The 500854-nt window shown below is 39.9% G+C and overlaps 1 protein-coding gene, 1 long non-coding RNA gene and 1 other non-coding gene across 3 annotated transcripts; all 3 read left to right on the top strand.

Annotated features, from left to right (window-relative positions):
• The first annotated feature begins 59060 nt into the window (after positions 1-59060).
• On the top strand, positions 59061-363238 carry EXT1 (exostosin glycosyltransferase 1). The gene is made up of 11 exons (XM_026703588.2): positions 59061-61614; positions 305782-305875; positions 310408-310515; positions 325386-325505; positions 333910-334042; positions 335980-336098; positions 338728-338823; positions 344348-344437; positions 350655-350815; positions 354409-354580; positions 362701-363238. The coding sequence occupies exons 1-11, from the start codon at positions 60635-60637 to the stop codon at positions 362884-362886; spliced, it is 2259 nt and encodes a 752-aa protein (XP_026559373.1). The 5' UTR covers positions 59061-60634; the 3' UTR covers positions 362887-363238.
• LOC148126449 (uncharacterized) lies at positions 129232-135684 on the top strand. Its single transcript, XR_015743288.1, has 3 exons — positions 129232-129322; positions 132612-132779; positions 135421-135684. It is a non-coding gene; the product is annotated as an uncharacterized LOC148126449 (long non-coding RNA).
• Positions 302980-303086, top strand: LOC113438372 (U6 spliceosomal RNA). Its single transcript, XR_003374401.1, has one exon. It is a non-coding gene; the product is annotated as a U6 spliceosomal RNA (small nuclear RNA).
• Positions 363239-500854: the final 137616 nt, after the last annotated feature.

The raw sequence follows: 500854 nt of genomic DNA, 5'->3' as shown, positions 1-500854 counted from the left end.
TTTTCATCAGTACCCTAAAGCCTCTTTTGGAGGCCAAAAACAGAAAAGACTGGGTCTTATTTTTGAGGAAACATAGTAGTCAAGCTAACTGTTGGGTATTATTAGCCACCAAATTAAACAACTGGACTGATTAATTGGTTTATATTTAGGAAAGAAAAGAGACTGGTGGTGTTTCAAAACTAGGAGGTAAGCAATAAAAAGCAGACTGTTGTGCAGGAAACGGTATCAATCTACCCAACTGAATGCTGAATAGGGTTCATATGCCCTGATCAGATTGGCTGATAAAGATAATTTTGTTCTCCTTCGCTAGAACTTTGATTACAAAGTATGTACTGTATTCTGTGTTTAAGAAAAATAAATACATACCCACAATCTTTGCACTATACATCTCCAGGCTGTCCATATGCTAAAAATAATCATTTCCAGTTGCTTTTTTTAAAGCTAGGATGACTCAGAGTTGTGAGTAGATGTTGCTATAATTAACACTACTCCATAAGTAAATGGTCTTCCAGCCAATATTAAGTATTAAAGGAAACATTGATCACATGTTTTTCAACTTGTCCAGAAAGGTTTTAAACTCCACTGGCCTAGATTAAGAGAGTACTGTGAAGTCCGCAAGTATCTCACACTATACAAGAGCTTTCAAGATAAGTCCCTTCAGACTCTGTTAATGTGTAAATCTACAGCAGGTGTCCTCAACCCCCCAGACAATGAATTGGCACCAGTCTGCCACAGGCCAGAAACTGGACCGTACAGACAAGCGAAGCCCCATTTGCGGGATTTGGATAGCACATGAAACCATGTCCCCTCTGGTCCATTGAAAAACTGTCTCCACAGAACTGGTCCCTGGTGCCCAAACGGTTGGGGACCACTGATCTACAGCATGGGAAGGAAACCTGGAATGGGTTATGTGTTGCTGACTTGTAGCTCTCAGCATCCTTAGGAAGCATGGTCCAAAATACAGGATAAAAAGAGTTGGGATTCAGCAAACCTATAGCAGCATGAGCTGTTAATTTATTCTTTATGTGAACATACACTATCATGCAATATGGAGGTAAACCAGGGGTGGGATTCTATCAGTTCACACCTATTCGCTAGAACCAGTTGTTAACATTCTAAGCAGTCCAGAAAACCAGTTGTTAGAAGAAATTACTGGCCTAATCCTGTAAGGAAGGCAGGAAGGAAACATTCTGGTATTGCTTATAGAAACTGCCTCTCCGTTAACCCTTATTACATTCTCGGCAGGACTAGACTTCCTGTCTCAGGAACTTCTCTGGAGGTTTTTTTCCCCTCCTTTGCTGGTACTTTGCTTGTGTGGAGTGACCATTGAAAAAAAGTGACTTATGACTGTTTTTCACACTTACAACTGTTGTAGCATCCCCACAGTCATGAGAGGCCAGGTGAGGAGATGCATGCCTCGATGTGAGTGATATTGAGTTGGCCACACCCAGCCAATAACATGACCACCAAGACATGCCCACCAACTAAGCCATGCCCACAGAACTGGTTGTTAAAAACTGTGAATCCCACCCCTGAGGTAAACAGAACATGATTTACTACAAGGAGGGCAAAGGTCTATTTAAGATGTAATATTAGAACTTTATTCACAGCTCAGATCGGTCTTGAAATATTTGTTGTGCGCTTAACATACTTGCAAGAATTATAAATAACCATTTTTATATAGATAGATGAACGTTCTAACAACTGCTCAAGCTAGTTAGCAAATCCTTGAAACCAAACCCAGATTTTTAAAGTGCTTTCTGATTTTAGGAGATCTTTGTTGGCAGTCCAAGATGCTGGAAAGTAGGCAGGGGAGCTTTTTAAGAAGGCTAACAGCTATCATGGCTTTTCCCAAACAGTTGTAAGAACAATCACTTGCTGTACTGCTAACCATTTTATGTTTCAGAGCCCCGCAGTTCAGCCCTTTCCTTCTCAGAGGAAAGTGATTACACCCATTTAAGCTTCCTGACATTTTGAGTCACTGGATGAATGAAATGTTCAAAGCATCTAAAATAAGAGGTGGGATATCGCAAATGCAAAATCCAGAGAAAAGTAATGATTTTCTACTTGATGTCCCCAGGGTGGCTGCAAATATCTATTTCCAAAACCATTGCATTTTATGCTTTTTCACTTAAAAAGCCACAGCTGGAATGTTAATCTCTTTCCAGCAGCACCATTGAATCAGCTGATGAAAAACAGATATTTTTTCCCTCAGCATTCTTGGCTTCCAACCCGGACCAGTTGAAATATGTTCCTTAGGTCAGACCAAGGACTGTCTGTCATCTAAGCTTGCTAAAGGAAGAAAAGATATTCTAATATGGCTAAGCTTACAACGTACTTATTAATTCTGTGCTAAAGAATAGTTTTTCCTTCCGCAGAATGGTTTGTGATAGAGAACCTTGTTCGTTCCGTCACACCAACCCTCCCACTCAGTCAGGCAGGAAAGGTATAGAATAGAGTAGAATGGAATGGAATGGCATGGAATAGGATAGGATAGGATAGGATAGGATAGGATAGGATAGGATAGAATAGAATAGAATAGAATAGAATAGAATAGAATAGAATAGAATAGAACATAATTATTTATTGGTCAAGTGTGATTGGACACACAAGGAATTTGTCTTTGGTGCATATGGTCTCAGTGTACATAAGAAAAAATAAAATACATTCATCAAGAATCATAAGATACAACATTCAGTGATAGTCATAGGTTACTATAAGCAATCAATATAAGGTATGTTGTGGACCTGTCAGTTAAAGAATTCGTATTGGTGGGGCCCAGGAAGTGCCCTCTTCTTATCCATTGCCCCATGTTGTAGAACACTTTCCCTGCCAAAGATGAGGTGGGTGCCCACTCTCCTGGACTTCTGGACAAGTGTGAAAACAGCCCTGAATCCCTACAGGGGCTCACAGAGGGGCACCAGAGGTGATATTCAGCAGGTTCTGACCAGTTCTGAAGAACCGGTAGCGGAAATTTTGAGTAGTTGGAAGTACCGGCAAATCCTGCCTCTGACTGGCCTCACCCCCATCTATTCTCTGCCTCCCGAGTCCCAGCTGATCGGCTGGGTCTTCTTTGGTTGCCCTGCACAGGAGAACGGAGCTGGAAAGTAGGTTAGTGGAGTGGGGAGGAAATAGAGATTTTACAGTAACCATTCCCTGCCATGCCCACCAGGCCACGCCCTCCAAGCCACGCCCACCAAGCCATGCCCACAGAACTGGTAGTCAAAAAATTTGAATCCCACCACACAATCGTGGAGCTGTTTACCAACCTGAAATCCCACCCCTTGCCTTTTAATTAACTTTTAACATTGACTTTAGTTCATACTTTCCTTTTTAATATGAATGTTTATATTCTGTTTTTATCTTTTAATATTTTATTTGCACACCACCCAGGGAGAAAGAGTGTGGGGGAGGGGTTCTCAAGTTGAGGAATACATCAATAATAATAAAAACCAATGTCCATTAGCCAAGCCAATGCACCAACAGGCAGTGGCTGATCCCCAAATCCTTATGATCCTTGATGCCAGGGATTGGGCTCAGATCTTTCTTCCCCAGTTGGCTGTGCCAAGTGGGAAGTTGAAGGAATTGTGGCCATCCTGAAACTTGTGAACCACAAGTCCCAGTTGGCCTAGCTAGCCAGGCCAAAGCTGAGTTGTTCAATATGTAGAAGCAAACCATGGTTATCATGGGGTTCAGGTGAAAGACAAGTGATACAAATGAGTTAGCAGCAGCATGCATAACAACTTGACATTTTCATCGAAGTGGCAAATGCCATCATATCAACAACACAAGCTCCACCCCTTTGGGAAATGCAAACAATCTTGTGATATACATAGAAAAGAGGTGGAGCTTATCTTGCAGTAAAATGATGCTGTTGACATCATTCCACCCTTCTTGCTCCCTCTGCAGGCATTGGACATTACAAACCATGCGTTTAAATCCCAGGGTATAACACCATAATCCAGGTATGAAATACTGTATTATTACTCTCTGCAAGAACAGATTTGCCAGTGTGGTTTCTTATCTTGCACACGGCACAATTTATGCATTGCTTGATCCCATTTGTGCAGAGCTGTGAAATTCTTATTTTTTTAAAAAAAAAAGCCCACCATATTTATGAATAATTTTATTAAAAGGAAATGTTGCAAGGATTTTTTTAAAAACCCTACAGAAGAAGAAATAAAAAAAGAAAAAGATTGTTAAAAGGTGAAAGAAAAAGTAAGTACCAAAAATCAAGACAAAGAAAAATATATAAAGAAATGACTTTCAACCTCCTTTGCAGCAATTACAAACATAGCAATTACCATCTCCTGTACTGCATATCATAACTCTCTTTTCTCATAAACAAGCCTTTTTTAATCAATAAATCCTGAGATCAGGAGTTCATTTTTATCCATTTCCAGCAAGAAGGTCTATAAAGGGTTTCCAGTCGTTTATAAAAAGTAGTTAAAGTTCTTTTTTTAATCAAACAAATCAATTTAGCTTTTTCTGCAAACTCAGCCATCTTCACAATCCATTCCTCCATTATTGGTGTTTCTGTCACTTTCTATCTTTATAATTTCCCATTTTTAATAAACAAGGAAACTGAGACAGACTCACTGGCTATATAAGTGCATGCTCATAGGAGTATTATGAAGCAATAAAAAATATTCACACAATTCCATCTCCTCCAGTTCGATGGTCACTAGAAGGACTAATGTCCAGAGCACACCAAACTGACGAAGACTGAATACAGTTACAACATGAGTTTTCAAAACAAAGAAGCAAACAAAACAACCCGCCCACCCAGAGGTGGTATTCAGCAGGTTCTGACCAGTTCTGGAGAACCAGTAGCGGAAATTTTGAGTAGTTCGGAAAACCAGCAAATACCACTTCTGACTGAAGATTTTAAAGTATCCTTCCCTTGCCATGCCCATCAAGCCATGCCCACAGAACCAGTCATAAAAAAATTGAATCCCACCACCGCACCCAGCCATACTTCTCTATAGTTATTTGTTGTTTGCCTGACAGTTTTGCACGCTGGCAGCAATAGATTTATATACCACTGGCAGCACTTAGACTTATATACCACTTCACAGTGCTTTACAGCCCTCTCTAAGCAGTTTACAGAGTCAGGCTATTATCCCCAACAATCTGGGTCCTCATTTTACAGACCTTGGAAGGATGGAAGGCTGTGTCAACCTTGAGCCAGTGAGATTCAAACTACTAAACTGCAGGCAGCCGGCAGGCAGCAGAAGTAGCCTGCAGTACTGCATTCTAAGCACTGAGCCACCATGGTAAGTCAACAGGAAAAGAAATTATGATGCCTGTGAACTACATATACATTACAGTTAATCCTTGACTCACAACGATATCTGAGTCCAGAATTATTGTTCTACCTTGTCTTGGTTGTTAAGCTTGATCAACCCTATTTTACAACATTTTTGAGCAAATGTCCCAGTTGTTAAATCAAATGTCATTATAAGCAAATTGTTTGCAAGCATTTTTATTTTTGTTTTTGCTGGAAACTGGACATAAAATCTCAGATTCCAGCAAAAATGTTATCAATTGTAGTCATATGACCACAGGATGCTGCTAGTCATCCTATGTGTGAGTCAGTTGCCAAGGGTCCAAATGTGATCCTTGAACGTGATCGAATTATTATGGTTAAGACCGTGGTTAGGCTATCTCTTTCTATTATCTCTTTGGGTGAGTATTTTTTTTCTTTCCTTCTCTTTCAACACACATATAAGCAACCCTTCTAGTTTGTTTTCTAGTCTTCTGTATCCTCTTCTGGAAATGGATAGGTCATTTTTGCCAAAAAATAAATTGGTTTCTTATGAACTTCTTGTGAAATTAATTCAGGGGACCATGGACTGTCCTTTCTTTGCATTTATATAACTGTTACAGTTAAAAGAAGTCAGAAGAGGTTGAAGATGGCTAGGTTCACACTGTTCATAAGTACCGAACCACATTTTAGCCTCATGAATTATACAAAGCAAGCCCTTATGGTTAATTTATGGTTTGGTGTGTTGTGGCTGAGTAACGCATGGGAAAATAACCAGAGGAAAGCATGAGTGAAGACAGACAAGTCTTTATAAGTTTTCAACTATATCACTGTTTTGACAATGTCCAGATGTGTGAAATTCCAGTCCCAAAATTCTCAGCAGCAATCATGATAGCTAGGCAACTCTGGGAGTTGAAATCCATGCATCAGGGAATGACCAGAGTTGGACAGAAGCCAGCTTAGAGTAACCCAGGTGTTTATTTAGCTTTGAAGATAGCCCTGGTTCTTCCATTTTTAAGAGACCAATCATATTGGTCCAAGCGTTCTGCATGATGATGCTAAGATTACTTACGTAAAGCCACTCCACTTTCTTTTCCCTTTATTTAGGCTAAGGTGTAAAGCCTCACATGACAGGAGAGAACTCTTTCACACCCTGCCTTTCACGCTTTTCACAGTTGGTGAAAAAATAATATATCCACAGAGAACGTCTCCATGTGACCTGGAGCCTTGAACATATTAAACAATCAACCAGGAGTCTATAAAGCTAGGGCTTCTTCTGTACTTCTGTAGTCCAGAGCCTGCACAAATAAAATCCACAAAAATCTTGTTGTAACACACATTTGCATACAAACACAGACACAATTTTCTTTATTCTTAAGGATATTATTTCCTTTGTAGCTCTTAAACTACATTTTTGTACTTCTGTATACCTTAGAGATTTCTCCCAAGCTTGCTGATATTTATTCCTCTGATTTTTCATGAGGATAGTGTTATTTCCCTTGATATAGTTCTTAAAATATATATTTTGGGCTTCTGTAAACCTTGGGGATTTTCCCCACATTTGCCGATACCACTCTATTATGTGAGAAGGATAAGATGTAGCTTTGTAAAGTCCACCATTCAACCCTTAGAATTGCTATCAGAAGGTGTCAGCCTTTCTGAACATGGGAACCTACAGCTATAGAACATGTTAGCTAGGAATGGGGGACGTTGTGATATCAAAACAGCTTGCCAAATTATGATGCTGACTGGATATTCTAGCTGCTCTCTGTTTCCACCACATTTTCATAATAGCAATAGCACTTAGAATTATATGCCACTTCACAGTGCTGTACATCCCTCTTGATTTGCAAAGTCAGCATATTGCCCGCAACAATTTGGGTCCTTATTTTACTGACCTCAGAAGGATGGAAGCCTAAGTCAACCTTGAGGGGGTCAGGCTCAAACTCCTGGCAGTAAACTGAATTAGGCTACACTACTGCATTCTGACCAGTGCGCCATCACGGATCTTCTAATTTATTTAAAATTGTCAACCTTCCTGCAAAACTAAAGGTTATGATCTCCTTTAATGAAGAGCAATTCCTGATGACTTCATGGTTACATCCATTCACTTTTCTTGACAATGATATAGGATGGTTTGATGTTGCCCTCTAAGATTGTGAAATATTGTGGAATAGCTGGGAATGCAATGGAAGTGACAAGAGTTGAAAAATCCATTGACATCTTATCTCATAAATGCAACTAAGCTCAGGTGAGGAGCAATCTAGGAAGAAGCATTTCAAATTATTCAAAGAGACTCTACTTTAATTTACTTACCATAAATGAGGTTGGGGAATTCCTATTACAATTTCCAAGATTCTGTATTTACTGCATGAAATTTGTTAAAGAGATGTTACTGAAATATGCATAGTTCCTGTTCAGTTGTTTTTGTCCAACTGTATGGGGAACAGCAACAACAACAACAACAACAACAACAACAAAAACTGGCAAAACAGCAGAGAAAGAACTGGTGAAGATCACATAATACAAAGACCTGCAAACAGAAATTGAACAATTGTGGCAGAAGCAAGCAAAGGTAGTTCAATAGTAAGAGGTGCCTTGGGTGCAATCCCAAAACAGCTGGAACACCACTTGAACATAATCGACAATGACAAATTCACCATCAGTCAATTGCAAAAGGCAGCTTTACTTTATCCATCCTGTGATGGTATCTGTAATACTATCAGACATCCAGATCTGCCTATCCCAGGTCCTTGGAAAGGAATCGATAGATAGACAAAAATGCCAAATCCAGTCTGAACATCTGGTTGACTGTGTGATGAACCATCATCATCATCATAATTCTCCTCCTCATCTTCCTTCCTTCCCTCCTTCTCCTCGTCACCCTTCCTTCTTCCTTCTCATCTTCCTCCCTTCCTTCTCCTCCTCCTCCCCTTCTTTCCTTCCTTTCCTCCTTCCCTTCTTTCCTTCCTTCCTTTCCTCCTCCTTCTCACCTTCCTTCCTTTCCTTCTTCTCCTCCTCCCCTTCCTTCCTTCCTTTTCTTCTCCTCCTTCTCCTCCTCCCCTTCCTTCCTTCCTCCTCCTCCCCCTGTTCCTCTTGTACAGGCCAGCATGGAGAGTGGAGATTTCAGAAATAAAAATCCCTTTTCTGCCGATGCTCCAGCAAGTGCTGACAGGCCTGCATTCCAATGTTGTGAGGAGAACAAAGGGTTATTTCTGGCTTGCTTTGGGTGCTGCTCCCCAGTTGGGATTAGCTCTCTTCATGTAAAACGAGTCTTGTGTAGCTTGTCTATTTTCCAGCAATTCTGTGGCAACTTAAGCTTTGTCAAAAACTCACGCAATTGTGAAAGTTCTTGGACACCAAATTTATAATTCCACCTGGTGATAACAGCTGTTCATTTTTCTAAACTGCTTCACTGGAATGAATACATAGATTATGTTGTCAGCATTGGGAACAAGAGGTATGTTTTTATTCTCCCCCCAACCCCCAATTTTACAGACAGAAAACCCCAATTAAGCCATGTTGAACACTGGGATTCAGAGGGACTGCTTCTGTCCCCTCAGCTCGCAACGTTATGTTTCTGCTGCACCAAAAACAAACCAAGTCAGTGTGTGTGTGTAAAGATCATTCTTCCCATTTATTTCCAGCTGCTTTTCTATATAAACCATCTCTAAAGATTCCAGCTGACAACCCCAATCAGCGTCTTTATGTCACCCAGTTAAAATGCACTAGCACCAATTTATACATTGCTGGAATGCTTTAATAATTACGTTTCCAAGCCTGGGTTATTCTTTGACTATAGGTTGTTATGGTAAAAAAAAAAAAAACAACCCTCAAAAATGCATAATAAGTGAATATAATGAGAGCGTGATAAGAGCGGGAGAATGACCTGCTTAAAAAACAGGGAAGGGAAGGACTTAAATCATCAGGGAAAATCAGAATTAAAAACAATATAAGTTAACCGAAAGCCTTGATGAAATACCACATTTTTAATTACACAGAAATGCCTGTAATGTGGACTCTTTATGGAGGAAGGCCAAAAACTAAGTACAGATAGTCTTCGACCAGTTTTTTACTACCGGTTCTGTGGGTGTGGCTTGGTGGGAGTAGCAGGGGAAGGATACTATAAAATCTCCAGTCAGAAGTGGCATTTGCCGGTTCTCCGAACTACTCAGAATTTCCACTACCGGTTCTCCAGAACTGGTCAGAATCTGCTGAATACCACCTCTGTCTTCGTCGTACAACCTCAATTGAGCCCAAAATTTATGTTGCTAAGTGAGCAATTTTTTAGGTGAGCTTTGCCCCATTTTACGACTTTTCTTGTCACATTTGTTAAGTGAATCATGGCAGTTGTTAAATGAGTGAACCGGTTTTTAAGTGAATCTGATTTCCCCATTGATTTTGCTTGTCAAAATCAAAAGGGGATTATGGGACCCCAGGACACTGCAACCATCATAAATGTGAGTCAGTTGTCAAGCATCAGAATATAAATCACGTGCAATGGTCATAGGTGTGAAGAATGGTCATAAGTCACTTTTTTCAGGGCTGCTGTAACTGTTGTAGTTCACTGGCAGCCGGTGCAGCTGGCAGTGGAGTCGGACAATGAGGAAGAAGGGAGACCAGTCAGGGAATCTGGAGAGGACTTGCATGAGGGTCCTGCATTCAATGCAGGGATGGGGCCAGGACCATCTGGGATTGGGGTGCTGCCTTCGGAGCCTTTGGAGTCTGGCAGCAGCGAAGCAGAGGATCCAGGGGAGCCTGTTCCCAGTGCGCATGTGCACAGAGCTGCTGGAAAGTGAGAGCAGCTAAAGCAGAAGGGGTGACTCAGGAGTAAGGCTGGAAGGTGATTGCCCCTCCCATAAGGGATAAAAGTCAGACCTCAATGATGAAAGCTTTGCAGGAAGCAAAGTAGTTCAATAGATTCCGAGTCCTTCTTGAAGCTCTCTGAACTCTGGTTGGTTTTTTTCTGGTACTTCGGTTGCTTTCTGTTATAATTAATTGGATACTTCTGTTTTTGGCAGCATTCCACAGCACTGAAAAGCATGTGCGTATCTTGGGGAACTGTTTAAAATTAGTTCTGAGTGGGAATGAAAGTAATTCCCAGCGTTGCAATAAAATAGGTTTTGCTTTTAAAACAAGTTTGTGTTTAATTACCGTGTTTCTCCAACAATATGGCCTCCACCAATAGGAAGACCCAGCATGTTTTCTAGGCATAAAATCAAATTAAGCCCCTCCCCCCAAATTTAGGCCTAGTTTAAAACATGCAAAATGGGGGGAAGGGTGGGGGGACTTGCCATTAGGAGAGCCCCTCGGGCAGCAATTCCTCGCCACCAGCCGCTCCTAACGGGTGATCATGGCGAAGCTCAGAGAGCTCCCTACTCCCACCAAACACCTTTGCTGCAGACCCAAGACCTTTGGCACCTGCCACTGTTGCTTTCCCTTCTGCCCATTCCGCCGCCATGTTTGGAGCTGCCGGAGCACCACCGCCATTTGGAGCACCACCGCGACTCCAAACAGGGCAGCAGCTGCAAGCATGGAAGTGGCAGCTCCAAACATGGCGGCAGCACTCCAAATGGCGGCGGCAGCTCCAAACACGGAAAGTGGCAGCTCCAAATGTGCCGGTGGCACTCCAAATGGCGGCAGCAGCTCCAAATGGCAGCGGCAGCTCCAAACACAGAAGCAGCAGCTCCAAACGTGGCAGCGAAATGGGCAGAAGGGAAAGCAACAGTGGCGGGTGCCAAAGGTCTTGGGTCTGTAGCAAGGGGTGGGAGTAGGGAGTTCTCTGCGCTTTGCCATGATCACCCGTTAGGAGTGGCTGGTGGCGAGGCTGCCCATGGGGCGCTCTAGAAAGTGGGGGAATTAAGTCACCCCCAAAAAGACAGCCTAGCCGTTTTTTGGGGGCTCAAAAAAAAAATAAGGCCCGGCCTTATTTTATGAGAAACATGGTGTGTTTGATGAAACCTGGGTCAGAACAGTAACTTCAAACAGACTAACTAATTGAACAGTTTGTAAATCAAGGACTACCTGTACCACCAATCTGATTTCTATCATGTCAGTTTCATTGGTGAGGGAGGTAAAGCAGCAAGAACTTTCCTTATGGCCCCACTGCATGAAGATTAGAATCCTTCTCATATCTCCGTAACACTGTAGGACGTCACTGGCACCTCCCCATTGAATCAATCACTTTTTAATTCAACCATAAGACACATTTCAAAGGCAGGCTGGCAGCATTTTCTCTGGGTGGGCTGCCTTAACTTGTCTCTTTGCTTCTTGGAAGTCTCTCTTTCCTTCTCCATTTAGACAGGGTTCAGAAGAGGCTAAGAAAAACGGCCAAGAAACTTGTAGCCATTCGCTCACAGAATAAGATGAATGAGGCTGGAATTTTGAACGAGTCATGACAGTCATATTCTGATACGTGAAGGGAATCCACAGGGAAGAGAGTCAAATCTATTTTCTATGTGCACAGGAACTCATTCCACAAATAATGCAAAGAAAAATTTGCTGAAAATAAGATTTGTATAACAGTGGAGCAGTTGAACTACCAAGGATGCGGGCTCATCATTTCTGGCAGGATTTTAAGAACAGACTAGACCAGTGTTTGTTAACCTTGGCAACTTTAAGATGTGTGGACTTGAGCTCCCAGAATTCCCCAATCAATTATCAAAATAGAGAATACCTGGACTAGAAGTCAACGCTCATGAATACTTCAGTTAGTCTCCCTGTACATTGGAAAGGGGTAGGTTTTATTTATTTATATCCCATCTTTATTATTTTTAAAAAGAACTCAAAATGGCAAACATATCTAATACTTCCCTTTCATCCTGTAAGGTGATCGGGTGGAGAGATAGTGCCTGGAACAAGATCAACCCAGCCAGCTTTCATGTCTAAGGGGGACTAGAACTCACAGTCTCCTGGTAATTGGCCAAAGTCATCCAGCCAGCTTTCATGCCTAAGGCAGGACTAGGAATCACCATTTGCTAGTGATTAGCCTAAAATTATGCAGCTGGATTTCATGCCTACAACCAGTCTCCTGGTGATTGGCCAAAGTCATCCAGCCAACTTTCAAGCCTTAGGTGGGGCTCACAGTCCAAAGTGGAATTTGGCTGAAGAAAAGACCTTCAAATAAAAGAGAACACTTCAAATGGAAGAAGTCATCCTGCCTTTACTTCCAAGACCCTACTGCTCACCCTAAGCTGACTTCCTGCCTGCTTTCACAGACATGAGTGTCCTTTTTACTTATAGAAGCAGACAAGACAACAATGCAGCTGCTAAAGAGATATCATTTTGCTTCCTTGTTACCCAGTTTTGTAAAGGGAGAAAGATACAACACAGATGGAGAAAGGAAGCATCTGAATGTGTCAAGGAATATGAATATAAAAATATGACCTCACATGTATTGTGTGGTGAATGTTCTCCATTGACTATACCATCTCTTGCATGAAGTATGTGTGACTGTCTCTCTGTGTGTGTGTGTGTGTGTATGTGTGTGTGAATGCCGAAAAGTTGCTACAACTTTAAAAGCACAACTATAATGATGTGGGAAAATACCCGAGCAAAGCTGAATACCATACATGTAAGTACCTGCGAAAACTTCTTAAGAAAACATATACATGTATATGTATATGTGTGTATGTATGTATATATATATATATGTATATGTATATATGTATATATGTATATGTATATATTTGTTTTCTTAATATATATATATGGTATTCAGCTGAATACCATACATGTAAGTACCCGCAAAAACTTAAGAAAACATATGTATATGTGTATATATATATATGTATATGGATCTTTGGTTGTTCGGGTTTTCTCCCGCGTAAGATTCAAAGTATCTAGGCAACGTTTCGATGAAGTCTCATTCATCATCATCAGGCCTCTGTCTTTGGCTCTTGCTTTTCAGAGTGATGTGAGGTTGCAGCTGCTTTTTTTCTTTCTAACTGTCAGTGGGGTGGGACTTGAATGGGTGGGGGTGTCTTCTCATTGGTGGGGGCCTGGCTGTGTTTTGATTGGTTGGGGGTTGGCCGTGTTCTGATTGGCTGGATTTCCTGCTGCCCGGCTTCGAGTTCGAGGTCGCGCTGCATCTCCATAGTTGGTGTCGGCTTGCTTCATGTATGGCTCGGAGGGGTTTGGAGTGGGCAGTGATGAGGTTGCAGGTATTCGTCTGTTCATGAGGCGGGTTTCCAAATGGCTGGGAGGCGGGAGGTGTCATCTCGTTTGTTCATGCTGTGTGGGCGTTTTTCTATTTCTATGGCTTCTCTGATTATTCTGCTGTTAAAGTGTTCGGTTTTGGCAATAGTTCTGGTATTTTTAAAGTTAATTTTATGTCCTGTGGCTTTGAGGTGTTGGACCAGGGAAGAGGTCGTTTCTTCTTTTTGATTGAGTTTTTATGTTCTTCAATGCGTGCACTTATTCTTCTGTTAGTCTGTCCAATGTATGTGGCAGAGCAGTCAGTGCAGGGATTTGATACTCCTTGGTTTTCTAATTCGACTCTGTCTTTGGGGTTTCTTAGGATGGTAGATATTTTTCTGTTTGTGCAGAATGATGTTTTAATATTGTGTTTTTGGAGGATCTTGCTGATTCTGTCTGTAGTGCCTTTTATATATGGGAGGAGGGCTTTGCCGTTTTCTTGTTCTCTGTCTTGGATTTTGGTTGGGGTTTCTTTTTGGATTAGGTGGGTAATCTTGTGTCTTTGGAATCCATTGGCTGTAAGTACGTTGGTGAGGGTGTGTAGTTCAGCTTTTTGGTGTTGTTCATCGGCTAAGCATTTTGTTCTGGAGATGAGTGTTTTGGCTACGGAATTGATCTGTGCTGGATGGTGGTGTGAGAGTGCATGTAGATAGCGGTTTGTATGTGTTTTCTTTTGGTAGATGGTGTGTCCTAGGGAGCCATTGGATCTTTTGTATACCAAGACATCTAGGAAGGGAAGTTGATTGTTGGTTTCTGTTTCCATGGTGAATTGTATCTTGGGGTGTAGGCTGTTGAGGTGTGTGAGGAAGTTGTTCAGTTTTTCTTTCCCATGTGGCCAGATTATGAAGGTGTCATCTACGTATCTGAGCCAGAGTTTGGGTTTGTGGTCGTATTTTTCTAGAGCTTGTGTTTCAAAGTGTTCCATGTAGAGGTTTGCGATGACAGGTGAGAGGGTGATCCCATGGGTGCTCCTTCTATTTGTTTGTATTTTTGTCCATTGTAGGTGAAGTATGTATTGGATAGGCAGTGGTTGGTCAGATCTAGGATGTGCTTGGGGGTTGTATTTGTTTTGGATGGCTGTCAAGGCTTCTTTTATTGGTACTTGGGTGAAGAGGATATGACATCGAAGCTTACTAGTAGGTCGCTGGGTTGTAAGTTTTGTTTCTTTATGATTTCGATGAACTGGAATGAGTTTCTTACATGTGAGTTGATGGATTCTGCATAGGGTTGTAGTTGTTTGGCGAGGAATTTGGCCAGGTTTTGTAGAGGTGAGCCTATGGAGCTGACTATTGGTCTGAGTGGGGTTCCTTCTTTGTGTATCTTGGGAGACCATAAAGCTTAGGGCATCTGGATGATTTCTCTCTAGGTATGATTCTTTGCTGGATTTCTTCACTGATGGGGAGGTTTTTATTTTGGATTTGGTAGTTTTTTCTAGGTAGGTGGTGGGGTCTGTCTTTAGGGGTTTGTATGTGGGGTCTTGGAGTAGGTTGGTTAACTTGGTTTGGTAGTCAGATGTGTTCATAACCACTGTCGCGTTGCCTTTGTCTGCTGGTAGGATTATTATGCTGGTGTCTTCTTTCAGGTTAAGTAGTGCAGTTTGTTCTTCTTTGGATAAGTTGCTTTTGGGTGGTTTGCTAGTGCAGAGGATGTTGGTGATTTCGAGTCTGATTTTGTTAGCATCGTCAGGGTTGATTTTGGTCAGGCTGGTTTCAACTCCACATATGATGGTTTCTGTGGGGATGTGTTTGGGGGCGACAGCAAAGTTGAATCCTTTTGAAAGGACCTTGGTTTCAGCTTCAGTGAGGATCTTGTCTGAGATGTTGTGCACTGTTTGTTTCATGAGTGGCTGTGGGGGGGGGAAGAGTTGGTTTCTGGCGTTGTTGTAGTTTCCTGAGTTTGTTGGTGTGTGTTTCTGTCTTGAGGGAGGTCTGTGTTTCGGCTCTCCAGACAGCAAGTTGTTTGGATTTGTCCCAAAGTAGGGGGTGAATCTTGTTGCTGAGTTTCAGGTGGAGTGTGAGGAGATCTTTGTTGATTTGGTCTAGGAGAAACCTTTTTGTGTGAAGTTCATTTCTGATTAGGGCCAATTCTGTTCTTTTTAGGATGCGTTTGGTGGCTGCTGTGTTGGTGTGGAATTTCAGTTGGAAGCTTGTGGGAATTAAATTTTGATCTCGGCAGTTGCATAGGAATGCAAGGTCACATAAAATGGAAGCTCTTTGGACTTCAAGTTTTTCATAAGTCCTGATCAGATGGTGGGTTTCCTCCCCGTAGAGGTGCAAAATCCAGCCAATCAGAACACGGCCAACCCCCCAACCAATCAAAACACAGCCAGGCCCCCCACCAATGAGAAGACACCCCCACCCATTCAAGTCCCACCCCACTGACAGTTAGAAAGAAAAAGCAGCTGCAACCTCACATCACTCTGAAAAGCAAGAGCCAAAGACAGAGGCCTGATGATGATGAATGAGACTTCATCGAAACGCTGCCTAGATACTTTGATCTACGCGGGAGAAAACCCGAACAACCAAAGATCCACATACAAATACCCGCGAGAACCTCAGAAAACAAATATATGTATATGTATATATATATGTTTTCGCGAGTATTTGTATGTGGATCTTTGGTTATTTGGGTTTTCTCCCGCGTCCAATTGGAAGTATCTAGGCAACGTTTCAATGAAGTCTCATTCATCATCTTCAGGCTTGCGTCTTCAGCTTTGTGCTTCTCAGAGTAAAGTTACTCGAAGCCAGACTAAAACCCAGAATGCTACATCACAGCCACCCGCTCAGGATATCACATCAGAAAACTCAGGAAATTACACCACAAGAACTCAAGAAATTGCAACACAGCAAATGACTCAGGATATCACAGCACAAGACCAAGGATACCACAGCAATAAGTCTCACAAGGTCATCACACAACCCATTACCCAAGCCATTAAAACACGAGAGGCTAATGGAAAAACGATCACTACAAAACAAACGACCCAGGAGATTACAGCACAAGATCCCGGATATCTTCACAACAAAACTCACAAGGCCATCACACAGCCCATTATACCAACATCAACTCCATCAACCAATCAAGAGGCAGCAGCGCAGCCAACCAGCCCAGCACACCAGCCCCCACCACCAGTATTTATAGAGAGACGGCAGCTTCAATAACATACTGCTTGCACTGGCACAAAGCCGAAAGCACCAGCCTGAGGATGGCGAGTGGGACCTCGCTGAAACGTCACCAAGATACTCTTAATCTTACATGGGAAAAGACCCAAACACATCTAGACCTACATACCTGTATGCATGAAGTCTCATTCATCATCTTCAGGCTTCTGTCTTCGGCTCTGTGCTTCTCAGAGTGGTTATTAACTCTGAGAAGCACAGAGCCGAAGACAGAAGCCTGAAGATGATGAATGAGACTTCATCAAAACGTTGCCCAGATACTTCCAATCTTACGCGGGAGAAAACCCGAATAACCAAAGATCGATTGATCTATCTATCTATCTATCTATCTATCTATCTATCTATCTATCTATATTAGCATAATCCTTTTTTTAGAAGTATAGTATAATATATTCTTACACTGAACTATAACAAAATGATAACCTCCTTATTCCCTTTCCTTGTGTCCTTGGGATGACTCCATTTTGTGGAACAATCGCTGCTTTTAATGACAATCTGGAATTCCCAACTTCTCTCTACAATGAAAATCAAATAACTTTTTAAGGTTCAGGTTTCTGCTATGAATAGCTTCTTCCCTAATTCACTGGATATTTATTGCATAAAGTGATGGACTGAAATGCATTGCTTAGCAACTGGAATATTTTTTTCTTGTGGTCTAGTTACAGAGAATGAATATTGCTAATCTCTTTGGGATTGAAGAAAAGAGGAGAAGGGAAAAGAAACAGAGCTGGCTGCAGACTTACGGCTACAACTGAGGCTATAATTTTTGTTGTTAAGCAAGGCAGTTGTTAAGTGAGTCACACCCAATTTTACAATTGTTTTTTTTTTTTTGCCAGGGTTGCTAAGTGAAGCCCTTCAAGTTGTTAATAACCACAGTCGTTAAGCGAATCCAGTTTCCCCCTTGGACTTTGCTGGTTGGGGAGATTGCAAAAGGCGATAGCAATAGCAATAGTACTTAGACTTATATACCGCTTCACAGTGCTTTACAGCCCTCTCTAAGCAGTTTACAGAGTCAGCATCTTTCCCCCAACAATTTGAGTCCTCATTTTACCCACCTCAGAAGAATGGAAAGTGAGTCAACCTTGTGAGATTTGAATGGCCAAATTGCAATCAGCCGGCAAGAAGTAGCCTGCAGTACTGCACTCTAACCACTGTGCCACCATGGCTCATCAACCACTGATCATGTGATGCAACAATCATAAAGGCTCTGACAAGACACCCCCATTCAAATCATAAGTCTCTAGCCATGTCTCTCAGAGTAAAAAAAAATGATTTATTAGGAGTGACCATGTTGACATTACCTGGGTGCAGCCGACTCTAACATCATTCATTTCACCCTTGACCCTGGTCTTCCTCCGACCCCCTGGATGTATATTCTCTGATGGGACACATCCATAGCCAAGAGTCATTGATCATGCTCTCCATTAATTGTATTGCTTGCCAACAGCTTCGGCTGCCTAGAATAATCTAAAGCATTGAAAGAATAAACTACTTCCCCCCCTCCCTTTCTGCTGGCAACTAAAAGGACCCAAGAAGTATTTTTTAGTTGACATACATGTCATTCTGGGAGTTGAAGTCCACCAGGTTTAAAGATGCCAAGGTTGGAGACCCCTGCCCTACAGAACATATTACTCCAGTGACTGCACCACCTTGATGACCTATTGATAGTTTTCGTTTAGTATTCCAGGTTCACTAGATCCCAAAGCCCCCATTAAATGCAAGAGTTTGTGCTCGCAAAAGATGGAATTCACAAGGGTTGTCTATTTTTTATTTAGATGCATATGGTTGCTTTAGTATTCTACACATTTCATACTCTTCTGAGCTGTGCAAGGAACCTTTACACTGATGGATAGTTCAAATATGAAGGAATGTATGTGTGAATGCAGCAGAAATGTGGATATACAATGCTGAGCTATCTCTGGCTTTCAGGAGCACAACCTAGCATCTTTCTGTATGGCTCTCTTTTATTAGGCAGTAATAGCACCTGCTGGTAGCATTATTTATTTTTAAAGCAAAGAAAAATAAAATATACCTCCTTTCCTTGAGCTGATCCTCAAAAATGGCTTAATATGGATTATAACAATTTATTTATGCAGTTTCTTTCCCATCTTTTCACTCAGAAAATAAGACAAACTAGAACAGATTCTTCCCCTAATTAATCTCAGTACGGTAATTTCAGATAACATAGGTTGGTCTGAGAGAATTAATCGCACACATATACACAATTACACCCCCTCTCTTTCTCTCTTTCTTCTGTCATTATCTATATTTGTCGATTTGGCTGTCTGTCTGTCAATCAATCCATCCATCATCCCACTCCCCCAGATGTACTTTGCATCTAGGGTTAGAGAAAATAATTTGAAGTGAGCTTCTAGCACCACTCCTTTGGCTGGAACTAGACTGTTTTTGCCATGTTCTAACAATTGGAAGAAAAGGTATCTCCTGTCCAACTGCAGAGGGAAAAGCATGCTTCTGAGCTAATTCTTTGCAGAACAAGAGGAGTTTAGCTCAGCACCAAGACATTTTAAGGTTCAGTCATCCCCATTTATTCAAAATTTGTGAAGATCATTCATTCATTCATTCATTCATTCATTCATTCATTCATTCATTCATTTTATATGCTACCTATTTTGCCTGGAGTCAACTTACATTTTTGGCTTCACAATTTTCATGTAATTTTCCATACATTTTTAGAAAATATTTCCTATTCCATCTCTCTTTCCCTCTGTCTCCCACCCAGCCACCCCTCTCTCTTCTTCTATCTCCCTGTCTATCTATTGTTCTATCTATCGTCAGCTATCTATATCTATCTAACTATAAAATAGAATAGAATTATTTATTGGCCAAGTGTGATTGGACACACAAGGAATTTGACTTGGTTCAAATGCTCTCAGTATAATAAAAGAAAATATTTATTTATTTTATTTTTATGTATTTATTTTGTCAAGAGATTATAAGATAACAGGTATAAGTATAAACATAGTTATGAATACATGAAATGGATACATATAAGAAAAATAAAAAGAAACAATAGGACAGGGAAGGTAGGCACGTTGGTGCGCTTATGCACACCCCCTACAGACCTCTTAGGAAAGGGGTAAGGTCAATAGTAGACAGTCTAAGCTTATAGTTTTTGGGGTTTGAGGAAGAAACCACAGAGTCAGGTAGAGTATTCCAGACATTGACCACTCTGTTGCTGAAGTCATATTTCCTGCAATCAAGTTTGGTGCAGTTTACCTTGAGTTTGTATCTATTGTGTGCTCTTGTGTTGTTATGGTTGAAGCTGAAGTATTCATTGACAGGTAGGACATTGCAATGTATAATTTTATATACTACACTTAGATCGGACCGAAGGCAGCTTAGTTCTAGGTTGTCTAGGTCTAGAATTTCAAGTCTGGTGGCATAAGGTATTCTGCAACGAGTAGAGAAGTGGAGAACACTTCTTGTGAAATATTTCTGGACTTTCTCAACTGTATTAATATCAGATTCGTAATGCGGGTTCGAGACTGATGAGCTGTATTCAAGTATTGGTCTAGCAAATGTTTTGTATGCTCTTGTTAGTAGTGTGATATTACCAGAGAAAAAGCTATGTAGGATTAGGTTAACAACTCTTAATGCCTTTTTGGCTATGTAGTTACAATGGGCTCTAGCACTTAGATCATTAGAGATGAGTACTCTAAGGTCCTTGACAGAGTTTGGATCATCAACAAGGTCTTGACTATCCAGCTTGTATTTTATTTTCTGATTTTTTTGCCAATATGTAGGACAGAGCATTTATTCGTTGAGATTTGAAGTTGCCATTTGTTTGACCATTCTGACACATAGTCGAGGTCTTTTTGAAGGGCAGCAGTATTGTCGGTGCTGTTGAATAGCTTTACATCATCAGTGAAGAAAATGCAGTTGCTTTTAATATGATCACAGAGGTCATTTATGTAGAGTATGAAGAGAACACTGCCTTGGGGGACACCACTGTTGACAGGTACAAACTTTGATAGGACGCTCCCAATTTTGACCATTTGTTGTCTGTTTGACAGGAATGCTTCTATCCAGTTATGCATTCGTCAAGAGTCAAGAATCATGAGGTACAACACTTAACGATAGTCATGGGGTACAATAAGCAATCAAATCATACTAGGAAACACTCAATATAGATTGTAAGGATACAAGCGACAAAGTTACAGTCGTACAGTCACAAGTGGGAAGGGATGGGTGATAAGAAGTGATGAGAAGATTAACAGTAGTAGTAGTGCAAATAGTTTGTAAATAGTTTGTAAATAGTTGGACAGTGTTGAGGGAATTATTTGTTTAGCAGAGTGATGGCTTTCGGGGAAAAACTGTCCTTGTGTCTAGTTGTTCTGCTGTGCAGTGCTCTATAGCGTTGTTTTGAGGGAAGGAGTTGAAAGAGTTTATGTCTGGGATGTGAGGGGTATGTAAATATTTTCACAGCCCTCTTTTTGGCTCATGCAGTATACAGGTCCTTGATTGAAGGCAGGTTGATAGTAATTGTCATTCATCATCCTCCTCCTCATCATCATCATCTATATCTGTCTATCAGCATCTATCTCTATCTATTTATCTACCTATCATCTATATCATCTACCTATATAGTGTGGCATGCACATCTAAGTAAAGTCCTGTTTCAGGTGCAATAGTAATAACAATACATTATAGAAAAATAGGGGTTAATAGGGGCTTTTTTTACATGAGGTTAAGACTGCTGGGCTTGACAACTGGAAGACTGGCAGTATAAGACCTTAGTACAGCATGACAGGATGAGCTCCCATTCTTGTCCCAGCTCTTGCCAACCTAGAGTTCAAAAGCATGTAATTGTAAGTAGATAAATAAGTACCCCTTTGGTGGCAGGGAACAGTGTTCTGTGTGCCTTTGGCATATAGTCATGCCAGCCATATGACTGCAGAAGCGTCTTGGGACAATGCTCACTCTTCGGCTGTGAATCAGAGATGAGCACTGCCCTCTAGACTTGGACATGATTGGCAGGGGAAACCTTTACCTTTGGGGGATTGAAAGGGGATTAAAATTAATTTAATTACATTTCCTTCTGACTTTCTATGTGAGCCCTTAACAAAGCATGGCAATGAACGGCAGTCTTCCTTTGACTGATTTAATGTAAAGGAAGGCTTGATCGTTAATGACAGGGACCAAGACCAACTCCGTACATGTTTCAGAGAAGATTTTTATAGTCTGGTTAATGTGTCTGAAGTACATGGCTACAGAAATTGATGATGATTACACTCGTTAATTCAGTCCTGGGTGACAAGAATACCATATCTGCAAAGCCAAACAGCTTAAGTGTTTATTTTGTTGGATACGTAAAATGTTCTGCTGCTTGGGAAAGTCCCTGATCACAAGACTCAATTCCCCCAAAGTCAGAGGAAAAACAACTTGCTATCAGAGCTGTACGTTGCCAAAACAAGAGACAGATGGAAACAGAAGCTTCCCACCCAAAAGAGCCTGTTGCGTTGCTGGTGTGGGATGAAGACATGTGAACATGGATTTCTCCATAAATAACACTTGCATTTGAGACACAGCAAGGGTTGGAATTATAATGGCTTCTTAGGTTTTCTGCAATAAAATATACTTATTAGAGTTTTTTGGCGTGTCTAGTTTTTTGGTTTCAGTCTACCTTGCCAGGGAGAACTCTGATGTAAATATTCTAAAACCTTCAAGATGCCCGACTGCACATTCCGATATGCTGATGATTTCATCCTGACACTTTCAAGTCCAACGTTTCTGTTTGATCTGGGGTTGATATTACAGCAGAACTTTGATCCTGTTGGCCTGTGTGATTATTAACCCAAAGAGATGGAGGATGACGAAGCCAAAATCTCATGTTAAAACTGTCCTTTGGCCTCTAAGGCAGGACGAAGAGAGTAACCAGAGGGTTCATGTCTCTTATTAGCCATTTCTTTTGATTTCCCATCTACATCCCATATAGTCTCCTCCTCCTCCTCCTCTTCTTCTTCTCTCTTCTTCTCTCTCTCTCATTTCATGAGCAATTGGATTGCTCAGTCCTAGAGTTATATATTAATTACTAGTATAGTATTGCCTGCAGTATAGAAAACTGCAGTTTTGATATGCATGTAATCCAGGGATATTGTTATAGAATTGTATAATTGACACATCCCTTATTTTAGAGAGGATAATGCTTATGTGCATGGATCTTTAAGGACTAAGACCCCTCACCATCTGTATTTAAAGGACTGGATGTATGTCAACCTCTATGCCTTGGGGGGGGAAGTCCAGAAATGCTCAGAATATAATTGCACCTATGGCAACCATATGTTTGTCCTACATGATTTCAGCCCACTCCTTATCCATATGCGAACCTGTTAGGCCTAGTGTTCACTCTAGAGTCTAGAGCAAAATCTGTGTCATTAATTTTTGCCATGGTCAAGCTCCATATTCTTGGCATCCTGATTTCTTAGAGGACTAATTAGGATTATTTACTCCAAATGTTTAATACATTCAGCTGATTTTATGAGTGTTTAGGGACAGTCTACCATGTGCCCATTGTTTTATGGAATATAAAGATGGTGGAGAGTTAAATGAATTTGCTCTCTCTCTCTTTCTCTCTCTCTCCCTCTCCCTCCCTCCCCTCCCCCTCTCCCTCTCTCTTTCCCTCTTATCTCCCTCTCTTTCCCTCTCTCTCTGCCTCCCTCTCTCTCAGATCCTGAGAGTTTACTCCATGGTTTACTATGGAATAGCAGGACTGAAATAATTAAACAGATTCCTAGAGTGATGATGCTAAAAGTTAAAGTACAATTAATCACAGATACATGCCACAGATACATGCCTATTTCAGATATGTGACAACTTCCTTTTTATGACTGTCTAATCCCTTAATTCAGGGTAGAGTCAGGGCGACTGGATGGAGTTGAGAGTTTACTGCTGGAAGAGTAACAAAATGTGCTGCTCCCTTATACATATTATGTTTACAGATCCTTTTTAGAGATCCTATTCAGGATCCTGTTCACAAGTTCCTGGGGAGGAACAAATAGGACAAAACACATTTCCAAAATTTTGATGCAATCACACAGCTAGACACCATTTGCATGATGTCAGAGTTAACATATTGAGTTATCTGGAAGCAACAGAGTTTATGATTGTTCCATGTGGGATTCACAGGATTCAATTTTCTCCCCTTTGCTCCCCTCAACTTCTACATGAAACCATTAAGAGAAGTCAACCATTAACTTAGGGTGAAGTCTTACCAGTATGTGATAGCAACCCAAAACCCATGAAACTATGAAATCTTCCCCTGGTGTTGGGAGAGAAATTTCTTGTGTGTCCAATCACATTTGGCCAATAAAGAATTCTATTCTACTCTATTCCTATTCTATTCTCTACAAGACAGACTTCTCATCTTGGCATAGCGTCAGCTACAAAAAATAGTTCTAGATGGTTCTGCTTCTGGAGAAACAGGTTTGCAAGGTAAAAGTTGTGAGATGGGAATTTTTATTTAGTTTAATCAGCCCTTTGACATGCAGTCCCATTGCGATAGACTATGATAATCCACTCTGCATGGAATTGCCTTTGGAAGCAACTTGGAAATTACTGTGGTTTAAAATACCAAAGCTAAGAGGCTATTGTGGGGAGCCAGTATCACAGTGTAGGAAGAAAACCTTCTCTGCCACGCCCCAACATTATGGACCCTCCTTCCCCCAGAGATGAGGGGGCCCCCTCTCTCCTGGCTTTCCGTAAACGGTGGTCCAAGCCTGGCTCTGTGGCCTTGTATGAGGGGCACGAAGCTGGCCAGTACCAATGGAGTGCTTCTCTCCATTGTATCAACTAATATTAAATGACCATCTTGGAATTCTTATTTTTATCTCTTTGAAATTTTATGTTATCAATATAAATGAATCTTAATATTTTATCATTAGTTTTATACACTGTTTTATATGCCGATTATACTGTACACTGCCCAGAACTGCTCCTTGAGGGAGATAGGCATCTAGAAACATGAAATATGAATGAATGAATGAATGAATGAATCCCGATTTTGTAGCTGTTGTATCAATTATCAGCAGGTTTTCAAGTCCAGCTTGGATTAAGAAAAATGTTTCCTAGCATCAGTGATGAGATTCATTTTTTTTTTTTTTTTACTACTGGTTCTGTGGGCGTGGCTTGGTGGGTATGGCAGAGAAAGGATACTGTAAAATCTCCAGTCAGAGGTGGTATTGGCCAGTTCTCTGAACTACTCAAAATTTCTGCTACTGGTTCTCCAGAACTGGTCAGAGCCTGCTAAATGACACCTCTGCCTAGCAGGGTGTGGTGGTCTCTCATGAAAAGAAGACACTATGCAAAGTTGTCTTGGGATGAGAGCGCAGAGAGAACTCCAAAACCCTCTTTTATTAGAAGCAATCTTTGTTAACGTAGCAATTTTGTTAATGTCCTATCACAAACGCATTACATCACACAACATGCACTGATCATTCGCATAAAGCATACAAGGCTGCAGAGTTTAAGTTTGCTACAGTTCTGGTTAAGAAATGGCAACAATTTGTCCTTGCTCCTTGCTCCGTGTTCCAGCCAACTACCAGAAGGCTCCGTTGTCCTAGCACGTACACAAAGAACAAAGAATCATAGTTCCCACAGTAGGGAGCCTATTTATTTGAGGGAGCACCTATCTCTGCTTCTGCTCACCTGGTATGTTCAAAGAGAATCGGTGTGCTCCAGGTCCCTTCTGTTTAACGTCATCTTTTGGGATTGAGGAAGAGTACCTTCTCAGTTGCTGCTCCTACCCTCTAGGACCGCATCCTCCTGGAGATACTCTATATATGTTGACCCCTTTCCTTAAAACCAGAAGTGGGATTCACATGCTTGTTGATGTATTGCGAAGCCCTGTCATATTTGTATAGTCTTATTCAGGGCTGTTAAACTCAATTTCATTGAGGGCCGCATCAGGGTTGTGTTTGACCTCAGGGAGGGCACAGTAGGTGTGGCCAGGGTGTGTATGGCCGGCTCAATGTCACCGGTGGTGGCCCAAGTGCTCTGCCAGAGAAAACAGACTCCCGAGCTCCATTTTTGGCTGTGACGGCCTCCTGCAATTCTCTGCCAATGAAAACAGAGCTTGGGAGGGCCACATACAGTCCTCCCAAGCTCCATTTTCATTGGCACAGACAGACCAGTCCTTCACTGTTTCCAGGGCAGCCCTGTGGGCCAGATCAAAGCACCCCACAGGCCAGATCTGGGCCCCAGGCCTTGAGTTTGGCAGCCCTGGTCTTATTAGTGTTGTTAGTGTTGTTTTAAGCTGGGCTGCCCATTTATGTGTAGTTTTAATGTTTTTCTGGATTTTGTAAGACATACAGTCTAGTGGATTAGGCAGCTGTAATAAATTTAATAGCCCTAATTTCATATTATCCCATTATGTATGTTGTCAGTATGAGTGGTCTCAACAGTGGGTAGTTGCTGGGGTGTCTTTGCCTGGGGACAGAAGCTAGAGGTTGAAGATAGTTGGAGTTGGGATCTCCAGGAAATCTTAAGGGTATAATTTAAATAGGGGTTAAACCAGAGGTGGTATTAAGCAGGTTCTGACCAGTTCTGGAGAACCAGTAGTAGAAATTTTGAGTAGTTCAGAGAACCGGCAAATACCACCTCTGTCTGGAAATTTTACAATATCCTTCCCCTGCCATGCCCGCCAAGCCACGCCCACAGAACCGGTACTAAAAAAATTTGAATCCCACCACTGGGTTAAACAACAACCTACCCTGAAAAAAGGCAATGAAAAATCATTCATCACCATCAAGGAATTCCAATCACCTTGGAGGCTCTCATTATGAAATATAGATCTCACGTATACATTATTTAAAATATTTAATTTAATTGATTTATCTTAAGTAATAATGTGGGGGGAGGAATCAAATGAACAGAGAAATGCCCAAAAGAGCAGCTCTGAATACCTTCTGGAGGAAAGCCAGAACGAGAAATGGAATTGAGAGACATCCTTCTCTACTAACTCATTGCCAGGTAAAGAATTGACAGCATAGCTGTATAGACTCGGAGTCAGAATTGGGTGTTGGGATTCAAACAAATTTACTATCGGTTCTATGGGCGTGGCATGGCTTGGTGGTCCTGGCTTGGTGGATGTGGCAGTGGAAGGATACTGCAAAATCCCCATTCCCTCTCCACCCCACTAACCTGCTTTCCAGCTCCGTTCTCCTGTGCAGGGCAACAAAAGAAGGCCCAGACGATCAGCTGGGACTCGGGAGGCAGAGAATAGATGGGGGTGGGGCCAGTCAGAGGTGGTATTTGCCGGTTCTTCAAACTACTCAAAATTTCCACTACCGGTTTTGTGAACTACTCAAAATTTCTGCTACCGGTTCTCCAGAACTGGTCAGAACCTGTTGAATACTACCTCTGGTGGGGAGGGATTGTGGAAATCAGTCTTCCTCAATATTGGCAACTTTAAGGTGCGTGAACTTCAATCCCCATAATTCTTCAGCCAGTGTTCCTGGGTGGGGAATTCTGGGAGTTGAAGTTCATACGTCTTAAAATTGGCACGGTTGAGAAACATTGCTGTAGAGTATAGATCAACATAAGGGAACAGACATCAAAAATGGTGTGGTATACTACTGCTTAAAGTATTGAACTAGACTGATACAAGTCCACCCTGATCCATGAAAACATCACCATCATCAAATTTTTATTTGGTCACAGACCCAGCACAGATCCATGGAAACACAAGGGATTTGAAGCCAGTTATTCTCTCTTTCAATTTACCTTACAGGGGAATTTGTGGACATAAAGAAGGAAGGTTCCAGTGTAAGAATCCAGAATAGATTGGATATAAATCTAGCAAACTAATTAATAAATAAATCTAGATTTCTACACTGAGTTTATAAGAAGATAGCAAAGAAACACTGGCTCTGTGAACAAAGTTAAACAGAAAATTTAATACCTTATTCACACACACACACACACACACACAGAGAGAGAGAGAGAGGGGGGGGAGAGAGACAGAGAGAACTGTTTTCTTCTGGAAAAAGTTGATTATTTTGTCACACAACTATAATTTTTGTTTGCATCAGCAATCAGGAAAAACAGAAAGAGGATGTTAACGAATATTGTTGTAAGACACATGGAAGATTCATTGTTATAAATTTTTGTACTGCTGAATGATGGATATTTTTGTAAATAGTTTTGTAGTCTGAACAATAGATGAAATGATGTCAAAGATAACATCAGCTACATTACGTCAACATGACATATAGTCTGAGCAAACAGAGATGCATGAATCTACACATTCCAATTATTCGTTACTTAGACTTGTAGGTTGCTGCATTTCGAGTTGACTGTTACGTGGCTAACACTCCATATTTTCAAGACAGTTTAAAGCATTCTATATAATAGACAGACATACACACAAAGTACTAACTTTATGGTTGGGATCTAGAGACGTCCTTGTTTTTGACTCCCTCCAAAATTTGATTCAATGAAAATAATTAAACTGCAATGATTTCTGCCAGAGAATATCTGTAGTTAGCCTTTGGCACAAGCTCTTTGTTTCAAAGCATTTTTTGTTAGAAGCTCTTTTAAAATTTATTCCTTTTTTGTTTTTAAAATAATGGCAAAAAAAGGAAACAAACAAAACAAAAAAATTAAAAATGCACACATTGTCAAAGAAAAGGACACATGGAAATGTTTTTTTTTTTAAAGTAAAAAAGTACATAAAGGAAAAAAGGCATATCTTTTTAGCAGTAAATAGCTACAATTCTATATATAGTTGTTGAATACAATTATTATTCAGGTACATAATATTTCTAATACATTTATATAACTATGATATTTTTTAACCTATGAATCTCATTTTTCATTATATTTGTCCAGATAAAGCCTACATCTGTAAGCAATTTGCTCCTAGATATGTTTTGCCAAGTGTCAAAGTAATGATCAGGTACCTGGGCAATTGGTTCTTTTGAATCCAAATACAATAAGCAAATAAAAGGATTTTAAATTTTACATTAGCTCAAGCAAATAGAGTTAAAAGCATAGTATAAAAAAAACGTACATACTAAGCAAGATGATACTCAAATCTCTTACAAGGTGCCAGGAGTTCTTTAATAACAAAAATGTGTGGACATGTCTGTGGAGATTCTCAGTCATTCAGGTCATGGTTATCGCAAAAGTGCTTTTTCAAGAGGCAACTGAACTTTCTGGTTTTTCTTTGAAGACATTTCACTTCTCCCCCAAGAAACTAATATGGGGGAAACAAAACAACCACTTCATATGTCCATGACACATGGTAGGAGAACAAACACATCAGGACTAGATTCAGCAGTCCATCTGCATTTAAAAGACACAGGCCACTCTTTTGAAGACAGCAAAGTCCACATTTTGGACAGAGAGGGTTGTTGGTTTGAAAGAGGGATCAAAGAACCCATCTATAGTATGTCAAAACTGAGCGGCCTTCTCTTAACAGAGGGAGAGGGATATGACATCACCTATCTCCAATCTACAACACAATCCTTTCAATAGTTCCAAGAAGGCTCCACACCCATTTGCATGACTCAGGTGACCCTGATGAAGAGAAGAGAAGAGAAGAGAAGAGAAGAGAAGAGAAGAGAAGAGAAGAGAAGAGAAGAGAAGAGAAGAGAAGAGAATATTGGCCAAGTGTGATTGGACACACAAGGAACTTGTCTTGGTGCATATGCTCTCAGTGGACATAAAAGAAAAGATACATTTGTCAAGAGTCAGGAATCATCAGGTACCACACTTAATAATAGTCATAGGGTACAATAAGCAATCTAATCATACTAGGAAACAGTCGCTATAAATTATAAGGATAAAAGCAACAAAGTTACAGTCATACAGTCACAAGTGGGAGGGGATGGGCAATAAGGGGTGATGAGAAGATTAATAGTAATAGTAGTGCAGACTTTGTTGAGGGACAGTGTTGAGGGAATTATTTGTTTAGCAGAGTGATGACATTTGGGAAAAAAATTGTCCTTGTGTCTAGTTGATATAGACACAGATAAACCTTCAGGTGACCTTAACGACTCATTAAAAGGATGCAAATGACCAGCTTTCTGCAAGATGTATAAATCCTTCCATTTCCCACCATCCAGTCAGAGCTGAAGAAGCTTCTTGGATGAGAAGTGAAACGTTTTCAAAGAAAAATTAGAAAGTCCAGGTGCCTCTTGAAAAAGCACATTTGGGACAACCAAGGGTGGACAGTTTCCACAATACCCAATGCTAGTTCTGTGTAAGAACAACCCCAAGATTTTTAGCAAAACATGGCACCATGACTTTATGGCCCTCCTATAGTCAGGAGACTCCCAAGACCTGACCTTGACTGGATAGAACATATCTCTAGGATAGAAATCAAAAGTCTGAGACTTTCACACCTTTGGTGCTACCCGAAAATCCCCTCCCTTGCCTTTATACAAGTAAGCAGAGTCAAACACCCAAGCAAGGTAGTTCAGAATGCCTCAGAATAATATGATCATCTGCACTGCCATTACAGTGACGGATGCAATCTGATGCTCAGTCCATTGAGTGAAAGGGGGTGTCATGGTTCCAAAGCAAGCCAGCAAAAGAAGAGGCCACACTGTTGAGCAGAATGGATCTCTTTACTAGAGTCTCAGCTTGGCACATGGTGAACAACAAAGTAAAAGGGTTTCTAGTCAGCATTACTAGGTTCTGATAGCCAGCTGGCTATACAGACTCAGCACGCCCCGCCCTTCTATTCCTGGTTGCTCCCGGCTGGCTCCTGCAATTAGTCTTGCTCAGGAGTGCGATTCAATCAGGATAACAACTGGCTTGGTGAGCGTGTGCTTTGCACGCATGCACACCAAATGTACACGTGCCAAACATGTGCGCCGCGCTCCTGCTTTGCATTTGAAAAAGCTAATACTTACCTTCAACTGCAGCTGAAGAATCAGCTGTGCTCTAACAAAAAGACACAAAGCACAGGAAAAAGCAGGGGCAGTTTAAAGCCAGCTGATCTTCAGAACAAGGGGTTCACTCGAACCAGTCCAAACTGGGAGAATCCCACTCCTGCTCTTTCTGCAGCCCAGTTGCTCCCTGTCGGGCTCCAGCAAGGGTACAATGGACAGCTGAGAAGAACATATGATTTAAGGGCCCTGGGCCCCATGCTGGGGCAAATTCAGTCTTGGAAGGATAGTTTACAGTTGATTATTCTGCACGCTTTGCTTCTCCTTGAGAGTTGCCTGAAAATGTTCTGTTGTTTGAGAGGGGAGGAGATGATAGACCCCCCCTCCACTTTTTATGACCAAAAAATCATAACCACTTATTGCGTCTAATGTTATTCTAAGTGATAGATTCATGGCAGACCATGGATCTTCCCACAGAAGAGAACACCTGAAGCAATAGCACTTAGATTTATATATCACTTCACAGTGCTTTTACAACCCTCTCTAAGTGGTTTACAAAGTCAGCCTATTGCCCCCAACAATCTGGGTCCTCATTTTACTGACCCTGGAAGGATGGAAGGCTGAGCCAATCTTGAGTCTGGTGAGATTCAAACTGCCAAATTACAGTCAGCATTGAGTCAGCAGAAGTTGCCTGCAGTACTGCACTCTAACCACTGCACCACCGTGGCTCTTAGCAATCCTGCTGCCAACATCTTTAATAATACTAATACTAATGCCACTAACAAAGATCACACAGACTGACTGCAAGCAACGGCATGACAAAGTAGCAACAATGGTATATTGGAAGATCTGCAAGAAATATCATTTGCCTATAAGCAAGAACTAGTGGGACAAAAATAGATAAAATCATAGAAAATGAAGAAGCTAAATTACTCTGGGACTATAGGATTCAACAGACAGGCACTTGCCACATAACACCTCAAGATTTAGCAACTGTTGATAAGAAAGAAAAAGAAATCTGGATACTAGATGTGGCAATATGGAGACAGCAGACTAGAAGAGAAAGAACCGAAGAAGATAACAAAATACAAAGATCTACAAATAGAACAACTGCGGCAAAAGCAAGCAAAGGTAGTACCAATAGTGATAGGCTCCTTGGATGCAATCCCAAAACAACTGGAACACCACTTGAACACCATCGACAATGACAAATTCACCACCCGTCAATTGAAAAAGGCAACTTTACTCGGAACAGCTTACATCCTGCAATAATATCTGTAACACCATCAGGGTGTTAAAGGACTACTCAATAAATAGACAAAAATGCCAAATCTAGTCTGAACATCTGGCTGACTGTGTGACAAACCATCATCATCATCTTACTAGAAATAAATTATTCAGGAAAATAGAACTGTAAGAATGTATCAATGAAGATTGTCAGTCATCCAGATAGGCTTGTCTGGAAGTTGAGTCATGGCCACTGGACTTATCGTTGTTGCTGCTTATCCAAGCAGCTTCTTCAGACTGAGCAAGTTGGCTGGGGGGAATCTGAGTTAGGGTAACACTAGTGTAAACATGACACAAAAATGTGGTCCATTTGGATACAGAGGGAGGCTTTCAAGGTTGATATGGACGTCACTTGAACCCTTGCTTGCTTTTTATTGCCCTAGAAGAGGGAACACTGGCTCTAAGTTTGCGGGAAGCTGGGAAGACATTTTTGGTAATCCATATGGTAGGATATTTGTCAAAACTTGAATGCTGATAGCACTGCATATTAATATTGTCCTTTGCCATTGTGGCAGCTGCATCTTTGCTATTTACAAATGAACGAAGGTATACAAAAGATTAAAGAAGATGTAATAGCTGGGTATGAACATTGAAAAACCTACCACGTGCAACAGAGGATGGAAGTATTCTCTCTGAATCCTGACTACAACATGGATGATTGAGTTCATGTTAAAAGAAATGAAATTTAGGCTGAATGTAAGAGACATGCAGATGGTAACGCGTTTTGAAGCAACGAAAGAGTTTGCTGCAGTCAACAATGGAAGTTTCCTCCTTGTTGGAGGTTTTCCAATGGGGGAGGGGTGCAGGGCTTTACCTTTTGGGGATGTTTTAAGGATGATTTAATGCTGAGCAAAGGATTGACTAAAATTTCCCCCCAAGTCATATATTTTCAGATTCTATGTCAGGAGTGTCAAACTCAAGGCCTGCAAGCTGGATCCAGCCCCCCGGAGGAGGGGGGGTTAGATCTGGTGCACGGGACTGCCCTGGAAACAGTGAAGGCCTGCAGTATCTCTGCCAGCAAAAACAGAGCTCAGGAGTGCCACCCTCCTGAGCTCTGTTTTCACTGGCAGAGGGTTGCAGGAGGCCATTGCGGCAGGCCTCGGGAATCTGTTTTTACTGGTAGAATGCTTGGGCCATCAGAGACATCCCTGACATGAGTGCTGTTGAGCTGGCCATGCCCCCTAGCCATGCCCCCCCATTCCTCCCAAGGTCAAACACAACCCTGAAGTGGCCCTCAATGAACTAGAGTTTGATACCCTTGTTCTATGGGGACTATTTTTTTAGGTCCCTTCCTGAGTGGCAGTGCAGATGTGGCTGATAAGGATGGCAGGTGACAAGATGAGACACCATGAACCAGATAGATAACAAGGAGGAAATGGATACACATAGGGGTGGGATTCTACTGGTTCGGACCAGTTCAGGTGAACTGGATGTCAAATTTACATCTGGTTCACCAAACTGGCAGTTGAACCAATGGTCTGGCCTCTCCCCTCCCAAGAGTCTTCACATGGTCCATTTTGGATGCAGGTAAGTGCAGGGTCTGTGTGGAGGCTATGGGAAGGAGAAAAACAGGCTGAACTGGAAGTTCTAGAAGTCCAGAAATGGGCCTGTTCCCAGCTTCTGGAGGCCCTCTGGAGTGCAGGGGAGGCCATTTTTGCCCTCCCAGAGGCCCGAGGGAAGCCTCAGGACCCTGGGGAAGGTGAAAAATGGCCCTCCCAAAGTTCCGAAAGTCCAGAAACGGGCTTGCCTGGGGGAGGCCATTTTTGCCCTCCCAGAGGCCCAAGGAAAGCTTCTGGACCCTGGGGAAGGTGAAAAATGGTCCTCCCGGAAGTTCCAGAAGTCCACAAACAGGCCTGTTTCCAACTTCTGGAGGCCCTCCGGAGCCCAGGGGAGGCCATTTTCACTCCCCCAGAGGCCTGAGGGAAGCCTCTGGATCCTGGGGAAGTCGAAAAACAGGCCTCCCCCAGAAGTTCCGGTAGGCCAGCCACAACCATCCAGCAACCGGGCTGGAATTTTTTAATCCCACCCCTGGATAGACAGGTCTAATTGTTTGTCATGATTTTCCAGTATGCTGAGTATTCCAACCCCCCTTTTTCCTACTATGCCAGGTTGATTTGCAATTAGATGATAAGATAACCATGATGATGATGGTTATGATATTAAAACATGATATTAATTGCCAAGTCAAAAACACCACACATTTTGCCCTAATAGACTTCAGGCTATTACTGAGATAATCCTTGTTTGGGCCTAGAGAGGCAAGAAAATAGAAATATGGGACACCTCTTATTAAAATTTAAGATGATTTTAGAACGCAGCTCTCAAGGTATAATAAGTGGAGGAAAATAATTCTTTTAGAATGGTTTTATAGAAATGTTTGAAAAATAGGTTTAAAGAAAATTCTCATGCTGAAATACCTGTACTAATTTGCTTGCCAGTGTTATTTGCAATTGTGGAACAATGAAAGCTATGATTAATTATGTGAATGATACATTATGTTATTATTCTCCATATTTACACAGAGAAAGTGACTCATTTGGCAAATATACCAGGTAGAGATATGGCTATGAAAAATTTCTTTTCTCAATCGAAATGTCTCCTGTCACCAGTAATATCAGCAAGAGGTTAAACAAAGAGTACTGACCAACATGATAGATGTCACCAGTTCAATGCTGAAGACCTCAAACATCTTTAGAAAAAACATTTCAGTATCTTATATTTGGTGAAGAAAAGTAATATAGAAGAAATTCATCTGAACCATAATCTGTCCCAACCAATGAAGTATGAATCCAGTGTAACCTTCAAAACAATACCATCTTTGTTTGTACAGAATTCAAAAGCAGATATAAGGAAAGGACGGCATGCAAATAATGGATGGAAATAATGGAATAATGGATGGAAACTGAACAAAGAGAGATTCCACCTGGAAATAAAGAGAAACTTTCTGACAGTGAGAACAATCAACCAATGGAACAGAAGTTGCCTTCAGAAGTTCTGGGAGCTTCATCACTGGAAGCTTTCAAGAAGAGACTGGACTGCCATTTGTCAGATATGGTGCAGGGTCTCCCGCTTGGGCAGTGGGTTGGACTAGATGACCTACAAGATCCCTTCCAACTCTGATGATCTGTTATCTGAAATAAAAACAATAATCATCTAATACAGATAGTCCTTGACTTATAACAGTTCATTTAGTGACTGTTCAAAGTTACAATGGCATTGAAAAACAACGACTTACAACATTTTTCACATTTATGATCGTTGCAGCATCTTCCTGGTCACTGATCAAAATTCGGATGCTTGGCAACTGGTTCGCATTTATGACGATTGCAGTGCCCAGGGACATGGGATCATCTTTGCAACCTTCTGACAAGCGAAGTCAATGGGGAAGCCAGATTCACTTTACAACCGTGACTTAACAACTGCAATGACCTACTTAACAACTGTGTCAAGAAAGGTCATAAAATGGGGCAAAACTCAGTAAACAAATGTTTCACTTAGCAGTGTAAATTTTGGGCTCAATTGTGGTTGTAAATTTATTTTTTACTAGCTGTAGTAAAAAATTACATTCCCACAGAAGAGATAAACACAGAAGAGCTTAATAGCTTGATGTTGCCAGTTGCACAGAAAATACAAGCACTGTCTTTTGTATCTGAAAGTGACACTGCTACTCACCATAAATTAAGCTTTATTCAATTTCAATGTATTCATTTACAAATAAATTACTTACAAATTCATGCAACAATAAACTGAGACTCATGACAGAAAAAAAGAAACCAGGTCAGGTTCAAACCCAATGCTTCTTTCTGGTAATCTCAGCCGAACAGATTATAGCTAACTTCATGGAGGTATCAGTGAAGTGATATATAATAATAATAAAAAAACACTCCCAGCTCAAGGGGACAGTTGAGTTATTAGCTTAGAGTGCCAGCTAGCATAAAAATAATATGAGAAATATATGGTGGATGTTATGATAACTTCATTTGAACATGGACACAAAAGTTCCAAGGATAGGAGAATATTATAACCTTTCTTTAGCACCTTAGAAACTTAGAAAACTGATGGCAAAAAAAGATCTAGTGGTACATCGAGTCTGCCCTTTGAGTTTGTTTTTGTTTTCTTTTTAATTAATTTATTTTTAATTATTATAATATGTAATTATTAATTTTTTGTCTGATGAATCTTTACTGTTGTTAGTTGCAAAGTTGTGTCCAACCCATCATGACCACATGGACAACGTTCCTCCAGGCCTTCCTGTCCTCTACCATCTTCTGGAGTCCATTTAAGCATTCACGTCGAATGCTTCAATGACTCCATCCAGCCACTTCATTCTCTGTTGTCCTCTTCTTCTTTTGCCCTCAATCTTTCCCAGCATTAGGCTCTTCTCCAGTGAGTCTTTCCTTCTCATTAGGTGGCCAAAGTGTTTGAGTTTCATCTTCAGGATCTGGCCTTCTAAAGAGCAGTTAGGGTTGATCTCCTCTAGGACTGATCGGTTTGATTACCTTGTAGTCCAAGGGATCACAGGAGTCTTCTCCAGATGTGCTTATCCCAAACATGTTTAAACTCAGTTACTGATGACTGACCCACCACTTCCGCTGAAAGTTGGTTCTGAGGTTCCACTACTTTTTCTGTGAAGTAATACTTTCTAACATTATTTTTGAACTTCCCTCCTGTCAGTCTGAGGTTCTTGGTTTTTGCTTCATGTTGACAATACTACCGTCTAGAACCTTATTCACACCATTAAAATATTTAAAGGTTTCAATCGTGTCACCACTTTCCCTTCTGTCCTCCAAATTGTATATATTCAGTTCTGCCAATCTTACCTGATATGTTTTGTCCCTGAGACCTTACACCATTTTTGTTGCCCGTCCCTGGACTTGCTCCATCTTATCAATATCTTTTTTTAAGTGAGGTCTTCAGAACTGGACACAATATTCTTAGATAAGGTAAACATCTTAGAGCAGGGGTGTCAAACTCAAGGCCTGTCAGGTGAATCCAGGCTGTGGGATGCTTAGACTAAACATCAAAGGTCTGACATGCAGTGCCCCTGCCAGTGAAAATGGAACTGCCCCCCCCTCCATTTTCACTGGCAGAGGGTTGCAGGAGACCGTCCAGCCAAAAATGGAGCTCACAAGGGCCACATGTGCCCCCGTCAAGCTCCGTTTTTACTGGCAGAGGGCTGCAAGAGGCTGTCATGGCAGGAGGAGGGCGGAGCTGGCATCGCGATGATACGGCATGCGATCTTGGAGGTCTGAGATCGCTGCCAATATCTTTGCTCCTGGACGGTCCAAGTGGATTGAAACTGTCCCTAACAGACAGTTAATGTAAAGAGCGCATCCTGTCGATCTCAGGGATACCACAAAGTTCCTGGTAGATCCAGGAGAAGCTCTTTTTGCCAGCGGCAAAGAGGCAGCCATTAAAGCTGCTGAAGTTGGGACAGCTCCGAAACGAAAGAGAACGGAAAGCGAGAGTGTGCCGGTTTGGAGAGAACTTTTTCTTTATTTTAAGACTTGAAAGGATACCCTAAGGGAAAGAAAGAATTTGTAAAAGTTTTGACAGAAGTGATTAAGCAGCGATTTTAAACAGGAATGTCAAAGTAACTTTTTTTTTTCTCATTGCTAGATTTTCTACACATGATCTTATATTTTGAAACTGGACTGTTTTTTTTTCTTCTTTTTATATATTCTTCTCTCCTTTTTGATTTTATAATATTTTAAGCCAGAGACTCCCTTTTAGATATTTTTTAAATATCTTTTTCTTTTTTTAAAATTAAGTCTTATTATATTTTGCTTGGAAAAGGAGGGGGAAAGTGAAAGCTAAAGAAACTTTGTAACACTGCCAACTAGAGGCTTGGAAATATTCTATTTTTCTTTTGACCAGACAAAGCTGAGAAAGAACTGAGACTTTGTTTCAAGGACATTGCCTGTTTGATAAGATAGAGGGAAGAGCACGGGAGAGTATTATTACAGGTGCTCTTCTGGGTTTCTATCAACAGCTGGAATCTGGTGTTGAAGCTTGGGAAAAGAAAAGGCGATAAGTCTTTGGAGAAGAGAGTTATAACATAATCAAACAAAGTGCAGTGTGCTCTTTTTATTCTTTTAAGCTGTGCTACCCCTCCTCATCAGCTTACTTTTTTTTAAAAAAAAAAAGCTATTTGGATTTTTGGCTCTCTAGAACTTGTCTTTGTTTCTTATTTTTTCTTCTTGTCTTTGGAAGTTAAATTTCTATGTCTGCTTTTTATTTTAAAGGAAAAGCTTTAGTATTAATGCTTCCCTTCCTTTTCTTTTTAAGGGAGTAGCCTTTTTCTTCTCTATCCCTTCCTGGTATTTCCATCTACCTTCCATATTGTTTTTTTTCTTTTTCTTTTGGTTTATTTTTATGCACACTTTTATATTTGAGACCTCTTAATTGGATTAAGGTGTTGAAGAACCTGAAGAATTTTTCCTTTCTTTTTTAGCATTTTTCTTCACTTTTTTGCCTTTTTTAGGATTTTACAACTTTTTCTTTTGTGTGTGTGTTCATGGTGTGTTTATGGTCTTTTCCTTCATTTTTGAATTTTTACTGTCATCTAACCAACCGATTGGATTAAGGCATACAAGAACCTGAAGAAATTTTGTCTTCTTTTTCTATTATTATTACTATTTGTCTTCTCTTTTCTTACTATTCTCCTACTTTTTTCCTACTATTTTTATTTGGAACTGCAATTGGTTATTTTAGAACTGGATTAAGGTCTAGAAGAACCTGAAGATTTTGAACTCCTCAAAATGAGTAGGAGATTAACAGCTCCTGGTTCTTCCACTTCTTCCTCTCCACCATCTGGAGGACAACATTCAATACAGACAATATTAAGGCAAGAAAAAGAACAAGAAAAATGACCCTGCAGATGATTATGCAAGGAATTTAAAATATTCAAACAAGATCAGAGAATATTGAAAAGAGAATAGAGAACATTGAACAAAGAACAGAGAACACTGAACAAAGAACAGGGAAAACAGATGAAAAAGTGGAGAACATCCAACAAATGATGATGAAGTATGATGAGAGACTCCAAAAAATTGAAGAAGATAAAGAGACAGGAAGATTGGAGACATTGATAATAGATTAACTGTGGTTGAACAAGATAAAAGTGGTATGCTAAGATGGGAGATGGACAGATCAGAATTTTATCTTAGATTCCAAAACACAGAGGAAGAAAAAGGACAAAATCTAGCCGAGATAATGATAGAAATATTGGCTGAAACTTTGGAAATAACTGAAGAGAAGATGATGGATGGAATATATGAGGTTTATCGAGTCTTCACATGATATGCAATGAGAAATAGCTTACCAAGAGAAGTTCACATCAGATTTACAAAGAAAGCCATTAAAATGCAAATATTGCAAGTGACAAGAGAGAAAACATTGGAATACTAAGATAAGGAGATTGTGGTCTTGAAACAAGTACCCAGAAGAGTGAGAGTGATGAGAAGAAAATACCGATTCTTGACCAAATTGTTACTTAAAAAAGAGGTGAATTATAGATGGCTGATTCCAGAAGGTTTAATGTTTACATGGCAAGAACAGAGATACAGAATTGACTCAATTGAAAAAAGCGGAATCATTTTACACAGAATTTTTCAGAGGGGAGGAAGAGGCAGAAAAAGAAATTTCACTAATTGAATTCCAAGAGGATTCCCAAATGACGACTGAACAAGAAAAAGGTGCAGTAGGTGGAAAGGAGGAAGCCAAAGAACAATGTGAACCAAGATCCATGAGAGCTGTCAAACCTAATTATAAAATATAACCATGGAAGAGAAAAAATTGATTACAATTAATATAAATGGACTTAACTCAGCCGTTAAAAGAAGGAAAATCTTTCATAAATTAGAGAAATTAAAATTTGATATAATCTGCCTACAAGAAGTACATATTAAAAAACAATATGAACAATTGTTGATACAGCCAAAATTAGGGAAAATATTCACTTCCTTGACACAATGTAAGAAACGAGGAGTGGTTTTATATATTAAAGAGACCATCTCAGTGAAATTGATTTATACTGATGACAACGGAAAAATATTAATGGTGGAAATAATGGACAATAATACGAAAACACTCCTGATTGCAATTTATGCCCCGAATGACAATCAAGAAGAATTCTATAAAAAATTACATATGAAAATAGTTGAACTGGACTGTTAATATACTTATGATGGGATATTTTAATGGAATTGTAGACAATAAACTGGACTACATAGCACAGAAAATAATAAAGCAAAACAGAAAGACTCTCCCTAAATCCTTTTTTAATATGGTAGATGAAATAAACTTAAAAGATACATGGAGAGAAAGAAATGCTAAAACTAAACAATACACCTTCTACTCAAATAGACACTTATCATAGTCCAGAATAGATATGATATGGATGTCAACAGAATTGTTAACTAATATTCAAGAAATAAATATTGAAACAATTACTTGGGCAGATCACAATCCAATGACAATTAAAAGGAAAGGACAAAGAAGAAGATCTAGATGGATGTTAAATAATCCTATTTTAAAGGGAAAAGACTTTGCACAGTGGATGGAGAAAGAATTGGCCTTTTTCTTTGGAGAAAACAAAAAAGAAGATACATCAATCCAGAATGTATGGGATACAATGAAGGCATATGCCAGAGGCTTGATAATAGACTATACAAGGAAAAGAAATACCATGAAAAGATTAGCCTCTAAGGCATTAGAAGATGAGTATAAAGGACTCAAAAAAGAGCTACAGAAAATGCCACAGAGAAAGGACATTAAGTTAAAAATGGATATAACCAAACATAAAATGGGTCTAATAGAAAAAGAAGAATTAGCACAAAAAATTAGAGGTGCCAAACAGAACTATTTTGAAGATGCAAATAAACCAGGTAGATGGTTAGCATATAAATTGAGAAAGGAGAAAAATCAAGGAAAATATCGCAATTAATAGATGACCAAGGCCAAGTTTGCTATGGTAGTAAAGAGAAGAAGGAAATTATTCGAGAATATTATGGGAAACTATACACACAAGAGAATATTGATGAGGAAAGAGTTAAACAGTATTTACAGAATGCTAATTTACCCCAGATACCTAAAGAAATTGAAACAATGTTAGAAAGCAATATAACGAGGATGGAGTTAACTGAAGCACTTAAGAAACAAAATAATGGAAAGGCACCAGGCCCAGATGGACTTCCAGCAGAATTTTACAAAACATTACAAGAATCATTGAATTTTTCATTGCTAGAAGTTATGAATGAAGTTATGTTAAAGAAGAAGATACCTAAATCATGGTCAGAAGCTTATATCACAATTATTCCAAAAGAGGAAACCAATCCATTACAAATCAAGAACTACAGACCTATCTCCCTACTAAACACAGATTATAAAATCTTTTCTTCAATATTGGAGAAAGACTTAAAAAATATTTAAATAATTTTATCCATCCTGACCAAAATGGATTTCTGACAAAGAGACAAATCAAAGACAATATGAGAGTAATCTTGGACACTTTGGAATACTACGAGGCACATCTCGAAAAACAAATGGCTTTGATATTTCTAGATGCACAGAAGGCATTTGATAATGTGAATTGGCGATTCATGTTATTACTGCTGGAACAGATGGGCTTTGCTAGAAAATTTATTCAAGCAATAGAAGCTATATATCATAAGCAGACAGCAAAGGTAATGATAGAGGGAGAACTGACAGAATCTATAGATATAAGAAAAGGAGCAAGACAAGGGTGCCCACTATCACCTCTGTTATTTGTGTTAACTTTGGAAGTGCTAAATAGAAATATTAGAGATGAATATAAAAGGGATGAAAAGTAAAAAGGAAGAATTTAAGTTGCAAGCATTTGCAGATGATCTGGTTTTTATCTTAGAAGACCCACTAGAAACAGCATCAGAATTGATAGAAAAGATAGAGACATATGGAAAGGTGGCTGGTTTGAAAATAAATAAAGATAAGACAAAGATCTTGACAAAGAATATACTATCAAGATAAAAGGAAGAATTGGCAGACCTACTGAAAATTCAAGTCACGAATAAGATCAAGTACTTGGGGATATACTTGACAGCAAGATGCAGCACACTAAAAGAGATTAATTATATCAAACTTAAACAGCAGATAGCGCTAGATTTGGCAAAATGGGAAAATTTACAACTGTCATTAATAGGGAGAATATCAACAATCAAGATGAATATATTACCCAGAATTTTATATTTGTTTCAAACAATTCCAATTAGGCTTGGAAAAGACTACTTTGAAGATTTAAATAAAATAGTGTTGAAATATATATGGCAAGGTAAGAAAGCGAGAATAAAGTTAAAACTTTTGCAAGATGCTAGAATAAGAGGAGGATTTGGTTTGCCTAATTGGGAGTTGTATTACCAAGCTACAAATTTGATGTGGGTTAAGAAATGGGTAACATTAAGAAATACTAGATTGTTGACATTAGAAGGACATGACCTGTTGCTGGGGTGGCATGCTTTTTTATGGTATAAAGGAACTAAACCACAGGGGTACTTTAGAAGACATTATATACGGGAGCCTCTGTGGTTAAATTGGGAGAAGATTAAAAGACAATGTTATTTGAAAATTCCAGTCTGGCTATCGACTATTGAAGCATTTTCTTATCCTATAATATACAAAAAGGAACAAACAGATATGGTGAAATATTGAATGAAAAGGGCGAACTTAAATCTATACAAAAACTAGAGGAACAAGGTATAAAGATGAATTGGTTTTCATATGCGCAAATACATTCAAGGTATGATAAAGATTCTAAAACAGAAGGTTTTTATGATAAACTGACTGACTTAGATAAGATTTTGACAGGTACTGATGAAAAGGTGATTTAAAAATTGTACGGATATTTATTAGAAATTAAACTAGAAGAAGAACAAGTTAAAGAAACTATGATTGCTTGGGGGAAGAATTTTGGATATGGGATTGATCTTGAGAAATGGCCAAAATTGTGGTCTCAAAATTATAAAATGACAATGTCAACAGCATATAAAGAAAATTTGTATAAGATGTTTTACAGGTGGCACTTTCCCCCGACAAGAATAGCAAGAATGTTCAAGAATAAATCCAAAAAATGTTGGAAATGTCATCAGATACCTGGCTCATATTACCATATGGGGTGGACTTGTGCGGATGCTAAAAAATACTGGACTAAAATCCACACGTGGTTGGAAAAAATGACACAAAAGCATATAGATTTGAAACCAGAAATATTTTTATTGGGAATTTTACCTGAAATATATAGTAAAGACTTGATTGTAAATGTATTAACAGCGGCTAAGATTGTATTTGCTAAAAAATGGAAAAATGAGAAAATATCATCACAGGAGGAAATCATTAAGAAAATATTGGACTGTGCTGAAATGAGTCGACTGACATTTGAAATTAGAGAACAAGATGATAAACAATTTTATAAAATTTGGGGTCTATTCTATCAATGGTTAGACAATAAATATGAAATATGTAGACTTTTAGAAAATAATAAATATATAAAGATGAATTCTTTTCTAATTATATCTACAAAATGATTCTAGGGTAGATCTGGGATGATAATACAAATTGTCATAAAACAAACTAAGTAAAATATGATCATTTTGGAAAACATGAATGAATAAAAGTATAGTCAAATGATTGATTAATAATGATATTAATGTATTTAATATATTGATTGAAAATACGAGATTATATACAATGTAATTATAATTGAAGACTATGAAATGGAAGCACAAAACAATTTGTAAACCAACCGGCACACTGTATGTACATATATGGAAGATGATTTGGTGTTTTTATGTTTTGTTTGTTCATGTTTGTTTTAAAAACCAACAAAAATTTATATATATATATAAAAGGAAGCTGTCATGGCTGAAAACGTTGCTCAGGAGCTCATTTTCACTGGAAGAGCACTTCAGCCACAAACACCCCCAACGTGAGGGACTTCAAGCTGGCCACACCCACCCTGCCACACACCTCAGATCCTCTGAGGTCAAATACAACCCTGATGCGACCCTCAATGAAATCGAGTTTGACACCCTTGCCTTAGAGGATGTTAATCCTTTGTATGGTAAAGCTTTCCCGTGGGAACAGATAGGCCATTAAATAAATATTTTGGCATGGAAAATTGTAATATATACCTCTGTTGCAATGGTTCAAAGCCTTACATCTGTTTTTTCGTAAGGCCAAGCCAAGGACTCTTGGTTTGGCTTCTATGAAGTTTTGAGGCCAAGTACAACCAAAGATTGAGCGGGTTCAGAATAAATTAGATCCTTGGACCATATACAGAGGATTTTTGAAATCTTTATTTTGCAATTTGTAGATGTGTAAGAATTTCATCTGCTGTTTGCATGACAGCTTTCCAAATCGTGAAGACAGTGTCAATCACTATTAATGTAATACAGGCAGTCCTTGAGTTATGACCATAACTGAGCCTAAAATTTATGTTTGTTAAGTACGGGGGATGTTTGTTAAGTAAATTTGCCCCAATTTATGACTTTTCTTGCCACAGTTGTAGAGTGAGTCATTGCATTTGTTAAGTTAGTAACATGGTTGTTAAGTGAACCTGGCTTCCCCAAATTTACTTTGTTTATCAGAAGGTCACAAAAGGTGATCACAGGACACTGCAAACATCATAAATGTGAATCAGTTGCCAAGCGTCTGAATTTTGATCATACAACTATGGGGATGCTGATAGGGTGTGTCAAATTTTTCAACTTTCAATTTCCAAACATTAGGGGTGCTCAAAAGTTACAACATGCCTTGGGGATTGTAAATATGTTTTGATTACTTTAATATAATTTAGACATGCTTGATAAGTAACTATATCAATATCATAAGTTTCTATATTGATATATTGCTTTATGTTATGTTCATTATTGCTGCAATGTTCCTAAATGTGAAAAACAGTCATAAGTCCCTTTCTTCAGGACCATTGTAACTTTGAATGGTCACTAAATGAACTATTGTACATCAAGGACTACCTGTACAATATGGTATTGTTAATAAATATAGCACTAAAGCCATTGCTTCTTTCCTTTTCCTCTTCTTGTTAGGATTATCTTAGGACATAAATATGCATTGTCCTTACATGCAATATCATACTGGAAATTATTATATGCAATAAATTAATTCAAGTTCACATCTTATTTCAAGCCACCCCATATATAAATCTTTGTAAATTGAATTCTCCTCCAGCTCAAGGAAGTTGCTCAATTGGCATCAAACATGTGAATCACTATGCAACAACACAATGAGGAAGTAAAACTTACAAAGTATTAGCAATAACCAAATGTATCTGAGTCACATTTGATTTTAGCTCCACTGTGTCTGGCTACACATTTGGGTGAGCATGACTTGGTTTTGTAATATAACAAATGGATGGAAACAATGTGCAAGTTTGAGCAGCATCAACTGAAGAATGACAGTACAAAAGCTATTGTGTAGGGATTAAGTTGTTGGATTATGACCTGGGGGAAACCAGATTTAAGTGCGCAAAACTAGATTGTTACCCATTATTTGGGATTCACTGAGTATAGCTTTGCATTTAACTCTGAAATCCCTGCACTGAAGTAGGGTAGGGGGTAAAATAGGACATGGAGTCTAGAAATCCTTTGGGTTATTGTTTCCAAGGATATGTAATGCTGACTTATATAAGCAATCAATATTTTATATAACAGTTGGGTTATTTTTTTGGAGGATAAACACAGAAAACAGAGAACATTCCTTCTGCTGAATTTTATTGAAAAGACACAAACTGGACTAGGCACTAGGTACCATCTGTACATTTGATACAACTGAATGGATCGATGCCAGTTTTTCCCAACAGGGATCTTTCTTTTTGGTGTAGTTGCAAAGGTATCAGGCTAAAAACTAGGAGACCATGAATTTTAGTCCTATTGTCAGACCCTATGCAGGAACATGCACACATCACAGGTGAAGTAAAAAGCCTTTATTGACATTATAAGCCCAAGTTTGCATTCCCCAGCAGTTACTACAGCCTGCACCCCCCCACTGAGCCTGAAGTGGCCCCAGGGAGCTAACAGGAGTGAACCGTTCCCTGCTTTGCCAAGTCCACAAGTCTAAGGATAAAGCCACTCAACTAGGCAAGTCCAAGGGGAGGCCAAAAGAAGACCACCCAATGGGGTCAGACTAAAATCCATGAAGCTGGACCTCAGTTTAGAAGACAAGGCACGAAGTCAAGGCAAAGTCCAAGATCTGAGGTAGCAAAAAGATGTAAACAAGATGCAAAAAGAGTGCAGAGAAGAGCAACAAAGTTGATTAGGGGACTGGAGCCTAAAACATATAAAGAACGGTTGCTGGAAATGGGTATGTCTAGTTTAATGAAAAGAAGGATTAGGGGACATGACAGCAGTGTTCCAATATCTTAGGGGTTGCCACAAAGAAGAGAGAGTCAAGAATACTACAAAACACCTGAAGGCAGACAAGAACCAATGGATGGAAACTAATCAAGTAGAGAAACAACCTGGAATTAAGAAGAAATTTCCTGACAGTTAGAAGAATTAATCAGTGGAACAATTTGCCTCCAGAAGTTGTAATTGCTCCAGCACCAAAGTTTTTAAGAAGAGATTGGACAATCATTTGTCTAAAATGGTATAGGGTTAGGGTTAGGGAAAAAACAATTACTACCAACCTGCCTTCAATCGAGGACCTGTATACTGTCAAAAAGAGGGCTGTGAAAATATTTATAGACCCCTCACATCCTGGACATAAACGCTTTCAACTCCTTCCCTCAAAACGACAATACAGAGCACTGCACACCAGAACAACTAGACACAAGAACAGTTTTTCCCTGAAAGCCATCACTTTGCTAAACAAATAATTCCTTCAACACTGTCCAACTATTTACAAAGTCTGCACTATTATTACTATTAATCTTCTCATAACTCGTTATCACCCATCCCCTCCCACTTGTGACTGCATGACTGTAACCTTGTCGCTTGTATCCTTACAATTTATATTGACTGTTTCCTAGTATGATTTGATTCCTTATTGTCTCCTATGACTATCATTAAGTGTTGTATGTTATGATTCTTGATTCTTAATGAATGTATCTTTTCTTTTATGTATACTGAGAGCATATGCACCAAGACAAATTCCTTGTGTGTCCAATTACACTTGGCCAATAAAGAATTCTATTCTATTCTATTCTATTCTATTCTATTCTATTCTATTCTATTCTATTCTATTCTATTCTATTCTATTCTATTCTATTCTATTCTATTCTAAGCTAAGCTAAGCTAAGCTATCCTAAGCTATCCTAACCTATTCTATTCTTCTAGCACCGTTTTCCTTTGTGGGGGGGGCTGGTTTAAATAGCCAACGCTGGTGCAGCCCATCACAAGGAACAAGGCTACCACATTGCAAGTAGTCAGGCTGACCGGTGTTGCTCTTGTATTCTCTTGGCTCCGCGTGCTATAAAATCAGGAGGAGGGGGCAAGCTCTTTCTCCTCATCTGTGCTGGTCACTGACAGCTGTGCTCACTTCCTACCTGAACCCTCAAGGGCTAACCTATTGCGCCCATTGAAACTTGAATGAATGAATGACTGAATTTTAAACTTGAATGAGTTCTAAACTTGAATGAATTATCAGTTATGGCAGCATTTATACAAATGCTAGTTTTCTAGACAGCTGTCTACAGAGTAGAATGTTCTCTTGAGGAAACAAGAAGAAGTTGAGAGTCAGATTAATGATCATGATGAACCATGGCAATCTTTTATTTTAACACCTTGCAAAATAAGTGTTCCCTCCCCTCTTTTTCTTATTGAACTTTCTTGTAACCTACCAAAAACCCATTTGCGAGAAAATCCAGCTCTGGGTTTGCAGCTCTCACCAGCTTCTTTGGAAATACCTAATTCTGTCTCTCAGAAAGGTTGCACACTTCTTCCTTGGTTCTCTAGAAATTTGATGGACATCTTTGCTTCTGCTTCTCCCTATTAAGAGCACAGAAGAAGGGCTGTTAGTAGTCAAATTCACCCCACTTAAGCAAAGTTGCCAAAATACCCTTTGGTCATATTCCTGTCTCTGCCTGGAGTCCCTGGAAAACTCACTGGACTAATTAAGATCAATGCAGAAAATGCTGTTGAATGAATAAGCTCTGAAAATGTTTACACTGGGGCAGGAGGATTTTATCTCCGGATATAGATCTAGTTAGATTAACTTTCTGCCATAAGATTTTATTTACTTTTATAATTGTGCCTCTGGCAGCTTCCTTTCAGTAGTCTTGTGATCTGTTCTTCTGAAAGCCTTTATTTATAATTGGACTAGAGGGCTGGTATGGATTTCTTTGCACATTTAAAGGATTGTATCTTCCTACATGCCTAAACCACTTGGGAATATTTACTGGGCTTATCTAGCTTTGTCTGAGGGGACATGAAGGAAAATAAATTCACCATCAAACTGGAGCAAAGGATCGGTGGCTAGTTGGTTTGGATTTGGTGCTGGGTTCAGTAATTGTCACCATTTAAAATTATGGCAATATTTTTCTTAGGAGTTAAAGGCCATGCTCATGAGAGATAATATACACTGGGGTTGATAGCAAATATATCTGCACAGAATTTCAGACTGGATCCCCCAAGATTGCTGTTGAGTCTGCAACTCATTAAAGCAGCTATGTCTTTTCCCATGGTCATGTAGCTGCTTTCTACAAACACTTCACAGTCCTGGGAAAGTCCTGTTGCTTTTTAGGAACTGAATAGCTAATACCTTAGAAGGCCCCAACATTTGAAATTTTTTTTTTAAAGTAGATTAGAAGTAGGTTTCAGATAAAACCAATTAATGTCAGGATTCATCAACAAGGATTGCGAAGAACAATAATATCTTTTGTAGGTCACATATTACCTAGACTAGAATACTGTTCTGGACACCATGCTTTATGTTGTAGGAAGGCATCAGTTTAAACTGAAAAAAATTGTAAAGACTATCAAAGATGATCATGAGATTGCAAGGGAAGTTCTACAAGAAACAGTTGAATGACCTGGGTGTTGTTTAGCCTTGACAACAGAAGATTTGAGGAAGATATGATAGCACTTCAAGTATCTATGGAGCATCACACAGAAAGGCCATGAGCTAATTTCCGTTGTCCCAGAATGCAGACAGAGAATTATGCTCTTAAACCCACCAAGAAGATAAATTCTGTCTAAATGTTTGGGAAAACCCCACACAGCCCAGCAGTATAACAGTTTGACAGTGAAACCAATTACTGAGAGTAGTGATGGATGTGTGCATGCATCCCTTTAGAGTTCTAGCAAAAGCTAGATAGATGTTTTCCAGGCATGCTTTAATTGCTATTCCTATCCAGGAGGTTGGATTTGAGATGGTCCTAAATGGCCTTTCTAACTCAATGGTGGACCTCAAAGGCATCCAAATGTTGAAACATCTCTGTCTCAATTAAAAGAAAAGGAATGGAAGTGATCTATTTTACTTAAAATTCATCTCTTCATTCTAACTACAGTATAGATGACCACTGACCAGGACTACAATAAAAGCTTGATATATCCTTACTCTACTTGTAAGCTACTCAGAAGTCCCAATAGCATGTAAGAAATGTGCCTCGAATTGCAAGACAGAAATGTGATCCTTGATTAATTTTGAATCCTTCATAGGAAGAGAACCACTCTTATTTCTTGTCTTTCGTCCAAAATATAAATTTGGCTTCTACTTTTTTCTAATATCAACATCACTAGAAGGTTATTCTTTGTGAGCAAAAATTCTCAATCTGGTGATCTGCATATTTCCAGAGCATATGAAGTTTATCACATGGGGTGGAGAATGTTAGTCTATTTTTAATATATGAGACATCATTATGGCACTGAATTTAGATCCATTCAGATAGATACACACAAATATTTTTCACTGCAAGTCATAATAAAACCGTGAGAAACTAGGCTAATGTATGCATTATTACATATTATTTCATTAATATAAAAAAGAGAAGAGTCCCCCTCAGTATTTTCCAATCTATAGAATAATTAGCATTTCTTAATTCCTTAAAGTATGCTTTTTGTGGTTAAAAATACATGCTCAGAGAATAGGGTATTTTAAGGGACCGCAGAACTAAGCACTTGATAAATCTGTTTTAAAAGCTCTTCCTATAGCTTTGCCCTTTAAAAATATCTCAGAGAACTTAATCCTTAAGTGTTTCATTTTGCCATAGGACTGGCTGGTTCAAGGCAAATCTCAAATAAATTTAAAACTGTTGTAATGATTCTCTTCTCGGTTAAATTCTGTAGATAATCTTTGCAGCCCAAATCCCAAAACATGTTAAATTATTAAATACAGCTTAATAAATCTCAATATACCTACATTCTAGATATAAAACAAGCCATGTATTTTGGTTGCAAGACATTCATTTTTTAGTTTAACCATGGTTTATCAATCCAGGATTGATTCATAAATTAGGTGGGGGTCATAATATGTATTAGACAAATATATCATCTGATAGTTTGTGGGTCTGGTGATTTAAAAAAACCATAATATGGCATAGCTTGCTATGATGTTAAAACCATGGTTGGGTGTAGAGTGTTCATAACAACACTGGGATTGATAACACAAGTAGTATTTTGGCAAAAGCAGCCTTTAAAAAAGCAGAATTGAACATCATACAAAACTGGTTTCTAGTGATAATAATTGATGATAATTGATATTTCTGACAGCAACAGTCTGAACACAGTATATATGTATATGTATATATGTATGTGTAGCACACATACCTGAACAAAGCTGAATACCATACATGTAAGTACTCGCGAAAACTTAAGAAAACACACACACACACACACACACACACACACACACACACACATAGTATTCAGCTTTGTTCGGGTATTTTCCCACGTCATTATAGTTGTGCTTTTAAAGTTGTAGCAACGTTTTGGCAGAATCTCATCTGCCATCATCAGGCTTCTGTATAGACACACAGACATGTCATTATACAGAAGCCTGATGATGGCAGATGAGATTCTGCCAACGTTGCTGCATCTTTAAAAGTTAACAACTATATGACGTGGGAAAATACCCAAACAAAGCTGAATACCATACATGTAAGTACCCATGAAAACTTAAGAAAACACATGTATGTATGTATGTATGTATGTACGTATGGTATTCAGCTTTGTTCGGGTATTTTCCCATGTCATTATAGTTGTGCTTTTAAAGTTGTAACAACGTTTCGACAGAATCTCATCTGCCATCATCAGGCTTCTGTATTATGTTCGTCTGTGAGTGAGACTTTCACAGCCGTTTCAGTTTTAAATTTGGAACTAGCCTTCTGCTGTGCCAGAATGGTTTTATCTTCATCCTGATTGGTTGGGAGTTTTGGTCTGTGTTTATTGGTCTTGGAGTTTGCTGTGTTCTGCTTGATTGGTGTTTCTAATATCTTCTGTCTGTTTTGTGGCTTTTTTTGGTCTTGATTGGCTGGCAACATTGTGTTCCTGTATTGGAGGCTTTTAGTGCGGTTTGGCTCCAAGTAAATGGATGGCTATGAAAACCAAGGCATATATGAAGTCCCCTGTGCATCATGCCCTGACACATACATTGGACAGACCAATAGAAGAATAAGTACCCGCCTGGATGAACACAAAAATGCAGTCAAAAAGCTGGAACACACTTCCTCACTAGTCCAACACATGAAAGCCACAGGTCATAGCATCGACTTCAATGGCACCAAAACCCTAGCCGCTATAGAAAACCCCAGCTACAGAATTATCAGAGAAGCCATAGAGATTGAAAAAAGACCTGAAAGCATGAATAGAAAAGATGATTCCACCAGACTGTCAATTATTTGAAAGCCTGCACTCACAAACAAAAAAAATCTCCACACCATAAGCCAGCCAAACACCTGGGCACAAACAGACCCCCCCCCCGATACCTCCAGCTCAAACACACCCCAACCAGGCACCCAGATGAAACCTAGCTTCCTAATAAATGATAGCCATCCATTTACTCTGAGCCAAGCTGCACTAAAAGCCCCCAATACAGGAACACAATGTTGCCAGCCAATCAAGACAGAAGACATTAGAAACACCAATCAAGCAACTTTGGTCGCAACCTGATTTAGTCGTGACCCAAACCTAATTTTGGAAATAGAAATTCTCTTGCTGAACTGGGACAGTTCTAGTTTTAAATTTGGAAAATTTAAAATGAGCTCTTACCTTTTCTCATCCTTCCTTTGGTACCTTTTGTATAAGGTAGGTTTAACAACAAACTGGGCTGAAACATGTTTGTTAAATTTATAAGTTATAATTATGCCATCCATCTTGCTATCAAGCAACTCTAGGCAGCTTACATGACAAAAACAACGTTATGAAACATTAAAACAATAAATACCAACGTTAACATTAATAAAGATTGGTTGGCTTATTTGTGACTGGACGTGCTGTGCAAATGAAACCAGTGTTAGGACCCACTCGGTTATTATAAATGTAGCCAGTTGGGTTAATTTAATCTAGTCTGCTGACAGCAGTTCGATTCTCACCGCCCCAAGGTTGACTCAGCCTTCCATCCTTTGAGGTCAGTAAAATGAGGACCCAGATTGTTGGGGGGGCAATAGGCTGACTCTGTAAAACCACTTAAGAGAGGGATGTAAAGTACTGTAAAGCGGTATATAAGTCTAAGTGCTATTGTTAGTGCTATTAATTTTGTAAACCATCCTCCCCTGGGGTTGTGAACAGATACCCACATCTTCAGCAGTTAAAGGGTGTTCATAGAATATCCCATACCCGGCAAAAAACTAACTTCTGCTGCTCAAATTTTATTTCAAAGTATAATACAAAGGATAATTTGTGAGCCTCAGGAAGGCTGTTCTCATAATCTGTGCAAAAAGGGATTTGCTTTTTGCTTTCTTTCTGACTATAAAGTAGAGCCAGAAAGATATCAAAGTGTCTTTGATATCTAAAAGATATCAAAGTATTTTTATTTTTTGATTAGTTGATGTGACTACTTCTTTTTTGAAGGCCTGGACACTAGACAGAGACGTCTGGAATGTAGTTTGACATAACCATTGCTTCATCTGAATTCTGTAAGATATTGTACTAAGGAGACATCAGCCCTCCAGCATCAATATCTACGACCAATAGCCACCATTTCCTTTCCCTGCAGGTTCTGGTTTTTCTCACTTCTTATCAGCTCGGTTTGTTGGTCAAGCTAAAGCATTTTTACTATTTTCTCCTTATCACTTTATTGTATTTTATGACTCTGCAATTTACAGCATTGGATTTCAACATCAAAGAGCAGCTAATTAAAGCAATTCAAAGTTTGGTTTAAAAAAACCACACACCACACAACGGGAGAACAGAAAAGTGCTTAGGTTGGCAATTAAAAAACAAACAAACTAGAATCCAGTCAAGTCTTTTTGAAGGAAAAATGTCAAAAATTGGGCCCAATTTTTGTGGCTGCTATTTAAACGTAAAGGTTTCCCTATCAGTTTGACTTTAGGGCACGGTGCTCATCTCAGTTTCTTGGCTGTCTGAAGGTAGTCATGTGGCCAGCATGGCTATATGCCAAAGGTGCATGGAAAGCTGTTTGTCAGAAATGGTGTAGGGCAGTGATGGCTGACCTTTTCCGCACCAAGTGGCCGAAGTGCGAGGGTGCATGTGCGAATGCGTGTGTGCACATGCAAATCCCCAAATGCAATGCATGTGCATCCCTACCCATGTGCACAAGTCCCCTGTGAATGCATCCCACACATGCGCCCCTCCCCTGCCCATGAGCATGCACCCTGCTTGTGCGCACACATCCACTGCATATGCCCCACCCATACGCATGGATGGCAGAGACCTGAATGGGAGGTGCGTGTGCCTGTGCAGCGGAGCATTCCCGCAGAGAGGGCTCTGCATGTCACCTGTGGCATGCATAAGTTCGCCATGGATAGAGTCTGGGGTGTAAGGTCTCCTGTTTGGGTGGGGGGTTGCATTAGATGACTTACAAGGTCCCTTCCAACTCTGTATCGCTGTACCTTCCTATTGATCTACTCTCATTGGCATGCTTTCAAACTGCTAGGTGAACAGGAGCTGGAGCAAGGAGCTTACTCTGTTGTGCAGTGCTCGGGTCTCGAACTCAGACTTTCAGCTCTACAGCTGACAAGCTCGGTGTCTTAAACTGTTGACCCATCGCACCCCCAGCTATCTACCTCTCTTCAAATTAGAGGTAATCCTGGACTGGCAACTGTTGACTTATGACCCAGTTTTGAAGTTATAATGTTGGCATTCCCTGCGGTCATGTGGCCATATTTTTGGGTGCTTGGCAACTGGCCTAGAGATTTACAGCTGTTTGCAGTGCTCTGCGGTCATGTGACCACCACTGAAAATCTCTGTTTACTTCAGATTTCTGGCAAAAACCAACTCCTAGAAAATAATGGGAAAATTAGGAGTACTTTTGCTTCTTTTTCTCCAGTCTCCAAAAAGTGTGTGCTGAATCATTGCAAAAAAAGTTGTAAAGTTGTGTCTACTTGTATGGTGATCCATTTTACAACTATCATGACCTTAAGAATCGAGAATCATAACATACAACACTTAAAGATAGTCATAGGGTACAATCAACAATCAAATCATACTAGGAAACAGTCAAGTGGGAGGGATGGGTGATAAGGAGTGGTGAGAAGATTAACAGTAATAGTAGTGTACACTTTGTAAATAGTTGAACAGTGTTGAGGGAATTATTTGTTTAGCAGAGTGATGGCTTTCGGGGAAAAAACTGTTCTTGTGTCTAATTGTTCTGGTGTGCAAGTGCTCTATAGCATCGTTTTGAGGGAAGGAGTTGAAACAGTTTATGTCCGGGTTGTGAGGGGTCTGTAAATATTTTCACAGCCCTCTTTTTGACTCGTGCAGTATACAGGTCCTCAATTGAAGGCAGGTGGGTAGTAATTGTTTTTTTTTGCAGTCCTAATTATCCTTTGAAGTCTGTGTCTCTCCTGTTGGGTTGCAGAACCAAACTAGCCAGTTATAGAGGTGCAGATGACAGACTCAATAATTCCTCTGTAGAACTGTATTAGCAGCTCCTTGGGCAGTTTGAGCTTTGAGTTGGCACAGAAAGAACATTCTTTGTTGTGCTTTTTTGATGATGTTTTTGATGTTAGGTGTCCATTTTAGGTCATGTAATATAGTAGAACCTAGAAATTTGAAGGTCTCTACTGTTGATACTGCGTTGTCTAGTATTGTAAGAGATGGTAGTATAGGAGGGTTTCTTCTAAAGTCTACCACCATTTCTACGGCTTTGAGTGTGTTCAGTTCTAGATTGTTCCGTTTACACCATGAGGCAAGTTGTATAACCTCCTGTCTGTATGCAGATTTATCGTTGTCTCGAATGAGACCAATCACTGTTGTATCATCAGCAAACTTCAGTATTTTAACAGATGGATTGTTTGAGATGCAGTCATTGGTATATAGGCAGAAGAGAAGTGGAGATAGCACACAGCATTGGGGGGCCCGTGCTGATTGTACAGGTATCAGATGTGATTCCGCCTAGCTTCACCTGCTGCTTCCTGTCAGTTAGGAAGCTTATGATCCACTTACAAATGTGTTCAGGTACCGCTAGTTGGTTTAATTTACTGGAATGATGATATTGAATGCTGAACTGAAATCTACAAAGAGGACCCTTGCGTAGGTATTTGGAGATTCAAGGTGTTGTAGGATGTAATGCAGAGCCATGTTAACAGCATCATCTGTCGATCTATTTGCTCGGTATGCAAACTGCATAGGATCTAACAGTGGATCCGTGATGGTTTTCAGGAGGGACAGCACAAGCCTTTCAAAGATTTTCATAACTACAGATGTTAGAGCAACTGGTCTGTGTTCATTCAGTTCCTTGATGAAGGGCTTCTTTGGCACTGGGTACCTTGGAACCGGTACTGATCTGTGGCAAGCCAGAAACCAGGCCACGCAAACAAGCAAAACCCCATCTGAGGTATGCAGGTAGCACATGAAACCATACTCCCTTCGATCTGCGGAAAAATCTCTCTCCACGGAACCGGTCCCTGGTGTTCAAAAGGTTGGGGGCTACTGATATATAAGTGTTGTCTTCCAGGAAATTTGATCTGGATTGAAGGTTCAAAAATGGGCACGTGAAAACAAAGGATGCATGCATGAATACAAGATACACATGAGCACCCCTTGCCTGCTTTCAAAAAGTTTTATAAACTTTTTTTCCCTCTAGGATATTTTGGGCAAGTTGTGATGTGGAAATGTACTGTATATTGCTCCTTCAGATTGTTAATATTCTTATATGTTACTTAATTTTGAGAAACCACCCAGTAATTTTTGGAATTGGGGAACCTAGAAACTGCACACAAATAAGCAACTGCACTGCGCACCTATAGTTAACCAAATTGTGGTTTGTACAAGACAATCTTTTGGGTTTGCATGACTCACAGGTCCTTGAGCTGGCACATTAAATTTACCATTCTCTGTAGCCATTTTACACAACAGGAATTTTGAGAGGGGAGACAGTGTTGTATTCAGATATATTCCCGTAATATTTGGGCGTGAGTATCAATAATCATTGGCCTATTTTCTCTGCTGTGAATATATGCAGACCTCTCACATCCTGGACATAAACTGTTACAACTCCTACTTTCAAAATGACGGCATAGAGCACTGTACACTAGAGCAAGAAACTAGGACAGTTTTTCCCTGAACGCCATCACTCTGCTAAACAAAAAATTCCCTCAACACTGTCCAACTATTTACAAAATCTGCATTACTATTACTATCAATCTTCTTATCCTTCCTTTCACCCATCTCCTCCCACTTATGACTGTATGAATCTGACTTTGTTGCTTGTATCCTTACATTTTTTTATTATTTTATTGACTATTTACTAGTATGATTTGATAGGCCCTAGCTTATTAGTATGTTCCCTAGTATGATTTATAGTACCCTATGACTACTTCTAAGTGTTATACCTCTGATACGTGACATATGTATTTTGAGAGCATATACACCAAAACAAATTCCTTGTGTATCCAATCACACTTGGCCAATAAAGAATTCTATTCTATGTTTTATAGTTAAATTCATACTTTATCAAGAGAAGACAGAAATTAAGTTATCTGCATGGCTTGCAAACCTTCATTTTTTGTTGTCCAATTATTAAACCACAAAAGATTTCCACCTGTAAAGGAGAAATGCTTAAAGGGAAAAAAATAGAGTAGATTAAAATAATTGAGAAGGGGGCCTTTAAAGACATTTCAACCCAATCCTTTGCTTTGTTCAGGTATGCAAACTGAAGCATCCTCAAAATCTTTGCTTCAACCTATCCAGTGAAAAAGAAAATAGTACCTATTGGGTGAATTGGTTCCACTAACAAACATTTTAAAAGTTAAATCAGAATGTGCCTTAATATATGAGAGGAAAACATTCCAGTTAGAATACAGGTAGTCCCCGACTTACAGCAGCTTGTTTAGTGACCGTTCAAAGTTACGACACTTTAAAAAGGGACTTATGACTGTTGTAGCATCCCCATGGTCACGTGATTTATATTTGGATGCTTCACAACTGACTCACCTTTATAACGGTTGCCATGTCCTGGTCACGTGATTCCCTTTTGCGACCTTCTGACAAAGTCAATAGGGAACCAGATTCACCTCACAAATGTGGCACGAAAAGTTGTAAAACAGGGCAAAATTCAATTCACAGATTTCTCACTTCACAACCTAAATTTTGGGCTCAATTGTGTGGTTGTATTTTTTTTAAAAAAATTGTGTTTTGTCTTTGTTGCACTTTAACAGGCCTGTGTATTTTTTTTAAAGGGGAAGGACAATTGTCTTAGCCTGAAGTCTTCCCAACTTTGTGCGTCTAAAAAGTTATGATTCTAGATTTACCAGGCGGCAATGCCATCAGCCTGCTCTAGAGGGCATTGACACAAACCTGGCTCTCCAGAAAGCTAGGTAGAAGTACTTTCACTTCTCTTTCTCTTGTCTCCCAAAAGTTGAACAGGTTAGCACAGAGGTCTCCAAACTTGGCAACTTGTAAGACTTGGGGACTTCAACTCCTAGAATTCTCCAGCCAGCAGAGAGTCTTAAAGTTGCCAAGTTTGGGGACTCCTGGGTTAGCATCTCCCTGCTCTTCCATGATATGTCCTCCGACCCTAATGCTGGTCTTGCTTAAAATCGTGGTGCCTTCCTCAACGCTAACAACACAGTGCAAGAAAAAAGGAAGGTGAGGGAAGGTGAAAGTGGGGTTCCCAAAGTTGCTTAACTCCAGGAGCAGCAACCGGTGCTACTCTCCAGAGCAGCAAAAGTGATTGACAGGAGCCGGGTCTGCGTTTGCAAACCTGCTCTACTTCGAAGTAACTTGGTTGAGATGCTACTTCCTTTCCTTACTCCTCCTCCTTTCGGGGTGTTGGTAGATGCCGATCTGGGCCTTTCCCTCGCGGATTACAAAAGTGGCCAGGAGCTCACAGCTTCAAAATTTTGCGGGGTCTAGGGATCCCATTCCTTCATCGGACGGAGGGGAGAAAACTCCGCAGCTGGAGCCTCCTCCTCAAAAACCTAGAATCACTTTGATGGTGCCTTTGAATGTCCCAAAATCCAGTTGCCTCTTGAAAAAAGAACAAAAAAAGCACCTTTGGGACCACACCATGACCTGGATGTCCGAATATCTCCACAGACATTGGTTCCTTTGAACGGACACTAACCGGCATACATTCAAAACGACATTTCCCTTGCATTGCAAACGTGCCCGGAGCAGTGGAAGTTGTCTGCCTTCCAACCGGGCTTCCCCAAACATCGTTGGCGCCCGCATCTCCCCTGGCGTTTGCCCTTAAAAGCAAACCAGTGGAAGCCTTTCCCCACAGATCCTTCCACCGGCCACCGGATCCGGACCCGGCACCGACACGAAAACCCGGGAGTTCCTTTTGTTGGAAGGTGTGTGTATGGGGAAAGGGAGCTTTAAACTCTCGGGGTCCCTCGTTCAGACGTGCTGCTTAACTCGAACGACCCGCTCAGCGCCAGAAGGGGCGCGCGACTGGCTTTCCCACGGCGCGGGGGAGGCAGGGAGCCCCTCACTCCCACGCGACCTCCCCGATGGAGTCGGGGTTTCCCCCCTCCCTCTCTCAAAGGGATGCGCTCCCTCCGCTCGCTCAAGACACTGCAAAGCCATCTCTCTCTCTCTCTCTCTCTTCCATCCACCCCCCCCCGCCCCGCAAGGCCCGGCGGGTTATGAATGGGTGCAGCGGAAGCACCGCCCCCTCCGGACGTGACGCCCAGCCAATCGGCCGGCGGGCTGCGTGGATGGATGAGGTCAGCGCCGTGGTGTCGGGGAATGGAATGTTGGAAGTGTTAACATTCGGAACCGGGGCAACGTTCGGAGATCGAACGCCGCCGCCGCCATCGGGCAACGTCGCCAGCCAGGAGCGGGCGGCGTCCTCCTCCCTCCCTCCCTCCCTCCTTCCCCCCACCTCCTCCTGCTCCTCCTCCTCCTCTTCTTTCTGCCGTCCCTCCCCCCCCCCCAACCCGGGCTCGGCTGTGTTTCCCGGGCTTGCGTGGATCGCCGCCGCTCACTGAAATGAATGGCTGAGAGGGGCGGGGGCTAAAAGGAGGCGGTGGAAGTGGAGGAGGAGGAGGAGGCGGCGGCGGCGGCGGCAGGAGCGGCAGCCGCGGCGGCGAAGAAGGAAGGAAGGGAGGAGGAGGAGGAGGAGGATCTTTTCGTTCGCTTCCATCCCCGGGGGCCATAGAGGCAGCGCGAATCGCAGGAAAGCGTGCGGAAGCCCCGGCTCGTCATGCTTTGCAGCCGGTGCTGAACCGCACCGAAAGAAAGAAAGAAAAAAGAAAGAAAAGAGAGAGGAGGAGAAGAAGAAGAGCGAGAGACATGCAGGGATTCGTAAGGTTACGGTGCTGGGGCCGGAAGATGTAAATCCCGGCGGTTGCTCTGTCTCAGCGAGACCAGGCAAGCCCCCGCATCCACAGACTCTTCGCCTGCCGACTTCTTGGAAAAGCCGGGCGCCGGGCTTTAGAAGCGGACGGACCGGCTGGCTTGGCTTTCTTTGGCTCGGCTGGGCTGTCTCCTTCCTCCCTCTCTTCCCCCCCCCTCCGCCGGTTGGTGGTTGGTTGGTTTTGTGTTTTTGTGGATGTTTTGCCCGAGTTGAAGTTGCTGCTCGCTCTCTTAAACCACTCCGAGCCCACCCCCCCCGTCCCCTTGTGCGTGTGTTTGTGTGTGGGGTGTGTAACGCGTGTGCAGGCGAGAGAGAGAGAGAGAGAGGAGAGGGCGGGACGGATTTCTCGGTCTGGCAACCCGCAGATTGGACAGCCGGAGCCCGGGACTCGTCGGCTTCTCTTTCTCTCTCTCTCTTTCTTTTTAGGTTCAGAGCCGCCGCTGTCTTTGTCTTCTCTTCTTCCTCTTTGCCTTGCGAGCCAATTCCCAGCCTCTTTTTTTTTCTTTTTCTTTTTTCCTTTGGGGAAAGCCACGCTGGGCGGGCTTCGCTTCTTCTTCTTCTTTTTTTGCCCCGGTTTTCTGGCGCTTGCCTTCTTTCCTCTCCCTTCTTTTCCTTGCCTTTTTAGCCACCCCCCCCCGCATCCCCTCCGCTCCTTCCCCCAGTCCTTCTTTCGTCCCTCCTCTCCCCAACCATCACCACCACCACCCCTTCCTCCCCAGGGCTAGCCCGAAGATGAAAGACCCGAGGGGAGAAAGTTAACGAAATCGCCCACATGCGCTGCATCAGCCCGAGCCTTTGGGAAAGGAAATCCGAGAAGGTGGGAGAAGAGAGTTTAAAGTCTTGGCAGGCGGGAAAATGGCGGACTCAAGCTGAAAGTGTCACTTGGCAAAGTTGGGCGAGCTTTGTGTTCATCCTCGACGAGCCTCTTGACCCAGATAGGACACATGCAGGCCAAAAAACGCTACTTCACCCTCCTCTCGGCTGGCACTTTCGTCGTCCTTCTCTTCTACTTCGGCGGCTTGCAGTTCAGAGCATCCAGAAGCCAAAGCAGGCGAGAGGCGCGCAGTAGCAGCAGCAGCAGCAGCGGCGGCGGCAAGAATGGCTTGCAGCGCCCCGAACGCTACTGGCCCCGGTTCCCAGACGCCCTGCGCCCTTTCCTGCCTTGGGATCAGCTGGAGAGCGAGGATTACAACCGGCACGCTTCCCCTCGCCAGAAGCGCGACGCCAACGCCGGCGTCTACAAGGGCAAGAAGTGCCGCATGGAGTCCTGCTTCGACTTCGCCCTTTGCAAAAAAAACGGCTTCAAGGTCTACGTCTACCCGCAACAGAAAGGGGAGAAGATCGCCGAGAGTTACCAAAACATCCTGGCCGCCATCGAAGGCTCCCGCTTTTATACTTCGGACCCCAGCCAAGCTTGCCTCTTCGTCCTCGGCTTGGACACCTTAGACCGAGACCAGCTTTCCCCTCAGTACGTGCACAACCTGCGCTCCAAAGTGCAGAGCCTCCATTTGTGGAACAACGGGAGGAATCATTTAGTTTTTAACTTATATTCCGGCACCTGGCCTGACTACACCGAGGACGTGGGTTTCGACATTGGCCAGGCCATGTTGGCCAAAGCCAGCATCAGTACGGAAAACTTCCGGCCGAAGTTTGACGTCTCCATCCCTCTTTTTTCTAAGGATCACCCAAGGACAGGAGGAGAGAGAGGCTTCTTGAGGTTTAACACCATCCCCCCTCTGAGGAAATATATGTTGGTGTTCAAGGGGAAAAGGTACCTAACTGGGATAGGATCAGACACCAGGAATGCCTTATATCATGTCCATAATGGGGAAGATGTTGTCCTGTTGACTACCTGCAAGCATGGCAAAGATTGGCAGAAGCACAAGGATTCTCGGTGTGACAGGGACAACGCCGAGTATGAAAAGTAAGTCAAAGCACTTGGCCTCCTCTCTCTCATTGCTTGCCTTCTCATTTGCACACGTGGCTGGGGTAGCAGTGACTGATTAATGCCTTGCAAATGTTCCAGGCAGTTCTCCATCTCACTCCCTTCCTTGCTTCCGTTTTGTCTTCTTTTTTGAGAAAAACAAAAATGATCCAGCTAAATCCTTCATGGGCCTGTTAGAGATGCACTTATTTATTTATTTGACACCCCCCCCCTTTGGGTACAATTGTTCTATTGTGAGCTGGAAAAAAAAGCAGGTGCAACATTGCAAGTTTGTTGTTTGGGTGGTGGTGGTAGGTTGGTACGTGGACATACTATTTCAGTTTATTTGCTGCAGCACAGAACTAGGTGGCTTCCTGCCCATCTCCATCAATTGGGGATTTCACCTGTGATACCTGAGTTGTTATTTTTTATTTTAAAGAGGCAGCCAAGGACACAGAGTCACTGTTGAGCAAAAGGTGTGCAGGATTGCGCTGTGAATTTTCTTAAATGTTCAGGGATTCGTATTCATGCCTCAGACCAAGTGCACGCCCCATTAATTTCTTTTAAATAAAATGCCTCTGAATCACAGTCTAATCTCCTGTATCTTTCTTTGCTTTTAACTGGAGTTGCTCATTGGGGCTCGGTGTGTCTCACTGAGTATTTGGATTGGAAAGCCAAGGCTCCTTTATACTTCCTCGCTCCTGAAACTCTTCCCATCTATCTCAGAATTCAACGTTTTCCATTTTTACCCTGATTTGAGTATGGCCTGAAAGACAATTCTGGGTATCTGCTAAAATGGGCAGTCATGCGTTTTGCAGAGGCAGTTATCTTATCTCAGATGTTCAGCACCTTTGCGGAAGTGGATCTGTTGATCTATCCAAAAGATGACTGTCTTCACTGTCTCGTTTATTTTTCTTTCCTACAAAAGCTGTAACCTCAGTCAACATGAGGTGTGGAATTGCTCCAACCTCAAGCCCTTTACATATGTTTTTCCATGTTGACGGCTACTTCCAGTGATATAAACATTTCCTGTGGTTTTTCCATTCTGTGACTCTCTTATTTCTGTTTGAAATTAATTCGGCAGAGTTACTTTGGATAGCAGATAGATATTGCATATTATGTAGAGTGCTTTATTGCCAGACTATGTTAACCAGCTTTCTGACCTGCCCATTACTAGGCTGCACTGCAATTTAGAAACTAGCTAGGGTTACACCAGAGATGCTGCAAGAACATGTCCGTGTGAACTCTCTTGACATCCCAAATTTGATTTTCTTGGTGTGAACAGGATTGTGCACTTGTTTGCTATTCTCCTTTTTAAAAACAGCTCACAAATGAGTTTTTTTTAAAAAAAATCTGAAGCTGCTGACACAACAGATTTGTAAGGAAGGCCACAGAAGGATTTTAGTGATAATGAAACTGTTTGAAACTAATTAGTTAAGTTTAAATGCTGATCACAGCTGTGTTTTCAGAGTTAAGATGCCTGACTTAAAGAAACCTACTACACGCAATAAGGAAATAGGGAACTTCAGTTATATATGTACATATCATTCTAAAGCAGTATACATCAAGACTTGCTTAGAGGCTCACTAAATCAGAACTATATTTCATATCAGAATTATTGAAATGTCTAAAACTTAGATTGCGGTCCTTGCAATTGAGCTGTCACTTTAAAGTATTTCTTAATTTTTTCCCCAACTTTCCTCTGGGACTTCTGGGTAACGTATTGCTATCTTCTAGGTATAGGTAGGACCGAGAGACAATGACTTGGCAGGTTTTCCAAAATTTTGGGAGAATTTAAGCTTGAGTCTTCCTGTTTCTAGTCAAACAGTTTAGTCAGTATATCACAGTGGGAAGATGTTCCTGGTCAACTTTGCTTGCTGTGAAGAAAACACTAAGTGTGGTTAAATTTGGTTAATGCTTAGATGGGAAATCCATGTAGGTGGGGAATTTGACAAATCCTAAAAGAAGACAGTGGTAGACTATTTCTCTCTGTCCGTCTGTGCCTTCAGATCAGTCTTGACTTCTGGTGACTCTGCACAAGTCCACAATGTTTTTGTAAGAAAACATTGATGGATTCAGGAATTCACCAGCAGTTGGGCTTGATCTACCTTCTTTTCTTTACTAGAAATGCTTGACAAATGGATGATTAGCTTTCAGGATGGAAGATGCGTGCTTCCTTGAGCCTTCTCTTTTCATCCAAGGAAGGTATCGAAAATCTGAGCATCCGACGTGGCTGCCTTCACAAAATGGCTGCCTGCGAGGAGACCATCCACACACAAGGTGGTTCTAATAGGAGGTAAGGCTGTGTAGGGATACCTCTTCCCTAAGATGCCGATCATCAAATATATTTTTTAACTACCTGAGGTGGCCTATTTGTTTTTTTTATGAAAACATGTGGACACTCTTGTACAGACAGCTTTGTCATCCAGCAGTTTTCCATTGGGCTACGTGAAGCTAGTTGTCCTTTTTGCAAATGAAGGTTGTGAGAGGACCACTGCATTGCTGCACAGTAGACTACTTTTCTGTTTAACAGCCAACTAATAAAATAGCATCTTGCACAAAACCAGCTGCCACATCGCCATATGGTCATAGAATGGCCGACTTGATGGCATTGCATTGAATTGTGAGAAAAGTTTGGTTCACTTGCAGTAGTTCTAAGTTGTCCAGTCTTTATGTTCATTGCACTACATGCAAGTTTTTGTAAAGAAATTAGTTGATTCGGCTGTATTTTGGGGTGCAAGATGAGAGAAAAATACCTGCAGGAGCTTACATCCTTTTCTTTCTCTGCCTTTTTCCATCTTCTGTTGAAGCCTTTTCCAGCCTTGACTATTTATGAAATCTGATAATGTCTGGAAGCGTGACTTCCAGAATCCTTAGAAGCACATTATCTCTGATCTTATATACAAACGTGTTATTTATTAAGATTTTTAATGGGGTGAAAAGTAAAAGAACTTATTTTAGAGAATATTTCGGTATGAACCATCCCAGTTTTCATTGGATAGAAGTTTTACTGTTTCTTTTTAAAAATGGGCAGAATATGACTCAGTGCACTAAATTTCTCTTAATTGCTAATAGACACACCAGCAGTGGAGCCTCAATGGACAGGGGCAGTATATCTCTAATTACCTGAAGTGGAGGGTAAACATTGCTTTGTATTGCGATGCCAAAATAGCTGGTTACTTGTTTGGAGCATTCCAGCAAGACAGTTCTCATTTTTGGAATCAGCCCCAGCTCTGAAATGTCTTTTTTGTTGTTGTTGAGGTGCACATGAATAAATCAGGTACTTACTTGCCTCTCAGTTTCCTGTGATACTTGATCTTCACTTTCCTGAGTAATTAATCTTAGCTTGATCTCTGTGCAAGACAGGAGCTCAAATATTTAGCAAGTAGTCTTCTGGTCTGGCAGCCTGGCAAAATCAACCATTAATGGCTGTTCAGGTTAAAAAAAAAAGTAGATTCACTTTCTTGTTCTGTCTCTTTAAAAATCTGCCTCATGTTAGTCTGCAGCCTTATCTGTTCTTTTCTGAATTTAAATCTAAACAGATTTTAGAGGAAGCAGAATCTGTTTCTCAATAACCAGGATGGAGTCAGAATGTTTGAATTTTCTGTGAAATCTGTTTTTGCATATTCAATTGGCAAAAAGGGAGAAGAGGAACAACTGAGTTTAGCAAGTTAATTGCAATAAAATGTAGTCTAGAGAAAGTGCTGAGTGCCCCACTTTTTCCCCCCCTTCCATCTGTTCCCTCCTACCCTATCCCTTCCTCTAATAAGCCCACTACCTTTTTACAGTGTGTTCAAGAACATTTGACGTGCTTTAGCTTAATCTTTCCAAGTTCTATTAAAAAAACCCATCTGCAGGAGCAGACTAATTAATTTTCCTTGAAGTTATACATCTCAGCAGATAAAGCTGATGCTGGCTGAAATAAATTAAGTGACTCTGATTAGGATACTTTGATTAGGATGCTTTTAAATCCTTTGAAATTTGACTGGGTTTTACGTGAAATGTGACAGCATTATGAATGAGTTTAATGGCAACTGGTTTTATTAATGGTCAAGTTGAGCTCGTTTGCAATTTTCATAGCAACGGGATGAAAGCGATCTGCCATTGGCTTCCAATTTTTCCTTCCATTTTCCCACAGTCTGGAATTTTCTGCTGGTCTCTTTTTTACGAACTGGGCCTCTCCTGAATTAATTGAGAAGGTAAGACAGAGTTGGCCAGGTAATGTTGCTTGTTGAGAAAACTAAATCATGGGCTTTATAACTATGATTTACAGGCTGCAGCAGGCTGAGTTTGCCCAACATGCTAATCAATAAGATAGTCTTTATAAATCACAACTTTTACAGCAAGCTAAGCCAAAGCCCAGAAAAGCACTTTAGGCTTATGGAAAGCATGAGTCCAGCCACAAAATTCTGCCTAGTATTCAAACCCGGCTTTTTATCATCTTCCATCAAGATAAGAAAACTTTGGTTGAGCTTGTCAAGCAACAGCAAAAATAGATACATATTTTGATTTGAAAATTGCTAGGATGCCTTGCAAAACATTCCAGCTTAACTAAAGAAATGCATTAAGGGTCTTTCTCATTTGTGTGCTGTGGCCAGATAATTTTTTAAATAGTTGGCCCATCTAGTAGGTAGTGTTGCCACTCTGAATCTTGGTATTTTCTCTCCCTGGGATTGAACTAAGATAATAATTAAAAAGAAACCTGTGCAGGTGCTGATCATGAAGGCAGCTTGATTGGCTTATAGTTGTAACTTCAGAAAAATGCCAGGTTTAGAATGGACTGTTGACCCTTCCAAGAATAGAGTGAATATATACTCAGAAAGTTAATACTTTGACAGAAGTGTTCTGCAGTGAAAGTCAGTGAAATATCCCCTGTTTTTTTTCCCTCTTACCTGGAAGTAAGAAGTGGAAAGATCCAGAGTGAGAAGGTACTGACCCTTTCATGCAATTTTTCTAAATTCATTTCAGATCCAAGTGTCACGTAATGGGGTGAGCTCCCATTACTTGCTTCAGCTCCTAGCAGTTTGAAAGCATGCAAATGAGAGTAGACAAATAGGTACCACTTTGGAATGAAGGGAACATGACATGATAGCAGTGTTCCAATGTTTGAGGGGCTGCCACAAAGAAGAGAAGGTTAATCTATTTTCCGAAGCATCAGAAGACAAGACAAGAAACAGTGGATGAAAACTAGTTAAGATAAAAAAACATAGAATTAAGGAGAAATTTCCTGACAGAACAATTAATCAGTGGAACAATTTGCTTCCAGAAGTTGTGGGTGCTCCATGACTGGAGGCTTTTTAGAAGATACTTGGACAGCCACTTGTTTGCAGTGGTATAGGGTTTCCTGCTTGATTAGGGGATTGGATTAGAAGACTTTCAAGATCTTTTCCAACACTGTTTTTCTGTTATTTTGTAATAATGTTCCATGCACTTTGATGTATAATCATGGTGGTCACATGACCATGGAAATGTCTTCGAACATGCTAAGAAACGGAGATGAGTACTTCCCCCTAGAGTTGGAAATTATTGGACGGGGGAAACCTTTTACCTAAGAGGTGCTTCAAGGTGTAAGGTGAATTGACCAGCATTTAAAGAATTGAGTCCAGGTCAGATGTAACACTGGCCTTCTAATGTGGAATTTTTTTATTTTTATCTATTCATCAAATTTATATGACCACCTTACAAAAAAGTGACACCTTACAAAAAGTCAGGTACAAGACTATAAAACAGTTAAGACATCAAACTATTATATTTTTAAATTGCAGAGATTAAGAGAAGACAACAGATGTTAACAACAATGGACTCACTTCAATACGTTGCCTGTCCTGGTACTTATTATAAGCCATGGTTTGGTTTTGAGTGTGGTTGGGTGAGAAGACAACAGAGGTTGGTTATTGGGTAATGCTAAGCCAAACTACAACTATAGGACTTAGTATCAAAACAAATCACGTGGGTAATACAAAGTTACACAGTCTTTTTAGTTCTTTTTAGTTAACTATTCTAGGATTCAGTTGTATAAGTAAACTACCTCCAAGCTGAAATCTATAGATCTGGTCTTGGGGATTCCTTGAATTTTGTAATTTTGCCCTCTCAGGAATACTCTTGTGGGTTGTAGTGAGAAGACTGGCAAATACATTGTTTGAAACAGAAGCACTTGATGGTAAGCCTTTTTCCAGTGGGAAAATATTGAATAAAGAATATGAAGGAGTCAAGTTCTTAATTGCTAAATTATAAAACAATCAAGCTCTGTTCCTTCTGTAGAGGAGGCCTGAAATCAATAGTATAGATTTTTGTGATGAAGTTTGTAAGGAAATATCTACAGTAGCTTTCTTTATGGTGGTTGGGAAATATGCTGGTCACAACAGAGGTGATGGGGTTGAAGTCCAGCATATCTGGAATGACGTTGATAGTGGGGAAACTATGTAGGATAAACGGTGTGGATTAGCACAATGAAGGGAGATAGATGGCTTATTCAAATCTGATTTTCTGATTTTTTTTCTACACTCTTTGTCTCAGTTGTACTATGAATAGCCACGATGAATATGCTGTTAACATAAGAGGAGATAAACAGCTATCTATTTATGTATGTAGTTTGTTTATTGTTTATTCATGTCAGAAGCACCACAATTAGAATATGGCATACTATATAAGGGGTTCCCAGCCTCTGGGCCCCAGCCCACTATTGGGCCGTGGCCTGTTTGGAACTGGGCTGTGTGAGCACAAGTGGCAGGGCAGTTTCCCTTCTCTCCGCCCCTCCCGCCAGACTGGTTGGGGACCTCTACTATATAACATAAAATTTAAAATACAAAACACAAGATTCTGCTGAAACGTCGCTACAACTTTAAAAGCACAACTACTATGACGTGGGAAAATACCTGAACAAAGCCGAATACCATACATGTAAGTACCCGCGAAAACTTAAGAAAACAAAATTATATATATATATATATATATATATATATACACACACACACACACACACACACATACACACACAGAGCTTTGTTCAGCTTTCTGCTTTGTTCTGGTATTTTCCCACATCATAATAGTTGTGCTTTTAAAGTTGTAGCAACGTTTCGGCAGAATCTCATCTGCCATCATCAGGCTTCTGTATTGTGTTCGTCTGTGAGTTGGACTTTCACAGCAAAATGGCGCTCTCTCTCTCTCTTCTCTCTCTCCCCCCTCTCTCTCTCTCTCTATATATATATATTCATTCTAGACAATATAGTCTAGAAACTAGCAACATTAATTGCATTCTGTCATGCTGCCATGAAGTGCTCAAGTGCACACTGAACGGGACGCAAAGTTTGTTGTTGTTGGCGTGTCACCGCAATCACAAAACAGAAGCCACCAGACAGCCCCCATTTGTTCAGAGTGTTTCCTGATTTTGTACCTGTGTGCAGTCTATTCAATGATTTTCCTACTTCCCAGCTTCCGTCAGAGCCAGGTATCAGCTGGTTCCATCCAGTGTTGGTTCTTTATAGCTTTTCATAGATCTACTCTGCTTTCAAATACTTCAAAGTCTTCCATTGACCTAAGGAAGCTTTTCCTGGATTTTAGTCTCTGCTGAGTTGGTTGTAGGCCAGAGAGTGTGTGTTGTCTAGATATTGATGATTTGAGTCTCTCTGTATGCTGCTGCTTCTCTATGGACAGCAGGAAGGACAGTGCTAGCTAGGTGGTAGATTTTATGTAGAAAGGTCGGTTTAAGGCATCTGGTAATATTTCTTCTAGCTTCATTCAGTGTGTATAGTTAAATAGAGTCTTCTCTGTTGTAAATTAATCTACCAATGTGTAATATATTTTATCCAAAGACTGGCACTGTATTCAGAGGGTGTAATGGTAATAAGTAGCCACTGATCAACTGAAGGTCTCTAAACATTAAGAATTAACTTATTAAACATAGGTTTAAATTATGCTCTGTATGCCTGCATAATAAGTTGAGTGAAGAAAAAAGGACAGAAAGCATACTAGAAGCTAGGTGGTGGATCAGAATATTTTGCCTGCATGCAGATAATGGCTTAGAGGAAGAATGTATACTTTGTGATTGTCAAGTTTTGGATTCAGTGTTTGGGCATTTTCAGATACATTCCTTGATCAGTTTTCTAACTTCACTGCCACAAGCTTGAGTCAGGTAATAGATTTCATTGTACCTGTTTAGTTGTGTAATTCTCTGCTTTCTAAAGAGTTTTATAGATTATTGAAGAAAAGGCTGTTTTACCTCTTTATTTTCCTAGGATTTACTTTTTAAACTCTACGGCTTTGCATAATATCTAACAGGAGTTTTAGAATTCAAAATAGTGTTCCAGAAATCCACTGCTGTTCACAGAGGAATTTTAAGGAATAGGAGGCAGCAGGTCGAGCAAGAATAGACACGTTTAAAGCACAAAAGGGTAGGAAAATAAACGTGAAGAAATTGCAGGCTTGAAAAGAAGCCACGATCTTTCTTTTTTGAAGGACTAACAACAAACCTCAACCACTAAAAGGCTTTGAGTAACAACATAAATCAGAAATTAGATTCATATATGTAGCAAGTTGAATAAAGAGATGCACTTGCTTATCTTCTGTTTCCTGACTGACCTGGCATATTAAAATAAAGTGCTTCATTTTGTGAAATGGGCTGCTTCTGTATTTGTCATGTAATATCTGTCCCCTCAGGTGTGTTTGAATAATAGCAGAATAATTTTAAGACCAAACGTTCTTCTTTTGAATAAAATATAGTGTTAATTCTACTTTAATTTTTAAGACGTTTATTTTAAAGAGGGCCAATAATACAAAAGCTACTGTATGTATATGGTGAATGTGTGCTAGCTGTTATCCTCTTGACTGTGAAACCAAGAAGATTTAGGTCTTGATGAATGATCTTGCATAGAGATAGAAATAATTTTCAGATGTAAGAGTTACGTGCTTTTTCAAAAGGCAACTGGACTTTGTTTTTTTCTTAGGAGATGTTTCGCTTCTCATCCAAGAAGCTTCTTCAGTTCTGACTGAATGTTGGAGGACAGAAGGATTTGTATTACTTTCATCCTTCTATCTTCCACGTCTTCAAAGAAAAAACAAAGTCCAGATGCCTTTTGAAAAAGCATCCTTGGGACATCAATGACCTGGATGAGACTCTCCATAGACAAGTTATATGTAGGTTGAAAAAGGTTTTTATTTTACTATCGAGAATATGGTGAATCTTCAGATGATATTAATTCCCCCAAATCAGAGGTGGTATTCAGCAGGTTCTGACCAGTCCTGGAGAACCGGTAGTGGAAATTTTGAGTAGTTTGGAGAATTGGCAAATACCACCTCTGAGTGGAGATTTTACAGTATCCTTCCCCTGCCACGCCCACCAAGTCACACCCACAGAACCGGTAGTAAAATTTTTTGAATTCCAGCACTGCCCCAAACAGAAGTAACTCTATTCTTGTCAGCTGCAGAGAAAGATACATTTTCAGGTGAAAAATATTACACTACAGAGCTTATGTCTTTGTGTGCAAAAGAGAAGCGGGTTCCGTTTTCTTAATTTTCTCTTTTTAGAATGTTGCAGTGTTGAATGCCTTAAATTATCACTTAACGATGAAACAAATAACATTGCCAAACGTTTTATTTTACATGTTTATATAACAAACTTTATAGCCATGAAAATAAAAGCAGTTTAATGCATCCCTCCAAAGTGAAGCAAACATTGAAATACCCTCTAATATATTAAAAAAATCAAATACGCAGATGCTTGTCGCAGCAGTTAAAATCAACAAGGTAGTGCACTAAAATAAAAATCAGCCCTCCGCAATATTTTTCTTGCTTCCTGGGCAAATCACGTATTTACTACCAGTAACTTCAAATCTCTTCTTTAAGTGACCCCCCCCCCGCCTTGTTTACCTGTTTCGATGTCACATATTTTGTGTGCAGCTGAATGGAACAGAATCAGCCCTGATTTTGTTGATTAGCTGGCTGGGAGAACCAAGTTATTCAGGGTTTTTAAGAGTGCTAATTGAAAAGGTTTAAATATTACGTTGTCTCTTTTCCATTTCCTCTGTATGTTTATGGGCTATAATTGTATGCTTGGACTTGTGCATCTGACACCAAATTTGTTATGAATCACAATCATCTGCAAGTTCTCTTTGTTTGCCGCTATTCAATTAAAGTCCCTTTTGACTTCCTGGAATGTGTGTGTATATATATGTGTTGAGCTTTGATGTCTGTCTCTGATAAGCTTTCCCCTCCCACCTTCATGGCTGGGTGTTTTAGAATGAGCCTTCAGTTCCCCTCTGATTGTCTCCAGCTCATTTAATAATGGCCAATAAATTGGCCCTGGAATGTGAATAGAAATCAGTGATTGGATTTCTTTGTATAGGACAGTGGTGGCTAACCTTTTTGGGCTCCTGTGCTGATAATTGCGCATGCGCTTGCCTGCTCGTGCTCACGTGCCATCACCCAGAAGGCAATGCACGCGGTCCCCTATGCCTCCTGTGCATGTGTGTGCAATTCGCGTGACTTGTGCGGCCTGCGCTGTGCGCTTCTGTGCATACCCGTGCGCCATGTGCTTCTGCGTATGCGCAAATCTCTCCTGTGTGCCATCGTGCCCCTGCACATGTGTGCCAGATGCCCAACAATCAGCTGTTGGGCGGGTGGGGGGCGCACATACACAGTAGACCATTTTGGAGCAAGTGCTCGCATGCCAGCAGTAATTGCTCTGCGTGCCACTTCCGGCACACTTGCCATAGGTTCGCCACTGTGGGTATAGGAAATAGCGCATGGTTTGTAAATTAAAAAACTGGGTTATCTTTATCTCTACCTTGGAATGGTGTGTGGGATAGTATTGACTTAAGGAAATACGTGCTGCTTTCTAGTGTGCATTTTCTCACCAAGATATAGAAGGTTGCAACAGATTCTTTGGTTGAAGGTTTAAATGCATATTTACTTCATGCATTGACATGGTTCACATCAGCTTCTAAGTACAGGTATTTCTCAACTTGTAACAGTTTATTTGGGGACTGTTCAAAGTCACTTATAACCATTTTTCACACATACCATGGTGACTTGATCAGCATTTAGATGCTTGGGAATCGGTTCATATTTATGACGGTTGCAATGTCCTGGAGTCACATGATCATCAACGGGGAAGCCAGATTCCCTTAACAACTGGGTTACTACACAACTGCAATGATTCACAATTGTCACAAGAAAGGTCGTAACACAGGGCAAAACTCACTTAACAAATGTTTCACTGCACAACATAAATGTCGGGCTCAGTTTCGGTTGTAACTCGAGGATTCAAGTTACAACCTGTATTCTGTATCCAGAATGGACAGCTCAAATTTCCGGTCTACACAGGGACTGCAGGATTTCTACCTCCTGTGGTGGGAGACAGGTGAGATGAACATACAATAAGTGACTGGAGAAAAGGTATACATAAATGAAAGTGCTGCTGCGATTCTATCAGGTACAGGCAAATGATAAATGATGTGTGAATCTAAATTTTAATGTGTGGGCTTTTTAGACTTTCTTGATTCTTGATGATTCCTTGGATAGAGCCTTGCAGTTTTCTTAGCAACCTTTTCAGAAATGGTTCATTATTGTCTTCATCATAGGCCAAAGCCTCCCAGTTGGCTTTCTATATAAGACGGGGTAGAATTCATGGTTTCGAGTTCAAAGCCTTTAACCACTACAATCCCAATTTTGTGCTTTATGTGCAAGGGAGGAGTAGGAGAAGAAAAAACTATTGCATGCGGCTAATAGTTTCAGTTTTCCCCCTCACTGTTTATGGAATTCTGCGCGGTTTGGAGAGCCAGCAAATTGGACCACCGGCTGGCCCCACCCTGGCCTGTTTTTTTGGGCCATTGTTGGTTGTTTGGGGAGTGAAAAACAGCCTGAAAAAGGCCCCCCAAATGGCCTGAAATCAACCTAAAAACACCCCCCAAACAGGCTGTTTTTCGGGCTGTTTTCAGGCTGTTTTCCCGACCAAAATTGGCCTGAAAACGGCCCGAAAAACGGCCTGAAAATGCCCCCAAAACAGACCAAAAAATGGGCAAGAGCAGAGCCAGTCAATGATGGGATTAGCCCAACCAGCTGAATCCCACCTGTTCCTTTGAGGCGAGTGGCCTGGAGGTGGCGCTGGGTATGATGGGTCACATGACCAACTGGCCACGCCTACCCAGCCAGAGAACCGGTTGTTAAGAAATTTGCATCCCACCACTGGACATCTCCAGGGATTTTATAATGTTTTGATTTCTATTTTTTAAAAATCCCTCTTTGATTTGATATAGACTTTTATGCAGGACAATAATAGATACAGATATACAGTATATATCTACAGAGAGAAATCATTTATCTATTCTAAACAGGGATGTTTTATGATTGTGTAGCATCATTCTTTATTCCATTTTGCTTCATTTCTTTTGAAGATTGGCCTTGGATAGAAGTGAACATTGAAATTCTGTGTTCAGAAGAAAAATAAGCTGTCTGATAGCATCTGAGGTGGCAGTAAAACAAAATTAGTATGAGCACAATGAAGGATGCCAGGCTCGTTATGAATTTAAGTTATCCTGTTTGTAACATATTAATTGTCAATCTCTCTTATCCTCCATGCTAGGAAATTATGTAAAGCTCCTGGTGTACTTGTGTTATGAATACTAAAATAACAATTATAAAATGGAAGAATAGCGCTTTGGAAAAAAAGAGTGACAGAAAAGTGCTTTGAGTACTTTATTTAGTAAGAAACAATCAACAGTGGTTTTTTTTTATAACATTTAGTGGTGCTCTTGTAGTTATGTGGTGTACCTTCAATTCAGATGTTTTCTATGACTGAAATTATGGCTAGAGTAGACCAATACTACAGCACACATTTCCATTTTAGGTTACTTGGGCCTATTTGTACAGGTAGTCCTCAACTTACGACCACAATTGAGCCCTAACTTTATGTTGTTATGTGAGAAATTTGTTGAATGCATTTTGGCCCATTTTACGACTTTTATTGCCACATTTGTTTCATGAATAACTGCAGTTGTTAAATTAGGAACACGGTGCTTAAGTGGATCTGGTTTTGCCTTTGATTTTGCTTATCAGAAGGTCATGAGGTGATCACAAGACACCCGGACACTGCAACCATCATAAATGTAAGTCAGTTATCAAACATCCGAATGTAAATCACGTGACCATATGGGGTTGCTATTATGATCATAAGTGTGAAAAACACCTCCTGCAAGACTGCACGATCCCGGTCACTTCAGCAGCTGCCGCGCGGTACTATTCTGTGCCGCACAAAGCAGCTGCGCTTCAAATTCAGTGGATAAAGGTGAGTATGTGAGCCCGGGCAAGTGGGTGGGCCCAACAGCAGAGCAGTGGAGAGAACCGGTTAGGTCTCCGCTGTTCATTGCTGCTACCGGCTCAGCAGAACTGGGCCGAATTGGTAGAATACCACCACTGATGACCATGTTTTATCAAGGTTTTGCCAAAAAATTGACACTTCTGGTTTTCAGCAAAAGCACACCCTTAATGAGCCATTGGTTCACTCAATGACTGCAGTGTTAGCTTTAAGACTGCCACATTTGGTTAATGACCATGGGGATTCTCAATAATGCAGGTTATCATCCCAAAGGTGCTTTTTCAAGAGGCAACTGGACTTCCTGTTTTTTCTTTGAAGACATTTTGCTTCTCATCCAAGAAGAGCTGAAGAAGCTTCTTGGATGAGAAGCGAAACATCTTCGAAGAAAAACCAGAAAGTGCAGATGCCTCCTGAAAAAGCACCTTTGGGAGAATTCGATTAATGACTTCTGCAGAATTGGGTTGATTACATGACTGACCATTTTACAACCGTTAGGCGATATTGGGGGAGACTCCATTATGTTCGTATATCATTATGCCCTTGGTAGGTACAGATTTGCTGTTTTCTATTCTCCCATATCCTTATCACCATCCTCTCCTCCAAGGAGATTCCCACTAATAGTATTTTTTCCCGGCTCTGAGATTGAAAAACAGGAGATACAATGACAGGAATTGTGGAGGGTGGAGAAAAACCATCATGTCTGGTTGCACAAATCATCCTGCATTGTGTACAAGTTAATTACGTATTTATTCTCTGTGTTGGCTTTATTGATGTCCAGCTTTTTCCTTCCCCCACCCACACATTTATTCTGGGTTTTTTTCTCTTCCCCCCTGCTGTTGACATCCAGCTTAATCTGCTTCTTCACCCCTTCCCTTGAGGCAATATAGTTCTTCAGAAAATCTTCTTTACATAATATGTGGAAAGACTTGGGAGGGACAATGACTAATTCATTTTTCCTGCTGCCGACTTCCTGATCCATGTCTGGCAATCCACTTTATAACTTTTTTCTTTACATCAGATTTTAAATGCCTTCCTTGGCTTTTACATACCCTTTTCTCATAAATCCGTGACTTATGACAGTGGTTTCTTAGGCAAAACAAAGCATTCCCAAATGTCCATAAAATGAAAAACAAACCTTCGTTAACTATTATATTGGCTTGGTTCACACATTAGACCAAACCATAATGTGGCTTTTTCTTTTTCTTTTGAAGAGTTTGTGTGATGTTACCACTAACCTCTTGTCGCTTAACGTTATGTATACGCCAGACCTTTTTGACATGTTCGGTGGAAGAAGACTGAACCATTCCTAGCTTTTTCGCTTAGCCTTATCTATGAACGCAGCCATTGAACTGATCCATGCAGAAAACCTTTTAAAATAGCGCAGAAATCATTCCTTGATCTGCAGACAGAAAGGAAGTGATTCAGACCTTAGTCTTTGGTCTTTTTTCTTTTCTTTTTTTCTCTATTCACCATCTGGCCTTGTTTGATTGTTGATGGTATAAAGGTAGTCAAAATGTCTATATTTAAACTAAGGCTGTAGACAAACTTATTTATATGCCTTGGATTCAGCAGAGATTTGTCCCCACCCCCACCCCCCCCACCCCACCCCCAAAAAGAAATTATGCACAGGTTGGACTGCACTCCCATCTGTTTATTTGGAGAGGGTCTGAAAGATTCCGACCTTGTCAGCTGGAAAGCGGATAGCCTGGGTTTGAGACCCAAGCATCGCACAACTGGGTGAGCTCCTGTTGCTTGCTTTAGCTCCTGCCTACGTAGTAGTTCACAAGCATGCAAATGCGAGTAGATAACTAGGTACCACTTTGGTGGGGAGGTAACAGCTTTCTGTGTGTGCCCTGGCAATAGTCATGCTGGCCACATGACCACAGGAAGAGTCTTTGGACAACAATGGCTCCCTTGGCTAAGAAATGGGGATATCCCACTGTTGGAAACTATTGGACAGGGGAAACCTTTATTTTGATCTTTAGGTCTGAAACAATTGAGTGGGACAGTCTTCATGCTGTTGCTGGCAAACTTGCTATTTGTGAAGGCCTTCCAACTCATGTACAAGGGGCCCTTGATTTATGACCATTTATTTAACAACTGTTTGAAGCGACAACAGCGCTGAAAAAAGCGTCTTGTGATCATCCTCACACTTATGACCATTGCAGCATCCATACAGTCCCTTGTTTAAAATTCTGGTGCTTGGGGAACTGGCACGTATTTTTTTGATGGTTGCTAGTTGGAAACATCTCAAAGTCACATGATTGCCTTTCCAGTCGGCCTCCAACAAGCAAAATCAATGGGAGGAGTTGGAATCGCTTAACAACCACGTGATTCACTTAATGACTACAGTGATTTGCTTAACAGCTGCAGAGAAAAAAGGTTGTTAAAAACCAGGCACAACAACTTAGCCTCACTTAGCAACAGAAATTATGTTCCCAATTGCGGTCGTAAGTTGAGGACTACCTGTAGTGCATTCAGTCCAATGTGGATAGGGCATTTAAATGTCTCTCTTATTTTTGAGGGGGTGTCTTTTTTTTTGCACTAGTATTTCCAAGGATGGAGTTTTGAAAAACCTTGCTGAAATATTGTGCTACAAAAGATCGCGCTTTCTTTTCCATTCTTTAATTGGATGTCATTTACATTTTTCTTTCCTTCCCTTTGTACTTTGATCTGCTGCTATTAGAATTTCAGTCTTTTTAAAATCTTGTCAGCTTGATATTTTAGAACTTTGAGTTGCTTATTGTCCCCACCACTCTCCTCCTTTTTTTTTTAACACCTCAGTTTTCCAACATTAAAAGATTTGGCTGGGAGATGACACGAGAAGTGATGGAGCTTATGCCAAATTAAAACAGAGCAATACTTTAAAGTGGGTTTTTTTTTTCCCATGACTTTACCTGAGAGGCATAGATAGATGCGTTCCAACATATCCTATTTAATGTTCTGCAGAAATGTGAAAAAACCATGACATAGTTTGGTTGAGAAATAGAGGCTAAACAGATTCAGGGATATGGGAATTTGAACCTGGTTATTCCTCTGGAGAAATCAAGGGACTGGATCTGCCAGAAGACCTGCAAAAGTTCCAGAATTCAGTTTATTTAACATGAGCTAACAGTATCAACTAGCTTTTATCTGATCTCTCTCATGTCCCTGAGCATCAGAGGAAGTTTTGTGTTGAAAGACTGCTGACATAGCTTGTTGCAAAATAAATCCTCTGGCATGACTAAGATTTTGTGAATCATTTACCTCTTAGTCTTTGTGCCCCTTATCTGTAAACTGTGAGTGTTGCTGAATATAGGTAGCCCTCGACTTATGATCAGAATGGAGCCCAACATTTCTGTTGTTAAGTGAGACGATTGTTCCAGAGGTGGTATTCAGCAGGTTCTGACCAGTTCTGGAGAACCAGTAGCAGAAATTCTGAGTAGTTCGGAGAACTGGCAAATATCGCTTCTGACTCGCCCTGCCCTCAATCTATTCTCTGCCTCACGAGTCCCAGCTGTTCGGCTGGGTCTTCTTTTGTTGCCCTGTACAGGAGAATGGAGCTGGAAAGCAGGTTAGTGGGATGGGGAGGGAACGCAGATTTTACAGTATCCTTTCCCTGCCACGCCCACCAAGCCACACTTACAGATTTGTTAGTAAAAATTTTTGAATCCCACCACTGGTTAGTTCAGTGAGTTTTGCCCCATGTTATAACCAGTGGTGGGATTCAACCAGTGTAATAACCGGTTCACACGTTGCGCGCATGCATGCTGTGTTTGAAAACGGCTCTAAAACTTAACTTCTACTGCAGCCCCAGTGAGTAAAACAGCTGAGGCTGTGCCGCGCCTATCAGCCGGGCCTCAACAAAGGAAATATAGGACAATCTAGCGCAGGGGCAGCTGGGTGGGGCCCCCTCATTGCCGGAACTACCAGTTCGCCTGAACTGGTCCATACCGACTGAATCCCACCCCTGGTTATGACCCTTCTTGCCATAGTGGTTAAGTGAATTACCGTATTTGATAAGTTAGTAACGGCGGTTGTTAAGTGACTCTGGCTTCCCCGCTGATTTTGCTTGTCAGAAGATTCGCAGTTGTAGATCACATGATCTTGGGACACATCAACGGTCGTAAGTATGAACCAGTTGCCAAGCATCTGAATTTTGATCATGTGACCCTGGGAATGTTGCAAAGATCATAAGTGTGAAAAATTGTCATGAGTCACTTTGTTCAGTGCCGTTGTAACTTTGAACGGTCACTAAACGAAGTGCTGTAAGTCACAGACAACCTGTATGGCTATCGGATGCAAGCGGGGATTGAATTTGGCCCCCATCTTGTTTCTATTTCTTTTTTTCTTTTCCCTTATTTTGTGCTTGGCAATGGTTGGTGAGCTTCAGATTTTAATTAAAAAAACCCAAACTCTTAAAAAGTACACGTCTGGGAAAGAATGAATAATTACAAGTGGAGATCAAGAGCATTTTGACCATTGGTTTTGTATATTGGTTATGTATACTGTTTTGTTGCCGTTTGGAGGCCTTATGAACTATTTGAGGACTTCCAGATATTAAAAAAATATATTCTACACCCACTTCTTCAAGTGCTTTAAAGCTGTGATGTGCCAAGCTAAATGGAAGCAAAGGCAGTTTATTTAGTACTGAAATTTTGTCAGGTCTTCCTTTGTAAGATCATACTCAGAAGTATGAAGTAGAGATATGAAGCAATAACATCAGTTCTCCGAAGGCCCTGACAATTTTCTGAAGTCCAATGTAGCTGAGAAGGCTTGAAATGGATTTTCTTGGTAAAGATCAGAAACGGTAAAGTTTCTTACAGCTTGTTGAAGGTCTCCAAAGGTTAATATGCAAAGTTTTTGCATGTGAATGCAAAGTTTATTATTCTCTTCCCAACATGCAATGTTTTTTTTTTCTTTGTTAGGCTCTTTTTAATTTGGTATGTTGCCCAGAACTGCGATGGAGTTAGACAGCTTTATATATGTTTGATAAACAATGAAATAAATAGGTGTCTTAGGAGGAGGTAATTAGAAAAAAGAAATATTCCCATTCTGTTCTGCGTTAGAGCAGACCAGCTCAGAATGATTGCTTTTACTTGAAGTCTTTACAGTGTCAGCTGTAGATGGTGGATATTAAAAGAATCAGATGGAAAAAATTACATTGATAATTGAACAACCGATTAAAATAATAGTTTTAACTTATTTGTCCCCAACAAGCCTATATAATTGCCACACACATTTCAGTTTTGACTTTAAGCGTGTATGAAACAAATTTTCATTTTCCATTTGAAGAGAGAATTCTTGGGTATAATCAAAGAAAAAACAAACGGGAATAACCCAGTTTCTCAAGCATAGTTACTTGCACTTGGTTTTATTGATGCAATGGCACCCCCTCCCCCACAAAAACCCTGTTGTTTTTGGCAAATGGATTATGTATTAAGCCAGTATTTATATTTTTACTTGCATTGTTGAAGACAGTAGAACTTGGTTTTAAAGAAACATGCATAGGATAGGATTTGACTTAGAATTCTTTTAGAAATCTTTGGAATGAATATTTTATTTAAGGAAGTACTATTTATTTCACTTACTATCTTGCCTTTATTATTTCTACAAATAAGGTAGTGAATATATCCAATACACCTTTCTCCTTTAATTTTCCCCACAACAACAACATCAACAACAATAACAATAACAACAACAATAAACCTGTGAGGTGGCTTGGGCTGAGAGAGAACGATTGGCCCAACATCACCCAACTGGCTTTCATGGCTAAGGTGAAACTAGAACTCACATCCTGCCTGGTGCCTTAACTATTAGACCAAACTGACTTGTGGAAGACTTTATGTACAACAGGTATAAGATGCTGCTTAAATTAATTTATGATCTCCAGCTGAGAGTTCAGTTGAACTTTTCTGTATGCTAAATATACTGCATGTCATCCACCCATGGGGTAAGATGTCGTGGCAAAAATAAAAAAAAAACTTATACTCGGAGAGCTAGATACTCATAACTCCTCAAGAAATTAAATCTTTAGTTTAGGATAACTTTTGGGAAAAAAAAACATTGTTGAAGTGGTCGGAGATGGGACAATTATGTATTATGCTACCTGGAATTATGACCAACTGCTACTTCAGAAATTCATAGCAAACTGCTCAGATCAACAGATCTCTTTTGGTGTTCATGTAGTCCTTGAGGGATGACCATAGTTGAGTCCAAAATACCTGTTGTTAAGTGAGACATTTGGAGAGTTTTGCCCCATTTTACGACCTTCCTTGCCACAGTTGTTAAAGTGAATCACTGCAGTCATTAAGTTAGTAACATCGTTGTTAAGTGAATTGGGTTTCCTCATTGATTATGCTTGTCAGAAGGTTGCAAAATGTAATCACATGACCCTGGGACACTGTAAGCGACATAAATATGAATACAGGCAACCCTCCACTTATGACTGAACCCAAAATTTATGTTGTTAAATGAGAAATTTGCTAAGTGAGTTTTGCCCCCATTTTATGACTTTTTTTTTGCCACATTTATTAAGTGAGTCACTGCAGTTGTTAAATTAGTGATGTGGTTAATTCAATCTGGTTTTGTCATTGACTTTGCTTGTCAGAAGGTTGCAAAAGGGGATTCTGATGACCCGGGCCATAGCACAAAAGCAACAAAGTCACAAAAGTAGGTAAAATCCCTTTAATTTCTCCAACTTGGTCCCCGATGTCCAGTTATCATCGGCTGGAGAAAATAGTCTCCCAAGAACAGTGTTTAAAGGGAAGAAATTCAGTCCGAACCCAAAGTACATATAAATTAAAAATAAAAACCAACATAAACCACGCTGCAGCAATTAACGAGACAGGGCAGGATAAGGAATTGCAGATTTCAAAAAATAACAAAACACACACAGTTGGGAGGACGCCAGAGCCCAGATAAGACTTGACAAACAAAGATAATTCACGCTTTGCTTCCAGCAAGGTGCTGTGCCCAAACGCCCTTTTTAAATCCTGTTTTCCCAGCTGCAGCTAATGAAGGGAATCAGGGCCCTTTTCTCCCTCGTAACCCACTTAACTCACGTTGCTCCCTTCGCTGTTCCTCCCTGAGTGCCCTAGGATGAAAAGAGGGTGATTCTGGGTCTTCCTCTGAATGCTCAGCCAGACGGTGCCCTTCCCCAGTTTCTTCCACACTCCCACTCCCTGTCAGCTGCTCGACCTCCCCCTCGGAATCAGATTCTAACATGGGCATGACAGGGATCATGTGACTCAGGACACTGCAACTATTATAAATATGAGTCAGTTATCAAGTATCCAAATGTAAATCACGTGACCATGGGGATGCTACAATGGTCATAAATGTGAAAAATGGTCATTAGTCACATTTTGGCCTAGTGGTTAGAATGCAGTATTGCAGGCTAATTTAGTTCAATGCCGGGAGTTCAATCTTCACTGGCTCAAGGATGACTCAGCCTTCCATCCTTCCAAGGTCGGTAAAATGAGGACCCAGATTGTTGGGGGGTCATAGGCTGACTGTAAACCATGTAGAGAGGGTTGTAAAGCACTTTGAAGCGGTATATAAGTCTAAGTGCTATTGCTATTCGGTGCCATTGTAATTTCGGACAGTCACTAAACGAACTGTTGTATGTCAAGGACTGTCTTTAGTTGCTAAACATCTGAATTTTGTTTATGTGACCTTGGCAATGTTACAACGGGTTGCATGAAAAACGATGCTAAGTCACTCACATTTACTCCCCTCCCCCCATTTTTGTGTTGGGTCTGGAGTTCTCATTTGATCCTAACTTGAGACTTGAAGGGTTAACATATCATTATTCCGCTATGATTAAAAAAAAGAAAACTCTTCCCTTGCAAAAGGCAGTTCTTGAACTCTGGATGACTTAAACATTCTTAAAAATCTTGGCTAGTTAAGCTTTTGTTCATTCTAAGATTTTAAATACATAGCTCATGTTGGGAACATTTTCCCGTGGCATCATTATCCAAACCAATAACATATTTGAAAATTACAGGGTATAGATTAGGGCTTGTTATCTTGGTTTCATAATTTAGTTGGGGTCAAACTAGAAAGGAGAAAGCCTGGGAGTGGGAGATGAAGGCATTGTTTGTGCGTGCATGGGTTCCCACACTTGGGTGGAGTAGAGGACCATGCAAGCTAAGCACAGATGTTTGCAGGTTCTCCAGCTGTTCGGGTGTGACTTAATGGAACTGATGAACTACAGTTTGAGAAGCTGTTCCGAAGGCTGTGATTACCCCTTTAATCTTTATAACAGCTTCCAGGTTGGTCTTCCCTTCTGACGTGAGCAGCTGTGCAATGCTATTTCAGCGTTATTTACAATCAGACTGAGATTACACTGTCTTGCTCTCCTTACCCTAAACTGACATAATTCATGTTTTCCCTTACAAAATGACCAAAATAAATTTGGAAAATGACTGCCTTCAAAGGTATTGGTTTGGCATAACAATAATACATTTCCAGAATGCCCCCTTTGGGCAGGGCTGCAAAGCAGAGAGAACGTTCTGCAGTTACATCTGGGTACGTTGACTCCCTCCCTGCTGCTTATGAACAGTGCTCATTTTTATGCGCCCTTCGCACAGAGTGTTAATTAAAAGTAGAGCAACTTGTAACACAGAAGTGCACCTCTAGATTTCCACCCCCCTCCATTCCCTTTTCCTACAGAATTAAAAAGGAATAAGCATCTGATGTGTTATTTTAACATAAGCATATCATTTTTTTAAAAAAAAAAATCCATATTTTTCCATGTTATGTGTGGTTGCATAGTATAAAAAACATTTTTTTTCTTTTCAAGAAAAATCTCAGTCAAGGCAATATTTGGTACTTTAATATTTTGATATCTTGATGTGAGCAACGGAAACGATCAGAGGGTTCAAACATTTCCTTTATAAAGTACAACAAATGATTGGAGTATATTAGCTTATTGGCAATACGTGTTTGAACCTTGTACGTTGATACGGCCTATAGGCTAATCAATCAATAATAATAATAAGCTTGGGAAAAAGGGAGGTAGAAAAAGGAAATCGTTGAAGGTATAAAATCATGGAGAAAGTGGACAGGGAGAATCTTTCTCATTTATCCAAAAAATTAGAATAGATGATGATGATGATTTATTTAAATAATATAAAGTGTTGCCTCCCACAAAGTATGTGATTCTGGGACGTTTGCTGATATAAAAAAAAGAATAGCATAAAAATTAAATACAAGTAGATCAATATGAAAAACCATAATGAATTTAGGAGTCCTAGTGGTGGAGCGGTTACAGTGCCATAGTGCAGGCTAATTCTGCCCACAGCCAGGAGTTCAATCCTGACCAGCTCGAAGTTCAGTCAGCCTTCCATCCTTCTGATGTCGGTAAAATGAAGATCCAGATTGTCGGGGGGCAATATATGAACTTCGTAAACCACCCAGAGAGTGCTGTAAAGCACTATGGAGCAGTATATAAGTCAAAGTGCTATTACTATTGCTACAGGCACCATGAGTTTTGTATGACAACCATAACAGAATGGGCTTGTCTAACAATTTGGTCCATGGGAGAAAATCCATATATTCAAGGTTCTACGAAGGCCAATAAGATTGAGGCTATGTAAAAACCTTCAGGGAATAGAGGGGCGGGGAAGCTTGTTCCAAAGGATGGGGGAAGCGTAGAGAAAGCATATCTCCTAACTCCTTTAGGTACATTGCTTAAAAGAGAAATCTGGAACATGTTTACCTTCTATAAGAGCCATGGTGCACAGTGGTGAGAATGCAGTATTGCAGGCTACTTCTGCTGATTGCTGGCTGCCAGCAGTTTGGCAGTTTGAATCTTGCCAGGTTCAAGATTGACTCAGCCTTCCATCCTTCTGACATGGGTAAAATGAGGACCCATCTTGTTGGGAGCAATATAATAACTCTGTAAACTGCTTAGAGTGGCTGTAAAGCACTGTGAAGCGGTATATAAGTCTTAAGTGCTATAAGTCTATTGCTATAATCTAATTGGATGTGCAGTGGTAACTGGAAATATAGTAGGCAGTCCTGCAAGTAACCCAGCTTGGTGCCATGTAGGACTTTGTAAGTGATAACCAGCACCTAGAATTGCACCGAGAAGGCTAATGGGAGTCAATGCGCCTTGCAGAGTAGTGGTATTGCATTGGTCCACTACCTATACTCATTTGTACTACATCACTGTATTTTGTACTACTTGTAGTTTCTGGTTAGTTTTGAAGGGAAGCCCCATGTAGAATGCAGGAACCCAACCAGCAGGTGACTAGGGCATGATTGATCGTGAAGAGGGTCCTTTTTCTGACCCAGAAAGTTGTTTGAGGACACCCCTGGTTACATCTTTTTTCTGTTCTTCAGGTAGGAGCTGTAAGTCCAGGAAATTCTCCAGATTACACAAACAGCTCTGAGGATTTTTTTTTAAAACTATGTCAACTTTTATTATTAACAAGAACTGGAGGCTTAAAAACATTCCATTTGTCGAAATGCAATCTGGATACCTCTTTGAGGGACTGAAAACCATGCCCATATATTCATTTGGAGAGCTTCTTCTCTTTTTCCTTGGCTTGCTCTATTTTCTTTTCCTGACATCTGATCATGGTGGACATTGCTTGGTTTTTTTAACTGCATTGTTTCCACAAGGTTTTGTAGAGTCTCCATCTTTTTCTGTAATTTCCTGCAAGCATTTTCTCTGGATTCCCCCCCGTCTGAATCAAAGTAGTGGTGCTGAAAGAAACACGTCTACTGGTGGTCGTAGCTGTGGCTTCTGGGGGGCAGCAGTTCTTCTTTAGACTGGACCGTCGTTCCAAGAATGGTGCAGGAGCTGCCTTAAGGTCATTCAAAGGAGCAGTTAGCAAGGAGTGCACGGGAGACCTCTCTTTGTACCGGTCCTCAAAGGAGGGTGTCTTTGAAGAGGTATAGCGAGCGGAGAGTTGGGACACACTGAATGTAAAAGGGAAAGTCGATTCTTGGTTTTCGAGATCCCCAGTATGTCTAAGGAATTTTTAACTCCCTGCCAACAGGGAGGTTCTTACCTAGTATTCTCATTTTAGATATTAAATAAATTGATGAGAGGGTGATGCCTCCTGCTTTCCCATTGACTTTGCTTGTCAAAAGGTGAACACAAGACCCCAGACTTTACAACTGTCATAAATACATATGCCAGTTCCCAAGCACCCAAATTTTGATCACCTGACTGTGGGGATGGCACAACGGTCATAAGTGGGAAAAACTATCCTAAGCCACTTTTTACAGTGCCACTGTAACTTCCAGCAGTCACTAAAACAAACGATTGTAAGTCAAGAACTACATATATTTGATATTCCTTCTCAAAGAATATAACCTGGAAACAAGCACATTGTGAGAGTGAGAGAGATGAGAGAGAAGAGAGAGAGAGAGAGAAAGGAAAAGAGGAAGAGATTGACAGCTGAGAAGTGACAGCACATTCCATTCTTATCCCAAAATCTTGGAGAAAGTTTAGAATATTTTAAAAAATTAATGTGAATAGAAACACTCAGAATAAATTAGAATATACCAAATGCAGCTTTGGATTTTAATACCAGCCTGAACTTTGGACTATACAGCTAAATGGCCTTGAGCAAGTCTCCTTCCTTCACCCACAAGTTTTCGTATTGTGTGGATTTAATCAACACATCTCCTGTTTTCTCAGCCTCTGCATCCTTGTTCGCTGATTGTTGATATTCTCAAAAGGTGCATGGATTTAGCAGATGGAATCCCAGATGTATTTCTTCCTGGCTATTACAGTGTGTCAGAATGGATTGCGGAAATCTCCCTGCAAAACCTTAAAGTATATACTTGTTTTAAATTACAGCTGTGATTATTTGCAAGACTATTCACTAAAAATTTACTTGTTGCTAACTTTTCTTTATGATACTGTTTGCAGATGATAACACCCTCTGACTAAGGTATTTTTTTTTTCTTAACAGAAAAAAGTCAAGGGACTAGAGCTAAAACATGTTTCAAAGCATCCGATTTAATTTGGGGTGTGCAACATTACTAAAATTGTACTAAACTTTTTGCGTTTGCAGACAGGTAAGTTTGATCCTGCCAGGTTTCCTTCTGTGTGAATGTGTTGTATAGGTAGTCCTTGACTTACAACCACAACGGAGCCCAAAAGTTCTCTTGCTAAGTGAAAAATTTGTTAAGTGAATTTTGCCCCATTTTACAACCTTTCTTTCCACAGTTGTTCAGTGTGAATCACTGCAGATGTTAAGTTAATAACATGGTTTTAAGTGAATCTGGCTTCCCCATTTCCCATTTGCTTGCCACAAAAAGTGATCATGTGACCCCAGCAGTGGTGGTATTGGACTGGTTCCCCCCGCCACTCTGCTGTTGGGCTCCCATACTTACATCATCATCATTATTATTATTATTATTATTATTAATAATAAAATAAACTTTATTAAACATTAAAAAGTATTTACATATTACAAAACATTTAGTTAAAAACAAAACCAAGACAAAAGAACATATCCAATAAACATAAAACATGTACATATACATTTCTAATTGCTTAAACGGTGTATTTCTATCAGACTATTTTCTAATACTTATCTCCTCTATCTTAATAATACTCCTATTATAACCTCTGTGTATTTTCCCTTCCCTATCTATTCACTCACTGGTTTCTATCTTTTATCCAATTATACCAGTTTTCCCAAACTGTAAAATATTTTGAGTCTTCCTTTAGCTTTTGAGTGAGTTTATCCATTTCCGCGCAGTCGTAGATCTTCTGAATTATCAAAGTATCCGTTGGCGTTTGATCACCCTTCCAATATTGTGTTAAAGCTATCCTTGCTGCAATAATTATATGTAAAATTAAGTATTTTGTTTCTTTTGCGAATTCACCTACTCACTTTTATCTGCTGAATTTGAAGCACAGCTGCTTTGCGTGGCATGGAATAGTACCGCATGGCAGCTGCTGAAGCGACCAGGATCATGCAGGCGGTGAGTTAGAATGCCTCTGCACCTACATGCAAATGCCTCTACGCCTGCTCAAAGTGTGTGTTTGGTGTGCGCGTGCACACAAAGTATGTGCACGCGTGCAAAGTGGGCCCACCAAGCCACGCTCACCGAACCAATATTGGCAACAATATTTGAATCCCACCACTGGACCCCAGGGCACTACAACTGTCATAAATGTGAGCTAGTTCTTAAGTGTCTGAATTTTGATCATGTGACCATGGGGATGATGTGGTCATTTTTTTCAGTGCCGTTATAACTTTGAATGGTCACTAAATGAACAGTTGGAAGTTGAGGACTATTTGTGTTATGTTGTGCATAGATCCACAGGGTAATTTTGTTACAGTGAAAGGCAATTTTTGCTCTGCCTGCCTGAGGTGCCATGTTTTCAATAGAATAGAATAGAATAGAATAGAATAGAATAGAATAGAATAGAATAGAATAGAATAAATACTTTATTGGCCAAGTGTGATTGGACACACAAGGAATTTGTCTTGGTGTAAATATTCTCAGTATACATAAAGAAAAGGTACATTCATTAAGAATCAAGAATCATAACGTACTACACTTAATGATAGTCATAGGGTACAATCAACAATCAAACCATACTAGGGAACAGTCAAGTGGGAGGGGATGGGTGATAAGGAGTGATGAGATTAACAGTAATAGTAGTGTACACTTTGTAAATAGTTGAACAGGGTTGAGGGAATTATTTGTTTAGCAGAGTGATGGCTTTCGGGAAAAAACTGTCCTTGTGTCTAGTTGTTCTGGTGTGCAAGTGCTCTATAGCATCATTTTGAGGGAAGGAGTTGAAACAGTTTATGTCTGGGATATGAGGGGTCTGTAAATATTGTGCAGTATACTTGTGTATACTCGTGCAGTATACAGGTCCTCGATTGAAGGCAGGTGGGTAGTAATTGTTTTTTCTGTAGTCCGAATTATCCTCTGAAGTCTGTGTCTGTCCTGTTGGTCACCTGTTTCAACTTTAAGATGGGTGAACCTCAACTCCCAGAATTCCACAGCCAGCATAAGCTTGTTTCAATCTAAATTGAGACTATGAGTTGTAGTCCCCCGTCCCCCCCCACTTAGTCATGAAGCCAACTGGGTAACTTGGACCAGTCTCAATTTTAGGAAAGAGGCAGTAGCAAACCACTTCTGAAATCTTGCTCCCCCACAAAAATGCAGGTACTTGTCCAGGAGTCAGTGCTGGTTTGAAGATCCTCCTCCTCCCCAAAACAAGTTAGGTTTAGGAAAAATGTGTCCTCTTGACCTTCCTTGTTTCCTTCTTCACTTCTCACAATCCTTTACCAATAGCCACCAGGCTGGGAACTAAAAACTTTTTTTTTGAGGGTAGTGGTGGTTGGGGCTAAAAAATGCTTTTTGTTTGTCAGAACAAAAGCAGTCTGACTTGGGTGTGTAGTTTGCTTTAGTCGGCCTCTATATATTGCTTTTGTTCCTTGGACCCTAAAGATACCTATTTCCATGTCACGTTTGACAAGCCTTGATTATTAAATTGAACATTGCTCCAGCTCTATATACAGTTGGGAGCTTTTGGAACTGAAGTCCTGATAACATTGGAAGGCACCAAGCTGAGGCCTAGGATAGGACTAGAACTAGGTAATCGATGTGAAAGTTCTTTAAATACCTGAAAGAGCCATAGGCATGTGACATGGCTGGTTTTCTTGAAGCCAGGCTATCTATCCTTTGCTTTATGGTGTAGTAATAATTCCTCATGTGTCGTAAACCTTGCAAGACCAATAAATTTGTGCATGCATTTGTTTGGATGTTCTTTGGCAATGCCAGGTGTGTTTCTTATTTTTATGCTTGATCCCTTGCTAAAATGAACAATGCTTGCTTACCTGCCAGAAAGAGAGACGGTTAAAAGGAGCCAGTAAAGGGTTCCCCATCAGTGTATGATCAATTGCAGGTTTGCCTTGTAAGGAGAGCATTGTTAGTTAGCATCCTGGCACCACGTTATTTCTTCATTTGAACTCTAGTCTCTGATTGCGCAAAGAAGCCAGGATGGATATTGACTAAACTAATCTTGACTGTATGTTTAATCACAGCACAGAGCAAGGGAAGTGGATAATATTTCGGAGAGCAGCTACGGAGGGAATGGGGGTGGGAAGAACAACGCAACAAAAGTAAACTGAGCCTTGGCTATCCTTTGGGGACACTGTCACAGTTTGTTATTGCATTAAGGTAGGAGGAGCTGCCAAGGAAAAACTGCTGTACAATTAAATGGGGCTGTTAACAGCCCGGCTGAGTCAATTCATTAATGACAATGGATTATTCCTGCTCCTGCTATTCCCCCCCCTTCCCCCCCCCCAAGCTCTCCTGGATGATTTTGTCTTAAAAAGACAAAGGCAGATGGGAAGGGAGGGGTCAGCATTTTGGGAGAAATCCCAGATCGTTTTCTTATTAGTATTTAAAGCAGGATTTCTCCCATTTGGCAAGTTTAAGATGTATGGAGTTCAACTCCCAGAATTCCCCAGTCAGCATGGTTTTAGAATGTAGAATTCTAATTTAGAATTTGGAATATAGCAGAAGTATCTGCATTGCTACGTCCTCAATGGATCATATATTCTCCATGTGTTAATTAAATACCAGTACATAACGCTGAACATTCCTCTTCCAAATTCTGAATTGTTCAGTTGCTCAATGCAGGTTAATCCTTGACTTATGACCACAATTTGAGCCCAAAATTTCTGTTGCTAAGCAAGACAGTTGTTAAGTGAGGTTTGCTCCATTTTACAATAGCACTATAGCAATAGCACTTAGACTTATATACCCCTTCATGGTGCTTTACAGCCCTCTCTAAGCAGTTTACAGAGTCGGCATCTTACACCTAGCAGTCTGGGTCTTCATTTTACCCACCTCGGAAGGATGAAAGGCAGAGTCAGCCTTGAGCCAATGAGGATCGAACTCCTGGTGGTGTGCTGAATTAGCCTGCAATACCGCATTCTAACCACTGCGCCATCACAGCTCTTACAACCTTTCTTGCCACAGCTGTTACGTGGCAGTAGTAAAGAGTTAGTAACACAGTTGTTAAATGAAGCTGGCTACCCCATTTGACTTTGCTTACCAGGAGGTCACAAAAGATGATCACATGACCATGTGACATGGCAACAGTCAAATACATGCCAGTTGCAAAGCATTGAAATTTTGATCATGTGACTCTAGGGATGCTGCAATGGTCATAAGTGCAAAAAACATGAGTAAGTCTCTCTTTTCAGTGCCATTATAACTTTGGTCACTAAATAAATGGTTACAAAAAGAGGGCTACCTATATTCTGTTATGTTGCTTCCTGACAAACAGCTCTGGATCCTTTAAATTTTTATTAAAACTTTGATGAGGCAAAGGGTAGTTTATCAGCCTTCCATCCTTGCAAGGTGGGTAAAATGGGGACCTAGATTGTTAGGAGCAATATGCTGATTCTGTAAACCGCTTAGAGTGGACTGTAAAGTGACGTGAAGCGGTATATAAGTCTTAAGTGCTATTGCTATCAGAATGCCAATGCTCCAAAACCAAGTGGGTTTTCTAACATGCTAGAACAACCTTGGCAATTTCAAGTAGAATTCTATCAATTTAAGTCCACATGTCTTAAATTTGCCAAGGTTGAGAAACACTGAAATAGAGAACAGTGATGGTAGGGGGTATTGCTAATACCATATCTTTATTATTTATTATTTTTTAATTAAAATGCTTACATGCTGTACAGTCCCCTGGAATGCATGAGGGCTATGCCTCTTTTTAAGAGTTGGTGATTGTGCAAAACAAGCAGGAAGAAAGATACACTACGTTAAAACCTTAATGCAGGGATTCCCAACCCCTGGTCCTTGGTCCATAGCATGCAAGAACCCGAGCTGCTCAAACAAGTGGAGCCCCATCCGCAGGATGCAGGCAGCATGTGAAACTATGCCCTGTCTGGTCCGCCAAAAAAAGCTCTGTCCATGAAATCGGTCCCTGGTGCCCAAACAGTTGGGGACCACCGCCTTAATGGGTCAAATGATATGGCTAATGTTCTGATTTCTCTTGCTGGTTCATGCATAATTCTATGTATATGACTGAAAAAGGCCCCTATTCTTTATATATGTACCCTTTTCTTAGACTCTGTCCATACTATTGTCAGGGTTCCTGCGATTGCCTTAATTAAATCATGAGCCTCGAGCCAAACTTCAAAAGAATTCAAAAGATTTATTAGGAGCAACATGTCAGGCATTATCCCAGTTGAAGCCAACTCTGACACACATGATTTACAGTCACCTGTGACCCTATTTCCCCCCTTTCCCCCCCTCCGGTGTGTCATTAATCAGATTCTCCAACGATGTTCTGGGCAGAAGATCTGGTACCTAGCTACAATCTTTGTTAGATAAACGTGGAATATACTTTTGGTCCCCCCCCCTTTATGGCAACTCGAAAGCAGGCATAGAAATGCTTTACGAGTTGACAACTATATTGATTCCATATTTCTATTTTTGGACCAAAGATTCCTTACAGCTGGAACTGTTTCACTCCCCTCTCCGATAAATAATCTAACTAGTGTAAGCATCATAAAGGCATTATGATTACAGTTATGATTATTTTCTTAACTCTTAGGGGTGGTTTCTTTATTCTTCATGTGATAGAATATGTGTTGTGGCAATTGGAATTATAATTCCCAAGCATATTTTTAGTGTACAACTATTTAACTTCTAATTATTAGGATCAAATGTATACATGGAAGTATGCTCTACGAGTAATTTTATATTGAGTGGACAAGGCATAGATGGAAAGAAGCATTCAAAATCAGCCATGTGTGAAAGAGCTTGGCTGTGGAAATACTAGTAAAGTTCAGATATTTCAGAAAAACAAAATAAAAATAAAGTACAGCTGTTTTCCACAGATGTTGCAAATGGAAAATCAGTGGAAAAAAAGTGAATTTCCCAGAAGGGTGCTATTAATTCCTGATACATTTGAAATTACTTTGAAGGAGGTAGGAGAGACATTTTTTTTTTGCAAATCCTGTGTGTAAAATTGTTTCTGAACTGTAAGTTGTTAAGTTGGCTTGAGTAGTCCCAGAGCAAGATGAGCAGCAAATAAATTTAATTAATAAATAATTAACCGTATCCCACGTACAAAAGCCCTTAAATATATAATGTGACTTGTTTACATACTGCACTAAATTGAAATGCAAATGGGGTTGGTAAATAATCCATGGCTTCTACAGCAGTGGACTGCAGATAAATTGTTACTGATTTCTAATTGTGCCTGTGACTTAGCACGATGTGACAAATAGCATGATTTGTTTTTTCCTGAACGGTGAGCAGTGTTTTCCACTACTTTTTAGTGTTTTTGCCACTTAAGCTCCCAAACATTCCAAGAAGTGCCAGAAAAAGTCAGGAAAAAAAAATCAATAAATCAAGAATTGCTCAAGAACCAGTAAACAATCCATACTGGAAAGTCTATCTTTTGAGCTACTTCTGGTGGAGTCAATGAAATATGGGTAAAACAGAGCATGACAAAATTAGTATAGTTGCCCATAGTACATATTGGGATAGGTTTGCTAAATAGAAACATGATGCCTAACCTGACAAAGCTGTATGTGGCTTCCTGAATCGTATCAGAGGTGTGGATATATATTTCTAATTCACTCAGATTATTTTAACGAATCTGGAGGTTTGTTTGGAAGCTGCCTCAGTATTAAGTATCTGATGGAGTAGGTTGCTGAAAGTCACACATGCACAAAATCTCGGTGTCTTTTTTTTTTTTGGTAATTGCTTCTTGGTGCTCCAGGCTGCTTAATAGTAAGGGAGAATCGTAAACATAACATAAATAAGGCCAATTTTCGAACTGCAAAATTCCATTGCCAAGTAGTCCTTTAATTATCACTGCTAATAGCCACCATGAAAACAGTAGTAAATTGCACCAAAGGTTTACTGAAGGGATAAAAATGAATAAACAAAACAGCATGCCTTGGAGGCTTTTTTGCAAAGTTAAAAGCAGAAGCAGAGTTTGAACCTGATAAATAGGTATTAATTGTAAGGTTTCCTTGGAGGACAAATCTGTCTTGCAGACTCTTTTTGGATGGAGGTCGCGCTGCAGTGCTTGAAAGAAAACCGTCTAATTTTATTCAACAGTTACGCTTTCAAGCAAAATAACATTATGGATTAATTTATTATGTTCTTAAAAGAAGTGGCGTTCAATTCTCAGACTAGATCTCAATCTATAATACGTGAAAATTTAATACCCGCATTAGTTTTAAAAGATGTGGGCCATCCATCTCCTTTTAAAAGGGCAGGATGCAGGATTCATTTGTGTGTTTGTCCATTTGTATTACAATGATGCATGTGTCATGGCGACCGCGATCGGTTTTTGCTGTTTGACACGACTAAACATAGACTAAACATAGAACCAGTTCATTTGCCACTGTGTAATGTGATACTTCACAATTGTGTTTACTTTTTATAGTTCAAAGCATTTGGCATCCCTCATCATCTCAGTTAAAACTTCGTTAGAACTTAGCCTGTAGAATAGGTAGGCCAGGAATGTGTCCTGTATTTGCAGTGTTAACATTGTGACAGTGGTTTGAATTTTAAATATTCTTAATTTATGTTCATTTGAATATTGATTTGGAAATTTACAGCCTTTGAACTATGAAGTGGATTTGAGGCATCTAACAACTTTTATTAGCACAATTACTACGGGTACTTACAATTATAATTGGGACCAGAATTTTTCTTGCTAAGCAAGCTGGTTGTTGAGGCAATTGGACCTTTTGAACATTTTTGCCAGGGCTAAGACAATCCCTGCACTTGTTATAAGTGATTCCCATGGCTCTTAGTACATCTAGCTTTCCCCATTGACCGGGAAGGTCACAAATGGTGATCACATGACCTCAGGATGCTGCAACCTTCATAAATCCATTCTGGTTGACAAGCACCCAAACTTTAATGATATGACCATGAGGATGCTGGGATGGTCCTAAGTGCAAGAATTAGTTTCTAAGTCACTTTCCCCCCAGTGCCCTTGTAACTTTGAATGGCCACTAAATGAATGATTATTTAGTTGAGAACTTACTACTGTGTTTAATGTGGCTTGTTACAGCAAGGGTTTTTAGGGTTGTAGCAGCGTTTAATTATTTTCTTATAATGCGGTTCTTGGAATTTTGAATGACTGTTGACGCATTTGAAGCTTTTATTAGATTTTGGATACCCTTAAAAGAAAGTGTTGCAGCTGTTGGAAGCCCCCTAGCCTGATTTTGATTGATTCTCAAGGAACTATCCAGGATTAGACCTGTTTAGAAATTGAACGGGAAACACCTGGTGGTTTCAAGGCCATAGGCTAGACTGAGATGATCCAAACATTTCTAGGAAGACGGTAACGGCAAACTTCTTCCTGAGTGTTGCCAAGAAAAGAACCTGTGCAATCAACAGGAATTAGGCTACTAGTAGTACAGGTAGACCTCAACTTTCAACCATCCGTTTGGTGACTGTTCAAATTTACTATGGCACTAAAAAGTGACTTATGACCATTTTTACCCTTGCGGCATTGCAGCACCACATTTTGGTGTGGTCAAAATTTGTCAACTGTTCATATTTATGATGGTTCCAATGTCCCGTAACTTTTAACTATGAGCTGTGAGAATCTCCTTAATTTAAAATTTTATTGTAACCTCTCACATCCCTGTGTTAGGTTGGAGATTGATAGAGACGCCCACAGAAATTTATTAAGCCAGTCCCCAGATTAGATCCAAACAAAATTCAGGAGAGAAAACCGCTTTTGGACTTTATGCTTGAGGTAGAAAAAAAAAATGAAACTCTGATTTTGGATTTTGTTGATTAGATGGGTTTGTGGTTATAGCAATAGCAACATCACTTAGATTTATATACCACTTTACAGTGCTTTACAGCCCTCTCTAAGCGGTTTACAGAGAGTCAGCACATTGCTCTCAACAATCTGGCTCTTCATTTTACCTACCTGGGAAGGATGGAAGGCTGAGTCAGCCATGACCCTGGTGAGATTCGAACTGCTATATCGCAGGGAGCCCGCAGGCAGCAGAAGTAGCTTGCACTACTGCACTCTAACCACTGTGCCTCTGTGGCTCATAGAAATGGCTAGTATATACTATTACATAAAAGCAAAAAGTTGGGGTTTTATGCTATCATCGTATTCTATTGCACCAAAAGGAGTTGGAAGTCAATGCTTTTTCTTTCTTTCCTCCTCCCCTCTCGTCCTTCCCTTTTCTCCCTTCCCCTTTCCCTTGATTTCCTGTTATTTTCTTTTGTATTTTTTTGCGTTTTATACTATATTTGGATAAACTAATAAAAATTTTAAACTTGAATAGAGAGGGTTCTGTTTTTATAGCTAGTCTCTTTTAACTGGTGCATGTCAAATGTGATCTGGCTGCAAGACTAACCAGGCCATGAGCTCAGTATATTTTTATTCCCAATACACTGACTTGTTTAACTAAATGCTTTGTCTTGACTTATGCTTCTTTTATGAAGAGATGAGATTGTAACATAGCATATTACAGCTTGGCATCTTCTGGATGTATTGGGGTCAAACTGCGAGAAATCCGTCATATGTGCTGGGCTTTGCTTCCTCTGTAAGTTCCATAAACACCACTCTTGTATATCTAAGATTTGCTCTGTACCCGTGCTTCGCTACGAAACTATGTGATTGGGCTTAGTTTTCGGGGAAGAAAATAAGGGGAAAAAATTATGCCTCTGCCTACCAGCATCCATCAGTATTCATCTGGCTAGTTTCTCTCAGTTGAGGTCTGTTTGGAAACTGAAGCAGTATTTGCTGTGTGAGCAAGAAGGAGACAGCAAGGAGCCTGGGGGTGGCTTAGCTCAACTGTTCTGTACTAAAGCTGCTTGGTGCTCTGAAACTGAAACTCCTCTCCTCTGCTTGTGTTTTGCATTGGGAACAAATTTCTTTTCATGTGGGGAGGGAGAGTAGAACTCTTTAGCATCAGAACATATTAATAATAATATACAAAATACTAATGCTCTGATGGTCATTTCAAAAAATCCTTTCTTAGTGAGCACCTAGAAGCCAAGAGGAACATATGTGCCAAATTTCAAGTTTGTAGGTTTTACGGTTCTGGAGATTTTGTGATGATGCATAAGTGGTATTTCACTTTATATATACTGTATATATGCAGGTCTTGGTGTGTTGGGGTCTTTTCCTGTGTAAGATTGAGAGTATCTTGGCAACGTTTCGATGAGGTTCCACTCGCCATCTTCAGGCTGGTGCTTTCGGCTTCGTGCTTGTGCGAGCAAAGAGATATAAGAGGTTAACTTCCAGAACCAAGCTGATGAAGCTCAAACTGCAACTGTTTGGAATGTAGATGCAATTTCCAAGTTTCAGTTATCTCTTGTCAACAGTTGTTGATTCTTAGGAATTTAGATTACAACAGAGTGTAAGCACACACTCTTCCATCTACATTAAGGCCATCCCAACTCATTATACTTTTCAGGCATATGCTCCCCTGGTATTTGAGTTTTGTTTCCCCCCCCACCATAATATATACATCTCATATGGGAAATGTGAAGACAAAGAATGGTTCATGTGTTATACTAAGACGTAGTTTATAGTAGAAGGAAAGAGGAGAATGACAAGCAAGAAGGTGGATGGAGTCAGTTATAGTGGCAATGAGTGCATTGTTGGGAGACCTAAAAGAACAAGTTAGGGTTAGATCATCATAGAGAAGAGCTCTATCTAAGTGGTTGCTAGGAGTTGAAAAAGACATGATGGCACAGAATCAGTGGTTTATAGGCCATAGTGGTTGGATTCGTATATCGTTCCAAGCCCAAACCATACCTTTGGGGCAATATAGAAATGCTTGATTGGTGCTAGATAAGAATAATACTATTGAAATTAAGGGGATTGAGATACTCATGATTAACTTAACCCTTATTATATTCAGTAGGTTAACTAGAAGTCCACATTTGTCTCAAAAACATTGTTTTACATGCGGTTTATTTTTTCTTCTATTATCTGAGAGGGAAGATGTATTATACAGTGGTACCCCAGTACTCATTGTTAATTGGTTCCGGGAGGTATAATGAGTATCAAAAATGATAAGTAACAAACACATTTTCCCATAAGGAATAATGTAGTGACTCACAAGACACTGACAAGTTCTTGCTTGTGCATTGAGGACCAAACAAAGATTGAGACAAAATTTCCGCATCTAAATGCATTGAGTACCAAATTCGACGATTTTCAAAACAGTTGAGTCCCAAGATACCACTATACACAGCACTGTATAGACGTATTCGTGTTTTGAACAATCAAGTAATTTTACTTTCCCTGACTCTGACATGGACTGTTTTTTATAGACATCTTTGTTGTTAAGTTAAATTATTTTGCTGGAGAAAATCTCATGTAGTGCTTTCTTAGCTAATGTTAGGCAAATTTCTGTTATGTTATGTTCTATTATTTTTTTGGCTTATAAAAAGATATATGACAACCAGTCTTGGATAATAATAAAATGTTGATTGTGATTGTAGCTACTCTGGAAACAGATTTTGCAATGAGAGCTTTAGGGCTGCACACAATACAATTTCACAAAATGCTTTTGGAAGGAAGGTAAACCCATTTTCTATTTGCTGGAGGAAATTTTTGTTTTAAGTATTTTTTTTTTTAATGAGAGGACCTTAAAAATGGAAAGTTGTAAACCTTTCCTTGGAAAGAATTAATTTTTTTTTTGTATAAACAGCTTTGGAAACAATATTTTTTTTCTGGAGCATTTACATGCTTGAGCTCGTGAATGCTGATTTAATGTTGCAGGCTTTGTCTGCAAAGCTGTGTCTCTCACCCGCATACCCATCCATACATGCCATGTTTGGTTGCTGAGAGAGAAAAACAGAGCTACAAATATTTAATGCTGAACTTAATTTAGATGCAACCGTGGCCAGAATGGAAGTTTGTTGGCGGGAGGGAGAGGATCGCAAGGAAATGACTTAGCTAATAACTAATTCAAACTTGATACAACCCCCCACCCCCCAACACAGGAATAATTATGAATTAGGATTTTGGAGAAAAAGTAGGATAGCATGGAACTGGTTTGGAGTAAGTAGGTCAGGCAAGGCTCATAACTTTCAGATTTCTTGAGAAACAACTTTTGAGTAGTTCAGCATTTCTTTTATTTAATTTTGGCTATTAAGCTGTGGATTGACATCTGAAGGTAGTAAGAATTCTCAAATACCACTTCATTTACTGATACAAGATAGAGAACAGTTCTATGGTAAAATAATACATGAATAATTAAGATGGCTATCTGCCAACATATTTTGACCTGCCTCTCTTCATGTGTCTTCAAGTGGACTATTTCAGGCCTTCAGAAATACCAGTATTGGTGTCTAGTCTTGAAAAGGTTTTAGGCTGTCTTATAAATGCATTGCCTCTGAATGTAAAGAGTGTGAAAGGTTGAGAATTGAGAGGGGTATTAGTGCCCCAGATGAAAAACTATGTAAAATGAGGTCTAGGAAGACTATGCATGTCAACATAAAATGTCTTTTGTGACTCTCCAATTACACTTGGTAGCTTTTTCAGAAAACCTTTTTCAAAGAAAGGATTTTTTTGTTTGGCACTACTTGAATTTTGCTGCTGCATTTGACCTAAAATATTTTCTCCTGCCTTTTATTCATGCATTGAAGACTCCTAGCTTAGAGATAGCACATTTATCTTGCATGGAGCAAGATCCTAGTTCTGTATCTAGGGTCTCTAATGTAAAAAAAGTTGATACAAAATGAGAAGAGAACCTGAAGGCCAGATTCCATAGACAATTGGTAAGGGAGTTCTTATGCAACGTGGTTATATAAGATGTGCATGATTTGAGTGAATGCAGAAGTGATTGCTACCCAGTGGGAGATCTTGTGGTGTAATGTTTTTAAAATCTAAAATCTCAGTTATGGTAGCTGTCGCTAAGTTTAATTCAAAAGGTGGTCCTTATTCTTTAATTGGGACAGTTGTATCTGTGCCATGCCTGCCACTGGCTTTGCGGAGATCCTGGAGACCCTATCTCTGAGTTCTGTCTCTACATTTAGGTAATCAATGGCCCTTGGAGAATTGGTTCTCCAATTGTTGTGGATGCTTCTGTATTCCGCTGAAGGTTCCAATAGAAGAGAATATATAGGTAGCTTTGGGTTGAATTGTGAAGTCCTTGGTTTGGTAGTCTTTAAGCTTGGATATTTGTTTGCAGACATTTCATTACCCAATTAGGTACAACCATTGGTGCTAGTCAGTGTTAGCAGATGTTAGCACATGATGACTAGCAGGGTTAGCATTTGATGATGATGATTTTGGTCATGATGATCATCAGAGCTAGCATTAATGATGTTTCCTAGTCTGATAATGAAAATGTCTGTAAGCAAACAACCAAGCTCAGAGAACATCATGTACTCCAAAATATATCTTCTCTCTTCCAACAATCATGCATGTTTCAGGTCACTGGTATCCTGCTGCTAAGAAGAATTGAAATACCTCCTTCCCTCCCTTTTTTCTGAAATAAAGAAGTGTGGAAATGCACAATGAGATTGTGTGGGGTTGCATAGTAGGGCGTCCAACAACCCTGGCAATTGGGTTATTGTTAACCTAATGCAGTTGAGGGATGCGGTGACTCAGTGACTAAGATGCTGAGCTTGTCGATCAGAAAGGTTGGCAGGTTGGCGGTTTGAATCCCTAGTGCTGTGTAATGGAATGAGCTCCCATTACTTGTCCCAGCTTCTGCCAACCTAGCAGTTCGAAAGCATGTAAAAATGCAAGTAGAAAAATAGGGACCACTTTGGTAGGAAGGTAACAGTGTTCTGTGCACTTTCGCTGTTTAGTCATGCCAGCCATATGATCACAGAGACATCTTTGGACAGCGCTGGCTCTTCTTCGGTTTTGTAATGTAGGTGAGCACATCCCCCTAGAGCCCGAGACGACTAGCACATATGTGCAAGGGGACCTTTATTTTTAATACAGTTGAAGAGATCGTATTAAAAAAATAATGAATTGGTTTACATTGGGATTTTTTGCGGATGGGTGGGTGATATCCTTTGATTTCCCAGCCTAACCAACAGGACTAGAAGTCCCTGGAAGTGTTTCATCCAAGTATTAACCAGGTCTGATCCTGCTAAATTTCCAATCCCATACAAGGTCAATGACATGTTGCTGCTTGCTGGTTTTTAATATTGAAGTTTACAAAAACCTTGTCTAGAATGTTTATGAATATTTTGAATTAATGTAACTGGATGGAATGCTTCATTGTGCTTGTTGCTTGTGGCTATATGGCATATAATTTTAAAATATTTTTTCCATATTGCTTCTTAAAAGTGTGTTGTGTGTTTAATAGAAAAGGGGTGTTAAGAGGAATTGTAAACAATATATTGAGGGTTGACATGACTCCTTGCTTGGCCTCCGGCCTAAAAAACACTTGCTACCTTGCTAGATTCCGCAGGAAGAACTTTAGTCAGTAGAGTCAAATCTGGGTAGAATCCATGTTCAGATTTTTCTCAGCTTGTGATATTTACTTGGAGACACTTGACTGTGTATGTCATCCTGTGCTCTTTAGAGAAAGTGGGGATTAAAGCGTAATGAGGAACAGAAGGTATTGGGGAATCAAATTGGTTTCGCCTTCTGCTTCTTCTACATGAAAAGGAAAAGGTGGGTGGGAGAGTTGAGTAGACCTTCTGTGGAGGTTTCTTGATGTGAATCTCTATCTTGGTCTCCTCCTGCCCTGCAAATGAGTGTCATCATGCTGTCTGATCTTGAATTTCCAAAGTAAATTAATTAGCTTCCCCGCCTCGGCATTCACATTCAAACTTTCTGTCTGGAAAACATGATAGAAATTACACACTGATTTTATTTTATTTTTGTACCATCGGTGGCATAAGGGAGTGACAAGGAACCATAATGAAGAAGTTTCCCAACTCAAAAACTTGAGTTTATATGTCTTAAAAGAAGCAGGCAGATTATTGGTCTGATTTGGGAGACTGCACGTAGCGTTGAGTTACTGATCTGGTGCTTATCAATATCTACCTTGAAATTCCAGGCCAGCTATGCTGCACATAATTCAATAGATGCACGCTGGGTCTCTTAATTGCTTTTGACAGCTAGTGTTGTTGCTTCATCATAGGGATTATTATTTGTGTTTTATTTGGCAAACTGAATTCCTTCAAGTTAGAATTAAAACTTTTGGGTAGTTAGAATTTTTTAAAAAACCCTTTAATGTAGAAATACTGATTAGGAATGTGATCCCAATTGTCAAGTAATTTTGCAACCCTGCTGAAATGGAAAAGATAAAGGATACGTTCCCACTAAAAGAAAAAGTACAGGGAAAAAAAAGAAATAACATTTTAAAAATGGTCTAATTTTGTTCTAATTTATTTCAGTTCAGATTGACAAATATATTTGGAATTATAGTACTTTTTAAAAATCTGAATCTGGATTAATTTGTCACCCATTGAAGCTTGCAAACTTAAGTGTCTATTGTAGTTGTGAGCAAGATGGCTAATCCGTTCATCTGCTGGTGCTCAAACCTGCAGAAACCTGTGGTCTCCTTTCCAGAGAAGCCACCTATGGTCTACTCATTGATTCTTTGGTTTTCGTTGCGGTCATCTGCTCTACTTTCATGGTGACATCTTCAGTTTGCCATGCCTCCTTTGGAAGTTCAGTTCTATGCAGTCTCATTATTTTGGAACTGCTACTACATATGTACCTTCCTTTCCTCATGGGTAAAGTTCTTTCACAATGAGATCATGTTGAGCTTGGGGATATATTTTGAATACAAGAAGGCAAATTAAACTGACCAGTCCTTAAACCGACAAATTCAAGCATTCTTCATTTTAATAGAATAAATTAGGGGTATGTATTGACATACTGCTACTGTTAAATAACCGCCTTGAGTTGCCATGTGCGAATAGGTGGTGATGTAAATTGAATAAATAAATAAATAAATAGATGGACGTTGGAAATCTTAGTTGATCTTCTTCAAATCACCTCAAAGATCTTTTAGTTTTCCTCACAATATTTCTGCAGATCCCAGCCTATGCCTTGCCTCCTGCTGATGTCACTTAAATAATGTGATCCTCACTGCCAGGAATTTGATCCTTACTCGCTCAAGGTTGATCATTTTTCCGAGGTCAATAAAACGAGGACTCAGATTGTTGGGGCAATATGCTGACTCTGTAAACTGCTTAGAGACTCTGTGAAGCAGTATATAAGTCTAAGTGCTATTGCTATTGCTATTCATAGGATGTGTTTGTGCAATTGTAGATGCATTGGCTTTTATGACAATAGGAATTTTGTAGCATGTAAAGTTGTGGAGATGATTATTACTATTTGATGAATGTGTCATGCAATGGAATTAATAAGTACTTCTAGTTTCTGAATGCTTGAATAGGGCTAGAGCATATTTGGCAAGAACTTAGGTAGCCAAGATCCTTGCTGCCTGCTCCTACTTTCCTCCTCATTGGATGATACTTATGCAAGCTTACTTATACTCAAGCTCTCTGCATCTCATCAGATGTTAAATTTGGGAGGAGGCTTCAAAGTGAGTGGCTGGGATTTGACACCAGTCTGTGAAATTTTGATTGCTACGGTTACTTTATTCTGTTTGTTGCTGCCATTCAGCCATTTACTTAATCTGTCTTTGTATTCCCTTTAGTGGGCAAGCTTGGGATTTCATAAGAAAAGTCACGGTAGTGATTCATTTTGAAGACCGAGAGACATGAGGGTTGGAATGTGGTTACAACTATTGTGTTCTTACTGTTTTTACAAATATAAAATACTTATCTACACATATGTAGATTGGTTCTCATAGTTCAGTCTGTTCAAATAGATGAGCAGTTTCCTCCCCTTTTTTTTTTTTTTATAACAACATCCTAGCTCTTGTCCATCTGATCCAACATTAAAGAACTTCATGGTGTCGCTTGCAAATGGTAGCTGATACTCCTGCCTTGACTTGGACAATTCTGCCCAAAGGCTTAATGGTGGGAGAGAAAACTGGCATGTCAGCAGTAATTTTCAGCATTAACTTCGAATTTCCTGGCTTTTGTGTGTATCCAAGTCACAGTTGCCCCTTCCCCCAGGCCTCTCCAGTGTCTGATTCTCTCCAAAGGATGGGGGATTAACTCTTAGTAGCCCGTGACAGGAAGAAAGAGAACAACCTATTTCCTTCTTTGTTTTCGAGCATTTTAAAAAATAATTCAGGAGCTGCCCATATGACATGACCCATAGTTATAGAGTCATAAAATCTAAGAGTTTGGAAGGCGCTGGGGGGTTTATCTAGTTCATCTGAATAGTGAGGCCACACTTGGAATATAGTGTCCAGTTCTGGTCACCGTGGTACCAAAAGGACGTTGAGACTCTGGGAAGAGTGCAGAAAAGAGAAAGACGATGAGAGGTCTGGAGGCTAAACTGTATGATGAATGGTTAAGGGAACTAGGTATGTCTAGTCTAACGAAGAGAAAGATTAGGGGTGACAGGATAGCTGTCTACCAGTATTTGAGGGGCTGTCATGGATAAAAGGAGGGGGAATCAGCTTAGACTCCAAAGCACCTGAGGGCAGAACAAGAAACAATGGGCGAAATCTCAACAGAGGGAGATCCCAACATGGAACTAAGGAGGAATTTTCTTCCATTCATCAATGGAAAGCTTGCCTCCTGCTCTTTTGCAATGTGAATATAGTTGTAGAATTTTTAAAATACATTTTATACATTTTTGGTTTACCTTTACCCTGAGAAGGATGGAGGTATGTGGTTGAAGAACTCTGCTTTCAAGAGAGTGTTTCCATGATAATAAGGGTGACCCCTCTCTCGCAGAGAAGTGTGTTTGAGACAATGCATTCCTCACTTCCTTTCCTCTCCTCCCCCCCCCCCCATTGCTTTTACAAGAGGAACTTTTTGGCCTCTGTGTCCTGATTTGGGAAATTCACACCTTTCCCTATGTAATAAGACATCCAGATGTTGAAAGATCAAAGGAGTTGTTTTGACCCATAGAAGTGCAGCCCTCTTTTGTGTAACAAGGAGAACTTGTTAAAGATGACTTTTAAACTGTTAACACCTTAAACGTGAGGGATGGGGGAGATGAGAGGAAAGGAAATGGCTAAATGAATTTGCATTGCAGGGCATTGCTATAAACAAGTCTTTCCTTTTTTGTTGTTTTAAAAATGACATTGGAGGCCAGTTTCTCTTTCTGTGTTACCAAAGGAAATTATTCTTGAAAATATGAATCCTTTCTGTATAAGTTTATCGTAGACCTCCTTCCTTCCTTCCTTCCTTTTTGTATATATGAATTTTTCAAGAACATTTTGACTTAAACAGGTTTAATGGATTTTTTTCATTACCAGAAGAGAGCTGGTTCCAATATCCAGCCCCATTCACTTTGGTTTTGGTTAATAATCATATTTTGAGGAAAATCAGCATTTAAAAAAATACTGTATGGTGTTTAAGGTGTTGAGATAACTTCATAAGGGCTGTGGCTGAAATAAAATTTGTTCTGTTTCTACAATGCTGATTGCAGCTTAGTTACAATATTTTGTGCTTAAAGTTTCTTAGAATATTGCATCCAGTTTTGGTCACCATATTATAAAAAAGATGTTGAGACTCTGGAAAGAATCCAGAAAAGAACATTTGGGGTCTGGAGACTAAAACATGATTTGGGGTCTGGAGACTAAAACATATGAAGAACGGTTGCAGAAATTGGGTATGTCTAGTCTAGTGAAAAGAAGAACTAGGGTTAATATGATAGCAGTGTTGCAGTATTTGAGAGGCTTCCACAAAGAAGAAGGGGTCAACCTATTTTCCAAATCACCAAAGCATCCAGAAGCAATGGATGGAAACTATTCAAGGAGAGAAGCAACCTAGAACTTAGGGTAAGCTTCCTCCTGATAGTGAGAACAATAAACCCATGGAATGGCTTGCCTTCAGAAGTCGTGGGTGCTCCATCAATGGAGGCTTTTGAGAAGAGACTGGACAACTACTTGTCTGAATTGATATAGGGTCTCCTGCTTGTGGAGGGGGTTGGACTAGAAGACCTCCAAGGTCTCTTCCAACGCTGTTATTCTGATCCAACTACTAATGTTTAGTAGTTTAGTACCAGCCTCTCAAATGCACAAGTTATGGGTTGTAGCTATGCATCTTAACTAACGGAAAGCTTGATCTCCAGTTATATGGTGTGGCCTTGTGGTCTAAGCTTATCATGCAACATCATACCTCCATATATATGGAGTGGATAAAAAAGAGTATATGGATAAACCAGGCCCACCTCTGGTATAAAAACATAACAAAAGTTAAAAACAGATTGTTTGCCCTGCTGATTCTCAATCTTTCCTATGCTGATTATATTATATGGTACAAGAACTATAAATCACTGCTCTTAGGAACTATAGGTTTTACTTCCTTCTCATCTCTGGTTGTACAAAACAAGATTTTAGAATGAAAAATTCACCGTGCAAAGGCAGCTCCTGTAGAGAAAGGGTTTTTTTTTTTTTTGTAAAAAAAATAATCTCCTCTCCCGTTGCTTGCAAAGGCAGCTGAAATGATTACCACTTATTCTCTTTTCAAGCCAACTCTGCAAGGTGCCATCAGATTTCTAATTTTGTTGAAAAGACAGAATTTGGAGCCTTAGAATGCTTTTTTACTATAAAGCTATATAACTTGAAGATCTCCTTTCTGTTCCACTGCTGCCACACATGGAACAATCTTTTCTCTTTCTGCAATTTCTTGAAAAAAAAAATGCTACTGTTGATATTGTTAGCTTTTGAAAATAATGTAATAGTTTTAAGTGTTGTGGTATTAATACACCCAGTAAAAATTTCAAAACCTGGAAAAGCATAATTTTAGCTGCCCTAAAAGACTGTCTTCTCCATTCCTTTTCCAATCTCCTAGTAGTTGAATCGATAATCATATAATTATCCTATAGATCAGTGGTGGCTAACCTTTTGGGGGGGCTCCTGTGCCAATAATTGCATGGGCGCTTGTACGCTCACGTGCCATCACCCAGAAGGAAATGCATGCAGGGCTTCCATGCCCCGTGTGCATGCATGCGTGACCTGCGCTGCACGCTTCTGCACATGCATGCATGTATCCTGTGTACCAGTGTGCTACTGTACATGCGCAGCAGATACCCAACAATCAGCTGGCGGGTGGACTACACACACGCATGCACAGTAGGCATTTTCTGGGTGAGGGCTCACATGCCTGCAGTAATAGCTCTGTATGCCACTTCCGGCATGCGTACCATAGGTTCACCACCACGGCAATAGATGCTGCAGATGAATACAATTGTCCTTCAGCGCAGAATTTATAGGACGTCAACATTTGATGGTGACTATATTTTTTAATAACATGTTATTTATTTCATTTCTGTAGCTACCCATCTCAAGCCACTAACTCTGGATGGCGAACAATTCTGAAACATTTTAAAAAACTGTTTGTTTCTGCGTTGTTTAAAAAAAGACACTGGGTTTTAGACAGGTGGAGATGGAGATAAGTTGAAGATAAATGAAAGTTGAGTCCAGCCAATAGATCGAACCAGATCAGAAATGACTCATTTCCCCCTTCTTTTTAGGGTGAGGGAGGATTCAAAGATAATTCTATCATAGATTTTAGTAAGCATTTCTGTTTCATTCACAAGGATAATGTATTCAGGGGGCAGAGAATCACGGCTGATATTTGATCTAGGTAGAAACAAGATTATCACCACATTTAAAAGAATAGCTTTATTTTGGCATAGACTTTTGTGGATTCTTTCTAATGGAGGAGCAAAGATTTGATAAGTTTATAGAACATGAATGGAGAAAGGAAAGAGAGCAAAAAGTCACTTGTCCAAAAGTAATTGGAGATAATAATAGTATAATTTAGTACCATTAAGAACAATCACTTTGCCTACTTTGCATATGTTTAATTAAATATCTGAAACTGCCTTTTAAGATTCCGTTGGGCCACTGCTCACATTTTTTTCTCCATCTGTACCGATATCATAATTGCAGATCTTCTATTCTATATGTGTTTCTTGAAGAGCACTCTAATCTACCAAAGCTCTTTTAAGTCTCAACATCCTTTTGCTGCAATACACAGCTGTTCTTAACCTTTGGCTACATTGGGAATACAATGCCTCAAATTCCCACCTGATATGGCCAGAGGAGATTTTGGAACCACTAATTCCCAACACATCTGGAGCCTATCAGATTAGAGGAGACTGCACTATAGATTGTGTTAGAAACCAAGATTAGGCAACAAATCCTAGCCCATGTTTGAATTAGATATCAGAACACAAACTGTCTCTCCTCATTTTTTGTATCAGTAATCTATAGATCTCCCCTGTAGCCGTCTCCATATTATCTTTGAAGCAACCATGTTAGATTGCTTGAAACCGTATTGTGATTCCTCAAAGCCCTTTCCCGTCTGCTGATTATTAGCTGCAAATGTAGTCTGTATGAGAGCCAGTTTGTGGTTAAGACATCAGGCTGGAAACCAGGCGACCGTGAGTTCTAGTCCCGCCTTCCACACGAAGCCAGCTTGGGTGACTTTGAGCTGGTCACTTTATATTGGCCCTAGGAAAGAAGAAATGGCAAACTGCTTCTGAAAAATCTTGCCAAGAATACTGCAGGGACATTGCCAGTCACTGAGAATTAAATACAATTGAACGGAAGGGAAAAAAATAATCTGTGTAGGCCATTTTGTGACAGAGTAGAGATTGTGCTTATCTTTTCCATTCTGCTACATAAACCTTAAAAATATCCTGTTTTCTCAGAAAAAGTATTTCCCCAGTGCCAATATTTACACAAACCTATATGGCTTTTCTCGGTTTTACGGTAAGTCCTATTTCTTTCAGACATAATTTTGCCAAAGTTCCAGAGTCCAGCCTGCCATGGTTTTTGCAGAATCTGTTGCCATTTTGTATGTTAACTGGATATTTTGCTTCTCCTTATTAATAGCTTTTCAATCCTCACCTGGCATTCTGGGTTTGAGCAGACTGGGTGGGGGGTGGGGGGTGTTGATTTAGGGCAAAATCTAAATCCAGTTGCAGTAAATCACTCAGATATTGGATTATGTTTTTCACTGTTTGGTTTGCCCAGACTGTACAGTCCCTGCAACTGCTGTGTATAACAGCTTTTTCCAAGATGAGTTGTTCCATGTCTGAGGCCTACCTGAGAGTACCTAGCATGCTAACTTGGAGGAGTGTTTGTGTGCTTGAGGACACTTCCTTTAGTCTCTGTGAGGCTTCTTATTTGACTGATTTTACTAAAAAAAATATTACAAAATGTCCCCAAACCCACAACTTCTTGCTCTTTTTAAGTGTATGTATCCTGGCTGACAGGCCATATATTTTGTTTATCGTGGACATCATCCAACCAGACAGACAGTCTGTTTTTGGAAACTGCTTAAATCTTGTTTTTAACATTTGCTCTGCCATATAAAGAGAGAAGGTCATCACAACCATCGCTGTTATCGCTGTGGTCTTCACCTTCGTTAGCTTTGACCCACTATTCTCTGAAGTTCTGTGAGGGCAGCATAAAATGATTCCTTTTTCAGCCGTGTTTATGTCCATGTTGGCGTGGCTCTATGGAATCCCTATGCCAGAAATTCTGTCATGCCCTTGGTAGAGTCGGACTCTGAGAGAGAGGAGGAACAGCCGACAGGGAGTGGAGGTGTGGCTTTGGAGGTTGTGGAGGAGGCTGGGGAGGGGCAGAGGCAGGCTGGGCAGTCAGAGGAAGAACCAAGCCCATCCTCTCTTCATCCTAGGACACGCAGGGAGGAGCGGAGAAGGCAACAACTTGGCTTATGAGAGAGGAAGCGGTCATGATCCCCTTTATTGGTTGCAGCTGGGGAGAATAGTATATGAGAGAGACAGTTAAAACACAGCATTGCCAGAAGCAAAGCATTTGTTATCTTGGTTGGTGTCCTTCTAATAGACTGTGCCTTGTTATCTCCTTGAAGTTGGTAATTACTTATCCTGGTCTGTTGTGGAAATTCCTTCATTGTAGTTTGTTTTAGTTTTTTATTTCACCTCTATCTGCTCATTAAGTTCGGACTGCATTGCTTTCTTTTGAAGACTATTTTTGAATAAGTTTTATCTTCAGCTGAGAATTATTGAACGGTGGGGCCAAGTTGGTGGCATTAAAGTGCATTTATTTAGGTTTTGGATTTTGTTACGTTTGTGTTGCACTCTGGGTCATCACATATTCCTTTGATGCTCTATTCATATGGAATCTCAGAAGATCCTCGTCTTACAGCCATTTGTTTAGTGACGGTTCAAAATTACAATGGCCCTGAAAAAACTGGTCCTTGCACTTACAACCATTGTAGTAGCCTTATGATCACATGATCAAAATTTGGTAATCAGCATGTAGTTATGATGGTTGCAGCTTCCTGAGGTAAGGCGATTGCCATTTGTGACCTTCCTAGCTGGCTTCTGACAAGCGGAGTCAATGGGGAAAGATGCATTCAGTTAATGACCACATGATTCACTTAACGATGGCAATGATTGGCTTAATAACCATGCCCAAAAAGATCATACAGTTGGGCATGACTCATTTCACATAGCAACCTTGCTTAGCAATGGAAATGTGGGCCTCGATTGCGGTCATAAGTCTAGCACTACTAGTGCTACCATACTGACTGAGGAATTCTGGGATTTGGGGTCCTAGCATCTTCGATATTGCCGAGGTTGAGAAATATTACCTTAGAGTAAAGTCTTTCAGTAGAAAGTCCTTGTCTTGCTTTGTATCTAAGAGAGGCCTGTTGGATCCAGCACTACTTCTTGTCCTATCTTACAACTTTTGACAGTTAACATTAGGTACATGGAATTAAGCTATCACAGATAAATTGGCTGAGTTGAAACTAATTTAGGGGCCTTCCCACTTGTCTACTCATCATTGTCTCAGTTTTGACAAATGAGCTCCCAGTGAGAAGTCCACCGCTAGAAAAAAGACATTTCTGATTATATTGGGGGAGAAGAGGTTGAACGTACAGGGTCCCTTATCCCTGTTTTGTTCCCCACTCTGCCCTCTCTTTTAAGGGAGAGGAGATGTGCATGAGGGGCTAAAGTAGTGCCTTCCTTTGGGCACCTGTGTGGAATACTGGAAAATGTTTCCAGTTTAACAGCAAAAATAAAACAAAAGCTATTCAAAATTAAATTGAAAGCACTACCCTCCTGCAATCCATTCTGCAAGCTTAACCTTCCTCACCAAAAGTCAATTTGCACAAAAATGAATGGCCAAGAGACCAACCACACCTTTCTCCCTCCCTCCCTCCCTCCCTCTCTCTCTCTCTCTCTCTCTCTCTCTCTCTCTCTCTCTCTCTCTCTCTCTCTCTTTTCTTTCTTTTCTTTCTTTTCCCTCATTTCCTAAAGCATGGCCAGATTTCACTAGCACAACTGATATCAGTGAAGGGTGGAGGTATCAAAAGAAGGGACCGGACTGATTATCTCTCCCCCCCACCCCCATGAAGGCAGTGGGGAAGCCTCACAAAGCCATTCTTAAATTACTTTCTCTGAAATTAGCCCCAAATCGTGTAGCTGAAATTGACAGTAAAAATGGATGAATCTTAACCACGTGGAATTGAGTTTGGGGCAACATTGAGGTTGGGGGAGGGGAAGGGGATTCAATCGACTGAGGTTTTCTCACTACTGTTGACCTATTTATATTTTATAGAGGATAACTTTAAAAGTCACAATGTCGGAAACTGGCAGTATTAAAGTGTATTCAAGATGTATGGAAAGGTCAGATATGAGCTGCGGATTACCTGTCCCTCCCTAAAGTTTAAATATAAAGCCATCCAGAGTCGCCTTGTTGGGGAGGTAATCAACATATAAATTTAAAAATAGATAAATAACTAAATAAATCTTCAAATATTGCAGAAACTCATTTTTTTTCCAACAGCTCTTGCTACTATAATCAGCAGTCAGGATTGTGAGCACTTCAAGGCCCATTACATCCCTTAATAGCGATTCAAATGAATACAGGTTTTCCTCATTTACTGACAGTAATTGGGACCAGGAATCGGGTGGGATTCAAACATCCCAGCAACCGGTTCTCTGCCCTGTTGCTGGGTGGGCATGGCCTACCAGAACTTCCGGGAGGGCCATTTTTTGCCTTCCCCAGGGTCTGGAGGCTTCCCTCAGGCCTCTGGGAGGGCGAAAACAGCTTCCCTCGGGCTCCAAAGGGCCTCCAGAAGCCAGAAATAGGTCCGTTTCTGGACTTCCGCAACTTCCAGTTCGGCCCATTTTTTTACCCTTCCAGAGCCTTTGCATGGACCCTGCACTTACCTGCATCCAAAACGGGCCATGTGGAGACTCCCGGGGTGGGTGGGGCCAGCCAGTCGGTTCAACTACCAGTTCGGCGAACCAGATGTAAATTTAACATCCGGTTTGCCTGAACTGGTCCTAACCGGTAGAATCCCATCCCTGCCAGGAATTCCATCGCGTGGAATTCCATTCCATGATGTGATCATAAAACACAATGCCAGCTGATGTATGACAGTTGTTTTGGCAGTCCCAGTTGCTGTTGTTAGGTGTCTCCTTTGCTGTTGCAATGTCCCACAGTAATGTGATTGCCATTTTCAACTTCCTGCCAGCTTCCCCATTGACTTTGCTTGTCGGAGGCCAGAAGTGAAAATTGTAAACTGGCAATCAGGCAACCCTCTTATGTGATAATTGTGAGCTGGTTGTTGAATGTCCAAATCATGATCTCAGGATCAGGTTGTTGTTACAGCCACAACAACAAGGAATGGCTGTTAGCACTCTTTGTCCAGCGCTGTTCAGTTGCTGAACAAGTGGACATTAAATGAGGACCACGTGCACAACTGTTCCGTGGCTTTGTGATAAAGATGGTGGCGGTGGATCCTTATATCTTGCAATTGGCATTGATCCCCTATTCCTTTTTATTCAATTTTACTGAGTGGTAACTTTGATTTATTAACCTGGATTGCAGACTCTGTATAGCATTTGACTTTTAAAATCATAATGAGGGTTGGGATAGTACCTAAACTTTAAACTTCTAGATTAACCAATGAAAACTTTAATTGATGAATGGGAGAACGGGGTATTTTAATCAGCAAGGCTGGAAGTTAAAGTAACATACTTTTAGGGGTGCCTGTTGCAATTCTAATATTCTGCTCTGTAGGGAACGAACTATAATTAATGACATTTTCTTTTCCTAATGTGCTTTAAGCTATTTCACACTTCCTTCAATATCTCTAAAAAGTATCTCTCTTTGAATTTTGGAAATAAGGAAATGTAGTTCATGTAGTCAGTAAATCATCTGTAATTAAGAAATAAATAACAAATAATTTAATACCTTGGCAAGATAAAAAAGGTAATCTAGTTAGGCATCCTATAAGTTGTTTAACCTTTTCTGAACAAGGGGAAAAGTTTTTAAAACTTGGTGACTTGGAGATATGTGGACATCAACTCCCAGAATTGCCCATGCTGGCTGGGGAATTCTAGGAATTGAAATCTAACCATCTTCAAGTTGCCAAGTTTGAAAAACATTGTATTAGGAAATTATTCTAGCTCCCTTGCCACATTAAGAGTAATGCCACATTCTCAGCAAGAATTTCTGAGTTGTAAAGCAACTTGCCTTCAGAAGTTCCTGGCTTTTAAGTAATTTGAAAGGGAAACCAGGAAAGGAAACAGGACAGAAAGAGTTCTTGGAAACTTTCTGTAATTGTGTTAGACTTTTTATTTTTAAAAATCTTGTGAGCTGGTTGAAGGGAAAGAATCCTGCTCTGGTTTTCAATATATGCTGCTTCTGTTGAATGTAAAAAAATTGGAGTGTACTGTGCATGTTTGTGTATACACACGCACACACACACACAACATACATGCACAAATGGGTGTTGGGAGTCAAATATTTATTCCTCTCCCCTCTAATTTTTAAAATACTTCTCTGTCTTTATGTCTCTAAGTTAATACCTTTTTAATTGTCCTGTATAATTGCTTCTTATTTTGCCATATTTATTCTGTCCTGTTAGTGGTGCTAATGGAGGTCAAACCTTATATCCTAAAATAGAAGAATGGTTGGGGAATTTGTGATTTTAATTACAAGGAAACCTACAGGTTTGGCACCTGTTTTATGCTTTCTCTTCTCCTCTTCCCATACAAAGTATGTCATTGTCTGCTGTTCTCCACTGAGTGCTCTAAGCATCCAGAGAGTGGGAGATGCTTAGTCTCTCTGCTTGGATAGGCTGGGCTTAATTAATAGATGCTCCTACTCCTCCTCAGCTCCTCCCTAGCGTCTCCCAGTTTTAGCTCAGCCTTTGGTTCGATAGGCACCACTTTTCTTGGCCGGAGCAGAAACAACTTGAGATCAATAGCTTTCAATACACCGATGGGCTTTAAAAATATTTCTAAAGGTGTTTTCGACTACAACAAAGACTATCCCATGGTATTGACCATACCAGATGAATTAGAATTAGTAATTAAAATCCAAATTATTTGCAAGACATCCCGTTGTCTACAGATACCCATTACTCAATGACCACAATTGGGACCAGCAATGCTGTTGCTAAGTCACCCGTTATATAACTGTGATGGGCTTATGGCCTCACTTTTGCCATGATTGTTCAGCAAATCACCCACAGTTGTTAAGCAAGACATGTGATTGTGATTTGTGGTTTTACTGTTCGGTTCTCCATTGACTCTGCTTGCTGGCAGTCAGGTGTAGGGTAGGGGTGTCAAACTCAATTTCATTGAGGGTTGCATCAGCATTGTGGTTGCCCTCAAAGAACCAGCAGCTGGGTCACTGTGAGTGGGCGGGGATGAGTGGGCAGGACAGGCTCGATACTGCTCTCTGAGCACGACTGACTCGGGAGGGCTGGGTCGGGATGGAACAAGTTGCACCCGCTTCGGCGTAGGGGCAGTTTGGTGCCCCACAAGCTCCTCGACTCCCCAAATGCTGGCACACACACATCACATTCCAAGTTTGGGGACTTTTATCCACAGAGGAAGGAGAGGACCTTCTGCCCAAGCCCAGACATGGTTGTCTGCTTGGTGCCCCTTCCCAGGAAAGCAGGAGGCGGAGGACGACACTGCTGCTTGTGGAAGCGTGGAGGAGAAAGTTTATAGGCCTCTCTCTAAGCGGCTTACAGAGTCAGCACATCACCCCCAACAATCTGGGTCCTCATTTTACCGACCTTGGAAATATGGAAGGCTGACTCAACCTTGAGCCAGTGGGAATTGAATTACCAAACTGCTGTGTGCTATGTGCATGAAATTACTTTGCCCTAACATAAGCTATGGTTTCCCTGATGGCCACCATGGAGACTATTTGCATAGTATTGTTGCCCAATATGTAATGCTAAAGTGTTGCAGATTTCGTGGAAGTCTGTAGAGTTTCGCAGTCATCGAGGTCATGGTTGCCTCCAAGGTGCTTTTTCAGGTGGCAACTGGACTTTCTTATTTTTTATTTTTTTTTTGGCCTTTCAAGATGTTTTGCTTCTCATCCAAGAAGCTTCTTCAGCTCTGACAGGATAGTGGGAAATGGAAGGATTTATATTCCTTGCAAATGACCAGCTGTCTGAAAGGAATATATAAACCCTTTCATTTCCCACTATCCTGAAGAAGCTTCTTGGTTGAGAAGCAAAACGTTTCAAAGAAAAACAAACGAAGTCCAGTTGCCTCTGAAAAAGCACTTTTGGGACAGCTATCGTGGAAGGTTTGACGTTAATTTCCTCTCCTTCCAGGCTTTAGATGAACATCAGCCAGCTAATTGTCAAGCTCACATTCCTTTACCGCAGTTGCAGACAACGAAGCATTTTTGTTCTGTGTAGTTTCCATTGCTTTTCTCGCATCGGAAGCAGTCTTGTTCACATAAGGTATGCTTATCGTTCAACAATGATAGTGTAAGGAGGTAACTGGTGTGTTCGAGTGGCCCATTCATACGTGCCACTATTTCTGCCCCAAAGTGGTGCATTTTTTTAAAAAAAAGAGTGGGCTTGCATGCATGCTCAGTTTGTTCATGAGGGAGAAATGGGTTTATATATGACAAATGCCTAGAGCAAGATTGGGGGCTTTGTAACTTGAGTTGGAGTTTTGTTACATTGAATTTTGTCAATTTTTGAAAGCATTACCAGGGCAAAAAATACAACAAAATTAAAGTATCAGAATGATAAGGAATAAGAAACCAAAACATATTTAAAGTAGCATCAATATTGACTCAGTAGAGCAGTTCTCCAGCAGCTAAAACACCAGGTATAAGTTGAAATAAGGATCCACTGTATTTTTAACTGTTTTCTGTGGTAGACACATACAAGAGTTATCATTACTCCCATCTCGAAGAAGTCCCAAAGGTTCTTTTTCAAGAGGCAACTGGACTTTCTGTTTTTTTCTTTGAAGACGTTTTGCTTCTCATCCAAAAAGAACTGAAGAAGCTTCTTGAATGAGAAGCGAAACATCCTCAAAGGCAAAAAAACCGAAGAAAGTCCAGTTGTCTCCTGAAAAAGCACCTTTGGGACAACCATGACCTGGATGACTTAGAATCTCTACAGACTTCCACAAAACCTACAGCAATTCAGCATTACATATTGGGCAACAATACTATACAAACAGTCTCCATGGTGCCCGTCAGGAAAGCTGTAGCTTATTTTAAGGCAAACTAATTTTATGCACAACCAGGCTTTTCACTTAGGACTGTTGCAGGATTGAGGTGACTCTGTGGCTTACAATGTAATAACACACCCACACCCACAGACACACAGACACACACACACACACACACATATATGCGGTGGCTCAGTGGCTAAGTTGCTGAGCTTGTTGATCAGATCAGCAGTTGGAATACCTAGCGTCACGTAACGGAGTGAGCTCTTGTTACTTATCCCAGCGTCTACCAACCTAGCAGCTCAAAAGCATGTAAAATGCAAGTAGAAAAATAGGGAGCACTTTAGTGGGGAGGTAACAGTGTTTCGTGGGCCTTTGGCATTTAGTCATGCTGGCCACATGACCATGAAGCTCTTCGGCTTTGTAACGGAGATGAGCACCGCCCTCTAGAGCTGGGAACAGGAACCTTTACATATATATTTTATATATATATTAAATATAAATAACACACACACACACACACACACACACACAAACACATAAAGCATTTCTTGCATGGCAAGACTTTAGGAAGGGAGCTTTGGTGGAGATGCAGTGTTTTTGGCAATCCTTGATGCAGAGAGAGAGAGGGCAGTGCAAAACTCCTCGCAGTCCAACTTTGTTTTGCTTGGAAAATCATTCCGAGAAAATCTAACAAAGCATCCAAATACATATGCCTGTGGAAAAGAATATTGGTGTGTTAGGTGAGGGACATATACCAAATGTTGGAAAAAACCAAACCTTACAAAACTTCTCTGTGTGGTTGCTCCGCATAGTTCTAAACACATGCTTGTCTTTGATAATGAAGAGCAGACATTCAAGATGGTTTCCAAGAGAGACAACAAAAATCCTTTTTTTAAAAAAGGCAAAATGCTGCAGCCAAGTTGTTTTCTGAAACGGGGCTTGCATATCAATCTACAGTGTGTATTTATAATTATCCTGGTGTGTATCTGGCAGAAAGGAAAAGCTGAGTAGAAGGAGGAGGAAATTAAAAACCCACTTATAAGACCATAAGAGACCCTTGCTGGTTCAGATCAAGCATGCCTGATGTGATCATCTAAGCCAATCTTGGCAACTTTAAACTGAGTGGACTTCAACTCCCAGAATTCTCAATTCAGCAATGCTGACTGAGGAATCCTGGGAGCTAAAGTCCATCCAGCTTAAAGTCCACCCAGTGTTGAGAAACACTGATCTACCCATTTTGTAGTAGTTATAAAGCAAATTTCCCTTGAATTGAGATGACTTTTGATGATTTCACATCCATGTGGTTTTCTTGCAACAGTACACAAAGGTTGGGTGTTAATTTGTTTGGGAATTTTTTAAAGCTCCTGCCTAACCTTCTCTCATCCAGGAACCACCAGGTTCTACTCTAGTTAGCTACCAATCCCAGATAACTTCAGCTAGGTGTTGACCATCTAACAAACAAATATTAAATTGGACTTCCCAATGTGTTTTAACTGGCACCAATATTAAGGAGATTTCATTATTAATTTAAGAGACTTTAAATATACTGCCTCTTATTATGGAAGTTATTTTTCAACTTTGCTTAGCCTAGCATCATCCTAGTTTTTGGGACCATGTTTCCAAAATTTTCTAGCCAATATGTTTTAAAATAATGGGCTAATTTTGACAATGAGGCTGCCACCTAACTTCTTACAATGCAAATTCTTTTTAACTTGCAACTCTTTAGAGTTTGTTAGATTACTTCCCAATGCAGTATGGAGATGCTGACGATTGAACTTGAGATCTTCTATATGCAAAGCATATGATTTGCCACAGAAGTCTCACTGAAATGTTCTGGAAAACTTACATCACCATAACATTTCGAAGACTTATCACGGAAATCGGTCTTTTTAAATGCAGCATTCAGTCTGTGCTTTGTATTTTGAGCAATATTAGCTAATTTTGTAGTCAACTCTAGCCCTCATTTTTTCCACATTCTGAATTCAATTCTAGTCTGTAGCCAGAGGAGCAGCCCAGGGGTTATAGGAGTAGAAAACCTAAACATCTGGAGAACATTGTGTGGTGAAAGCTGTTGGAAAATGCATGCAGATGAATGCTTTTGATTTTTATTGCATGGCCATAGACAATTGTCTATTTTGTATGAATAATTCTCAGAAGCCAATGCTGATACGTACCTAGATTTCAAATTAATCACCAGTGCTCATTAAATATTTATCAGCGTAATCCTATCTATCTTATTTATACTTGAACCATTATGTTGCTTATTGCCAGTACAAATTGATAATGTAAAGCAGGGGTGTCAAACTGAAGGCCTGCGAGCTGGATCCAACTTGCGAGGTGCTTAGATCTGGCCTGCGGGGCCACCCTGGAAACAGCGAAAGACCGACCTGTGGTGCCTCTGCCAGCGAAAATGGAGCTCAGGAGCCCGGTTTCGCTGGCAGAGTGCTTGGGCCACCATAGGTGCCCCCGACATGAGTGATGTCAAGCTGGCCACACCCATCCTGGCCACTCCCCCTCCCCAGCACCCCTGAGGTCAAACATAACCCTGATGTAGCCCTCAATTAAATTGAGTTTGACATCTCTGATGTAAGGAGATTTTTAGTGAGAAATAGCCATCCATCCATGCAGCCAGTCACTTTAGCGTATTGGTTAAGGTGCCATGAATTTAGATACAAGCCAGCTCAGTGATTGTAAATCAGTCACTCTCTCTTAGCCTTAGGAGGAAGGCCTTTGGCAAAGCATTGTAGGACCTAGTTGTCATGCCCTTGTTTGGAGTCTGATTCTGAGGGAGAGATTGAGCAGCTGACAGGGAGTGGGAGTGTGGATCCGGTGGCTGTGGAAGAAATGGGAGCAGGGCACAGTCCAGCTGGGCATTCAGAGGAAGGCCCAGAGCCATCATGGAGCATGCAGGGAGGAACGGAAAAGGGAGCAACGTGGCTTACGGGAGAGGAAAGGGCCCTGATCCCCTTCATGGGCTCTAGCTGGGAAGATTGTTTAAAAGGGCAAACTGCATGGCAAAGTTGCTGGAAGCAAACCGTGCATTATCTTTGTTGAAGCTTATCTGGGTTTTGGCATCCTCCCAACTGTGGGTGCTGCATTATCTTTTGGAAGTCTGCAATTTATCATCCTGGCCTGTTGTGTTAATTACTTCAGAGTGGTTTGTGTTGGGTTTTTTTTTTATTTCTAATTATCTTTACTTTGGGTTCAGACTGCATTTCTTCCCTTCGTAGACTGGTTTTGGAAGAGTTTGATCTCCAGCCGAGGATAACTGGGCATTGGGGGTCAAATTGGAGGCATTAAAGGGAATTTATTTACTTTGCTGACTTTGTTATTTTTGTGCCACACCCCAGGTCATCACACCAGTCCATGTAGTTACCTGGAGTCCATACTGACTTGAAGGATGGATGACTCAAGGTCTGCACAGACATGCACAGACCCAACAGACACAGACACTAAATAGCTGTGCGAGTTAGCAGTTTGATATATGCATAATTTACAAGCCACTTTTGCAGCAGTCTGCAAAATTTAGATTGAAATGATATGCAAGAGTGATATGAATGGCTTGGAAATTAAACCTGTTGAGTTGTATTGCTTCCTTGTTATCCTAGCTGATAGGAAAATTTAGTGTCTTGTTTCAGATAAGCTTTTTCCTTTTTGTTTTCATTGTTGGCGTGTTTTCTTTTTTATATTTGGTACTGGCGTGTATTCAATTATACATCATCGTAAATGATTTAATTGTACTTTATCATAACAGCACCAGAAGTAAAAAGTCCCTTATCTCATTCTAGGGAGGCCAAAGTGATAATTCCAACACTGTATTTATTGCAGCTCTTCTTTTATGAAATGGTGCTTACATTTAATGGCTTCCATTTTGTGTTGGTTGGAAACATACAATTGTTTGGACCAACGTTGATTGTGCAAACATGTTGTAATCCACTATGTAATCCAGGCTTTCCCATATAAAATCTTACTTTAAGTAGTAATTCTTCAGCAGGATTTTCTTGCTCCATGTTCATCTCTAATAAGAAAAGAATTCTGATCGCAGAAAGACTCAAAAGGAAAGCCAAAGAAATGTCCTGTTAGGTTGGATTGCTCAATGATTAGGATCTCACTCATGATTTTTTCCCAGTCCTCTTCTTTTGATAGGATTATCCTCCTGGATTACTACTTTCCCACATCTTTAATGACTCAATATCATAAAAAGCTCAGAGGGAAGATACAGTTAAGACCTGGTAAAAGGGAAGGAAGAAAAATTTGCAGAATGGTGAAGAGAGGACCTCATTTGAAGTAGAACTGAGGCACAATCCAAAGATTATTCTAAATGTCCTTGAGATGGCTCCAAAAATGACTTCTCCAGATCATACCTATTATTCATTTTGGAGCTCTCCCAGAAGTTATTTTCTTGTTCTCGATGACCATTTTATTAAACAACTCCTCATGTTCCTGCAAGTGTCATGGAAGAATTAATTTACAGCCAGATTATTTTCCTGTATCAACCTAAGAAGTCACTGAAATATTTTCTGATGGAAATATTTTTCTTCTTTTGCTTTCATTTTACTTCTTTTCATTCTCATATTCTGTGCTCTCAGCTGATTATCTCATTTTTCATTTTTATCACTTTATAGCGTGTGCTTTCCTCTGTTTGTACCTTTTCTCTATTCATTTTTTATCATCTGTATTTTTTTTTCCAGATGTTCTAGTTTTCAGTACTTTCTTAACTGTTGCTGTTTCCTTTACAGTATGTCCCTTTGGTTTCATAGCTCCAATTTTATGCCTGGTAGAAAAGTAGGAATTTTGGATCAGCTATCGATAAAGGTTCATCTGTCTCATATGTTTATAACAGTTCAGAGTTCTAAAATGCTTGAGCACAATAGTGATTTTAAACAGAATTTTGACGTTCTGCCGGTACACAACCATTTTGTATCTCTGCATTAAATTAACATTCTTTTGAAATACCTTTTGTATCCAAATATGATGCCTGCTTCAGGGATTGCCAGTAACCTTTGAACCCCACCAAATTTTAGCAGGGAGACATTATTTTCTTGTCACATAAAACATCCAAGATAAATTTTCATGGACTTTTGGACATAGCTTGCTTTGACACTAACTTTTTCCATCTTTTATAAATGTATAATGTTAGTCTTAGTTCTTTCAGAGAGGAAAGCATTTCTGTGATTTTTACTTGGGTTATTTGAATCATGGTCTACACTAGATAGAATTTTCAGAGTTGAAAAAGCAAGCAGAAATATCTAACCTTGGTGCTCTCTGAATTTGGGTTTTTTTTTCCCTTGCAAGTGTTTCATTACCTAACCTAGGTAATTTTATTGGTGCCATGAGCTACAAATACCTTTATTGAGAAATACCTAAATTGTTAGATTATGGATTTTAAACTTGGGACACTCATATAAATAAAGCCCCAATCTAAGAAAGTTCTCATTCTAATAGTTCTTTGATGATGCCTTCACTTTGGTGATCACGTTTAGCATGATTCCTGGTGACTACATGGCCACTGACTGGTAACAATTCTGTACTGTTATATAGGTACGGTAGTCCTTGGCTTAATAACGCTTAGTGACTGTTCAAAGTTAAAATGGCACTGAAAAATGTGACTTATGACTGTTTTTTCAAAGTTATGACCTTTGTTGCATTCCCTCCCCCCCCTCTTTCTCTCATTTTCTAGTAGTTCAGCTAATACGCACGCCTGACCCTGCTTAGTTTCAGAGTTCAAACAAGAAAGAACAGGTGCTGTATCACTTGCTGAGACTCCATTTGGACTATCCTTCCTCAAAAAGACTGGACTGACAGCAAGATTAGAAGCCTTTTAGTGTCAGATTAAGAGATTACTATTTGCTTTGGCACTGTAAAGAGCTATGCTTCAATTGGTTTTTGATTTTTTTAAAATATTGCTGCTGTGTGCCAAGCTTTAATTGTTTTTCTTTGTGGTATTTGATCTAAATAATTTTATATCTGGTGCACTTTGGTCCTGGAGCCTATTCGATAAAGGAAGAATGAGGAATGCTTCATATACCACAATGAAAGAGTGATTGGTGAAGATGGAGGTTGCAGAAATAGCTAAATTAACTGCTTTGCAAAAGGAAAGAGTGAGGCTTTCTTGTTTAATAATAGAATAAGAGATAATTTTCTAACTGGGCTTGCATTTGCTGCAAAAGACATTGGAAGCTGCTCCTTTTTATATATAATTATATTTCTGTTATTTTCTATATCTTTCTATTTCTTCTCTTTACACTTTTGCCTTTTTACTTTTATGTTTTTTTGTAAAACTTTTACTATGAAATCCTTCCTAAAGAATATTTTTCACAATTAGTATATTCTTCCTGTTAGGAATCTGTCCACCAATTAGTTGTGTTGGCAATATATAAACCAACAATGTATGTTTGTAGCTTTAAGGCAAAATCACTGTGTTGATTTATACTATATTCCGATTGGTTGATTATAATGCAAATTACCATAAGAGGGAGCTAGAGATCATAGCTTGCTCTCTGTAACATTCTGTCTCTCTGACATTCTGTTGCTATCTAAGGTTCTCTGTTATATTTATGCTGTGCTTATACTTTGATATCTTTGTTTACTGTAAATGACAAAGGCAACCAGTAAGAAGACTTTGTAACTGAATATTCTTTGGACTGTTAAATGTATATGAACTGGACCATTTATTGGACTGTGCTATTTCTTAAAGTAAACTTTAACTCAATTTAGTGTATCTGTGTGTGGCTGAATAATTATTCTTAACTACTCTCATGAACGTTTCCATGTGCATATCCTTGTTACTCAAGGGTTATTCTGTACATACCATAGCACTTCCTGTGGATGCCAAAAATTATTTTCCTTATCCTGCAATTTAACCAGAAATATTATTGATTATTTTGGGTTGTAGAAATGGCTAGGCATTATATGTGGCTTTTAATATAAATTATACATCTATATATCCTTATCTATATATTTATATTATATTAATAGTATATTATAGTATATATTATAACTACATTATATATATCATGTGGGTGCTTTATAAGTGGAGGTTTTTAGGGAGAGACTGAAATAGTATAGGACAGTGGTGGCTAACCTTTTTGGGCTCCTGTGCTGATAATTGCGCACGCGCTTGCCTGCTTATGCTCACGTGCCATCACCCGGAAGGCAATGTGCACGGGGCCCCCATGCCTCCTGCACATGTGTGTGCAACTTGCGTGACTTGCATGACTCATGTGGCCCACGCTGTGCACTTCTGTGCATGCACGCATGACCCCCATGTGCGCCATGTGTTTCTGTGCATGCACGAGTGTCTCCTGCATGCTGCTGCACCCCCACACATGCACGCCAGATACCCAACAATCAGCTGTTGGGTGGGTGACATATGCGCATGAGCAGTTGACCTTTTTGAGGCAAGTGCTCACATGCCAGCAGTAATTGCTCTGTGTGCCACTTCTGGCACGCATGCCATAGATTCACCACCACGGGTATAGGATCTCCTGCTTGAGCAGGGGGATGGGCTAGAAGACCTCCAAGGTCCCTTCCAGCTCTTTTCTGATGAAATAATATATTCCCTTTCCTTGGTTTTTGCTTTTTTTGAAGAATCAATTAAGAGAGTCAGAGACGCCCTAAAAATTATATCCCTACATTTATCAGAGCTCTGTTTTTCCATGAAGTTTTCATTTTGGATTTTGGTGATCTGTGTGATAAATAGAGTAAAAAGCTCACTACTAAATACCGGCATTCCTCATTTGCTAAAGCTTCATCTTTAGCACGGAAGGCTTGCTGGAATAAGAAATATCAAGTCAGTTTCTGACAACTTTATAAAAAGAAAATGGATTTTCATAATTGTAAATCAAGTACAGGGAATGAAATGATAAAGAAGACATCTAGACAAGAACTATCTCCGGTATTCAGGCCAATCCTGTTCTTTGGGGCAGATGCTCAGAACAAAACTTTTGAAGTTTCTTCTGGCGCTTTGAAGCTGAGCTCTTGAGTGATCTGCAAAAGCCATTAGAAATACACATTTAAAGACTTGTCCTTGTCTTAATTTCTAGTCTGCTAATGACTACGTTTTGTCCTCAAAACCACTTGCCACAAATCTTAATTGAAGAAAGACTTTAAGGGAGGAAATTTTAGCTCAGATTCTCCTTCTTTGTCATACATCTGCCCGCCATTAACGAAAGCTGATGAAACGGAAAATGAAATGTAGACGTAGCTCTGTATGGTGATGACTTTAGCAGTGAGTAAAAACGTGGCATTCCAATTCATGTAGTTATAGCTTAGAAGTGGTCAAGTAAAAAAGATATTAACTACTCTCATGGAAGAAACCCAACAGATGCCAGATCTTAAAACTAGAGAAAGGGGCAAGTATTATTGTTTATGTGCAGATATAATATATACGTTATCTAGATTCTTAACTTGAAAATTTGGGAGCGGTTGGTTTCCAAATCGATAAGTTCTACCAAGGAGATAAAATAATTCAGCAATGAGAGTTATAATAGGAGTAGCATTTTTTTTTTAAATAAGGCCACTGAGTTAAATGAGAGGGAAATGATGAAATAATCTGGAGGTTGACAATGAATTGGCTGAAAGTCAGGTTTCTTGAAAAATATTTCAAGACTTGACACATAATGCCTTTACTAATTTTATGTTTCTATTTTGGGATTTTCCAATCTCACATCCTGTCCATTCATATTTGCCTTAAGAAGACTTCTGCCTCATATCCGTATTAGAGATATCATGTTCCTAGAAACTTTGAAAAAATGGGGGAAATTAAAATATATGTAATATTTTTTATCAACTCTAAACATATTCTATTACTTGAGTAACCTACAATGCATTCTTTGTCATCTAGATGGCTAATATTAGTGTAATATTTCAAATATTTTTGAAATTTATGGAGCATCCAGCGCATGCTTACTTAGAAGTTTAATGAAGTTTATTATCCATTAAGAAGGCATTCATTGGATTGTACTATATTCTCAAAAGTATTAATTTTATAGTTTGAATACAAGCAAGAATACAAGCGCTATGATATTTTTTGTATGTGTGTGAGGAAAATGCAATCTGTTACCCTATGCTACATAATGATACAGAACTGAGAAGTAAAAAAAAAAAATGGAAATAATAGCCAGGAATGATTAGGAATTGTGGTCCTAATACACCCAGAAGAATTCAGATTGGGGAAGACTGCTTTAAAAACATTTCTTCCTCAAGGGAGAAAAAAAAAAACATAGTCCAGTTGTCTTATTTTGTGGAAAAAGCACCTTTCAGACAACTGTGACCTGGTTCACTGAGAATCTCCATAGATGCTTCTCTAAAAAGAAATAACTTATTTTCGGTCTCTTTAAAATTTCACTGAACTTGTCCCCTTGCTGCGGTAGGCTAAATGCTTTATTCAGATGTTATTTGGTTTGCTTTCATTAGAACCTTGATTTAAGAGCTTAAAGACTGCTAGAGTATCTGTTCTTCCTTAATTATGTTTCTTCAAACATTCCCAACTGTGAGAGCCTGAAGGCTGAACCGCAAATGATTTGCCCAAAGTATTTCATAGTGTGTATGTGACTTCATTTTCTGAGGAGGACATTTTTTTTTAAAAAAAGGAATGTATCTAGTAAGTGGAAAGTAGCAATAACACCACAAAATTAAATATAAATGAAAGCTTAGAGAAGGGCTCTCAATATTTACTCCCAAGGACCACTTCAGTGGCCTAAAAAATACACCGAGACTATCAGAACCTAGCAACAAACTTTTAAGCACAGCTCAGATCAGTTACCGCTGAAAGAAATACAATCTATGTCATGAAAAGGAATGCTTGTTTTAATAAAAAAACAACAACATTGTGATAAAACACCAGTCTAATTCTCTCGATCCAGGGCTGAAACTCTTTGGTGGATCTACTTTCACAAATAAAGAAACATGGATCCAACTGTTATATTAGCTTGGGTTACCACTTTCTACCAGAACTTCATGTCTCCATTCAGTATACAAGTAGTCCTCAGGTTATAACTGTAATGGTCATAAAGCATGTCATCCCATGACAAGACCCACTTTTATGACCTTTGTTTTACAGTGATTCTTAAATGCTCCTTTCCATATGTGGGTAGGCCAGATTTACCTAATAGAAAAAACATTTAATCTCTCCCCTGATACAGCTGACAAAGGGAGGAGAACCTGTGGCTTAGAGGTTAATACATCTACCTAATATGCTCAGGTTCGAATCCCAGAAGGGTATGGCTAGCTGATGAGACCTAAATAGCTTGAAATAGATCTATGCTTGCCTCCCTTGTTTCTTTTTCGATAAATATAAATTTAACACAGTGATTCTTAAAGAGAACTGCGCGAGGAGAGTTGCAGTGATGTTCCTAAACTTAGCCTCCATAAGGGCTAATTTGCCTTATTGCCAAGAACTATGAAATTTCATAAATGATTCTGACTTACAAATTTAGGACCTCCTATATTGTTTATTCAGGTTGGTTGTTGAATGCTGCTGTTTTTTTGTCCACAGGTCAGGCTTCCTTGTCAAACTTGATTGACAGTTCTACAACAGGGGCATATCTCACCATGGCTTTTATTTCAAAGTCATTTTGTTTATTCAACCGCGGAACTTCCCTTAGGCTATAATATAGTTCAGGCCTTTCTTCTTCTTTTTTGTGGGATACAGTCACTCTGGCATCTTTATGAGTCTCTCCCTATGAACAGATGAAATCTCTTGTTGACACTTGGCATTCCTTTAATTCCTCTTATCACTTCTTCCATCACCATGGGGAAAAAACCAGCCCACCCTGCCGTTTATGACTTACAATCTTAGCTGTTGTAAAACCGCTGTATATATTAGTATTATCTTCCACCATTCTAGAATATTAAAATAATTTGGTCTGGCATTTATGTGCCTATTCTGTCTTAATTTAGAGATTGCCATTTATGATGGAAAACCCTTTTCTAAAGGGTGTAGGATATTCACTATTAATTCAGAATGGATGTAAGATAAAATAATTTGCATTAAGGGCTGAGTTGGTGTTACTGATAGGTTTAACAGTTTGTTGCAGCTCCTTCTAAGAAGAGAAAGTGTATGTTGGTTGCACACCTATTAAAGTCAACTTTCTCCTCTTTCCCTTTGCTTTCCCTTTCATTTCCTAAAGTTTATTTTGCGCACTAAATTTTTCCAGGTATGATAAAGTGAGTGAAGTCAGGCTGAAAATTCAACTTGGTTGTAGTGAAAAGATCCCGGTTTTAAATGAAGGACTAAGTATAAATTACCCAGCATCACTTAGATGAGAGATGGATGGTGCCTAAATTAGAGAGATGATAGAGATGAATAGATGGAGAAATCGATAGATAGATGAAGAGACACAGAAAGAGAGAGAGAAGGGAGAGGAGCAAGAGAAAAGAGAGAAAAGAGAAAGGAAAGAGAAAGAAAAAAGAGAGAGAGGAAAGAGAGAAAGAAGAGAGAGAGAAAGAGAGACTCTTGCAAAAGTTTGTACATTTGCAGAATCTTTTTAATTAGATTTTTTTGGCTGCTCCTGTGACATCCATCACCCTTTGCCAAAAGAGATCTAAAAAATAGTAGTGGTGAATAAGATTCCTTGAAAAGTATTATTCATTAACAGGATAAAAATAGTGTGCATAAACTGACTATATCAATTAAATAAGGAAAAGAGATTGGGCTACACCTGCCATTAGGAATCCTGATTAAATAGGATTCTGTAAGTAAACTTCCCAGGTTCACACAAACAGGTCAGGAATCTGGCATGTCTTCCTTGAAAGTGTGTTATTAGGGCCATGACATCAACATGGAATAATGGTAAGAAAATAGGATAAGTAATCTGACATATAATTTCTGTAGCAATCTTGCAGTTTTATGGATCATCTCATTTGATACCAACCTAATCCAGGCCATTCCTATTACATAGTAACGGTACCAACCTCCCATCTCTTGAGTCGTGGTGTTTATGCTTGCAATATAGAGACTCAATTGATGCCGTTTCATTTTGGTTAAAGGTCAAAAGCAGATAAATAAGTATCCAAAGATAAAATGATATTTAAATACTAACATTGTAAAACTTGCCTAAAGAAACCCATACCACTCGATACTACTCAGGACCATTTGTTTATCAATATTGACAGCTGCCATGCAAAACTTTGCAACATTGTGTGTGAGGGCCACCTGACAGTGACATCTCTCACTCTACTGATGACAATGGTTGATTTGATTGATCTGACTGGTTAGACTGGTATCACATTATTCCACATGCCCTTCACCCAAAGATGCACACCAGGTGGCAGAGAATTTACCTATTCCATTTTTCTTTTAATATGTTTTATCACTTCATATTATTTCATTTATCATTTTTCAGACAGAAAAAGGTTTCATCCTAAAATATGTTATCCCATATTTATCCTCTTTCATTGTCAAATCAATCTTGCCATCTATTTTTATTTTATATATTTTATACATACTTCTTTATTCCATTAAACCCAATATATAACAAATTAAAAATATCAATATAGCCATTTTTAGTTACTACATCCAATATTAGCCACAATAATATCCTATTTATATTTCTTTCCCCCCAATTGGTTTCCACATGGTATTCTTTCCCTATTACATAATAAATCCTATATTTAGTCCAAAAACATTTATATACCAAACCAATTGTAAATATTAATAACTTATAATTTTGATGTCCATGCTCTATGTTCATTTTCTTCAGCACTTTACTAATGATTATAGAGTAATCTTATTTTAAATTCTTATTTAACATAATCATTTTTAATTTTCATACTCTTTATTCTTCCAATTGTATTTATATAACAAATTGTCTTTTCTATTTCAGGAATACAAAGCATTTTGTGATTACCCACTTGTTCCAATATTTCATTACTACTAGATCTTGGCTGCAAATACTTAGCCTACCATAAGAGGACCTCAAAAAGTTAAGAATGTTGATATTTCTTTGTTGCCATCTAGTGGCCATTGATTCCCTGCAGCCCCATGTTGGCCCTTAAATATAGTACCTTTTATAATTAGATGTTCTGTTGCAGACTGACATGGTTTGTTCAGAACACATTGTTTGGACAATCTCTGCTGATAATTGACGGACTTAATCATGTTTGGAGTAGATTCATTGAAAGTTATAACTGATTTAAGTTGTGCTGATCAGAGAAGGCTTACTCTAAATGTGATTAAGACTGCATCTGACTATAGTAGAAATGCCTGCCAGTTAATAAATCAGTCTTGTTGTTCAATAAATCTTACCTTGTCTTTCACCTAAGAAAATTACTGAGGAATTCATTCTGAACTAGAATTCCAGAAACAGCCTTCCTTTCTTCCCAAAGATTTATGCTATAAACAAACATCTTGCTCTTAATATAAATTAGCAGTGTTTTAAGAAAGTAAATTTCCATGCTTTCTTTGCCTTTCATACAGAATGGCCAAGTAGCATGAAAGTTTCCCCCTACCCCAGCTATCCATATAACTCAATTTGTCTTACCTGAATAGGGTACCAACTCAGTACTTCTCAGCTAACCTGGCTAGACACATAATGTAGCTTTTTTCTAGGCAATTTGTATAGGGTTTCCTTCTTCCTCCTCTTGAGATTCTTCTTAGTCCATAAGTATTTTTGAGTGGTGCTTGAGATCTTGTAGTATATTTATTTATATATTTATACAATAGTATAAATAAGAAGTATCGCCAGCTAGTAGCAATCACAATGAATACACTTTTTCTCCCATTCTCAGTCAAACATCTGGTGAAGACCTTTTAGAAGATGTTTCTAATCTAATGAAGCAGTTCAAAGACATTGATCGCCATTTGCCCTTCCTTCCTCCCTTCCTCCCCCACCCTTTCTCCCTCCTTCCTCCTCCCTTCCTTCATTCCTTTCTTCCATCCCCCCTCCCCCTCCCTCCCTCCCGTCCTTCTTTCCCTCCCTTCCTCCCTTCCTTCTTCCCTCCTTCCTCCTCCCTTCCTTCCCCCTCCCCATTCCTTCCCTCCTTCCTTCCTTCCTTCCTTCCTTCCTTCCTTCCTTCCTTCCTTCCTTCCTTCCTTCCTTCCTTCCTTCCTTCCTTTGTCCTGCCCCTCCCTCTTTACCCTTCGTCCCTTCCTCACCAGCACAGAACTGTATAAGCCAGGGGTCTCAAACTCGTGGCCTACGGGCCAATTGCGGCCCGCAGGACGATATCCTGTTGTCCTCACCGTGATAGGAAAGTATAATATTAGTGCAGCCTACAGGGGGAATGGACCTCTGAAGGAAGTCCCGCCTGTCGTTCCTCGTCGTGGCTTCTTCTCCACCCTGAACTTTAACAAGTCCAAGTACAGGTCCAGACTTACTGATGATCATCTTCAAGCCATAACTGAGGGTCTCAAGTGCCTCCTCTCTCAAGCCAAATGTGGCTCAGATATGTGAGAGGAAGCATTGTCAAGTCTCTGGCAGCAAGGAGTAAGCTGGAGAAGCCATGTTCTGAGGAACTGTTCATGACCTTCATTCAATGTTCCATTCATGTGTTCAGGACAGTTCATGAATTGGAGAAATCATTAACTGTTGATGACATTTGAGGATATTTTTTTAACAACGTTTTTTGTGGAATCCCTTATGCGGCCCAGCCTCACTCAGACTCTGCCTCCAGCGGCCCCCAGGTAAATTGAGTTTGAGACCCCTGGTATAAGCTTTTGTAGAAAACAAAACAGATCATTGCTGCTGCTTAGTACTTTAATTGGAAATGCATTCACTTTCTAGTTTAAAAAAGGCAAAGAAAAACAGAAGCATTTTGAATGGAGGCAGCAGAAAGTCTCCTCCTGTGCTTGCATTCTGGTAAATCAGTAGTTTTCTGACGGCTTTTGCATCCCTCCCGGTACTAAGTGAACATGATGTGCTCTCGGAATTAAAAAAAACAAACCATTAGCTTCCAAAAGAATTCAGATTCTCTGATTTGTTGAAGGAAGGAAGGAAGGCATTAAAGGGTGACAGATTACAATCGAGAGATTTCTAACAGTTATTTTGGTGGGACAGGATTTTCCTTTTATTTTATTTTATTTGGGTATGTGCAGCGAACGATTTATAGGGAGGCTTTTAATGCATTGCTTTCATTAAGCGTCAGATTTTTGAGCGTGTTGCATAAAATCAGGAACCTTTCAAACAAACTCATAAATATTGTTCTTCCACCTGCTGCAGCGGGCCACCGCGGGACACACTGTACCATTTATCATTCAGCCATGATGGAAAGATATTTAAAGCATGTAGACATTATATCTTAAACCTTGTAGTAATGTAATTATTCCATCAGTTACAGCATCCCAAAATAAATTCAAGCCTTATTTTGTTAAAGCTGCTGGGCATATGATTTATTTACAACTAGAAAGTTCCTCGCAGATGAAAGCAACCTTCAGTCATATTGGCTTTTCCGCAAAACTTTCCAGATCTGAATCTTTTGACATAATTTTGCATTTGATTGATCAGGCAATATTGTGATATTTTCACGCTGTTTCTCGCTACAATGATAATATTTTGCTGGTGTGGTGAAATAATAAATTTTCAGAGTTTCTGCTTTGTGGAGCCCAGAGTTAGGGGAGTCTAGAAACATTATAAGTTACATAAATTGTGAGTTTTGTGCAAAGATGGGATATAATTCTAACAACAACAACAATACTATGAATACCATTTAATAAAAAGCCGCCCTAGAATACAAATGAAGTAGTAATTAAACAATGGTAAGATTCTTTTCTATGCAAGATAAATTGCTGCTATCTCTATGTTTCTAAAGTAATTTGAAGGACTTTGATACGGCTTTAAAGTGTGTAGAAAAATGCAGTGGTGTAAGTTTTTAATATAGCCCAATAGACTTAATAGAATGTAATTATCTTTAGGCATTTTGTAGTTTGAAGTTTCTATTAATTTCAATATGGGTTTATTTATTTGCCTCTAATAACAAGATTAACACATTTGAAAATTTAAAAAAGGATGTCATAGTTCAGCTTATCCTATCACTGTAGAAGAATTCATGAAAAATTAAGAGGAACTGCCCAGTAAAGCTTAAACAAAAAACTCAAAAATGGTAACAAATACAGATTTCTTGGACTAAAAGTTGAGAGTGAGATCTCCTGGATAAATAATTACTTCGCTGTGCTTCTTCACCATAAAAGCTAAATTAACTCTTGTGGGATTCTCAGAAGAGTGTGCTAAAAACCATGTTGTTGCTAACAAAAGATTTTGGTGACATTTTATACAGGAAAAAAAAACTGATAAAAAGGAGAGTACAGAGAGTCCCTGAGGAAGCGTTTTCCTTCTTTCAGCATTCTCCTCCAACAAAGGAAAAGCTACACATTCCTCTCTGCCCAAAATGAAATCCAGATGTCATAAATATTGTCCAGGTATACAGTTAAAATGACAGAAGAAAGTAAGTTGGAAATACTTTATTAAGTAGAAATGTTCTTAGTTCCTTTTTACCATAAAAAAAATACAGAAATCAAGTGAATTGCATTTTAGATCTTTCCTACAATTATACTTTAAATCTTTCACATAAGTGGCTGTATTTTCGGCTCAGTTTCCTGTTTCTTTTAAAAAGAGTTTGCATTAGGCTTCAATATCTATTAGTTTTTCAAAGTACCATATTCTTATTTTTGTTCTGTTTCTTATGTAGTCTTCCTTGTACTGCGTTCTCATTATTCCTTGGCCAATGGCAGACATAACTCCACATCTGTAGAAATCAAAAGCCAGCTGTGGGAATATTTCTTTACTGCTCTGTCCTAGAAATACCCAATACACTATTTCCCTGTTGGCCCTCTATGACTGAGTATTAAGTTAATGAAAACACAATTCAAGTTTAATTTTGACTAGGTTCTGCAAACTTCTTCAGAGCTTACTTTCAAATTTTGCTTAAAATGAAGAAGAACCTTATCTTGTATTATTCTTTTCTTTAGAGCCTCGTGAGATTGCTCTGGTGTTCTCTCTGCTTATTCGTAGATAGCCTGCATTTGAGGTGTTGGGCCCAAGTAGTAATTATAGAGCAGGTGTAGAGTAAGTAGTGACAACTTCTTAAGCAGTTTACTGACCCAGCAGTTTAGGAAATGTTTGTTGGCTGTAGCAACATTATTCCTAGTTGCCTGTCTTAGTTCATTTCAGATTAATCTGTCTTTCACTTGGAAGGGAAATGAATTGAGTTGGTAACTTCAAGAGGTATGCAAAATCTGTTACAGGGCTAAATAAATGTGCAGGATTTTATGTATGCTATTGAAATTGGACTGTCAATTTGACACAAATTCTCACAAACAGGATGTTGGATGACTCGATCTGTTTTTCAAATGAGAAGCTTGAAAACAGCTGTTTCAAAGAGATTGTAGAATGGAGCAGTTCTGTTCTTCTATCATCTCTTGATATCCAAGTATATTTATTGCATCATAATGCAGCTACGGAAATCTGATTAGCAGATGAGCACTTTGTTCAGCATTGCAAGTTGCAATGCAAATAAATCACATATCAGGGAATTGAAACTTTTTCTCATGTTCTGGGTTTGTGTAACTTACTTGGAGAGCAATTTAATAAACAGAATGATACTTCTTTCCATCTGCTCAGTTCTAAACTGTTAGAATTGTTGAGTTGCCCAGTCATATCTAGAGTTTTCATTAGGTTATTCACTTGACAAGGAATTCCTTATTAAGAAAACGTTGAGGGTTTGTAGATTTTTGGATTAGTCTCTTGATTTCTTGTCCCCCCCCCCCCCAAGTAATTTAAAACAACTGTCTTTATAGTTATGACTTGTTGCTTGTATCCTAATGGTTTTTATTGACTGTTTCTTAGTATGATTTGTTTGCTTATTGTACCCCATCACTATTATTAAGTGTTGTACCTTATGATTCTTGACACTTGACAAATGTATCTTTTCTTTTATGTACACTGAGAGCATTTGCACCAAGACAAATTCCTTGTGTGTCCAATCACACTTGGCCAATAAAGACTTCTATCCATCCATCCATCCATCCATCCATCTAGATGTGGCATTACTTATTGTTGTCCTAGAACCAGTCAGCAAGGGCCGAGGGAGTAATTAATTAAAAAAACATGGGATTATAATTTTTTGAAGTTTTTAAAAGAATTTTTTTTAAAGAAAAGCTGTGTTAAGGAGCAGTAAGTTTGTCATTTAGCAGTACAAGTCATGACAAAAAAAAATTATCCAGTTTTAGATACTGATGCTGAAAGCTCCAGAAAGCCATTGCTGGTGATGTCAGAAATGGGTCAAGAATATCTCTTGATTCATGGAAGCTTCCTGTGTTGCCAAAAGTACAGCCAACTCAATTTATAGATATCCAGGATGGGGCACAAACAGGAAGGAGGAAATGTTGTATTCCAAGTCAATTCTTAGTCAACATTCCACCCAACTGAGGAAGCCGACTGAGGCTTTTCTTGGATAGGATTGTGCAACGAAAGCCTGAAAATGTTCTACTACAAGTTGACCTCAACATACAGCCATAATGGAGCCTACCCATTAAGATCATCTGTCATGAGAGTTGTAAGATGGGTCAGTCATGCGACCAACCTGATTTTACAACTTTTTTTTGGCAGTGGGTGTGAAATGACACCAGGCAATCAAAAAGCGAAAAGTGTACAAAAAGAAGTAATTGAGACAGTGGTTTGCTACAGGCGAAAACCAGAGTTCAGTTCCAGATTTTGGCAAAACCATCATATAACCCGGTCACAAGACCGTGGGAATGCTTCAAACAGCTGTGAATGCAGCCCCTTTGCCGAACATGCAAAATTTGGTCATGTGATTGCAGAGGGCCCCCAAATGTAGGGACTTCTGATCTGGATCATAAATTCCCTTTTTGGTTGGTCCTAACTTCAAACCACAACTGGTTGTAATCCAAGACTACCTGCACTCAGGTTTGCGATAGTGTGCACAGTACAACTGCAAAATCTAATGCAATTTCCCCCATCCTGGGAATGTGTGTGGACTTGCTGACTGGATTTCTGAGGATTAGAAACTCAGTAACACTTGTCTGGTTGGAGGGGGCTGTTGTAAACGTTCCCTGTGTTTGTCTTAGATGTCTCCTGACAGTAAAGGCACTTGTGATCCTCTGTCGACTGATGTGCATGTATGTACAGGCATACAGATGATACCTTCTTTCCCAACGCTCACAATTTCCCATCATGGTATGATTTCTAAGGGTTATATCTCACATGTCTTGCTCATTGCAGAGTTGTGGCTGGAATAATTTTTTGCATACCAAGCCTAGGGCGTATACCGAAATAGACCATGAGGCCAAAATGTGGCAATCCGAGCAAAATTATGAATGGGGCAGGTTGGCTTTCAGGAATCCTTTACCACTGTCAGCATTTGTAAGCTCCCAAAAAGGAGACCCATGCAATGCTTGGTGTATTTCTGCATCAACGCAGGCCTAAAATTTGGCATGGCCTTTACAAAAGTTGATGTGATGGCATGGGTACCTCATTTACCTAACATGCTTCAGAATTAGAAACAACAACAACATAAGGACTAGTCATTTAAATTATTTAATAAATGCAAACTGGAGTATGAGGACATCAGTAAAAATACGTTCATTACAATTCCTATGACTTGTTAATAATGTTGTTATTATTATTACTTCTTCTTCTTCTTCTTCTTCTTCTTCTTCTTCTTCTTCTTCTTCTTCTTCTTCTTCTTCTTCTTCTTCTTCTTCTTCTTCTTCTTCTTCTTCTTCTTCTTCTTCTTCTTCTTCTTCTTCTTCTTCTTCTTCTTCTTCTTCTTTCTCTGACTCATACAGACTCCTCCTGACTTCTCATAAAAGTTTAGGAAGCTTTTGGTTTTTTAAAAAAAGGTGTTTTTGGTCGTTTACCACAGTGTAATCTCCTGTAGATAGAAGATGTATGTCACTAGTTCTCTCCATACTCTTGGGAAGGGTAAGAGAGTATTTCGGATGCTTCCACGTAATTCTGGGTTGAGATAAGAACACTCGGGAAAGATGTGACACAGGAGAAATGCATTATTTTTTCCACCATAGATGTATTGCATTTCTTCATGTGAGGAAAATGGGATTTTCTTCTTATAGAACTTCTTTCTGATTTTGTAGAAATGAGGATGGGGCAGGGCCTGGAGAAAAGAATTAGGGAGACAGACTTTGTTTCTTGATTTTTCCAGTTTCATTGGTAGGTTTTTTTAAAAAAGCCAAAACTACGATCAAATAGTCCATGCAAAAGGCACATAGCTTAGTACTGCTTTGCTTAATACTTTCAATGCTTCTAATTTCCTTTTATTTACAAAAAAATAAATAAAAAAGACAGATTAATTTTTTTTCTGGAGTGTTGTGGTTGGCTAAGAGTAGGTAATTGCAGTCAGAAATATTGGTTTACATCTAAAACAACATCCTATTTTAACGATGGCCAAAGGAGAAGTAATCACATTAGTCCTTTGTAGTAAAAACAATAAAGTGTGTGATATTTTAAAGTATCATTAACTCCCTTGAATTGATCTCATAAATGTTTGTGGATTTCTGATGTAATTCTGACTTCTTATCTTCAGCTTTTATTTTCTGTCCTCCCTCTTCTCCCTCCAAGAAAAGGATCCATGATGTATATAATCTTCCTTTCTTGCATGCATTTGATTAAGCGATCTGTGAAAGCTTATGGGATAAATAACTTATTAGCTGCTGAAATGATAGAAGACCTTTTACTGTTTTCCCCATATTAACAATTGGAATTTGAATGAGAAGTATCATCACATTACGGTCAATCAACCGTTGCTATGGAGAAATAACAGGGATATAAGAATGTATTGATTAAATTTTGTGTGCTGCCAGGTTTTCCATATATAGCATAGGGGTTTTTTACCCTCCCATCTTTGCCATCATTCTGATGGAATTTCAGGAATCTGGACAAAAATGCTTCTGCTTGTGACAGTTTTGAGCTGGTCTTTATCAAAATTACCTTGCTGCCTGATTTCCCCTTTCTCCATTTTTTTTTAAGGGGGGAAAGCAAAGTGAAAGAGAAAAAAAACCTAGTTGTTCTGTTTTTGCTACTTGAGCTCAGTTTAGCATGAACAAATGCTGAAAGGTAAGTGTAGTCCCAGTACATAGTTCAAGCCATGTTCATTGTATTTGCATTTCCAAGGTCTTTGCCCTGCAAATCTTCAGAACCGGGTTAGAGAATCACAACACGCTTGCTTAAATGTAAACCCAGTTTAGAGTAGAGTAGAGTAGAGTAGAGTAGAGTAGAGTAGAGTAGTAGAATAGAATAGTCATGCTGTTGGAGTCTGAATCCGAGGAGGAAGATGAACAGCTGACCTGGAGTGGAAGTATGACTCCATTGGCTGTGGAGGAAACTGGGGAAGGGCAAAATCCTGCTGGGCAGAGTAGAGAAGAGGTAGAAAAAGGGAGAGGGAGTTCAGAGGAAAACCCAGGCCCACCCTCTCTTCATCCTAGGGCACGCAGGGAGGAATGGAGAAGAGAGCAATGCGGGTTACGTGGCTTACAGGGGAGGAAAGGGTCCTAATTCCCTTCATTAGGCACACCTGGGAATGGGAGTTCAAAAGAGATGCAAGTTGAATGTGGCATCTGCTGGGAACAAACGTGAGTTTATCTTGTGTTGACGTTGGTTATCTGTGTTCCTGTAATCCTCCCAACCGGGAGGATTGATTTATTGATGTTCCTTCACATCTGGAATTCCTTCTCTTGCCTTGCCAGACTGATTACCTCATTTTGCCTTGATTGGACTTGCAGTTACAGTTTTTGTTGACCATGTTTTGGACTTGATTCTCTGCAGCCAAAGGCTGTTCCTGGAGAGTTTTTCTCCAGCTCAGAAGGTAATCAGGACATTGGGGGCAAAGTTGGGGCTAATAAAGGGATTCCTACTGATTATCTGACTGTGTTGCCTTTGTGCCATGCCCTGGATCATCACAGAATAGAAGAGAAGAACCGATGTCTATAGAGATTCTTGGTCATTCAAGTCACAGGTTGTCTCAATGGTGCCTCTTCAAGAGTTATTCCAGTGATTAATTGTTCTGTCAGGAAATTTCTTCTTAGTTCTGGTTGGTTCTCTCTTTGATAAATTTCTGTCCATTACTTCTTGTCCTGCCTTCCGATGCTTTAGAGTAGCTTGAGTCCCTCTTCTTTGTAGCAACTCCTGAGATATCACCCCTAGTCAAGTTGACACATGTCTTTATTTTGAAAAAGTTGCTCAAGATGTATTTATTAAGAAAGATCCACTTCCACAGTTTGATTTGTTAAGCAATTTCTTAAGCAATGCTCTGTCCTTATTTAAGGTTTTATATCTATGGTAAGTCCTCGACTTACAACAGTTCATTTAGTGACTGTTTGAAGTTACAACGGCATTGAAAGAAATGACTTACGGCCATTTTTCACCCTTGAAGCATCCCCATGGTCAGGTGATCAAAATTGTGATGCTTGGCAACTGACCCTTACTTATGACGGTTGCCGTGTCCTGGGGTCATGTGATCATCTTTTGCGACCTTCTGACAAGCAAAGTCAATGGGGAAGCCAGATTCATTCAACAACCAGGTTACTAGCTTAACAATTGCAGTGATTCACTTAACAACTGTGGCAAGAAAAGTTGGAAAAGGAGGCAAAACTCACTTAATAACTACTCTCAATTAACATAAGTCAGGGATCATAAGTCATAAGTCAGGGATTACCTGTATTAAGAAAGGGCCGGGGAGCTATGGAAACTTTATGGTCTGTGAACTTCAACTCCCAGAATTCCTGGGCCAGCCTGGCTCAGGAATTTGGGGTGTTGAAGTCCACAGGTCGTAAAGTTGCTATGGTTGCCCACCTCTGTATCAAGGTTTTTGTCATAGCTTAACAATTTAATACCAGCTGAGAGATCTTCTTAAGGGAATGGGACCATCAGAGATATGTGTTTGGAGTTTTGGATCTATGGACAACTCATTAGGAAAAAGCCCTTTGTGTACGTGTTTTTTTATTTTCTTCCTGAATAACTTTTCATGCAGTAGATAAAGAGAAATGGATCCAAATGTGGCAAATTCTTTCCCCTTCTTATTCCTATAAATGACACTTATCATTGCTGGCATGCAGCTTCTGGAGATTGCTGCATCAACGAATTAAGTTCTGCATTGTCAAATATGGTAGCACGGGACAAAATTCATTTGTTTATTATGGTGCTTAATTCATCGTTGTTGCTTTTTTTTATAACATTTGTTTGCTTTTCTTATTTTCCTTCCCAAGAAGCTGCTGGTATATGATGTGTCTAAATGTTGGTTCCATTTTTTAACTTGGAATGTAGGTTGGCCTGAAAAAATGAGATTTGCTCAATCTATTACATTAGATATATGATTTAGTGGAAAACTTGAGTTTGGTTTTTCTTTGTCCAACAATTTACCAAACTGGCAAAGAAACACAAAGAAAAATGCTTCTTCCTGGTGGGTGGACAGGTTCATTTACTTCTTTCTTTCTTTCTTTCTTTCTTTCTTTCTTTCTTTCTTTCTTTCTTTCTTTCTTTCTTTCTTTCTTTCTTTCTTTCTTTCTTTCTTTCTTTTTTGACATATTTTTGAAGGCACAGTGAGCTCACTAAATTAATTCCATAAATTAAATCTTTCCCTTAGCTGTTTATAGCTTGCTAACCTGGAATTCTGTTCTTCAGTAACTAAAGTAAGTAGTTCCTGTTTTTATTTTCCATGAGAATATTCAGAGGCAGTCCTTGACTTACAACAATTCATTTAGTGACCATTCTAAATTACAAGAGCACTGGACAAAAGTGACTTAGGACCATTTTTCACACTTATGTCCATTGCAGTAACCCCATGGTCACATGATTAAAATTCAGGTGCTTGGCAAGTTGCAGTGTCCCAGGGCTTGTGATCACCTTTTGTGACCTTCTGACAAGCAAAGTCAATGGGGAACCCAGATTCACTTAACCAACCATGTTGCAAAATGTCTATGGAGATTCTCAGTCATCCAGGTCATGGTTGTCCCAAAGGTGCTTTCTTCTTTTTCAAGAGACAACTGGACCTTCTGGTTTTTCTTTGAAGAAGTTTCACTTCTCATCCAAGAAGCTTCTTCAGCTCTGATGGGATGGGGTGGGGAATGTAAGGATTTATACACCATGAGTCTTCAAAGAAAAACTTGAAAGTCCAGCTGCCTTCTGAAAAAAAAAAAAAAACCACTTTGGGGACAACTGTGTTACTAACTTAACAACTACAGTGATTCACTTAACAGCTGTGTCAAGAAAGGTCGTAAAATGAGGCAAAATTTACTTAACAACTGTCTCACTTAGCCACAGAAATTTTGGGCTCAACTGTGGTTCTAAGTCAAGGATTACCTGTATCTGAAAAGCAATGTGCATAGATGTTTGGTCGAGGTGATTTTACAAGAATAAACAATTCCAGATGCCAGGAGAAGGGAAATTCTCAAATGTAAACGTCAAAAAACTAAAAGTTTCCCTTGCACATACATACTAGTCATTTCTGACTCTAGGGGGCGGTGCTCATCTCCATTACAAAGCCGAACAGCCAGCGCTGTCCGAAGATGTCTCCGTGGTCATGTGGTTGGCATGACTAAACACTGAAGGTGCATGGAATGCTGTTACCTTCCCACCAAAGTGGTCCCTATTTTTCTATTTGCTTTTTTTTTTTTAATATGCCTTGGAACTGCTAGGTTGGTAGAAGCTGGGACAAGTAACAGGAGCTCACTTTGTTACGCGGCGCTAGGGATTCGAACCGCCGAATTGCTGACCTTTCTGATCGACAAGCTCAGCATCTTAGTCACTGAGCCACTGCGTCCCTTTATGACCTCGAATGTACTGCACATTTAATTCCCCTGTTTTCCTTTGACTTTCCTGTAGATTAAACATATATACTTGAAGACCGAGGTGGGAACCAGCCAGTCCCAGACCAGAGATGCCTGTTATGTAAACCCCAAACAACCACACAATTGCAAGGAAAGTCAAGAAAAGAAGCCAGGAGTTTAGCAGTTAACTGGCTTCATTCTTGTTTGCAATAAAGATTCTAATCCAGTCAAGCCTCGTCTGTCCGTGTTCTGCTGTCTAGCCAAGACGTCGAGCTAAGTTACAAATTGTCTGTGAGTCAGATTTGAGATCTGTGATTCATACTTGAGCCCTTATTGGGGAGAAACGAAAGAAAGGAGCAACATTTAAAGATATATGGAATATTTATCATGTTCATCCATTTGTCTATAGTGAACCTTCTTCTGGCACAGATTTCTTCCTATGTTAGAATATAATTCCTAGAATTAAGTAGTGCATGTACCCTCTTTTCCTTGAAAGAAATTTGGAAAGCACTTTTGGGGGTCATCAACTTAAATTAGAATTGGGAGGAGAAGGGGAAGGAAATTTAGAAAAATAAGTGATTCTCAATTCTCAGCAGAAGCTAAAGGGAGCCTATCCCAAAGATGCTTTTTAAAAAAGGCAACTGGATTTTCTTTGTTTTTGAGAAACAAAGAAAGTCCCGTTGCCTTTAAAAAAAGCACCTTTGGGAAAACTGATCTAGATCAGGGGTCTCCAACCTTGGCAACTTTAAGACTTGTGGACTTCAACTCCCAGAATTTCTCAGCCAGCAAAGAATTCTGGGAGTTGAACTTCACAAGTCTTAAAATCGCCAAGGTTGGAGACCCCTGACCTAGGTGACCCAAAATCTTCATAGATATTAAGGCTTAGTTTGATTGAGGTGAAAAAGGAAGTTCCAACAGGATTGTTGCAAATTTTGAAATGGACAAAATTGTGTAGGGTGACTTGTATGTATTTAAACTTGATGTTAGTATGGATGGGAAGGAAGAGGAGAAAAGACAGAAAGACAGGAATTATCAATGAGTTTCTCTCCTTTCTCTAAAAGATCAAAGGCTAGTACTGATTAATGATAGATTTAAAAGGGGTAGGTGAAAAAGTAAATAGTTTACTTCCCAGAAATAAAATTTAATATTTTAGTTGTACAGGTAGTCCGCAGCCCAACGTTTCTGTTGTTAAGTGAGACATTTCTTAAGTGAGTTTTGCCCCATTTTATGACAGTTGCCACTTTCTTGCCACAGTTGTTAAGGGAATCACTGAAGTTGATAAGTGAGTATCTCGGTTGTTAAGTGAATCTGGCTTCCCCATTGACTTTGCTTGTCAGAAGGTCACAAAAGGGAACCATATGACCTTGGGACTCGGCAGCGGTCATAAATATGAACCAATTGCCAATCATCTGAATTTGGATCACAGGGTCATGGGGATGCTACAAAAGTTGTAACTTTGAAAAATGGCCATTAGTCATTTTTTTCAGTACCATTGTAACTTTGAACAGTCGCTAAATAAACCGTTGTAAGTCGAAGACTACCTGTACTGGCTGACTCTCGGGTTGAGCTGCTCAGTGAAATCAGCCTTGGCGGTAAAGCATTTCTAAACGTTTTGTGATGGCAGCATATCAAACTAAGAGTGATGTATCTAAACTGAGAAAAGAGGTTATGTTGAACTGATAAAAAGAGGTTTTTATGGGGGCCCTGGACTGCCTTTTGGCATCTGACAAGAATATCCATATTCTCTGGAAAAGTGCAAAACGTGGTCAAAATGCATTTGTTTGGCTTCTCTGTTTGCTAGCTGCACTTTTTATATATTTTAGCTGGCAAGGAACTGAACGCCACATCATTCTGAACACTTGAAAAGCAATAAACACCCTGATTGCCTTTGGACGTAACTAAGCTGCATTCCTTGATTGTAAAAAAAGAGGTTTATTTTGGAGTACTTCCCCTTGCATTTCCAATTAACTGCCTTTCAGTGTTATGTCTGATTCTCTAGACTAGGTGTGTATAAATTGTGGCCACCAGATCTTGAATTTTGGCTGGCCTGCCCTTCTGGCTGAACCTCTTTGGCCATAATCGCTGGAAATTGGTAGTATGGCTGGCTGCCATTTTGAAGCAGGAAACACACAAAAAACGGTGCTGTAGGTCTAAATAGCCTAGCTTTAGGAAAGAGGAAAAAAAAGAAAATCTCAGGATGTCTCTCTCAAATTGAAGGAAAGGAAAATTTGATGTCTCAGCCCTACCTGTTTACATCCTTGTTATGTTTCTCGACAAGATTCTTAATTGCAGCCCTGAACTGCATAGTGATAAATCTTCACTCTGCTGCAGTCAAACAAGCCAGTTTTCTAGCCCAGAGTTTCAGCTCCTTATTGAAACAGTAACGAAAAAAGGCTCTCCGTTAATAGGTGAATGTTCCCCTCACACATATGTGCTAGTTTTTTCCGGCTGTGCTCATTTCCATTACAAACCGAAGAGCCAGCACTGTCTGAAGATGTCTCCATGGTCATGTGGCCGGTGTGACTAAACACCGAAGGCGCATGAAACACTGTTACCTTCCCACCAAAGTGGTCCCTGTTTTTCTACTTGCATTTTTACATGCTTTCAAAACTGCTAGGTTAGCAGAAGCTGGGACAAATAATGGGAGCTCACTCCATTACGCAGCGCTAGGGATTTGAACTGCCGAACTGCAGACCTTTCTGATTGACAAGCTCAACGTCTTAGCCACTGAGCCACTGCATCCCTAAGTCTTAGTTAATAATGGCTGGATAAATAGTAAGTCTTCCTGTGTCCACATGGCAGAAGAAAACTCTGAAGCTTAAAATTTTTCAATATGGTGCCTAGGCGGTGCCTCCTCCCCCATGTGATTTGAAAGATACTTTAGAAAATGTAATTCAAAATTTGTGGATTAGAGAAAAATGGGAAAAATATCTCTTTTTCTATCAAAATGTTAATGATGAGGCTTTCATAGAATTAGAATTCTAATTGAAATTGGAATTTGATCATTCGTAAGAAATCAATCCTCATGGGCAAATTTAGGAGTGGAAAATATGGTTTCGTATGTAATCTGATACTTTGTAATTCCTTTTCCAAATCATAACCAAAGTTTCAAAGGGAAACGGTTTTGGAAAAATCCCATCACCTTTATTTCTTGGTTCTGAAGTTGATGCAAGCATACGGTTGTCTCTTACTTCTATCTCTAATATTTCTATGAAAAATCAAATTAAAAGCAAAACATCCACCAACATTCATCCAGATCAAATCATTTGGAAGAAAGTATTTCGTGCAATTTTTGTCCAGCGGCCTCAGGGAAATCAGCCTATTATCATTTTTCTAAAAAAATTGAAAGGACAGTAGGATACTATATTGGCTTTTCAAGAAGCCTTGTTGAATCCTGTCCTAGTAGACAACATGAAAGTCTTCCCCAGGGGAAGCCACAGTTCAAAACATCAAACATTAGGCAAAATTTATGATCTGTGACTTAAGAAAAAAGGGAGATCTGAATTTCATATCCAGATTTTAAAGACAATATGCCTTAAGTTTACTTGTCTCAGCTACTGAGCATGTTTAAGCCCTGACCCATTTTTTACTAATAAATTGATTGAGTCACAATTGAAGAAGGAATGCTCTGGTCTAGTTCATAGAATAGAATAAGAATAAGAATTAGAACACAACAGAACAGAACACTTTATTGGCCAAGCGTGATTGGACACACAAGGAATTTGTCTTGGTGTAAATGTTCTCAGTATACGTAAAAGAAAATATAAATTCATAAAGATTCAAGAATCATAAGGGACAACACTTAATGATAGTCATAGGATACAATAAGCAAATAAGCTAAGACTAAAGGAGATTGTAGTCGTACCAGGGAACAATCAATATAAATCATAAGGATACAAGTGACAAAGTTACAGTCATACAGTCACAAGTGGGAGGGGATGGGTGATAAGGAGTGATGAGAAGATTAACAGTAATAGTAGTAATTAACGTAATTAACTTTGTAATTAACAGTAATTAACAGTAATTAACTTTGTAATAGTTGAACAGTGTTGAGGGAATTATTTATTTAGCAGAGTGATGGCTTTTGGGAAAAAATGTTCTTGTGTCTAGTTGCTCTGGTGTGAAACACATCATAAAAGTTTTCAAATTTATAACCAGTTTGATCATTCAGATAGCAAGCTGGTTTCTCTTGAGTCAGAAGTTAAATAGAGTTGGGTTAGTCCTGGAATTCCAAGGTTAAACCAGGAATTTGAAAAAAATAATTTTGGAAAAATGTAGTGATAATCCACTTCTACCCAAGAGATGGATGAATCACTAAAACTTGAGCTAAGACTAAAGGAGATTGTATTCTTTCTGTTTTCAGAAACTTTGTAGAGTTAGAGGCTTCAAATTTTGCAATTTTTTTTTTTTTTTGTAGGGGAAGGATGCACTGCATTTCAAGCAGGAATAAACTCAATGTTGGTTACTGAGAATTGATTTGTTTCTTAGATGGAGAGGATGGTAGAATTTTAAAAGATAGTGGGGAAAAGGGATCCTTAGGTTCAAATAGCAATAGCACTTAGACTTATATACCGCTTCACAGTGCTTTTACAGCCCTCTCTAAGCAGTTTACGGAGCAGCCTATTTCCCCCAACAATCTGGGCCCTCAAATGCTAGAATTGTTGACATTTCTTTGTGTTGACAAGTGATTTCTTGCAGGGAAGAGGGTATAGAAAATAATTTTCACCAACCTGGACATCTTTCACTGCTGACTGTCCATGCAACACTGCTGTTTTATCACCCTTTAATTCTTTAAAAAAATGTTGAGTAGGGAATGCTCTGGAATGCCACTCTCTATGCAGCCTCTCTGGAGAACAATTTATAAGTCCTTGCTCATGTTCTGTTAAGTGATAAATTCTGTCACTAAAGAAGGTGTGTGCTTGCATTTTGTCACATACTTTTTTATTCTCATTCATTTAAACAACAAGGGTTAGGACTGGGGAAAATTCGGCTTGTTTGGATGGAATGGCAAAATTCTGAGTGGGAACCTTCATTGCAAGCAAATACTTCATTTCCAGGGCATAAACTTCTATATATAAAAATAACAGTCATCCTTTTTTTTTCTGCCAAGACCAACTAAAACAGGGAGCGATCACAATTTTGAAGATTTCTCCCCCTCCTTTTAATAAATTAAGGTAGCTTACCTGCAAATTTTGCCTGTTTTAAAAGTAATGTCAGCAAAGGCGATTTAATATGACCTGCTCACTTTATGTGCTGTGTTTTTTTATTGTAGCCCATTGGGGCGGGGGCAGGGGGTTCATTTGCTGAAGCAAGAATCTATTTCTGTTTGGTTTATTTTTGATTTAACAATACTGCATGCACAGTAGTATCAAGGAGGATTTTATCTTCATTCTATAAATCTCTTCTGATGGGACTCTCAATCTGGCAGAATGGAGCACAGCCAAAGTAATACTGTGTGCCAACAAAAAATGCTCCCGTCGCCCATGTCCAGATGTGATAATTTTTCTTTTTCTTTAATTACATCTCTTGTTTGATAGGCTGGCTCATACCTACCAATAAATTTTTTATGCCCCTGAAAAAGGACTGGAGATGGTAACTCTCTAGCTTTTGTATTATTTCAAGCTTGTTGTTCACCAGATGGTAGAATAGATGATGAACTAAAACTGACGAGGTGATCAGAATGACCAAACCTTTGAACATTAAAAAGTTCTTTACCTTCATTACAATTCTGGTTTAGAGATTTGAAGATGGTCACACATTGTTATTTTGTTAGCAGTGACTTTAGGAATGGATGGCAACTCATAGGAAAAGATGATATAAGTCAGTTACAGAGAGTATAGCGATAGACTCATATATTCCACTTCATAGTGGTTTATAGCCCACTCTAAGTGGTTTACAGAACCAGCATATTGCCCCCAACAATCTGGGTCCTCATTTTAGCTACCTTGGAAGGATGGAAGGCTGCATCTACCCTAAGCTGGTCAGAATTGAACTCCTGGCACTGAGGAGTGAGCTAGCCTGCAGTACTACATTCTAACCACTACGCCACTATGGCTCTTTACTGCCCCACCATGGCTATATGTACTGTACACATCACAGAAGTATAGATATTGGTTCCACCTTTTGGTTGGCTAGAAAAACGTGTTGCTTAGAATTCAAGGAACTATTGATGGTTTCAATCTGCATAAGACAAGTTCCTGTGTGTTAAGCCTGAGCCATAGGCAGCTGTTGAAATGGAGCCAGGTAGAGTTTTGAATGCCAGAGTTAGAAGCTCAAGCCAAACCTAGCGAACAACACCAGAAGGCAAAATTGAAGAGCAAATCAAAACTTGTTAAGAACCTGGATTAAAAAACAAACTTTATGAAGCTCTTTCTGCCAATGTTGACATGGCCAAATCAAGCCACAGAGCTCAGGAATCTACTCCAGGTCACAATCAAGGTGCTTCCCATATAAGGTAACTGGCAGGTTTACTTTTCTAGCCTTGGTTGGCTCCTGAGATATTGAATCACTTGTGTTATCTGAAGAGGTATTATCTATACAATTGCATCTTTCATTTAGATTTGAATTTGAAACTCTTAATGACGTATTGTCTGGTAAACAATTTTTTTTTAACTACAGTAGGGAAGTTTTATCTTATTAAATCAAAAACAACTTGACAGATCGTATCAAGCCATGAAGTCACTATGTGTCACTATTTATTACAAGTATATTAGTCTTTCTTTCAGAATATACTAGGATTCAGAGCAATGTTTTTTCAGTCTTGGCAACTTTAAGATGTATGGACTTCAGTCCCCAGAATTCTCCAGTCAGCATGGGTAATTCTGGGAGTTGAAGTCCACACATCTTAAAGTTGATAAGGTTGGTTTAGAACAAGGCTGTCAAACTCATGGCCCGTGGGCCAGATGCATCACACACTGGCCACGGCCACGGCTGGTTTAGCAAAGGGGGAAAAATCTGATATGTCACGGGACGCTGCCAGTTTGACAGCCTTGTTTTAGAGTTTACAAATTGTCTTCTTTATATAATAGTGAGATCATTATGGATCGAAGGTAACCATTAAAACGAGGCCCATAGAGTTTTTTGTTCAGCATATTGTGTGACCTAACAAACACATTAAACTATGATATTTTTGTTGTCAAGTTATAGTATATTAGGAAAATGGAGCAACTGTGTTTTAACTCAGATTTAATTGTTTTATCTAAATAGGCTAAGTATCTAAAGTGGTGGCTCTCCTAACTCATATAAATATTTTTTTCTGAACTCTTGATTGTGGAAGTCCTAACTGGAGGTGCTTGATCCTAGAGGTTTCTGCACAAAAGAGGTTTCTGTGCAAAAAGATATCATACTAATTATTGCTTCTTCAGGTCATTTCCTTGAATTTTTTAAAAAACTTAGTTTAATATGTTTTGTGAATTTATTTCCAAAGTTAGTCTTGGAGTGGGGATAGCCCCATTAAAACCAAAGACCAATAGCGAAATTTTAGAGTTGCAATTCAGTCAAATCCAGGGTCCTACTTGGCACGATGTGGTATATTTGTACGTATTACATACACAGAGCCTTGGACTACAAAATACGATGCAGCCATTGTCCCACATTCTCCCAAATTTGGCAATGTGACCTGACCGTAGAATGAGTCCTGAGATTTAGGAACCTAGGATTGCATTAACAAAAGTCTTAAAACGTCTCTGCTTTGTTATTATCCCGATACTCTGGATTTTTTTTTTTTTCATCTATTCTAGCGGTTTCCCAAATGTAGAAGAGGGGGAGGGGCTTTGCTTTTCTGTCCGATTTTTTTTTTAGCAACGTTGTATTAACGCGTTATCTCAAGTGCAAGGTTAAATACATTTTTCCTCATCGCATTCTCCACACATCTTTTCTCATAGCAGAAAGGCAAAGAGTTATTTACTTCGCTAACATTCTGTGCAGTAGACTAATCAATCTGCCTTCTCCTTTAATAGAGCCGTGCCTGAGTCAGAGTGAATTTTGTGTAATCATCTTATCCCGTAATACAAGGATTAGCAGCTGGAGCAGCAGTCTCAAATGTTATCTGTGTGGTGATTTGGGAGAGCAAGAAAATAAGGGGAGGCGGGGGGGAGAGGAAAGCTGCCCAGAATCTGAGTTTGGAATCCATTTGGCCTTTTTCAGTTCAGAGTTCAGTTCCTGATCCTGATCCTGATCCTTTTCCTATGCATGCTGCTGTTCTTCTGTTCAATGCCTCACAGCCGGATCTATTTATGCGGTGACTGAATGTGGCTCTTCATAGGACCAGGGAGATTTCGGCTTGCAAAACTTACCGAGAGGAGAAGCAGAACTACATACGTATAAACAGTTGGAGGGGGGAAAAAATGGGATGAAGTATGAAATGGGAGACTGGGGAATGCTTTCAGCCTTAGCATCCCCAAAGCTGGTTTATTTTATTCATTTTTTTTAACCAAAGTATGTTTAATCGTAGCTCCCAGTGACAAGGCTACAACTTGTGAATTTCTTACATGGGGCTATAAGGTTGATAAGTGTGTGTGTATATGTAAGTGTGTATGTGTGTGTGTGCGCACGCGCACACACATGTAGGAGTGTTTGTGCACAAATGTACAACCAGCAGATGGTATTCAGAGGATTGGGGAACTAGTGATATATGCCAGAGGAAAGGATTGCCTATCAACAGTAGCCCTCACTTCTTCTATTGTGGTCGAATTATGTTGTGGCATGTAGACAGTATATCATGTCTTTTCAGCTGGCGTGCTGGGAAACAAGTTTTCTACAAAAAGGAAAGAGGAAGAGAAAAGGAAGGGAAAGGAAAGGAAGAAGAGAGGGAGGGAGGAAGAAAAGGAGAAGAAAGGAAAATGGGGAGCAACTGCCATGCCAATCTAGAGAAAGGATCTTCTGCCTAGCTCGCAGTCATTTTGTAAAGTTTTTAAAAGCAGGAAGATTAAACATATAATTTTGTATCTGTAATCCGAAAGCCGAATCCGAGTATTTGCAGCCCTGATGTGTTGCAACCCACCTTGAACCTGAGCATCCTACAGCCGATTCAGTTTTTTTGACTCCTGACCATAACAAAGTTACAATCCACTTTACATCACATCTAAACTTGTTCCCTGCCTACATTGATAAGATTCTGTTCTACTGTGGTTACAAAACTCCATTTCGTATTGCCCAGAGCCAGCTGAAACATAATCTTGAACTATTTTCCGAGCAAATTTAATTCTGAATACCCTGTACAATTGTTTTCCTCTAGCAGAAGATCTCTAAATGTCTTGGGATTAAACTTCTGTCAACTCCAATTGGCACATGAAGTCAGGAGGAAAATGGGAATTGTAATCTAATGCATCAAGAAGGCAATAGATTGAGAAAGGATGCTGTTGTTTCAGCAATGGTTTCTTATTTAGACAAAATAAAAATGGGGGGCGGTATGTGGAGTCTTCTGGCATGTCTTTTTGAATTGCTGATTTTCTCTTAAAATCAATTACTGCTGCAGGAAAAAAAAATGTGTATTGTATATAGTCCTGATTGACACACATGGTAACATTTTTATTTGTTGAATTTTGTTATTGCATATGGTAAGTTTTGCATCTCTGCAGGGTGGCTGGGAAGGGAGAGGAATAAGCAGTGAGACAGAGAAAAAAAAATCCAACTTAAAAATAGCCCATATGTCCAGCTGTAGTATTTTCTTCCCTACTGCTGCTTGGCTTGGAATTTTATTGCAGATTAAAGCTATGTGGATATTTATACAAAATTTAATTCCATCTAGATTCCAGAAATTACATGATCAAGAGTAAAACCTTTCTATATTCCTAGCTATGAAACTTATCTTTCCTTTCCTTCCCTTTCCTTTCCTTTCCTTTCCTTTCCTTTCCTTTCCTTTCCTTTCCTTCCCTTCCCTTCCCTTCCCTTCCCTTCCCTTCCCTTCCCTTCCCTTCCCTTCCCTCCTCCCTCCGCCCCCCCCTTCATATTAAATACGAACCTGTGATTTTATTAAAGAAGTTAAAATTAGCATACTTGTATTATATAAGGAAGATATTTTCCATTGAAGGAGAAATAATTGATATCCGGGAATGGTTTTCCCAGCATCATTCAGACCGGCATACAAAGCTCATGGTTCGTTGCTGCTTTCATCACATCCATGTACTGAAATGCTGCTCGTAATTAAGTGCATGTGAAACAATTGTATATTCCGTATTTATCCATTGTCTTTCTTTTCTTCTATTTCCTCTGCCCCAGAGATTGCAGGATCTCTGGAGCAGAGGTCTAAACTGTATACGCACAATAAATGTTGTTGCTGTTAAAATTACATAGTAGGTCTTATGGGAGGAGAAAATGGCTTTGATATTACATTTAATCAAAGAACATAACCTGTCTCAATATAATTTTACCTAAAGTGGGAATTTATGCTTATTGGTTAAGATGGCCTTTTCCTATAAATAAACATTCTAAACTACTATAACTATTCTGAGTAGTTGTATTGAACATAGTTTTTTTTAATGGTTGTGTGAATATTTCATATTTTGGACACATTTTAGAGGCATATTTTTCCATTCTTAACCATCCTGAAGATGCAGGGCTGAGGTTTATTATGCCTGAGACATTTGTCTTTTTTTTATTCATTTTCCTGTACCTCGGGATGGGAAATAAAAACCAGACAATGCACTTTTGAAGAATTATTTTTTAACTATATGTTGCAGTGATTCATTTCATTTAAATTAAATTAAAAAAAAAATCCCAGTAAGATTCACTGTGGTTTTACTCACTCAGAGTTAAACAAAGGTTGCCAAATATACAAGGAAGGCGGTTGGGAATCAAGATCATGAATTAGTGTTCAAAAAACCCCCCCTTATTTTTCCAGGGATGTTCTCAGAACATACTTCTGCATTTGAATCAGAGGTGGTATTCAGCAGGTTTTGGAGAACTGGTAACCGGCACATGCCACCTCTGACTGCCCCCCCCCCCCATCTATTCTCCACCTCCCGAGTCCCAGCTGATTGGCTGGTTCTTCTTTTGTTGCCCTGCACAGGAGAATGGAGCTGGAAATCAGGTTAGTGGGGTGGGGAGGGAATGGGATTTTACAGTATCTTTCCCCTGCCACGCCCACCAAGCCACACCAAGCCTACCAAGCCACGCCCACAGAACAGGTAGTAAATTTTTTTGAATCCCACCACCGATTTGAATGTCATTGTGGTTGTTTCAGTAAATTATCTTAGAAGTGACATATCAGGTCTTCAGATACATGCAAGTTGCTCTTGTCCTTGTCTTCATGATATGGATCAAAATGTCAAAATAGCAGACATTCTTTAATTGTAAAATGGAGAAACTTTGCTCTACTGCTTTCCAAAAAATAAATGAATAAAGCTCACTTATGATTTCATTCTTGGGTTTCCCCTGCCCATGGCATAGTATTTTATTGATAAAACAAAAGAGCTTTATTGTGCCAAAGTGGATGAATCAGAAAGTAAACATGATGTCTAGAAATTTTAAGTTTTCCACTTAACAATTGATGTGTCTGTTCCAATGGAGAAACAAGTCCGTTTTGGAATCTTCCCAGTAGTCATGTTTTCCAGCTGTTGGGGGTGTTGCCCCATTTTCTTTATGCACCTCCTATGGGAAAGTTTTGGGGGCATCTTTCCATATTAACAACTTGTAATCCTAGGGTTTCCAGTTCCTCTGAACGGCATGAGAATTGTGAATAACGTTTCTTGCTCATTGGCTTGAGTGCATTGACTGCTGTGGGGAAAGGAATATTTGCAACATCTTCTGTAGATTAAAAATACCCAGATAGCCTGGCCTTTTAATGTCATGGAAAGGAACCAAATATATGTCAAGTGTGATGAGATTGCCTTGCTTTTAATTGTTTGTTCTGGTTAGGTTTCAAGAAATATCTCACTATTTGGAAACAAACTCTGGGATACACCATCTCTATTGTTCTAACGAAACGTGTCTTCCTGTTTTTGTTGGCATAATCCAAAAACTTGACGCATAGGTATTTAAGGATTTTCCCCCTCTCTGTGTATTCCACCTCTTTTGAAATTCTTTTAAGAATCCTCCGTGGCAGCATGCTTCCTGGATAGCCAATTTATCTACAAATGAGCATAAAACCCATGTAATTGAAAGTGAATGCCAAAGCATCTGATCCTCAGTCCTGAATGCTTGCCCAAATTGGAATAGAAAACAGACCCACCAAACCAGATCTCAACATATCCAAGTTAAATATATTTCCATTATTGTCAGATCAATAGAAGGCTATAAAATAATAATTTTATCTGCCTCATGAAGGCATTTTGATGTAAGAAGCCGGGTTGGTTAGAAGACTTTGTTGCTAAAATGTTGATGCTCTGATCTTTATAAATCATAATCAAGTACAGTACGAATGTTGGCCCTCTTAAGGCCTGTTGGTGATCATTTTCATAACTGCATCTATTTTGTAAACTTTTAGGGGACATTTTTCTTTCATCCACCTAGATGTCAGTGTTTGATTAACTTTGGATACACCTTGCAGGTAAAATTCATGCTTAGGTAGGTTTTGTTCTATGTCATTCTGTGACAGTGTTGTTGATGGTCAACTGACAGATACAGGGAGGTAGATTTAACAGGAAGCAAACTAATATTACGTTAGATTAGGTAAAGCAGATTGCGTCTGGATTGATTGTTGACCTCTGTACAGCTCTCTGGATAGCCTTCAAAAAGCTACAATCTCCCACCAAACCAGTCTCAAACTGTTGCAGCAAGGATGAACCGAAGCATATATTTTAAATATAAAACTTATGAAGTTCTGAGGTTCAATGAAGAAAGGAGATGTTGTTGTTAGCTGCAAAGCCGACCCATCGCAACCCCATCCTCCCGGCTTCCTTTCCCTACCATCTTCTGGAGTCCATTTAAGCTCATGCCTACTGCTTCAGTGACTCCATCCAGCCATCTCATTCTCTGCCATCCCTGTTTTCTTTTGCCCTCAATCATTCCTAGCATTAGGCTCTTCACCAGTGAGCCCTTCCTTCTCATTAGGTGGCCAAAGTATTTGAGCTTCATCTTCAGGATCTGGCCTTCTAAAGAGCAGTCAGTCATCTGTAGGACTGACCAGTTTGATCGCCTTGCAGTCCAAGGGACTCGCAGGAATCTTCTGCAGCATACAAGTATGGTAAAGAGCTACTATTTGAACAAGTTTCTAGATATTTTTGAAGCAAAAATTAGATGACCAATAGTAGGACCATGAAATGTCTAGTTTACCAAAGGGGAGTTGAGGGGTACTAATGACCAGTGGTTAGTCTAGATGAGTTTTGAGAACAAAACAGGGATAGATTCAGAAATAAAAATTATAATCTCTGTGTCTATATCACTTTTCCTTTTACAAAAATCTGTTCGTCTGTACATTCAGATCACTGATCTTTTTCTCTTTTTCTTTTCATTGTTACCTTCAAGTACCACATTGACACTCCTTAGCTTATGCACACATATATACATACATTTAGCTTCCTATTTTCAACCTATAGCAACCTGTTGTCGAAAAGTCTTCCTACAAATTTAGTGTGATAAAGAGGAAATAGTGCCCTGTTCAATTTTTCCTTCCTTGATTTCATCTAAAGACAGTGGTTTTTGCTCTTTTTTTCAGCAGATTTTCAACTGTTTTCTTTATTATTTTTATTCTGATTCTAGTTTTTTTACACTGCATGTTGCCATCTTTCTATCCATATTTGCACAACATACTACAGTGGTACCTGGGTACTCATTGTTAATTGGTTCTGGGAGGTGTGATGAGTATCAAAAATGATGAGTATCAAAAATGATGAGTATCAAACAGTTTTTCCCACAGGAATAATGTACTGAGTCACAAGGCAGTTGACACTGACAAGTTGTAGCTTGTGGTGTTGAGTACCAAACAAGCACTGAGTACCAGGACAAAAATTTTGCATCAAAATGCATTGAGTACCAAATTTGATGAGTTTTAAAGCAGTCGTATTCCAAGGTACCACTGTACAGGTAATCCTCGACTTATTCATGTAGTGGCCATTCAAAATTATGGTGGGTGCTGAAGAAAGTGACTTATGAATAGTTCTTTCATATACAACTATTATATCATTAGTCATGGGATCACCATTTGCGAGCTACCCAGCTAGCTTCTGTTAAGCCAAGTCAATGGGGAACTGAATGATTTATTTAATGACCCCAGTTACTTGCTTAATGACCATGGCAAAAAGAGTTGTAAAATTAATAGTGGTTGCTTAATGACTGTACTGCTTAATAACAAATTATCTGATCTCTGTTGTGTTTGCACATGGAGGAATACTTGTCTAAAATGAAGTTGGATAATCTTTGGATCAGCATATTTGTTCACTTCTTCATTTTTTTACACCCACCCACACACCCACGCATATATGTATGAAAGTATGTAAATTTGTTGGATCTATAAATATAAAAATCAGCTTGTTAAGACAGACAAAAACATTATGGAAACAAACCAAAATGAATTGCCACAGTTAGCTTAAGTCATAGTGAATTGCCACAGTCAGAGTGAAATCTTGGTGGAATCATGCAGTTTTGACTGGCTGCAGAATGTGAGGGAAGGGAAGAACTTTATAGATGTTTTTCCTCATTTTTCTCATTCTCCAACTGCCAGCTGTCTAGAAGGGGCAGTTTCTGAGACATTTCCAAAATCCCATATGGAGTATTTTACAATAGCTCAGGTGAGTGGTGATCAGAACATTCAGCCATTGAATGTACCTGTTTTGTGAACTAAGGACAGTAGGCTGTAATAAGTTTGTTTTTCTTTTTTTTTGAAACCATGGTTTGGTAATACAGAGTTTAGCCCATTGTATCCATTGAGTCATGTAGGAGAAGAACAGGCAAGTTGGGAAGTGGGGTTAAGCAAGTCATCAGCGTAGAATTGTTAAGTTCCTCACAAATGGTTTAAGTCCAACCCTTCTTGAATTCTATTGACTCCTATCTTGCAGCAATTTAGCATTGAATGTTTATTGACTAGATTCTTGTGTAAAGGCTTAACAAATAAATCTTTTGAACTGCAAATTATTGTATGATCCCCAATTCTTTGGCCTTGACAGATCGTGTCTAAGGCTCACTTACTGGGCAGTTTGGGAAGGTCTTTTCTTTGGGTGAGATTTGCACCTGGGACTTGCAGGTCTGTTCTTCATGTTGATGTATTTTCAGTCCTTCAAAATCTTTTATGAACTGATTAATTTTTTAAATCTTGATCATTTCACAAGTTAAGAATGTAGTGACTAGGGAGAAGTCAATGAATCAAGTTGATTTCTGCATGTGGCTTCTGCATGTATATACTGATGTATTTTCTTCAACAGGAAGATCCATTTGATGAAACATGCTGTCATGCTGTAGATATTTTCCTGAAATGGTAAATACAAAATGATAGCAAAGAAGCAAAATGTTGGACAATTTTGCCCAGTGAGGAGATGTACAGTCTAGTTAAGGGTAGCTTGGTTGATGGATCCAAGTTCTGTAACAATCTGTTCTCAAGGTATCAAGCTGTTTCCAATCACAGTTTTTATAAGCATTTATTCTGGATCAAGAAGCAGTTTAACCACCTCTCCATAGAGTAATTATCTACTTTCTGCTGATTATCTTGTCATAAGACAAAACACCTACAAAATAGGTGTATAAGACATGTCAACAGGAGTAGCTCTGTAGAGATCTGAAAACTAAAACCTTAGGAAGGCGAACAACATAATTCTGATAATCTTCCATTTTTTCAAAAAAGCACTAACATAATTGGGGATAAGTGGATATTAAAATCAGGTTTAACATCAGGTTATTTTTTCAAATTTAACTAGTTTTCAAGTCTCGCTTCTAAATAACCATTTCCTCAATAAATATGCATTGTCTACATGTATAATTCTCCTGAGACCCTTTCATAAAATATTTAATGCAATGTTTAATTATTACAACGCTGTCTTTTTAAGGTCTGTGATTCAAGACTAGCATGCTGTTCTCTGTACATTTCATAACAATAGGGTGTAGAGATTTATGAATACAGGTAGTTCTTGACATACAACCATTTGTTTAGAGACCATTTGAAGTTACAATGGCAATGGAAAAAGTGACTTATGACTTTTCACGCTTATGACCATTGAAGCATCCCCAGAGTCGTGTGATCTAAATTTGAGGGTTTGGGAATTGGCTTGTTTTTGTGACAGTTGCACAAGGCTATTTGTAATTTTCCCAGCCAGGTTCTGACGAGCAAAGTCAATGTGGAAGCCAGATTCACTTAACAACCTCATGATTCATTTTAACAATTGCAGTGATTCATTTAAGAACTGTGTCGAAACAGGTTTTAAAATGGGGGCGCAATTCACTTAGCATCTGTCTAGCATACCAACAGAAATGTTGGTCTCTATTGCGATCATAAGTCAAGGACTATTTGTTGACCTTTTGGGACCTCTTTCCTACCACCCTAGTGATGCCTATGGAGATTCTCAGTCATCCAGGTCACGTTGTCCCAAAGATGCTTTTTTAAGAGGCAACTGGACTTTCTGATTTTCTTTGAAAATGTTTCACTTCTCATCCAAGAAGCTTCTTCATCTTTGATTGGATGGTGGGGAATGGAAGGATTTATATTCCTTGCAGATAGCTGGCCATTTGCATTTTTTAGAGAGTCCTTGAGGCCACTTGGAGGTTTATCTGTGTGCTCAGGGTCATCTGAGTTTAGTTTAGTTTACTTTATTGTCATTGCACCTCATACAGCGAAATCGAACACCATATTTAGTGTACATCATGACCATGAAAATAAACACAAACACACACCCTTCACGCTTCACACATTGAACCGGAAACCCCTGACACCACACCAACACTGCACTATACAGTAGAATTCAAAAGAGCTACTGCCCTGGGATAGAAGCTATTTTTCAGCCTATTTGTCCTTGTTTTTATTATTCTGTACCGTCTGCCAGATGGTAATAGTTCAAAAAAAAGGGTTCCCAGGATGAGATGGATCTTTGAGAATGTTTTGAACTTTCTTAAGGCAGCGGGAGCTATAAAGCTCTTCCAAAGAGGGGAGATGCAGGAGGAGTCCAAGCCAGCATGGAGCCTTCTTAGAACTGCTGCAAGGACTGTGTTGTAGACTGGAGATAGAAGATGTCATATCCCTCCCCCGCTGTTGAATGCAAATGATGTCTGCAAGGAGTGAAAAAGCACTTTTGGGGACAACCATGACCTGGATGACTGAGACTCTCTACAGACTTTTAGCTATACAATTTGGGATGAGCACCCTTTATATGATGTGGGAGTAAGAACGGATTTCCAAAGGAAAAATTGCAGACTACAGAACTCAGGTGACCCTGAGGACACAGATAAACCTTCAAGTGCTTCAGTGATCCTCTAAAACAGGGGTGTCCAACCTTGGCAACTTTAAGACTTGTGGACTTCAACTCCCAGAATTCCTCAGCCAGCTAAGTCCACAAGTCTTAAAGTTGCCAAGGTTGGACACCTCTGCTCTAAAAGGATGCAAATGACCAGCTGTCTGCAAAGAATATAAATTCTTCCGTTCTCCACCATCAAGTCAGAGCTGAAGAAGCAAAACATCTTCAAAGAAAAATCAGAAAGAGGGACACCCTAGCAATGGGCTTCTCTCCCATCCCTACAGCTTATGGAAAGTGGGAAACCACTGTCCCCACAATGGTCCTTGTTTCAAAACCCAGTCCAGCCAGAACAGACAAGCAAGAATCAACAACTGCCAAGTAAGCTTTTGTTCTCTCTGGTAGCCAAAGGTGAAATGATTGTGGAGCGCAGCAGAGGTGGGTATTCAGCAGGTTCTGACCAGTTCTGGAGAACTGGTAGCAGAAACTTTGAGTAGTTGGGAGAACCGGCAAATACCACCTCTGACTGGCCCCACCCCCATCTATTCTCTGCCTCCTGAGTCCCAGCTGATTGGCTGGGTCTTCTGTGGTTGCCCTGCACAGGAGAACAGAGCTGGAAAGCAGGTTAGTGGGGTGGGGAGGGAATGGGGATTTTACGGTATCCTTCCGCTGGAGTGGGGTAGGAATGGAGCGTTTACAGTGTCCTTCCCCTGCCACACCCACCAAGCTACACCCACCAAGCCATGCCACACCCACCAAGCCACGCCCACAGAACCGGTAGTAAAATAAAATTGAATCCCACCACTGCAGCGCAGGGCCGGTGGTTAGATGGGAACAGATAGGAAAGGCACTGATATAGAAAGGGTAATTAAAGTGTCTTGGCAATGTGATTGAAAATGCTTTTGGATCAGACAGAACTGCCTTTATGTCCCACAATAAGAACCAAATGTTCTACAACACGATCCCAACCTGGTAGTTTCTAGCTATGCTAAAGAAGACGTCTGGGAGTTGTGTTTCCTAATATATCTCAAGGGCACCAGGGTGGAGGAAGTAATCTCACATTCTGCCACATCTGTTTACTTCAGGGATATTTAGATTATATATAAACAACCGTTTAGAACAAACCTTGCTTACATCAATCCAGAGAATCTGTATTAAATCTGCTGCTTTAATAATGGCTGCTTTAAATATCTATAATTTTTATATGCATAATTTTCAGTGACACCCCTCCCCCCAAATTTCCCTTTTAAAACTGCTGAAGGCAAGAACTAAATTTGCGAAATATAGGGCTGTTCCTGCAGATATTAGCTGAAACAGTAGAAGGGAAGAATTAGGCATCTTTGGCTGATCTTGAAAAAACTTAGTAGGGTTGATCTGAGTATTTCTTGGAGAGGAAACCAAATTGGCAATCCCAGGGTGGTAAATTAAATTAGGAAATCGGGAAAACATCTTGGAAGAAGACAATATCAAAATACTGTCTGTATTTTCCAAAAAAAGCCCAACAACAACCCTGTATGTTTATGTCCATGAAGTCATCAAGAGTTGCACCATCTAGTCATATAAAATTATCATCCTGGCTTGGTTTTGAGATGGCCAAACTCACCTGATTTTTTTTGCTATGGTTGCAATATGGAATACTGATATACAATAATAAATGCATACATCTAGGTTATTCTAATTCTGGAGTTCCCAGTTTGGTAGCTGTGAACATTTCTCCTGTTCATAGATGCTTTGTTTGATGCCCTGTATTGTTTTTTTTTACATTAACAACAGGTTTAAATTAAAAAATAAGAATCAGATACTCTCCAGAACAAAGCACCAGGATGATATATCTTTATTCCAAAGAATTTCTCTTGAGTCATCCACCTTTCCTTTGATGATAGAACATAGGGTTAGCTTTGTTAATCAGTCTCATTATCTTTGGAGAAGAACATTCATGTGTACAGAAAAAACACAAAAACTACACAGAGAGGCTAGAGATGGTGAAATAATCTGCTGGGAAATCAGCGTTCTGGGATCGGTTATAATTCCCATGGTAACTCTTCATGAAGGAGAAGAGTTCACATCAGGAAATTGTCCATGGTATGACTTCTTATTCTCTATTACATCCACCTGACTCATCAAGATGGAAGGATGTGGTATGTTACAGATCCCATCAATTAGGAGTTTGCATCTGCTGGGACCACAATAAAGGGCCTTCTCAGTGGTGGCCCCTTCTTTATGGAATATTATTCCCCTCAAGTTACAATTGGCCCCCAACCCTTTTGCTTTTCCAAAAAACCCCAAAATGTGGTTGTGTCACTGGGCCTGAGGACCATGATTGAAATGGAGCTCATCAAGTGGTTGATTTGATTATGTTGCTGCTGCCATGGGTAGGATCAGCTGAGCTGGAGGGTTTATGAGTTTATTATATGGTGGGTTTTTAAATGTTGCAAGCCATCTGGAGCCAGTTGGGCAGACACATAAATTTGTTTAATAAGTAAATAAATTTCAACATTCAAAACCTGCACATTTAAAGTTGGTGATCCCTTGTTTGAATCATTGACATTGCTATTTGAACGTAGATCTTTTAACTTTTATAGTTCATTGTGTTTTACTAATCCAGGCGAAATGTTAAAATATTTTGATAGCCCATGTTATGATATGCCATATGCTAAATAAATAAATCATTGAGTTCCAGTCACTCTGTTACATTCAAGATTTCAAATTGATATATTCCAATCTTGTCTTGAAAACCTGCACAGTGATTCTTCCCACACTAGAGGCCTCGGATAGCAGAATTGATGATCTTCCAATGGATTCACTGTTGAAATTCAGCGCTGAAAGCAAAGCAAGCTTACAGATAGTAAATCTCTGTAAATTTTTTAACATTCATCAGTACCCATTATTCAGCCATTGAACTACTTATATATGGGTGGGCTGGCTATTTGGAAGAGAGCTTCAGAGGAAGATAGCAAAAAGAGTATGTGAAAGAGTGGGTGAATTTGCTTTCCTCACATTGGATAATATAAATATTTTATGATGGAAAATAACCTTTTGAAGTGAGAAGTTGACAACTGGAAAAAAGCCCAAAGGTGTGGAACTGAAAAATCTTCTATTTAAGGCAAGGGTGTTTATGGATGCTAAAATAAATTAGTCATTTTCATTTTATGATGGAATGTCTGCTGTTTACTCTAGTGCTTTTCCCAACTGGATTACAAAATAAATAGATAAAAAGGAGATATCCATCAAAGGCTAATTCTTTCAAAATATCTTTGTATTTTGGAATGGATGCTTCCACATCCAGAGGCATACAATGTTCAAATGCTTCCTCCTGCTTTTAAAGAGTGCCTGAGAAAAAAAAAATATTGCTGACCCTGTGTCTTTTGCATAAAAATGTTTTATCAAAGGCACTGAGAAAATCATGTTAGCTATTATAGAAAGTGCAGGACAAAGTGATATTTGAATTTCTCAGTTCCTAAATATTTTTTTTAAAAAACTGAAATATGTCAATACATTTTCGTCAGCCAGTAGAGAACTCTCTTTTAGCTTTGCTTTTAATTGTGAATGTCCTCCCTCATCTATTTTCCCCCTATATATTTTTTTCATATGTCTTATTTTTATTTTAAGAAGAGAGACCAAAAATCTATTTAAAGACTACACTTTTAAGATTAAACACAGATATCATTCCAGTGAGAATCCACTCCCAAGTGTACAAACTCTGAGATGGTTTAAATATCTGATTAAAATAATACATATTTTTCCACTGTATAGTGATTAACTATTCTTGTCTTTCATCACATTGAATAATAGAAACTTTGGATTTCATTAAGAATTTTAAGTTCACATTGCATTTTTCATAGGTTAGAATATAACCTCCAGCATCTGAGAATCTTAGGATTAGAAGGTTCCATTAGGCTACCAAGTTCAACTCTTTTTCAGTTCAGGGATCTAGTTTAAATAGTTTCTGGATAGATGGCTGCTCATTTGTGCTTGAACACATCCTATGAAGAGAAGCCATCAATTCTTTTAAATAGAGGACTATATTTCCAAACTGTTTTTTATTCTTTGGACTTTCATCTTGAATTGATGCTATAATTCAAATGTGCTGAATTTTGGAGATTGCAGTTCACAGCTAGATGAGCTAACTCTACTGAAATGTAAGATTACATTAACAGAAAGTACAAACTTCCCACCACCATTTTAACTGCTTGATCAGTTAGGGTGGGTCCTTCCAAAGTTTCTTTCTCTGATAAATAAGCGACTAGAGGCTCGTTCCTCTTTAATGTGACTGTTTCTTGAGCATCATCTCTTGACCTCCTATCCCAAGGCCATCTATACATTTCATGACTACTAATTTGTAGTCCATCTTCCATCCCATTCCACTGCTCCTCTTTAGTTTTATCTTACTTCTAATAGATGAACACATTTGTTCATCTCTCTGATGACAGTTTCCATATCACTCAGTACTTATCCCTTTGTAGCTTTGGATTGCAATCTGGATTTATATACTAAGCAAAGTACATGCTATACTCATGGGTTTCTGGCCCTCTGTGGTTTCTCATTTGTGACTCTAAAAGATGGCTACAAAATTGCTTGGAGAAACATAAAAGTTACATCTCATTTGGAGTACATATCCAGTTTGTAATACCTATAGATTATATAAGGTCTAACATTACATATGTAATTATCAGTAAACTTTTGCCATACAAATCTTTTATGTAGTTTAATAACTGGGCATTTTATGTTGGTTGGGTAGTTTTTAGAACAGGGCTGTCAAACTCCCGGCCCATGGGCCGGATGCATCATGCACTAGCCACAGCCGCACCCAGTTTAGCGGAGGGGAAAAAAGTCCCGACATGTCACATGATACTGCCGTGACGATGTGAGTTTGACACCACTGTGTTAGAACATCTTTAATTGGTGCATGTGTTAAATATACCAGTATATAATGGTCAGATGTTTGATTTCAGTAAGATCTACTATTTAGCTCTTTTATTTTTCTCACCAGCTATAAGAATAGGGATTTGCATTGCCAGTATGATTCAGTAGGGAGTTAAATATATGTGGTTCTTTCCTAAGGAATTCTTCTAACTTTTGAGAGGTCAGTCCTTGACAGAGTTTTTAAGGATATAATATTTTGATTCAGCATCTATATCCTAGAACAGCTTCAGGGAGATTGATGGAGAGAGCAAGGATTTGGATAGCTACAGGGATTGTAGTTATCTGAAAAAGAGAGTTAAAGAGGAGATGATATATGCAAATGTATTCTCCATGGAAAACTTTGCCATTTGCTATTAATTATCCTCCCTTTTCAGCCCCAAATGTCACATTTATTCCATGTTGCTGTATTTTCCCTCACTTACAACACAAGGAAATTTACAGATCATACTGATACCAAATGAATAAATGTCATTATCTTCATTTTTCTTTACTAAGTTCCTTATTGTCTATATGTTCAATGGCTTTCACATTCCTCCCAACAGCCATATTGTTTTGTATTCTGCTCTGTTTTTCATGCAGATAGGTATTTTCCTTTCCCAGCAACCAATCAAATGCTTCATTCCCTTGAAGAGGCTTTATAGGCTACGCATAAGTCAGGACAGTTCTTATTATTTTGATAATTCTTATTAAAAATGTGCAATTGACATAGAATTGCAATTTCCAGGAATACTTGAGGAGGAGGTATAATAATGAAAGTAAATTAAGCCTGTAATATGGATGTACAAGCAATGAAACATACTGTATGATTAGTAATGAAAGATTCTTCAGGCCAATTATTATTCATCACACATATCAATGTTTAGACGTTATGTGGAATTAATTTCCTTTATGACCTTGAAAAATGGAGTTTAAGATTACAGAAGAGAACAAGTTTGGAATAATGGTTAAAAGCTTAGAGTAGTAGAAAACAGAAGACTGTGAGAACTAGTCTTGCTTTAGGCAAAAAGCCAGTTGAGTGACCTTGAGTCAGTCACTCTCTCTCCGTTTAAGAAGACTGTGGTAAAATGACTTCCAAAATTGTTGCCAAGAAAACTACATGAACTTATCCAGGCAGTTGCTGAGTGTCAAGATTGACTTGAAGGCCATCAACCCATTCCTGTCCCATGAGTAAAAAGAAGCTTGCCCTCATTCACCCTAATGCACTGGAAATGATACAACTCTCCTTATCAAGGAAGGTGTTGGAAAAAAAATCTGGTTTTCTCTGGAAAGTTTCCCTAGCTGAGTGCATAATCTCTGAAAAAAAAAAAGTATTTGGTAGGAATAAGGGGAAAATAGAGCAAAAGGAAGAGGCAGTGGTACCTCATACTTATTGTTTGTTTGATACTCAATGTACAAACAACAAACTTGTTGTGTAGGTTGCCTCATGACTTGCTACCCTTTTCCAGCCAAAACAAAGGATGATCTGTTAGTCACATAGTAGCTCTTGCCCCATGCACATCTCCTTGCGGTCTTAGCTTCTGTCGTCATTTTGTGTATTTTTGCATTTTCCCCCCCTCAACAGCACAGGTAAAATTAACTTTTTGCTTTATTTATTCTAAATATTTATTAATTTTTAAGTTAATTTCTCATGAAATGACATGCAACCCTATCTTTTTAAATGTTGCCTTAAAAATATGCATTGTCCTTGGTTTGGGAATGCATTAATATATTTTTTTACATTATTCTTTATGGGAAAAATGTGTTTGGTACTCATCATTTTTGGTACACATCATGCGTCCAGGAACCACCACTGTACGAAGTTGTATAAGTAGAACAACAACAAGAAAAAAGATATATAGTGAATTATTAAATCAGGATTTACACACATGGGAGTGGTAAAGCAAATCAGTGAGGCTAGTGAAACAGATCCATTAACACATTTTAAAAATATTAGCCATGCCTGTAGCTCATTATATAATGGTATTGTATTTCTAAGACCACCTAATACTTCAATGGCCAAAGATGAGGGTAGTTTTAATTCATTAGCAATCAAATTAATAAAAGTGTGTGGTAAGTGTTAGAATTGTTGTCATTGTTGGTAATGCCCAGTGTGACCAATTTTATGTATTTCAATTAATTAATTCTTAATAAAAATAAATAATTAGGCAAATAAAACTAAGGGAGAGGAAAACATTTCAGCAATCCGAATTGTTTAAAAGTGGTCCTGAATTGCAGGTCCTTAAAGTTTCATAAGTATTTGTTCCAGTTATTTGAAAACTAAATTGCGGACTCTAGAATAGAAATTCAATATGGAATATATTCAGTTAACTAAGAAGGGTAATCTTGTGTTTGTAAGAGAGTCCCTTTTATACATTTTCATTTGTTTGGGATGTAGATTCAGATTCAGATTAACAGATTTGGAAGGGACCTTCTGGGTCATCTAGTCCAACCTCCTTCCCAAGCAGACCCTACATCATTTCAGACAGATCTTTTCTTGAAAGCTTCTAGTGATAAAACTCCCACAACTTCTAAAGGCTAGCTATTTGGTTGATTGTTCACATTGTCAGAATTTTTTTTATTTCTAGATTGAATCTCCTTGATCAGTTTCTATCCATTGTTCCTTGTCTGGCCTTCAGGTGCTTTGGAAAATAGTGTGACCCTCTCCTCTCTGTAACAGACCCTCAGATATTGGAAGACTGCTATCATGTCTCCCCTGGTCCTTCTCTTCGCTAGACTAGCCATGCCCAGTTCCAGCAACAGTTCATTGTATGTTTTAGCCTCCAGTTCCCCAATCATCTTGGTTGCTCTTCTCTACACTCTTTCTAGAGTATCAACATCTTTTTTATAATGTGGTGACCAAAACTGGATGCAGTGCTCTATGTGTGGTCTTTTAAGGTTTTATAGAGTGATATTAGTAACTCACTTGATCTTGATTGTATCCCTATGTTAATGCAATTTAGGATTGCATTAGCTTTTTTGGCTGCTGCTGCACACTGCTGGCTCATATGTAGTTGGTTGTCCACTAAGACTCCAAGATCCCTCTCACAGTTACTGTTATTAAGCCTGGTTTCACCCAGTCTATATGTGTACTTTTGGTTTTTCTTGCCTAAGTGTAGGACTTTACTTTTCTCTACATTGAATTTCATTTTGTTAGGTATGGCCCAGTGTTCTAGTCTGTCAAGATCCATGGAACCTTGCTAGCGGGATCAAAGAGTTTTTCTAGATCTGACTAATGATATTTAAAAAAAAAAACTGTGGGGATAGAACTGATGGGTTGCAAGAGAAGTCAAATTTTTCTCTGGAATATCCCCCATGACCATCACAATAAGAGTCATTTAGCAATTGTGGAAGTGATGAGGTCTGTGAAACCTCAGGAAACTTCAGTTTATGTTATGTATCCATGTCTCAGCCTTCACTTTGTGGTGAGCCTCTACCTTCTTAGGATACTGTTGGGGTGCCAACATTTGTAATGATTTGGTTTGCAGTACAAATTTGCTCAGCTGATGTTTATGTGCTGAATGCCATTTCTCTGAGAAGAACCTCTGTGGCTTGGAATGGAAATTCCAGCTCAGTACAAAGAGGAGTCTGTGTTCCTTCTGCGTTGTAGCCACATGTATAGAAATTCTTCAATTGCTCAACACTTGATAAAACATACAGATCATTTTGATCTGTAATTACAAAAAAAACATGACCGGGGAAAAAAGTGAAGAGTAGGTCTTGAAAAGTGTACAGATAGTCCTCAACTTAACAACAGCTTGTTCAGTGACCGTTGGAAGTTACAATGGCACTGAAAAAAGTGACCTGGGACCGTTTTTCATATTTAGTACTGTCGTAGCATCTCCATGGTCATATGATCAAAATTCAGATACTTGGCAACTCACTCATATTTATGATGGCTGCAAGTGTCCCTAGGTCAGGGGATTGATCACCTTTTGCAGCTTAACAGCCATGTTACTAACTTACCAACCACAATGATTCACTTAACAACTGTGGCAAAAATGGTCATAAAATAGGGCAAACTTACTTAACAGTTGTCTCACTTAGCAACAGAAAATTTGAGCTCTGTTGTGGTCGTAAACTGAGGACTACCTGTACACTTAAAAATGTATCCTGTAGCTTTTGAGCAGTGTGTCTCAACCTTGGCATTGTTAATTCCCAGAATTCTCCAGCCAACTTGCCAAACTCTGGGAAAACATGGGTATGGTGGAGACCAGGCATGTAAGTGAAGCCTTCATCTGTATCAGGAGTGTCAAACTAGATTTAATTGAGGGCCGTGTCAGGGTTTTGTTTGACCTTGCGGGGCTGGGGTGAGCATGGCCAGGGAGGTCGTGGCCAGCTCGACATCACTCGTATCGGGTGAACCTGCGGTGCCCTGAGTGCTCTGCCAGCAAAAATAGGCTCCCAAGCACCATTTCAGCTGTGACTACCTCCTGCAACCCTCCGCCAGCGAAAACGGAGCTTGGGAGTGCCACCCGCAGTCCTTGCGAGCTCCGATTTCAGCTGCGATGGCCTCCTGCAATCCTCTGCCAGGGGAAATAGAACTCAGGAGGGCCATACACAGCCCTCCCAAGCTCCGTTTTCGTTGGCAGAGGCACTGTGAGCCGGTCCTTCACTGTTTCTAGGGTGGCCCTGCAGGCCACATCTAAGCACCCCACAGGCTAGATCCGGCCCCTGGATCTTGAGTTTGACACCCTTGATCTAAATGCACATTAGTATTTAGTATTAGTCTTATTTTACGCTTTTGTGTGTTTTATCGTACTTTCTTGTATCTCTCTTCTTTTATCTTACCGTTACCCTTTATCACATCTTACTTCATTTTAGCTTGTTTTATTTTATTTTATTGGGGCTGATGGCCTTTTTTTTCTTGATACGGTCAATGACTAATCAATAAAGCTACTACTTTAGGGGATCAATTTCTCAGATACTTTTCACGACTTTCTCTGAATATGTTCAGGGCTTGGATGAAAAACACATAAAGCATTTTGAAGACTATCTGAGAACCTAACAAAAAACACAGAAGCTTTTTCACAAGAATGAAAATGAACACAAGATTTAATGGAAGTGTTTCCACACAGTGATGTGTTGGTAGCGGGATAAATCTTAGTTCTTTTGTTTTTTCTTGCATTCCCACATGTAGACCTAAAGCCTACTTTTCTTTCAACGCTAAAGCCAGCGGGAACCAGTACTGTCAAAGAAAGGATGCATTAAAGTATAATAGATCACATGCATAAACATTTAGAAGCCGAGGGAGAAATTTTGAGCTTTTTGGAAAGAAACAGACATTATCTGCCAAGTATGATTAACAGTGAATCCATTAATGCCAATTCATCAGGCCTCAGGTGCTGCATGCGTTATTTTTTTCCCCAACAGATTTTGAACAAACAAAAAACGGATACAGAATTATTGCATATTGTCCATTGAGGTCAGGGTGGTCTCTTGGGTAATTCACACTTCAAAAATGTTATTCAGACAGTAGATTTCCATTCCAGCATTAAATGAAGACATGGGTCGTGTCCCCCCGTTTTTAACCAGGTATCGGCCAATCTGGTGCAGATATGAAATATGAGCTTGTTTTAGCATCAGTGTAACTGCATACTTATTGCTATGTGATTTGAGGATTCAGAATTAAGTGGGTGAGGCCTGGATGGGGATGTATAGGGAAACTAAAGGCTGTGGTCTATGCTGGAAAATTTAAAAAAACAACCCACCCTAATGGAAGGTAACAATAAACCATTATAGTTTTAGCCTTCCATCCTTCTGAGGACAATAAAGGGAGAAGCCAGATTGTTGGGGGAAATGTGCACATAATGCTTCTACGTTGTAAACCACCCAGAGAGTTTGGTAAAGTACCACGTGGGGGTATATAAGCCTAAATGCTTTGCTAATGCTAGATGCTAGTTCCAAAAGTACTGTAAGGACATATCTATATAGGCATTGGGAGTTCCTCTTTTCTTGATGGTTTTATTGAAGTGCAATCAAGACATTTTTGTAGACAAAAGAAATAAAAGAAGTATATGGTAGCAACATCTAATGTTTATAGGGGGCAGTTAAATTTATGTCTTATTGTGGTATTGTATTGTTGAGATGGAATCTCCTGCTAGCCTGGAAGGAGGAGTCAAGAAAGGTCTAAGTTTAGTGTCTTTGCGCTGCAGTAAAGGGTTCACAATAGACCTCTCCCAGAATCCTTGAAGCCTTATCTTAGCTGTCCCAAGGAAATGCAGTCAGTCTGGTAAGATTCTTATAACATAGTTGACTAGCTATAAAACTTCTGTTGAGACGCTTCATGAATAGTTCTAATTGCTTTTGCCTGATAGCTGTGCACGGTGTAGATCATGGGTGTCAAACTCACCACATCACATTGACATCATGCAACGTTTCATGATGTTTTTCCCCTTCACAGAGCTGGGGTGGGCATGGCCTGCATGTGACACATCTGGCCCACGGGCCACCATTTTGACACCCCTGGTATAGATGATGTCACTTGGGGGAAGTTTCCATGTATTTGTAAGAACGGACTAGGGTATGGGACATTTATTTTAGCTTGCTTCATGTATTTGAGGAAGAAAAAAAGTTAGGGGAGACAAGGATAAGTTTTATTATCTTTTTACCCCCATCCATTCTGGTTAAAAGGAAAAGTCTGAGATTGTAACTAACTCTTTTCTATCTAACGTCCTCTTAATTCAACTTATCCAGGGATTACCACATTGGGAAAGACTGATGTTGAAACATGATGAGAGCCTTCCTGGATTTTGAATTGTGTAATGTTTTCAGCTGCACAGATTATTGTAATTATACTCAACCTTAAGTAAAGGCATTATTTTAGATTTTCACAACAATCCCCACCACACCTCTTCATTTCTTCCCTCCTCTTCCCCAGATGCTAGAAATTGTTCAGAACTTCAGGAAATAGTCCGGAGACTGTCAAGATTTGGATAGGGAAAAACAGGTACAGATTCAAGTGAAATAAGACAGAATGGCTATTGATTTAGAGGCTGGATGATTTCAGGACTGCACCAACTTTCTCAGAGCTTCAGGTGATGTACCAAAAGTGGCTTTACCTAGAATAGGATAGGCTGAAATAGTTACTCATGTCCTTACCATCTGTACATTAGATTGATGAACTTCAGTTAACAGATAATCCGAGTTGGAAGGGACTTTATAGGCCATCTAGTCCAACCCCACACTCAAGCGGGAGACCCTACACCATTTCTGACAAATGGCAGTCCAATCTCTTCTTGAAAGTCTCAAGTGATGACGGTCCCACAACTTCTGAGGGCAAGCTGTTCCATTGGTTGATTTGTCTCACTGTCAGAAAATTTCTCCTTATTTCTAAGGTTGAATCTCTCCTTGTTCAGTTTCCATCCATTACTCCTTGTCTGGCCTTCGAGTGCTTTAGAAAATAGCTTGACCCCTTCATCTCTGTGGCAGCCCCTCAAATATTGGAAGACTGCTACCATGTCTCCCCGGTCCTTCTCTTCACTAGACTAGCCATGCCCAGCTCCTGTAATTGTTCTTCATATGTTTTACTCTCCAGTCCCCTAATCATCCTGGTTGCTCTTCTCTGCACTTGAAGTCCACCCATAATGTTCAGCTGTTCCAGTATGCAGTGACACATGGCTTTTGGTGGTCAGTCACAACCCTGCAATGTTACAACTCAGCTGTGAAAGAGATCCTGGTTATCAGTAGAATCTTGAGAATGATTCTAGATGGTGTTCACAACTTATGAAGGCCTAGATGGTCTGGCACCTGGATATTTTAGGAAAACCTTTTCCCAAATAGTTTCTGCCTATAGTATCTAACAATTAATGTAATAACAGGGACCTTGAAATCTTCTAGTCCAACCTCCTGGTCAAGCAGGAGACCCTATACCAGGGGTGTCAAACTAAATTTCATTGAGAGCCACATCAGGGTTGTGTTTGACCTGGGGTTAGGGTGGAGGGCGTGGCCTGGGGGGCATGGCCAGCTCGATGTCACTTATATCGGAGGCACCTGTGGTGGCCCAGGCGGGGCTGGGGTTATCCATTTTCTACAGCTCCAGTTTTGGCTGAGAGGGCCTCCTGCACCCTCTGCCAGTGAAAAGGGCCACCGTGTGCAGCCCTCCCAAGCTCTGTTTTTGCTGGCAGAGGCACCACAGGCTGTTCCTTCGCTGTTTCCAGTGTGGCCAGTACCTAAGTACCCCAAGGGCCAGATCTGGACCATAGGTCTTCAGTTTGACAGCCCTGCCCTATACCATTTCTGACAAATGGCTGCCCAATCTGTTCTTAGGAAACTCCAGTAAAGGAACTCAAGTTCTAGAGGCAACCTACTAAATGTCCCCATCCCAGCTAGGAAATATTGCATGAGATGGTCTGAGTACCCTTTCTTTGTATCGACTCCTCTAGAATAAGGGGGATCTTCACCCTCGTGTCATTCTGGAAGCAGATGAAAACATGGCTGTTCCAGAAGCGGCATATTCAATAAGCAGCAGTGCCATATTCAATAAATTTTAGTTCATTACTTTTACTATTAAATTTAAAATGGAGAATTAGATTGGATTTATTATTTTAATTATATGTTGTTCTGGCATTGTGTTTTATATGTAAGTTTCATAAGCCACCTCGAATCCATTTGATTTCATGTGGTAGATATAAATATGGAAATAAGATATTGAAGTAAATAAATTAAATGTTGTGCCCTTTAATACTCTTGGTTTTATTTAATATCCAATATTTATATACCTCTAAACATGAAAAACAATCTAGATGGCATTCAAATATAATAAGATATTAAAATAATAATTACTTGGTGTGGATAGGCAGTTGTTTAATTCCTATGTGTTGAGATTGGTTTTCATTGATATGAAAAAAGATATACCATAGGTAAAATTATAACAATGCTTTTCCCTCAAGAAGTCAACAGTGAGATGATATGAAGTTTCAAAAATAGAGAGCTAGCTCTGTTTTCATCTCTTCCATTCTATTTGTTTATTACTATTTTTCAGACCGAGGAACAAGTTTAATGACTGCCATTTTTTTTGCTAATATTAAGTCTTGTTCTGAAAATATTGTGGGAGATGTCCTTTCTGCTTGTAGGACAAAGCATTCTTTAGCCAAGAATTTTCTTTTTGAATTAATTTATATTTAAAAAATTGTTAAATTTTCTTTGTTTTACTTTTGCCCTGTGAGCAAAAGCGTAGGACAGAAATAACAAAAATGCCTAAATAACAGACATGGATGAGCTACATATTGGGTATCACGTATTTTTGATTGCCAGGTAGATTATGATTAGAGTGAGTTTTAAAAAAATGCAATATTCAATTTAGTGCAATTTTTAAAGGGATACCAGGTCATATTTAACGTAGCCCTAAATTCAACTAATGAGAGGCAAAATGGAGAAAACTAAGATTTTATCAGAAAAAAATACAAGTTTTTTTAAAAAGAGGTTTGTACTTACATTAGAGCAAAAATTTGATGTAATTGAACAATATGAATGTGGCCATAGAAATGCTAAAATAGGATGAGTTGTTGGAATGCCTGAATCAACAATAGAACATTTTTTAAAAAATTGCTTTCTTTAACTACTCTGTGATTTTGTTAACCATAAATTTAAATTAAAAGTATATTCTTTTTATCCTTCAGTGTAATTTTTCATTAATTACACAAAAAGATGTTTAAATTGCCTATTTCTATCAAACTAATTATGCTGTGGAAACATAGAAATATCACTTCAAATAATGTGAATTTGGATGAGGTTGACTATTTCATGGGATTCAGTAACTCCACTAATGGAGGCCTACCTGTATTAAGTATATCCATCTTATCAAACAGTATTGGATAAACTCCCTGGATTTGTATTTGGCTGAGATTATCAAAAGAGGAAGGGGGAGAGATTAACAGCCAGCTGGCTACAGTTTAAATTTGAGAAATTGTATTGAATTTAGTAGATTATACGTTCTGCAAAGGTTGAAAGCATGATTGGGCAGGTAGATTGCTTATTTCTTTTGTTCCAGGTTTATGAGACCATATTATTGTATTGGTTGCAATCATAGGTTACATTTCCTCATTATTATTATCTTTATTGTCAGAGTACAACATGTGTACAATGAGATTGGCTGAGCCACACTCCATTCCCCAACACAACTCACAGTGAGGACAGAAGTCCCTAACTTAGACCCAATCTTATTACACTATGTGACCTTGTTGCACAACGCGCCGGCCCTACAAGTCTATCATACTACGTTGACGTGAAGTTATTTTCCATTCAGAAGTCTGACAGCCCACGGGTAGAAACTGTTCTTCAGCCTGTTGGTGCGGCTGGCTATGGTTCTATATCTTCTACCCTCATCCTAATCTTTAAAAATGCGGTGGGAAAATTCTTGCCCTTCTGACATGCTTTTATCCTACATAATATATTGAAATGCAGTTGAATGCTCTCCTCAAAACCTTATTGCATTTAACATGAAATAAATTAATTTAAACATGAACATTTTCTTTAGAAGGAAAATAAAAGATCACTCAGAGTGGGACATAAAAGCATTTTCAAGAGAATCCAAGGATTATTAATTCCCATTAGTTCGGTGCTTTAAATGATCTTTTCAGCTCAAGAAAGAAAACCATGTTTTAGTCTTTCTCTTTGAAATTGGTGGAAAGTGCTTAACCTTAGGTAATTTTGTTTCTCTTAGTCCCGTTGGTTTCAATGGGACAGGTTTTAGCATTAGATTACATCTCTGATTATTCTAACAATTAGTTCTTTTAAGTGTTTAACCTTGGTTAAAATATATTCACTCTTTACAGATGCACAGGTCGGTTCTCAATGAAGCTCTGGTTTAGGTTCATGAGATATAATGACTCAGTAATCTGACTTTGAAATGAGTTTTTCTACCTGAAAGGTTAAGTTTAAGATTCTGTTGGAAACAGGACTTATCAAACACTGTTTCAAAGGAGGAGGAGGGCTATTGAATGATCAATTATTCTGTAGTTGTGTTCTAAGATTGCAAAGTCTCTTCTTTCTTTCTTTCTTTCTTTCTTTCTTTCTTTCTTTCTTTCTTTCTTTCTTTCTTTCTTTCTTTCTTTTTCTTTCTTTCTCTCTCTCTCTCTCTCTCTCTCTCTCTCTCTCTCTCTCTCTCTCTCTCTCTCTCTCTCTCCCCCCGCCTCCCGCTCCCTCCTCCCTCTCTCCTTCCGCCTGAAGATAAAACCCAGATTTATAAACCATTGTAAGATGGCTTGTAGATTAGAGATCAGACTAGATGTGTAGATGTAATCAGGGATAGATTTGGGCTGGATATTAGAAGAAGTAAAGGTTAGATGTGTGTTGCTCTTGCCAGATAAGTCATCTTGGACCAGGGAGTCCTCCATTTGTCTGTCAAGTAGTTTAGCAGACATGGAAAGGCCACAGATTGCAGCTGCATCCAGTTGTTGATTTGCACAACAGCAATTGCACAAGCATAACAGTAGAATAACTGTACCCCATCTGCATTAACTCCTTCATCTTTGTGTCAGGATGCTCACAGAGAATGGGAGTATCAGGTAAGTACCAACGCCCTTTTCCCCCTTTAGACAGTCTGTAGCTTCCATGGGAGTGAAAAATCAATGTAATATTCCATTCCTCGCTCAATAGTTGTTTCTATAATGTAATATTTCATCAAGACCACCCTCTGCCTTCCTGCTGTTCTGTGACCCATTAGTGCCTTTCAGTAGTGTTGATAATCAAGGATGGTGACATTTATCATCATTCAACACCAATGTGCCACCAATTCCCACCACTGCTTTTTACAGATCTTCAAAGTTCGCTTACATGTCTAGTTTGCTTTGAGGAATCCAGTCCATCTGCCTCAACATCTTGTATATCTTTAAATGGCCCAGCTCAGTATGCTTGCTTGAAAAATACTTAATTTTGCAGAAATCTATAGCTTTTGTTTTGTTCCTTGAAGAATTATAGGGTAAAATATGTGATGGTCACCATGAAATTATTCATATAGCAGTGCAAATAATCAAGAAAATTTATCTAAATTGAGGCTGATTGGGGAGGAAAAAAAACCCTGCACAGTTTGAAATATTGGACATACATATTCAATATTGCTCAAATTGAGATGCATCAGACTTGGCATAACTCATTCACCAGATATGATGGTCCAGGAGAGGTTGGGGGAAAAAAAAGCATAGATTTGGGTATATACTTGAAAAAGCAAAGTTTTGGACAAAGTTAAACTTGCTGGTTTGCAAAGTTGGCAGGGCTGTTATAACCTTGATTACTTAAAAAGACTTCGAGCAATATTTAAATAAATTATGTGTGCATTTTGAGAGATGGCTCGACATTCAAATTTTAAAAGTATTTTTCAAAATCATCTCATAAGATAATGAGATTTTATGCGCATTTCCAGTTTTCCAACCAGGCGTCATCAAAATAGAATTGGTCTATGACTTCCAGAACCTAACTTTTCAATACTGAGTGAGCAATGTGCACCCTTTTCTGTGAATCCCTAAGTTAAGAACATCCAATATGCAGATCCACCTGTACTTACTAACGGATTGCAATAAAGCTTATTATTTTAAAAACTTGAGTGAAATAATAAATAACGAATGCATGCTCACAAAAATCATTGTGCAGCTTCAGTGGGTTCTCAGCTTGAGAAAGGAGAATGCCATCTGACATTTTAAGTTAGACCACTGTGTTGACTGATGCTAAATAAATGTTCTGATTTGCATACAAATTTAATTTAGAGAGACTTAGAAATAGATCTCATTCGTAAATCGGGGATTGCCTGTAGAGGTAGTGCTCAACTTACAAACACAATTGAGCCCCAAATTTATGCTTCTAAGTGAAAAATTTGTTAAGTGAGTTTAGCCCCGTATTACGACTTTTCTTGCCACATTTGTTTTAACTGCTGTTCTTAAACTAGTAACATGGTTGTTAAGTGAATCTGATTTCCCCATTGTCTTTGCTTGTCTCATGACTCCGGGACACAGCAACTGTTATAGATGCGAGTTAGTTGTTAAGCATCTGAATGGAAATCACATGATCATGGGGATGCTACAATGGTCATAAGTATGAAAAATGGTCATAAGTCACTATTTTCAGTGCCATTGTAACTTTGAATGGTTACTAAATGAACTGTTGGAAGTTGAGGACTACAAGTATATAAATAAAAGAAATAGATACATCAGGAGTTAAGAGTTTAGTTCCAAGGTCATGGTCCTATGTATGACTGTTTTTTTTCTGTATATATTAAATAGATTACCTGTATTTTGTTTCTCTTGGGTGCAGGAGATATCTTTGTTGTGCTTTGCTGGCAGAAGGTGCAGAAAGCTGAGGTTTCGGAGAGCGAGGACTCAGATGAGGGGTTTGCGTGTGATGCAAGGATAGGGCCAGGACTATTAGGGAGTGGAATGCTGCCTTCAGAGACTGTGGAGGCTGGCAGCAGCGAGGAAGAGGTCCCCGAGGAGCCTGTTTCCAGTGTGCATGGCACAGGGCTGCTCAAAGGAAAAAGCAGCTGCAGCAGCACAAGCGACTCGGGAGTAAGGCTGCAAGGTGATGGCCCCTACCTGAAGAGATAACAGCCAGCTGAGAAGCCGGAGTTCTTTGCAGGAAGCAAAGATGTTTTTGCACTGAAGCCTTGTGGACGGACGCTCAGAATATCTTGGTTGGTGTTTGGAGACTCTTTGTGTTTGAAATATTTCTTAGTAATTTTTTCTAGTGTTCTTGGCAGCCTTGCACAGCTTTGGCAAGGCTCATTCTTATCAGAGACAATTAGTTTGAAACAGCCTTTTAACCGTGAAGGAACAGAATTCGTAAAGAATCATTAAAAGGTTTTGCTGTTGCCTCTGTTTCGTGTTTGTTTCCTTGGAACAAGGTTTGGGTGAGAACAACCTTCCATGTGAAGTACAACATTATTTAAAATAAATAAATAATATTTATATTATCTGGATTGCTCTCTAAAACAATAATGTCTTTGGGAAGGGGAAAAAAACCCCAGATCTATATTTGGACCTAAGGATATTTGCTCTGCTAATTTTGCACAACTTATAATGTTCAAGTATATTATGCATCTGCTATACTCATTCATAAACATTACTACTGCACGGACACAAATTATTAGTGTGCATTGAAATGAAACAGATATTGTAAACAAGTCATTTTTAGACATGCTTCTTGTTGTATGTCGTTTCTAAAAGGTTCTCTTAATGCAAACTTATTTTGTTAATGATGTTACAGTTTAGTGTTAGTTTCAGAGATTCTCCAGCATTTTGAATAGTGTCTTTATTCAATGATCAGGTGAAAGCTGATATAGGGTAACATGAGAACATAAATAGTGCCCTGCTGAATAGGACTCTGGTCTATCTAGTCCAGCAGCTTCTTCTGCAGGGGCCACTAAGTCAACAAGGAAGCCACTAGACCAGGGGTGTCAAACTTGATTTCATTGAGGGCTGCATCAGGATTATGTTTGACCTCAAGGGGGTCTGGGGGCTTGGCCAGGGTGAGCATGGGCAGTTTAACATCACTCGTGTTGGGGGCGTCTGTGGTGGACCGAACGCTCTTGTCAGAAGAGCTCCTGTTTTGGCCTGTGACAGCCAGCCTCTTGCAACAAGCTCCTGAGCTCCATTTTGGCCTGTGACATTCTCCTGCAACCCTCTGCCAGTGAAAACGGTGCTCGCAAGGGCCATATGCGGCCATCACAAGCTCCATTTTTGCTGGCAGAGGCATTGTGGGCTGGTCCTTTGCTGTTTCCAAGGTGGCCCCATGGGCCGAATTTGCCCCCCCCCCCGGGCCTTGCGTTTGACATCCCTGCACTAGACTCCCAGCAGGTGGTTGTCAGAGGAAGTCCTATTACCATGACAACTAACAGCCATCGATTCTTATGAAGTCCATGAATTGATCCGAAAGCCAGGATCACCTCTTGTGGTAGTGAATTCCAAATTAAATTATTGGTTGAGTAAAAAAAAATCTTTTTGTCTGCATTGATTCTTCCTAAATTAAAGTTCATTGGATGCTCTCCGGTTTGAGTATTGGGGAAAGGGGAAATAGCTCCTCTGTATCCATTTAATCTACACCATGCGTAATTCTGTACACTTTAATAGAGACTATTGATCCTTATTGAATTGATACAATTAATTTCAGGTTATTACTGATTCTAGTATTATAATATTGAAGAATCCTCTGCATGGTTAGGGTCTTTGCAGTACAGTTTTGCTTATTTTTTGCAACCTTAATGTTATGGCTATGCTTCCACTATTATCCCTGGCGCATCTATGTTAATTCATGAGGTATTAGGAGAAGGCTTTGGGGCAACTGCGAAACAGAAATTAATTGAAACAAGTCTGCAAATGAGGGACCTGTTCTCTCCTACTTGTTTGGTTTCATATAAGTCAGACTGGATTATAGTTATTCATACAAACAATACTTTAGACCCACTTTCCCCCTGCAGCAGTGTTTGATTATATTATTCAGTGCTAGAGAGATGAAAAGGATCTATTTATTATCTACTCAAAAGAGAGAGAGAGAAAGAGAATGTGGGTAGAGCTGTGGAAAATGACTGCAAGATTGTTTTATGTTGTAATAATTTGCTTATCACAATATAAAGTGGCTTAAACAGGTCCTGTATTTTGTACCAGGGCACAGTAGCATGCTAGCTAACTGGCTAAAAACTTAGAATCTATGATAATGTTTTTCCTTAGCTTGGAATGACTACCTGCTAGGTTTCCAGAAAGGACTAGGCATCGCATGTCACTTTGGGTGATCATTTCAGAGATATTTCCTTATCTAAACAGAGAAACAGAATGATCACAGGTGGGCAAAAAAAACCAAACAAACCCGGGTGAGTGAATTTCAACTTCCTAACAGTTTTTCTGCTGAGTTTCCTTGTGGGAATTTGGTAAGGAGCATCAGAAATTTCCCTTCCTTTCCCACAACTGAGTGGCTACTTTGGAGTGGGATGAGGGGAAGGGATTATGAGACTGTCTGGGAAACTGTCACAGAGCATTAAAATGAAGATTGAATCATTGCAACAGCACTGCAGCAACACCCAGGTAAAGGTTCCCCTCACACATATGTGCTAGTCATTTCTGACTCTAGGGGGCGGTGCTCATCTCCTTTATGAAGCTGAAGAGCCAGCGCTGTCCACAGATGTCTCCATGGTCATGTGGCCAGTGTGACAAAATGACGAAGGCGCACGGAACACTGTTACCTTCCCATCAAAATGGCCCCTATTTTTCTACTTGCATTTTTACATGCTTTCAAATTGCTAGGTTGGCAGAAGCTGGGACAAGTAATGGGAGGTCACTCCATTACGCGATGCTAGGGATTCGAACTGCCGACTTTTCTGATCCACAAGCTCAATGTCTTAGCCACTGAGCCACCGCATCCCTTGAAGCACCCAAGACATCTCCAAATTTCATTCCCTCAGGAATAATGGCTCCTGGATTTTGGACACATTCCGCAAGTTAGTCCATAGAGTGTTACTTTGGTTCAAAAATTGTTGCACTATGATGCACAGTTTTGTTTAATTATAGTCAAAGGGTTTAGTAGTATGTAGATAATGGGAACGGAGAAAATAAGGCTGGATTCATGGCTTTGGTTATTTCAAGGTGTGGTGCTGAGATCTGTATTGTGTTTCAGAAAAAATATTTGGAAATGTCTTTACACCGGCACTTGTAAGTAATTGTCCGATTGTCAATTATTCTGTTTGAGCCAAGTTCAATGTTGTACTGTATTGCTAGGAAGTTCTCTGAGAAAACCAAAATGTTTGATACAATGTTTGTGTATTGTAGGAATATGACAAGAATATAATATATCCTCTATCACAAGTCATGTCTCTTCAAATTTAAAGAAAGAGAATTTGGGGGACAAGAATCCTTCATGGTCTGACCATCTAAGAATATTCCTAGGAATTTAAGCTGGATATTTTGCAAGCAAATTCTATGTTCTTTCATGATTTACTGTATGTCTAAAAGGTCCTTACTGAGAGAAAGAGTATCTGAAAGTACAGAAGACAAATCAATATCTTTTGGCTGTTTAATTTTTGGCTGTGATGGCACAGTGGTTAGAATGCAGTATTGCAGACTAATTCTGCCAACATCCTGCAGTTTGATTCTCACTGGCTGAAGTTTGACTCAACCTTCTATCTTTCTGAGATCAGTGAAATGAGGACCCAGATTGTTGGGGGCAATAGGCTGACTTTGTAAACCACTTAGGAAGGGCTGTAAAGCACTATGAAGTACACTGCTCAAAAAAAATAAAGGGAACACAAAAATAAGACATCCTAGATCTGAATGAATGAAATATTCTTATTAAATACTTTGTTCATTACATAGTTGAATGTGCTGACAACAAAATCACACAAAAATTATCAATGGAAATCAAATTTAGCAACCCATGGAGGTCTGGATTTGGAGTTACACCCAAAATTAAAGTGGAAAAAAAACACTACAGGCTGATCCAACTGTGATGTAATGTCCTTAAAACAAGTCAAAATGAGGCTCAGTAGTGTGTGTGGCCTCCACATGCCTGTATGACCTCCCTACAATGCTTGGGCATCCTCCTGATCAGGTGGCAGATGGTCTCCTGAGGGATCCCCTCCCACACCTGGACTAAAGCATCCCCCAACTCCTGGACAGTCTGTGGTGCAACGTGGCGTTGGTGGATGGAACGAGACATGATGTCCCAGATGTGCTCAATTGGATTCAGGTCTGGGGAACGGGCGGGCCAGTCCATAGCATCAATGCCTTCATCTTGTAGGAACTGCTGACACACTCCAGCCACATGAGGTCTAGCATTGTCTTGCATTAGGAGGAACCCAGGGCCAACCGCACCAGCATATGGTCTCACAAGGGGTCTGAGGATCTCATCTTGGTACCTAATGGCAGTCAGGCTACCTCTGGCGAGCACATGGAGGGCTGTGCGGCCCCCTAAAGAAATGCCATCCCACACCATTACTGCCCACTGCCAAACCAGTCATGCTGGAGGATGTTGCAGGCAGCAAAACGTTCTCCATGGCGTCTCCAGATTCTGTCACGTCTGTCACATGCGTTCAGTGTGAACCTGCTTTCATCTGTGAAGAGCACAGTGCCAGTGGCGAATTTGCCAATCTTGGTGTTCTCTGGTAAATGCCAAACATCCTGCACGGTGTTGGGCTGTAAGCACAATCCCTACCTGTGGTTGTCGGGCCCTCATACCACTCTCATGGAGTCTGTTTCTGACCACTTGAGCAGCCACATAAACATTTGTGGACCACTGGAGGTCATTTTGCAGGGCTCTGACAGTGCTTCTCCTGTCCCTCCTTGCACAAAGGTGGAGGTAGAGGTCCTGATGCTGGGTTGTTGCCCTCTTACGACCTTCTCCACATCTCCTGATGTACTGGCCTGTCTCCTGGTAGCGCTTCCATGCTCTGGACACTACGCTGACAGACACAGCAAACCTTCTTGCCACAGCTTGCATTGATATGCCATCCTGGATGAGCTGCACTACCTGAGCCACTTGTGTGGGTTGTAGACTCCGTCTCATGCTACCACTAGAGTGAAAGCACTGCCAGCATTCAAAAATGACCAAACCACCAGCCAGAACTGAGAAGTGGTCTGTGGTCACCACCTGCAGAACCACTCCTTTATTGGGGATGTCTTGCTAACCGCCTCTGCTTTCCACCTGTTGTCTATTCCATTTGCACAACAGCATGTGAAATTGATTGTCAATCAGTGTTGCTACCTAAGTGGACAGTTTGATTTCCAGAAGTGTGATTGATTTGGAGTTACATTGTGTTGTTTAAGTGTTCCCTTTATTTTTTTGAGCAGTGTATTTACCTAGAGACATTTGATCACATCAACTGTTCCCTGATTTAAAAAAAAATGTCATGCAATTTCTCTCCAAAAAGTAAAACTGACAATCCTTTGAAAGAAACAAATAGTGGTGTCCAAATCTACTGTCTGGAAAAAAAAATAAAACGCTTTAAATCGATCTAGGTTGTTAAATGATTGAGTACATCCCTGACCTTCTTTAAATGTCAAGAATAGAGACATACTTATGGATCGTCGAAACCTCGAATGAGTCATATGAAAAATGAGTCATACCTGATTTTATAGCCTTTTTTTCAATGGTTGTTAAGTGAATCACTGCAGTTGTTAGGTGAATCTTGTGATTCTTAAGTAAATCTAGGCTCCCCCACTGGCTTTGCTATTAAGGAGCCAACTGGAAAGATCACAAATGCTGATTACATGGCCATAGGAAACTGTGTTTCCATAGCTGTGTGAAGTTTTGGAACACAATAGTCAGATATGGGAGATTCCATTCTATACCCTACAATGGACATCTCTCCATTTGCAGATTGACAGAGGTAGATGACCTGGCTCACATCCTGTTTGATTGTTGCTTGACAGGGCGAGAGGCAGATACCTCGATCTATTATACCAAACAAATGACCCATTGGGATCCTCATATCAAAACAACTTACCTTATGTGTGGCCAGAATCTGAAAATAACATTTAACTCAGCATAGTATTTAAGCAAAATGGTTCAGTTGAGATTGGCATATGCAGGACTGATTGGGATAGATTGTAGGGATGATACCAAAATACAGTTTTGTCACATTTTAGTTATCTGTATATTAAATTATTGTACTTTATTCCAATTTCATTTAAACTGTATTTTATTTCAATTTCATTTTAAATGGTTTTTATCAGATTTTGGTAATAATTTGTGTCTGGAACCCTGCACTTTGATATGGCCCAAGGGCTAATCAATAAAGTAAAGTAAACTAAAACAATCTGGATCTGAATTGAGGGACTTAACTAAGTGTTCTGGCCAAGGCTTCTGAGACTGTAATTACGCACACGCTTATTTTAAAAACAAGTCTTGTTTTATTGCAACGCTGGGAATTATTTTCATTCCCAGCCAGTAATGACTCTCAAACGTTCCATGAGATAAGCACCCACCTTTCTTCCCTCTGAAGTGCTGCCAATAACAGAAGTGTCCAATGAACTAGGAAAAAAACCCCACGTTTTACTTCCACATTAATTTTAATTTTGTATTGAACAATATCGAACAGAAGGTTAATTAAGTGTCCTTGAAAGACTGTTCCTGTACATTTGTTTAATTTTGCAAAGAGTAGGTACAAAGAGCTTCAAGAATGAATCTGAACCAAACAAACAACTTTGCTTCCTGCAAAGGTTTCGTCCTCTTTGCCTCTCCTTTATACCTTATGGGAGAAGCAATTACCTCCCAGCCTTACTCCCAAGTCGCCCCTTTTGTTTCAGCTGCTCTCACCTTCTAGCATCTCGCTCACACGCACACTAGGAACAGGCTCCCCTTATTTTTCTGCCTCGCTGCTGCCAGACTCTGAAGGCTCCAGAGGCAGCACTCCCCTCCCAGATGGTCCTGGCCCCATCTCTCGGACCCTCGTCCGAGTCCTCTCCAGACTCCCTGACTGGTCCCCGTTCTTCCCCACTGTCCGATTCCGCTGCCGTCTGCACCGGCTGCCGGCGAACCACAACGCTAGCACACATAATCATGTGTCCTTAAAAAAAAAAAAAACATATTCTGATAGAAATCTGAAATTATGCAGCCTACAACACACACACATACACACACAAACAAACCAAAGTCTGATTAGTTGCTTTTTTTTGCAGAACCAGAAACACTTTCATGATTGTTGTTTCCTGATCTGGCTTCTCAGTCTTCCATGAATGGAAATCCTTCAGGAATTAAAGGGGAGAAGCTAACATGTATTGCAGAGAAATGCATTTTGCATCACTGACGGTGGTGGCCTCTGGACTTTCTCTCATATGGCTGCTTCTAGGGAATCTGTCTTCCTCAGCAAAATTAAACAAATGTACAGGAACAGTCTTTCAAGGACCCTTAATTAGCCTTCTGTTCGATATTGTTCAATACACAATTAAAATTAGTGTGGAAGTAAAATATGACTGCAGTACAGAAGGTTCCTCCCCCTCCCCTCCCTTCTCCTGTGGCTGCACCTTGCAGTCCGTAAATAATGTTTAGGAACAGGCGACAGACTTCTGTGACAGATGCTTTTTTTTGCTTTGAGCAAAACCACCAACTATTTGTTTCTGCTACACGGAAAAGTCGATTTGCTCTAAACTTTTGACAACACGCTCTTTACGATTTAAAGCACAGGTGGAAGCTTTCGGGGATTGTGGCTCCGCTGGAGACCTTCTGCATTGCCTTGGGGGCATTATTTAATCAGATTCTCTTTACCGGAAATTGGAAGGATTGCACCACGACTATTAAAATCTTCTTTATGGCATCAGCACTGCAGTGCCAGCACCTTGGTCCCTAAGATAGGGTGGAAACAGAGGCTTGTAGCCCTGGTGCAAAGATGCAACAACGATTGACACTAAGTTCTCCCTCTCTCCCACTCTTTTTACTTAGTACTATCATTCAGGAGTTAGTTAAGAAGTTTGTGTGGTTCTAATTGAACATTTAAATGATATTAGTTTTGCATCTTATTCTTCCAGAACATGGCACTGAAGAAGAGATGAATAGCATACAAGTTTGATAAGAAAGAAAAAGGAAGGAAGGAAGGAAGAAAGAAAGAAAAGAAAGGAAAGATAGAAAGAGAAAAAGAAAAAAGAAAGAGAAAGAAAGAAAAAGAAAAGGAAAGAAAGAAAAAAGAAAGATAAGGGAAGGAAGGAAGGAAGGAAAGAAAGAAAGAAAGAAAGAAAGAAAGAAAGAAAGAAAGAAAGAAAGAAAGAAAGAAAGAAAGAAAGAAAGAAAGAAAGATTCATTCCTGGTGCTTTTCTTTAAACTGAAATATTCCCTGGGTTCAACTGGCCCATTCTCTGCTTTGCTTAGCTTGGGGATGACTTTGAAGATTTTGATATAGTGATCAGTTCTGGTGTATTGATATGTGCAACGGAAAGCTGTATTCAGATCCAGACCAATTTTCAGAACTCATTGCATATGCTTTGAATCGTTTGCTTTCTCTCCATTCAGCCTAATCGATCTTCTCAAAAGGTCATGAGAAACAGCCAAATAACAAGTACACAGAACAAGTCAATCAGTACCTAACAAGTTCTGGGGGTGTTTCCAGATTCTGAAATGGCCATTTGCTGGCATGAAAGATGGGAATGAGGATTAGCGTCTTTTCTGTTTGATTTCTGGGTATCTGTTCACTGTTGTGGAAAAGTAATAAGTTGGCTTGGACAAACTGGTGTTTTAATAAAGTAGAGCTGTTCTTTAATTAAAAAAAATAGGCATATCATTGATCTGACAGTAATTGCTAACAACGAAGAATTACATAGATAATTATGTAAGATGCTGCTGACTGGGTAAAAGCTACGTGCACAGATGCAAACTTTTTTTCGGTCTTAATCCCAAACGTGGTAAACTCTAAAGTTTTCTGAAACTTTTGATGAATTGCTGCTGCTTTTTCCTCCCGTTGCTTGCATCAGTTTAATCTTGTGCCTTGGGTCTGCTGGCACCGTTTTGGGGCATTGATTCTGCTGTAGCTTAGAAGAGACTCTGCTGCCATCTGAATCCCTAATAACACTTCCGTTGGCAGGCAAGCTCTCTCCTTCCTTCCCCAAGGGCCATATGAAATGTCCAATTCATTATGTTCTGACTGGAACTCTGCATGAAATTGCAATGAAAGTTTGAATATCATATCTTTATTTCTAGCCTGGTTGTGTCCTCCCCCTCCCTTCCTCCTTGTTCTTCTCTCCTTCCGTTAGGAAATGACAACTAAATTTTCTTCAGATAAATGAAGAAAATTCTAAGAAATGTGTAAAAATAAAAAAGCATACCCTTTCATATAGAATGAACTTAAACCAGCGTTCAGCTGTTAAACTGACTATGAGAAAATAGGAAATTTTACATGAAACCTTGGCACGAGGTCTTGTTAAATCTATATATATAAAAGCGAAATACCACTCATGCACCATCACAAAATCTCCAGAACTGGAAAGGCTACAAACTTGAAATTTGGCACGTATGTTTCTCTTGGCTTCTAGGTGCTCGCTAAGAAAGGATTTTTCAAAATGACCATCAGAGCATTAGTATTTCATATATCATTATTAATTACGCTCTGATGGTTAGGAATTCTATTCCCGCTCGCCACCTGAAAAGAAATCTGTTCCAAATGCAAAAGACAAGCAGAAGAGAGGAGTTTCAGTTTCAGTTTTAGTTTCACAGCACCAAAAGTTTTAGTACAGAACAGTTGACCTAAGCCACGCCTAAACGTCTTGCTGTCTCCTTCTTGTTCACACAGCAAATACTGTTTCAGTTTCCAAACAGCTCTCACACACTGACAGGACACTAGCCAGATGAATACTGATGGATGCTGGTAGGCAGAGGCAGAATTTCTCTCCCCCCCCACCCCCCTATTTTCCTCCCCAAAAACTAAGCCTGACACATAGTTTCATAGCGAAGCATAGGTACGAGCTAGTATATAGAGGTGAAACTCGAAAAATTAGAATATTGTGCAAAAGTTCGTTTATTTCATTAATGCAACTTAAAAGGTGAACCTAATATATGAGATAGACTCATTACATGCAAAGCAAGAGAGTTCAAGGTGTGATGTGTCATAATTGAGATGATTATGGCTTACAGCTCACGAAAATCCCAAATCCACAATCTCAGAAAATTAGAATATTGTGAAAAGGTTCAATATTCTAGGCTCAAGGTGTCCCACTCTAATCAGCTAATTAAGCCATAACAGCTGCAAAGGGTTCCTGAGCCTTTAAATGGTCTCTCAGTCTGGTTCAGTAGGAATCACAATCATGGGAAAGACTACTGACCTGATAGTTGTGCAGAAAACCATCATTGACACCCTCCATAAGGTAATTGCAAAAGAAGTTGGATGTTCCCAAAGTGCTGTAACAAAGCACATGAATAGAAAGTTATGTGGAAGGGAAAAGTGTGAAAGAAAAAGGTGCACAAGCAGCACGGATGACTCCAGCCTGGAGAGGATTGTCAGGAAAAGGCCATTCAAAAGTATTGGGGACTTTTACAAGGAGTAGACTGAGGCTGGAGTCAGCGCATCAAGAGCCACCACACACAGACGGATCCTGGAAATGTCGTATTCCTCTTGTTAAGATGCTCCTGAACAACAAACAATGCCAGAAGCATCTTACCTGGGCTAAAGAAAAACAGACCTGGTCTGTTGCTCAGTGGTCCAAAGTCCTCTTTTCTCATGAGAGCAATGTTTGCATCTCATTTGGAAACCAAGGACCCAGAGTCTGGAGGAAGAATGGAGAGGCACACACTGCAAGATACTTGAAGTCCAGTGTGAAGTTTCTACAGTCAGTGTTGATTTGGGGAGCCATGTCATTTGCTGGTATTGGTCTACTGTGCTTCATTAAATCCAGGGTCAACACAGCCATCTACCAGGAGATTTTGGAGCACTTCATGCTTCCTTCCGCAGATGAGCTTTATGGGGATGCTGACTTCATTTTCCAGAAGGACTTGGCACCTGCCCACAGTGCCAAAAGCACCAAAACCTGGTTCAATGACCGTGGGATTACTGTGCTTGATTGGCCAGCAAACTCGCCTGACCTGAACCCCATAGAGAATCTATGGGGCATTGCCAAGAGAAAGATGAGAGACATGAGACCAAACAATGCAGAAGGGCTGAAGGCCGCTATTGAAGCATCCTGGTCTTCCATAACACCTCAGCAGTGCCAAAGGCTGATAGCTTCCTGTTAGGTATAACATAGGTCACCTAACGTAGTTTGGGTAAAAATAATATATATAAGCTATGATTGTTAGGTTAAGTGTGTGTCACTTTAACACTGCAAAGCATGTAATTTTTGGGTGTGGTGTGAAACCACCATAAGAGGGAGCAAGAGACGCTGACGATTCCCTGACAGTTTGCTGGCAATTACTGACAATTTACTGGCTTGATGGTTTGTTAGCTGCGTATTTCCCTACTGAAGAGTTGCTGAAGGAAGAGAGGAGTTTTTGAGTTATTCATATCTCTCTACTGCGAGGAGATATATCACCGGACTGATATTTGTAAGTGTACTGACCTCTCTTTTTCGACACTGGAATTTGCAAATGAATAATCCCTGGACGGATTGAACTAAGTGAATGATATATGGACTGTTTTGACTATGCTTTAACTCTTGCTGGAATAAAAACTATTTTAATTGGCACTGTATATGTTTTACTGAGTGTAAGCTACAAAACACTTATCTCACATATTTTGCCTGCCTGCCTGACTGCCCTGCAGATCTTGCTAGGGTATATCCCTAACACTTCCATGCCACGCCGCATTGAGGCAGTAATTGCTGCAAAAGGGGCCCAAACCAAGTACTGAGTACATATGCATGCTTATGCTTTTCAGAGGTCCGATATTGTTCTATGTACAATCCTTGTTTTATTGATTGCATGTAATATTCTAATTTTCTGAGATTGTGGATTTGGGGTTTTCATGAGCTGTAAGCCATAATCATCACAATTATGACAGATCACAGCTTGAACTATCTTGTTTTGCATGTAATGAGTCTATCTCATATATTACTTTCACCTTTTAAGTTGCATTACTGAAATAAAGGAACTTTTGCACGATATTCTAATTTTTCAAGTTTCACCTGTAATATGCTACATCCCAAGATAAGGTAGAGTAAAGCTGTTTTCTGTATAGTGATCAAGAAAAGAAACATTTATTCATAGTTGAAGAGGGAGGAAGCTTATCCACACATTCATTTATTTTTAAAACATGTTTTAAAAGATTAAAGTTGCACATCCTGACTATGCTTTTTTAATTATTTAACCCCACAACTTGTTAATTACTTATTTCAAATGAAAAAAAAAAAACTTGGTAGACAACATCAGGTGATGCTGAAGTGTTTCAGAGGAAAAATAAATAGCTGATATGTATAAAAAAAAATCCACTCCTTTTGCATATCTCAGATTACAATAATTCTTTTGACTAATTGGAAAAATTTAAATAATTGGTATTTAATGGAGCGGTTTTTTGAGCATAGAGACTATAGTACATACAAAAAAGTGCCATTTTTTTCTTGCTGTATATCTTGAGGTATGTACTAAGATAATCCAGTTTATATCAATGTAATTCATGATATGGGAGTTAATTTCAAGCGTTAACTACTTTTATCTTTTTTAAAGGAAGATTAAGTGGCAATTGTTTGAGAATTTGGCATAGAATTTTATATGTATGCTGTTGGCTGGTATAAAACTGCTGAAGACAGAAAATCAAAATGGAGACAGCCCTCTTTACTTCTCTTTCCCATTTTCAGGAAACATATTTATCAGTCTTCACAACAGGATATAGTAATAAATGTCAACTTTGCAAACATTCAACCTATTATTCGGCATTAAGCTTGACTAGGCAGACGACTCTCAGACACAGTTTAGTTAGATTAGAATCTTTATTGCAGACAAGAATGAAGTCTTTTAAACATGTAGTTAATTGTCCAGGGCAATGCAAAGAAGGCTAAAGACTATATACCTTCAACCTCATCCTAATGTAATCCAACCACACTCCTGCTAAGAGAAGAAAAAGTTCTCACACTCTTCCTTGCATTGAAAGGAAGATGGAAAAGTCTGCATTTTGAACATCAAATGTTAACAATTTCTAGCCTTTGTCTATTTTTTTTTCATGTTCAGCCAATGGAATTTTGTACATTCAAAGACACTGGACTGGAACATAAAGTTCTGCTTAAAAAGAAATGATTTTTCAAACCATATTGGTTGAAGTTCCAAATTTATTGCTTTCTGTTAGCTGCTTTAGTCCTTTTTCCTTATTAGCGCAGATTGTTTTTGGTTTTATTTGTTCTGCTCCAGCCTGTTGCACCATTTTGATAAACAATTGTCCAATATTTCCCTTTTCCATGGTGCCTCTTAACCACTGTAATTGCTCTGTTGCTGAAACTTAAGACACTCTGATCCTCCAGTCACCTGGATGGATACTTTAAGAGTCTCACATATATTCAGGTTTTTATGGATCATGGCTAACCTAATAATCATCTTCTGACAAAAAATTTACACCAGCAGAACTGACATCTGTATTAAAATATAACTCCCACCAATGAAATGTTTATAGTTCTTAAATGTTAATTTTAATCCAAGTAAGAATTTGAACTATTTGGGCTTACATATTTTTTAAGATTAGACCATCAATATTATTCTTATCATTATTAATGAGCATCATCTTATAGGGCATAGGACAAGGGTCTTCAAACGTGACAAGTTTAAGACTTGTGGACTTCAAGTCCCAGAATTCCTGAGCTAACATGACTGGAGGAGGAATTCTGGGAGTTGAAGTCCACAAGTCTTAAAGCTGTCAAGTTTGAAGACCCCTGGTCTAGGAAGACACATAGTATATTGCAGTCCCTGCCCTCTGGAACAGTGTTCCCCTGAGATTGATGTGGCTCCCACCCTTATGATGTTTAGGAAATTGTTAAAGACCTAGTTGTACTCCCAGACCTTGAGTTACAATGTTGTGGAGCCCCTTAAGTCGTAGTTGTTCTTGTATTCTTCCAGTCAAGTATGGTTGATCCCTACCTTTTTATTTGCACATTGTGCAAAGCCATCAAGGGGTCAGTAAGCCTCAAAATTTTATAGAGAAATAAATATTCCTTAAAACTCATTGGATGTCTTTTTCTGGGGCCAGTGTTGAATGAAATAAGATGTCAAATTATTGCCATGATGTCATTAAGCAACTTTCTATAATGTCCGTAGTAGCATTATCTTATTTATGAAGCCTTTATGACATGTGACGAACATAATTAGATAGCGCTTGAATTTTGTAATACGTCATCATTCTAAATAGTTTAATAGTTGTTCTTAGCCCTGCTGAAATACCATAAAAAAACTCGTTCTGGTTATTAAGAGAGAATGAAAAAAAAAGAGCAATGTTAATGAGGAAAGAATTTTGCACAGACACATAGCCTCGTTCGCAATTTCAGTTTCGGAAACAAAATAAAAAGGAAAGAATAAAGAACTAGCAGTTGTTCTGATTGCAATGCATTGAATTCAAGAAATATATGCTGGTTAAAATGTAAAATGAGTGACACATTGCAAGTCTCTCTCCCCCACCCCTTCCAGTTCCTGTGAAACTATTCCAGAACACATTTAAAATCTCTGTCATGTTGTTTCATTTTTCTACTATGGTGAAGCCCCCTGGTAAATGCCATTGGTCTCTACAGCACAGAAGACCTTTCAAAGTTCAGACAGCACCAAGGACCCCACAGTTCAACCCTGAGCTACAAATATACTCTTCTATTGAGACCCTTCTACATGTGTCAAGAAATAGCTTTATGCATTTGCGCTTAAATGTTTTCCCCATGCTGTGTTTTCATTGTTCCTGACCATGGGAAGTTTTTTTTAAAGGCAATCAGCTGAATGGGTTTATAACGATCTTGCGAACTCTTATGCGTAACATAAAAAAAATCTACAGAAGCCTAAGGTACCTGGGAACAAATTTCTAATGCACATCCTGTCTCTTTTGTTGCATCATTGCACATATTTGTGGGCAGGGATAAATAATCTAAAATAGTGTATAAATTGTTGTGTTTGAGTCTTCTCAACCTTTTCTTCACCACGGATCTCCTTTAAATACATTTTTGTGGCCATGGATCATGGCTGCGGACCACAAGACTTAACTCATGATTTAAATCATAACATTTCTGCAAGCTTCTGTGGAAGGAACCCCCCCAGGGTTCACAGACGGCAGGTTGAGAACCAATGGCCTAAAACGGGTGTCAAACATGTAGTCTCATGTTGCCATCATGTGATGTGTCGTGACTTTGTTTCCCTTCGTGGAGCTGGGATGTGTGTGGCCTGCACATGACGCATTCGGCCCCTGGGCTGCCAGTTTGACACCCCTGGCCTAGAAGATCTTGATTCAAATGACCACTTGTTGTACTGTGGACATTGCAGTTTCCCAGAGTCATGTGATCGCCTTTTGAGACCTTCTGGTCAGAAAAGTCAATGGGGAAGCCAGATTCACTTAAGAACCATGTTACTTAACAATTGCAGTGTTTCACTTAACTGTGTCAAGAAGGATTGTAAAATGGGACAAAACTCACTTAACTGTCTTGCTTTAACAATACAAATTTGGGCTCAATTACCATCATAAACCGAGGACTACCTGCATGATTTACCTCAGGTATGAACTCTACTCTTGTTTTCTCAAAAGCATAAAATACGTCGAAGCAGAGGAGAAAAAGGGATGAAAGAGGAAGAAAATAGACAACCAAATAAAATTGGAATATGTTTTAGGCACCACTGAAAATTATGTTTATGGAATATCTTTTAAAATGCTTTTTATTTAAATTAAGCTGCTATGTTTGATAGGTTTTTTAAAAAAATATATACTGTACTTGTTCTATCTTCCCTAGAGCTATCTTTAAAAATATTGACAGAGACTGTTGTTCATCTTGCTGATGGTAATCACCTAATTGTTACTTGTATTCCTCTGCCTGTTGTGTCAGTTTGCAGCTGCCTCCAAATAACTATCAATTTGTTGTAGAAAATCATTCTGGTGTCATCCCTGTACTTTATAAATTGCACGTAATGCTACGCAATTTCATGAATGGGAACATTCATGCTATCTATCTATCTATCTATCTATCTATCTATCTATCTATCTATCTGGCATTTGGCTTTGTTCGGGTATTTTCCCACGTCATTGTAGTTGTGCTTTTAAAGTTGTAGCAATGTTTCGGCAGAATCTCATCTGCCATCATCAGGCTTCTGTATTGTGTTCGTCTGATGATGATGGCAGATAAGATTCTGCCAAAACGTTGCTACAACTTTAAAAGCACAACTATAATGACGTGGGAAAAGACCCGAACAAAGCTAAATACCCTACATGTAAGTACCCGCGAAAACTCAAGAAAACAAATATCTATATATCTATATCTATATACACTTTAAATATATATATTTTATATATGTTTGTTTTCACCAAGGTTACAGATCCATTTCACTTGCTGAGTTGAGAGTACCTTTGTTATCACAAAGGATCTAAAGTCAAATAATCATGCCTAGAATTTGATACTGGCTGCAATTTTGCAATTACCAGCATATATCTTAGTACTAAAGTTCTGTTGTTCATCTATCTGACCATGCAATAAAGGTCATGTTGAGCTTTGATAAAGAACCAACATAGGTGGGAGCTTGGTGGTCACCAGTTTAGAGATTTGATGTCTGCAGGCAATGTGTTGTCTACTCTTGCTTTGGTCAGACAAATAGGATATGGATAAAACCCAAAGCTTTCATTCACTGCCATAGAGTTAAAATTCATTTGGGTATAATAATGTTTCTATCCATGAATCAAATGAATCCAAAGATATGATGGATACAATCAGTGGTGGGATTCAAATAACTTAACAACCGGTTTGCCCAGGGTCAGGTTGGCTATCGTGGGAGGCATGGCCCATCCCCGTCCTCCAGCTCCACCTCACATGTGGGACGAACTTCTCACGATGTCCAAACTGACCCTGGGTGAACTGGTTGTTAAATGACACACACACACACACACACCCATGCTATAAGAGTAGATCCTGGGCACTGCACTGCAATGGAGAAATGGGAAATGGAGCAGCTGGCATGAAGGAAGGAGGAGGAGCAGACAGCAGAAAGAGGGAGAATGGCCTTGTCCTTCCCTCACACCGGCTACTCCATTGCCTGTTTCTCCATTACAGTGCAACACCCAGGATCCACTTCGATAGCAATGTGCATGCATGTGAATTTAACAACCGGTTCATCCAAACCAGTGAGAACCAGCCGAATCCCACCACAGGATACAACCTATAAAAATAATGCCAATCACTTCACAGTAAGAATGGACCCTGGTTTATACATTTATTTTTTAATCCTTCTTGAAGCAATTTCTACCTTTCCCTTCCCAGAAAGGGCTGTATTTCCCATGCTCTGATTGTGGTAGACAGTGGGTTTGCAAGATGTGCTTTCCAGAAGAACCCTGTTTCACAATCTTTGTGCCTTTCACAATCATTGTAAAGCAAAGCTGTGGTTTAATTGGAATTCAAAGAGGAAATACTCAGAACTGGAGGAAAAATGGAGGGAAGGTGTACTTATATCATAACTGGATTTATGAGATTGGAAAAGTGTCCTCTGGCACCTGATTACCGGTAGCCCTGACAACAGTTCATTTAGTGACCATTTGAGGTTACAATGACACTGAAAAAATGATTTATTACGGTTTTTCACACTTGTAACCAGAGCCGCATCCCCGTGGTCACATGATAAAAATTCAGACGCTTGGCAATTGACTCGTATTTATGACCATTGCAGTGTCTCAGGGTCATGTGATCACCATTTGTGACCACCTGACAAGCAGGGTCAATGGGAAAGCCAGTTATTTAACAACTGTGTTACTAATTTAACAACTGCAGTGATTCACTTAACAACGGTGGCAAGAAAGGTCGTACAATGAGGAAAAATTCATTTAACAGATATCTTAGCAACAGAAATTTCTGGACTCAGTTATGGTCCTAAGTTGAGGACTACCTGCATGTCCATGTGCATTTTCTTATATCTATACCTTGTACATTTGGTGGGGGGGAGGGACAGAAATAAAACTCGTTTTAGTTGGTTGCAATTCCTAAAGATTTTTTCACTTATCTACATTATTAGCCTGCACCAAATGCATTTATTCTGAGAAACTCTTATGCTGACAATTGGTTGTTTACAGGGAGCAGAATCAACATCTAAAACAAAGACAACATCCAATCATGAGTTTTTAATTCAGCTGTGTTGTGCCTGAGTGTCTGTATTTACTATTTGCGGATTTCCATTCAACATTGTGCAGCCACAAAATTCAAATCACATGTTTTGTAATGAGTCTTTCTCAGAGTTGTTTGGATAAATAGATTCCAAATAGAAAGATCTTTCTTCTTTCCTTGAGCCAGTTGTGGATGCCACATAAAAAGGATGAGAATGAAATGTGAAGATGAATTTGTATGTTTCAGTCCAGCACAGTTTAATAAGGCACCGGGGTTGCTTTTTAAAAAAGACATTTCCCTAGCATAAACTAATAACTGCTCATGCAAATCTTATCATTTGTTCTGTGAAACTCATTTTGTCAATTTTGAATTGCACACACAATTACACAAATAATTTTTGAAGTTTTAATAACCCTAAACTGAAGAAACGTCCCAAAAGTCTTGAGCTAAATGAGAAGCTACTTCCTGAATCTGGTGTCTTCTCAATGTTAGCATTGCCATTCCTAAAATTTCTAGCCAGCTTAAGGCATGTTAGCTAAGAATTTGTCATAGTCTTCTCGGCACATCTGAATGTTCCCAATCAAGGAAACCATCTCAGAAAGAAATTCCAGACTGGGAAGTGGAAGGGCAGATAGCTAACTCTCAAAAACTGATATAGTATAGCAATTTTGTGGCCTCTCCATTGTTCCTTACTTTTTTTGATGGGGCAGGGGCTGGTCTTGACTTTAAAACTAAACTCTAAAACTAAAACTGAGTATGGAATATTTATGGTTCATATCCCTCATCAGTTAGATAATCATTCAGCTGCAGTTAAATAATCTAACCTTTTCCATGTATTTTGGGCTACATCTCTGTTAAGATTTTGCCAGAATCATACACAACCTCAAGCATCTTAAGAAAGTTCTAAGAAACATGCACACTATGTTAGTATTGCAATCCTTTTAATTAAATGTATAGAAAGTTGATTAAGAGTTGCAGGTAGTGGAAAGCAAATGCTGGAAATCCCACAAGTACAGGAAGTTTGGTTAAATTTGTTCAGACCAGTGATGGGATTCAATTTTTTTTTTTTACTACCGGTTCTGTGGGCGTGGCTTGGTGGGTGTGGCAGGGGAAGGATACTGTAAAATCTCCAGTCAGAGGTGGTATTTGCCTCTTCTCTGAACTACTCAAAATTTCCTCTACCGGTTCTCCAGAATACCACCTCTGGTTCTACTGAATACCACCTCTGGTTGGTATAAACACAATTTCAAGTTTCCTGTCTTTGGTCCATTGTTCAAAAATATCTTTCAATGCATTCCATGTTAAAATAGTTGGCATTATTCTCTATTAATCAATATGGGATAAATATGGAATACAGAATTAATATGGATGGAAACTTCTCAAGGAGAGCACCAACTTGGAACTAAGGAGAATTTCCCTGACAGTAAGAACAATTAATCAGTGGAACATCTTGGCTGCAGAAGTTGTGGGTACTGGAAGTTTTTATACAGAGATTGTACAACCATTTCTCCGAAATGATATAGGGCCTCCTGCTTGAGCAGTGGTTGGACTTAGATGACCTCCAAGATCCCTTCCAACAGTTATTCTGTTGAATCTATTATATGCTTAAATCAGTGCATAACTCCCAACTAAAGAGATAAGCAGCTGAAACAGTTTATGATCTTTACTCCTGCTTTATGCCTTAATAGACATGGTAGGTTTGCCGACCTACCTCAGATGAAGGGAGTTTGAAAATATCTTTTGCTGTTAGACACTGCCTTTTGCCACACTTGCTTGGACAGTGAGCTTGTTCAAGGACCCTTGAAGGATGGCGGGAGGAGTTAGTGTAGGTCAGAGTAGAGTATCCTGTAGCAATTTTTGTTCCTGGTTTCCCCCCCCCCCCACTTATCAGCTTGAGTTGCTCATCCCATTTATCATCTTCCTTCCTTGATGCAACCTTTAAGCTCAATAGGCACCCAGTCTGAAAATACTCTTCTACACTGCAACCCTCCTGTATGTGTTATACGATACAGAGACAGTATGCTAAATCAGATGTTTACAACCCCAGCTTAATAAACCGTGAGTTATTAAATGGAGATTGTTAATGTCTAAAGCAAGTCAATGCTCTGTGAAGCATTTTGGATACTGAGACACAATTACAATAACAACATAAGCCCAACGAGCAGAGAGTCACTATTTATAGATGGTATAGCTAATGTACAAGGTCTTTATTTATCTGAGCAGTATGTTTTCATAGTTAAGGCACTTTCAGTTTGACCCTCTGCTGATTTTTCAGTTTAAATGATACTTTCCTTCCATCTGTTTTTTTTTTTTAATGAAGGAAATCTGTATAGCTATAGATAACTACAGAGTATGTTGAGAAAAAGGTTGAAGGATTTGTTTCTTACTTTCATAAATTAATAGGGGCTCATTCAGATCACTGGGTATATAAAGCAAAGGTGGGGAACTATGGCTTGTGAATTTCAACTCCCAGCTTTTATGACTTGTAGATTTCAACTCCCAGAATTCCTGAGCCAGTCACAGTATTTCCCTTTAAACACTTTCTCTCTCTAGGGGTGCAATTCAACTGGTGTAACAACCGGTTCGGTGAGTGTGTACTTTGCGTTTGCTATTGACCTTCTCCAGCAATCCCTGTGTGTTAAACAGTGACACCCAGCAATTCGCTGCGCTGTGTGAATCAGCTGAGCTTGAAAAACAGGATATAAACCACAGCCTAGAGGGCCAGGCGGGTGGGTGGGTCCAACAGCTGATCATTAGAGCAAACCAAATCGGTTCACTCCCAACTGATCCTCCGAGATACTGGTTTTCCCGAACTGGGCCGAACTGGTAGATTCCCACCCCTGTCTATCTCTCTGATGCAATAGGATTGTGTGTGTGTTAGTTGGATTCACTGGGTTAGGGATTTTCTGTCTTCACTGTGAATTGTATTGTGTTGGGGGGGTGCACAAAGAGAGGCTCAGCCAATCTCATTGTACACATGTTGTACTCTGACAATAAAGGTTTGAATCTCTCTCTCTCTCTCTCTCTCCCTGTCTGTCTGTCTGTCTGTCTGTCTGTCTCTGTCTCTCTCTCTCTCAGAGGGAGAGAGAGAGGGAGAGAGAGGAAGGAAAGAAGGAAGGAAAGAAGGAAGGAAAAAAGAAAAAGAATAGTTTTTTAAAAGCATCTGTCCTTGGTTGTTTTCTTTCTTTCACTAAACCCTGTGCTCCATTATTGCTTCAACTCTTGTTGACTCATAGCTGGCTTCCAAAAGTTGAAATAGCTCATTCAAGGTCCATCTTGATATTTTATAAATTTTGTTTGTTAGCTTTTGGCTTAGCAATGCCTTTTTGAACTAATACCGTCAAGGAAAACTAAAGAACATGACTCAAGCTGGGTCAGACTTTTATTTGCTCGAAAAATATAACAAACATTTTATTTTTTAACTTTCCGGCTCCACTTGTGATGATGATTTAAGCTGGCAAACGATTTAGTTGCAAGTGCTTATTTTGATTCTGCCTACTGATGATAAAGCATCTCATTTAAGAATAGGTTCAGATAATGCCTATTTTCAAACTGTCAGAGAACAGAGAACCTTTTCTTTTGAGCTTGTTCAGCCCTGAGACTTTTTGTCCTCCTAAAGAAGTAACCAAGAGCAGTGTCAATTCCTTCAAAATTTAACTCTGTTGATAACAGAGGGGTTTTTTTTTATTGAGAAGTCCTTGCTGTTGTGCATTCTTGACATTCCTGTTCCTCTTGCAGCAAAGCACAAAAAATACATGAAACGTGAGGTTTTCAAGCATCCAGGTTATCCTATTAACACATCACAATCCAAAAAAACCTCAATTAACCCTGAATTCTTGCACCCTGGGTGGGTATTGTTCAGTGCCAGGTATGTAATGTAGGCCCTTCTAGTGCTTTCTGGTGCCATCTCGTAACTGGGTGAGAAAAAAGAAGTTGTGATCGCTTGGAAATTTTAATAACTTGGTAAACCCATGATTGTAAAGTAAGGCTGGACTACTAGTATAGTATGATTGACATTCCAGAATTTGCATATTTGTATATCTCTATTTTCAAGAGTTGTGGGACACGGTGGCTCTGTGGCTAAGACACTGAGCTTGTCGATCAGAAAAGTCAGCAGTTCAGCAGTTCGAATCCCTAGTGCCACGTAATGGAGTGAGCTCCCATTACTTGTCCCAGCTTCTGCCAACCTAGCAGTTTGAAAGCATGTAAAAAGGCAAGTAGAAAAATAGGGACCACTTTGGTGGGAAGGTAACAGCGTTCCGTGCACCTTTGGAGTTTAGTCATGCCTGCCACATGACCACAGAGATGTCTTCGGACAGAGCTGGCTCTTTGGCTTTGTAACGGAGATGAGCACTGCCCCCTAGAGCCGGAAACGACTAGTATGTATGTGCGAGGGGAACCTTTACCTTTTATTTCCAAGAGTTCGGAGCTACAGTATATTAATAGTTTGCCTTACTTTTGTTATAAACTGTTCAAAGAGATTTTTGTCTTCTCTGAGTTTTGTTCTGAGTGTTTTGCTGTTTAACCACCTGAATGTCTTGATGTTCTGAAGTTGCTCAAACTTGTTTTGGGCCTAATTAGAAGTCCTTCACCTGAGGTTGTCAAAATTTGACAAATCAGCACTTCATAATGTTTGAAGAACACTAACCATAGGCACACATTTAGCTACCTGCTGATGCTTTTATTTTTCATGCGAGACTTTAATGGTTGGTGTTTGTCATTAAAATAAAATATGTAGCTTTAAAAATATACTTCAGTTTATTTAGTTTACAGAACTTGTTCTGGTGGCCATCTATTCTTGGTTTGACCTCTTCCCTTCCGTCTTCCCCATGCTGTCAGATACATTCTTTTTAATGAAACAAACATAAGATGCTCTAGATTTTTCAATAATATAGAGAAACTAGACTCCAAGCTTGTTTTCTGGTATTTAAAAAAGAGAGTCATTTACCTTTTGTTGTCCTGCAGGAGGTATTCTAAAGAATTAATGAGGTGAAAATAGCAAAGCACTTTGGAGATGCAAAATGTTATGTAGTATCAACCGCAATTATAAGTAGGGCCACTTTTATCTTCTTGTCACCTCAGTTTTCATGTCTGTCTGTTGACTGACACATAGGTTGACAGTTAAGAAAGATGGCTGCCTCCCTAATCAGAGACATTTGGAGATGCTGGTTTTAATTACAGCCCATGTTTGAAATGCAGGTTGGTGTTTTTGATGTGGAGCAAAGAGCTTTTGTGGTTTGAGCAGGAATAAAAAGGGACCTTATTTTCAGCCGTGTGCATCCTATCCCTCTACAGTTAAAACAGGGTTCAATTGAATAGTTTTTGTATCAGTGTTATTAAAAATTTAAGCAGTGGGAACTGCATGTCCTTGTTCTCTGACATTTGAAGGTTTCTGTTGTTCTAAAAATGCAGTCTTTTAGCCAATCTATAATGGAAGGAATTGTTCAGTCGCTAAGCCATGTCCAACTCTTTGCGACCCCATGGACCAAAGCTTGCCAAGGCCCTCCACTCTCTTCGAGAATCCTTCCAAACCCATATCACTGCATCAATGACACTATCTAATCGTCACATCTTCTGCTGTCCTTTTCTCATTTTGCCTTCAGTCTTTCCCAATATCAGCGTCTTTTTCAGTCAGTCTTCTCTTCTCATTTGGTAGCCAAATATTTGAGTTTCAACTTCAGTATCTGTCTTTCCAAAGAACAGTCAAAATTGATTTCCTTTACTCAGGGGTGGGATACGACAGGGTTAACTACTGGTTCGGAATTTACGAGCTTCCCCGCACGCTGATATCAGCAGGCTGTGTGCAGAGAAGCAGCCTTTGAAAGAGCCTTCTTTTCCTGCTTTTTTAACTGCAGATGTGAAGATGCTGAAGTTGAAAAATCAGGAAATAAAGATCAGGTAAGAGCCCTGGTGGGCGGGTGGGCAAAAATATCAGCAGACATAGAACCGGTTCTATGTCTGCTGCTCTTCAGAGCTACCGGTTCTACAGAGGTGGACAGAACCGGTAGAAACCTACCCCTGCCTTTAGTATTGATTGATTTGATCTCCTTGCAGTCCAAGGGATTCTCAAGAGCCTTCTCCAACACCAGCAATTTGAAAACATCAATTCTTCAGCACTCAGCCTTTCTTATGATCCAACTCGCACAGCCATATTGTCAGTTCCAACTAACCAACTCCAAACCAATAAAGTCTGAGACAGACATTTCCTCAAAGTTCGGTTTTATTAGAGTTGTCTTATTGGCACATCTAGGATAACCCGAATCTGAGAGTTCCGGGTTTTCCCTTTCCAAAAAATAATCAAAGATCCATCCCCTGCGTCCATCAGTCTATCTCATGCTGCAATCAAATCTTCCTCCCAACTGGAGACATCCCTTCAGTCACTCCCGTCCAGGTGCAACATGTCCTTGACTCTCTGAGAAAGAATGTTGTTGTGTCTTAATCTTCTACCTCACTAGGAAATTCCCCCTCCCAAATACCCAGGCACTAAATGTGGCAGCCTTGAAGCTTCCAAGTAAAAAATGGCTTCTAAGGCTGACACATATATTGTTGTTGAGGAAACCATATGTTTGACTGCATGGATGTTTGTCAGCAATGTGGTGCTTCTGCTTTTTAATATGCTGTCTAGGTTTGCTGTATCTTCCCCCCCAAAAGCAAGCATCTTTTAATTTCAAGGCTGCAGACGCCATCTGCATTCTTGGAATCCAAGAATATTAAATTTGTCACTGCTTCCATTTCTCCCCATTCTACTTAACAGGAAGTGAGACCAGATGCCACGACCTTAGCTTTTTTTATATATGTTAAGTTCCAAGCAAAGTTTTGCACTTTCTTCTTTCGCCCTCAGCAAGAAGCTCTTTAGTACCTCTACATTTTCTGCCATTAGAGTGGTATTGTCTGCTTATCTGAGATTATTGGTATTTCTCATAAGCAATCTTAATCCCCCAGTTTATGATTCATCCAGCCTGGCATTTTGCGTGACAATGGAAGGAGGGGGGCATTAAAAACAACAACAACCAGAGACACCTATGAGAATAATTTGAAATGTTAGACCAGCTGTTTTGGTCCAAAGGAATGCTATAATTTCCTTATTTAAACTGCTTAAGACTTGAAACAATGCCTCTTGCCAACACATCTTATGCAATGTGGAAATGGAGTTGAAAAGCCAAAGTGATTTCAAAATATCCTATGCTCTTAGTTGATTCTTTCCTATTTTCTGCTTTTGAAGAGCAAAAAATGATTTCAAAAGAAACATGCTGTGCGATGAACTTGGCTGCATGTTATCAGCGGTTAGCTATTTTTTTTTTTTCTTAAGCATTCCCTCTTGTGAAAATGGGTCTTCCATTTGGCAGAGAACTCCATTGTTTTTCCTTAATCGATGTTTTATTTTCTTTTTAGGTGGTGTTTCCAGCTCTTGTAACATACACCTCTTCCTTATTCTATATGAAGTTACAGCTGCCAGGTCTTTAGCTTGGGTTGGCTTTCATAAGTATTGAGTTCTTCTCAAGAATCTAGGATTTTGTAACATATCACTGTTATATATGTGCAGATCAGAGGTGGTATCCAGCAAGTTCTGATCAGTTCTGGAGAACCAGTGGAAATTTTGAATAGTTCGGACTACTGGCACATAGCACCTCTGACTGGATATTTTACAGTATCCTTTCCCTGCCACGCCCACCAAGACACGCCCACAGAACCCATAGTAAAAAAAATTGAATTCCACCACTGGTGCAGATCCAAGCAACATGGCCTTTTGCCCTTGACAGATGGAAATTTTGTCAATGAACGCATTTTTTAAGTCCTCAGAAAAAAGTTTGGGTCGGAATAGGACAGTTATAGCCCCCTATATCTGAAGGAAAGAGAACATATAAATAGCTTGCTTCAAATTGTATCTGTGACCACATATGGGCCAAATATTTCTGTCACTCATTTGCACAATCACTATGCTGCTTAGTAATTCAGGAATCCTCCTCCTCCTCCTCCTCCTCCTCTTGATCTTTGGAACATAAGGTGCATTGATATATTTTATTTAACAGATACTCTAACCTGGTAAGAGGTTATTGGCTGCCTAATATAAAGGAAAAGGTTTCCTCTGTCCAGTTGTGTCCGGCTCTAGGGGGCAGTGCTCATCTTTGTTTCTTAGCCAAGTGAGCCATCATTTCCATGATCATGCAGCCAGCAATACTATGCACTAAGATGCACAGAATGCTGTTACTTTCCCACCAAAATGATACCTATTTATCTACTCACATTTGAATGCTTTCAAACTGCTAGGTGAGGAAGAGCTGAGGCAAGAATGGGAATTCACCCCATCATTCATTGCTTACATCTTGAACTGGCGCTGTCAGCTTTCCAGTCTGTCAGCTTTCAGCATGTTTAACTGCATCATGCCCCTTAATATATTATAGAGAATTACAGGAGATTCCAAGAATGTATTGCATATAACTGTTTATCTAGCAGATCTGTTTCCTCTTTCCATTAAATTAGAAATTTGTCTTCAAGGTTATTGAAGATGTGGAAAGACTTTATGAGTCAAACATTTCGTTGAAGTTTTGGAAAGGGATGTGGCACTCAAGCTATGTTTGGAAAGTTTTGTCTAGTAGAAGAATAATCAACAAATATATTCCTAAATATATACTGCCTCAACAATATAGAAATAATATGCTTCAATCTCATCTGAGAACTACGAACAATTTCAGTCAACTTTGAGGGAAAGACCAACATAATTAGAAAGCAGTAAGTATATTGGAATTCCTAGTGTTATCAAAAGGTATTTGACAGAAAAGTGTTGAGTAATTACAAAATATGTTGGAATAATAGACTCAGATTGTTAGATCGATTTTTTAAAAACAAGAGAATCTATATTATAAGATCCTAATAGTGCCAACCATATTCTGTGAACATGCTAACTTTTTGAGAGGAGTCAATAATTGTAGCGTTAACCAAGCAAAGGATAAAGTATGTGTTTCATGCTAGAATATTTTTACAATGACACCTTTTTGTTCTTAGGATGCTTGTGGATCTTAGCAAAGAAAACACTGTTAGTATTGCATCACAGCCTTAAAATATCAGTGTAAAGGTGAATGGCTGGAAACTTAACTGATGTAGATTTTTGCCATCCTACAGAATCCAGGTTGTTCCTCAGATTTTTAGTGGATCCAATACAATTCTACGTATTAAAGAACAGTTGCAAAAAGGAAAAATATTTCTGAAGAAAGTTGGTTTTGTACTAGATGATGGGAGATAAATAAAAGGTGTGGAACAAAACTAACCAACTTTCTGCTGATCTACGCAAGCCTTATTAATTAATAATGCTGAAATAGATATTAAAATGTTCATCCTGAGCAGCTAGGAAAAAACAGGCTTATTACCCAACTACTCATGAAAGAACATTATCTCTCAAGTCAAAAAACTGAAATCTCAGGATATGATTTGATGTTGTTTTAATCAAGGGCTTTACATTCAACAAACATATGCATCAAGCAGAAGCGAAAATTGACTTAGTAGCACCCACTACTGATAACTGATTAAAGAGGATAAGATCACTTTTCTATCTAATCCTGATCTGAGAAATTCACCCTGTTAATTGCAACAAACATGCCCAAAGCACAGCTAAGCATCTTAAATTGTTAGATTATTTGAAGGGGGAGAGGGGGCTTCTGTGGGAATCCTCTTTTAGAATAAAGTTGTAAGTATTAGCCCTTTCCAGCTAGGCAGTGTTAGCAAAATACATGGGAGGATTTTCATTGTTCAGATGTTGGATTGGTTGAAGATTGTTGAAGAAAACAGACCTTAATTGTAAATCAAGCAACAGATATATATTGGAATAGAAATATTAGTAAACCTTATCAAGGTTTACTATCAGTAACTTATCAAGGTTTACTATCAAGGCCATCTGTCAGAATAGAAAAATTGCAGTATATATTCAAGTTAAAGATATTTGAAAAAGAAAAAAAAATATTCCAATCAGTTTTAATTTGGCATTCAAACGAAGGTGAGAGTTGTAGCCAAATAGGGAATCATTAGATGGCCTGTTTGATATCATTAAGTAGCAACCTTGTTTTGCTGGCTTAAAAGGTTTTAGAGCTTATTAAATTTATAGTATAATAGTAATAACGCTAGTGATGGTGGTAATGGCAATGATGTGATAATACAAATTGTTAGACTGTTAGTGGTACCTAAGAGGCGGTCATTTTTCTGGGTGTCTCATGGGCATGTGATGTGACACTTCCCCAAAATATGGCATTCTTCACTTAATCCTCCAAGGAAAGATTGAAGCGATGTTCAGGTGCAGAAGAAGAACATAATGGCTTCAAAATCTAAGGGTCTGGTTTGGACAAAACTCAATAACACTTTTTTGTGTGGCTGTTGATAAAAATAGAATCGCCAACATGATCTCCAACGTCTGATAACGGATATGGCAGAAGAGGAAGAAAACTTGTTGATATTTTTAACAAAGGGATGAAGACTGTTGCTATTACAAATGTCACCCAAAGTTTGTGATAGCCACCACTGAAGATAAAAAGCTGATGTGGATCTTATGACGAACTAGGAGATTAGTTGATCAGTCAAAATTTGTTGCAATTAGAGTCTATTTTAGTAATAGTTTTGTTACATTAACTTTAAGTAAAATACTCAAGTTTAATTGAATTGATACCATCATCATATGTTAAATTTGGCAAAATCTAGCACAAAAAATTATTTTAGTCTCATTTAGATGCAGGCAGATGAATATTCCATCAGAGAGTCTCTGCAATAAGAAAAATCCAATCACATGGCCATATGCTCTTACAATGTGGGTATTTTTAGAGTCCGCATTCAAGCAACAGTGACAGAAATACGTTAAAACAGTAAAGAGCTTTGTCAGATCAAGCATAGTTCTCTGGAAGCACTACTATATTTAAAATACATCGCAGTAATAACAAAATAGTTCAAAAGTGTTTCGATTGGACCTTTCCCTAGTTGGCTGTTGTCTTTATATATGCAGAAATGGGTATGAGAAAGTAACTGGGCTGCAGGTTTAGCCCGTTGTTATATTATGCATAATAACAATGGCAGCATTTTCAGTTTCATAGTTAAAATGTGCCATCTATGAACCAAGAACTAGGACATAAATTATTTTATTAAACAATTTTTAATCAGTTTGATGAAATGTAAAATAATTCCATATTATTCCATATTATAATTCATCAGCAGGTTTTGATTTCCATGGGTACAAATATTTAGAGATTTATCTGATTATAGTAATGGGAAAGTAACATTGCTTTCATCTTGGAAAGTTCCATCCAAAAATGCCAAACAGATGAAGGATTTTCTTTTGAATGTTTTGCAAAGAGATTTAAATGGTTCATTACTCCAGATTCTTTTTCTCATTTGAACATTTGTTGTTTACCAAAACAAACTCAAAACAAGTCTACCTACTTGTGATTTTGGCTTTTACTTACTAGTTCAGGGAAAGTATATTGTGTGTTGCTCTGATCAGAAAGCATACTTGTTATTCCTGAAATAGATTAAACTAGATTTTATGCTTCTCTAAACATCTTTGGAATTTCTCTTCTGCATCTAAAAGTTCATTTAGAAAGCATTAAGTTGGTTACCTTGGAATGATGCCTCAAAAAGAGTATGTTTTAATTATTGATTAATAATCTCTTTATTCTAAATCACCATATTTTGTTCACTTTTCTAGTAAATAGGAGAATCTTGCATTAGAATTGCCTTTCTGTCTCTTTTAGCACTAAAGCCATTCTTTCTTGCAAGCAGGCAAGAGTATCAATTTGTCTTTAGGGGTTACTAATCCACATTAAAGATAACATACTCAAGATTGCTTAACAGAGATTATATTCACTTTAAAACTACTTCTTTGTGCTTACAGCTGAATTCTTAGAAATAAGAGAAGCAGAGAAACATAATTTGACAGGAAATGTTCCATAAAAGCTTTTTCTTTGTCCTTCTACCTCCTTTATAATATTAGCTATGACCTCAAGGAGCTTTCTTATTTATAAAGAGAAATGTGCCATTTTAATCCTAGGCTAATTAATCATAATTATGCCAGAGGGTAGTAGCCTAGCATGCTATCTATGGGTTCACACTCTTGAATATCTGTTTGAGAAGTAGGATTTTTTTAAAAGAATTGGAAGACTATAAAATGGAGATTTTTGCCTTTTAACTCCAGAGATAGTGGCCAGCTCATTCATGTTAAGTGCTAGATTAATGCTAAAGTATTTTTTTCTCATAACTTTAGGGAGGAATTTATGTGGGAAGAGGGTGTTAATGGTACCTAGTAAAAGTTCATCTGGATCAGGGGTGTCAAACTCACGTTGTCACATGATGTATCAGAACTTTCTTCCCCTTCGCTAAACTGGCCATGGGCGTGGCTAGTGCATGATGAATCAGCGTAAAATGCTTTTATAAGATTTCCAATCAGTCATAGATTTGCTTGTCTATTATTTTGGGAAGCTGGAGGATAAGGGAATTACTGCAATATCACTTGGAAAAACAAAGGTCTAATGAAATTAGCCAGCCAGTAAATGATCCTTGCAGGTCCTCAAACGGAAGTGAATAAAGGAGAGGAAGTTTTCTATATATTTAATGAACAATAGGTATGCAAAATGTGAAATATAGATGAGGAGTTGCAAATTTCCACATGTAAACTTGGTGTTTCAGTGGGTCTAAAATACAACCATATATTTCTTTCAACTCTTTTTTTCTTGACTGTATTGTATGTAGCGATATACTGTATTGTTGTTGTATCTTGGATTATCCAGTTGAGGATGTTGTGATTTGAATTCTCCAGTTGCCATGGCCTCTTCTTACGATTTAAGTGGGGGTGGGGCGTGTTTCCATCTCTAAAATTGATCAGTGGGTGGCTGGGCATGACAACGTTGCTGAGAGATTGTAGAAGAGATCTCAAAGCAGTTTGGCAATTAGAAGAGCCACAGGAGTGATAATTAATGTTGTGTAACCAGTCAGAATTTTAAAAAAAAAACATTTGTGGTCTTCAGTAGATGAGCTGCTTAGAAGAACATTGCCTGAGTAAGCTGCCTAGACCCATCTGTGAGGGAAAAGAAAATAGCATAATAAAAATAAGCAAAAAACTGCATCATATAAACATGGATAAGGGTGTTAAAAATAAGAATAGTGGAACATTTTTCTAAGTTTCAAAGTTTAACTATTGCAGAGAAAAATAATCTCTTTACTCCTCTTAGGTGTAATGACAGGATTAGTCAAGGAAACTATTATTCTTTAATCTGTTTATGAAAACTATTAACTGATGAAATCTCTCAATTCCTAAGAAGGAAATGTAAAAAATATTTGTGAATATGAATGCTGTGATTGAGAATGTTACTTTTCTCCATGTGTGCATCTAGTAGAAACGGAGCCCTTTTCCCCAAAAAGTACATTATTGTTCTGACCTAAACCTTGTTCCAAGGAAATGAACACGAAACAGAGGTAACAGCAAAACCTTTTAATGATTCTTTACGAATTCTGTTCCTTCACGTTTAAAAGGCAGTTTCAAACTAATTGTCTCTGATAAGAACAAGCATTGTCAAGGTTGTGCAAGGCTGCCAAGAGTACTAGATAAAGTTACTAAGAAATATTCAAACACAAAGAGTCTCCAAACACCAACCAAGATACTTCAAACGTCCACCAGGCTTGAGTGCAAAAACTTCTTTGCTTCTTGCAAAGAACTCCTGTTTCTCAGCCGGCTTTTATCTCTTAAGGGAGGGGCCATTACCTTGCAGCCTTCCTCCCGAGTCACCCATGCTGCTGCAGCTGTTCGTTCCTTCGAGCTGCCCTGCCCACATGCGCACTGGGCACAGGCTCCTTGGGGACCTCTTCATCACTGCTGCCAGCCTCCATAATCTCCGAAGGCAGCATTCCACTCCCTGATGGTCCTGGCCCCATCCATGCATCACACGCAGGCCCCTCATCTGAGTCCTCACTCTCCGAGACCTCAGCTGTCCTCATCTGTTGCCAGTGAACCACAACACTTATATGCGGCAAAGTAAAAAAATATCACCCGTATTAGAGGTGATTGTAGGGGGAGGAAATCTAATTAAAGGGCACATGCTTTAATTCAGAGGTCTCCAAACTTTCCGACTTTGCAGATTGATGGGGAGATCGTTCTGCCACTCATGCAAGTGGAACTTCCTATGCATGTGTAAGGGCCCGCTGCTTGTGTGGCCCAGTTCTGAATGGGCCGTGGGCCAGTATTGGGCTACAGCCCAGGGATTGGAGACTCCTTCCTTAATTTTCCTAATGCTTTGCCTAAATTGGAGGTAAGAAACTTATGACAAGCCCTGTTGCCCTCAGCCATGAATCTGTTTTTGTGTACTGTTCTTCAGATGTGAGATTTCATGCCATGAAGAAGCATGAGTAGCATTCCATTGTAAGAATTAGGGAGAAGATGGATGGATGGATGGACGACAGACAGACAGACGTAACTAATGCATTTGAAATCTCAAGTCTGCACAACTGATTATCAAGCTGCTGATTCCTGGCAACATATAGATTTAGATCAGGGGTGTCAAATTTGTGGCCCATGGGCCGGATGCATCACACGCTGGCCATGCCCATGCCTGGTTTAGCGAAGTGGGGGACAGTCGTGATACGTCACATGACAATGCGAGTTTCACACCCCTGATTTACATTATCTGTCCTTAACCTGGTCCTTCATCTTTTCGAAGGGTCTACTTATCATTACTGGAATTCAGTCTGTCCACTTTGCTGTTAGTTGGATCCTTCCACCTTTTCCAGCATTATAGATTTCTCCAAGAGCTGGATCTTTCACATAATGTGTTCAAAGTAGGATAATTTAAGCTAGTCATTTGTGCCTCAAGTGAAAACTCTGGGTTGATTTGTTTGTTTGTTTTTGGTTATCCACAGTAATGTAAGGAAGGAGTCTTCTCCAAGTTCAAAAGCATCAATACTCTATTGTGCTTTTCCAAAGTCTACCTTTCTATTGCTTTTTGTCTTTTTTTAAAAACAAAACATTTCCCATCAGTATCAAAATTTGGAGTAATGGAAGTTGTATCCCAAATCAGACTTAATTCAACATTGCATGTAAAGACAGGTATATTTAAAAAAAAAGTGTATGAAAGTATCAAGTGTTGTTTATATTATTTTGGTGTTTCTTTTATTCAAAGAAGGTAAGACTCTAATCTTGTTATGGGAAGAGACTTAAGACTACTTGAAACATCACAGGCTTCCTCTGTGCTGGATAATCACACTGTACTTGACTTGAGATATGTTTTGTTTTTGGTTGAAGAGGGTGAAGAGTTGGGACTTTCTGCAAAACAGAAATTACTCAGATGGGAAGTGGAAAAAAAGAGACGTTCATTTTGGATTAAGAAAAGATGGCTGAACGTCTGTGCAAAATATATTAAATCTTCAGGAATTAGAAAATAATTCTGTTTATAATAATAGGGAATATTGTTTGACAAGAGATTCCTGGTGTTATAGCTTATGATGTTTGGCTATGTGCCACATTACACACGTGTTGTAATTGTATGCCTTGGAAAAATGAATACTGTAGTGTGCAACTTAGATGAACTTCATAAATCAAGGAGATTCACTCGATCCTGTTTGACTTGACTCTGTGCCAGCCATACATATGCTTATACATCATGCATTTGGGGTTGGAGATGACATTTTAATGGTTTGATTAGTTTAGGAACAATACTTCCATTGTATGTGCTGCAATTACATTAAGTACCATGTGAAGTTGTTACACTACAGTGAACCTGGCGTTCCCTTTCTCTCCACATCCTGTCTCTATTCCAGATTCAACCAATAATTTAACTCAGTCCTTTTTTAAAAAAGAGAAACGGTTCAAGTAATAAAACTGTTGGCCTTGATCATATAAGGGGAGGAAATGGTTGTGTGTGAAAATGCCAAAACATTGCAAAATATTATTTACAGCAACACAGGGGGCTTTTAAAAAGCTGATAAAATCATTAAAAAAGTTATTCAGGGTTTTGTTTTTATCCCTTGTGTTATTTGCCACTTTCACTAAAATGGTGTCTATGACTGAAACTGTACCCTGTTTTATTCATAGCACTACCAAACCATGGCTTAGTGTTAATTAGAATGAATCTTACCGCTCCAGTGGTTTACCATCATTCCTCTCCTCCAGGTGGAGATTAAAAGCTGCATGTTTGTTTGTAAGCTAACTAACATTTGAATTCATGGTTGGTTTGAATTCTGTTTTCAAACAAACCAACATCAAATTATGCTTAATGACTTGGCTCATCTGCAAACTATAGTTGGAACAGAGGTTTTTCAGCCTAAAATCATAAGACTACAAGCAGTGTGCTTCCCCCAAAGGGTTAAATGTGGTCTCTGCATTTCCCATCCAACAGTTGGAATATATTTCTTCTTTATAAGATGGCAGAAAGGCAGAATTATTGAAATAGTTGAAGAATATTCATGGTAATATGGGCTGTGCAGCCCTTTGGATCTGATCTCCCAAAGATACTTTTGAGCAGACAAGACTACAACTATAGTTCGTGTTTCTAACCCTTTAAAGTGGCTGCATCGTTTCCTTGGATTTTATGGCTGCTGCAGAAATCAGACACCATCCTTGGAAATGACAAATGGACACAGCTGCTTTAATGTGCTGGAGTAAATGCTATCTTTGTTCATTCATGTCTTTGAAAGCATTTTTTTCTTAGCACAAACCCCAAGTGCCAGTCCTAATATTAACTGTGTTTATTTCCACCAGTTTTAATGAAATGTGAATTAAATCACATTTCTTTTCTCCCTAACTTGACCGCTTCTTTGTCCGGATCAGAGACTATTTTTAAAGCATGATCCCCTAATTTGCCATCACATCAGGGTCAATACTTGTCTAACCTTGGCTGGTTTCAAAAAGCTGAGCAGAGTCCAAGATTGAAAAGTACTCAGACAGGGCACCTCCAGGGAGTAGTAGCATGACTGTAGACTACATTATGAAATTGAAAGTGGCGGCGGGGGGGGGGGACGGGACCCTCCCAGAAATGTCTTGCTACACTGCTTCCTTAGTGTTTCCATGAAAATTGCCTGGCTGTATCCATGAAGCCAGCAGAGCTGTGCTCAACTCGAGGGCATCTTTATCTAATGCTTTATTATACCACCCATGAATTGATGAATCATTTAAAAACAATAATAGCAGATGCATCCAGGAAAGTCGGATTTTTTTAAAAAAAAAATGTAACTCCTTCCTGCCATCAAAGCCACCATGGAGCAGTTCCCCACCCTCAAATCCACTCGCTAATTTAAAAGGCACTTCAAAGAAATAAATGTAATCTCTTCTGATACGTGTTCAAAGGAAAGGGGTCCGTGATGCATGGAAAGAACTTAGAAATACCTTTCTTGTGATTGCACCACTATTGTATTATACGTCAGTGGGGCTCACATGACATAGGCATGGGTTGGAGGTGGCCAGCCCATGAAAGATACAGTAGGAGCCTTCGATACTTAGAAGTACATATCAGTGACTCGTGCTGCAATTTCCTCGGTTTGGACAGTAATATGTTTAATCTTCCTTAGTATTGTACGCTTAATCTCTCTTACGTTTGCTTTATCTCATTTGCATGTGCTGGCTTGCCAGGGTACAGATAGGGTTTTCCCTGAAATATTAATCAACTCTCTTGGTATGGTGCGGCTTTCTACATCGTGACAGCTTGCCCTCCCTCCCCTCATCCGACTTCATCCCTCCCCTCCTCAGCCATTGACATTCGATTGTTCAGCTCTTCCTTTTAGCTGAAAACACAGCCAGTTTTATGTGGTGTTAATAAGGAGGTGAGAATGTACCCATGATTATGTAGCGGTACCTCCAGATCTTCGGCTTTGTCAGGTGCTAATTAAATTTATGAAATCTCACCTGTATTAGGCTTTTCAAAAGCTGCTAAGAGCACCTCGAAGAGATTTCTCCCCATCTTGTTTTCTTTTTCTTCCCTCCTCCCTCAAAGATACAGCACTTTGCTGAGGTGATTTTTCCAGCTCTTGGATCCATGAAACTCTATAGCATGGTCCAGGGTATCTGAGGCGCTGTCTCACCCCTATGAGGGATTAGCCTGGCCTAACTTATGCCAGCGGAAGAGGCCTGCTATGGACTGTTATCTGCCAAGGAATTCTGGTGGACAGAGTCAAAGAGAAGAGCCTTTTCTGTTGTGGCCCCAATCCAGTGAAACACTCTTAATCCTGGATGTGAGAACTGTTCCCTTCCTTATAGACTTCTAGAAGAGTATTGAAAGTTGCTTTTGATGGCCCCAAGCCCCGAAGGAGATGCTCACCATTGGAGGTAGTTAATGGGATAAGAAGCCCTCTCCCCTGTACTGTCCATTTCTTGGTTCCTGCTTTTTCACATTGTTTTGAAAAAATAATTATTTGCATAGTTTTAAAATTTTAATTGTTTTTCTATTTATCATTTTATGTTGTGTAAGCCACTCAGAGTCACCATATTCTGGAGACGAGAAGCAGTTAAATTTAATAAATAAATATACTTAGGAGATATTTTGTCAGGCTTCAAGATTGATTGTACACAGCATGCCACTACAGGGTCCTGGTTATACCTGGAGTTCTTGTACAGGAAGTTGAGTTTTGTTTTGTTTTGCTTAAGCAGAAAAGCATAATAGATAGCAGGCTTCCCCAACCAAGTGCTACCCAAGCAGATGCTATGAAATGGCAGCTTTCAGAATACAGACATGTAGGGCACTAGGAAAGAAAAGGTTGATGGGCACCACAATCCTGAAAATAGCTACAGTCAAGCGGTAGACAACATGCATTGAATGAGAAAGGTTCCAGATTCTGTGGTTATGGCTAAAGATAAAATCAGACCTGATTGAAAGTCGTTATTTGAAAGCTTAGAACTAGTCTGTCTTTAGCTATCATCTGACTAAGTATATTATTTTAAAATATGTATTGGCATGATTAACGACAGCAAGATCAGGCACAAAGTTGGGGCAGTATCAGTCCTGTTTTACCCCCCTTTCACTATCTTTCACTAGCTTATGAGCTACGGTGGTGCAGTGGTTAGCGTGCAGTACTATAGGCGACTTCTGCTGCCTGCCTGCTGCCTGCAATTTGGCAGTTCAAATCTCACAGTTGACTCAGCTTTAAATCTTTCCTAGGTGGGTAAAATGAGGACCAGGTTGTTGAGGGCAATATGCTGACTTTGTAAATCACTTAGAGCTATAAAAGTACTGTAAAGTGGTATATAAGTCTTAAGTGCTATTGCAAAGTGCTATCTTGTTTGCTTTGGATAAACTGGTAGAAGCCAGAGCAAAACAGCCAATTAAAAACCCAGCCATCTTTTGCATGGGATTAATTTAGCTTTATCAATTCCAAGTTTGTGTGTGACTAAAAGTAACCTCCTTTGAACTACTTGAGTCAGTTGGCCAAGTTAGGGTATTTCTAGGACACCCTAGCCCAGTTGTCTTCTACTGCACTTGATTAAATTTGTTAATACAGCCATTATAATATAATCAGAGTAAAAAAGCATGCTCTTCAGATAATCTGGACTTCAGGATTTACAAACCCTTATCATGGCCAGGTTAACTGAGAGTATGTTACCTAACTGCATATAATGGCAGTGTTGATGACTTTGCTTGATTATATTCATCCTCACAGGAGCTTTATAAAGTAATGTGAACATTGTTTTATGTTTCTCTTTGCAACAGAGAGGTCATTGTAAATTATTCCTACATCTCAAAACTTATTACAAAGGCTAATTTCTCACTTCTGGGTGAGATACAGTACATATACACTACACATAATAGGTAAAAAAAAATCTAATATGTACCACTCATTGAATTATGAAAACCATCTGTATAAGCTTCCTAGTGTAAACAGAAAATCCCAATTTGTAATGCTCCAAGGGATTCGGGCTGAAGTTGGTGATTTCTGCCAAATGTCTCCATCCTAAAGGGGTAAACACTGTGATTTCTTCTCCTTTTCGCTTAGGTAGACATGTCAATATGTCCTATAATAAAAATATGGACTAATTTTGAAGCACTGGGAATTTATCCTCTGGCCATCTTCTCTTCGACTTCTCTGTAATTCCTTTGCAATGTTCCAGCTGAAGAATTTTTCTGGATGAATCCCTATATTGGGGATTCTGGAAACTGTAGTCATGATGACTATATCATTTATGTACACTGAGAGCTTATGCACCAAAGACAAATTCCTTGTGTGGCCAATCACACTAGGCCAATAAAGAATTCTATTCTATTCCTATTCCTATTCCTATCCCTATTCCTATCCTATCCCTATCCTATCCTATCCTATCCTATCCTATCCTATCCCATCCCATCCCATCCCATCCCATCCCATCCCATCCCTTCCTATTCATAACAGAGTTGTGAAATGGGAAAGGGTTTTTCTGTGGAGCTGAATTTATAGCTGGTAGAATTGTGTCCTCTGGAAAATTTGCTATGACTTCCAGCTCATAGAATTAGTAACTTTTGGATAAGGATGCTCAATTGACTTGTTTTGGGTACCTTTGTGGCTCATTATTTCAACTATCCTTTTGTGAGGTATGGCTTTTGTTACTATTGTGACAGTGCTGTGCTTTCTTTCCTCCTATTCAGGTTGCAATATAAGCAATGAAGACATGGCTGTCCTCTTCCAATTCTTAGTTAAGCTTTCTCCAATGTTATTGTTCTGATTGAATTTGTGGGAGCTTAATTATTGGAAAGCCTGTCAAGAGACTAGAAATGCTCCCAAAGCATGGATTTTCAATCATTTCCAACTGGAAATCAGATGCTTAGAAAAGCTTTTGATACAAGCCATGTTAGTAATAGCCTGATCTTCAAATGCAGACGTATAGTTTGGCTCCCTCAAGGGAGATCTGTCAGAAAATGATGAGTAGAACCATTTCTCCCACAAAGTTTCTGCATCCATTTCAAATTCAAGCAAGTGAGCCTGTTCTCTACTCTTGGTCTTGAAGTGGTAATTTCTAGTTTCTTTCCTACCACTTCTTCACCATTTTTATGTTTTCTCTTCTTTGCAATTCACATGAGTTCTGGCACGCCTATGCAGCCTGCGTTTGCAATTATTTGGCCATAAGTTGCCTGCTGATTTATTAAATTGATTAAACTTACATACCACTTTCTCATCCAGTGGGCCAACCAAGGTGGGCAGCAGAAGTAAAACCAAACAAATAATAATAAGTAAAATGCCAAAGTCAATACTAAAAACATAAAATAATTCAAAAGATGGAAGCATGATTTTAAAACATCCTTCAGAAACATTATACTAATTGGCACTGTAGATATGCTGTTGCTGGATGAAAAAAGCCTAGCTTTATTATAATAATACTTGTGCCTGAATCTCAGTATTTATTTACAAGCAGAAATAAAACAGGGGCTCCTATGTGTGAGACCAGTGTAAATATAATATAATACAAGACACGTATATAATGTAATACAATATAATATGCACATCTGTAGTTTTTTCCTAAGGCATAGAACATATCTGTTAATAAAAAGAACTTGGGCTATAGGGCAGTTTCCAAACAGTTTGAATCTGTAACTTTTAAGGAAAAAAAAAATCAGAATCTGGAACAGCAGGTACTAAAAGTGATGTACTGTACTTCCGAGGGTGCTACAATTTTCTGTCTGCTTTAACCACCCAGAATTGAGTAGGTAGGCAGAGATACCAAAAGAAGCTCTGGATGATGTGTGTTAATTAGATCCAGATACCAATTTCCTTTTGAAATTGTTTTACCAACTAATATATTAGCATGATTGAGCTATGTCATCGTCCTTGTCAAAAGGCTGTCAGTGGATAACTAAAGTTCTGCACCGAAGAAAATGTTACATTTTCTTGAAGTCAAAAATGAATTTGAAATCGAAATTTGCTCCCATGAACCTTAAAACTACATTCAGTGCCTGTTAATTATATACATGGCCCTCCAACTAGGTTTAATTCTTATTATGGCTTGGGATTGGGATACCTGTGGGATTCACCTTTTTCCAAGAGTCTCTACCCATCCAACTTGACCAACCAGAATAGTATGCTGCAGATCCTGTCAGCCAAAGAGAAAATCCTCCCTTTCAGAGATTAGAATGGCTCCGACCTTGTTAACCTGATTTATAGGCCCCCAAAACCTGACTTGTGTTCCCGTGCCTGGGATACTGAATGTGTTACAAGCCCTGTTTCCTGGCTTTATTGCTAACTGGTCAAGTTTCTTGGTTGCTATGTATGAATGTTTTGGATGGATGTTTCCACTGTTTTTATTGTTTTAAAATGTTTTTTATATTTTTGATTGTAATGTATTTTTTGAATTGTAAGCCACCCAGAATCATTGACTGAGATGGGCAGCTATAGAGATTGATTGGTTGGTTGATTGATTGATTGACTGACTAAAAGGCTGGCTGGCTGGATGGCTGGCTGGCTGGCTGGCTGGATGGATGGATGGATGGATGGATGGATGGATGGACAGATAATCTTAATTCTCATAGAATGCATAAATGAGACAGTAACATAAGAGCTTTTCTTATATCAGTTAATGCTACTGATAGACCTAGATCAGTGTTGTTTGTCGTAGTCTCTTCTAAGATGGTGATGTGGGTGGAATAATCCCCAGTAAACCTTTGGACATACCAGGTAAGAATTGTATGAGTTACATCAGTTTAGAGAATGCTTATACAACAATAATTAATATTAGAGGCATAGTGATGCTGGAAAACTTAAATATATAGTCACAAAAACCAGCCATTATGCACTAATCTTGCTGCATTTTGTGTTCATGTTTATTGTAGTTTACACTGTGTATTATTTGTTTAAAAAATCAATAAACATGACAAGGGAGAACAGAGACTCTGTGGGACAGCATTTTGTTCTCACGGTGGCAAATCCAATTCTTGTGGGAACTCTACCAGCAATTCTTACTGAAAGGTGGGAAATATCTGACATGAGAAATAATACGCAGCTGTCATCCCTACAAGCCATTGATACTCTCCAGCAGTTTATCTAATTCCTTTTAAAAGACATCCGTGTTTGCAACAGTCATCATTATACCTGTGGAAGTCAATTCCATAATTCAATCATCTGCTCTGTGAAGAGCTTCTATAGGATGAACTGACATTGGGAGGAGAACCAGAACACCTGTTTTTATAGCCCTTGAACCTGCTTCCAATCCTGTTTGCCGAAAATGAGTGACATGTTTTCATGCTGTTTCGAAGTTGTAATATAAGCCCTAAAATAATCTTAATCCAGTTTTCTGAAAACAAAACAGAAACCTTAACATCACCCTCTTAGTTTTGGATATCTAAAAAAAAAACACCCATTAATAGTTCCCAGCCACCCAAGCTTTCTCTGTCTCTGTTACAGTCTTTTTCTGATCTTCTTATCTCTGAGCTTCATTATATGGTCTAGTCAAGTATTCTGAGAGAACGAAACATCTCCTTATACACTTTCTCCATACTGTTACACTTCTTTCATGTCTCCTTCTTATTCATGTCATTTCTAAGCTGTGTAACCCCAAACAATATAACTTTTTTTTAATTGGGGTGGTGCTTCAGTATCTTATCTTTCAAGCACAGTGTTCAGAATGGAAGATAACTGTTCCAAGATTAGATTAGATATTTGTAGGCGTTATGTTGATGGTAGATCTACTTTTGATTCTTTTCCTAATTGCCACTAGAATAGAAACTGCTCTTTTTTTTCTTCATAAAAGTTGAATAGCGGGCCAACATTTTCATCATACAGTTAGCCCTTGACTTACGACCACAATTGAGCAAGACCGCTGTTAAGTGAGTTTTGCCCCATTTTACGATCTTTCTTGCTATATTTAAGTGAATCGCATCGCACTCTTGTCAGTACTGAGATGCATGTAGATTTTAAACCTGAATTGTTTTTATTAGGTATAATATCTGAAAAACACGATAAGAAAAGTATGTATTTAAAATTACATGTCTTAACAGCAGCGAGGATTATTTTTGCACAATATAGGAAAAATGATGATATATCACAAGATGAAGAAATAGTTAAGAAGATACTAGATTGTGCAGAAATGGATAGATTGACACTGAAAATTAAACAGAAAGAGGATGTTGAATATTATCAAACATGGAATTTATTTTACCAACAATTGGAAAAAAGGGGTAGAGGAGCGGTGGTATGCTACCAGTTCAGCCCAGTTCTGGCATACCGGTAGCGCCGAAGATCAGCTGGCGGAGAACTGGTTTGCTCCAGGTCTGTCTGACCCTCTGCTGTTGGGCCCACCCACCTGCCTGGGCTCCCATGCTGACATTTATTCCCTGCTTTTGAAGCGCAGCTGCTTTGCATGGCACATGGTAAACCACTTTGAAACCCACCACTGGGATGGAGAGTAAGAATGTAATTGTATTGTTAGCCTAATTAAATACATGATGTTTATTAAATACCAAGAAATGCATTTAATGGAAAATCAATAAAATCATTAAATAAAAAAGAAGTAGTACTGAGGTTGATATCTGGTTGATATCATCCAGGGGTGGGATTCTACCGATTCTGCCCGGTTCTATAGAACCGGCAGCTCTGAAGAGCAGCAGACATCAAACCGATTCTGTGTCTGCTGCTGTTTGGCCCACCTGCCCTCCCAGGGCTCTTACCTGTCCTTTATTTCCTGCTTTTTCAACCTCAGCTGCTTTGCGCGGCACAGCTGAGGTTGAAAAAGCAGGAAAATAATGCTTTATCAAATGCTGCGCACCCTCACACAGCGCTGCTCAGTTGTCCGGACTGCTCAGCATGTTGTTAATTACACATGCACATAGTCAGGCGCACATGTGCACGAAGTGCGCATGCGCGCATGACACATAGCCACTGAAGCGGTAGTTACACCGGTCGGATCCCACCCCTGATATCATCCAGTGGCTGGAGCGAAGGATGGGACCTCTCCCTGCCCCATGATAGGACTCGGATCTCAAAGGCAAGCTTGCTAACCTCCGGCCCGGCATCCTAATCCCGTAAGCCATTGTGCTCCTTATTAAATGAATCACTGCAGTTGTTAAGTTAGCAACATGGTTGTTAACAGGCTTCCCCCACTGACTTTGCTTGTCAGAAAATCACAAGAGGTGATCACACGATCCCTGGGGCCTTACAGCCGACATAAGTAAGAGCCAGTTGCCAAGCGCCCAAATTTTGAGGCCGTGACCATTGGGGATGCTGCAAAAATTGTAAGTGCAAAAAATGATCATAAGTCATTTTTTTCCCCATGCCATTATGATTTTCAACAGTCATTAAACAAATGGTTGTGAGCCAAGGACTACCTGTACTGTCTCCCAGAATTTCTGGTTGGTTCCTTTGTTGTTCAAAATGCAACATTATATGCAGTTCAACATATGGTAGCTGTGTTGAGCTGGAACCTGCTTTGAAACTGATTTCAATCTCAGTTTATGGTAACTTAATTAAGGCTGCATATAAAAGGGGTGGAGTGGAGGATTTATGAATAAGTGCAAAAGTTCAAAGGGGTGGGTGGGTAATGTTGTTGGCGTCCTATGTCATTGTGTAAGATCTTCACTGGGCAAGTATTTAAGGACAGCTAGTCCCTTTCAGATTTCCCTTAGTATTAAGGTGTGGGGTTTTCTCTTTTTCGTTTTTGATCTTTTCTAAACCAAAATTGTATTGATTAAATTTTGAGAACCAGGCGGTAAAATAAACGCAATGAAATTGAATTTGAAAATTCAATTGCAGTTAAATTGAATTCAATAAGAATGCAAAAAGAAGGGGGAAACAGTCCCGGAGGAATCGTGCAAGTAGAAAATGAAGGGAATAAATAGTAAATAGTTGCTAGCTCATAATAGTTGAGCAAAATCTAGTAGCACCGAAAGTTGGGCAAAAAACCTAAAACTATCCAGAACAGACCTGGGGACTTTATGGTTCATGGACTATATGTGGCCTCTTGACTGTCCCAGCTGAACCCTTGGTGGCGGTGTGTGTATATACACCCTCCACAACAGTCCCAGGTTCTCATGTCTCTCCTTGGGAAAATTAATTACCTATCCCTGATCCAGATGGTACTGTCAACAGCATGTCTGATGATGAAGAAGGGACCAATTTTGGGGAGTATCACACTGCTCATCTTAAAGCATCTTCATGTAGGAATTTCTTGTTTCTTCTATCTTCTCAGCCCTCAAACCCACAAGGCACGTTGGTCCTCAATCCCTTTCCCCTGGCCCAAACATTAAAATAAGGGGAAGGAACTCCTCACATTGCAAGGTGGAAGAATGCGTATTGGATGAGCGCAATTGTTTCCCTTCCTATAGGAGTTTCCACCAAGACAAAGACATATAGCGGAATTACAAGCTGATTAGAAGTGGCAAGGCCAGAGCCATTAATCATGCAGAACTGTAATAGCCAACTTTCTCACTGAGCATGCACTTACATTTATTTAATTGTTTCATTCAATAATCCGTCATTGAATGACAGGCATGTGAAGTAGCAAGAAAGCCAAAACAATATTTAGACTTCCTCCATCTTTGCATTAAATCGTTCACTGCAGTCCTTGACAAAGGAATATTGGGCCATTTTCTCAAGTTCTGCCCAATCCAGGTAGTCCTTGCCTTGGTTGTTAAGTGAATCACTGCAGTTTTGATAAATTAGTAAGCCAGTTGTTAAGTGAATCTGGCATTTCCATTGACTTTGCTTGTCAAAAGGTCGCAAAAGGTGATGACATGACCTTGGGACATAGCAAGGGTCATAAATACGAACCCGTTGCCAATCATCTGAATGGTGATGGGGATGCTGCAACAGTGGTGTTAATTGTGAAAAACGGTCATAAGTCGCTTTTGTCAATGCCACTGTAACTTTGAACTGTTGCAAGTTGAGGAGTATCTGTACAGCTTTGCTAGCTTTCATCTTAAATCTCTATAAAACCATGGGTTTTTCTGAATGATTTACAGCAAAGTTCCTGATAGTTAGCAGAGCCTTCTGTTTATTCCACTTCCTTGGAACTGCGGGGACAATGTCTCTCTCTCTTTCTCTTTCTTTCTGTGAAGTAGAGGATATAAACGAAGGAAGTCCAGCAGAAAGCCAGAAAGAAGTACCCAGGACAGTCATTACTGGCAATTGCTGATTGCTTTTTGTACTCAAATTATTAGAGAGGATGTTACACGAGAGTATAAACAGATAATTTCCTGTTAAGAGTGTTAGCTGGGCTAGCAAAGGGGGATCCCCACCATTTAACTCCATTCCAGTTCGTTTTGCAGAAACTTCATTCAGCCAAGATATACCCTGCTGAGCTGCTGGTCAGAAACGGTACTCATTAATAGATTTTCCCCCTCCCTTAAGTGGCATGGAAACAAGAAATCCCACTTGCCCTCAGTGAAGTGAAGCATCCCTGCCTCCCTCGTCAAGAGCTAGCCAGAGTTTCATCATACGTGAAGTTTATAGTGACTGCTTTACAGTCAATTGAATTTGCAGACTTCATGATCCACAGAGATTAAAATGAATAGCTCCCATATGAACAAAAATTCCCCGCCTGCCCTCCCCTTCCATCATCAAGTCTGCTGTATAAACTACAGACCATGAGAATTAGCAAAAAAAAAAAAAAATGACGCATAATTCAAGATAGGCAATCTCTCTAAAGGCTATTTGGTCAGCTTGGAAAATTTCCAGAGAATCCTCTTTCCCTTGCCAATCAAAACAAAAGAACCTTACTAGTAGTTCCCTATATTTCTTTCTTTCTTTCTTTCTTTCTTTCTTTCTTTCTTTCTTTCTTTCTTTCTTTCTTTCTTTCTTTCTTTCTTTCTTTCTTTCTTTCTTTCTTTCTTTCTTTCTTTCTTTCTTTCCCTGACTCAGATTTCAGGAATCTAATTTCAATACAGAATTGCAGAAGTTAGCTATCTTTGTGAATAGGACCTGCTGCAATTTAATACTGTCTTTTCCCTAATTTCTGGATATAGCTATTGTAGTAGAATGTAATGATGACCAGAAATTTGAATGGCTGAAAAAGAAGTGGTGGTAAAACATAGTTATAACAATAGTTTTATAATATTATCCAGTAGGAAAACGTTTCATTGCAAGTTATTGTAAGCCTACAGTTTCTCTATTATTGAAGGACATTAAGTTGGAGATCCTGGTCTGGTGCTTTTAGCTGAGTGCACAATTTTGGTCACTGAGGTTGTTTGAAAGGTTGCCATGGATTCTATCACAGGGAAGATAAAGAATGACATCCTAAGAGTGTTAGATGCCTCCTAGATCAAACTGTACTCACATGGCATAATAAAAAGAGATATTGGATCCAATTTTTGTCCCATAAGAATTTTAAAAGGGAAGCTTTTTAGGTTTGAAAATATTCTTGTTTATTTTTTCCTTTTATCTGAACATTGGTTGGTTTTGCAGGTTGTACTTAAACAAAAGACATTTAATTTGATGATTTTATGATTGCATAGTTCAGTAGAGGTAGTGTCCTCGACCTACAACCACAATTGAGTCCAAAATTTCTATTCCTAAATGAAACATTTGTTAATTGACTTTTGCCTCCTTTTATGACTTTCTTGCCACAGTTGTTAAGTGAATCACTGCAGTTGTTGAGTTGGTAACCTGGTTGTTAAGTGAATCTGGCATCCCCACTGACTTTGCTTGTCAGAAGGTTACAAAAGGGGGTCATGACCTCGGGACATTGCAACCATCATAAATATGAGTCAGTTGCCAAACGTCTGAATTTTGATCTCAAGAACCATGGGAATGCTGCAATGGTCGTATTAAGTCACTTTGTTCGGTGCCATTGCAACTTTGAACGGTCACTAAATGAACTGTTATAAGTTGAGGACTATCTGTAGTCGGGTTCATCGTATGTGAATGCAGCATCTAGGTTTTTGTTAGATATGGAGGTACCAAATCAACACCATTACCTCCATCACTATCACCCTACATTCAGTGACATGTGGAAATAAGCTCGTACAGTTATCAGCCTGTAAAATATTTTACTATTTTCTTCTGGTATTCTGAATTTCTATCAAATGTTCCAACTGTTTCTGCCAGTCATTTCAACCACTTACCCACATTTCTGCATCCACCTATGAAGCTCTCCTTCTGATCTTTGGTTATCAATTCAACATAAGCTTTACTACCTACACCATTAGTGAGAGGTTTTGAGAATTCTACTTACATCATACAGAGATGAACAGAGAGTGTTATAGTTCTGTTGAATGGTAAACCAGTGGAATTTTTATTTCCAAGTTGGAAAAAATACCATCTTTTTTTAAAGTGGATAATAAGTTTAGTTTATCCTGTCCTGAAATAGTTAATGTTTTAGTTGTCTTTCTTTCCAACATATTTCACCAGTTATTACCATTCTACCTGTATAACATGGTTCATATAAAGTATTACTAATGAAATAAAAGAATAACAAAGTTGGAAGGAAACTTAGAGGTCTTCTAGTCCAACCCCCGGCTCAGGAAGAAACCCTATAACATTTCAGAGAAATTGTTGCCCAGGGTCTTCTTAAAAAACTTGCAGTGTTGGAGCATTCACAACTTCTGGAAGCAAGTTGTTTCACTGATTAATTGTTCTAACTGTCAGGAAATTTCTCCTTAGTTCTAAGTTGCTTCTCTCCTTGATTAGAAATGGTGTGACCGAACTATGAGGAACCAGTGTGGTTTTCCCTCTCTCTGTGTTACTGCAATTTTTGTTACATTTATGGTCCCAAGCAAGAGAGGAAGAGTACAGTATATTACATATACAATTGGTGTAGAAACAGCAGTATATACCCTCATTAAGAGGAAAAATTGGGTTCATGAGGAATGCACATCTACTAATTGGAGGTTTTGTCTCGGTTTGGAGAACTGGGGATAATGAGTAAGTGAATGTGTGTGTACATTGTACAGGTGAGGGAGAGAGCAAAGAAAAGGTGAGGTTGCAACACATTTTACTAGACTCTGGAGATGGCAAGAATGACAGTTACCTGCAAATGCACTCTAATTTTTAAAACACCTTTGATAGGCAAGAGGAGGAAATGTTCCCAGAGATGAAATTATCGCCCTTATAACACTCAGGTGACAAGCAAATAAAACCTTTCTATTACCAGGTTCAGAGTAAATCACATTGAAAAAGGACTGGGGAAGTGCATCCAGGGTTTCTGTAATTTATGATAAAAATGCTCTCTGCTGAAGCATGATTTTCAGCCAGCTTTGGTATGACATAATTAAATGTTGTATAATAATGGCTCAGACTTATCTACGAAGAGGATATTTGTTTCCCCAGGCAATTATGAGGAATTGTTGAAGGAGCAGGATTCCTGCTTGGGTTTGATAGAAATATAGGTGAGCAGAAATTGATCTTGAATGAGTTCACATATCTAGAAGCAGATGGATTGCATCTTGAAGGTTAAATCAAGCACATCCATTATCTCTGAGCAATCTTGGAGAATGAGTAAAATGGGTCTCAAAGAAAGCCAAGTTGTCCTTCAAAGAGTGATCCCAGGGAACCATAGACCATTCAGGGATGTAGTGCTATATGGTAAGTTTCTTAAGCAGATCGTAGAGTAATTCATTTGCAAACATCTTGAAAATCAATTAGTGACATCTAAAATATCTGGTCTGGATGATTCCTTGAGGAAGAAGGTCTTTCCATTGGCTCCAAAGGAGATAGTGTGCCTTCTGCTGAAGTCTTGACCCAAATAGCCTGGACAGCTTTCATCCACTTTCCAACTTCCCTTGTTTGGGTGAAGCAGATTATCTGGACACTTTTCAGTTAGGGTTCAGGTTGGGTTATGGGACTGAGATTGCATTGATTGTGCTTAGTGGCCTCTGGAGGTGGCATGGTGGGAGTAATGTGACCATTGTCACTGTTCTTGACCACTCGGCAGCCTTCAATATCTTCAATCATGGCATCCTTCTGTACCAGCTTTGGAATTTGGGGAAATGCGTTGCACTGATCCTCTTTCTTCCTTAGAATCTGGTCCAGTTGGTATTGATGGTGGAGAGAGATCTCATGTTATAACTGAGTGGGGGAATATGATAGCTGAAAAGCAGTGAAACAGAAGGCCAGTTCTTTGCCCTCCTAGAATGCAACACCCAAGATAGCATCCAGAAAATACAGGAAGATAGATCATGGTAGAAGTTTAATCAAGATCACAGCAAATATTCCCTGTATATTTTGTTAATTTCCTTCTTCTAAAGTAGCTTGACAATCAATAATTGAATCACTTCTCAAGCGAGTTGGTGAGCTCCCTTTTCCTACACGTATTGAAGCAGAGTCTAGACATACTTCTGATTAGAGAAGCTTTAAGTTGGATTTTTGGAGAGGAGGAGTGTACTTAGGTGGCCCCTTGTAAGTCCATAATTGTATGGTACATATTGAGTTCTCTAAAGCAGACTTGAATGAGCTGCAAATGGAAGTGGAGACTATGTGTTAGCAGCCCTCATTTTCTTGATGGGTAGATCTGCAGCTTGTTACCTTGTATTTTATATGACTGAAGAGATTGTAACGTTATACTTTTAAAATAAAGTGATTTAACAGCCTTGTGTGTGTGTGTGTGTGTCACTCCAATATATTAGTCAGACAGACCAACTTACAGCTTCCAGTTCTATATTGAGGGTTTTGGGGGGTTTTTTGGCCTTTAAAAATTGAGTTTATTTGTCCACCCCACCATACTTCCATATTGTTGGTTGTTGTTGTTCAATCACTATGTCTGACTCTTCATAATTCCATGGACCATAGTATGCTAGCCTCCTGTCCTCCGCTGTATCCAAGAATACCATATGCGGTAAAATTCTGTATATTCAGGCATGTCTTTTACATGTTCTTTAAAACCCTGTGGGAAGAAATATCTATCTGGTTCAGTTCCAAGCCAGGAAAAAACCACTGGAAACATGGAGGCTGATTGGAAAGAAGGTTTAATGATGAACAAGACCACCAAGCACATGGTTCTCCCACGAGCTACTCAGAGCATCCAGTAGTGGGAGGTGCTTCAGTCTCTGCTTGTTTAGGCTGGGCTTAATTTGCAGAACGCTCCTCCTTCTCCACGGGACTCCTCCCCAGCGTTCCCCAGTTTTGGCTCAGCCTCATGAGAGATAGGCAGTGCTTTTCGTTAATCCTTGGCCGAAACAGGAGAATTCTCGCTGAGGTTTGCAGATAGTCAATTTCCTCTCCTTCTAACAATTGTTGTTCAACTTACCGATGCTGCCTTTGCCATCTGGCTGTCGGGATCGCATTATCAGGAAGTTCTCCTTGCGTTCCTAAGCGCAGGGAGGCTTCGATTTCATTCCGTCCACCCCCCAACCACTAGCCTTACCCTTGCCATTACGATCGCTGAGCTGTTTTAACATTTAAATGGCGTGGCTTTTTCTCTCTCACTCTCTCCCGAGTTGTATTGCAGTTTTTTCCCCCCAAGAACACCGTTTAGGGGTGGAGGTGTTATCACCCTGGTTATTTTCACTCCTCCCAGCCGGTTTAGCCCTAAGGGAAAGCTGTTGGAGCTTATCCCTTTTTTCAGCAGGAGATTGCTGCTGGTTGCCATTTTTTTGCTGTTAAAGGACCGCGTGGCCGCGTTGAGTGCTAATTCAATAGACTGTGCGAGGTAATCCTTATTCCAGATTGAAGGTTTTTTTTACACAAAATACCCCAAGGAATCATTATAACCTCGTTTCCAACCTATTCGAGGCCTTTGTTAATTTGTGTTGTTGGCTCAACCCTCACAGTTCTCCCTATCCAGCAGCACAACAGCGAGCACCTGGGCCAGCGTCCACCTGTGCAGGGAAGCTGTTGAAGGCCTGTGAGTGATAATTTGGCCTGCTAGGCATTCTCAATTTGGCTGATTGGGACATCCAAATTTGATATATACCCATATGCTCTGATAATATTAATAATATTAAGATAGTCATATTAATCATACCAATATAATAATACTAGCAATTTCATAACAATAATAAATTATTATTGTTGAGATACGACTCAATTTTGAAGCAGATATCCATATCTTTTTTAAAAGTTGGGGGGTTGATTTCAGGACACCCTGTCCATTCTTGGCCAGGTCCCTGGGCGCGCCAACCACCTACACAATATAGCATTAAATAACGAGCTTACTGTTCTTTCCACAATCAAAATGGCGGGGGGGGGGGTAGTGGTTCACACACCTCAACTTCAAGAGGCAAGTCCAAATCTCAACATAATCTTAAGCAAAAATAAGGGACTTCTAAGGCACAAACAACAGATCTATATTCATTTGAATTGCCTGGAAACGTGATTTCCTGGGCTTGACATTAGTCTTCCAGTGTTAGTCCCCCTCAGATTCCAAAGTGTAGGAAAGATTATTTGGATCAACATTTCTTGGCACAACACGAAGGTATCTCATTGTGTTTGTAACGTCTGTCTATATACGGTCCTAGTTAGAGTTAAATTGTGGAACAGAGTTTATTCTTACTGCTCTGGTCAGTACTGATTAAGTGCAAATCATAAATTAGATTTCCTTGTGTCACTGTAAGTGTTCAATCCAGGCACCAATGGTATTTTATTATCTGACGACCTTGAGGGGCTTTTAAATAATGGGATGACATCGCTTCTCATCCTCATTAGAGCTGAAGAAACGTGTGAGAAAGTGAAGCATTATTAAAAAATAATGGTTCGGATTAACTGCTGCCTTGACTGAGTAAACAGCTGTAATGAATGAGGTAATTAATACCTGAATAATTCTGCTTCTTTCTTAAAAAATAACAGTAATTCTGATCTCCCGCCCCCCTCTCAAACACACACACACACACACACACACACACAGATAATTTTTTCCCAGCAAATTTCACTATGCAAGAAAATGAGAGCAGAAACGCATGCATACAATCTCATCCTCAATTTATTAATATTTTTTCTTTTTAATTAATATCTTTTTTGAGATGCAAATGTTTTCTCTATTGATAAAGGTTACTTTTATATATCATTTCTAAATTAGAACTCTCCCTGGGGCAGGATTATATTGAGAGAAACATGGTTTGGCTAACAGATCTTCTCAAAGTTTCATTTATTCATCCACATATACCAATATAGAAGAATTAAATAAAATATACTAATAGATGATCAAATATGAATTGCAGGAAACAAAAGAATGCTGGAGGGAAGAAATATGTCAAAACCCCAGAAGTACATTGATCAGTGTTTCAAGTATAAAGAAATATAAACGTTAAAGGGGAAAAAAGTTTTCCCCTCAAAAAAAAAAACAACGAGATTATGAAATATTTCCTAATTATGCTTATTAAGGTATATAAAATATTTGAGATCATAAGAAGGAAACTCATCTATGTTTGGAAATGCACCAAATCAAGAAATAAATTTGTTGGAACTTCATCTGAGGGAATTAAAAGATTGTTGGAGAAAGAAGAAAAAATATACAATCATTTTACTCGGTCTTAGTTAAAATAAAAGGGTTGTTCCTATTTCTGTAGAAATATTTAATTGTTTGTTGATTGTGACATGAGAATGATGCTTTTTTTTTAATTTAGAGGAGAAATAGGGAAGACATGTTTAAATAGAAAGGGAGATACAAGTATAAAAGGAAATCTTTAAAGCTGGTTTACTAAACTTAGTTGGTAATAAATTTATATTTTACTGACAAAGAAATAAAGGGAGACTAGCATAGGTCTATTTCAAGCTATTTAGCTTTTGTCAGCTCGCCATACCCTTTCTGGGATTCGAACCGGACTATTTGCATATTGGTATAGCCGACAAAGCGAGGAGAGCCCATGGCTTAGATCTACCTAATATGAAAGTAGCCTGGGTTTGAATCCCAGAAGGGTATGGCTAGCTGACGAGAGCTTGGAATACATCTATACTAGTTTCCCTTTATTTCTTTGTCGGTAAAATATAAATTCAACACAAAAATAATTTGTCACAAAAGCAGCTGCCTGCAAAGACTCCTGGATTGGGGCTGAAAGGCGGAAGCAGAAGCCGTATGCTCAGTCCCACATTTGGGTAGATTAGATTGGTCTGATAGACCGGAATCACCAGAAAAAACACATTGTTGGTAATAGATATGAAAACCTTTAATAGAAGTTGCTGGATTACTATAGAGCAGTGATGGCGAATCTTTTTGTTGTGGTGTGCCAAAAGCATGCCCCCCTGCGCATGCGTGTGCAGCCCCCGCCCCTTTACCTGCACTGCGCATGCGTGTGCCTCCCAGATGATTTTTGGCCTGTTTGAGGCCGTTTTCACCCTCCCGGAGGCTCGAGAAAAGCTTCTGGAGGCTGAAAATGGACCCATTTCGGCATTTCCGGTATTTCCAGAAGGCCCATTTTTTCAGCCTCTGGAGGCTGCAGAGGTTTCCCTCGAGCCTCCGGTAGGGAGAAAACAGCCTCTAACGGGCTGAAAATCAGCTGGGAGGTGCGCACAGGTGCAGTGCAGCTTAGTTTGGCTGGGGCTCGCATGCCCGTACAAATGGCTCCACGTGCCACCTGTGCCACAGGTTCTCCATCACGGCTATAGAGAGAAGAGGTTTGAGAGGCTTATAGGGAATAGGTTAATAACAGTTCATTTAGTGACCAAAATTACAATGGCCCTGAAAAGAGATTTATGACTGTTTTTCACACTTCTGACCATTGCAGCACCCGCAAGGTCAGTCACGTGATCAAAATTTAGGTGCTTGAAATCTGATCCTCTTTATGACAGTTGCAGTGTCTTTGGGGGGTCATGTGATCGTATTTTGTGACCTTCTGACAAGCAAAGAGGAAGCCAGATTCACTTAACAATTAGATTCCTTCCTCACGAGGAAGCCAGATTCACTTAACAACTGTGCTACTCATTTAACAACTGCAATGATTCATTTAACAACTGTGGCAAGAAAGGTCGTAAAGTAAGGCAAAGCTCGCTTAACAAATGTTTCCCTTAGCAACATCAATTTGGGGTTCTTTTGTGGTTGTAAGTGGAGGATGACCTGTATGGGATGCAGAGATGCTTGATTTTTATTTAAGAGATAACTGCTAAATTGTCAGTGGGGATTGTCCTTGCTGGTGATAAAAAGGGAGAGGTTTCCATTTCTTTTCTGCACTTTTTAATATTTTTTTTCTCCTTGTGTATTTTATACACTTGTATTAGTTTTATTTGTATAGTGCAATATCTAACAAAATGACTACTGAAAGAAAAAACTAAACTAGAAGGTGAACATCGTGAATTTACATTACCTTCAGCCTTATGGACTTTGCTGAATCAGACCATTTTTTTGTCTAGTCCAGCACTGGATTTTTCAGAACAACCAAATGGGGCCTCTGACATGAATGAGACACATTCAGCTCCCAGATCACCCAGTTCTCCTCAGTGCCCTGACAAAACATAGCTGTCAACGTCTTTTCATTTTGAGTAGTGTGAATCCTTAATATAGACCTAACCGTAATTTTTGCTAAAAAGAAAAGGAATTTTTGAACAGGAAGGAAGGAAGGGGAAAGAAGGAGGAAAGGGGAGGGAAGGGAGGAAGGGGGAGGACGGGAAGGAAGAGAAGGGGGGAAAGAAGGAAGGAGGAAGAAGGAAGGAGGGAGGGAGGGAAGGAAGTGAGGGAGAGGGAGGGGAGGGAGGGAAAGAGAAGGAGGGAGGGAGAGGGAGGGAAAGGGGAGGAGGAGGGAGGGAGGGAGGGAAATGGAGAGGGAGGGAAGGGAAAGAGAAGGAAGGGAGGGAAGGGGGAAAGGGAAGGAAAGAGGGAGTGAAAAGGGAAGGAGGAGAGAGGGAAAGGGAAGGAGGGAGGGAGAGAGAGAGAGAGAGAGGAAAGAAGGAAAGTCTATCTGCCTAACCTAGTTTCCTTTTTTTTGCATCATTATAATCCTCTCAACCGTTAAAAGGTAACACTTTCCTCACCTAAGGAAACGCGGCAAGACTCCATTGGAGTTTTAGTTAAAGTACACCTCCCAGCACCATAGTGGTTATTTGATTATGCTGCTTTAATTTCAGTGAGGGCTGGTGCCAATTTAACTTGAATTTAGCAGATAGCTTCACGCTAAGAATGTTTTTCATGGGCACATTCCTGAGTGCAAGTTGAAGGCTGTTCGAGCAGCATCTCCCAAATGAGCTTTACAGCAGAATAGAGACGTGAGCATCCTCAGCAATTTTATATTAATCTGTCTTTCTGCAGTTTGCAATACCAGTCAAATATTCTTTTGGAATCGTTTCTCCTTTTCTTTCACAGAGCGAGCTTCTTTTCAGATGCAAGTTACAGAGTGGCTTTAGGGATTTAAAAGAGAAAAAAAAAGTGATTTAAAAAAGTACCTGAAACAGAATCAGATGCATTTTTCCCCATAAAACTTGAAAAAAACAACAACTACATATCAGTAGCAAATATGACGAATTGAATCACTCTATTCCTTCTTGTTTGAATTTTTTTTGTTTTGTTTAAAGCCCATTATTGCCCAGTGCTCCTTTAGACCCTCTTCAATGCCTTTAGATCTCATGTCTTGGACCTTCATAGACGCTGAGTTTATAAATTCTGAATTTTCCAGGAATTGTGAACATTTCTGGGAGCAGAAGAGCACCGGTTTGGGTGAGATTGCATTAAATCACGGGGCCAAATGGTAAGGGAAAATACATTTTGTTTGTCCCAAGGGTGCTTTTTCAGGAGGCAACTGGACTATCTTGTTTTTTTTTTCATTTGAAGACGTTTTCACTTCTCATCCAAGAAGCTTCTTCAGTTCTGACAGAGGGTGGGTAATGGAAGGATTTATATTCCTTGCAGACAGCTGGTCATTTGCATCCTTTTAGAGCAGGGGTATCAAACTCGATTTCATTGAAGGCCGCATCAGGATTGTATTTTACCTCGGAGGGCCAGAATGGGCGTGCCCAGAGTGGGTGTGGTCAGCTCGACATCACTCGTGTCGGGGTGCCTGTGCTGGCCCAAGCCCTCTGCCAGAGAAAACAGGCTCCTGAGCTCCATTTTAGGCTTCAAAGTAACCCTAAGTAACTTACTTCCTGTAAGTAACCCTCTGCCAATGAAAACAGAGCTCAAGAGGGCTGTGTGCAGCCCACCTGAGTTCTGTTTTTGCTGGCAGAGGCACCGCAGGCCAGTCTTTCGCCGTTTCCAGGGTGGCCCTACAGGCCAGATCTAATCACCCCGCGGGCCAGATCTGGCCCCCGGGCCTTGAGTTTGACACCCCTGTTTCAGAGGGACGTTGAAACACTTGGAGGTTTATTTGTATCCTCGGGGTCACCAGAGTTGTGCTCCTGGTTCCTGTGATGGAACACGGGTGACCTGATACAGATCTCTTCCTTTTCCATATTTTATTCATGTTGACCGTTGCAGAGAGACCTAAGGTTATCCTGTGTTTGATTTCAGGAGTAGAGTTGCCATCATGAACAATTTTTGATCCAAGGAAGATAAATTCTCGAACTAATTCAACAGCAAGAATTAATAAATGGAAATAATGAAACCATTTAAGGTGGAGAAGGACAATAATAATGAGCGGCATGGCCAATTAAACCACAAACAGCTTGCAATGAATTCAAGGGCATCAAAAGCTAGAGGACAGTTTTGGACTTCCTTTCTGTATTGCCACAGACTTCATGAGAAATGACACAATTTTTATTACTTTCATGTTTGCCCTGGTTTCTAAAATATACTGATTGTAGAACTTAGCTTTTATAAACTTTTAAAGACAATGCTTGAAAAAAAAATCTCACAATATGTCCAAACCTAAATATTTAACACATTTTAAGTTGCATGAATGTTCAAATCAAACATCTATGCATTTTTTAAAAAAATAACAATAATCAAGAAGGACAATTTACAGCTGTAAAAACAACAGCCCAATCCTGCTAGATAATTCTGTTTCCTTTCTTTCTAGAACTGTATACTTTGACATTTTTATAAATAAGGAAAAGAGATTGGAAACATTTGTTAATGTTTTCATTCTGCTCTCTGGTTATTTTATATGCAGGTTGGATGCAAAAAAAAAAAAAAATCCAGCTCTTACGATTTGGAATTATTGTAACAATGTGCCTTTTCAAATGGCAAGATTGTAGTATGCATGAGCTGTTGTGACCATAAAGGACCATTAAACCAGTAAACATGTCTGTGTTTAATAAAGGGACAGATGTGCTGCTTGGACGCACTGTTCTGCATGCAATGTAGCATTTGCAATAAAAAAAAAAAGGAATTTTGGTATGCAAAGAAGCTGGCACACTCTTTAATGAAAGGCTTTGCACATAGTGGCAGAATATTTTGGAATCTGGTTACAGTGATCACTCCGCTTCTTTTTATTTTTATTTAATTATTTTTTAAAAACCTGCTTCTAAGGGAATGAGTGAAAAATGAGAAGTGATCTCTGTTGTGTTGCTTTGTTTTGGCAGGGAGGAGGCAATGTGAGAACATTAAAACAGGCCTAATTGTTTCATTGGTTTAGTTTATTTGGGATTGTGGGAGCCTTCATTCAGCTTCCGTGCATTTCAAGGCTCTAGAAGTATCAGTGTCACTTTGTTTTGCGATTGCCCAGGCACACCTCAAGTATCGTCTCCAGTTATGGACTTTGTTCTTTCAGAAGAGTCCAGAAAAAGAAGAACAGGCCCAGAGAAGGCCTACAAGAAGGATTTGGTAGTAGAAAATGATTCTTATAAAAAAAAGAAGGAAGGAATTAAGAATGTTTAGTTTAGAAAAGAAAGACTGGTGGAGAATATAATAATAAATAAAAGTGCAGAGGAGAGCAACAAAGATTATTAGTGCGCTGGGGCTAAAACATATGAGGAACAGTTGTGGGTACTGAGTACATCATTCTAGTCTAATGAAAAGAAGGACTAGTTATGACATGATAGTAGTGTTCCAATATTTGAGGGGCTGCCACATGGAAGAGGGGTCAATTTGTTCTCCAAAGTATCTGAAGGCAGAACAAAAAGCAATGGATGGAAAGTAATCAAGGAGAGAACCAATCTAGAACTAAGGAGATTTCCTGGGAGTGAGATTAACCAGTGTGATGACCCAGAGTGTACACAAACGTACCAAAATCCAAAATGTAAATAAATGTCCTTTTATGCCTCCAACTTGGTCCCACTGTTCAATAATTCTCAGTTGGATATAAAACTTATTCAAAAATAGTCTTCAAAAGAAAGCAATACAGTCTGAACTTAATGAGCAGATAGAGGTGAAATAAATACCCAAAACAAACTACAATGAAGGAAATTCCACAACAGACCAAGATAAGTAATTACCAACTGCAAGGAGATAACAAGGCACAGTCTGTTGGAAGGACGCCAACCAAGATAACTTCAGCCCAAAATAAAACACGCTTTGCTTCCGGCAATGCTGTGTTTTAACCGGCTCTCTTATATACTATTCTCCCCAGCTGCAACCAATGAGGAGGATCATGGCCGCTTATTCTCTCGTAAGCCAAGTTGTTGCCTTCTGCATTCCTCCTTGCATGTCCTAGGATGAAGAGGGGATGGGCCTGGTTCTTCCTCTGACTACCCAGCCGGCCTCTGCTCTTCCCCAGCCTCCTCCACAACCTCTGGAACCATACTTCCACTCCCTGTCTGTTGTTCTTCCTCTCCCTCTGAGTCAGTCTCCACCAGGGGCATGACATCAGTGGAACAGCTTGCCTCCAGAAGTTGTGGATGCTCCAACTCTGGAGGTTTTTAATGAGATTAGACAGCCATTTGTCTGAAATAATATAGGGTCTCCTGCTTGAGCAGAGGTTGGACTAGAAGTCCTCCAAAGTTATTTCCAACTCTGTTATTGCCCTTCAACTTTCTGAAGACCTGTTTCCATCACCCCAGAATGCAGAACATGCAATATATGATTGCAGTTACAGGAAAATTGGTTGATGTGGTTGATGGTTAGGGGGCAAAAAAATCCATCATAACAGTAGGAAACATTTGAGGTGGAACCAATGATCCAGAGGAGTGGGGGCAATCCCTTTTAATTTAAGGGGAAGCTAATGATCTACCATCAAATGCTTTAATTTGGATTTAATTTGCACTGAGCCAGGAAATGAATATGATGGCCCCAGTACTCTTTTCCAGCTGTGGGAGTCTTCGATTGTGTAGCCTGCTTCCAAAATAAGTAGTAGCTTAACAATGTGATTGTATTTGAAAGTGGTGTATAAATGTTGGTTGGGATTTCTTAAGAGTTTTACTATATTGGATGAGGAATAGGTTGGAGAAAGATAATCTTGTGGCTAATGCTTTTCAACTTTCCTCAAACTACGGTCTTCAGTTGTGTTGGCCAATAGTTCATCCATTAACTATGTTGATAATAACGATGAGAGTTATAAGCCAAAACTTTCAGAGGGCACAAAGTAGGGAGAGACTGAAATGCTACATTTCCTTGTATTGAATTGATCTAGAACATTCAATTATGACATGTAAAGTATCCTTTTGGATTTGGAACACCTATCAGGTCAACCCTATTAGCGAATTCTGAATTCTTTACTTTTCTCCCCTCTGTCTGATCTACAAGCAAGTTAATTTGGAATATGAAGAAATGAATATAAAAGGACGAAAGATGAAGTGCAAATGTTCAGGCTTAATGATATTACATTCCCATCATTTTCTACCTATTCTTTTTCATTTCCCCGTCTTTTTGCTTTCATAACAGCCCTGTTATCCCATCCGATCCTGTATTCATATTTAATATTTCAGTTTTAGCAGGGAAGTTCAGCCATGGCAATTCCCTTTGTTGCTAACCATATATTGTAATAAAATCAAAAGAGCAGCTAAATTAATCCCCATTCCACTCTGAGAACATAGACTGAGTGGCGGGTTATTCTTAAAAGCTTCTTTTCATGTTCTCCACTGTTACAACTATTGTCAGCTCCCGAAACAGCTCAGAACTTCTATTTTCCCTTTGATTAGCAAGATCCCAATGGACTTGGTTATTGGAATGAGAGAGAAGTCAGAATTCTTTCCTGCTCTAATTAATTAAAATATACCCTATGCCATTCACTTTTTCTATTCCTCCAAGCGGTAATTGTTCATTGAGTGCGAGTTCAACATTTCTAGCGTTTCTTCTGCAGCTGGTGCAAATAAAGCACCAAAGAGGACCATTCACAAGGGGTTTTTTTCCTCACTTGATTTTTAAGCCTTTTTTTAAAAAAAGTACAAATATGGGTTTTTTTATTTTTAAAAAAATTTAGTCCTGTATTACACTTAATGAAAACTCTCACTTTTCATGGAATATATTTCTTGATACTTTATGGCTGTTATAAACAGTTGACTGAAGGATCAGGTGGACATCATCTTTCTCAATCAGTTGTCATTCTTTATCACACTCTTCAGTATGATTAAGGGATTCAATGACGCCAAGATTTGTGCAGTTTCCCAGTTTAAAATTCTTAACCCTGGTTGGAAGCTATTTCAGAAAGTTGGTTATAATTCTTCTTGAACTTAACTGTGGCTAATATTGCAAACTGTTTCCTGTTCCAAGAGCAAAAATGAGAGAAATAGGGATGGATCACTTCACAAGCCACACTCTGAAGTTGCACTTGGAAACTTTAGATTGTTCCTACCATTTAATAATATTTACCATATTTAAATAAATATCATATTTAGTAAATGAGTGATAGTAGTAGCAGTAGCAATAGTCATAGTTGATATTATGGAAAGTGCTAATTACAGAGTACTTGGTTAGAAAATAATTGTATGAACTGGGGCTCAGGTTTAATTAAATTAAGAATTTTTTTTAAATGAAACAAAACAGGTTTGTTCTGAATCTCTCATCCACCCCTTCCTTTTGCCTTCCTTCCCCATCCTTTCTGGAATGGAAGTCCAGGTTTCACTTTATAAATTCATAAAACGTTAACACGAGTATGTTTAGCTGGGTTCATTGTGATTTGCAGGTTATAATTGCTTGGCTAATGCAATCTGCTTAAGCCAAAAACAAATTTCCATGGTTGTGTGAATTCTGATGGTGGATATTCCTAAACCTACTAATTTAACCAATATTAAGTGATGAGAGGAGAGAAGGAAAGTTGTTTAGCCAGACTCATTCATGACCAGAGTTCTGTTTTATATCCTTAGATGCGTACATCTGGAAATCTTCAATGTTTACTTTCTTGCGTCCTGAATTTCCCTGGCAGGTACCATATTTGAAGAATTGCAGGATGTGCTATAAGCATCATGGCAGATACCTTCAGAACATTTTCTGCCTCCCAGAAGAGAAGAAAGAACAATGTATAAAAGCCACAGGCTTTATAAAGTCTGAGATGGTTAGTGCCGAAAACAAAGGTGGATGTCACAATTTCCTTGCAACATGCCAAGTTGTTATGGCTTCATAGACAAAAGGCCATTAAGGAAATGCCTTTGATTGGAATTATCGTCGACTTTTGTATTAGCTACAGCACTGGTCAATTCTGACTAGAAGGTTTTTTGGGTTTTTTTTCCCCTGAATTGTTTGTAGATAGATTGTGAATGGTTCAGTGGTCCAGAATGTGGAAATGGTTTCAATGCGTCAGTCCTTCTCTCCACCAAGGCACAGTTTATAAGTACCTAGTGCTACGTTTGGGAATATTCTGCTTTCTGTGCTGAATAGAACCTTGACATCTGCCCCAAAGCCCCAGTGAGATGGCATCACTGGAAGGATATCTCTGTGTTCAGATCCATACTTTATTCTTAAGTGTATAGTTCATGTCATGTCAATTCATTTCATCAATATGCATATTTCAGTAAAGCTAGGCAGCTGGAATTGGATTACAGAGATAGGGATCCTCTCTTGATGGCACCAAAGAGATACCATGAGCTCTAACCTTTTACTGCCATCTAGTGGTTATGTTTTTTGAAGCACAGACCTGAGAACCCTGGTAAAATACATAAAAAAGGAGATTAAGCAAGGGCTAATATTGGCAGCTACAATCATTTTCTATGCAAACAGCCTTGTGTATTCCCTTTTGTGTGCTGCTGGCTATCCTATTATCTCTTCCTCTCCATTCTCTGTGCTCTGCAAGTGGAGGATGGGGGTTGGGGTGAGAAAAAAAAACACTTAACAATTTTTGTAGGCAATCTGTCCTGAGCTTAACACATTCCTCCCACCTCACAGAGTGGAGAGATTGGAGTAGAATGGATTACAAGATAGTAAGCCAGATACACAATAAGGAATCTGGATTTCTTTGCATAGTGTCCGCTCTGCAAGAGGAGGAAAAACGGTCGGGCACAGTACAAGAAGTACTGGCTGTAATGATGATCGTGTGCCTACAGGATGCTACAAAGGTTGTAAACTCATTGGTTTTAGCACCATAGTAAGCAAATGGTTAGTGAATGAGGCAGTTGATAAGCAATGGCTACCTGTATTTGCACTGTAGGTGCAAATATTTTTAATTTTAATATTTTAATATTTTAATATTTTTAAATATTTCAATAGTGCGATCAATTATTTAGGGTTAGCAAAATCATTTACCTGCTGTATAGGTTTATTTCTTCCTCCTACTTTTGTCTTTATTCTTGTCATTTCTCAAATCTTACAAGTAGAAATGTCCCTGATACATAGATTTCACATTTGTGAAGGTATTTTTCCCTTCCTCTCTGCCAACAGCAAAAAAAAAAAAAAAAGCCAATTTCTACAAAATCGTCTTTTACTATTTCGAAATGCCACGGTGGCTCTCACAATTGCCAGCATGCAATCGGATTTTTATTTTATTGACATTCTTGCAGAATATAAATTTAATCATGATAAGTACTGCTTCTGAATGTGGCTTTCCTTTTTCAGAAGGAGTTTGCATATCACAGAAACAGAAATATATTCAAAGAGATAACGTTTAAAGGGAAATGACCTTTTCTGCAAATTTCATTCTAAGCTAATTCTAAAGGCTTTACTATCTGTCATAAAGTTTTGTGTGTATAAGTGAGCAGGCAGATTAAAAAGCAGCAATCAAATTTTTTTTTTGGAGAAGGTATTCTGTCTTCTAGCAAAATGCCTCGAGGCTTTATTAAGAAATAGCTTATTTTCCCCAAGCCCGTTTTAAGTTTCCAAAATGATTAGCATCCTTGCCCTTATAGTGGAAAGTGGTATTTCTTTCATTATCCCCATGTTAATGAAGCCATTCAGTTTTGTAGTTCCTGTAGACATTACCTACCTATTCATAGATAAAATCAGTAGCCGGCTAACCCTGTTTGAGGTCAGAAGTTAATCAGGGTTGGGCTTCGTGAATACTAATTATTGATTATTTATGTATAAGACTTGGTAGCATTGCCTCTTGCCTAGAGGCAGCTAGGGGCAGTTTACCAACATTAAAAAGCCAATAAAACTTTGAAACAAGAAATACCCTTAATAGTAGTAATAATTTACAATTTAAAATGTGGGGAGGAAGGGAGCAAAATGCGCTCACAGGAGGTTGGCGGGATCTTGTCTGAAATCATCAGCCACTTGCACCGTGATGTATCCCCATTGGGGCCTAAGCCAACTGGCAGAGCCAGGTCTTCATGCCCTTACAGAAGGTCAGAAGGCTGGGTGCGGATCTCACCTATGGGGAGGCAGGAAGTTCCAAAGGACAGGAGTCAGGGTATAAAAGGCTCTTCCCTCGAACCCTTCCAGCCAAAATTCCTTAACCCACAGGGTCCGTAGCATGCGTCTTCTGCTGGCACAGGTGGGACAGGCCAAGTGCTTAGATTATAGGCCAGGTTAGACTAAAGGTAAAGGTTTCCCCTATACAATTATGTCTATCTCTAGTGGAAGGTGCTCATCTCGATTTCTTAGTTGAGGAAGTCAACGTTGTCCCAAGAAATTTCCGTGGACATGTGGCCAGCATAACTATAAGATGAGATGTACAGAATGCTGTTACTTTCCCTCTGAAGTGGTACCTATTTATCTACTCACATTTGCATGTTTTTGAGCTGGTGGGACAAGGATGGGAGCTCACCTTATCTTGTAGCTAGTGCTGGGGTCTTGAATCCGGGCTGTCAGCTTTCCAGTTAATACGTTTAGCATGTTTAATCACTGAGCTATTGTACCCCCTTAGGTTAGACTAGGGAATTTTTTTCTGAAAGTAGTGGTAAACTACTTCCATATTAAATGAAAACATGCTTGGATATGCCTGTGAAATAGCCAAGAATAAAGTTCAGTTTTGTAGGAAACAGGACTGTAAAACAGCATTTAAAATACACAATCCATAAATGTGTGATTCAGTCCGTTCTTTTTTTTCAGCCATAAATATCAGAGCTTGTAATCTGGTAATGAAAATATTGCATACTATTATTTCCAAGAGACTATTTGTGGAAAATTTTACATTTCTTGTCCAAAAGAAGGCAGGATTAGATTAGTAATTATTAATTTCAATAAAATTAATTTACCTCATATGCTTTGAGATCATAATCTTAGGACTACAGAGAATGTCTAGTAAAATTCAGCAAACACACTCAATAGTTACTCAGCAATATAAGAATTACAAAGAAATAAAAGTATACATGCGAAATCGGTCTTTCTCAATCTTTTTACCCTGAAGGAACTCTTAAATAACTCTCAGTTGACAGAGAACTCCTGAATAAAAAAAAAATGTAATGAAAATGAAAACTTTGCAGTACAATTCATTTCTAACCTACACAATTCCTGTTTAGCATAACACTTACAGTAACACCATAGCAGCAGGCCAGCAGCTGAATAGTAGTGTGTAAAAAATCCTATCGCTATAAACGCTAATATTGCATGGTGTGCTAAGTACAAAAAACACAATGTACATTGTTTTTCAAACACAACCTCTTGTGGAATTCCCACTGAAAAAAAACTGTGGTAAAACCTGAATGTATATCAGTCCTCTTACTTCGTGAGAAATATTTACACCAGCGTTTCTCAACTTTAACAACTATAAAGATGTGTGGACTTTAACTCCCCATCCAGATGTTGCATGCTGAATGTTGGCTGGAGAATTCTGGGAGTTGAAGTCCACATATCTTTAAGTTGCCAATGTTGAGAAACATTGACCTACGTTAAAGCTGGTTTCAATATATTTCAGCTTGAGGAACTAGGATGTAATGTGTGTCCATCTTATTGACCTGAAGATCTGTGGTATAGTGAATCTCCAAGTCCCAACAGTTTCAAACTGTTATAAGTGTGTAATCTCTGTTCAGAGTAGATAAATCCATTTAAGAGCTCAGATAGCTCTTCCATCATTATTTACTTCCAATATCTCCTTATCTTTCATCTTCTGAGGTTGAGGTTTTCTTCATGTATCTTGAAGATAAGCGCAGAATTCACGGTGGAACTAGCTAGATAGTAAATGCACAGTTTGCTATATAGATTTGAACTCCAAAACTTGCAAACCTTGTGGAGAACATTCCTTTGTGTTGTGTGCATTTGGAGGAGATAAAGTATTGTCCATATTTATGCTGAATTGAATGTTGGGCCAGAATTCTGTTGTATCATGTATTTAAAAAAAAGGGGAAAAGCTATTTGACATATGAGAAAAGGAGCTTCCCATTACTGAGGCTATTTTAAAAACTATAAAATGCTCTTCTTTTGCAAGAATCCTTATTATTTCCACTAATTTGCATTATTAAAGAAAATTTACCATTGAGGCTGAAAACAGCTGGATTTCTCCCCCCCCCCCTTCTTCCTTGAATGGAGAGAATTTCATTTGCTGACAGTGCAAGCTGAAATTGAGTTAACAGTTCAAAAGCATGTTATTTTTATTTTATTGGAGATGGCTTTAATTACAGTGCTATAAGAAGATGAATTCCTAAGATAAACAGTAGCCTTAAACTGGTTAAGTTTGCATGGCAGTGTTTAGGGATTCAGTTCTAATTAAGTGCTAATCCCATTTTCTTAAATAAAGGGTTTGATGTGAGGTATCACAGAGGCATTGGGGGTGGGAGTCCTTCCTTATGCAGTTTTTAACTACTGGAATTTCCTTATTGGGATGCTGCCCTGTCATTTTCATGGAACTGTAGTATAGGAAAACAAGATCCAACTTTGTGAATTATCTGTAGGAATGACTAAATGCTCCAAATTATTTTCTCCGCTTACAAGGCCCACAGCCAGGAGAGGAGAAGAGGAAAACCCACGTAGGCATTAGCACAGCAATCGCTCTACACTTACTATTTTAAGTCATTTTAGCTGCAATTGCTGTTTCGAAATATTGCAGGCATAGATAGCGTTCTGCATAACTCTGCACAGGTACTCCTCTACTTATGACCACAATTGAGCCCCGTTGCTAAGCAAGACCAGTTATTAAGTAATTTTGCTCCCTATTGCAAACTTTCTTGCCACAGTTCTAGTGATTCCCCCACAGTTGTTAAGTGAATCATGCATTGTGTGGCTCTGTTGACTGTGGAGGAGGCTGGGGAAGGGCAAAGTCCAGCTGGGCAGAGATAGAACAAGGGAGAAGGGAGTTTAGAGGAAGAACCAGGCCCTCCCCATCTTCATCCTAGAGCACACAGGGAAAAACAGAGAAGAGAGCAACATGGTTGCGTGGCTTACGGGAGAGGAAAGGACCCCAATTCCCTTCATTAGCCACAGCTGGGAAGCCAGTTGATAAGAAAGGCAGACTGCACGCGGCAGGCTGCTGGGAGCAAACATGACTTTATCCTGTGTTGTTGTGGCTTATCTGTGTTCCTGGCATCTTCCCAAACGTGTGAGTTTTGCCATGTCTTCAAGTCTGAAATTTTTGCTCCTGCCCTGCCAAACTAATTACTTCAGTTTGGCTTGTTTGGACTTTAAGTTACAGTTTGTGTTGCTTATGTTTTGGACTAAATTTTCTGCAGTCAGAGGTTGTTCCTGGGAAGGTTTTTCTCCAGCCAGAAGGTAACCTGGACACTGGGGGCAAAGTTGGAGATAATAAGGGGACTCTTATTGCTTATCTGACTATATTGCCTTTGTGCCACGCCCTGGGACATCACAGTTCTTCCTTGGTGGTTTTAGCACGTTTTAATTGAAATATAAAACATTATATTGCCCAAGAACTGCTAGGCTGTATACCCATTGTATAAAATCTGTGCTAAAATTTGTGAGCATTTATTTAGCCATAATTTACTGACCTTCCCTATAGTTCTTCTCCTCGTGAGGTACGATAGATGGTAGAGAATAAAATCTAGCTTTGCTTGACCAACTATCTCCTTTTCATGGAATGAAATATAATTTGAACCCTCTGCCAGAAGTCACATTTGTTAAGAAGTAGACTTTGACTGCACATAGCAAAAGATTTGTGAGTCCTGAAAGGGAGGGGAGCATGTGGCTCTCCAGATGTTGCAGAATTACGACTCCCATTTTCCCTGATTCTTGGTAAGGCTGGCTGGCAGTTCAGAGAGCTGCAGTTTGCCAACATCTGGAGAACTGCACATCCTCCATCTCTGCGAGGAAACAGGCAACGTGGAAAGCTTGTGTGAGATTATAAAGCTTGGCCTTTATCAGAATAGATGAAAAGAAATTTGTGACATGCACAGCGTTACTCCTCAAAGCTGTTAGTGTATTGCACTGCAAAACAGTTGGAGGGCACAAAGCTTCCACTGTCTAGAGCTAAAGGTTATTGCTAAGTTTGTTTAGCACCAGAGCAGCCTTTTTTTTAGAGCCGGACATTTTGAGTGGGTGCAGATTTAAAGAAATATCTCAGGTTTCTGAACACAGAAGTTATTTGTCAAAGGGACAAATACCTATGAGAATAGAGGAGGACTTTACGTCGTATCATTCCCAGCAGTGGAGACCAACAGCCAGGAAAGGGGAAATAGAGAAAAGCCTTTAGCAATTGTGAAGTAGGAGGGAAAAAATGGAGAGGAAATGAGCCATTAAGTGCTGGAGGTTGATGGAACCCATGCCACAAAGTGCTTGCAGGGTTTTAGGGTTGGTTACTGGTCTGGTCTTGGGCAAAGACAATGAAGTCAGAGTTGGCCTGGGCAAGGGATGGATGTGCTGACCTCATCCTCTTCAGCAAAATACGAGCTGGTAACCTTGAAGATGCGAGCAGAGGAAAGCAAAAGAATTCTGAAAAGTCGGGTCAGCCTCAAGCTTGCTGTTGCCTCCAAGTGGGAGAATGAAAAGAACCTCAGAAGAGCAGGACAGTTTCTCCTTTCCACTTTTGATCTAATTGAGAGAAGATGTAGCTGCATTGCAGAAACCTGTCTGCTGCTTTTCTTGCCCACTGCTCGAACTCTCCGTTTCTACTTAGCAATCATCTGAGGTTTGCCAAGATCTTGACATGCAGCGAGGGAGCCGATCTTCTTTCCTCCCGCCTCGGCTGCCAAATGCCACATCGGTTCGCTTTGCACTGTAGCTTTTCAGATTCTGGCTGCTCACAGAAGTATTTCCTCTTGCCCTGCGTTCCAGCCACGAGATCCTAACCTCCACAGTGGCCAAGAAGAAATTCAAGAGGGGAAAATTAACAAAGGGAGACATTAGTAGCTGGGACAGGCAGGGAGAATGTGCATTTTTCTGCTGAACGGATAAAACCATCCTTTGTTACTTGCGATGGGTACAAGTTGGGAAATAATATCTTATTACTTTATCATACGTAACCTGAAGTCCTGAATTTTGCCACTGCTTTTACAAGATTAGAATTGATAGCACCAAGTATTGGGGGTGAGCTTTGGGGTGTTGGAAGAAATGTCCATCTGGGTTCAGTTCCAAGTGAGAAGAAACACGCTGGGAACATGGAGACTGTTTGGAAGGATGGTTTTAATGGTGGACAGAACCACATTGAGGTGCTGGGCAAAAAAGAGCAGATGAGTAAGAGAGGAAGAGAGATTTATAACCTTTGTTGGGCTCTGAACTTGCTTCCTGTTCCTGTGGCAAGAACTGTATCCTGATTGGTTGTTAGACTCCCATGGGTCCATGCAGGGGTAGCTTGGTTGAATCTTGCTGGATGATGTAATCTTCCCAGGTGCCATGTGGTGAGATGGGTAGAGGGCTAATCCTATCATGTCCTGAGGGCCATGTCTTAATCTCATCACCCTGGAGCTGAAGGGGGGCAGGGAGCTGCAGGAAGCGACTTTGTCTTTAAAAACATGTTTCTCCTTTTCTCATCCAAGGAAATAGAATATTGTGCCTTTGTAATATTTCCTAGAATATTTCATTCTTCTAGGAGAGGGGTGGGTACCCCCTTTCTACAGGGGGAAAGAATAATCTGTGCAAAACAGTTTGCAAAACCTATTATTTGGCCAAAGGACACAGTTCATTTTAAGTGGCACAGTAGGAAGAGAACTCTCAAAAATAATTAATGGGACTTATATAGAATATTAGTAGTATAAATGTCATGAGTAAATTAGTTCTTGTAAGCCTACCTATGATTTCTTTTAAATTGTGGTAAAAATTGCATTAATTAAATGCATTAAATAAATGTAGTTATACACAGTGTATTTTCTCTGTTTTGTCACATTTGAATTTACATCTGAATTTACAGGTTTACATTTTCCATGGTAGAGCTGCTCAATATGGACCAATATTCCAGATGACACTAGGTGGTAGCAGAGAGCTTAAAGAAACTCTTTGCTGCCATCTAGTGATTGTTTAGTGGATTTCTACAGTCCACATCTGATAGCCCTATTTTAGGGTCCAGCAACCAGGCTCTGGATTTGTGCAGGTCATGCTCCTCCAATCCATTTAATCTTTGTCTTGCTTTAAAGAAAAAAAATGGAACCATTCACTCACCAAACTTTGAAGGTAGAATGTTAAGCAGCCAGCTGGAAAATAAAAGGTTTAGCTAATCATCAAATGCTGAGAGTTGGAAATAAAGAAGTGAATAGTTTGTAGCTTTTTGTTCTCTCTGACATCAGTAGGAATTGACTTGGCCTCTAGCAGAATGAACAAGAAACCGGAATCCTTTTGTGAAGAAAGGGCATTTTTGGAATTTGATAAAAAGTTGAGGTGGGCACAGTTGTGGTAGAAGTTTGTAAAACGTTGAGTAGCCTGTGAGAACTGTGATCCCAGTTCTCTTTTTTGTAGTTCTTCGAAGAACGTTTTCCTATGGCTTCTTGAAATTGATAACAGTTCCCAACCATTTTCAAGCAGGGATATCATAATACCTTAAAAGCAGATGTGACACATTTAAAAACTACACAAACATCTCCTCAAATCAGTTCCACATATTTATGGCCTCAGTAATTTGTCCCCACTCAACCCTCCATTCCACTCGCTAATGCCATTCTCAGCCCAGAATTTTGTACCCAGAATGTTGTAAAGAAAGATTTCCTTCTTCTGTCATGCTAGTATAGGGGTTATACATTTTATACATACAAATTATACATGCTAGTATAATTTGGCAACTTTAAGACTTGTGGACTTAAACTCCCTGAATTCCTCAGCTAGCGAATGCTGGCCAAGAAATTCTGGGAGTTGAAGTCCACAAGTCGCCAAGATTGGACAACTCTGTGCTAGAATCATGGGTCATGCCTTGAAATCCAGAGTTCTACGCTTAAAGACTCTGGAATTGCTACCTCAAGATTCAGAACTAGTTTATGATTTAGAAAGCTCTAAAATAGGGGTGTCAAACTTTGCGGGCCTGGGGCCAGGTGTGTCACGTGCTGGCTTCCCCCCCGCCCAGTATGGTGAATGGGGAAAAAAGTCCCAATACGTCACGTAATGATACTGTGACGACGCAAGTTTGACACTCCTGCTCTAAAAGGATATTAAACAGATTTCCAGAGAAGAAGATTGTGAACGCTGGTCTGTTGTCACCACTTTCAGTGCCAATGTGGCTCTGAATACCAGTGCAAGAATCGCATGGAAGATTTCACTTACGGAGAAAAAAAGATATTTTTGCTTCCATGGTTGTTGTTGTTTTTTAATTTATTTCTGGCTGTGCTTTTTTATTTTTTTTTCCCTCCAGAGGCCTATTTAACTTTCTGAAGATTTCTGAAAGGTTTTTTTGTTATTGTTGCTGTTATTCTGCCAATAATCAATCTCACTAAAGCCCCATAAGACTCTTTATGATTGAAAAGACTGTTTGCATGAGCTTTGTCATTAAACTCAAGATAGCAGCATTCCTGGAAACTGCAAGAAACTGAAAACAGATAGTTTCCCCCCTGTAATATATGGTGGAGGACAGGGAGGGAGAGAGAAATGTTTTAGCCCTAGAAAGCTGTTATTCACTGAAAATAACCATGTGCTAAGCAGAATTAAGTCTACAAACAGTACCTTTCCTTGTCTGGTTTTGAGAAGATTGTCTTTATCATGGTGATCGCATACTCTTGCTCTGGGTATTATTTGCAGGAAAAAGGGGGAAGCATTTTTCATTCCAATTCTTGCATGTGTTGAAAGCTGTAAACCGGCCTTTCCAATAAAGGTGCTGCTGATTAGATAAATTAGTTGGATTATCTATCTATCTATCTATCTATCTATCTATCTATCTATCTATCTATCTATCCATCCATCCATCTATCTGCCTACCTGCCTACCTACCGTGTTTCTCCAAAAAGACGACCCATTTTGAAAAGAAGCCCTATCATGGTTTTGAGCACATGCGATCAAATTAAGCCCCACCCACAAAATTAGCCCTAATTAAGTTCCTGCCCACCCCAGGGTACAGGAGGTGGGGTGAGGCACACAGGTAAAAAATAAGCTAGGGTGTGGATGGGGTGGAGCTGCCTTACTTACCAGGCCTCGCACACCTCAACACCTGCCTTGCCGCCACTTGCACATATCACCCCAGCCTTCAGATGCCTTCTGAAGAGCCTTCTATAGCAGAAGGCATTTGCAGAGCTCTATTATTGGCTGCAGAGGGCTTCCCAGAAGGCATCTGAAGGCAAAACGAAGACCGAGGCAATGTGTGCGAGTGGCGGGAAGCGGCTGCAGAAGAAGTGGGCCAGCGGTGGGCTCCTGCTGGGCGGGGCTGTTGATGACCCCACACGAGGTGAGTCAATAATCAGAACCCTCCAAAAAGAAGACCTAGCCATTTTTTTCCGGGGTCAAAAGAAAATAAGACCTGGCCTTCTTTTTGGAGAATCTATCTATCTAATTTCATATAGCCACAGAACTCACACACAGTGACTCCAGGCAGCACACAACATTAAAAATCTATAATTAAAAACTCACAATTTAACCCCCAATCCGTGTTGGTGATAATAAAATAAAACAAGCCACTTCACTGGCTTTGAATGGGGTTCCCAAGTCCACTGACAAAATCATGTCTTCAAGGCCTTGTGGAAAAGCAACAAAGTTGGACCAGTCTTATCTCTTGGGGGAATGATGGGAGGGACGGACGGAGGGAGCCACCACAGAGAAGGCTCCTTTTCCTTGGTTCCATCAAAGGTGCTTCCTTGATAGTTGGGACCTGACATATGCCCTGCCTTCCTGCTCTAGTTGGTCAGGTAAATGTAATTGGGGAGAAGTAGTCTGTCAAATAACTTTGCCCCAAGTCTTGTAAGACTCCGAAGGAATTTTATCTAACCTTGGTGGTGTAATGGGTTTTCCTCAGCTATCTGTCTCCAATCCAGATGTATTGAAAATCAAATACATTGGACCTACAATTTCTAGAATGCTTGGCCAGCATGGTACGGCCACTCCGGTTGAAAATGCTGTAACTTGCTTTCCAAGCTAAACTGGACTATCCCAAGTCAGGGAAGAACAATATCAGTGATGCTGTCAAAGACGTAAGGCGTTCTGGATCTATTTGTTGAAAGGACAACGCATTAAGGAAGATGTTCTACATTGATCAAGAGTCTTTTGTTCTCCACATTTTAAAGCAGTTTTCCTCATCTCTAGCATAACCATTGTAAGAATAACAGGATTTATAGTTGAATATATCTAACTAGCATAATATTGGAAGAAGCCTTTTCACTGTGCTAGAAACACTAGATAAGAAACATTTTTCCCATGGATTTTGCACTGATTTTTCTCTTTATGTGACTATCTTCTTCTGTGCTATTTCTAGCTGGTAACGCATACAGTATAAGACGTAGTTTTCATTTTTCAATGCATTAAATTAAAAATTGTAACCAAAACATTTAAGAACACCCAACCCTACCCTGCTGAGCTGTGTAAATAACACTATTCTTTAACATGATTCAAATGTCTTATTCTACTCGCTGTTAGAAGAGTTGATTCACTAATTAGAGGAAGCAAACCAATTTGGACTTTGCAAAATTATTATTAAGACCACCAGCAGCAATAGCAAATATTTGAAGAGATAAATAGTCCACACCAATAACTGGCTCATGTGCCTTTTTAAATATTTTTTCCTTAGTACTTACTAAAATTAAAGTACAATGAAATTGTGTAGTTATATTTCTTATTCACATAACACCAAGGAGCTTGATCTAGTCTGCACTGAGGAAGAGAAATCATCAATTTTTTGATCTTGAGTTAATTATCATTGATCGCATTTGTTGAGTGTAATTTGTTTTAGGGAGACAGAAAATCTTCCAGAAACTGTCTTGTATGCATTAGGCTTGCCTTGCCTATTGATTTAAGTTGGAAGGGAGGGAGGGGGGAAGTGAAGGAAAAGGGGAAGGAGAGAGAGGGGAGGAGAGGAAATGAGATGATTAAATGAGGACTAAGTGTATGTTTGACTTTTCAATAAATTCATTTGAAGACCTAAATTTAACATTTGAACATTGTATTTGTGATAAATGCATCCCTTTTTGGTATAACACACAGTCACTTGCTTGCAAGATGGGCGGTTATGTAAATTGGATAAATAAATCATCTTCTTTTAACAACCCCATAATCCTTTGCGAGGTGGAGTCTGGCCAACTAAATGGAGCTGAGTGTTTACTGGCTGGATGCCCTTCCTGTCGCCAGTGTGGAGTTATATTCAGCAGATGTACTCTCAATGTGCTCAGAGAGAGAAATATCTGTCTCTACCTAGGATCGAACTCACAGCCTCCTGATTGTGAGGTGAGAGCTCCACCTCTAGGCCACCACACCACAGTAAATTGTATAAGTAAATAAATGAATAAATAAATAAAATAAAATAATTAAGAAATAATCAATCCATTGCCAGGAGGAAAGAAATTAGCACCAGGGAAAAATGCATGCTTAACTATTTTGTGAACAACTGCCTCCTTGTTCTTGCTAGTAGAAAATTATGTATACTATTGTAATTTATAATATTGTACGTTCTACTCAACAATAATCCAGATTTTTTGTTTTTTTGGAACCTGGGAGTCCTTTTTGTGGAGAGTTTTATTTTGTGATTTGTATGATCTTCGTAATGTTCAACTGAGCACAAAATTACAGTATATTCTTGGGGCTGTTTGCTCAAAATATCTCAAGAAATCATTTGACAGTTTTCTTCATGAGTCTAAGTTATATTCTTTGTAATTTGATATTTATCTTAGGTTTCTAGTTGTACATTGTAAACCACTTTGAGTTTACTTATTTATATGGCTAGTCCATTTATAGAATAAATTTGAATTCAGTTGATGATAGATATTTTGATGTAATTAAATAATTGCTATTTTTTAACAAAAGACTATTCACTTCCAGTAACATGGACTACATTCTTGTTTTTCCAAGACGTTCTTATGCATAAGTATGAAATGAAATAACACCAATGTACATTTCCAATCCTTGCAGGGGAAGAAACCAGTAGAAATTATTTTGGAATATATAACCACACTTAAAATAAACTTCTGAACAGAAACTTGAGAGTTGAAACGTACGTTTAGTTCTCTGCCTGGAGTAAATTACTAATCTCTGTTCAAGAAAGTAGAAACCTACTGAGAATCTAGCCAAGTCTCTTTTTCTGTCTTTTAGTCTTCATTTGAACCTCATCTGAAATGAATGTGGTATGGATGAGCTAAGATGTATTTTGGTGAATGAAAATGATTAATGTTTAAAGTGTCACCTCTTCCTTCTTTTTCTGTATAAATCTGACTTCTTTAGGGAATGGCGTAGGCTGAGTTCATGAGGAGAAAAAAAATGAGGAAAGCAATTTCTCTTACATGGGACGAGGGAACAGCCAGAAAAATGCTCTATATATCTGCCAGAGAGAGTAAATGTTAGTTAAGGAAGGTTAATTCAAATGTGGAAGGTAAATTTGAATGCTAGCTAGTGAGGCGCTGAAGCTGTGATAGAGTTGCCCATTGACTGATATTACAGATGGATCATTGTCTCTTAAGGAACTTGTCATTATACAGAGCAGTACTTCCTGCTGCTCTGCTTAATTATGCTGATAAGTGGGACAGGAAAGAAATCCACTCAACAGCTGCTTTAGTTAAGAGAGTTATCTTATTATTTGCAACTGGCTATTTCCCTATGGCTCTGGATTGGCCATGATCCTAGCGAATCAAGAACATCGAAGGGTCTCGGTCCAAAAGGTTTATGAGATGAGACAGAAGGCTGCTAATTGTGGACAGAATTGTTGGGATCCAGTCTTTCTGGAACTGCTGACTTGTACATATCTTATCCCCCTGAGGCTCTTCTTATCTGCTCTTTGCTCATAATATCTGTAAAATATCTTGGTTCATTAGCAGGAAGGCAGCTGCAGTTCTTGCACATCTGTCTATTGGAAATTAGAATGCCAAATTGAATGAAACCCAACCTGACATGGGTTGCACAGTTGGATTTTATTTGGAGGAAAAGAGACATGAACTCCTTTGCCCTTTTTCTGCACTGTATCATCAGATGTCTTTGCTTTATATGCATGATTGTTTGGGGGTGTATTAAACCAAGCCCATTCCATTATTACAATTGTATGTGATACAGTGAAGGCATTGAAGGTGTGCTTTTTACTTCCCTCTGCAACATTAGAGCTTCTCCACCCCATCCCAACCTGATTTAAAGGTTAAATCACCAATTTCATGTTGTTATCCTGTGTTGTTATCCTATCTCATCAGTTACATCTTTGTTCACCTTATCCTTTTGGGATCTAGTTTTCTCCCCACCCCCCTCAAATCTATTGGCATAATAAATACATGCTTTGAGTTGTGTTATGATATGTACAGAATAACCCTTGAGTAACAAGGATATGCATATGGAAACGTTTATGAGAGTAGTTATGAACAATTATTCAGCCATACACAGATACACTAAATTGAGTTAAAGTTTACTTTAAGAAATAGCACAGACCAATAAACGGTCCAGGTCATATACGTTTTACAGTCCAAAGAATATACAATTACAAAGTCTTCTTACCAATTGCCTTTGCCATTTACAGTACAACAGAACCTTAGATAGCAACAGAATGTCAGAGAGACAGAATGTCAGAGATACAGAATGTCAGAGAGAACAAGCCATGATCTCTAGCTCCCTCTTATGGCAATTCACAACACAATCAACCAATCGTAACATAGTACAAATCAATACAGTAACTTTGTCTTAAAGCTACATACATACATTATTGGTTTATATATTGCCAACCCAACTAATTGGCGGACAGATTCCTAACAAGTTGTTTCACATTCATAGACTAGTTAGAAAGTAAAAATTAGGCAGAGGTTTCCTTGTGTGATTGTGGAGCCATTCCGTCATTGCTTGTGTTATGGTTTTATTGGGGTGATGAATAAATCCAGTAAAAGGATGCTAGAAGATCAGGTCACCAAGTGTAGAACCTTGAACATGCATTTATCACATCTGTGGAATTGATAATTGAATATTCACCAAGGTGGAGAAATTTTGGACTGAAATGATGTAATTCATGACTAAAGTGGTACAGTATAATTTTTTTAAGGAGTATAAGAACTAGCCTGTCTCAACAGGACCAATGTTGTATATCTTAGGGCAGTAATGGCGATCTGACGGCCGAGGTGGCACAGCCCTCGTGGGCGTGAGCCATTGCCCCAGCTCAACTCTGCTGCGTATGTGCATGCACGCTTCCCACCGGCCAGCTGGTCTTGGGGTTTCTGCTACGTGGGGGCAGGGGGCATGTGGGGGCCAGGGCATGTGCATGGGGGATACGGATGCATGTGCAAGGGGTGGGGTGCGTGCACAGGGAAGCATATGCATACGTGGAGTGGGGCACATGCGTGGGGACACACAAGCATGCACAGGGATGCAAGCATGTGCGGGGGATGCACACATGCACGGGAAATGCTCACACATGTGTGGGGTGGGGCGCATGTATGGGGGGATGCATATGCTGGGGACGTGCATGCATTTTGGGGGTGCGCATGTGCACTTTGGGCACTTGGTGCCGAAAAGATAAGCCATCGCTGTCTTAGGATAGCCAAGCAAATACCCATGATAATTTAACAAGCCATGAGACCAGTATCCCTGTGTATTCTTGTTCCTTAGCAACTACTATTTGGAAGCCTAATTATACAGGGCAGTATTTATGATTGGTAATGATTGACAGCCTATACTTTTATTTAAACCTTTAAAAAAAAAAATAATTTAAATTTTCAGGCTTCCTTGGCTTAAATGCCATAAATTAACCTAAGTTATTTATCGGTTTCACTATAGTCGTAAGAAAACATTCTCTTTTTTCTTGTTCTGCTTCAAATAATTTTATCAAATTCTTAACCATATCTTACTTAACTGTTTTTGACCTTTAACATAAAAAGGTCCAGATTTACACCCTTTCATTAGAAAAGGAAGTACTCTAACTCCATAATAATAGTGATTACTGATTTCTGCATCACGTCTATTTTTATAGATGGAACGAAAGAATTACGACAGCGTTCTGGAACTGGCTGCAATCTAGTTTTATACTGAGGGATTGTGACAGTGGGACAGACAGAGTCACTTTGGGTAGTGAGATAGACCGTAAAAGAATCAAATAAATGCTCCATTTCTAACGTTTCCCCAACATAGATGAAACTATCATGAAACTATTCCAGTGGTGGGGTTCAAAATTTTTTACTACCGGTTCTGTGGGCATGGTTTGGTGGGCATGGCATGGCTTGGTGGGTGTGGCTTGGTGGGCGTGGCAGGGGAAGGATGCTGCAAAATCCCATTCCCTCCCCACCCCACTAACCTGCTTTCCAGCTCCCTTCTCTTGTTCAGGGCAACAAAAGAAGACTCAGCTGATCAGATGGGACTCAGGAGGTAGAGAACAGATGGTGGCGGGGCCAATCAGAGGTGGTATTTGCCGGTTCTCCGAACTATTCAAAATTTCCGCTACCGCTTCTCCAGAATTGGTCAGAACCTGCTGAATACCTCCTCTGGTATCTCCCCTTAAAAATGTGACTTTCAAACTCAGGTCAAGAAAGATCCATCAAGTGGTCTACTCTTGTGTTCACCACTACTAATGACCTGACTGGACCCACCCTGAATCACTTTACATTTACTTAGCTATTTCATCACACGTTTTATTGAATAAATCCTGTAAAATGGGTTCCCAGCTCCTAGACCAGGAGTTTTATAACTCCTTCATCTGCTGGCACTCCTATTAGTTCTCTTTTGCTTTTATCTCTGTAAATAATTGGATGTTTCAAGGAAACCTAGCTGCTTGACCCATCAATTGTAATTTCAAATCATTAATGAGCAACTTAAAATATAGATTCTTGGGGTTGACTGTTCACTTACATGATTAGAAAAAAACTATGTATACATTTCCAGTTGGCAGACATATAAGTAGATCAGTATTTCCCTCTCTATCCAATAAGCTCCACAGGACTTGATACATGTAGTCCTTGAGTTGCAACCCTAATGGAGCCTGATCGTCAGGGTCGTAACTCATGACAGTCATAAAGCTAGTGCAGTCGTGTTACAGACCTGATTTTACAGCTTTTTTGCAAGGGTTGTAAGTAAATGGCATGGTTGTTAAACAATCCCATGGTTCACAAAGGACTAGTAAAAGCCAGAAACTGGAAGTAAATGCTGGTTTTTGACAAAACCATCATAAAAACACTGTTATTTGACTGTGAAACATTGCAAACAGGTGCAAATGTGGGCTGGTTGCCAAACACCCAAAATATGGTCACATGACTGTGGGGGGGGGACTCCAAATCTGGGTCATAAGTATATTCAACAATTGCTAAGCAACTAATAATAAGTTAAAGTGAATGATAGTTGTGACTTAGGGCATTTATTCTAGAAAGACAACCTTCATTCTTGTAATTGTTTTCAGAATCGGCAGTGGGAAAGTGTGCTTGGGGAAAAGGAAATCCTAATCCTTTAAAAAGAAAGACCCATCTCCTAAACGTTTTTGGGATTCGTCTGTCTCCCCTCTCCCAAATCAAACCAACCTTTGAGTACTCCCCTCCCCATTATAAACATTTCGCTTTTAAAGCCTGATTTCAACCAACATGTAGGAAAGGAGATTAATCACTGGGTTAAACGAAGTTAGCGTAAATAAACGCCATACTTAAAACTCCAACCAGTTCTACTCAAAGTCAACCACAAGAAGTTTCACTGGTTGGGAAGACTTTCCATTTCTTTCTGTGTTTTCCTTGGATTAAAATAAATGATGTTGACCAAATACCTTTTTACATATCCTGGATACTAATAGCATTACAGTTCCACGTTGCCAGCTCTCATGATAATTATAAGTCAGTTTCCTACTGAATGGAAGAAAGTGAATCCTCTCTCTATGAACTGATTAGGGAGTGGGTGGGAGGTGCAACAACTGAATAATTGTGTCTGTTGCCCAGTGTGTTGCTAAGAAACACGAAGACCTTTTGAATTACCAAGGCTAGCCCCATTCTTGCCCTGGCAGACTGTTTTAATTTGTTGCTTTGTGAAAAAAATCAAAATGCTATTCAGGAGGTAGTGAAAAGTACTATGGTTTCATTTTTATGGGGCAAAGTTGCTTGGACTGAGTTGTGCATGCAAAAAAAAATTGGTCATTCAAAAAGTTTTTAAGAACTGTTTTGGATGTGTGACACACACATACATATAACTCATCCTTTCCCTTCCCCCAAGGGAAATTTAAGGGATTTCTTCAATGTAATTTATTGTTAGCTCTTGGCAGATCAAAAACTACAAATGTGGACATAAATATTATGCCTTCACCGTTTTGTCTCTTAATGTAATGATGGGTCTGATACTGTGAAGATCTGTGGAACTGAAAGACTAATTTGTTATGTTTGACTCAATCCTTGAATCTCATGGAAATCCTGAACAAGTTTTGAAAAAGCTAAATGAGAATCCTTTCCTCTTGAGGGTTTTTGTTGTTGTTGAACTCACTAAGCCTTCACTGCATTCCACAAATTCTTTCTCTTTTCCTCCTCCTAAACACTCTAGTAATAACTAGCATGCCTTGGTAAGACCACACTTGGACATCCAGTTTTGGTTGTCACGATATAAGAAAGATGTTGAGATTCTGAGAAAGAGTACAGAGAAGAGCAAGGAACATGATTAGGGAACTGGAAGCTAAAACATGAAGAACAGTTGCAGGAATTGGGTATGTCTAGATTAATGAAAAAGGGGGCGAGGGCGATGGTATAGCAGTCTTCCAATATCTCAGGGGCTACCACAAAGAAGAGAAGGTCAATCTATTCTCCAAAGGACCTGAAGGCAGGGGAAGAAGCAATGGACAGAAACTAATCAAGGAGAGAAGCAACCTAGAACTAAGGAGAAATTTTCCTGACAGTTAGAACAATTAATCAGTGAAACAACTTGCTTCCAGAAATTATGGATGCTCCAACAGTGGAGGTTCTCCCTTATAAGGCTGTGACAGGTCAGGTACTCTTCTTTAGCTGCTTAGGACTGTGCAAAGGCTTAGTAGTCTAGCTCCGCCCACTCTGGGTAGTTCCTTCCAGTTTCTACTCAGTCGTTAGCTAGAGAAGGACACGAGATTTGCCTCTCCTGCCTTTAGGGTTTCTTGCTTGAGCATGGGGTTGGACTAGAAGATCTCCAAGGTCCCTTCCAAATCTGTGATTCTGATATTATTCTATTACTAACAATTTTCAAATTGCTAAGCAATTTTAAGGAAAAAAATGCTAACAAAGATACTGAAGGAAAGCAGAAAAAAATATGAATGCAAGAAAAAAAATTTTCCAGGGTTTTGACCATCAGAATTTTGTATGGTGATTTAAGTTTGCTTCTTTCCATGAAGTGGGAGAACAAATCATTTTGTGCACCTACTTTTCTGGCAAAATATATTGCTGTTTAGTTGCATCTTATTCTTTTATCCATTACACGTGTAACATAAATCTTAAAAAGTTGTTGAAAAAATGTATTTTTCCTTTTTCTCTTTTGACGCCACAGCAATCCTCAGTGTTGCAATGAGGCTTCTGAAGCATAGAGATTGTAAGTGAGATTTGTAGACAAGTGAGAATTTGAACCTCACATGCTCTGTTCTCAGTTGTAAAGTTCAGGATTCTTTGAGTATGTGAATGTAAAATACAGTGGACACTATTCCCTGGTGGAAAGAAAATTAAAAGTCTCTTCTGTTGGACATGGGCAAACACAGAATTTAGCGCCGCCATAAAGCATCCATTTCTTAAAAAGATAAAGTTAGATTGAAACAGAAATGTGGAAAGCCACAGAGATTACTACTGGAGAATCTATTTAGAGACTGTTACAACATGTAAAAATACATGCATTGAGTCTCCAAAAGGGAAAAAGCTTTAGGAAGAGATTTAGACTGGTGTCTTCCTGATAATATGATGTAAAAGAGGGAGTTAAGTTAAGCTTGCCAGATTCTGTAACAGCAGCCTATCTAAATATAAATTATACTTCTAGTCATTTTGTGAAGTCTGTCTCCTGAACTGTTCAGACCCGGGAAGACTGACATGAAACCTCTTTCATTACACCCAGGATTTTCTGCTCAAATGAAATAACAGTGTCCCTGAAGGCCAAATTATTTTCCTATAGTGGCTTTAAATAATATTATTTTCTTCCCCCTTCCAAAAAAAAAAAAAAAAGCATGCTGCCCAACATCCTGGCATACTCAAATGCTGTAGAGAAGCTTTTCCCAACTTATCACTTGTCTAGATGTGTTAGATCTGCTCTACCTGTTGTAGAATTTGAAAGATGTACGATTTGCCAAGGTGGGGAAGCCATCATGACTGCGTGATGCTAAGGCAGGTTGAGAAAAGAAAAATAAGAGTTTGAACAAATGGTCCTTCTTTTCAACAAGTCCTGGATGGCTTAAGTTGCAATGGGAGGTGCTGGTTGAAACTTAGATAGAACCACATAGTCCAGTGCCATTGTCCTACTCTGACCTTCATTGTTGACGGATGGTGTAAAATATTCCAGTATTGGACTGCTGCAGAAGACTCGGAGTCTACAGACAGTAGAAGCTGAGTTAAAAGTAACAGATAATTTTAACAGGCATTGAAGTGGGAAGTGTCAGAAACTGTTGCATTGATCTGTGGCTTTGGCTGTTGCAAGAATGATGCCTACTCTCCAGATGATTAGACTATAATTCCCGAAGTCCTGACAGTTGGCTACTTCTTGGATTGCAGTTTTGCTGGGCTTTGGATGAAAATGGTTTCTCTTTGGGTCAAAATTAGAACTTTTGTTTGCCTTTGAAGTCTTCCTGCATTTAGCAAGATTTGTTCATTCATAAACCTTTGTAGAACTTCTTTTCTTTTTAATCTCTTGAAAATTCAGGCATGAGGATTACTTTGAAGGTGGTTTGGTTCTGAACTGTGTTAGAACTGATTTTCTCTGTTTGTACTTGTTCCTCTAACAAAAATGGTTAATTATCAGGAATGTCTGTTTATTTTGTTTCTTATTTATTTGCAAGCAATCCTAATTCTGAAGGCAATGAAGTGAGTCTACATAGAATGATCTTTATCAGGTAAAATCTTTGAAAGATCTCTTTATCAGAACCAGGACTGTACGGGTTATTGGTTTTGAATGTCCGCAAATTTTGCCCATTTCTTTAAATTTTTTGGCTTTGTCACCATGGCTCTGCATCCAAGGTCCATTGTGGTTAAAGAAGAAAAGAAAGAAATGTATACAAGTGGCCCTCAAATGCCCATTTGGGAGAATGGATTTATAATCATGAGTTTTGCTTAACAACTACCATAAAAAGGAATCGAAAAGTTGGGTCTGGTCATATGATGCCTTGACTGCAATGACTTCTGACCAGAACTCTGGTTTCAATTATAGTAGTAAGCCGAGGACTATCTATACATGTAGTAAGTTTTATGATTTCTTTAAATAAAACAATCTAAAATAGTTCCTGTGATAAGAATTTTCCACAGTAAGAATGAAGTCTTATCAAAATTATAACAACAACAACAACAATAATAATAGAAGTAGCACTTAGACTTATATACCGTTTCGTAGTGCTTTACAGCCTTCTCTTAAGTGGTTTTACAGAGTCAGCATATTACCCCCAACAATCTGGGTCCTTATTTTACCCACCTCGGAAGGATGGAAGGCTGAGTTAACCTTGAGCCTGGTGCAGTGGTGGGATTCTACCAGTTTCTACTGGTTCAATGATCGTGCACTTCACGCACGCGTGTGCACATAAAGCACACTCACACACAGCATTCCAAACACCAGCTGAGGCTCTGCCACACCAATCATCTGAGAGGATAAAGAACAGAAAAGTGCAGGAGCAGGTGGGAGGGTCAATCCTGAGCTTTTCTGTTCTTTCTCCTCTCAGCTGATCATCGGAGCTTTTTTTACTACCGGTTCAGCCCAATGGGTAGAAATTTTTGCTACTGGTTCAGGTGAACCAGTCCAAACCACTAGCATTTCACCACTGGCCTGGGGGGGGGTTTAAACTGCCAAATTGCAGGTAGCCGATAGTCAGCAGAAGTGACCTGCAGTATAGCACTCTAACCACTGCACCACCGAGGCTCTAAATAATAATAATAATAATAATAATAATAATAATAATAATAATAATAATAATATTCATTGATATCACTGTACCAGGAGATGCCAGAGTCAAAGGAAAAAAAATCACAAAATATCACGACCTGACTATCGAAACTACGCGATTACAGATGAAACATGTAACAGTGACACCCATTGTCATTGGGGCACTTGGTACCATGTCCAAGAATTTTATAAAATACATCAAGAAATTGCAGCTTCCTGCAATAACAGCAGCGGAACTGCAAAAAAAACTGCGCTACTCGGAACATCGTACATCTTAAGAAAATACTTGGTTGATACCTAGGATGCTGGCAGCAATCCGTAACCACCATCAGAGCCAGTCAATGATGTATTTGTGATACATTTTTAAATGTTCAGTTGACTGAGTTTCATGTTTCATGAATAAAAGGGATAATCATAATCATCATAATCATAATAGCGGGTTAGGACCTAATTATTTTTCCTCACTGTCTCTTAGTGGTAGCTTTGCAATAGTGTGAAGCAAGCATTTAAGACAACTGATTTGACATCAGAACACTTTTCTTTGCCCTGAAGTTGTAACTTTAAGCTCTTCAGACCATCTTTTCTCTCACTAATTCCTCACTTCTCCCCCCCACCCCCCGCCCTCCCTGGATAATTGGTTATTATGGTAGTTGTACGATCAGCAAAAAAAAAAAATACTTATTCTATCAAATTGGCCACCAATTATTCCAATTTGTCATTTTTCTACCTGCCTGGAAGAAAAAGTGACATTTGTGTGGATTAAAAACCAGGAGAATGTTTAAAATAGAAAGAGAGAGTAATTAAATTATGATATTTTGGGAAACACAGCTGTTAGGTGAGGAAGCCTTAGGTATATAATTGTCACTTTTAGGCTTGTAAATGAGGTTATAAAATATATTCATGGAGGGGAAAGGAGGCTGTTCATTTGGTCCCATCACATAACCTTCAACCTAATGTCTTCTGGATGTACTGTGAAAGATGAGGGCTGTAGGTGATTATACTAGGAGAAACCCAGATAAGCAAAACTTTTCATTGCTAATAAATGGTTTAACAGATTTATGTGGAACATTAATGTGCCATTGGGTAGATACTTCAAATGTTGGTTGCATTTCCATTTTGGGAAACAATCACATATATATGAGAGGCACAGATGGACTGACCGAATTAAACATGAATTTTTAATGTTGCTTGTTATCATAGTCCAATGAGAAAGCCCAGTAATAGTCCCATTTCACAGACAGAAATCTAAAATCTAGGCGAGAGAGGTTGCCCAACACATTTATTTAATGGGAGACGGCAATGAAGATGTTCCAGGATCTTGTATAGAGCTGTCCGCTTATCAAATGGGTACCTTCTGTACCATGGTTGTTACAGTTAGAAGGTTCAAAGGGCCAATGCTGAAAATGAAATAAAAAGTGAAGTAAGTTCTAACCATGTACATTTAGTGAAAGTCAAACGCATCAAAAAAAAATAGGACAGAAATACAAATCAAAATAAATTGGGCCGTTGCAGAGAATCCAATCTATGGAACAGCAACAAAAAAGCTGAATTTAGAAAGAGGAACTTAATTAAGTGATAGGCACTCATTTTAATGTTCTATATTGCCTGAAAAAAATAGGTAGAAAAAGACCCTCTTGGATTCCTGATCATTTGTTGTTGTCCAAAGAACAATGGAAATTTGAGGTTCAGTTGTGGTTGTTGTCTGTACAGGGATTCCTGATTGGCCAAGACTTCTGTGGACAGGCTTTGTCTCACTGTTAAAAAACATCCTTTTTCTTCCCAGAATTGGTAACATTTCCAAGCCCATTTTTCCAAATGTTCTAAATGCATTCATGGTTTAAAGCAAGAATCTCTTTGATAGCCAAATTCTGCAATACCTTACAACTGATAAAGAGATGAATAAAGGGTTGGAATGCATGGTGCATGATGTGACATTTTCTGACCTCAATCTCTTTAGTTTATAAAAAAGAAAAAAGAAAGTTATAAGTGGTTATTTGATTGCTGCATATAGTTGCCTAGGCATGTGTCAGTGCCACTGGGTGATTCTAAGATCTGTTCTTTTAGTTGTTAAAAAGACAGATAACAAGCAAGTGGAAACTACAGGGTCAGTTTTGGACTCGGGCACAATTTCTGGAGGTGAAGAAGGAAATTAAACACTTGTACTTCTTAGCAAGCAAAGTGGTGGAAATGGCTATCACTCTGTAGTAAACTTGACATTGAGCATGTGTCTAAAACTGTTGTGGTTTGCCGGTAGCCTGTGCAGACGGCAGCAGAATCAGACTGTGGGGAAGAACGGGGACCAGTCTGGGGAGGACTCGGACAAGAGTCCTGCATCCAATGCAGAGATGAGGCCAGGACCATCTGGGAGTGGTGTGCTGACTCCGAAGCCTCCGGAGTTTGGCAGCAGCGAGGCAGAGGAATAAGGGGAACCTGTTCCCAATGCGCATGTGCACAGAACTGCTAGAAGGCAAGAGCAGCTGAGACAAAAGGGGCAACTCGGGAGTAAGGCTTGGAGGTGATTGCCCCTCCCATATGGTATAAAGGATAGGCAAAGGTATAGAAACCTTTGCGGGAAGCAAAGTCGTTCACTCTGTTTGGATTAATCCTTGAGGCTCTGTGTGGACTTTGTTCTTCGATTGTTTTTTTATAGTTCATTTGGCACTTTAGTTGTTGGCAGCAATTCAAAGGAGAGAAAGGTGGATGCTTATCTTGAGGGACTGTTTGGGACTCATTACAGGCTGAGAATGAACATAATTCCCAGCATTGAAATAAAACAAGAGTTGTTTTAACTAAGCATGTGCTTAATTATGGTCTCAGGAAGCCTTGGTCAGAACAAAAATGAACAATCACGATCATATAGGCTACTGTTGAAATATCTGGAGGACCCGATTGGAAATAGATTGCCATGGAGAAAATCTATCTGTGTGGTCAGCAAGAATCACATAAGCACATAATCAGTTACCAATATTTCTTCTCCTTGACCTTTTCCAAAATACACATAAACATATAGTATTTCCCTTCCATTAGATTTCTAACCTGTACTGGATGATCCTAAACATCATTTGGCTAATATGTGAGGTTAAGGATATCGTACAATAGTTCTCATGCTGTTAACTCTCCTTTCTTTGATAATGGCGTGTAGGCCGATCTCTTTCAATCTGTAGGCCATTATATCTTTCATCAGATTTGCTGGCATAACTTTTAGTGCTTCTCCCTCTGTTTCTTGCAATATATTTGTAAAGTTCTCATCAATTCGTGTAGCTTTTTAACTTGGCAATGACTGGAGTGCTGATCTTGAAAATCAGCTGGGAGCAAGGAACAATGGAAGAATTTTTTTTTTTAATGCACCAGTTTAGAGATTTGCGTTGCGCTCTATGGGCTATGGCCCAACTCCAGCAGGGTTCTTAAAAAGGATTCCATTGGGGACTTTTTAATATCCTTTCTGCCCTTGCTCCTTTCAGCCACTTTCTGCCCCATTTAGGACAGAAAGAACACTATTTAGAATAAAATGTGAACCGGCCACCTTTTTCCATAGTGCAAATCGGTGACTGGAAAAGAAAATTAATTGATCAGTGTGCTCATTTCTACCTGGCTTAAATATTAGGTAGGTAACAGAATAGTGTACTACTACCTAGTCTGGATATGTGCATAATTGCACAGAAAACCACACATATAAGCCTAAACAAGATGCCCTAAATGATAAAAAAAAAAAACAGAATGGCGAACAGAGTCATAATAGTCATTTGATGGCATTCATATTTGCCCTTTAAAGTTCAGATCGTCTGCTGTTGTCCCTCTAATCACTTTATCTATAATAATAATCAAGCATTTGATGTATGTTCCCACAGAAAGAAGATGCTTTCAACCTCAGGATATGAGATTATATTACTCTGGAATTCCAGTGTTTTATGACTAGGGTATCCCAACCCTTATATTTACTATCTCTCCCTTCCCCGCCCTTTGCAATAAAAGCCGCTATCTCATTTATTTTGCAGACAAAAAGGAGAATTCTGCCCCAGATATACATCAAAGGCAATTTACTGTGCTTGACACTGAGGCAGGTGAAAAGGAATGTATTTTTTTTTTTAAATAGCTTAAGCTGTCATGAATGAAGGAACCCATTTGATCAGAGACCTTTTTGAAGGTCTGAATATGCTAGTTTTATTTCCAGTCTACGACAGGATACAGTTGGCTGTTTATTAATACCTAAATCAATATGATGCTGTCTAGTGTGTGTCACGTTAATTTAAAACTGCCACATGGAGTTAGATAAGAAAACGTTACTTCCGGAAGAAGAAGAAGAAGAAAAAGTTAATTTTCCTGGGATGAAAAGAGAGGAAGATCCTCTGGTGTAATGAAATTAGTTTTGGGGATTCCAGTTTGCTTTTTTAACCATCCGATGTGGTTGAATGAAATTTGGAGGAATAGACTAATTCTGCCAAGGGTTTTTGTTTTCATGGGGCAGAAAAGAAATCTCCCTAGGGTTGTGTCAAAAGAACTGAATGACTCTGTTTTAGTTTTCTGGAGCTTTTGGCTCCCACAGGTAATAAGACTCACACAGCAATGTCTTTTGTTCCCACTGGAAAAAAAAAATCAGCTTCACTTCACTCAGGGTATCATGCTTCCTTACGAATACTCAATTCTCTTTGCACCTAACCCTTCAATCTATTTGTCTACAGATGGCTATTTCCTTACAGAGGCTACTACGATTCTACGTATCATTCCTTTCCCTCCCCCAAACAGTAAAATTATAGTCACGGAGTACCTTCTAAAGGAACAGCTTTAAAACATACTCTGCAGACATTTCTTTCAAACGGGCGTGCTTCACCGCCAGGCAAAGCAAAGGTTTTTTATACTGAAAGGATTTAAGAATATAAGAGATGCCTCCTGGCCAAACCAACTTGTGGTGGCTGCGTATTTGCGATTTTCTTGGCAGCATTACGGAAACGTTTGTCATTGCTGCCTTCTGGATTTTTATTTTTAAATTTTCCCAGTCTATCCTAATGTCCCAAAGTTTCCAGGAAGTCTGTCATCCTGGGGTCATCATCCCGGCTTGGATTCTGAGCTTAGCCAAGGTCACCTAATGAGGGTCGCCTGCTGAGTAGACAGTCTGATCCCTCAATGCAGTAAAAGATGCATAATAAGACTTTATTGCCTTGAGGGATCAGACTGTCTATTCAGTGCAAGTGTTTTGTTTCCTGAAACCCTGTGTCTCCATCTGGAATGCCAGTTGGCTGGAGATTCTGGAGTGAGTAGTCAAGCACATTTGAACATTGGAATGCACCAGTTGATATGTCGAATAACACTCAGAATTTAACTCATGGACTGAAGGCATATAGGCATCTGAGACACAGGAAAGCAACTGCATTTGATTCATGGACCCATGTGTCTGTCCCACCCAGTAAAATGTTATACATGTAGCCATCCTTCTAAAAGAAGCCAAACGTTTCTGTTTATTTATTTATTGAATTTACTTGCCCCTAATCTCGCCACGGGCTACTCTTGGGCAGCTTACAATAATAAAACAGAAAAAAAGATGATAAAAAATGTAAATGTAACAATATCAAAGGAATAAAACAATAAAAATAAACAATGGAAGAACAATAGTATGAAATTTAAAAAGAAGGGGCGGGCAGGAAGTGCAAGGGGGAGGCAATGATAATGTTATTCCTTCAGTTATAGAGTCTGACTCTTGGCTATTCTATGGTCCAGATGTCTCCACATCTTCTGATCTTGCACTACTTTGAGTTTTTCTATGCTCTGGCTGGTGTCAGACACTTGGATGGTGTCCAGCCACTGAGTTCTTTGGTGGCCTGGTTTTCTTTTACCGCTAACTCTTCCCAACATAATTGCTTCCTCCGGTGAATCCCCTTGCACGACATAACCAAAATAAGTGAGATGCAGTTTTGTGATTTTGGGTGAATGTCAACTGTCTGACTAGTGAACCCAAAATAAGGAAACACTCTTGGGAACTTTAAATTCCCAAAAGTAAAACTTTATTGGATACACCATTTTGGTACTGAAGAATCAAAAACAGCTCTGGTTTTCCCACGCAATAGCTTCCCTTTCTCCTCACCTCTGGGTGATCACATTGTCCAATTATGAGATGTTCTTTTGTAATAGGAACAGCCCTTCTCTTTCTCAAGCACCTGTAGCGGGGACCTTGATGGTTGCCAGGCTCTCACGGTCCACACACACATCCTCAGCATTCTGTTTCACCCTTCCCTCCCCCCAGTTCATTGGCAAGTTGAAAAGCGTTAAGGTTTGAAAGAAGCAAAACGGGTCAATCTTGACAGTAAGAGGTGAAGTCAGCTAATTAATGCAATAGCCACTTCCATTGATATACCATCCTATTAGGACCCCAGACCAACTGGCAGAGCCAATGTCAGGGTTCCAAGTAACATACCCGTACCAAACAAGACTCTGAGGCAGGTAGATCCCTCAGATAATAAGTTTAGCCAGGTCTTCGGATCCTTGAGGAAGGATTGGGGCGATGGGAGTGAACCTCATCCCAAGGGGCAGGATCCTCCAGAGTTCCTTGACCAATGGGATCCTCAACAAGCTCTACCAACCCGAGTAGGGGAGATTTCTAGCTTCTTGCTCTGCCCAACATACTGATGTTACACTTGCCATAATAAAATTTGCAGGTGACACTATTTATTGTACGTGTTAGATTTCTCAGAGTATGACTCAAGCCAAAGTTAGTTATATTTACTAAGATATGCTGGAATTGTGAAGTATTTGCAAATTTTCAATTGTGGCATTTGCTCGGGGTAGAGAATCAGTGGTCAAATCAATTTGCACCAGAATTAGGAAATACAATTCTAAATAAGTTTAAATAATAACGTTAGTTAATCCATATTGAAAATATATAATATCTGCATACAATTCTAAATAAGTTTAAATAATAACGTTAGTTAATCCATATTGAAAATATATAATATCTGCATTTTCCAGACTTCCATTAGGTCCTAAATTGACTGTAACCTCTCAGGATTAAGATACGGTATTATTCATGCCAATTTAAAGAAAGCCTTTTCTTGTTTCCACCGTTTTGACCAAAGTTAGGAGAAAAAAATGCTGCAGGGTTACAGTAAAAAAAATCAAAATGGAAATAAGAGTTCTTTCATTAAAGACAAGGAAAGTTATCATTTCTTTGTTAATATGCAGGCACATAAATTAGAAAATAGTTTTTATATGCCGAAAGCTTATTATAGGGTGACAGTCAGTTAATCTCTACAGGTCAAGCAGATAGTTCAAGTGTGTAGAATCAGTTTCCTAGGATTATGTCTTTTCAAACTGCAGGCGGTCGGGAACATATTAAGAAGTTGAGAATGTTCCTTACTTTAAGAATGTTTATGAATGCAGAAAACTAAAGAGCTAAAAATTAGTTCTAAAATAATATTTTCCTTGAGATGCTATGGTCTTTTTGATATCCATAATGTCTTTTTTCTTTTTTTTTTTTGTATAACTGAAGTGCACAGTCCAAGAAGGACGACACCATATGAGTTCGTTTTTTTTACTTCATCTGGTTTTTAGAACAAATGAGCGTTATTATTAAACGCTGGTGGAAAAAATCTTAGATGATGTATATTTAGAAAAAAAAGATTTGGGCAGAATTATTTTGGAGAAGTCACTTATCAGGTTCTTAATGCCAGTAACTGCATAGATCAAGGGTGCCAAACTCATGGGTTGTGGGCCGGATGTGTCACGCACTGGCCATGCCTACCCCTTTTGGCAAAGGGGGAGGAAGTCATGATATGTCACGTGATAAGGGGCGTTGGTTCTTACCTGATACGCTTCTTTTCGTAGAGCTGTTGAGAGTGTCCAGGTTGGGAGGAGCTCCAGTCTCGGCTCTCACAGGCTGAGCTTGAGATTGAGGCACGCCTCTCACCATCACGTGGTCCTCCGGGCGCGCCCCAGTTTTGCGAAGACGAGAAGGAAGGTCCTGTTCTCATCTTACTCAGGAAAAAAATATTAGTTTGCTCGGTCGAACAGCAGGGTTTCCCACCAGACGGCCTACGGGTGGGGCTGGACACTCTCAACAGCTCTCACGAAAAGAAGCGTATCAGGTAAGAACCAACGCCCCTTTTCCATAGAGCTGTCTCGAGTGTCCAGGTTGGGACATACCAAAGCTTGGCTAGTCCTGCGGGCGGGCTCCCGTCTGGAATGGGACCTCTCCTGGAACCCTGATGACCCGCTGGAGGGCACGCCCAACAGGAGAACCCCTCGGAGGTTGGAATGCCTCAACGAGAGGGCCTGATGAAGGAGACGGGGCTGTCTAAAGGTAGCCCTGCCGGGATGCCACGGATGCTTACTGAGACCGTGGGGCAAGGAGACTAGGTAGAGCGGCCAAAACCTTGTTAGGGACCCGGTGCGAGGAGCCCGGGCAGAGGCGAGGATGGAAGTTCCCCTGAGAAGACTTAGCCAGAGTGAGGGGAGGCGCCCTCAATAACCGGAGGGTCACCGTTGCGAGGGTGGTGATGGGACGCCCTAGGGTGTTATGGGATAGACCCTGTTGGGAACCCCCTGAGAGAACTCCAGGTCAGAGTGATGGAGGGAGACGTAAGGAGTTCCCAAACTGTGACCTGTGCTAGTGGGGACCAAGTTTGGTTCCGCCCAGAGCGAGGCGGTCGGCCCTGCTCAAGAGCCAACTGACCGAGGACCGCCCCAGAGGGAACTAAGGGTAGTAGTGAGGACCAGGGCAAGGGGTCCGTGTATCTGGATTATGAGGCTGTGGGCCGGGGCCCAGAGAAGGAACCCCAGCTAACATGGGGTGGGGATAAATGTGTTGCCAGCCAGATGCCCTGGGGCAAGGTGAGGAGGACAAGGGTGCTCCAGACTATGAGCCTGCGTCCGGGAGCCGTATGGTCTACCGGGAGTCTTGGTATGGAGAGGTAAGGCAGATATGAGGATTAGGCTTCCCCAACGGTTTGGGCAAGGCTGAAGAGAAAGAGATTTTGCAGGAGTTAAGTGTCAGAGTGGGGCCAGACTAGGCGAGAAGCCTGAAGAGGATTGGCTTTCTCGCTCTCCTTCTCCTCGTTTTTATATTTGTTTCTTTCTTTCTTTCTTTCTTTTTTTTGGGGGAGGGGCAGCCACCTGGGGGCGACTGCATTATCGGGAGCACGGAGCGAACCTCTCCCGGATCCCGGGAGGGCTTCCTGGGCGAGTGCCTCCGGACCTGTCTGGTTCCGATCGGTCAGGAGGCCTGTAGGGAGATGATTGGTAGTACCTGGGGAAGGAGGAAGAGCGGGAAGAACCTTGGCGAGAAGAGGAGAGGAACCTCTGAAATCAGACCTCCTAGCAAGAGAAGGGAGATATTTGCGCTTGTTGCGGGTCTCGGCCAGGAATGGGTCGAGAACCGGTCCAAATAGCTTCCCCCAGAGATGGGGGCTGATGCTAGCTTAGCCTTGTTTTTACGTCCGCCTGCCAGTGGCGGAGCCAGAGAAGGCGACGGGCAGTAACCTGGGGCGAGATGGCCCTGGTGGAGAATTTTGCAGCCTGGAAGGTGGCGTCTGCAGAGAACTCGGCTGCGGCCAGGATCTTGGCAATATCCTGGTGCGCTCTGAGATTAGCTGCGGGGACGTGCTGCTTGAGCTGCTGGAGCCACTTGATGGAGGTTCTGGTGAAAAAGACGCGGCCGTGGAGGCCCTGACCGCCCAGGCATCAGAGAGATGAGCGCGGCGCAGGGCCAGTTCAGCTCGTTTGTCCTCGGGCTGGAGAGCTTCGAGGACTCGCTGGGAGTTGAGCGGGAGGCCAGACCTACTACGGGCTCGTCCACAGGGGGATCGAGCAAGGTAGAGAACTGCGGTTCAAGATTGAAAAACCGCTTGTCCTGGGCGTTGGGAGGAGGAGGAGGACCCGAGGAGGCTAGCTGCCTTGAGACCATGTCAGAGAATATGGGTGGGACAGGAATCACTTCGGTTTCCACCACAGGCTGGGAGAAAATGGAGTCGGGAGGAACCCCGATGCCGCTGGGTTGGGTGGGGGGAGGGTTCAGGCCCGAGGTATTCCTGGCCTTGAACAGGAGGGACCTAAATAGATGTGGTTTAAACAGCCCCAGAAACGCGGGCTGGCCTGGAGAGAGGCCCTCGTCCTCCGACATGTCCCCTTCTGGGGGCCTGCTCCCGAGAGGAGTTCACTGTCTCGACAGACCCCAATTCGAGATCCTCCTCGTCCCCAAAGAGGGTAGGGTCCCGAGTTCCTGGGCCTCCATCTCCTCCATCTCCAAGGGCAGGGTCAAGTCCCGTGGAGAGCTACCTGACCATGCGAAGTTGCTGATCCTCGAGCCTCGGGGCCTCAGGCCTAGGGGCCAGACCGGTCAGCTGCTGAAACTGTTGTGCTATCCCGTGCCGGATGGCCAGCTCCATCGCTCGTTTGAGATTTTGGGGATTTCCACCGTGGGGGTGGGTGAGGCTCCTCCGGGCGCAGACCTGCAGCAGCGGGGGAAGGTGGCCTCAGGGGCCTGTCCAGGCTGCGATGAAGAGGCAGAAGCAGGGGAGGAGGGAGGATGGGTGGAGGTAGAGGGAGTGGGATTGGAAGGGTCCAGAGGCACAGAGCTTGACTCCTTAGAGCGTCTGTCAATCTCCTTTTCAAGGGCCCTGTGTCGCCTAAGGGCATCCCTTTGAGAGGCTTTGGATGTTTCCTGTGCTTGTTTGCGCAGGTGGTGAGACTAACCTTGGCCTTCAGTGAAGTGCCACGAGATGCATTGTCGTCTGCCATCTGGAGAGGAGAAAGGAGGAAAAGTTCTTGATTAACGTGAGGCGATTAACAAGGCTGGACACAGCCTAAGCAGGGGCCGGAAACTCAGTACTCGTTTGCACCCCCTAGGTCAAGGGCAACAGAGGTGCTTTGCACGTTGTTGAGAAGTAGGGCCTAGCCCAGAAGCCAGTGCCAAAGATGGACGCTAAAAACCGCCCCTGCCGGGCGGACCGGGAAGGGGATGGCGGAGCTGCTACCTCCCTTGCTGGGGAGAGACTGTGTAGCCAGTAGACTCCTATATCTAGAGGAGTACCAAGGCAGGATTGCAAGGTACCAGCAGGGATTTGGACATTCCAAGGATCTGCCCAGGAATCAAACACAATGCGGCCTGCAGGTAGGCCTCGAGCAGTGGCAGGCGTCCCTGGGGCTACCAACCAAAAATTTTAAAGTAAAGTGCCATCACGGGTCCTCGGACAGTTGCACATTTGGATGCGGCCTACGTAGAGGCCGGGTATCCTAAGCGCACGTTTCGCACCCCCTTTTGATCAAAAATTTTTTTGTATTTAAAATAGGAGGCTGTTGCACAGCAGGGCCTAGCCAGAAGCCAATTAGCCAAAAGTTGAACGCCAGGCAGCTACCCCTGCCGGACGGACCGGGAAGGGGATGGCAGAGCTGCTAACTCGCCTGCTGGGGAAGGGCTACAGAGCCAACTAACCCTGGTTAGCCTGATAGAAACTAAGTGCAAACAGGCAAGGATATAGGCAGTCCGAGTCTGCCTATAAAACCTTAAGAAAAACCCTGTTATAGGCCTCTGAAAAATGGCGCCCGGCCATGCGGCCACACACAAGATGGCGGCGACTCCTGCCACTCCCAAGATGGCTGACGCCACAGGAGCCCAAAATGGAGGCGCAATGACGAGGCAATCCCCAGCGGCTATCACCCAGGAGAAGTTAAAAGGCCCAGAGGCCACAAAGAAGTACCTGGGAGAGGCAGGGAAGCATCTCCTTGGGTTAGAGGCGTTCGTGGGGGAAACGGCCAAAGAACAAAAACAGGCAGGAAAGAAACGATGCAGCTTCGCACGGAGCGAAAAGGCAGCAATCGGAGAGGAGGGGGCAGCGCTCGAAGCGCTGGATTCTCCCTTAAAAGGATAGTGAAACAATTCCCCTTAGAAGAAAAAGGCTCCTAGGGAGCTCAAACCTCAGTTTCCTGCGCTGTCTGAGAGTCCAAGTTGATCAAAAAAAAAGAAAACACGAGGTGCTAGAATGACCAGGAGCAAAAGGAAAACCAGCCTGACTGCCACGAGGCTGAGCAAAAAACTGGGGCGCGCCCGGAGGACCACGTGATGGTGAGAGGCGTGCCTCAATCTCAAGCTCAGCCTGTGAGAGCCGAGACTGGAGCTCCTCCCAACCTGGACACTCGAGACAGCTCTATGGAAAACAATGTGACTCCGCGAGTTTGACAACCCTGGCATAGATCTTTACTTTTCAACCAGTCATAAATGTGAGCAGGTTGCAAGCACTCCAAATGTGGTCACATGACTATGGGGAGGATGATATTTTGGACCATAAAGACTCTTTCCAAGACTATCATAACTTCGAATGTTTGTTAAATGTGAACTAGCTTTATCTGCTTTTGCTACTAAGTTAACCAAATATGTGAATTTAGTAAACATGATATAGAATATCCCTTACTCATTAAAAATGAAAGCTCTAATTATGTTCCAGCAGTAATTAAGTTTTGTAAGGCCAAAGTTTGGGACCAGTTGTTACATAGTACCCAGTTGTATTTATATAAAGAGGTGCGTTGCAAGGAAGCTCCTCAAATAAAGTATTTAATAAGGGACCGTACTCAACTCTAATGGGGTGCGGTGGCTCAGTGGTTAAGATGCTGGACTTGTTGTCTGGAAAGCCAGCAGCCCAGGTTTGAGACCTGAGTGCCATGCGATGGGGTGAGCTCCCATCCTCACCCCAGCTCCTGCCAATCTGGCAGTTTGAAAGCATGCAAATGGGAGTAGATAAATAGGTACCACTTTGGTGGGAAGGTAATAGCACTCCATGATGTCATGCTGGCCACATGACTTCACTGTCTTTGAACAGTGCTGGCTTCAATGGCCTTCAAACAGAGATGGGCGCAGCCCCCTATAGTCGGCAAAGACTGGTGGAGTAAAACCCACAGGGACTCCTTTACCTTTTTTTCATACTCAGCTCTGGTACAATCCCAGATGATTTTTTATAGTATTCCAGACCACATCTGTACTACTGCAACCAATTTTGGTCACCGTAATACCAAAAAGATGTTAAAACTTTGGAAAAAGTTCAGAGAAGAGCAACTAAGTTGATCAAAGGCCTGGAGACATAGAAAGAATGGCTGCAGGATTTTGGTTTGACTAGTCTAAATAAAAGAAGAATTAGGGGTGATAGGATAGCAGTATTCCAGTACTTGAGGGGCTGCCACAAAGAAGAGGGAGTCAAGCTATTCTCCAAAGCACCAAAGGGCAGGACAAGAAACAATGGTTGGAAACTAATCAAAGAGAGATGCAACTGGAGTTAAGGAGAAACTTTCTGACAGTGAGAACCATCAACCAGTGGAACAGAAGTTGCCCTCGGAAGTTGTGGGAGCACCATCACTTGAGACTTTCAAGAAGAGATTGGACTCCCATCTGTCAGAAATGGTGTAGGGTCTCCTGCTTGGGTGGGGGGTTGGACTAGATGGCCTACAAGGCCCTTCCAACTCTGATTATCAGTTATCTGAGGAAACGCCTCTAGAAATCGTGAGCGTTCCATCACTGGATGTTTTTAAGAAGAGTCTAGACAATCACTTATGTGAAATAGTATAGGTTCTCCTGCTTGAGCAAGGGACTGGACTAGAAGACCTCCAAGGTCCCTTTCAGTTATTCTATTCTATTCTATTCTATTCTATTCTATTCTATTCTATTCTATTCTATTCTATTCTCATATGACCCACGTGGTACTTTTCATATTGGAAAAGATCAATGTGCTACCTATCAGGAATCTTCCCATATGAATACTGGACCTGCTAATGTTCAGAATCAAAAATCAATTCTAACTTATATGTAATACTTCACTGTCCACTTTATGGACAGTGGCATATGGTATTAATTGCACCCATCATCAGATCTTTCACTTGTTTGCAGATTGTTTGTATGGCCATGCTGCTTAGCAATCAAGCTGTCAATATCGCTAAGACAATAGTATAATATTTGCCCTTGACTCTTACTGCCTTGTCCTCGTGTATTATAAACTGCTGTGTGGATATTTGTGTATTTCCTGAATTCTGTGAAGTATTGTTTGCTCAGTAAACACAACTGTTCATCTAGCAGCTTCTTTGAAGTTACGGCAGTGCTGAATAAGGAGACTTACAGTTAGTTCTCAAAGTTGTGGCCATCGCAGCATCTCCACAGCCACAGGATTTCCTGGAAAATGGCATGCAGTTATTACACCAGCAGCCAGCAATCTTGTGGTCATGATTTTTGACCTTGGGGTGACAATAGGGAAGCCGGCAGGAAATCGCAAATCATGGTCACATAACTTTGGGCTTTTACTTCCCACGATTCGCTTAATGACTGCAACCAGAACTGTGCAATCAAACGATTTTTCACTTTAGGGCCATGTCATTTTTTGGGACAGTGTTCCAGTCATTATGGTCATTATTGAGGATTACCTGTGTTATCTAGGAATTTGATATACCGGATGCGACAAAAGTCAGACCCCTCGCTGAAAGTTTGTTATTAAACTGATCTTAAATTGGTTCAAATTGGTTGCCATTTTCTTCCTTACTCATTTGGCACATGACTCAATCAGAATAGAGCTGGAAGGGACTTTGAAGGTCTTCTAGTCCAACCCCCCTAATCAAGTAGGAGATCCTGTACCATTTCAGACAGGTCGCTGCCCAGTCTTGCCTTAAAATGCTGAAAATGACCTTTGAGCATTTCTCAATATATTGCTTTCTTTTCTCTGGAAAAGGTGTTAATGAAAGATATTGGGATAAATCCTTGAGGCCTGATATTTGGTGCATCCCGTATATATTTTAAGAGGCTTTTTGTTATTGTTCTTTTACTTTAAGCAAATTTATACACTATTAAATAACTTTCTTTGACAGGGATATTCTAGACTTTTATTGCGCAATTAATTACCTGCTGAGAAAGGTAGATTTAATTTTCTACATTTTCAAACTATTATGGGGCATTTAAATGTTAATTGTAACGTGCCTATCCAGGTGCTCAAAAACCTGCTGTTTGGTTTTCTGTTTGAAGGCCTTGCTTGGTATGAATTGTCCAGATGACAAACCTTTAGTTAGTTCTCCTCTTTTCTGTTTTTGAAGATAGACACCTTTGCTCTTTTTCAATCTTCCAAGGTTGTGCCAGTCTTCCAGGACTTGATTGCTGAAGAGTAATGTTGTGATCTTCATGATTTATCCATTTATTAATTTTGTCAAATTGGTAAAGCTGTCTATAACTCTGAATCAGGAGTGTCAAACTGGTTTTCTTCGAGGGCTGGATCAGCATTGTAGTTCTCTGTGGGCCGGCTGAAGGGGTGGGGAGATGGGACGGATGTCTCCTGCAGCATTCTGCCGGCCAAAACAGGCCATGGGGGAGCCTTGTCCCCCCCCCCCATGGCAGCCCATCTTGGCTGGCAGAGGCACCGTGGGCCAGTCCGTTATTTCTAAGCTGGCCCGGATCTGGCCCACGGGCCTTGAGTTTGACACCCCTGTTCTAGACAGTACCCTAATACATAATCTAAATGGTAATGGAGACTTGGATTTGTTCTAGGTTCTGTCTATCCTTTCCTTGTCTATCCTGAAATGCACGGTCATTCTTCTGCCAATGGCAAAACCATGTCTGGCTAGGACTCCGTTGGCTTCTGCGAAATGACCAACACAGAGTACAAGCTTGGTTGTTTTCTTCCAGATGGTTCATTAACCAAACTAGGTAACATCATCGCTGCTAGATGTTACCTAGTTTGGCTAAGGAAACATCTGCAAGAAAACAACTAAGCTCAGAGAGCAATAAGTATCCTTCCTTTCAGTCCTGAGCTGCATATACCCCCTTTTACAGAGTACTAATTCAGAAACTCTGCCTAATCCTCACTGTCCATCACCACTTTGCCATATTCTCTTATAGAGGATCTACTTCAGTTGTCTTACCCTCCTTTCCAAATAATTATTTCACTAGTTTTGGTTACTACTGAAAAAGCTTGAGTTTTTTCTCAGGTTTAGGCTTTCAGGCATCATTCCAACCATTTTTAGAGACTGCTTTCTAGTCTTTGGTTATATGTTCCTCTCTCCATGATTTCATAACTTATATTTTGAGTATGTTGGTCTATACCCATGTTGGCGAACCTTTTCCATGGTGCATGCCAAAAGTGTGCGGGTGCCTGCACCCATGATGCCCCCTGCGCATGCACACACGACGCCCTGTGTGTGTGACGCTCCCACCGCATGCCTCTGCACAGGTGCACGCAACCCGCCGCACGCCGCATGCCTCTGTGCATGTGTGCGCGTCTCCATCACAATCAGATACCTGACAATCAGCTGGCTGGCAGAGGCGTGCATGCATGTGCAATGGAACTCTTCCAGGTGACTTCTCGCCGGCAGAAGCGGCTCTGCATGCCACTTCTGGCACGCATGCCATAAGTTTGCCATCACAGAACCAGGGGTGGAATTCTACGGGTTTGCACCTATTTGCTAGAACTGGTTGTTAACATTCTAAGCAGTTCGGAGAACCGGTTGTTAGAAGAAATTACTAGCCTAATCCTGCAAGGAAGGCAGGAAGGAAACATTCTGGTGTTGCTTACAGAAACTGCCTCTCCATTAACCCTTATTACATTCTTGGCAGAACTAGACTTCCTGTCTCAGGAACTTCTCTAGAGTTTTTTTCCCCTCCTTTGGTGGTACTTTGCTTGTGTGGAGTGACCATTCAAAGTTACAATGTCACTGAAAAAAGTGACTTATGACCATTTTTCACACTTACAACTGTTGCAGCATCCCCACAATCATGAGAGTCCAGGCGAGGAGATGCGTGCCTCGATGTGAGTGATATTGAGTTGGCCACGCCCAACCAATAACATGACCACCAAGCCATGCCCACCCAGTCACATAACCACCAAGCCACGCCCACCACCTAAGCCATGCCCACAGAACCGGTTGTTAAAAAATTTGAATCCCACCCCTGCACAGGACTATACCATTGACTGAAAACCAGGACTTCTTAGCCTTTGATCCTATACATTTGTTGGAGATGCTGGTGAAACTTACAGAGCCGTTCTCAGAAAAAAATGCATAAAATAAAAGATATATTTATATTGCATTAGAAAGCCAATTATGCTCAAAACAGTTATTGCAATCTTTAAAAATAGCAAATTTGTGTTATAGTAATATACTGGTAGTGCTTGACTTACGGCCATTTGTTTTAAGGACTGTTGGAAATCATGATGGCAGAAGAAGTGATTTATGATCCATCCTTGATTAATTAACTTTGGTATGATACAAATGAAGGAAAAGACAGCCAGATGAATAACCCAAACCTGACCTCAACCAAACTTTGTAATCTTGAGCAAGTAGAAAATGAGGGCGTTTTATACAGAGTTGACCTTCATAAGGCTTAGCAAGAGTGCTTCAGCATAAAACTGGGAAACATATAGACATAGATATATAGTACTATCTCTCTAAAAGCCGTTTAGCAATGTATCTTTGCTCAAGTTATTAATATAAAATAAATACTAAGTTTTATGTGTTGCGCTTAGATGAACAAGCATATTTAAAAAATGTTTTAAATTGTAAGACCCTTCCCTCCTTCCACACAATAACCTATGAGAACGTTTAATAACAAATAATTTTTACTGTAATGGGATGATTCATTAACTAACTCTGGGATTTTAATCTGCTTTCCTGTGATTTAGTGCTTTAATAAATATTATATTGATGGAATATCTTTCTCTACTTCTTATTTTTATTACTGAATTCCCTATATTTTATTGATAAGAATGTGAAACTACTGTATGGATATTCTAAAATCAATTCACTGCCCATAGTTTGGACGTCAGAATTCTGATAAATATTTATCACAAAGTAGTACAATTCACTTCTGAAATACTAATTCATATTATAATGACGAACAGTGGTATTACAGCGATGATCAGCCTCAATTCACGCACACACACACACACATTGTAGAATGTTGAACTTTCTTTGCTTCTATCAGAAAACTCCCATTTTTGCTTTCTAGTAAATTACAGAGCCATCTTTGAGCATCTTCAGAGTTGCCAAAGGTGCTTTTTCAAGATACAACTGGATTTTCTGGTTTTTCTTTGAAGATGTTTTGCTTCTCATCCAATATGCTTCTTCAGAGTTGAAGATTGCAATATACTGATCCGTGTAAAGAAAAAAGGATCTACCCTGTTAGAGGACTATGTGAATTCATCCTTGGTTGGGTTATTCAGTAAACAGTGCAAGAACAAATCATAGTTTTGCACACACTGTGGGAACTTGATCGCTATCTGGCAGGAATTGATCACTAACCATATTGATTGAACAGTGCATGAGATTCATTTCACATTTGTGCACCATTTGTAATGTATGCACATACTCATTTACCAATTCAAATTAGCCCCAATTCATTATAATACATTACATCATATGATTTTAAAATATTATAGAATTAAGTTGAGAATACAACTTTCTTTTTGTTTTCATAGTATCCTACACCATGTGACTGCTTTGTTAACAAACGAATAAGCCACCAGTTTATAGTAAATATTCAAAAACAAATTAGCAAGAGGCAAACAGAAACTGCTTTACCTCTAATGAGGAAATGTCTGAGTTAACTGTAGTACAAATGTAAATTTCTATTCCATTTGAGTAATTCTTTGGTGTTTCAATGAAGTTCTATTCTCTAGTACTTTATGTGGCTTACTGTCAGATAATTTGAACACTAAGAAAAACTGCCTTGTATAAATTAGAATTTATTTGCAAATTAATTGGTTAATTAGATTTTATACATCTCTTGGGGACAGGAAAGAAGCAGATGTTTTGTAAGCTATTCCAAAAATTGTGGGTGGGGGCTTTTTTGTTTTTTTAAAAACCAGCCAGGCGTGGATGCATAAAATTCTGGAAACAAAAAATCTTGTTTTCAACAACAGGAGAAAATTACAGTATCACTGTGGCATATTAATTTGTTCATTTTTCCCTCCCAAATTTTATTATTCATTTGAGAAGATTACAAAATATAAACAGGGTAGCAGAATAACTAAATGTGAATAAAAATATATAAAAAGAATAAAAGAATGAATGAAGTATATTTTTTAAACTTTTATTTTGTACTTTTATTTCTTGGATTGTGTAGTTTTCAATTTGGCCTGTTTAGGTAGTACTTCTACTGAACTGAGATAGAACACTACCCATGTAGTAAGCATTAGCCAAAGTAAGTCTTGAAGTTTTCTCCATCTGAGAATGGAATGGAATGGAATGTTTAAAGTGAATAAAATATTACTCAAGTGGAAACTCTCAACAGCAGCATGGAAATTGCTTGTCTTCTGAGTGTCGTGTCGTTTCCCCACCCACCCACCCACCCCCGTCTATCCTAAAGCTTTGGAATTCAGCAGAAGAGAATATAGGTAACTCAGGAGTTGAACTGTGGGGTCCTTGGTGCTCTCTGAGCTTGGTGGTTTTCTTGGAGACGTTTTGTTACCCAACTAGGTAACATCATCCTTGCATCATCCCTGATGATTACTCAGTTGGATAATGAAATGTCTGCAAGGAAACCACCAGGCCCAGAGAGTTTCAAAGACCCCATCATTTTGAAACTCCCTGCATATTTTCTGAAATAACAGTCTTGACCCTGATTATCTATCCCGCCCAGACTGCATCACCAAGGAACCGTTGGCTAAAGATTTTGAGTCATTTTAAGTCATTGTGAGTTTTATGTTTTTATGTCAGTGATGCTAGATCAGATTAACAGTCCATCGAGGCTAACGTTTTGGTCCTTACACTAATCATCAGAGATCAGTGTGAACAAGGCCATCACCAAGACATAAAATTAGAAATATTTGTTTATTGGAGCTCTCAAGCACTAGTCTAAGGACGAGCTGTCAATTGTACATTACACATAATGAAAAGAATGGACTGAAAAAGCGGTAAATGGTAGCAGTGGAAAGGGGAAGAAACATTTTCAAACAGTTGGACTTAGCTAAATAATATTTAACACAAGCTTTATTTTAATATCTTTTTGCTTTCATATTATTGTACTTCCATTGTTTATTTTTACTGTTTCATAGCAGTAGACTTATATGCTGCTTCACTTGGCTCTACTTCACAATGCTCCACAGCTCTCTCGAAGCTGTTTACAGAGTCAGCATATTTCCCCCAATAATCTGAGTCCTCATTTTACTGGCCTTAGAAAGGTGAAATGCTGAGTTAACCTTAAGACCCATCAGGATCGAACTCCAGGCTTGGGCAGAGTTGCTTGCAATACTGCAATCTAACCACTGCACCACCAGGGTTCTTACTTCCTTTTCTCTTTATTCCTTTGTTATTGTTTAATAATGGAGAAATGTTTACATTTTTTATCATTTCCCCATTTTACTGTTGTAAGCTGCCCAATGTAGCCCCACAGTGAAATGGGCAGCAAATACATTTAATAGATGATAGACAGACAAACAGATAATTGAAAACAATTTAGCAATTTTTATAGAGATGCTTGAAAGATCTGTTAGAAAGAAGATGTCCTAGTATAAGGTGACTAGGGTGATTATTAAATCAATTTGGCAACCCATTTAAAATTGCCTGCATAGGTATATATGCAGAATTGTCTAAATTTCCTCCATCAGGCCTAGACATATATATTTTCACATTAGGATGTTATTATATCTTTCATTAACATTAATAGCAGAACACTAAGCCTCTCCCAAGAAAGGTATATCTGATGAAGCATTCACAAATTAACCAGAAAGACTGAAATGACTCCCAGATAAAGGTTATATTCAGATCTCTTTGATGATCAGTACTGAATGCACATTGCCTCAATTTCCATTTTTGCTTTCTCAAAATGTGTGAGAATGGACATTGGGTTGAGACAGTCTGTCGTATTTTAGACTCATTCAGTCACTTTACTCCAGACAACAATACAAAGTTATCCAAACAGGTTTTTTTTTAAAAAAAAAGACAAGCCATAGGTGAAGATCAGCTTCAAGCCAAAATTTTACTAGCTTGGATTCAAAGTACAGCAAGGACTTGGAAATATTCCAAGGAATTCAAAACATGATTCTTGGATGCTTATGCATCTAGCAGTTTTGATTCTTTTCTTGTTTCAGATCTGTCATGGGGAGCCTTGGTGACACAGTGATTAAATGCAGTATTGCAGGCTAACTCAGTCCACAGCCAGGAGTATGATCCTGACTGGCTCAAGGTTGACTCAGCCTTTCATCTTTCTGAGGTTGGTAAAATAAGAACCCAAATTATTGGGGGCAATATGCTGAAGCTAAACCATTTAGAGAGAGGGCTGTAAAGCACTGTGAAGTAGTATAGAAGTCTAAGTACTATCGCTATTGCAATCTCTACTACCCTTTTATCTGGTCATCTTAGCAATGCTGGAGGCGCAGTCTAACTATCAAACCAAATACCATTGATTAATGGATTGGGACTTCTTCTATGGTGAACAAAATCATATCTGAGTTCAAGAAGCATCTGATCGATGCAGCTAAAATGTAATAGGTAGGACTAGATGGATTGGTCAGACTGTTTGGGTTAAAGCTTGGCATGGATATGTATTACCGTACACTGCCTCTCTACTCTATATTCCCAAGCTATCCCAAGAAGGTTAAACACAGAATGAGCAATCATATCGTTAGTCAACATGTCAAGAAATTATGCATACAGTGACGCACAGGAAACCCGTCAGATGTAGAGAGATAGCAGGGACTATTTGAAATGCAGTATAAATAAATGTTTATTTGTATGCAGGTCTCAAGGTTCAAATCCTTGTCCTCTCCTGCCTTTTCAAGTTAACCATTTTTTTTACTGTTCTTTTCTTTGCTCTTTGCTGCTTATCCAGCTGCCTGGTGTGAGAATCCGGAATTATTGCCTCACCATTGGACATAGCTGGACTCTTTGCTGTCCCTGGAAAAAGGCGACAAAGGGTTGTGGGAGAACCATGACTAACCTGCCTTTTTAGTTCCACACAGAAAATAATTTTTCACGCAATCCTTATGAAAATAATAAGAGCAGAGGTCAGTCGATGAACATGTGTTTAATTGACCACTTCCATTCCTTGAAGCACAGGAGCATTGCGATGTAGAAGCAAAGTAATCTTAAATGAAATATTCTCTATAAACCAGGAGTGTTCAACTTTAAGGCCTGTGGACTTCATCTCCCAGAATTCCTTGGTCAACCAATTCTGGGAGTTGAAGTCTACAAGCCTTAAGGTTGCCAAGGTTTGACACCCCTGCTCTGAACCATTATATGTTGCCACTATCATATAATCAAATAATATATAATCTAATGGGTGAAATGTGTTCAATATCCAGCGAATATTAGAACAAAGAGACTGGAAAAATCCACTTGCCCGAAATGAAGGATTTGCATATTCATTAGTGACTCTCAACACCTTCAAAAGAAAAACATCACTTGATTAATATCAGCTTAGGAATTGGGGAAAGGGGGGATTTAGATTTGGAGTACAAAAACTGTGTTCAAAGATGGGAAGAAATGATTTTCAATTTAAATGCATTGTAAGAGCTAATTGCCTTTCTCTTGCTTAAATTAACTTTATTCCTCTGCTTGTTCTCACAGTAATAAGGAATTAATGAAACCAGGCTATGGAATAGACCTAAGTAGGTGCCTGTGGCTTAATAGAAGCCAAGACTTTACAATTATGGCTTAGCTCTTATTTTTGATTTCGGACCAACTGATGGGCATCAAGTATAATCATTGGTTCTGGCTGTGCTTTGACGGGACAGAAACACCTGAAATCAGAACACGGCATGTAGGTTAATTGATGATGTCCTTCCTGTTTTCCCTTTTAGCATTTCATGCCAGCCAATGGCAGGGGAGAATAACTCTACAGGAACTTTAGTGTGACATTTTCCTTTGCAGATCGTATAAAGCAACAGATACCTCAGTTCAAGGACTAACTCTAGACATTTAGCATTTCCTTTTGGTACCCAGCTAATTTTTGTTGAGGAAGTGAAGTCTGACTTCTGTGAAGACTCAAAGCCCAGTGAGAATCTGTGATGGGCCTTGAGAAATGTTTGTCTTGCTGTTTTCCCTGACTCTTTGCGTAGAATATGGTGGGTTGTGTAAAAACTAATTTCTGGACATTTTTGTAGGCCCACACAGTGACATTTTGGCCTGCTTTTTTAGTAGCCTATACTGCCCCCATGTGGTCATTTTCCCTGAAATTGGTTATTCTGCGGAAACAATTCGTGAGAATTTTCCTTGGGGAAAAGTTTCGGGCGAACGAAAATTTGGCAGGGAGATTTCCGTTTCTCAATGAGAACAATATTATATAATATAAAATGTAATAATACCATATTTAATATTTGAAAAGTTCACATACTTCAGTGTTTCTCTTAAACTTTAGGATAGGTTGATAATGTGAAACCTGCAAGATTAGTCAGAGTTATAGCCATGATAACATGGATAAAGGATAATGGCTCCAGGTTAAGATAAGGGGTGAGAGAACATCACGGAGCCCTTCGTTATGATGTTGCCAATGGGGTTTTCCAAGTTGAGAAAAAGCAGCTTGGCTTAAACTGTATAACCCCTACATAATGATTTAAATTTGTTTGGGGACTACAACTCCCAGAATTTCCAGCATGGTTAAAACATAGACTGAAAAAGTGCCCAGTAGGGGAAGATGGATTTCAATTACTTACAGTGTAGACACTTCAGGTCATAGCAAACCTATTACCCATTGTCTGCAGTGGAGGGATTGACGAATGATGTCACCAAAAAAAAAAACCCTCAAGTAACTGAACATCAGCAAATCTGCTATTTTTAAAAGAAATGTTGGATATGGATTTTAATTCTGCTGAAGAGGTCTGTATATAGTAAAATTTCTTCCTTAAGGAGGAAAGCATTGCGATTGAATTCCTATTCTACTTCACGTTTTGCAGCTCTAGCTACAGATTCTTATACCTGTTGCATGCAATTCTTGTTTTTAGTTTGACTTGTTCCTCTCTCTTGTTTTATTTTTTTAATTTTTTAAAAAAACTGTTATTCCCAATTGCTGTGTTTTGTTGTCATTTTGCAAAGCAAAGCTAAAGAACTACAGAAAATTATCTCATTAAGCTTGTTTGCAAGAAGGACGCAGATCCTTTCAGCTGAGCAGCTGATTTCTGGAAAGAAAACGAAGAGGAAAACGGGGTGGGGGGGGAGGCTGAATTGTTCCTTTCATAGCAAGCACTATAAAAGCAATTATAAACATAAGTAAAACAGTACAGGTAGTCCTCAACTTATGACCACAATGGAGCCCAACATTTCTGTTGTTAAGTGAGACATTAGTTAAGTGGAATTTTGCTCCATTTTACCTCAGTCGTTTCTTGCCTCATTTGTTAAGTGAATCACTACAGTTGATAAATTAGTAACCCGGTTGTTAAGTGAATCCGGCCCTCCCATTGACTTTGCTTGTCAGAAGGTCACAAACGGAGATCATCTGATTCCAGGACACTGCAACCATCATAAATATGAGCCAGTTGCCAAGCGTCTGAATTTTGATCACGTGTTCATGGGGGATGCTGGAAAGGCCATAACCATGAAAAACAATCATAAGTCACTTTTTTCAATGCCGTTGTAACGTTGAACAGTCACTAAATGAACTGTTGTAAGTCGAGGATTACCTGTGTTCTCCGCTAGCTCCTAGTCCCAGTGGCAACGAGTATTATTCTCTTAAATATGAGAGCCGTGTAGTGGTTAAAGGCACCAGAGTAGAACCTGAAAGATTGTGAGGGGTGGTTTGTGAGGCAAACCGCCATTGAAAAATGTTGCCCCAAATACAACAATACAACTTACAACAATTCATCTATTGACCACTCGAAGTTACAGTGGCACTGAAAAAAGTCACTGATGACTCTTTTTCACACTTACGACCATTGCAGCATCTCCAAGGCCACATGAACAAATTCGGATGCTTGGCGATTGGTTCAGGTTTATGACGGTTGCACTGTCTTGGGGTCAAGTCATCACCTTTTGCGACCTTCTGACAAGCAAAGTCAATGGAGAAGCCAAATTCACTTAACAACTGTGGCAAGAAAGGGCGTAAAATGGGGCAAAATTCATTTAACAAATGTCTCGCTTAGCAACAGAAATGTTGGGCTCCGTTGCTATTGTAAGTTGAGGATTACCTGTACTTAATGGATTTATCTAGACAGTCTCCAAGAATTAAGATGGATGGATGGAGGGAGGGAGGGAGGGAGGGAGGGATGGATGGAAAGGAAGGAAGGATGGAAAGGAAGGAAGGAGGGAGGTTCTGTAGCCTGAGCTTAGTAATACAACCCCAAAGCAGAAGAGTCACTCACCACAACTGTTGTATAAATTGTCAGCAAATGTGTTCGTGTTCAGTGTACTAGAAATGAAATACTCTTAGATATATGGGGAGCAATCATATGAACTGTATTTGAATTAAAGAGAGATTGCTTGAATGGAACTTATTTTCCAATTTCATCCCACAGTCCTTCACTTGCCATCCCCAGCCAAGCAGATCCTTCAACCCAAGAATCATTGCATATTCCTGTCAACAAAATACCAATTATCGCTGGGCCTGCAGTTATTCCAGTTTGCTTGGACCATTCATGTACCTGCCCACTGTAAATTTTATCCTTCCATATCAGCCACAATGTAGTATAAACTAGCCACAACAGATCTAATCAGGAAAGCCCAAAATCAAAGTTTTATTTTTTTTCCACCTCAAGCACAAAGTTCAGAAACGGTTTCCAAGTAGAAACAAAAATAGTTGTTGTTTTTTCCTTAAGTCAAAGCAGTCTGCATTACTATTAGTATTAATTCTCCCATCTTTCCTTTCACCAATCTCCTCCCATTTATGACTGTAATCTTGTTGCTTGTATCTTAATGATTTTTATTGTTTCCTAGTATGATTTGATTGCTTATTGTACCCTATGACTATTATTAAGTGTTGTACCTTCTGATTCTTGACTCTTGATGAATGTATCTTTTCTTTTATGTACACTGAGAGCATTTGCACCAAAACGAATTCCTTGTGTGTCCAATCACACTTGGCCAATAAAGAATACTATTCTACTCTACTCTACTCTATTTAGCTATCTCTGCAAACTCCATCAGCTTTTGCAACCATTCATCCATTGTGGTCACTTTTCATAAGCAAAGTCAGTGCAAAAGCCAGATGCATGAAACAACCATGTAATAACTATAGTGATTCACTTAACAGCTGTGGAAAGAAAAGTTGTAAGTCGAGGACTACCCGTATACATTCCTGAGGCCTATAAGTTTTTGTAATTCCTCCTTGGCTTTCTATCTGGACAGTTGTTAATTCCAGCATCTTCTTGATGGAATGTTTATAGATCACACACCAAAGCAAATTGTCTTTCCTATCTCAAAGAACTTGCGAGAATATTACTGCAATCTTCCTCCGATCTAATGTCCTTCCGTGCCTGTGCAGTTGTAATAAATGATTCTAGGCCAACAGAATCTGTTAGCTTCTGCTAAAGAAACGTAATTATTTTTAAATGACAAAACTGGACCCTTTGTTTATAAATGTTTCATATCCTGGCTGCTACGCTTGAATAACTTGTGTAAATAATGCATTAGCTCGCGAATGGACTTAGCGCATTCTAGCATATGCTGCCCAGCATTAAAAAAAAAAGAGAGAGAAGAATGCTAAAAGGAAAGATGTTTGATCCTGCAAGGTGCTAAGCACCTTTTAGTATTGAAGGAAATCAATAGGGGAGGAAGGGTGGAGTTCACATCCATATTTCAGCATCTCACCATCCGTTAAGTGATTTAAATGATCCAAATATTCAAAAGAGAGATGAAACTAAAAAGCATCAATCCATGCACGTTCCAATTTCCCTATGAATGGGAAATTGATACCTGTAATTCTTATACTGATAGTCCTCGAGTTACAACCATAATTCAGCCGAAAATTTGTTCAAGCAATTTTGCCCCTTTTTACAATCTTTCTTTTCACTGTTGTTAAGTGAATCACTGAAGCTATTAAATTTAGTGACATGGTTGTTAAGTGAATCTGACTTCCCCATTGACTTTGCACGTCAGTGTCAACTCATAAAATAAATCTATGGTCTTCTAGAGTTGCCAACAGAGAAAGGGAGGGCAGTGCGACAGCTTGCAACCAAAACTGCATTCCATAAATGTTTTCATAGATGGTTTCCAGGCGATTGAAGTTTCTGCTTTGCAAAATTCTAACTGGAGAGCATGATTGATGACTCTTGGCTATGAATGTGTCCCATGCATATGAATTACGTATGAATTACGATACACCCAGGGGTTGGGGAAAAACCAGGGTCAAGGGTGACAATGAATGATGTGTCTCAGAGTCGGCTACACCCAGGCAATGCCGCACCTTTTAACTCCCAATAAATCCTTTTGAATTTTTGGAAGTTTGGCTTGAGACTCATGATTTAAATGGGGTTAAATGCTGGAATCCTGACAGCCAGAAGATTGCAAAAAGAGAGATCACATGACTCTAGAATACTGCAACCATCGTGAGTCAGTTGCTAAGCATCTAAATTTTAATCGTGTGATTATGGGATGTGTAATGGTTGTAAGTATGAAAAATGTTCATAGCTCTTTTTTTTCCAGTGCTGTTGCAACTTTCAATGGTCAATAAGACTACCTGTACTTTCTCCCCAAGGACTGTGAAATTTCCTAATCCCTTTCTCTCCCCTATGCCTATAAAAAAATAGACTTACAATGACTGGGAAAACTTCTATGTGCAACTAAATCTAATTTAGCTAACTTTGGATTCTCTACCCCATAGTTTTCCTCAAAGCTTATGCTCTCTAGATAACTTGAACCAGAGGTGGTATTCAGCAGGTTCTGACCAGTTCTGGAGAACTAGTAGCAGAAATTTTGAGTAGTTCAGAGAACCGGCAAATACTACCTCCTGTCCCCATCTATTCTCTGCTTCCAGAGTCCCAGCTGATCAGTTGGGTCTTCCTTTGTTGCCCTGCACAGGAGAACAGAGCTGGAAAGCAGGTTAGTGGGATGGGAGGGAATGGGGTTTTGCACTATCCTTCCCCTGCCACGCCCACCAAGCCACGCCCACAGAACTGGTAGCAAAAAAAAATTGAATCCCACCATTGACTTGAACTATAACTGGTATCAACTTGTGTCTATCTGGACATTACTTGGAAGATGGATAGAAATGTTATCCTTCATGTATGGATGAAACCAGATTGGGAAGAAGCAATCTTAGGAAAGTTTTGTAGTGTCACGCCTGAATTAAAATTAGCATGGTGTAGAATTTTACTCAGTTGGTCAGCATTAGCTGATTTCCAAATCTCTTGTGGGGTTTCTTTTCAACTAGCAATGTTTGTATTGCATGATGTGTAATTTAATTCAGTTACTTTGTGATAATTTTGTCTTAAGTATTTGTTTTTCCAATGTATACTATATCTCTTCTTGACATGTGGCTGAGCTGTTATCTGGATCATTATATCCAGATGATTATATTATATCCAGTTGGCTCTGCATCTCAACTTGGGTAAAGTATTCTTTGATATTTTTTTTTATCCTTCCAAGATTCTAGGAATATTCCATGATGGTTCAATATAAACAAAACTAGTTTAAATGACTAAGAGAAGAACAAAAGTTGTTTTTCTACAAGCATGCCACTACAAACTTTGAATAGAGTACCAATGCACTGGGGGCATTTTCCTGTCTTCCAATGCAAAACTTTCTGGGAAGATTGATTTCTGGTTCCAGAACCTAAACTGACTTTCAGGCATATTTTCTCCCCCATGCATAAGGAGCACAGGTGCCTCCAGCAGCTGTTCCTTGCCTAGCAAATTCAAGACAGCATATGGAAATGCATTGATTTCATTTGGGAAGATATCTAAAGTGTCTTTCCAAAGTGAGCAAACAGAATGGAATCAAGAATAGGAAATATTTGATGGGCCAACAAGGACATTCAAGTGAGACAAAAAAGAAAGCTTTGAGTGAGAAATTTTATAATGTACTGTTCTGAAATTTAGCAATCAGGGTAAGTGGAAATATCGAGGTTTCCACCAGTTTAATATTCAATGGCATCCTCTTCCCATTAACTAGGGCCAGATAATCTCATTTACCATTACTTGCAATTCTAATCATGTTGCTATTTATTAATGGGGATTTATGGACAAATTAGTAATCATTTATGTGGATTTATTTATGGACAAATTAGTAATCATGGATAATGAAAGACATTTTATTTTTTATGTTAGTGTTTCCCTATATAGGGAATATAAGTAAACTACAGTATATATATAGATAGATAAATGATGTTATAGAGCACTGCAACCAGAACAACTAGACACAAGAACAGTTTTTTCCCGAATGCCTTCACCCTGCTAAACAAATATTTCCCTCAACCTTGTACAACTGTTTACAAAGTCTGCATTACTATTACTATTACTACTAATCCGCCCACCCTTCCTTTCACCCATCTCCTCCCTCTTATGACTGTAACCTTGTTGCTTGTATCCTAACGATTTTTGACTGTTTCCTAATATGATTTGATTGCTTATTGTACCTCATGACTATTATTAAGTGTTATACCTTATGATTCTTGATGAATGTATCTTTTCTTTTATGTACACTGAGAGCATTTGCACCAATGCACAAATTCCTTGTGTGTCCAATCACACTTGGCCAATAAAGAATTCTATTCTATACCTCTACTACCAGGAAACTGGTGTAACTATTGACTTTAACCTACCTATTTCAGGTATAAAGGAAGAAACCTCTCTATGGATACAGTAAAGGTTTTAGATTCTGGGACCTCTTTCCTTGGAAATTTTTTTTTGCTGCCTTGGGCATATTTGCAATGTGTCCAGCCAAGGAACTGCATTGATTTATATGAAATAGGGTTTACCTCTTTGGTGTAGATACCCAATCCTGGAAGATCTTTAAAGCATATTTCACTTAATAGAACCTAGTCTGACTTTAATGGCTTCTGTATCAGAGTATTTTTATATATAGCATAGCACTGCATGGTGATCAGCCCAGCAACCATTAGTGGCAGTACATGTGATTTAAGATATCTTCGTTAGTTCCCATCTGCATAGTGACATTATATCTTAGGTGTAGGAACTGTGCTGCCTTCTTCCTTTTGTTAATCTGCCTTTTTTACAGGTTGGTCTTTCAGATCTGGGCTACAAAAATCTGGCGTTCCACAAAAGTATTTTTAATTCCTTCTCGGTTGGCACCTCGATTTTTGCAACACAGATCAAAGATTATGAAAGCTGCCATCGTTATATGCATTAATCATTTCCAAACAAGCACCCTCGAGATGTTCCACTTCTAGAATTGAAGTTATTGCATGAAGATTCTCATTGCATAAGAAAATAATAATAATTGAGGTTTTTATTGGGTTACTTTTTACAGCCTTTGCTGGCCATTTAGTCAAAAGGAATAGGCCTTGATTATTTTGCCATGCCAACTTTGCCCCCGTCGGTGGGGAGATGAAATCTCTTGGCATGGAGAGTGTTATGCCGTACTTCTCTAATAAAAGTTACCTGATGAAGCAAGGTGCCAGAGGGGCAATTCTTAGGTAATATAAAAATCAACTATCTGCAGCCGCCATGCACAGTGTGGTATCCTTCACACATGATGGAGTTAAAATCCTAGAATCCTTGACAACAAGACAGCAGGGGGCTGAGACTTTTGGAAGTAGAAGACCAACTATATCTAAAGGATACAAGGCAGATATAAATAATCCTTCTGCCATCTAGGTCCCTCCCATACTTTTAAAATAGTATCCCAGTTAAATTAGGGCAGGGGTGTCAAACTGAATGCTTAGGGGCTGGATCCGGCCCGCGGGATGCTTATATCTGGCCCACGGGGCCACCCTGGAAACAGCGAAGGACCAGCCCGCAGTGCCTCTGCCAACAAAAACAGAATTCGGGAAGGCTGCCTGTGGCCCTCTTGAGGTCCGTTTTTGCTGGCAGAGGGTTGCAGGAGGCCATTGCAGCCAAAAACAGAGCACACGAGGTCAATGGGCAGCGCTCCCAAGCTCCGTTTTTGCTGGCAGAGGGTTGAAGGAGGCTGTCCCAGCCAAAAAGGAGTTCAGGAGCCCATTTTCGCTGGCAGAGCACTTGGGCCACAACATGCACCCCTGACACGAGTGATGTCGGGCTGGCCATGACCCCCTGGCCACGTCCCCCCTCAAACACATCCCTGATGTGGCCCTTAATGGAATTGTGTTTGATACCTCTGAGTTAGGGAGAATTTCCTAACAATAAGAATAGTTTAATCTGGTTGTTAAAGGTGCCCATGCTAGAATCTGGGAGGCTGTGAGTTGTAGACCACTTTAGGCACAGAGCAATTGAGTGACCTTGAGCCAGCTACTGTCTCAGCCTTAAGAAAGTTACTCCCATCCTCCACTTCCTCTTCCTCCATGGGGAGCAAACATTTCCCTATTATGTTTTGCTCAGGGGTGGGACTCAACTGGTGTTACTACTGGTTCGGTGACTACATTTTGTGCGTGCATGCGCGCTTTGTGCCTTTGTGCGCACGTGTAAAAAAACCTTAAGCTGTGCCACCCGGACAGCTGCAAAACGCTGCACGCAGGTGTGCACAGCATTTGAAAAGCCTCTTTTTTCCTGCTTTTTCAACCTCAGCTGTGCCGCGCAAAGCAGCTGAGGTTGAAAAAGCAGGAAATAAAGGACAAGTAAGATCCCGGGCGGGCAGGTGGGCCAAACAGCAGCAAACACAGAACCGGTTCAGTGTCTGCTGCTCTTCAGAGCTACTGGTTCTTTAGAACTGGGCAAAACCAGTAGCATCCCACCCCTGGTTTTGCTACTCAAAGTACCCTCATCCAGGTCACTCCATTTTATTCTTCCTGTCCTTACATTTTTTGTCTTCATTCCCTTCCTCAACATTTCATATTGATCACATTCCAATGCACTGAGTAATTTTGGGTCTTCATGGAATTGTTTTCTGAAGAGAAGGTAGAATCTTGGAATGTTTTAATCTTCTTTCCCCCTGTGCCTTCAGTATTCATTTGCTTTGACTCTGTAGTCTCCTTTGGAACTTCAGAACATCAGCTATATGTGTGTTACCATTTTGCTCATACCATGGCATATTTGGGTTGTCTGCATCAAGCAATGGTTGACTAAGCCAACACTAATGAACTGGATAAAGAGAAATTCTCGCATGCCTGTCTCAGCACTTGGCACAAAAATCCTTTTTATGTTGGTTGCAAGGTCATCAGATATCATTATAGCCGAGTATTAAAAATTTCAAAGAAAGGAGGCAGTGTGTTTGATTTATAGAATAATTATCTTGCTTTAGCTGTAACTTGGCTTTGGCAATGATTCTGCAAGTACTCGAAAATTAAATCCATTTTTTATGGCACTACAAGGTATTATCTCACAGCAAATGATAATTAAACACCTGTGAAATCAATTAGCCCTTTAAGGGGGGGGAAAAGTTTTCCAATTATGTATTTGCACCTTCCAAACTTATTTTCCTGTTCATGAGAACTGGAGCCCAACTGGAAAGTGGCTTGAAATTTCTACCAATGGTGTGGAGTGGGAGTGTAAAATGATCCCTAAATGACATTGAACATGAATCCAGACAGCCAATTTAATGGTCATGGTGTGAGAGTCCAATTTGGCTTTCAGAAGCCTTCCTTGAGAATTGTGGCTCTGTCACAGAACTGAGATCTTGACTTTCCTACAAAACCTCACTTAGTGCTTCAGTGCCAAGTGTGATTTGAAAGTGTATTCAAAAGGCAAGATGCTTTATGGAGAAGAAGCGATCTAGACATTGTGTGGCACAAGATCAGGGGGTTTGGTTTGGGTTCGATTCTTGCTTTCTCTCAGGGTGGATTTGATTTAAATCAGGTCGATAGAAATCACTATTTAAATCACCAGTAAAAAGGCTTGATTTAAATCAACTCAATTTAAATCGTAATTTTTAAAGAGCAACTATCATCTCTGTCACGCAGTGGCTCCTTCTCTGACTAGCTGTTGACTCACCGACAGTCCCAGTCACTTTAGTGGGATGGCTGCTGATGCAGCAATGACACAACAAGGTGAGGGATGTAGCAGGCAGCAGGTGAGGGGATGCCCGCTAAAAGACGCTGCCGTGATGGATCTGAAATGACAGGTGCTCTTTAATATTATATTTATAAGCTGCTTAGAAGATTCCACTTTCATTTTTACGGCTTGCCCTTCCTCCTCACACTTAGAGTCTGGTGATACAGATGGATTTCTCTTCACTGAATATAACAGTTTGAAGTGTACCTAGATTTGCAAAACAGTGGGATAAAGGAATATTCCTCAGCTTTGTTTTTATGATTTATCTCATAAATCATACTGTGAAATTGTGTGAATGCATCAATGCAGTGCGTGTTATCTCAGCTTGCAGAGCTTGGATTCATTGAATGGGTTTACCAAAAACGTAAATATTGCAAAATATACAGTCTCATGCTACATAACTAAGCTCCATTTCATGCTGAATAAACTAAATTATTAATTTATCTTAAAACAGAACACTATCTTTAGATAGATTTTTACTCCAAAAGCATTTTATTAAAATAAATTTGATTTTTTTTTTTTAAAAAAATACATTTTAAATCAAAAAAATCCTTCCTCTGCGATATTTCTGGACTCTTGACATAAGCCATTCCTTGCAAATTAGTTAACCAGGAAATCTTGAAATTTTATAGCCTGGGGAAAAAAAAAACCAAGAAAAAGGGCTGTAGTAGCATGTGGTAGCACATGGCTAACTTCATTTGATTTGGGAAGCTAAGCAGGCTCGTGCCTGATTGCTAATTGGTTGGGTTTTCTTCAGAAAATTCCTTTGTTACGTGCTGGGTTAGGAAATTGGAGCAAAAAATAAATAAATACCAGACTGGGAGAAGATACCACTGGGTAGAATTGCTTGGTAGGGAGACGAGAGAAGCGTACAAATTTAATAACAAAATGAATGAAGGTGTTAGTGTGATCATGAACACGGCTTGGCTTTGTTTACTAGGTATCATGCTCTGCTCTTAAGAATCTCTACTTTTTCTTGTCATTTCCCTATCAGTATTTAATAACTTCAGCTGTTGAATGTATAATGAATCCCAATGCTTTGTTGGTAAAAGAGTGTTTCTTCTGTGAGATCTGCAGGTTTGCAGAAAGAGCGTTGACATTACAGAATATGTTGTACTGCTACATCGGACAGCTGGCTGGCAAAAGTCAATATCAGAAGTACCTCATTCTTTAATATTAGACAACTTTATATAGCGTAGGCTCTGGCTGGTGGATTATGATGTTTTGCTGAAAAAACCCAAAAAGGTAGATTCATTGAAGTTTGCCTGCTCCATGCAGTAGGCTTCCGTATATCAGAGGTCTCCAAACTTGGCAACTTTAAGACTTGTGGATTTCAACTCCCAGCACAGATGGCTCAGGAATTCTGGGAGTTGAAGTCCACAAGTCTTAAAGTTGCCAAGTTTGAAGGTCCCTGTTATATATACTTGGTATGTGGAGCTCCATTAGAGATATTCTGCAAAATATGGACATTCTGCGGCAGGTAACCTAAAAAGGAAACAGCTCATTGGAAGTAGGACAATTCTTTTTTGAAACCAGCTTTTGATCATTGATCAGGATTTTCAGTGTATTGTGACTGAATGACTGTAACTTTGTCTTTTGTACCCTTATGATTTATATGGACGGTTTCCTAGTATGATTTGATTGCTTATTGTACCCGGGAGTGAGATTCTACCGGTTCTGTACGGCTCTGTAGAACCGGTAGCTCTGAAGAGCAGCAGACATAGTGCCGGTTCCATGTCTGCCGCTGATTTGGCCCACCCGCCCGCCTGGGCTGTTACCTGACCTTTATTTCCTGCTTTTTCAACCTCAGCTGCTTTGCGTGGCACAGCTGAGGTTGAAAAAGCAGGAAAAAAGGCCTTTTTCAAATGCTGCGCACCCACGCGCAATGCTGCACAGCTCTCCAGGCAGCAAGCTGATGATGTTTTACACGCATGAGCAGCGCACGTCAGGTGTGCGTGCAAAGCATGCATGCGCATGCAAAATGTAAATCACCAAACCGGTAGTTACATCGGTTGGATCCCACCCCTGATTGTATCCTATGACTATCATTAAGTGTCGTACTTATGGTTCTTGACTCTTGATGAATGTATCCTTTCTTTCATGTATACAGAGAGCATTCGCACCAAGACAAATTCCTTGCGTGTCCAATCACACTTGGCCAATAAAAGAATTCTAATTCTAATTTTGTATAGTACAGTACTTATGCCCTTTATGCGTGCTTTGAATGGAAAGGATTAGACTGATAAAATTCAAGAGGGCTGTGGTTTAAAGCTGGATCCCACATTTACATATTTTTAAGACTACCAATCTGATCCCTATAATAGATTATTCATGGGTCTCCTTATTTACTGCAAAAATATTATTCTTTATTTGCTGGAGATTAAAGTCTTTGATTTTGAACAAAAGAAACCCTTTTTAATAATGGTTATTTTGGAACAAAATGACCAGATATCTTTTTTTTAAAAAAAAAAAAACAGGGTTCAAATTAGTTCAGGAGTGAGCCACACAATATTTGGGGAGAGGGAGGAGTAGTTTCTTAAAATTGTGGTATTTTCAGTGAAGGGGAAAACCTTAAATGGAAATATGTGAGTTATGTCTTAACAAATTGAGCTGAACCCTTGCCAGCTGTTTGTAATGGGTGGAATAGTAAAGAATCAGGAATTCCAAGAAGTTTGAAGGAAGAGGAGGAGGAAAAGGAAGAAGGAGGAGGAAAAAGAAGAGATTGTACAATCTTGTAAATGGAAATTACAAGAACATGGTAAAGTGCCAACACAGCATTTCTGCATTTACACCTGGATGATAGATGAGGTCGTGTATGTTTTCTCAGCTACGGGTGGTAAAAAGGAGGGATATTTCAATTAAACTGTGAATAAATTAGAATTGATTACAAATAGGGCCATTTGTTTATAGCTGGAAGCATGCACCACTTAATCATTGTGGAAAAGAGCCTGAAAGCTAATAAAATGTATGACAGATTCTTCTGGAATGAAGTAAGGCACAGGAATGCAAGCAAGGCTATTTACATCAACTTCAGAAGGCAGAATTTATTTATTTATTTGCATATTTGTCGATGCTGTCTCCTACAATTCTGGTAAATTTGAAAATGCTTCTAGTAAAACCTGGTACATACATTGCATAGACCACACTGGAAGGTGTTCCTAAGTGCAGCTTAGCATGGGGCCTCCAAATTAAGTAAAACAATTATCTCCCTGAGCGGCTTTCTCTACTATTTGTCCCTTCTGTCTTGAAGACCCACTTGGGGAAAAAAAACTTAATTTTCATTACTTTATGAGGTGATAGTAGAAGGGACAGGCTATTCCAAAGCAAAGGAGCTGTTACTGAGAAGTTTGGATTGTGTACTCCAGTGGTGGGATTCAAATTTTTTTACTACCGGTTCTGTGGGCGTGGCAGGGGAAGGATACTGTAAAATCTCCAGTCAGAGGTGGCATTTGCCAGTTCTCCGAACTACTCAAAATTTCCACTACAGGTTCTCCAGAACTGGTCAGAACCTGCTGAATACCACCTCTGGTGTACTCCCTCCACCAGTCTATTTTAGGCAGACAGAATCTATCTGGGTTGCTTAAAGTGTTATGGCTTGGCAAGTCTATTAGTCTTTAAAAGAAAATCAGAGTTGGAAGGGATCTTGTAGGTCATCTAGTCCAACCTCCCACCCTACACCATTTCTGACAAATGGTAGTCCAATCTTTTCTTGAAAGCCTCCGGTGATGAAGCTCCCACAACGTCCGAAGGCGAGCTTCCATTGGTTGATTGTTCTGACTGTCAGAAAGTTTCTCCTTAGTCCAGTGGTCTCCAAACTTTCTAGCTTTGCAGCATTGGTGTGGGGAGAGGGAATGGTTTTGTGCAAGCAGCCAGTGAAGCAGGAGCACTTGCCCGCCATTTGCATGGCCTGGTTCCAAATAGGCCACAGTCTGGTACTGGGCCGTGGCCTGGAGGTTGGGGACTAGCTGATGTCCTGAGAAGGCTGATGGAGCAGTCTGGGATGAACAGGAGGAGACTTCTGAGGTGTTAAAAGCTTGATACACAGTCTTGCCACCTATATTGGAAAGAAAATTACTGGTAATTATAAGGCTATTGACATACAGCCCCAATGATTAAGAAGTGGATATCTTCTTCCATCGATTGTAGAATTTGTGAATTGGTACCTATAGCTTCTTTGAGTACCTTTCAAAAGCAAGCCAGCACCTTGTTTTTTTAATGAGCAATCCTAAAAGTCGCTATCATGACACCACCATATATACGATAGGAATAATGGTCAAAATACTGCAGAATGAGACTCTACAGGCTAAATCGAACCTTCTCACACTTTGCTTCTCTTAAATCAATTAATTTGCAGAAGACATAATGACCCGACAAGTTCCAGGACTCTAATACCGAAGTTAGCAATATTTGTGAGCTGGGGGTAGAAATGAAATTTTGGAAGCAGGTCAAAGGCACACTTGGAAAAGACTTGCAATGGTTGATTATGGTCCCACCATATTCTCTAGCTTCCCTGGATATTCCCCACCACCACCGCTTCTATACTCAATCTTTACTCTCCTTCCTTCCTTCCTTCCTTCCTTCCTTCCTTCCTTCCTTCCTTCCTTCCTTCCTTCCTCATTTAAAAACAAGGCATACGGCTGCAAAACCTATTCACTCAAAATATCTAAAATTGCCTAGGATATTTCTGAAGATAATAATGCTACAAGTTAGCTTACAATTGCTCGTTGCAATGTGCCAACTTTCCATGGTTATTTTAAAATTTAAATTAATGTCAGGTAGACAGAGAATTGTCAGGGACAAAGGGAGTATCTGGTAATCCTCTGCTTACTGTTGCTGCAGTAGAAGGCTTAAAGAATTGATCACGATTAATTTTGAAACAAGTTTTCTCTTCCATCCAGTGAAAGAAGTTTTCATAATAATATGTTATATAGCTTTTTATTCTTTCTACAGATATAACTATTTTTGGTATTTTAGAATTCCACTACCCCAAAAACAGAAAGTGGTGTTATGCTACCTAAATGCATCTCATAATGGATTAATGCAAATTATTATTATTATTAATAATATGCAAATTATGGTACTCCAACAGTTTGTCTACAGCTGTGAGAAAAGAATTACGGATGAGTTACCTTGAACACACAGCAGAATAACTGAGATACTTCTGTACCTTAACAATTCCGCAGATTTAAGGTTTAATTATAAGTAAAACACAAAACCTACATGACTATCCAATAAATCAGTGTTAAGCCTGAAGAAAATGTTATCTTGCAGGAAGAATTCTTTGTGAGCAAGTGATATAGATTATTTGGGAATACATTTCACCTTTTTTTTGTCCCCTAAGTTACACAATATATGAGTTTTGAGATTCTCGTATAAGTTTCTTCTTCTGTTCAGCTCTAAAAGAACAGCTTGCATGATGAAAAAAACAGGTAATAGGGATATTTCAAAAAATTCTCACTAATGTTTAGATCTTCCACCTGATATGAAAGAACTAATATAGGTTGGGAGTATTTGAAATGTTAGTCAAATGTTAGTTACAGCAGGAGAAATGTTTTTGTCAAATGGAATGTCCTAAATATTTGTTATCTCATCAGGTGGTATGTGTGTGTGTGTGTGTGTGTGTGTGCGCGCATACATCTGATGAGATGTGTGTACTAAGATTTTCACAAAAGGGACCTTGGTGAAAGATCATTCCCATTAATTTCAGCAGATTCAAACGTTAAGCAGATCCATGAGGGGGAAGCATATTGTGTTTCCTTAAGTAGAACTCCTTCATAAATTACAATTCTGAATTCATTTGTTATTCTCATGGGGATATTTGGGGTTGGATTCTTCTAGGTAACAAGAGCCTAGATTTTATCCCAAAGGTTCTTTTATCCCAGAAGGCAACTGGGTTTTCTTAGTTTCAAAACTGGAAAAGCTTCTTGGATGGGAACTGAATGGGACAACCATGACCTGGAAGACTGAGAATCTCCTTAGACATTTAGTCTAAATTTTAAAACCTATAGATAGTCCTCAACTTACTACAGTTCATTTAATGACCATTCAAAGTTTTACAACAGCACTGAAAAAAGCAACATGATCATTTTTCACATGGCCATTGCAGCATCCCTACAGTCACATGACCAAAATTCGGATGCTTGGCAACTGACTCATATTTATGACGGTTGCAGTATCCCAAGGATCACATGATTACCTTTTGCAACCTTCTGACAAACAAAGTCAGTGGGAATGTCAGAATCACTTAACACATATGTTACCAACTTAAGAACTGTGATGATTCAATTAATTGGGGCAAGAAAGGTCATAAAATTGGACAAAACTCATTTAAAGCTGCCTTATGCTCCAACAAGTTTTTAAAAAGATGTTGGATAACCATTTGTCTGAAGTGGTGTAGGGTTTCCTACCTAAGCAGGGGGTTGGACTAGAAGACCTCCAAGGTCCCTTCCAATTCTATTATTCTATTCTACTTTAAAGCAGACATTATGGGCTCAGTTGTGGTTAGGTCGAAGCCTACCTATAATAAATAATGCCATATTTCAAAGCTGGTTCTTCTTGTAGACATGTTTTTAAGAATGATAGTTCAATTTTTAATATAACAAATGAATGTCTACAGCATCAGGCAAATTTTGATCTGTAATCTACAGGCAAATTTTGGTCTGCGATCTTACAAGAATTTGAGAACTTCTGAAATATTTCAGAAAAAAACAAATTGGGAAGCTGTAACAAAAGAATTCTAGTGATTACTCTTTGGGTGGAAACAGAATTAATTTTTTTTCTGCGCTATTTTCTTTCTCACAGCATGTAAAGACTGCCCGATTCTCTTTTGCTCCAAGAGCTTCAATTTCCATCTGTGTCTTATTTTGGTAACAGTCAAACCTGCTATCATACAGTTTTCAGCTGACTGTGTGAGAACGTTACCTCATGTATCAGATGAATTCTCTCTTGGAATTTCTAATTTAATTACTAGTTCATAATTAATCAGTGCACTACGTTTTCAGATGAAGGATTCCTAGCGTGAGATTAGATCACAAGAGCTAAGAAGAATGTTTTGGAGTGTGCTTTGCAAATCTGATCCGGAGGCCTTTAACCAAGAGCTGGGGTGTGAGAGAAGGGACCAGAAAATAGTGCAAAACCCAGTTTGGGATATAGGAAAGAACGGGAGGGAGGGAGGGAAGGAAGGAAGGAAGGAGGAAGGAAGGAAGGATCATCTTTTCCAAGCTGATACTTAGATTCCATTATTTCACTACTGAAAAATACTGAGTAGACTGCAACCAGTGGTATCCTTAGCAAAAAAGAAAATGAAGAGTCGTGTAGGTAGCAAGACTAGATCCCTTTGATCTTTAATTCAATGGATTTTCAAGTATCCTCCTCTTCCTAAGCATGTGCTCCTGACTCCTAAAGGATCAAAGTAGTAAAACAAAAAAATTATATGTAAGAAGGGTCGGTCCAACACTGAAAAGTGTCTATCAATCACTTTGGATAACAAGGATGTGAGACTATTCATCTATTTCCACAAAACTCAATGCTTTGTACTGTTCTGAAATGGGGCGGAGGTAAAAATTCTTCTTCCTTCCTTGGAGACCAGCATTTTAGGGCCTTGAAGAATCTCTGACTAATATACATTTTATAGGTTTGGAAAACACTCTCTCCTTTTCTTCAGCAGCATTCAAAACTTACCAGGAAATGAGAGAATAAAAAACCTGTTAAAAAGACAGGGATATTTTTTTTTCTTCTCGTGGAAATATTCCGTATTATCTGAGCTTAGGGGGTTTGTGCCTAGGCCCGAGCTGGTAATGTTTCTTCATTGAGCTACATTCTTCCCCCAATTGTATGAGTCTTCAGACTAGAGATTGCTATCGCATTGTTCTTTGAACATTTCAAAGATTGCCAGTTTTAAATTAACCCTAGATAGAGTTCTAAAATTATCAGTTTCCAGTTGAGATAATGCAAGTGCTAAATAACAGTATTTTTTTCTTTTTTTTCTTTTGTGTCTGGAAGGTCTTACATGGCTGCTAGAAATGTCCCTTTCTAAAATCTGTAGCTTTTCTAAACTTTTAAGTGTGTTTTACATGGGACTAGTGCATATAGATCCTAGTGAGAAATACATATATTTGGATGCACAGAAAACTTTTCTTCATGCAAAATGCCTGTGGAGATTCTCACTCATCCAGGCCATGGTTGTCCCAAAAGAGCTTTTTTTAAGAGGCAACTGGACTTTCTGGTTTTTCTTTGAAGATGTTTCGCTTTTCATCCAAGAAGCAAAAACATCTTTAAAGAAAAGCCAGAAGTCTACTTGTCTCTTGAAAAAAGCACCTTTGCGACTTTTCTCCATGCAGTGTATCTTGAAAAAGAAGATCTTTGATGTATAAGGAAAAAGGTGATTGAGAAGCAGCAAACTACTTCTTCTCCTCCTCCTCCTCCTCCTCCTCCTTTTCCTCCTGTAAACTCATCACCCAAAGTCCAGTTGCCTCTTGAAAAAAGAATAAAAGAAAATACACTTCTATCCCTTTACACCAGGGGTCGCCAGCCTTTTGGACCTCAGGGACCATCAAACTCATAATTTTAATCCTGGGGACCACTAATATGAATTTTGACTAACGGTGGCTGCGGGAAAAAAAGTCTGCAGGAAAATTCCCCGCCCTGTTTTCCTACTGATAGATCATTCTTTATTTGGGATCACAGCTCCATTCTCAGCGGGAAGAGAGAGAGACGTTTGGCTTCATGCAAGGAAAGCAGCAGAAGCAGCAGAAGTCTTTCTTTCTCTCCCCCAAACTCTGCCAGAATGGCGCAGCCTCTTGAAGCAGGATGCCTTGCAGGGTCCCAAAGACTCATTTCTGGTGGAGAGAAAGAAAGACTTTTGCTGCTTTCCTTGCGTGCAGCCAAAAGCAGAAGAAAGAAGCAGAAAGAAGCAGTCCAGTGGCCAGGCCAGGTGCGTGGGGCGAGTGGGGCAAGTTCCCCCCCTCCATCCTTTCCCCCTTCCTCTCACTACCTCGTATTCACAATGCAAGCGACACAAGTCTTGTGTTCCTGTGGGCCATGTGGGTGGCACAGCCTTGTGTTCCCACACGGCCTGGATTAATTACTTTGGGGGTGACATTTCTCTGCGGACCACCAAAATTTTCTTGTGGACCACTAGTGGTCCCCGGCCCCCTGGTTGGTGATCACTGCTTTGCACAACCTAACAGGTTGCAGAATTCTGTACTTCCCACAATGCAGAATGCAGGTCACTTTCATTTTATTTTATTTTTACTGCAGAGCTTTTGTTGGGAAGCCCAATAAAATGACATATTTTAGCTTCAGTAGACAGTCTACAACACTTCAGAATGATTGCAAACAATTTTCACTGCTTTAGGTATACAATTGTGTTTCTTTTTTATTCTTGTTTAAAAACGGGGGGCTTTGTGCGCCTAGTTAGTAACTGGATAAAAATCCCAGGGCTGAAGGATAAAAAATGGCAAGTTGGGAACACATGCTAGAAGAAGTCAGTGGCTGCTCCCAAGGAAACTGCAGTGTTTGATCAATGTAGTCATCAGGAGCCATGCTTAGTTCAAAGTCACATTACCTTGTATTTGTACTGCAGGCTGCAATGAGGTGTGGAAATGGGCAGCCAAGCTTAATGCTTTTACTGAAGCATTGAGAGCATCTACACATCAGGCTGATGCTAAAACAGGAAAACTCAGGTTATGCTTGCTTGGACAGCCTGTATGCTAAAATTGGAACAATATAGAGCAGATTAGCATGGCAACTGTGCAAGAATGATGTAGGGTTTGGTGGCCAATAAAAGATGGCCTTTTAAGAGGCTTTCCAAGGACTCTGGAAATGAGATCCAGAACAAAGGAGTGAGCCAGCACTAAATCTGATATAAACTAAATGTCATTCAGATTATAAATTAGATCCAGTTTTCTGTTCTTCCCTGTATGCTTCATCCTTTATCCCTGTTTCGCCATGTTAAAAAAAAATCAAGATTTGTTCTGAACAACAGAAAGCAGCATACAGATGTTTAAATTACAATTCAATGGTAGCATTTTGACTGTTCTATACTGAAATCCTAAAGGCAATAGGAGCAGATAAAGTCTTTTCCTTTCTCCGGTTATTTTACAGTCAGTCTCAAAATAGATGCTATATTTGTCAGTTCTTTCATGCTACACTAAAGATGTGATTGGGGAAACTTGAACAATTGGCTGATCAACTTTGGAATGAAATTTTGTTTTGTGCAGACATAAATGAGAAATTAAAGACTGACATTAAAGATAGTAGAGGAAAAGATAGTGAGAAGATTCCCCCCCCTTTCTTTTAGATGTTTTGTAGTTTTAAATAACAGAAAGGTGGAATGTTTAATTGGGTTTCATGAAGTTCGTCTTAACTTATTTCAAGGACCCTTTTTCATGCAAGTTATACACCCTTGTTTAAACCAGTCTGACTTCCTAGTGATAAGTCCTATCAAAATTAGCTCACATCTGTCTTTGTATCTTTTAGGAGAATAAATATAAAAATAGAGCTGAATTTCCATTTCTGTATATTCTATTCTTTTCCTCTGCCCAATACAAAAAGAAGAATGTTTTTTTTTTAATGGTGCCTCTAGGCTATGATTAAATGAGATTATTAGGGTTGGGTAAATTTTGCTGCATGGTTTTAACTGTCAAAATAGCACCTATTTGCAGTTTACAAAAGTCTCTGGAGAAATAAATGTATCGGTGTTCAAGTTAGAGTGGAAGAGATATTTAATCTTGGCTTTCTTGACATCAGTTTAGCAGTTGGACGTTTTCAAATCATTACAGGTTTGCCAAAAGTACCATTAGCTACAATCTGAATTGAAACTTTTAGGTATTTAATGTGGAGGGTTTTTTTTGGGGGGGGGGAGAGGTAAAAGCTTTTGCAAAAGTTCGCTGAAATTTAAAAGAAAGTCGGGTGTTCGTGAATGCATTAACTTTGAGAAACCCTGGAGGAATCATACTTTATGTTGTTGCCAATTTTTATTTTTCTTTAGTCTCTACTGTTATGTTATAAGGCAAATAAACATTAAGAATTGTCCCTCTTTCTCACTGAATTCATGCTTGCTGACCCATATGCACAATATGATTCATTCAAATAATAAATAAATAATTACAAATAAACAAAGAATTCCCTCAACGTTGTTCAATTGATACAAATTCTGCACTACTATTATTATTAATCTTGTCATCACTCCTTATCACCCATCCCCTCCCACTTCTGACTGTATGACTGTAACTTTGTCGCTTGTATACTTACGGTTTGTATTGACTGCTTCCTAGTATTTGATTGCTATCCTATGATTATTATTCAGTGTTGTACCTTGTGATTCTTGACGAATGCATCTTTTCTTTTATGTATACAGAGAGTATTTACACCAAGGCAAATTTCTTGTGTGTCCAACCACACTTGGCCAATAAAGAATTCTATTCTATTCATTCTATCCCTTCTTTGTCCTTAGATAGACAAAATTAGGTGCAGGATAGACTAGTATGCGATCAAAATCAATGGACTAAATTTGTCCATTGATTTTGATAGACTGCTTTAACCATGGCCAAGCCTGTATTCAAACTACAATCTTTCCAACAACAGTGCTGCTATTCCTACAAAATATAAAATCATGTATTTCTCATTGATCACATCAAGATTTTGTGTGGTTCCGTTCAATTTATTGAATTAATCACAATTGGCAGGGTTAAAATGACAAACTAAACCAATATTCATAGTTTAAAAGTAATAATGGAGAAGTTCACCAAACTACTGATTTAAAACCAAACAGAACTCTCTTGTATAGTCCAATAGAAAATTGTGTAATCCAGAACTGTAATTGCTGATCTTCCCAATGAAAAATAGATTTTGAAATAAAATTATCCTGACACTGATTTGGTGTGCCAGTGAGTTGCTTCTTCTATTCCCAACTGTTTTTTCAAATGCAGACTCAGAAAATCCCTAGTAAGAATGTAAGCAATGGCAGTCAAAGTGATGATAAACAGCATATGGTAGCATATTCATACTTGTTTGCAACTGAAAATTAGCCTGTGTTGTTCATAGGATCACCGGACTAAGCTATATCTAGACAGGAGTTTCTTAACTTTGGCCACTTTTAGACATGTAGCCATGCTGGCTAGGAAATTCTAGGAGTTGGTCGTCGTCATCATCATCATCATCCCAATATACATTTTGAATAATTTTTTTTGGGATCTTTTTATTCTATAGGTCATGGATGAATTTCCTTCCTTCCTTAGTTTTTAAAATAAGAATCAATTGTAAGGTGCTCCTACCATATACTCTGCTTGAACACATGGACTCAAAAAATTAATTCATACATTTTGCCTCACTCTTTTTTCTTCTTACTGTTACTTCAACTTTACAAATGTGAAATTTTCCAGAAATTATTCTAACAACAGATGTCCACTGCCAGATGTTTATATTTTCATGCACAATTATCTTGGGATCCATTATTAATTAATTATTTTATTCTCTTTTCCCCTTAGGTATGATTATCGTGAAATGCTGCACAATGCCACTTTCTGTCTGGTCCCCCGGGGCCGGAGGCTTGGGTCCTTCAGGTTCTTGGAGGCCCTGCAGGTAAAAACTATGGACATTTTAGCTCTATTTAAGCTTTTTTTTTCTCTTGTAAAATTCTGTCTTAGGTAATATTGTGTCAGGGAAAGGAAGAGCAAAGCAGAAATTACATTTCAGTGGATTTACTTGCTTTCAGAAATTGTGGGTGTTCCAACACTGGAGATTTTAAAGAAGAGATTGGTTAGTTATTTGTCCGGAATAGTATATGGCATGGGTGTCAAACTCAAGGCCCACGGCCCAGATCTGGCCTGCAGGGTGCTTAGATCTGGCCCAGAGGGCCTCCCTAGAAATAATGAAGGACTGGCCCGTGGTGTCTCTGCCAGAAAAAACGGAACTCGCAAGGGCCGCACGCGACTCTCCCTAGCTCCATTTTTGCTGCAGAGGGTTGTGGCTGTCCATTTTCACTGACAGAGTGCTCCAGCCACCACAGGCGCCCCCAACACGAGGGACATCAAGCTGGTCATGCCCAGCCCGGTCCCCCAAGGTCAAACACAATCCTGATGCGGCCCTCAATGAAATCGAGTTTGACACCCCAGTATAGGATGTCTTGCTTGAGCAAAGGGGTTTAATTAGAATAGGAACCTCCAACCCCCAAGATATGGACTGGTACCGGTCCATGGCCTACTGGGAACTGGGACATCTGGAGGTGAGTGGCAGGTGAGCAAATAAAGCTTCCTCTGTATTTGCAGCCACCTCCCAACGCTAGCATCACTGCCTCAGCTCAGAATGGGGCAATTCACAGCCGCCATCTCACTGCCGCATGCTCACCCCAGCCAATTTGCCTTAGGCGACTCTCTGTGAGGCAGCTTGCCCTCTAGGACAATTCACCATGAGTGAGATACTGTTGTTTCCTCAAGCCAAATGCCAGAGACGAATGGAACCTCCTCCTCCTCCTCCTTTTCTCTCTCCCTCCCTCTCTTTCCCTCTCTCCTCCATACATGATGCAAACATGCTCGCACACATATATATGGAGAGGATAAGTGGATGCACATGGAGAGGGGAGGTTGTGTGGATTTGCCCTCCAAGAGAGTGTGCTTCCTTCACACACGCACACACACCAGTGTGTTTAGCCTGCTGGAGCAGCATCAGGGAATTGAAAGGGCTCAGGTGAGGAGAAGGAGCAGGGGTTGGAGGAGGACACCATGCATGTAATTGAGTATATTTACCATAATTATTTCACTGATTGGTGATTAAAAGCACACCCTCCTGAAAGTTGGAGCTTTCTGCTGGTTGATCTGAAGAACTTTGCAAAGGCTTATAAAGGGGGAAAATAAAGACACACAACTAAGGGTCCAATAAAACTTGGCTGTGCATATGTTCAACATAGAACTATCTTTCCTTCCTTCCTTCCTTCCTTCCTTCCTTCCTTCCTTCCTTCCTTCCTTCCTTCCTTCCTTCCTTCCTTCCTTCCTTCCTTCCTTTCTTTCTTTCTTTCTTTCTTTCTTTCTTTCTTTCTTTCTTTCTTTCTGTTTTCCCCCTTTACAAGCCTCACTGAAGTTCTTTGGCTCAACCAGCAAAAACCTCCAACTTTCATTCATTTGCTTCTCATTACCAATCAATGAAATAGTTATGATAAATATATTCAATCGTTGCAGAGGGCGGGGGGAGCCAAGCTCAGGGCAGGGCTCCCACTGATTCTGCATTTATGGTGGGTTGTATAATTATTTCATCCTGTATTACAATGTAATAATAATAGAAATAAAGTTCAGAATAAATGTAATGTGCTTGAAGTATCCCAAAACCTCCCCCACCCCCCCACAAGTCTTTGGAAGAATTGTCTTCCATGAAACCAGTCAATGGTGCCAAAAAGGTTGGGCACCCTGGACTAGATGACCTTTAAAGTCCTTTCCAACTCTGTTTTTCTTCATCCATTCTTCTTCAGGAGAGATTAGCAGGGACACACAGGGCTTTCTCACTATCAAGAGATATGGTTATATTTCCGTAAAGGTGGATTGTCCTAGACCAGGGATAGGGAAACTTGGCTCTTTCATCACTTATGGACTTCAACTCCCAGAATTCCTGAGTGAGCCATAAAAGGTTCCACATCCCTGGCCTACTGGTTTTTCAGTTGTGGGGGAAATATGTCCTACATTTGTATATTAAATAGTCCCATTCAAGTCAAAAATTGATTTCCTCCACAAGTGAAAAACCAGTAGGCCTCAGGAATTCTCAAGAATTCTGGGAGTTGAAGTCCATAAGTGATAAAAGAGCCAAGTTTCCCTAAGATATAAATTGCCTTAGACCACTGGAAAAATAGAGTTACTTCAGAGCAAAGATGGTGATTTTTTTGTTGAAAATATACATCACTTACCGTATATTGGCTCTCAGAGCCAGAAAATAATATTGACCTATCGCATATTCGGAAGATACGAAATTCCACCAAGAGATTTGGATGTTTTGTTTTATTTTTTTAACTGAGATGTACTCATTTGAAGACTTAACACTATAATTTTTACACTTCCACTGAAGTGGAATTGGAAAACATGTTTCAAGTTTTAGCAGTCCAGTCCATGGGGGCTTTGAGGTTTATATGGAATTACAGGTTTATAAAATTAGCCTAGATTTCCTTATTGCATGCTAAATAACTCTTAAGCAGTAATTTCTGTTTGTTAGACATTCTCAGGGAAACGAAGCTCCAGGACAATTAAAATGACGAAAATAAAATGATTTTTTATTGTTTTATCCACTCCATCTGAGACATGTTTGGGAGAATTATCTTGCTGCTATAACTTCTATGCTTGACAATGCAGTGATCCACCAGGATTTTACAAAAAAGATACTGAACATTGCACAGTTAAATATAGAAAGCAGAATTACCCAATTCACACAACATGCGTTTCACTTCTTTTTTCCACTATCCCTTAACATCTGTTTTCAGCCCTGACTCCTAGGATGCCTAAGCCTGGTTTAATTTTCTTTGGCAATAGGATTTTCCCAAGGATTGTACATGGTCCATAAAGAAGTCTGAATGGAAAACTATTACTTTTGCTATCCTTACAGAAGTCTGAAAGAAAAGATGTCATTATCCTTAGAGAATCACTGAGAAACTATCCCCAAAATCAGTTTTTGGCCCCGAGTCAAAGGAGACCTAACCCTAACACTATTCCTAACTCTTTCATTTTCATTGGCAACGGAATTTTCCTATGCATTTTCCTGTAGTTCACAAAGAAATCAGAACAAAAGCAGTCACAATGTCTTTCCTTAGAGAATCTCTAAGACTCTTATCTCCAATATCAATTCTTGTCTCTGATTCCAAGAAAACATAAGCCTAATCTTAACACTACTTTTATTTTCATTGCCAATTATGTTTTCCCATGTAATTTTCTGTGGTCCACACATAGGTTTGAATGAAAAGCTGTCAAATTATCTTCCATTAGAGAACCTTAATGAATCTATCCCTAGCATTAGCTTTCAGCCCTAACTACAAAGGGGATACAACCAGTGGTGGGATTCAAATTTTTTTACTACTGGTTCTATAGGCGTGGCTTGGTGGTTATGGCAGAGGAAGGATGCTGTAAAATCCCCATTCCCACCCCACTCCAGGAGAAGGATACTGCAAAATCCCATTCCTTCTCTACCCCGCTAAGCTGCTGCTTTCCAGCTCCATTCTCCTGGGCAGGGCAACAAAAGAAGACCCAGCCAATCAGCTGGGACTCGGGAATAAATAGGGGTGAGCCCAGTCAGAGGTGGTATTTGCTGGTTCTGCAAAGTACTCAAAATTTCCGCTACCAGTTCTCCAGAACTGGTCAGAACCTGCAAAATACCACCTCTGGATACAACCCTGCAACATCTTCTGTCATTGGTTATGCTGGCCAAATTGTCTAGTTTTTTTTTTCTTTCCTTGATCATTTTATCCATGGGTTATCATTCAAGGTTTAACCATAGTTTCAACTGAGAGAATGTGACCATCCTAGACCAGGCCAAATCCAAAAATGCCAGGGAATTTCTAGAAGCCTGGCATCCTGACAAATCAGCCATCAATAGACACATAGACATTAACAACATCTATGGACTGTGCAAAAGAGACAATCAACCAGCCCAAAAGAGAAAAAGACTCCAGCATCTCTATCAGGAATCAGCACTCAGATCAGCATAGATTAACTCCAAGGACAACTTCAGACCAACAGTCAAGTTGCAATATCCCAACAGCAATATCCCAATCAAGAAACCACCAAAGAGCCATCAGTAAATAGCCCAACCAAAGAATCCCTAAGACTGTCCATACTCTTTGCTAGCACAGATGACGTTACCTCGTTAGGGTAATGAAACGTCTGCAAGAAAACAAGCAAGTTCAGAGAGCGTCACATTTCAACCCTGAGCTACAAATATTCTCCTTTATTAGGACCCAGATTGCTGGGGGCAATATGCTGACTCTGTAAACCGCTTAGAAAAGGCTGTAAAACGCTGAAGCAGTATATAAGTCTAAGTGCTATTGCTATCCTGTCACCCGTAGTTCTTCTTTCCATTGAACAAGACATACCCAATTCCTGCAATTGAACCTTGAAACTGTCCACCCCTTATATTGTTTTATGCAGGCTGCCTGTATTCCTGTGATGCTCAGCAATGGATGGGAACTTCCATTCTCCGAGGTGATTAATTGGAATCAAGCTGCCGTCATAGGAGATGAGAGATTGTTATTACAGGTAAGAAGTGGGTGACTGGCAGGAAAACAGTGGTCTTCATCCAGTGAATTGACCACAGCAGCCATTTTCTCTACTTTCAGAAAAGATATATCCAAAAGGTCATGGCCATAAAAGAGATTTTATCGGCCAGGCTTTGTCTGTGTCATTGTGAATATTAACTCATTTAATAAAGCATTATTCACTTTTTGACATGAAGGTCATTCCAGCTTCCAAATGTCTTGGTTAAAAATGTAGCGGCATCTGATATTTTTAAATATATTTGTATATATAGGTGTGTGGAAGACCTCAAGTTGAAAGTTCTTGCCATACAAAAGTGATTTGCAATATCAAAATATTTATAGTTCTGATACTTTTCATCCTAAATCAGCAACCTACATATTAGTCTCACGTGTGTTTATCTGTAATTCTAACCTCTTTCCAGATTCAGCTTGTAAATATTAAAAAGCACTCAAGGTGCATATTTAAACTTCACGTTTTACTGTTGAAATATCTGCAGTATTTTATGACCCTTTACAATGTTACAGAAGATATAAATTGCTTTTGAGCCATGAAATTTGAAAAGTGCGACATTAGGTAGATAACTAAGTTCTGATTCAAATTTGATTGATTGATAGATCACACATATATGGCTGCCCATCTCTGGGCGGTGTAATATTAATCCAGGAGACGTAGATTAACCTTTTTACATATAGAGGTGTACAAAAATCAAGATCCTCAGTTATTTCTATATGAGACTTTTCCAATCTCTTTTCTCTTTCTCTTAACTTTGTGTTCCCCTACCAAATACTTTCCTCTCTGGCACTCCCTCAACAGCTGTCTAACAACTTTGACATCAACACATAGTGCAGAAAGCCAATTGGGCTGCTGAACGCCCAGATCCAGGCAGTTACATAGATGACCCTACACAAAAGGTGCCAGGTTTTGACCTTCCTCACCAGCATTGGTCAACTCTGAACAGGATCCGTACCCAACATGGTGTCTGCCAGGACTCCTTGTTCAAGTGGGGTCTTGTCTCTACCCTCAGTGTGATTGTGGTGCTCCTTGACAAAATATCCACCACATTGTCTCCGAATGTCCATCAAGAGCTTACACCGGCTCAATGTCTGATTTTTCCAACATAAACCACCCTGTCCTGGAATGGCTGGGTGGACTGGACATTAACACTTGAACCACTATAAGTCCATGTATTTGCCATACGCCAAGGGTCTTCAAACTTGGCCAGTTTAAGACTTGTGGACTTCAACTCCCAGAACTCCTGAGCTAACATGACTGGAGGAGGAATTCTGGGAGTTAAAGTCCACAAGTCTTAAAGCTTTCAAGTTTGAAGACCCCTGCCATATGCTAAATAAGTAAACTTTCCACACTTAAGGGCTTGGAAATCCTTCCCTGCTTTAAGAAGAGTCATAAACATTACAGCTGGAAGGTACCAGATTGGGAAAGGCAAATGCAATTTATATGGCTCAATCCCATGAAGAGCAGAATGATCGGTGTGACCCTTGCATGCAATAAAGAGGGAAGAGTAACTCCCTTGTTTAAGTCAACCTCTGTCATAGTTTTTTGTGAGGGGAAAACAAAGACTGTTTCACTTCCTTTCATTCTCTGCATTTAGTGAAAGAAGCCAAATTACTGGATTATTCCGGGATATTGTTCTCTCCCAACCCTTGCCAAAATCTGCTTTGAAGAATTTGGTGCTAATCTCATGCCTTTAAACACTAAAATAGAAATGAAAGAAACAGCCCAAATTGCTACTTTCCACTAATAAGAGCCCGGTTATTGGGTGTTTTTTATAAGTAGTTCTCAATTTACAGGCATTAGTTTAGTGACCATTCAGATGGCACTGAAAAAGGTAACTTGGGGCCAGTCTTCACCCTTAAGGATTGTCACAGCATCCTCATGATCACATGACTAAAATTTGGCAACCAGCATGCATTTACAACAGTTGTAGCATACAAGGCTCGTGTGAGCAACATTTGCTCATAAAATACTGCAGATATTTCTACAGTAAAATGTGAAGTTTAAATATGCATCTTGAGTGCTTTTTAATATTTACAAGCTGGATTCAAAAAGTGCTCATAAACACACGTGAGAGTAATATATATAGGTTGCCCCAAACCCTGATATTGGATGAAAAGTATCAGAATTATAAATGTTTTGCTTGCCGGTATTCTGACAAGCAAAAACAATAGGGGAAGCTGAAGTTACTAAATGACTGCATGGTTCACTTAACAATCTAGTGATTTGCTAAACAACCATAGTGAAAAAGTCACAAACTTTGGTGTGACTCACTTAACAACTATGTTTCTAAGCAATGCAAATTCTGGTTCTGACTGTGGTCGCAAGCTGAGGGCTAGTTTACTTTACTTTACTTTATTGTCCTTGCACCTCGTACAACGAAATTAAATACCATCTTCAGTGTACATTATGACTATGAAAATAAACACAAACACACATCCTTCACATTCTATACATTGAATTGAAAACCTCTTGATATTGCATTAATATTGCACTATACGGTAGAATTCAATAGAGTTACTTGTGTTAGTACTTGTGCTTCTACCAGTGAGAAAACGCTCATCCATGAAAAGTCATTTCTGGCTCTAGCCCTCTGCTTTTTTGAAAGAGTCGGGTCTGGATTCAAAGCTACTCTCTAATTTGCTAGATAAAGGGAGGAGGGAGGACAGGGGAGATGCCTCTGAGATCCTTTTAATGGGAGACTTCAAGGAATAAACTTGGATTCCATGCAAGGCACGCGCCATACTGCCGCGCGTGCGATCAACATATTTAAATCCGGCAGAAATGTAAAAACCTACACCCTGACTGACGTATTTAGCTGCCGAAGGTAAGAGAGAAGGCTGTGCAGCATTTCAAATATCTGTGAATGTCCCTTCCCTCCCAGGACTACATTAATATTCTGATCTTTGTTGTTTCCTGTAATGCAGAATTGATTATCTTCACAGCTGCTTCCCTTACTAGAACAGCTACTATACTATTATTAACAGTGGTTTTTAAAGAGCTGGCATGAAGCCCAAATGTCTGCTTTGGGAAATGTTTTTGTTGCATTACACTTTTTCAATTCCCAGTTTAGATGCACTCGGATGTTTTTATTTACATGTTCTCCGTACTGTCATGCTGCTCCAGCTACAGACAAGCTGAAGCCACTCTCTCTGTTGTCGTTTTAGCATCGCTTTTCTCCTTCCTTGTTTCTTGTATCAGTGGCCTGCTATTCAAGCATCATCCCGTCCTAATAATTCTCTTGTATTCTTGGGCAGTTCAGCCTCAGTTCATCCTTGCCCACAGCCATCTTGTAAGCCAAGAGATGAATAGCAAATGGTCAAATGAAATTAAAAACGGAAGCCCTAGTTTGTGTTGTAAGTGAGCTAACATGTAAAAATAGGCTTCAGAAATTACAGGCAGTTCTTCTAAACACTACAATTGTGACTAGAATTTTGCTTGCTAAGGGAAGCAGTTGTTAAGTGAGTTGCACCTGTTTTATGATCTTTTTCCCAAGTTATTAGGAAAATCACTGCAGTTGTGAAGGGATCTTGTGGTCATTAAATACATCCAACTTCCCCCGTTGACATTGCTCAATGGAAGCCAACTGGGAAGGTCGCAAAAATCAGTCATGTGATCCCAGGATACTTCAACCATTGTAAATACATGCTGGTAGCCAAGTGCCCAAATTTTGATCATGTGATCATCGGGATGCTGCTGTATGTATGAGGATTGGTCACAAGTCACTTAATACTGTTGTAAGTTTGTAGTCGCTAAACAAATTAGTGGTGGGATTCATCTCCGGGAGGATGAGTCTGCCTATCGAGATGAGATGGACCGGTTGCTTTCATGGTGTAGAGACAATAACTTGGTCCTCAACACCAATAAGACCAAGGAGATTATAGTGGACTATAAAGGTCCAGCCCTTGTTTATCAATGGGGACCGAGTGGAGCAAGTGGCCAGTTTTAACTTTCTAGGTGTTACCCTAAAAGAGGGCCTGACTTGGGATGCTCACATTACAGCACTGGTCAAAAGGGCCCAGCAGAGATTATACTACCCAAGACTTCTCAGAAAACAATAACTGAATGAAAAACTACTGGTGACCTTCTACTGCTGAACCATAGAGAGTATCTTAACATACCGCACCTCTGTATGGTTTGCCAATTGCACAGTGGCAGATAGGATAGCACTCCAGAGGGTTAACGTCATTGCCCAGAAGATCATTGGTTGCCTTCTCCCCTCTTTGGAAGAGCTTTATAGTTCCCACTGCCTTAAGAATGTTCAAAACATTCTCAAAGATCCATCTCATCCTGGGCACCCTTTTTTTTAACTTTTATCATCTGGCAAAATAATATGGAATCAATTATTAACCAATCCATTATCCTCCACTTAGAGACAAACAACCTACTCTCTAATAAACAATTTGGTTTCAGGAAAAAACTATCCTGCAATCTGCAACTCTCACACTGCAAAAACATATGGACTACACAATTTGATCAGGGCAAAGCAATAGACGCAATCTACATAGACTTCTGTAAAGCCTTTGATTCAGTGGTACACAACAAACTACTCCTAAAACTAAAATCTTATGGTATCTCTGGACACCTGCATAACTGGATAGAAGCATTCCTGTCAAATAGACAACAAATGGTCAAAATTGGGAGCGTCCTATCAAATTCTGTACCTGTCAACAGTGGTGTCCCCAAGGCAGTTTTCTTGGACCAACTCTTTTCATACTTTACATAAATGACCTCTGTGATCATGTTAAGAGCAACTGTTCTCTTCGCTGACGATGTAAAGCTGTTCAACACCACAAACAATACTGCTACTCTTCAAAAAGACCTCGACTATGTATCAGAATGGTCAAACAAATGGCAACCTCAAATCTCAACAAATAAATGCTCTGTCTTACATATTGGCAAAAAAAAAATCAGAAAATAAAATATAGGCTTAATAGTCAAGACCTTGTTGATGATCCAAACTCTGTCAAGGATCTTGGAGTACTCATCTCTAATGATCTAAGTGCTAGAGTCCACTGTAACTACATAGCCAAAAAGGCATTAAGAGTTGTTAACCTAATCTTACGTAGCTTTTTCTCTGGTAATATCACACTACCAACTAGAGCATACAAAACATTTGCTAGACCAATACTCTAATACAGCTCATCATTCTGGAACCCACATTACGTATCTGATATTAATACAGTTGAGAAAGTCCAGAAATATTTCACAAGAAGAGTTCTCCACTCCACCACTCGTTGCAGAATACCTTATGCCACCAAACTTGAAATTCTAGACCTAGACAACCTAGAACTATGCCGCCTTTGGTCCGATCTAAGTATAGTATATAAAATCATACATTGCGATGTCCTACCTGTCAATGAATACTTCAGCTTCAACCATAACAATACAAGAGGACACAATAGATACAAACTCATGGTTAACAGCACCAAACTTGATTGAAGGAAATACGACTTTAACAACAGAGTGGTCAATATCTGGAATACTGTACCTGACTGTGGTTTTTTCCCCAAACCCCAAAAACTTTAACCTTAGACTGTCTACTATTGACCTCACCCCTTTCCTAAGAGGTCTGTAGGGGGCGTGCATAAGTGCACCAACATGCCTACCGTCCCTGTCCTATTGTTTCTTTTATTTTTCTTATATGTATCCATGTATTCATAACTATGTTTTTACTTATACCTATTATCTCGTAAGCAATTGACAAACCAAATAAAATAAATAAATAAATAAAAACAAGGACAAATAGGCTGAAAAACGGCTTCTATCCCAGAGCAATAGCTCTTTTGAATTCTGCTGTATAGTGCAGTATTGGTCCGGTGGTTTGGGGGGTTTTCGGTTCGATGTGTGGAGGGTGAAGGATGTGTGTTTGTGTTTAATTTCATGGTCATGATGTGCACTGAAGATGGTGTTTGATTTCATTGTACGAGGTGCAATGACAATAAAGTAAACTAAACTAAAAAAATGGCTGTAATTTGAGGAGTACCTGTATTCTAAGCTTGCCTCTCCTCACCTTGCCACAAAACTTGGAAGATATCAATGGCTCTCTTTCAACCACTGTTCTTTTCATGTGCAGAAACAGATAAAAAGATTTATCTCAAAAGATTTGAAGAAAAACAATGAAATGCAGTAAATTAGACACAATGCAAATCTTTTTTATTTATTTATTTGAATGTATTAGCCCCCACCCAACCTCTAACAAATGATTGCCTAAAATATAAATGTTGCCAACTACTCAAAAATCTATACATCCATGTCAATTTATAAAATTCACATTTCTTTGCTGGGTGCCTTAGAGTTGCAAAACCAATTAAATAGGCTGATTAAAAAAAAAAAAGCTGCAATCCTGAATGGCCTAAGTAATGAATAGCTCTCATTGAAAAGATAGAGTGTTAGAACCAAATGCATAGTATTGCACAGTTAAAAGTTTATTGTATATGTCATATGATGTAGTCTCTTGAAAAGGTTGCTAACCTATTTTAATCTTATTAGTAAGCGGGATATATCTTTTCTGCATAATAATAGTAAAGAATTTTATTTTCATATTTCCTACCTTTCTTCTTTATGTAGCCTATCATTCTTTCAGTGCTCACTCCTCTAAAATAAGTGTTCAATCAAAAACCACCTACTGAGCTTCAGGTTTACATTTGTTCTGACCAAGACTTCCTGAGGCCATAATTAAGCACACACTTAAAACAACTCTTGTTTTATTTCAACACTGGGAATTGTGTTCATTACCAGCCTGTAATAAGTCTCAAACAGTCCCTTGAGATAAGCACCCACCTTTCTCTCCTTTGAATTGCTGCCAAAACTAAAGTGCCAAATTAACTATAAAAAACCAACCAAAGTACAAAGTCTACACAGAGGTTCAAGATTTAATCTTAACAGAGCGAACAACTTTGCTTCCTGCAAAGATTTCTCTACCTTTACATTTCCTTCACACCTTATGGGGGCAACAATCACATCCAAGCCTTACTCCTGAGTTGCCGCTTTTGTCTTAGCTGCTCCTTCCTTCTAGCAGCTCTGCGCACACACACATTGGAAACAGGCTCCCCTTGTTCCTCTGCCTCGCTGCTGCCAGACTCTGGAGGCTCCGGACTTGGCACACAACTCCCAGATGGTCTGGCCCCATCTCTGCATTGGATGGAGGACCCTCGTCTGAGTCCTCCCCAGACTCCCGGACTGGTCCCCGTTCTTCCCCATGTCCAATGCCCAATTCTGCTGCCGTCTGCACAAGCTGCTGGTGAACAACAACAACATTCAGGATTTGAACCTAAGTCTTTCCAGTCCTGGAATAAGAATTAATCATGTTGGTTCCCTGGCTGTATGAGAGTATGAACACATTTAGCCTCCTATTCAGCCTACACCATTTAATTAATTATTTTACTTCTTAAGCGAAACCTACTTTGCTAAAGACCACTCATGCTCTTTCAAGAAAATGTAAAGCCAGCCCTGAAACTAGAAATAATAAAAATCTCCAATGTGAAAGAGTTAAAATGAATTGTGCAAAGCCTGCTTTGGATATTTTAGGCTTCGAGTGTAATGGAGAATGCATCCTAAAGAACTTAGACTAGATCTTGAGTCTCCATTCATTATCTCAATCTCAGATTACATGGAAAAGGTGTTCTCAAGTTGTCTGGACCAAAGCCACATAAAGTTTTAACAACAATGACCATCAGTTTCCATTTCACTCAGGGAAAAAAAATGGCAGGCAGTATAGTGCATTTAGCCCAAGTATAATGTGGTTTTTTTCGAGCGGCTTACTGGCCTAGAAGTGGAGCTCTCGCCTCACAATCCTAGCTAGTAGCAGATATTTCTCTCTCTGGGCACAAAGAGAAAATATTTCCCGTGCTCTTCACATAGGCACCAGGAAGGGCATCTGGCCAGTAAACTCTCAGCTCCATCCAGTTGCCGTGACTCCATCCCAATGCAAGGGATTACAGTTTCTATCAGTTCTTCAGGAATCCAACCAGCTGCCGCGTTCTGTGCTAGACAAAACCAGTCTATGTAGCATGCCTTACCCTTGATGGCTCATCAATACCCTCATCATTTTAAGGATATTTTCCATCCAGGAAAGAGTGTCCTAGCTCCACTTTAGAAAACCAGAAAGGGATCCCCAACCAGTAGCATTTCACAGACTGTTGTTTTGAGGAGAGAATAACTCTGTTTAAAATCAGGAGAGCCACAACTTCCCCAGAATTCTGATCCCTTAGAATAAATATCTCCATCATGCCCGGATTCTGTTTCAATTAATTATCAGCAATCTATATAATTGTTAAGTGTAGCCATGTTACAGAAAAATACATTTGGGCTCCACCAGAATATTGATAGCTCTAAATCTCCCAATGTTCTTTCTCATTGGTTCTATGTAGATACTTAAAAATGAAGACAGAACGGGCTCAATCCTTTATCTAAAGGACTTAATCTACTCAACTGCTTCTGTTTTAAGAAAGTTAAATTATCTGAAATCTTCCTCTTAGATTTGTCAAATAATCCATAAGGATATTATGATATCAAAAGATTGGACTCTTAGGGAAAACAACCCTTTCCCCGACAGCCTCCAGACAAAATCATTGTGAGAAAAACCAATGAAATCTCAACCCTGTAATCTCCTTTAAAGCTATATTGAAATGGGCTAAGATTTTCCAACAGAATTACAGTGAGGACTTTGCAAACTTCTGCATTTCATCCCCAGTTGCCATGTTGTATGAACCCAGCAACCTAAGTTTCATGTTAACTGAGATTAACAAGGAGATGCCATAAAAAAGTTAGCTAAAGAGACAAAACCAAAAATAAGCAAACTGGAGACTGATTTACAAAGCTGGAATGTTTAGCCGTAGTTAAGATTCAGCAGCAGTAGTTTCAGCAGCTGTGTGTAAAGTACAGACAGAGGCACCTCTGAAATAATCTTCTCGGTCAAACAAGAAGAAAAGAAGAGCAGGGAAATGGTTATGTTCATTCATGAATCTCTAAATCGATATTTAAAGCCATATTCATTGTCTTGGACAACATTACCCAGAAGTCATTTCTCCAGTAAACTGCAGTTGTGAAAACCTACGTTTTCTTTCACTAAAGCATTGTTTACCATGAAGTGTAACAAAAACCACTGCCTCCAAACAGTCATTCCTTCAAGTCTCACTCATTGAATGAGTATGGGTTCCATTTAAGGGTAGTGGATAAGTCTTACTCCTTACAGTTCGAGGTCTATATTCCTTATGAAGCACTTTCAAGCCATAGCCTGCACATTTCAGTGATTCAATGTTGGCTTGGTCCAAGGGAGATCTTCACATCACCAGTAGATGAAGATACAATTACCTCAATGTTGACTTGTATGACTGATTGCTGCCTACTTACATTGGTATTGATGGATGTAATGTAATGTGAGAAAGACCTCGGGGAGGTCTTTGGGGAGAAATGCTAAGGAATGGTCAGATAAGGGGAGCCATAGTCTGCAGCTGGATAATGGAAGTAGAAAGAGATTCCAAAGGGAATCCCTAGCTTCTCAAGCTGTAAGGCAAAGGGGCAGGAGATTTGTACTTTCAGACTTGCAAGATTCTGTTACTATCACCTTATAATGAAATAGAATTAGCTCATCTGCTCATGTTTCCCATATGATCTACCTGGGAAGCCTGACAGTGGGTATCATATTCCCAGTTTTAATTTTCTTGTGACCCTCCGAACCAGTTCACTCCGACGATCATTTAGTTTTCTGTGACCCTCCGAACCAGTTCGCTCCAATGATCAGCTGCTGGGCCCGCCCACCCTGGCTCCATACTAACCTTTATATCCTGCTTTTGAAGCTCAGTTGCATCGTGCGGCACAGCGGATTGCCACGCATCAGCTGTTGAAGTCACAGGGAGAATGCAGGAGAAGGTCAGTAGGACAACTTCTGTACATGCGCAAAGCACGCATTTCCACGCACGTGCGCAAAGCACACCCACCAAACTGGTGGTAAACCAATTTGAATCCCACCACTGGCATGAAGCATCATATCATGGAAATTCCATCCATCTTGGGAGGCCCCATTTGGCTCCTACTTCAGCGGAAGCCCAAACAAAAATGTGCAGTGTTTTCCTTGGAGGTGCAAGATGGTGTTGCTTACCATAGAATACCTTGGCTTCTTCTCATGCCTGCGCTGAACCAATGAATGCAAATAACATCTGTCTTCTGTTTTGGGAAGCCTCCACCCACCCACCCACCCACCCCCAGCATAGCTTGCTGAAAGGAGCACTAACCAACATGGGATACTGCTCAGCAATTTAGGCAGAACTGGGTATTAAGCAGAAGGACTTTGCGAACTCTGCGAAGTAGTTCAGACAAGAAACACAACCAGGAATATTAGCTCAATCAGGTTACATTAATAGAATCATGTAACACTGAAAGTATTTCTTCCATCTGTCAGCATTCCAACTAGCCAACTCCAAACCAATAAACTCCGAGACAAACATTTCCTCAAAGTTCCATTTTATTAGAGTTGTCATATTGGCACATCTGGGAAAACCCTAATCTGAGAGTTCCAGGCTTTCCCTTCCCCCACAAAAATCAAAGATCCATCCCCTGCATCCCTCAGTCCATCACATGGCCCAATCAAATCTTCTTCCCAACTGGAAACACTCCTCTCCAGGTGTAGGGCAACCTGTCCTTGACTCTCTGAGAAAGAATGTTGTTGTGTCTAATCTTTTACCTCACTATGAAATCCCCACTCCCAAATTCCCAGGCAGTGACAGTCTTGAAGCTTCCCAAAAAAGGATGGCTTCCAAGGCTGACACCATCCTTTTCTTTGACTCTCTGGAAAACTATGAAATGTCCTTTCTGAAATGAAATAACGGTTCTCCTGTCTGTGGCTTTCCCTCCTGTCTCCCAAGGCCATTCTCACATACCTTTACAGATTTCAACTCAATGAACCTCTTGCCAAAACACAATTTGGCATAGGAAAATTGTTGCCCTTAAGCTGTTTCCTCACTGTCCCCCTTGTCTATGAAATCATGATGCTATGTAAAGAACAGATGTATTCTAATTAAGTGTATTTTATCAGAATGCATTTTGGGGGTAAAAACATGAGTGAATATGTATGAGCGAAAAAGCCTTTTGTTGGGTATAATTTAACGTGTAAGCGGAAAATGCAAAATGGCACAAATCAAAAGCAAACATAGGCAGATGCTTTATGCATAATTAGCCCAGGAAAAAATGAATCATTTGAAAGGCTTAGGAAGAACACAGCAGCCTAATGAGAAAATAGGTGCTGTACTGAAATAGCACCCTTTTCAATAAATGGAATATCAAGAAGGATTTATTTTTCCTATTGTAGAGCCTATGTATGTATACCAGTAAATGGAAGAAGATATACAGATCAGATAAATTGAAATCAATTTTTTTCCTGTTTGCTATGCAAGATGCCTAAAGGTCACACGGTTCATAGAAACTTGGCATCTCTCTTGGATACAGATAGTTCCTCATTTAGCAACTATATTTGAGACCAGCAATACGGTTGCTTACTAAGTCAGAGGTGGTATTCAGCAGTTTCTGACCAGTTGTGGAGAACCGGTAGCGGAAATTTGAGTAGTTCAGAGAACTGGCAAATACCATCTCTGACTGTCCCCGCCCCCATCTGTTCTCTGCCTCCCGAGACCCAGCTGATTGGCTGAGTCTTCTTTTGTTGCCCTGCACAGGAGAACAGAGCTGGAAAGCAGGTTAGTGGGGTGGGGAGGGATTGGAGATTTTACAATATCCTTATCCTGCCATTCCCACCAAGCCATGCCACTCCCACCAAGCCACACCCACAGAACCAGTAGTAAAAAAAATTGAATCTCACCACTGTACTAAGTGATTACTAAGTGAACTGTGCTTATAATCTTACTTCAACCTATCTTTACTTTACAGATCTGCAAAGGTCATAAATTCAGGCATTGGTCACATCACCGTCATAATTGGGAATGGGCATATTCCAAAGCAGTTGTTAAATGGGGATTACTTGTATCTCTTCCTTTTTTCTTCTTCCTCTTCCTGTGGATGTGATCTTACTTGGCCACCAAGGGGTTGTCAGTTTACAGAGCAGGAACATCCTCTAAGGAACTTTTAGGACATAAGTAGGAATGATGGAGAAATTACTTGGCTTTATACTTATTAAAGAGCTGCTTAATTTGCATTTCCTACATCAATAGATGAACCAGAATCATTGTCTTTAAGGTCCTGAATTTTATGAAGCAGTTCTCCATTAAAAAATATTAAAAAAAAGTAATGCAAAGGATGCATGATGAAAATCTTTATAAAGTTTTACAGGAGAAGGGGTTTAGTTACAAACTGGTGTAGAAATGGTTAAAAATTTAAGTTGAGATCAGAAACGAGAACTCAGAATGGATAAATTCTTCAGAATAAGTTACTTTGTGCTTGTAGATGGACAAGCGGTATATATAACTTATTGAGAACTAATCCATAGCCGATAGATACACCCTGGACACGGTGGGATTCAAAACTTTTTACTGCCAGTTCTGTGGCTTGGTGGGTGTGGCAGGGGAAGGATATTGTAAAATCTCCATTTCTCCCCACTCCTGGGGGAAGGTTACTAAAAATCCACATTCCCTCCCCATCCCACTAACCTGCTTTCCAGCTCCATTCGCCTCTGTAGGGCAACAAAAAAAAGACCCAGCCAATCAGCTGGGACTCAGGAGGCAGAGAATAGATGGGGGTGGGACCAGTCAGAGATGGTATTTGCCAGTTCTCTGAACTATTCAAAATTTCCGCTACCGGTTCTCCAGAACTGGTTAGAATCTGCTGAATACCACCTCTGGCTGAACAGTTTTGGACCCTATTTTTTAATTAATTGGTTTATTTATATCCTACCTTTGCTATTTTTTATAAATAACTCCAGACGGTGAACTCCTAATACTCCTTCTCCTTTCCTATTTTCCCCACAACAACCTTGTGAGGTGGATTGGACTGAGAGAAAATAACAGGCCCCAAATTACCCAGCCATCTTTCATGCCTAAAGTGGAATTAGAACTCACAATCTTCTAGTAATTGGCCCAAAAATACCCAGCTGATTTTCATGTCTAAGACAAGACTAGAATTTACAGCCCTCTGGTTTCTAGCCTAGTGCCTTAACCATTAGGCCCAACTGGCTCTCTATTATCATCTTTCTATCTTTCTATTATCTAGTCCAAAAATTGTCATGATGAACTGGGAATAAAGGAGGTTTTATTTTTTTTTCAGTTTGAAGGCCTCACTTTGCACTTGTGTTTAAAAAGCCACACTTGCAAAGATAGTCAGTGGAGCCAGGACAGCTGCTAAATTGATTCTACTTCCCATAAATTTTAATTTAGTTCAAACTTTGCCCAGCTAATAACATTATTATCCATTTCCCCTTCAGTCACATGGAACATTATCATTTGAAAATGGCTTTTAAAAATTTGACCTTGCACTATCACTTCTGGATTGTTGGTTTACATGCTGGTTCCAAACATTTCTGCTTTTGAGAAAACAACTTGGAAAATGGAGCAAAAAACCCTTTTTAAGTTCTGAAAGATTATAGGCATCCATGTTGAGTTTGTGCCCTATTTTACGGCCTTTTGTGAAGAGAATTGCTCTAATACCTAAGTTAGTAACCTAGATAAGAGAATCTGGCTTCCCTATTGACTTTGCTTGTCAGAAGGTTGAAAAACGTAATCACATGACTCTGGACACTGCAGCAGTCATAAAAACCTGCCAGTTGCCAAGCATCCAATTTTTTAAAAAAAATTTATTGGTTTTTAAAACAAACATAAACAAACAAAACATAAAAACATCAAATCATCTTCCATATATGTACATAGAGTGTGCCGGTTGGTTTACGAATTGTTTTGTGCTTCTATTTCATAGTCTTCAATTATAATTACATTGTATATAATCTTGTATTTTCAATCAATATATTAAATACATTAATATCATTATTAATCAATCATTTGACTATACTTTTATTCATTCATGTTTTCCAAAATGATCATATTTTACTTAATTTGTTTTATGACAATTCGTATTATCATCCCAGATTTATCCTAGAATAATTTTGTAGATATAATAAGAAAAGAATACATCTTTATATATTTATTATTTTCTAAAAGTCTACTTATTTCATTACTATATTTTATTGTCTAACCATTGATAGAATAGATCCCAAATTTTATAAAATTGTGTTCTCTAATTTCAAATGTCAATCTACTCATTTCAGCACATTCCAATATTTTCTTATTGATTTCCTCCTGTGATGGTATTTTCTCATTTTTCCAGTTTTTAGCAAATACAATCCTAGCCGCTGTTAATACATTTACAATCAGGTATTTCAAGTCTTTACTATATATATTTCAGGTAAAATTCCCAATAAAAATATTTCTGGTTTCAAATCTATATGCTTTTTTGTCATTTTTTCCAACCACGTGTGGATTTTAGTCCAGTATTTTTTAGCATCCGCACAATTTTGATCACAGGATCAAAATTGCGGCAACAATCCTCAGTGTGAAAAACTCACAATGTATGTCACTGTTTTGGTACAGCTATAACTTCCAACAGTCACTAAACGAATGGTTGTAAGTCAAGAACCATCATAAATGCAAGAACTGTGGGCTTCTCTGGTCAGAGTTGGGACGGAGACACAGCTTTAACAGCCCCTATAACTCAATTTCCAATTATTGCTATCGCGGCTGGTATGGCCTGACAATGTGGATTGCGTGCCACAGATGAGAGCCAAATGCATTGTAGACTAAATGTATAAAATCTAAATGGATTGGGCTCGAAAGGGATTGTCTGAAAAGGCCCCTCACTGTGTCTTAATGTTCCCAGGTTGTCGTGTTTTCAGGTGCCTTATTCGTTTCTGTGTTGTATTACAGATCCCTTCTACAATCAGGTCTATCCATCAGGATAAAATCCTAGCACTTAGACAGCAGACACAGTTCTTGTGGGAGGCTTATTTTTCTTCAGTTGAGAAGATTGTATTGACCACACTAGAGGTGAGTAACCATTTTCAGATAATAGCTGGAGCTGAAGCCTGGCTTTTCTCCGTATTTGGATTGTGTCTGGTCTTGACTTTTGCAGGTACTTAGTGAGGAAAGCGCCTCTGCAAAGAATCGGATGAAGGAGAGACTTTTTCAACTTCCTTATAACTTTTCTTCCCTGAGGAACCTAGGGTCTTTGTCTCTGGGATTGGTGTAAGAAGAAATGTCAGGCTGACAAATTGGCAACCATCTTAACTTGCTAGGAAATGTGGTCTCATAGACTGGAGGCTTCTAGGGATTTTTGATAGCTGATAAATCAACTTGCTTGTCATTGATGGTAAATGGGTTCTTTAAGACCCTTCCCTGGGAAAAAAAAAATCATGTTTTGAAAAAAAGTGATACTATAAAACTTTTTCCTCTGTTCAGGCAGGCTTTCTGCTCCAAGATGTTTTCAAAGCCTTTGATGGATGTCTGAAGGAAGGTGGAAAAAATTTTGGGCTTAAGGCAGTAGCTATTTCAGATTAAGGAGGCAAATGTCAGAAACTTGACTGAGAATTAAAATGAGTTAGCCACATTTTTAAATGCCTTTATGTGGAGCCTTAGCTCGATTTTGCAGATCCTGACCTCCATTCTCTTTTTTTCCCCGCAGTTTCTTCATGGTAATGCTAAACCGTGGTTCAGCCTTGCATACATAAGCACAGACTCCAGCCTTCTCTAAGTCCTGGAGTAAAGAAAGGAAAATAGAAGATTCCCATATTAGTTTGATATTTGAGCCTAGCAAAGCAATTCAACTCTTTGCAATCAGGGATTACAGGCAAATGAGATTTTGACAACACTGAAGAATGCTTTCCTACAAATCTGCATGTAGCATATGCAAATAAAACTGAATGTCTTGAATTCAGTTTCTGAACAAATCGCCCTCTCTGTTGATTCATCCATATTTGGAGTCAGCTACGTTACTTTTTTCTCTTCCTATAGCAAATCCCTCTCTTCTGGTTTTTTTCCGTTTTAATCACCGCCATAATGAATTCTCTCATTAAGTAAAAATATTCTTCAAACTATGATTTTATTCAGATTAGAACAAGTCCAATAGAAGCAGTGGCTTTAAGTGAGTCTTGATTCTGGCCCCCAATTATATTACATTTATACTTACAACACACTATGATGATATCATTGTTGTTCAGTCACTAAGTCATGTCTGATTCTTTGCAACATCATGGACCACAGCATGCTCTGCTCCCCTGTCCTCCCTTATCTCCCAGAGTTTTCGCAAATTGATGCTTGCTGTACTAGATGATATATCTAAGCACTATTTAACCACTTAGCTAACTCCTAACCATGGGAGCCCTAGTCATACTGTGGTTAATTGCAGTATTGCAGGCAAACTCTGCCCACAGCCTGAAGTTCGATCCTGATAGGACTCAAGGTTGACTCAGCCTTCAATCCTTTTGAAGAAATCAGCAAAATGAAGATCCAAATTGTTGGGAGCAGAATGCAAATAATGCTGAGATTGTAAACCTCCCAGATAATGCTATAAAACACTATGGGGTGGTAACATAAATCTAAATGCTATTGCTGTTGCTATCTCATCCTCTGCCATCCCCTTCTCCTTTAGCCTTCAATCTTTCCCAACCATCAGGGTCTTTTCCAAGGAGTCCTCTCTTCTCATTAGATCGTGAAAGTATTTGAGCTTCAGCCCTTCCAAAGAACAGTCAGGGATGGTTGCTTTAGCGATTGACTGCTCTGATGATCTCCTTACAGGCCAAGGGATTCTCCAGCACCGCAATTCAAAAGTTTCGTTTTGGCACTCAGCCTTCCTTATGGTCCACCCTCACAGCCATACATTATTACTGGGATGATGGCATCACTATGCAGATATAATTCTAAGCCATGTTTAATGTTGACAGAACTCACTGGGGCAACTGAGAAGTTAGTTTTCAAGATTAAAAAGTAAATTCTCCAGGATCCAAAGTCAACTCAAGCCTTGGTAATTGTCAGTTCGCCCATGCAGATTATTTTCTTTTCACCAAAAATAAAGAAATGGTTTTGCCACTGCTTCTTCTGAACAGTCCAGTTTGCAGATTCCTTTGTGATTCCCAACTTGTGATTCAGCAAAGTTAATCTTGCTTAGCTTCCAAAGCTAGACAGGGTCAACTAAAAATTGCCATTTGCTCAGGAATATTGTAAGGAGTTGCTGTATCTGCTAATTTGTGTGCTGCTATACACACTGTTCTGCAGAACAAAATGAGTTGCATTTGAAATGTTCTAATATTTGTTTCAGCAATAGATAAGACTTATTTTCATATATGCTAGGAAGGAACTACATATTTGCTGTAGTTTCTTCATTGTCCATGAAAATTGTAGTAGAAGCTACCAGTTTGTTCATATAAAATGGTTTTATTAAAGCAGTACTTCCGAACTTTTATTCATTTTAAGAGATGTGGACTTCAACTCCCAGAATACCCCAACTAGCATTTCTGGCTTGGGTATTCTGGGAGTAGAAGTTCAGACATCTTAAAATGAATAAAAGTTGGGAAACATTGTTTTAAAGCAATCTACGAAGGATTTCATCTTTCACTACTTGGTCAGTCTTCCACAGTAGGAATTTTTAAAGATCTTTGGTCAGCCATAGGGATGTTCTTTTTTTTTCTGTACCTGTTTCCTCACAATTTGAATTGATTTTACTGAGACTCACAGGATGGGACAAAGATAGAACTGAATATGATATGAAGGTATTTATCCAATTCGTATTTCCACAAAAGGAAAATGAAATGAATGAAATGAAATGCAATCTTCCCCAGCTTTATGTTTTCTTCACTTCGTGAAATTAAAACCTATATAAAAGCAGTTTTAATTCTGAAAGAAGAGAGATAATTTGCATATTCAGTGCATATTGACTTAATTCAACAGAAATATCCTCATCCCCCATTAAAAAGGGATTCATGACCCAGGAGTGTGGGAGGCGAGGAAAAGAATTGATATCAAGATAGAAATGCACCCTTTGGAACACATTTTAATTTAGAGTCCTTTTATGGGGGAAAAATCGTTATCTCATTCAGCCCAGTTTCCTGATTGAAAATTCCTTCTTCAATCCATGTAGGATACGTGTTTACTTAATTAGCAAGTTTACAAAATAAGCTTTTGAATCTCCAGGAAGAGTGGAGGCACGCCAAATTGACCACAAATATGTTTGACACAAATTCATTTTTAGGCCGAACTTTCAGCAGTGATTAAAAAGGGGAAAAAAAAAAAACAAGAGCGCAAATTGCAAATGGCATTTAGCGATGGGCGTGTAGCTATTTTTCCTGTGCAATTTTTATGGCTAGCGAAAGAACTTTAAATTGCCTCTATTTTTGTCCTTTCCTGTATCCTTTCCTACAAAGCATCTCCAGCCTTTTGCACGGTTAAATGTTGTTTTCAGAACTAGAATAGTTATCTGTTAAATTTGGTACAGCTTTTAAGGTGGTCCCTGATGCATCAAATAACAGGATCAGTAAGATTTTGTCAGCCTGACCTGTAACTGAAAATACCTATCAGCAGTGGCATTTGAGAGCTGGTTTCAAAGTTAAACTAAATCGTAGGGAACCATATAAGAGGGTGTTCTGTTTTAACAGGAAAGTTGTCCTCGATATGATGATCTAATTTTATTGGAGAAATCTTTTCTCTGCGGTATCAGAGGCTAGCTGTATGTGGCACTTTCACAGAGGTAATTATTTATCACTGAACAAGTGACAAATGAAATATTAGGTAGTGAACTATGTTAACCCACCTTATATTATGTCAGACTGTGGACATATTGAATACAGTATTTGTTATACTAGCTAGTATCAGCTTTTTAGTAACAGACTAGGACATTTCTGGATTTCATTGGAAAGAGTATAGATTAAATTTAGGGCATTTTACTATTGAAACACATAGTTTGTCATAAGTTAAAGCAATACGCTGCAGATAGGCCCCAAAGTGACTACACATAAACCAAGCTTTGCAATCCACGAGATTTATTTTTCTTCCTCTTAGATTATTTACTATTACAAAAGATTTAAATTGGGAGCTGGCATGCTGCAGAGCAAAGCACCAGCTTGTACTACACTCTTTATTTATAAGAATATCTCTGGATACTGCATAGTCCCCATGGGTATGTTTAAAAAATAATTAGCTAGCAGCAGCCTGTGATGTTTTGGTAATGTAATCAACTGTTTAGAAAAAAAAATTAAAGCTCTGAGTCAGATGGCAGAGACTAATCGTACAAACCTGTGATTGGGTGTGTGTCCATAATAACAACCATTTTTTAATGAGCGGCCTAAGCCTAGTGACCACCGTGTTTTGGGTTTTTTTTGAAGATTTTTAAAAACAAACATAAACAAACAAAATGTAAAACATAAAAACATAAAACATCTTTTTTGAAAGCAGCTTGATCCCAGGTTACATCTCTTCGTACAGACACAAATTCAAATTCATGTTCATTTTATATACCATTCCATATCTTATTACCATTCTACGTTTTCTATATAGCTTGTCCCCTCTTTTAACTTTCTTAATTTTATTTTATTTATTTCATCTCAATTCAGATCATTATACTTATATTCTTTGTCTGTCCTGTTTCCAGCTGTCCATTATCTTTTCTCATTAGACAAAATTTCTCCTGTAATCACTGATTAGAGTATGACGCCTTTATATCTTTCCCCTAAATTTATAACACTTAATATAATACATAACTTCCATTCGGATTCTGCTTAGTACATTCTAAAGTTACACACTATATTTTAAAAAGAGAAAAAATTATAAATATATAATATAATTAAAACAACAAATCCATGCCAATTCAAATCTATTGTTAATATTAGTATTCAATTAAATCTTAAACATTTTACACATTACTTTTCAAATAAGTATCATACTTCTATGGGAACACTTATAAACTTTCCATAGTTGCTTCCCCCCACTTCACTCATATTTTAAAACATTATACCATTAAAATGTTCCCATTCCTTCCTAGTTTAATTCTCTCATTTATTTCATTTCATTTAATTTGTTCACAAAAGTTTTGCTGAGTTACACTGAGTATTTTATCCCACTTTTTAATCATATGTTATTTCCAGTTTTCTAACATAATTTCTAATACAAATATAACAATACAATCTTATGTACCTTTGCCGAATCACTTTTTCAGTTAAATTTTTACCATTATCTCTAAATAAGTCGTGTTTCTTTACATCTTGCTCCACACCTTTGTAGCTTCTCTTCCCTTCCTTCCTCCCTTGCTTCTTCTCTCTGTCCTTTTTACCCCCCTTGTCTCTCCACCTCAATTTCCCTCTTCTGTGTTCCCTTTTTCTGTTGCTTTCTGACATTATATCCACTTTTCACCTTATTTTTCTCTTTTTTGGTTGTTTTTTTGGGTCTTAAAGTCTCCATTCTCTTTCCCCCTTTCCCCCTTCTTCCCTAGGTAAAGTTACTTGTTCATCAAAGATGGCTTCTTCTTTGTCCCAATCTTCTTGTTGCGTAGTCTTTTCTTGCAGTTTCTCATAGGTACAAATTGCCATTTCTAAGAATTGAAAAACAGCCAAGAGAGCCCTTCCCTTCTTGTTCCTCTTCTTTATATTTTTTAAATTCCATTTTCAGTTCATCCACAAGTGATGCCATTGTAAAAAAAAATTCAAACAACCACCCAAGTGTTTTTAGTCATTCAAATATAGTTTCCAGAAGTCCCAAAATCACCAAGCAATCCAAATACACACAAACTGTTTCTTTTAACACTTGCTTCTTTTTTCACTTTCTCTTCCTGGGGTTGCTATTTAGTTACAAAATTCCAGTTAAGATGTATCTTTTAGAAGTCTTGTTAAAATTTAATCAGATTATTTTAAATTACAGGCAGTCTCCTCTTTCCAAATCCTACTCTTATCTTTTCCTCTCCCTTCCCACTTACAGCAAAAATAAATAAATATTTTTTTTAATGTTCAGAAATCCTTATTGTCCCCTTGACATTTAATTATCCAGTTTAATTACCTCTTGATGCCAAAGCGGGTTTTTCCGATTTCGCATTCATCTCTATTCGCTGTCAACGTAAGGAAGGAGAGTGAAAGAAAAAAAACTTTCCCCTTTCACTTTCATTCGCTGCTTCCGAATCTTCTTTGGGAGCGATGTATCTTTTTAAAATTTAAATTCCAGGATACCTTGATTGTTGCTTCTTATCCCGGTCAGCCAAAACTTTCACTTCTTAACTTCCTCCTGCACTTTCTTTTCCGGATGAGTGCTTTTTTGAGGCGGCCATTTCTGACCGCCGCTCATTCGCCTTTGGGAAAGGGAGTTTAGCCAGCTGGGGAGGAAAGCTGCGGCTTTCCTTGACCCTGCTGGGATCTCCCCCCTCTTTGCCACCTCTACAGGGTGGCTTAGCCCCAAAGCCAGACTGGCTCGGGACGCTCCAGCAGCGAGCCCAGGCAGAAACCGCGCATGATCGTGGATTCCTGCCTGCCGCTGAAGCCCTGCAAACCGGAAGTTTGTGACCACCGGTTTTTTGAAGTGGCTGAAATGCCAAGCAGACTTCAAAAAAGCCATCCCAAAGCTATAGTTCTTTCCCACACTTCATTCTTGTGAGCTGTGTTAGCACACTGAAAAAGTTCTGTAAATAGTTGTAGGAAACAAAGCTATATAGTCGTTCCATTCCTTTTGGCAGGATCTGGTTTTTATTTATTTACATTCCACCTTAATTTATTTTTTAATAAGCAACTCAAAGGAGGCAAACATGTCTAATATTGCTTCTTCCTCTTCTTTTCCTCACAACAAAAACCCTGTGAGGTGAACTGAAAGAGAGTAACTGGCTCTCCGATGGCTTTCAGGCCAAGACCCAACAGTGCTTTTTCAAGAGGAAACTGGGCTTTCTATTTTTTTTTCTTTGATGATGTTTCGCTTCTCATCCAAGAAGGTTCTTCAGCTCTGACTTGATGATGCGGAATGGAAGGATGGTGGGGAATGGAATCCAGTCAGAGCTGAAGAAGCTTCTTGGATGAGAAGTGAAACTTCTTCAAAGAAACCCAGAAAGTCCAATTGCCTCTTGAAAAAGCACCTTTGGGACAGAGGTGGCATTCAGCAGGTTCTGTCCAGTTCTGGAGAACCGGTAGTGGAAATTTTGAGTAGTTCGGACAACCGGCAAATCCCATCTCTGACTGGAGATTTTACAGTATCCTTCCCCTGCCATGCCCACCAAGCCACACCCACAGAACCAGTAGTTAAAAAAATTGAATCCCACCACCGCTTTGGGACAATCATGATCTGGATGATTGAGAATTCCCATAGACTTTCAGGCCAAGATAGGATTAGAATTCATAATCTCCTGGTTTCCGGCCTGTTGCCTTAACCACTAGACCACATGGATAATTTGGGATTATACCTTTTGTTCTTTTCTTAAACATGCTGTAATTGAAGTTGGATAAACTGTGGATGCCTAATCTGGATGCTATAATGACCTGAATGAGGATCACTAAGCAGGTCAAAATGCACAACCGAACTATGTTTCTTAAATTCAGGATTTAGTCATTTCTATTATCAAGGATCTTTGTTGCATGCTCTGTGATTGCTGTGGCTTTGGATGAAGAAATCGTCAAACTATCTAAGCGAAGGAGAAAGAAATACAGTAGTACTTCATTTCAATTAAGCAAGTGTGCATATTCCATTGTGCAGCTTGTCTTTTCAGTGATTTTTGCAACATCATTCCTTTTCTAGTTAGGAGAGAAAATCCTGGATTTACGGAGCACATTGAAGCACTAACATCTCAGTAATAAATATCTAGAAATAGGATTTCCCACTTTAACAAGGATATATTGAGAGCCGAATGTGTTTGTTTTAAAACAAAATAAAATTAAGGAAAGCTGAAATTCTCAGAGTCCTAGATTTTGAATCCCAGTGTGAAAACCTTACATTTTCTTCCACAATACCATGAAATACAACAGAACATTAATCATCACTGATTTTTCTAGGGCCAAAGATGGAATACTGTCATTGCAAAGTTTTCTGTGCAGTTTGTATTTCTGAAATTACTACAATGGTAGGTTCTTTTTTAGCCTTGGGAAGGAGAACAGAAATATGTAGGTTAAAAACATTACCTTTCAGAAACATTTCTCATTCAGTTTAAAACTATGACTATCTTTTATGTTACATTTTGATGGCAAAATTGCAGAATGAATCCATCAGTCTCTCCAATGGCTTGTGCATTCTGGAAACCAGAACTATTCTGTGTTAGTTAGATCCTAACTTCTACACAGTGTCTGTCTCAATAAATGAGATAAATGAAGTTCTATGTGTCAAGAAGATTCCACACCAATTCTAAATAACCTGCTTCTCAGGGGCTTTGATTAAAGGGTTCTGCTTTTATTTTATTTTTTCATTAAGAGTTTCCTAAACATTGTTCTAACTTCTTGTTTTGCAGATTATTCAAGACAGAATATTTAAGCACATATCCCGTAATAGTTTAATATGGAACAAACACCCCGGAGGATTGTTCGTACTGCCACAGTATTCATCATATCTGGGAGATTTCCCTTACTATTATGCTAACCTAGGTAAGTAGGTCTTTCTTGAGGAACACACTGGTTGGGAAGAGGAATCTTGTTCTGGGTAATGTACAACTAACAGTGTGAGGCAAGTGTAATCTAAGCTGTGTAATAAGGTGTATGAGAACCTAAGCTCTCAATCAAAACTTCTTTACATTTCTAGGAACAAATAGGGATTTGAAAAAAAAATAGATTAGCTATACCAAGTTACATAAGTCTGCAACCAAAGATAGGGTCACTTCTCTGTAATAGTCCAGACAAGAAGCACAAAGCAAGCACTAACCCCAATTATTGTAAGGTTGTAGTGGGGGTCTCCACCCTTGGCATGTTTAAGACTTGTGGACTTCAACTCCCAGAATTCCTCAGCCAGCCATGGGGGCTGGGGAATCATAGGAGTTGAAGTCCATAAATTATAGTCATAGAATTTTGCAAATCTGAAAGTATCTTTCCCCACCCTTGCTTTTACTGTCCCCAAAACTAAGGCTGGTCCTTTCTGATATGTTTTCTCTATCCCTACCTCTCCTTCAGAGACAGGTTTCTTTCACCAGACTGTTGTCTAGTCTGTGGCTCTTTCTCTTGTCTCCCAATATCATTCTTACATAAGCAGTACAGTGGCCATCATTATTTGTCAATAGAATAAGGAAAAGTGGAAGGGCAGAGAATAGAGTCAAATGTAGAAACTATCCAAATTGAGCAAATAGCTTTGAAAATAAATACAAGAACCCAGATGTACCTGTCTAGGCCAGGGGTCTGCAACCTTAAACGCTCAAAGAGCCATTTGGACTCATTTCCCACAGAAAAGAAAACTCAGGGAGCCAATAATTTAACAACCAGTATGACTGGGTGGGCGTGGCCAACTTGACATCACTCACTCCCACCCATTCACCTCCTGCTCTGGAATATGGAGCGAGTCTCCATTCCCCACCATCACCCTTACCTTCTCAGGCTAGGGAAGGAGAGACTGAGAGGGGAGAGGAGGGGCCAGCTAGGGAGCCACAGCAGAGGTTCAAAAGAGCCGCATGGGGCTCCAGAGCTGCAGGTTGCAGACCCCTGGTCTAGGCTTTCTCTGGCACTGTCCTTTGGTTCCAGCTCTGCCAGAGCTTTTGGACACTGACCTGAATCACAGTACTAGTAAGGAAACCACCATAGACGTTCTTCTCTTAAGGCTACCAGTCAGCCAGACTAGTGCCAAAAATCTTAAATCTGACTCCCTCTGAATCCCATCACTTTCAAAGGAAAATGTTGATGGTATTAGAGTAGCAAAGTACTTAAGAGCTACCATTCCCAACATCCACTGTAATAGTAAATGGAAGGTAGATGGCCTATAAATTTTGTAAGTAAATAAATATTCATTTATTTATAAAATTTATAGGTCACCCATCTTATCTAAAGATAAATCTGGATGAAAGATATAAGGAGGTTTTTTTTTCTGCTTAATTATTGTTTTTTCTGATTATTTTTTTCCCCTTTAAGGAAGAAATGCTTTAAATTCTGGATCATTTTTCTTTGGATGCATATATTAACATTAAAAATTGGGTTATTTTTTCCTAAATACCTAAATATTCCTTTAAAATACTGCTTTATCTTCTCGAGCTATCTTGCTTTTATTTTTATATTTAAGTTTTTAAATAGCTAAGATATTGTTGGTTCTATGCTACACAGAGTCACATTCAATGACATGGGTGGCCATATAAATTTATTTAATAAAAATGTTTTTTTTTAATGGGATACTGAGAGATTTACCTTTATTTACCTAGAATATAGTAAAAGGGGTAGCTGGTTTTTGATTGGTTGGTTGTCTTCTTTTCAGGGAAGTTCATTTTTGTGGAATCAGCTAGCATTTGTCTGTGATTAATGAACTTGTGTGTTGAGAGTTAAAGTCAACCAATATATTTTAGAATTCTTTAAATGATTGGGTGGTTCATTTCCTCTCATTTTCTTTTCAGGAGTCAAGGCCCCATCTAAATTCACCGCCGTCATCCATGCAGTTACTCCTCTGGTGTCCCAATCTCAACCTGTGCTGAAACTCCTAGTTGCAGTAGCCAAATCCCAGCACTGTGCTCAGGTGAATAATATGATCAACCTTCCAGTCATTGGCTAAAAATCCATATTTGGTTGCTCTAAATTTGTCTGGCATCTCCCAATTTATCTTCACCCACACTGGCAAAGCTAATTATACAACAAATGTGTTAAAGCCCATAAAGATGGCGGAACTTGCAAAGACGGCTAAGTTAACTTCTCTAAATAGAGAAAAAAAAACAGTATCTTTATATGAGATTGACTGGAAACCACTTATAGACTTTTTGCATCATTTCTTTTTATTCTTTCTTTCTGCACTTTTCCTTTTTCCTTCCTTTTTCTTTTCTCTCTTTTCTACTTTTACTTTTTATTAGTTTCTGTTAGATTTTATGTTCTTCACTAAAACATTTAGTGAAGATTTATTTTAAAAATGAATAAATGCATTAAAGGAGCAATGAATGGCCCATGTTCTGCATGGCATGTGAAGCCTCCCAGTGCCCATTTCATGGTTCTCATGAGGAAAAACCAAAATGTTCAATCAGGTTTTTGCATTGTGGATTCCTTTGATTAAGGGCTCCATGTTCCCTGTGAGGTGAGTTTCAAAAGGTAAAAAATAAATGCCTCAAATTTCTTAAAATTTGAAAAACCACCACTCCCTAAAGAAGTACCACCAACATTTTGGTCTCATTCATTTTAAGGGTGCAATTACTTCATCAATGCCCTTCAGAAGCCCACAACTCTCAAGTGTGATCCTTACACCCTGGACGTAGCCAAAGGAGACATTGTAAATCTGAATTACATAGAGGCATATGCCTTACACTGAGTTGAACTTTTAGTATCATCTATTACTGAATACAAGATTTTATGCTATTTTCCTCTCGCCCCTCTACCCTCACTAGAAGACACTAGTACAAAATTCATCAAAATGAAAAATGTTTATCCAGGATCTCCTTTTTTTGTTTATGTAGGGCAAGGGTCTTCAAACTTGGCAAGTTTAAGATTTGTGGACTTCAACTCCCAGAATTCCTGAGCTAACATGACTGGAGGAGGAATTCTGGGAGTTGAACTCCACAAGTCTTAAAGCTGTCAAGTTTGAAGACCCCTGATGTAAGATCTCCTGCTTCAGCAGGGGTTGGACTAGAAGACCTACAAGATCCCTTCCAGCTCCATTATATTCTAGGAGTACTCCTTGAAAAAAATGGAATTAAAAGCTTGTTTGCAACAGGACTAAACTAAACTATTCTAGATGGATAAACTTGGTCACTTTTCCTGTTAGAGTGGGTTTATTGTCAGGCTATATGATACGGGAGAAATGAAGTTTGGCAATCTGTTTAAATTACACCAATTAACAAAATTTGCATAATTGCTCTGAGACTAATTCTGCCTCTTAACATTTCCGCACAGTATAGAGTTTTTATTGGTCTTTGAAAGGTCTAAGAATCTGTGGGAAACACTGAATTTTTCAATATAATCCAGCACGTTTTTCCGTTCCTCCTCCTCCATGTTGAGATTTTAGTCCGGAGGACTAGTAACTTGCAGAGATTGCCAGGAAGCCAAGTTCAATTCCTATAAGACATTCTGCATTTGTTCCTGGAGAATTGGGGCAAATAGGCCACCCTGATCTTTCCAAAAGTTGAATTCTGCATTTGGTATCACAACAAGATCATGTGAAGTGTTAATATCACTTTATAATGCCTTCTTAAGGCCGCACTTGGAATACTGCATTCACTTTTGGTCGCCACGATGTAAAAAAGGTGTTGAGACTATAGAAAGAGTGCAGAGAACCAAGACGATTAGAGGACTGGAGGCTAAAACATATGAAGAATGGTTGCAGGAACTGGGTATATCTGGTCTAATGATAAGGACTAGAAGAGACATGATAGCAGTGTTCCAATATCTCAGGGGCTGCCACAAAGAAGAGGGAGTCAAGCTATTCTCCAAAACACCTGAAGGAAGGACAAGAAGCAATGGATGGAAACTAATCAAGCAGAGAAGCAACTTAGAACTAAGGAGAAATTTCCTAACAGTTAGAACAATTAATCAGTGAAACAACTTGCTTCTAGAAGTTGTGAATGCTCCAACACTGGACGTTTTTAACCAGATGTTGAGTAACCATTTGTCTGAAGTGGTGTAGGGTTTCCTGCCTAAGCAGGGGGTTGGACTAGAAGACCTCCAAGGTCCCTTCCAACTGTGTTATTCTATTCTATTCTAAGCTGCAAAAAAAAAAGAATTTTAAACTTTCTTTTCAATAATCACAACACAGAATGGACTGGTTAAATCAAGAATATGAAGACACAAGCTCCCATAACAACATGAACACCACTAATGAAGTGTTAGAGCACCCGGTTTTGATATCAAGCTATGAACACTTTGTCCTTTGTCTTTTGTCCAAGATGCTTTCAGATGTCACATAAATTGTATTTTTAATGCAGCCAGTCCAACTGGGATGATTTTCTTGTTACTCAACAGAAGTAAAAAAACAACAACAACAAAATTTAATTAGCCCCTCTTCTCTCGCTAGGAATTAAATCTCATTGGGGGACTTTTTCCTGTGTTCGTTTGTTTTGGGGTGTGAAATTCTAGACTGAAGTGCAGGGCTGAGATAACCTTTGAGCCTCTCTCGGCTGTGTCTTCTGCAAGCATTTTCATAATGGGAAAACCTTCTTGTTTTTCAGATCATTGTCTTATGGAATTGTGATAAGCCCCTTCCTGCCAAGCATCGCTGGCCTGCCACTGCTGTGCCTGTCATTGTTATCGAAGGAGAAAGCAAGGTATATTGTCATGGTTGTGGTTACTGTTGTTTGCTTTTTTATTACAGCTACATGCCAAAATTCCTCCAGGCACCTAAAGTCGCCTGTCTGGTTCTTCTTATCTTCTTAATGCATCCTTCCTGTAGACGGAGGCAGGATAGATTGCATAGATAATTCTGGGCTCCCAATTTACTTATTTTTTTTATTGGGACTGGCTTCCAAGTCAACTCTCTCTTATATATGTTCAAGGTCAGTGGGCTTTGGAAGTATATAAGAGATTTACAAATACAGCTGGTTCTCAACTTGCAACCAATGGTTGTAAAATCAGGCACAATTCATTTTTGATTTTACAACCATTTTGAAGTGAATCACTGCAGTTCTTAAGTGAGTCCCACAGCTGTTAGCTGAATCTGGCTTGCCCGTAACCTCTGCTTGTCAGAAGCCTGCTGGGAATGTCACAGATGACAATCACGCGACCCTGAGAAACTACAACTGTGATTAAATACATGCCTGAATTTTGATCACGTGGCCATGGGCATGCACAATGGTCATAAATATGAAATCTAGCAATAAATCACTTTTTTTCAGTGCCGTTGTAACTTTGATTGTTAAATGAATGGTTGTAAGTTGAGGACAACCTGTGTACTAGAGCAAGGGTGTCAAATCTGTGTGCTGAGCCCCCTTTTGTATTCACTCTACATCTACGACTGCACTCCCTCTTGTCCCACTAACTATAATAAAATTTGCAGACAACACCACGTTGGGACTCATATCAGGAGGAGACAAGACGGCCTCTAGGTCAGAGGTTCTTAGACTGTTCTTGTGGTGCAAGAGTCATAACCTCACCCTGAACATCAAAAAAATCAAAGAAATGATTATAGACTTCAGAAGATGCAAAGCAGAGCCTCTTCCACTATATATCAATGGAGACTGTGTGGAAAGAGTTCATAGTTTTAAATTTCTAGGAACTCATATTTCCGGCAACCTTACTTGGTTGTTCCACACCATGGCCACTGCAAAGAAGCCCCAACAGTGCCTGCACTTTCTGAGGTTGCTGAAAAAGAATGGTCTGAGTGAGAAGTTGCTGGTTACTTTTTACCGTTCTACCATCGAGAGCATTTTGGCATACTGTGTAACGGTGTGGTATGCTGGATGCTCTGCAGTGGATAAGAAGATGCTCCAGAGAGTTATAAACACAGCACAAAAAATCATCGGTTGCTCTCTTTCTTCTTTGGAAGAGATTGCAAAGACCAGACTCCACTGTAGAACACTAAAAATCTCCATGGACCGTTCTCATCCTGGACATTCATATTTCAAACTGTTACCATCAGGGAGGCGTTATAGGTGTCTTAAAATGAGGACTAATAGATTGAGAAACAGTTTCTTTTCCAAGGCAGTAATTGTCTTCAGTCAAACAGTGCATTTGTGATTTAGTCCTATTATTATTATTATTATTATTATTATTTAAATACTCTGTAGTATGATTGTGATGTGGTGTTTGGGGCACTGTGCTGGAGTAGCTTTCAAATTTCATTGTATTTGTGGAATGCAATGACAATAAAGGTATAAAGGTAGAATCAATTTCATTGAGGGCCACATCAGGGCTGTGGTTGATCTCGGGGGGGCATGACTGACTGGGTAGTTGTGGCCAACTGGGTGGGCATTGCCAGCTTTACACCACTCACTGGCCATGGCCAGCTTCGCGCTACTCCCCAAACTGCTAACATGTTTCCTCTTTGCATGGGTAGACCAGGCAGAAGCCACTCTGGCCGGATGTTTCCTCTTCACATTGGTTAGACCAGGCCAAAGCGATGCGGGCCAGTCCCTTAACATTTTCCAGGATGGCCCCATTGGCCAGATCTGACTACATCGCAGGCCGAATTTGGCCTGCGGGCCTGGTGTCTAACACCCCTGTACTAGGGTATCAATTTATAGGAATTGATGTGGCATAGTAGTTTTGAAGTGAGAAGACAAAAATGGATTTAGGCAACAATGAAAAATCTCTTGCTGGCTATAATAAGTTATTGCTATAGAACTGGCTTGTATTTTATACCTGACTTGGCATTCAAGCAAGTTTATAATATAGTGATATTATTACTTTCCCCAGCTTCTGCCAACCTAGCAGTTCGAAAGCATGTAAAAATGCAAGTAGAAAAATAGGGACTACTTTGGTGGGAAGGTAACAGCATTCCGTACGCCTTTGGCGTTTAGTCATGCAGGCCACATGACCACGGAGACGTCTTCAGACAGCACTGGCTTTTTAACGGAGATGAGCATCGCCCCCTAGAGCCAAAAATGACTAGCATGTATGTGCTAGGGGAACCTTTACCTTTATCTTTATAATTAGAGATAGGCTGGTATATCACAGTGAGTCAGTCTCCAAAATGTTAAAGTAGAGCTTCTAGCAGCCACATCCAGCAAGGATGGCAACGACATATGCTGGAAGTGCTAGTCCAGCTACATCTGAAAGTCCACCAGTGCCCCAATCCTCAAGTAGAATTTCAACATAGAGTGAGGTATGAATACCTGTCCTTCTTGCTGAAAATAGTAGCAGAGTATCAGGTCTATTATAACTTGAGGTTCTTGTATAACATACTTCAAGGAGGTTGCTGATTCTACAGTTTCATGCAATTTCACGGTTCTTTATTGAATAAGGTGTCCCAATTGGGCGGGTGGAAATGTATCTAAATTATTGAAGCTCCCAAGTATTTCTCATCCATCTAAAAAGAATGGAGGTAATATCTCCAATAATAATATTCATCCATCTAAAAAGAATGGAGGTAATATTCTCCAATTCACTAAATGGCTGCTAAGGTGGCAGATAAATCTGTTGACTCAGATCCCAGGGTAGTTTGAGATTCACTGCAGGGCTTGGAGACATGGAAGGCTTCTTCTGCCTTCTTTGGTGGACTTGATTACTTCCTTCTGTCTCTTTCCATTTTCGATGTGTTGTTTCATGTATTGGAGAGCCTAAGGAAAGAATAGATCTGAAAAAGTTCAAAAACGCAGGTAAGCAATAGTCTTAGAGCATTTTGGGGGACAACAAAGAAATCTGGAAGTTTCCTCAAGGATCACATTTCTCCTTCTGCACAGCAAATGCCCAAATGGGGAAAAAAAAATGTTTAGAATGCCAAATTGACTTTTTTTACAGTGTAAGCTAACTTGCTCAAGCACAACCATTTTGCCAAGTCCGGTTCCTTTCAGATATGCAGGATTATAGCCCCTTTTTGCTTTGCTGCTGAGAATTATCCAGGATTTTAATCAATCAAAAACCTCAGGGTGGCAAAAATTGTTATAAAAGATTTTATAAAAGATTAAATGTTTTCAGCCTTAGGACCATCCTTCCCCTCTCAGGAAGCTGTTTGTACTTGTTCGCCTCTTGGGTTCATGTCTGAATGGTTGAATCTCATTTATTAGAACTCTGTGGTAGATTCCTTGTCTTTCAATACTTCATTTTTATAAAAACAAGAGCAAACTAACCACAAAAATTGGTCTACCTAATATAAATGTTTCCAGTTGACAAAAGAGAATATTAAAAAAAAAAAAAATACAGATACTGCTGCAATTTTTCTTCTAGAAGTACAAAGATTTAATGAGGAAAAGTTAGTTGGCAAATCAGTGAAGAGGATTTGGGGGTGACAGAAAGCAGCAAATCTGAACAAAACAAAAATCCAAAATTGTCCCATCATTCTTCAGTGCTGATTAGATTAATCAGCTTTCACACTTCATCAAATGTTGTGCTGTAGTTCTCAGAAAAAAAATGTTCTCCCCAATAAATTTAGAAACGCACATTTTGGGATTCTGAGTTTGCACATCAGGGTGGAAATGAGATGAGCTACATCTAGAAATGGCATGCAGCAGAAATAGACTGAACTGTCTACCTGTAATAAATTAATGTATAGTCACTCGGAGAAGCCAGAATGTCTCAAGAGAACCCGACAATATTCTTATATCAACTACTGCTCACAAATTGATGTCGTAGTGGCTTCAAAAGATTAATGCAAAATCCTACATAGACGTTGTATTGTCTTAGGAACATTGTAACTTAAAATGTACACTCTTTTGTTCATCGTTTCTTGTTTTCATTGATAGTATATGGCTAGCTATAGATTTTGAAAACCAACCAGTGAAGTGTGTGTGTGTGTGTGTGTGCGTGTGTATGTATGTGTATGTGTATATGTGTATATATATATACATACATATATGAATGCCATACATACATACATACATACATACATACATACATATATATATATTTGTTAAGTTTTCATGGGTACTTATATGTATGTTATTCAGCTTTGTTCAGGTATTTTCCCACGTCCTTATAGTTGTGCTTTTAAAGTTGTAGCAATGTTTGGGCAGAATCTCATCTGCCATCATCGGGCTTCTATATAGTGTTCGTCTGTGAGTCAGACTTTCACAGCCTTTTCTGTTTTAAATTTGGTGCTAGCCTACTGCTGTGCCAAAATGGTTTTTTTCTTCATCTTGATTGGTTGGGAGTCTTGGTCTGTGTTTATTGGTCTTGGAGTTTACTGTGTTCTGCTTGATTGGTGTTTCTAATATCTTCTCTGTGTTTTGTAGCTTTTTTTTTGTCTTGATTGGCTGGCAACATTGTGTTCCTGTATTGGAGGCTTTTAGTGCGACTTGGCTCCGAGTAAACGGATGCCTATCATTTATTAGGAAGATAGGTTTCATCTGGGTGCCCGGTTGGGGTGTGTTTGAGCTGGAGGTATCAGGGGGAGCCTGTTTGTGCCCAGATGTTTGCCTGGCTTGTGGTATGGAGATTTTTTTGTTTGAGAGTGCAGGCTTCCAGATAATTGACAGTCTAGTGGAGTCATCTCTTCTATTCATGCTTTCAGGTCTGTTTTCAATCTCTATGGCTTCTCTGATAATTCTGTAGCTGGGGTTTTCTATAGTGGCTAGGGTTTTGGTGCCATTGAAGTCGATGCTATGACCTGTGGCTTTCATGTGTTGGACTTGTGAGGAAGTGTGTTCCAACTTTTTTTACTGCATTTTTGTGTTCATCTAGGCGGGTACTTATTCTTGTATTGGTCTCCAGCTATGAATTTTAGCCCGAGGCATTGCGTTAGTCACTATCATTTAACTTAGCCTACCTCATCAGATTTTGATGAAGATAAAGTAAGAAGGAATTCTAAATGCTACTTTAAGCTTTTGAGAAGCACATATACTCTAAATATAGCCATGACTTATTGCCTTTTAATTATATAAAAATGGTTGGTTGGTTTCCAAAAAATCAAACCAGAGCATTATGCATGACAACATTTGGGGTAAGGGAATACTGTGAACACATAAATCTAGAAGGGCACTCTTGCTGAAATTAATCAGGAGTAACATAATCACATTGTTAGGTCGTATGCAAAAGCTGCAAAGGAATTCGGTTCTTGTACATGAAGCTCTTTTCTTTCACAGCCATTCCCCCTTCCCCCCCACCCTTTAATGCTGTGGTAGATTGTTAACTCTTTGGGCTCAGGTATGGAGGTCCTGTCTGCAGATGAGTCTCAAAATTATCTCGTTCACCTTGCAGGTGATGAGCAGTCGCTTCCTGCCCTATGAGAACATTGTCACAGATGCTGTTCTAAGCCTCGACGAAGATACGGTGCTTTCAACCACTGAGGTGAGATATTTTCCCCGTGGATTGTATTGGCTTTCCAAAGTCATACAAATATTTGATTTTCTTTCTTTCTCTTCTCTTCTCTTCTTTCTTTTTCTTTTCTTTTCTTTTCTTTTCTTTTCTTTTCTTTTCTTTTCTTTTCTTTTCTTTCCTTTCCTTTCCTTTCCTTTCCTTTCCTTTCCTTTCCTTTCTTTCTTTCTTTCTTTCTTTCTTTCTTTCTTTCTTTCTTTCTTTCTTTCTTTCTTTCTTTCTTTCTTTCTTTCTTTCTTTCTTTCTTTCTTTCTTCAAAGCTTTGGCCAAGTTGACTAGAAAAAGTGAGTGATACCTTCTCAGTTGAGGTTTATGAACATTTGCTTAATGTTCCCAGAGAAGCTCTGCGTGGTTGCAACACAGAAGAACTTTCGCTTAGAAGCAAGATGGCCATGTTACTTCATGGAACAGTTCTAAGGAAGTGCTGTTCTTCCAAAGATTTGAACAGCCCTGTGTCTGTTTTAGCTAAGAGGAAGCAATAGCACTTAGACCTATATACTGCTTCACAGGGCTTTACAGTGTCAGCATATTGCCCCCAACAATCTGAGTCCTCACTGTATGGACCTCAGAAAGATGGAAGGCTGAGGTGGTGAGACTTGAACTGCCAAATTGCTGGCAGTCAGCAGAATTAGCCGGCAATTCTGCATTCTAACCACTGCATCACCACGGCCCTGTTGGCAACCTAATTCTGTGTCCATCTGGAAGTCTTGTAGTTTCATCTCAGCAATTCTTCTTGGTCTATTAGGAAAGAAGGTTGAATGTCTTGTTGGGCCAAATGGCCAAATGTAACATGCAGATATAGATGGATGTATACCCAAGTATTCACAGGTGTACATAAACACCTACACATATAGACATTTAATTTTTGTATTAATTCCTATTATATTCCTGTTTTTAAAAGCTGTGTTTGCCTAGCCTTGGCCTGATAATTTCTTTTGAGTAGCACCACACACAAAGCAGATGCCTAGATAACATGTCTCTCTTCCATGAATTAGAGCCGCACCCAAGCTCTTCTTTTCAATACAACACTTTTCTTTCCGCCTGATACTTCAGAACTGCTGTAGCAAAAGCAGAAGAAGAAAGGCTGCAGGGATGAAGAGATGCGGGCAGGGAGCTGGAGATCAGGGGATCCAATGTAGAAAACCAATTTTTACAAGTAGGATGAGTATTGATTTCTCTCACCTCTTCCCGTAAAGAGATGGTGGGAACGGGCAACCATTTATATAACATGGCAATATATTGGAAATACATTATTAATGGCATCTCTGGAAAAGCTTTGAGTGTTTATTGTCTCCTTCAATTTCAGTGTGATTTTCGCTTTCTGTATGTCTCTCTTACTTCTCCCTCCCTTAAAAAAAAAAAAAAAAACAGCAAGTTGCCCTTTAGAATTTATTACTTTGGAAATAGCACATGGAGTCTTCTTCCAAGACCCAAAAGAGCCAGTTTGGTCTAGAGGTTAAGGCATCAGGCTAAAAACTATGAGGGTGTGAATTTTAATCCCACCTTAGGCATGAAAGCTAGCTGGGTGGCTTTGGGTCAGACATTCTCTATCAGCCCAATAGGATTATTGTTGTAGGGAAAATAGAAAGAAAAAGTATTAGATACGTTCGCGACTTTAAGATGTTTATAAAAACATAATGAAAGCAAAATACAAATAAATAAATAAAAATAACCCCATTGAGTGTTTCTGGAATCCTGTTGTTCCTGTTATATCTGGATTTTTAATAAGTTTATTAACTTGAATGTGCATGGTCTTGCAAATAGTTAGGGGGTTAGAGGGTCTCTTTTTTATCACAACTTCTATTGCAGGTCCATGTTTGCTTGAACATAACTGTATTTCTCTGCTATCAGAAACAGAATTAAAAATAAAATACAGAGGTTACTGTAATTGAGTGCTTGGTTCAGAAGGCTCTGTGCATGTCCTAAAATATCTCCCTACCACCTGGATCATAACAGAGTCTTATCCAACCAGTATTTTATTTCCCACAGGGATCAACCAACTGTTTTGAATCTGGAAATTCTATTTAGGTTCTAATTTGATATCCCTGTAATTACTCATTTCTAGTAATGAGGCTAACCCTTAACTTATGCCAAACCTCAGCCAGGTTAAATTCTCATTTATTTTGTATCACATGCAGTGTATCTGAATTACTTTATATAACCATCTTTTTTTTGCATTTGGTTAGTTTTATTATTGTACAAAAGTAAGATATCAAAAATAGAGACATAAAATGTAAGATTATAGTGTAATAAAAATACGTTGTAAAAAGAATGTATTTTTCCCAACCATTCTGCTATTTATACTTTGCTTTAAAGTTTTACAGTTATTGCTTATATCTATTAAAGTGATTTTTATGCTGTTTTTTAAAATAAATTTCTTTCATTTTTTTCAAAACCATATTCTGAATGTGTCAACTTGCCTTGCTATGTAAGATGTTGTATGAAAGGACCTATGCTTGCTTGGTTTTAGTTAGACTTCTGTTATATATTTTTCTCCATTGGTGTATATTGTCCCATTTGGGTCTGTCAATCTTGTATCAATGGCAAGATTTCTTTCTTTTTTTAAAAAATAACACCATCTAAGCAAGTGACCAATACTATATTCTGCAAATTTCAGACAGGATTATTAGTAAGGAAACCTGGTTTAAATTATCCTCTCCAATCGTATATCCTATGGAAGTTTGCTTATTTGAAGTTCCCCGAATTCCTGGTGAACCTGAATAATAAAATATGGGGGTTATTACTCCAAGATGTCTTCTACTACTTACCTATCCATCTGAATAGTAATTTTCCAGCTTTCAGATATGAGTGATAAAATTCAGAAAAGCCTCAAATGCTTCTTCATTTTTTACCTTTAATTAAGGTTTTAGCTTTTCACCCCTAATGAAATGAAATATTAAGCCATCCTGCACAGTGGGAGGGGGAGGAAGGTCTCTATGACTCATAATTAGAAATCCATGTGGATTTAAGGAGGAGTGTTGGCTGTCTTAAGAGAGTAGCAGATTGGCTAACTTTCTCACCCGCCCCAGCCTCCAACCCAATTTCTCCATATTTGATTCTCTACATCAGCCTCAATGAAAAACGGTTAAAGCAAAATTAGGAAACTTGTATGTGGCATTAAACATTCAGTTAACATCTACAGCTGGAGTCTCCAAACTTGTGAACTTCAGGGCATCTTTCATTGCTCCTGTAGTTATTCATAGTTTCCTGCTAGAACATAGGGATCCAATGCAGAAGATTCCACATTCAAACTTTGCCGGAGGTTCTGGAAGGCTAGTAAAGACCAGTTTCCTTTCTTACCTCCTCTGTGGAAAAGACTCCCCATGCAATAAATTAGACTGGAACAGAATTTGATATTGATAAGGGTTTGCAACCAGATTCCCATTTTCTCAGTACATTTCATCTGTCTAATAATATTGCTATATGCCAGCCTGAAAAATTTCTAGCATACTTTCTAGGGTTGTGTCTAGTTGGGTCATGGTGATGCCACGGTACTTATAATTTGTTCCTTGGCATTCCTTGTGGGGTTTTTTTAACCTTTGATTCATTGTTGACTCCTGGTGATTGCCTGGAGCAGTTTTGATGGCAATGTGAAGGGGTTTTTTTTTTCCCAGAAGTGGTTTGCCATTGTCTGCTTTCTAGGGCTGAGAGAAGGTGGTTGGCCCAAAGCTATTCAACTGACTTGGTGCCTAAGGCAGGCTAGAATTCACAGTTACTCGTTTTCTGGTGCTTTAACCACTATACCAAACTGGCTCTTGTTCATTTAGGTATTTAAAACAAATGGGAAGCTGGGCTATGACCAACTGCTAGCTTCAAGCTTATGGGAAGAAAATGGTGCCTAAGTCCAGTACTTTGTTTGGAAGTGCACTCATCTGCCCACAAATTAGTGAAAAGTAACCTAATGGAGTAAAGAACTTTTGAGGAAGCTAGATGAGATGGTGTGAAACGCCATCAAAAGTCAGACTGCTGTCAAATGGATTTTGTTTGACTTGTCATGCCCTCCATGGCAGCCATTTTGTGAATTTGTGAAGGTCTCTCTTGACTCAAAAAAGTTGCCTGAAACCACTAGGAAAATAGATATTACAGGCAGTCCTTGACTTACGAACATAGTTGACCCCAAAGTTTTTGTTGCTAAGTGAGACCGATGTTAAGTGAATTTTGCCCCATTGTACGACCTTTCTTTTCACCAATGTTAAGGGAATCACTGCACTTGTTAGGTTAGTAACACAATTGTTAAGTGAATCTGGCTTCTCCATTGACTTTGCTTGTCAGAAGGTTGCAAAAGGTAATTACATGATCCCAGGATACTGTAACCGTCATAACTATGAACCAGTTGCCAAGTGTACTGACCCAGGCTTCATCAAACGGAATTAATATCAAACTTGTTGTAAAAGCAAGACCTATTTTATTGCAATGCTGGGAATTACTTTCATTCCCAGCCAGAATTAATTATAAACAGTTCCCCAAGATAAGCATACTCCTTTCAGTGCTGTGGAATGCTGCCAAAAACAGAAGTATCCAATTAATTATAACAGAAACCAACCAAAGTACCAGAAAAAACCAACCAGAGTACAAGAAGCTTCAAGGAGGACTCGGAGTCTATCGAACTATTTTGCTTCCTGCAAAGCTTTCGTCATTGAGGTCTGACTTTTATCCCTTATGGGAGGGGCAGTTACCTCCCAGCTTTACTCCCGAGTCTCCTCTTCAGCTTCAGTTGCTCTCGCCTTCTAGCAGCTCTGCACACACACACACTGGGAACAGGCTCCCCTGGGTCCTCTGCCTCACTGCTGCCAGACTCTGAAGGCTCCAAAGGCAGCACCCCATTCCCAAATGGTCCTGGCCCCATGCCTGCATCGGATGTAAGAACCTCCGAGTTCTCTCCAAACTCCCTGACTGGTCCCCTTTCTTCCCCACTGTCTGACTCCAGTGCTGGCTGCCGGCGAACCACAATACCAAGCATCCAAATTCTGATCATGTCACCATGAGGATGCTACAATGGTTGTAAGTGCAAAAAAGGTCCTAAGTCCCTTTTTTCAGTGCCATTGTAACTTAGAACGGTCATTAAATGTGTCAAAGACTACCTATACAGTAAACATTAACCAGAATTTTAAGGATGAATTGCTGATTTATGATCGCTTTATTGAGAATCTGTAAGCCTTCCCCACAACTAGAACCCGAACAATGGAGAAAGAGAATTTATAAATGAACAAATTAAAGAACAAGTTTTGTTTGATATGATGAACCTTTATCTATATCTAACACAACTGTTCCTTCCTTAACTTAGCTTTAATCTTTTCAAGAAAACAGGTATCAGCTTTTATCTAAAGGATGTTAAAGTGTCTGCTGATTTTCTGATGTATTAATAATTTGTGATCAGAGCTGTGACAGGAATAATTATTTTGTCTGAACTGTAAGCATTTCATGTTGTTTGAACAACTTGAAGGAAGAGAATGAGTCGTAACTTTAACTAGAAGCACTCTTCAAAGATCTGAATCTTTATGGAAGAGATGCTTTGAACCTTTGGTTTCACAATAGGGCTGGACTGCATCATAGTATTTATAGTATGGGATGAACTCAAATATTTGATTCCGTTCAAAAATTAAGTTTGCGCTGCTTGAATCTTCAGCTCAAATATTCCTACAGCCGTAGAAGGATATAAAATATTCATTATCTGTCTTACACTAGCTGAAGCCAAGGAGAAAAGATTACAAATAAGGGCATGAGGAATCAATAATTTGGAAACATTTGTTTTTGGAAAACCTCATTTTTATCTTGATTATCCTCCTGCCAGTATAAAAAGAGTGCTTCCCTACAAAATGGACAGAGAATCACCTTATTGGTTCACTTAATAAACAAGCAATTCCTATAGACACCCAGTTCTCCACTCATTGTGAATGTTTACGGTGCCTGTGTCATGCCGGTAAAATGTTAATATGATTCTCTGGCGCTCTAGGCTCCTGTTAACGGAAAAAAAACATTAAAATGTGCATAATTACAGGGCAAAATGTCAAGTAGTCAGTTTAATTTACTGATGAATACAGAGAATTAATGTTTTGCAACAGTTCCAAGATTGCAAATTATGAATTAGTGAAAAGGTAATATTTGGTTTTGCTGACATTTTTGAGGCTGTTTGATTACCACTTGCCACATCCATTTGGTTTGTGTTTTTTTTTTCCCCCCTCGCCTGCAGGTGGATTTTGCCTTTACTGTCTGGCAGAGTTTCCCAGAGAGGATTGTGGGTTATCCTGCCCGCAGCCATTTTTGGGATAACACGAAGGAGAGGTGGGGCTACACATCGAAATGGACGAATGACTATTCCATGGTATTGAGTGGAGCTGCTATTTACCACAAGTAAGACTATTAGGGGTATTTAAAGCCTGTTTTAAGGGGGTGAGAGAAAGAATAGGATAGGACAGGACAGGATCTTGGAGGTCTTTTATCTGGTCCATCCCCCTGCTCAAACAGGAGAACCTATGCCATTTCAGACAAGTGATTGTCAAGCCTCTTCTTAAACACCTCCAGTGATGGAGGGCTCATGATTTCTGGAGGCAAGTTGTTCCACTGGTTAATTGTCCTCACTGTTAGGAAGTTTCTCCTTAATTCCAGATTGCTTCTCTCTCTGATTAGTTTCCAACCATTGTTTCTTGTCCTGTCCTCCGGTGCTTTGGAAAATAAAGTTCAGCTATATTCTTATATTTATCTAGAGTATTTATTTGCTGGAATTTTAAAAAAATCCATCTATTCTGTATTGAGTTAAATCATAGTCCCACAACAATCCTGGTACTTTTTGCTACTTTTTTTTTTTTCGTTTTCATTTTCCCTTAATTTTTGTTTTGCAAAGCAGGTTTTGTTAAAACATCAAGGGTGATTCCTAAAGGATTAAAATTTGAGTCTCTCTTCTGCAGATAATGACTTTGATTCCTGGTTTCGAGATCTGATAGTCATTAGTGTGTTTTTCTCAATTTCTTTCAAGTCACTTGTACTCTAAAAAAAGCAATTTGATTTGAACGCTGTCTCTTAAGGGCAATAGCAGACTTCAAAAAACTCCTAAAGTCTTCAAAGGGATTCTGCCACGATTTTCTTTGGCATCAAGGGAGAATGAACATGTCCTAAGCAAGCTGAGGCTTAGGTTGGCTGCCCATCTTAATTCAGCCGAATTGTACGTTGGCATGAAGTTTATAATTCATCTTGATTTGTGAGCCTGTGTTTGCTTGTTGGGGTCATAAGGGAGAGAAAAGCAAAGAAAAGCCTCTCTCTCTTTTTCTGCAGAAAAGTGGTTGACATTGTTTTTTTCCCCCTCCTTTGAAAAATGAAAAATGTATCACTGCAAAGGAATGGTCATCTGGTTTCCTTAGGGTGATGGTCAAACAATCCTATTCTGACTAATCAAAAAGTTTAACTTCCCTTCTACAGTCCGCCATTGCAACTCTTCTTCAGATTTCTTAGAATGAGTGGTGGATTTCCACAAACAGCTAAATAAGCTTAACAAAAGTAAATGTGTGTAAATGTACTTTATTTACATAAAGTGCCCCACTATGTCAGTACGTCTTGTTTCTCAAGTTTTTCAAGAATTTTTGAATTCTGGAGTTCCCTTGTCGTCGGAAATTGATATAATCAATAATTCATTTTTAAACACTTTTTTTTTTTAACCCGGAGCATATTGACTTAGTACCAAAGTTCCTGTCACCTCCAACCAAGCTGATATAGTCCCGAGTAAGCAGATCATTGCTCATTTGTGCAACATCTGTCCTCTCTCTGCATTTGGACTCCCTTCCTCTCTATTTAAGGGCTATAGGTTGCCCATTTCTGTTTTAGAGACTTCTTCTGCGGATCATTCCCTGGATTGTTGATGGGCATGTATGGAATTAGAGGAACATTTCATAGACACTCCAACAAGTGGCTGCTTGGCCATTTCAAACTGGGCACGGGAGGTTGAATAAAATGTAAAGTATGGATTTGACCTGCTCTATGGTACCCATCCTGAATTGCTGCATCCTCAAGATGCTCCTTTCTACCCCAGCATGCCCTTGTCTTTGGGGAAGGCAGGTGAAAACATGCAAATCCAAGACCTGGTCTCCCCGTGTTTATTTTGTAAAAGACATCTGAGACCCATTTAAGACCCAGTGGCACTCTTGGAAATACTGATTATGCTGGAGGGTAATTACTTGGCTTTGCATCATGCCCCCTTTTCGATAACTTTAATTAAAATATGTAAGAAATGTTAAAAAGTCAAATGGAAGAGGGAGTCTGGCAAGTCCCGCAGAAGATACCTTCAGGCACTGCTAGGATTACATAAGTATAGATCTTCTGCTTCTAGCTTGAAGGGGGGAAATCACAACTTAGAATTATGGAGCTGGAAGGGACCTTGGAGGTCTTCTAGTCTGCCCCCCTGCCCAGGGCAGGGGTCCTTATACTAATCCAGACAAATGATTGCCCAATCTTTTCTTGAAAACCTCCAGCAATGAAGCACTCGGGGAAGCAAGCTGTTCCACTGATTAATCATTATCACTGTCAAGAAATTCCTCCTTATTTCCAGGTTGTATCTCCCTCTGACAAGCTTCCATCCATTGCTTCTTGTTCTGCCCTTGGGTGCTATGAAGAATAAATTGATGCCCCATTCCCTGTGACAGCTCTTCAAATATTGGAAGATTTTTATCATGTCTCCCCTAAACCTTCTCTTCATTAGACTAAACATGCCTAGTTCTCTTAGCCATTTGTCATACAATTTAGCCTCCAGAATCCCTTATCATCTTGGTTGCTCTTCTCTGCACTATTTCTAGGGCTTCAGCATCTTTTCTTGTTTTGTATTGTGGTGAGCAGAACTGGACACAGTATTAGTATACTTGTTGAAAAAAGCCCCAGCCTGCAGTGCATAAGTTATACACAGTTTGTCGTCTCCACTGTTGCCTGAATTTCTGGGAATAGCCAACACTTTTGCTGAATGTACTTACAATCAGTACTAAGGTGTGTTCTGACCCAAGCCTCATTGAAATCAAATAAACACAAAATATATATAAAAGCAAACCTTTTTAATGCATCTCTGTGAATTCTGTTCATTCACAGCAAAGAGTCATTAAAACTAATTGTCCCAGATAAGAACAAGCCCTTTCAAGGTCATGAAAGGCTGCCAAGAATACAAGATTAACTGCAGAGAAATATTCCAAACTAAAAATCTCCAAACACGAATTAGAACAAACAGGACTTCCATGAGAACTTTGAGTTGAAAGAACTTCCTTGCTTTCTGCAAAGAAGCCAACCCCGAAGGCTGGCTTTTATCCCTTATGAAAGGAGCCATCACCTTGCAGCCTTACCCGCAAGTCACCCGTGCTGCTTCAGCTGCTCTTTCCTTCGAGCAGCCCTGTACACTGAATACAGGCACCCTGGGGTCCTCTTTGTCCCTACTGCCAGACTCCACAAGCTCACTCTCCGATAATCCTGGCCCCATCCCTGCATCACATGTGGGCCCCTCATCCAAGTCTTCGCTCTCAGAGACCTCAGCCGTCCGCACCTGCTGCCGGCGAACCACAACGTGACAGCTCCCTACATTTCTAAATCTGTTGCAACTTTATAGTTCCTGGATTCATTTTGAAAAGCCATTCAAACCAATTTGGTGACTAATACCAGTAGAAAGTTCCACTGAAGTTCTGGTGGCTTATTCCAAGTAAATGTGTATTGGATGACATACAGATACAGATAATCAGAGTTGGAAGGGACCTTGTAGGTCATCTAGTCCAACCCCCCACCCAAGCGGGAGGCCCTACACCATTTCTGACAAATGGTAGTCCAATCTCTTCTTGAAAGTCTCAACTGATGGTGCTCCCACAACTTCCAAGGGCAAGCTGTTCCATTGGTTGATTGTTCTCACTGTCAGAAAGTTTCTCCTTGTTTCCTTGTTTGTGACATTGCCAGATGCTCACTGAAGGCCCTCAATTATTGTGTTGCAGATATTATCACTACCTGTACACTCATTACCTGCCTGCTAGTCTGAAGAACGTGGTGGACCAACTAGCCAATTGTGAAGACATTTTAATGAACTTTTTGGTGTCCGCTGTGACAAAATTGCCTCCCATCAAAGTAACACAGAAGAAACAGTACAAGGAAACCATGATGGGACAGGTATGTGCAGAAGGTCTGCTTTAACCTTTTTGGAATGGGTTTGTATGTATGATTTTAGGGGTTATCATAACTTTGATGTCACTGGTTGCAAGTCAAGGATTACCATATCTGCAATTCTCATAATAGTCAATAAAACTATCCTGAAAAAAAATCATACTTCCTGAAAATCACATATTCTTAGGAGCACACATCTTTCTGGAAGTTGGATCATCTATAAATAAGCCCACAAAAATATAATGTCCACAAACAATCTTAGGGTACCTGCCGGAATCCCAACTAATATATTTGGACACCAGAATCTAAAGGGTTGCCAAAGAGCCCTATTACTAGATGTACGGAACCTATTCTTAATCTGTACTAATGGGAGTTCACTTATAAATCTACAATAAAGCACTATTTCCCAAAGGTGCTTTTTCAAGAAGCAACTGGACTTCCTTGTTTTTCTTTGAAGACGTTTCGCTTCCAGGAAGCTTCTTCAGCTGTGACTGGATGGAGGGAAAATGGAAGGATTTCATTCCTTCATAATTCATAATCCTTCCATTCCGCTCCATTCAGTCAGAGCTGAAGAAGCTTCTTTGAAATGTCTTCAAAGGAAAATAAGTCCAGTTTCCTCTTGAAAAAGAACCTTTGGGACAACTATGACCTGGAAGACTGAGAATCTCTATAAACATACAGCGCTCTGTCTTTTTAAAAATGTTATAAAAATCCTGCAAGTGAGTGGATATAATAAACAAAACTTGGAGTTATTCAAAAATAGTCTGCCATCATGATCTGAAAGGAGAAATGTGCTCAAATGATGCTGCAACAGATGTGGGTTTTCTATTTTCGAAATAATTACTTACAGTCAGTTTTTGTGAGAACGTGCAGGGGGAAAAGCGTCAGATTTTTTCTCTCTGCCCCATTAGGATGCTTATGTTAATTTGGGGAGTGAGGTGCATGGTCTATTGTTAATGACCATTTTTCCATTTTGGCTTAAATTTAAGAGCCTATGGCAGGGGCCTTCAAACTTGACAGCTTTAAGGCTTGTGGACTTCAACTCCCAGAATTCCTCCTCCAGTCATGTTAGCTTGGGAATTCTGGGAATTGAAGTCCACAAATCTTAAAGTTGCCAAATTTGAAGACCCTTGGTCTGTGGATGTTTTCAGTCATCCAAGTCGTGGTTGTCCCAAAGGTGCTTTTTTCAAGAGGCAAGTTTCTTGGATGAGAAGCTAAAAGTCTTCAAAGAAAAACCAGAATGTCCAGTTGCCTCTTGAAAAAAGCACCTTTGGGACCTAAATTTAAGAATTCTCCCTGCAGATGCCATACATCTGAAAAGCTAGCCAATTACAATAATTAGGATGTTTGCTTGAGAATGGGGTAAGTTCAGCTAGAATTATTATGTTTTTATTACTTTTCTGGTACTTCTTTTGAGATGGTGGAAATTTGCTGGTGAAATTGTTCTTTAACGGCCATTTCTATAAAAGTTTATCAAGTCTAATTCTTAGTTGTCTTACTCTATAACTTCAAGCCACCGTTGGAATTATACTAAAGATAAGGCCTTGTAGGTTTCACTCTTGATCATTCATCTAGTCCAGTCTGAAGCAGGCAAACTGAGGCCTCTTTTTAAAATTTAAATTGTAATTAATCTGAGACATGAAAATAATTCAGAGTTGCAGTTTGAAGTCAGTTTGTTACTACTAACCCTGGTAAGTAGAATGATGAGGTCTCCTTGCTGTCACAGGGGAGAACAAAACCGTAGTTCACAAGCCACAAGTAGTCAATTCAGATTTTGCTAATCCAGATCTCCAAGAATTCCTAGGAAATAAGGCAAGACGGAGCAGGAAGTTGTAGTTCAGAAACATCCGGTAACCGTTATTGTCTGTGTTTAACCCAAACTGACTAGACAGATCTCGCTTGGCAAACAGAATGGAGCCCAGATTTGCATTGTAAATCATTCAGAGTGACTGTACTCAATGTTTGTTTTCACATTGGCTGCAAAGCATGTCACTGTGGCCATTAAGCAAATCACATGGTTATTAAGCAAAAACATTCTCCCCAAAATCAGCAATTTTTTTTTAACAAAATCACAATCGCACAACGCTGGGACACTGCAACTGGTTGTAAATGCAAGTTTGACTGCTAAATACCTAAAACACAATCGCATGACCATGGTGGGGTTTGCAATTTCAAGGACAGGTCATAACTTGGAATGGTCATTCAATAACCAGTTGTTAAGTGAGGACTGCCTGTAATTCATCCTGTCATGCTGCATTGTGATTTAGAATTATTTATTAAACATGTATGCAACTTGGGTGACTCCCAAGTAAAAACATTAAAGACTAGGAAAAACAAAAATAAAAGAGTACAGGTACTTCTCATGTTACGACTACAGTTGAGCCCAAAATTTCCGTTATGAGCCGCGGTGGCGCAGTGGTTAGAGTGTAGTACTGCAGGCTACTTCTGCTGGCTGTCTGCAGTTTGGCAGTTCAAATCTCACCGGCTCCAGGTTGACTCAGCCTTCCATCCTTCTGAGGTCGGTAAAATGAGGACCCAGATTATTGGGGTCAATAGGCTGACTCTGTAAACTGCTTAGGGAGGGCTGTAAAAGCATTGTAAAGCAGTATATAAGTCTAAATGCTATTGCTGTTACTAAATATTAAATTAGATTTGCCTCATTTATCACCTTTCCTGCCACCATTGTTGAGTAAACTGCTCCAGTTATTAAGTTAAATTATTAAGTGAATCTGGCTTCCCCATTGACTTTGCTTGACAGAACATCACGAAAGGTGAACGGGCAACCCCGGGACACTTCAACCGTCATAAATACATGCCATAATTTTGATGGTGACCATGGGGAAGCTACAAAGCAGAGGTGGTATTCAGCAGGTTCTGACCGGTTCTGGAGAACCAGTAGTGGAAATTATGAGTAGTTCGAATACCACCTCTGGATGGCACCCCTCCATCTATTCTTTGCCTCCCGAGTCCCAGCTGATTGGCTGGGTCTTCTTTTGTTGCCCTGCACAGGAAAACGGACCTGGAAAGCAGGTTAGTGGGGTGGGGAGGAAATGGGGATTTTACAGTATCTTTCCCCTGCCACGCCCACCAAGTCACGCATACAGAACTGGTAGTAAAAAAAAATTTGAATGCCACCACTGCTGCAAAGGTTGTAAGTCACTTACATGAGTCACTGTTTTCAGTGCCATTGTAACTTCAAAATGGTTACTAAACGAATGGTTGTAAGTTAAGGACTACCTGACAGGAATGAAAAAGGAAAAACCCATGCAATTATTTGCGAAAATCCTGGATGAAGAACTTCAAAACATAAAGAGGAGGTGGGGAGGCATCTGGATCTGGGGAAGGGGGAAGACCTCTTTTCAGAGGGCAGGCCAGTGGTGGGATTCAGAATTTTTTACTACTGGTTCTGTGGGCGTGGCTTTGTGGACATGGCAGGGGAAGGTTACTGCAAAATCCCCATTCCCTCCCCACCCCACTAACCTGCTTTCCAGCTCTGTTCTCCTGTGCAGGGCAACAAAAGAAGACCCAGCCAATCAGCTGGGACTCGGGAGGCAGAGAATAGATAGGGGTGGGGCCAGTCAGAGGTGGTATTTGCCAGTTCTCCGAACTACTCAAAATTTCCGCTACTGGTTCTCCAGAACTGCTCAGAACTGCTGAATGCCACCTCTGGGGCAGGCATTGCTATAGAGAAGGCCGGCGGAGATCACAATGGTCGGCATTGTTTAATTAAAGGAATCCGTAGTGTACCAACCCTACTAGATGAAACCAGCCCGACAGATATTACGGAATCATATGCAAATGCTCTTACTAATTCCACACTTTAGATATAAATAGAAAGCACATATGTTGTTCTGAGAGTGAAAAGGAAATAAAACTATTAATGGAAGAAGGCTCCAATGAAGTAACCTCCCATGTTGCTGGCACAGGAAGCATACCAGTTAATCTGATCATCTTCTAAACAAGCGACCATTTGTCATTTGTTCTGTGTGTTATCGGGGAACCCCAAAAAAACTCATCTCAGCATCTCATTCTATTCCTTCTAACAGAGCACTAATAAATTCATGCAGCATTTCTCAACCTCAGCAACTTCAAGATGTGTGACTTCAATTCCCAGAATTCCCCAGTTGCTGAAGTTGAGGAAAACTGAATGAAGATGCTAAATCATCTCTACGTTCTCCTTCTCCCTAACCCTACTGACTCAGATGATGTAATTATTGACAGTCCACATATAAAAGATCTCTGTGTATTTCCTGGTTTATGTTTTCAAACATGGAGGAATGGAAGGATTTCAAAATTCAACAATCCCACTGTCTAGAGTTGTGAGACATCTGAGGGAAAGATCCAGAATACAGCCAGTCCTCAAATTATGACCACATTTGAGCCCAAAATTTATGTCGCTAAATGAGAAATTTGTTAAGGGAGCTTTGCCCTATTGTATGACTTTTCTTGCCACGTTTGTTAAGTGAATCATTGCAATTGTTAAATTAATTAACATTAATGTAATTAGTTAAATTAATTGAATTAGTAACATGGTTGTTCGATAAATCTGATTTCCCCCTTGTCTTCGCTTATCAGAAGGTTGCAAAAGGTGATCACCTTTTGGACTTTCAACCATCATAAATATGAGTCAGTTGCCAAGCAACCAAATGTTGATCATGTGACCATGGGGTTGCTACAACGGTCATAATAGCAATAGCGCTTAGACTTATATACCACTTTATAGTGCTTTACATCTGTCTCTAAGCGGTTTACAGAGTCAGCATATTGCCCCCAATAACTTGGGTCCTCATTTTATCCACCTCGGAAGGATAGAAGGCTGAGTCATCCTGGAGCCTGGTGGGATTTGAATTGCCAAATTGTAGGGCAGCTGGCTGCAGAAGTAGCCTTCAATACTGCACTCTAACCACTGTGCCACAGAGGCTCATGAATGGCCATAAGTCACTTTTTCAGTGCCGTTGTAAGTTCAAACAGCCACTAAATGAACTATTGTAAATCAACTATCTGTAATTGGAAGAGTGATTTTTTTTTAAAGTTTTTTTCCTGTGGTTGTTTTTCCTTTTTTTCCCTCTAACCCAGGGGTATCAAATTGAAGGCCCAGAGGCCGGATCCAGCCCATGGGTTGCTTAGATCTGGCCCACGGGACTGCCCTGGAAAAAGCAAAGAACAGTCCCATAGTGCCTGTGCCAGCAAAAATGGAGCTCCGTTTTCGCTGGCAGAGGGTTGCAGGAGACCGTCACAGCTGAAAATGGAGCTCGGGAGCCCATTTCCACTGGCAGAGCACTTGGGCCATCACAAGTGCCCGCAACATGAGTGCTGTTGACCTGACCACGCCCATCCCAGCCCCCCGAGGTCAAACATAACCCTGATGCGGCCTTCCATGAAATTGAGTTTAATACCCCTGCTCTAACCCTTCATACGTGAAGATTAGCTATAGCTTCATTAAAGCTCTAACCCTGGGACTGGTGTCATCTAATACAGTGGTCACCAACCAGTGGACTGCAGCCCACTGGAGGTCCGCGAGAAAATTTTGGTGGTCCACAGAGAAATGTCACCCGCAGAGCAATTAATCCAAGCTGCGCGGGAACACAAGGCTGCACCACCCACATGGCCCACGGGAACCCTCCCCGCACACTCACTCCTTACCTGACAAACTTGCCTGCTAAGTTGCTATTTTTCCTTTTTTCTGAACATCAGCTGTTCTGCTGTGCCGGGAGATTTAGATTAGCTAGAAAGCAGGAAATTGGATTTCTTGCTTTCTAACTAATCTTTAGATCTTCGGCTCTGTTTTTAAGCAGCGCCAAACCTTCCTTTAGACTGAAGCTTCTATTATTACGTGCAGGTAGCTGATGGCAGAATCATTGATCTCTAAGTGAATCTGTGATTCTGTAAGCAACTCAATCTGCCTACCTGCTTTGCCTGATTTTGGGTAAAAGTTGCTCTCTCTTTTTATAAAAAAAATCAATATTTACATAAATATTTACAATATTTACATACAAGCCATGCCCAGCCAGTCACATGACCACCAAGCCACACCCACAAATTAGGCCCCGCCCAAGAACTGGTGGTTAAGAAATTTGAATCCCACTCCTGCCTCTGTATGTGTGTGTGTTTGAGAGAGAGAGAGAGACTCCCACCAACGTCAGCAAGCCACCGACAGTCAAGATTCATATTAGTGGTCCCCAGGATTTAAAATTATGACTTTGGTGGTCCCTGAAGTCCAAAAGTTTGGCGACCCCTGATCTAACACACACTGACTTGATTTAGCTTAAGTGTGATTTGTGAATACAACCACTGTGGGTTGGTGAGCTGTTTCACTCTCTGTTTTAGTCTATTCTGGCTTCTGGCATGGTTAAAGAAAACCGTGGTTTATCATGATGTTAACCCAGACTGTGAGGGAAACAATAACAGAAGGATCATCCATTATCCAGAATTCAATAGGATTTGGCTTGTTCCCCAATCCCTGAATTTCACAGTTACCTTTCTAACATTTTGTGCTCCTAAAACAGAGTTCAAGCTAGCAAGAGAACCACATTGTTTGGTTTGTGTTCCAGGTATCTAATCCCTCAGAAATGAGGATTTATAACTTCTAATTTCAGAAGCTTTCTGCTCACCCAAGGCAAGCAAGCAACAATTTCCCACTGAGCCATTGATTCCAAAGATTCAAATCAAGCAATTTTTCACTGTCCTGAAGCTAAGCACAGACAATGTGCATGTCAGCAAAACAGGATCAGTTTTATTACTGCCAATATAATGCTGCAAACTAAATGCAGATCCAATGCTCAGTGGTAAAATGGATACAATCTGGAATCTCTTTGGATGATAGAAGTTTTTGCATTTTTAGGAGGACAAAAGTCTTAGTGGAGAGGGCTCTGCCTCACACAAATGAGGAAGGAAGACATTTTGTGTTTCTTCTTAGAAGGACCAAGATTTCTTAGGATATTATTTTGTTAATGATCTTCATTCAGAGAGATTTTAGAGAGCTGTAGTGGCACAGTGGTTAGAATGCAGCATTGCAGGCTAATTCTGGCAACTGCCAGTAGTTCGATCCTCACCAGCTCAAGGTTGACTCAGCCTTCCATACTTTCGAGGTCGGTAAAATGAGGACCCAGATTGTTGGGGTCAATATGCTGACTGTAAATGTCTGAGGGAGGGCTGTAAAGCACTATGAAGCGGCATATAAATCTAAGTGCTATTGCTATTTAGAACTCACTTTTTTTTTGTTTCCTGCCCCCAAAAGGCAAACAATTGTTCTAGTAACAATGGTGATTGAAGAAATTTCAAAGACACGGTTCTGGGTTTATATTTAGTCTGGGCTGTTAACGTTTTTCACCTGCTTAGATGAGAAAGGCACAGAGACAAGACTATAATGATTAATTTCTGCCTGTTATTCATCCTCCATTCCCAACTATCATACTTGACCAGTAACTCTACAGACTGTGGTAGCCCTAAATATGTGTTTTCTTACAAGAAGCATTTCCTCTGTTTGAGATTTTAAAGTAGAATACAGACAGTCAAAGTTATACCAGCACTGAAAATGTGACTTACTATTATTTTTCACTCTTAACAACCATTGAAGCATCCCCATGGTCACATGATCAAAATTTGGATGCTTGGCAACTTATGGCAGTTGCAGTTTTCACAAGATTAAAAAGTAAACGTTCCTCCTTTTCCCCAAGTCATTAGTCACATTGTCCAAAAGAGGTGCTGGCTGGTTTCTTGGTTACTCCACTCCTCCTCTCCCCAGGCACCTATTGGAACGTCCTTAGTTCCCACAGGAAAACTTTTAGTTTTGATTACAAGCCCCCAGCTATCTATCTCCCCACTCCCTGTTCCTTCTTTTTCCATGTGGCAACCCTGAAGCCTCAAAATGGCCTCAGTCAGGTTTGCTTCAGGGTTGACACAAATTGTTTAATCAGTCCAGCAGTTCAGTGCTATTCTAAAACATAATTTCCTTGGACCTCTCCCTCATTCTGCTTCTCTCTTGTGTGTGTTTTGGGGGCAGGGAAGATTATAAAACTGAGGTAGGGACACTCTGGTTCTTCATAGTTCTAAAAAAATTTCCAGGTGAAAAAATGGACTATAAAAACTTTTGAAGAATGAACTGGCTTGTTTGTGTTTTGTTACAGACTTCCAGAGCTTCTCGGTGGGCTGATCCAGATCATTTTGCTCAGAGGCAAAGCTGCATGAACACTTTTGCCAGCTGGTTTGGCTATATGCCGCTGATCCATTCTCAGATGAGGCTCGATCCCGTGCTCTTTAAAGATCAGGTCTCCATCCTGAGGAAGAAATATCGCGACATTGAACGACTTTGAGGAGCCCAGCTGAGGGGTGGGTGGGAGTGAGAACTGAATAGTTCCCCTAGCCCAGCGCAGAGCCACACACACATCCTCGAGTCAGACCGCACCAAGAGCAACTCAACCCAAAAAAAATTGCAACATGCCAATGTAGTAGCCAAGTAGCTCTGGACCCAAAGGGAAGTTGGGATTGCGCTGGACTGCTTTGAAACACCCCTCAACAGGCTGCAAGGTCCCTCAAGACTAGGTTGTGTACAGTTTCATTATGGAACATTAAATAATTATTTTTTGAAATGATTGCTATGCAGGTTTAAACTTTTTTAATGATAAAAAAATCCCTATTAAAACAGAGTTCTTTCTTTAATCAAAATTGTGTTGGTTGTTGTGACTCTTTCAAAGAAGCTATGTTTTCTATATCATATTCCCATAAAAATGTGATCCGAGGCAGTCTTGGAGGCAATATGTTGTTCTTTTAAGAGAAGGTAGTTGTGTCTTTTTATTGAAAATGGGACCAACATAAAAGACATGCAAAGCACATTCAAAAATGCAAAACGTGAGGGGAAAACACCAGCGCTTGAGGTTTGCTCCAAAGGCCCCAAGATAGAAATATGTTCCAGTCCACCTCAAGTCACATTTCCTTGATCTTTTTCCATCTTCCATACAATTTCAGGGCAGTGAAAAAAAGGAGGGGTCATTTTTCCCCATTACCTGCCATGGAAGAGCCCAAAGAAGAAGTCACTACTACTCCAGTACAAGGATTGGGATCTCTTTTCTTTAAAATTTAGAATAAAACGTTTGGAAAGGGCTTGGAAAAGTGGGGATTGCTAGAATTCCCCTGGTTCCTTCTGGCTATTCCCCAGCGCCTCACTGAACAACAGCTGAAGGCCTGATAGTTTCTCTTGAGTTCGAGAAATTTCCCTCCTGTTTAATTTTCCTTGTTTTGAGATAGTGCCATGAAGAAATGAAATGTCCAATGAGAGCCATGGGTACCAATCACCTGTGGGCTCCTGCACTATGTGTTTTGATATTGATTTAAACAACCAAGCCTCCCTCAAGTCAATATCTTTTCTTGATGGCTTCATGAAAGTACCTGGGACATTTTTCTAGCAATAATATGAATGTGACTTGCCTATCCTTTCATGAATAGTTCTGATTTCCATTGTAATTTTAATCCCTAAAATTTACTGGATGTCTCCGGACCAAATACTGATCAAGTTTGGCCTTTCCAACTTTTGAGGATCAGCCAAGATCAGCTAGGTGCTGCCATCTCTCTGAAGAGCATGTTCTGTCTACCTGCAGCTGTTCTCAGTCAGGGGAGGGATTCTACCAGTTATGCCCGGTTTAGGAGAACCATTAGCTTCGAAGATCATCTGGGAGCGAACCGGTTTGCTCCGATAATCCGCTGCTGGACCCACCCTCCTGCCCTGGCTCCATAATGACCTTTATTTCTGCTTTTGACACTCAGCTGCATCGCACGGCACAGTGGATTGCTGTGCATCAGCTGTTGAAGAGAACGGGAGAGTGCAGGGGAAGGTCAGTAGGAAAGCCTACGCGCACATACAAAGTGGGTGCAGATTGGACGTGTTTTGCACGTGCATGCGCACTTTGTGTACGTGCATAGGCTTTCCTACTGATCTGCACTCCCACCAAGCTACGCCCACCAACCCTCCTGCACGCCTGTCAAGCCACGCCCACCGAACCAGTGGTAAACCAATTTGAATCCCACCACTGTTCTAAGTGGACAGGTTATGATGTGTGAATCCATCAAAGAGAAACTGCAGATAAAGGAAAGTAGAATTTCCCTCAATTTCTGGCATAAGAACAATCTACTGTCAAATGTTCCCCCTCTCCAAGCTTTGAAGTGTTTACTCAAAACTGCCCTGAAGGAATTAAGAAGGTGTAAGTAGAATTGAGAAGAGACATCACATATTTTCAAAATTACACAAACCCTGTTAGCTTCTTAACCCTGACTTTTGCATTGGAAACACTTCAGCTTTTAAAATTTTGAGTTGCAAAGTTTCCCCCAGGGTCTAATGGGAGCTATTTAGGTCTTCTCCAGAAGAGCCATGAATCCAGTATGATGATGATGATGATAATCAATTGCATTCATCATTCTCTTCTGGAAAAAAAGCACAGAGCTATGCTTGTAAAATCTTCCTTAATGCATGGGGCATATCCCTAAGAAGGAGTAAATTATCGGGATATTCTTATTAATTAAATTCCAGTTGTATTTTAAAGGGGCAGGGGGAATTATAAAAAGAAAAAGGCAATAAATATTAATACGATCTGCCTTGGCTTCTCAACAAAAATGCTGAAATTTGGCATGATTATAGCCCTCAAAGCTATATGCTGCTGGCCTAATTTCACATACTAAAGATAAATGATCTAGATTTTTTTTCTTTCACAAAAATCAGGATTTGGAACAGCTGTATCAGCACCATCTTGAATTTTGGATGTCATTTGGTTAATCGAGTCAAAGAAAATTCCAGATCAGCCTCTCAAATACATAAAATGGAAACACTTGAATTCTGCTGGAAGAGCTTTAAAACAACAACAGTAGGGCAATGACAGAGCTCTGGAATCTCTGTGGGTCCTATGCAGGGCTGGGCTTCAAGTAGTTTAACAACTGGTTCTCTGCCCAGTTGCTGGGTGGGCGTGACCATGGTGAGCCTGGCCTAGTCAGCCTCCTGCACCACCCTGGTTGTGAAAATGGCCATGGGGACGGGGGCGTTTTTTGCCTTCCCTGAGCCTCCACACGGGCCCTGCACTTACCTGCAATCCAAAATGGGCTGTGTGGGGACTCCTGGTAGGGTGTGAGGTGGGTTGGATGGGGCCAGCCAGGGGTGGGATTTGCCAGTTTGCTGAACTGGCCATAAAATTAAAAACCGGTTCACCCAAGCCTGTGCAAACCGGTTAGCAGCCTAACCCTGGTCCTACGTCCTTGAAATCTGCAATCTCAACAGATCTGGAGAACATCAGATACGGAAAATGAGATTAGATAAATATGTAACTTTCTTCAAAAAAAAATCTTGTGCACCATCCATTTATTATGTCCAAACCCTAGCAAACTATCGTTACATCAGAGCTTGATTTATCCCGTTAATCTATTTTGGTAATCTGTAGTAAAGATAACTTGCTTTTGAGGTTTCAACCTTACATCCGTTCGTAAGGAGAAGAAGGAAGAGAAAAATACAATAGCCCAAAAGATATATGTAGGATGGCAAAGCATAGCTTACCACTGTCCAGGTCAGGCTATAAAGTGTGTGAATAAATTGAATCCAAGATTTACTCATATCTAAAAAAGCGTTTTGGTCATCTTCCTCTTGTGTGTAGCTAAGAGAATTACTCTGGCTTTTTAACTCTGAATACCCTTCACAGTTCTTGCTCTTTACAAATAGCTATAGCAATTAAGCAAGGAACAAGGAAACAGATTTATTTCAAGATAATTTCAGAGACATATGGGGCGTTTTCTCTTTTGTAATGTGTTTCCAAGATACATCCCACCAGTTAGGGAACTATGTGTCTCGTAGACAACTTTGGAAATGTTTGTTCCTTATATGCCATTCAATTTCAAGCAGCCTTCCTCCTCCTTAGGGCTCCAGTCAGCATTGTCCCTATTGAACTAGAAGATTTCACAGCCATGAGACATTTGAGGGACAAAGCTATTTCCATGAACGGTTTTGGAGCAAATTATATTTAGAAAGCTAGCAAAGAGTTTAGCGACAAAGGTACCCCTTCTTCCACTCAGCAAGTTCTTTCTCCTTGTCTGCATTACTCTGTCTGTTGCTCACTGCTTATTCTCCGTGGCTGGTTCAATAACATTCAAAGAAAAATAGTACATCTTTCCTTGCTACTTGTGTTGCTGCTGTTGTCAGTCACACTAAATAATCAATTTATCCAAATTCTGTAATAGCTAAAGAAAAATGGTTTTTTTAAGTGTATCGTTGCTCTTATTATCATTATTTGAATTGGCTCAAAGATTCCCAAAAAATTGTTCCCACCATTGTAACTGTAATCCCACCTCCCCTAGGCCTAATAATTATGTCAAATAATTATAAGAATTTAGAAAGACAAGACTTAACTATGTAGGAATGATGTTGGTTCTTTCAGCAGGACATCAGTAGGACGTTTGTATATTTCGATTAGACTTTTTTTTTTAATCCCACTTTTATTACTTTTTAAGTAAGTAAAGTGGTGAATATGCATAATAGTCCTTCCTCCTATTTTCCTCACAACAACAACCCTCCGTGGTGGGTTGGGCTGAGAGAGTGTGACTGGCCCAAAGTCAACCAGTTGGTTTTTCATGCCTAAGGTGGGACTAGAACTGTCAGTTTCCCTGGTGATTGGCCCAAAGCCAAGCAAAAATCTGAGGGACAGGCTGAGGGATAGTTTCAGAACAAAGAAGAGGGTGATGCAAGTATGAGAGGTCAGCTAATAATGTCTTTTTCTGCTCAAGCAGAATTTCTGATGACAGAATGGGCGCACCCATATGGCTTACTTGGCATCAATTCAAAATGGCTTTCCATTACCTTTTTCTATGATTTTTTTAAAAAATCCCAATATAAACTACGGTCTAGATCAGAGGTGTCAAACTCGATTTCATTGAGGGCCACATCAGAGTTGTGTTTGACCTTGGGAGGCCAGGATGGGCATAGCAAGCTCAATGTCATTCATGTCGGGGGTGCCTGTGGTGGCCCGAATGCTCCCAAGCTCCGTTTTTGGCTGCGCCGGTCTCCTGAAACCTCTGCCAATGAAAATGGAGCTCAGGAGAGCTACCTGTGGCCCTCCCGAGCTGCATTTTCAATGGCAGTGGCAACATGGGCTGGTCTTCGCTGTTTCCAAGGTGGCCCCATGGGCCAGATGTAAGTATCCCACAAGCAGGATCCGGTCCTTGGACCTTGAGTTTGACACCCCTGGATTCTTCTTATCTGGGTCCCATCAAAATACGGATCAGTTCTTTTATGCTTGTCTTTTGCAACATCTGCCAGAACCTGAAACAGTCTGCCACAAAACATAATTTAATTTTAATGTAAGTAAAGTTACATCAGTTTAAATGCAGCTCCTATGATTTCATTATCATAATATTTATCGCAATATTTAATATAAACCTTCCAATCACAATAATAAACATTGCAGCAGATTTTAGACCTTTTTTTTTAGAATTTTACAAGTTTTGGAGCTTGAGCCCAAGGCTTGCATGGAACATCTAACTGTATGGCCCTTGGCCTCAGGCAATACACTTCTGTTCTACGTTATTATATTTATAACGGTGTGTGTTTACCACCATATAACCACACAACAACCATTGAGATAGCGGGCTTGAATTTTTCTGGATATATTTATCAATTGTTTCTGATAATGAAAAATCCTCTATAGATGCAGGAAACCCAAGTGAACCCTCTGGATTTTATGATTGTTCTATAAATAAACGTAAAAAGTAGACATTTTTAAAAATGCATGTGGTTCTCTTTTTGACTGCCATGGATGGACTGTTTTACTCTTTGCATAGTCGATATGGTAGTAGTGTTTCTAAGCACAATTATTTTTCTCCAGGACCTTATATATCAATATATAAAAAAGCGACCACATAATTTTGTAGCGAAGCACGGGTATCAAGCTAGTTCACTTATAAAATAAGAATGGAATATTATCCTTGGACTGAATTCCCTGAGAAATTATACTGTTACTGCTACCATACTCAAACAGCTAAAGGTCCCACTATTATGTCTTCACTTCCAAATCTTCTATGATCACCAACCACACTCATTCTTATTGAGCTGTTTTAGCGAGAAGGCAAAACGTTTCCCATCTCTAAAGAAATTGTCAGAATGTGGTTTCGTTCTGAAGCAGAATTCTACACTAAAGGCAAATCAAGCTGATAAGTTAACAAAAACATACTAAAATACCCTGGAGCATTTGCAAAACATAATTGCAAATGTTCCAGAGCAGGAGACAACTGGCTTACCTAAAAGTTATCATATGGTGATTTGAGTTTAAACATTATCATAAGTTCCCCCACTTCAAAGTGAATATTTTTAAGTTTGTGTAAAGATTTCGTGTTCTTGATGTATCTGATGTGCTAACATGAAGCTGTCAAGACTGAATGTTCTCTACCATATTAATCAAGAAAGTGGAGATTTTTTTTAAAAAAAATCAGGGATACTTTAACAAGGAATCTTGAGATTATATTCATACTGACAGCAAATCCAGGGTAGCCACACTTGGATGTTATGAAGAACTAGCTCGATACCCACGCTTCGCTACAAAACTATGTGGTCGGGCTTAGTTTTTGAGGAGGAAAATGTGGGGGGGGGGATTCTGCCTCTGCCTACCAGAATCCATCTGTATTCATCTGGCTAGTGTCCTGTCAGTGTGTGAGAGAGTTGAGGGCTGTTTAGAAACTGAAACAGTATTTGCTGTGTGAGCAAGGAGACAGCAAGGAGCCTGGGCGTGGCTTAGCTCAACTGTTCTGTACTAAAGCTGCTTGGTGCTGTGAAACTAAAACTGAAACTCATCCCCTCTGCTTGGGGGAGTAGAACTCCTAAGCATCAGAGCGTGTTAATAATAATATACGAAATGCTAATGCTCTGATGGTTATTTCAAAAAATCCTTTCTTAGCGAGTACCTAGGAGCAGTGGTGGAATTCAGCCAGTTCACACAAGTTTGGGAGAACCGTTTTTTAACTTTCTGAGCAGTTTGGTGAACTGGTTGTTGGAAGAAATCATTAAGGCAGAGAACCGGTTTTTAAATTATTTGAATCCCACCACTGCCTAGGAACCAAGAAGAACATACGTGCCAAATGTCAAGTTTGTAGGCTTTATGGTTCTGGAGATGTTGTGATGATGCATGATATATATGTGTGTGTGTGTTTTCTTATGTTTTCGCGGGTGCTTAACATGTATGGTATTCAGCTTTCTTTGGGTATTTTCCCATGTCATTATAGTTGTGCTTTTAAAGTTATAGCAATGTTTGGGCAGAATCTCATCTGCCATCATCAGGCTTCTGTATTGTGTTCATCTGTGAGTGAGACTTTCACAGCCTTTTCTGTTTTAAATTTGATGCTAGCCTACTGCTGTGCCAAAATGTTTTTTTCTTCATCCTGATTAGTTGGGAGTCTTGGTCTGTGTTTATTGGTCTTGGAGTTTGCTGTGTTCTGCTTGATTGGTGTTTCTAATATCTTCTGTGTGTTTTGTAGCTTTTTTTTGTCTTGACTGGCTGGCAACATTGTGTTCCTGTATTGGAGGCTTTTAGTGCAACTTGGCTCCAAGTAAATGGATTGCTATCATTTATTAGGAAGCTAGGTTTCATCTGGGTGCCTGGTTGGGGTGTGTTTAAGCTGGAGGTATCAGGCGGGATCTGTTTGTGCCCAGGTGTTTGTCTGGCTTGTGGTGTGGAGATTTTTTTTGTTTGTGAGTGCAGGCTTCCAAATAATTGACAGTCTGGTGGAATCATCTCTTCTATTCACGCTTTCAGGTCTTTTTTCAATCTCTATGGCTTCTCTGATAATTCTGTGGCTGGGATTTTCTATAGTGGCTAGGGTTTTGGTGCCATTGAAGTCAATGCTATGACCTGTGGCTTCCATGTGTTGGACTTGTGAGGAAGTGTGTTCCAGCTTTTTTACTGCATTTTTGTGTTCATCCAGGCAGGTACTTATTTTTCTATTGGTGTGTCCAATGTATGTGGCAGGGCATGATGCACAGGGGACATCATATATGCCTTGGTTTTCCAGGTCAATTTTTTCTTTGGTTTTTTTTAGGATGGCTGCTATTTTTCTGTCTGTTTTGAAGGCAGTCTTGATGTGATGCCTGTGTGGTATCTTACTGATTTTGTCTATAGTACCTCTTGTGTAGGGCAGGACAGCTGTTCCATAGGTCTGTTCATCTTCTAGGTCTTCATTATGTCTCAGTGTGTTTTTGTGGATCAAGCTGGTGATTTTGCTTTTGTGGAAGCCGTTAGCTGTCAGTACTTTAGTCAGGGTGCATAGTTCAGTCTTTATGTGTGTCTTGTCTGCCAGATGTTTGTTTCTGGCAATTAGTTTATCTGTGCTGGGTGGTGGTAGGATTGGGTGTTGAGGTAGCGGTTAGTGTGTGTTTTCTTCTGGTATATGTATGTATGTATATGTATATGTTGTTGGGTATATGGATACACCAACCAGGTTTGGGTTGAATAAATATGTAAACCTAGGATTAAGTGTCTATGTAGCTTTAAGCAAGAAACTGCAATGTCATTGTGGGTGCGGTTGCAGGTAGCAATATAGGTAGGAAGTGAAACGTAATAGACCCGGCTTCTGGATGCACCTGGTTCTGTTCCTGGTCTGCTGCCTGCTGGAACGTCTATCTGCTTGCTTTTGGAGGCTACTGTGCCAGATACCATTTCAACTGAACACAAGGACTGTTTGCTTGGTGAGCTGAGGATTCAGCGTTGTCTTTGAGAGAAAGGTATCAGGAGGAGAAGATTTACAAGCAGATAAAGACATTGTATTTACTGTTAATGGACTTGATAACTGGATGGATATACTGGATAATGATAAATGGACTGAATGACACTTCTTAATCTCTGTGTGAATTAAATAACTATTTTAAAACCACAAACAGTGTTTTTGTCTCCAGTGTGTATATACTCTTGGGCCCACTCTCTCTCTCATTTGCCAGCCTGGCTTGACTGCTGCTGCATACTCTGCTTGGGGGTTTATCCCCAAACACTAACATTGGTTATGGGCCCAGCAGAGTGCACAGTCTAACTAACCAGGTTATAGCAGTGAGAGTTTTTGGGGTGAGTTGCACATTACTGTAAGTACAAACTGTTTGTTGAATAGTTATTTTTCTCAAGAGAAATGGCACAAGTCAATTTGCCACATCTGTCCATGATATCCAGACTAGATGGAACAAACTATGTTTCATGGTCAATGAAATGTAGTTTACTGCTACGAAGAGAAGGTTTGTGGAACATAATAACAAACCCACCAGATGTATCAAATTTAAATCCCAATGATGAAGAGGATTATAAACTGATACAGGACTATGAAAGAAAGAATGAACAGGCTTTGTACATCATAGGTCTCACTCTGTCTGACCAGCAACTCATTCATATCCGTGGGGTGGAAAATGCTGCAGACTGCTGGGAGAATCTTAAAAGGGTTTATGTTCGAGACAGTGTAGGAGCTCATATCAATCTTACACGGAAGCTGTTTAGAACACATCTTGAGATAAATGGAGACATGTTAACTCATTTAAACTGTATGAAAAGCATTTTTCAAGAATTGCAAGAAAAAGAGCTTATCTTTAATGAGTTGCAACAAGTATACATCATACTGTCTTCATTGGATCGAACCTATGATGATTTTGTGACTGCATTAGAGGTATTGCCAAAAGACAGTTTATCAGTAACTGAGATTACCGGCAGGCTATTAGAAGAAGCCAGAAGAAGGAGTGAACGTGACCAGCTGAGGGAAGATAAATCTAAAGAAGAGAAATTATCTTCAAAGTCTGAGAGAAACCAGCTGTGTAAAGTAAATCACCCGGAAGAAGAGAAGTTATCTTCAACGGCATACACAATTAAAAAGTGTTTTAATTGTGGAGGCAGAGGACATTTGGCAAGATTCTGCAGAAAAGGAAAAAGCCAGAATTTAAAGAAGCCAAAGAAATCCTTTGAACTGGCCATGTTTGGCAATTGTGATATGAAGAATGATATATGGGTGGTGGACAGTGGAGCATCCCACTGCATCACGAGAGATAAGACAAAGTTTATAAAAATGTCTACAAGCTCTCAACGTATATCACTTGCCAATGGTTGGCACCTCAAGGCCAAGGGTGAAGGTATTGCTTATTGTCCATGTTTAAACCAGAATATAAAAATGTTATATGTACCACAGTTAAAAATGAACTTACTTTCTGTAAGAGTATTGGATAAACTAGGATATGTGGTTACATTTAAGAATAATAAGTGCATACTGGAAAGAGATGGCAAAAAGGTAACTGCAGCTTTAAATGGAGCATTATATGTCTTACATGATAGTAAGAAAGGGGAGGCACAGACTGTATTTAATAATATCAAGCCTCATGATGAATGTATCCATTTATTGCATAGACGTTTGGGGCATGTGAATTTTAAAATGCTAAAACGTACAGTTGAGTTATCTGAAGGAATAAGGTTAAAGCCCTGTGATAAGTATTTGCGTTGTAATGTCTGTTGTGAAGATAAGAGTAAAATAATGCCTGCAAATAGACTAAATGGTTTCAAAACTAAAGAACCTTTAGAAGTAGTATTTGCAGACATTATTGGTCCAAAGAAACCCAGTATGGGGGGTGCTCGATATATACTGAGCATTATGGACCATTACCCTAGATATGGGTTTTGCTACTTGATGAAAAGCAAAACTGAAACATATCAACATTTCTTCAACTGGTTAAGGTTTGCTGAAAGAAAAACCAAACAGCAAATTATAACCCTGGTGACAGATAATGGAATGGAATTTGTTAATAGCAAATTCCAGAATAGATTAAAGGCAGCTGGAATAGCTCATAAGACATCTGCACCATACAGACCACAACACAATGCATTTGTTGAAAGGCGAGGCCAAACTCTCCAGGCAATGACTCGTACTATGTTAACTGATTCTGGGTTACCTGATTCTTTGTGGGGGGAGGCCACAATGTGTGCTAATCATTTATTAAACAATGTGGTTAACTCAACCACTGGTGAAATACCATTCACCATGTGGCATGACAGGAAGCCTGATTTGAGTTATCTGCACACATTTGGTGCACCAGCATGGGTGCATATCCCTACACAACTCAGGCGTAAAGGGCAACATAGAGCTAAACAATTTTTCTTCGTTGGTTACCAAGCTAACCATAGGGCATATAGATTTTGGGAGAAAGGCACATCTAAGGTGTTATGTAGTGCTAATGCCCAATTTCTAGAGCACGTAGGATGGGATAAGTTAGAGCAGGATAGCAATAACGAGGTGATTATTGAATCATACAGAAATCCCATTAAGTATCCCTGTAACTTTAAAAATAATGTAAAGGAAGAAGTACAGGAAGAATTAGAGCCCCTAGAGGAAGAAATAGCTGAAGATGAGGAACAGGTAGTAACTCAACCAAGCCCTGTAATTCCCAGAAGGACTACACGTATATCTAAACCGCCTGAAAGATACCAGGCTAATACAGTGTGCCAGGAAAATAGAATCCCAAATACTGTGGATGAGATAAGAAGATATCCTTCTAAAGAGAAAGAAAATTGGTATGCAGCTATCAATAAGGAATTGAAGTCTCTGAAGGATATGAAAGTGTATGAAAACGTGAGATTACCTAGTAATGAAAAACCCATTGGCTGCAAATGGATTTTTAAAATAAAAACAGATAAAGATGGAAACACAATCCATAAGGCAAGGTTAGTAGCCCAAGGCTTTAGACAAAGTGCAAAAGACTATGATGAAGTATTTGCACCTAGTCTGAAAGCAGCAACTTTAAGGGCAGCATTAGTGTGGGCAGCAAGCAAGAAATATATAGTTAACCATTTAGATGTGGAAACTGCTTACTTGCATGCTCCACTAAGACATACTGTGTATATGAAAAGGCCTAATGGATTTAAAGGAGACAATAATAATGATTGTTGGTTGTTAAAGAAGAGCCTTTATGGTCTTAAACAATCGGGCTATGAATGGAACCAGTATATTGTGAAGGAACTGAACAATATAGGGTTTAAAGCTGGTTTAGCCGACCCATGTCTATTTAAGAGAGAAAAGAATGGGAAAATATCATTATTATTGTTGTTTACTGATGATATTGCTCTTGATTACTGAGACTAATGATGAAGCAAATAGAATTATAGCATCATTAGGTAAGAAAATAAAAATCAAGCAATTGGGGGAGATAAAGAGATATCTAGGTTTGAATATAATGAAAACACAGAAAGGTTTTAAGATATCTCAGGAAGATAAGATATCTAAATTGCTAATAGATTATAAAATGGAACTTTGTAAGCCTGTAAAGACTCCTATGAGTCAGGATATTTGCAAAATGGATACTCAAAGTCCCAAGTTTGATAAGGTATTATATCAATCTTTGATTGGTAGCTTATCATATATTAGCAATTGGTCAAGGCCAGATATAGTTTTTAGTATTAATCAGCTGGCACAACACAATAATGATCCGCTTCAATGTCACTGGATAGCATTGAAAAGAATCCTAAGATATCTTAAAGGTACATTACACCATGCACTGTATTTAGAACCAAAAGGTGATCTCATATTGAGTGCTTATGCAGATGCTAGTTTTGCAGCAGAAAGAGATACTAGAAAGTCGACTTCAGGAACAGCCATAATGCTGGGTAAGACGCTAATAAGCTGGAAGTCAATAAGGCAACAGCATATAAGTTTGTCCACTATGGAGGCAGAATTCTCCTGTTTATCTTTATTGTGTACTGAGTTGATTATGTACAAACAAATGTTGAAGGATATGGGTATAACTGTAAATTACCCTATAGTTGTACATGAAGATAATCAGGCAGCAATTCAAATGGCCACTAATATTGCAGTTAAAACGAGAAGTAAACATACAGATTTGAGGTATCTTAATGTAAGACAATCTGTACAGAGTAAATTGATACAGCTTGAGTACTGCATGTCGGAGGACAATGTAGCTGATCATTTTACTAAAGCCCAAGGTGCTATTAAGCATCTAGAGAGTTGTGAAAAATATGGGTTTAGAATGTAAAGGCATTACATATTTATGTCACCCAAAAGGGGAGAATGTTGGGTATATGGATACACCAACCAGGTTTGGGTTGAATAAATATGTAAACCTAGGATTAAGTGTCTATGTAGCTTTAAGCAAGAAACTGCAATGTCATTGTGGGTGCGGTTGCAGGTAGCAATATAGGTAGGAAGTGAAACGTAATAGACCCGGCTTCTGGATGCACCTGGTTCTGTTCCTGGTCTGCTGCCTGCTGGAACGTCTATCTGCTTGCTTTTGGAGGCTACTGTGCCAGATACCATTTCAACTGAACACAAGGACTGTTTGCTTGGTGAGCTGAGGATTCAGCGTTGTCTTTGAGAGAAAGGTATCAGGAGGAGAAGATTTACAAGCAGATAAAGACATTGTATTTACTGTTAATGGACTTGATAACTGGATGGATATACTGGATAATGATAAATGGACTGAATGACACTTCTTAATCTCTGTGTGAATTAAATAACTATTTTAAAACCACAAACAGTGTTTTTGTCTCCAGTGTGTGTACACTCTTGGGCCCACTCTCTCTCTCATTTGCCAGCCTGGCTTGACTGCTGCTGCATACTCTGCTTGGGGGTTTATCCCCAAACACTAACATATGTATATGTATATGTATATGTATATGTATATGTATATGTATATGTATATGTATATAGATAGATAGATAGATAGATAGATAGATAGATAGATAGATAGATAGAGAGAGAGAGAGAGAGATATTAAGCAGGAGAACAGCTATTATAGTCTGGTAAGGACTTTCTTTCATCAATAACATTGTAATAGTACAATAGAAAAGACCCTGAATACATGCATTAGCCATGTTTATGGAGGATACCATTAATGGCCACTAGCTATGTTGGATGTAAAGATACTCCAGCATTAAAAGCAGTCAATTTTTCAACACTATTAGTTTGGGAACAGAAGTGGGTGGAAGTTGCTGCACTCCCATTGTGCGTGTGGCTTCCCACAAACAATCAACTGGAAAACAGAACGTTGGACTCCATGGGCTTGTTTGAACCCAGCAGGGATTTTTTCTTACATTTTTGTAAATTCCCAGCAGAGGCAGATTGTCAAGCAAGAGAACATTACTACAAGCTTGAATAGCCTTGGTTAACGCAAGACAACACAAGCAGCACTTCAACAAAGTTGCAACTTGATTAGCAAAATAGATCATCAATTCTGTATCCATAATGGATGCACAAAAATATTCCCGGTTTTTCACTGACTGCCCGTGAAATCTTCTCCAGCACCAATCCTGCCCTCGCTTTGCTTTTCCTTCATAAGAAGAGGGTTTACCTCTTTCACAAGAATACTGAATATTGAAGGAAAATACTAAATACTGAAAAGGAAGGAAAAGTTGATCAGTTTATTAGTTTATTCTCTCTTCTTTTTTTTAAAAAAATAGCCCAGTATGTGCTATCTTGACAGAATATTTATCTAAGAATAAGGAAGATTACACTGTTTCTATGAGGAAGCTCACTCTATAGTAGATTTCTAAGTGTATTACATCCTAATACACGCACGAACAACCACTTTAAATGCAATATAAATTGTTCTAAACTTGAGTGTAAAAAATATTGTTTCTGTAATAGAGTTGTCAAGGTCTGGACTGCCCTACCTAATTCAGTTGTTTCAGCTACAAATTTTTACCATTTCAGTCACAAATTGACTTCCGTGGACTTTACTTCATTCTTAAGTGGTCAGTAGAGGGGGGCGTGCATAAGTGCACTAACGTGCCTATCGTCCCTGTGATTGCATTTTTATTCTTGTTTTTGTTTGACAAATTCCAATAAATAAATAAATAAATAAATAAATAAATAAATAAATAAAAATTTTGTCTCTGCCCATACCGCAGTAATAACATGCCAAATGAGCCCACCAACTTAATAAAGGTTGTAGGGGCCTCTAGACTTGATAATTCTGGGCCAGATAGACAAAAAGTTTAGGTTGTCATTTTCATATCATTATGTGTTTTGTGCGGGACATGAAACAATGGATGGAAACTAATCAAGGAGAGAAGCAACCTCGAATTAAGGAGAAACTTCCGAACAGTGAGAACAATTAACCAATGGAACAGTTGGCCTTCAGAATTTGTGGGTGCTTAATTACTGGAGGTTTTTAAGAAAAGACTGGACAGACACTTCTCTGAAATTGTATCGGGTCTCCTATTTGAGCAGGGGGTGGACTAGAAGGTCTTGAAGATCCCTTCCAGTTCTATTCTGATTGACTATATTGTACTTCAAATACCAAAGAACAAAGACAAGGAGGTCACCAACTATACAAATAGCTTTGGAATGCTTGGAGATGCAGTTTCAACACAATTCCAATATAAGAAGTTGAAGAAAACTGTCTTACCTTGAACAACAATACAATTCAACAATGAGAACACTTATCCAGTTTTTAGAAGAGGAGTGAGCCACTGTTTTTGTTTTTAACAAAACTTCATATTTTGAGGATTTTAAAAAATGCTGAGTCAAGGTTTTATTCTTTTTTTTTAAGAGGAGATTTTTTTTCATAAAGCAAAATGTATGCTTTCAGAGGGAGCTTTGTCACCAAAATTTAACAGCACAATTTTGGGTGGATTTGGGGATCACAAGAGGGGAATTGGGAAGTCACCAACCCTGCTTTTTACAATGTGTGTAGGATAGACCCTGGCTTCTCTTAGATCAGGTGTCAGCAACCTGAGGCTCTGGAGCTGCATGCGGCTCTTTGGACCCTCTGCTGTGGCTCCCTGTTGGGTTATCCTATCACTGGCTGGCCCTGAGCATCCCCTCCCAGTCACTCCTCACCTGGTCTGAGAAGGTAAAACACAAAAAACAGAAATGAGAGGGAGGGAGGGAGGGAGGGAGGGAGGGAGGGAGGGAGGACAGAGAAACACTGGAAGCCACAAAACCTGGGTAGGCATGGCGGGGGGTGTCATGTGACTGGGTGGGAGTGGCGTTGAATTGGTCACACCCACCCAGGTTTTGTGGCTCCTGGTATTTTCTTTTCTGTGGGAAACCGGTCCAAATGGCTCTTTCAGTGTTTGAGGTTGCAGACCCCTGTCTTAGATGTTTCAAATTCTAGCTCCCATCATCCTAAGTCAGTACAATGAATGAGAAAATTTTGTTGGGCTTGACATCCAGAGAAGCCAAGTTCCCTATCTCAGTACAAGCTGTTAAACCTAGGAAATTTATATGAAGTTTATAACTTAATTCCTTGCAAGCAGCTGAGACTGTTTCTTTCTGCTAGGGACTTTGAGAATATTGAAAAGGGCATCTCTTGACTTGAAGATGGAGGAAAGTGGTGAAAGAGCTCATCCAAAGATCTCAAATAGGAAGAAGAAAAATATTGCCTTCATAACTCAGATGCTCGGATCCCAAGCAGTTTATGGAAGATAGATTTCTTTCCGTATCCCTGCTTGGCTCTCAAATATTATGCTTCTAATATAAATCTTTCAAAAAACAACCCTTCTCCCCTGGAGAATCAATGTGTGTTCCATATAACTTTAAAGCTCTTGAAATCAATGAAATGGTTAAAAAAAAAGTACATCTTACATCTTCAGACAAGGATTTTATAAAGCTCCTAATACCAAAAGAGACAGTTGTGTCCTTCCAGCCTTCCCAAATCCAGTGTCCTTCATTTATGTTGGTCCAATATTTCCAGCTAGATATGGTGACAGCCAATATCCTTTTGCAAGATTTAAAACAAGTGTGGGCTAAACAGAAAAATTACATTTTCTCTTAGGCATGGTAGCAAGCAGGTTGCTTAAAGGCAACATAGTGGTGTCTTCAGGATGGTTGGAAAAAGGAGTTAATATTTTTACCCAGATGACACACCATTTAAATGAAAGAGGAATTGTTTATATAAAATAAAATTAAACATTTATTAGGAAAAAGAGGTAATGTGGCAACCGCAATCATGTGATTGAAGCCCCATACATTTTTATAAGATATGCACACACAAAAAAAGGGCGGGGGGAGAGAACTTTGATCACTTGGTTGTTATCAACCATTGAACTAGTGGGGCCAAAAAAAGCAGGCACTTTCCGAAACTTCAAAACTCCAAAAGTGAAACTTTATTGAGTACACCATTTTGGCACTGAAGAATTAAAACCAGCTCTGAGGTTTTCCTGTGCAATGCTACATAGTTCAGCATTTGGTTTCCCTTTTTCCAGGGGTGCAATTCAACCCACGTAACAACCAGTTTGGTGAGCACGCATGCACGCATTTGCTAATGACCTTCTTTAGTAATCCCTGTATGTTAAAGAGCTGACACATGGCAATCCGCTGCACTGCGTGAATCAGCTGAGCTTGAAAAACAAGATATAAAGCACAGTCTAGAGCCCAGGCTGGTGGGTGGGCCGAATAACTGATCATCAGAGCAAACCAAACCAGTTCACTCTCAGCGGATCCTCAGAGCTATCGATTCGCCCAAACCAGTAGAATCCCACCCCTGTCTTCTTCCCACCCATCATGATCACATTGACCAATTGTGAATAAGTCTTTTGTTTTGAGAACAGTTTATGTCTTTGTCAGATACCAGCAGTGGTGACCTGGGCATGGACTTGGCTCACATGGTCTATTCTTGAAGCATCTGCGTTCTTTCTCACCCATCCCTCCCCTAGTTCTTTGGCAAGTTGAATAGCAATAAGTGGTTAACTGGTTCAGAGGTGGTTTAAACTTGACAGTTGTGGTTATCATCCTTTTTTTTAATTGCCCCCTGGCTCCCTTGAAACAACCTAAGGCCTTGAAAAGCTACTTAGAGCAGAGAGTCCAGAACAGATAAAATGAAGTTTTAATTTGGATTTGGGATTTGGGAATTTGGGAGTTTTGGTTTTCTGGTAATCCAGCTGGACTCCTATATCTGCAAGGGACATTGAATGAGCCACCAAGGCACAGTGGTTAGAGTGCAGTACTGCAGGCTACTTGTGTTGATTGCCGCCTGCCTGCAATTTGGCTGTTCAAATCTCACCAGGCTCAATGTTGACTCTGCTTTTCATCCTTCCGAGGTGGGTAAAATGAGGACCAGGTTGTTGGGGACAATATGCTGACTTTGTAAATTACTTAGAGAGAGCTATAAAAGTACTGTAAAGCGGTATATAAGTCTAAGTGCTATATTGCTCTTGCTATTTTGAAGCTGTCCCTTGATAGAACTTTGTTCATCCAAGTTTCATTCTTCCTCTTCCCCTTGTTTCTTTTTCTCCCTTCCTTGGTAATTAATTGATATGTCACACTCTGGTATTGTATCTCATTTCATTTCAGTTCTTTCCCATACTTCTGTAATTAATAAATTAACAGCTGTTCCGTTTATTTTTACACACGCAATTGAGATAATGGGGCCCTGAATGAAAAAAAAAACAAAAAAACAAAACAAAAAGGGAGTATTATAAGAAATCCATCATTATTCTTCTCCTGCCTGCATATTCCATAATCAAGAGAGCCAGAACAGAGAATTAGTGAAATACCATTTGCTGATGGAGAAATTATGCTCTGACAACAGCACCCTCTTACCTGTCGTTCATGTGCAGCAATAATGATAACCTGTTCATCCACAGCAAAATTTTGTGAATTGTCAGCCTTTAATTTAAAATCCCCAGGACAATTGAGACAGACCCAGGATTGATGCCTTACCAGTTATGGCCATGACAGTGCTCTCTCCTTGATGGTAGCAGAATAATAAATAAATGCAGGGGGCAAAGGAAAATGGTCTGCTAATGGAAGAATTTTAATTGTCTTTCATATCAAACCAGCAATCTCGTTCCAGATGCATCACAAGGAAACTCACTGCAGGACATCCCAAAAGTGCCTTTTCAGGAGGCTTTCAGGAGGACTGGACTTTCTTGTGTTTTTTTTCTTTTGAAGAGGTTTTGCTTCTCATCCAAGAAGCTTCTTCAGCTCTGACAGGAGAGGGGGAATGGAAGGATTTATATTCTTTGCAGATAGCTGGTTATTTGCATCCTGTTAGCGAGTCATTGAAGCACTTGGAGGTTTATCTGTGTCCTCCGGGTCACCTGATTAGCGCTCCTGGTTCCTATACTCTGCAGTTTTTTCCTCTGGAAATCCATTCCTACTCCCACACCATTCAGAAAGTGCTAATCCCAAACTGTATAGCTAAAGTTGGCCATTCCTAAGAGGCCTGTAAGGGGCGTGCATAAGTGCACCATCGTACCTACCGTCCCTGTCCTTTTCTCCCCATTTATTCGTACCTATTTCCTGTATTCTCCCTGCAGGACAACTTGCCAAGGGTCAAGAGTTATTCTAATAGCAAAAAAAATGTTGAAATAGAATAATTAAAGAAAGGATACCAAAGGAGGGACAAAATGAAATGTGAATGACACAAATTAAAATAATGTTTTCATTATTTTAAATTATTATATTGAACTGTTGAATTGTTCTGTAGTGGGTTGTCCTGTGGCAAGCTGGCCATGGTGAGTTGGCTGCAATGAGTTGTCCCATTCCATTCTTGGTCTATATATGTATAGCAATATCTAGATGTCTTGGGAATGTGAATCCAGAATTTTCCAGCCAATCAATAATCATATGAAATATATCAGGTTAGTAAAAGCTTCATCACATAGTGCAGAGGATCATGGGACATCTGGAATACTCTATATATGTGGAGTTCTGGAACTCCACATCTGGAATACTCTATATATGTGGAGTTCTTTGAATTAGCAGTCAAGTCATGGACCTGAGATTTAAGTCTTCAGGCAGTTCTTTGAAAGGAATAATTGATACTTAGAAATTCCTCCCTCATTATCAAAGATCTTACTGAAAACTTTGCTAAACTTCCATGCTACCCTGGGATGCACTAAAAGAACTTCTCAATTAAGGCATGTTTGAGATATTCCCAGCAGCCCCCTTTTTTTTTTAAAAAAAAAAGGACTTTCAAAACAATTGAAGAAATGACTGAGATGCCCACAATATGCTAAATTAAGCTTCAATTAGTTCAGTTGGCATGGTATGAATCCAGGTAACTCGGTTAATTCAGTAAATATATTTACCCATGGTACTAAGGGGTAGAAACAGGGGTGGGATTCTATAGGTTCGTACCTATTCGCTAGAACCGGTTAACATTCTAAGCAGTTCCGAGAACCGGTTGTTAGAAGAAATTACTGGCCTAATCCTGTAAGGAAGGCAGGAAGGAAACATTCTGGTGTTGCTTACAGAAACTGCCTCTCCATTAACCCTTATTACATTCTTAGCAGGACGAGACTTCCTGTCTCAGGAACTTCCCTGGAGTTTTTTTTCCCCCTCCTTTGCTGGTACTTTGCTTGTGATGGAGTGACCATTCAAAGTTACAACGGTACTGAAAAAAGTGACTTATGACCATTTTTCACACTTACGACTATTGCAGCATCCCCACAGTCATGAGAGGCCAGACGAGGAGATGCGTGCCTCGATGTGAGTGATATTGAGTTGGCCATGCCCAGCCAGTCACATGACCACCAAGCCACGCCCACCAACTTAGCCACACCCACAGAACCGGTTGTTAAAAATTTGAATCCCACCCCTGGGTAGAAACACATACAACATAGAATAACAGGATTGAAAGGGATCTTGGAGGTCTTCTAATTCAACCTCCTGCTCAATCAGAAGATCCTATACCAGGGGTCCCCCACCTTGGCCACTTTAAGACGGGTGGACTTCAAGTCCCAGAGTTTCTCAGCCAGCAAAGCTGGCTGAGAAACTCTGGGACTTGAAGTCCACCCGTCTTAAAGTGGTCAAGGTGGGAGACCCCTGTCCCATACCATTCTGAACAAATAATTGTCCAGGTTTCTTCTGGAAAACCTCCAGTGAAGAAACACCTACAACTTCTGGAGGCTAGTTGTTCCACCGTCCTCACTATTTATGAATGGTCAACTTCTACCTTATCAGTTATAGAAAAAGTCCAAGCAATTCATAATAGTTAAAAAAAAAACATATTTGTTTGATTCGACTCTTTCACTGCATTATCTCTTTCTTCCTTTTCAATTTGATTAGCTCCCCTTGCACGATCATGTTCAAAACAGCAATAACTGATTCATATCCAGAACCTCCTTTGTGAAATTATGCTCTCCAATACATGGAAGTCAGAAGGGCTGGTACATTCTCATTCTTCTTTCTTCTGCTTTTATGAGCCCCGGTGACCAGTGGTTAGAATGCAGTATTGCAGACTAACTCTGACCACAACCTAGAGTTTGATCCTGACTGGCTCAACATTGACTCCGCCTTCAACCTTTTCAAGGTTAGTAAAATGAGGACCCAGATTGTTGGGGAAAATATGCAAATAATGCTGACTTTGCAAACTGCCCAAAGAGCTCTGTAAAGGAGCGGTATAGAAGTCTAAATGCTATTGCTATTTTATGGGATCCGTGCAATGGATGTAACAGCATTGCCAAAAAGGCACTAAGAGTTGTAAATCTAATCTTACGAAGCTTCTCCTCCGGAAATATCGAATTGATAACTAGAGCACACAAAACTTTTGCTAGACCAATATTCGAATACAGCTCATCAGTCTGGAATCCACACTGCATATCGGACATTAATATAATCGAGCAAGTCCACAAGTATTTCATGAGAAGAGTACTACACTCCTTTGCTTGCAACAGAATACCTTATATCACCAGGCTTGAGATTTTGGGCTTGAACAACCTTGAACTACGCCGCCTATTAACCTTAGCACACAAAATTATCTGCTACAATGTCCTACCAGTCAATGACTACTTCACCTTCAACCATAATAATACAAGAGCACACAACAGATACAAACTCAATGTAAATCACTTCAATCTTGATTGCAGAAAGTACGACTTCAGCAACAGAGTGATCAATGCCTGAAATGCACTACCTGACTCTGTTGTTACATCCTCTAGCCCCTACTCCTTTATTTATTTATTTAATTTATTTAATTTGATTTGTCTATTGCTTACAAGATAATAGGTATAAGTATATACATAGTTATAAATACATTGATACATATAAGAAAATAGAGGAAACAATAGGACAGGGATGGTAGGCACTTTGGTGCACTTATGCACGCCCCCTACAGACCTCTTAGGAAAGGGATGAGGTCAATAGTAGACAGTCTAAGATTAAAGTTTTTGGGGTTTGGGGAAGAAACCACAGAGTCAGGTAGAGTATTCCAGACATTGACCACTCTGTTGCTGAAGTTGTATTTCCTGCAATCAAGTTTGGTGTGGTTAACCATGAGTTTGTATCTATTGTGTGCTCTTGTATTGTTATGGTTGAAGCTGAAGTATTCATTGACAGGTAGGACATTGCAATGTATGATTTTATATACTTTACTTAGATTGGACTGAAGGCGGGGTAGTTCTAGGTTTTCTAGATCTAGAATTTCAGGTCTGATGGCATAAAGTGTTCTGCAATGAGTAGAGGAGTGAAGAATTCTTCTTGTGAAATATTTCTGGACTTTCTCTACTGTGTTAATATCAGATATGTAATGTGGGTTTCAGACTGATGAGCTGTATTCAAGTATTGGTCTAGCAAATGTTTTGTATGCTCTAGTTAGTAGTGTGATATTACCAGAGAAAAAGCTATGTAGGATTAGGTTAACAACTCTTAATGCCTTTTTGGCTATGTAGTTACAGTGGGCTCTAGCACTTAGATCATTTGGGATGAGTACTCCAAGGTCCTTGTTGTTTTAAGTTTAACCTTAAACTATCCACTATTGACCTCACCCCATTCCTAAGAGCTCTATAAGGGGCATGCATAAGTGAACCATCGTGCCTACCGTCCCTGCCCTATTGTCCCCATTTTTTGGTACCTATTTCCAGTATTTACTCATGTTTATACTTTACCTATTATCTTGTAAGCGACTGACAAATAAAATAAATAATAAATCCAAGCTGATTCTTACTCATTCAGCCCAGTCTATCCAAATGTAGAAAAGTTTTCCAGGATGGGTAGAGTACAGTGTACACAGCTGATTGTCTCTCTTTCTCTGACACATACAATTGGTACCTTCTCTCCTATTTCTTCTTAAGTAGTCTGCGGAATTGAGTGTATACCACAACCTAAGTTTGATCCTGACTGGCTCAACATTGACTCCGCCTTCAACCTTTTCAAGGTTAGTAAAATGAGGACCCAGATTGTTGGGGAAAATATGCAAATAATGCTGACTTTGCAAACTGCCCAAAGAGCTCTGTAAAGGAGCGGTATAGAAGTCTAAATGCTATTGCTATTTTATGGGATCCGTGCAATGGATGTAACAGCATTGCCAAAAGGCACTAAGAGTTGTAAATCTAATCTTTACGAGCTTCTCCTCCGGAAATATCGAATTGATAACTAGAGCACACAAAACTTTTGCTAGACCAATATTCCGAATACAGCTCATCAGTCTGGAATCCACACTGCATATCGGACATTAATATAATCGAGCAAGTCCACAAGTATTTCATGAGAAGAGTACTACACTCCTTTGCTTGCAACAGAATACCTTATATCACCAGGCTTGAGATTTTGGGCTTGAACAACCTTGAACTACGCCGCCTATTAACCTTAGCACACAAAATTATCTGCTACAATGTCCTACCAGTCAATGACTACTTCACCTTCAACCATAATAATACAAGAGCACACAACAGATACAAACTCAATGTAAATCACTTCAATCTTGATTGCAGAAAGTACGACTTCAGCAACAGAGTGATCAATGCCTGAAATGCACTACCTGACTCTGTTGTTACATCCTCTAGCCCCTACTCCTTTATTTATTTATTTAATTTATTTAATTTGATTTGTCTATTGCTTACAAGATAATAGGTATAAGTATATACATAGTTATAAATACATTGATACATATAAGAAAATAGAGGAAACAATAGGACAGGGATGGTAGGCACTTTGGTGCACTTATGCACGCCCCTACAGACCTCTTAGGAAAGGGATGAGGTCAATAGTAGACAGTCTAAGATTAAAGTTTTTGGGGTTTGGGGAAGAAACCACAGAGTCAGGTAGAGTATTCCAGACATTGACCACTCTGTTGCTGAAGTTGTATTTCCTGCAATCAAGTTTGGTGTGGTTAACCATGAGTTTGTATCTATTGTGTGCTCTTGTATTGTTATGGTTGAAGCTGAAGTATTCATTGACAGGTAGGACATTGCAATGTATGATTTTATATACTTTACTTAGATTGGACTGAAGGCGGGGTAGTTCTAGGTTTTCTAGATCTAGAATTTCAGGTCTGATGGCATAAAGTGTTCTGCAATGAGTAGAGGAGTGAAGAACTCTTCTTGTGAAATATTTCTGGACTTTCTCTACTGTGTTAATATCAGATATGTAATGTGGGTTTCAGACTGATGAGCTGTATTCAAGTATTGGTCTAGCAAATGTTTTGTATGCTCTAGTTAGTAGTGTGATATTACCAGAGAAAAGCTATGTAGGATTAGGTTAACAACTCTTAATGCCTTTTTGGCTATGTAGTTACAGTGGGCTCTAGCACTTAGATCATTTGGGATGAGTACTCCAAGGTCCTTGTTGTTTTAAGTTTAACCTTAAACTATCCACTATTGACCTCACCCCATTCCTAAGAGCTCTATAAGGGGCATGCATAAGTGAACCATCGTGCCTACCGTCCCTGCCCTATTGTCCCCATTTTTTGGTACCTATTTCCAGTATTTACTCATGTTTATACTTTACCTATTATCTTGTAAGCGACTGACAAATAAAATAAATAATAAATCCAAGCTGATTCTTACTCATTCAGCCCAGTCTATCCAAATGTAGAAAAGTTTTCCAGGATGGGTAGAGTACAGTGTACACAGCTGATTGTCTCTCTTTCTCTGACACATACAATTGGTACCTTCTCTCCTATTTCTTCTTAAGTAGTCTGCGGAATTGAGTGTATCCCATAATGAAGTAGAGGTGAAATAGCGGTCCCGTCTCAGTAGCAACCTTTTTGCTGAGTTGTTACAGAAATGGGCCAGTGAACTGTACTAAATTGCCTAGAATAAATTGGCTTTGTAATGTGATAATAAATTAAAAACAAATAGATTTGCCATGTGCATATTTGCCACAGGGAACATTAGCATAAATGATGTTAAGAATTCCTTCTGGCCTGGGACACGCTGTTTGTGTAGCGCGCTAATATACAGTGGAAAGAGTATGAGAGCTAATTTGAAATGGGCGAAAATACATTCAGTCCAATGTACATTGCAAGGTTGGGTTTTAGGAGGTGGAATTGCAAGAGACAATTAGAATATAATTTGGCACAACAAGACTTAATGGCCATTGATGTGGTATTCAATTTTTTTTCAAATACATTAAAATAAGCTAGACTATGTGGGTGTGCTTTCTTGCTTATTCAAACACATGGAAAACCAGGCTTTGGAAAACCATGGAAAAGGAGCTAAAGGAGATAAATTTTCCATGGTTTTGTTGGAATGGGTAAGAATGATGAAAGGATGTGCTGCCCAGTTATTTATTTCTTTAAAGGCCCCATGATTCCAGTTTGCCAATTTGATCTAGAATATAATATAATAGAATTCTTTATTGGCCAAGTGTGATTGGACAAGCAAGGAATTTGTCTTGGTGCAATTTGTCTATGTATATAAAGGAAAAGATACATTCATCAAGAGTCAAGAGTCATAAAGTACAACACTTAAAAATAGTCATAGAGTACAATAAGCAATCAAATCATACTAGGAAACAGTCCATATAAATCATAAGGATACAAGCGGCAAAGTTATAGTCATACAGTAACAAGTGGGAGGGGATGGGTGATAAGGAGTGATGAGAAGATTAACAGTAATAGTAGTGCAGACTTTGTAATAATTGAACAGGGTTGAGGGAATTATTTGTTTAGCAGAGTGATGGCTTTCGGGGAAAAATCTAGTGGCTAAGGCACCAAGTTAGAAACCAGCAGACTGGGAGTTCCAGTCCTGCCTGGTGCACAGGTATAGAATAGGTGATACCTGGCTCAATAGCAGCAACTGTGAGAGGATCCTGGTAGACAACTACTTAAGTACCAATAAAGGAGAATATTTGTAGCTCAGAGTTGAAATGAGGGGTCCTTGGTGCTCTCTGACCTTTCTCGTTTTCTTGCAGATATTTCATTACCCAAACTAGGCAACAACATCAGTCCTAAACTAATTAGGGTAATGAAATGTCTGCAAGAAAACCACCAAGCTCAGAGAACACCAATAATGCCTAACTACTTAAGTATGAGCCTGCAATATATGCTGCAGTTGCCAAAAAATGCCAATTCAGTCCTAGACTGCATTAACAGAGGGATAGAAACAAGAACATCTGAAGTGTTAGTACTGCTTTATAATACCTTGATAAGACCACACTTGGAATATTGGATCTGATTTTGGTCGCCATGATACAAAAAAGATGTTGAGATTCTAGAAACAATACAGAAAAGAGCAATAAAGATGATTAGGGTCCTGGAGGCTACAACATATGAAGAACCATTTCAGGAACTGGCTGTCTAGTTTAATGAACAGGGACTGGGGTGATATGATAGCAGTGTTTCAGTATGTAAAAAGAGAGAGTCAACCTATTTGCATCTGAAGGCAGGACAAGAAACAATGGATGGAAAGTAATCAAAGATTACTTCCTGACAGAACAACCAATCAATAGAATGACTTGCCTCCAGAAGTTATGTGTGCTCCAACACTGGAGATTTTTATTAAGACATTGGACAACCATTTGTCTGAAATGATATATAGGGTTTCTTGCTTGATCCAGAAGACCTAGAAAACCTACAACTACACCACCTTCGGTCCGATCTAAGTATAGTATATAAAATCATACATTGCAATGTCCTACCTGTCAATGAATACTTCAGCTTCAACCATAACAATACAAGAGCACACAATAGATACAAACTCAAGGTTAAGCGCACCAAACTCAATTGCAGGAAATACGACTTCAGCAACAGAGTGGCCAATGTCTGGAATACTCTACCTGACTCTGTGGTTTCTTCCCCAAACCCCAAAAACTTTAACCTGAGACTGTCTACTATTGACCTCATCCCTTTCTGAAGAGGTCCGTAGGGGGCGTGCATAAGCGCACCAATGTGCCTACCGTCCCTATTGTTTCTTTTATTTTTCTTATATGTACCCATTTCATGTATTCATAACTATGTATATACTTATACCTATTATCTTGTAAGCAATTGACAAATCAAAATAAATAAATAAATAAAATTAGAGGGGAAAAAAACCATGTGATTCCTCTGAAGGCACAAGCTTAAGATAACATAAGGGTAACAAGTCTTTCTTGTTTTGCAAATGGAAAACTTCCTCCAGGTGTTGCAAAATTACTCTGGTTGAGTCTTAAATATTCATAATTCCATTATGTTTCTAATGGTTATCACCCCCTGGCACCCTCTGGAATGCTGATTGGAGAATTCTGGAACTTAAAGTTGCCAAGCTTGAAAATCACTGCTGTATGCCATTGGATTGCAACTCTTGCAATGCCCAGATAGACCGGTCATAAATAGACTGCTCGAGAAATCTGTAAATTGCAATCGTACCTATAATGCTTAGCAAGACAGCTGAAAATGCCATATGATTACATGTAGTGGAATTATTAAGAACCAGTCAGTATGGATTGCTTTCTTGGTATTTTTGAGAGCAGTTCCAAATCAACTTGTGGGCCTATGGACAGGGGTGGGATTCCACTGGTATAACAACTGGTACGGTGATCGCACACTTTGCATGCGCATGCGCCAAATGTGCTCTCCGCGTGCGTGCTCCACATTAGAAAAAAACCCCGATACTTACCTTCTACAGAAGTCCCTGTGAATAAAACAGCTGAGGCACGGCAAACCCCTCTGCTGCGCGAATCAGCTGTATACTAACGAAAGGAAATAAAGCACAAGAAAGAGCAGGGGAAGGTAGGCAGGCCCACATGATCGTCACAGCAAACCGGTTTGCTGCCAGCTGATCTTCAGAGCAAGGGGTTTGCCCGAACCGGTCTGAACCGGTGGAACCCCACCCCTGCCTGTGAATCCCTTTCTCAAAAACAGGGTCAGGTACAAGGCAATCTATATTATACTGTATCTCTAGAGATATGAAAAGTTGAAATGATGGGAATCCAAATAAATATTACACAGAGGGCTTACTCCTCAGATAAAACTTAATAAGAAGAAAACAATAAGCAGCATAGAAGCTGCAATGGAGGTTTGGATTGAAATGGTGCAACACTATTGCTTGAAAATTTGATTTATAGTTGCCAACTGAAGACTTGACGCTGCAGGTTCAATTGGACCATTACATCATACATTTAATGTCCACACATGAATGTCTTCTTCTCTTCATCTAATGACCGAACACATCTGTCAACTTTGTCCTTTGACCTGGGAACTAACACCATTATCACTCTGATATCACAGTTACTACCAACCTGCCTTCCATCGAGGACCTGTATACTGCACGAGTCAAAAAGAGGGCTGTGAAAATATTTATAGACCCCTCATATCCCAGACATAAACTGTTTCAACTCCTTTCCTCAAAATGACACTATAGAGCACTGCACACCAGAACAATTAGACACAAAGACAGTTTTTTCCCGAATGCCATCACTCTGCTAAAAAATAATTCCCTCAACACTGTCCAACTATTTACAAAGTCTGCACTACTATTACTTTTCATCTTTTCATCACTCCTATCACCCATCTCCTCCCACTTGTGACTGTATGACTGTAACATGTTGCTTGCATCGTTATGATTTATATTGACTGTTTTCTAGTATGATTTGATTGCTTATTGTATCTTGTGACTATTATTAAGTGTACCTTATGATTCTTGACAAATGTATCTTTTCTTTTTATGTACACTGAGAGCATATGCACCAAGACAAATTATTTGTGTGTCTAGTCACACTTGGCCAATAAACCATTTGTTCATTCATTCATTCATTCATTCATTCATTCATTCATTCATTCATTGTATAGGCACAATTTTCTCTGAGAATATGTTTATATTTATTGCTTAGACCAGTGGACCTCAATCTTGGCAGCTTGAAGATGTGTGGACTTCAACTCCCAGAATTCCCCAGCCAGCCAAGAAAGTCCAGTTGCCTCTTGAAAAAGCACCTTTGGGACAGCCATGACATGGATGATTGAGAATCTCCCTAAACATGTCACCCTAATCACAGTCACTTCAAAGTTGGGTGTTTGCTGATTCAGGAATTCTGGGAGTTGAAGTGCACAGGTTGTAAAGGGACCACCTCTAATCTTATGGGTCTCCAGTGGCTGCCCAATTACAAGCTCCAGTTTTGTGAAAGTTGACCCATGTAGAGATAGCAATATAAGTAACATCAAACTAGATATTTTGGGGCCTATAAAGAGATTTGTTTCTTAGCCCTCATAATTTTAATTCTTTTTCTCAACATTAAGATATATGTTTGCTTTGGCTGGCTGTTTTCTTAGTTGGAATTCTTAGTTTTCAAAGGATTTGGTTTTCTTCATTTTGTCTTTGGTCTGAAAAAAAGAAACCTCATGCTGTTTCCATCAAGCCAGCCAAAAGAAACAGTGGAAGATACACAGCATGTTAGAGCCCTAAAGAAACCATACATTACAAGAGTGTCTCAGTGGGAGATGGAAATTAATGCCCACCCTTCTCCTTGAGGGGTGCTAACAACTCTTAAAGTTTAGGAGGCAAACTCAACATCTTACAGTACTCTACTGAAAGTAAAAGATTTGTGAAGGCAAGTATAGCATGGGACCCAATAATTTTTAATTATTTAATTTATTATTTCAACTTATATGACTCAAATTCATAATTCTGGGTGGCTACCAACAACTAAAATTATATGAAAAACAAGAAACCATGTGTCTTTTTCATACTTACTTAGGTCAGGAAGTAAATCAATTTTTAAGGAGGATTCCAGAGGAAATGTAGGTATGAAATATGTATATAAACTAGATTCCTTCACTCATTTCCTTATCAGGGTATGAAATGTGGTCCAGTTTATCACTGATGTTGTAGAAATCAGTGTGATGATTGAAGTCCTTGTTGTTGTTCAGTCACTAAGTTGTGTCCATGTCGTTGAGTTCCCACGGATCATAGCATGCCAGGTTCTCCTCCTCCACTGTCTCCTGAAGTTTGTCCAAACCCATGTTGATGTCATTAACCATCTCATCCTCTGCCATTGCCTTCTTGTCTTGCTTTCCATTTTCTCAACATCAAGGTCTTTTCCAATGAGTTCTTTCTCCTAATTTGGTGGCCAACATATTTGAACTTCAGCTACAGTATCAGCTAAAGAACAGCAAGGGTCAATTTCCTTTAGGAGATCAAAGCCCCTATCCCTCCCTTTTTTCCAAAACATGTTGCATATTGTAAAAGAGAGAGAGAGAGAGAGAGAGAGAGAGACAGACAGACAGACAGACAGACAGACAGACAGACAGAGGGTTCAATCATGTGATTGTGATCATGGCCATGGCCATCATATTGACTTCTCTGAATGTCTCTGGAGATGTCCATGCAGCCATTGCTGGGTGAGTACACACCATCATCCTCTGGATTCACAGACCCTTCTAGATGTTCCCTGTTCAATTTGAATTAAATCCGTGTTGTGCCTGTTAAGATTTTACATCAATGTTTCTCAACTTTGGAAACTTTAAGATGTATGGCTTCAATTCCCAGAATTCTTCAGCCAACCGTGCCCATCTTAAAATTGCCAAGGTTAGATTTAAGGGAGAAATAACTCAGGGAACTGAGTGGGTGATATGTAGGAAATCAGATGTCATTGTGTAAAAATAAATATACTTGGCTATTTGTTATAGCCAGTGTAATGGTCATTTTTGTTCTTATCAAACATACGGCAACAAAAATTCCTAATATTCTCCTGATGAAGATCAGATTTTCTGTACTTTAAGATTTCATACCATAATATTAAATTTAGATTGTGACTTTGGGGTATTTTTTAATTTTAAGCAGTTGAGGATTAGTTTATATGGATTGAAAATAATTATTTTCTACTTCACAAAGACATAACAATTTACATCCTTCTTTTTATTAGAGGAAGCCAAGTATTAAAATAAATCATTTTTCTGCCATATTTTAATAGTAAAATTTGGCTTCTAATTTAATTTTATTAAAGATTTTCAAAAGAAATATAAGAACTGACACAAGCTAATATAAAGTAAGAAAGAGAAAATAAATAAATTAAAAAAGAAAGAAACCTTAAAGTGCAAGATGAAAAAACGAATAGCAAAGTAAAAAAAGGTATAAAGTAGTTTCTGATTTTCTTTACAGCAGTTATAAGTACAATTATAGATTTACCTCTTACTCTTGGATTACATCATAACTCTTTTCCTTCTATAATCTATTCCAACCATCACAAGCATAAATCACAACTTCATTTTGTTTCTGTTTTACACAGAAAACCTTTAAGGGTTTCCAGTCAACAATAAATATAGACATTGTCTTTTCTTTGATCAAAGAAGAAGTTAATTTAGCTAGCTCTGCAAATTGTATCATCATTACCAAACATTCTTCCATTGTAGGTAGTACCAGGGATGGGCTGCTGGGGGTTTGCAGAGGTTCAGGAGAGCCCCTAACCAAGATTCTGTGCAGTTCGGAGAATCCCCAAATCCCACTCCTGGGTGGCCCCAGCCCACCCCACCCACCCCTCCCAGGAGTCCCCACATGGCCCATTTTGGATGCAGATAAGTACAGGGCGCATGTGGAGCCTTGGGGAGGGTGAAAATGGGCCTCCCGGAAGTTCAGGAGCACAAGAAATGGCCCCATTTCTGGATTCCAGAGAGCCTCCGGAGGCTGAAGAGGCCATTTTAGTCCTCCCGGAGGCTCAAGAAAAGCCTCTGGAGCCTGGGGAGGGGAAAAAAACACCCTCCGTGGTGCAGGAGGCTGACTAGGCCACACCTACTATGGCCACGCCCACCCAGCAACCGGGCAGAGAACCCTTTGCTAAAATTTTTGAAGCCCACCCCTGGGTAGCACCCTTTTTTTCCCCATCTTTATACATAAAATAAACTGCAGTTATGTACAGAAACACAATTCCATGACTTTCCCCCCCCCCCAGCAGTTTGCCCATTAAAAGAAAAAACTCTGGTTTCATTTCATAGTAACAGTATTTAGCAAAATGGGTTTTGTGCATCCATATTACCAGTGAGTGAACCTTCACGCCTTCTTCTACAAAAATAATTTCTCTAAGATTTTTGTTTTCAAGTGAACATAAGAGATTGTTTTCTCCCCCAACAAGGTCAAGCATAGCTCTAGTATTTTCCCTGTACTTTTAATGAAAAAAATAAAAAAATAAGCTTTCTGCATGAGAGGATCACTAAACGATAAAACTTCTTAGTCAAACATAACCCTGTTTTCTTCTATTGCAGTACAAAGTTTAAACCAATGCAAACCTTCTGATAGAATAGATTCAGAGGTGGTATTCAGCAGGTTCTGACCAGTTGTGGAGAACCAGTAGCGGAAATTTGAGTAGTTCGGAGAACTAGCAAATACCAACTCTGACTGGCCACGCCCCCATCTATTCTCTGCCTCCTGAGTCCCAGCTGATCGGCTGAATCTTCTTTTGTTGCCCTGCAGAGGAGAACGAAGCTGGAAAGCACGTTAGTGGGGTGGGGAGGAAATGGGGATTTTGCAGTATCCTTCTTCTGCCACGTCCACCAAGCCATGCCACACCCACCAAGCCATGCCACACCCACCAAGCCATGCTACATCCACCAAGCCACAGCCACAGAACCAGTAGTAAAAAAATTTGAATCCCACCACGGAATAGATTACATATTGGCATACAAATAAATGACTTCCAGACTTTCTGTTTCCTAAAATTATTTTATTTTTTAATGAATGTATATTATCTTTCCAAATCAGGTTTTTATTTTCATGGCTTGTATTTTCCTAACTTAATGTATAGCTTTTTTTGAGAGTCAGATGGGTATAACAATTAAGGCATCAGGCTAGAAACCAGGAGACTGTGTGTTGTAGCCCCACCTTGGACATAAAGCCAACTTGTTGATTTTGGGCCAGTCACCTTCTCTCAGCCTTAAGAAGGAAGCAATGGCAAACCACTTCTGAACAGTAGTTGGTCTGGAAAAAAAAAATTGCCATTCTCCTTCTTTATTGGCAGCCACTTTTCTGAACTAAAATTTAGCTGGTCCTGAGCATTCTGTTCCTGGAAATGCGTTTGAAGCCTTTTACACTCTTCTAAGAGACGGTCTGGATCTCTGGCCCAAATCTTTCCCAGAATGCACCACAGCCTTCCCTAAGGAAATTCAGATAACAGATAAACAGAGTTGGAAGGGACCTTGTAGGTCATCTAGTCCAACCCAAGCAGGAGACCCTACACCATTTCTGACAGATGGGAGACCAATCTCTTCTTGAAAGTCTCAAGTGATGGTGCTCCCACAACTTCCGAAGGCAAGCTGTTCCATTGGTTGATTGTTCTCACTGTCAGAAAGCTTCTCTTTATTTCCAGGTTAAATTTCTCCTTGTTCAGTTTCCATCCATTATTCCTTGTCTGGCCTTCGGGTGCCTTAGAAAATAGCTTGACCCCTTCCTCCCTGTGGCAGCCCCTCAGATATTGGAAGACTGCTATTATGTCTCCCTGGTCCTTCTCTTTACTAGACTAGCCAAACCCAGTTCCTGCAACCGTTCTTCATATGTTTTAGTCTCCAGTCCCCTAATCATCCTGGTTGCTCTTCTCTGTGCTCTTTCTAGAGTCTCAACATCTTTTTTGTAATGTGGTGAACAAAACTGGATGCAGTACTCTAGGTGAGGTCTTACTAAGGCTTTATAGAGTAGTATTAATACCTCCCTTGATCTTGACTGTATCCCTCTGTTAATACAACTTCATTTATTCCAGCTTCTTGTAGCTTCACCATGGAGCAGACCTCCTGTGACCGCTTGGTGCTCCTTGACCAGAGAAGCAAGGAGGTATTAAGGGGAAGGGGTTGATGACCTTTTCCTTTCAGTGCAGCACTTTACTGCAGATGACCCTTCCCTCCAGCAATGGGAGCACGCAAATCCCAGGCAGATGTTCACCCTCAGCCCCACCAAATTTAACTAAGCAGGACTGCCCGTGACTCAGCATTCAATATAGCCACATTCCAAGTCTCCTTCAAGATTAATTCAGCCTCACTGGAGAGGAAAGAGAGAGTGCCCACTGCAAATGGCTTGAGTAAGCTGAGTGTGACATTTTCCCTCAGGCCGCTGCATGGCTTTTACTGACCCTCACATGCCTGCCTAAACAAACAGACCCATGTGCCAAGTGAGCTATTAGTGCACAGCACACAGAAAAGATTGTGGTGGGCTGGCGGAGAGTGTCCAGAGATTTCCCCAGTGGACACTTTGCCAGCTGAGGCACTGCAGCGAGCGATGCCAAGTCAGGCGGAGAGAAAACAAATCCTTTCGCATCACTGGCTCGTGACTTGTGTGGCGGGGAAGCTTCTTGGAAGCAAGGAACTTGAAATCCGGAACCACCTTCCCAACTGGGCTGATGAAAACCAGCCAGAAATGCTCACATTGGGGCTCCATTTCAACTGTGTTCCAAGCCATCTGTTTATTTTGTTCTTTTCCATAATCACATCGGGATAAGAAAAAAAGGACACAGTTTATTTGAAGGCCTGCACAATACACAAATAATTATTTCTCTCTCCCTCTCCCTCTCCCTCTCTCTCTCCCTCTCCCTCTCCCCCTCCCCCTCTCCCTCTCTTCCAAACATACAATTTCTCTTTTCAAATCCTAAAGGGACAGCTCTAAGCAAGCTAGCTATACACAGTCCTTAATGACCTCAATTGAGCCCAAGATTTCTGATATTTGTTGTGAATTCTACCCCATTTTACAATTTTCCTTGCCTACCAATGTTAAGTGAATCACTCCAGCTGCAACACAGGTTATTAAGTGAATCTAGTTTTCCCCATTGACTTTGCTTGTCAGAAAGTCACAAAAAGTGATCCCATGACCGAGGGGCACTGTGACCGTCAAAAATATGAATCAGTTGCCAAGCATCTGAATTTTGATCAGGATACAGGGATGCTGCAACAGTCATAATTGTGAAAAGCGGCCATAAGTCGCTTTTTGCAGTGCTGTTGTAACTTTGAACGGTCACTAAATGAATTGTTCTAAGCCAAGGATTACCTAGGAACTAGAATGAGACAATATCTTCCAGTGAAGCGGCAGATTTTCTCCATGTCCAAAGCAAGATCTAAAGATCTAAATAAGAGTGAGAGTTAACCCTATTTATTAAAATAACCATCCGTTACAAATGTTACAGCAAAAAACAAATCAAAACAATAGATAGATAGGTGATAGATAGATGGATGGACAGATAGATAGATAGATGATAGATAGATAGATAGATAGATAGATAGATAGATAGATAGATAGATAGATAGATAGAGAGATAGAGAGAGAGAGAGATAGAGAGATAGAGAGATAGAGATAGAGATAGAGATAGAGATAGAGATAGAGAGATAGATGATAGATAGATAGATAGATAGATAGATAGATAGATAGATAGATAGATAAGTGATAGATAGGAGATAGATAGATAGATAGATAGATAGATAGATAGATAGATAGATAGATAGATAGAGATAGAGAGAGAGAGAGAGAGAGAGAGAGAGAGAGAGAGAGAGAGATAGAGATAGATAGATAGATAGATAGATAGATAGATAGATAGATAGATAGATAGATAGATAGATAGAGATAGATGATAGATAGATGATAGATAGATAGATGATGGATAGATGATAGATAGATGATAGTTGATACATGATAGAAAGATAGATAGATAGATAGATAGATAGATAGATAGATAGATAGATAGATAGATAGATAGATAGAATTCTTTATTGGCCAAGTATGATTGGACACACAAGGAATTTGTCTTGATGCAAATGCTGTCAGAGTACATAAAAGAAAAGATACATTCGTCAAGACTCAAGAATCATAACGTACAACACTAAATAGTCATAGGGTGCAAAAAAAACCCTTTGAAAAATTGCTCTTTGTTCACAGCTGTTTGTTGTTGTGTTCCATGAATTGGATTCGTGTATTGATTCATCAATACTTGGGAGAATGTTAAAGGTTTTTTTTCCCCCTGCCTTTATTCTGTGCTTGACAGGTATCATGAATGACCATCATAGAATATTGAAAAATCCCAGACACAGGTTTTGCAAAATGATACAGTCCACGCTTATTTTCTGGATGGCTTTATATTTCCCCTATCCTCTGCAGAGAATAAGAACCAAATGTAGCTTCACAAGGCTTTTTACATGGATTTATTCTCGGGTATTGCATTTCAACAAAAAGACCTAGAGAAAAAACAAGAGACACATTTTAAAAAATAGAAACTCTGTTCCATTTCAGAAAAAAAAAACCTGATCTGGATCAATAAGCAGTTGGAGTATACAGTTTATCCAAAATCAGATTTAAACGATACAGATCAATGAGTTGCATCATGAACTGAGCAACAGCTTTTTTCCATAGTTATTGAGCAGTTGGCATTTAGGTTACGGTGTTTGAAAAAGGAAGTAGTGTGGCAATCTTGTGTAGCAGTTAACGTGTTGGACGTAATTTTGAATCCCTATTCAATACACTGGATGGCTTTGGACCAGTTACTTCTGCTTGGCCTAAGGTTTTGATTAGGCCCAGTATTCTTCAATATCTTCACCAATGATTTAGATGAGGGGATAGGAGGGGAACTCATCAAATTTGCAGATGACACCACGCTGGCAGGAATAGCTAACACCCCAGAAGATAAGTTCAATATTCAGAAGGATTTTGACACACTTGAAGATTGACCCTATCTAACAAAAAGAAATTCAATGTAAAGTTCGACATTTAGCTAAGAAAAACTCAGTGGTGGGATTCAAATTTTTTTACTACTGGTTCTATGGGCATGGCTAGGTGGGCGTGGCTAGGTGGTCATGTGACTGGGTGGGTGTAGCTATGTGGTCATGTGATGGGGGATTTTCAAAAGTCTTTTTTTTCTTTCACAGCACCCCCCCAGCACCCCATTTTTGGCCCACTGGGCCTCAGGGAAGCCTCCCGAGTGTTGAAAAAAAGAAGCATGTTGAAGTCTTCCAAGGTAAGTACAACAGCAAGGAGGGAGGGGAATCAGCTCTGCCATGTGATTTAGATTAGCTAGAAAGTAAGAAATCCGATGATGGCACAGCTGTTCGTCGCCCAGCTGATCATTGGAAATACCGGTTCAGCAGAACCAGTAGCATTTTTTTTACTACCGGTTCGTCCAAATTGGTAGCATTTTTCACTACTGGTTCCGGCGAACCGGGGAGAACCGGCAGCATTTCACCTCTGGAACATCTACATGCACAGATATGGAATAGATGGCACTTGGCTCAATAGTAGTAACTTGTGACCAAAATCTTGGAATCCTAGTAGAAAATCACTTAAATATGACCCAGCAGTGTGCCGAAAAAGCCAATGTAATCCTAGACTGCATCAACAGAGGGATAGAATCAAGATCACTGGAAGTGTTAATATCACTTTATAAGACCACACTTGGTATACTGCAACCACTTTTGGTCAACGGAATATAAAAAAGATGTTGAGACTCTAGAAAGAGTGCAGAGAAGAGCAACAAAATAATTAGGGGACTGGAGGCTAAAACATAAGAATAATAGTTGCAGAAATGGGGCATAGCTAGTTTAATGAAACGAAGGACTAGGGGTGACATGATAGAAATGTTTCAATATTTAAGGGGCTACCACAAAGAAGAGTGGATCAAAATCCTGGAAAGCAGGACAAGAAGCAATGGAGAGACCAAACCTTGATCTACAGAAGGTAATTTCCTGACAGTTAGAACAATTAATCCATGGAACAATTAATCCTCCGGAAGTTGTGGGTGTCCCAACACTGGAGATTTTTAAGAAGACATTGGACAACAATTTGTCTGAAATGCTATAAGGTTTCCTGTTTGACAAGTGGGTTGAACTATAAGACCGCCAAGGCCCCTTCCAATTCTGTTATTTTGTTATAATATTAACTCGTTTTACCTGACATTAATTGTTGGAATTAAATTAGAGGAGATTCCATGTGAATCTCCTTGAGATTTCAGAGAAAATGTCAGTTATAAATTCAATACATACAAAGAGTCCTTGACTTAGGACCATTTCTTTAGTGAGAGTTTGTAACTACAATGGCATTGGAAAAAAATGCCTTATGACCATTTTTCATACTTACGACTGTTGCAGTGATCAAAATTCAGTTGCTTGACAACTGGCATGTATTTATGATAGTTGTCGTGTCCTGGGGTCATGTGATCACCTTTTGCAACTTTCTGACAAGCATAGTCAATAAGGAAGCCAGATTCACTTAACCACTATGTTGCTAACTTAATAACTACAGTGATTGACTTAACAACTGTGGCAAGAAAGGTTGTAAAATGGGGCAAAACTCACTTAACAACTATCTTGCTTAAGAATGGAAATGTTGGGCTCAGTTGTGGTTATAAGTCAAGGACTGCCTGTAATTGTAAAGTACATAGTCCTCAAAGCCAGTGGCCATTGAAGAGTGTGTCCTCCATGAATTGGTCCAGTTCTCTTTTAAAATATCTATATTGGTAGCTACCAACACATTTGATGGCAGCAAATTCCATAACTCAGTCAGGAATTGTAACAAACACAGAGACGCATGTCCCGGTGTAGCTAAAGTAGCAAGTAGTTTGGCCCATCCATGAAGACAAGGACTTAAATGTACGCTCTAGGCCAGGGGTATCAAACTCGATTTCATTGAGGGCCATATCAGGGTTGTGTTTGCCCTTGGGGGACTGGGTGGGCATGGCCAGGGTAGGCATGGCCATCTCAATGTCCTGCAGCCCATGTGTGGCCCTACCAAGCTCCGTATTCACTGGCAGAGGCACCGTGGGCCAGTCCTTTGCTGTGTCCAGGGCAGCCCTGAGGGCTAAGCACCCCACAGGCTGGATCTGGACCATGGACCTTGAGTTTGACACCCCTGCTCTAGGCCAAAGACATCTTAACTGACTATGTTTAATATTTTGGGAAGCAATTCATAACTTTATTAATTAGATCAGGGGTTGCCAACATTTTGGACCTCAGGGACCACCAAACTCATAATTTTAAATCTCACGGACCAGAGACCCTGGGAAACTTCCAAAAAATTCCCCACCCCATTTTCCTACTGATCGATGAGCATTCTTTATTTTGGATCACAGGATACCGTCTCCAGCTCCATTCTCAGGGAGAGAGAATGACTACAATCTGGGAAAGTTGCCAGAAGGGACTCTGCTGAATTCCACACACACACACACACTTGAGCTTTCTGGTTTGAAGATTTGGGATCATGCTAATCATTGTCACTTAGAGGTCATCTGGTAGGAGAACAAGTGAGACCGGGTTGAGAGCAATAGTTAATTTAGTTTAGTTTACTTTTATTGTCATTGCATCTCGTACAACAAAATCAAACACCATCTTCAGTGCACATCATGACCATGAAAATAAACACAAACACACATCCTTCACACTCCACACATTAAATTGAAAACCCCTGACACCGCACCAACACTGCACTATACAGCAGAATTCAAAAGAGCTACTGCCCTGGGATAGAAGCTGTTTTTCAGCTATTTGTCCTTATTTTTATTATTCTGTATCGTCTGCCAGATGGTACTAGTTAAAAAAAGGGGTTCCCAGGATGAGATGGGTCTTTGAGAATGTTTGGAACTTTCTTAAGACAGCGGGAGTTATAAAGCTCTTCCAAAGAGGGGAGAGGGCAACCAGTGATCTTCTGGGCAATGACGTTAACTCTCTGGAGTGCTGTCCTATCTGCCACTGTGCAATTGGCAAACCATACAGAGATGCAGTATGTTAAAATGCTCTCTATGGTGCAGCGGTAGAAGGTCACCAGCAGTTTTTCATTCAGTTGTTGTTTTCTGAGAAGTCTCAAGTAGTATAATCTCTGTTGGGCCCTCCTTAATCTCTTTATATGCTGTTAGAGGCATCATCCTCATCCCCCAGATTACTTCCTTCATGGTGCAAAATAGAGGAAATTACTAGTTTTCATCTCTATCCTGCTTCCATTATGTGCAAAAAAAGGATTAAGCCCTTTGAAATCATCTATGCTGATTACTCATTATTGTTTCCTATGGCTCTGGAAACTTCTTTTCCTTTTGATAGATGGATAAATAGCTTAACTAATGCCAGTTTTTGCCTTTTGTCTCTGTCTCTTTTTGTCCCTGCTTTTATCATGTTTTTAACAATTTAAAAAAAAAATCTTTGCTGATATTTGATCAACATCAATCTACATTTTCAGTTGAATGTAAATGGCCTGTGTACATGTTCAGATCTAACAATTGATATTGATTTGTGCTGGGTGACAATTAAACTTCTATCCTTCCAAATATTTTGATTCCACCCAGTCATGACATCACCAGCCAAACAGCCTCCACTGAGAGTTTTGACCCTGGGAAGGTTGCCTAACAGGGGTGGGCTGCTGGTGGTTTGCAGGGGTTCAGGAGAGCCCCTAGCTAAGATTCTGTGCAGTTCAAAGAACCCCCAAATCCCACATCTGGCTGGCTCCGCCCATCCTACCCTGCCATTCCCAGGAGTCCCCATGCGGCCTGTCTTGGATGCAGGTAAGTGCAGATGGAGGCTCAGAGAGAGTGAAAAACGGGCCTCCCAGATGTTCAGGAAAGCTGAAAATAGCCTGTTTCTGGCTTTCAGAGAGCCTCTAGAGCCCGGAGAGGCTGTTTTTGCCCTCCTGGAGGCTCGAGAAAAGCCTCCAGAGCCCGGGGAGGGCAAAAATGTCCCCCGCCACCATGGTGCAGGAGGCCAACTAGGCCACACCCACCATGGCCACACCCACCCAGCAACCGGGCAGAGAACTCTTTGCTAAAAATTTTGAAGCTCACCCCTGTTGCCTACACTTGCTTTAAGACAATGTCTTTATCAAACGGATTTAAATACAAGTGTCAACTCGTAAAATACTTCTATGGTCTTTTTAGAGTTGCCAAGAGAAAGGGAGGGGGAAACAGTGGAACAGCTTGCAAAACCAAAACTGCATTCCATAAATGTTTTCAAAGATGGTAACTAGGTGACTGAAGTTTCTGCCATGCAAAATTCTGACTGGAGAGCATGATTGATGACTCTGGGCTATGGATGTGTCCCATTGGAGAATATGAATTACGATACACCCAGGGGGTGAGGGGGAAACCAGGGTCAAGGGTGATGATGAATTATGTGTCTCAGAATCAGCTAGCTGTCAGGGATCTGGCAGTTACCTCCATTTAAATCATGAGTCTCGAGCCAAACTTCCAGAACTCAAAAAGGATTTATTGGGAGTTAACATGCCGGCACTATCTGGGTGTAGCCAACTCTGAGACACATAATTCATTGTCACCCTTGACCCTGGTTTTCCCCCACTCTCTGGGTGTATCATAATTCATATTTTCCAATGGAACACATCCATAGCCCAGAGTCATCAATCATGCCCTCCAGTTAAAATTTTGCACGGCAGAAACTTCAGTCACCTAGTTACTATCTTTGAAAACATTTATGGAATGCAGTTTCGGTTTTGCAAGCTGCCACACTGCTCCCCCCACCCTTTTTGTTGGCGACTCTAAAAAGACCATAGAAATATTTTATGAGTTGACAACAAGTAGTCCTCAACTTGTAACAGTTCATTCAGTGACCATTCAAAGTTACAATGGCACTGAAAAAAATGACTTTATGACCGTTTTTCACAGTTACAACCTTTGCAACTGACTCATATTTAAGACAGTTGCATTGTCCCAGGGTCATGGAATCCCTTTTTGCAACTTTCTGACAAGCAAAGTCAATGGCGAAGCCAGATTCACTTAACAACCTGGTTACTAACTTACCAGTTGCAGTGATTCACTTAACAATTGTGGCAAGAAAGGTCATAAAATGGGGGTAAAACTCACTTAACAACTGTCTCGTTTAGCAACAGAAATTTTGAGAGGGGAGGAGCTGGCACCGAGATGACACGGCTTGCAATCGAGCTCTACGATTGCAGCCGATATCTTCGCCCCTGGCCGGTCCTAAAGTGAGATTGTTAATGAACAGTTACTTGTAGCATATAATGTAAGTCTGGAATCCTATCTTTTCTTGATTATACATATCAAATTGCCACCCTGAAGTTGTGCCTTTTGAATTCCTTTGAGAATAGCAGTGAGACTAATTAATTTTCATTCATTGCCCCCCAAACATGCAAATCCAGGTAGCTAAGTTTCTTCTTTAGCTCCCTGGAGAAAAATTAAGGGCAGAATCTTGATGAGGTTATCTATAGCACATCCACAGATCAAAAACTTTACTCCGTTCTTTGCCCTGATGGCTTTTGCTTAAATTTATTGCCGTGTTTCCACAGCTTCGGCCTTTGCTCTATGATTTGAGAAGACAAGAGGATTGAAAAGGTTGAAAGAATGCAAGCTAGGCTTTTAGTCTGCAGTTAAGAAGGCATCATAAATCTTTTCTGGGCTTTTCTACCTAAACAGGTTAAGAAGAAAAAAGTTGTTGAGATCCTAGAAAGAATGAAGAGCAACAAAGATCATAAGGGGCCAAACCATATGATGAACAGTTAAGGCCAGTGGTGGGATTCAAAATTTTTTACTACTGGTTCTGTGGGTGTGGCTTGGTGGTGTGGTGTGACTTGGTGGGCAGGGCTTGGTGCGCATGGCAGGGGAAGGGTACTGCAAAATCCCTTTTCCATCCCATTAACCTGCTTTCCAGCTCCATTCTCTTGTGCAGGGCAACAAGAGAAGACCCAACCGATCAGCTGGAACTCAGGAGGCAGAGAATAGATGGGGGAAGGACCAGTCACAGGTGGTATTTGCCGGTTCTCCGAACTACTCAAAATTTCTGGTACCGGTTCTCCAGAACTGGTCAGAACCTGCTGAATACTACCTCTGGTTAAGGGAACTAGGTAGGTCTAGTCTAACAAAGAGAAGGATGAGAGGTGTTATGATAGCAGTCTTCCATTATTTGAGGTATTGTTACAGAGAAGAGGGGGTCAACCTACTCACCAAATGCCTATGGAGATTCTCAGGCATCCAGGTCATGGCTGTCCCAAAAGTGCTTTTTCAAGAGGCAACTGGACTTTCTGGTTTTTCTTTGAAGACATTTTGCTCAGAGCTGAAGAAGCTTCTTCGATGAGAAGAAAAGAAAAACCCGATAGCCAGTTGCCTCTTGAAAAAGCATGTTTGGGCCTCCTCAACAAAGCACCTTTGGGCAGGGCAAGACATAATGAACGGAAGAGAGATCCAACCTAGAACTAAGGAGAAATTTCCTAATGGTGAGAACAATTAATCAGTGGAATACTTGCTTCCTGAAGCTGTGAGTGTGAGAGATTTTCAAGAAGAGACTGGACAGCCATTTGTCTGGAATTGTATAAGTCTCCTGCTATAGGTCCCTTCCAATCCTATTATTCTATGTTCTTTGTTCTATGTTTATGTCTCTCCAAGCAGGTTACCTGAAGATTAGAGCAGCTCTCATTGTCTCCTTCTTCTATTGCTGTTTTTGATTTTTACAGTAAAAATAATGCTGGGCCATATTCTTGAGCTTCTTTGTTGAGATTAACTTTATTGGGGCACAGCTGGTTCTTGGACATCAAGTCATTGCTCAGAACTATATTCTGGCAACGCCTCTAATTTGGAGCTTGCCAGGGAACATAGTATTAAGATATTTGATAGAAGTTCTACCCTAGGAGAATGGAGGTTAATGTGTTAACCAAAAAGCAGTGACTTGTGATTTAATCTATATGCAAATATTGGGTCAGGATTTATATATAGCTTTCATATATGACACTTAATTCAGTGTTGGGGCATATTTTTTTTCCTTCAAGAAGAGACAGACAAACTAGAAGCTAGGCTAAAATTAGTTTCCCTGAAACAATTAGTTTCCCTGCAAACATGTAACTCTGCACATGGGTCGGGAATTCATGTTCTTTATTTGTATTTTATACATTTGATTGTGCATGATTGCATAATTATTTATGGATGTACATTAGGCTCTGTAAAAAGATTTTGTTCCAGGGTATGATTCTGTACAATTAACACAAAGACATAATCTCTAAAGATGGGATCAACTTGGAAAACTTAAGTGGGCTTTCAAAACAGCTTCAAAGGAAATATATGGAATGTCATCATATTCAATGAATTGAATTAAATACAGTTTCATTGATTTATTTTTCTTAGTCTTTCATACAGTATTCTGTTCTACAGTGGAATTATTGAGTCTGTCATCTGCACCTCTATAACTGTCTGGCTTGGTTCTGCAACCCAACAAGACAGACACAGACTTCAGAGAGTAATTAGGACTGCAGAAAAAACAATTACTACCAACCTCCCTTCCATCGAGGACCTGTATAGTGCCACAAATTTGGACTGCAGAAATAAACAGTTACTAACCAACCCGCCTTCCATTACTGTATACTGCAAGAATCAAAAAGAGGGCTGTGAAAATATTTACAGACCCCTCACATCCCAGATATAAACTGTTTCAACTCCTTCCCTCAAAGCAATGCTATAGAGCACTGCAAACCAGAACAACTAGACACAAGGACAGTTTTTCTCCGAAAGCCATCACTCTGCTAAACAAATAATTCCCTCAACACTGTTCAACTATTACAAAGTCTGCATTACTATTACTATTAACCTTCTCATCACTCCTTATCACCCATCCCCTCCCACTTGTGACTGTATGGCTGTAACTTTGCCGCTTGTATCCTTATGATTTATATTGATTGTTTCCTAGTATGATTTGATTGCTTATTGTACCCTATGACTATCATTAAGTGTTGTACCTGATGATTCTTGACTCTTGACAAATGTATCTTTTCTTTTATGTACACTGAGATCATTTGCACCAAGACAAATTCCTTGTGTGTCCAATCACACTTGGCCAATAAAGAATTCTATTCTATTCTATTCTATTCTATTCTATTCTATTCTATTCTATTCTATTCTATTCTATTCTATTCTATTCTACTGTCCAAAGCTTAACTCTCTCCACAGTCACTTTTAACCTTTGTCCTGAAACATTTGTGCATGCAGGCCTAAAGAGGTCCTTCCTTGATCTTGTCCCATATATTCAACCATGATTCCCATCAATCCCGGTCAACAGACTAACAGAGTTGGATGGGACCTTGGAGGTTTACTAGTCCAATCCCCTGCTCAAGCAGAAACCTTGTAACATTTCAGGCAAACGATTGTCCAATCCCTTTTTAAAAAACCACTAGTGTTTCAGCACCCGCAACTTCTAGAGGCATATCTGAAGTCAACAAAGTTTGTTTTAGATCAGAGTGGACAATATGTAACCAGATATTGCTGGCAGGTAACTCCTATTTTAGTCCACCTTTATGTACAATGGGAATTTCAATCCACCATCCTTTGGGGGATCAGTCCCTATTCTAAGCCAAGGGTTGTGATGCAACTACTGAGCTTCTGGTAGTTGGAGAAGTAACCATTTTACTGCAGCTTTAGCTTTTTAGTTTTGTTCCTATAGAACAACAGACTCCTGAAAAATATACAGCTTCCATCAATAACTCCCAGGCTTAGAAGAAATGATGTCATGATAACAGATTGTTCCATTAGCTCCATAGAGGGCTTTGCCTTGGAATTAATAAGACTAGTTTCTCCCATTTATAGAATGGATTTCTTCTCCGAGCAACAAATGTTAGCTCATTTATCCTTAAAACAACCCTGCACAGTGGGTAATTATCCCTCTTTACCAGACAGCAGAAAAGAGACTGAGAAATTAAGTGAGTTGGTCTAGATCATACAATAAAACATTGTCTAATGTGGTCCTAACATTGCCTGTAGACCAAACTCTCAACTATTCTCACTCTCAGATAAAATAATAGAAAGTAGAGAGTGGGGTGATAAATGTAATAGAAGCAGAATTCAAAAATCACTTTAGACAGAGGAAGCTTTTCTGCTATGTAACTGAAATCTAAATAGCTGCTGCTCTTTTCCACGTTCCATTGAGTTGAGCATGGGACAACAAATTGTTGTGTTATTTGGCTGGAAGTCACGTAAATTGTCATACATGGGACACGACATTTTATAACATCTGTATCTTTGTCAGTGAAAGTGGACTGTATACATCATTGTGATGTGACCTTTGATGACAGGCTTGAACACTGGGCGCTATTTAAGAAGATGAAATTCAACATAGATAAAAGTACACTTGGTATAGACTGGATGAAACTTGGCTTAATGTCAGTAACTGCAAGAAAGGGATAACCACCTAAACCACTTAAATATGAGCCAACATGTGAGGCAGCATACAAAAAAGCCAATGCAATTCTGGATTGCATTAATAAAGGGATAGAACTAGAACTAGATGTGAAGTTCTAGTACTACTTTACAAAACCTTAGTAAGACCCTACTTGGCATTCAATGCTGGCCACCACTCTACAAAAAAAGATGCCAAGACTCTGGAAACAGTGCAGAGAAGAGCAACAAAAATGATTAAGTGGCTTTTGGCATGGGTTTCAAAGGTGTGTCCCATATATATGGGACATTTAATGTAGTCCTATGTTTTCTTACAGGCCAAAATCAAATGTATTGTATTATAACAAGGATGAGCGAAATTGATGGTACAACAGATAACATACAGAGGTGGTATTCAGCAGGTTCTGACTAGTTCTGGAGAACTGGTAGCGGAAATTTTGAGTAGTTTGGAGAATCAGCAAACACCACTGGCCCCGGTCCCGGCCCCATCTATTCTCTGCCTCCCAAGTCCCAGCTGATTGGCTGGGTCTTCTTTTGTTGCCCTGCACAGGAGAACAGAGCTGGAAAATAGGTTTGTGGGGTGGGGAGGGAATGGAATTTTGCAGTAACTTTCCTCCAGGAATTGGATGGGAATGGAGTTTTTACAGTATCCTTCCCCTGCCACCAAGCCACACCCACCAAGCCATATCATGCCCACCAAGCTACACCCACAGAACCGGTATTACAATTTTTTAAATCCCACCACTGATACCATCAATACCATCAAACTGATGTCTTCAGTTCAAAACAAATGCTGCACACAGAGGAGGATGAGATGATGAAATGGTAAGGAATGTAAGGACTGAGGAAGTTATAAAAAAGTTATTTTTCAGTTGCTTTCATGGCATGCTCACACCAAGAGATTACATAATCTAAATGGAGGATTTCTCAGACACCTGGTGCTTACTGAGAACTTTTGGAATCTCAGATCAGGTGCTGCCCTGAATTGGATAAGCTCCCAAGGATTTTAGGATTTAAGAAACTGTGAAGAGAAGAGTTATAGTCTTTCAACAATCAATGCTAGGTATGGAAAGACAAATCAGTTGAGCTGAAGAATAACACAGGCCATTTGAAACACTTGCTGCCCCTATTTATCTATTAATAAAAACAATGTTTAAAAAGGTAAAGGAGTCCCTGTGGATTTTACTCTGCTAGTTGTTGGTGACTAAAAGGAGAGGTGCTCATCTTCCTTTCAAGACCTTTGAGCCAGCACTGTCTGAAGACATTTCCATGGTGTTGTAGCCAGCATGATGTCATGGAGTGTTGTTACTTTCCCATATAGGTAGCGCAATGGCTCGTCTTCTGGGCTTGTTGACCAGAAGGTTCGAGACCCGAGCATCATGTAATGGGGTGAGCTCCCCATCTCAGTTTCTGCCAACCTAGTAGTTCAAAAGCATGCAAATGTGAGTAGACAAATAGGTACCAATTTATGGGAAAGTAAGGTATTTATTTATAATTAAATGTATATGCTGCCCATCTCACTATTAGTGGCTTATAAGATAAAAATGGCATTGTAAAATGTTAAACTTTTAAAATGATAAATATTAACATTAAAATTAACAAAGAAGGCTAAGAAAGGATGGCTAATACAACAGGGTGGAGGTAGAACTTTCTCTAATCCATTGACCACTTCCAATATGAAATGCCCTCATTTGAACCCCAGGCCAATTGGCAGAGCCAGGTTTTAAAGGTTTTCGGGAAGGCTGGGGGGCAGATTTTACCAAGTTCCATTTTTGATGCTGTTTAAGGTGTCATGAAATTCAGTTCTGTTGCTCTTAATTACTGAAATGTGCAATATGGGGGATTATACCGCACATTAGCTGTCTTGGACAGTGCTACAAAAAGAACTTGGAATCCCTCTTGCTCACAACCTTCTGTTTCGTTCTATTATCTAATTTTCTTCCGAGAATAAAAAAAATTTTTTGATAACATTTGCCACTTACTCAAGCCCCACAGAGATCTGATCGTTTACAAGTCGTGCTGCTGATGGATTCAATTTAGCATTTCATAAGGTTATCATGTGTAGTCTTAAAAGGAAATAACAGTTGCTAAGCTACCGACAGTTGTTATGGAGAGCCAAATGGCCTGAGCAACTCTGTTACTGGACAAATACATATAACATGAAATTAAAAATATGAAGGGGTAGACTGTCCCAAGCTCAAAGGAGCACCGAGGGTAGCAGACATTGTGACACAAACGTCAAAGTTCAAACTGATTTTGAAGAGTTGGCAAATGGAAATGGCAGATGTGTGGGTATCCTAACCCAGCAACCTGTAATTTTGAAATGCTTCATTTGAAATACCACAATCCTAAAACTGGATTTTGGGTTTCGGGAAGGCCGAATCATAATAGAAGCCTGGCTGAGCTCTGCATAGATTCTTTGCACTTATACCTTAGAATGATTAAATTATGAAAAATAGATTTAACTAAACAGGTTGGCTATTAATAAAGCTCCCTTTGAAAAGAGGGCAGATAAATTAAAATCCAAAGCTTTATGAGAAACTTTCCACAGTTCTTCAGTCATTAAATCATTAAAAATTTAACTTGCAGATTTGACTTGCAAATACAACATGGCTGATGTAGCTGCTGCCAGAAATTGATCAGCATCAAAAGAAGGTAAATTGATACTTCCAGAATCCTTGAGGATCGCTCATTCCATCAGATCCTAAAACATTTCCTACTACCCTGTGTAGCCTAGTGTTTATTCAACAAGTCCATAGAAATCTTACATGTGTCAGCTATTGCCCAAGAGAATTTTAGTAAATATGCCTATTTCATTGATTCATGCAATTCTAGGTTTTTTTTCCCACTTTTTTTCTGAGAAAGTCAATATTTTCGAAGGATCAGATGGATGTGGGGCGTATTTGTACAGTACATTGCTAACGATAGTTTTCCTTTGGCAAGAACACACAAATGTTAGCACCAGTGAAATATTAAAGGAAGACTGTTCCTGGAATAAAAGTTGGAGTAGAAGAGCAATATTTGATAATCGAATTTCCTATTAATTGGAAATAGGTGCTTGGATTTGAACCATGTTCCTCTTACATGATGAGTATGAAACAAGCAAGACCAAGAAGCATCATCTATTTGAAACAGAATAACTCCATTGGAAGGGACCTTGGAGGTCTAATCTAATCCCCTGCTCACCCTATATCAGGGCTGTCAAACTTTTGGGCTGTGGGCTGGATGTGTTATGCACTGGCCACACCCACACCCAGTTTAGTGAAGGGGGAAAAAGTCCCAATACGTCAAGTGACACCCACCATGACGATGTGAGTTTGACACCCCTGCCCTATATCATTTCAGACAAATGGCTGTCCAATCTCTTCTTAAAAACCTGCAGTGATGGAGCACCGACACTGCTTGAAGGCAAGCTGTTCCACTGCTTGACTGTTCTGTCAGAAAATTTCTCCTAACTCTAGGTTGCTTCTCTCTTGGATATCTTTCCATCCATTGCTTGCCTTCTGGTGCTTTGGAAAATAGGTTGACCCCCTCTTCTTTGTGGCAGCCCCTCAAATATTGGAATACTGCTATCATGTCACCCCCTGCTCCTTCGTTTCATAACTTGACATATCCAATTCCTGCAATCATTTTTCATATGTTTTATCCTCCAGTTCCCTAATCATCTTTGTTGCCCTGAAACTGAAAGTATGTCTCAAGCACAGAACATCTAAGAATGTTTTCAATTTCTTTTCTTAAGTGACCTGTTTTCAATGTAATAAGCAACATCAAATGACTAAAGTTCCACCTGGGGAATTCTTCAGCCAGTCTGGCGTCTCCTCTTTTATAGAGTAATCTCCTTGGAGGCTGAGTTGTTGCACAGTGTGAACTTTATGAAATTTGATAAGAATTAAGCCATTCTTGACCATGTTGGAGTGTAAGGTTGAAATCATAATACATTATTAGTATTGCCATGTCTGAGTTATGTTTTAATGATTTTGTGCTGTTCATCACTAAGAATTCACAGTGATAATACATCGTTTTCAGTCAACAAATAGAACTAACATGGTAACATAGTACAACATGAAATCAGGGGTAGGATTCTACCTGGTCAGACTGGTTCTTTAGAACTGGTTGTTATGATTCTGCCCAGTTTGGAGAATTGGTAAATCGCCCATTGGCTGACCCTTTCCCTCCCCGCCCGCTCCCTGGCAAACTTGCCTGCTAAGTTGCTATTTTTCCTCCCCCACCCAAACATCAGCTGTTCTGCTGTGCCGGAAGATTTAGATTAGCTAGAAAGCAGGAAATCATTGGATTTCTTGCTTTTTAGCTAATCTAAAAGCAGAGCTGAATCTTCCTTAGGACTGAAGCTTCTATTTTTCAGGGCAGACTCAGGTAGTAGATTGCAGAATGGTAGATCTGTGAGTGAATCTGTGATTCTGTGAGCAACTCAATCTGCCTTCCTGCTTTGCCTGATTTTTGGGGGTAAAAGTTGCTCATATACGTATACATATACGTATACATATACTATACATATATATATGTATACATATACTGTGTATATATATATATATATATATATATATATATATATATATATATATATATATATATATATATATATATGGATCTTTGTTGTTCGGGTTTCTCTCCGTAAGATTCAAAGTATCTAGGCAACGCCGATGAAGTCTCATTCATCATCATCAGGCCTCTGTCTTTGGCTCTTGCTTTTCAGAGTGAAGCACAGAGCCGAAGACAGAAGCCTGAAGATGATGAATGAGACTTCATCGAAACGCTGCCTAGATACTTCCAATCTTACGCGGGAGAAAACCCAAATAACCAAAGATACACACACACACACACACACACACACACACACACACACACGTATGTATGTATGTATGTGTATATGTATATGTATATGTATATGTATATATGTATATGCATATACGTATACGTATACGTATACATATACGTATACGTATACATATATACATATACATATACATATATATATATATATATATATATATATATATATATATATATATATATGGCATTTGTTCGGGTATTTTCCTACGTCATTGTAGTTGTGCTTTTAAAGTTGTAGCAACGTTTCGGCAGAATCTCATCTGCCATCACCAGGCTTCTGTATAGTGTTCATCTGTGAGTCAGGCTTTTACAGTGGTTTCAGATTTAAATTTGGGGCAGCCTATTGCTGTGTCATCCTGATTGGTTGGGAGTCTTGGTCTGTGTTTATTGGTCTTGGAGTTTGCTGTGTTCTGCTTGATTGGTGTTTCTAATATCTTCTGTCTGTTTTTTGGCTCTTTTTGTATCTTGATTGGCTGGCAACATTGTGTTACTTTATTGGAGGCCTTTAGTGCAGCTTGGCTCCGGGTAAATGGATGGCTATCATTTATTCGGAAGCTAGGTTTCATCTGGGTGCCTGGTTGGGGTGCCTGGGTGCCTGGTTGGGGTGTGTTTGAGCTGGAGGTATCGGGGGGATCTGTCTGTGCCCAGGTGTTTGCCTGGCTTGTGGTGTGGAGATTTTTTTTGTTTCTGAGTGCAGGCTTCCAAATGATTGACAATCTGGTGGAATCATCTCTTCTATTCATGCTTTCTGGTCTTTTTTCAATTTCTATGGCTTCTCTGATGATTCTGTGGCTGGGGTTTTCTATAATGGCTAGGGTTTTGGTGCCATTGAAGTTGATGCTATGACCTGTGGCTTCCATGTGTTGGACTAGTGAGGAAGTGTGTTCCAGCTTTTTGACTGCATTTTTGTGTTCATCCAGGCGGGTACTTATTCTTCTATTGGTCTGTCCAATGTATGTGGCCGGGCATGATGCACAGGGGACTTCGTATATGCGTTGGTTTTCCAGGTCAGTTTTATCTTTGGGGTTTCTAAGGATGACTGCTTTTTTTCTGTCTGTTTTGAAGGCAGTCTTGATGTGATGTCTGTGCAGTATCTTACTAATTTTGTCTGTAGTACCTCTTATGTAGGGCAGGACAGCTGTTCATATATGTTATGAACAGAGGTACAAACATATATGTGTGTGTGTGTGTATGTATGTATGTATATATATATATATATATATATATATATATATATATATATATATTTGTTTTCTGAGGTTCTCGGGTATTTGTATGTGGATCTTTGGTTGTTCGGGTTTTCTCCCGCGTAAGATTCAAAGTATCTGAGGCAACGTTTCGATGAAGTCTCATTCATCATCATCAGGCCTCTGTCTTTGGCTCTTGCTTTTCAGAGTGATGTGAGCTTGCAGCTGCTTCTTCCTTTTAACTGCTAGTGGGGGTGTGACTTGATTGGGTGGGGGCTTGGCTGTGTTCTGATTGGGTGGGGGTGTGTTCTCATTGGTAGGGGGTTTGGCTGTGTTCTGATTGGTTGGGGGGTTGGCCGTGTTCTGATTGGCTGGAGGCTTGTTCTGTTCAGGTGGGGGCTTGGTTGTGCTCAGGTTAATCTTAGTAGCTGTGGGATTTGAGCTGGTGAGCTGTGATCCTGCTGTTTGGCTTCGAGTTCGTGGTTGTGCTGCATCTTCATGGTGGGTGTCAGTTTGCTTCATGTATAGCTCGGAGGGGTTTGAAGTGGCCTTTTTCTTTGGAGAAAACAAAAAAGAAGATACATCAATTCAGAATGTATGGGATACAATGAAGGCATATGTTAGAGGCTTGATAATAGACTATACAAGGAAAAGGAATACTATGAAAAGACTAGCCTCTAAGGCCCTAGAGGATGAGTATAAAAGACTAGAAAAAGAGCTACAGAAAATGCCACAGAAAAAGGACATCAAGCTAAAAATGGATATAATTAAACATAAAATGGGTCAAATAGAAAAAGAAGAATTAGCACAGAAAATTAGAGGTGCTAAACAGAACTACTTTGAAGATGCAAACAAACCAGGTAGATGGTTAGCATACAAATTGAGAAAGGAGAAAGAATCAAGGAAAATATTGCAATTAATAGATGACCAAGGCCAAGTTTGCTATGGTAGTAAAGAGAAGAAGGAAATCATTTGAGACCTCTATGGGAAATTATATATGCAAGAGAATATTGATGAGAAAAGAGTTAAAAAGCATTACAGAATGCTAATTTACCCCAGATACCTAAAGAGATTGAAACAATGTTAGAAAGCAATATAACGATGATGGAGTTAACTGAAGCACTCAAGAAGCAAAATAATGGAAAGGCACCAGGCCCAGATGGACTTCCAGCAGAATTTTACAAAACATTACAAGAATCGTTGAATCTTCCATTGCTAGAAGTTATGAATGAAGTTATGTTAAAGAAGAAGATACCAAAATCATGGTCAGAAGCCTAATATTACACTTATTCCAAAAGAGGAGGCCGATTCATTACAAATTAAGAACTATAGATCCATTTCTCTACTAAATGCAGATTATAAAATTTTTGCTTCAATATTGGCAGAAAGACTTAAAAAATCTCTAAATAATTTTATTCATCCTGATCAAAATGGATTTCTGACAAAGAGACAAATTAAAGACAATATGAGAGTAATCTTGGACACCTTGGAATACTACGAGGCACATCCTGAAAAACAAATGGCTCTGATATTTCTAGATGCACAGAAGGCACTTGATAATGTGAATTGGTGATTCATGTTATTACTGTTGGAACAGATGCGTTTTGCAAGAAAATGTATTCAAGCAATAGAAGCTATATACTATAAGCAAACGGCAAAGGTAATGATAGAGGGAGAACTGACAGACTCTATCACTATAAAAAAAGGAACAAGACAAGGGTGCCCACTATCACCTCTGTTGTTTGTGTTAACTTTGGAAGCGCTAAACAGAAATATTAGAGATGAAAAGAATATAAAAGGAATGAAAATCAAAAAGGAAGAATTTAAGCTGCAAGCATTTGCAGATGATCTGCATTTCATCTTAGAAAACCCTTTAGAAACAGCATCAGAATTGATAGAAAAGATAGAGACATATGGAAAGGTGGCTGGTTTGAAAATAAATAAAGATAAGACAAAGATCTTGACAAAGAATATGCTATTAAGACAAAAGGAAGAACTGGCAGACCTATTGAAAATTCAGGTCACGAATAAGATTAAGTACTTGGGGATATATTTGACAGCAAGATGTAGTACATTAAAAGAGAATAATTATATCAAACTTAAACAGCAGATAGCACTAGATCTGGTGAAATGGGAAAATTTACAACTGTCACTAATAGGGAGAATTTCAACAATCAAGATGAATATATTACCCAGAATTTTATATTTGTTTCAAACAATTCCAATTAGGCTTGGAAAAGACTACTTTGAAGATTTAAATAAAACTGTGTTGAAATATATATGGCAAAGTAAGAAAATGAGAATAAAGTTAAAACTTTTGCAAGATGCTAAAAGTAGAGGAGGATTTGGTTTGCCTAATTGGGAGTTGTACTACCAAGCTACAAATCTGATGTGGGTTAAGGAATGGATAACACTAAGAAATACTAGATTGTTGACATTAGAAGGACATGACCTGTTGCTGGGGTGGCATGCTTTCCTATGGTATAAAGGAACTAAAACACAGGGGTACTTTAGAAGACATTATATACGGGAGCCTCTGTGGTTAAATTGGGAGAAGATTAAAAGACAATGTTATTTAAAAATTCCAGTCTGGCTATCAACTATTGAAGCATTTTCTTATCCTATAATATACAAAAAGGAACAAAAAGATATGGTGAAATATTGAATGAAAAGGGTGAACTTAAATCTATACAAAAACTAGAGGAACAAGGTATGAAGATGAATTGGTTTTCATATGCGCAAATACATTCAAGGTATGATAAAGATTCTAAAACAGAAGGTTTCTATGATAAACTGACTGACTTAGATAAGATTTTGACAGGTACTGATGAAAAGGTGATTAAAAAATTGTATGGATATTTATTAGAAATTAAACTAGAAGAAGAACAAGTTAAAGAAACTATGATTGCTTGGGGGAAGAATTTTGGATATGGGATTGATCTTGAGAAATGGCAAAAATTGTGGTCTCAAAATCATAAAATGACAATGTCAACAGCATATAAAGAAAATTTGTATAAGATGTTTTACAGGTGGCACTTTTCCCCGACAAGAATAGCAAGAATGTTCAAGAATAAATCCAAAAAATGTTGGAAATGTCATCAGATACCTGGCTCATATTACCATATGTGGTGGATTTGTGCGGATGCTAAAAAATACTGGACTAAAATCCACACGTGGTTGGAAAAAATGACAAAAAAGCATATAGATTTGAAACCAGAAATATTTTTATTGGGAATTTTACCTGAAATATATAGTAAAGACTTGAAATACTTGATTGTAAATGTATTAACAGCGGCTAAGATTGTATTTGCTAAAAACTGGAAAAATGAGAAAATATCATCACAGGAGGAAATCATTAAGAAAATATTGGAATGTGCTGAAATGAGTAGATTGACATTTGAAATTAGAGAACAAGAGGATAAACAATTTTATAAAAATTGGGATCTTTTCTATCAATGGTTAGACAATAAAATACAGTAATGAAATATGTAGACTTTTAGAAAATAATAAATAAATAAAGATGTACTTCTTTCTTATTATATCTACAAAATGATTTTAGGATAGATTTGGGATGATATATGAACTGTTATAAAATAAACTAAGTAAATTATGATTATCTTGCAAAACAAGTATAGTCAAATAATGAATAATGAATAAAAGTATAGTCAAATGATTAATAATGATACTAAGGTATTTAATTTTTGATTGAAAATATGAGATTATATGCAATGTAATTGTAATTGAAGACTACGAAATTGTAATTGAAGACTTACAAAACAATTTGTAAATCAACTGGCACACTGTTTGTACACATATGGAAGATAGCTTGATGTTTTTATGTTTTGTTTATTTATGTTTGTTTCTAAAAACCAATAAAATTTAAAAATATATAAATAAAAATAAAATAAAAAAATAAAAAATAAGGAAAAAAATAAAAAAAATCAATATTTACATACAAGCCATGCCCACCCAGTCATGTGACCACCAAGCCACATCCAGTCAGGCAAGCAATGCAGTCACATGACCACCAAGCCACACCCACAAATCACACCATGCCTACAGAACCAGTTGTTAAGACATTTGAATCCCACTTCTGCATTGAATGGCAATGTGGGACCTACTTTTATTTTTCTTTGAAATCTCAAAGACTCAGAATCTTTAACATTCTAGAACAGGGGTGTCAAATTCAAGGCCCATGGGCCAGATCCAGCCCACGATGCAGTTGGATATGGCCTGCAGGGCCGTCCCGGTCTACCTGTGTCACTTTGGCCCAGTCTACCCGAGAGGAAAGATCAGACCAGCGAAGCTTCGGCCCGGTCTACCTGGTACAAAGAGGAAAGATCAGGCCAATGTAGCTTCAGCCCAGTCTACCCAATTAGGCCAGCGTGTCTTCGGCTCTGTCTCCTCAATACGAAGAGGAAATATGCCAGCAGTTTAGGGAGTGGCGTCAAGCTGGCCACGCCCACCTAGTCAGCCATGCCGCCCCCCAGCATGGCTGATGTGACTCTCAATGAAATTGAGTTTGACCGCTGTAGAAGATTTTACATTTTAGAGCTATTAATGAACTACTAATTGGGGTTGCTAGAATTTGAGAGAAATACATTTCTCATTAGGTTTAGGTCAGAGTAACTCCTTGGATAGCTGTGATTGTCCAAGCACTTTGGGGGGAAACCATCTTGATGCCTGATCATTTAAATTGCTTTTTTATAAGTTTTAATATCCTTAAAAGACAAAACTCAAATTGTTCTTGATGATTTGAAAAACAGCAGAAAGTAACAGTATAAGGAAAAAAAAAGGAAGTGCAAACTTCATCTGGGAAAGAAGACTCAAATGTACAGGTTGAAGCTTAGAGAGACTTGTCTTGCTAACGAAATTATGCAAGATAATGATAGCTAAGATGTGAACTAGTATTATGATATGGTTGCAAGAAAAGGAAAATGCAGTTTTAGGCAGTATTAGCAGAAATATAAGTTCCAAAACAGTGAAAGACTTTACCTTGACTATTGTCTCAACTTCTGGTCACCACACTTGAAGAAGGAGTTGGGGGAAATGGAAACAGTTCTAGAATCATCCCCTGATTGTCCTCAAACCAAGTTCTGTAAAACACGATTGAAGCAGCTGAATATATTTACTATTTGAGAAAAGACCAATGGGGAGATGTATAATAGCGTTCTACAGATACCTGAGTGCAGGCATGAAATAATGGATTTAGATTACAGGAATGCAGAGTTCAGTTGCACATTAGGAAAAAAAAAACCCAACCTATTAATAAGTGAAATTCAACAGTGAAACCAATTATTTGAAAAGGTGGTAGATTGACCTGCACTGGATGTGTTTGAAAGAAAAGTGAGAAAGCCCCCTGTCTGAGAATCTTTAATTTGGATTCCTGAATTGAGCGGATGATTGGATTTATTGTCCTAAATGGCCCCTTCCAAGTTTATGATATAGCATGTTCTTTTTTTCCTAAATACTGGGATGGCAGTCCCTCAAATAGTAATTGCCTTACAGAATGGATCAGTTAAGTACTGTCTGCCATCCTGTCATGTGTTCTCTTGAACACCACTGATCAATATTAGGCCCTGTTTGTTTGTATCTTGCCTTTATTATTTTTTCTAACAAACAACCCAACGGGGCAAGACAAGAAACAATGGTTGGAAACTAACCAAGGAGAGAAGTAACCTAGAACTAAGAAGAAAATTCCTAACAGTGAGTGCAATTAACCAATGGAATAACTTGCCTTTAGATGTTGTGGTTGCTCCATCACTGAAGGCTTTCAAAGAGAGACTGGACAGCCATTTGTCTGAAATGATTTAGGGTCTCCTGCTCCAGCAGAGGGTTGAACTAGAAGACCTCTGAGTTCCCTTCAAGCTCTATTATTCTATGTTTCTTTATCTTTGTGGGGCGTTCCTACCCTGAGGATTTACAATAGTAAACCAGAGAAGAAAGGGTTGAGCAAGTAGGTGGTACTGGTGACCTGTGTCTCTTTGCAGATTCTGGGTTCGCTTTCTTGAGATCTAAAAATTGAAAATAATCCATATTAAAAGTGCAAGTGGTTGCTGAGATTGTCTGCCTGTGACCTGCCCCAGGACCTCAATTTGGAATCAAACAGCGTGGTCTTCAGAAAATAATGAAAAGCAGTCAGAATGTGCCTCAAATTATACAAATTATCCTCTCATATCATCTTGAGGGAGAGATGTATGGAACAAAAAACATCACTCGCTATTCTGTCCAAGGCTAATGAAGGCAGACAAATGAGCACTCTCTAATGATTCACTGTCCTGGAGTAGAATCTCGAGTGGTCCTTAAAATGCTCCCTCACTGATATTTCACGCAATCTATCTCGGGGGTGGGCTTCAAAATTTTTAGCAAAGGGTTCTTTGCCTGGTTGCTGGGTGGGTGTGGCCATGGTGGGTGTGGCCTAGTTGACCTCCTGCACCACAACGGGGGGCAGCGTTTTTTTATTTTATTTTTTATTTTATTTATTTTATTTTGTCAAGCGATTATAAGATAACAGGTATAAGTATAAACATAGTTATGAATACATGAAATGGGTACATATAATTAAAATAAAAAGAAGCAACAGGACAGGGATGGTAGGCACATCGGTGCGTTTATGCATGCCCCCTACAGACCTTTTAGGAAAGGGTTGAGGTCAATAGTAGAAAGTCTAAGGTTAAAGTTTTTAGGGTTTGAATAATAAATTGCCCCATCATGAGTTGTCCTGCAGTGATTTGGCTGTGGTGAGTTGGCCATGATGAGTTGGCCACAGCAAGTTGGCTGTGGCAAGTTGACTCATTGCCCTCTATGATATATGGAGGGGTGGGATTCTACATGTTCGGATCAGCTGGCAGCGAACTGGTTCACTGCAACAAGCACGTGGGCCCTCCCACCCATCCCTGCTCTTTTCCTATGTTTTATTTCTTTTGTTTAGAGCACAGCTGATTCTCAGGTTGCTGCGCCTCAGCTGTTTTATTCACAGGGACTGCTGTATTAGAGCTTTTGTAAATGAAGAGCATGCGCACAAAGCACACGATCACCGAACCAGGTCATTCAGGTCAGGTCTTTTGATTTGTCAATCGCTTACAGAATAATAGGTATAAGTATAAACATGAGTAAGAATACAGAAAACAGGTACGATTAAATGGGGACAACAGGACAGGGATGGGAGGCACAATGGCGCACTTATGCACACCCCATAGCCAGTTGTTATACTGGTAGAATCCATCCCACCTCTGGATATATGCCAGAGTCACTCTTGCTTTCTTGCAGAACATAAACCATAGAATTTACTTTTGCAATCACACGCAAGCATGCAATGATTTGTATTCTCTGCTGCATACATAAAATTAAAATACAAGAACTTTTACAAGAGCGCTGGATCATAATTGCAGAGTTCCATTGTGAAAATATTTGATATTTAGCTAATATCCTTCCCCAACCCTCCAGAATACTCTATCATCCAGCACTGCAGTAACAGCTGGTGAAATCTCTGGAAGTGAGAAGCAAGGACATCATCTTCAAGCGCTTTCTTGAATTATTGGAGAACAGCTGGGATGAAGCTCTTTGAAGGCAGCTTTTAAATTAAGGAATGTATTCAGCTTTACAGTGTGAAGCTTAAAAGTCATTTAAGTTACCATTTAGATAAATTACTGTAATTGGTGTTTGGCTAACTCACTGAGCGTTTAGGGATTTTCAGAAGCGTTGGCTTTAATTATTATGAGCTTCTAATTCCTATTAATTTGAATTTAAATAATTACATGCACAAGACAAAAAAAAATGCCACTGAAAAGGCCATGGGGCAAAATCCAGAGCCTCCCAATATTCAAACAGATACCAAAGTGCCAAAATGAACAAAGAAAAGAAAATGAAAACAGCGCAGAGTTTTGCCAGGGTTTGCAATATAAGTCTAGACATCTCTTTCTATTAGAAAATTTTTAAATGCCTTGTTTCTCCACCAGCAGCAAAAGGCTGCAAAGAAATTCTAAGGTTTGTTCACAAGAATGGAATCTAGTATAATGCTATGTGGCGTTCGATTTCCAGAGCCGAATTCTTACTGAAATGATACTCCCAAGTAATCCCCATTGAGCAAAAATCCTTTCTAATGTTAAGTGTAATGTTTTGCTATTCTGTTTTGTTTTTCTTTTGCTTTCTTTCTTGTTATTCAGGAAGAAAATGGATGTGTTGTCATTTTATCAGCTTTTGGTTTTCATCTGAAGCAGGTAATGTTGAATTTATGGGTCTCTTTCTATTACAACTGAATAATTCTATTTTGGTATAATGAGAAGGGAGAAAAATAGTACTCATTACTGAGAAGCAAAATGTCAGTAGAAGGGAATAATCTCCCAGTCACATTGAGTATGAAACCTGCTTAATGAACTCATCTTAGAAATACTGTATATAGTTTTAAATGAAAAAGAAATCAAATGTCTGAATAGTTCTAATTAGTCTTTGCCTGTCCATACAGTAACTATAACAGACCAAACTACCTTATGATATTGGATCTAAAGCAATATCTTCTGTTCCAGGAGAGACAACCTTTTGTTCTCCAGAAGTTTTGGATACCACCCTTCAACATCTTCAGTCATTGGCTATGTTGGCCAAATTGTCTAGGTAATGAAACATCTGCAAAAAAACAAGCAAGCTCAGAGAGCACCAAAGACCCCTCATGTCATTCAAGGTGTCAAATAGAATTTTTGTAGATCTGACTTGAGTTCTTTTAATAAGTCAGCCACTTAAATACTCCTGTCCTTCAAAATGTAAACAGAAAAGGAGCTTAGGAAAGGAGCAGATATTTGCATCCAATGTGCATGTGTTGACTTACTGGTACTGTTTAAACATTGGAAACAATGATAATTTGCATTAAAAATAAAAATGTTTTTCCCACAGGGGTGAAGACACAGAGTGACTTGTTCTTCTACTGCTCACGTGCTTAATGAGCAGCTGAAAGTCCCTGCCCCGATCTTAGGATACCCTGTCTTGGACGAAACTACCAAGCAATAGAGTCATGATGAACAATTTCAGATGGTGAAATTGTGGTCAGAAAGAATAGAAGATCCTCTCCAGATATTCTTAATACAACACTACTAAGACAATATTGAGGACTAAGAAGCACTGTGGTCCTGCTAGATTGGAGGGCCATATGTTGACCCTGTATCTCTGAAATCGAAGGATGCCTTTGGCTAGTTTTCATCTTTTATGAAGTAGGACATATGGCCACCATGAACTTTCAGTAGAAACATTTTCTGCATTGCAAAGCACAAGAATGTTGACTATATGGATCACAGTTCAAGAGCCTGTGGAACACAGAAGAACTCTTTATGTCCCTTTCTACGGAAGCCTGTTGGCAGTAAACATCTTGGCAGAAAAGCAAAGTCTTCTTGGCACTGCTTTCACTGGGGGCCCAGCTGGACAGCTGCTATGGATGATATACCTCTGATTCTCCTGCTTCTTTCCTTGTTCCAGGATAAGCAATAGGGGAAGCCTAGTTAGCACACTGGACATGTCATTGGATAAGAATTGAACTTAATATCCTGCCAGTGGTGCAAAACCCCAAACAGGATAGATTGACTGCTATGCTGGTTTGTATTTCATACGTTGCATGCAAATAACTGGCAAAATGCAAGACTTTTAACTCCAAAGTCAACACAAACTGAAGCCAAAGAAGTAGGTTTTGCTTCTGCTTGGCAGACCTGAAATGCAAATGTTATTTACACAACCCCATTCCCGCACTCCCAATCCTTCCCTCTGTCCACTTTTTTTCTCCCTTACACTGAGTTGGTCTTGGAGTCAAGAGAAACTCAGGGTTCCATTGGAAATTGAAGTTCCTTCCATGGTTAGCTCTGCAGACTGATCTTGGGCTGAAGATACTTTTTCTTCTTTTCTTTTTAGTAGAGACTAAGGCAGAACTAAACTCCTAGGGTGACTCCCTAATCTGGTACTTTCCAAATTTTTGGAGTTATATCATGGCAGTTAATCACCACGATATAAAAACAGATGTCCAGACTCTAGAAAAAGTGCAAGAAAGATAAATAGGGGACTGGAAGATAAAGCAGACAAAAAATGGTTGCAGAAATTGGGTATCTCTAGTTTAATGACAAAAAGGACTAGGGCTGACATGATAGCAGTCTTCCAATATCTAAGGGGCTGCTACAAAGAAGAAGGGGAGCAACTTATTCTTCAAGGCACATGAAGGCAGGACAAGAAGCAACAGATGGGAACTAATCAAGGAGAGAACTAAGGAGAAATTTTCTGACAGTTCCACCTCCCCGCCACCCCCATTGGGGCTGTTCCTACTGGTGGGGACATCCCTTTTTCCCACTTCCTGAATGCCCTGCGATGAGACCTTGTGTGGGCTACCCAAACCGATGGCATGGAGGATTCTGCTTTTTGCCCCAAGCTCCTGATTCTTTGGGCCTCTCCGTTACCGTTAAGCATCCATGGAAGACGAAGAAGCTGCTGCTGCTCCTTACAGTGCCCTCCGCAATTTGGTGTGACTGGGCAAGACCTTTTGAAGCAAGACCCATCGGGTCTCAGGTAGGAGAGCTGCTGCCACCCAGTTGCCTGGCATCCCAGAATGCTTTTGCCATCTGTGACTTAAAAGAAGCCCTGTTGGCCTGTGAGGATGGCCATCAATATGCCTGCACCAGCCGTTTGGATCCGCCGTTTGGCCTCCCTTCCCCAGGAACATTTTGACAAGTTTCAGGCTCTTCCTTTAAAGCTCTTCATTGGAAAATAAGTTGTAATCGCAACACCAACAGTTAAATTACCACAATCGCAGACTAATCTGTTGTTCAAAATGTATAGCTATAATCATATACATAAAAATGTAAACATTTTAAAAAAAGAACAATTAATCAGTGAAACCACTTGCCTTCAGATGTTGTGGGCGCTCCAACACTGGAGGTTTTTAAGAAGAGATTGGAGAACTATTTGTCTGGAAAGGTGTATGATTTCCTGCTTGAGCAAGGAATTGGACTAGAAGATTTGCAAGGTCTCTTCCAATTCTGTTATTCTGTTAAATGTAATTACAATTCCCAGTCACCCTTGGTATTGGCCATGTTGGCTAGGATCTATGGCTCTTGTGTAGTGGTAGGATGCTGCCAGTGTAACAACTGGTTTGCTAATCGCACGCCTGACACATGCCATGCACGCATGCACAGCCTTCAAAATCACATACTTTTGATGTTACTTTGGGGAAGTAACACAGCTGAGGTGCGGCAATCCACTTTTCCACGTGAATCAGCTGAGCAGATATAGGTGAGTACAGCGCAGGGGCGGACAAGCCTGCATGATCGTCAGAGCAAACTGGTTCGGAGCCAGCTGATCATCGGAGATAGGGGTTCATCTAAACCGGGAGAATCCCACCCCTGCTCTTCTGTGCTTACGTTGTGTATCTATGCACATGCCTATGCATATCCTCAGCACAGGTAGAAAGCCCCGTTCTTGGAAAAATGAAGAAATGTGTAGAAATCTGAAAAAGATTCTGCTCAATTTTTCCGCCAGAAACGTTGAGAGATTTCAATACTGTTGAGATACAATTCCTGTAAAGGTGAGTTCTCTGATTCTCGGAAGTCTCTTTTCAATTGGAAAAAAAAAGTTACTCCTAAACCACACATTAAGTAGTATTTAGTATTTTAGTATTTATTTGATTTGTCAATTGCTTACAAGATACAGGTATAAGAATAAACATAGTTTTGAATACATGAAATAGATACTTATAAGAAAAATAAAAAGAAACAATAGGGCAGGGACGGTAGGCACGTTGGTGTGCTTATGCACACCCCCTACAGGCCTCTTAGGAAGGGGGTGAGGTCAATAATAGACAGTCTAAGGTTAAAGTTTTGGGGGTTTGGGGAAGAAACCACAGAGTCAGGTAGAGTATTCCAGACATTGACCACTCTGTTGCTGAAGTCGTATTTCCTGCAATCAAGTTTGGTGTGGTTTACCTTGAGTTTGTATGTATTGTGTGCTCTTGTATTGTTATGATTAAAGCTGAAGTATTCATTTGCAGGTAGAACATTGCCATGTATGATTTTATATACTATATTTAGATCAGACCGGAGGAGGCGTAGTTCTAGGTTTTCTAGGTCTAGAGTTTCAAGCCTGGTGGCATTCTGCAATGAATAGAGGAGCGGAGAACTCTTCTTGTGAAATATAATAATTCTTCCTTTTCAAAGCAGGGAAAGTACATGCAAATCAAGAGCACTGCTTTCTTTTTTGTGCAAAGCCCATTTACAAGCCAACCAGATTCAGCTGGTTAAATTATTGCTTCTTCAAAAAGTTTGTGCTGCTTCACTGAAAGCAAGATTTTAGCAGATACTTGTCAACCATAGTGCTGTATGCAGTACTGTTTTCTTTCATCTGTGTTGAAGAGATCCTTCAGCTCAGATCCTTCCACTTGGGAAACATGACAATGAAAGCAGATCACTGTAGGCTAAAAACAAGCAATCTATAGTGTTATGTCAACTAGTTGATTTTCCGGACATCTTTCTAATGCACCGGGAAATACTTGGCAAGTATTCATACATCCAAAATGAATCTTTGTGGAACCTTGTTTTCCCATAATGAGTTGATATAATGGAATATGTGCTTCCATAAGCAAAGAGTTGTTAAGAGTTGTGCCAGAAGTGACCGGATCAATCAGTCAGCCCAAATGATGAATGGCAAAAGTCAGTGGTGGGATTCCAATTCTTTTTACTACCTGTTCTGTGGGTGTGGCTAGGTGGGTGTGGACAGGTGGGCGTGGCTAGGTGGTTATGTGACTGGGTGGGCATAGCTATGTGTTTTTTTCCCCCTTTTGCAGCACCCCCCCATCCCATTTTTTGCCTACTGGGCCTCAGGGGAGCCTCCTGGGAGAAAAAACGGGGCACAGGGGGGCCCACACAGCATCCCCCACACCCCCCTTTTTTTTTTTCCCACTGGGCCTCTGGGAAGCTTCCTGGTAAGGTAAGTACAACAGCAAATGGGGGCGGGGGGAATCAGCTGTGCTACATGATTTAGATTAGCTAGAAAGCAAGAAATCCTATGATTTCCTGCATTCTAGCTAATACAAATTGCCTGGCACAGCTGACCGTTGGAAATACTGGTTCAGCTGAACAGGTATCATTTTTTTTTTTTTTACTACTGGTTCACTCGAATCGGGCTGAACCAGTAGAATACCACCACTGGCCAAAGTGCATGTAAAACAGGGGTGTCAAACTCATGTAGTGACAGCGGCATCACATGACGTATTGGGATATTTTCCCCCTTCGCTAAACCGGGCGTGGGCGTAGCCAGTGTGTGACACATACAGCCTGCAGGCTTGGAGTTTGACAGCCCTGATGTAAATGATTCTCAATGAAGTTTTTAACCTTAAACTTCCTAACATAAAGTTAGGAAGGAAAAGCCTGCTTCTATGTTTTCCTCCTTTAAAGTCATTCCCCAGACCAGCTGAAAATTGCTATTAAAATCCATCTTTTTTTTTTTTTTTTGTGATACCAGATTTTGACAATGCAATCCCAGGCTGTTTCTACCTCTGCCCTCAACCAAACAGCTAAAGACAATCTAGCATCTTTTTCTCTTCTTATAACCTACAATGTAGATGTGTTGATGAGCGTGGGTAGTAAGAGGAAGAGGTGGTTGGTTTATGTGGAGATATTACAGCACATGTTCATGACTCATTCTCTGCTATAGATAGTCGGGCAACCTAGAAATTTGAATGAATAAATACATAACGAGAAGAACATTGTATTTCTTTATCTCTAACCCTCCCTACTGGCACTGAAGAGGGATGTTTGATGCTTAGTGTTCTTTGTCTTTCCTTCTCAGTGTGTGTGTGTGTGTGTGTGTTTTAAATAAACATTTGTTTTAATCTGAATATGGACCAAGGAAGAATGAATGAATTTTCATGAATGAACACGAAATGTGTTCCCTCCTTCCCTTCCCCCCTCCCTCCCTTCCTTTGGGATATGAATAAAAGAATGCCTCTGTTTGACTACTGAAATATCAGAAATACTATGCCCATTTGGGTTCTATTGGAAGGAGATTACTGAAACCAATTTGTAATAAATTGAGGTATGTGGAGGCACAAGGAGAGAGCCAGAGTGGGGAGAGGGAGAAAGGGAAGGGAGAGACGGAAGGGGAGAGGGAATAATGTATTTCTGCTGCAATGTCCAGTATCTAGGGTAGCATTGTCCAATTTGAGGAAGTCTAGATATGTTGGGCTATACAGCTCTCCTAACTCCCAACATAATCAGATTAATTTTGTAGATTGAGAGGAATTTTTAGTTGAAAAATAAACTGGGAATCATCACACTTGAACCTCGAACCCATTTGAACCTCGAAGAACTGTCAAGATGTTTTCCAGTTAGGCTCTTGGCTGCCTGAGAAGGACAAGACATTTTCATTCTTCACTGAGAAGGCAACCCCACTCCCTATTTAAATTAAGTTTAGCTGTAACAGTGGGGCAGTGTTCTCCAGTCTCCCTCACGTTGGAATTCAGTGGGCTAATTTAGGAAAACAGTAGACAAGCTGTAGTGAACACATAGCCCAGTTTTCAATTATAGTACATTGACCCCTTGGATTTTAGGGGTCTAATAGCATCTGCTTTGCAAGACTTCCAATTGCTTGCACTTCTGTTTGCTTTGTATCTTTATAAGGAAAACAAATATTACAAAGAGACTAGAAATCTCCAGGAATCACTCATACAAAGAAACTGAGGTAGATGTTTTACAATTTAGGATTGTTGTTCCCACCCACTATACTTTTAGCCTCAAAGCACAAACATTCACTTCATTTAATGTCAGCTATACAGGTGAATCAGAAACGAATGGTAGATGCCTTAGAAGGTATCAGTTAGAGAATGGACTTCAAAGAGAGGAGATGAAGAGCATTAGGCATTAGTTCCTAGCTTGGTAATAGAGAACAATATTTAACAGTAACAGTAACACCAACTACCTTTCTTTTTAAATAGGATGCTTTGTACAGAGTCCATTTTTAGAGAGAAAACAAAACCTTAAAAGGGGAAAACAGTAGGGCTGCAAAAGTCTGTAAAGCTATTTGATAGCAGCAAAAAAGATACAGGAGAATCTTTGTTATTAACCCAACGGTCGTACAGATTTTAACAGCCCAGATCTAGTAGACTTGGAGCTCGAAATTCCTAGGAAAATCTTTTACTGAAATGGAACTTGTGTCCATCTAGCTCAATATAATCTGTGATGATCAGTAGTAAACCTCCAGGCTTTCAAAAAAATATATTGAAATGAATTTGGGACCCTCTTCATGCAAAGGAGATACTCTTGCACTAAGGTATGAATAATACAGAATGCCTGGAAAGCAACCTGTTATCTAATCATACTCTTCTCTTTATACATGGCACATTTTGTAGTTAGGTTATAGTAATTATAGTGACTGTTTCTAAATTTTTAAATCTACCTACCCAGGTTGAGATATGCCTGTTGTATGGAGTGATGCACCTTTTAAAGTTGATATGTACGTACATGGTCGGTCTAAGAAGAACTCAATGGTCTCTTGTTAATACATTCCAGTTTATCAGATGAAAGAAAATGTGCTTCCTTCTGCTTCAAGTGTCATTACATCCAAAGTAATTTGAGGAGGGGCGAAGGGTAATAGCTACTGTGGGAAAGTACCAGAAATCTCAATTAAGAGGCAAGTATGTTTCTCCTTAATTACCATAGCTTGGAGAATAAAAACTTCAGCCAGAAACTGACTCACGCCTTGATCCTAAGCATCAATTCAGCCTCCTTGTCTCATTTTCAAATCGTTGATATAATTGGAAAACAGCAGGATACAGCTTCGAACCTAAAAGAATGATCATTCTCCATTTTACTTTTAATAGATGTAGGTGATTGCAGAGCCTCCTCCAGATTCCATACATGGCTGAAAGAAAACTGGCAATGTTTTATAGCACTGGTAACCTCTATGGAAATGAGTTGCTTGGCCCATCACAAGTACAAGCAACTCATTTGGCATGATGATGATGACGGCGATTCTAATCAATCATCTAATCAATCATTGCAGGAATAGGAGTCAAATGATCTGTTGATCAACCCTTGACCTGGAAGTGAGCTGGGGCAACTGCTTAGCTCATAGCAATTGGAAACCAAATGGACTAGTGATTTTGTTTACCGCAACATGCATTTTGGTATAATAGCAATAGCACTTAGATTTAGACTTATCATCTGCCTTTTTGCACTGTATGGCACTGAATGCTGGGCAGCAACAACAGGGACTGAAAGCGATCTCCATGCCATGGAAATGCGAATGTTCCATTGGATATCGGGCATCTCCCTTCTTGACCACATCACAACTGACACCATTTGACAACATTTTGATATGGCACCAATTATAGAGAAGATGAGAGAAGGCTGATTCCACTGGTATGGACTTGTCCAGAGAGCAGCACCTTCCACTGTGGCCAAGATTTCCTATCAAGTAAAAGTCAATGGCTGGCAACCTCGCAGGTGTCCAAAACAGATGGCAAGACACCATCAACAAAGATATGCAAGTTATGGGCCTGCACTCTGAAGATGCAGTTGACTATGCAAAGTGGTGCTCAATGATGCAAAAAGTGGTCCCTGCACCTGTGGGAATAGACTTAGGAAGAAGATTTAGTCTTATATACTGCTTCACAGTCTTTACAGCCCTCTCTAAGTGGTTTACATAGCCAGCCTATTGCTGCCAATAATCTGGGCCCTCATTTTACTGACCTCAGAAGGGTGGAAGGCTGAGTCAACTTTGAGCCAATCTGGATTGAACTGCCAAACTACTGGTAGCCTGCAGTCAGCAGAAGTAGCCTGCAGTGCTGCATTCTCACCACTGCGCCATCATGGCTCCTTATATGTAAGTCATCATGTTGGGGTAGAATTCATTGAGATGTTAGACTGGATAGAGGTGTTAAAAGGGGGGCAAATTTAGAATCCTTGCCCTGCAAAAAGTGGCACAGCCCTTACCTCTTCCAGAATCTCTGAAGTCTTATCTGACTGTTCCCAGGGAAATGCAATCAGTCTGGTGGTAACATAGGTGACTAACAATGAAGTATCTGCTTGAAACTATTCATGAGTGGCTCTGGTTGTTTGTGCCTGATAAGTGGGGGGATATTCTATCCATTTGTACTGTGAATCCATGATAAGAAATTAGAATGACTACTGGGCCACCTAAGCATGCTGGCAACATTAGTTCCTGTCTCTGAAGAGCCCACACAATCTGAACTTTGACAGACTGGCAAAAGATAAATTGAGCTTAGATTACACTTCATACGAAGGTGGGTTACGTCCATCCTTGAACATTAAAAAAAGATTTTTTTAAAAAGCGTGCTGAAAAGGTTACATCCTAAGAGAGCATCCAACTATATGGAAATGTTGGGATTATAATCCAGTTGTACTTGGAGGGCACTTGATTTGGGAAAGCCTGACTGCCTCATTTCGGGAACATTAAGTCATTTCCCAGGGAGAAAGGATCTGCTTTACAAAGATAAAAACATTAAAGACGCCATCCCAGAATAGATTAAAAGATGACTAATAGCTTCGCATGATTTTCCTGGCTGACTAAATGGCCCCCATCAGGAATGGAGAAGCAGGCTGCACCCAGATGTTAATTAGCTTGGGGTCATTGAGTTAAGGCTCCTGGAAACTGCATGGACAGATGCTCACCATCTCAACTGTCCCCAGCAACATCTCATCGCTGTGGTGATAAAATGTACCATAATCATATAGGAATTTGTGTTCCAAAAAAGCACAAATGTTTCTATCCACTCACCATATCTTGGAGACGTGCTGACCCCGGAGGAAGAGATAAATCAGAAGACAGGTTTATCAAAAACATTCCAACAGTCATGTTGCAATTTCCATTTGTGTCTGCCTTTTTCTTTGCCATGCTTTGTGATGTAGTCAAGGCTATGTAAATTATGGTTCTGCCATTGCTCAGAGCTACTCAGTGGTTGGATTCAAAAATTTTTTTTTACTACCGGTTCTGTGGGTGTGGCTTGGTGGACATGGCAGGGGAAGGATACCGTAAAATCTCCAGTCAGAGGTGATATTTTCCGGTTCTCTGAACTGTTCAAAAATTCCTCTACCGGTTCTCCAGAACTGGTCAGAACCTGCTGAATACCACCTTTGGGGCTACCCAACAAGCTGTCAACACTTTGCTGAAATCCCAGTATGTACCCTTTTTTATTATTTGCATGCTAATAAAATTAGCAATTGGTTGGATTTGGTTGCTTTAGGTGAGCCAAGTTTCGGCTTCCACGTTACTCTTCTAGGGACAATCCTGTAATGTCTTTGATTCCATCCATCTTTTCATTCACTGTCCTTTGTTTCTTCTACTTCCTTAACCTTGCAAGCATGATTGCTTGGTAGTTATTTTCTAGTCATTCTTATATACCCAAAGTATATAAGTTTCTGTTTCATCATCCTTCCCTTGTGGGAGCAGTCAGTCTTCATTTGGTCCAAATCTGATTGTTTGACTCTTCTTGCATGGTATTTTTAGAACCAACCTACAGAACTTTAATTTGAAAGTGCCTCTCTTCTTTTTCTCACTCTTACTAGTTTTCAAAGCTGTATGTCCCCATTGAAAAGACCATTGATGTAACCATTCTAATCTTTGTTGCCAAAGAAATACCACTATCCTTCATTATCTTGCTTACGTTTGTCATTGCCTTCCTTCTTAGCATTAACTTCCCCTGAACTTTTTCAGCATACTGTCCATTTTAATCTATCCTTGAGTTAAGAAAACAAAACAATCACTTTAATTTGCTCACCATCAAGTATAAATTTACTAATATAATTCTCCAAAGCTCTATGGAATTGCTGTGCCAGTTTCCTCACTGTTGCTCATATGCTAGACAAGAATATCCTGATCTGTTCTTTTGCTGGTTGAGAAACCACTGAAGAGAGAGGCTCAATAAAAGACTAGGGAGGAAAAGTGAGCATTGTGGTGCCTAAAGGACTAAACAATATATTGTCCCATGAGCTTCTGTGAAATAGAGTAGAAAGTTCAGAACTAGGGAGAACAGTGCTCCACCTCTCCAAGACAAAGGGGCAGTGAATTGGTTATTTATTTGTGGTATGCATTACACTTTCTCTTCCAGTTTTCCTTATGTCAATACAGGCAAGTTGGGTTGAGAGAGAGAATGAACCACACAGATTAAGATTTTAGAAACTATAGAGAAACTAGAACTAAGAGACAGACAGGATGGGCATGAGGACTTCTTGCCCTGTGCACCATCTCCAGAGGTGAGCGACCCCCTCCACATGTAGAAGTTTACTAAGATAAGATGGTTTCAAACCATGCCTGCATTTCTACCCCCAGTAATTAATGGTCTGAGGCCATAGCAAGAGGCCAAGTCCATAATTCCTTCACTCCTCAACAAAGGAGTCCTTGGTGCTCTGTGAGCTTGCTTTTTTCTTGCAGACATTTCATTACCCTAACTAGGTAGTATCATCAGTGTCAGTAAGGAGTGCTGTTTGCTGTTAGTTTATATTCTAGTCATGGGACAATACAGTATATTGCCTGTCTCTGTGGGTGTGGATAGTCTTAGATATTCTTTGGTTAGGCTGTTTACTGGTGGCTCTTTGGCTGTTTTTTGACTGGGGTATTGATTACTTGATTGTTGGTCTGAAGTTAACCTTGGAGTTAATCTAAGCTGATCTGAGTGCTGATTACTGGTAGAGATGTTGGAGTCTTTTTCTCTTTGGGGCTGGCTGATTGTCTCTTTTGCAGATGTTATTAATGTCTATATATCTATTGATGGATAATTTGTCAGAATGCCAGGCTTCTAGAAATTCCCTGTCATTTTTGGATTTGGCCTGGGGTAGGATTGTCACATTTCCCCAAATGAAACTATGGTTAAATCTGTCTATATGTTGTGAAGTTAAAGAATTTCTGTCATGTCTTCTGACTGCCAGTCAATGTTAATGGATTACCATGTGTATGTATATTTCCACAGGTACATTTGACACATGATAATAGGAAGGATAATTGTAGTGGATAAATGAGGGTTCAAATTCTTGGCATTCATTGCCAAGACTGGGTCTCCAACCCGGATCTTGGATTGCGTGGCATGTGTCATCAGAACAGATGACTTCAGTATGCTTCAACAGTTGCTCAGTTACTGGAGTCTGAGAAGAGAGCTAGAGGTTGACTATACAAGTGCTACAAAGACAGTGTAAAAGAAATTGTATGCCATTGGGCCATCCAGCCAAGGGAACTTAAAGTATACAGGTGCTGACAGAACCTGCTGGTGAGCCCTGTGCTACGAAGCCTACATCTGCACTGAGGATAAGCACCACCAAAAACTAGTAGAAAACCATGAGTAGCATCACAGAATACCACCCAGAGTTACTACAATGGGCTTTTAGTGCTCCTCATTGGGCTTCCAGACTGGAACTGCAGACACCTTTGTGTCCACAAAGGAATGACCAGATGACTGCTAAGGAATAAAAACCCTTCAGTCCCTCACCATTCAGCCAGAACTGAAGAAGCTTCTTGGATGAGCACCAAAACGTCAAGAGAAAAAAAAAAAACCTAAGGAATTGAATTGCCTTTTGAAAAGTTGCTTTTGGTAAATGAATTGTACAGCATGTTTTCTTCGAAACCCAAAAGCTTACCTTATACTTACTCATTCTGTGAGGGAAATGGATGGTTTCTAAATTTGATCCTTGGAGTATAGAAGAAGGAATGAATAGCTACAAAAGCAATGTCAGAATTGGTGTTTTCAATGTACTGCTGCAGGACAGCTTTAGTAGGAAAGAAGAATGATAAAGTTATTATTTTTTTAACTCGGTTCTGCCCAGCAAAAAACCTGCAATTATTACTATCTGCAATACTACTCACTTCAGTAGTTTTCATTTCTCAGTCCCAAGTATTTCATCTTATTTCAAGGCATCAACACAGACAATACCTCAGTTTTTCAAATCACTCTGTGGGTTGCAGTGCAGGACGCAATTATGTCTGGCAAATCTTGTAGTGTGTACTTTATGGTTATGTCATTTAGGGATTGCTGAACATTCACTGCTATACCCGAGCTTTTTCCATGACAGATTGACCTGTGTCTAATCAAGGTTGTCTAGTTCTGGAGCAAAATCCAAGAACATTGTCTGTATGCAGAATAAAGCACTCTGCTCATCAGGACTGAAAGGAGAAAGCAAAATTCGAGACTCATTTTTGTGATTCCCAATTAAATACTCCAAGGGCACCAAATGAAATTGAAGGTTCTCAAGAGCCCGAGACAGGCATCAGCAAGGCATCAGCAGACAGACAAAGGGGAAGTTTGCTCAAAGCAGAAATATGTTCACTAAAAAATAAAAAAATAAAGTGGGGATTCTTCCAAGGCTATCCAATGTCAAGGTTCCAAGTAATAAATCCATGGCAAGCAAGACTCTGAGGCAATTGAAGTCCTCAAAGAATACTTTTATTGGAAAGATCATATTGGCACGTATCCGGTGAAAACCAACTCTGAAAACTCCTGCAGTTTTCACCTTATTAAAAGTAAAAGATTTTCTACTTTCTCAAAACAATCAGTCACATGGTCCAATCACCATGCAGTCTGACAACTGAGTTGCATTATTCCATCTTCTTCTGACCAGGTGTGAGAATGTCCTTGGGTCCCAAGAGAAAGTATTTTGTTTTGACCATAAAATAAATTTCCCCTCCCTGACCCTCAGCTCCAGTGTGGCAATACTGAAGTGGATAAAATGACTTCAGTCAGGCTAACTTCAGATTTGACATCCAAACTAAGTGGGAAGGAAATGAAATTTGGCTGAAATGGAGGGATTAGAAAAAGTTCAGAGGTAGAACCATTCAGATAATAGGACTGCAAAAAATAGTCTCACCTCACTTGGGTAATTTGTATTTAAAAACTGTTTTTCAATGTCTTCCAGATGAAAGTAAGAAGGATGCTTAGAAATTATTGATGAGGTTCATTATTGTTTTGGGGATTGTCACTAGACTACAACCGATCTGGAATGCAGCAGGACAATTCAATATGTAACACTTCTACCTGGTCAATTGCTCTGGTTATCAGTAGGCTTCCAAATGCAATTCAAGAGGCTGGTTATCATAAACAAAGCCCTCCCTGGAATGGAGCCTGTCTGTGTGAGGAATCATCAAACTCTTCTGCCCATTCACCCATTCTGACTGTTAAAATGTCCTAGATCCCATTAATATCCCCTAGTGGCATCCATGAAGCAAGCTTCTCTGCCCTAGCATCCTTCCTCTGACACCTGCCTTCTGAAATGTGTATGGCTCGCACCCTGGCCCTATGCACATAATGCCTTAAAAACTGGTTCTTCCCACAGATCTTGGGATGGAGCAGATGATGGACCCCTTGTATTGTATTTTGATTTTATCAAATAGTTGTTGGTTTCTCTGGACTTCCTTTTAGGTTATGCCTATCTTCAATTTCACTGTCTTTTTTTTTTTAATAAGCCAGCTGATGTTGTGACAGGTTGGGATGGTTTATAAATGTAAGTAATAAAAAATAAATTAACCCCACCCCCCTGAAATCTAAAAAAAGAAGAATTCTAGAATAGAGAAAGATTCTCCATAATATCAAAATCTGTTTTGGAATACTTCTATTTCATTGAGTGGAATAAAAATGGAGAGATTTTGATAATGTTAACACTGTCCAACCAGAATAGACAGCGCATGGCTATCTAGATGCTGAATTTCAATTCCTGAAATCTCACTCAGTGCGTAGATGGCATCCATCCTCAGATTTCAGGTTGCTAGAGAAGTACATTCAACTCGGTGCCATTTCTCTGCTTTTTAGTGCTATTGGTGACTAAACCATTTTTGTTCTGGCTATGAAGAAGATCCAGAGGTCTTAGGGTAAATAAATTGCATGGTAGCTTATTCAGCAAAATTCCCAGTTCAAGTCTGGATGTCCTTGATATAGATCCCCATTGCCCCTGTTGCCTTGCCTAACTACATACTGTACATTTGTGTAATGATACTACGGTTGGGTATCCTTCAATCATATCACAACTATTTTGTGCAAGCTGCCCTAAGTTTCAGTTCTGTGACCGGACCAAGCAATAAATGTCAGTGCTCTCTTTCAGAAATGAGAAAAAGCTCCCAGTGATTTAAAGTTGTTATTCATGCATTGCTTGGAACTCATATTTTAAAGTCATAAATTACTTAAACATAAAGTCATAAATACTTGACTTAAATGCCTATGGAAGAAAATTAATGAGTCCAGACGACCAGTGTATGCAGCTGTGGAGACATACAACTTTCTCATAAGAAAACTTTCCATAGCAAATTAAAGTTCCGCTATTGTAGAGAAAGGGATGGGTGAGAGAAGAAGAGGTGACCTACGTCTCTTGAGATTTAAGAGGGGAAAAGAGGAGATGTTCTTGAAAATAACCATTTATAAAAATTATTTTAAGGATGGTTATTTCTTAATAATGGAAGGGCTACCATCTGATGACCATAGTCCACATGGCAGAGATGTGGGTGGAGATCACAAAATGGGTTAATTCATGTTAACAGAATAACAGAATTGGAAGGGATCTTGGAGATCCTCTAGTCCAACCCCCTGCTCAAGCAAGTAGTTGTCCAATCTCTTCTTAAAAACCTCCAGTGTTTGATCAGCAACAACTTCTAGAGGCAAGTTGTTCCACTGATTAATCGTTCTAAGTGTTAGGAAATTTCTCCTTAGTTCTAGATTGGTTCTTTCCTTTATTAGTTTCCATCCATTGTTTCTTGTCTGCCTTCAGGTGCTTTGGAGAATAAGTTGCTCCCCTTCTTCTTTGTGGCCGCCCCTTAGATATTGGAAGACTGCTATCATATCATTCCTTGTCCTTTTTTTTCATTAAACAAGACATACCCAATTCCTGCAACCGTTCTTCATATGTTTTATCCTCCATTCCCCTGAGGGAAGCAATGGGAGCTCACTCTGTTGTGCAAAGCTCATGTCTTGAACCCAGGGGGTCAGCTCTCTCAGCTGACAAGCTCAATGTCTTTAACCACTGAGTCATTGTGTCCCCTGTAAAATATGGAAAAAAGGCCTCCCTTCCTGGGGTCATATAGAGTACTATCACCATCCCCAGTGGATATCTGAGTCATGCTCAGAAGCACTCTAGACAAAAGAGATGTTCTTTCCTCCCATGCTTCTCAATTAATTTCCATAAATGACCTTCTGTCTTTATGCATAATCTTATTGTGCCTGAATTCCTAGAATAAGTTCAATACCATTGATCTAAAAGATAAATTAAAGCTCAGTGTCACAAACAGGACTTTCAAATTCTGAACCTGTAATACTGAGTTAGCATTAATTAGATAGAGGTGATCTCCCATGTTTTAAATCCAGATTTAAACTCTGTGCCTGGCAAACTGTCTCTTTCCTTCTTAGGGTGGGCAGGCTGCGATAGAAGCTTTTTACAAGTTGAAACTTGCCTGTCATAAGCAAGTTAATTTCCAGTAGCCAAATGTCATAGCACAGGTTATTGTAGGTAGGTAAAATGGGCCCTATGTCAACCCTGAAGTGAACCTGGCTGAGGCCAACTTGGGTGTTTCAGGGTTGCCACACAACAGAGAGAGGGGGAAGATAGTTAGATGGGGTTTGTAGCCAAAACAATCGAGTTCTCCTGTGGGAACCAAGGATATTCTCACAGGGGGCTGGTCAGAGGAGGAATGAAGTAACCAAGCAACCAGCCAGCAACTGGATTGGACAGTGTCACCAGTGACTTGGGAAAAAGGGGAAACTTTTACTTTTAATTAGGTGGAAGCCACGGGAACTTTCAGAGTCGGCTTTCACCAGTTGTGCCAATATGATGTATTCAATAAATTGTTCCTTGAGGAATTTGCCTACCTCGGAGTTCTGTTGTCCATGGGTGCATTACTTGGACTGCTGACACCCTACTGGAAACAGCAAGGCTAACCTAAGCAGTGGGTGGACTTTCAGAGTTGCTCAAAGATACTAACGATGAACACCCAACCTGGGATATAACTACAAGTAGTCCTTGACTTATGGCAATTGAACCCAAAATTTCTGTTGCTAAGTGAGACATTTGTCAAGTGAATTTTGCTCCAGTTTATGACCTTTCTTGACACATTTATTAAGTGAATCACTTCAATTGTTCAGTTACTAACCCGGTTGTTAAGTAAATCTGGCTTCTCCTTTGACTTTGCTTGTCAGAAGGTTGAAAAAGGGGATCATGTTACCCTGGAGCACTTCAACCGTCATAAATATGAATCAGTTGCCAAGGATCTGTACTTTGATCACATGACCATGGGAATGCTGTAATGGTCATAAGTGTGAAAAATGGTTATTAAGTCACTTCTTTTCAGTGCTGTTGTAACTTTGGACAGTCACTAAATAATTGCATAGCTTATTTAGGACTACCTGCATAGCTTCCTTTATTAAGAGGACAATTCTGGTTACTCTGAAGTATCAGGCTGTTGGGTAATTTGTGTAAGTTTAGGAACCATTTCGCTCAAACAATCTTTAAATTTAATTTAGACCTACAATAGCGGCCCTTAAATGTTCTTTCTTTTCTCAAGCGCTTCTGTACCTTGCAAAGTCTGAATCTCATCCTGACCTTCAGCTATTTTTGCCCTGTGCATCCTGAACAGTTTTCAGAACCGAGAGAGGAGAGAACGAGATTAAATATTTTATATTTATTGCAGTGCAGTGTTTGCTGCCATCTCGGAAGTGTCCTTAGGACAATGAAACACGGAGAGTTTGATATTCCAAGGAAAGGAAATAATAGCAATATTAGGAATGAACAGGATGCTTCATTACATCTGCTACCCGTGAAGTAGCCGGCTGGGCTGAAGAACTGACAGGAGAGAAGAATTAAAAGGAAAATTCTTACACATAAGACAGTAGAAGATTTATGGAAGCTGCTGAAAAGAAAGCAGAGATTCTTCCAAATTTGTGCTTTGTTTCTCTATTCTTTCCCTGCACCCACTTGTGAGAGATTGGGAACCAGTGTTTATAAAGGCAGAATTATGTGTGATTTATTTTTAAAAATGCCTATCCCGCATCTTTACTAAAAGCAATTCCAAGTTTCATTCAATTCTTAACTGTCTCCCTCCCACCTGAGAGTTTTTTCTGCTTTTATCTGGAAAATCAATTATGTAGGTAAATTTAAAATTCAGCAAAAAATAGATGAGGAGTGTGATAGCACCTTTTTTGTTTTTTACTAACGTATCTTATTAAAAGACATAAGATTTTGCAAGCTGCAGCTAACTTTATAATGTTGATTTTAATAACATTTGTGATTTTAAAAATGGATGCTACCAGACTTCTCCTGACTTTTTGCCACCATAGAACAGGGGTGTCAAACATAAGGACCACAGGCCACATCCAGACTATGGTGGGGTCGGATCAGGCCCACGAGGTCATCCTGGAAAATGTAAGGAACCGGCCCACGTTGCTTCGGCCCTGTCTACCCAACATGAAGAGGAAACATCAGGCCAGTGTCATTTTGACTCAGTCTACCCAATGTGAAGAGGAAACATTGGGCCAGGGTGGGTTTGGTCCAGTCTATCCAATGTGAAGAGGAACCATGCCAGCAGTTTCGGGAGTGGTGTCAAGCTGGCCACACCCATCCAGTTGGCCATGCCCACCCAGTCAGCCATGCCCAGTGAGTGGTGTCAAACTGGCCACACCCACCCAGTTAGTCACACCCACCCAGTTGGCCATGCCCGCCCAGCCCCCTGAGGTCAACCACAGCCCTGATGAAATTGAGTTTAACAGCCTTGCCATAGACTAACACAGTTCCTCTTCTACAATATCTACAATGGGTTTGGGACAACTTGCCCTGGTTGACTCACCCTGGATGATTTACTTTGCCCATCTCACCGTGGCTGACTCGGCATAGCCAACCGACCTTGAGGCAATCACCATGGGAACTCAAGAGAAGGACAAATGAATTATTGGGACTCCATGATCTGACTCTCCCCAGTCTCAAGAACTTCTAACTTCAGAAGGTTCACACCTAAAGCAAGACAAGGTCTGCTGCAATTTACTTGTCCCTCTCTTGTGTTATCCAGCATTGCATGGTCCTGCAATGAGTTGCCCCAGGGGGAATTAGCTGGGGCATGTTGGTGACGGGAGTTGGCCATGGCGGGACAGTTGGCATGAGTTGACGAGGGTGAGTCAGTTATGGTGAGTTGTCCCATTCCGATCAACAGCAAGAAGCTTAAAATTCAGCAGTGGATCAGTGAAGAAGGCAAAGTACACCTATCAAGGTTCCAACTTATAAACCCAACCAAGCAAGCACCATTGAGATAACCCAATCTCTTAATGAAAAACGCTATTGAGTACCTTATTTTGGCACAGAATGAAAGCAAAACCAGCTCTGGGTAATTCCTCGGCAATTGAATATACTTAAAGTATAGAATCCTCCCCCCCCCCATTAGTACAGATCAAATTGTCCAATTAGGTATCCAGGTGTTGTTTTGGGAAAGTTTCATGACTCTGGCAGACATCCGTTGAAATGTCCTTGGTTCCCACTAGCCAGTTTCTTGTTATCATCTGGAATACACACTCCAATCTCTTCCTCCCTTTCCCCAGGGTCCGTTGCTAAGCTGTGAAGCAGCAAAAGTGAAAGCAGCCTGAATACACTTCGAAAGCTTGACAGTACCATCTATTTAACCCAACTCTTCTAGATTTTTGCATATTTAAAACCTTACCATTGAATCCTAAATTATGACCACTTGTTTAGCATTCTCTGGAAGATGTATGTATGTGCATATGCATATTCCATTACAGTTTGATCATTCTACTAGCTCGATATCTGTGCTTCACTATGAAACTATGTTTTGGGGGTAAGGAGAAAAAATATCTGCCCCTGCCTACCAGCATCCATCAGTATTAACCTGGCTAGCATCCTGTCAGTGTGTGAGACAATTGAGGGCTGTTTGGAAAGTGAAACAGTATTTGCTGTGTGAGCAAGAAGGAGACAGCAAGGAGCCTGGGCGTGGCTTAGCTCAACTGTTCTGTACTAAAGCTGGCTGCTGCTGTGAAACTGAAACTGAAACTCCTCTCCTCTGCTTGTGTTTTGCATTTGGAACAGATGTCTTTTCAGGTGGGGAGGGGGAGTAGAGATCCTTAGCATCAGAGCGTGTTAATAGTAATACATGAAATATTAATGGTCTGATGGTCCTTTCGAAAAATCCTTTCTTAGTGAGCACCTAGAAGCCAAGAGGAACATAAAAGCCAAATTTCAAGTTTGTAGGCTTTACGGTTCTGGAGATTTTGTGACAATGCATTATTGATAGGAAAAAATAATTATATCTCAAGGTTGAAGGGTTTCTAAGGTTGGTGGTTGTCTTGCAGATGTTTCATTACCAAGCTAGGTAACACTAGCTGCAGATTTTTTTGAAGGGGTTTCACTTCCATAGAGGCAGCAGAGTTGGAGATCCTGATGAATTCATGGTTACTGCTGGATAGGCAAGTGGTAGAGGGCCAGAAAGGCCTTTGCCAGCTTTTTCTATCTTGCTTAATATGGTTATCCTGGAGCAGGACAATCTGGCTACAGTGATCTTCATGTCCTTATCACCAAATGGTTAGACTACTGCAATATGTCCTATATGGGGTTCTCTTTGAAGACCACCCAGAAATTGCACTGATCTAAAACCCAGTGGGTGACTACTGGACTATTTCATTTGCTCTCATCATGTTACACCTATTTTACGCTGGCTACCAATAACTTTCCTGACGCAATTGAAAATACTAGCATTGGGAACATAGCTTAGAAAGTGCAGGGCTATCTTTAAGACCTTTTCTGCTTGGAGTTTACTTGTCTGCCATCCTCTGGGAAGATGGCAATGATGGCATGGACATCCATGGAGTAAGGAAGGTTTCAAATAACAAAGATGGGGCTTTTAAAACATGCATCATGTCATAGTAAAACGGAGGCCAGGGCTTCAGCTGTGTGGCTGAACCAGTGGTGGGATTCTACCAGTTCGCACATATTCATTAGAACTGGTTGTTAACATTCTAAGCAGTTTGGAGAACTGGTTGTTAGAAGAAATTACTGGCCTAATCCTGTAAGGAAGGCAGGAAGGAAACATTCAGGTGTTGCTTACAGAAACTGCCTCTCCGTTAACCCTTATTATATTCTTGGCATTCTTGGTTCTCAGGAACTTCTCTGGAGTATTTTTCCCCTCCTTTGCTGGTATTTTGCTTGTGTGGAGTGACCATTCAAAGTTACAATGGCACTGAAAAAAGTGACTTATGACCATTTTTCACACTTATAACTGTTGCAGCATTCCCACAGTCATGAAAGGCCAAGCGAGGAGATGTGTGCCTCGATGTGAGTGATATTGAGTTGGCCACGCCCAGCAACTAAGCCACGCCCACAGTACCGGTTGTTAAAAAAATTGAATCCTACCCCTGGGCTGAACTAACCATCCTACTAATGGTCTAGGACAGAGATGTCAAACTTGATTTCACTGAGGGCCGCATCAGGGTTGTGCTTGACCTCGGGGAGCCAGGGGTGGGCAAAGCTAGGGTGGGTGTGCCTGGGGTGGGCGTGGCCAGCTCAAAATCACTCATCGACCCTCCATTTTTGGCTGTGATGACCTGCTGCAGCCTTCTGTGAGCAAAAATGGAGTCCTGGGGGGGATCAAATGGCCTACTTGGGCTTCATTTTCACTGGCAGAGGGCTGCAGGAGATTGTTGTAGCCAAAAACGAAGCCTGGGTGAGCTTTGTATGGCCTCCCCTGCTCCGTTTTTGCTGACACAGGGCTGCTGGAGGCTGTCGCAGCCAAAAATGGAGCTCGGGAGGGCTGTGCAGAAGCATCATAGACCGGTTTCTGACCCTCTGGGCCAGGTCTAAGCACCCTGAGGGCTGGATCCATCCCACGGGCCTTGAATTTGACCGTCTTACCTGTTCTATGAAATGAGGGGAGATCAGAATGAAATGCTTCTTTCTCCATCCTAGGAAATATATTTTGGAAAAAGATTCCCTATCCTCCTCTCTAAATAGAATTAGAAATAAAAAGGCTAAATTGGTTTCTTTCTTAGAATCAGCTTTCTGGAAGCTATTGAGCACTTTTTTCTTTTCCCAGAGGGCGTTTGGGGGAATAATTTCAGGCTATTGGCTGACTGTTGTGCTGTTTTAAAACTTGTTATTATGAGATCGTTATTTATTGATATTCTTATTGATGTCTTGTTTGTCATGGGACTTTTTCAGGCTGGATATTTTATTACATTGTATGATGTGTTGTAAACTGCAGTTAGGCAACACTGTATGGCCACGTACAAAAGTAAATAATAAAAACATTCTTTTTTAAAATAAAAATTTGTAATTTGTTAACACGCATGTAAAATTCCTGACCAATCAAGATTTCTACCCCATGGAAAAAAACTGGAATTTCCTGTATGAAACATTGGGATCATGTAATTAATCTGCTTTGTGGCCTTCTTTTTCAACCTAGTCCCAATGCTAATCCCAGTGTGGTTGTTGCTGCATGTTTAGATAGTATCTTGATAAACACCAGCAAAGTTGCTTTGATCTTTTCTACCTTTTAGTATTTAAATTTCATTCAGAGCCCCCCTTTTTTTTTTTTTACAGTTTAAGCTGTTCCATGCAATCTGACAGTCTACCTAGGAAATTATTTCGAGTGCTGATATCCATTCACTTACCTGACTGAGTCCTCCTGGAGTTTCTATCCATTCCTCCCTCTCATTTGAATAGCCTAAATAATTTTGTTTCTATCAGCAATTTTTTGCCAGCACTGTCTTTTCATCCTGGCAGGTTAATAAAGACACAGTCACTGCTTCGAAAAGTATTATTGTACTGTTCCTCCTCTGGAATGCAGAAGGGATAGATATCGCAAGAGAAAACCACTGAGAGCAACATTTTAAGTTAAGCAACATTTTAGGTACATGCAACTTTGAGTAACGGGCACCAGATTATTAGTCTCGCTTTATTGCCTTTAAAATCGGCAACATTTATGATAATAAAAATGTTCTAATGCTAAGAATTGCCTTCTTTAGGAGGTTTTAAGTCATTTAGTACTTTAGAACACTCTGCTTAAGGATGCCATTTTCAAATCTGTTTATAGCGCTGTCTTGTTACTTTTCAACCTTTCTTTCCATGTGTTCTTCCTTCCATCTTGCCAACTAGCCTTCCCAACATTTAGGTACCTGGTGCATCAGTTCCTTCAGCAATGGTCACAATGGATGGGGTGATGTAAATCACAAGCTTGTAGAAGTGAATGGCAGAATGCAGGGTAGTTCAGTGGAGAAAGAGGAGAATTTTTTCAGCTTGGTGCTACTCTGAGCTTGGTTGCTTTCTTGCAGATGTTTCATTACCAAATTAGGTAACATCATCAGGACTGATAATGTTACCTAGGTCGGTAATGAAATGTCTGCAAGAAAAAAAACAAGCTTAGAGAGCAATAGCACTTAGACTTTCACTTACTGTATATATTGCCTTGTAGTGCTTTACGGCACTCTCAGGAGGTTTACAGTGTCAGCATTTTGTTGTCGTTAGTTGCGAAGTCATGTCCAACCCATCGTGACTCCATGGACAACGTTCCTCCAGGCCTTCCTGTCCTCTACCATCTTCTGGAATCCATTTAAGCTCATGCCTACTGCTTCAGTGACTCCATCCAGGCACCTCATTCTCTGCTGTACCCTTCTTCTTCTTTTGCCTTTAATCTTTCCCAGCATCAGGCTCTTCTCCAGCGAGTCCTTCCTTCTCATGAGGTGGCCAAAGTATTTGAGTTTCATCTTCAGGATCTGGCCTTTTGAAGAGCAGTCAGGGTTGATTTCCTCTAGGACTGACCGGTTTGATCGCCTTGCAGTCCAAGGGACTCACAGGAGTCTTCTCCAGCACCAGAGTTCAAAGGCCTCAATTCTTTGGCACTCAGCTTTTCTTATGGTCCAACTTTCACAGCCATACATTGCAACTGGGAAAACCACAGCCTTGACTATACACACTTTTGTTGGCAGGGTGATATTTCTGCTTTTTAGTATGCTGTCTAAATTTGCCATAGCTTTCTTCCCCAGGAGCGTCTTTTAATTTTATATTGCTTCCAAAAATCTGGGTCCTCATTTTATCGACCTTGGGAGGATGGAATACTGAACAAACCTTGAGCCCATCAGGATCAAACTCCAGGTTGTGGGCAGAATTTGCCTGCAATATTGCTCACCAAGGAGCCCTTATCATCAGTGGAGAAAATATCCATTTATAGTATGCACATCTCAGTGTCACCTACAAATGTTTCTTATGAAAACATCCTTCAAGTCATTAGATTGGTGACCGATAACATCTTTCAGTGGTTTTAATTGCTTAATGACCCTTTTTTAAATATGACCCTCAATACTTTGGATACTTCATGTTTCTCTCTCTAACAAATCCATTTCTGCCCTCTATGGGAACAAAATGTTCATTTAGCTGGTTCTCCTTCAGTGTCTTTATTTCCCTTGGTTCCCTAGATAGAAGATACATTCAGCTTTCTCTGACCTAAATTCTTACTCCTTACATTTTCTGAAAGGTGCTTCATTATTTATCTGAGCCTGGTGCATGATCTTTATTCTCTCCCTTTATTTTCTTTTGTGCGTATTTCCCCTTTTCTTTTTAAAACTCATTCTGCCAAATGTCCCTATTTTCCTTTGGAGGATAAAGTTTGATGCTTTTTATGGCTTCTGTATTTTTAACCTCGATTACTTTTTTTTTATAAAGGCCCAATTTTGCAGCTATTCATTTCATAGGATGGCCTTCCTTCAATTATTTTAGAGCTTTAGCTTTCTTCTCCCTGCAGTGTTTCCTCAAATATTATGATAAAAGTTACCTTAATAGCCCAGCCTGGCCAGATAAGAATGATGTCTGACTTACAGATATGTCAGGGACTGGATGAGTTGAAACCAAATATATTTGATTTGGTGCTAGGTCGAGAAACTCTCTTGTAAAACATGCACCTTGATCCAAAGTTCTCCAGTTAAATAAATGGGACTTATCTGTGTGGAGGTTTCTCTATTACCTATTGCTAGAAATGATCTGATCAGAGTTAGTCTAATCTATAAAGGAGAATATTTGTAGCTCAGGGTGGAAATGAGGTGTTCTATATTAACATTCTCCAAATCCTGAGTTCTGATTGGTCCACGTGGACCGCAACCTGATTGGTTAACTAAATGACTGTGATTGGCACGCTAAGAATCTACCGTGATTGGCCGAGTTGATCACGGGAAATTCAAAGTGCTGCCATTGGCCGCCGAGCCGCCGGCCGGCTGAATAAAGCCAAGCGGTTCGCAGGTCCTGGACTAAACTGTATATTCAATAAAGAGCTGAATGTGCATTTTGAGTCTCACGTCTCTATGTGACCCAGTCTACCCGGGACCGATCTCCCGGACTTAACATGAGGGATCCTTGGTGCTCTCTGATCTTGCTTGTTTTCTTGCAGATGTTTCATTACCCAAACTAGGTAACATCATCAATATTTTTGACCCAACCAATTAGGCAAGCAGAATTGAATGGATTCAGAGCCAAACAGGACATCCCTCATGAGGAAATGCAGCCCATTATTCCAGAAAATTGGCTGAAATGAGATAATCTTAGCATGGCTTCCAAAATCTTGATGTCCTTCAGATGCTTGGACTTTTACTTCCAGGATTTTTAGCAATGACCGTGCTGGCTCAGTAATTGTGGGAGCTAAAGTTAACAAATCTGGAGGATACTCAGGTTAAGGAGAGATCATTTTATAGGATCTATACTGCTCAGTCCCTTTAGTGAAATAAATAATGATCAGATTTAAAAGAAAAGAGAAAAGAAAAAAAAACCTGGATACGGACTTGCATATAAATACTGATTTATTTGTACTGAAACAACTGTGGAGCATATTTCTGTAATTTGAACAGAATGTCATGAGCAAAAACTGTTCTGAGTTGAGCTCAATTTCTGGTAACTTCATGGACAATTACATGTACAGGCAGGGGTGGGATTCAAAAATCCCAACAGCTGGTTCTCTGCCCAGTTGCTGTGTGGGTGTAGCCTACCAGAACATCTGGGAGAGTTGTTTTTTGCCTTCCCTGGAGTGCGGAGGATTCCCTCAGGCCTCCAGGAGGGCAAAAACTGGGCTCCAGAGGCCCTCCAGAAGCTGAAAACAGGCCCGTTTCTGGACTTCTGGAACTTTTGGGAGGGCTGATTTTTGCCCTCCCAGAGCCTCTGCATGGACCCTGCGCTTACCTGCATCTAAAACAGGCTGCATGGAGATTCCTTGGAGAGGAGGGGTGGGCGGTGCCATCTGGTTAGTTCGACTTCTGGTTTGGGAAACCAGATGTAAAATTAACATCCTGTTTGCCTGGTTTGGCTGGGAGGCTGAACCAAGGGTGCAACATCTTTTTTAACAAAAAGTGGCGGGCGCTGGGGCTGCGCAATCGCACTGGGGGGGGGGGGTTGGGTTGGAGGGCTGCGGGGTGGGGGAACCACCAATGAGGGGAGACCCAAGGGGGACTGGTGAGACCCTAGGTCCAGGACATACCCTGAACCATCCCAAACCGGCTGAATCCTACCCCTGTGTATAGTAACTGCCTCTGATAGTGACCATTTTCAGTGACAATGGTGATGAATCCTCACATAGATGACCTTTGCAAGTCTATAAAATAAAGGAAAGCTGAAGATAACTATAAATATAGTTGCAGTTTCACTTAGCAACTGCTTCTCTCAATGATAGAGTTGGCAGTCTCAATTAGTCACTTACTGAAGACTACCCGTTGTTATGTCTTTGGGACTGGTTGGAGCCCCCAACCAGGTCTGCTGTTTGAGCGGGAGCACCAGCCGCTCCCATTGGCTGACACCGTTTGACAGCCGTCTATAAAAGGCGGCTGTTGGGCAGTGTCAGCCCCGTTGCCGCCAGCTAACCTGCCTAGTTAGAAGGCAGGCGCGGCAACCCTTTATTCTTAGAATAAAGCCTTTAACGTTCACTCTGGCTCAGCCTCGTTCCTCCACCGCTCTACAACACTGGCGACGAGGGCGGGATGCGATCGGAGGCTGCCAGACGTGCGATTCAGAAGAGCTGTAGCCACTAAGAGCGAAGCCACGGGCGCTGAAGCTGCAGCCGCCGGCGCTCACAAAGAGCGCGAAACTCAAAAAGCCCCTCAGCCGGGGAGACAGACACCGCCTGATAGGCGCAGCCGCAAACGCTCTTCTAAGAGCGCGAATTTTGAATCACAACTACTAAGGTGACAGGCACTGCCGCCTCAAAATGAATGCCAATCTGACATTTCCACCCTTCAAGCCTACCGAGGAAACGTGGGATTCATATAAAAACCATTTCAGCTACTTCCTCGACGCTATTGGTCTAACAGATGCTGCTGAACACAAAAAAAAATCCTTCTTCCTCAGCTACTGTGGGGCTGCGGTTTTTGACACCGCTACAGCACTGGTTGCCCCTCGCTCTATCAGGAGCGTACCTTGGGGTGAACTCCAAGAGATCCTCTCCAACCACTACTCACCTAAACCATCCCAGATAGCCAGGAGATATGCCTTCAGAACTAGAAGGCAGGCTGAGGGGGAGTCAATTAATGAGTATATGGCAGCTCTGAGGACAGCTGCCTTACAGTGTGGTTTTAGAGACTACCTAGAGGACATGTTATTAGACCAGATCGTCTGTGGGGTTAGAGACCTTAGGCTTCAAAGGCGCTTGCTAGCCAAAAAGGATTTAACCCTAGCTTTAGCCGTAGAAGAAGCCCAAGCTGCTGAACTCTCTGCCCAATCAGCAGCTGAGATTCAAGGAACTCCTTTAAAACCCAGCAGCTCCACTATTCATTCAGAGGAAGTTTCCCTTGAAGAAGACCCCATAGACTCAACAGACATTAACCGCCTTAGGCAACAAAAGCCCTCACAGGAAGGAGCGGGGCAGAGAAACAACTTCACCCCCAAGCAACCTCCCATTTGCCTAGCCTGCGGGGGTTCCCACTCTAGGGCATCCTGCAGGTTTAGGAATGCCATCTGTCTAAATTGTCAGAAGAAAGGCCACCTAGCCAGAGTCTGCCAAGCAGGGCAAACCTTTCCTCAGAGACCTCCACCACCTGCTAATTTCCAAAGGCAAGTGGAGGACTGCTATACTTGCTACCACGCGAACCATACTTCCAAGACTCCTAATAAAATCAGTATTTTTGTTTCTTTAGAAGGTAAGCCTTGCAGAATGGAGGTAGACACGGGATCTGCACTTTCGATCATCTCCTGGGAAACCCTAAAGAAGATTCATCCCAGATTCTCAAAGAAGAAGCTGCAGAAATGCCACCTGACACTGCGGGACTACCAAGGCAAGAACATCCCTGTCCTCGGGAAAGGCAAGTTTTTAGTTCAGTTCCAAGGTTTTAAAGGCCATTTGCCTTTGGTGGTTGTTAATGGTGCCCTCCCCAGTCTGTTGGGATTAGATTGGTTCCCTTCTCTCGGCCTTAGTGTAGGGGATCCATGCTGTCTCAACCTCTGACGTAGACGCCCTATTCTCAGACTACTCTGATGTTTTTAGCAGCGAGCTGGGCTGCTATTCTGGCACCCCCATCTCCTTCACTGTGGACCCCCAGGCAATTCCCCTTCGCCTTAAGCCACGCAGAGTGCCCTTTGCCATCCGTCCTAAGTTAGATTTAGAATTAGATAAGTTACTGAAGCAAGGGGTGTTAGAGCCAACTGACTTTGCCAAATGGGAGACCCCCATAGTCACCCCACTCAAGAAAAATGGCAGCATAAGAATCTGCGCAGACTATAAAACCACCCTCAATCGTTATCTGCAGGTCAGCGCCTACCCTGTCCCTGTTATTCAACACCTGTTATACACCTTCGAACCCAGCACCATCTTTGCCAAATTAGATATGTCCCAGGCATACCAACAGTTCCCTGTTGATGATCAGACAGCTGAATTACAAACCATAGTCACACATAGAGGGGCGTTCAAGTGTAAATGCCTCCAATTCGGTGTAAGTGTGGCCCCGGGTATATTCCAATCCCTCATGGAAAGGATTCTCCAAGGTCTCCCAGGGGTTGTCCCTTACTTCGATGACATTTTAGTCTCAGCAGTTGACAGACCTCAGCTCATACAAAGGGTCAGAGCAGTCCTAGAGAAGTTTAGGAAGCATGGCCTCAAACTTAAAAGGGAGAAGTGCGCCATCGCCACTAGGCAAGTGGACTTTCTGGGGTATAGGATAGATGCCTCTGGCATTCACTCAGTCGAATCCAAAGTAAAGGCTATCCATGAGGCACCCACTCCAACTAACAAGACGGAGCTCCAAGCCTTTCTAGGGCTACTAAACTTTTACGCTTCATTTCTCCCGCACAAAGCATCTATTGCTGAACCCTTACACAGACTGTTAGACAAAGAATCCCCCTGGCATTGGGGACCCAAAGAAGCCCATGTTTTCAAGTCAGTCAAATCCTTACTCACATCTGATGCAGTTTTAATCCAATATAATCAATGACTCCCCCTGGTCCTAGCTGCTGATGCATCCCCCTTTGGGATTGGGGCTGTTCTGAGCCACAGGCTTCCCAACGGTTCTGAGGCACCAATTGCCTTCTTCTCTAGGACCTTCTCCACTGCAGAAAGAAACTACAGCCAAATAGATAAGGAGGCCTTGGCTGCAGTAGCTGCAGTGAAAAAGTTTCATGAATTTTTGTTTGGGCACCATTTTGAACTTATAACTGACCATAAACCACTCCTCGGGCTTTTATCAGGGGATAAGCAAACCCCACAGGTACTATCACCTAGAATGACCAGGTGGACTTTGTTCCTGGCTGCTTACTCATTCAAATTGGTGCATCGCCCTGGAAAAAACTTTAGTCACGCTGATGCCCTTAGTCGCTGCCCCTTGCCAGTCCCAGTCGAAGACCCAGCACCCGTTCATGCCATCTTTGAAGTAAATGAACTTAAATTGCCGGTTACAGCTGAAGACATTGCTGCGCACTCAAAAAAAGACAGAATAATTGCCCAAGTTATGGACTGGGTGGGAAGGGGGTGGCCTGAAACACAATACACTTCTGACTTTGCTCCTTTCAAAATCCGTAAGCAGGAATTGTAGAAACTACAGGGATGTCTGTTGTGGGGGACAAGGGTAGTCATCCCAGCCACTCTTCGTGTATCCATCCTAAAGGTACTTCACGAGGGCCACCCGGGCATCGTAAGGATGAAGGCTCTGGCCCGCAGCTACGTTTGGTGGCCTGGCATGGATGCCCAAATCTCCAGCTGGGTAAGCTCATGCCAGCCTTGCCAAGAAACCAGGGCTGCCCCACCAGCAGCCACGCCTACCAAGTGGGAAAGTGCTAGTGGTCCTTGGTCTCGCCTGCACATCGACCTAGCTGGACCAGTACATGGAAGGACCTTCTTGGTTGTAGTAGACTCTTATTCCAAATGGATAGACTTGGCCCTATTACCTTCAACAACCACTCAAGCAATTGTTAAGGCTTTGACCCGTTTCTTCGTGACCCATGGGCTCCCTTATACGCTGGTGTCTGACAATGGCCCCCAGTTCACGTCTTGTGAATTTAGTATGTTCGTTGCCAACTTGGGCATCAGACACATCCTTACAGCCCCTTTTCACCCAGCTAGCAACGGGATGGCTGAGAGGGCAGTCAGGTCAGCAAAAGAGGCACTTGCCAGGTTTGGCCAGGAAAACTGGCACTCCAAACTGTCCCGTTACCTTCTGAGCCAACATACGACTCCATGCACCACTACAAATAAATCCCCAGCAGAGCTCTTGATGGGAAGACGCCTTAGGACCACCCTGGACAGGTTGCACCCCCACTACTGCCCAGACACCCCTATAGGATCTGACAGTTTGGTCAGGGACTTTGCTCTGCATGACCTGGTGTACGCCAGAAATTATGCAGGGGACCCTCTGTGGGTACCTGGTCAAGTTGTGTCAGTCACAGGTCCAAGATCCTACAGAGTCCTCCTGGAAGATGGGCGCCTGTGGCGCAGACACGTGGACCAACTCAGACGGCAATGGAGAAGCACAGCTGATGCCTACCCAGCAGCCACCAAGGAACCAGTCCACCCAGCCCAATCTCCCGGCACCGAGGGCTCCCTGCCGGAACCAGTCTACCCAGACGAAAGCTCCCTGCAGGACCCGATCTACCCCGTCGACCAAGAGAGTTTACTGGAGGACCTGGTCTACCGACAAGGGACCCCGAACCAACAACCAAGCGAACCTGTCTACCGTCCGGACCGAGCGACTCACCAAGGTCAGCCCGAACAGGGGGACTTACCTAATTCACACAGTGCCCCCACCGACCGAGCCCGCTCATCAGCAACCTCCGAGACGCTGCCTGGGGGCGAGGACTTGACTCCAGCCAGCGGTTTGCCCGGACTACGACGATCCTGCCGCCAGCGCAGATGACCAACCTACTTGAAGGACTATGCATGCTCCCGGCTAGGGGAAAGGAGTGTTATGTCTTTGGGACTGGTTGGAGCCCCCAACCAGGTCCGCTGTTTGAGCGGGAGCACCAGCCGCTCCCATTGGCTGACACCGTTTGACAGCCGTCTATAAAAGGCGGCTGTCGGGCAGTGTCAGCCCCGTTGCCGCCAGCTAACCTGCCTAGTTAGAAGGCAGACGCGGCAACCCTTTATTCTTAGAATAAAGCCTTTAACGTTCACTCTGGCTCAGCCTCGTTCCTCCGCCGCTCTACAACACCCATAGTTTCCTTAGTAAAAATACAGTAGGAATTTGCCATTTTCTTCTAGACTGTGTTTTACTTCACAGTCTAGCCTAAAATCCCAGGGTGCACTAGAACAGTGGTCGCCAACCAGTGGGCTGGGGACCACTGGTGGTCCGCAAGAAAATTTTGGTGGTCTGCAGAGAAATGTCACCCCCAAAGCACCCCCCAAAGCAATTAATCCAGCCTGCACGGGAACACAAGGCTGCACCATCCACATGGCCTGCGGGAACACAAGGCTTGCATCACTTGCATTGCGAACAACACGAGATAGTGAGGGGAGGGAGGAAACTTGCCCTACTCACCCCATGTGCCTGGCCTGGCCACTAGGCTGCTTCTTTCCATTTGCTGCTTCTTCTGCTTTTGGCTGCATGCAAGGAAAGCAGCAAAAGTCTTTCTTTCTCTTCCCCAAACTCCACCAGAAATGAGTCTTTGAGACCCTGCAAGGCCTCCTGCTCCAAGAGACTGTGCTGGCATGACAAATCTCACAAAGACTCATTTCTGGCGGAGTTTGGGGAAGAGAAAGAAAGACTGCTGCTTCTGCTGCTTTCCTTGCATGAAGCCAAAAGTCTCTCTCTTTCTCTCTCCCCCTGAGAACGGAGCTAGAGACAGTATCCTGCAATCCCAAATAAAGAATGATCAATCGATAGGAAAACGGGATGAGGAATTTTCCTACAAACTTTTTTGGGGATTTTCCCAGGTCCGTGGGATTTAAAATTATGAGTTTGGTGGTCCCTGAAGTCCAAAAGGTTGGTGACCTCTGCCCTAGACGGTTCTCAACCCAAGTAATAACAATGTCCAACCTTGCTTAGGTGTCCTTATATAGTCAGGATTGTGGATAGACAAGCATAGGTACTTCCCCAGTCTTCTGTCAAGATGTGTTGGCCTTATCAGGGAAACACGAGACATAGTCTAATTCTACTTTATTGTAAAGCTACATTAACATAATCATGCAAGTTTGAAAGTGCAGTTCTCCTCTGGATAAATGGCAGAAATTGTGGGATAGAAATGTTAAATTAACTATGTCAACTGCATATAAAGAAAATCTGTATAAAATGTTTTACAGATGGCATTTTTCACCAACAAGATTGGCAAAAATGTTTAAATAAAGACTAAATGTTGGAAGTGCAACCAGATACCTGGTTCATATTACCATATGTGGTGGACATGCCCAAAAGCAAAAAAAAAAAAAAAAATACTGCACAAAAATACATACCTGGTTGGAAAAAATGATAAAGCAGCATTTAGATTTGAAACCAGAAATATTCTTATTGGGCATTCTGCCGGAAAAGTATGAAAGAGGAATATATATTTGATTTTACATGTATTAACTGCAGCCAGTATTGCACTTGCACAACAATGGAAAAGTGATGAGATCCCAACAGATGAGAGGGTAATCAGAAAAAATATTAAAATGTGCAGAAATGGATAGATTAGTGCTTACAATTAAGGCAAAAGAAGAAACTGAATATTTCTTGATGTGGGACTTAATTTACCAATGGTTAGATAATAAAAAACAGAAGTTAGAAATATGGATATATAAAAAGGACTAGTGTTATAAAGGAGATTTGTTGAAGTAGATAAGTAAAATATTATCTTGCAATGAATACAATTCTTGCAATGAATACAATTGTAAACATTTTGATTATGATTTGTTAAAAAGTAATTGTACCCAGACAACACACTGTTTGATTGAAATTGAATATTTATATGGTATATAAATAAAAGAAATAAAACATTTCAAAAAAACAAAGAAAGTACAGTTCTCCCATTGCAGTGGTAGCATGCTACCAGTTCGGACCGGTTCAGCTGAACTGCTAGTAAAAAGCGCCTCCAAGGATCAGCTGAGAGGAGGGAAAAAAGCCTCAATCAGCTGAGAGGAGAAGGAAGAGAAAAATGCAGGATTGGCCCTCCCATCCAACCCTGTGTTATTCTCGTCTTTATCTTCTCAGCTGACTGGCACTGCAGGCCTCAGCTGGTGTGGTGAAAGATGCACTCATGTGTTAGGTGCATGTGCACACACACACATATGATCACCAAACTGGTAGTGACACAGGTAGAACCCCACTGTTGTGGTTTGCCGGCAGCCAGAGTAGATGGCGGTGGCGGCACACAGTGAGGAAGAAAGGGGACCAAGCAGAGAGTCTGGAGAGAACTTGGATGAGGGTCCTGCATTCAATGCAGGGATGGGCCCATTACCATCTGAGAGTGGGGTGCTGCCTCTGGAGCCTTCAGAGTCTGGCAGCAACGAGGCAGAAGACCCAGAGGAGCCTGTTCTCAGTGCGCGTGTGCACAGAGCTGCTAGAAACAGCTGAAACAGAAGGGGCGACTTGGGAGTAAGGATGAGAGGTGATTGCCCCTCCCATAAGGGATAAAAGTCAGACCTCAATGATGAACGCTTTGCAGGAAAGAAAAGTAGTTCAATAGAATTCCGAGTCCTCATTTAAGCTCTGTGAACTCTGGTTGGTTTTTCTGGGACTTTCGTTGGTTTCTGTTGTAATTAATTGGACTTCTGGTTTTTTTGGCAGCATTCTACAACTGAAAGGCATGCCCTTATCTGGGGGAACTGTTTATAATTAGTTCTGGCTGGGAATACAAGTAATTCCCAGTGTTGCATTAAAATAGGTTTTGCTTTTAAAATAAGTTTGTGTTTCATTAAGTTTGATGAAGCCTGGGTCAGAACACCTACTGCTATTCCATTGTCACTTTATATCCTGAGATACTAGGGAGGGTCACTGCTGAGCCTCTTGCTCCTCCCACAATGCAGCTGTTGACTGTGCTCTCTCTTATCTAACCATTCTCTAGGCAGTATCTCTCACGGTCATTTCCACAAAGCGTTACAAGATGTTTGCTTCTTGCTCGCCTTGCTTATATTTCTTTTTGCTAGCATACCACGAATATTGAAAAGGGCAGTCTCAAGACTTTTCCAGTGAGGTATGTGCATGATCAGAAGTCACTGGCAGTTAATGTAATTTGGGTGGGGGGTGCAAACCTGGATGAAAGAGTGAGACAACGGAATGCTGTCTTTGCAGTGTTGGAAGTTAAAACCTACCCACCCCTCCTAGAAAAATGAAATATTTTAGTATATATTAAAAAGGTAGAACATTTCCCCTAAGAGAGAGTAGAAACTCAGAGAGGGAGAAACTCAGCCCGCCCCACTTTTGTTAACGGGCCATTAAAGCCTGGACCAGTCTATTCTACATAAGAAAGATCTTCAGGCAGAGCCATTTAATTGCCCATCATTGCACCACCCACCAAGTTTCAACCAAACTCAGCACACAGACAATCTACAAAGCTAGCTATGACCTCTGACAGCAACCAGTCACGATGCTCTTCCTGTGCCTGAGGAAGTTCAAAGCCCAGAGAGGGCATAAAACCCAGGGACTCTCAGCATCTCTTCCCTTTTCGCCCAGGATCTCCAAGCCATGTGGTCCTGTTCACCATTAAACCGTTAAATTCAAGCAGTCATCATGTTTCCAGTGTCTTTTTTCCCACTTGGAACTAAATCCAGAAGGATAGTTCTTCCAGCAGCAGGAAGTGACCAATAAGAACCCAAATACATGTCCAACAGGTTGTGCAGCCTCTGCTTATTCTCTCCATTGACACATTTGAGAAGATCAGGACGCTGATCCTAATATAGCTAAAATTGCACTGTCCAGTCACAAGAGGGTTCTACTGGCAGATTAGGTAGCATTTCTTAAGGTGAATTTTGGTGATGTATTAAAAATATACGTACTTATGGGGGTGGGGGAAGGAAGGGGGACGGGAGAATCCCAAAATTGCTCACAAAGGACCAAGTATGCTTCCTTACTGTAGAAAGTTGAATCAATTAGAAAAGGAGAGAAGTGAATGGAACAAGCTGGATACTGGAAGGAGGTGTTAAAGAACTCTTTCATACATAAATCTGTGTAATAAATTAATAATAAATAGAATGACTGTAGCAAAAGAATAAAAGATAATACCAATAGTAATAAGTACCTTCCCAAAACAACTGGAGGACCACTTGGATACCATCTACCTGGACACAATCACCATCAATCAATTGCAGAAGACAGCTTTATCTGGAACAGCTTCCATCCTGGGGTTATTCTTTTAACACCAACAACATCTGCCCATCCCAGATGTTGAGAAGGACACGTTAGGTGAATAAAAATGCCGAGTCCACTCTAAACATCTGGCTGACTATGTGACAAACCATAATGATAATAATAATAGATTGACACCAAACATTGCTGATCAGACAGAGTTAGCAATAGGATGTCCACAGTGAAAGGGTCAAAGAAGTTAAGAGGCATGCAGAATAACAGAGATGGAAGGGATCTTGGAAGTCTTCTAGTTCAACCCCTGCTCAACCAGAAGACCTTATATCAGTGGGGGCTAACCTTTTGGGGTTCCTGTGCCAAAAATTGTGTGTGCGCTTGCATGCTCACGCTCGCGTGCCACCCAGAAGGCAATTTGTGCCCCCCAAGCCCCCTACTCATGTCCCCACTCACTCACCTCTGCCACCCCTTACTTGCACTGTGCCTCAGAGGTGATTTTCTAGCCCCATTTCTTCACTTCCTGTTTTCCCGACAATACCAGAAGTGATGAAACGGGGTTAGTTTTCGGCCTGCAGAAGCCTTCTTCAAGCCTCTGGGAGGCCTAAAAAAGGCCTCAAACCTGCCGAAAATCAGCTGTGAGGCACGTGCATGCACAGTGAGATAAGATTGCCTGCAGCTCATATGCCGGCACAAATAGCTCTGCATGCCACCTATGGCATGCGTGCCATAGGTTCGCCATCACAGCCCTATACCATGCCAGACAAATTGTGGTCCAATCTCTTCTTAAAACCTCCAGTGATGGAACACCCACAACTTCTGGAGGCATTTTGTTCCACTGATTAATTGTTCTCACTGACAGGAAACCTCTTCTTAGTTCTAGCTTGAATTTCTCTTTGATAAACTTTCGTCTGTTACTTCTTGACCTGCCCTCAGATGCTTTAGAGCAGGGCGGTCAAACTCCCAGCCCACGGGCCAGATGCGTCACGTGGTGGCCACACCCATGCCCAACTTAGTAAAGGGGGAAAAAAAGTCCCGATACGTCATGTGATGCCGCCATGATGATGTGAGTTTGACACCCCTGTTTTAGGGAATAGGTCAATCCCTTCTTCTCTGTGACAATCCCTTCAGTACGGCTATCATTGACATGATAGCAGGCACAAACATGAGATCAAAGCCCCACCCTCATTTACATGTAAAAATGGCAGAGTTGTGATTACATGCTCTCAGCCATTTTCTTCACTTTTTTGATTCCCTTCCTGCAGATATCCCTGACTTGTCATCAGAAGACAAAAAAAAAATGAGTTGAGGGTGAGGAAGGCAGAAACAGAAAATAGGCAGTTTCTGTCTCTCTTGCTTAATTCTTGCTTCGTTCATTTCTTCTTCCAAGAAAAAAAATATAACAATGCAGATTCAAGAAGAAATCCATGTCTATAAAAAGGGGTGGAATATGTATGTCTCTGCCATTAAAAAGTTACCAGAGATTGAAATGACAGCTGTCATGTTAGTTTGTCCAGCCAGTGTTCTCTTTCCTTAACACCTTCTTATACATTCGTATGGAAGAATTCCATCTCCTTTTCCTTCTGTTCTTACTGAGTGTGACATTTTTTTAAAAAAAAAATAGCAATGCTATTTCTATAAAAGAAATACAATTCATTGTCCCAACAAATGCATGATGGAACTTTCCAAGGTAAGAAGTCAGCATCTTAGGAGAGATTTGCAATACAGTTGCCATCAAATCCTAGGAGGAAGATGTTGAAAGATAATTTAGATACTACAAGGAGATTGGGCTGCTTAGTTACACTTTCACTGCTGAGAAGTACAGCTGATTCTTGGCTTGTTGTAGATTTGGGAGGCAGGTGTTTATGAAAACCCTGCAGTGCAGTGCACCACGAATATTTCTCTGGCCAAAAGTTAAGTCTCATTTAGACTTTGGATGAAAAATGGCTCCTAAGTTGAAGCAAAAATTGATTCATTTAAATTGCACTTTCAAAGACCCTAGGGCAAATCCAGTGAGCTTCAGGTATCACGATTTTAGCAGGCAATTACTGTCAGTTTTCAATATGCAAAAACTTTAAACTTTTCCCCCTTCTTTACACAGACCCAAAATAGAGTCTAGGGAGGAAATATGTGCACATCCAGAGAATAAACGTTTACTCATGCACCAGGGACCGGTTCCATGGAAGGAAGTTTTTCTGCAGACCAGAGGGGGGGCATTGGTTATGCATGGTGTTTGCACCCCATGGATGTGGCTTTGCTTGTTTGCACAATACGGTGTTGTGGCCTGTTGGCTGCCAGCCCCTCCAATAGCCAAATCAGAGGAGGAGGAGGAGGAGTGGGAGTCAGGATCAGCATCAGGGCAACCTGGGAGCTCCGAGGGGGGAAGAGGGAATGGAGGTGGCAGAGAGAGAGAACAGACAGAGGTAGAGCCTTGGCCATCCGTCAGCCCTCAGGTGGAGAGTCAACAGCCCTCAGGTCTAGAGGTGGTTGATGAAGAAGAGGAGGAACAGCTGAATCCAGTGCCTGATGTGCAGAAGGCAGAGAAGAGGAGAACAGTGGGAAGCCGTGGGCCAATTCTTGGGGAGGAAGAACCACCGCTGCTAACAAGGCCCCACCCTAGCTCTGGGGTTAAAAGGCAGAGAACAGAGATGAATAGGTATGGAAGACAACTATTTATCTTCTGGCCAGCCAGACTTGTTAGCCTGCAAGAGAAACATTTTGCCGGGGCTGCCGGCATTCCTAATAAAGGAATCTTTTGAGTTCACATCAGAGGGTTTGTCCTGTTTGGGGAGCTGGGTCAGAACACCCAGTTTCTGGCATGCCGGGGACCAGTGTTGGTCCATGGACCGGGGATTGGGGACCTCTGATCTAGGGGTCATCCAAACTCTTGCAGTTTGGATTCCAGTTGTAGAGCTCAATGTTGAATTCTGGCTATGACGATAGCATAACCTTCCCAGTAAGTTAATCCAGAAGTGATTCATCTTATTCCAAAGGCTTTTTTTTTTTTTTACTTCAGTGGATATTGTCATCAACTGGTTACAGCAACTCTCAAACAAGCAGGGTAAGTGGGAAAAAGAGCTTGCATTAATCAACCTGAAAGATGAAGGTGTGAGCAATGTTATCTGTACAAATTTACAGACAGGAAATGTTTTCACTGTGATTCTTAATTAGAGCCATTATTAATCAACAGAAAGTATTTTGTGTGAGATGTGGCAAGACACATACACACACACAGAGAGAGACACACACACAAAATGGGGGATAGCATGGAAAGCCAAGCAACATATGAAATAACTTGTGACAGTTACAAGATTTAGAACTATTTTAAGTTTGGGGATTTGGGGATAAGGAGGCTGCCCAAATGAGTTCCAAATGTTGTTGGCTTACAATTCACAGCAATACTAGTCAGAATGGCCAAAAGTGACCTCCATCATGGCGGACAGGGCCACATGGTCTCCATCTCAATAGCCAGTAGGCCAAAAAAGATGAGGCTGGGATTAGTAAAGTATAATCCATTGCCTGTCTGGAGCCCCAATAGCTCTTCTGCATACCCTGAACCCCTGCTGCCTAGCAGAATGAATATCTTCAGGATGTTTGGGACTGTGTGTCTCAATCTTAGCAACTTTAAACTGGGTGGACTTCAACTTCCAGAATTCCACCCCCCTCCCTCCCCAGGCAGCACTGACTGAGAAAGTCTGGTTTAGGGACAGGAGAAAGGGAGAAATGGGGGCATAAGACACCAATTTCATCCTTTAAATTAAGCTTCCACAAATCAAGTTGACTTTTCTCTCAGCAGAAGTTTTTACAAATCATTTTCAGTCACATGACCGACTCATTTTATAACATTATGACTTACAACTATGATAGGCAGGCATTGCAGTTGTACACCGAGGGCTACTTGTATCTCGTAAACAGAATCACAGACCTTCGTCTCCCAACAATCAACTATTTTACAAGAACTACTTTTTAAAGAAAAAATATAAACAATGCAAAATGAGAACGAGAAAGAGGTAGAGAGACACAATAAACCATTATCAAAATCTAAATATAACATATGGTATATTCTGCAAAGAATCCACTCCCATGAACTCCGCGCAGAACTCAAAAATTGTCTAGACAATGGAGAAAAGGATCTATACATTGACTACCATACTGATTGCATCAAAAGAAAGTCACACAACCCACAACTCCGCATCCAACCCCACCCCATCCAATCCAACATCACTCAAAAGTAGGCACACCCACCCCTAACTACCTCTATTCCAACCACAACTGGCCTTAAATGCAAGCTACTCAATGCAAGAAGCCTTGTAAATAAAATACCTGAATTTCTCCTCTTACTAAATACGGCTAAATTCGACATTATATTTGTCTGTGAAACATGGCTCAATGCATCTCTCCCTGACTCCATTACTACAGTAATAGACTATCACGTTTACCGATCAAATCGTGAAATCCATAGAGGAGGTGGTGTTGCTATCTTCTCTAAAAAGTGCCTACATCTAAAAAACATCCAAGTTACACAGGAGCTTGCTATTCCTGAGACCATCATCTGTGAACTGTCCTTAAATATCACATTTCAGTTCTTACTATGTTACAGGGCCCCTGATTATGACATCGAACATGCAAACAAGCTAAATACACTACTAACATGGGCAGCATCCTGCCCACATGCTTTTATCTTTCTTGGTGACTTCAATCTACTTCATATTAACTGGACCCTTAACGAATGTACAACTGAACGCACACATGCAACCTTCTACAATGCAGTAACAAATCTGGGACTAGAACAACTGGTAACCAACAACACTAGACTTAACAACTGCCTTGATCTCATCTTCTGCAATAGTTTGAATTCAATTTACGGAATACAAATTAAAGAACCCTTTTCCAACAGTGACCAGAACATGATTGACTTTTGTCTCAACATACGTCCACACAAAAATCATCACAACGACGGAATCCCCAATTATAACTTCAAAAAAGGCAACTATGATCTTATAAACAACAACCTCTCTTCCCTTGATTGGCAATTCCTATTCACTGGATGCAATACTGTAGAAGACCATTACAACATATTTTTACTTGAAGTCAAAAGAGTCATCAAACTATATGTACCAATAACAACTCCCAAAACCAGAAAAAACAAATTATCCATAACAATAAGGAAGCTTCAATCCAAAAAGAAATCACTTTGGCAGAAAAACAAATCTGGTCATGTTGCCAACTTCAAAAGCTGATACAAAAATTTATGCCACCAGATAAAGATTGAATGCACCAATTATCACATTAAACAAGAAGAAAACCTTCTATGCACCAATTCCACCTACACTTTCTACAATTTTGTAAACAACAAACTAAAAGACTCAAGGTCCATCTTACCCCTGAAAGGATCTAATGGTAAAGATTGCAACAACGACACTATTAAAGCCAACCTTTTTAACACATTCTTTGGCTCAGTGTTTGTAAACAGCAATGGATCATGCCCAGTACTTCCTAGCCAAACCACAGACAACTACAATGATCTAATACATATCGAATTTACAGAAGACAATGTTGAAAAAGCACTACACAATCTAAAACCATCTCTATCTATTGGACCAGATGGAATATGTGCCTACTTCTTAAAAAAAGCTATCCACTGCCATAGCAGAACCTCTAAGCATAATCTTTGAAAAATCTTTCAGGACCAGCTCCTTGCCAAAACTATGGTCACAAGCCACAGTCATCCCCATCTTCAAAAAGGGAGACCCAGCCTAGTTGAAAATTACAGACCAATCTCTTTATGCTGAGTCACCTGTAAAGTCATGGAATCAATTATTAACCAATCCATCATCCTCCACTTAGAAACAAACAACCTACTCCCTAACAAACAATTTGGTTTCAGGAAAAAACTATCATATAATCTGCAACTCTTACATTGCAAAAACATATGGACTACACAATTCGATCAGGGCAAAGCAATAGACGCAATCTACATAGACTTCTGTAAAGCCTTTGATTCAGTGGTACATGACAAACTATTCCTAAAACTAAAATCTTACGTTATCTCTGGACACCTGCATAATTGGATAGAAGCATTCCTGTCAAACAGACAACAAATGGTCAAAATTGGGAGCGTCCTATCAAATTCTGTACCTGTCAACAGTGGTGTCCCCCAAGGCAGTGTTTTAGGACCAACTCTTTTCATACTCTACATAAATGACCTCTGTGATCATATTAAGAGCAACTGTGTTCTCTTCGCTGATGATGTAAAGCTGTTCAACACTACCGACAATACTGCTACCCTTCAAAAAGACCTTGACTATGTATCAGAATGGTCAAACAAATGGCAACTTCAAATCTCAACAAATAAGTGCTCTGTCCTACATATTGGCAAAAAAAAAATATCAGGAAATAAAATACAGGCTGAATAGTCAAGACCTTGTTGATGATCCAAACTTTGTCAAGGATCTTGGAGTACTCATCTCTAATGATCTAAGTGCTAGAGCCCACTGTAACTACATAGCCAAAAAGGCGTTAAGAGTTATTAACCTAATCTTACGTAGCTTTTTCTCTGGTAATATTACACTAATAACTAGAGCATACAAAACATTTGCTAGACCAATACTTGAATACAGCTCATCATTCTGGAACCCACATTACGTATCTGATATGAATACAGTTGAGAAAGTCCAGAAATATTTCACAAGAAGAGTTCTTCATTCCCCTTCTTGTTGCAGAATACCTTATGCCACCAGACTTGAAATTCTAGACAACCTTGAATTACACCATCTTCGGTATGGTATATAAAATCATAAATTGCAATGTCCTACCTGTCAATGAATATTTCAGCTTCAACCATAACAATACAAGAGGACACAATAGATACAAACTCAAGGTTGATCACAGCAAACTTGATTGCAGGAAATACGACTTCAGCAACAGAGTGGTCAATGTCCGGAATACTCTTCCTGACTCTGGTTTCTTCCCCAAACCCCAAAAACTTTAATCTTAGACTGTCTACCATTGACCTCATCCCTTTCCTAAGAGGACTGTCAGGGACATGCATAAGCGCACCAACGTGCCTACCATCCCTGACCTATTGTTTCTTTTATTTTTTTTATTTTTAGTATATATATCCATGTATTCATAACTATGTTTTTACTTATACCTATTATCTTGTAAGCAATTGACAAAAATAAAAATAAATAAATAAATATGATGTTATCCATATTTCCATGTTTTAGCAACGCTGGTGTCCACTCTCAGAACAGCCAACAAGAGTATCTCAGGGCAGTCTTAGATCCTCAAAACTGTATTTCCTTTACTAGTACACTTGTTTTTCTTATTTTCTTTTGCATTAATGCTGTACTTTTTCTACCAGTTCTCGCTCCATGTTGTGAAAGAGAATTTCTGGAAGAGGAATTTAGCAGTATTCTCTTGGATAAATCTGAGGTATTCTTATACTGATTTTGTGCATTCCAGAGAAAGCCAACTTCCCTCACTGGGCTTCTTCAGTTGGAAAGCATAAACTGGGGAAAAAACAACCACCAATCACAACATTCAGAGTATTGAAAACATATAAAGTTTATACACCACCAGTAGAATCTTTCACCTCCATTCCCACTATAGCACCAAGAGAGGTGAGAAAGAAATGTTCAAGGCCCCTGAAAGTAATGTAGAAAAATAGCACTCTAATGTAAAAAAAAAAACCCAAACCTTCCTCCTCCTCCTCTTCCTCCTCCTCTCTTTTGCAAAGAAAGGTGGCAGAAGAATCACAAGGCTCAACCTCTACCCTTCTAAACATACTGCTTCCCCTTTGGGCCCATTCAGAATGCATTGAGAAGAATATAAATAATGCATTAATAAATGGAACAGTTGAGACTGAAGCTAATTTCCTGCAACAGTAATTAAACTGATTGCATCCTGTAGCTCTTGAGTTCTTCCTTTACAGCTGGGATTCTTGCTGGTACTGAATAGGCTGTGGTATGTGGACCTAACATAAGCCTTATTTTTTTGTTTTCTATAAAGGAGAGTTGGCTTTATAAACATGCCTTTGCACACAGTAAGCACTTCCAAGAGATTGTGTGGAGAGTGGAATGCCAAGTGTGAGAGTAGTGATTGGGAGCAGAACCCAATGACCTGAGGAATGCAGCTGTTATTTCAAAGATGACCGTGCAGCTCTGGAAACATACAAGATGGCCTTCTTTTAACTTGCCTTAGGCTTAGGGATTCAAGTCGGCATCTGACTGACGTACTGAAAGGAATAGTTCTTGAATGGGATTTTGCGTGGGCCAGAATGTTTGGGATTTTATGATTTTTGTAGTTGTGCCTTGGTGACTTTGGGTCAGACTTGGTCACTGCCTGAGAGGTCCCTACAGTTTTCTTGGCAGCATTTTGTGGGGGGAAGTAGTTTGCCATTTCCTAGGCCAAGGGTCTTCAAACTTGGCAAGTTTAAGACTTGTGGACTTCAACTCCCAGAATTCCTGAGCTAACATGACTGGAGGAGGAATTCTGGGAGTTGAAGTCCACAAGTCTTAAAGCTGTCAAGTTTGAAGACCCCTGCACTAGGCCAAGGGAGAACATCTGATCCAAAGTCACCCAGCTGGCTTCATGACTAAGGCAGGACTAGAATTCACAGTCTCCTGGTTTGTAGCCTGGTGCCTTTGCAACTACATTGACCTGGCTCAGATCTTACAACTACTTAGGCTCAAAAAGTATTGAGATTCAATTACAATGGTACAATTTTACTAATTGTTATGTATATGCACAAACATGAAAATATCTACTGTAACTTAGATTAAAAAAATAATAATCAGTGTTAGAAGTGTTCCTTCAATCCAATTTATCCGACTGACCAGTGCAAGATACTGTTCTTGCATCCCCAATCATGTCTATCTTAACTTCTGTTTGTTTGAGGCACTCCCTTGTCACTGCCTTCATGTGTATTCCTTCTGAAACTGAGGTTGTTTAACAAAATAACAGAGTTGGAAGGTGTTCTAGCCTAATCCTCAAAGTCAGTGTTGACCTCTGATTGTCAAGACTGGTCAGTTGTTTGCCCTTAACTGCTTCCTAGGGCTGAGAGAGAGTGTGAGTGTCCCAAAGTCACCCAGCTGGCTATGGCCTAAGATAGATTAGAACTCATAGTCTCCTGGCAATAACCCTCAAAAGTAGTGCTCTTCTTCAGAATTGAGGACAATATCAGGGAAGCATTACCACCTCTTACTGGATGAAACCTGTTGTGGAGCGGCAGAATAACCTGAGGCAAACACGGAGCAAACTTCAGCTTTTACTTTATTGTAACAATAAAGGGTTGCCGCGGCTGTCGCACTAACAAGGTAGCCAGCCGGCAGACAACAGCTGATGCTGTTTGACAGCTCCCGTTTATAGCTGGCTGTCAAACAGCATCAGCCAATAGGAATGGTCCATGTTCCTGCTGGAAACACAGACCAGAGTGAAGATTTCAGCTCAGTCTTTTCCAAATGCCACGCTCCTTTCCCCCAGAACGGAGCATGTGTCCTTCAGATAACTCGGGTGCTTGCGCAGGCGGCCAGATCTTCTAAGTCCTGATGAAGCTGCTGCTGGAAGGAACTTTTCTGCTTGTTGGGCAACTTCTGGTGCTGACAAACCTGGTGTCTCGGCTTCAGGCGTTTCTGGGTGAGGGACAGGTGGCAGTTCAAGTAGGCTTGTGTTCCTGTCGGATCCGAGGGAAGTTTCTTTGGACGCTGGCGATTCCTCTGTTGCACGAACGTCTTGAGGGCCATCTGCAGACACACTCCAATGCCTTCTAAGCTGATTGATATGGTGGTGCCAGATGTGCCCATCTTGCAGTTGGACCCTTGTCCCTGGAAGAGTGGGCAGCGATATCGAGGGCAGTGATGGGGAGTTTGAGATCATTGATCTGGAAAACAGCATTAGTTGGTGCAGGATCCTCCACAGGAACAGGCAGGGGGCAGCGACTAAGAGCATCAGTGTGGCATAGATTCTTGCCAGGTCGATAAACCAGTGTATAGGAATAGGCAGCCAGAAATAAGGTCCACCTGGTCATTCTTGGAGACAAAATCTGAGGAGTTTGTCTTTCGCCAGACAGAAGACTAACAGAGACTTGTGATCCATGATCAACTCGAAATAATGTCCATATAGAAACTCATGGAATTTTTTGACAGAAGCAACTGCAGCCAAAGCCTCCTTGTCAATTTGGCTGTAGTTGCGCTCAGCTGGGGAAAAAGTTCTGGAGAAAAAGGCAATGGGTACCTCAGAATCGTTAGGCAGTCTATGACTTAAAATAGCACCTATGCCAAAAGGAGAAGCATCTGCTGCTAAAACTAAAGGTAAATGTTCATTAAATTGTATCAGGACAGCATTGGGTGTAAGTAATGATTTGACAGCATGGAAGGCATGGGCTTCCCTAGGTCCCCAGTGCCAGGGGGATTGCTTGTCCAAGAGTCTGGGCAGAGGCTCTGCAATGGAAGCTTTATGAGGCAAAAATGAAGCATAAAAGTTCAGAAGTCCTAAAAAGGCCTGGAGCTCAGTTTTGTTAGTTGGTGTGGGTGCCTTGTGGATAGCCCTTACTTTGGATTTGATTGGGTGAATACCAGAGGCGTCAATTCTGTATCCCAAAAATTCTACCTGTGGGGTGGCAATAGTGCACTTGTCTTTCTTTAACTTAAGACCATGCTGTCTGAAACGATCGAGGACTCCTCTGACTCTTTGCAGTAACTGAGGCTTGTCAGGGGCAGATATTAAAATGTCATCAAAATATGGAATTACGCTCGGTAATCCTTGAAGAAGTCTTTCCATTAAGGATTGGAAAATTCCTGGGGCTACACCTACACCAAATTGGAGGTGCCTACATTTGAAAGCGCCCCTGTGCATTACAATGGTTTGTAGTTCAGCAGCTGTATCATCAACAGGGAACTCTTGATAGGCCTGTGACAAGTCTAATTTAGCGAAAATAGTTCCTGGCTCAAAAGAATGTAGTAGGTGCTGGATAACATGGACTGGATAGCCACTGATTTGTAAATATTTGTTCAATGACGTCTTGTAATCCACACAGATTCTTACACTCCCATCTTTCTTCAGGGGTGTCACTATTGGGGTTTCCCATTTTGCGAAGTCCACAGGCTCTAATACACTTTGTTTAATTAATTTGTCAAGCTCCATGTTTAATTTGGGGCGGATTGTAAAAGGTACCCTTCGAGGCTTTAAACGAATTGGTACTGCCTGAGGGTCCAAGTTGAAAGATATTGGGTTCCTGAATAACATCCCAGCCCCTCGCTGAACACATCAGCATAGTCATTAAACAAGGTGTCCACTTCAGCATTCCGCTTATATGAAGTGGATTCCGCTTATACGGAGGCCAAGGGCAGGGAACCAGTCTAACCCCAACAGGCTAGGGAGGGCACCATCCACTACCACTAAAAGCAAGTGACCTTTAAAATTTTGAAATTGTACAAAAAACTTGCCTTTTCGATGACTGGGATGGTTCTGCCTTGGTAGTTGCGTAGGGTTAATTGGCAGTCGTGAAGCTTCTTCTTAGCTATTCTGGGAAGTAGTTGTTTCAAGGTGCTCCATGAGATGATGGACAGTACTGAGCCTGTGTCAACCTCTATCCTGCAAGGTTTTCCTTCTATAGAAACAAAAACGCTAATTTTGTTAGAGCCTTCGTTAGTCAGCTTGGCTTGATAGCAGGTAAAACAGTCTTTAGCTTGTTTTTGGAAATGTTGGGTTGTCTGAGGCTTTTGAGCAAAAGTCTTTCCTGCTTGACAGATCCTGGCTAAATAACCCTTCCTTTGGCATTTTAGACAAATGGCATTCCTGAACTTGCAGGATGCCCTGAGGTGGTTTCCCCCACAGCTTAGACAAATGGGCTGATGCCGTGGAGGTAGATTGGGGTTTGGCCTGTTTTCCCCTTGACTGGTTTTTTGCTGCCTGAGGCGATTTACATCATTAGCCTCTTCATAGCCTTCTTCTGAGGAGGCTTCATCGTAATGGATGGCTGAACTGCCCTGGCTAATTGGATTTCCCTGAATTTCTGCTGCTGAAAGTGCTGATAGTTCAGCAGCTTGAGACTCTTCAATTGTTAATTTAAGGGTTAAATCCCTTTTAGCCAATAGATGCCTTTGTAGCCTTAAATCCCTGACTCCACAAACTAGTTGGTCTAATAACATGTCTTCCAGATAGTCTCTAAACCCACAATGCAAGGCGGCTGTTTGTAGGGCAGCCATGTACCCACTAATAGTCTCTCCCTCAGCCTGAATCCGTCTCCTAAAAGCATGATGCCTGGCAATGATGCCGTGCTAACAAGGCAGCCAGCTGGTGGACAACAGCTGATGCTGTTTGACAGCTCCCTTTTATAGCTGGCTGTCAAATGGCATCAGCCAATAGAAACGGTCTGTGTTCCTGCTGGAAACATGGACCAGAGTGAAGACTTCAGCTCAGTCTTTTCCGAACGCCACAAAATCACCAGTTACTCTCCATAATGTATGCTCTGATGTGGTTGGAAACATCTATATTTTCTCTCTCTCTGCCTTCCTCCCCACCCCACCACCAAGATCAATAGTCTTATGTAAAGCAGACGAACAAATAAAATGATCAGTCAGGCTGGATAAAGCTCCCTCCACTTCAGCCTGCTCTCTTCATCTGCCTCAATGGTTAGTCAGCTGGAGTTTTTGTTGGTTTCATTGTAAGACTGTCTATTGATTGCCTGGGAAAACAATTTCACTATGGTGGAAAAAAAAAATAACCTCAGCACCCTTGTGGTTCACTCACTTTCCTTTTTACTTGCTTGTCAAATAGAATCTTAATCCCTTCTTCTTCTTCTTCTTCTTCTTCTTCTTCTTCTTCTTCTTCTTCTTCTTCTTCTTCTTCTTCTTCTTCTTCTTCTTCTTCTTCTTCTTCTTCTTCTTCTTCTTCTTCTTCTTCTTCTTCTTCTTCTTCTTCTTCCTTCTTCTTCTCCTCCTCCTCCTCCTCCTCCTCCTCTTCTCCTCCTCCTCCTCCTCCTCCTCCTCCTCCTCCTCCTCCTCCTCCTCCTCCTCCTCCCCCCAAGCAAAACAAAAATGCAGTACAGTGGTTGGACACTTTATTCTGCTTAATAAATGTTCTCTTTCATTAGGGAATCAATACAATTACTTTTTGTTCCTTGTGATTTCCTGGATACTTCCACTTTGAGAACAATACAAAAGTGGTTTGTCATTGCCTTCTTTTAATTTCATTTTAATTCCTTGCCTGGGGTTTCTTGTTAGTCTGCCAATCAGCACTGAACAGGTCTGGCTTTGCTTATCTTTGGAAACTCAGTGAAGCATTGTCAGATGTTTCCGATCTTCTATAAAATAACAGAGGAAAACTGCACTATTCCATTTTGATAGTGCAACAGGGGAGTTTGCAAAAGGTGCATGTGCAGCAAAGGTGTGGCTGCCCCACAAGCAACAGCAGCTTATTAAATAGGTTTTATCTAAAGTTTCAATGTTTACTTGGCTTCAGCCAATAAAAGGCCATTGGAGATGTAGTTGCTGCTAGCAAATAGCTTTTCATATTTGAAACAGAAAGCCATATGATCGCCCTCCAAAAATGCCTGCAAAACTATCACATCATCTGAAAAACAGATATAATTATGAGAATCAATAGAACATTTGTACTTCAGGGCTGAACTGTGGAGTTCTTGATGCTTTCTGAGCTTGATTGTTTTCTTGCAGACATTTCATTATCCAACTAGGTAACATCATCAGTGCTAGAAAGGAGTAGGGTTTTTCTCTCTGCTTATATATAAATGGCTTATCAGTTCTCTGCTTATATATAACTTCGGACCGGTTCTAGCGAACTGGTAGTTCTGGTGAGCAATTGGCCCCACCCATCCACCACTGCCCTTTCCTGTCCTATATTTCCCTGTTTATATTTTTTAGCTCAGCTGATTTGTGTGGCACTGATAGGCAAGCCACTTATATATAAACAGAGAGCAAACCCTACTTCCTCCTAACATCGCCGATGTTACCTATTTGGGTAATGAAATGTCTGCAAGAATTTGACCCAGCTCAGAGGCCAGGAAGGAACTTCACAATTAGGAGTCTATCACTTCATCAGGGCACTTGGCATTTGAGGCATTGACTCTCATGCTGGCCAAACAAGGTGGAAATGTTGGCCAAGGGTAAGCTTTCCCAGTTCCAAAACAAATGTGCAAATTGCTGCCTCAGCCACTAAACCACAAAAGGATAATAAGGCAAGCATGGGAACATTTTACCATTTGGTATTCCGGCAAAGCACTTTGTTGGTTGTGATAAACAGAACCAAGCTAGCAATCAGGGCTTGCTGAATAATATCTAGACCCTAGCATCATTTTTGAATAATAACACAGCACTGATGATTTATTCCAGTGGCATCTTCATTTCATAAATATTTCCATGAAAGCTCAGAAAGCTTAATTATATGGCAATTCCACCCCCCCTGCTCGCTTTGCCTTCTTTCCAAGAAGCAGAATGATAACCAGGTTCATTTGCCCTGTTGAAGTAGGCTGGTGATTTCTGATCATGCCTCTAATTGCTCCAAAGCTAAGCTTGGTTTCTTTTAAATGATCACTAAATGATTCCGGAATCATGTTTGTTCAGAACAATTGTTCTGTTGATTTTTGCAAGTGGAGCAGAAGGAAAAAGACACGTACTGGTATCTGGGGTGGGAAGAGGCATCATTCATTTTCAACACGGCACAACTAAACCCTGCTGTGTTTTTTCGTCTGCACAGAATGGATCCTTTCTGTAAATTATGTCATTGGGTCATTTGAAAAAAATCTCTAAAGAAAATGAGGCTAATTATCACTCTGTTGCATGAGCAATTAAGAAATAACAGTTTCATTCATGGTGCAGAGGAGCTGGTAAAGAAGACGGTAAGTAATAAACCTCAAGAGAATTGGCAGACTAAGACAAGGATTCAAACAATATTTAAGCTTTGGCACTGCCCCTTTTCCCCTAAGCTGTTTTCAGCTGGAGCTCAATAAACCCAAAGATTATAGGATGATCCTATCCTTTCCCTCCCCTTCTATTCTGCCCCATTTTTTAAAGTGGAATTTCCACTTTTCAGGTGATCTTCCACTTACAACTGAAATCAGGACTGGAATTTAAGTTGTAAGTTGTGACAATCACCAGTCAAGGCATGGATGCGGCTGGATTCAATTTTTATGGTGGTTGCTAAACGAATGACGCAGTTGTAAGTCTACATCACACAGTTGTTAAAAAAATCATGTGGTCGTAAGTGTGAACCCATTCTTCCAAATGGAAGCCAGGCCAGCAAAGAATCCTAAAAAATTGTAATCAGTTGGTTTATTTGATCAAGGTTAAAATAGATGTTATTATCTTTGGTAACTATTAATGGACTTTTGCTGACTAGGACTGAACAATGAGGCTTTTAATGATTGGAAGTTAAGAGATGTGATATGGATAGAAAGAGATAATTTGCTGTATTTTAAGAGATGGTGATAAATTAATAAAATTGATTGTAGCTGTGATGAAGAGGGTAGTCATTTTTTATATATTTATTTTCTTTTTCCTTGCTATATTCTTTTTTTTCTTTTTCTCTTTTTATTTTTGCACCTTTTGTATTTTCTTTCTACTTTTTAATTTTTTTTATAAACTGCTTTATTACTTTTTATCTACTTTTTGAACTGGAATGTTTACACAAATTAGTATAAGGAAAAGCATCAGCTTAAAATGAAAATACAATATTGGAAAACCAAAACACTCCCTGGTTCTTTCTTGCAAGATACTGAAGGGAAATCAGTTGATGCCAGAATGTGGCAGTAGTTTAGGCATGGGCATTAAAAATGGAAATAGAAAGAATGCTGTTTGCTGCCCAAGAAGAAGTAACATATACAGATGTCATCAAGGCAAATGGATTAGACCTGTTTGGATGCTAAAGGCTGATTGTGCTGAGATCAGGCTGAAGCAGTTGATTATATAATAACTAGTTGCAGCAAAAATGCAGAAATTGATTCCCTACTACTAAAAAAAAGGGGGGGGGGGGACAATTGACTTGGGAAAATATAATCATGGCATTTATGTAAAACAGATTCACAATCAATAAGAATTACTGGAAAGAAGAAATCAGATAAAGTCATTGAAAATGAGAGAGCAAAAATGTTATGGCATTTTACAATTCAGCTTGATCGACACCTGGAATATAGCACATCAAATATTACTGACATTGAAAAGAACCGTGTTTGATTTATTGATGCAGCCTTTCTGAGAGACAGACATTTTGAAGACAAGCTATTGGAGAAGACTGCAAAATGCTAAGATGTGCAAGCAGGGATTGCAAAGATTTGGAAGAAGTGGAGACTAGTACCAATTGTAATTGGGATATACAAAGTTAGCCTCACCTCTCTCCTAGAAGAATGAAATATTTTGAGAAATATTAAAAAGGCAGAATATTATATTTCCCTAAAGGAGAAACATGCTCTTGGAAAGCAGCCTCCGCTTTTCTTAATAGCCCCAGCAGGACTGGGCCAGTCTATCTATCTACAAGACAACAGACCTTCAGCTCCAGGGTGATGAGATTAAGACATGGCCCATCAGGACATAACAGGGCCATTTAGCAGAAGACACAGAGCTCACTGCATTGCACAATCTCCTAAAGACATTGCATCACTCAGCAAACTTCAACCAAACCTGGGAGCTGAGGCAACCCCATAGGAATCTGACAAAAGCTAATAGAATACATGTGGTGGCAATGCCCAGAAGCTAAAAAATACTGGATGAGGATACAAAGATAGTTACAAGAAATTAAAATAATAAATAAACAAATAAAATTTAAACCTGAAATATTTTTATTAGGAATAATTAAAGGGAAATTTAGCAAATATATCCAATACATTATTCTACACATAAAATGGCGGCGAGGATAGTTTTCACACTGGGATGGAAAACAGAAAAGATACCATCTGAAGAGACCCTGATACAGAAAATATTGGACTGTGCGGAGATGGATAAACTCACAGCCGAATTAAAAGGCAAGGACAAATCGGACTATTATGTGGTTTGGGATAGGTGGTATAGATGGGTAGAACACAGAAATAAGAATTGATGTTTAGGGATAAAAGTATATGTATTACTAATTACACAATGCTGTTAATGCAAATAGAGATTTGTAAATCTTTTTTTAAAAATAAAATAAATAAAAAAGCTAATAAAATAGGAAGTTCAAGTTAAAAGCCCAAGAGAAGGTATAAAAAATTGCCCACTCTCAATTCCTTGTGTTCAGCTGCACCAGAGAACTATGCGCTTGGTGGTTCTGCTTCATCATTAAAACCATATTTCCAATCCGCCTCCATGTTTCCAGTGTCTTTCTTTTGGCTTGGAATGAACCAGATGGATATTTCTTCCAACAGGGGTAACAATCACAAAAGTTTAGAAAGAATTTGGATTGCCCAAACTTGAGGGAAAAAATACCACGATATTCCAACTACTGTACAAACCACATTACTTTTGAAAAAATAAGATTTTGAAAAATAATAACATTCACAGACCAATCCTTTAGCAACCATTCCTACTTTCTAGTCTTTGAAAAATCTTTGGGCACCCATATGCCTCCTCCTCCACCACCGCCTCCTCCTCATCTAATTTCATGCAATCGGAAAACAGTTTTTTCTTGCTGCATCTTTATGTTAGAATGGCAACAATTAGAAAAGTGTCACATCTAATACTACTTTCTAACAAATAACATCTGAATAATATTGCTTATCTGGACACATTTTAATCAGGCTATTGGTGAGGATTTAACATTTTATAGAAACTCTGCTGGGTGATCCACTAATGCTTTAATGGATGCACAAACTGGATGGTGAGACTATGATATTCCTAGAGTTCTTGTTGGCTGCAGTACCATTGACCTTGATATCTTTTAACAGATAACAGATAATCAGAGTTGGAAGGGACCTTGTAGGTCATCTAGTCCACTCCCCTGCCCAAGTAGGAGACCCCACACCATTTCTGACAGATCCAATCTCTTCTTGAAGGTCTCAAGTGATGGTGCTTCCACAACTTCCGAGGGCAAGCTGTTCCATTGGTTGATTGTTCTCACTGTCAGAAAGTTTCTCCTTTTTTCCAGGTTAAATCTCTCCCTAATCAGTTTCCATCCATTATTCCTTGTCTGGCCTTTGGATGCTTTGGAAAATAGCTTGACCCCTTCCTCCCTGTGGCAGCCCCTCAAATATTGGAAGACTGCTATCATGTCTCACCTGGACCTTCTCTTCACTAGACTAGCCATGCTCAATTCCTGCAACTGTTCCTCATATGTTTTAGTCTCCAGTCCCCTAATCATACTGGTTGCTCTTCTCTGTGCTTTTTCTAGAGACTCAACATCTTTTTTATACTGTGGTGACCACAGCTGGATGCAGTACTCTAGGTATGGTCTTACAGAGGCTTTATAGAGTGGTATTAGTACCTCACTTGATCTTGATTGTATTCCTCTGTTAATGCAATTTAGGATTGCATTCGCTTTTTTGGCTACTGCTGCACACTTTTGGATTGTCTGCTGAGATGGTCCTTTATTTGGGAAAGGGACGCTGTGATAAGAATTACTTATAATCGTAGTCATTATAAGACAACCATTCTGCTCTTAATAGTTAAAATGTTTTACTAAGACTGGGAATCTTAAATTCAAAGGCACCATAAACCACAGAGTCTTACTAGGTGAGTTTGAGCCAGTTATTACTCAGCCCTCCCTATTTCACAGAGTTGTTATGGAGAAAAGCTGGAGGTGGGAGTACCACATAGGTTACCTTGTGCTCCTGAAGGAAAAAATATATATATACATCTAATAAACAAAAAGAAATATTATAGTTGAAATTCAGAGTTCCCAGTATTTGTGCAGAAATAATCATCTCCTCTAAATCCAGGATGCTTATATTGGAAATTCTTTTATATTCTGCACCAGTGTTTTTCAACCTTGACAACTTTAAGATGTACGGACTAATTCCCAGAATTCTCCAACCAGCCTGTTGGAAGGAAAATCTATCTGGTTCCGGTCCAAAATGGGAATCAAGTAAAATGGAGGCTGATTGGAAAGAAAATTTAATGATGAACAGAACCACACACAAAGACTGTGCAGTTCTGGGTCAGCTGAACGATTAGCTAGATGAGTGCCAGGATTTTTATACAGGTTCTGAAATTCTGCTGGAGTTGTGAAATTCCTATTGGTTTTGGTCCTGTGCTGGATCTTGGGTGAGGGGCTGCTGTACTAATCCTACCATTCTGCTTTTGTCAGTTGTCAAACTTTGCTGCAGGGTGTTTTGAAATATCCTGTCTTGAATGGATTTCTGCCTGCAGTATTTACTTTACTTATGAATGGAGCCATCTACATAGTTGGCTTCCTCTTTCAATAAGCTCTTTATCTCCTTAAGTGCTGGCATCTTCTGTAGGCTTTTAAGAAAGACTGGAGACTGCTCTCTGACTCTAAGAACATGTTTCCCTAGTTCTCCTTTTGGGAAATATAATATTTTGCCCTTTTTAATACTTCCCAAAATATTTCATTTTTCTGTGGGCATGGGGCTTCCTACACACCCAACTCCCAGAATTCCATAGAACAAGAATTGCAAAAAGTTTATCTTTGCTGTGGATCCTTCAAGCAGCAGTAGATGCTACAGAACAGTGTTTCTGAAGCTTGGCCACTTTATCGCTCTCTCTCTCTCTCTCTCTCTCTCTCTATCTATCTATCTATCTATCTATCTATTTGATTTGTCAATCACTTACAAGATAATAGGTATAAGTATAAATATGAGTAAGAATACAGGAAATAGGTACAAATAAATGAGGACAATAGGACAGGGACAGTAGGCATGATGGTGCACTTATGCACGCCCCTTACAGACCTCTTAGGAATGGGGTGAGGTCAATAGTGGATAGTTTGAGGTTAAAGGAGTGTGGGGTTAGAGGATGTAACAACAGAGTCAGGTAGTGCATTCCAGGCACTGACCACTCTGTTGCTGAGGTCATACTTTCTGCAATCAAGTTTGAAGCGGTTTACATTGAGTTTGTATCTGTTGTGTGCTTTTGCATTGTTATGGTTGAAGCTGAAGTAGTCATTGACCGGTCAGACATTGTAGCAGATAATTTTATGTACCATGCCTATGTCCAACCATAGGCAGCGTAGTTCAAGGTTGACCAAGCCCAAAATTTCAAGCCTGGTGATGTAGGGTATTGCTATGAAGAAAATGGGTGGCTCTAAAAATTTTGATAAATAAACCCCCAGAATTCTGGCTGGGGACATCTTGAAGTTGCCAAGGTTGAGAAACACAGTTCTACACACATCTTCTTGCAGACCTGAGTTTGCCTCAGGCGGCATCAATTTAGAAGAATTTTCATCCTGCTCATTCCACTGCAGATTGTCAGATCTTCAAGGACACCCACCCTATGCACCAAGACGACACTTCTAATTGCAACTTGAATTACTGCCAGGAGGACCCTGATGACAGTGAGATTTCCTGCTTGCCTACCCTTGATGAACTATATATTTTTCCTCTGGTGACAGGTTTATTCCGTTCTTGAAGAATTGTTTAAGAACTATTTCACTGTACACTGCAAAGGTCTAATTGGGCTGTAGCAGGTTTATTTCTTTAATAGGTTAGGCAATAATTATAAGTCACCCTATTTTTTTTGTAGGTGAGCCTTTTATTTTTCTTAGCATGCAGATGACTTTTATCAAGTCCTCAGTTAGCAGCTCAGCTTTGATCCTCCATCATCCTCTCCATATGTAAGGGGAAGAAATGATGGGTATAAGGTCCATCTCTTTAGCAAAGGATCATGAAAGCTCTTAAAAGAGCAGCAACAAGATTGACCATTTTGGTTTAAAATGAAAGGAGGAATTTGGGGACCCTACCTCCTCCATATATGAAAATCAACAGCTGGGTGCATTTATTTTACAAAACCTTTTCCAGCCTGGCACCTGCCAGATGTTTGGGGACTGCTGTTTTCAGAATATCTAATCAGAATGTTTACTTGGATATAATATTCTGTAAGGCCTACTACTTAAGATATCTGTTGGACATGAAACTATGTATTATATAAACTATTTAATTAGTTATAAACTAGGGGCTGCCACAGAGAGGGGTTTTGCCAGGACAAAAGGTCTGCTTAGTGCTTTTTGGAGAAGCCTAAGTCAGAACATAGAGTTTTCACAGTGTGAAGCAGAAATGAAAATATATCCCCAATTCTACTTGACTGCGAGGCTCACATTAAATAGAATCTTGCACATCTGCATGTACAAATATCCTCCCATCGCTTTTAATTGTCTGATTATATGAGGGCGACTCCTTTCTATTGTCAGGGTTCCAAGTAATAGACCCATCGCAAGCAGATCAGGTCAGCTTTAGGGTTGACATCTATGTTTCTTCCACTGAACGTTAATTCATAGGGGGCTCCTCACTCTCTTCTCTGATCATACTTTTGGCAGCATTTTTTCCCCTTCACCTTCAAGGTCATTCTCACATGCCATTATGGTTTCCTCCTTCTTGTAAAATGATGGCAATTGTTTCAATAAAAAAGCAGTACGTCCCAATGTCCCTTTGGTTCAGTGGTGGTATTCACATTTTTTTACTACCAGTTCTGTGGGTGTGGCTTAGTGGGTGTGACCTGACTTGGTGGGTGTGGCAGGGGAAGGGTACTGTAAAATTCCCATTTCCACCCCACTCCAGGCGAAAGATACTGCAAAATCTCCATTCCCTCCCCACCCCACTAACCTGCTTTCCAGCTCTGTTCTCCTGTGCAGGGCAACAAAAGAAGATCCTGCCGATCAGCTGGGACTCTGATCAGCTGGAACTCAGGAGGCAGTGAATAGATGGGGGCGGGGCCAACCAGAGGTGTATTTACCGGTTTTCTGAACTACTCCAAATTTCCGCTACTGGTTCTCCAGAACCTGTCAGAACTGGCTGAATACTACCTCTGCTTTGGTTCAAAATAAAAAGGAGTGTTCTATATGGATGTGTTCACCATTAATCATAACCCATTATAAATTTTTAAATTAATTGCAAGAATTACAATATCATGATCAGCCGTTATACAGGAAAAGCAGGCTGCAACTGCGCTATGCCCTTATTAAAGTAATCCTTGATTTACAACAGTACATTTAGTGACCGTTTAAAAGTTACGACAGCACTTAAAAGGTGACTTACGACCATTTTTCACACTTGTTATCGTTGCAGCATCGCCATGGTCACATGATCAAAATTCAGATGATTGGCAACTGGTTCATATTTATGATGGTTGCAATGTCCTGGGGTCATGTGCTCAGTTTTTGAAACCTTCTGATAAGCAAAGTAATCACTGATTGATAAGAGCCTTCTGAGACTTGGCTAGTTTGATTCTGCCATTGGTACCTGCATACTTTGATTGGAAAGATTTTACCCAAATAGTATCTTTATCGTGGAATAGTCGTTATACTTTAGTAACATTAAATTTTATTTCATAGTTTCAACTCATATTTCTATCTGTAACATTGTAACCAATAAAGTTGATTCATACTGTTATCATAAGCAAGTGTCTTGTTTGGTATATTATTAACCAAAAAAGTATATTAGACTTATGTATTCCCTAAGCTGGAATTTCTGGAATTTCTTGACCTACAACTTCAGTTGGAACCATAATCTTGGTTTTAATTTGTGACTGTCAAAAGTCGAGGCACCCACATGATCAGATCCAAGTTTATGTTTTATGGTGGTTGCTTAGCAAATCACACAGTCCTAAGTCCATATCCATTCTCCAGAATGGGCGTTTTTGCCAAAAACTAGCAAAAAATGCCAGAAGCTAGAAAAAACAAAGCGAATCGTGCTCATGGGATGTTGCAACCAGTTGTAAATGTGAGCTGGTGACTTTGAGGGTGGCAGCATTCTATGACAGTTGTCATAAATGGCAGCCTATGCTCATTTTCTTTTAATTAAAACTATTGCTACGGTATGCTAAGACACTCAAAAGAGTGTAGGAACTCTATCTTGAAACTTCTACTTCCAAGTTTGATCTCCTGATTCTACAGGATTGTAAGATCACTAGGTTGATTTCTTGATGGTCAAAAAGCTGCAGAGGGGATTACAGCTCCAATGGTATCGGGAGTAAGCATCCAAATTATAATTTTGTTTAAGTAAAAGAAAAACTGAAACCTAAGCCCATGCAACTATCTTCACTATCCTTCATGATTTTTCTCCTAGAGAACCAAGATAGGAGTTCTCATATATCACAGGTGTCAAACTCGCAGTATCACATTGTCATCACGTGATGTTGTGATGTTTCCCCCCTCCATGGAGCTGGGGTGGGTGTGGCCTGCATGTGACACATCCAGCCCACAGGTCACCAGTTTGACACCCCTGTCATATACCTATTTCGTTGACTCTGTTTTTCCTGAGTAGGGCAAATTAAAGAGGCACAGGAATATGAGCTGTGATCCTGCAAAACCCTTTCTGTCACGTATTTCTGAAGACAGATAACTGATAACAACTCTTCACTAGAACATCTGTAAGGGTGTCCACATGGAGGCTGCTTTTCAAGAGCTTTTATTTAAATCTTTGAGAACCAGGTCAGGCTGAGTGTCGAAATCTGGCACACAAGTAAGAATATTCTCCCAGGCTAGGCAAAAGAAATAAATCAATTTTTGTTGCTAAGAAGTACATAAATTAAAGTTTCAATCAGAGACAAATCAAAAATAGTCAGTTGCTTTTTAAAATAAAATGAAACAGAAATGCCATTAGTTAAAACTGTGCAGGATTCTAAATCTTTGGGAAAATGTTATTGATTCTGCTGATGAATCACGCTATATAACTTCATCAATTTTGAGTGTGCATTTATAATTCTGATGAAGTGAACCAAAGTCCACAAAGCTTATTCCACATTACAATTTCTACTTTTTAAGACATCACATGACTTTTGAATATTTTTACTGTAGAACACTTACCCCTTTGGATCAGGGATGGGCTTCAAAAATTTTAACAACCGATTCTCTGCCCAGGTGGGTGTGGCCATGGTGGGCGTGGCCTGCCAGAACTTTCTGGAGGCCTGTTTTTCGCCCTCCCCAGGCTCTGAAGACTTTCCTGGAGCCTCCAGGAGGGCAAAAGTGGCCTTCCCAGGTATGGAGGCCCTCCAGAGGCCAGAAATGGGCCCATTTCCAGTTCTCCCGAACTTCCAGGGGGCCCGTTTTTCACCCTTCCCCAGGCTATGGAGGCCCTTCAAAGGCCCATTTTCAGCCCTCTGGAACTTCCAGGAGGCTGGTTTTTTGCCCGCCCCGAGCCTCCACGCAGGCCCTGCACTTTCCTGGGATCCCAAAGGGGCTGTGTGGAGACTCCTGGGCTGGGCAGGGTAGGGTGGGTGGGGCGGGGCCAGCCCGGGGTGGGATTTGCATAAGCCTAGCTAGAGGATCACCTGAACCCGTGCGAACCCGCAGCAGCCCACTGCTGCTTTGGATACTGGTACATCTAAGTGGGGTTCAGAAGAGTGGAGATGAAACAAAATGTAGTCTGTGCTTCAAAAACAATTTCTCAAGGAATGGAAAATCTACTTTTCTCCAATGCAACACATTCTTTTGCAAATTGTGACTATCTTCTTTGAATTTTCTCACTTAAGTATGCCCTTCAACGTTTCTGTGGAGCATATAATTTGCTAGCATTACTGCTCCAAGTTTCCAGAACAGAAATAGCATTGATCATGCTGGTTGATGACCTCAGATGGAGCTTAGATAGGAAAGTGCACTCCTTTTTGGCCCAAATAGACTTCTCACTTGCCCTCAATAATGACTGCTTGTAATGATGGTAAGTGATTGTTAATCAGTGTGGCCTCACTTGGAATACATAGTCCAGTTCTGGCCACCATAATACAAAAATGGTGCTGAAGTCCTAGAAAGAGTTCAGAGAAGAGCAACAAAAATGAAAAGGGTGTGGACTATATATAAATTATATAGTTTATATATAAACTATATAATTAAAGAAACTAAATAAGTCTAGCCTAACAAAAAGAAAGTTTAGGAGAGAGAAGATAGCTCCTTTCCAAATACATGAAGAGGTATCACAGGGCAAAGCAGGTCGATTTATTATCCGTAGTACCTGAAGGCAGGAGAAGAAGGGAGATCGAACCTGGAAATAAGGAGAAATTTCCTTACAGTGAGAACAATTAATCAATGAAACAGTTGCTTCCTGGAGTTGTGGGCACTTCATCATTAGAGCTTTTCAAGAAAAGTTTGGACAAGCATTTGCCCAAAACTCCTATGTTGAGCTGGGAGTTGAATTACTAGAGGACCTTCAAGGTCCATTCCAGTCTTATGATTCTATGATTTTTTAATAGTCTGCAATATAGACAGATTTTTTTTTTTTTGTTCACTGAGGAGCTTTGCAATATGAAACTACAGAAAAATCTAGAGTAGGGCTGGCAACCCATGGGCTGGATGTGTCACATGCTGGCCACCGCTTTGCCTGGTTTAGTGAAGGGGGAAAAAGTTGCAATACGTCACTTGATGACAATGTGATGCTGCAAGTTTGACACCCCTGATGTAGAGTGACGCTGGTCTAAGAAAAAGAACAAGTGTGATCAAACACCACTAAGAGCTCACGTTTGAACTTATTTATTTTTCTGCTCTTACATTACCTTTTTTCTTTATACTTTCTTTTTTCTTTTTTTCTTTCTATTTCCTACAGATTTCTTCTCCTTTGTACCTTTCTTTCTGTTTTCTTTTTTTCTTTCCTTCTTTCTTTCTCTCTCTCTCTCTCTCTTTTCCTTCCTTCCTCTTTTTAGATTCTACTATTGTAATTAATAAATACTGATATTTTCAGGGTCATTCATTTTCCTGCAGATGAGAGGGCAGTAGCGATCACATTGCATTAGCTGATTGCTTCTTAATTCATGGCAACAAATTGCAGCGAAACACATCAATATATTCTTGTACGTCGGATAGTATTCTTGTATTATCTGATGGTGGATTTGTGGAACCTTGCAATGTTGTGAATCAAAGAGGAAAGCCACAGTTTTACTTGTTCCCCAAATGTAATGCAGTCTTGCCATCAATATGAACATGATTTAAAAATAAGCCTCTAGGCCAGTGATGTCAAACTTATGGCATGCTTGCCAGAGGTGTCACTCAGAGCCCTCTCTGTGGGCACATGTGCTCTCACCCCAGCTCTTTTTCAGGTCTGCTATGCATGCTTGGTGGCAGGGCGCATGCATGGGGGTGAGGGCACCTTGCAGTTTGGGCACGGGGGTGCATACTTTGGGCACCCGTTGCCTAAAAGGTTCACCATCGCTGCTCTAGGCCCATTCTGCCAGTACAAAAGACACTTAGCATGGAACCCCGCATGCCAAGAAAATAAAAGCTCTTTTAGTATATAAAATTTGGATGCAATAAGACATGTCATTTTCTACTCTTATCACAGATGGCTCATATGTCTCTTATTCACATCACAGTGCACTGCAGTATTAGAGCTGAGATTTTTGGAAACTATTCCAGGTTCTAGCGAAATAATAATAGTCTATGTATAGACCAGTATTGCAATGGCAACAATGCTGCTGATAAAAGATTCTTCATTCGTCTGAAGGCTTTTCTTTAATAAGAAACGAGGAAGAGTTCCACGGGTAAACATTTGGTGAGAACGCCAGACAAAGCAGCAAGTTGAGTATTGCTGTCACTGCATATCTTTGTTTTTTCACATTGAAAGTTATTCTGCTATATAAACATTCCTTTCCTACTGCCATATTGAATCAGATTCCATTATAGCGGTGCTTTCGAATCAATGTAAAGTTCATTCTTCATAGTCTTCGTTTAAATCAAATCTAAGATTTCGACTCCTCACAAGCTCTTTTATGTTAATGACTGCTGGTGGCCACTAGCTCTTGCATGGTCTACTTACTTAAAGAGGCGCTCTGGAGTGAAAATACTTCTGGATGTAGTAGCCAGTGAAGGAGAAACAAATCAAAATTTGGCAGCCGGCTGGAGAAATTCTATTTTGGAAAAGAAGAATCAAAGGTGAATATCTTTTTTTTAAAAAAAGAGAAAACCTACAAAATTTTGTTATGGTGGGTTTTTTAAAAAATAAAAATAAACACCTCGAAACCCTAAAACTACCAGCATGGGGGAAAAGACAGGCAAAATAAGCATATTATTTGATAAGCATATTATTATTATCAGTGTAAATCAGGTGTTGCAGTTCAGGGGTGTCCAACCTTGGCAGCTTTAAGACTTGTGAGCTTCAACTTTCATAGATGACTGGGGAATTCTGGGAGTTGAAGTCCACAAATCTTAAATTTGCCAAGGTTGGGCATCCCTGCTGTAGATGGTTCTACCTAGGGGTGGGCTGCTACAGGTTCGCCTGGGTTCTGGAGAATGCGTAGCTAATGTTATGACTGGTTCGGACAACCATCAAATCCCTCCCCTGGCTGGCCACCCCACCCCTCCCAGGAGTCTCCACGTGGCCTGTTTTGGATGCAAGTGTAGAAAGGGAACTTCACGAGGACAGTGGTGTCACCCAAGCAGGAAAAGCCCAAAGGGAACATCAAGCCCGCCATAAAACAAACTTGCATAGGAAAAGGAATCAAATAAAAGGTATTAAAGAAGCCCCTTAGACAAAAGCCCAAATAATTAAGAAAACTAAGGAAACAAGAAAAGAAAACCCTTGCAAACACAAGACATGCCAAATCAGCAAAACAAACAGACAAAAGACACAAAATATATTGCATAGGAGACAGACAGGAGATTGCCACAAAACAAATATAAGAAACCATTAAGCAAAAAAAAAAAAGATTAGGGCGAAATGGATAATCCAATCAAACCACCCCGCAAAGTTTGCCTTCGGCACCCCGTGGAGTTTACCCTCTGGCAGAAATGAAGACAACCCCTGACAGGATTTAAAACATTAAGAAATACAAACACAAGCACACACACACAAAAGGAGAAAGGTATAAAAAATCAGGGACTTGTCATACAAAGCTAGCTAGCCCAGGAATGCAGACTTCTTGCTATCTCTCACCTTCCTGAAAAATAAAAAGATCCAGCTTTCAGGCAGTTGTCTGTATCCTTACACCAGAGCTCTCCCAGTGGGAAAATCAAATCCTCAGAAGAAAGGCATTTTGACAGCCTTTCAACACAAGGTAAGTGCAGGGCCTGTGCTGAGGCTCGAAGAAGGTGAAAAACGGGCCTCCTGGAGGCTCTGGACAAACGGGCTTGTTTCTGCCCTCCGGAGTGCCTCTGTTTTCACCCTCCCATAGGCTCAAGGAAAGCCTCCGAAGCCTGGGGAAGGCAAAAACACCCCCCCTCTCGTGGTGCAGGAGGCTGAGTAGGCCATGCCCATCATGGAAACGCCCACCCAGCAACCGGGCAGAGAACCAGTTGTTGAATTTTTTGAAGCCCATCCCTGCTTCTACCATCACTATTCAGACTTTTAAGCCCATGAGAAGCAGCATTGCATGTGGAGCACTAAGACAAATAAATCTCTCAAGCTCCTAATTTAAACCATTAGATGTGTCAGCAAGCTCTCTTCACTGTCCAAGTTAATGCTCTTACCTTTCAGTAGGGTGTATGTATGAAAAGTGCTGATTTAATCTATTTTATTTTTTATTTTGGGTTACTGAAGGGAACATTTCTTGAGCAGAGTTCTCTTTCATAAGATGCTTCCTACCAAGAAACAGAAATAAGTCCGTTTCTGTCACCCTCAGGCTGCTCTGCTCTGGAAGTTTTCCTCGCTAGGAATCATTGGATCTTTTGACATGCAATCGATTTTGTACAATAGATTTCTGTTCCTGCAGATTTATCTTTGCATTTTTTGACATAAATTCTCTGGTCCATTTTAAAGATGCAGGAGAACTTCTACTTGCTTTTTAAAAACACTTGAGGTCTTGAAGTTATTCTTTTGTTCACAACAAGAAATATTCCCCTTACTCAAAATAGTACGAGATGCTCCTTAGCAGATACGGATGGGCTTCTTCAAGTGACTGCACAACAACATTGTATTAAGTAACATATTCATTGCAGAACATGAACCAAGGAGAAGCTTTTCTGTGGACAAAACCACAGAAGTCCAGTATCTTTTCAAAAAAAATTCTTTCCTGGGGAAGGACAAATCCATCCGGATTTGATTCTTGCTAGTGTTTAATTCCATCTAGGACCTGAAAGGAATGTGGTTTTTTAAAACAAAATACATTCCAATTCTTAGTCTGCTGAAACAGCTTCAGAGAGCTTTTGAGAAAGGAGATCATAAGAAGAAAATCTCCATCTACCTCATTTTCTATGGAGCACTGCTATAGAGCACAGCACATCAGAACAACTAGACACAAGGACATTTTTCCCCCGAACACCATCACTCTGCTAAACAAATAATTCCCTCAACACTGTCCAACCATTTACAAAATCTGCACTACTACTACTACTATTAATCTTCTCATCACTCTTTATCACCCATCCCACTTATGACTCTATGACTGTAACTTTGTCAGTTGTATCCTTATGAGTTGTATTGACTGTTTCCTAGTATGATTTGATTGCTTATTGTATCCTATGACTATTATTAAGTCTTGTACCTTATGATTCTTGACTTTTGACGAATGTATCTTTTCTTTTATGTATACTGAGAGTATCTGCACCAAGACAAATTCCTTGTGTATCCAATCACACTTGGCCAATAAAGAATTCTATTCTATTCTATTCTATTCTGTTCTGTTCTGTTCTGTTCTGTTCTGTTCTATTCATTTTCACCTCCATCTCTATCATCTCCATCATCTCCATCTCCCGTCTCCTCCTCCTCCCCATCACCTACTGAATTATAAGTCTCTTGTAATTGCTTGTGATGGGCAAATTCTGGATCCAACTCTGTAACCATACAGACCTAGAAAGAATGACATTGTAAATCTTTCCCACACATTGGAGTGATTCCAGGTGAAGAAAGCTATTCATTTGGTAGGATAAGTGGTCTTGTCAATATTTTTTGAGTGTATCAACAGGAAGGAAAAATCTGTCAGCAGTATTTTCTTCTGGAATAACATACACACGTTTGTTTAAATGTGGTTGATTAGAGCACTTGTTTTTGTGTTTAAAGAAATAGTCTGCTGCTTCTTTGATGACTGCCTACGTAAGATAAATATGTCTTCAAGAGCTAAACTGTCAGTGTTACATTTGTAAACTGCTCACATTGCTGCCAGTTGGAAAGAATACATATCTCAGGTATCAAAAAATAACATTTCTTCATCTCAAATCCTACTTTCTGACTGCTCAACTGCAGCTATAAAAAACAAAAAACCCAGCTTGTTGGGGTGGATCAAAATGAAAAGAGAGTTTGATATCCTTTGGTTATCCTTGTGGTTATACACAGATTATCAGCGCAATGACTAGCACTGATGATGTTACCTAGTTTGGATAATGAAACATCTGCAAGAAAACAACCAAGCTCAGAGAACAAGATTACCAGTAATCCTTGACTTACAACCATTTGTTTAGCAACTGAAGTTAGAATGCCACTGAAAAAAAGTGACATATGACCATCGCAATATCCCCACAGTCACACCATCAAAATTTGGGCACTTGGCAATCGGCATGTATTGTTCAGAGTTTTGCAGTGTAAATTCAGCACCAGAAAAGTAAACCCAGATGGCTGAGGCTTCATTTAACTTCTTTATAAACATATAAAGTAAATTTTATAATACTGGTTATAGATTTCACCAACATGAAGCAAACTCAAACAGAAGCAAACAAGTTACAGGTTCAGAGCAGAACAGCAACTCAGGAGCTCAGAACCAGACATCAGTTTCACTTTAATTCAGTAGACAAGCAAGACACACTGCAGAGGAGAGAAGCAGTTTCATCTCCAATAGATAGACTCAGAGCTTAACATAGCTGCAGAGCCACACTTAGGCTACTTCTAGTTTCAGTTTCCAAACAGTCCTCATTGGCTGACTTGATTACTATGCCTATTCATTGGCTGACTTTGTTACCATGCTCTATTTCATTCAGTTCATGAATATACTCTGACATGTATTTATGATAGTTGCAGCATTCGGGGGTGTGTGTATGTGTCATGTGATTGCCACCTGCAGTCTTCTCAGCTGGCTTCCAACAAGCAAAGTCAACAGGAGAAACTGAATTTGTGGAACAGCTGCATGATTCACTTAACAAAGGCAGTGACCAGCTTAACAACCACCACAACGAAAAGGTCATAAAATCAGGTGCAGTTCAGTTACCAACTGCCTTGCTTAGCAATGGAAATTCTGGCTCCAGTTGGGGTCATAAGTCAATGACTACCCATATGTCTACAAGCATGTAGATTTTAATTGCCCTTGCTTCCACAGAGCCATTCTCTGGCATCTTATGAAGGTCCTCTTGAAGATTGAGCTCAGACTAAACATTCAGCAGAGATACAAACTAAATCAGTACACCAAATACACACTAGGTGGATATGACCTCATTGATGATTCTCATTCTGTCAAGGACCTTGGAGTTCTCATATCAAATGACCTTAGCGCTAGAACTCACTGTAACATCATTGCCAAAAAGGTGTTAAGAGTTGTAAATCTAATCTTACGAACCTTCTCCTTTGGAAATATCGAATTGCTAACTAGAGCATACAAAACTTTTGCCAGACCAATACTTAAATACAGCTCATCAGTCTGGGATCCGCATTGCATATCAGACATTAATACAAGCAAGCAAGTCCAGAAGTATTTCACGAGAAGAGTACTACATTCCTCTGCTCGCAACAGAATACCCTATATCACCAGGCTTGAGATTTTGGGCTTGGACAACCTTGAACCACGCTGCCTATGGTTAGACTTAAGTGTAGCACACAAAATTATCTGCTACAATGTCCTACCAGTCAATGACTACTTCAGCTTCAACCACAACAATACAAGAGCACACAACAGATACAAACTCAATGTAAACTGCTTCAAACTCTCTTGACTTCAGCAACAGAGTGGTCAATACCTGGAATGCACTACCTGACTCTGTTGTTACATCCTCTAGCCCCCACTCCTTTAACCTCAAACTATCCACTATTGACCTCACCCCATTCCTAAGAGGTCTGTAAGGGGCATGCATAAGTGCACCATCATGCCTACCATCCCTGTCCTATTGTCCCCATTTATTAGTATCTATTTCCTGTATTCTTACTCATATTTATACTTATCCCACACCTTCCTGTATCCCTCAGAATCTCCTCTAACCACACTGGCTGATGACTAATGGTGTGGTTTCCTTCCATATTTGGCTAGGAAACCTATGAAAATAGGCATATCACAGTTTTTAAGATACTTGTGAGCACCAACCTGAACATCCTGCTACCAAAAGAGTCCTGCACACATGGCATTCTCACCAACCCACTTTGCAATTATCAGCTCTCATCCGAAATGTTAAATGATGGGTAACAAAAGGAAGGTCACTCTTGCTATAGAGACAATGCTTCAGCCATAATCCTTTTATTCTTTTGAACATTTTGATTCTTCTCCAGATTTATATATCTATAAGTAGAAAGGCCGAACTGGCACAATTGATTCCTATGGATAAATCTGGAGAGGAATCAAAATGTTCAAGAGAATAAAAGGATTATAGCTGAAGCATCTGTGGACTAATGGAACCTCTGCTCTCTTGATGCACTGTGGCTTCAGAAGAAGCCTGCCAGATCAAATTGGAGATCTTTCTAGTCCAGTGTTTATTTTCTCTTTTGTAAGCAGATTATATAGACCAAAGTGTTTCAAAAAAACCTGAGAAAGATATGTACTCAAAGCTGGCCCACAATGCTTTTCTGATCAAGGCAAAGAATAAAACAGCATTTTCCTGTCATACCAAATATGGAACAAAAACAAAACTAACAAAACCAACTTTTCTTCCTCCTTGGTGATGAGAGAGTCCTCCTTATTGCAACATGACACATGGTGATAGCTTTGAATATATGCCACTCAAGACAAAACTGTCTCACCTTATCTAATATTGAGGTTGACCCTGTATTGACTACTAGTGGCAATGGGAGAAACAGACGTACATGTCTGATATGATAGCTGTCTTCAGTTCTTGAGGTACTGTCATGGTGAAGAGAGTGGCAATTTATTCTCCAATGCACCTGAGGTCAGGACAAGAAATAACAGGTGGAAGATCATTAAAGAGAGATCCAACCTTGAACTAAGGAGAAATTTCCTAATAGTGAAAACAATTAATCCAGAAGTTGTGGGTGCTCCATAACTGGAGGATTTTAAGAAGAGATTAAACAGCCATTTGTCTGGAATTGTACAGAGTCTCCTACTCAAGAAGGGGGTTGGACTAGAAGACCTCCAAGGTCCCTCTATTCTATTCTATTCTATTCTATTCTATTCTATTCTATTCTATTCTATTCTATTCTACTCTACCCTATTGCATAGAACTTTCTACTCTGAGAAATATGTAATTCCCACCTAGGTGGAATGTAAGGAATTATGGAGCTGCTCCTAGAGAGAATGTGGGTGGCCAGTAGCTTAAAACATAACATCACACACACACACACACAATTAGGAGACCAATATAAATAAATGCAACATATTTTTCTCCTCTTGAAGTATGACTTTCTTGTTGATCTCCTCTTTGGGTCAACAAGATAGCTGACTACTCCCAGGTGCTCTTTTGTTGTTCAAAAACAAAGTAAGTAAGGCATAGACGCTGAATATTAGGAAGACAAGGATAATAATTTTATCACCCTGGGTGCTTTATTTGTGTGAACAGGGTAATAAAACCTTGGGGATCATTCCTCCAGCTAATATATATTCTTTTCCTTCAATTCTTTAATGAAGTCTAGAGCTAGAAACTGAAGTTTTTCTGAGTGCATAATTGCAAATGTGCTCCCAGCTGTCAGAATCCACAGGGTATGGTTTTTCCCTCTCTCTCTTAGCTAGTCTCCCATGACCTTTTAAAAATGTGATGCATGTCTACGAGTCATAAATTTTATTCTGATTTTTTTCCCAATTTCTCTCTTTCCTCCACACGCATATTTTTAAAGTAGTCACTAATTGAGCTGGAAGGAATGCCGGCATTGGGCCTGCCCCAGATAAAGTAGGCACTTTTAAGCCCCATCCGTTTGTATAAGGTAGAGAGATGTGGTGGGAAATGTAGCATATGCTTAATGCTTAGTGCTCCTGTGATGAGGTTAGAGCTTTGCACTTTGGTTGCGTTGCTTGCATCCTATATTGACTGCACAAAAAATAATATAACAATCCCACTACACTTTGAACAATCCAAATGCAACGTTTGGAATGGAACATATCTAACCGTTAGAAAAAAGACTCCACTGGCTACTCTACTGTTTCCAGAAAGTGTGTAAGTCCTTCTCTTTGTATGCTTCAAACAAATACAAAGAATGCAGTATCATTGCATACATCTACCAAGATCAAATTTGCTTCTGAGTCTGATGCAAGGTGCTGCAAAGCCTTACCTGCCATAGGGCATGGCTATTTGAGAGATTACCTGTCTCCAGTGGTGTCTATAGGGCTAGTTCCATTCCTAGGATGCACTTGAACAGTGTCTTCTTTCAGGACTCAGAAAATGTACCTTCTCTATTGTTTCAGCTGCCCTCTGGAATGAGACTGTCCTTGAAATCTGGGTAGCTCCCACCACAATGGTATTCTGGAGGTCCTTAAAACTCTGAGCTATTCCCCCAGGATCTGGGTATAGTATGTTGCAACTCCTCCTGGGTGTATGGTATTTGTTTTATGTGTTGACCAGATCTGCCACCTGTTTATTGGTTGTGTAGATTGTTATTTATATCATGTCTAGTGTTGTGACCTGGCCAGTGTCAGTCTGCATTTGGGCGACACCTAAGTTAAACAAATACATAAATAAATAGAATACCATTGGTTAAAATAGAATATTCTTTTATTTAAGGGATATCTCTGTAACTCATAACAGGTAAAAATGATGAACTAGAATAGAAGCAACAGCAGGTAACAGTCTTTTATACAGCTTCACTCTTTTTTTCCAACTTCTCTTTCAATTTTTAAACGTCCCCTCTAATTTCCTATCCATTCACCTAACATTCCAGAACTTCCAATAACTATCGTACATCTGTTCTCTCTTGTGAAACATATAATTTGGTCATCTTTTCATGGAGAAGGAACACATCCACTCTCTTGTTATTATCAATGTTGGAGAATTTCACGTGCTCCATATTTTAAGATGGATTGGTCTAAATTACATTGGCAAAATTAATATGCAGAAAAGAGCACAATTACTGTATACTTTGGATTCTACATTTTTCTGGGTTGAAATGTTGCCTATCAAAGATCTAGTCTATACAAGTGGATAAAACCAAGCTAGGGAGTTTTCTGCAGTGAATTAAAATGAATAGAAGTTAATTACTGATAAGACTGTCTTGTAAGATTGACTAAAAAACATGAACTTTCCAAAAACTACAGAAATTAGTTGCCTTGATCTTTGCTACCCAAAGAATTGGCGGGCAAGAAAGTATTTTTAATCAACCACAGCAGCATCAGAATGAAGAAAAAATTAATCAAATTCCAGACAGAAAACTGTATTAAAATAACATTCACATAGGGTAGCAACTGAATCTGAAACCTAAAACTTCAAGGCTGCTGGTTGCCCTAATGCATTAATTTCTAAGGTCCTGTACTCTTCAATATTTTCATTAATGCATTGGATGAAGAGATAGAGAAAATGCTTATTAAATTTGCAGATCACATAAAACCATGGAAAAGCTAATAATTTGAGGGACAGAAATAATATTCAAAATGATTCTGATAGGTTAGAAAAGTCAGTTGAAGAACAACACAGTGAAATGGCTAGAAATATTAAGTTCTTCAGTTAAAATAGAGAGGAGAGGGAGGAGAGGAGAGGAGAGAGGGGAAGGGAGGGGAGGGAAAGGAGATGATGGGCTCCATAAGAAGGATCTATGCAATTCGCCATGGCTAACTAGCCATGGCCAATTCACTGCAGGACAACTTGCTTCAGGACAAGAGTTACACTGATATCAAAGAAATTGTGGAATATAATCATTAAAAAAAGAATGCAAAAGGAGGGACAGAATGTAATGTAAATGGAAAAAACTAAAATAATTTTTATTTATTTTAAATAATGAAATAGAACTGTTAAATTGTCCCACAGCAAGTTACCCCCGGCCGAGTTGAGTTGGCTGCAGTGATTTGGCTGTGGCAAGTTGTCCCATTTCCCGCATAAGAATATTTGTGGAAAGGATAAGGGTATTGTATCTGATCACAAAGTGAGTACAGGTAGTTCTCGAGTTATGACTGCAGTTGAGCCTGGAAATTATGATCATGAGTCATGACAATTGTAAAATGGGTCACCATAGGATCAGACCCAATTTTTAGGATCTTTATGTGACAGTGATTCATGAATTGTGATGACCCAGGGTGGGATACAAAACAAACACAGTCACAGAAAACAGGTGAAGCCCCTTTTATTCCTTCACTTTGCTTCCAAGCTCTGAATATTCTTGATGAAAGACAAAAAACTCCCACACAAACAGTTACAAGAAGAAGGAAAAAAGCAACACAAACCAAGCAAGATAAGGACTGGAGGACGTCCACAGATAACACACACTGGGAAAGACACCAAACTCAGAGAGGAACCATAAAGTAGAGATATTTCCACGCTTTGTTTCCAGAGTTTGCCTGTACGCATGTCTGTCCTCCTATCCAGTTGTCACACCTGCAGCCCATGAAGAGGATCAAGGCCCTCTCCTCCCAAGAAGACCACGTCTCTCCCTTATCCTCTCCTCTCTGCATGCCCTAGGATGGATAGGGGATGGGCCTGGGTCCTCCTCTGACTGCTCAGCCAGCCTCTGCCCTACCCCAGCCTCCTCCACAACCTCTGCAGCCACACTTCCACTCCCTGTTGGCTGTTTCTCCTCTCCCTCAGAGTCAGTCTCCACCAGAGTCATGACATGAATAGTCACAGTTTGTAAACAATACTGTGGTCGTTAAGCAAACTCATTCTTTGCCATAGGCCAAGTTTTGCCAAAAATCAGACATAAACACCACTTTCTTGCAAAAACATGAGTCATAGTCACCTAACTGCAGGGTGCTGCAGTTGTAAATGTGAGCCATTTGTCAAATGCCCGAAACCCAATCACATGATCATGGGGGGCTGACATCAGAGCTTAAAAACTGATAGTTTTTTGGGATGGCGCTGTCATAACTTCAAATGGTCACTAAGTGACTAGTCATAAGTCGAGGACTACTTGTATGAATTAGTGAAGCAGCCTGACTCCTCTAAAATATAAATGCAGTTTTAGGTTGCATTCACCAAAGTATTTTTTTTCAAAATTTCAGGAAGTAATACTTGTAATATTCAATGTGTTCACATCCTAATATTCAAATCTGACTCTGAAATGTGGTTTCTGGGCATTGCATGGTCAGATAAGTTGGAACAGGTTCAATCAGAGGCAGATAATTTCATCAAAATACTGCCATAGCATCTTTAATGGTTAGTATCGAAAAAATTGAGAATATTTAGTTTTGAAAAGAAAAAGACTAAGGGAGGACATTGTTGTATTCTTGAAAGAAATGAAAAGATACAACCTCTTCTGCCAGAATTGGGGGCCCAGAATGATGGTCTAAAGTAACAGGAAAGCAAGTTCAGATTACAGATTAACAGCATTGGAAAGGACCTTGTTGGTCATCTAATCCAGGGGTCTCCAAACTTGGCAACTCTAAGACTTGTGGACTTCAATTCCAAGAATTCTGCACCAGCTTTACTGACTGAGGAATTCTGGGAGTTGAAGTTCACAAGTCTTAAAATTGCCAAGGTTGGAGACCCCTAATCTAATCCAACCACCTGCCCAAGCAGGAGACCCTATACTATTTCTGACAAATGACAGTCCAATCTCTTCTTGAAAGCCTCCAGTGATGAAGCTCCCACAACTTCTGAAGGCAACTTCTATTCCATTGGTTGATTGTTCTCACTGTCAGAAAATTTATCCTTATTTCTAGGTTGTTCAATTTTCATCCATTATTCCTTGTCCGGCTTTCAGGTGCTTTGGAAAATATCTTGACCCCTTCTCCCCTGTGGCAGTCCTTCAAATATTGGAACACTGCTATCAGGTCTCCCCTAGTCCTTCTCTTCACTAGACTAGCCATCCCCAGTTTCTATAACCGTTCTTCATATGTTTTAGTCGCCAATCCCCTAATCATCCTGGTTGCTCTTCTCTGCACTTTTTCCAGCTCAATATTAAGAGTACCTGCCTTTAGTAAAGACAGTTGAGCAGTAGAAACAATTATTAAGAAGGGATGAACTTGTCTTTATTGCTAGACAGCATCTGTTTGGGAGGGTTTGATATAATCAATGGAAGAAAATGTTTGTAGCTCGGTGTTGATCTGTGGGATCATTGGTGCTCTCTGAGCTTGGTTAGTTTCTTGCAGAAGTTTCAGTACCAAATTAAGTAACATTATCATCAATGCTAGCCTTTTTCTAACACTGATCATGTTACCTAGTTTGATAATGAAACATCTGCAAGAAAACAACCAAGGGGAGGAAGGCACCCTACAGTGTGATATAATCTCCTGCTTCAATGGCCCCTTCTAACATTCTGGGTCCATTAACCATCTATATTGGTCTTCTATGTTTTCTGAAATTCCTAAGTGTATTCTTGAATTCACCTTATAAACCCTGTGACTTGCATTGTGCATTGTTTATCATGTGTCTGCTGAGCAACAATTACATTTTAGAAAGTTATGTCACTCAACACATTTAACACATTGAAAGATTGATCTTTGGAGCAGAAACATTGAAGTATCAGCTGAACAATGACTAATTTAAGTTCCATTGATTTCAGTGTCTTTATTTCTAAATATGTTAAGAATAGATTCAGTCCATGTTTTGTGAATCCAAGTATGAAATAGAAGCTTATTTTATTTTTGATTGTCTAAAATAGGTGCTCCTTTTAAGTAGTATATCTCTGTCAAAGCACCGTCCATGGCCTAAAATTAATTCAGGTTTTGGAAATGATTATTCTCTGAATAAGATGTATCTTTGAATTAGATTTCTCATTGTCTCCTTTTCAATTTAAAAAAAAAAAAACTTATTTCTTTTGGAAACTGTTTTTGTTCTTTGCTCATTTGAGAAACTTTCCTCCCACTGAATTATATTTAGTTTTGGGGAGGATCTGAAGTCCATGGGTGATACAGCCTGTGGAATTTAATCTAAAATATGTAGGAGTGAAAAAAAAATTGCGCCCTTGGAATGAAAGCAAGTTTTATACACCCAGCATTACTCTTAGTCTTATTTGATATACGGTAAAATACAGCAATTTAATTTAGCATCAGGCTTTATGAAGATTATCCATGCTAGCAAAACGTGTTTCAAAACAACAATACTAACAAGATATTGTAAATTATTTTGCACTTGACTGCTACACATAGCATTAGAGCCATTTTTCAATACTTAATTAAAATTAAATCTACAGCCACTTAAAATTCAATGCCTGTCAAAAGAATTAATAGGCAACAAAGACCAGATGTTGGAAATGTTTGGGTGTAGGCTTTGAGATCGCATCTGACTTGATTCAATCTGTTTTACAGGGACTAATTTGAAAGCCGACAATTAAAATGTTGTTACAAATTTGGGACGGTAAAAATTTTCACTCACGATGCTGACTTGCTTGAGTCTAAGGTCTGTGTTTTGTGTGTGTATATGTGATTTATTGCCAAATCTGTTATCCATAAAAACAAAAATTCATGATAGCCTCTTTTTTTCACCAGATGAAAAAGGAGATAGTATTCACAAAGCAGATTAAGCTCAAAAGTTTAGTTAAGTAGTGTGCCTGTGCTGATGTTTTACTCCTGGCTGAGAACCGTGAGAACTGTTGATCAAGCTTTGAGCCTTACTCTGTCATTTGAACTCAAAATAGCCTCCATGGAGGTTTCTGAACAGGAAAGCTGTAACCTGCAACAAACCTTAGATGTGCTGAGTTTCAGACATCTGATGTGGCAGTCATTCCGGGATTAATATACCGCTTTACAGTGTTTTACAGCAGTGGTGGGGTTCAAATTTTTGTACTACTGATTCTGTGGGAGTGGCTTGGTGGGCGTGTCAGGGGAAGGATACTGTAAAATCTCCAGTCAGAGGTGGTATTTGCCGGTTCTCTGGATTACTCAAAATTTCCACTACCAGTTCTCCAGAACTGGTCAGAACCTGCTGAATACCACCTCTGCTTTACAGCCCTCTCTAAACGGTTTACAGAGTCATCCTATCACCCCCAACAATTTGGTCCTCATTTTACCCACCTTGGAAGGATGGAAGGCTGAGTCAACCTGGAGCCTGGTGAGATTCAAACTGCCAAATTGCAGGCAGCAAATCAGCAGAAGTAGCCTGCAGTACTACATTCTAACCACTGTGCCACTGTGGCTCAATGCTGAGATGAAACAGAGATGAAGTCATAAAGTTTGGTTGAAAAGAGCATAACAGCACCATCTGACTCTATTATTTATTTATTATTTTAACTGACTTTATTAGACAATCTTATACAGGTAAGATACCCACCGAATTTCTGTAGCTAACCAAGGTGGTTCTCAAGTGCATCATGCCCAATTTTATGATCCTTTCTTGCCAGGGTTAAGCGGATCCTTGCAATTGTTAAATGAATCACATAGTTATTAAGGAAATCCAGCTTTCCCTATTGACTGTGCTTGTTGGAAGCTAGCTGGGAAGCTTCTAAAGAGTGATCACATGACTCAGGACACTACAACTGTCATAAATACATGCCAGTTACCAAGAGTCCAGAATCTGATCACATGACTATAGGGATGCTGTGATGGTCATAAGTGTGACGGGCATTCATACGTTGCTTTTTTGGTGCCGTTATAACTTTGAAAAGTACTAAACAAATGGCTGCAAGATGAGAACTACCTGTAATCTATTTCATTAGATGTAATCATGATGATGAGTGGAGTGGTGCGGTGGCCTAGAAATGGAGCTCTTGCCTCACAGTCAAGAGGCTGTGAGTTCAATCCTAGATAGAGGCAGATATTTCTCTCTCTGGGCACACTGAGAATATTTCTGCTGAAGAAAACTCCACATTGATGACAGGAAGGATATCCAGCCATTAAACACTCTGTTTGCTCCATTCATTAGCCTATACTCCATCCTGCAAGGGATTATGGGGTCATTAAATGAAGGTGAGATGATCATGATGATGAGCATATTGGGGTTGGGGTTGGCTTTTACCGATCATCTGGTTATATCAATTGTCTGCAGAATGAACTGTCCTATGATGACCTGGAGTGTCCCACAAATGTAACAAAAACCAAAATGTAAATAAATGTTCTTTAATGCCTTCAACCTGGCTTCACTGTTCAATTGTTCGCAGTTGGAGATTAAACTCTTTCCAAAATAATATTCCAAATGAAAGAAATACAGTCCAACTCAAAGAGCAGATAACGAAGCAATAAAAAACCAAAAACAAACCACACTGAAGAAAGTTCCACAACAGACCAGGATAAATAATTGCAAACTTCAAGAAGATAACCAGGTATAGTTAGTTGGAAAAATGCCAAGCAGGATAAACCTCATCCAGGAATAAAACACTCTTTGTTTCCAGCGTTTGCTAGCACGCAGGTCCAAATTCTTATGCAGTTCTCACACCTGCATCCCATGAAGAGGATCAAGGCCCTCTCCTCCTGAGCAGACCACGTCATTCCCTTATCCTCTCCTCCCTGCGTGCCCTAGGGGATCTGGGATGGGCCTGGGTCCTCCTCTGACTGCTCAGCCGGCCTCTGCCCTTCCCCAGCCTCCTCCACAACCTCCGGAGCCACACTTCCACTCTCTGTTGGCTGTTCCTCCTCTCCCTCAGAGTCAATCTCCACCAGGGGCATGACCTGTCCTCAACTTTTCCCTTCAGGTCTTCCAATGGGGACATCCTTAGCTGCCATGTGACTGAGCCCATCCACCTTGCTGCTGGCTATCCACATCTTCTCTTTCCTTTCATCTTTCGCAGCATTAGAACTTTCAGCAGAGGTCTACTCTGCTCAACTAGGTCATCAAGTAATGTGCTCCAAATAAGATAATTTGAGCTTGTCATTTGTGTCTTGTGTGAGAGCTCTGGATAAAGTCACGTGCTGAAGTAAGATGTTTATTTATTTAATTGTTCTATTTCTATTGCCACCCATCTCAGTCAATGATTCTGGGTAGCTTACCATTCAAAACAAAACAAGACAAAAAACCGCAATTAAAATAAGAGAAGCAGGAAATGAATATGTCTGGTTTAATGGGGTGACATGATAGCAGTGTCTAAGGGGCTGCCACAAAGAAGAGGGGGTTGACCAGTAGCAGGATTCAAATTTTTCTACTACTGGTTCTGTGAGTGTGGCTTGGTGCGTGTGGCAGGGGAAGGATACTGTAAAATCCCATTCCTTCCCCACCCCACTTACCTGCTTTCCAGCTCCGTTCTCCTGTGTAGGGCAACAAAAAAAGACCCAGCCGATCAACTGGGACTTAAGAGGCAGAGAATAGATGGGGGCAGGG

The sequence above is a fragment of the Pseudonaja textilis genome, chromosome 3, assembly GCF_049901715.1.
Source record: "Pseudonaja textilis isolate UNSWEBS1 chromosome 3, rPseTex1.2, whole genome shotgun sequence".
Taxonomy (NCBI): domain Eukaryota; kingdom Metazoa; phylum Chordata; class Lepidosauria; order Squamata; family Elapidae; genus Pseudonaja; species Pseudonaja textilis.
This window is presented reverse-complemented; position numbering and strand designations above follow the sequence as displayed.

Excerpts from the sequence above, each read along its gene's own strand:
- EXT1 (XM_026703588.2), top strand. The coding sequence starts at position 60,635 with ATGCAGGCCAAAAAACGCTACTTCACCCTCCTCTCGGCTGGCACTTTC. Across the intron at positions 61,615-305,781 it reads GACAACGCCGAGTATGAAAA|GTATGATTATCGTGAAATGC; the intron begins GTAAGTCAAAGC and ends TTTTCCCCTTAG. Across the intron at positions 336,099-338,727 it reads AATCCCAGCACTGTGCTCAG|ATCATTGTCTTATGGAATTG; the intron begins GTGAATAATATG and ends CTTGTTTTTCAG.